The sequence below is a fragment of the Dama dama genome, chromosome 16 (genome assembly GCF_033118175.1).
Source record: "Dama dama isolate Ldn47 chromosome 16, ASM3311817v1, whole genome shotgun sequence".
Classification (NCBI taxonomy): Eukaryota; Metazoa; Chordata; class Mammalia; order Artiodactyla; family Cervidae; genus Dama; species Dama dama.
Genome location: NC_083696.1, coordinates 29,189,783 through 29,602,580, shown reverse-complemented (window position 1 = coordinate 29,602,580; position 412,798 = coordinate 29,189,783). Strand labels below are relative to the sequence as shown.

The 412,798-nt window shown below is 39.4% G+C and overlaps 1 protein-coding gene and 3 pseudogenes across 8 annotated transcripts; 2 read left to right on the top strand and 2 right to left on the bottom strand.

Moving 5' to 3' along the window:
- Positions 1–853: 853 nt before the first annotated feature.
- On the bottom strand, positions 854–310,360 carry FANCC (FA complementation group C). 8 transcript variants are annotated; one of them, XM_061163684.1, is made up of 17 exons: positions 310,173–310,360; positions 288,325–288,383; positions 225,702–225,781; positions 194,750–194,992; positions 192,068–192,152; positions 182,284–182,378; positions 99,530–99,643; positions 98,559–98,623; positions 81,674–81,838; positions 41,406–41,562; positions 31,894–31,949; positions 30,440–30,539; positions 23,613–23,688; positions 21,349–21,424; positions 13,352–13,532; positions 8,831–9,037; positions 854–1,801 (listed from the first exon to the last, which is right to left on the bottom strand). In XM_061163684.1, the coding sequence occupies exons 4-17, from the start codon at positions 194,912–194,914 to the stop codon at positions 1,637–1,639; spliced, it is 1,707 nt and encodes a 568-aa protein (XP_061019667.1). In that variant the 5' UTR covers positions 194,915–194,992; positions 225,702–225,781; positions 288,325–288,383; positions 310,173–310,360; the 3' UTR covers positions 854–1,636. The 8 variants fall into 8 exon arrangements, with proteins under 8 accessions (XP_061019667.1, XP_061019665.1, XP_061019666.1 ...); XM_061163682.1 differs by lacking the exon at positions 288,325–288,383; XM_061163683.1 differs by lacking the exons at positions 288,325–288,383; positions 310,173–310,360 and adding an exon at positions 310,038–310,093.
- On the bottom strand, positions 3,203–3,303 carry LOC133071530 (U6 spliceosomal RNA; annotated as a pseudogene).
- On the top strand, positions 233,576–234,050 carry LOC133071346 (small ribosomal subunit protein uS8-like; annotated as a pseudogene).
- Positions 272,958–273,428, top strand: LOC133071428 (ATP synthase subunit g, mitochondrial-like; annotated as a pseudogene).
- Positions 310,361–412,798: the final 102,438 nt, after the last annotated feature.

Genomic DNA, 412,798 nt, shown 5'->3' with positions numbered 1-412,798 from the left:
TTTTTTCTGAGAAAAACTGTAATACTTAATACAAAATTAGGTGCCATGTGACTTTTATTTAGACTGACAAACTATAAAGCAAATTACAGATTTAAAAAGGCTAGCAAATTCTACAAACATCATGAAGTCCTGATGAATAACATAAGGGTGTTATGGGTGTATTAAGGGTGGCCATTTAATACATTTTCTCCCTATAGTTTTGGGCTCTGTCCTCTTTGATCTAAGTCCAAAGCTTAGGGGAACTTAGAGGCTTTGTAAAGGAATTAGGAAATACTACACACAGACTGAGGTAAGGTCAGGAAGGAAATTTCCAGAAATGCAGATTAAACAATCTGAGATAGATAACTGTCCTGTTTTTATTATTTGCTGTGAAATACAGTGTGAATGGGTGTCCATGTGGAAGCATACCCCCCCAAGGAGGTCTGGATCCCAGGGGCCAGTCAGTTTAGGGGGGACTCGCTACCACTGAACTGAGCCTTTTTTTCCATGTCCACTGAAGTCGGTCACAGAATCGACACAGGAGAGGCAGCCTCAACTCTAAGGGAAGCACATGATGATGGCACTGGTGAGAAGAGCACTCTAACAGCATACCTTTCATACTGCAGCATTTCTCAAATGGAAGGCTCACGTCAAAAGGTCTTGGAATTTTCCAGACCTTCAGGTGGATCCGTATATTAAAGCAAGTAATGACTCTAAAAGCTTAATGTCTAATACAACAAAACTTAACTCATCCTCAAACAGAAGCCAAGAATAAGGCAGATTCAGAGATGACTAATACATAAATCCAAGTGGACACAAAAGTCTTGACTCACTCGGCAAACAGATAATACACAAAAAAGCAAAATCATAAACCTAAAAGGGAAAAATGTCTTTAATTGATGTGAAATAAATATTGTTGAGGTGCCAATTCTTCATTAGAAATTTCCAACTCCCATTTTAGTTAACAAGACAGCTGACATATAATCTCTTCCCATGTTTCCAGCACACATCCTGAACCCCACCCTATCAGCCACCTTTGAGGGAACGTGAGCGCTTGCAGTAACAGCCAGTGCTTAGCGAATGTAAAGCAAAGGCCCAGAGCCGGCTTCATTTCATTGCTGAGACGTGCTGTTCCCCGGTCACCACTACCACCCCTGGGCTTGGTGGGATCTGCTTAGGGGCCATGGGAGGGAAACCTGAGGGGTCCACACTATCCTGGATGAAGAACATCTTAGGAAAGCAAGAGAGCTTCCTGGTGGATAAGATGAGATACTGGTAACAATTACTGGACTTCTTAAAAAAGTGGAAGAAGGCTAAGGTATTTTCTAAAATGATCAATGGTACATGACCAACTTCTTGTTCCAAAGAGTTTGAAACATCCAAATAATAGTCATGTGTCTTGGTTTGATATGGGGAGAAAAGGAAATAGAAATCTCTTCTCCCATCCAGGCTTTTCTTTAGGGGTTCTCTAATCAACATTCAGGCTGAGTGAGTAAACCTCACTGAGTCCAGGCTGAAGTACCTGACATTTTTTGCAAAACAAGTACTACCAGATCTTGCCAAGTTGTTTATGGCTCATTCTTACAACGTGCAGAGGGAACACATTCTACAAACTTGCGGCCGTGAAGAAGTGGCCCCATCATTTCATCATGTGGAGTCACTGGTTAACCTGCCGGGGCGAGGCTTGCTCTCGCAACTCTGTGAGGAGCTCTTTGGCCAGTTTTCTTGACCTATGGGCTTCCACGCAAAGATGATCCCATCTGTACAAAGTATAGTCCAGGAAGCCAATAATCTCGTTCATTATCGCATCCGTCTGAGCCATCTGGAATGAGGACAGAAAAGAAGACAAATTAAAACACTTTGCAGACAGACTCGGCTCTTCATTCAGTGGACCAACCATAACCATCCTGTCTCCCAGAGGCAGCTGCATTCCTATCAGCTCCAAAGGGCTCTTGTTTGTTTTCAAGGTGATGAGCAAAGCAAGACCATTCTCAAACCTCGGCCATCTTGTGAGAAGAATCATTTCCTAAAGCTCACCCCCTCAGACACACAACAGCTACAGACAAATGCTTTATTTCTTGGAACACCTGTCACAAGCTTTGGGGGTTATTTGCTATGAGAAACAGAGGCAAATGAACATACTATGCTTGACTTTCTACGAAAGGCTCACTCTAATGTGAGAACTGGAAAATGCTGGAAAGAGAGTGCCACCTGTTCTCACACAAACAGCTTTACAAATGGCATTCTTGGGCTCGCGGCTGGCCCTCTTGTTTGTTAACAAGCACCTAAGATTTTAACTCCCTTCATGGATCGCAGCCTTGTTGAAGTGAAAAAGCTAAGATCATGGCATCTGATCCCATCACTTCATGGCAAATAATAGGGGGAAAAGTGGAAGCAGTAACAGATTTTATTTTCTTGGGCTCCAAAATAACTGCAGACGGTGACTGCAACCATGAAATTAAAAGATGCTTGTTCCTTGGAAGGAAAGTTATGACAAGCTGAGCATATTCAAAAGCAGAGATATCATTTGGCCGACAGAAAGTCTGTATAATCAAAGCTATGTCTTTCCATTAGACATGTATGGATATATGAGTTGGACCATAAAGAAGGCTGAGCACTGAAGAATTGATGCTTTTGAATTGTGGTGCTGGAGAAGACTCTTGAGAGTCCCTTAGACTGCAAGTAGAGTAAACCAGTCAATATTAAAGGAAATCAACCCAGAATATTCACTGGAATGACTGATGCTGAAGCTCTAATATTTTGGTCACCTGATGCAAAGAGCAGACTCATTGGAAAAGACCTTGATGCTGGGAGGCTATTGAAGGCAGGAGGAGAAGGGGTGGCAGAGGATAAGATGGTTGGATAGCTTCACCGACTTAATGGACATGAATCTGAGCAAACTCCGAGAGAGAGTGGGCAGAGAAGCCTGGCATGCTGTATGTGACCATGGGGTTGCGAAGAGTCAGACACGACTTAGCAACTAAGCAACAACAACAAAGTTTTTAACACCTGACTCTTAAGGGAGGCAGGAAACACAGGAACTGTCATTTCTGCTAAATACAGCCTTAGTTGTGGTACCCTTAAGTGCCATTTTCTAAGAGTTCGGTTCAACAAAAAGGGTGAGAATCTCACAATCTATCTGTGAAGAATTTACTATGCTTTTTTAGACACAAGTATATAAGAACCTCTATTTTTGAGAGTAATCTATGTTTTTTTTTTTCTTTTAAATATAGAATGCTTCACAAATCTACACGTCCTCCTTGCATAGGGGCCACGCTAATCATCCGTCTCCTTTAAATTTTAGGCTCTGCACTGCCAAAGTGAGCATCACGTATTTGTGTTCTGTGTGTGAGTCAAATGTTTAAGTCGCCTGCGCAGCCCAAGGTCAGGCTCCTTCCCCGAGTGCAGCTGGGCCCTTCTGGTAGGATGACCAGGGGCCCTGGTCCACCTGGGACTCTCCAGGACCCAGGGCAGCCTTCAGTCCCATGCCACCTCTGTCCATCAGTCAAGGCAGATCTCTCGGCAGCAGGGTATTGAGTGAGTGAGAGCGGGGGACACCCGGGGCCCCCTAGGCAACGCTGGTGCTCCTCGGCCATCTCCTGGCAGCCGCCCAAGCCGAGAGGCCTCTGCAGCGGCTGGGGGTGGGGGCGGGTTCCATGTGGCTCTTGGTGTCAGATCCTCCTCTCTTGGCTTTTATTCAGAAGTCACAGATGCTGTAGGTGACCTCCATGGATGAAACAACGTGAGCTTTCCTGGGATGCCTTAAAAGACTTAATTGACTTCCCCAAACCTGGGGAGGGGAGAGGGAGACTGCCTCCCGCTCCAGGTGTGCCTCGGAGCTGGACGCAGGGTGGCGGCGCCATCGCTGATGCTCTGTACGCCCACCTCAACACCCGCGCTCCGCTCCGGTCTCCGGTCACCCAGCCCCACTGTCGCTGAGGGAGGGACGCTTGGGAAGGGCATCTGTATGGGGCTTCAATTCATCGTGAGCTCCGCAACGACAGAACTGAAGTCTATATTTCAGATTCGGGCTGCCTTTTGGCTGACAGCGCTGAGGTCCAGCAACAGAAGACAGGAGGAGGCAGAGAGAGAAACGGAAGTCGGGCCAGGTCATGGGGCAGGAGGGGATGGGCCTCAGGGGCCGCAGGAACCTGGGCCCCAGCCGGGCTCCTTGGGCCTCATCCTCATCACAGAGGCTCGGAAGGAGCAGTGTGTGGAGACGTAAGCCAGGAGCAGGGAGCAGAGAAGCCGAAGAAGAAGGGGCGGGGAGGGCAGGGGTTCTGGCCCAGGGATTCAGTGGGGCCTCGGAGGCTGAGCCCTGGGGCCTGTGCCTGAGCCCGAGGAAGCAGTCAGGGGGAGCAGCCTGCGGCAGAGCCTGGGGTGTGGGGCCACGAGAGGAGGAAGGTGAGCGGACGGCACACGGGCCACTCGGGTAAGGATGGAACACAGTGCAGAGAACACGGGGCTCAGAGCCCAGGGCTCACACAACGACAGCAAGACCAGGACCCGGCCGGGGGCTGGCTCTGCTCCCTACTCTCTTTCTCATCAAAGCCAGGCCAGGGCTGGGGTTCTGCGGGTGGTGATGCCAAAGCCCCTGGGAAAGAACGGCTGTCCCACCGAGCCCAGGCTTTCCCAGCTGGCCACCACCTGCTCCCGGTCAAGCATTCCTGGCCCGGAGCTCTTCCCAGGGTGCTTGAAGAGGGCCCCGGAGGAGCCAGTGCTGGGGGGACTCCTAGCGCCGGTCCTGCTCGTAGCAGTGCTTGCCGGGCTGCCTTCAACGGACCATGAGGCACTACAGGAAGCCTTCGAGTAGGAAGGCCGATATGTTAGTAAAGACAGCTCCAGAACATCTCTAAGGACAGAGGCATTCTGAGCCATGACAGGTTCTGAGGTGCTGGGAGGCCAGCGCCCACCCGCCAAGGAACCAGTGCAGGAAAGCAAACACCGCCTTTCATCCTCTGATGAGTTTTACTTTTTTTGCAGCTGAGCTGACTTATGAAAGTGAAGATGAGCGGGGATTTTCCGAGCTCCCCCAGGCTCAGGTGTGGATCAGCAGTGTTGACTGGGGTTGAGCTATTTGGTGGGAATTGGCCCCTGGCATCGGCGACAAGCCTGAGCTTGGTGACATGACCAGTTCCTGAGCCACAGCAGCCGTTCTGCGAGTGAGACCCGAGAGGGTGGTCCACGTGAATGTGGACTCTTCCCGGAATGGAAGGAAATACGGTTGGAATACGGAAGCAGAGAGCTGGGTGTCTCTGAGGAACCTTCTCTAGGCTGTATTCTCTCACACCCTATGGGCTGGGACTCTGAGCTCCCTGGCCTGCTTTCCACCCCCAGGGGGACAGGATGTGGGAGGGGCAGGAGCGCCCAGGCTCAGAGAGGACGGCAGCCCAGGCCTGAGCGGGCTCCTTGGGCTAAGGGCCCTCCCCCGGGCTCCAGGGCCCGGGCAGGAGGTCAGAGGCCAGGCAACAAAAATACCACCAACGCCTGCATGACTCAGAAGTCCCTGGCTTTGATTTTTTGTTTTTGAAAACAGGTTTCCTTTTATATATGCATGCTAAGTTGCTTCAGTTGTGTCTAGCTCCTTGCAACCCTATGGACTGTAGTCTGCCAGGCTCCTCTGTCCATGGGATGCTCCAGGCATTTCCTCCTCCAGGACATCTTCCCAACCCAGGGATCAAACCCATGTCTTTTAGTTCTCCTGCATTAGCAGGCGGGTTCTTTACCACTAGTGCCACCTGGGAAGCCACTTCTCATATATATATATATATATATACATATATATGTTTTTTAAAATTTCTGCACTGGGTCTTAGTTGCGGCATGTGGGATATAGTTCCCACCAGAGATTGAACCTGGGCCCCCTGCATTGGAAATTCGGAGTCTTACCCAGTGGACCACCAGGGAAGTCCCCTTAACTTTTAAAATAACTTTCAATTTTAGAGCAGTTTTAGATTTATAGTTTGACCAAAAAGATAATACAGAGAAATCCCATATCCCCCACACTCAGTTTTCCTGTTAACATCTTACATTAGTTTAGTACATTTGTCAGAATTAATGAGCCAGTATCTATTCACTTTATTAACCCGACTTTTAGGTCAGACTTTATTCTGACCTCAGTTTTTCCCTAATGTCCTTCTTCTGGTCCAGGATTCCATCTAAGACACCATATTACATTTAACCATTGACCCTCCTTAGGCTCTTGTTGGCTGTGACAGTTCCTCAGACTTCCCTGTTTTTGATGACCTTGACAGTCTTAAGGAGTATTGGTCAGGTATTTTTGTCAAATGTCCTTCAACTGGAGTTTGTCAATTGTTTTTTTCATAATTAGACTAGGGTTATAGATTTGGGGTAGGAAGTGCCATTTTCATCACCTCCTATCAACGTGACTTAGTACGGCTGATGTTGACCTTGACCACCTGGCTGAGGCAGTGGCTGACCAGTGACTATTATAATTTATTCCCGGCCAGAGAGGAAAATTGGTTGACACCCAGTTCTACAGGTATGAGGACATTCTTTAGCTCTCACCTATGGAGTTCTCCCACCCCAAATGGATTTGGAGGTGAGATGTGCCTTTTATAAAAGCACATGACAGATGGCTGTGCTGGGGCGGGCCCCGAGGAGATGGCACCCCGCATGTGACAGGCAAGCCCTCTTCTGCGCTCGGCCACACCCAGGCTCTGGGAGGTCTTCTGTCTGAGCCCTAGAGGACGGCCTGACAGGCTGGCTGTGTGGCCTGCCTGCCCCACATACCCTGTTCTCCCGGGACCAAGGAGAACCTCTGAGCACCGGTGACTGAGTTTTTGGCAATCCCACTGGTCACTGGGACTTGCTTCCCATTCACATTCAAACAGAGCAGGAGAGGGCAGGAGGGGGCCTCTGAGTACCGGGAACATTCTTTTCTTGATTTGGTTGCTGGTTGCATGGGTGTTTTTGGTTTGTGAAAATTCATCAAGTTATACTTTAATGTATATGTATTATAAAAATATATATGTATATGTAATGTATATGTATTATAAAAACAGAAAAAAACAGCATTTTTTTCGAGATGAGCTTATAACATAAAATTTGCTATTCTAACCATTTTTAAATGTACAATTCAGTGGCATGAATTATATTCACAGTGTTGCACAACCACCACTACTGTCCATTTCCATAACTTGCTCATTATCCCAAACAGGAACTCTGTACCACTCCCCACTCGATTCTACTATCTGTCTCTATGAATTTACCTATTCGAGGTATCTCACATGAATACAGTCATATAGTATTTGTCCTTTTTTGTGTCTGGCTTATTTTACTTAGCCCTCAAGGGTCATCCATGTCGTAGCATGTGTCATTCATTCATTGTAAGGCTGAATAATATTCTACTGTACGTACAAAGCATATTTGGTTTATCCATTCATCTGCTGATGGGCCTTTGGGCTGTTTCTGTCTTTTGGCTCTTAGGCATAACACTGCTACAAGCAGGATGAACAAGTATCTGTTTGAGTCCTTGCTTTCAGTTCCTTTGGGTACACACTCAGAAGCAGAAGAGCTGGATTATAAGGTGATTCTATCTTTAAATTTCTGAGGAACTGTCAAACTCTTTTCCACAGTGGCTGCATCATTTTAACATTCCCAACTGGAAAGGTGAGTGTTCAATTTCTCCACGTCCTTACCAAGACATGTCTTTCATCTTGTTTGACTTGGTTTATAGTATATGTCCTAGTCCCTGGGTCAGGAAGATCCCCTGGAGGAGGGCATGGCAACCCACTCCAGTATTCAATCCCATGGAAAGAGGAGACTGGCAGGCTACAGTCCATAGGGTCACAGAGAGTCAGACACAACTGAGGTGACTGAGCACACACACATATGTCCTAGTGGGTATGGAGCAGTACCTCACTGTGGCTTTGATTTGCATTTCCCTAAGAGCTAATGACCAACTTAGACAGCATATTAAAAAGCATTAAAAAGCAGAGACATTACTTTGCCAACAAAGGTCAAAGCTATGGTTTTTCCACTGGTCATGTATGGATGTGAGAGTTGGACTATAAAGGAAGCTGAGCGCTAAAGAATTGATGCTTTTGAACTGTGGTGGTGGAGAAGACTCTTGAGAGTTCCTTGGACTGCAAGGAGATCAAACCAGTCCATCCTAAAGGGAATCATTCCTGAATATTCTTTGGAAGGACTGATGCTGAAGCTGAAACTCCAATACCTTGGCCACCTGATGCGAAGAACTGACTAATTTGAAAAGACCCTGATGCTGGGAAAGAATGAAGGCAGGAGGAGAAGGGGATGACAGAGGATGAGATGGCTGGATGGCATCACCAACTCAATGGACATGAGTTTGAGTAAACTCTGGGAGTTGGTGCTAGACAGGGAAGCCTGGCATGCTGCAGTCCATGGGATTGCAAAGAAACATACATGACTGAGCGACTGGACTGAACTGAGGAAGGATTTCTTTGTAATTAGCAAATGTTTTTTAAATTAAAAAATTAAACTCTTTGAGCCACTGCAGTGAGCACACTTGAGTGAAGTCTTGTTTTTCTTCACAAGGAGGAAGAGTCACGCACTGTAACAAAAAGATGGCCTGAGGAGACAGGAGACTAGCTTTCAGCCTGGATCCTGGCCACGAGCTGTGTGACCTGGGAGCAGGCTCCTTCCTTACCGGCCGCCCTCTCCCCTCCTCTCCACCATGCAGGTGCTGCGCATGCTCCCCGTCCGGCTGGCTGTCTCTTCCCTTCCTGTCCATCCATGTTTGGACAGCATCCTGGGACACAGGCTCTTCAAAGGCCAGGCCCTTAAGTGATAAACCACACTTCCCCTGGGTTGTGAATGAGAAGCAGGATGCCAGAAAAGGGGAGACTTACAAGGGTGATGACTTCCCGGGCGATCGAATGTCCTCCAGGAGCCCAGAGCAGGAAGTGCAGGAGGAGGCGTCTGACCAGCTGCTGACAAGCAGGCGGTCTGGGGTCTCCACCTCGGTTCTCTCCAGCTGCTGCCTGCAAATCCCTGGCCGAGAGGGTTGGACTCCTGAAGAGCTTCGTGAGGCGGCCAAGCACTGTCTTCACCTCCACCTGGGAATATAATTTCAAAGGAAGAGATCAGGGGAGGGTTGGGACACGTGTGGGGCTAGGATGATTCAGTTCTCTGAAGCAGCCCCAGAAACAGGAGAGGTCTGGCGCCCGAGGGAGGGCAGAGAGGGGGGACCATGTCTGAGTTTACACGCCGCTCCACACAAACCCAAATGGGTGTAATGGAAATTTCTTGACTTTCGTCTTGCTCACTAAGCGGCCAGGGCACCCTGCCAGGAATTGACCTTTTTTTTTTGTTGTTGTACAAAAGGAAATGGAGAAAAGTCCTCAGTAGAATGTAGTCATATTTTTATATTGTGGGGAAAGGAACAAAAGGCTCCTTGAAGACTTGCTCACTATCACAGCCACAGATCAATTAAAGCCCCGTGCCTGGACCTCCACTGAGTCAACGTGCTGATAAGAATGAGGTTTGCCTTTTGCCATCTTGGGTGGGAAGGAAGTGCCGGCTCTCTCTCACACACACACACACACCACATTTGTTTTGTTTTAGACACTGGGACACTGTTCATACATATTTAAAGCTCAAGCGGAGGTCACAAGTCTGTGGAATCCATATAATAATAGTGATTGTTGCAGGACTGTGGGTTGTTTCTGCATAAAAAATATTTATTTCATGCTGAGACTTCTGTTTGCTATAAGAATGGTACATCAAGTTGTGACTTGGAAAACAAAGCAAAACCTGAAAGTCATAGATCCAAAATGCCACATGGAACTCATGAACAGCTATGTTCCCTCATTTTCAAAAGAACACTTAGGCCCACTCTAAAAATTCCCATGACCAATTTTATGGATTTTGTGTGAGTTCTTTTTTTCTCTGAAAGTTAAGGCTTCATTCAATGAAGTCTGTCATAAATTCCAACATACTAGCAGTGTTGTGTGAGCAACCCTGACCACAATGCAAGACCGTGAGAAACTGCACTCTGGGCCCTTCCATGGTGGAGGGCCACGTCCTAACAGGAGAGGGCCACTCCCTCACCACCTCTTGTCTGGGCCCACCCTGATGGCATCTACAGGAGCCCACGACCATCCTGCATCTAGGCTGCTCTGCAAAAATGTCAGGGCTTAGGAAGCCCTGCCTCCATAATCATGTTCTTGTTCATCTTTTCCACTCACCCAGTATTCCCTGAGGCTTGTCTTTTCTCTTTCTCTTTCACTCCAGGCCACCTTTCCCTTCAGATACCTTCCTCACATGCCAAAAACGCTAATGCTTTCTGATCTTTTAAGGAGAAAAATATAAGCTTTCTTTTCTAAGTATTAATTTTTATCCTGCAGTATGAAAATTTACATATGCTTACTGTTAAACATTTGAACAAAAAAGTAAAAAGAAAATCAAAATGATGGTAACCACTATTCAAAGAGACTTATTAAAAGTGAGGTTTATATCTTTGTCATCTTTTTTCTATGCACTGTGAACACAGCACTCACTATATACAAGGAACTGTATTCTAGGTTTTTCACAGTGCACATCAACAATTTACCATTATCTATATAGCACATGTTCTTTGATAATACGATCTTTCATGGCAGAATGCTATTCTGTGCCTGTGAAGTGAAAGTCGCTCAGCTGTGTTTGACTCTTTGCAACCCCATAAACTATACAGTCCATGGAATTCTCCAGGCCAGGATACTGGAGTGGGTTACCTTTTTCCTTCCTCAGGGGAATCTTCCCAACGCAGGTATTGAACCCAGGTCTCCCACATTGCAGGTGGATTCTTTACCAGCTGAGCCACAGGGAAACCCAAGAATACTGGAGTGGGTAGCCTATCCTTTCTCCAGTGGATCTTCCTGACCCAGGAATCGAACTGGGGTCTCCTGCATTGCAGGCAGACTCTTTACCAACAGAGCTATCAGGGAAGCCCATTCTGTGGCTGTAATATACCACAATTTATTTAGCCAATATCCTTAGTACTGGAACTGTAGGCCATTTCCAGTTGTTGCAGTTACAAACAACACTGCAATGATCCTGTATATAAATCTTTACACAGCTCTCTAATTACTTCCTTAGGAGAATTCCTAGAAGGAGAACGACAGGGTTGAAGTGTATGAACCCTCACTTAATTCTTAAAAGTATACAAACATAGGAAGTTTGTTTTTTATCATGATTCAGTTCGAAGTTAACAAAAGGAAGTGAACACTGGCTGGCAGAGAACGCAGTCTGCAGAGACAGGAGTGGGTATTATTCGCACAGGCCGCATGCATCCCAGGCGGAAATGGTTGCTCTTTGCCACTCCCCACCTCAAGCTCCCATCACCACCTGCCCCAATCTTGAATCTTAAGGATGCCTAGCAGAGGTGACATTTCCAGCCACAGGACACTATCACATCCAGTTCAGTGTTGTGATTTAACTATGTCTTTTAAGGCAAAAGCACAGGTATTCTCACAGAGAATTCCATGGACAGCAGACCCTGGTGAGCTACACAGTTCATGGGGTCACAAAGAATTGGACACGACTGAGCGACTAACACTTTCAGTTTCACTTTAAGGCAAAAGCACAAGCAATGTCAAGCTCAGTCAAATCGCACAATAATCATGTTTTTAAAGGTAGTTCACAGTCTGTCAAGTCACCCAACAGACCCATCAAAGGGATTAAGCTCACAAAACCCAGGGGAGTGAGAACTATGTATTAATACTACTAGTTAAACTAGGAGAGTAGCCCCGCTGCTCCCCAGGATACCACCCACACCAGGGCCTCAAGTCCCAGGCAGACAGCCGCCTCGGACAGAACAGCTAGGAAGGAAACTGACGTCCTGGTGCTAAGCTCCTCTGAGTGATCTAATCTGTTTTGATCCAGGCTGTCAAAGCACCCCCTGAGTGAGAACTATGTGTAAGTTTTATTAAAAAACAGACCAAAAAAGGACTAACTTAGCTAGTAAAAAGATATGCCAATGCAGAGCTCTCTAGAAAATAAATCTTACGGGACTATTTACTTCTCTACACTTCAAAAGTAATCTGTCAGTTTCTATGATCCATATGGAATTTAACATAAAACCTACCAGTTTAGCTAATACAGAATCAAATATGAAACGTATACAAAAACGCTTCAGAAAGCATTAGTGTTCATATATGCTGTGTGCTCCGTCATGTCCGACTCTTTGCAACCCCATGGACTGTAGCCTGGCCAGGCTCCTCTGTCCATGGGATTCTCCATGCAAGAATACTGGAGTGGGTTGCCGTTTCCTCCTCCACGGGATCCTCCCAACCCAGGGGTCTCCTGCACTGCAGACAAGTTCTTTACCCATTAAGCCATTGGGGAAGCCCGAAAACAAATTAGGATTCTCTTTAATGTGATATTTTAAAAGGGAAAAAAATAGTAAGCTCTCTTTAATCTCTTTTTAATCAGATAGCAATCTTGAAATACATGTTAATTTCTATTAAAAAAAATGTTCTATTTGGGATCCAGAATGATCACCAAATTGCAACTTTTTGAAATCACAAACTTTTCTTGCCCCTGCCATGTAACATGCTTTTAAACAAGTAAAATATACAGCCATACTGAACTAGTCTCTGTTTTTTTCAAACAACAGAAAACATCAAGCAAATGGGAGCACTGCTCTCTACATAAAGAAACCCACTCCCTTTAATTATTAAAATCAGGAAAAAGCGGTGGCAGTTGAACTTTTAAAAACCAGCAAATAAATGTTTGTAAGGAAGGCGCAAATGCCTTTAATCAATACATGGCTCCTGTAATTATCCTATTCCACACAAAATAACAACTGTCTTTGCCACGGACACTTAGCCACTCCTGTACTTTGCTGCTCTGTTATTTAGGAAACGACCAAGTCCTTTTTTCAGAAGCTAAGTGGTTAATATCATGTGATTACTTTAGTAAGAGTTCTAAACAAAGCCGGTACTGTGAGGATCTACTGACTGATCCAAGAAAGGAGTTAAGTCAAGAGGGAAGCAGACGGGGCCAGGCCGCAGAGAAGAAAGAGGCCGGGGCTCCTCAGAAGAGGGTCAGACCCTGTATGACAGCCCCTGGAGGGTGCAGCCCCCAGGCCGGTGCGCCTGTGATTCTGGACAGAGCAACAGTACTAAGGAGAGAGGATGGCCCAGGGCCAGAAGGGCCGCACGTGTTTCCTCGGGGGCTCCTGGGAGACCTGGCCTCCCGGTCCACTCCTGAGGGCAAGAAAATATCTCGAGTGCACGCCCAGGGCCCACTCACTCTTCCAGGCCCATGTCTTCCTGTACCTGCTGAGGTGCCTGGAGGTCAGTGAAAGCCAAACCCACCACCGCGGGTCCCTTCTTGCACCCGAGAGACCGTCCCCGAGGCCGCATGCCTTGGACCCTGCCACCTACCATGGTCTGCACTCTCTGCTGATGCCCGGTGCCTGGGCTGCAGCTGAAAGCCAGGAGCCACAGCAGGGCCTCTGGGGGTTCAGCCTCAGCTTCCGACATCAGTAACTGCTCAGCCGTGATATCAGCCCATCCTCCAAAGTGAACAAACAAAAACCAGTTCTCAAAGGGGCCTCCGTAGGACCTGGAACAGAAACAAAACACAGGGCAGTTAGGCAACTTGATTTCTTTTCCCTTTAGGTTCTTAAAGTGACTGTAATGTCTGTGAATGCTTGGCTTCAATTGTTCTTATCCACTGAAGTACAGCTTGTAAGGAACACAACTCAGGCTCAGAGAAAGAGCTCAAAACGCCACCCTGAAACCATCACAGGATGTTCAAAGGCAGGCTTCCCCAAACCATCCGTACCCTGAGGACCTCACACTTTTAAATCTTGACACCCTGGACCCCCGAGTGAGCACAGACATTGGAGAAAGGAAGGTTTTGGCCCATGACCAGCAAGAATGATGCAAGATGAGAATCTGTGGGAGCACCACTCTGCCTTCTGCCTGGCCTGCACAGCTGGGCTGTGTGGGGACGGGGCCCCCCAGCCACAGGGCAGCCACCCCGGTAGCCCAGAGCAGAAATGAGGGGACCTCCTGGGGTCCAGACAGAGCCCAGAGAAGGAATGCAGGTGGAAACACGTGCTATTCCTTTTCTCACAAAACAAAAGGTTCTTGACAATTTTGGCAATTATGAGTTTTTCAGTTCAGTTTAGTTCAGTTCACTCACTCAGCTGTGTCTGACTCTTTGTGACCCCATGGACTGCAGCATGCCAGGCCTCCCTGTCCTTCACCAACTCACAGAGCTTACTCAAACACAGGTCCATTGAGTCAGTGATGCCATCCAACCATTTCATCCACTGTCGTCCCCTTCTCCTCCTGCCTTCAATCTTTCCCAGAATCAGGGTCTTTTCCAGTCAGTCATTTCTTTGCATCAGGTGGCCAAAGTATTGGAGTTTAAGCTGCAGCATCAGTCCTTCCAATGAATATTCAGGACTGATTTCCTTTATGATGGACTGGCTGGATCTTCTTGCTGTCCAAGGGACTCTCAAGAGTCTTCTCCAACACCACAGTTCAAAAGCATCAATTCTTCGGCACTCAGCTTTCTTTATAGTCCAACTCTCATATCCATAAATGACCATGGCTTTGATTAGACATACCTTTGTTGGCAAAGTAACATCTCTACTTTTTAATATGCTGTCTAGGTTTGTCATAACTTTTCTTCCAAGGAGCAAGTATCTTTTAATTTCATGGCTGCGGTCACCAGCTGCAGTGATTTTGGAGCCCAACAAAATAAAGTCTCTCACTGTTTCCACTGTTTTCCCATCTATTTGCCATGAAGTGATGGAACTGGATGCCATGATCCTAGTTTTCTAAATGTTGAGTTTTAAGCCAACTTTTTCACTCTCCTCTTTCACTTTGATCAAGAGGCTCTTTAGTTCTTTGCTTTCTCCCATAAGGGTGGTATCATCCTCATATCTGAGGTTATTGATAATTCTCCCAACAATCTTAATTCCAGCTTGTGCTTCATCCAGCCCGGCATTTCTCATGACTCTACAGCCTTGACATACTGCTTTCCCAATGTGGAAACAGTCTGTTGTTCCACGTCTAGTTCTAACTGTTGCTTCTTGACCTGCATACAGACTTCTCAGGAAGCAGGTCAGGTGGTCTGGTATTCCCATCTCTTTCAGAATTTTCCACAGTTTGTTGTGATCCACACAGTCAAAGGCTTTGGTGTCTATAAAGCAGAAGTAGGTGCTTTCTGGAACTCTCTTGCTTTTTTGATGATCCAGTGGATGTTGGCAATTTGATCTCTGGTTCCTTTGCCTTCTCTAAATCCAACTTGAACATCTGGAAGTTCACAGTTCACATACTGTTGAAGACTGGCTTGGAGAATTTTGAGCATTACTTTGCCAGCATGTGATGAGATGAGTCCAGTTGTGTGGTAGTTTGAGCATTCTTTGGCATTGCCTTTCTTTGGGATTGGGAATGAAAACTGACCTTTTCCAGTCCTGTGACCACTGCTGAGTTTTTCAAATTTCTGGCATATTGAGTGCAGCACTTTCACAGCATCATCTTTCAGGACTTGAAATAGCTCAACTGGAATTCCATCACGTCCACTAGCTTTGTTCATAGTGATGCTTCCTAAGGCCCACTTGACTTTGCATTCCAGGATGTCTGGCTCTAGGTGAGTGATCACACCATCGTGATTATCTGGGTCATGAAGATCTTTTCTGTACAGTTTTTCTGTGTATTCTTGCCACCTCTTCTTAATATCTTCTGCTTCTGTTGGGTCCATACCATTTCTGTCCCTTATTTGCGCCCATCTTTGCATGAAATGTTCCCTTGGTATCTCTAATTTTCTTGAAGAGATCTCTAGTCTTTCCCATTCTATTGTTTTCCTCCGTTTCTTTGCACTGATCACTGAGGAAGGCTTTCTTATCTCTCCTTGCTATTCTTTAGAACTCTGCATTCAAATGGGTATGTCTCTCCTTTTCTTCTTTGCCTTTAGCTTCTCTTCTTTACTCAGCTATTTGTAAGGCCTCCTCAGACAACCATTTTGCCTTTTTGTTTTTCTTTTTCTAGAGGATGGTCTTGATCACTGCCTCCTATACAATGTTAGGAACCTCCATCCATAGTTCTTTAGGAACTGTGCCTATCAGATCTAGTCCCTTGAATCTATTTGTCACTTCCACTGTATAATTGTTAAGGGATTTGATTTGGTCATACCTGAATGGTCTAGTGGTTTTCTCTACTGTCTTCAATGTAAGTCTGAATTTGGCAGTAAGGAGCTCATAATCTGAACCACAGTCAGCTCCTGGCCTTGTTTTTGCTGACTGTATACAGCTTCTCCATCTTTGGCTTCAAAGAATATAATCAATCTGATTTCAGTATTGACCAGCTGGTGATGTCCATGTGTAGAGTCGTCTCTTGTGTTGTTGGAAGAGGGTGTTTGCTATGACCAGTGTGTTCTCTTGGCAAAACTCTGTTAGCCTTTGACCTGCTTCGTTGTACTCCAAGGCCAAATTTGCCTGTTATTCCAGGTATCTCTTGACTTCCTACTTTTGCATTCCAGTCCCCTATAAGGAAAAGGACATCTTTTTTGGGTGTTAGTTCTAGAAGGTCTTGTAGGTCTTCATAGAACTGTTCAATGAGCTGTATATCGAATTCTTTCCTCTCATCATGTGTTCATCAGTGCTGAAAAGTTAAAGCTTTTGTGAAGGTGTCCTTTTGTCACATATGAAACCAGAAGTTGGAATAAAGGATAGACTCTGCTTCAGGTAAAGACCCACTAATTTTGCTCAGAGACAGTCCTAGCTGCTTAACCTCTCCCGTGGGAGAAATGGAGGGGGACTAGCCTGAGATCGGGGGGCAGAATCTTCCTTCTGAACCGGGGAAGCGCCTAGAACAGGACAGCCCTAGGCCCCTTTTGCAGTGCTCCATCATTGTTGGATCTGGGTTCATAGTCCTCTGCTTGGCTCATGGAATCCTGGAGCCAGCACTGTCCCCACCCCTCTAGCCACTGCTTTCCTCCTGTCCCCAAAGAACAAGTGAGTAAATTGTGAAATCTAGTTTGCCAAACAGTGACAGAAAAGGAACAAAGAGGAGCATTCGTCTTACTTCCTTGTCCCGACAAGAGGGAGAGCTAATGCTCCAGGGGCCACCTGAGTGGTGGGCTGGGTTATGGCCCAAAAGCAAGAAACAGGTTCCATGGGGTCTCCTTCCTGCAGGCCTCACGGATGAGTAAGCTGAGCAAGATTTCTCCCATTCCCCCTGCTCCCACGTGGGCCTCCCGCATGGAGCACGGTTCAAGACCTGGGAATCCGCCCTCCTTTCTTCTAGCAGTTGAGTGTGCAAGGCAGTCCCATGGGGCTGGCTGAAAAGGTGCCTAAGGCTACTCCCAGACCCCTCCCAGCAGGTGGCCTGAAGCCTAGTGGAGGCAGATGTGGTTTAGGCGGGACCCCCAAGAAGTTTGTGGCTTCAGTCCTGCTCTTCAAAACAGATAACCAGACAGTGCATCGGGGGCTGCCAGGGCATGGCAGGTCGTTAATACGGCCAGTCCTCTGATGCCCACTTGGCTGTCTGTCTCTCCTGCTGGTAAGAGTCTTGGGGTGGGGTGAGTAATTGGCACCCAAACCTGCATCAGTGATGATAAGCAGAAGAGCACCGGTCACAATTTGTGAAGACCAGTAATGAGATTATAGAGAATTTCAAGTAGGAAAAGTGGCAAAGGGAACAAATAAAGACAGTCTTAGTAGATTAGTGTGCATGCACGCATGCTAAGTCACTTCAGTCATGTCCGACTCTGTGTGACCCTATGGACTGCAGCCCGCCAGGCTCTTCTGTCCATGGGATTCTCTAGGCAAGAACATTGGAGTGAGTTGCCATTTCCTTCTCCAAGGGATCTTCCCGACCCAGGGATCGAACTGGGTCTCTTACATCTACCTGCATAGACTAGTATAGACAATGAATAAAATACTCTAAAAGCAAGGAAGTTAAGAGGAAGCCGGAGGGTACTATGTTGCAAAGAACTTAGCAAAGTCTAAATGTGAGTGGTTCTAGGGACATAATGTGTGTTATTTCCCTAATGTTATATTTATCTAATATAATATTACAAATTATGTTAGAATGGATTTTCTAATTTCAGACAAAAATTTATTACAAAGAGGAGGAAAAGAAACATTTCATCCTACCATGCAGAAGAAGTTTAGAATTTCCTTCCCTGAAGAGGCAGAGTAGACAGAAGGGCCTAGAGAGAGGCCATTCTTGTTCTGCAAGCCAGGGGGAGGGACGTGGGTGGGGGATGCAGCATGTTAGCAGCGCTTTTTTCCTAAGGTCTATTCTATGTATTGTTATACCTATACATTTCAAAATCTAACACCAGCCATTACTCACAACAGCTTCTAGGCCAGGTAGTTACACATGCAGCCTATTTATTCTGAGCTGCTTGCAGTGCTTCCTCCACTTCTTACTCAGCAATGTGTTTGCCTGCTTGGGAATGGTAACAGACCAATGCAGCCATACCTCATTTTATTGCGCTCCACAGAAAACGGTGATTTTTTTTTTTTTTTTTCCATAGATTGAAGGTTGTGGCAACCTGGCATCAAGCAAGTCTACTGACTTCATTTTTCCAACAGCATTTGCCCACTTCCTGTTTCTGTGTACATTTTGGTGACTCTCATAATATTTCAAACTTTTCCATTGTATTGATCATGGTGATCTGTGATCTTTGATGCTGCTACTGTAATCGTTTTGGGGTACCATGAACTGTGCCCATATAAGCTGATGAACTTAAAACGATAAATCTGTGTGTTCTGACTGCTCTACCAGTTGATTGTTCTATCTCCATCTCTTTGGGCCTCCCTATTCCCTGAGACACAACAATATTGAAATTAGTCCAACTAATGTCCTTTTCTTCAATTGGAAAAGACCCTGATGCTGGGAAAGATTGAAGGCAAGAAGAGAAGGGGATGACAGAGAACGAGATGGTTGGGTGGCATCACTGACTCAACGGACAAGAGTTTGAGCAAGTTCCAGGAGATGATGAAGGACAGGGAAGCCTGGTGTGCTGCATGCAGTCCATGGGGTTGCAAGAAGTCGGACACGACTGAGCAACTGAACAGCCACGATGCCCTACAATGGCCTCTGAGTGTTCAAGAGAAAGGAACAGCTGCACATCTCTTACTTCAAAAGGTTGAAATCATAAAGCTCATTGAGGAAAGCACGTTTAAAGCTGAGATAGGCTGAAAGCTATAGGCCTCTTGCACCAGTTAGCCTAGTTGTGGATGCAAAAGAAAAGTTCTTGAAGGAAATTAAAAGTGCTACTCTCATGAACACATGAAGGATAAGAAAGCAAAACAGTCTTATTGCTGATATGAAGAAAGCTGTAGTGGTATAGATAGAAGATCAAAACCAGCTACAACATTCCCTTAAACCAAAGCCGAATCAGAGTAAGGCCCTGACTCTTCAATTATGTGAGGACTGAGAGAGGTGGGGAAGCTGCAGAAGAAAAGTCTGTAGCTAGCATGGGTTGGTTCATGAGATTTAAGGAAAGAAGCCATCTCCACAACATAAAAGTGAAGGGTGAAGCAGCAGGTGCTGGTGTAGAAGCTGTAGCAAGTTATTCATGAACAACAAACTTTCAATATAGATGAAATAGCTTTATATTAGAAGAAGATGCTATCTAGGACTTTTATAGCTGGAGAGGAAAAATCAATGCCTGGCTTCAAAGCTTCAACAAACTCTCTTGCTAGGGACTAATGTAGTTGGTGACTTTAAGTTAAAGGCAATGCTTATTTACCATTCTGGATATCCTAGAGTCTTGAAGAATGATGCTAAATCTGCTCTGCCTATGCTCAGTCGGTGGAACAATGAAGCCTGGATGACAGCATGTCTATTTACAATGTTTTACTGAATATTTTCCCTGGAGGAGGAAATGGCAAGCCATTCCAGCATTCTTGCCTGGAGAATCTCATGGACAGAGGAAGTCCATGAAGTCACAAAAAGTTGGACATGACTGAGTGACTGAATACTGAATATTTTAAGCCCACTATTGAGATCTACTGCTCAGAAAAAAAAAAGATTCCTTTCAATAATACTGCTCATTGACATTGCACCTGGACACCCAAGAACTCTGATGGAGATGTGCAAAGAGATGAATGTTGTTTACATGCCTGTTAACACAACATCCATTCTGCAGTCCATGAATTAAAGAGTCATTTTAACTTTCAACTCTTACTATTTAAGAAGAACATTTCATAGGGCTGTAGCTGCCATGGGCTTCCCTGGTGACTTGGGGTAAAGAATCCTCCTGCCAATGGAGGAGATGCAGGTTCAATCCTTGGGCGGGGAAGATTCCCTGGAGGAATATTCTTGCCTGGGAAGTCCCATGGACAGAGAAGCCTAGTGGGCTATAGTCCATAGGGTCACAAAGAGCCAGATATGACTTAATGACTTAAAAAACAAACAAAACAAAACAAATAGCTGGTATAGAGGGTGATTCCTCCACGGGATCTGGGCAAAAGTAAGCAAAAAACCTTCTGGGAAGGATTCACCACTGTGGATGCCATCAAGAACACTTGTGACTCATGGGAAGAGGTCAAAATATCAACACTAACAGGAGTTTGGAAGAAATTGATTCCAACCCTCATGGATGCCTATGAGGGGTTTATGACATTAGTGGAGGAAGTGACTGCAGATATGGTGGAAATAGCAAGAGAACTAGAACTAGAAGTGGAGACTGAAGACAGAATGGCTGCAATCTCATGATAAAACTCTAACAGATGAGGATGTGCTTCTTACGGATGAGCAAAGAGAGTGGTTTCTTGAGGTGGAATCTATTCCTGGTGAAGTTGCTGTGAACACTGCTGAAATGATAACACAGCATTTAGAATATCACATACACTTAGATGATAAAGCAGTGACAGGGTTTGAAAGGAAAGACTCTAATTTTGAAAGCAGTTCTGCTGTGGGTAAAATGCTATCAAAAGGCACTGCATGTTACAGAGAAATCATTTGTGAAGGGAAGAGTCAGTTGATGTGGCAAACTTCACGTTGTCTTAAGAAACTTCCACAGCCACTCTAACCTTTAGCATCTACCACCCTGATCACTCAGCAGCAGCATCATCAAGGCAAATCCTCCACCAGCAAAAAGAATATGAGTCACTGCCATTTTTTAGCAATAAAGTATTCTTAAATTAAGGTATGTATATGTTTTTTTAAGATATAATGCCACTGAATAGTAAATAGACTATAGGACAGTATAAACCTAACTTTCATATGCACGGGGAAACCAAAAAGGTCATGTGATTCACTTTATTGCCGTGGTCTGGAGCCGAGCCTGCAATATCTCCGAGGTATGCTTGCAATGCCTTCCCCTGTCAGGCTTGCTCACAGGAATGATAAGGATACCAGAGAAACCACGTGTGAAAGGGATCTAGGAGTCATCAGTCTTTGCTTACCCGCGGTCTTCAACTATTTCTTTGAGCATTTCAGAGATATGCTTCAGTGGCTGGTGCCATAGTCCCTGCGGAATATCTGTGGGTGGAGAGAACCATCAGAGGGGAGCTGGAGAAAAGTCAAACCTACTAGGAATCAACTGCAGTGGAGACCAGAAGGGGCCCGTTTAGGGGAAAGGCCTAGTTTTCCTGTTCCATGGAATCCATACCACCACCCTCAAGCTGATCCCTGCCAGAACCATCTCTCAGGCCTGGGAAGAAAGACCTGTTAGTGTTACACAGAGCTAAACTTCAAAGGCTCTTTAATTCAGGTACATGAGACTGCACAGGCAGTCCACTGTATTTAGGAAGGCTATGTTGAAGATGCCCAGCTTTTTTTCTTTTCTACTCACCCACCCCCTCATCTATCACTAATAATTTGTGGTTTCAAAATATATTTTTCTAAAAAAAAATAGTCAATAAGGAATTAGGAATGTGTTTCCCAACAATTTAAAATACAATTTCAGGTTCACAATTTTTTTAAAGGCCAGAAAAAAAAATATGGATATTATACAGACAAAGACAAATGTCTTTTCTTAAGTTAGTTTTTCTGGTTTCACATTTTTCCCATGGTCTTAAACACTTCTGAGCACGTATATTTCTGTAGTTTTAAACAACAGCTGAAAATGTTATCACATTTCCATGTAGTGATATATTCTGTAATTAAATACACCAGAAAGATAATGTAAGTGATACAGGAACCACTACTACCCCACAAATGCTACAGATTAAAGAATCATAAATTATCTCTCTCCCTCTTCTGAGTTCTCGTAACTCTTGATTTGCAGCCTTTCAAGGCATTTTCCTTTTCTCCTTTTATTAGTTTTTTAGATAGTTATTTTATGTCTCTTTTACTTGTAGCTCCTGGATAGTCAGGGTTCATAAGTGACTCATCTTTTATACCTCATAGGACTTTACAGTGGGCATAAAATCAATTTTTGATGAATAAAAGACTCTACTCTTAAGAAACCCTTCAATCTGTGGATATAACATTATTTTTCCCAAAAGTAATATGCAGAAAATTGTTCTAGGAACCAGCACAAATAGTCTTTAGTTTATAGATGTCCAAACTTAAAAAATAACAACCCTGATATTTTTCGTGGAGCTCATTTAGCTGCTTATTACATAGGCTGACCTTGGACTTTGCTGATCTGACTTGGGCTGTGAGACGTGCCCCTGGGAAAGTGAATCACTGATGCTCCTGTCTTATTAAAGTTTTCCCCTTGTGTTCCCACAGGTTAAGTTCCACAAAACTGCTGACCAGAGATCCCACCAGGCCTGTGTCCACCTCTACCTCTAGCATCTGAGAGGACAGTGTCAAGTGGGTCACTTTGGGTGAGAACTTAGTCTTTTAGAAAAAGGAAGAGTATTTTTGATTTTGTAAAATGCTCTGAAACCTCAAATCATACTTTCTCAAGTGAATCTACTTTACTCAAGTCTCAGGGAAAAAAAGGTAGGGGAAAACGGCACAAAAAGGACATACTATGGGGTCTTCCTATTGTTCCATGGTCAGATAAAACGCCTTTTTCTACAACATAGAGTCTGTCTTGTTTCAGCGTCACCTCTCTTTAGATTTCAGGCATTAGTGGGGAAGGATGTCTGTATTCTCCATTTCTGAAACACTTCATAAACAGGAGCTCACAGGCATGTTAACAGATCAACATCAGTTGAATGAGGACAGAATCATCACTTCCCCAAATGAATATGGCCTCTGGAAGGCTGGCAAATGAAATCACAGAAGGCTGTGGTCTAACACACTTACTGAATTCTTTCAAAAGACTTCCCTTGGCTAGGTTAGGAGAAATTTCCCCTAAATTTCCTTAGCTTCATTCATCATTTTATCTTTTCATTTGCAGCAGGGGGCACAGAGAAGAAAGAATGAAATACAGATAAATGTACTGTTTTATTCCAAATCAGCCAAGTCTTAGCCTGTTCCTGGCATCCAGGTGGACTGTCCTGGCACCAGCAGAGGCTTTGTGTTAACCAGAACAGACTGTTAAAACGCAACTAGAGGTCATTGCTTTCCTTTCTTTTAGTAAATGATCATAACTGGGAAGTCAAGCAAATTCTCATATCAAAATCCACAGAATGTGACGCTGAGAGTTTAGAGGAACATTTATCCATCTCCCTGGTTTTACAGATAAGGAACTGGGAGGAAAGGGTTATGATTTTATCACTGTACTTTCCCATAGATTATTTTAATATGGACAGAATCAACCTTCACATACCTTTCGGGTGCTGGAGGAGCACCATGACAAGCGATGGAGAAGCATAAGGAAAGTAGGTCTTGAGTGCAAACTTCAACTATAATAGAACAAAAAATTTAAAGCCGTTTGAACGTTAGCATTGGAAAAGGTATTAAGGAAATATAAAATCTTGCATCCTCTGCCCCCAAAAGAAATTCTAGTACTTTATGTGGTCATAATGTCTTACACACTGATCAAAAATAGAAGATGCTTCTGATAATCTTATAAATATGTTCCAAAAAATTAAGCCTTTTTAAAGATGCCTTCCAGGACTTAAGAAAAATAAAGTTATGCTCTTGATGTTTTTATATCAGTTCTTTACCTCACATGAACCCAATTATATACATAACTCTATTTATGTGAGAGTTATCAAAAAACAACAGTGGTGCTCACACATACTCTGAGGGCCAAAGTGCTGTACCCGCCACGCCCTCAGAAGGCACAGCAGCTTTGAAGTACTTTTGTAAAAAGTTGAGGTAAAATCTGTCTACAGTGAATTGTTAGGGCTTTAAATGTACAATTTGATGACTTTTGGTAAATGTGTAAATCCAACATGACCATCATTCCAATCAAGACACAGAACATTTTGATCACCTTAGAAAGTTCCCTTGTAGCTGTTCCAGTCAATCCCTCCGCCCCACCCCGGCATCTGATATTTTTATTTTGATGAGAGAGATTAGTCTTGTATATTCTTGAATGTCACACAAATGGAATCATAAGAGTGTGTGTTTTCATTTGAGTCAGTTCTAGTGAGGTGGATGAACCTAGAGCCTGTCATACAGAGTGAAGTGAGTCAGAAAGAGGAAAACAAGTATTGTATATTAATGCATGTATATGGAATCTAGAAAAATGGTACTGATGAATCTATCTGCAGGGCAGCAATAGAGATGCAAAGCATAGAGGACAGCCTTGTGGGCACCACAGGGAAAGGAGAGGGTGGGATGAACTGAGAGAATAGCACTGAAACATACACATCACCATGTGCACAACAGATGACCAGTGGGAATTTTCTGTGGGACACGGGGAGCTCACGTCAGTTCTCCACGACAACCTGGAGGGGTGGGGTGGAGTGGGAGGTGGGAGGAAGGAGACACATGTATTGACTCATGTTGATGTATGGCAGAAACCAACACAACATTGTAAAGCAATTATCCTCTAATTAAAAATAAATAAAAATGAGAGTGTGTGTTTTTTTCTGTCTGGCTTCCTTGGCTCAACATGTTCTTTTGAGACTCATCTTTGTTACTGTGGATTAAATACTTCATTTAAAAAAAAAAAAAAAGTTGTTCTAAAGTAGTCATTGTATGAATATACCATAATCTGTTTATTTATTCTCCCATTGATGGACATTTGGATTGTTTCCAGTTTGGGTTTTATTATGAATAAAGATGCAATTAACATTCATATTTCTGTCTTTTTTTGTGGACATGTGCTGTTATTTCTCTTGGGTAAATACCATAGGAATGGAATTACTAGGTCATAGAGTAGATGCTTGTTTAACTTTGTAAGAAACTGCCATATAACTTTTCAAAGTGGTTATACCACTCCACACTTTGGTCAGCAATTTACGAGAATTCCAGTTGCTTCACATACTTGTCGGGTTTCCCTTGTAGTTCAGTTGGTAAAGAATCTGCCTGCAATGCAGGAGACTTGGGTTCACTTCCTGGGTCAGGAAAATCCCCTGGAGAAGGAAATGGCAACCCACTCCAGTATTCTTGCCTGGAGAATCCTATGGACAGAGGAACCTGGCAGGCTATAGTCCATGGGGTTGCAAGAGTCAGACACAACTGAGAGACTTCACTTTTCACTTTATACATATTTTTGGAAGTGTGTATTCAAGTCTTTTGTCCATTTTGAAAACTGAGTTTTTTCTTATGTTCTTGAGTTGTAAAAGATCTTTATATATTCTGGACACAAATCCCCTATTAGATATATGTATGGGGAATATTTTTTACCTGCTGGGTGGATTGCTTTTTCATTTTCTTAAGGATGTCTACAAAGACCAGACATTTTAAATTCTGATGAAGTCTAATTTATACATTTTTCTCATACTGCTTAGTGCTTTTCTGCATTCCTTCTAAGAAATATTAGATTATCCTAATGTCAAAAAAGATACTCTCCTCATTTTCTCCTAGGAGCTTTATGGTCTCAGCACTTATTTTGAGGGCTATGGCCCATCTCAAATGAGGTTTCCTGTTTGTGAGGTGGAGCTTCATGTTTTCTCATCTGGGCATCCAGTCGTTTCAGTGCCACTTGTTGAAAACTTTCCACACTGAACTTCCTTGGCATCTCTGTCAAAAATCAGTTGATTGCATGAAAATATCTAGACACTATTCTGTTCCACTGATCTATCCTTTTGCCAGTACCTCACTGTCTTGAATGTGATTCCTGTAGCTTAAAGTCTTGAAATCAATCAGTGTGAATCCTCTGGTTTGGGGGGGAGGGTTTTTTTTTGTTTTTTTTTTTAAATTATCCTGGCTACTATAGGTTCTTTGCATTAGATTCCGCCCATCAATTTCTGTTTTAAAAACTACATTGGGATTTTAACTAGGATCACATTGAACCAGGGATCTCAACGATTCATGATTATGGTTTCTCTTCATATGGTTAAGTTTTCTTATTTTGTGGTTTTCCACGTAGAGATCTTATACACCTTTTGTTAAATTTTCTCCCAAGTATTTTATGTGTTACTGTGGAGTTGCCTGTTTCTCTTTTTACTTTTCTCAGTTTTTATTCTGTGTTTCTCAGACCTCTGTCATTAGGCATGTATCCATTTGTAATTGGTGTTTCTCCTAATGAACTATACAAACTGTCCCTCTTTTTCGTCTGTCCATACTCCTTACTTTAAAACCTCATCTGTCTGCTGCCTGTAGAGCCAGACCAGCTTTCTTGTGCTTATTATTTACATAACATGTCTCTTTCCTCCCTTTCAATCTGCGTCTTTATAATTAGAATAGATTTCTTGAAAAGAACGTATAGTGGGTCTTAGCTTTTCATTCAGTCTGACGTATTTCCTTTTTACCTAGTATATTTAGTTGATTTTCACTTAGTTTTTGTAATTAATGTACTTGTAGGTATATTTGAATTGCTTTTTTAAAAATTTTTATTTATTTATTTACTTATTTGTCAGTTGCCCTGTGTCTCTGTTGATGTGTATGGGTTTTCTCTAGTTGCAGTGAGCGGGGGCTACTCTCCATCGGGGTGCCCAGGCCGCTCATTGCGGTGGTTTCCCCGTTGTGGAGCACGGGCTCCAGAGCACGCAGGCTCAGAACTTGTGGTGTATGGGCTTAGTTGCTCTGTAGCATGTGAGATCTTTCTAAACCAAGGGTTGAACCCATGTCCCCTGCATTGGCAAGCGAATTCTCAACCACTGAACTACCAGGGAAGTCCCTAGGTTTACCTTTTGATATGTTTCTTTTGCCTCATCTGTTTTTTGTTCTGGCAGCCCACAACTCTGTCTTTTGACACCTCAAGCCAATCAGATTATGCCTTGGGTTCGGGTCACCCCTAGCCTCATTTAATCTCCTTCCCACCCCTCACATGAGAGCCCTCTGGGAAAAGTTAGAAGATTACCCAATGTGGTTTACTTTTTCAAGAGTTGAAAACCCCTTCAGTTTTTATCTGCTTTTTGGGTTGCTTTCCAGTACCTTCAAATAGTTTTTTAAAAATATTTTCTCCAGAGTTTATAATTTTTATATGCAGGAGATTTAGTCCAACACATTATTAAACTCTGTCACTACCAGAACCAGAACCTGAACTGATTTGCTGCTTGTCCTGGAGCTATTAGGCAAGTTCAGGAAAGAGGCTTGTCACGACAGCCATAAGTTTTTGGCTACTAGTCTGACTGGGCACAATGATGGGGCTGCAACTATGCTCTCCAAATAAAACAAGGATGAGAGGAAAGGATAAAAAAGAAAATGAGAAGCACTGAAGGTAAACATTTTTGACAATGGGAAAGAATGCGTATTGATGGGATTTCTCATAACTGCTGGGGGGAATGTAAATTGGCACAACCATGTATGAAAACAACGTAGCAGTATCCGCCAAAGCTGCCTTTGCACACCTAATAACCAGCACTAGCACGCTTAAGTATATCTTGAATGTTCAGAGAAACTCTATTTATGAAAAAAAAAAAACCCAAAATCTGGAAATAATCCAAAGGCTCACCACCAGGAAGACAGCTACACTGTATACACGCTCCCCACAGAGCACTACATGCAATCCCCACCACCGCCCACAGCATAGAGCAAGCCTGGCGACACACTGCTGGGAAGAACAAGGCTCGGAAGACTGCACACGCAGTACCATTTTCATCTGTCGTTTGCTTTATGAAGCGCAGAAACAATAACAAATAAAGAAAACATGGTCTAACAATCATATATACATGATCAGGCTTCCCTGGTGGCTCAGTGGTAAAGAATCTGCCTACCAACTCAGGAGGTATGGTTCCAATCCTTGGGTTGGGAAGACAGACCTTCTCCAGAAGGAAATGGCAACCCACTCCAGTATTCTTTCCTGGAGAATCCCATGCACAGAGGAGCCTGGTGGGCTACAGCCCAGGAGGTCACAAAGAGTTGGACATGACTTGGCTACTAAACAACAACAACATATACATGACCAAACTGTTTTCAGAAAAAATAAAGGACAGCAGTTACCTGAAGGGAGAAAGTCAGGATGATAGGATAGAGGAGCAGGGGAATAACCTGAAGTTTCTACTAGGGGACCAGGTCTTTTTAGATGTCAGGTTGCTAGATATTCATTTATTCATAGTGAATATGTGGATGAATGAATAAAACACAGAAAGAAAGAGGGTTACACGTGGATCACTTAGGACAGAGGGTGTCATGCGTCAGGAATTATGATTCATCTAAGAAGGGGCACTCAGGAAGGCAGGGGTTGACGATGAGAAAGGCACTGCCTAGAAAGGCAGGCAGTAGGAACAGGCCCAGGAAGAGACACGACACGACACAAGGGGATGAAGGCATCTACAAAGCTAAGAGGTTACTCTCGCGTCCCGAGCCCAAGGGAAGGACAGTGAACTTCTGGCTTTTTTTTTTTGGATCTCTGCTCTGCCTTCCACCAGGACCCATTCTGTGTCCCTTACATCACCAGATACGTGTAGCCTGGGTAGGGTGTATGTTCAATCACTCAGTCGTGTCCAACTCTTTGTGGCCCCATGTACTATAGCCCACCAGGCTCCTCTGCCCATGGAATTTTCCAGGCAAGAATACGGGAATGGGGTGCCATTTCCTATTCCAAGGGATCTAACCTGCATCTCTTGCATCTCCCCAACTGGCAGGCAGATTCTCTACCACCAGCGGCACGTGGGCAGAGTACTATTCTAAATTAAAAATGACTATAAGTCTGAACCTAAAGTGTTAAGGCCCACCTGCAACTCAAGGACAAAGTTGATAAGAAAGACAGACTCAAGCTAATGGTACAGAGCAACACTTCTTTTACCAATGCCCTCTACCCCAACCTCAGTCTGTTCCAAGAGTTCAAGGTGCAGGTTTTTTAGAGGTTGGCTCCTAACTGGAAAAACAAAGAATGTTCAGGGAGGATAAAAGATATTTATAGTTTGCCTCAAAATAAGCATGAGGGCCAACCAGTGCCTTTCAGCAGAGCTCTCCTCCAGAATTCCAGGCTGGGCACCATTGATAATGCTGTTTGCTACAGTCTAGCTCACTTCCATAGGGAAGGAGAAGATAGGAAAAAAACATCATAAATATTTATCACTGCCTTAAAAACAGAAACATCTGCTAAAACCTGAGAGGTTTCTTGGCATAGGGGTGTATGGGATTTTAGTAGAGCAGGCATCATAGCACTGCTCCCCTAAGGCAAACTGCAGAAAGTATCCCAAGGGATCATGACCTCACAAGAAACTGCAGAGGGTTCAGGCACTTCAACTGGCAAAATACCACAGAGACATCAGGTCTATGGCCATTAGAAGTGCAAGCCAATCAAAATGCCCAAAAGTGAAAACTCTGGTAGAAAAGGTTCCAGTTTCACAGGTCACTCTAATTGGTCAGCTGCCTCTGCCAACCGCCCTCCCAGTGCAAGTCTTCTTGCAGGTCCCTAGGCCCGGCTTCTTGCTTACTGACTGAGTCCAATTCACACGTTTTGGTCATGGCCATTCCTAGCTCCTCCTCTATAATTATTCAAATTATAACTGAATAGTGTCACACTCACTACCTCCTATCTCTCCTGGAATCCAATTCACATTTAGGCCTCTGATATGAATGGAAACTAATAATTAAGAATGTCCAGTATTGCTTTATAATAAGTGCCATTTCCTTCTTAGCACATGCCATAGAGACTCTAGAACACCTCTCTCTGGCCTGGGAGGGGCAGAGTCCTACTCAACAAACAGTGTACAACACAGGGCCCAGAAAGTTCACCCTCTGGGGTGGCACCTGATCATCTGGTAGAGTTCTCTGCACAGCAATAGATAAATGCTTCTGGGTACCAGGACACGGGACAGATAGGAACCATCTTGATTTACTTTCAATTAGAACGATTTTCCCTGGAGGAGGAAATGGCAACCCACTCCAGTACTCTTGCCTGGGAAATCCCACGGACACAGGAACCTGGCGGGCTACAGCCCATGGGGTTGCAGAGTTGGACACGACTGAGGACACACACAAAATGATTTTGCCTTTGCTGGTGTATTTGTTTGGAAATTTTCTCCATGAACAAAACAGTCTATCAAAATCACTGAAAGTAAAGTGCTCTTTTCTGGTGATTAATCAAATACTCTTAACAGCCTCTTTTTCCTTGGGGGAATGAATAATATCTGCAATATAACGAACCTGCTTGTTTTCTTTTTCCAGAGCTTCTACAAAGCATCGTGTAAACACCTGAATGCAGGCTAGTACTTCTGCGGCTCCATCGGTTTCCAGGAGTGCGGACCTAAACAACGCAAGGCCAGATCACAACACATTCAGTGATTAATCTGGAAAATATGTGAACCAAAATATGTAAAAGGGAAACACGGAAACATTCTTTTTGTGCCATAAGCTTCAGCAGCAATGTCAGCTCATCAGATTTCAGTTCTTGCGTGAAAGCAGGAGAAATCTGTCACTCCCTTTTCTAAAGACTTCCTTTAAAATTGCGATGTGCAGAGCTCCCTTTCTTGGTTTTTAAATTATTAAGCACTTCATATCTCTTCCACATGGGCCTGGGATGCTCTTTACAAATATTTGCACTCTCTATGCCCACAAATGGAACATCCATAGACCTTTCGCTTTTGAAAGTGGAGAAAGGGGTGCCCCAGGGTTATAATGGCTCAGTTAAATCCATCCAGCAAAGGGGTGGAAGAATCTGCATGTTCCTGGTTTGGTTTCTATGCATTTTCATACAACTAATTTTTCTTTATGTTTGTTTAAACAACACACACACACAAAAATCAACTGAAACTTTGCTAGCTTTAAACTAAAAACAGCATTCTGACTTATTTCTACACTCATTTAGCTTAAAGCTTTTATGTTTCAAGACCAACTTAAGTGCTGGATTACTTGCTATTGTAAAAATTCTTTTTCCCAATGTCTGCTGTCTGCCGTGGGGCCTCTATTTGCTGAGTTTGAGGGGGACCTGATAAAGAGGGTAGATACCCTGGCCGTGGCTGCACCAGCACCCAGGAAAGAGGCTGGCCACCCACCTGTCCACGGGGGGTAAGCTCCCCGAGAGGGCTCTGGCCCCTCACTAACTGTCAGTCATAACCCAACCTGGGGTCCAGTGGGCTCATCTTTCATCGTTATAAATCCACTGCATTTACCAAGAAGTTCTCGTATTTGTAGAAAAAAAATTAGTGTGCTATTAGATAACATGCATAGTTGATTCTGCCTTTCAGAAGTGCTCTGTTAAGAATGGCATTATTTATTTATTATTTTTGGTGTTCCTTAGCTTTAAAAAGATTGGTCAGCCCTCATGTGGTGAAGGGAGAACACTACTACCCTTTATTTTTAATTGAGAAAAATTCTACATGAATAATGCGTGATGCAAAATCTAATTCAATTCTGATTTTCAACCATTATTATTAGATTTTTAAAAGGTTAAAAAAAAAGATAGTTATCTTAATTCTCAGGCATTGGCTTTTAAATACACATTGACATTTGTGTTTTACCAAAAAGCTCAGCAGGATGGGATGGAATTAGAAATCTAATTTCCCCATGGTAGAGCCAGAGACTACCACAGAATTTTTTATTCATATTTGGAAGCTGAACATATTTAGACCAATTATGAGCAGACACAGCACAATATTTACCTGAATATTTCATCAACAACTCTGAATATGGCAGGGTGGCAGGCAGCAGCTTCAGGCTGTAAAGGAAAAGACCATGAGAAAGTAAAATATCAGAAGCATTTCATCAATAATGACTCACTCTTATCAGGGAAATGAGTTGTCCACAACTGCTGGTGTCTAGAAAATGGATCTATTCCTTTGAGTTAGGAAGAAAAACAACTAGTTCATGGCAAAAGCCCTCCATACAAATACAAACAGAAGTTCTCTTGGGGTAAGGGGATTATGGACAGTCTTTCTTCTTCTTCTTTATTCAACTTATACTCTGTAAATTCCACATTTTCAACAATAAGCCCACATGATACACAAAAAAGAGTCAATAAGTATCACGGGAAATTAGAAAATACCATCTACCAGCAGGCCATGATGAAGACACACAGCCCAACCTGTGCTGCTGTGCCGAGTCGCTCAGTTGTGTCTGACTCTTTGCGACCCCTTGGACTGTAGCCCACCAGGCTCCTCTGTCCATGGGGATTCTCCAGGCAAGAATACTGGAGTGGGTTGCCATGCCCTCCTCTAGGAGATCTTGCCAACCCAGGGATCAAACCCAGGTCTCTTGAATAGCAGATGGATTGTTTACCATCTGAGTCACAGGGAAGCCCTGTGTTGCTAGCTTTAGGTAATGTTCCCTATGTGTCTGATCTCCTCACGTGACTTAAAAGTGCCTCAAGGTCGAAGTTATCCTGTTATCTTTTCATTCCTGCTGATTAGGAAATGAGTACATAGTAATTTCAAATTATTATTAAGGAAAGCAGTGACCACCACCATGCCAGACTAAATAATATTACATCTTAGAGCACTATGAATTTAGCAGCTTAAATTATTTAGGATGAAGAAAAAATAAAGATACTATCATACTGAATAAGGAAAGCCATCCAATTTAATCCACGAATATTTTTATGACAGTTTTGATGATTTAAATCTGCAGAAGCCAACTTACTGTGGCCTGGGTGGGGCTTCAGAGGGCCTAACCCAGATTCCGTATCTTTTTGTTTGCTTTTTTCTTTTTCTTTTTGGCCGCATGGCTTGTGGAATCTTAGTTCACCAACCGGGGATCAAACCTGGGCCCTTGGTGGTAGAAGAGCAAAGCCCTAACCACTAGACCATCGGCAAATTTCCATGATCCCATACCATCCTGGCTGGAGCTCATACCATGAGATTAAGCTAGAGGAGGAGGCCATGTGTGTTCTAAAACAGATACAATACAGTAGCATCCACAGGTTAGTAAATTAGGCTTTATGTGGAATTTCTTTGAGTCACATTGAGCTTTGGGGAACAGTTTTTCATACCCCTTCAACAAGAAAAACAGAAAAAACGATATATATCTTCTCTTAACTTTTCTAGGCCAGGCTAAAGAATTGTGCCTATCTCCAGAAGCTTCCACACTTCTGTGCTGGCGTTTCTCGATGTACAATAACATTGAACGTGTGCCATCTAGTGTTCACACCCCGCCATTACAGCTGTCACAGAAGGCTCCAGGAAAGAGCATTACCACTTGTTAAAATGATGGGATAACTCCTTTTATTTGAAGAGATTTATGATTTGTAGGATGCAAATCTCTGCTTTCTAGGTAGACTAATCTATACTCCATAATCTTTCATTGATGTCCATTTTTATCTAAAAGAAATCAACTAAAATTTTTCATAGATTAAATTCATTACATACTCAAGAGAATAATTTGGCTGATTGATGGTTCAACAGAAGAGACGCAGAGTATTTTTTGACTTTGTCTCAGACAAGTCAGTTATCTCCCTGCTTCTCAGCCTCACTGTAAATACTAACAGTTATTAAAAGGTCACTGGATATATGCCCAGAAAATATCATGGAAGTTTCTATGCATTCATAATGGAAATTATCAAACAAGAAGAGAAAAGCAAACTGCCTATCTTGAAGAAATGTGACTCATCAAATGTGCCAGAACAGTTTTTCCAAGTTTTATATATAGACAATATGGCTCTTGAATAAGAGTGTTTAAGAACCAAACAATACCGTCATGTGACACATAGAGGCTAAAAACGCACTGACAGAAAATAAGACTAAAATTGAAAATGGTAAAACAGAACCATTCCCTTTGTTCTAAATGGTCTAACTACTCCAGAACCACTGCCTAAATCTGATGCTAGTAGAAAATCAATCTATACTAATAACAGAGAAAAGGCTGATCAGTGCATAGAACAGGGCTACCTTGAAAAGCAAGCGGGAAAGCGGGAAAGTTCTAACTCTGTTGAAAAGAGGACCAGAGCTTGGACTTGCTCTTCTTTCTTGCAGTGTTTTCTAGTGAAACAGCTCAGTCACGTGTTTAAATATACAGACTGTGTGGAATCTGCCTGGTCTCTCCATGCCGATCAACTCTCCTCTTAGATTTCCTTCTGTCCAAACAGCTCAGACCGTGGTTGCCCTTAACCTGCTTCTACAACCTGTTTTAGCTTTCAAAACAGGTAAGAGGCCAGGAGAGAGGGGGACCCTACTGAAACAGCAATGGCAGAGATTTTGACTTAAAAACCAGTCTCCCTTGCCACTCCAGAATTGTGAACAGCTCTTTCTCATCTGCAGTCTTTACTGATGGTTTTAAAAATGAGACTCTTCACACTTTCCGAGCACATAATTTCAGGGTCAGTGAGTCCCCTCATGAAGCCCGGAGTGCTCACAGGCCAGGCATGTGTCCCAAGGACACCAAATCACAAAAGCAAACTTAAGCTGCTTTTCTTATCAAGGGAATCCTCCAAATAGAATTAAAGTCTTAATTTATGCTTCTTTGGAAGCCATAAATTACCACCACCCCCCCCACCCTGCCCCAAATCTTTACACATCCCTGTGAGGGAAGAGGCAAACATTTAACCCCTCTGTGTCCTGTTTTATTTGTAAAATGGGTCCCCAAAGTAACACAACAGGTCACTCTGCAACTCAAACTTCTCGGCCTAGCTCTGAACCCCACAAACCAAGCAATTATCTTTCCTACTAGAATGAGGACAGAAAAGAAAACCTTTCTTGGGTTCCATTTGTTTGTCTGTTTTTCCCCATCCTACCAAAATCTGTTCCTTCTCAAGTTCTCTTCTCCATCTGGTCTAATGATTTTCATGTACAGATTATTTCAAGTCTAGGGAAACTTCATTAGCAGGAGGCCGTCAATGACAGCGGTTGCGCTCTTCTCCCCTTCTCTCACCCTGCCCCCAGTTCTCTCACTGAATGTCAGAGGATGAACAGGAGAGGAAAAGCTCTGGACACTGGTTTCCTTTCCTTACGGGTCAGGTTGCGCTGGGGGGCACATTTCCTTCCCTCTTCTACAGCTACCCAGGACTGCACTGCTTGTTTCTTCTCTGGCCAGATGGACAGCCCATGCTCATCCCTCAGAAGAAAAACAAAAAAACAAGGGAAGACTAAGCAACACAGGGAAGCGTGCAGCAGCTGCGTTTTCTAGGCTGCTTTGGAGGCAGAGGTGAGGGAGGCCGGCTTGTCACACTGCACAAATAACATCCACACTCACTCTGTCCTTGCCGTCTACGCATGCGTGCTAAGTCACTTCCGTTGTGACCCAACTCTTTGTGACCCTGTGGACCGCAGCCCCAGGCTCCTCTCTGTCCACGGGATTCTGCAGGCAAGAATACTGGAGTGAGTTGCCATGCCCTCCTCCAGGGGATCTTCCTGATCCAGGGATTGAACCCATGTCACCTGTGGCTCCTGCATTGCAGGTGAATTCTTTACTGCTGAGCTAAGCCCTCCTTGGTGCCTAACCTGTTATTTTCATCCCAGTTCATCAACGATTATTACTAGCTGCCTGAGAATTCTCAGGAAGAAATCTTTCCTATTTTCCTATCATTTTCTGAATCTGTGTGAGATGGAAAGAGTATGGGGAGAGGGGAGAGAGAGAATACAAGCCAGAAAGGGAAGTTAAACTATGATTTGAGGTAATTCACTAAGAAAAGTTAATCTCGCTTGTAAAAAACAAAAAGGCAGTGAAGACATGGAAACAAAATTCTCAAGCCTTCTTCATTTATCACCTTCTACACATATTTTTCCTAAAAAATAGAGAAGTTTCAGGTGACAGATAAACTGAAGTTCAGTAAGTCGGGGGTAGATTCTCTTTCATGGTCCATTTTTATGGCCAGCAACACATCCCACTGTGTATCTGACTCATCCAAACCCTTGACAGGCAGGAGCCCTTGTGTTAATCTATGTATGTAAATTAAAAGGTGACTATTCATCAAAAAATAACACTCCTCTTTAAAAAAAAAATTCTTTGTAAGTTTCATTTCAATAGACTCTTTTGAGTTAAAAAAAACAATTTGGTCTAAAAAAAAATTACCTATATAAAAAAAATCTTCATATCTGTCATATAAAATAAGGCACCTTTATAAACATGTATTTTTTATTATGCCATTTTCTTCTTTTCTACTTTCAAATTACCAAACTTAAGACTGTAAATATCCCTTTTGCATTTTAAAATCTATTTTGTTTCAAAACATTTGTGTTTCTTTCATCAAATTTGAGCTTGGAAAAATTATTCTTTCTTTTTAATCTTTACCAGATGTTGTTTATACTACCAGCAATTTTTTTCAGTACTCTATAATGAAATTATTGTTTAATTAGTGATAAATCTGTCATTTCTGGGCTTAAGAAAAAAAGAAGAAAAAAACTTAACAAGTACCAAATGTACTTTTGTGTTTTAAATTTACCCGCGCTGTCTGAGAATGTTAAGACACAGGGATGCGAGCAAAGTCCCCCAAACCTCCAGTTCCTCCTCTCGCCTGGCCCAGCGGCCTCTCCCCCCTTGGCTTGTGTAGCCGGGGTGGAAAGGGGCTCCTCAGCCCCTGCTGCTTCTTGGCTCAGCCTCTGAGTGGCAGTGACCTTCTAGGGCAACTACTGCCCCGTTTTGTTTTTTTGTTTGTTTCTCTCTCTTCATCTCTGACTGGCTGCCAAGGCCTGCATCCCAACAGTGAAAACACAACTTGCCATCTAGTCTCTTTTCTTCACAGTGCTGGGTGATCTGGTGCCCCCCTGAGGTCGATGCCGGAAAGTGCAATTATTGTCTGAGATGTTTCTTTTTACCTTTTAGCCACAAGCATAAACCACCGCCACACTTCTCTATTCGATCACTGCTAAATTATCTACTTTAGCTTTTGTTACATTTCATGCATCACATTAAAGAACTCAAAAAAATAAAAAAAAAAGAAATGTTTAAAAGACTGCTAATGAGAAAGCAGGAAAAGAAAAAACCCTAGAACATTAGTAAGAAGTTATTCAAGCAGAGAAAACTGACATCACCCAGGATGTAGAGTTAATTCTTCGGTATAATCTTTTATTAAAGGGGAACTGTGTTTGGAGTTCAGCATAAAATGAGTCTCTTTTTCTATGTGAAGTGGCTATGATTACTATCTGGAGAATGGAAACAAGAATGCATCTTATCTCATATGAGGGAGGTCAAGGAGGACACTGAGTTATCTGCAGGTTTGTTATTCTTAAGTTCTTATTAGATCAAGAACTACCTTTTAACCCTATCTTTATTGAGGTACACTTGACAAGATAAAGAACTAATTTTGGTGGAGTTATGAAGAGAAACACCAGGAATGTTTCCTGATTTAAAATCTGAATAAACAAAACCAATCCCCCTTCCTTCCCCTCCCCCTGCACTCTTTCATGGGCAAATCTCTGGACCCAGCTAGAGGGGCAGGCGGCATGTGAGGCCAGCCAACGAAGGATCGAACAGGAGGGCATGGGAACCAGGGTATATCCCAGCCCGGGCGTGCAGCAGGGCAGCCAAGCACAGTGCCACCCAGCCAGCACTTTTCATTCAAATGCAGAATATAAACAATAGCTTTCTGGGCTCCGCAAACAGAATTGTAACTGGAAAACATAACATCCTTCTGATTCGGGGCCAGCCTTGGGAAACCAAGCAGTGCCAAGAAAGCTGCATAATTAGCAAGTGGCTTTCACTGCTTTTGGTGACATGAGTTTTTAAGGTCAGGTCTGAAGCTATGGATTACGGTCTTCCATTGCCTGTTCTGTCAAGGGAAACACACGACCATCTGCTTTTGCAACGTGTCAGTCTGCTCAGTAGATGACAAACTGAGGCTAAGACCTCGATTTATTTAGGAGAATCAAATGTGGCAGGTGGCCATGGACTTGGGGGAGGTCCAGCCTAAGAGAGTCAAACAGCGAGCCTCAAAAGGAAACAGGTTTTGAAAACGTACTTTTATTTTAGAAGTCAAAAAACACACTTAGAATTCAGGTGACTATTAGGTCAACACCTTATTATTCATGGTCTTAAAGGAAAATACCCAGCCTCTGAGGCCCTGAGAGGCCACAGAACATTTGGAGAGATCATTTCACTTTGTACAACCTGTACAACACGTTTATCTTTTGTTTTTGCAACATCTTGGTAACTATAGAACTTTGGGGCTAATTCTGGATAGTCCCGAGAGATGGAAACATAATTAACAGTGCTCCATATAAAATACAAGTTACTAGACCATCACACTTTAATTACTCTCAGAATCCAACTCTAATGTAATAGGCATCAAGTTACTTCTAAAGGAAAGCACAGCAGTCCTGTCCTATCCGAGTCTTCCAAGTCTTTCTGATACTTCCGCAGGGTCCCCTCACGGCCCCGAGATACCGTGCTCTGATAAGCGAAGCAGCTGATGCAATCAGGAAGTACGTTCTTCAGGTTACCTTTCCAATCACTCGGTCACGTCACAGGCTTATTCCAGCCTGCTTGGTTGTGTGGCACTGCGGGCCCAGGATCCTGAGGACAGCAGCCCACGCCAATCAAGGACTTGCAGCTCCGAATTGTAATTACCCCCTTGAACCGTAAGGCAACAGAGGGGTTACATCCTGCCAATGCCACAATAAATTAAACACAATAACACCCTCTGAAATCCCCCTTTAACCATAATGGAAGCTCTGAATCTCTACACACATGATCCTGATAAATGCTTTTGTAAATCAACTGACTTCAAAACTGTTTGGGGGGAAATGATTTTAAACCATAAACTGGAGACTGAAGGTTATACAATGCAATGTTTAACTGGAATGCCTGCTTTCTCTCTCTCTCTCTCTCTCTCTCTCAACCTGGGTTTACTGACAGGCTCAGGCCTGAGGGCCACAGGTAAAAAGGGCACAAAGAAGATTTAGAGAAGAATCACAAGGTTGCAGAATCAAATCAATTTAGGGTGATGAAACTGGAATTTTTCCATGGAGAGAAGACTTAAAGAAAATTTAATAAGGACCTTGAAAGCAAGGAAATAGCTCAGTTACTATATTTTGCCACTGAAAAAGGACCAGAGAAGATGAAATTATAGCATGTATCTTTCAGTCAGAAATAGATTTACCTGACAATAAAGGTAATGTTTTGAATGGGCTGCCAGGACTTCTAAAAGCCTTTGCTTATTTTGAATATTATAGTTATTTTTATATAAGGTACATTCTTATTTCTCACCTTAATATGCAACTTTTTTTTAATGTGACTTCTAACAGCCTTTGTTTATTTTGACTATTATAGTTATTTTTATATAAGGTACATTCTTATTTCTCACCTTAATATGCAACTTTTTTTTTTTAATGCAACTGTTTTGAAAGATGAGTTTAAGCAAAATTTCCCTAAAAGTAACTCTTTCTCTTTCGGCTCTTTTGATCTTTGTATCTATTTTCTTTTCTTTTCTTTTTTCTCTCAAACATTGTAAATGTCTAAATTAGTAGGGTTCAATTTGGGTCAGCTAACTTAAAGATGAATGCAGCATAGCTGCTGGCCACTGTGACCCTATCCATGGTCCCCTTGGAGGCCCCAAGATGGGAAGGCAAAGAGGAGCCTGGGAGACAGGGAGAAGGTAAGCAGGGCCATGGTCACACTCGTGACCTGGTAGGGACTGATCAGAACCCGAAAAGAGAGCTGGGATATAGGAAGAAGGCAGCAGATTCAATTATGATTCTCTCACACAGCCTCCAAATTGAAAGAGAGCGAAAGCGTCAAGTTCTAACTGGATTAACCAGACAGAAGGTGTCCCGGAGGAGGCTGGGTAGACTCAGCCAACTTCAGTGCGCTGTGTGCAGAGACAGACACCCTGCCGCAGCACAAGTCTCAGCTCAGGGGGCGGCGGACACTCTCCAGCCCAGGTTCCTGGCCACCAGCTTAAGATCTGACTGTTCACCGTCTCTCTTTTACTGGCTTTCTCCATCTGTACAAGAGGACACAAATCTCTGCACCGTAACTCCCCTCGGTGACAAAAGCGAGTAAGAAAGCCTGTTGGAGCCCAGGAGGTTCCTGTAAGATGGCGGCCTGGAAGCATGACACCTCCACGAGGTTCCTGTGAGATGGCGGCCCGGAAGCATGACGCCTCCTGGGGAGCTTTAATTGTTTATTCAGAGTGCACTGGTCTTTAGTCCGACTCTAAAAAAATGCACATAAATTCCAGAGCTGCCTCCCACAGAGGGAAAAGACCGGATTGGTCAGGTTCTGAGGACTGCCGGCTAGCCTGGGCCCCTGCCACTGGATTAGGCAATGGGGCCCATCTGGTCTGCTGAGCACCGCACCACCCAGGCCTGAGAAGTTCTGACTAGAGGGGAGACTGGGCAGCCCCTGCATAGAGGCGGGGGTTCGAGGATGGCAGCCTGACGCCATTTTTCTGGGGTGTCATTTTGTATCTTTTAAGTATTTGAGTTTTCCTCCAGTGAAGGATTATAAGTTTATTTTTTGAATGATTTCCTTTGTTAATCGATTCCTCCTGTTGTTCATAGGGGCTTCCATGGCGGCTCAGCTGGTAAAGAATCTACCTGCAATGCGGGAGATCTGGGTTCAATCCCTGGGTTTGGAAAATACCCTGGATGAAGGTACTGCAGCCCACTCCAGCATTCTTGCTTGGAGAATGAAGAGCATACTGTTCATGGGGTATGTGCTGTGTGTGCTCAGTCCTGTCAGAGTCTTTTGCGACCCCACGGACTGTAGCCTGCCAGTCTCCTCTATCCATGGAATTCTCCAGGCAAGAACTGGAGTGAGTTGCCATTCCCTTCTCCAGGGGATCTTCCCAACTCAGGGACTGAACCCAGGTCTCCTGCATTGCAGGCAGATATGCTTTACCATATGAGTCATCAAGGAAGCTGGAAATGAGGAATTTGTTGGCCAAATGTCAGTTCTTGTGAATGTGCAATATAAGGTGCAGTGATAAACTGTTTCTTTTTTGTCCTGGCTGTGCCACTCAGCTTATATTACCTTAGTTCCCCATCCAGGGGCTGAATCCAGGTCTGAGGCAGTGAAAGTACCGAGTCCTAACCACTGCACTGCTAGGGAATTCCCCTGCCCTATTTTTAACACAAGGAGAAAAGCCCCAGACATTATGTATTTCAAAAATAAAATGTAGATAGATGATGATTTTAAAAGGTGCCAACTGCTCATTTGTTTACATTTTCCCCTTTTGCTGATTAAAAGATACAATATGAAGCACCTTCTTTAAGGATTTTTCTCCTCATCAGAACCCGGCACATACCAGCAATGAATCTTTCATAAAGCATTCAATCCTTCTCAGAGAATTTCTCTCACTGGAGATGAGCTTTTCAAAAAGGTGCAGCGTTGTATTTTCAAGACTGGGAAGGTGCCGAAGCCAGAGGCAGAGTATAGCTGACTTGGGGAGAGAAATCTTCTTCCTTTCAGTAAGAAATAAACAAAGCTTTAAATGTAGATGAGTCTCTGAAAAAAGATTAAGATTTCAAAATGCAACAACAAATCCAAATCTGACTTCTTTTTTTTTCATCATGGTCACAATAGCAGTTAATATTTATAATATCAAATGAATATATTTACCAAGTAACTTATTTTGACCCAAGGGTAAAAAAAAAATGTTTTCAAAAAGGACAAACAAATATATAGTGATGACATAAAGAGAATGATTAAAAAAAAATGTTGATGGTAAAGGGCCTTGAGATATTCAGGCAAACGTAGTTCCTAATTTAAGAAATAGCTATGTCTAGAAAACTATAAAACACTGATGGAAGAAATCAAAGAGGACAGAAACAGATGGAGAAACATACCATGTTCATGGATTGGAAGAATCAATATTGTCAAAATGGCTATACTACCCAAAGCAATCTATAGATTCAATGCAATCCCTATCAAGCTACCAACGGTATTTTTCACAGAACTAGAACAAATAATTTCACAATTTGTATGGAAATACAAAAAACCTCAAATAGCCAAAGTAATCTTGAGAAAGAAGAATGGAACTGGAGGAATCAACCTGCCCGACTTCAGACTCTACTACAAAGCCACAGTCATCAAGACAGTATGGTACTGGCACAAAGACAGAAATACAGATCAATGGAACAGAATAGAAAGCCCAGAGATAAATCCACGAACCTATGGACACCTTATCTTTGACAAAGGAGGCAAGGATATACAATGGAAAAAAGACAACCTCTTTAACAAGTGGTGCTGGGAAAACTGGTCAACCACCTGTAAAAGAATGGAACTAGAACACTTTCTAACACCATACACAAAAATAAACTCAAAATGGATTAAAGATCTAAATGTAAGACCAGAAACTATAAAACTCCTAGAGGAGAACATAGGCAAAACACTCTCCGACATGAATCACAGCAGGATCCTCTATGACCCACCTCCCAGAATACTGGAAATAAAAGCAAAAATAAACAAATGGGACCTAATGAAACTTAAAAGCTTTTGCACAACAAAGGAAACTATAAGTAAGGTGAAAAGACAGCCCTCAGATTGGGAGAAAATAATAGCAAATGAAGCAACAGACAAAGGATTAATCTCAAAAATATACAAGCAACTCCTGCAGCTCAATTCCAGAAAAATAAATGACCCAATCAAAAAATGGGGCAAAGATCTAAACAGACATTTCTCCAAAGAAGACATACAGATGGCTAACAAACACATGAAAAGATGCTCAACATCACTCATTATCAGAGAAATGCAAATCAAAACCACAATGAGGTACCATTACACGCCAGTCAGGATGGCTGCTATCCAAAAGTCTACAAGCAATAAATGCTGGAGAGGGTGTGGAGAAAAGGGAACCCTCTTACACTGTTGGTGGGAATGCAAACTAGTACAGCCGCTATGGAAAACAGTGTGGAGATTTCTTAAAAAACTGGAACTAGAACTGCCATATGACCCAGCAATCCCACTGCTGGGCATACACACTGAGGAAACCAGATCTGAAAGAGACATGTGCACCCCAATGTTCATTGCAGCACTGTTTATAATAGCCAGGACATGGAAGCAACCTAGATGTCCATCAGCAGACGAATGGAGAAGGAAGCTGTGGTACATATACACCATGGAATATTACTCAGCCATTAAAAAGAATTCATTTGAATCAGTTCTAATGAGATGGATGAAACTGGAGCCCATTATACAGAGCGAAGTAAGCCAGAAAGATAAACACCAATACAGTATACTAACGCATATATATGGAATTTAGAAAGATGGTAATGATAACCCTATATGCAAAACAGAAAAAGAGACACAGATGTACAGAACAGACTTTTGGACTCTGTGGGAGAAGGCGAGGGTGGGATGTTTCGAGAGAACAGCATGTATATTATCTAAAGTGAAACAGATCAGCAGCCCAGGTGGGAAGCATGAGACAAGTGCTCGGGCCTGGTGCACTGGGAAGACCCAGAGGAATCGGGTGGAGAGGGAGGTGGGAAGGGGGATCGGGATGGGGAATACATGTAACTCCATGGCTGATTCATGTCAATGTATGACAAAACCCACTGCAATATTGTGAAGTAATTAGCCTCCAACTAATAAAAATAAATGGAAAAAAAAAAGAAAAGAAATAGCTATGTCTGAAATTTCATCACAGTGGTTTAACATGTGAAATCAAACTTGGGTTTGAGTCCTAGAGCCACCACCTACTCACTGTATGATCTTGGGAAAGTTACTTAACTTCTAAACCTCAGTTTACTCACCTGTAAAATGGGCCTACCTCCCTCCTAGTGTTGTCAGAAGGATCAAATGCAATAATAACACATGTACAGTGATGAGCACAGTTCTTGGCACATAGTCAATATTTAACCACTGTATAAATCTCTTGAAATTTTTCTTTAGTAATAATATCATAAAAGGGGATTATGGCCTGGCTGATCCATAGTTGATCGTCAGCATGATACTCTACTGACTTACCACCAAATGTAGTTACATTTCTATAGGAAAATGTATTTGGAGGTTCCTCCTACGTCAGGTCAGTGAATCAGGGGCTCTGCTTCTCCTGGGAGGGAGCACGAGGAGCATCCGTCTACTCTGAGCCACAGTTGGGGGTGGGGGTGGGGCTCCTCCCTGTCAACACTGGGCCTATTTGGGCCTGGTGAGACTTGTTCTTCTCTCGGCCCGGCCTTTCCAAGGCCTCCTACCCTTTCACCTGCCGCACCTTCCAGGTTCTGCTAAAGATGTTTACTGCTTTTAATAAGACAAACAAAAGTGGGGCACAAATGTTTCCCATTACCCAGCAACCCCTTCAGGGTCTTCCCTTCACCGTCATGTCTGGGCCCTTTCTCTGCAGGAGCTGGCATGAAGGCCAGGAATCAGGGTATCGGGCGAGAAGTGAATAGGCAAAGACACAGGGCCGGAATTGCTAGTAGCTTCTTTTTGTCTTCTCCCTCCGTATAACTCTTGTAGACCTTGTCCGAGATCAACTCTGAGGCAAGACCAGAAGAAGCTCAGGAGTTTCAGGGCCTGTCCACTGGAGCAGGCCGTAGGGCAGGAGAAAGGGAGGGAGCTTGGCCCTCATCTGACCTTCTTTCTGACTCCCCCTCACCCTGACACATGCACACACACCAAACTGTGATAAAGACAGTGAAGGAAAAGGACAGGCCGAGGAAGGACGGAGCATCAGGAGGGGCCCAGGTGAGGCCAGGTGGTCAGGAGCAGCCTCTCCAGTTGAGTTTAGCTGGACGTCAGCCTGGTGGGAGGGATTCCCCGCTGGCTCAGCGGTAAAGAATCTGCCTGCGATGCAGGAGCTGCAGGAGACATGGGTTCGATCCCTGGGTTGGGAAGATCCCCTGGGGGAGGGCATGATAACCCACTCTGGTATTCTTGCCTGGAGAATCCCCGGGACAGAGGAGCCTGGTGGGCTACCATCCACTGGCTCTCACAGAGTCAGACACAGCTGAAGAGAGCGTGCAGCACGCGCAGTGCGGTGGGACAGGCAACCTGAAGGGCGGCGGGAGGAGCCCTCCGACAGGGGGCGCTGCAGCCGTGTCAGAGGAAGAGAGCGAAGGTGAGGCGGCCGGTGATGAGGCGGTGCAGGACCAAGGGCAAGGCCAGCATCTGCTGTTTTATTCTGGCCCAGAAGGTTTGAAACAGAGGCATGCCAGGACCCAATTTACATTTCAAAGATCACTCTGACCGCTGCCTGGAGACCTGAGTGCTGAGTGGGTACAAAATTCCAGGGGGAGCTTGGACCTGGGTGACATGTGGGAAGGAGTGAGATGTATTTTAGCAATAATATCAAGAGACACTGGTGCTGAATTTGATGAAAGGGGGTGAACATGAGGTGGGGATCAAAACTGTCCCAAGTTTCTTGAGCTACAAGATGGACAGATGTACCATTTACTCAATGGAAAGGATGGAAGAAAAGATTGGTGAAGGGTTTACTAAGAGCTCAGTTTGGGGTGTGTGAGTTTAGATGTCTGAGGCACATTCCAACAGAGGTATGAAACAGGTCCTTGAATATCCAAGTTGGAAGTGTTCTGGGGGGAGGTCTGGGCTGAAGATCCATATTCAGGAGCTGTCAGTTGGCATGGAGCAGCGTGAGAATGGCAGAGAACTCCAAAGGACAGAGGTCTGAGCTGGGTGAAAAGAGGGCCCAGGTCTGTGCCTCAGGAGTTTCAGCAGGTTGAGGGTTGGATGGGGTGATGGAAGCTGGCAGCAAAGTCAGTGAAGAGAGGAGTGGAAGTCCTCTCTTGAGAGGTATAACCTATTCAGCACTGCAGACTGGTCTTCAGAGGGTCGACGATGCTGGGAGTGACTGACAACAGGAAGCCACATAGGGGTGGTGGCCTGTGTGCCCCTGAGAGGTGGTGTTTTAGGCTGAATACTGATGGGCCAGATGCAGAGTGAGAGAGGTTGAAGGGTCAGCATGTGTGAATATGCCGTGTGCTCAGTTGGGTCTGACTCTCTGCAACTTCACGGACTGCAGCCTGCCAGGCTTCTCTGTCCATGGGGCTTCCCAGGCAAGAATACTGGAGAGGGTTGCCATTTCCACCTTCAAGGGATCTTCTCAACTCAGGGATCGAACCTGCATCTCCTTTGTCTCCTGTATTGCAGGTGGAGTCTTTACCCACTGAGTCACCTGTAAGACCAGTAGCTGCCATTTATTAAGGGCTCACCTGGAGAAGGGAATGGCCACCCACTCCAGTATTCTTGCCTGGAGAATTTCATGGACAGAGAAGCTTGGCAGGCTACAGTCCACGGGGTCACAGAGAGTTCCACATGACTGAGCCACTAACACTGTTTTGTCACCTGGAACAATGCTAAGCATTTTACTTGTGTTTTCATTCCTATAACAATCCTAGAAAACAGTTAGTATTAATACCCTTATTTTTTGAGGCTGCAGAGGAACCAAGGTCTCACAGCCCTGACTGAACCCAGGAGGTCTGATGCTGGAGCTGGCCCTCTGCCTCAGGTTATACCTAAGTCTCTCTACTCTGCAGGCAGGAGAGTGGAGGGTGTTGCTTCAGTTTGGAGCCTGACACAGGGGTGAGAGCAGTTTTCCTGGGTGAGCTAGATGCCTAGAGCCTGTTTTCACTCCCTTCAGTGTCTAAGGAAGTTTTTCCAAAGTCCAGGCTATCAGGCAATTTTAGCCACATTAATAGACTCCTGGGAAGGGATTTCTGTTCAGCTTTCTTGAGGAAGAAGAACATCCCTTGGGAGCAGGGGGAGGGTGTGGATTGCCTCTGTCTTAGAGCCAGAAAGCCCCTGGGAGGCGGGAGGTTCTGAGGTGCAGAAAGAAGAATTCCTCCTCCCTTCCCAAGTAACAGGGACCTCCCTTGACCTGCTCTAATCATACCTTGTTTTTTTTAAAGGATCTACTGAAATAAATATGTACATCATTAGAAAAGTGTCGCACTTAGCAGTGACAGCCCCACTGCTAAGCCCTCCAAGCAGCAACATGCACAAATGTGATTTCTATTAATACCACGAGGTTGCAATGGCCGGGCGGTGCCCAGGGCAGAGAGGCAGGAAATGTTGAGAATGATGAACAGTAGATGGATATGAACAAATGTAAAAGGCAGCTGAATGGTAGTTCCAGTGAATATCTGAACTAAAAAATGCTGCTTAGTTACAAATTTACATAAGAGTTGCGTAAGTTGTATACCAAGTCACCAAGTACAAAATTTTTGTTCTATTCTCAGATACAGTTTGAAAAATGTATATGTTAACAAATTTTTTATTACTCTTGATTCAGAGCACACTCTACAAACTGCTGTAAATGATTAAATTTATGGATCCATGTTCAGTATTTGAATCATCTATTTTTTAATTTTTACAATGTTGTTTGGCTTCTGTTGCACAACAACACATATCAGCCACAACTACCACTTATCCCCTCCTGGTTGAGCTCCCCCCCCCCCCCCCCCGCCCGGCCCAATTCCCATCCCACCCATCTAGGTCATCACAGAGCGTCAGACTGGGCTCCCTGTGTTAAACAGCAACTTCTCACCAACTATCCATTCGACCCAAGATAGTGTATGTATGCTGACACTGCTTTCTCCATTCGTCCCATTTCTCTCACCCCCACTGGGTCCACAAGTCCATTCTCTACACTTGTGCCTCTATTCCTTCCCTGCAAATACGTTCATCAGCACCATTTTTCTAGATTCCATATCTATGCATTAATATATGACATTTGTTTTTCTCTTTCTGACTTACTTCACTTGGTATAATAGACTCTAGGTTCATCCACCTCACTATAACTGACTCAGATTTGTTCTTTTTTATGGCTGAGTAATATTCTATTAACCACGATGCTGTGATCACTCACCTAGAGCCAGACATCCTGGAATGTGAAGTCAAGTGGTCCTTAGGAAACACCCCTATGAACAAAGCTAGTGGAGGTAATGGAATTCCAGTTGAGCTATTTCAAATTCTAAAAGATGATGCTGTTAGGGTGCTGCATGCAATATGCCAGCAAATTTGGAAAACTCAGCAGTGGCCACAGGACTGGAAAAGGTCAATTTTCATTCTAATCCCAAAGAAAGGCAATGCCAAAGAATGCTCAAACTACTGCACAATTGCACTCATCTTATCACATGCTAGCAAGGTAATGCTCAAAATTCTTCAAGCCAGGTTTCAACAATATGTGAACTGTGAACTTCCAGATGTATAAGCTGGATTTAGAAAAGGCAGAGGAACCAGAGATCAAATTGCCAACATTCGCTGGATCACAGAAAATGCAAGAGAGTTCCAGAAAAACATCTACTTCTGCTTTATTGACTATGCCAAAGTCTTTGACTGTGTGGATCACAAAAAACTGTGGAAAATTCTTCGACAGATGGGAATATCAGACCACCTGACCTGCCTCCTGAGAAATCTGTATGCAGGTCAAGAAGCAACAGTTAGAACTAGACACGGAACAGACTGGTTCCAAATAGGGAAAGGAGTACATCAAGGTTATATATTGTCACCCTGCTTATTTAACTTATATGCAGAGAATATATGTGAAATGTTGGGCTGGATGAAGCACAGGCTGTAATCAAGAATGATGGGAGAAATATCAATAACCTCAGATACGCAGATGATACCACCCTTATGGAGGAAAGCAAAGAAGAACTAAAGAGCCTCTTGATGAAAGTGAAAGAGGAGCGTGAAAAAGTTTGCTTAATACTCAACATTCAGAAAACTAAGATCATGGCTTCGGGTCCCATCACTTCATGGCAAATAGATGGGTAAACAATGGAAACAGTAAGAGACTTTATTTTGGGGGGCTCCAAAATCACTGCAGATGGTGACCTCAGCCATGAAATTAAAAGACGCTTGCTCATTGGAAAAAAAGCTATGACCAACCTAGTTCAGTTCAGTTGCTCAGTCATGACTGACTCTTTGCAACCCCATGGACTGCAGCACGCCAGGCTTCCCTGTCTATCACCAGTTCCTGGAGCTTATTCAAACTCGTGTCCATCAAGTCGGTGATGCCATCCAACCATCTCATCCTCTGTTGTCCCCTTCTCCTCCCGCCTTCAATCTTTCCCAGCATCAGGGTCTTTTCCAATGAGTCATCTCTTCCCATAAAGTGGCCAAAGTATTGGAGTTTCAGCTTCAGCATCAGTCCTGCCAATGAATATTCAGGACTGATTTCCTTCAGGATGTACTCGTTGGATCTCCTTGCAGTCCAAGGACTCTTAAGAGTCTTCTCCAACACCACAGTTCGAAAGCATCAATTCTTCGGCTCTCAGCTTCCTTTATAGTCCAACTCTCACATCCACATATGACTACTGGAAAAACCATATCTTTGACTAGATGGACCTTTGTTGGCAAAGTAAGGTCTCTGCTTTTTATGCTGTCTAGGTTGGTCATTGGAGAAGGAAATGGCAACCCACTCCAGTATTCTTGCCTAAAGAATCCTGTAGACAGAGGAGTCTGGTGGGCTGCCATCAACGGGGTCGCACAGAGTTGGACACGACTGAAGTGACTTAGCATGCATGCATGCATTAGAGAAGGAAATGGAAACCCACTCCAGAATTCTTGTCTGGAGAATCCCAGGGACAGAGGAGCCTGGTGGGCTGCTGTCTATGGGGTTTCACAGAGTCAGACATGACTGAAGCGACTTAGCAGAAGCAGGATGGTCATAACTTTTCTTCCAAAGAGCAAGTGTCTTTTAATTTCTTGGCTGCAGTCACCAGCTGCAGTGATTTTGAAGCCCCCCCAAATAAACCTAGACAGCATATTAAAAAGCAGAGACATTACTTTGCCAACAAAGGTCCGTCTAGTCAACGCTATGGTTTTCCAGTGGTCATGTACAGATGTGAGAGTTCTAGTATTAAAAAAAAGCTGAGTGCCGAAGAATTGATGCTTTTGAATTGTGGTATTGGAGAAGACTCTTGAGACTGCAAGGAGATCAAACCAGTCAATCTGAAAGGAAATCAGGCCTGAATATTCATTGGAAGGATTGATGCTGAAGATGAAACTCTAATACTTTGGCTACCTGATGTGAAGAGCTGACTCGTTTGAAAAGACACTGATGCTGGGGAAGATTGAAGGCAGGAGGAGAAGGGGACAACAGAGGATGAGATGGCTGGATGGCATCACCGACTCAATGGACATGAGTTTGAGTAAGCTTCGGGAGTTGGTGATGGACAGGGAAGCCTGGCATGCTGCAGTCCATGGGGTCACAAAGAGTCAGGCATGACTGAGCAACCAAATTGAATTGAACTGACTATTCCAATGTATTTATGTACCACACCTTCTTTATTAATTCATCTGTCAGTGGACATCTAGGTTGCTTCCATGCCCTAAGTGTTATAGATAGTGCTTCAACGAACACTGGAGTACATGATCACCTATTAACAAAAAAAAAAATCTATTTTTCTCTAAAGCATCAAAGATTTAGCTCTTAATAATTCATCTTGGATGAAGAAATCACCAAAGTGATATGATCTTAAAATACTGTGTAACAGAATTTGGTTGGACCAACACATTGGTATTACATACAATATTCTAAATTTGTACTAAGTTGGTTCTTAAATTGAAAGTTATATTATATATAAATTATACCTCAATGAAACCAGGAAAAAAGGTGGCAAATTAGAAAAGAAGAAATTCAAATGCCAAAAAAATATGTAGATTTTCAACCTTATTAATAGTAAAGAAAGGTAAACTAACATATCAAGGAGGTATCAGTTTTTGTGTTCACATCAGCTAATGTTTAGATGAATGACAACACCCAGTGTAAAAGTAGGTGTACATGACTGGTGTTCTTAGATGTAGGACAGGGAATAGGTTCCTCCTTTTGGTTAAGTCATGTGATACTTCCTAATAAACTGTAAAATACACATATCCCTGGCTGTCATAACCATACTTTTATGAATCTTCCTAGCAGAAACAAAAGCACTAGCTAGATGGTATTTACATAGCAATATTATAAACAGAAAATTAGAAACCATTTGAATGCATCCACTGGAAAATAGGGCTTCCCAGGTGGCGCAGAGGTAAAGAATCCACCTGCCAGTGGAGCAGACACAAGAGATGCAGGTTGCTCCCCAGGTCAGGAGGAGCCCGTGGAGCAGGAAATGGCAACACATTCCAGTGTTCTTGCCTGGAAGATTCCATGGGTAGAGAAGCCTGGCTGGTCCATGGGGTCACAAAGAGTTGGACATGACTGAGCGACTGAACACACACACACACACACACACACACTGGCAAACAGCTAAACAGATTAAGATCCATTCATATAAGGATATATGTTTCCATTTTGTAATGAGTTAGATCTATACCCTTTGAGGGATACACAAGATATGTTGGTTAAAAAACCTGGTTCCAGGGTCATGTGTATGATGTGATGCTGTTTTTTCTTTTTCATTTTTTAAAAAGAAGCTAATATGAAAAGAAGAGAAAATTGTTTCATGTAGATTTCTAATGTTTATAAGAGTATAAGGTAAGCTAACCAGAAGGACTGGAGGGTGGTAAGGAGGAGGGTAATTGACATTTTCTGTGTATACTTCTACATTGTTTGACCTGACCTGATAAAATGTATGTATTTCTGTAGAAATTTTAAAGAGCCAATAAAGGAAAAAAAGAAAAAATAGTTTTAGGGAGATAGAAAAATTTCATTCTACTCACCATGTGTTAGTTACAGAAACTTTAAGGCTGTCCTTTTCCTACTTTCTATACTTGTTTTAGCTATCTAACTTGGATACTGATCAAATTACAAATTCAAGAAAAACAGGTTATGATTAAAAACTTGGCTCTCCAAAATTCCTACCTAATAATCACAGGAAGTTTTCAGCATTATAGCTATGGTTTAGGAAAATGATAGGGACTTACATGGAACATATTATAATTTTCTCCTGCAACATACCAAGGAGTAGGCTCCCACTCTGCACTTTCATGTAGAATATCTGACTCTAAATAACAATTTCTGACACTGAGCAGGAGAGGCCTGGACAAGAACACTCTGCCCTATCCAACGGTTCACACAATATATTAAGACTCTTCTGACAATTGCCTCCTGGACATTTAAAACCTGAACTTTGTTTCCCCAAATATTCAATTTAGTGAGTTAGTTGTGTGTCCCATCCTCTCCAAAAAGGAGGAAGTAGGTAAAGAAACTGGTCTAGCCGCTTATTAAATAATTTTGGCTCCAAATTTTTTTATTAATTAATTAATTAATTTTTGGTTGCCCTGGGTCTTCATTGCTGTGCATGGGCTTTCCTCTAGTTGCAGCGAGTGGGGCTACTCTTCATTGTGGTGCACAGGCTTCTCACTGCGGTGGCTTCTCTTGTTGCAGAGTAGAGGCCCTAGAGTGGGCAGGCTCCAGCAGTTGTGGTGGGCAGGCTTAGTTGCCCCGTGGCATGTGGAATCTTCCCTGACCAGGGATTGAGCCCATGTCTCCTGCATTGGAGGCAAATTCTTATCTACCAGGGAAGTCCTAAATGTTTTTGTACAGCTTCAATACAAAAACCAGAATGTGGAACTCAATTCTTTGCAAGAAAGGCCCTTGAGAGGGGAAGAACGTTCTAATGCTGTCTGAGAGGCAGAGGAGGGGAGGGAGCCTCCCCACTTGAGACAAATGCAAGCAGTGCTCCCCCTTTCCAAACCAGAAAGAGATCAAGGGCTGCGTGGGCTGCCGGAGGAGCCCACAAGAATCAGGACCAACTTTTCTGGAGAACTACTTAATCCCAAGGAACTGGAAAGAATATTCTCTATTACATTTCAAAGATACATTTCCATGACAACCTGATCGGAGAAGTACATCAAATTTGAAGAAGCTGTGCCACCATTATCACTTAAATGTGCAGAGAAGTCACTTTTCAAAGCGAAGGGCAGCAACACCAATCAAAGGAAATGTCCAAATCCAAACACATTGGCATGTCTATTACAAATCAATATCAGCAGGTTTTTACTTGAAAAGTAAACTTCTTCAACAAATAATTTTGTGATTGTATCTTAGTAATGTAAAAAATTTAAAGAAGAGGATATGAGGAAAGATAGACATGGGAGCATTAGTTACTACTACTGCTTTGCTAACTTTTTGTCCTTGGTATTACACTAGCTTTTCTTTGTTTAGACATTCACCTATATTGACAATATTTAAAGCCTGATTTTTCTTTCTTTCTTTTTTTTGGCTGTGCTGTGCATCTTGCAGGATCTTAGTTCCTTGACCAGGATTGAACCCAGGCCTCAACAAGGAAAGTGCCAAGTCCTAACCACTGGGCTGCCAGAGAATTCTGGCAATTCTTAAAGCCTGGTTTTTCTTATCTGAGCTGAAAAAAAAGAAAAACCCACAAAACTAGAAACTTGGCTGAAGTTGGCCTCTTCTTGTAATTTATTTTTTTCTTATTAAGCACCACTGAAGGCTGTATTAGTTTTTTCAGCATTGGAAACTATTTACATCTGGCCTTAGTTCAGTGATAATCTGATTAGAAGGAAAACATATAAGCTTGAAAAAACCTAATAAGACATTATAAAAAAATATAACAATTATTTAAAGTCAACAACAACAATAATAACAGCAACAAGCTAACAGTTACTGAGTATTTTGAGTACCAGGCATCATGCTAAACATTCTATAGGTACTGAAAATGAAAGTGTTAGTCACTCAGTTGTGTCCAACTCTTTGCGACCCCATGGACTATAGACCACCAGGCTCCTCTGTCCATGGGATTCTACAGGCTAGAATACTGGAGTGGGTAGCCATTCCCTTCTCCAGATCTTCCTGATCCAGGGATTGAACACAGTCTTCTGCATTGTAGGTGGATTCTTTACTGTCTGAGCCACCTGGGAAGTCGCCTATAGGCACCGGAGTCATTTAAATATGTTCCAGTGTGCCTGGGACAGGTCATCCTACCGTGACCGTAACAGGCCCCTCTCTTAACTCTCAAAAGTGTTCCAGACTACAATTTATAATTCTATGGTTACCTTCTTTAACATTCACAGCTACCCCATGAGGTTCGTTGTTTGGCCAGTCATACACTCACTCTTTCATTTGTTCACTGGCTCATTCATTCTGGTATGTAGACAAAATATTCCATCTAGACATCAAACTTCTCAGCATTATTGAAGCAATGGATTTAGGCTTATCTTAAAGGACATGTCATGCAGAATTACTTGTACTCCACAGATTTATGAGAGGATTGCAGTAGCCCTGCCATAAAGGTTTTATGCAATGTGCACCCTGCAGGTGGCTATTATGGCAACCCCAGGGATAGATTTAAGAAGTCAGGCTTGGCTTTTAGGCCAAGAAATTATAAATTTCCTCTAGGCTATCTAAACAACAGAGAGGAGCAATCATCTGCTGTTTAAAAGAAGACGGGCTGTCCATTTCTGGAAATACACGACTGTATTTGGAGGCCAAGGCCAAAGACACCCAGCCAATTGTAAACCAGATGAAATTCCACTGGTGATTGTGGTAAGCAAATAGTTGGAAGGCTAAAAACAGGGCAGGGCACCTTGGTCAAAGAAAGTACGTGAAAAAAAAAAAAAAAAAGAAAGTACGTGGTTTCTAAATGACTATGCAGCCCATGTGGGGAACTCTTCAAGGGGCTGAAGGAAAGGGGGTATGAGTGCAGGGGTGGTAATTTGAATCAGCCTCCCTGTGTCAACATGTGGCTGGGATGCTGCGTCTATGGGAAAGTGTCCATGGAAAGGCTCCAGGCCTGACGCCACTGTTTGGGGAACTTGCTGAGCTGAGGCCATAAGAACTGGACAAGTTGAAGACCACCCAGCATTTCTGGATGGTCTTTCCCCTACGGACTAGCAGACATAATTTTCCAAACTAAATAAATTTTATTAGTTGCTGAGGGAGAACATGTTATCACAAGTAAAATAAACAGCAAGGAGTTCAGGCCTACTCATGGAGCTGCTGCCCTCAGCTTTCCATCTGAGCACTGTGGGTGGAGGAAGAGTGGCTCGTCTCTAAGCGGGCCACCTCCCCGCCAGTGAGTTCTGGAGCAGCTTCACATAGTTTAGCAGAGGATGCCAAGGAGCATTCTCCTTCTTGTTCCCTTTAACTCAGCTCTTGTTGAAAAAGTAACACTGGAAATACAGGTTGTTAAGACCATATGTGTCAATAAAATGCATTACTAAACAAATCAGAAATAGAGCTACCAAGGTGAAAGGCAAAGAGCATTCTGCTTAAAAGTAAATACTTTCAAAAATTGCTTTGGAGGGTGAAAAATGCCATTTGGTGGGGTGAGCCACTGGAACCTACAGTGTATGCTCAGGTAAATGATGTGAAAGACACCTGCATGTGGAGAACATTTACTACATTATACAGACTTCCAGGTCAATTATTATCCAAGATCTTACAGATATAACAAAGATAAATGATCAGACTCCTCAGAAAGTTCAGACTCTTGGCTAAATTTTGAAATAATCTTAGAGTAGACAGAAAAAAGACTCCATGGTTTTAACCATGAAAATTATGTTCTGACCCTTTTTTAAAGCATCAAACAATTTAACTTTCTTTTTTTCTTTCTAAATCTTACCTTAACAAATTCCTGGGTTATAACATTTCATTAAAAAAAAAAGAAATGAAGGGCTTCACCAGTGGCTCAGTGGTAAAGAATCCACCTTCCAATGCAGGAGGCAGGGTTCAATCCCTGATCTGGGAGGATCCCACGTGGCGCAGAGCAACCAAGCCCCTATACCACAGCTACTGAGCCTGTGCTCTAGAGCCCAGGAGCTGCAACTCCTGCATCCCACGTACTCTAGAGCCTGTGCTCAGCAACAAGAGAAGCCATCAAAACGAGAAGCCCATGGAGTAGGAAATGGCAACCCACTCCAGTATTCTTGCCTGGAAATTCCCATGGACAGAGGAACCTGGTGGGCTGCAGTCCCTGGGGTTGCAAAGAGTTGGACACAGCTGAGCATGCACATACAAAGCAGACTCACAGACATAGAGAACAGACTTGGGATTGCCAAGGAGAAGAGGGAAAGAGGACGGATGGTCTGGGAGTTTGGAGTTAGTAGATGCAAACTATTATATTTAGCATGGATAAACAAGGTCCAACTTTATAGCACAGGGAACTATATTCAATATCCTGTAATAAACCACGACTGAAAAGAATATGAAAAAGAATATATACATGTATGTATAGCTGAATCACTTAGCTATGCAGAAATTAACACAATATTGTAAATCAATTATACTTTAATAAAATTAAAAAAAAAAAAAAAGAAACGAGAAGCCCAGAACCACAACTAGAGAGTAGTCCCTATACACCACAACTGGAGAAAAAAGCCTGCACAGCATCAAAGACCCAGCACAGCCAAATAAATAAATAATTTTTAAAAATGAAATTAAAATATAGACTAAATTTTTAAGAATTATACATGAAGAACAATAAATAGTCTATTGGTAATTACTTCCTTTGAAAGAATGATGACAGCTTTGAGGTTATTCATTTTTCAAATGCAATAAATCCATTTGAAAATGGGAAGAAGATCCACTTACTACAGCCTAACAAATAAATAAGTAAATAAATAAGTAAAGGAAACAAGAATTCCCAGAAAAACAAGTGAAATGAGTGGGAAATAGCCCTACTTTATATTAAACATAATAGAAAGATTCTGTTATTAAAACAAAATGGTACTGAAGCATGAATATACTATAGGCCAAAGAAACAGAACATAAAATAATAAATAGGGCTTAAATGCATACAGAAATTAAGTACAATTCAATCCGTGGATAAGAAGGGCTAACTCTACTACCAACTGTACTCTGCGCTGATATAAGAGACTTGAGCATCTCATAGAGTCCTGAAGTTAATCCCACGTGTGTACTGAGAGATGATTGATTGAGAAAAGGCTGTATTTGATCAAGGGAGCATCTTAAGTCAGTGGAGGGTTGAGGGGGTGACTGTACCCTTTATCACATTCAAGATGGTAGAATGCTCTGTAACCTGAGAGTGCGGAAAACCAACAAAATTACTTCAACAAATAATATGCAAAACAAAAAGAACCTACAGGTTGAAAGAGATTTGTGAACCTATCAAGCAATTGCAATGAATGGACTTTGGACTCTTAATTCCAAAAAACCAAACTGGAGAATTTGTTTTGTGCTTAAATATGTGGTGATGATCAGGAATCAGTATCAATTTTAAGATATAATAATAGCATTGTAGCTAATGTTTTTTAAAAATGCACCATATAGAGACTTCCGGTTTCCCATTCTGCATTTAAGGAGCTTGGAAGTCATCACTTTGTCTTAACAAAAGTAAAAAAGCAGAACAGACTGGAAAATCAACATCTCTTCTTGCATCCTTAAGAGAAGGGAGGACACAGGTAAACCTTGGTACCCAAGATTGGAGATAACAGAAAAATGAATACAGGGAATCATGGCTGACTAGAGCAGAGAACCACAAGCAGAAACAACCACAGGCACCAGCGCTGGCAGGAAAACCTGAAATGGAATTAGTGAGTGGCTGGAGGGTCAGTGTGAACTGTGATAGTTAAAAACTCCAGGGGGACTCAGGCATAAAGGATCCCCACGATACTGTGAGATTTACCTCTAAGAGTTCCCACCAGGTTCACATGGTAAATATCAGTGACGAAGCCACCCCTGCTTTAGTCAGGAAGAGGGGAAAGGGAATCATTTTTAAATTCAACAAAGCTCTCTGGTTTCTTAACAAGGCCTGACCTCATTGGAAACTAGTTAACCAGAGTCTAATCTGCTGGGAGAAGATTTATCAATAACCTCAGATATGCAGATGACACCACCCTTATGGAGGAAAGCAAAGAAGAACTAAAGAGCCTCTTGATGAAAGTGAAAGAGAAGAGTGAAAAAGCTGGCTTAAAACTCAACATTTAAAAAACTAAGATCATGGCATCCCGTCCCATCACTTCATGGCAAATAAATGGGGAAACAGTGGAAACAGTGACAGACTTTATTTTCTTGGGCTTCAAAATCACTGCAGATGGTAACTGCAGTCATGAAATTAAAAGACACTTGCTTCTTGGAACAAAAGTTATGACCAACGTAGACAGCATATTAAAAAGCAGAGACATTACTTTGTCAACAAAGGTCCATCTAGTCAAAGCTATGGTTTTGCCAGTAGTCATGTATGGATGTGAGAGTTGGACTATAAAGAAAGCTGAGCACTGAAGAATTGATGCTTTTGAACTGTGGTGTTGGAGAAGACTCTTGAGAGTCTCTTGGACTGCAGGGAGATCCAACCAGTCCATCCTAAAGGAACTCAGTCCTGAATATTCTCTGGAAGGACTGATGCTGAAACTGAAATTCCAATACCTTGCCCACCTGATGCAAAGAACTGACTCATTGGAAAAGACCCTGATGCTGGGAAAGATTGAAGGTGGGAGGAGAAGGGGACAACAGAGGATGAGATGGTTGGATGGCATCATTGACTCAATGGACATGAGTTTGAGTAAACTCCAGGAGTTAGTGATGGACAGGGAGGCCTGGCCTGCTGCAGTCCATGAAGTCGCCAAGAGTTGGACACAACTGAGCAACTGAACTGAACTAAACTGAACCTGCTGGGATATTATAAGAGCCTAACTGATCAGGGAGAATGGAAATAATCACTTTTAGACAGCTCTAAGCATCTTATCTCACTTAAGAGGAAGAAAAAACTGAGAGAAACATAAATTTCACAGTGCAGAAGCACAGGCTCACTGAAGACTGAGTTCTAATCATAAGACTACAGAACACTTCCCCTCCCTTCACCTCTCACTGTTACATTACAAATAGCTAATTTACAGCAGTTCCTTTTACTTAGTACACATCTTGTGCAGCTATTAAGAAAAAAGTTACTAAACATAAAGAAAAGAGAAAAAAAAATTGAAGAGAGAATCAGAACCAGACATGGCAGAGATGTTGAAATTATCTAACTGGAAATTAAAAACAATAATAATTAATATGCTAAGGGTCTAATGCTGGGGTCCCTAACCCCCAGGATCTAATGCCTGATGATCTGAGGTAGAGATGATATAATAATAATAGAAATAAACTGTACAGTAAATGTAATGGGCTCGAAACATCCCAAAACCACCACCCCATGCCCAAGCCCGTGGAAAAACTGTCTTCCGTGAAACCTGTCCCTGGCGCCAAAGAGGCTGGGGACCACTGTTCTAATGGATTAAGTAGACAGCAAGCAAGAACAGATGGGTAATGTGAGCAGAGAGATGGAAATCCTAAGGAAGAACCAAAAAGAAATACTAGAGATAAAAAACACTGTACGGAAACGAAGAGTGCCTTTGATAAGCTTATTAATAGATTTGGTGAGAAAACAATCTCTGATCTAGAGGATATATGAATGGATACCCTGAAAACTGAAAAGCAAGGATGACAAAACTGAAAAAAAAAATTTCCAAGGGCTATGACACAGTTAGAAATGGTGTAACCTATGTATCATGGGTCTAATAGAAGAAAGAGAGAAAAGTACAGAAGAAACATTTGAAACAATAATGAGAATGTTCCCAAATTAATGTCAGATACCAAATCACAATTCCCAGAAACTCAAAGAACACATGCAGGATTAATACCAGAACCCTACATACAGGCATATCATTTTCAAACTATCCCCCCAAAAAATTAAAGAAAAATTCTGAAAGAAGCCAGAGGGGAGAAAATATCTTACCTATAAAGGAACAAAGATAAGATTATATCCAAATTCTCAGAAAACATGCCAGCAAGAAGACAATAAAATAAAATATTCAAATGTTAAGATAAAAAACTGACCATCTAGAATTCTATACTCTGAAATTATGCTTAAGAAGTGGAAAAGAAATAAAGGCTTTTATAGACAATGAAAATTAAGATGATTTGTTGCCAATAGAGCTGCTTTGTAAGAAATGTTAAAAGAAGATCTTTAGAGAGAAAGAAAATGATAAAGGTAAGAAACTCAGAACTACATGAAGAGAATTGAAGAAGGTATAACTGAAACCAAAATAAAAGCTTTTATTTTTCCTGTTCCTAATTGATGTAACAGATGACACTTTGTTCAATGATAATAATATGAACACTGTATTCAATTATGTATGTTTATGTGTGTATGTATATGCTGATGCTTATTCATATACATGTGATATGAACGATAGCAATGATATAAGGGACAAGAGGGAGGAATCAGGATTACTTTGTTATAAGGTACTTAGTGAGCTTGTGCCTCTGCACTATAAACTTCAAAAAGTGAACTGATGAAAGCGGATTTGAATTAACTGTTGATGCATATTGGAAACTCTAGAGAAATCACTAAAACAGGTAAGAAAAGAAGTGTAACAACTATGCTAAGAAAGGAGATAAAATGAGATAAAATGCTCAATTAGAGCCACCAAAGGCAGAAAAAGGGTGAAAGACAAAAGAGGAAAAAAATCACAAGGACAACAAATACACAGCAGTAATAAATATAATAGATACTAGTCCAACTATAACAATAATCACTTTGAACCTCAACGGTCTAAATGCACCAAATAAAGATTGACATTGACAGACTCTATCAAAACAAGACCAATTATACCTTGTCTACAAGAAATCCACATTAGAGGAGGAGAAAAAGACGGCAGAGGAATAAGTGGATGTGGAGTACATCTCTCTCCACAGATACATCAGGAACACACCTTCAGACACAGAAGTGCATGTAGAACATCAGCTGAGAGACGACAGGAATACCTGACGAGCAGAAAAGAATATATAGAACCACGCAAAACTCGGTAGAATGAAGGAACTAGGGGGAAAAAACAGGAGTGTTAGTAGGACTGGATCTGCCCTTGGCGGGTGGGGGAACTGAAGCAGGGGTCCCATCTCCACATTAGGGCAACTGAGTCAGAGGAGAAACATTTAAGGCTGAAAGTGAAACAGCTGATTGGTGGCAGCCTAAATGGAATGAGAATCAGACAGTCCTTGCTGCAGCCCCAGACATACCCAGGATAGGGATGCAGGTCCCCTAGAAGTCTCAGCAGCTGGGAGCTGGAGTTTAGGGATTATGGAGCAATCCCAGAGCGAGGGCTGCTGTTGACTGCAGAGAGACAGATCAAGGACCTGTGAGGGAGGAGACTGTGGTAGGAAATGCCTGTGGAGGAAAGCCTGGCAGCCATGGAAGCAAGACAGTACTGCTGAGTCACACATAGCGGGTGGAACCATCACCATAGCTTCTCTCTTCCCACACTCCAGCCTCAGCAACTGAACAATAGAGAGGCTGGCCCATCAAACACCTGACACCTGACGCACTGATCTACAGAGTAAGACCCCAGCCAGGGGGCCCCTTTAAGAGCCTGACGCACCGATCTACAGAGTATGACACCAGCCAGGGGGCCCCTCTGTGACTGATGCCCTGAATGACAGAGGAGGGCCCCAGGCAAGGGAGCCCTCTAAGTGCCTGAATGGGTGGAGCTACGGAGAAAGACTGGCCAAAGAGGCTTTCTGATCGCCAGCTATAAGAGGCTCAAGAAAAGCCTCTGATAGGGCCATAACCCCTGTGGCAGAGGCAGTTCGCGTCTCTGCGCACTTGGCGCCGCCAGGGTCCCTGCAACCCAAGCAGCTGTGCCACATTCACCCTCAACCCTCACTGGGGCAGAGCTGCCTCAGGCAAAAAAAAGTATTGTATCTATGCATGCAGGGTCACTTCGGTCATGCCCAACTCTTTGCGACACTGTGGACTGTGGCCTGTCAGGCTTCTCTGTCAGGTGGGGTTCTCCAGGCAACAATACTGGAGTGTACTGGCCAATACTGGTTGCCATGCCCTTCTAGAGCACTGTATTTCCTGCTGCCCTAGCCGCCAACTCCCCTGAGTACCTGGTGCTGCCAGAACCCCAAGCAGCTGCACCACCTCCACACCTGGCCCTCACGGGGCAGACCCAAGTCCTCCAGGGCAGCCTCAGGAGCAAACCCCAGTGGATGACCCACATGCAGAGGTAGAAATAAAACCACAGTTGAAACCCAGGGGCAGTGTGACTAATGAAGACCCAAAACCTTCCCACTAGCTGTACAAGCTGCAGATTAAATCCATACAATCAACTAGGCAGACTCTGTGTCTATGGAATATATAGAAGGTCATTGAGAGCTCCCGCAAAAGAAAATGCACTAGATATGATAGCTGTGGACATTGGAGGCAAGAACACACAGGAGCAGGACCAGATTAGAGCCTGAGCTGCCCCCACAGCAGGGCCAGAGATCAGCACAGTGTCAGAGGGCATCCTAGGGAGGCGAGGTGGACTGTGACTCCCGGCGAGGAAAAGGACTCTGACAGCAGTGACTCAAGAAAAACATCTATTATTCTTGTGTTTTGACTTGTTCTGTACATTCTTTTGGATTTTTTTCTTTTTTTTTTTCGTTTTTTTCTCCCTCTGTTGTAGTTGTCAATTTTATTAGCACTATGAAATCTAATTAAGCTTTTGAGTTTTTTTTTATTCACACTTTTCATTGTTGTTATAAACTTCTGCCTCTATGTTGGGCTTCTGCAGTTCTGTGGAGTTCTTTTTCTTTTTTTCTGTCTTTCTTCTTCCTTTTTTTAAATTTTAATTTTCAAATTTTTTAAACCTATTACTATTTTTCTACATTTATTCCTTTGTTTACTTTTCCCACTGTTCTTTTCCCTTTACAGATAATCTTTAATGTATATAAACCTTCTTTATCTACCTCTATTTAACTTTGCATATCTATTTTTGCTTTCTTTTCTTTTTTTCTTCTCAACATTTGTTAATTTTGGTTTCATTGCTTTCTGCCCCACTTGGCATCTTGCTTTAGTTTTGTTTCCTAGTTTGTGATTTAGTTAGTTTTGTTCTTAACTGGTAGATATAATTTTTGGTTTCCTTTGTTTGCTGGGTCAATCTATTGTACTTTATTTTTGTTGGACTGTTTTGATTTTACTTATGGGTGTATATATATATGTGTGTATATTCCACTATTTTAATTATTATTTGCTTGATTTTGTAATGGCCATTTATATGTTGTTCATCTTTGGTTTCTCGTTTTGGGGTATTTGTTTCAATCTCACTTTATGCCACAACAAATCACTTATGGAACCTTTGTTCCTGACTAGAAATTAAACTCTGAGCCTTTGGAGTGGAGCACTGACTCCAAGACCCTAGACTATCAAAGAACTAACCCTAGGGAATATCAAATAGTGAGAACTCACACAAAGGAAACCACTTGAATACAAGACCCAGCATCACCCAACCACCAGAAGCACCCTGTGCAGGAGGCCTCATCTAAACAACAAACAAAACAAACATACAAACCCAAGCATCAGGAGACAGGATTACACCTCACTCAGCCTTGCCCATCAGAGGAAAAACAAACAAACAAAAAAATTCAGTACAAATCTCACCCTATATGAAGCTTACATAAACCAAGGGACCAACATTAGGAGGGCAGAAACCAAAATGAAGAAAGAATTCAACCTTGAAGCCTGGGAAAAGGAGATCTCAAACACAATAAGTTAAAAAAAAAAAAAATGAAAAGGCAGAGAAATAGTACACAAATAAAGAAACAAACTAGAAACACAGAAGTCCAAATAAATGAAGAGGAAATAGGCAAACTACCTGAAAAGGAATTCAGAATAATGATAGTAAAGATGATCAAAAACCCTGAAAATAGAATGGAGAATATGCAAGAAGTAATTAATAAAGACCTAGAACAATTAAAGAATAAACAAACAGAGACAAACAACACAATTACTGAAATTAAAAATACTCTGGAAGGAATCAATAGCAGAATATCTGAAGCAGAAGAACCAGTCAGTGAGCTGGAAGGTAAAATTGTGGAAATAACTTCCGAAGAGCAAAATATAGTAAAAATAGTGAAAAGAACTGAGGACAGTCTCAGAGACCTCTGGGACAATATCAAATGCACAAAAATTTGAATTATAGGGGTCCCAGAAGAAGAAGAGAAAAAGAAAGGGAATGAGAAAATTTTTGAAGAGATTATAGTTGAAAATTTCCCTAACATGGAAAAGGAAATAGTCAATCAAGTTCAAGAGGCACAGCGAGTCCCATACAGGATAAACCCAAGGAGAAACACGCCAAGACACAGACTAATCAAACTAACAAAGACTAAAGACAAAGAAAGAATATTAAAAGCAGCAAGGGAGAAGCAACAAGTAACATACAAGGGAAACCACATACGTTTAACAGCTGATCTTTTAGCAGAAACTCTGTAGGCCAGAAGGGAATGGCAGGATATATTTAAAGGGAAAAATCCACAACCGAGACTACTGTACCTGGCAAGGATCTCATTCAAAATTGATGGAGAAATAAAAAGCTTTTCAGACAAGCAAAATTTAACAGAATTCAGTACCACCAAACCAGCTTTACAACAAATGTTAAAGTGACTTATATAGTCAAGAAATACAAAAGAAGAAAAAGATCTACAAAATCAAACCCAAACAATTAACAAAATGGCAATAGAAACAAAAAAAAAAAGAAACATATAAATAAATAATTACTTTAAATGTAAACAGATTAAATGCTCCAACCAAAAGACACAGACAGGCTGAATGGATACAAAAACAAGACCCGTATATATGCTGTCTACAAGAAACCCACTTCAGACCTAAAGACACATATAGATTGAAAGTGAGAGGATGGAAAAATATATTCCATGCAAATGAGAAGCAAAATAAAGCTGGAGTAGCAATCCTCATATCAGACAAAATAGACTTTAAAATAAAGAATATTACAAGAGATAAGGAAGGACACTGCATAATGATCAAGGGATCAACCCAAGAGGAAGACACAACAATTGTAATATTTATGCACCCAACAAAGGAACACCTCAATACATAAGACAAACACTAAAGGAGAAATTGACAGTAACACGCCATAGAAGGAGAAATTGACAGTAACACAATAATAGGAGACTTTAACACCCCACTCACATCAATGGACAGGTCATGAAAACAGGAAACTAATAAGGAAATACAAGTCTTAAACGATACATTAGATGAGATGGATCTCATTGATATCTCCCGGACATTCCTTCCAAATGCAGAAGAATACACCTTCTTCTCAAGTGCACATGGAACATTCTCCAGGATAGACAACATCTTGGGTCACAAATCAAACCTCAGTAAATTTAAGAAAATTGAAATCGTATCAAGCATCTTCTCTGATCACAACATTATGAGACTAGATATCATTACAAGGAAAAAAAACCTAAAAAACACACACACATGGAGATTAAACAATGCGTTTCTAAATAACCAACAGGTTACTGAAGAAATCAAAAGGTAAATCAAAAAATTTCTAGAAACAAATGACAATGAAAACACAACTCAAAACCTATGGGATGCAGCAAAAACAGTTCTAAGAGGAAAGTTTATAGCAATACAATCCTACCTCAAGAAACAAGAAAAATGTCAGACAATGTAACGTTACACCTAAAACAACTGGAAAAAGAACCAAAAAACCCCCAAAATTAGTAGAAAGAAATGAAATAAACAATAGTAAAGATTAATAAAACTAAAAGCTGGTTCTTCAAGAAGATAAAATTGACAAGCCTTTGGCCAGATTCGTCAAGAAAAAAAGAGAGAAGAATTAAATCAACAAAATTAGAAATGAAAAAGGAGAGGTTACAAAAGACAATGCAGAAATACAAAGGATTGTAAGAGACTATTATAAACAACTATATGGCAATAAAATGTATAACCTGGAAGAAATGGACAGATTCTTAGAAAAGTACAATCTTCCAAGACTGAACCAGGAAGAAATGAAAATTATGAACAACCCAATTACAAGCATTGAAATTGAACTTGTGATCAAAAATCTCCCCAAAAGCAAAAGCCCAGAACCAGATGGCTTCACAGGAGAATCCTATCAAAGACTCAGAGAAAAGCTAATGCCTATCCTTCTAAAACTTTTTAAAAAAACTGCAGAGGAAGGAACACTTCCAAACTCATTCTACAAAGCTACCATCACCCTGATACGTGAACCAGACAAAGACAACACAAAAAAGAAAACTATAGGCCAATAGCACTGATGAACATAGATGCAAAAATTCTCAACAAAATTTTAGCAAACAGAATTAGCAACACATCAAAAAGCTCATACAATATGATCAGTTCAGTTCAGTTCAGTGGCTCAGTCGTGTCCGACTCTTTGTGACCCCATGAATCGCAGCACACCAGGCCTCCCTGTCCATCACCAACTCCCGGAGTCTACCCAAACCCATGTCCATTGAGTCGGTGATGCCATCCAGCCATCTCATCATCTGTTATCCCCTTCTCCTCCTGCCCCCAATCCCTCCCAGCATCAGGGTCTTTTCCAATGAGTCAACTCTTTGCATGAGGTGGCCAAGGACTGGAGTTTCAGCTTCAACATCAGTCCCTCCAGTGAACACCCAGGATTGATCTCCTTTAGGATGGACTGGTTGGATCTTCTTGCGGTCCAAGGGACTCTCAAGAGTCTTCTCCAACACCACAGTTTAAAAGCATCAATTCTTCGGCACTCAGCTTTCTTCACAGTCCAACTCTCACATCCATACATGACCACTGGAAAAACCATAGCCTTGACCAGACAGACCTTTGTTGGCAAAGTAATGTCTCTGCTTTTTAATATGCTGTCTAGGTTGGCCATAAGTTTCCTCCCAAGGAGTAAGTGTCGTTTAATTGCATGGCTGCAATCACCATCTGCAGTGATTTTGGAGCCCCAAAAAATAAAGTCTGACACTGTTTCCACTGTTTCCCCATCTATTTCCCATGAAGTGATGGGATCAGATGCCATGATCTTAGTTTTCTGAATGTTGAGCTTTAAGCCAACTATTTCACTCTCTTCCTTCACTTTCATCAAGAGGCTTTTTAGTTCCTCTTCACTTTCTGCCATGAGGGTGGTGTCGTCTGCATATCTGAGGTTATTGATATTTCTCCTGGCAATCTTGATTCCAGTGTGTGCTTCCTCCAGCCCAGCGTTCCTCATGATGTAGTCTGCATATAAGTTAAATAAGCAGCATGACAATATACAGCCTTGACGTACTCCTTTTCCTATTTGGAACCAGTCTGTTGGTCCATGTCCAGTTCTAACTGTTGCTTCCTGACCTGCAAACAGGTTTTTCAAGAGGCAGGTCAGATGGTCTGCTATTCCCATCTCTTTAAGAATTTCCCACAGCTTATTGTGATCCACACAGTCAAAGGCCTTGGCAATATGATCAAGCTAGGTTTATTCCAGGGATGCAAGGATTCTTCAGTATATACAAATCAATCAATGTGATACATCATATTAACAAATTGAAAGATAAAAATCATATGATAATCTCAATAGATGCAGAAAAAGCCTTTGACAAAATTCAACACTCACTTATGATTAAAACTCTTCAAAAAATGGGCATAGAAGGAAACTACCCCAACATATTAAAGGCCAGATCTGATAAGTCTACAGCAAACATTATTCTCAATGGTGAAAAACTGAAAGCATTCCTCCTAAGATCAGGAAGAAGACAAGAGTATCCACTTTCACCACTATTAGTCAACATAGTTCTGGAAGTCCTAGCTAGAACAATCAGAGAAGAAAAAGAAATAAAAGGAATCCAGATTGGAAAAGAAGAAGTAAAGCTCTTACCGTTTGCAGATGACATGATACTGTACATAGAAAATCCTAAAGATAGTATCAGAATATTACTAGAGCTAATCAGTGAATTTAGCAAAGTTTCAGGAAACAAAATCAACACACAGAAATCACTTGTATTTCTATATACAAATAGTGAAAAATCAGAAAGAGAAATTAAGGAATCAATCCCTCTCACCATTGCAAAAAAAAAGAATAAAATAGGAATAGACTTACCTAAGGAGACAAAAGAACTATACACAGAAAACTTAAGACACAAATGAAAGAAATCAAAGATGCCATAGTCAGATGGAGAAATATTCCATGTTCATGGGTAGGAAGAATTAATACTGTGAAAATAACTATACTACCAAACATAATCTACAGATTCAATGTGATCTCTATCAAATTACCAATGGCATTTTTCACAGAACTAGAACAAAAAATTTCACAATTCGTATGGAAACACAAAAGACCCCGAATAGCCAAAGCAGTCTTGAGAAAGAAGAATGGAGCTGGAGGAATCAACCTTCCTGGCTTCAGATTATACTACAAAGCTACAGTCATCAAGACAGTATGGTACTGGCACAAAAACAGAAATATAGACCAATGGAGCAAGATAGAAAGCCCAGAAATAAACCCATGCGCCTATGGATACCTTATTTTTGACAAAGGCAAGAATGTACAATGGGGCAAAGATAGCCTCTTCAATAAATGGTGCTGGGAAAACTGGACAGCTACATGTAAAAGAAAGAAATTAGAACACTTCCTAACACCATACACAAAGATGAACTCAAAATAGATTAAAGACCTAAATGTAAGACCAGAAACTATAAAACTCTTAGAGGAAAACATAGACACAACACTCGTTGACATAAATCAAAGCAAGATCCTCTGTGACCCACCTCCTAGAGTAATGGAAATAAAAACAAAAGTAAACAAGTGGGACCTGATTAAACTTAAAAAAGCTTTTGCACAGCAAAGGAAACTATAAGCAAGGTGAAAAGACAACCCTCAGAATGGGAGAAAATAATAGCAAATGAAACAACTGACAAAGGATTAATTTCTGAAATATATAAGCAGCTCATATAACTCAATACCAGAAAAACATACAACCCAATCAAAAAGTGAGGAAAAGACCTAAACAGACATTTCTCCAAAGCAGACATATGGATGGCTAACAAATACATGAAAAGATGCTCAAAACTGCTCATTATTAGGGAAAAGGAAATCAAAACTACAATGAGATATCACCTCACACTAGTCAGAATGGCTCTCATCAAAAAGTCTACAAACAATAAATGCTGGGATGGGTGTGGAGAAAAGGGAACATTCTTGCACTGTTGGTGTGAATGTAAACTGATACAGCCACTATGGAAGACGGTATGGAGATTCCTTAAAAAATAGGGATAAAACCACCATATGACCCAGCAATCTTGCTACTACGCATATACCCTGAGGAAATCAAAATTGAAAAAGACACATGTATCCTATTGTTCATTGCAGCACTATTTACAATAGCTAGAACATGGAAGCAACCTAGATGTCCACTGACAGATGAATGGATAAAGAAGTTGTGGTACATATAAACAATGGAATATTACTCAGCCATAAAAGGGAACACATATGAGTCAGTTCTAATGAGGTGGATGAACCTATAACGTATTATACAGAGTGAAGTAAGTCAGAAAGAGAAAGATAAATATTGTATTCTAACACATATTTATGGAATCTAGAAAAATGGTACTAAAGAATTTATTTACAGGGCAGCAATGGAGAAACAGACATAGAGAATAGACTTATGGACACAGGGAGAGGGGACGAGAGGGTGAGATTTATGGAAAGAGTAACATGGAAACTTACATTACCGTATGTAAAACAGATAAGTAGCCAGTGGGAATTTTCTGTGCGGCTCAGGAAACTCAAACAGGGGCTCTGTATCAACCTAGAGGGTGGGATGGGGAGGGAGATGGGAGGGAGGTTCAAAAGGGAGGGGATAGATGTGTACCTATGGCTGATTCATGCTGAGGTTTGACAGAAAACAACAAAATTCTGTAAAGCAATTATCCTTCAATAAAAAAACAATTAAAAAAGAAAAAAAGAAATCCATGTTAAATATAAAAATACATATATGAAAACTAAATGGGGAGCTTCCTTAGTGGCTCAGTGGTAAAGAATCCACTTGCTAATGCAGGAGACGCAGATTCGATCCCTGATTCGGGAAGATCCACATGCCTCAGAGTAATGAAGCCCGTGTACTCTCTCCCGTGCCAGAGAGCCACAATTACTGCACTCATGTGCTGCAACTACTGAAGGCTGAGCACCTAGAGCCCGTGATCCGAAACAACAGAAGCCAGCACAACGAGAAGGCTATGCACTGAAACGGAAGAGGAGCCCCTGCTCACCACAACTAGAGAAAGCCCACGTGCAGCAATAAAGACTCGGCACAACCAAAGTAAAAAATTTAAATATATATGTGTTTTTAAAAACCTACATGGATGGATAAAAATATGCCATGCTAACACTAAAAGAAAGCAGGAGTAGTTATGTTCATTTCAAATGCAACAGACGTTAAGGCAAGGGAAATTATCAGGAATACAGAAGCTGATTACATAATGATAAAGGGCTCAATTTTCCAAGAAGATATAACAGTCCTTAGCTTGCATATGCCACAACAGAGTGGAATATCTTTTTGTCTTTTCATAACTGTTCATGGGGTTCTCAAGGCAAGAATGCTGAAGCGGTTTGCCATTCCCTTCTCTAGTGGACCAAGTTTTGTCAGAACTCTCCACCATGACCCACCCATCTGTCTTGGGTGGCCTTACATGGCATGGCTCATAGTTTCAGTGAAAAAGCTGACTTAAAACTCAACATTCAAAAAACTAAGATCATGGCATCTTGTTCTATCACTTCCTGGCAAATAGATGGGGAAACAATGGAAACAGCGACAGACTTTATTTTCTTGGGCTCCAAAATCACTGTAGATGGTGACTGTAGCCATGAAATTAAAAGACACTTGCTCCTTGGAAGAAAAGCTATGACAAATCTAGATAGCATATTAAAAAGCAGAGACATTCCTTTGCCAACAAAGGTCCGTCTAGTCAAAGATATGGTTTTTCCAGTAGTCATGTATGGATGTGAGAGTTGGACCATAAATAAAGCTGAGCACCAAAGAATTAATGCTTTTGAACTGTGGTGTTGGAGAAGACTCTTGAGAGTCCCTTAGATTGCATGGAGATCAAACTAGTCAATCCTAAAGGAAATCAGGCCTGAGTATACATTGGAAGGATTGATGCTGAAACGGAAACTCCAATACTTTGGCCACCTGATGTGAAGAACTGACTCCTTGGAAAAGACCCTGATGTTGGGAAAGATGGAATGTGGGAGGAGAAGGGGATGACAGAGGATGAGGTGGTTGGATGGCATCACCGACTTGATGGACATGAGCTTGTGCAAGCTTCAGGAGTTGGATAATGGACAGGGAAGCCTGGCGTGCTGCAGTCCATGGGGTCACAAAGAGTTGGACACGATGGAGCAACTGAAATGAACTGAATAACAGAGTGTCAAATTATACAAGGGAAAAATCTAATAGAACTGTACAAAGAGAAATAGATGAATTCATTATCATACCTGGAGATTTTAACATCCCTCGATAAAATGCACTGATTCAGCAGGCAGAAGATCTATAAGAACGTGGCTGAATTTAAAAAAAGCCATAAGGGGTGAATATAAGGAGTCTATAGACTACTTTCAGAGAAGGCAAAGGCACCCCACTCCAGTACTGTTGCCTGGAAAATCTCATGGACGGAGGAGCCTGGTGGGCTGCTGTCTATGGGGTCGCACAGAGTCGGACACGACTGAAGCGACTTAGCAGCAGCAGCATAGACTACTTTATTCAACTACAGCAGAAAATACCTTCTCCTTAAGCTTACATGGAACATTCACCAAGAAAGACTATACTCTGGGCTATAAAACATACCTTAACAAAATTATGAAAGAATAGAAATCATATAATGCCTACCCTCAGAGCACAATGGAATTAAATAAAAAAATCAATAACACAAAGCTTACTTGAAAATCTCAAATTGTGGGGAGATTTACAAGCATATTTCTAAGTAACACATGAATCAAAGAAGAAATCTCCAAAGAAATTTAAAATTATTTTGAATTAAATGAAAATGAAAACATAAATTGTCAAAAATTTGTGGAATACAGTGAATCAGTCCTTAGAGGGAAATCATTAGCACTGAATATATCATAAAAATGTACATTTAGAAAAAAGAAATATATAAGACAAATAATCCAAGTTTCCAACTCAGGCAACTAGAAAAAGAAGAGAAAATTCAATCCAAAGTAAGTAGAAAACAAGAATTAGAGTTGAAATCAAGTGAAAATGCAAACAGAAAATCAATAAGAGAAAATGAAACCAGAAGGTGGTCATGGAAAAAGATCAATAAAATCAACTAGCTAGGCTAACTAAGAAAGAGAGGAAACAAATTACTGTCAGAAATGAAAGAGACATCACTCCAGATCCTACAGGCATAAAAGGATAATAAAGGAGTACTCTGAACAAGTTTTTTTTTTTTTTAAGATCATGACATCTGGTCCCATCACTTCATGGCAAATAGATGGGGAAAAAATGGGGACAGTGACAGACTATTTTCTCGGGCTCCAAAATCACTGCAGATGGTGACTGCAGTCATGAAATTAAAAGACAATTGTTTCTTGGAAGAAAAGCTATGACAAACCTAGACAGTGTGGTGAAAAGCAGACACATCACTTTACCGACAAAGGTCCATATAGTCAAAACTATGGTTTTTCCAGTAGTCATGTATGGATGTGAGCGTTGGACCATAAAGAAAGCTGAATGCTGAAGAATTCACTTTTAAACTTTTAAACTGTGGTGCTGGAGAAGACTCTACAGAGTCCCTTGGATAGCAAGGAGATCAAATCAGTCAATCCTAAAGGAAATCAACCCTGAATATTCATTGGAAGGACTGATGCTGAAGCTACAGCTCCAATATTTTGGCCACCTGATGCATAGAGCTGATTCATTGGGAAAGACCCTGATGCTGGGAAAGACTGAGTGCAGGAGGAGAAGGGGATGACAGAGGATGAGATGGTTGGATGGCATCACCGACTCAATGGACATGGGTTTGAACAAACTCCAGGAGATGGTGAAGGACAGGGAAGCCTGGCCTGCTGCAGTCCATGGGGTCGCAAGGAGTTGGACACGATTGAGTGACCGAACAACAACAACTGAACAAGTTTATGCCGATAAATTTGATAATCTACCTGAAATAGACAGATACTTGAAAGATACAATCTGCCAAAACTTGCACAAGAAGTAAACTAAATGAGTAGGCCTATATATTTTACAAGAAATTGAAAGCACCAGGTTTGGATGAATTCACTGATGAATTCTGCTATACATTTAAGGACAAAATTATACCAATTTTTTACAATCTCTTTTGGAGGACAGATGCCAAAGCAATACTTCCTAACTCATACTATGAGGCTAAAATTACACTAATACTAAAAGCAGATAAGACATTACAAGCATAGAAACTTTAAAGACCAGTATGATCATAGATGATAAAGAATATTTACAAAACTTCTACTACTAATAATCACATTAATGGGAAGAAACCTGAAGCTTGCCCACTAAGATTAGGTATAAGTCAAAGATGTCCCCTTGCACCATATTTTTTCAGACTTCATACTAGAAAGTTGAGCTAATTCAGTAAGAACAGAAAAGGAAATAAAAGCTATACAGAGTGGGAAGAAAAAATAAAACTGTTTTTGTTCAAAGATTAAATTACTTTCTGTATAGAAAATCTAAAATAATTGACAAAAAACCGAAACTAATCAACAATTATAGCAAAGTTGCAGGATATAAGTTAAAATAACAAAGCTAATCATTTTCTTACATACCAGCAGTGAACAAGTGGACTCTGAAATTAAAAAGAAGATATCATTTACCAAATTAAATTATGTATAAATCTTACAAAATATGTAGAAGATCTAGATTAGAAAAATCTTAAAACTCTGATAAACAAAATCAAAGAAGAACTAAATTAATGGAGAATAGTCATTGATAGGAAGACTCAATATTGTTAAGATGTCAGTTCTTCCCAATTTGAATTATAGATTCAATGAAATCCCAATCAAAATCCCAACAAGTTATTTTGTGGATATCAAGAAACTGGTTTAAAAGTTTATATGGAGAAGGCAAAGACCCAGAATAACCAATACAATATTAAAGGAGAAGAACAAAGCTGGAGGACTGAAACTACCTGACTTCAAGATTTGCTACAAAGCAACAGTAATCAAGACAGCGTGATATTGACAAATAGATCAATGTGCAACAGATAAGAGAGACCAGAAATAGACCAGCATGCGTGTTAAGTCGCTTCAATCACACCCAGCTCTTTGCAACCCTATGGACTGCAGCCCGCCAGGCTCCTCTGTCCATTGGATTCTCCAGGGAAGAATACTGGAGTGGGTTGCCACGCTCTCCTCCAGGGAATCTTCCCAACCCAGGGACTGAATCCTTGTCTCTCATGTCTCCTGCACTGGCAGGTGGATTCTTTACCACTAGTGCCACCTGGGAAGCCCCCGGAAATAGACTTAAATATAGTCAATTGACTTTTGACAAAGGAGCAAAGATAATGCAGTAAAGATTGTCTTTTCTACATACGGTGCTGGAATAACTGGACATCCACAGGCAAAAAATCCAATTCTAGACATAGACCATACATCCCTCATAAAAATTAACTGAAAATGTATTCTAAGTCTAAATTTAAACCACAAAACTATATAACACCCAGAAGATAACTCAGATGATTGAGTTTGGCAATGGTGATGAACTTAACAGATTGAAAAAAAACAAAGATACAATCCATGATAGAAAGAACTGATAAACTAAACTAACTAGAGAGAGAGAGAGAAAGAAAGAAAAGGAGGAGGCTCAAATCTCCAATAAATAAAATTATAAATTAAAGAAGAAACATATTAAAAATGATACCTCACAAATACAAATGATTGAAAGAGACTACTATGAAAATTATATATTAACAAATTGGACAACCCAGAAGAAATGGATAAATTCCTATAAACATACAACCTACCAATACTGAATCATGAAGAAGTAGAAAATCTGAACAGACCAATTACTAGCAAAGAGATTGAGACAGTAATCTTAAATTGCTAACAAAGAAAAATCCAGTTGTTAGTGAAAACACATTGACTGAAACTGCCCACTCTGGCCAGGCACCGCAGTAAACATCTGCATGAGTTATTTTACAACAGGGAAGTCCTAGTAAGGGACATGGAACTAACAAGGCACCACCAACCAGAAGAATTGAGGAAGTCAAAAGGAGACGCCACATGTCCTACTGACTTCCCAGAATCCTCCTCATTGGAATCCATTTTGGCTGAACAATGTGTGTGCCACCAGGAAGGACCCTGAGTCAGAATGATTCACCAGAGACAATTCGGAAACTAATCCTATCACCATAAAACTCAAGACTGTGCGCTATCTGACAGAGCAGTCCTCCTGGGTTTCCTTATCTTCCTGGTCTCTGCCTGGGACCAATAAAGTCTCTTGCTTCATCAGCATGTGTGTCTCCTTGGACAATTCATTTCCGAGTGTTAGACAAGAGCCCACTCTCAGACCCTGAAAGGGGTCTCTCTTTCTGCAACACAGCCAAACGGTTTCACAGGTAAATTCTACCGCTTAGAGGACTAATATAAATCCTCCTCAAAGTCTTCAAAAAAAAAAAATCAACAATAATAAAAAGAACACTTCCAAACTCATTTTATGATGGCCACACTACTCAGCTACCAAAACCAGACAAGAATACCACAAGAAAGGATAATTAGGCCAATATCCCTGATGAATATTGATGTAAAAGTCCTCAATAAAATATCAGCAAACCAAATTCAACAATACATTAAAAAGATTACACACTATGACTGATATGGTGATTTATAATAAGAAATACATATTTGGCCTTCAACCCCATTCCTGACACAGAGCTCCTGAGAACCTTGGAATTTCTTACGTGAAAACACTTATTAAGGTATCTCTTGTTATATTAATGAGGTGGCTTTTAGACTTCACTTAGGGGTGGGGGCTGGTTGCCAAGAGAACCAACCATGTTACTAGAGGGTTGGAATTTTCAGTCCTACCTCCCTGACCTCCAGGAGGGAAAAAGGGTCTGCAGGTTGAACACTTGCCAACAGCCAACGGTTTAATCAATCATGCCTATTAATTAACACAGCCTCCCTCAAAACCCCAGAAGATGGTATATGGAGAGCTTCCAGGTGAACACGTGGAGACCAGGGGAAAGCGGCACACCTTGAAAGGGCAAAGAAGCTCTATGCCCTTTTGCCCATATCTTGCTGTACAAATTTCTTCCATCTGGATGTTTCTGAGTTATATCCTTTTATAATAAACCAGTAATTTAGAAAGTAAAATGTTTCTTTGAGTTCTGTGAGTCATTCTAGCAAATTAATCAAACCCAAGAAGGGAGCTGTGGGAACCTCCAATTTGTAACAAGTCAGGTAGAAGCATAGGCGACAACCTGGGCTCATAATTGCATCTGAAGTGCAAGGCAGTTTTGTGCAACTGGGCCCTTTACCTGTGCAATCAGATGCTATCTCTGATAATATCAGAATTGAGCTTAATTGTCAAATAGCCTGCTAGTGAACAGAACTACTTATTGCTATGGGGAAGCCTACACAAACACAGACAGACATACATACACACATTGGAATTAGGTTGAGGGGCCTAATTTAATGACCAAGTGGAATTTATTCCTGGAATACAAAGATAGTTCAATAGCCAGAAATCAATCATTGTGATATACCACATTAATAAAATGAAGGATTAAAAAAATCTTAAAAGTATCTCAACAGATGCAGAAAAAACATTTGATTTCAACATTCATTTACAATAAAAATTCTCAACAAAATAGGTACAGAAGACAAATAGCTCAGTATAGTAAGGGCCATAGATGACAAACACATAACTGACATCACATTCAATGATGAAAAAGTGAAAACTTTTCCTCTAAGAATGTCCACTCTTCCGTTTTTATTCAACATAATACTGGAAGACCTAGTCAGAGCAATTAGGCAAGAAAGAGAAATAAAAGGCATGCATGTCTAAAAAGGAGAAGTAAAACTGTCTCTATTTGCACATGACAGGAGATACATACACATACATACACAAACACACCATAAAGACTTCACACACAAAAAAACAAAATTACAACTAATCAATAAACTCAGTAAAGTTGTAGGATATAAAATCAATACAAAAATCAACTGCATTTCTAAACACTAACAATGAATTATCTATTATAAAAAAAGAAATTAAGAAAACAATCACATTTACAACTGCATCAAAAAGACTAAAATACCTAGGAATAAATTTAACCAAAGAGGCTTATAATCTGTTTACTGAAAACCATTGAGGTTTTGAGGAAAGAAAGTGAAGAAGACACAATTATGTGGAAATACACACTGTTTTCATGGATCAGAAGAATTAATATTGTTAAAATGTCTATACTACCCAAAGTGACCTATAGATTCAATGCAATCCCTATCAAAATTCTAATGCTATTTTTCACAGAAACAGAAAAAACAATCTTAAAATTTAAGATTTTAAGATTTCTGAACAATCAAAGCAGTCTTGAGAAAGAATAGGGGGAGATATCATAATTCCTGATTTCAAACTATTATCAGTTCAGTTCAGTCACTCAGTTGTGTCCGACTCTTTGTGACCCCATGGACTGCAGCACACCAGGCTTCCCTGTCCATCACCAACTCCCAGAGCTTACTCAAACTCATGTCCATCAAGTCGGTGATGCTATCCAGCCATCTCATCCTCTGTTGTCCCCTTCTCCTCCCGCCTTCAATCTTTCCTAGCATCAGGGTCTTTTCCAATGAGTCAGTTCTTTGCATCAGGTAGCCAAAGTATTAGAGTTTCAGCGTCAGCATCAGTCCTTCCAATGAATATTCAGGACTGATTTCCTTCAGGATGGACTGGTTGGCTCTCCCTGCAGTCCAAGAGACTCTCAAGAGTCTTCTCCAACACCACAGTTAAAAAGCATCAAAAGCACAATTCTTCTGCACTCAGCTTTCTTTATAGTCCAACTCTCACATCTGTACATGTAAACTATATTACAAAACTATAATAATCTAAACAGTATGGCATTGGTATACACACATCAGTCAGAAAAGACAGCCCAGAAACAAACTCATAAATATATGAATCAACTAAATTATGACAGAAAGGCCAGGAATATACAGTAGGGAAAAAACAGTTGCTTCAATAAATGATACTGGGAAAATGGATAAACCACATGCCAAAAAAAAAAAAAGAGACACTGGACCCTATCTTATACTAAACACAAAAATCAACTCAAAATGGATTAAGGAATTGAATGTTAAGACCTAAAACTGTAAAACTCCCAGAAGAAAATATAATAGAGGACAAGAATGACATTAGTCTTAGCAATGACTTTTTTGATTTGACAATGAAAGCAAAGGCAACAAAAACAAAAATAGATTAAATGGAACTACATCAAACTAAGAAGTTTCTATACTGCAAAAAACTTCTACACTATCAACAAAATGAAAAGGCAACCTAAATAAGGGAAGAAAATATTCGCAAAGTATATGTCTGATAATGAGTAAACATCCAAAATATATAAAGAACTCATATAACTCAACAGGGAAAAAAAATGAAACAATCTGATTAAAAAGTGGGCAGAACATATGCATAAACATTTTTCCAAAGAAGATATGCAAATACCCAACAGGTAAATTAAAAGGTACTCAATATCACTAATCATTAGGGAAATGCAAATCAAAATCACAGTGAAATATCATCCCACACCTATTAGGATGGCTATCATCAAAAAGACAAAAGATAACAAGTGTTGGTGAGAATGTGAAGAAAAGGGAACCCTTGGTGTAACACTAGTGGGAACACAAATTGGTGCAGCTACTATGGAAAACAGTATAGAGGCTCCTCAAAAAATTAAAACTAAAACTATCAAATGATCTAGCAATCCCACTTCTGGGTATATATCCAAAGGGAATAAAAACAAAGTATCAAAAAGATATTTGTTCTCCCATGTTTATTATGTATATTCAAAATAGTTAAGATATGAAAACAAGCTAAGTGTCCAACAATAGAAGAATGAATAAAGATGTGGTATTTATATTTATATCTGTACACACACACATACACACAATCAGGTATTATTCAGGCATGAGAAGGAAGGAAATCCTTGGCTGTGACAACATGGAGGGCATGACCTTGAGGGCATTATGCTAAATGAAGTAAGTTAGAGAAACAAATATGGTATCACTTTATGTGGAATCTAAAAAAATATAAACTCATAGAAACAGAGACTAGAATGATGGCTACTAGGGACTGGGGGTGTGGGAGAAATGGGAAGATGTTGATCAAAAAGTACTTAAAACTTCCAGTTATAAGATGAATAAGTTATGGGGATCTAAAAATACATCATGCTGATTGTAGTTAATAATGGGCTTCCCTGGTGGCTCAGATGGTAAAGAATCTGCATGCAATGCAGGAAGCCTGGGTTTGATCCCTGGGTTGGGAAGATCCCCTGGAGGAGGGCATGGCAACCCACTCCAGGATTCTTACCTGGAGAAGCCCCATGGACAGAGGAGCTTGGCGGGCTACAGTCCATGGGTTTGCAGAGACAGACATGACTGAGCAACTAAGTACAGCACAGCATGGCACATAGTTAATAATACTGAGCTGCATATTTGAAAGTTGCTAAGAGTAGATCTGAAATATTTTCACAACAAAAAAAAAGAAATGGCAGTCCTGTGATGTCAGGGAGGTATTAACTAACACTCTGGTGGTAGTCATTTGCAACTTAAAAGTGTATCAAATTAATCCATACATCTTAAAAAATACACCATGTTATGTATCACTTATATCTTAGTAAAGGCGGGGGAAAATAAAGTGTAATAAATAAATAAAAACTCTGATATTTTCTCTTGTGCCTACGTGGAAACACAACAGAAGCCAAGTGCATTTTTGTCTTATTTAGTAATAAACCCAAACGTCTTTTAAAAAATTTCCTAAATTGTATCCAAATTATTTTAGATATATGCTTTACATAATTAAATCTTTTATATAAATAAAACATTTTTATTTATTTTAAACTTCAATAATATTTTATTCAAAAATAAATTTTATTTAAATTTTCTTATATTAAAACTGGATTATTTGCTTTACAAAAGAGAATTAAAAGATTTCTCCTTTCATTTCACAGCTGTTTCATGGGGAAAAGATATAATCAAAACACCAGAGATTTCTCTGACTCATGAGAGTAGGACAACTAGTTCAAAGTATTGTGCTAAATTTTAAATGTATCTTCCTGTGTCTAACAGGATATTCTCAAACTCTATCATAGTGCTAGTTAATTGCAGCACTAACTTAAGACCAATCATTCAGAATCTTTAAAAAAAGGAATTAAATAATTCAAATGTGTATTTGATTTAATATTTCATCAACAGAACTGTACTTCTGCCTTAAAATTGAATCTCTAGATATGACTGAACTAGCTGTGTTGCTTCTGTTCACCTGGTATTAGCACTAACTAAGAACAGGAGTTTTTTTTAGATGAACTTATGAATACACACATATGGTACAGAAATACTTGGAGTGTTGAATAACTATTTTGTATCTCGTGGTTTTCCTAGAACAACTGAGTTGACATTTGCATTCATAGTACAAAAAGCAAGTAACGTTGTACCCAACACAAATCAGAGCAGCGACAGCGGTTGCTGTACACTCTGACGCTACAGACAGTAACAATACTGCCAGTTTCACATAAAAGCGCATTTCACAGCAAGTATTAATATAAAATATTAATTTTATTAATTTTACCCTTGAGGACACTTTGAACTTAAAAAAAATTCTGTGTGGTGAAAAGTATGCATAAAGCATTTCTGCTATATACCAAAAAATGATGACTGTCTAAAGGAAAAGCACTTGTGTAACTTGCTGAGCTGCAAGATCAACTAGCCACTTTTTTTTATAAACTTACTTGAGAAAAATGACTGGTGGACAAACAAAGGTTATTCAGACTTGAATATTTGGCACATACTTTTTCAAAATTACAGAAGTGACCTTAGCATACTAAGGAAAACAACTGACAGCATTGTAACCAATGATAAATTTGAGTTTTTAAGCAGGAATTAGAATCTTGGAAAATTTGCACTCACCAATGTGAGCTTTATAGCTTCTCAACACTTAAAAGACATTCCTGATAAGACTAGTTGTGAATGAATGTAATTTTGATAGTATAAAATGAAAATATGTCAATGTTTGGAAGATCTGCATAACTTAATGAACCAATATTTTCCAAACAAACCATGCATGAAACTAAAAAATCCATTTAAAGTGCAAGACAGACCAATGGGTTTTAATGTAATAGTATGAAAAGCTCATTTACATAATTTCAGAATCCACATTGCAACTAACCTTTAAAAAACCCCACCATTTTCAACTTTTGGTGAGGTATTCACCTCAAATATCCACAATCTGAGATGGCTATTAAAATATACTAGTCCTTTTTCCAAGTGCATGTCTATGTGAAGGGGATTTTCTTATACTTCAACCAAAAACAAACTGCATTAGACTGAATACAGAAATACTGTGAGAACCTAGCTGTCATCTTTTAAGTCAAAAATAAAGAAGTTTGCAAAAATGTAAAAACAATGTCATTCTTGGTGGACAATTTTTTTTTCTTGGAAAAGGTCAGTTTTTTGTTAAAAAATATGCTATTTGTATTAATATTTAATCAATTTATTGTTATTTTAAAAGGAAATGATAAATATTAAAAAAATTTTTGTTTTAATTTCAAGTATGGTTAATATTGACAGATAGAACCCACATTTTTTAAAAAGTTCATTGAGATCTTCAGTAATTTTTAGGAATATACAGTATACTGAGACCAAAACTGAAGTATTCTAAAAAAAGGAAAACAGAATTGGATGATGAAGTAAAGGGTCATCACTTACAGCAAAAAAGCCTCATTCACAGCATCAAAGAACTCAGGCCAGAGTACTTCCTGAGGTTCATGTCCATGGTAGGTGAGCAGAGCCTCTACCAGTGGTCCAAAATCCGGCAAAGTAACAAGTGGGATACAGATTCGCGACAGGGACCTTACTCGTTCAGGAGACATCCTATGGAATAAATAAAATGAGAAATAAGCACCCAAATCTTAGGGCCACACACAGTTAAAGGCATATAAAATCTTCATGCTGAAAGAATTTAATTATTTCTTTGTATTATTTTTTTGATTTGAATTTCTTTGAATTATTTCTTTCATTTCTGAGGTTATAACTACTGATATTCATCACATTTGCAATTAAAACAAAGACACCTAAAATATTTATTAACTAGCTAAAAGTATGAAAAACGAATCCATTTGATGTTAACATGAATAACATTTTTTGTTAAACAATATTTTACAAAACAAAAAAATATTTAGTGAGAAGAGTGGCACTCTTTTATATGTTTACAAATCTCTTTCCTATACAGTTTGAAAGAAGACAGTGGATTCTTATATTTAGTTGTACATATTTATTGCAACATTATCCACAAATTACTGGTCAAGCATTACCCTGAAAGCTGAATCAAAATGATATCAAATTTGATACACAGATTAGCATTACCCTGATCTCTGTATCAAAAAGTTAAAAACAAAAAATAAGCTTTTCTTACTTTTGATTTCTTTGTCCTTTTGTATTATATCCTAGCAGAACTACTCAGCTCCATCTTTGGAGTCATTGTTTGTTATTTAGCTTTATCTCCTGTTCAGCTTATTTATTGACTCCTGCCACTCCCTCCCCACCCCCAAATGTCTCCTCTTTAGAGAAAAAAAAAAATTCCTATTTCAAGGATTTAATAGTTTCTCTTCTTTAGATAATTAATTGTTGTTTTTCAGTTGCTCAGTCAAGTCCACCTCTTTGCGATTCCATGGACTACAGCATGCTAGGCTTCCCCGTCCTTCACTGTCTCCCAGAGTTTGTTCAAACTCACGTCCATTGAGTTGGTGACGGCATCCAACCACCTCATTCTCTATCGCACCCGTCTCCCCCTGCCCTCAATCTTTCCCAGCATCAGGGTCTTTTCCAATTAGTTGGCTTTTCGCATAAGGAGACCAAAGTATTGGAGCTTCAGTTTCAGCATCAATCCTTCCAATGAATATTCAGAGTTGATTTCCTTTAGGCTAATTAAGGAATAATAAGATTATTATTTCTTTTTTATTAAAATATCCAATCACTTATTCTTGTAAATGTATATACTGGTATATTTGCATTTTGTTTGTTACATTTGGCTCATTTTTCCTTATGGTGTCAATTTTTCATGAATATTGGTGATTTTCGCTTGTTCTTTCTGGAATTTGGGATTCCACATTAGCCTCTCCATGAATGCTCTGTTTAGGGTAGTTCACCTCCAGTGCTAGGGGGCCGGGTCAGGGATGTGGTGCTGGCTGGGGTTGCCAATAAATTGCATTCTGGGCATTAGAGCACCCCCCAAACTGCTGGGAGTTGATAGCCATTTGATACCTATTCTCCTTCAAAGGCTCATCTCCCTCCTATTTGTTGGAAACATGACACCATTGTCTCTATTCTGGGGCTACTGGATGAGGAGGAGGAGTGGATGAGGAACTAGCCAGCTGGCTGCTATTACTGCAGTACTAACAAGTACTCTGCTGGGAGGGATTGGGGGCAGGAGGAGAAAGGGATGACAGAGGATGAGATGGCTGGATGGCATCACCGACTCGATGGGCATGAGTTTGAGTAAACTCCAGGAGTTTTTGATGGACAGGGAGGCCTGGCGTGCTGTGATTCATGGGGTCGCAAAGAGTCGGACACGACTGAGCGACTGAACTGAACTGAACTGAACGAGTACTACTATCTGGTTGGCTGCCATCTACCCTCCTATTTCTTGAATCCACCCTAAAAAAAATGCTCTTACAAGCTTGTTGGGATGTGATATTTACCTTAAAAATATGCCACTACATACCACTTTAAGCCTTTCTCATAATTTGTGGGTCATCAGAAGCCCCCTCTTGTTCTCATGGTATTATGTATTTAATTGTTAAAATTACAGAAGTTGGGAATATAAAGTAAATGCTACGGCATTCAGGTGCTTAGTTCATCACTTGATTTCATTTTTTTACATTACACTTTCATGTTAATCTTCTGGCTAAACCTACTCATCATAGGTTATGCACATTAATCTTCAGGATTTTTCCAAGTTTTCTACATTAGAGGTACTCAAAGTACAGGTCTAGAAATCATCAGCAGCAGCATCCCTAGAAGTGAGGCCAAGGAATCTGTTTACATTTTTCCAGGGTAATCTTCTGCACACTAAAGTTTGAGAAACACTGCTCTACTATTTAATAGAAGTCCCTAGAATTAGATATCAATCTCTAGCAATAATCTGAATACTCTTAGGAAATATGATATAATTGCATGTAAGGTTTACATTGTTATTAATTTATTATAAATTATTAGTTTAGCTGTATTATTTACTTGATAACAGCAAAATTCTCATAGAGACGATTTTTTGTCTAACTACACAATGATTAAAAAAAAAAAAAAGTCAACAAAAGAGTCTGAAATGCAGTACTTGGGTGCAATCTCAAAAATGACAGAAGGATCTCAGTTCGTTTCCAAGGCAAACCATTCAACATCATAGTAGTCCAATTCTATGCCCCCACCACTGATACTTAAGAAGCTGAAGTTCACTGGTTCTATAAACCTAAAAGGTCTGGATCTAACACCAAAAAAAGATGCCCTTTTCATCACAGGGGACTGGAATGCAAAAGTCAAGAGATACTGGGAATACTAGATAAGTTTGACCTTGGAGTACAAAATGAAGCAGGGCAAAGGCTAACAGTTTCGTCAAGAGAACACCCTGGTCATAGTAAGCACCGTTTTCCAACAACCCAAGAGATGACTCCACACCCAGATGTCACTAGATGGTCAATACTGAAATCAGATTGATTATGTCCTTTGCAGCCAAAGATGAAGGAGCTCTATACAGTCAGCAAAAATGAGACCTGGAGCTCACTGTGGCTCAGATCATGAGCTCCTTATTGTAAGATCCAGACTGAAATTGAAAAAAGTAGGGAAAACCACTAGGCCATTCATGTATGACCTAAAATCAAATCCGTTATGATTAACAGTGGAGGTGATGCACAGATTCGAAAGATGAGACTCGGTAGACAGAGTGCCTGAAGAACTGTGGATGGAGGTTTGTAACACTGTGCAAGGGGTGGTGACCAAAATATCCCAAAGATAAAGAAATGTAAGAAGACAAAATGGTTGTCTGAGGAGACTTTACAAACAGCTGAGGAAAGAAGAGAAGTGAAAGGCAAGAGCTTAAAAGGGGAAAGATATATCCAACTGAATGCAGAGGTCTAAAGAACAGCAAGGGGAGATAAAAAGGCCTTATTAAATAAACAATGCAAAGAAATAGAGGAAAACAATAGAATGAGAATGATTAGATATCTATTCAAGAATACTGGGAGATATCAAAGGAATATTTCATACAAGGATGGGTTCAATAAAGGACAGAAACAGTAAAGACCTAATAGATGCAAAAGAGATGAAGAAGAGGTGGTAAGAATATACAGAAGAACTGTGCAAAATGATCTTAATGACCTAGATAATCACGATGGTGTGGTCACTCACCTACAGCCAGACATCCTGGTGTGTGAAGTCAAGAGGGTCTTATGAAGCATTACCACAAACAAAGCTAGTGGAAGCAATGGAATTCTAGCTGAGCTACTTAAAACCATAAAAGACGATGCTGTTAATGTGCTGCACTAGATAATGTCAGCAAATTTGGAAAACTCAGGAATGGCAACAGGACTGGAAAAGGCCAATATTCATTCCAATCCCAAAAAGGCAATGCCAAAGAATGTTCAAACTACTGTACAATTTTGCTCATTTCACAACACAGAGTACTAACCATTATACAATCATGGCCAATTGCTCATTTCACATGCAAACAAGGTTATGTTCAAAATCCTTCAAGCTAGGCTTCAGCAGTACATGATCAAAAACTTCCAGATATACAAGCTTGGTTTCAAAGAGGCAGAAGAACAAGAGATCGAATTATCAACATTTGCTGGATCATGGAGAAAGCAAGGGAGTTCCAGAAAAACATCCACTTCTGCTTTATTGACTATACTAAAGCCTTTGACTGTGTGAATCACAACAAACTGTGGAAAATCCTTAAAGAAATGGAAATACCAGACCACCTTACTTTACCTTCTGAGAAACCTATATGCAAGTCAAGAAGCAACATTTAGAACTAGACATGGAATAACAGACTGGTTCAAAATTGGTAAAGTATGAGAAGATTACATACTGTCACCTTGCTTATTTAACTTCTATGTAGAATACGTCATGCAAAATACCAGGCTGGATGAATCACAAACTGGAATCAAGATTGCCAAGAGAATTATCAACAACCTCAGATATGCAGATGACACTACTCTAATGGCAGAAAGCAAAGAGGAACTAAAGAGCCTCTTGATGAGGGTGAAAGAGGAGAGTGAAAAAGCTGGCTTAAAACTCAACATTCAAAAAACTAAGATCATGGCATCCACTCCCATCACTTCATGGCAAATGGATTGGGGAAAAGTGGAAACAATGGCAGATTTTCTTGGGCTCTAAAATCACTGCAGATGGTGACTGCAGCCAAGAAATTAAAAGGCACTTGTTCCTTGGAAGAAAAACTATGATTAACCTAGATAGTGTATTAAAAAGCAGAGACATCACATTGCCAACAAAGGTCCATTTAATCAAAGCTATGGTTTTTCCAGTAGTCATATACAGATGTGAGAGCTAGATTATAAATAAGGCTGAGCACTGAAGAATTGATGCTTTCGAACTGTGCTGGAGATCAAGGAGATCAAACCAGTTAATCCTTAAGGGAATCAATTCTGAATATGCATTGGAAGAACTGATGCTAAAGCTGAAGCTCCAATACTTTGGCCACCTGATTCAAAGAGCCGACTCACTGGAAAAGACCCCAATGCTGTGAAAATTGAAGAGAAAAGGAGAAAGGGGCAGCAGATGATGAGATAGCATCATTGACTCAATGGAAATGAATTTGAGCAAACTCTAGGAGATAGCAGAGGATAGAGGAGTCTGGCATGATGCAGTCCATGGAGTTGCCAACAATCAGAGATGATTTTCCAACTGAACAACAATAACACAATGATATCTTCTCATTGTGAACAGTTTGTCTTTTCTCCTTAAATATTCACCCATTCTAAAATTCACTTCTTGTTCTTTACCACTTTTCTAAATGGCTGAGGTCTCTCAATAGCATTTATCTTCCACAGAGCTCTATCATCTTTATCTAACTCACCATCCAGGTTGTTTTAGACCTAAAATTAATTTGTGTGTTTTTGAGTCTATAATCTAAGTTGTTAACAAAAAGACATATTTACCTTGAGTTGTAAATACCTTAAATTCTTGGAATATATGAGTTTACTGAGTGAGATAGAGAAGAGAAAGCTGTTGTGTTTGTGTGTGATGTAGGCTGCTTTTTTTGTGTGTATATTTTGCACAGCATCTAGCAGAATATTTTGCACAGAATAAAGGCTCTATGAAAGTTTGAGAAATTGCAAAATATGCCTGAGCATTACATGCACTCATAATAAATCCAGAATTCTGAAATACAGGAGGAGCACATGATGATCTTGTCTCTATAGCCTTGACCAATCAGTTCTCTTCTCTAAAAGACCTATAAGTACAACTTTTCTCTCATTATCTTAAAAAAAAAAAAAGAAGGCGAGTCAGAGACTATGACTGGTCACTAAGTGGGTAAAAAAGATGACCTCAGCATCAAGAGCATTTATCAAGAACTGACACTTACAGGCTGCAGATTATATCTCCTAATTAGGCTGGAAAAAGTCCAAGATAATTTTCCTGAAAAATTCTAACATCTCAGATAAACTGAGGTAGCTCTTGATTCTACCAAAATGCAGACAGACCAAATGATAATCTTCCAAAGTGCTCACAGCCTTCTTTTACTGGAGTGTGGAGATTTAACTTCAACCAGACTTATGCAATATTTTCCAGACTGGATTATATTAAGCATTAGGTCTTGACTGATTGCCAGAGCAGCACTTCCAAACGATTTTTGCACAAGAATTCAACTGCAGAAGAATCAATGGTAACCATACACTGCTAGAGATATCCTTCCCATGTGGCTGTACTGCACTTTCCAAACCATCTGCAGCAAACCACAGAAATACAAGCTAAACTGATGATGCTCAGAAAGTCCAGAATGTTGCTCCTTCTAGACAGTTTATAGCAAAGAACAAGAGAGATTTTAAACATTCTGTCATTAGATTGTTGATTTTAGTTGGTGGCAAGTGAAACTCTATTTAAAGCACTATGACAAGATCATTTATCAGACCTCTAAAAATAATGCAAAAGGAAATTCCAAATAGGTTTTCCTATTTTTTTCCTTTTGTTCCACTGACAATTTATGCACTGAAGTTATTAATTTCTGTATTTTCTATAGTCTTTAGAATTGTTTTGAAATGAACTTTAAACATTCAAGTGGCAAGAAGAAAGTATAGAAACCCTCTATAAAAAAACAAACCCCAGAAAAAAGCAGTATAGCACTGTTTATAAGGGATATGAGTTAAGAGTCTTTGGTTGCTTTAACATTTGAAGCCATATTAGCAGAAGGAAAGTAATGATAAAACTCAAGTTTCATAAATAATAGGAGTGAATATCTGGATTCAAATGTACCAGAAAGTAGTTTGCCCACAATGCTATATTCAAATTCAAATTTTTTTATTTTTAAATCTTAAAAATACACAGATAATTTTAGACATATAGTAGTAAAAACTTACATATTATTATGATACATATTTTAATTATTATAAATAACTTATGACAGTAACAACTATAATGGCTCCAGCATGTTTGGCAGCTCTATCAAATATCATGATGCCATTCCACTACCTGATTTCACAAAATCAGTTTCTACTCAAGATAAGAGAACACACTGGCTGAATTTACTACAGAATTATAGACTTAAGAGTTCTGAGTCTCACACAAGCTTTCAGGGACCTAGGTTCTTTTCTGGTGGTAGAACCAAACTTCCTGGTTTTAGGTCTTAAAAGCAGGATTTTCAAAACTCATAAAGAGACTCAAAAAGTATGTTGGGTATAAAATTCCTTTTTAAATTTAGCTTTCTGGTAAGAATAACTGAACCTAACCCAAGAGACAGAATCTCTCTAAAATTTCAATACTTTCAGAAAAATATCCACAAGAAATTTCTGTTGAAGTCTAGAATTCTTTCTAAAAAGGAAAAAAAAAAAAACCCTCATAGAAAATATCATTCTAGAGAGCAAATAAGGAATGTATAGATGTGTCAGTGTCTAGGGGACATTCTGTTAGCACAGGCAGTGTCTCTTTAATTTTTTTAAAGAGTTTGAGAAAGATTAGTATTAATTCTTTTTAAAATATTTAGTAGCATTCTCCAGTGAAGTTATCTGGTCCAAGACTTCTCCTTGTTGGGGAGGATTTTGATTACTAATTCTATCTCCTTACTAGTATAGATTTATTCAGATTTTTAAATTTATAATTCAGTATGTCAATAAAAATTTATCTATTTCCTCTAGGTTATTCAATTTGTTGGTATATAAAGGTCTATAATCTGTCTTATGATCCTTACTATTTTTATGGCATAAGTTGTAACATCTCCTCTTTCATTTCTGGTATTTATTATTTGAATATTCTGTTTTTGTCAGTCTAGCTAATTTTGTTGATCTTTAAAAAAACCAAACCTTTTTTCTGTTGCTTTTCTATTCTCTAGTTTATCTCTATTATAATCTTTATTTTTTTCATTCTTTCTGAACCCTTGGGTTTAGTACGTTCTTTTACTAGCTCCTTGAGGTATAAAGTTAGATTACTGATTTGAGGTATCTCTTCTTTTTCAACAAAGGAATTTATCAGTATATACTTCCCTCTTAGTACTGCTTTTCCTGCATCTTATAATTTTTGGTACACTGTGTTTTTGTTCTCATTTGTTTCAAGATATTCTCCAATTTCCCTTGTGATGTCTTCTCTGATATATTAATTGTTCAATAGTATATTGTTTAATTTGCACATATTTGTGAATTTCCCAATTTTCCTATTATTGATTTTTAGTTTTGTACTGTCATGGTTAGAAAAGATATTTGGTAAGATTTCAATCTTAAATTTGTTAGAACTTGTTTTGTGGCCTGATATATGATCTATCCTGGAGAATTTCTGTGTGTGCTTGAGAAGAATGTACATTCTGCTATTATAAAGTGTTCTAAATATAACTATGAGGTCCTATTCATCTTTGATGTTTTTCAAATCCTCTGTTTCTTTATTGACCTTTGGACTGGTTGATCTATACATTACTGAAAATGGGGCACTGAAATTTCCTATTATTATTCCTGTGCTACTTTCTAGTTTTCCCTTCAATCAATTTTTGCTTCATATATTTTGGTGCTCTACTGTTAGGTGCATATATATTTAAAAATGTTTTATCTTCTGAGAGAACTAATCCCCTCTACCATTATATAATGTCCTTCTTTGTTTCTTGAAACAGTTTTTGACTTTGTCTAATAAAAGTATGGCCACCCCTGCTCTCTCGTGGCTACCATTTGCATGGAATATCTTTTTTCACCCTTTCACTTTCAGCTTTTATATATATCCTTACATCTAAAATGAGTTTCCTATAGACAGCATATAGTTGGCCTTATTTTTTTAGCCATTTAGTCACTCTATGTTTTTTGATTGGAGAGTTTAATGCATTTAGATTTAAAGTAATTAAGTAAGTCCCCCTACATATGAACTTTCAAGTTGTGAATATTTGAAGATATGAATTGCATTCACATGTTTAATCACGTTAGTTCACATGCCTGGCATAAATTGTCACATTCATGTGTCCTTTACAAGGGGTTGTTCTTTTGCGTACTTTGCTGTAGAGTGCTATTGTTGTGCAACACGAGGAGCTTACTAATGAAGACCAGATGGAACTGGAGGACCAGAGAAAGGATGAAGAGAGACAAAATGAAGAAATAACTGAAGAACCAAAGAGGTTCACGACACAAAATGGCAAGGGGATTGTCTTTATTTGAGGAGGCACCTTTGGCTTTTGAGGCAGAGGACCCAAATGTAGAATGGAACATGATGGCTATAGCAGGCGATCAGAATGCAGCCCAGTGTATTCCATGTTATTCTGTGTCATCTGGGATGAGAAAAAAAGAGCTGCTACCTAGACATCATTGGATCATTTTTTCAGCAGGGTAGATAGAATTGAACCCAGCAAGGAACCAGAAGCTGTGCCTCAGTGTCTGGCATGAGTGAAATGGCAGCTTGCCCTCCATCTCCTCCTGCTGATGATCTTTTACCTCTACCATCTCCCAGCCTCCTCTCCCTCATCCAGTCAGTAACTCTTCTCGCCTGTTTACTCAATGCCAGCCCCTGTATACCAGCTATTGTACTGTACTACTGTACTTTTCAAGGTACTCTACTATAAGATTAAAAATGTTTCCTTTATATTTTGTGTTTGGTTTTTATGTATTACTTGTATGAAACATATTATAAACCTATTATAGTGTTAGTTGGCTAACTAGGCTAACTCTCTTGGCCTTAGGAACAAACTGGATTTATGAACACACTCTCAGAACAGAACTCATTCACAAGTAGGGGACTTACTGTACTAGTAGAGAAGGATGTACTAGGTCATTTCACCATTTTCTGTCTGTCTTGTGGTTATTCTGTCCTCCTTCTTCCCACTTGCTGCCTTCCTTTGTATAGTTGAAAAAAAATTTTTGGTAGACACAGAATAACAGAATACACTGGGCTGCATTCTGATTGACTGCTATAGCCATCATATTCCATTCTACATTTGGGTCCTGTGCCTCAAAAGCTAATAGTGCCTCCTCAAATAAAGAAAATCCCCTTGCCATTTTGTGTCATGAATCTCTTTGGTTCTTCAGCTATTTCTTCATTTTGTCATTGATTCCCTTCCCATTTTCCTCTATGCAACTTCTATAGGTATTCTCTGTGTTGTTACCATGGGGATAACATTAACTATCTTACGGTTACAGCAATTTATTTTTTTATTGTTTTAACTTTTCTTAAATTGGGATATAGCTGATGTATAGTATCATATAAGTTTCAGGTGTACATGATTTTTAAAAGTTATACTCCATTTATAGTTATTATAAAATATTGGCTATATTCCCTGTGTTGTATAATATATCCTTACAGCTTTTTAAAATTTTATTTTTAAATAGAGGATAATTGTTTTACAATGTGGGTTGGCTTCTGTCATACAACAGTGTGAATCCACCATAAGTATATACATATCCTCTAGCTCATGAACCTCCCTCCCACCCCATCCTACCCCTCTAAGTTGTAGCTCATTTATTTTATACATAATAGCTGCTGCTGCTAAGTTGCTTCAGTCATGTCCGACTCTGTGCAACCCCATAGACAGCAGCCCACCAGGCTCCCCCGTCCTTGGGATTCTCCAGGCAAGGACACTGGAGTGGGCTGCCATTTCCTTCTCCAATGCATGAAAGTGAAAAGTGAAAGTGAAGTCGCTCAGTTGTGTCCGACTCTTAGCGACCCCATGGACTGCAGCCTACCAGGCTCCTCTGTCCATGGGATTTTCCAGGCAAGAGTATTGCAGTGGGGTGCCATTGCCTTCTCAGATACATAACAGCTAGTACCTCTTAATCCCTACCCTTAGCTTGCCTCTCCCCATCTTCCTTCTCCTCACTAGTAACTACTAGTTTGTTCTCTATATCTGTGAGTCTGTTTCCTTTTTGTTATACCTACTAGTTTGTCTTATTATTTTTCCACATATAAGTGACATCATACAAGTATTTGTATTTCTCTGTCTGACTTATTTCACTTAGCACAATACCCTCCAGGTCCATTCATATTGTTGTAAGTGGCAAAACTTTGCTCTTTTTTTGTGGCTGAGTAGTATTACAGTGTGTGTGTGTGTCTGTGTGTGTGTATACACACTATTTTAAACTGAAAAGTTCAGTTGTAGGAAAAAAAAATGTTTACTTCTTTGTATCTCCTCACTGTGCTTTATGTTTTTGATATCATAAGTTACATCTTGCAATATTTTTTATCCATTAACATGGTTTTACAGTTACCATTTTTTAATGATTTTTATATTTTAAGTTTAATTATGTACCACCATTACAGTATTACATGATTTTGTACTTGTTTATATATTTACTTTACCAGACAATTTTATATGTTGGGATGATCTGTGTTGCTGTCTAGAGTTCTTTTGTTTTCAACTTGAAAAACTCCCTTTAACAATTCTTATAGGAAGTTTAGTGGTGATGAACTCCTTCAGCTTTTGTTCATCTGGGAAGGTCTTAATTTCTCCTTCATGCCAAGGACAGTTGGCAGAATATAATCATCTCAGTTGGTAGGTTTTTACTTTTAGCACTTTGAATATATCATCCCACTCCCTTCTGGACTTAATGTTTCTATAGAATAATGTACTAATAAACCTTATGTGAGTTTCCTTGAATGTGATGAGTTGTTTTTTCTTGCTGTTGTCCATATTCTCTTTCTTTGGCTTTTTTGCCCCTCCAACCTCCTGTCTTTGCCTTTTGACAGTTTGATTACAACATTTCTCGGATGGGCCTTTTCAGTTCATCCTAGGTTGAGGTCTTTAACTTGGACGTCCAGTTCCTTCCTCAGATTTGACAAGCTCTTTGCTTTTTCCTTTCTTCTTCTGGCACTCTCACAGTGTGTATAACTGGTCCACTTCATGGTGTCCCGTTAGTTCTTAGGCTTAACTTTTCTGTATTCATTTTTCTTTACACTTTCCTAATTTAATAATTTCAAAAAACATGTCTTCCAGTAGCTTGATCAAGTCTTAACTGTTGAACCATTTTAGTGAATTTCTCAATTCAATCACTATATTCTTCAGCTGCAGAATATCTGTTTGGTTGTTCTTCAATAACTTCTGTTCTCTTTGCTGACAGTCCCATTTTGTTCATGCATCATTTTTTGGATTTTGTTTAGTTGTTTATCTGTATTCTATTGCAGTGTGTTGAAGTTTTTTTAGAACGGTCATTTTGAATAATCAGCTAACTTGTAGACTTCCATTTCTTTAAGGTAGGTTTGCAGAGATTCCTTTTATTCCTCTGATTGGGCCATGTTTTCCTGTTTCTTCGTGTGCCTTATTATTTTTTTGTTGTGCTTTTTGAATTTGAAGAGTCTCCTCTCCTGGTCTTTATGGACTGGTTCTGTACAGGGCAAGATTTTTAATCAATCTGTCTAGGGAACCTGGGGGGCCTTCAAACATTTTCTGGGGCTGCATCTTCTCTATGTCTGTGCACATAATTTCCCAATTAGAGAGCGCTGAGTTTCTTTTTCAAGGGTTTCTTATCTCTTTCTCCCTCTAGTGTTTATCTGTGGTACCACAGGCTCTCTGATGATAGGACAAGCCACGAAACTCTTTTGTTCTCTGCAGCCCCTCAGGCATCCAAGGAATGCTCCTTCACTTACTGCCTCAAGTCAGGGGACACAGAAACTCATCTCCAAGGTAACCCCCTTAAAAGGTGAAACACTGTATGTACGTTCTATTCTTCTCCCTAGCCCCCATCCTAAAAGAGAAGTTGTGAGCGGGGTACTTCGTCCTAACCTGAGCCAGCCTCTGTCTGTGCACGGCCAGTTCTCTGTTGCTACAAGAAGCAGCTGAGCACTGCTTAACTCTCCTTGGTCTCCAGCCATTAAAAGTAGGCTGATTTCCTGTCAGTGGTCAGAGTTAGGAAAGACAGATGGCAGTTCCTCAGGTAGTCCCCCAGAAGTTAGAATACTGGACACATTCCATTCTTTCTTTCCCAAGGGAGAAGCTTCAAGCTAGATTTTTCCTTCCAATCCCCCCAAGCCTGAAAAGTTTAGCAGAGGGGCTACTGTGGTTGATGTGAAATGGTTTTCTTACATGTTTCAATATGGCTATGCTTGGTTTTGAGCTTGCCAGGGGTACTTCATAATTGATTTCTGAATTTCTTATAAAGGCTCTTTGGATCATACACTACTATTAAGTTAGTGCTTCTGTCGGGGAACAAGACTAGTGCTTCCTATTCTGCTATCTTGCTGACATCACTCCTTAAGAATTTTTAAATGTTTATTATTTATTCAGTTTTCTTCCTTCAGTAATGACCCGCTTATATATCTTGTCCATTTCCATACTGGAGTGGTTGTCTTACGATAGATTTGCAGGAAGCATTTCTATAGTTTGCACACTAATCCTTTGTTTTATAAACTGTAAATATCTTCTAAATCTGGTTGTTATCTTCTATTCATTTAATAGCTTCTTGTTATTGCTTTTATTTATTCTTACTGAGTTTTAAGAAATCATCAACCTTACCTATGATGGGAGTTTGGTGTAGGGTGTAAATACACATTGCATCCTACTGACTTTTTAAATCCCCTTCAGTAATTTTTAATTCTATTACTTCAAAGATCCATCATTCAACATTCACCTCAAGGCTAAATCAAAGTCTCTACCTGATGTATAAATGATGGTAAGTGCTTTCCACACACCCTATGGGCACTTCATCTTATTTTTTAAGGTGTACTTTACCACAAAATGTACCTGTTTGAAAAGTAGAATTCAAAAGATTTTTATCAAATTATTGACTTGGATAACCACCATCATCATCGTCCACTTTCAGGACATTTCCATCACCTCAAGATCTTTTGTGCTCATCTGCAGGAAATCCCTCTACCTACCTCTGGTATCAGGCAACAAATAATCTATTTTCTGTCTCTATAGTATGATTTATCTATTCTGGACATTCTACAAATATGGAACCATACAGTATGTAGCCTTTCATGACTGGCTTAAGCATAATGCTTTGTTTTTAATAATTTAAATTATTTATTTATGGCTGCACTGGGTTTTCATTGGTGCATGCGGGCTTTCTCTAGTTGCGGATAGTGGGGGCTACTCTTCATTGCAGGCCCCAGGGCACACAGTTTTCAGCAGTTGTAGCACACAGGCTTAGTTGCTCCAAAGCATGTGGAATCTTCCTGGACCAGGGATCGAACCCATGTCCTCTGCATTGGCAGGCAGACTCTTACCCACTGCACCACCTGGGAAGTCCAAGCATGTTTTTAATGTTAACACATACTGTAACATGAATCAGAAGACTGTTCCTGTTTCACAGAGGAATAACATTCTATTGTATGGACAAAGCATATTTTATCCATCCATTAGTTGATAGATATTTGGGTTGCTTCTGCTTTTGGTCTATTATGAATAATGCCAGTATGAACATTCACATACAAGCGTTTGTGTGCTTATTAGCCATTTGTATATGTATATATATTTTCAGTGACATACATTCCCATCTTTTACCAATTTTTTTTTCCATTTATTTTTATTAGTTGGAGGCTAATTACTTTACAATATTGTAGTGGTTTTTGTCATACATTGACATGAATCAGCCATGGATTTACATGTGTTCCCCATCCCGATCCCCCCTCCCACCTCCCTCCCCACCCCATCCCTCTGGGTCTTCCCAGTGCACCAGGCCTGAGCACTTGTCTCATGCATCCAGCCTGGGCTGGTGATCTGTTCACCCTAGATAATATACATGTTTCAATACTGTTCTCTCGAAACATCCCGCCCTCGCCTTCTCCCACAGAGTCCAAAATTCTGTTCTGTACATCTGTGTCTCTTTTTCTGTTTTGCATATAGGGTTATCGTTACCATCTTTCTAAATTCCATTTATATGTGTTAGTATACTGTAATGGTCTTTATCTTTCTGGCTTACTTCACTCTGTATAATGGGCTCCAGTTTCATCCATCTCATTAGAACTGATTCAAATGAATTCTTTTTAACGGCTGAGTAATATTCCATGGTGTATATGTACCACAGCTTCCTTATCCATTCATCTGCTGATGGGCATCTAGGTTGCTTCCATGTCCTGGCTATTATAAACAGTGCTGCGATGAACATTGGGGTGCACGTGTCTCTTTCAGATCTGGTTTCCTTGGTGTGTATGCCCAGCAGTGGGATTGCTGGGTCATATGGCAGTTCTAGTTCCAGTTTTTTAAGAAATTTCCACACTGTTCTCCATAGTGGCTGTACTAGTTTGCATTCCCACCAACAGTGTAAGAGGGTTCCCTTTTCTCCACACCCTCTCCAGCACTTATTGCTTGTAGACTTTTGGATAGCAGCCACCCTGACTGGCGCTTTTACCAATTTTTTAACTGAGTTATCTGTCTTCCTATTACTGACTTCTTCGTATATTCTGGGTACGAGCTCTTTATCAGACGCATGATTTGAAAATACTTTCTCAGAATCTATGGCTTGTCTTTTCATTTTTTTAAACAATGGTAACAGATAATTTTTAATTTATTTTTGTATTCACTTGAAGATGGTCCTCTGGATTGTTTCTGTTTTTGAACTACTACAAATAAAGCAGCTATGAATATTTATATAGAAATATTTGTGAATACCTACATTTTTCTTTATCATTACTTAATACTTGAGTGGAACTGTTGGGTTCAATGGTAAGTGTATGTTTAACTTTATACTAAACCACCACATTGTTTACCAAAGTAGTTATAGTAATTGCTAGGCCTTTATGGAAATTCTATGCTTAACCTTCCAAGGAACTGCCATACTATTTTCTTCTAGGGCTTTACCACTTATGTTCTCATCAGCATTGTGTAAGGGTTCTACTTTCTCCACATCCTTGCCAAAATATCGTTTTCCATTCTGTTTGTTGTTTTTTTAAATTATAGCCATTCTACTTAGGTGTGTTGAAGTATCCCACTGTGACTTTAATTTGCATTTCTGTAATAATTAGTAATTTTAAGCCTCGTTTTATATGCTTATTGGACAGTTATACATCTTTGGAGAAATGCCTAATAAAGTCTCTTACCCATTTTTGAATTGAGTTTTTGTTGTTGATTTTAGAAGTTTTTTCTATAGTCAGGATATTAATCCTTTATCAGATATATTATTCCCAACTGAATGATATATCTCACTTACCAGGTGTTGTATTAATTGTAATGATATCCAGTTTATCTACTTCTGCTTTGTTTCTTATGGCTTTGGTGTTGTATTCAAAAAAATCCCTGACAAATCTAATGTCGTGAAGATTTTCTCCAGTGTTTTCATCTAAGAGTTTTATATTTTACTTTAAGGGGTTAAATACAAAGGGTTCCTAAAGGCTGAGGGCAAACACCATTTCAGACAGAGCTTTAATTGTCAACAGCTTTATAAAAAAAAAATGTCACAAATTTCTTTAGTCCCAGATTCTCCTAATGATTTGTTAAAAATAAAAATGCTCACCAATAAAAACAACTTTGAATTCTTTCATTTAGTGAAGAAATATTTTGTAATGTGATTAATTGCATTTTAATTTGTCTGAATCTATTTGATTTGTTTAGTCTAGATTTTGGTATATTATGTTTCTTAAAATAGGTTATTTGTGCACACCAAATATCTGCTGCCCTGTAAATAATTTTGCTTCTGTAACTGTGTGTGTGAATGATACAGCCTCACACTAGCCATGCATTCTTTCTTTTGCATTGTATACTGCATATGTGGGTATCAGTTTTACTCAACTGGTACCCAGAAGACATTGTTTGATCTACTTAACAACCTGAGAGTTGAGAGAATAGTGATTAAAAAAAGAAAATTTGTAAAAATTGCCAATTTGCCATGAATCCCCCTGAAAATAATCTCTCTATATAGAATATAACCGTAATTATGAACTTGCATTTCCTAAGAATTATAAAACTTTTCTTTCATAACCAAACTGATACATTTTGAAACTTGAGAAGGAGGATGTTTAGTTTAACACCTACCGTCTTTGACTGTTAAATCCATTAAGATGATTCTCCCGGAGTTCAGACACTAATGATAAAACCATCTGTAAAACAAAATCAGTTGCAGGTTAACTCACGCTGCAAACAGGATTACATCAGTTCTCTTTTTCCTGGTGTGAGTGATATTTCCGTTGAGATTCCCCACTCTCTTCCCCCAACAATACTCCCCTTGCTTTACTTTTTCAAAATAAAAAGAAAGCAGTGCCAAATCACATTTACTAATAATCTGGATTTTATGTTTAATGTCTGTTACTCTGTATTCCTAAATATTTAAGCAAATGAATACTAGACAAGTCATTAATTTCCCCCAAATTAAAACCAAACCTATTAAAAATAAAACCATGTTAGAGTTAGTTTACTTTTTTCTTTCTTAACTTATTAATTTTTAAAAATGCTGTTAATGTATACAGCTTCCAAAAGACTAGAACAGTATTCAAATATTAAAAATCTCAAACATTTTTTAGAAGAGCTGTGCTAAGACCATAAATTGTTCCTTGAATTTGGCTAAAATTTAAGGCAGAAGAAATCACAGCTTTAATACTAAGATGTAAATACATAGAAGGTTGTTATTTATTGAATATTTTGCCTTAACATAAAATTCCCACCAGGTTATTTTTAAATATGAAATTTGTCCAACAGTAAAAGACTGTGTTTATATTGGTTAAGGAAGTCTCTTCTCCCAGAAATCTTTGAGAGAATAAATGAGATGTGTTAAGGGACAGAGAGGTTGGTTGATTTAGAATAACCTCTCCTGGTTTCCTTCTTCTTCTCATAATCTCTCATCTCACATTTTTTCCTTACATGGCCATAAGTCCACCCAAGGTAAGAAGAGATAAACACAGAAAAGTTAAACATCTCTCCTAGAGGAGTGAAATATTTCCATTTACCTTTTTTGCAGATGGTACATTAAGCAATGAAAATTTCAATAGTAATAAATTAAAAATACTCACATTTTTAAGTAAACCAGGATAGTAGTCTGTGGGTGCATACCCAAGAACTTGATTAAAAAGATCAACTTCTTTTACATCAAATCTGAATGTGGAAACTATATGAGATAACAACCTCTAAAAAACATAAGCAGAAAGAGATAAAGGTCTTAAAAGTGAAATAAGTGCCTATTAAATATAATGCCAAGAAGCTGGGTCATTTGTAAATGGGGTGGTCTCAATGAAATGAATAATCTTAATTTTTCCAAATACCCAGTTCACTTTGATTCAGATATGAAGAGGAAATGAGTTAGTGATAAAATTATTACATTAAGTAAATTAAAAAAACATTAATAGTGAAATATGTATAACTAATGAACAAGGCTTTAACTACACTAAAGATGTGATCTTTACTGTTTTTAAACTCAGTAAAACATTCTTATCAGAGTAGAGATGATTACTTAATAACACATCACAAATCACTAGGGAAAGGAAAGATTATGCAATAAATGGTACTAGGAAAACTACTTGAAAAAAATTATATTCTCACCTTATGTTACTTATCAAAATATACTTGAATTTACTATAAATTAAAGAGATCAATGTAAAACTGAAATAAAATAATAAGCAAGAAGAAAATACAAGTATTTTTCACATGTCTGAATGGGGAAGAACTTTATAAACTCAAAGTCAAGGGAACAAATCAACAGTTGTTCTAAACTACAACAAAACAGCTCCCCCTCAAAAAAAACACCCTGTGTGTTTCCCAGTGAATATGCACAAACTAAGAATATTAACAACAAATGATACTGCATATGTAATCAAGTTTGGACTTCCCAGGTGGCACTAGTGGTAAAGAACCCACCTGCCAACGCAGGAGATGTGAGAGACATGAGTTCAGTCCCTGGGTGATGAAGATTCCCTGGAGGAGAGCATGTCAACCCACTCCAGTATTCTTGCCTGGAGAATCCCATGGACAGAGTAGCCTAGCAGGCTACAGCATCGGACATGACTGAAACAACTATACACACTAATACAGAATCAAATTTAGTGTTCAGTTCAGTTCAGTTCAGTTCAGTCGCTCAGTCATGTCCGACTCTTTGCAACCCCATGACCCGCAGCACGCCAGGCCTCCCTGTCCATCACCAACTGCCGGAGTCCACCCAAACCCATGTCCATTGAGTCGGTGATGCCATCCAACCATCTCATCCCTCTGTCGTCCCCTTCTCCTCCTGCCCTCAATCTTTCCCAGCATCAGGGTCTTTTCCAATGAGTCAGCTCTTCTCATCAGGTGGCCAAAGTATTGGAGTTTCAGCTTCAACATCAGTCCTTTCAATGAATATTCAGGACTGATCTCCTTTAGGATGGACTGGTTGGATCTCTTTGCAGTCCAAGGGACTCTCAAGAGTCTTCCCCAACACCATAGTTCAAAAGCATCAATTCTTCGGCACTCAGCTTTCTTTATAGTCCAACTCTCACATCCATACGTGACTACTGGAAAAACCATAGCCTTGGCTAGACAGACCTTACAAAATACCATATGAAAATATTAAGAGCATAAAAAAGGCATAGGAACAGATAATTCCTAAGACAAAACACTAATGTCCAAGAAACACATGGATAAATGTTTAGCCTCATAATCAAAAAAGGGAAATTTATACATCAACAAACCATTTTCCACTAAATGAATTAAAGTTTTTACAGACATGAATACCTAAGGCTAATCTGGGTTCTTTGAAACAGGTGTTCTGTGTGAGCTATTGGAAAAATTCAAATGGAATCACACATCAGTGCTACTGTGAATCAGACAAAGGCACCCACAGAGGGTGAGTGAGTATAACACAGCCCATAACCCACCTCTAAGCTTGGACTGGCAGGGCTATGTTTGCCTAGACATCTGTAACATGTAGACATGTTATAAGTGGTAACATTCAGACATCTTATAGGTTGGTTACTTTATAGAAAACAACTTGAGAATGTATATTAAAAGTTTTAAAAGCATTCACGACTTTTAATGTATCTGGCATACATTTAAGGAAATAAATCCAAATATGACAGTGTGGATTATGTGCAAAGATGTTCACCACAGTGTTATTTCTTATAGCAAAAAAATGTCTAACAGGAGGGAATTATTAATCTGTGATACCCTCAATACTGTGGCTCACTGTAAGCCATTAAATGCTTATAAAGAACTTATGACAGCATTTTAAATGGTTATAATACTAAATGAAGAAAGGAAGATGCAAAACTGTATATATAGAAATGAACTCATCAATATAAAAACAATCCAGACATAGGAATAAAAAAAAATAATGAAAGAAAATATCACCAAACGTTAAGTCTCTGGGATGGCGCTATTATGGGTTTATTATTTTTCTTCTTTCTGCTTCACCAGTTAACACAAGGGCACATATCACTAACTCATCATGTCAATTCTATCACAAACTATTTTACATATTCAAAAAGATACAAAATAACACAACAACTCCTCCACCATGGAACTTAATAAAGCATCGGAAACACCAAGGAAGGCCTCTGTGCCACCTCTCTTCCCCATCCCAGTTCCTCCCTGGGGAAACTCAACCCTAGGCTGGAGCACACGCTTTAATGTGGATCATAGTACTTTCTTCCTGTGAGCTCTGACTTGCTCCGTTTCCTCAAAACAGAACTCCAGGCAGTAAGTTCATCTGTATCATTTTTTTTTAGATTACATATTAGGGATATCAAACAGTATTTCTCCTTCTCTGACTTACTTCACTCAGTATGACACTCTCTAGGTCCGTCCATGTTGCTGCAAATGAACTTACTTACAAAACGGAAACAGACTCACAGACTTGGGAGAGTGAATTTATAGTTGTCGGGGGAAAGGGATAGTCTGGGAGTCTGGGATGAACATGTACATACTGCATGTATGGATACAATGGATCACCAACAAGGACCTACTGTATAGCACAGGGAACTCTGCTCAATGTCACATGGCAGCCTGGACGGGAGGGGGGTTTGGGGGAGAATGGACACATGAATATGTATGGCTGAGTCCCTTTGCTGTTTACCTGAAACTATTACAACATTGTTAATTGGCTATACCCCAATACAAGATAAAAAGTTCAAAGAAGAAAAAAAGAACTCCAGACAACACTACTAAGTAAATATAGGTTGAAACCTGCTGAGAGCTCAGCTGGTAAAGAACCCGCCTGTAACGCGGGAGACCTGGGTTCGATCCCTGGGTTGGGAAGATCCCCTGGAGAAGGGAAAGGCTACCCACTCCAGTATTCTGGCCTGGAGAATTCCATGGACTGTATAGGTTATGGGGTCACAAAGAGTCGGACATGACCGAGCGACTTTCTCTCTCTGCTGTTCCTATCTGAAAGCCAACCTATTGTTTTCAAATTAAAAGAGTTCATAGCAAGCTAACAAAGTAACTTTGAAATACTACTACTTAATAGAAGATATTAATGATTAAAAAAAAAGACGCAGCCACATGCATAATATGACGCACAAAAAAATGAAACCACTGCGGAGGGAGAAAAAGAGGAAATTTACAGAGTTAAAGTGAACTTGTTAATAAGGCATAAGACAATGAATAGGTTCCTTCTAGAGTGAAGAAAAGTCTGAATGGAAGCTACTTGCCAAATATTGGCCACTTTTTCCTTTCAGTTCAAAGCTATCCTTTATAAATATAGCAAGCAAACAGGAGCTGACAACAGCCCCAGGAGAACTCACCTCCCAGTTATTTTCAAACACTAAATGCATTCTGGGTGAGATCAAGCAGTTGTGGTTAGGTTGGCAGAGCCAGGGGAGGTAAATTACAGTCAATGTACCGTTCTTGGAAGGGAGGTGTTTACCGGTGGAGTCTTAGTTAACCACAGCAGGGGGCACACACGGTGCCTTCAGCAGGTGGGGCCTGACTCCCTGTGGAGAGTGCAGTGTAGGTGTTCTGGTGAAGGAAAAAGTCCAGCCAGGCTTGGCTAACCGTATGCGGCACCCATGTGGAGGTGCCCACACCAGACCAGGCAGGGGGAGAGGGAAACTCAGTTTCCTTATTAGGAAACTCGGCTGCAAAAGGCTCAGAATCAGGAGCAGGCTGTGTTTCTCACACAGGAGATCAGTTTGATGCTAGATGGAGGGAGAACAGCACTGGAAGTGCTTAACTTTCTGTTACCAGACTGCGGCATTCTATTTAGCAAACATTTAAAGCATTTATATGCTGCGAGCTGTCCTAACAATTTACAGAGAGCAACTCATTTAATCCCCACAGCCTATGGAGTAAGTGCTATTACTGAATGTGTTACCGATGAGGAAACTGAGACACATTGAAAGAAACATGCCCAAGACTGGTTATCTACTTTAAGGTAAAACCTTATGAGGAATCTCCCTGTATGGGTTCTCCTTGAAGCAACTGGAATAGTTAAACAATGCAAATCTGATTGGATTCCCTGGTGGCTCAGTGGTAAAGAATCCACCTGCCAATGCAGGAGAGATGCAGGAGATGTGGATTTGATCCCTGGGTCTGGAAGATCCCCTGGAGGAGGAAATGACAACATACTCCAGTATTCTTGCCTGGAAAAATCCCATGGACAGAGGAACCTGGAGGGTTACAGTCCATGGGGTTGCAAAAGAGTCAGACATGACTTAGTGAACTAAACAACAACATTCAGCTTGGTGGTAGTTTAGTCCCTTAGTGGGGTCCGACTCTCTGTGACACCATGAACTGTAGCCTGCCAGGCTCCTCTGTCCATGCAATTTCCCAGGCAAGAATACTGGAGCAGGTTGCCATTTTCCAGGAATTGAACTTGAGTCTCCAGCATTGCAGGTAGATTCTCTACCGACTGAGTCACCAGGGAAGTCAACATTCAGCTTAAGACTCCCAATAACTCTTAGGGTGAAGCTCAAACCTCTCCCTAAAAGATGAAACCTTGCCCCACTGGTTTTGCAGCCCTGTCTGGGGCTGATTTTGCCTCCTTAGCTTGTTTGGGGACCTGAAGGCTCTTTGGTCCCTTAAGGCTTTGGTATGTTCTAGTCCCTCTGACAGGAGGGCTCTTCTAGCCCAATTACCTGCTTAAGTGTTTCTTCTTGAGGGTTTCTAGCAATGATAACAAACAAAGTCTTTTTGAGTGCTTACAATATATAAAGCACTGGGCTATGTTCTTTAAGTATGGCATCTCACTTAAAATCCCATAAATTCAGTTTTTAACAAAACTCAAATAAGCAAAGTTTCAATTAAGCCTAAGGTCATGGCACCCTGTCCTATCACTTCATGGCAAATAGACAGGGAAACAATGGAAACAGTGACAGACCTTATTTTCTTGGGCTCCAAAATCACTGCAGACAGTGACTGCAGCCATGAAATTAAAAGACGCTTACTCCTTGGAAGAAAAGCTGTGACCAACCTAGACAGCATATTAAAAAGCAGAGACATCACTTTGCTAACAAAGGTCCATATAGTCAAAACTATGATTTTTCCAGTATTCATGTATGGATGTGAAAGTTGGACCATAAAGAAAGCTGAGCACCAAAGAATTGATGCTCTTGAACTGTGGAGTTGGAGAAGACTCTTGAGAGTCCCTTGGACTGCAAGGAGATTCAACCAGTCTGTCCTAAAGGAAATCAGTCCTGAATATTCACTGGAAGGACTGATGTTGAAGCTGAAACTCCAATATTTTGGCCACCTGATTGGAAGAGCGACTCATCTGAAAAGACCCTGATGCTGGGGAAGATTGAGGGCAGTAGGAGAAGGCAATGACAGAGGATGAGATGGTTGGATGCCATCACCGACTCAATACACATGAGTTTGAGTAAGGTCTGGGAGATGGTGAAGGACAAAGAAGCCTGGTGTGCTTCGGGGTCCCTAAGAATTGGACAGGACTGAGCAACTGAATAAGAAACTGGTGGCTACCATCATAATTCACATGGTTGACTCTTAAAAAGTAAAGCATGAAGTACTACAGACCCAGTTGGGATAGAAAGTAACATAGTGCGTACACAATAGAAGAAAACCAGTTTCAAGGCAGCAACAGTTAAGGGTCAGCTAAGACTGCAGGTCTTAAGGAAAACTATGTAAAGGCTTTCCCCTTTAATCCCAGCTGCCCAGAGGGACTTACATGCTGGGTGTTGGACCAGTGCATGGAGGCTAGCTCCCCAAAACTGCATGAGTTTACTCTGGTGACTGAGCCAATGAAAGTTTAAAAAAATTCTAGGACATTCAATATTCAGAGGGTGCAATCACGTACTGTAAATAATTACCAAGCAGTGTTTAAAACAGCCATAAACAGTTCCCTAGATAGTATTCACAACAACTGCATTATACAAGCTGACTGTAACACGGCCTTGGAAACACAAAAATAACTTAATTGGCAGATCTGTCCTGGCCTAAATTCCCAAAATGATATGGCTAGAAACTGATCTTTTAAAAATTAATTGCTATAAAGATTAGATTCCCCCACTACCTCCTGCTTTTTTTTTTTAATAATAAGAAAAACAACCCTATACTCAGTGTTGGCAAGGATATGGTGAGAGGGGTACTCCTCTGCTGTTGGGAGCAGAAATTTGTAAAGCTTTCCTGGGAAGTCACTTGATGATATGTAACCAAAGCATTAAAATTCATATCCCTCTACCCTCTATCCCTCTATATTCTTGATTTCCAAGAATATATCCTAAGGAAAAATTCAGGTTCATGGCAGTATTACTTTTTACAGTGAAAAACTAGAAGCAACCAAAGTACCCAACAGCACTGTACTGGTTGAAATGCATCATGGTTTATCCAACAGCATGAATCACAGTGTAAAAAAGACATTTAATGACATAGAAAAGACACCGTGACATTAATTTTTAAAGCAAGATGTAAAAACTGTATATTAAATGTGGTGCTAATTTTATATGCAAAAAAATACTAGGAAGAAACATGACAGTTATTACCATAACATTATTTCAGGGAGTGATTTAAAATTTCTTCTTTATACTACCTGTATTTCCAAAGTTTCTACACTTACCATATCATACTTTTTATCATTAACTTATGTCTGTTTTTTGTCTTTTTCTTTCTCATAATTCCCTAATGGAAATTGCTATGAAGGGACACAAGAGTTTTATTCTTGGATGAAACAAGCCTAAGTCCCAGAAACAACATACTGTGACCTGACTATGTTTCCATAACTTATAAAAAGACACCTGAAACTTTGGACCTCCAAATTTCTCTTTTAAAGTAAACTTAAAAAATTGATAAGCATTTCTTATTGCTAATAACAATTTTTCTTACTGCCACCTAGTGGTAAGTATTCTAAAGCCAAAACCATATGATTCTGTAGGCATTGGCCCTTGGGCAAAAATTAATTCCTACAGTCACACAAGTAATTGACTCATTTTAAAATGCTGAAAAAACTTAGAAATCTTCTACTCAAACAGCTTATTTTACTGATAGGAACTGGGCTCCTAAATACATAAATCATTATCAATAAAAACATGTGCATGTAGATTGAATATTTTTTTTGGAAAAAAATGCCAATTTGAAAGGCATAAAGAAAAAGTGCAAATACATCATCCCGACTAGTGATCTAAAATCCTTCATAAGTGGAAAGTATAGGAACCAACACAACTGTGCATAAAACATTTAAAGTCTGTTTTTGATCCATGTAGGAGTTTGAAGGACTCTGCTAATGTTTGAAAAGCCATTTAAAAATACTCATAACCATGAAAGTGAACTTTCAAGGAGAAAAGTAAATAAATCAGAGGGAAAACCCATTTCCCTTGTTTTCAGGTGTTCTTTCTTGTTCTAGCCTCATTGTATCTGTTCCATCTTGTAACAGGCAGCACATTCACAGGCGGGTTAGGAAAGTTGGAGCAGTGAGGCTGTGGTTTGGCGCAGGGTATGGGTGTGGAAGAAGGGCTGTGGTTTTTGCTCAGGCAAAGGGTTAGCAGAGCCAAATTGTGGTCAATATTCTTGAACTGAGACAGAGCACATATTTTATACTTCTCCAAACAATTTCTTCATCTGATCATTTAAGTCTTTTAGAATTTCCACCACTTTGGTCTTTACTACACCTATCTCTTTGTACATAATAAAGATAAAAACTTTTGTAAACAAGGATGCCTTATTCATTCATTCATTCATTCTACAAACATATATTCAAGCCACTCTACTGGGTCTACTGTGATAGGAAGCCCACTACAGTCTGACGAAGGGAGACGGAGATGGAAATATCCATAATACAAGACAGAATGCAGTAAGTGCTATAATGAGGAGGTAAGACAATCACTGTGGGAACAGAGGAAGTGATGATTAATTCCAACTGTAGGGTTTCAGAGTGCTCCCTGAGACGATGACTTTTGAGCTGATTCTGACAGCTGGGGAAGGAGGTATAGGAAAGAAAGAAAGAGACGGTGTACAATGTTGGCTGGGATAGACAGAGAAAAATGGCTAGAGGGATTAGAAACAGCAGTGGAAAGGGGGCCATGGTGTGTGGGCAAAGACACGGGAAATGCTTCTGTCACCTCGACTGCTTTAATACTTCACTGGACTCCTAAGCACAGCGTCCCCTATGGGGCCTCAGAATATCAGGTCAAACTTGCTTCTCCCAATCTTTCCCTTTGATCCCTGTGATTTGGTAACATCAGACTCTCTGCTGGTCATCAAACTCACCCAGCCTTTTCCCACTGCCATATCATTCCTTTCCCCTGAGAAACCCAACAATCCTCACCCATCTCTAGCTGCCAAAATTATACCTATCTTTCAAAATCTATCTTTCCCCAAGATTCTTGTTCCAGTTTGCAGTAGTATGAGATAGTGTTCCCCTGAAATCTCCATGGTATCCTATTTGTATTTTTCTCACAATGCCTTCCAAGTTCTGCCTTGCACTGTAGTTATATTTCCTCATTCTACTCATTAGTAAGACAGTGAAAAGGACTGTCTTAACTAATCTTTATATTCTTTAGAGCAACTGTTAACTCGCTCTTGGCATTTCACATACTAGGTGAGTAATAAACCCTAGGTGAGTTAAAACTCAACAGAATGAACTGCTTATTTACATTCAGTGAAAAATAAAATTACTACAGGATTCCTTTGTGACCTCATTACATTACAAAATGAGCAATTTTCCTTTTCACAATTTCCCAAGTTTCAGTCCACGAAATACCCACAGATTACTGGAACAAAACATGACATTGCCATGTACTTTTACTTCAAAGAATTTTACTTAATTTGGTAACACTGGAATCTGGCACACTAATGTGGATATAATTTCACTGAATAATGCACTGTTCTGGGACTTCCCTAGTGGTCCAGTGGTTAAGTCTCTGTGCTTCTCCTGCAGGGAGTACAGGTTCAATTCCTGGTCAGGGAACCAGAATCATGCATACTGCATGGCATGGGTCAAAAAAAAAAAAAAAAAAAGACTACTGATTTGGGACCTTAAATATTTTCATAATATCCAACTGCTTTAAAAAAAATACACTGCTTTGTTGCTACTCAGCCTGTGGCAACCTATAAGAATGCCACAGTACCCAGAAGGAACAGGAGAAGCAGTGAGCAGCGAGGACCATCTTCTCTGAAAGAAGCACCGGAAAATTACAAAACAGCCTCAAATATACTTAAATAAAAATTATACATTAAAAAATCTTTTGCCCCTGCAAGCTCAAATAAGAAAACAAAGCTTTTGTTAGTTTGATCCGATTTATTCAATTATTTTTGGCTCCAAAATTTAATCTTCAAGGTACGAGATAACAAGAAGACTCTTGAGAGTCCCCTGGACTGCAAGGAGATCAAACCAGTCAATCCTAAAGGAAATCAGTCCTGAATATTCATTGGAGGGACTGATGCTGAAGCTGAAACTCCAATACTTTGGCCACCTGATGTGAGGAACTGACTCATTTGAAAAGACCCTGATGCTGGGGAAGATTGAAGGCAGGAGAAGGGGACGACAGAGGATGAGATGGTTGAATGGCATCACCGACTCAAAGAACATGAGTTTGAGCAAGCTCCGGGATTTAGTGATAGACAAGCAAGCCTGGTGTGCTGCAGCCCATAGGGTCAGACATGACTGAGAGACTGAACTCAACAAGATAACATCCTTAATCTTCTCTTTTCTCAAGTTTGCACAGAAGCATCTGTTGTATTCTAACCAGCAGAAACAGGGCCATTTTGAATAGTTGGCAGGTCCTTTCACCATATAAAATACCTGTGTCCAAACACTGAATTAGTCACTTCCTTTTTTATGTTCCCATGACATTTTATGTAAACATCTAATAAAACATTTATATTATTATCCTGAAATTGTTTGTTTACATAAGCGATGTTAAAATTCCCAATAAATCACTGGTAAGTGATCTATATTTTTCTAAATTAGATAGCATAGTGAAAATCATCTACTTTTCTTAATAATACAATCTTAAATTATCATTTCTCCCTGCCAACAAAGACATTTTAAAAACTAAACCAACATGTAAGCATCAACTAAATATATTACTTCACTAAAAAAAAAAGTTGCCCTCTATAAAATACTAAAATGGCAAGAAATGTTCTGTACAGAGCACTGCATGACAAAACAACAAAGATACGTGTTATAAAACTTAAAAAAAAAAAAACATGTACTAAGGACCGACATAAATGGAGAGAGATTCGGGTTGTAGCAAGAAAAATTCAGTGTCAAGAAGATGTCAATTCCCTGTCTTGAAGACTCAATATAGTACCATCAACAACCCTAAATATGATTTTTGTGGTAGAACTTTAGAAGCTTTTCTAAAATTTACATAGAAAAGCAAGTAGCCAGGCACAACACATAAGAGAAAGAAGAAACTTACAGAAGTAAACATATAGTGTGATTCCATTTCTATGAGGTTTAAAAACACACACACTAAAAAAAAAAAAAAAAAACACACACACTAAGCAAGCTGTTGGCCAGGGGTACATAGACAAGTGGCAGAGCAACATATTCTTCAAACTTCCGGACGCAGGTTCTGAGACAAAGTGGAATAAATCAAATGAAATATTTCACCACCATCACAATAGTTATTCTGCGCCTGTTAGAATGAAAAACCCATAATTCTGAAACTTCTCAAGAAGGAAATATTATTATGATGTAGTTTGACTTCTAACTCTTCTAAAATCTGAAATCCTTCTTAATATCTGAAATAATAAGGAAGATTGTTTTCATTATAAGAGATATAATGCAAATCCATTGCTGATGATAAAACTAAAAAAAATCAAGATGAAAATTGCTTGGAAACTTCTTTAGGATTCTGTTAAACATTTTAAGCTTCCATGTATTGATTATTTCTATAATATAAATTACAGATTAAAAGACTGTTCAATATGCAACTGGTACAACTAATAATAGAATTATCTATAACTAAAATGGAGAAGAAATGAGTCCTCAATTAAGGCATAGGTTTATTTCTAATGCATTCTTCCTAAAAATCAGACATGACTAAATTAGTTTAAAATTATTTTGAGGGAAAAAACCCTCACTGTTTTCATTACAAATATTTGTGATAATGTATTCTTCAGCAAAGGCATAGTAATGGATGGTTAAACTTTTTATGGAATTAAAATAGGCTAAGCTTAGGACTTACACATTATTACCTTCAAACACAAAATGGCAGTCCAAATAAATTAACTGAAACAATGCCAAAGAAAACAATGACTAATTTCCAACCTAGAATGTAACAGCTTGTTTCCAACAGGTAATGGTCTTGCTTATTAGTCTTATTAGAGCATCACAGGTTCAAACTAATAGATCTGCAATTATAAGAGTTACTTTCATTTTAATTAAATGACTGTTAAATAACTTCCAATTTTACAAAGTCTATATCTACTTAAGTATAAGTGGACAAAGTTTAATTGAGTGAACAACTTACTACTGAAGAAAAACTAACCATACATGAAGAACTAACTACATGAAGAAAACGTGTTGAGAAACACTTTTCTCTATTACATGGTTGGGAAGCAAAATTCAGTAAGTAGTTAGTCACTGATTATTTTGCCTCCTTCATAAACCACACTCTCAGATCTCTAAAAGTTCAAACATGATTTCAAACCAGGGAAGAAGCCAGAGTATAACAGAGTCATTAACATAAATTTCGGAGACTAATCCCTTGTTGGTCACATCATTTGCAGATGTTTTCTCCCAGCCTATAGGTTGTATTAGACTATATTAATGAATTTTTTGTATGATTTAAGAAATATTGAAAAAGAAAGAAAAAAGATCATGGGGCTTTCAAGTTAAACAGACTTTGATTTGAGTCCTAGGTACATGACCTTGGGGTAATTTGTTTTTTAATTTGACCATGTTTAGGTCTGCTCAGCTCCTTCTTCTATAAAATGTAGATTATAAAATTGACACTATAGGTTTGCGATAAAATTGTTAGGCATACACATGGGAAGTAGCTAGCATGATACGTGAGTTCACAGCATATCCTTCATCATCAATAGGTGCTGTTACATTTTGTCTCATTTGGGTAAAAACGGAACGTTTTCCTGGGCTCTGAGTACATTTAACCTTCTCTCTCTTCATTATTACAGTCAAGTTTGGCATCCTGCTCTCTTCTCATCATAAACGCCTGCTCTCGCACACACTTACCCAACAGTGAGGGTAGCGTCTCAAGGTTTGCCACAATCAAATAAGAAAAGTATGAAGAGGACCAGGAAGAGCCATACATGAACACTGGTTGCCTCCCTCAGTGCTTCTCCTGGTGTGATGTGTAAATGCCTTGGCCTGAATCATCTTTTTTTTTTTTCTTACTACCATGCAGAGAGTCCACTAAACCAAAACCTCAGGCTGAAGACCCCCAGGACCTGCTTGCTCTTCCATCAGGACCACCACCCATCACACTGCGCTGTGACCTGAGCGCCTGACCAGCCCAGACACTGGGTGTTTGAACACGATGTATACTCGTCTTCCGTGCACTGTGGAGAAAATCAAGAGAACAGAGAGAGGCCCAGGTCACCCCATCGCCTCCCTACCTCTGCTGGAGCTACTCCTTCCTCTGTCACAAAAATCTACTCTGACAGCAGTCCAGACAAGCCTTAGACTACCCTGTGGAGCAAGATCGCTTGAGGAGAATGAACTTGTGGTTACCAGAGTGTAAGAATCGGGAGAGGGATAGAACGGGAGTTTGGGATTGACACGTACACACTGCTGTATTTAAAATAGATAACCAAAAAGCATATTGTTAAATAATAATAAATTTTCAGATAAAGAGGGAAAAAAAAGCCAAACAAGTATTTTTAATTTCCCCAAATTAAAGACACAAGCTCCTCTTTCTCTCCCTAAGGTCCACTTTTCAGGGATCCCAGAAAGGCAGCCATGTGTTACTGAGGCCATGGCTTCTGAATGTGTAAAAGGTGTATTTTTCATGCAGTCCTTTCCATAAAAAACTAACATTGGCTCTTGCCCCTGCCTCCTACCAAACCTCCCACCCGTTCCCATGCTGTTTTTGCTTTTAGGCAGAGGACACAGTTAGGAGGAACCACAGGCCTAGAACTCTACTGTTCAGTCCCATGAAGAAGGTGCTGAGTTCCTGGGAAGGCAGAAATTCTTGCCCAGTGAAAGGCAAAAAACATTATTTTTCCCTTGTACTTATTTGTGTCTGTACTTTTAAGGCTTTACAATCAGTAACACTTATAGCCCTAAAATTGTTACCAGTGTTACCATATAGTTTTAAACAACTGTTTGAGCCTGTTTTCTCTAAAGATTAATTATTTCCTACTAATTTCTACTTCCTGCAGCTTCTGTTCTGTCATTGTAAAAAGTGTACCTCACACCTCCCAAAAAACAATCCTTCCCTGCATGATCTGTTCTCTTGATGTTTTTCTCATTTCACTCTGGATACTCAAAATTATGGTATGCTACTCCTCTATAATTTTAAAAATAATATTACAAATACAAAGTTATAATGATATTTAAAATCAAATTCAAAAATAATTTCTTTTAACTTAAAACTTGGTATATGCAATATTTTCACAATAGCATACTGTGCATTCAGCTATGCTATTATTTGAATCCTTTGAACATCAACTGGAACAAAGTTATTCCCATTCCTGTTGTACTTTTACAACCATAGCCAAAACAAATTACTACAGACAGATTTCTGTAGCTATTCCTTCAAAATCTTGTTTTCAGCGTTTTTCTTTTTTTCATTTTAAAATTTATATGTCCATTGAAGAAGGAAATGACAACCCACTCCAGTATTCTTGCCTGAAAAACCCCATGGACAGAGGAGCCTGGTGAGCTATAGTCTATGGGGTCGCAAAGAGTTGGATATGGCTGAGTGACTAAAGCATACTGCAGTTTAAATGAAGTGATCTACAATAAAAACTTAACTGGCCAGGTGTTTTTAGAGTCTTTTTTTTTTTTAAACTATGAAATAAACATTCAGAAATCTGGAGAATCACAGTGGTTAAGTTTGTAAAGCGTGAAGGAAGGCTGCTCATTCAATGAACCGCCCAACACCCACGGTTTACATAGCCTACTCCATGAGCAGGATGCTGACATAACACAATTCACAGAATTTCTAAACATAGCACCAATCATAACAAAGTCTGCACTTTTTACTTTTGCTTACAGAACCTCTTGCACGCTCACTCATTAGTTCTGGGGGGCAGAGGAGAGAGGATAGAGTTGACTTTCCAAAAACCAAAATCAAAAGGCTTCAGAAAATAAGCCTGAACTTTAGTTCATAACAATCTGAATGATTCAAACAATGGCAGTAAAACATATCAATAATCATGTAATGTAGAAAGACTCTAAGTAGATAGACCTGGAAGTGTATACTTTACTAAATATACTTACTATAAGCAGGTCACGTGTTTGATACTTTGCCAAGCTTAAATAATCACATCCTCAACTCCCTGCCCCCTCCCCCTTTCTACAGTATTGTGATACATGCCCTGTAAAACCTTTGTGAATTCAATTCTGTACTTCTCTTCACCAGTTGCCTGCAAAGCTGAACTGCTAAGAACATCAGACACCTGAGCCAATGACTCTGATTTCATTACCACATTCCTTGACGGGCTCGGTGCGGCCTTCCAACCCTCCTATACTTCTCTAGTCAGTTTGCGTGGCAACTTCCTGAGCAATTATTAATATTTCATGCTTTCTCTCTCATCACACCACGCCCCCCCTTCCCTCATCTACAGTTGAAGAAAAAACCGCAATTAGCAAGAATCTCTCATCTCATCACCTGGTGGCTGGCAGACTCATTTACTGAGCACTCATTTTGTACCTTACTTGAAAGACACAGCCGTGAACAAGACTGTTCACTTGCTGCACTCATGGAGTTTTTACTCTAGTAGGGGGAGAGGGGAGAGGAGATGAATAAATAAAGAGGTAAACAATAAAGTGACATGGTGTTATAGAGGAAGTAATCAGGATGCTGTGATTAGAAAAAAAAAAGTAGGGGGGAGAGGCGGGGGGAGAGTGGATTTACTTCAGATAAGTAAGGAAAGGCAACTCTGAAGACTGATCTTGTAGAAGGAAGAGCATTCCCGGTCAAACAATCAGCAAACTTATGGCAAATGCAAGAAAGAAAGTGCTACAGAAAAAAAGCCAAGAAGGCCACTGGACCTAGGCCGTGGTGAGCAGAGGGAAGAATGGTATGAAATGGGAATAGAGATGAAACAGGACTCCAAACATGTAGTGTTTTATAGGTTGTGGTAACAGGGACTATGGATGTTATTTCCGGTGCATCAGAATAACACTAAAGGGTGTTTTGTTGTGACTGTTAAGTCGCTCGGTCATGTCCGACTCTGCAGCTCTATGGACTACAGCATGCCAGGCTTCCTTGTCCTTCACCACCTCCTGGAGTCTGCTCAAAGTCATATCCATTGAATTGGTGATGCCATCCAAACATCTCATCCTCTGTTGCCCCCTTCTTCTCCTTTTCTCAATCTTTCCCAGCATCAGGGATTTTTCCAATGAGTCAGCTCTTCACATTAGGTGGCGAAAGTACTGGAGCTTCAGTTTCAGCATCCCTCCTTCCAATGAATGATTCAAACAATGGCATTAAAACATATCAGTAATATGTAAAGTAGAAAGATTCTAAGTAGATAGACCTGGAAGTGTATACTTTACTAAATATACCTACTATAAGCAGGTAATTTCCTTTAAAGTTGGTTTCCTTTAGGAATGACTGATCTGATCTCCTTGCTATCCAAGGAACCCTCAAGTGTCATCTCCAGCACCACAGTTCGAAGGCATCAATTCTTGGACACTTAGCCTTCTTTATGGTCCAACTCTCACATTCATACATCATTACTGGAAAAACCATAGCTTTGACTACATGGACATTTGTCAGCAATGTGATGTCTCTGCTTTTTAATATGCTTTCTAGGTTTGTCACAGCTTTTCTTCCAAGGAGCAAGTGTCCTTTAATTTCATGGATGCAGTCACCATTTGCAGTAGTCAATAAAGATGAACAGAATAAGTAGTCAATAAAGCAGAAGTAGATGTTTTTCTGGAACTCTCTTGCTTTTTTGATGATCCAACGGATGTTGGCAATTTGATCTATGGTTCCTCTGCCCTTTCTAAATCCAGCTTGAACATCTGGAAGTTCTTGGTTCATGAACTGTTGAAGCCTGGCTTGGAGAATTTTGAGCATTACTTTGCTAGCGTGTGAGATGAGTGCAACTGTGCAGTAGTTTGAGCATTCTTTGGCATTGCCTTTCTTTGGGATTGGAATGAAAACTGAACTTTTCCAGTCTTGTGGCTGCTGCTGAGTTTTCCAAATTTGCTGGCATATTGAGTGCAGCACTTTCACAGCATCATCTTTTAGGATTTGAAATAGCTCAACTGGAATTCCATCACCTCTACTAGCTTTGATCATACTAATGCTCCCTAAGGCCCACTTGACTTCACATTCTAGGATGTCTGGCTCTAGGTGAGAGATCACACCATGGTGATTATCTGGGTCATGAAGATCTTTTTTGTATAGTTCTATGTATTCTTGCCACCTCTTCTTAATATCTTCTGCTTCTGTTAGGTCCATACCGTTTCCATACTTTATTGTGCCCGTCGTTGCATGAAATGTTCCCTCAGTATATCTAATTTTCTTGAAGAGATCTCTAGTCTTTCCCATTCTGTTGTTTTCCTCTATTGCTTTGCATTGATCACTGAGGAAGGCTTTCTTATCTCTCCTTGCTATTCTTTGGAACTCTGCATTCAGATGGATATATCTTTCCTTTTCTCCTTTCTCAGCTATTTGTAAGGCCTCCTCAGTCAACCATTTTGCCTTTTTGCATTTCTTTCTCATGGTGGTGGTTTTAGTCATCACCTCCTGTACAATGTCAGGAACCTCCGTCCACATTCTTCAGGCACTCTGTCTGTCAGATCTAACCCCTTGAATCTATTTCTCACTCCCACTGTGTGATTGTGAGGGATGTGATTTGGTCACACCTGGATGGTCCAGTGGTTTTCCCTACTTTCTTCAAGTCTGTGTTTGGCAATAAGGAGTTCATGATCTGAGCCACAGTCAGCTCCTGGTCTTGTTTTTGCTGACTGACAGAGCTTCTCTATCTTTGGCTACAAAGAATATAATCAATCCGATTTCAGTATTGACCATTTGGTGATGTCCACGTGTAGAGTCGTCTCTCGTGTTGTTGGAAGAGGCTGTTGCTATGACCAGTGCATTCTCTTGGCAAAAGTGTTAGCCTTTGCCCTGCTTCATTCTGTACTCCTGGCACCTTTTGACTTCCTACTTTTGCTTTCCAGTCCCTTATCAAAAGGACAACTGGCATCTACCAAAAAGGATATTCTATATCCAAAGATATACAAGGGAAAAAAAACCCCACAACAAGGTGCTAGGAGGGGTGTACTTGTGATATAATCAAATCCCATACCCCTCAAGTAGGGGACCCAGAAACTGAAGAACAATTATATTGCAGAAGCTCCCCCACAGGAGTGACAGCTCTGAGCCCCATGTCAGGCTCCCCATCCTAGGGTCCTGGCACTGGGAAGATGAGCCCTCAAAGCATTTGGCTTTGAAGGCCAGTAGTGTTTGCCTGCAGGAGCTCCACAGGACTGGGGGCAACAGAGACTCCACTCGAGAAGGGCACTTTCAGGTTCCCTAGTATACCAGGATTCAGGGAAAAAGCAGTGACTTTACAGGAACCTGGGGTTGACCAACCTGCTGGTCCTGAAGGGTTTCCTGGGGAGGTGGGGAGAGGGTAGCAGCAGCTCCTTCTGGGGTAATAAAAGCTGGTGGCGCACATACGGGGGACTATTCATCTACGGGAACTCTTACTGGAGGCAAACACCAAGACCCTTGCTTGGGTCATTAATGCCAAAACCTGGCCTCATCCAACAGCCAATAGGCTCCAGTGTTATGATGCCTCAGGCCAAACCACCAATATGGCAGTAACACAGCACCATTCATCAGCAGACAGGCTGCCTAAAGACTTCCTGAGCACATAACCACCTCTAGACAAGTCCCTTAACACAGCCCTGCCCACCAGACGGCCAAGGCCCAGCTCCAGCCACCAGGGGGCAAGCACTGGCTCTTCCCACCAGGAAGCCTACACAAGCCTCTAGACAAACTTCACTCATCAGGAGGCAGCTACCAGAAGCAAGGAAACTACCATCCCACAGCCTGTAGAATTAAGTCTGTGAACACAGATTAAAAACTATCCTGGGACCAGTTGGTCCCTGGCTCTTGGGTGACAAGAGGAGAGTGAATTGCTGGGACACAGAGAACATCCCCTATAGAGGGCTATCTCCAAGGTCAAGAAATACAACTAACCTAAGACATATAAAAATACAAATAGAAATTTAAACAAAATGAGATCACAAAGGAATACGTTCCAGATGAACGAACCCCAGAACAACAACTAAGTGAAGTGGAAACAGTCTCTCTGAGAAAGAGATCAGAGTAACAATCGAAAGATGATATAAGATCTCGAGAAAAGAATGGATGCACAGAGCAAGAAGCTTTTAACAAATAGAAAATATAAAGAACAACCAAACAGCTGAAGGATACAATGACTAAAATGAAAAATACACTAGAAGAAATCAGTGGCATAACAAATCAGACAGAAGAATGGATCAGTGAGCTGGAAGACAGAGTGGTGGAAATCATTGCCACAGAACAGAAGAAAGAATGAGAAGAAAAAAGCACAGTTTAAGTGACTTTTGGGACAGTGCCAAACACAGGAATATCCATATTATAAAGGTTCCAGAAGGAAAAGAGGGAGAGAGAGGACCTGAGAAAATACTTGCAGAGGTAATAGCTGAAAACTTCCTAACATGAGAAAGAAAGAGTCACCCGTGTCCAGGAAGCACAGAGAGCCACATACAGGATAAACCTAAGAAGGAACACATTGAGACACATAATAATCACACTGATTAAAAATTAAAGAGAAAGAGAAAATATTAAAAGCAACATGGGAAAAATCAACAAAGAGCATACAAGGAAATCCCCATAAGGTTATAGCTGATTTTTTAGCAGAAACTCTGCAGGCCAGAGAGAGTGGCAAGATATATTTGAAGTGTGAAAGGGAAAAACCAATCAGGAATACTCTACCCAGCAAGGCTCTCATTCACATTTGATGAAAAAATAAAAAAATTCACAGATAAGCAAAAGCTAAGAGAATTTGGCACCATCAGATCAGCTTTGCAATAAATGCAAAATAAATTTCTCTGAGCAGAAAAGGTCACAATTAGAAACAAGAAAACTACAAAATGGGAAATTTCATCAGTAAAAGCAAACATATAGTAAAGGAAGGAGATCATCTACACACCAACATGATATCAAAACCAGTTAATTTTGAGAGGAGGAAAGTACAAATGCAGGATATTTAAAATATATTTGAAATTAAGATACCAGCAACCTAAAACAATCATGTATATACAGACTGCTATACCAATACCTCATAACTGCAAAACAAAAATCTATATAGATACAAAACAGAAAAAGAAAAAGGAATACAAACAACACTAAAGGTAGTCATCAAATCACAAGAGAACAAAAGAGGAAAGGGGAAAGAAAAAGATGTACAAAAGCAAGTCTAAAACAATTAACAAAATGGCAGAAAGAACATATGCATGCCTGCCTGCTCAGTCGCTCAGTCGTGTCTGACTCTTTACCACCCTATGGACTATAGCCCACTAGACTACTCTGTCTATGGGATTCTCCAGGCAAGAAATACTGAAGGGGGTGGGGTTTCCATTTCCTCCTCCAGGGGATCTTCGCAACCCAAGGATCAAACCTCCATCTCCTGTGTTGGCAGGCAGATTCCTCACCACAGAGCCACTTAGGAAGCCCAAAAAGAACATACATATCAATAATTACATTAAGTGTAAACAGATTAAGTGCCCCAACCAAAAGACACAGAATGGTTAAATGTATACAAAAACAAAACCCACATTTATGGTCTCTACAAGAGATCCATTTCAGATCTACAGACATACAGAGTGAAAGTGAAGGGATAAAAGAAGATATTCATGGAAATGGAATTCAAAAGAAAGCTGGAGTAGCAATGTTTATATCAGAGAAAATAGACTTTAAAATAGAGAAAGTATTTATGAATTTCACTTCAGGACGGCCACGGTGGCATTATAAAATATCTTTTCTAAGAAACTGGTATCCAAAAATATCACCCTATTTACCATCTCCTTAAAACAATCTGCACTCGGGTCACACTTTCAAAGTTCCCACACCCCTTAAAATCCCATGCATGCCCTCCTATTGTTGCTCAGATACAAACAAGCCTTCCCAGGGTCGACCCTGCAGCCCCACCTTGTACCCTGCAGCTTTCACTGCTTCCTTCAGCCCTTTGTATTCACTATGCTCCTTCTCATTACATGTTTCCTCTTTCCTGTATCCCCTTCCCTCTGCTCTTAACCTACGAAACTGCTAATCCCTCTTTAGGTGTCAGCTCCAGCTAACAGCACTTCATGTCCTTTTGCCATGATGTTACTGGCCCACCCCTTCTCACAGGCATGGTCTCTTGGTCTAAGTGAGCAGTAACTGATGGCAGTCTGTCCCCTGGAAATGTGCTCCACAGGGCAGGACCTGGGTCAGTTTGAGTACCACTGTATGTTCAGCACAGAATAGGTACAGCCTGGTACACACAGGCATTCCATCTGGCAAATGACTGAGCACAGAATAGGTAGAGCCTGGTACACATAGGCATTCCATCTGGCAAATGACTGAGGGGAAGAACAGAGAGAAAAACACCATTAGAGGCCCCAGGTTTCCATTTCAAGAATGAGTGTTTACAGCTGTGAATCCTTCCGGGGTTTTGAAAGGTGCATATTCTCCTTGGAACACTGACTCTCTTGCTTGGAAGAGACTCTTCCATACTTTACTTCCCCCTCAAAGTCTTACATTATTAAGAACCTTCTATATAAGAGAAAGGACACATATCAGGTACAGTTTTTCACAGCTCACATGAGTCTTCTTTTTCAGCAAACATTGGTCTTGCTCTTATACCAGTTAGCATATCTACTGAGAGTAATAGATATTTAACATTTACAAATGTTTTCTCTGTCTTTTGGTGTAAATCTAAAGAATAAAACCTCTCATTTCTAAATTTTCATTGTCAAATCTCTAAGATTACAGGCAAATGCAAAAAGACGCTATTAGAACAACTAGTGAATACTTGGAGTTTGAAAACTGGTGCAGATGAATCACTATTGCAAGCTAATGTAGGATAGCACTTAGGAAACCTGAAACTTCTGGGGTTCAAATTGGCGCCCACCACTCAATGGCTTTACAGCCTTAGAAAAGATACTTAATCTCCCTTTACCTTAGTTTCCTCAAATACAAAACAGGGAGGTTGTTGAAGGATTAAATGAGATAAGACATTATTTCAAAGTAGGTGGCATTTTGTATGTGGTCAGGAGGTGTGCATTATAAACAGTACTACTACTGCCTTTCATCCACACGTAAGATACAAAGGAGGTCGAACCGTAAGCCAGTGTGGCTGTTTCACCTTCACAGAAGAGCGGCAAGATGTTCACTGAAGTAGTTTATTTGCCAAATGGGAAGTTTCAGGCAAATGTTTTATGGGTCTCATCTCATCTATGACAGAGATAACTGTATCTGCCCTGTGACATCATGAGGTTGTTGTGAGAATTAAGTGAGCTACATGTGGATTTGGCTTGAAATCTACTAAACAGAATGAAATCCAAAGTATTAATATACTTTTATTAGTTATTAATTAGTTATTAGTTAATTATTAATTAATTAGTATTAATATAGTTTTATTTTCCTTAGAAATTCACTATTCCTCAAATAACTTACATGTGTAAAAAGCAGATCACATATAAATGGTAGATCATTTTTTTCTTAAAAACATAATATATGTAATAAAAAGCACCTATTTTAATTTCATGATATTTCTTTGAACTAAGAATAAGACTTTCTCAATCATTAACACAGTCATATGTTCTTTTAGATTTAAACAATCAAAATATATTCTCTAGAACAAGTTGATTAAAATTATACCTTGCTGGAAATTGAAGTACATCTCCTAACAAGAAAGCAAATCCACACAATGCAATCTGGTACTAAGCAATATAAAAATACAATTAATAAGAGATCATTTTAAAAGCTTTAAATAATGTAACATTAACCATTTTATAATCATTTTATTTGCTTCCTTTTTAAGCAACAGGCAAATGTTAATTCTGCTAAAGCAATTTTTATTACACTTAACACACACAAACACATACCCTTGCCCTGCTAGTCTCTCATCAATTCCAGCTCAGTTAACCTCTGTGAAACTAGTAAAGGAAAAATAAACTATGCTGCTACTGTGGCTAAGACCACACAACTTTTCATGGAACTGATCCAAGATCTGAAGTTCCATTTGAAAGTCACTAACAAAACCCTTGGAAATGTTAAGAAAAAAAAAAAGCCAAAGACTAAAGTCCTGGTGAGCCCTGAAGTCTATGCTTATCCACACTCATGAAAAGTAATCACAGGTCCAATCCAGTTCCCTCCTTCTCTCTGCATTTTCTTCAAAGCAACCCACTAATAAAATTGCTATTTCTATTTTCAGGGAAAAAAAAAAAAAGAAAAGATGAAGGAATGCAGACCGATTCTACGTAAACGAAATTGTGGAAAAAACCCATTTACTCCACTATGTAACAAAAACTACAATAGTTCTTAAATAATCCACAATGAAATCTGTTGGTTTAGCACCTAGTGATTTAAATTTCTTTCTTTATGCATAAGAAACACCACACTGTCATCCTAGCCAAGACACAGAAGGCCACCTACTTAGCAGCAGATATAATTTTAATCTTCTGATTGGTAGATCTGTGATCTGTGATAGGTAATAGCAGGTTTAAAAGGTTTCCAAGTTTAAAAATATTTCCAGAACCAAAGTCAGAAGTCCTTTAAATACTCCAAACCTCAGATTATGACATTGCATTACTTTCTATAATAAGATACACACCTTTTGCTTTTCTATAATAAATACCTTTTCTATAATAAGATACACACGTTTTGCTTACTTAAAGAAAGCATTTACAGCTGTACCCATGTAATACAGAAGGGAAATGCTTCTTTAGTACTATAATCTCAAGAAGAAAATTGAAAAAAAATCAATTAATATGTATTTGGCAGGACTCAAGATATAATAAGATTTGCAATATCATGCAAATCACTTACAATGCCAAATATATAAAATTGCTGCATTAACCTCAGAAGAGGAAAACTTCCTCCCTAATCCATGTGACTAGAGACTAAGTGGAAGATTTCTGAGGTGTTGCTGGCTGTGAGGAGGGCTAGGGAAACTCCCCCAGCAGAAGTAGAGAGGACAATGTGTAAAGGGAGAGAGTCCAGTTTTAAGAAAGAGCCAGCTCTCCCAGCAGAGGTCAGAAGTTAGACAACTTCCTACACTGATCTGTGAATCAACTCAGCCAAAAATTGCCAAGGAATACTCCATGCTTCTGGAGATACATAGAAGATAAGCAATAACTTGTTCCAAAGATTTAAGATAATTCTAAGTAGAGACAAAGGAACTGGATCAAATCTTATATGAATCCATTTTCAATATAGGAGTTTACTCCATAGTAAATACCACATAGAAACACCACATTCTAAGAGATTAGTTACAAAGCAAGATAAACTAAAAATAGAAGATTTAAGGTAAGACAGACAAATGAAAATGAAAATTTGACAATCTAAAACCAATGGGACACAGCAAAAGTGGTTCTAAGAGGGAACTTTATAGTTATACAAGTTCACCTCAGGAAACAAGAAAAATCTCAAGTAAACAACCCAACCTTATATCTAAAGGAATTAGAGATTATCATACTGAGTGAAGTAAGTCAAACAGAGTAACACAAATATATGGTTTCAGCTTTTTATCATGAAGAATGGTGTTTGCTGTGGGTTTCTTGTATATGGCCCTTATTATGTCCAGGTAGGTTCACTTTATGTCCACTTTCTAGAGAGTAAATATATGATATTACTTATATGTGAAATCTAAAAAAAAAAAAGAGGACAAATGAACTTATTTACAAAACAGAAGTAGAGTCAAACTTATGGTTACTAGGAGGTAAGCGGGGGAGGGATCAACTGGGAGAGTGGGATTGACATATACACATATACATATATATATAAAATAGATAGCTAATAAGGACCTACTATATGGCATAAGAAATTCTACTCAATACACTGTAATGGCCTAAATGAAAAAAGAATCTGAAGACTAGATACATGCATGTGTGTTAACTGATTCACCATGTTGTACACCTGAATCAAATACAACATTGTAAATCAACTACACTCCAATAAAATTTTTTTAAAATATAAAAAAATAGAGGAACTAGAGAAATAAGAACATACAAAACCCAAAGTTAGTAGAAGGAAAGAAATGATACAGATCAGAGCAGAAACAAATAAAATAGAGACTAAGAAAACAAGAGAAAAAATTGGTGAAACTAAAAGCTGGTTCACTGAAAAGATAAACAAAATCAATAGCCAGACTCATCAAGAAAAAGAGGGTAGGGGCCCAAACCAATAAAATCAGAAACGAAAAAGGAGAACTTAAAACCAACACCACAGAAATACAAAGAATCATAAGAGATGACTATGTGCAACTACATGCCAATAAAAAGGACAACCAAAAGGAAAGGACAAATTCTTAAAAAGGTGCAATCTCCCAAGCCTGAACCAGGAAGAAATAGAAAATATGAACAGACCAATTACTAGTAATGAAATTGAATCAGTAATTTAAAAACTTCTAACAAACAAAAGTCCAGGACCAGATGGCTTCACAGGTGAAGTCTACCGTACATTTAGAAAAGGGTTAACATCTATTCTTCTTAAACTATTTCCAAATAATTTCAGAGGAAGTAACTCTTCCAAACTCAATTAATACCTTCAGCACCCTGATACCAAACCAGACAAAGATATGACAAAAATAGAAAATTACATCTACGGCTAATTCATGTTGATATATGGCAGGAACCAACACAATATTATAAAGCAATTATCCTCCAAGTAAAAGTAAATAAATTCCAAAAAAATTTTAAAAAGAAAATTACAGCCCAATATCACTGATGAGCATAGATGCAAAAATGCTAAACAAAATATTAGCAAACTGAATCCAATAATACATTAAAACGACCATGTACCATGATCAAGTGGGATTTATCCCAAGGATTCAAGGATTTTTCAGTATTGCAAAACAATCAATGTGATACACTAGATTAACATATTGAAGAATAAAACCCATATGATTATCTCAAAAGACACAAAAAAGCTTTTGATAAAATTCAGCACCCATTTATGATAAAAATTCTCCACACAGTGGGCATAGAAGGAACATACCTCAACATAATAAAGGCCACATATGACAAGCCCACAGCTAACATTATACTCAATGGTGAAAAGCTGAAATTATGTCCGCTGAGATCAGGAAGAAGACAAAGATGCCCACTCTTGCCACTTTTATTCAACACAGTTTTGGAAGTCCTAGCCTTAAGAAGAAATGAAAGAGTTCCAAATTAGAAAGGAAGAAGTAAAACTGGCAATTTGCAGATAACATGATACTGTACGCAGAAAATCCTAAAGATGCTACCAGAAAACTATTAGAATCTCATCAATCAAATCTGTAAAGTTGTAGAATACAAAATTAATAAACAGAAATCTGTTGCATCTCTATACACAAACAATGAACTATCAGAGAAACAGAGGAAATAATCCCATTTACCACTGCATCAAAAATAAAATACCAGAAATAAACCTACCTAAGGAGACAAAAGACCCATACTCAGAAAACCATAAGAAACTCATGAAAGAAATTAAAGGCAAAAAATAGATGGAAAGATATACTATGCTCTTCAACTGGAAGAATCAGTGTCATTAAAATGACTGTACTACTCAAGGCAATCTACAGAGTCACTGCAATTCCTAACAAAACACCAGACATTTTTCACAGAATTAGAACAAATAATTTTAAAATTTGTATGGAAACACAAAAGACTCTGAATAATCAATATAGTCCTGAGAAAGAAAAACAAAGGTAGAGGAATCAAGCTTCCTGACTTCAGACTATACTTAAAAACTACAGTAATCAAAACATAATGGTACTGGCACAAAAGCTCACACACAGACCAACAGAATGGGACAGACAGCCCACACACTTATGGTCATTTAATCTACAACAAAGCAGGCAAGGAAACACAAAGGAGAAAAGACAGCCTATTCGATAAGTGGTGCTTTGAAAACTGCATAGGTACATGTAAAATAATGAAACTAGAGCTTTCTCTAATACCGTATGGGGTTCCCTGGTGGCTTAGATGGTAAAAAACCCGTCTGCAATGCAGGAGACCTGGGTTTGATCCTTGGGTTGGGAAGATCCCCTGGAGAAAGGAAAGGCCACCCACTCCAGTATTCTGGCCTAGAGAATTCCATGGACTGTATAGTCCATGGGGTCGCAGAGTTGGACACAACTGAATGACTGTCATTTCACTAATACCATATATAAAAATAAACTCAAAATGGATTAAAGACCTAAATGTAAGACCAGATGCTATAAAATTCTTAGACAAAAACATAGGCAGAACATTCTTTAACATAAATTGTACCAATGTTTCTCTGGATCCATCTCTTAAAGGAAATAAAAGCAAAAATAAACAAATGGGACCTAATTAAACTTAAAAGCTTTTGTAAAGCAAAAGAAACCACTGACAAAATGAAAAGACAATTTACTGAACGTGAGAAAAATTTGTAAATGATCAATAAGAGATTATCATTCAACATATATACTTAGCTTGTAAAATTCAAAATTAAACAAGGTAACAACCTGATTAAAAAATGGGCAAAAGAATCGAATACACATTTTTCCAAAGAGGAAATGAACAGACAGCCAACAGGCACATGAAGAAAATGATCAATATCACTAGTCATCAGGGAAATGCAAACCAAAAGCATAATGAAATATCACCTCACACCTGTCAAAATAGTTATCATCACAAAGAACATAAATAACACATGTTGGCAAGGATATGGAAGAAAGAGAACCCTCATACAATGTTGGCAGGAATGTAAATTGTTGTGGCCACTGTGGAGAAAGTATGGAGGTTTCTCAGAAAACCTCAGAACTACCATATGACCCAGTAATTCCATTTCTGAGTATATACTTGAAAAAAAACACAAACCACTAATGCAAAAAGTTGCATGCACCCCAGTGTTTACAAGCAGCAGTGCTTGAAACTGCAAAGACATGGAAGCAACCCAAGTGTCAATCAACAGAGAAATGGATAAAGAAGATGGGGTGTGCAATGGAATACTACTCAGCCAAAAAAAGAACAAAATTTTGCAATTTGCAGCAACATGGATGAACTTGGAGGGCATTATGCTAAGTGAAATATGTCAGACAGAGAAAGACAAATATTGTATGATATCATTTATACATGGAATCTAAAAAATAATGCCAATTCATGAAGATAACAAAAAAGAAGCAAACTCAACAGATATAGAGAACCAACTAGTGATTACCAGAGGGGAGAAGGGAAGGGGGAGAAGGAACATAGGGACAGGGGAGTAAGAGGTAAAAACTATTAGGTATAAAACAAGCTACAGTGGTATATTGTATAGTATAAGATGGGGAATATAGCCAATATTTTATCATAACCATAAATGGAGTATAACCTTTAAACTTATATTGGAGTGGGTTGCCATGCCCTCCTCCAGGGAATCTTCCCAACCCAGGGATCAAACCCAAGTCTCCTGCAATGCAGGTGGATTCTTTACTGTCTGAGCCACCATGAAAGCCCAATAAGATGGGGAATATAGCCAATATTTTATAATACCTATAAAAGGAGTAAATCTTTAAAAGTTGTGAATCACTACATTGTACACCTGTAACTTATATAATATTGTACAGCTATTATACTTCAATTCAAAGAAAGATTTAAGATAAGAATAAAGGCAAAGTAATGGTTATTTTGTCAATTACTTTTTCTTCTTCTTTCCCAAACTGGAAATCAATTGAAGAACAAGAAAAGTTAGGTAATGGATGCAAATGTGGTTAGAAACATCCTAAGTACACTTAAGATCAAGGCATTCTATGCTTATTAAAATTGCTGTGGATGCTATGATTACCATAAGAGTCACATATGAATGACGGCAATCTACAATGTTTATTATAAGTCATGTATTAAGATGCAGATGGGAGATTAGGCCAAACTTCAAAGCATATCAATTAAATAAGTAAAAGTGATCATAACTCTACAGCTCCTTAAATTTATAAGAGGGCACTGTCAGTTTGCTTGATAGATACTTCATTTATAAAAAGACAAATTATGAAAACATCCTGAAAATGTAAAGGAGACATTTCATTAAAACCTCACACCTGTGGGCTATTTTTAAATATTTTATAGGCTCAATTGGATCAGATTCTCAGAGAAGCCAATGGAAGACTGATTTGAGAACCTTAAACAGTTTCAATATCTATAATAACAATTACTAAATTTTCTCATCTTAGGATCCCAAAGAAATTCTGTTTATATAGATTTTCTATACAATATTTACTATATTAGTAATTAAATTTCAGAAAAATTTACAGTATTATCTATTAATTCACTAGAGATAATAATAAACCATTTACATGTTAGCATTATTTATGACAAAAACTGTACTTCTCAAAATAAAAAAGTTTTGAGTTAGAGTGCATGGTTTTACATTTTGGGGGCAAATAGACAATAGAAGACAACTGTGTTCTCATGTCTATTGCTGCATTCAGTCTGCTGTGACATGTTGTTTTGGTTCTATTTATAAAGGAAATCCAGCATCACAAAGATACATAATTGGAAAAGGAAGGATACGGCAGGCTTCCTGGAAGGATCTTAGAGATCCCAATTTCCTTGAACCATACTGCTAATGAGACCTGCTAACCAATGACACAAAACACAAAGGTGAATATTTACACTTTGGGTGAGGTGAGGGGGATACAGGACTTAAGTACCACTAGGTGCGTATAAATACCACATAGATATATGCTAATGTGCTCTTTATAGGCCAGAAAAGGAAATGAGTTTTAAGAAAAGTAATTTAAATTAATGTAATGTAGTTATGCCTTAATTTCACTCAAGCAACCAAAAAAAATAAATAACATACAGAACAATATCTTTCAGTCTTCTTATTACTTTTCTGTATTATATTGTTAGATATCTTTTCTATGAAAGAAATTCAAGGGGCTACATCCATATAAACCCATGAATCTCTGTCATGAGGATATCAGCATAATCGTAACTGGGGAAATGCTCTGAAAACAGGTCTGCGGAACCTCTTCTGGACTCAGGCAGTGAGGAACCACACAAGAGCCTGAAATGAGACATTTATGACTCTAAGGCACATGTTCTGTGAAGGAGGGTTTACCCTGGTGTCTTAAGGCAAATTTTGGGAACTATCAGGAAGCTCAGGAAAAGGAAGATGGAATACTCAGTCATGAATGTATCTTAGCCAGTATTATTAACTGAAAAAATGTCAACATCCCTGCTTTTGATATTGTTACTAAACTCTAAATGGTAATTTCTAAAACCAAAACCAACCTGCCTTACCCCTACTCCATTTAAAATTAAAGTAATCCTTCAATTTATAGATGAAAGACAAATTCAAAAGAAAGTTAAATTCAGCATCCTTAACTTGTCCCAGTTGCACCCAGACTCTCAAGTTGAATCCTCTCTGCCAGAGGGTCCCACATCAAACACCCGATGGCTCCCCATAAACAGACTGTAATGTACCATAGAACAAAGGGTGCCCAAAATAGCTTCAAAATACCAAAGGGGATTAGCCAGCAATTTTTTTTTTCTTAAATTAAGCCGTTGTGATCTAAAGCTTGGCAAGTAGCATTAGAACAGAGAATTAGATTTGCTTTATCATAAATAAAAATGACTAAAGTATTTTTTAAATGCTTTCATGAACAACAATAAAATTCTCCAAATATCTATGTAGACTATTGGTTTGTTTTTTTTTACAGGTATGATTTAAAAGAAACTCATTTCTTTCAAAACATATAATCACTCTATTTTCTCTTTAAGCTGGTTTTGACAATGTCATTATAAATTATAATCACAGGCAACTTATTTATAATCAGTTTATGGAAAAGAAATACAATATAATGTGACTTTATTAGGGACTATATCTTATGAAATATGACTGAAAATTATTTTCTTTCACATACTTTCTTTATATTAGTTAATCATGTATGCTAATATATCAACTGAAATGGTATGATTTTATTTAAAAAATTAACAACTAGAAACAGTTTGCCTATAATTTTGTATATGAAGACTAGGAACAGGCTGCCTATAATTTTATATATGAAGACTAGGAACAGACTGTCCATAATTTTAAGACAAGAGAGGTGAGAGGACATAAGGGTACACATCTGTAACATTAACTTCTCTTTTAGTAACATATCTATATTTACATTTTTCCAAGTCTTTTAAAAATCACCCTCTCAGAGAGAAAATGTTAAAGCTTCAGATAATAAATAACCATTTGTACACACTTATTACTTAGCTCCTCCCTAGAGAAACTGACTAAGAGTTTCAGTAAATTCCATTAATTCTCATGAATGGACAAAAACTAGCAACTTTGCATTTCCATCACTTGCTTCTTTCATTGATATTAATAAACATTAAGGACCAGGACAATAAAAGCTTATAAAAAGGGAAAATAGATTACTAAAGAACAAAATAGGGCAGCAAGCACAATGTTTTTGAATGAGGAAGAAAATCTTTGCAAACGATTCAAATTTCCTTTCAGTCAAACAAACATCAAAGGAAAAAAGGGACAAAAGTTAGGTGTTTTCAAAAATGAAATTAGAAAATAAATTGATTAAATGCAACTTTATAGGGCTTACTGTGAGAAACTGCTAACTTGTAATGATCACAACATCCTACTAGTCATTTTCAGCTTTTGGACTGACACAGAACTTTAAAGTGTTAAAACTATACTTTATTATGTTGCCAAAAAAAAAAACTGAACAAAGAAAGCAAAAGCATATGCCATAAGGTTTCATCTGAGAAAAGTGAACAATCTAAGCAACAAAAATTTCAAAGGAGCAGATTTGAGGAGAAAAAGTGGAAAAGCAACCTAAAACAAATGAAAATCCTGAAAAGCCTGTGAGACACTGTTTACTTGTGCTCTGCTTCCCAATTCTCTCATAAGGGGTCTGGACGGCTGAGATGTCTGTGGACCGTGACCACCCACTATGGGAAGCACTGTGATTAAAGAGGGCGCTGTACTCCAGTGTCTGCCAGCATGGGTTGTGCCATGCTGTAATTATTAAATTTGCAGTCTTTTTATAATCTTTTGCATGTGTTGTGGCAAGTCTCCTACACTGTCTAATAGGAAAACCACTGAACATGAATAGCAAGTTATTTTTAATGTGCACAAATGGCTAGAAAACTGGATACTTTTAATATTACACTTTCAACTTTCACAAAAACGGTTTAACTTACCATACATCTAAAGCTACAATGAAAACAGATATGCCACTCCAAATTCCCTTCAATCCTCTTAAAGAAGATATATAGCCCAAGTTAGACCCCTTAATAAGTAGCTAAAATGTAGGTTAAACATATACCAGGGAACAATTCACCCTCACATCTCTCCAGTGATCACACACAAGAGAGAATACCAAGGAATACAACAGTTGTAAAATTCTGCAAGTCTATTTACCCCTAAACTTGTTGTCTATAAAATATGTGCTTTCCATTCTAATTTTTCCCCCAAGGGTAATGTGGCTTTAAAGACGTACTTTTCAAGGAATATTATCTCAGGTAGTATGAAAAAGTCAGTCAGAACACCCAGAACAGGCATTCAGAAAAAGAATGTGAACTAAATGAATGGGAATGCTACAAATCCTGGCTGATGAACCAACTTCCCCCAATCCTACCCTCCCACCTTGCTGAAGAAGCTGTCATTCAGGCATAGCAGGCCTTTTTTGTAGAAGCCAGGATAATATGAAGTTGGGTTTTTCTTTAAGGTCTTTTTAAAAAAAAGATCAGCTCAACCAGAAATTGGCAGGCAGGACTGGCCCAAAGACAAGTAAGAAAGACCTCCAAACCTCCACCTAAACCTGTCTACTTCAGAGCCCCTGCCCTGGGAGGAATGCATGAGCGAGCTCACACAGACAGCTGGCCATGGCTTTTATCACTAAATAGGAGGGAAACCGAAATAAAAGAAAACAAAATAACCATCAGAATTTTTTATAAGATCCTTTATAGAGGCATAAAATCAAAACAACCAAAAAATCGTGACCCATCTTTATAACGCTCCTGCCAAAATGAGCCTTTCATCTGGAGGACAGATGACAGTCTCATTTTTTTCTTCCCAGTGATCAAAGTCCTTGAAAATTATTCGCATAGGTTAAGCAAGGAATGAGGATCCTTCTCTCCCAAACATACCTCAAAAAGCCATTAAAACCCCCCAAACCACAAGACTAAGACAGAGAAAACCAATTTTGAACTGTACTAGCCTCCAGGAGACATCATTTCCCATCGCTACCCTGGATGTATGTTCCCATGAATGGCAGATGGCTCCGCTACTCACTGATGGGGCAGAGAGAAGGAACAATCCTAAGTGTCTCTCTCACAACCTTCCTGAGACCCACTCCAACCTACCTCATTAAGTAGCAAAATGCTACACAGATAAAAAATGACACAAAGCTGTGTAAGCCATGAATTAACCTTACAATCATAAAGTAATTTATGTTTAGAGGTTTAATTTAACTTAAATTTTACTTAGTTCCAAGGAAAGGGAAAACAAAAATATATATTTAAGTTTATAAAGTTATGTATTTGAGTTAAAGGCCTCAGATTGTTTAAGAGTTCCTCTTTGGTGTTTATTTTAGAATTTTACTAATACTGATTAGACTATATTTATGAATATGACGCGAATGGCTCTGGCTGTAGCATTTTGGTCTGGCTCTTAATCTCCATCTTCTAGTAAACTCCTTAAGAAGGCAAGAGATTCAGGGAGGAGGCAAAGGACAGGAAAGTAGTGGACTCTTTAAATGACTTCTGCTAATCCATAGGCCTTTTAAGAGAAAAGTCACCCATATATATTCTTTACTACTTTACTGCTATTTTATATGAAGGCAGTTTTCTTCTTTTTTTTTTTAACCTGATACAATTTCGAGTTTAAGGCGTTTTCAATTTTAGAGCCAGAGGTCTTGGGCCCATAAAGTTATTTGTCCCTGGCCTGGTTAGAAAATAGGGATTAGCATCCATGTAACACATATTTTTCAAAAAATATTTATTTGGCTGCACCTTATCTTAGTTGTGGTACACTGGATCTTCAATCTTTGTGGCATGCAGGTTCTAAAAAGAATGGGAACGCAGAATGCAGGATCTTTAGTTGTGGCATGCGAATTCTCAGTTGTGGCATATCCCCTAGTTCCCTGACCAGGGATCAAGTCCAGGCCCCCTGCATTGGGAGAACAGGGTCTTAGCTACTGGACCACCAGGGAAATACCATACATATGTTAAATATTTCACTTATACACATTATACAGGATACACTAAAATTCATACAAATCTCCTTAAAAGTGCCTGATTTATGGAAACACAAACACAAGATTAAAGTGGATTATGAGCCTTTAAGGGTCTTTTTGTATTATATATTGGTCTCAGTACAAATTGTAACAAAAATTACATTTGCAACATTTGCAAATTGTTTATTCTTTAAAGTCCTCCAAAACCCCCTACAACTGTGTGTCCAAATCACACAGGTGGGTGGTGGCATTATTATCATTATTAGTTTCATAGATCAAAAAGCTGCTCAAATTGCCCATGTGACTGGCCTGTGGACACTAAATTTGCGGTAGGTATGCATATGCACACACAAACATGTCCTAGTCCCTGGAAATTGTAAGCATGTTATTTTACACAGCAAAAGAGAATTAAGGTGGCAGATGGAATTTAAATTGCTAATCAGCTGATTTTAAAATAAGGAGATTATCCTGGATAATCTACTCAGGCTCAGTTTAATCATAAGCATCCTTAAAGGTAGAAGAAGGAGGTCGCAAAGGAAGAACCGAGACATGGAGTCTGAGAAGGACTTGCTGGTTCTGAAGAAGGAGGAAGGGACCACAAGTCAAGGAATATGGGTAGCATCTAGAAGCTGGAAGAGACAAGGAGATGGATCCTCTCCTAGAATCTCTAAAAGGAATGCAGCTCTGTTGACACCTTATTTTAAACCAGTGAGATGTTGAAGCTGAAACTCCAATACTTTGGCCACCTGATGCGAAGAGCTGCCTCATTTGAAAAGACCCTGATGCTGGGAAAGATTGAGGGCAGGAGGAGAAGGGGACAACAGAGGATGAGATGGTTGGATGGCATCACTGACTCGATGGACATGAGTTTGGGTAGGCTCCGGGAGTTGGTAATGGACAGGGAGGCCTGGTGTGCTGCAGCTCATGGGGTCGCAAAGAGTCGGACACGACTGAGCGACTGAACTGAACTGAACTGAACTGAACTGAGACCCATTTGGACTTCTGACTTCCCAGTAAGATAAAAACATATTGTTTAAGCCACCAAATCTTTGGTAATTTGTTTAAAAAGCAATAGGAAATTAATACACAGGTCATCAGCAGTAGGGCCTTGATTCCAACACAGAGCTTCAGACTTGATCTCATTTAGCAAGGCCCTTACTTCCCACTTTCCTTTAACAGATAAGCCATAACTTTTTACCTCCAAATGTCACTGCATTTAAATTACTTAAATATGGACAAAAGACCTTAACAGGATCATACCTCACATATATGAAACTTATCCAACTAACAAGGTCCACCAACACAACTCAGAACTGGGTGTACACAAGAGATATCAAGTCCAAATCTCAGAATATTCCTAAGAGACCCTCCTTTATCCTTATTCAGTGTCATCACATATAATTCCAAACCATTTGGTTCTTATTGATGCTTAAAGCAAATCCAAAGCAGCATATGGGAAACATCACAGTACAGTCTTCAGGCAAGCACAATGACATTTAGTGATGGTGGCTAATGAGATATTAAAACTTAAAAAAGAAATATCCATGGATGAAATGAAAATAAAACTAAATTTAAAAATCTTCTCTATTGGGAGAAGTCTCCATTTTAGTAAACAGCACCACCACTTAAAATCTTAGGAGTCATCTTTGTTTTCTTTTCCATTTAGAGAAGACCCTTTAACACTTCTTATAAGGTCAGTTGACAACTGATGAACCCTTAGTTTTTGCTTATTTGAGAAGCTCTTTCTCTCTCCTTGCAGTATACTGCAAGATAACCTTGCTGGGTAAAATGTCGTAGGTTGTAGGTTTTTGCCTTTCAGCACTCAAAATGTATCACTGTCGCTCCTTTCAGGCCTGCAATTTCTGCTGAAAAATCAGCTAACAACCTTACAGGGAGTTTCCTTGTATGTGGCTCTCTTTTATTCTTGCTGCTTTTAAATTTCTCTTTTTATCTTTAACTTTGCCATTTTATTATTAAATACAGTATGTCTTATTTTGGGTCTTTTTGGGTTCATCTTGTTTGAGACTCTCTTTGTGCTTCCTCTACTTGGATATCTGTCTCTTTGTTCAGGTTCAAGAAGTTTTCAGCCATAATTTCATCAGATACACTTTTTCCCCTCTCTCTCTCCTCCTTCTGGGATCCCTATAATGCAAACGTTCATACACTTAACATTGTCTCAAAGGTCCCTTAAACTAATCTTTCTTAAAAAAAAAACATTACTTTTCTTTTTGCTGTTCTGATTGAGTGATTCCCATTATCTTAGTTTCCAAATAGCTTATGAGTTTTTCTTTAACACCTAATATGCTAATTCTTTCCAGTATATTCTCCCTCTCAGTTATTATATTCTTCAGCTATGACTTTATTTATTTATTTTTTCCCAATTATTTTTATTAGTTGGAGACTAATTACTTTACAATATTGTAGTGGTTTTTGCCATACATTGACATGAATCCGCCATGGATTTACATATGTTCCCCCCCCAAATCCCATTCCTCTGGGTCATCCCAGTGCACCAGCCCAGAGCACTCGTCTCATGCATCCCACCTGGACTGGCGATCTGTTTCACACTTGATAATAAACATGTTTCGATGCTGTTCTCTCAGATCATCCCACCCTCGCCTTGACCCAATCAAAAAATGGGGCAAAGATCTAAACAGACATTTGTCCAAAGAAGACATACAGATGGCTAACAAACACATGAAAAGATGCTCAACATCACTCATTATCAGAGAAATGCAAATCAAAACCTCAATGAAGTACCATTACACGTCAGTCAGAATGGCTACTATCCAAAAGTCTACAAGCAATAAATGCTGGAGAGGGTATGGAGAAAAGGGAACCCTCTTACACTGTTGGTGGGAATGCAAACTAGTACAGCCACTATGGAGAACAGTGTGGAGATTCCTTAAAAAAACTGGAAATAGAACTGCCATATGACCCAGCAATCCCACTGCTGGGCATACACACCGAGGAAACCAGATCTGAAAGAGACACGTGTACCCCAATGTTCATTGCAGCACTGTTTATAATAGCCAGGACGTGGAAGCAACCTAGATGCCCATCAGCAGACGAATGGAAAAGAAAGCTGTGGAACATATACACAATGGAATATTACTCAGCCATTAAAAAGAATTCATTTGAATCAGTTCTAATGAGGTGGATGAAACTGGAGTCCATTATACAGAGTGAAGTAAGCCAGAAAGAAAAACACCAATAAAGTATACTAACGCATATATATGGAATTTATATTTTGTTTTTACTTTTTGGAAATTTGTCTATTTTTTTTTCCTATTCCTTTTTTAAAAAAAGCTATTTCTGGTTTTGTTTGTTTTACTATTTGTCAAGTAAATTATCTGTTTCATTAGCGTTTTTTCTTTTGTTCTTTCTTTTAAAATATGATTCTCTTCTCTCCAGTCTGTATGCGCCCAGTGGCTTTGGTGGGAGGTCTGTATTTGATCTGAGCATGAGCCACATGTCCCTTCAGGCTGGAGTTGCAGGGGTGACAGTCAGAGTAGGTGCAAACAGGGGCTTTTCCTATTTGCAGTAGTTGTCACTGCCCTACCAGGGTTGGAGAGGGACCTGAGAGGCTGGAGCAGGAGCCTGGGGCAGCTGGGCTTCTCCTGAGTGTGATGGCAGTGTCTTTGTTGGGGCCTGAGAGTCATCCTTGATGCCCCATCTTCCTTGTATGGTCCCCCATTTTATGAAATACAATATCAACACCTGTTAATTCTGAAACCAAATCTGAAGTACCTCTGCTTCCTTTAACCACCTGGTAACCATTCTGGTTCAAGTCCCAAAAATCCTTTGCCTGGCCTACTGCAACAATGCACTTCCATGCTGGACTGCTTTCTGCCAGCAGACAGATGAAAATTAGAACCTGAAATGTCTGTTTCTAGACATATACTCAGAGAAACTCTAGCACATGTACACCAGGAGGTATGTATAGAAATATTCAGAGCCACACTGTTCGTAACAGCAAAAACCTAGAGTAAGGAAAACACTATACAGTAGTGAAGATGAATGTTCTACAGCTACATATATGGACCTCAAAATATATATAACATTGAGCAAGTAGCAGAATAACACATCATCATATTTATATGAAATTCAAACATAAAAATTACATTATGTATTATTTATAACTAAATCAGTATGTTCAGTTCAGTTGCTCAGTTGTGTCTGACTCTTTGTGACCCCCCTGGACTACACCATGCCAGGCCTCCCTGTCCATCACAAACTCCTGGAGTTTGCTCAAACTCATGTCCATTGAGTCGGTGATGCCATCCAACCATCTCATCCTCTGCTGTCTCCCTTTCCTCCCATCTTCCATCCTTCCCAGCATCAGGGTCTTTTCAAATGAGCCAGTTCTTTGCATCAGGTGGCCAAAGTATTGGAGTTTCAGCTTTAGCATCAGTCCTTCCAATGAATATTCAGGACTGATTTCCTTTAGCATGGACTGGTTGGATCTCCTTGCAGTCCAAGGGACTCTCAAGAGTCTTCCCCAACACCACAGTTCAAAAGCATCAATTCTTCAGCGCTCAGTTTTCTTTATAGTCTAACTCTCACATCCATACATGACTACTGGAAAAACCATAGCTTTGACTAGATGGACCTTTGTCAGCAAAGTAATGTCTCTGCTTTTTAATATGCTGTCTGGGTTGGTCATAACTTTTCTTCCAAGGAGCAAGCGTCTTTAATTTCATGGCTGCAGTCATCATCTGCAATGATTTTGGAGCCCCAAAAAATAAGTTATGTAGTCAAACTATTTTTTAAAAAGCAAGGTAATAATAAATAGAAAATTCAAGATAAGAGAGAGAATGAACTATGTGAGGGGGAAAAGTAATATGGCTGACTCTAATAACAGTCAATTCCTAATGCTGAATGGTACATATGTTATTTATTATTTTTTAAATTCTATAAGGATACACATAGTTTTTTTTTTTAAAAAAAGGGATGCTTCAATTTAAAAAGCAAAAAATTATTGAGATTTAGAGGAATAAATGTTCATCTAGTCAGAAACTAATTCCCCTGATATGACACTCACAATGACAATAATAACTAACATTTATCATCACTTAATGTCAAGCATTGCTATAAAAACTTTACATACACACAACACACCTGTACACCCGCATTCACATATATCATATGTGAATCATTTAATCATCCTAACAACACTATAAGGTGGTAAAATTATTTTTCCTTTGTGAAGAAAACTGTAATTCTGAGAAGTTATGTGACTTGCCTAAATTAACATCAAGTTAATGTTTCCCTGGTGGTCAGACGGTAAAGTGTCTGCCCGCAATGTGAGAGACCTGGGTTTGATCCCTGGGTCAGGGAGATTCCCTGGAGAAGGAAATGGCTGCCCACTCCAGTACTCTTGCCTGGAAAATCCCATGGATGGAGGATAGTCCATAGGGTCACAGAGAGTTGGACACGACTGAGCGACTTCACTTTCACTGAAGAAGTGGCAGACTCAGAATTTGAATCCAGTCAGTTATGTTGCACAGTGCCTTCATTACAAAACAGTCTCAGATTGGAATAATTACTACTAGATCTGACATAAATGCCCAAAATTCTTTCAAAATTTAACAATCTTAACAAATGACAATTATCTGACAACAAAGATTCTTAAAACATTTCATGCACATTCTACAAACTTTTACAATGTATATGTTTATAGGATAGGTTATAATAGAGCTTTGCTATCTGAAAATGTTAATTATACAGAGGGCAAGTAGCATCCTCTATACACACTAATATATAAAACTGATTTGGAAATTTCTTAAAGCCTTATTAATTTGTTCAGATATTTTTAAAGCACCCCAGGTGTCTTTAGAACTTCTAATCATAACATATGTTCTGAGTTTCTAACTGACAGAATCCAAAAGGGTATTAAAATGATCATTATTTTATGCCACTAATTCTGGAACAGCTTGCTACTTCAGAAGAGCAACTGGTACAAAAGACTGAAACCCAGCACATCAAGAATTACACTAAGTAGAGATATTTAAATACTTTAAACATGAAGGGACAGTAGTTGTCAGATTGACTAAAAACCAGGAACCAACTACATGCTACCTATACGAAACCCACCTTAGATATAAAGATACAAATAGTTTAAAAGTAAAAGGATCGAAAAGGATGTATCATGTAAACACTAATTAATAGAAAGCTAGAGTTTTTTTTTTAAATATCAGACAAAGTAAACTTCAGAATAAAAAGTATTACTCAGAACGAAAACATACATTTCATTAATAACAAAACAGCTGATTCAACAAGAGGACACAGCAATTCTAAATGTGCTTGTACCCAATAACAAAGCTTCAAAATAAATGAAACCAAAAAAATGACAGAACTGAAAACAGAAGTGGATAACTCCCACTTATAATTAAAGACTCTAACATTATCTCTCATTAACTGATAGAAAATTAGTAAGGCTACAGAAGACTTAAATGACGCTATTATTGAGACAATTCTCCATGAGTCTCTTGTAATTCTGAATGTTCTGTGAACAGAGGCACTGACTGTCTTTCTGCCAGACTATCTTTTCAAGGATGCTTCTATAGCAAACAGCTTTGGAAAGAGAAATAGGGTCTTAGTCAAAAGCTAAAGGCAAGTTTGTTTACTATCCAATATATTATGAATCCCTCCAGGGTAAAATGAAATTTATCTTTAGCCTGTTATAAGAGATTTGAGGACTCCAAGATGAAAGTTCCGCAGCTGTGACTGAAACACATGTATGAACAGTATTTACCTGGGATTCTGTGAATCTCTCCTATAAGATATGGGGGACACAGGAAACAGACACAAACATCAAACTCATACTGTTCGTTGTGCTATGAGTGATAAAGTCCTTTGTTTCTGACTCAGGAGATCTGTCTCCTGACAGCAGGCATTAAACAGTGGCAGACTAACCTGTCAACTTGCAAGCAGGGAAAATCCCAGACCCTTTACAGTCTTTCTAACATTCAACCACTTGATTCAACTGTCATCTATAGAATATTCCATCTAATGTTATTTTCTTTTTTTTTTTGCATGTAATTATTTTGCATGTAATTATTGCATGTAAGTTTACATGCAATACTCACCAAGACAGTCTCTGAGAACCAAAGATGACTGAAATAATAAAAATATTTTTTTAGTCACAATCGAATTAAACTATATATCACTAACAGATATACATATATATATATATATATACACACAAATGTGTGTGTATATATATACATATATATATATACACACACATATATATACATATATATATATACATATATATATACACACCTGGAAAACCCTCACATACTTGGATATTAAATAACATGTTTCTAAATAATCAATGAGTCAAAGAAAAAACCTATAAGCAACGAATGCAGTGATTTGAAGGAAATTTATAGCTTTCACTTTTATCATTAAAAATGAAGAAAGGGCTCAGATAAAATATTTAAATTCCAACTTAATAATTAGAGGAAAAAAAAGATTCACACAAATCCAAAGTAAGTAGAAAAAGGAAATAAATATAATGGGAGAAATAAAAGAAACAGAAATGTACAAATGACATAAAAATTGATGAGTATCAAATTGGGTTCTTTAAAAGAAAATTTAGTAAATTTGTTAAAAACCGAGCTCCTATCATGGGAAAAAAAGGAGAGAAGACATAAGTTCTAATGTCAGATATAAAAGTAAGGACATTGCCACAACCTTTAGAAATTAAAGTACTTAAAAATAATGTTAGGTCAATTAGGATGAGGAAGAAATTATGTAGAAGTGAAAAATTACTAAAGCTGATTGAAAAGAAAATTAAGAACTTAAATAGAGCTACCTAGTAAAGAAAATAAACCCATAATTTAAAAACACTCCCACTGAGAAAATATCAGAACCAGATAGTTTCATTAGTCATATTAAACATTTAAGATATAAAAAAATATTGCTACTATATACACTTAGAAAATACAGGTGAATAACATGAACAGTGAACTTTCAGATACTCAAGCTGAATTTACTGCCAACATCTGTTGGATCATAGAAAAAGCAACAGAGTTCCAGAAAAACATCTACTTCTGCTTTATTGACTATGCCAAAGCCTTTGACTGTGTGGATCACAACAAACTGGAAAATTCTGAAAGAGATGGGAATACCAGACCACCTGACCTGCCTCCTGAGAAAACCGTATGCAGGTCAAGAAGCAAGGGTTAGAACCGGACATGGAACAACAGACTGGTTCTAAACTGGGAAAGGAGTATGTCAAGGTTGTATGTTGTCACCCTGCTTATTTAACTTTCATTCAGAGTACATCACGCAAAATACCAGGCTGGATGAAGCACAAGCTGGAATCAAGATTTCCAGAAGAAATATAAATAAACTCAGATATGCAGACGACACTACCCTTATGGCACAAAGTGAAAAAAGACCAAAGAGCCTCTTGATGAAAGCTAAAGAGGAGAGTGCAAATGTTGGCTTAAAACTGAACATTTGAAAAACTAAGATCATGGCCTCTGATTCCATTACTTCATGGCAAATAGACGGGGAAACAAGGGAAACAGTGACAGACTTTATTTTCTTGGGCTCCAAAATCACTGCAGATGGTGACTGCAGCTGTGAAATTAAAACATGCTTGCTCCTTGGAAGAAAAGCTATGACCAACCTAGATAGCATATTAAAAAGCAGAGACATTACTTTGCTGACAAAGGTTCGTCTAGTCAAAGCTATGGTTTTTCCAGTAGTCACGTTGGATGTGAGAGTTAAACCATAAAGAAAGCTGAGTGCTGAAGAACTGATGCTTTTGAACTGTGGTGTTGGAGAAGACTCTTGAGAGTCCCTTGGACTGGAAGGAGATCCAACCAGTCCATCCTAAAGGAAATCAGTCCTGAATATTCATTGGAAGGACTGATGCTGAAGCTGAAACTCTAACACTTTGGCCACCTGATGCTGGGAAAGATTGAAGGCAGGAGGAGAAGGGGATGACAGAGGATGAAATGGTTGGATGGCATCACCGACTCAATGGACATGAGTTTGAGCAAACTCCGGGAGCTGGTGATGGACAGGGAAGCCTGGTGTGCTCCAGGGTCCATGGGGTCGCAAAGAGTCAGACACAACTGAGCGACTGAACTGAACTGAATGCTGATATCAAAACCTCCTAGACAAAAGAAAACTGGAGACCAATATTCTTCATGAACATAAATATAAAAATCTTTGAATAAAATTTTAGCATATAAAAACTAGCAATATATAAAAAAGGATTATGGTACACCACTAAATAGGGTTAATCCCAGAATGAGAGGTGTGGCTAACAATCTAAAATAAATAAATGCAATTTGTGATACTAATAATAGTATAAAGGAAAAACATCATTCCAATACATGAATAAGAACCCATTTTATTTTTTAAAGAGAAAGGTTTTATGATAGGTTTTTAAATTAAAATATAGTTTACATACAATATTACGTTAGTTCCAGGTGTACTACATAATGATTTTATATATGCATACATTATGAAATCATAACAATGATAAGTCTAATAACAATGTGCCCTCATATAAAATTACTACAATATTACTTATTGATCATATTCCTTAGGCTGTATATTACATCCCTTTGATTTATTTATTATATAACTGGAGGTTTATACTACTTAATCTCAATCAGCTATTTCACCCGCTATTTTACTCCAACCCCTTCTCTTCTGGCAATCACCTGTTTGTTCTCTGTATCTATGAATCTGTTTTTTGTTTTGCTTTTTAGATTCTACATATAAGTGCAATAGTTAACTTTCACTATCTGACTTGTTTCACTTAGCAAAATACCCTCTAGATCCATTAATGTTGTCCTTAATGGCAAGATTTCATATTTTGTATGCTTGACTGAATTTCCATTATACAGACCTATAACATATTCTTTATCTGTTTTTTGATGGATATTTAGATTGCTTCCTTATCTTGGCTATTGTAAATAATGCTACAGTGAACACTGTACTTCATCTATCTTTTTGAATTAGTGATTTTGTTTTTTGATTTTTTTCAGGGGGAGGAGAGGATAAATATAAAAAAGTGTAATATGGTATCTCTAGTTTAATTTTTTGAGGAACCTAAAACTGTTTTCCATTCTGGCTGCAACAATTTATAATCTCACCAACAGTACATGAGGGTTCCTTTGTCACATCCTCAGCAACACTTGTAATTTCAAGGCTTTTTGATGGAAACCATACAGACAGGTGTGAGGTGGTAGCTCATTCTGGTTTAATTTGCATTTTCCTAATGGTTAGTGGTGTTGAGCATCTTCTCATGTGTCTGTTGGCCATCTATACATTTTCCTTGAAAAATGTCTATTCAGGTCCTCTGTCCATTTTGCTTTTTGTCTTTACTGGAGTACATCTGCTTTACATGCTGTGTCGGTTTCAGCTGCATAGCAAAGTGTATCAGCCGTATGTATATATGTATCCTCTCTTTTTTGGATTTCCTTCCCAATTTGGTCACCACAGAGCACTGAGTAGACGTCCCAGTGCTATACAGTAAGTTCTTTCTAGTTATCTATTTTATACGTAGTAGTGTATATATGTGTAGCGTAGTGAAAGTCACTCAGTCGTGTCCGACTCTTTGTGAGCCCATGAACCATACAGTCTCTGGAATTCTCCAGGCCAGAATACTGGAGCAGATAGCCTTTCCCTTCTCCAGGGGATCTTTCCAACCCAGGGATCGAACCTAGGTCTCCCACATTGCATGAAGATTCTTTATCAGCTGAGCCACAAAGGAAGCTTAAGAATACTGGAGTGGGTAGTTTATCCCTTCTCCAGTGGATCTTCCTGATCCAGGAATTGAACCAGGGTCTCCTGCATTGCAGGCAAATTTTTCACCAACTGAACTATGAGGGATACCAGTCTCAATCTCCCACCCACTATTTCCCCTTGGTATCTACACATTTGTTGTCCTCATACATGTCTCTCTCTATGTCTGCTTTAATAAGATCATCTAATCATTTTTCTAGATTCCACATATATGGTTCAATATATAATATTTGTTTTCCTCTTTCTAAGTTACTTCACTCTGTATGACAGTTATAGGTTCATCCATATCACTACAACTGACTCAATTTTATTCCCTTTTATGACTGAGTAATATTCATTGAATATATGTACCACAACTTCTTTATCCATTCATTTGTCAATGGACATTTAGGTTGTTTCAGTGTTCTGGCTAGTATAATAGTAAATATTATTTATTACAGTATATAGTGCTGCAACGAATACTGGGGTGCATATACCTTTTTGAATTATGTTCTTCTCTGGGTATATGCACAGCAGTGGGATTGACAGGTCATTTTACTTTTTAAGAAACCTCTTGGGTTTCCTTGGTAGCTCGGTGGTAAAGAATCCACCTGCCAAGGCAGGAGACAGGGGTTTGATCCCTGGTCTGGGAAGATCCCACATGCCATGGAGCAACCAAACCCAAGAACTACAACTATTGAGCCGGTGCTCCAGAGTCTGGGAGCTGCAAATACACAGCCAACATGCCACAACTACAGAAGCCCGTGCACCCTAGAGCTCACGTTCCTCAATAAGAGAAGCCAATACAATGAGAAGCCCATGCACTGCAACTTCAGAGTAATCCCTGCTTGCTACAACTCGAGAAAAGTTCATGTAGCAACAAATACAGAACACAGGCAAAAAAAAAAAAAAAAAAAAATTTCATACTCTTCTCCATAGTGACTGTATCAATTTACATTCTCACCAATAGTGTAAGAGGCTTCTCTTTTCTCCACACCATCTACAGCACTTACTAACTGTAGATTTTTCTCATGATGGCCATTCTGACGTGTGAGGTGACACCTCATTGTACTTTTGATTTGTATTTCTCTAATAATCAGTTATGTTGAGCATCTTCTCATGTGTTTGTTAGCCATCTGTATATCTTCTTTGGAGAAATGCCTATTTAGATCTTCCATCCATTTTTTTGATTGGGCATAAACTATTTGTGTATTTTGGAGATTAATCTCTTCTAAGTTGCTTCAATGGAAAATATTTTCTCCTATGCTGAAGGCTGTTTGTTTTCATCTTTTTTATAGCATTCTTTGCTGTGCAAAAGCTTTTAAGTTTAATTAGGTCCCATTTGTTTGGTTTTATTTTCATTATGCTAGGAGGTGCATTAAAAAAGATCTTGCTGCAATTTATGTCAAAGAGTTTTCTGCCTACGTCTTCCTCTAAGAGTTTTTATAACGTGTGCCCATACATTTAGGTCTTTAATCCATTTTGAGTTTATTTTTGCATATGGTGTTAGGGAGTGTTCTAATTTCATTCTTTAGATGATGCTTTCCAGTTTTCCCACTATCACTTTTGAAAGAGACTGTCTTTTCTCCATTGTATATTCTTTTTTTAATTTGAATAATGCATATTTTATTTTATTTTTTGAGATTTATCCCTGTTTACTTTTATTTTTATTTATTTTTTTCCCAACCATTGTATATTCTTTATCCATTGCCATGGATTAGGTGACACAGGTGCGTGGGTTTGTCTCTGGGCTTTCTATCCTACTCCACTGATCCATATTTCTGTTTTTCTGCCAGTGCCATACTGGCCTGATTACTGTAGCTTTGTAGTATAATCTGAAGTCAGGGAGCCTGATTCCACCAGCTTCATTTTTCGTTCTCAAAATTAATTTAGTTATTTGGGGCCTTTTGAGTTTCCATACAAACGGTAAAAACTTTTTGTTCCAATTTCACGAGAAGTGCCACTGCTAAATTCGATAAGGATTGCACTGAATCTACAGATTGCTTTGGCTAGTATAGTCATTTTCACAATGTTGCTCCTTCCAATCCAAGAACATGGTATATCATCCCATCTCCAAGTGTTGTCTTCGGTTTGTCTCCTTAGGTAGTTTTATTCCTAGGTATTTCATTTCTCTTGTTACAATGCTAAGTGGGACTGTTTCCCCAATTTCTCTTTCTGCTATTTCATTGTTAGTGTATAGGAAGGCAAGAGATTTCTGCATACTAATTTTGTATCCTGCAAATTTTCTAAATTCACTGATTAACTCTAGTAGGTTTCTGGTGGAATCTGAAGCATTTTCTATGTATAGTATCATGTTATCTGCAAGTAGTGAAAATTTTACTTCTTTTTCAATTTGGATTCCTTTTGTTTCTTTTTCTTCTGTAACTGCTGTGGCTAGGCTTTCCAAAACCATGTTCAATAAAAGTAGTGAGAGAGGACACTGTCTTATTTCTGATCTTAGAGGAAATGCTTTTGGTTTTTCACCATTGATAATGATGTCTGTTGTGGGTTTGTCACATGTGGACTTTATTATGTCAAGGTACTTTCCCTCTATATCCACTTTCTGGAGAATTTTAATCATAAATGGGAGCTGAATTTTGTTAAAAATCTTTTTCTGTGCCTACTGAGATGATCATATGGTTTTCTTTAGGTAAAGCTGGTTTGGTGGTGCTGAATTTGTTGCTTTTCCCTTGGTGCTTTTAATATTTTTCCTTTGTAGTGGATTGGCCAAGAGACTCGTTTGGTTTTTTTCTATAAGATAGCTCTAGCATCACTTAGTTGTCTTTAACTTCATTCAGAATACTTTTGTCAGACTGTATTGTGACAGCTGCAATATTAGCATGTGTTCACCATAAAAATGTATCAAAACTGGTGAATTTTTGTGTTGTCACTTCAATACTAAGAGTAAAAGAAAAAAGGCAATATTTTCAGCATATTAGGCTTTATTACTTCAAGAAATGTAAAAATGCCACTCAGATGCAAAAAAGATTTGTGCACTGTATGGATGCAGAAAGTGCTGTGATTGATCAAACATGTCAAAAGTGGTTTGCAAAGTTTCATGCGGAATAATACTCAACTTAAAGCTGATAGTGATCAAACGAGACATTAATTCAGAATAATCAATACTATACCATGTGGGAGATAGTTGACATATTCAAATATCCAAATCAAACACTGAAAATCATTTATACCCACTTAGTTATGTTAATAACTTTGATGTTTGGGTTCCACAGAAGCTAAGACAAAAAAATCTCCTTGATTATATTTCTGCAAGCAATTATCTACTTAGATGTAATGAAATTGTTCCATTTTTAAAACAAATTGTGATGGACAATGAAAAATGGATACTGTAAAATAACGTGGAATGGAAAAGATTGTGGAGCAAGCGAAATGAACCACCACCAACCACACCAAAAGCCTGTCTTCACCCAAAGAAGGTGATGTTGTGTATATGGTGGGACTAGAACGGTATCCTCTATTGTGAGTTCCTTTTAGGAAACCAAACGATTAATTCCAACAAGTACTGCTCCCAATTCGACCAACTTAAAGCAGCATATGATGAAAAGCATTCAGAATTAGTCAACAGAAAATGTATAATCTTCCATCAGGATAACACAAGACCACATGTTTCTCTGACGACCAGGCAAAAGCTGTTACAGCTTGGCTGGGAAGTTCTGATTCACTGGCTATATTCACCAGATATTTCATCTTTGGATGTCCACTTACTTTGGTTTTTCCAAAATTCTCTTAATGAAAAATATTTCAATCCCCTGAAGACTGCAAAAGGCATCTGGAAGAGTTCTTTGCTCAGTAAGTAGCTCAGTAAGATAAAAAGTTTTGGGAAGATGGCATTACGAAGTTGCCTGAAAAATGGCAGAAGCTAGTGGAACAAAATGGTGGATATGTCATTCAATAAAGTTCTAGCTGAAAATGAAAAATGTCTTTTATTTTACTCAAAAACCAAAGGATCTTTTTGGCCAATCCAATATGTAGTTTCTGTTAGTTTGATTCGTATGTGTCTTGGCGTGTTTCTCCTTGGGTTTGACTTTATGGGACTTTCTGCACTTCCTGAATGCTGGTGACTGTTTCCTTTTCCATGTTAGGCAAGTTTTTGATGATAATCACTTGAAATATTTTCTCAGACCCATTTTCTTTCTCTTCTTCTGGAATCCCTATAATTCAACATTCTGGGGCTCAAATGTTGGTGTGTTTAATGTCCCAGAGGTCTCTAAGACCTTTGTATTCTTTTTTCTTTATTCTGCTCCATCATAGTAATTTCTACCATCCTATCTTCCAGCTCACTCATCCATTCTTCTGCCTCAGTTAGTCTACTACTGATCCCTTCTAGTGTATTTTTTATTTCTGTTATTCTTTTGTTCATCACTGATTGTTCTTTAGTCCTTCTAGTTCTTCTAGGTTCTTGTTAGATATTTTCTGTATCTGTGCCTCCACTTTATTTCTGAGATATTGGATCTTCTATACTATCATTAATCTGAATTTTTTTTCAGGTAGATTGCCTATTTTCTCTTCACTTATTTAGTCTTGTGCTTTCTACCATGCACCTCCATCTGCAGCATATTTCTCTGCATATCATTTTGTCTAACTTACTGTGTTTGTGGTCTCCTTCCCACAAGCTGCAGGTTGTAGTTTCTTTTGCTCTGCTGCCCCCTTGTTGGTGAGACTGGCCCAGGGGCTTGTGTAGGCTTCCTGGTGGGAGAGACCAGTGCCTGCACTCGGGTAGAGCTCTCTTTTACCTCTGATGGGCAGGGCTGCATCAGGTGGTGTATTTTGGGGTGTCAGTGAATTTAGTACTTTAAGCAGACAGTCTGCTGATGGGTGGTGCTATGTTCCTGTTTTGCTGGGTGTTTGGTGTGAGGTGTCCAGCACTGGAAACTGAAGGCTGCTGGGTAGAGCTGGGTCTTAAGTGTCAACATTGATACCACCAGGAGAGCACAAGCTAATTCAATAATCTCTGGGCCCAGGAATTCTCTAGCAATCCAGAGTCCTGGACTCAGCGCTCCCACCCTGGAGGCCCACGCCTGACACCTGGCAGGGGATCCAAGAGCCTACAAGCCACACAGCACAGCCAAAGGAAAAAGAACGAAAAAAAGAAGAAAAGAAAAGTCAAAATCCAAGATAAATAGCAAAAACAAAAACAAACAGCAATAACACACAAAAAGAAAACAAACAGATAAACCAAGTCCAAGACAAATGATAAAAACAAAAGCAAACAGAAAAATAAAACAAAAAACAAAAACCAGAAAACAAAAGAACAATGAACAGTGCTCAGAAATGAAAAGAATCAATGAAGAGTAAACTAACAAAACTAAAAAGTGGCAAACAAAAACAAAAACAGAAAGCAAACTGAAAAAAAAAAGAAGAAAAAAATAGAGCAAACACATAAAATGATCAAAAGAAAAAAAGAATGAAAACAAGGGGAAAAAACACAAAACAAAAAAAGTAAAAGATAAATTAAAAAATAATAACGACAAAGAAAACTGAACAAAACAAACAAAAAAGAAAATTGGTAATAAAAATACTATCCTGAGGCCTCCTCTATCAGTGTCCCTGCTACCACAGTAACTCAGAACCTCCCCAGGAGGCCATCCAATACCTGGAGGTGGGTCTCTAGATCCACTGTGGGCACTCTGGGGCCAGCTCAGACTATGACCTGGCTGGTCCATCTTCCACATGTACTTGCTGCCAAAGTCCACTGCTGCTAAAACTAAACTGCTCTCACTTGTAGGAACACTCATTATCTAATCAGATATTCTACACGTGTAGGATTTACCAAGCCAATCCTGGCTTGTGCAGCTGCATACAGAGATTCCTCTTCCTTATTCACACAGCCCCTGGGGCTCAGACTTGATTTAGGTCCCACTTCTGCACGTGCGCCACCCTCAGACATCTGTTCGCTGTGTCCCTGAGAGGGGGTGAAAGCTGCAGCTGATTGGGGCACACTTTCTCACTCCAGGTGGGGAGGTTGAAGGTGGTCAGACTGGGGTACCAAGTGCCTATGACAGTGAAAACCAGCAGGCAGTTGCAAAAGCCTGGGGCACCCTTGCTGTGTTGCAAGTCCCTCCAAGTGCTCGCAGAGGCAGGGGCTGGTGTGTGGGGGTGGTGGTGGCCCCACCCCCTGCATGCCATTCAACAATGGCACCTCCTTTCCTAGGCAGACCAGGCTTCCTCTAGGAGCATTCATGGCTCTGGAGCCCCTCACTCCCATCCCACCTGTTATATTCATGCAGCCAACAGTGGTCCTTTCCCCAGATCTTCTTTTTATACCCAGTCTTTAGCACTGGAAACAATAGCAGATTCCTGTCTCCGGGGCACTATGGCTGATTCCTGACAAGGGTTTGGCATGGGGCTTAGGACCCCAGAGTCTGTGTGGGTGGAGGCGGCCGTGGTTGGAGGGGTGGGCCAGCCTGCTCAGATGGGTGTCCTTCCTTGTGCTCACAGGAGCAGAAGGCTGCAGGTGGGCCCATCCTTTGCATGCTACTCAACAACAGTGCCTCGCTTCTGTGGTGTCCCAGGCTACCTCATAAATTCCCAGTTGTGGATCTCCTTACTCCTGCCTGTTCGGGCTGTCTTTTCACAGCCAACAGCTGTCTCCTCCCTGGATCCATGCTCCTAATCCAACTTTCCAGCACATAGGCCCCCTCCACAACAGGAGACACACAATTCAGACTGCGGCGCACAGGACTGAGGCACAGACCACAGGTGCAGTCCTTACACGGTCCTGCCTTCCACAGACCATCTGCTGCATTCCTCTTCAATACCCTGAAAGTCCCTTTCTGTCCCAGCTGATCTCTCCCACTGGGGGAATCTCTCACCTTCAACTTCTTGCCAGGATTACTAATCCCTTTTTCAACTCCTTTTTTCTTTCTTTTCTTCTACCTGGTCGTGAGGAAACTTTTATTGTTTTCTTAGTTGTCTGAAGTATTCTGCTAATATTCATCAGGTGCTCTGTGATAATTGTTCCATTTGCAGATATATACTTGATGTACTTGTGAGGCAAGACAAGTTCCATTTCCTCCTACTCTGCCATCTCGACTTTAAAATCCTCTGCATTTGTGTGTTTGTGTGTGTGTATGAATGAGCTTTTTAATGTTTTGCTGAATTGTTTGCTACAATTTTTTAATTTATTCATTTTTATTGAAGGATAATTGCTTTACAGAATTTTGTTGTTTCCTGTCAAACCTCAACATGAATCATCTAAAGGTATACACACATCCCCTCCCTTTTGACCCTCCCTCCCATCTCCCTTCCCATCCCTCCCATCTAGGTTGATACAGAGCTCTTGCTTGAGTTTCCTGAGCCATACAGCAAATTTCTGTTGGCTATCTATTTTACATACGGTAATGTTACGTTTCCATGTTACTCTTTCCATACATCTCATCCTTTCTTCCCCTCTCCCCGTGTCCATAAGTCTATTCTCTATGTCTGTTTCTCCACCCTGTAAATAGATTCTTCAGTACCATTTTTCTGAATTCTGTATATATGTGTTAGAATATGATATTTATCTTTCTCTTTCTGACCTACTTCACTCTGTATAATAGGCTCTAGGCTCATTCACTCCATTAGAACTGACTCAAAGGTTTTCCCTTTTATGGCTGAGTAATATTCCTTTGTGTATATGTACCACAACTTCTGTATCCATTCATCTGTCAATGGACATCTAGGTTGCTTCCATGTTCTAGCTATTGTAAATAGTGCTGCAATGAAAAATGGGGTGCATGTGTCTTTTTCAATTTTGGTTTCCTCAGGGTGTTGAAGCTGAAACTCCAGTACTTTGGCCACCTCACGAGAAGAGTTGACTCATTGGAAAAGACCCTGATGCTGGGAGGGATTAGGGGCAGGAGGAGAAGGGGACCACAGAGGATGAGATGGTTGGATGGCATCACCGCCTCGATGGACATGGGTTTGAGTAAACTCCGGGAGTTGGTGATGGACAGGGAGGCCTGGCGTGCTGCCATTCGTGGGGTCGCAAAGAGTCGGACACGACTGAGCAACTGAACTGAGCTGAACTGAACAGGGTATGTGCCTAGGAGTGGGATTACTGGGTCATATGGTGGTTTTATTCCTAGTTTTTTAAGGAGTCTCTATACTGTCTTCCATAGAGGCTGTATCAGTTTACATTCCCACCAATGCAAGAGCGTTCCCTTTTCTCCACATCCTCTCCAGCATTTACTGTTTGTAGACTTTTTGATGATGGCCATTCTGACTGGTGTGAGGTGATATCTCATTGTAGTTTTGATTTCCTTTTCTCTAATAAGGAACAATGTCGAGCATCTTTTCACGTGTTTGTTATCCATCTGTGTATCTTCTTTGGAGAAATGTCTGTTTAGGTCTTTTCCCCACTTTTTGATTGGGTTGTTTGTTTTTCTGGTATTGAGTTGAATGAGTTGTTTGTATTATTTTGGAAATTAATCCTTTGTCAGTTGTTTCATTTGCTATTATTTTCTCCCATTCTGAGGGTTGTCTTTTCACCTTGCTTATAGTTTCCTTTGCTGTGCAAAAGCTTTTAAGTTTAATCAGGTCCCACTTGTTTACTTTTGTTTTTATTTCCATTATTCTAGGAGGTGGGTCATAGAAGATCTAGCTTTGATTTACGTCATCAAGTGTTGTGCCTATGTTTTCCTCTAAGAGTTTTATAGTATCTGGTCTTACATTTAGGTCTTTAATGCATTTTGAGTTTATCTTTGTGTTTGGTGTTAGGAAGTGTTCTAATTTCACTCTTTTACATGTAGCTGTAAAATAGTCTCTAGGGTTAATTCTCTGGTAGTCTAGGGTCTTGGAGTCAGCGTTCCCACTCCAAAGGCTCAGAGCTTGATCTCTGGTCAGGAACAAAGATTCCATAAGTGGTTTGCTAGGGCATTATGTGAGATTAAAACAAATACCCCAAAACGAGAAATCAAAGATGAACACCAGACAAATGGCAGTTACAAAATCAGGCAAATAATAATTAAAAGACTGGAATATATACATAAACACCCATAAGCAAAATCAAAACAGTCCAACAAAAATAAAGTACAACAGATTGACCTGGAAAACAAAGGAAACCAAAAATTATATCTACCAGTTAAGAACAAAACTAAAGCACAAACTGGAAAACAAAAGTAAAGCAAAGTACCAATTATGGAATAAAGCAATGAAAATGAAACTAACAAATATGTTGAGAGGAAAAGAAAGAACGAAAAGAAAAAATAGATACACAAAGTTAAATAGAGGTAGATAAAGAAGATTTATATACATTAAAGATTAACTGCAAGGGGGAAAGAATAGTAGGAAAAGCAAACAAAGGAAAACAAGTAGTAAAAATAATAATAGGTTTAAAAATTAAAGTTAAAAAAAGAGAAAAGGAAAAAAAAAGAAAACTCACAGAACTGCAAAAGTCTAATGTAGAGGGAGAGGTTTATAACAACAATAAAAATGTGACTGAGGGGATAAAAAAGCTCAAAAGCTTAATTAGATTTCACAGTGCCAATAAAATCAGCAACAGGGGGGTAAAAAGGAAAAAAATGTTTAAAAATCCAAAAGAATCTACAGAACAAGTCAAAACATAAGAATAATAAATGTTTCTCTTGAGTCACTGCTGTCAGAGTCCTTTCCCTCACTGGGAGTCACAGTCCACCTCACCTCCCGAGGATGCCCTCTGACACTGTGCTGGTCTCTGGCCCTGCTGTGGGGGCAGCTCAGATTCTTATCTGGTCCTGCTCCTGTGTGTTCTTGCCTCCAGTGTCCACAGCTATCAGAACCAGTGCATTTTCTTTTGTGGGCACTCTCAATGGCCTTTTATATATTCCAAAGACACAGAGTCTGCTAGTTGATCGTGTGGGTTTAAGCTGCAGCTTGTACAGGTGGTGGGAAGGTTCTGGGTCTTCTTCCTTAGTCACACTGCCCCTGGGTTTCAACTGTGGTTTTATTTCTACCTCTGCATGAGGGTCATTCACTGGGGTTTGCTCCTGAGACTGCCTTGGAGGACTTGGGTCTGCCCCAGTGAAGGCCAGGTGTGGAGGTGGTGCAGCTGCTTGGGTCACAGGGATTCTGGCAGCACCAGGTACTCAGGGGAGTGGGTGGCTAGGGCAGCAGAAAATATAGTGCTCTAGAAGGGTATGGCAACCAGCATTGGCCAATACACTCCAGTATTCTTGCCTGGAGAAGCCGCCTGACAGAGAAGCCTGGCAGGCCACAGCCTACAGGGTCAGAATGAGTTGAATATGACCGAAGCGACCCTGCGTGCATAGATGCAAGAATTTTTTTTTTTTTTTTTTGCCTGTGGCAGCCCTGTCCCAGTGAGAGTTGTGAAGGTGGTGCAGCTGCTTGGCTCACGGGGACCCTGGTGGTGCCAAGTGTGCAGGTACACGGTCTGCCTCTGCCACAGGGGTTATGGCCCTCTCAGAGGCTTTTCTTGAGCCTCTTATAGCTGGCGATCAGAAAGCCTCTTTGGCCAGTCCTTCTCCGTAGCTCCACCCATTCAGGCACTTAGAGGGCTCCCTTGCCTGGGGCCCTTCTCTGTTGTTTGGTGCATCAGGCACAGAGGGGCCCCCTGGCTGGGGTCCTACTCTGTAGACTGGTGTGTCAGGCACTTAAAGGGGCACCTGGCTGGGGTCCTACTCTGTACTCCAGTATGTCAGGCCTTTGATGGGCCAGTCTCTCTATTGTTCACCTGCTGACGCTGGCATGTGGCGAGAGAGAGGCTATGGTGATGGCTCCACCCCCTGCACGTGACTCAGCAGTATCAACTTGCTTCCATGGTTGCCAGGCTTTCCTCCACAGGCATTTCCCTCCAAATCTCCTCCCTCACATACCTCTATCCGTCTCTCCGCAATCAACAGCAGCCCTCACCTTGGGAGTGTTCCCTAATACCTAAATTCCAGCTCCCAACCACTGCACCTTTTGGGGACCTGAGTCCTTGTCTGGGGTATGTATGGCTGCAGAAAGGACTGTCTGATTCTCATTCCATTTAGGCTGCCACAGATCAGCTGTTCTACTCCCAGCCTTAAATGTTTCTCCTCTGACTCAGACAATTACCCCAATGTGGGGATCGGACGCCTGCTTCAGTTCCCCCACCTGCAGAGGGCAGGTTCAGTCCTACTAACTCTGCTGTTTTCCCCCCAATTCCTTCCTCCTGCAGAGTTTTTCATGGTTCTATATATTCTGTTCCACTTGTCAGGTACTCCTGTCCGCTCTCAGCGGTGTTCTGCATGCAGTTCTGTGTCTGAAGGTGTATTCCTGATGTATCCGTGGAGAGAGACGTACTCCACATCCATCTACTTCTCCACCATCTTGTTCTCTCCTCAATGCTCTGCCTATTTTTAAATTTTTCTTTTATGTTGAGTTTACATGAGTTCCTACATATTTTGGATATTAACTCCATATATATATAGTTTATATATATAAATATATATATATTTAGTTTATATATAAAGTTTTCTAATCTGATCAGTCCCATTTGTTTAGTTTTACATTTTTTCCTTGCCTTAGGAGACAGATTCAAAGAACTATTGTGAAAACTGATGTCAAAGAGCATTATGTCTGATTTCTTCTAGGCTTTTCATGGTTTTAGATCTTTCATTTAAGTTTTTAATTCATTTAATTATTATACTTGCTATGAAAAACTAATCTAGTTTGATTCTTTTGCATGCAGCTGTCCAGTTTTCCCATGTATATTGAGTGAAGAAGCTGACTTTTCCCTATTGTATATTATTGTGTCCTTTGTCATAGATTAACTGACCATGTAAGTGTGGTTTTATGTCTGGGTTTTATCCTGTTCCATTGATCTATGTGTCTGTTTTAGCAACAGGACCATGCTGTTTTGATTACTGTAGATAAGTAATACAATGTGAAATCAGGGAGCATAGTAACTCCAGCTTTATTCTTGCTTCCCAAGATTGTTTTGGCTACTCAGGGTGATTCGTGTATCCATATATATTTTAGGATTATTTTTTCTAGTACTGTAAAAAATGTCATGAGGATTTTTACAGGGAACGCATTGAATTTATAGATTGCCTTGGGTAGTTTGGCCATTTTAGCAATCAATACAAACAAACTCTTCTAGTCTGTGTATACAATATTATCTTTTCATTTCTTTGTATTGTTTTCCATTTCATTCATGAATGTTTTCTGGTTTTCCCAGTATATGTCTTTCACCTTCTTGTATAATTTATTCATATTTATGTTATTTTTTTAAAAGCAATTATAAATGGGATTGTTTTCTTTATTTCTCTTTCTGATAGTTTATTAGTAGTGGACAGAAACACAACAGATTTCAGTATATTAATTTTGTATCCTGCAAGCTTGTTGATTTCACTTATTACTTCCAATAAATTTTTTGTTGCATCTTTAGGATTTTCTACACATAGTTCATGTCTTCAGCAAACAGTGACCATATTGTCCTTTCCTAATTGGAGTGCCTTTTCTTTGTCTTGTTTAGGACTTCCAATACCATGTTGAATAAAGTGATGTCATGTTTCATGTCTTGTTCCTGATTCCAGAGAAAAAGCTTTCAGCTTTTCACTGCTGAAAAAATGTTGGCTATGGTTTGTCATATACAGATTTTATTATTTTGAGATATACTCCTTCTATAATCACTTTGTTCAGAGTTTTTATCATAAATGGATCTTGAATTTTGTTGAAAGTTTTTCTGCATCTTTTGAGAAGATTATGATTTTTAGTCTTCAATTTATCAGTGTGGGTTGATTTGCAGATATTGAACCATCCTTGCATTCCCAGAATAAATTTCAGTTGATCACAGTGTATGATCCTTTTAATGTATTGTTGAATTTGATTTGCTACTATTCTGTTGAGGATTTTTGCATCTATGTCTATCATCAATAATGGCCTGTAATTTCCTTTTATTGTTGTGTTGTTTCTGTCTGATTTTAGATTCAGGATGATGTTGCCCCTATAGGATAAACTCTGAAGTATTCCTTCTTGCAGTTTTGGGGAATAGTTTTAGGAAGAAAAAGGTATTAATTCTTCTTTAAATGTTTGGTAGAATATACCTGTGAAGTCATCTGATCCTAGATTTAAGTTTTTGGAGGTGTTTTTTGATTACTAATTCAATTTCATTAGTCTGGTCACCAGTAATGGTGACCAGTCTTTTCATACTTTTTATCTCTTCCTAATTCAATCTAAGGAGATTGTATGTTTCTAGGCATTTGTTCATTTCTTCCACATTGTCTATTTTATTGGCATATAATTATTCATAGTAACCTCTTATGATCCTTTTCATTTATGTGCTGTCAGTTGTAACTTCTTTTTCATTTCTGATTTTCTTTATTTGGGCCTCCCCCCACCCTTTTTTTCTTGATGAGTATGTTGTTGTTGCTGTTAAACTGCTAAGTCCTGTCCAATTTTTTCTGACTCCTTGGACTGAAGCATCCCAGGCTCCCCTGTTCTTCACTGTCTCCTGGAGTTTGCTCAGACTCATGTCCATTGAGTTCGTGGTACTATCTAACCATCTAATCCTCTGTGCGTCTTTCTCCTTTTGCCTTCAATCTTTGCAAGGATGAGCATTGTTTCCAATGAGTCAGCTCTTCACATCAGGTGGACAAAATATTGGAGCTTCAGTTTCAACATCAGTCCATCCAATGAATATTCAGGGTTTATTTTCTTTAGGAATGACCAGTTTTATCTCCCTACAGTCCAAGGGACTCTCAAGAGTCTTCTTCAGCACAATTCAAAAGCATCAATTCTTTGATGGTCAGCATTCTTTATGGTCCAACTCTCACATCCATATGTATGATGAGTATGGCTAACGGTTTACCATTTTACTTTTTCAAAGACAGTTCTTAGTTTCATCAATCTTTTCTACTGATGGTTAGTCTCCATTTCATTTACTTCTGCTCTGATCTTTACGATCTCTTCCCTTTTACTCACTTTTGGGTGTTTCTCCTTCTTTTTCTAGTTGCTTTAGGTACAAGGTTAGGTTGTGTATTTGAGATTTTTCTTGTTTCCTGAAGTAGGCTTGTATCACTAAGAATCTCCCTTATAGAACTGCTTTTGCTTCTTTCCATAGGTTTTGGAGTGTGGTGTTTTTGTTTTCATTTTCATGTTTCATTGTCTCTAGGTATTTTTAAATTTCCTCTTTGACTTATTTATTTTGCAGTTTCTTTCCTAGTCTCATACCATTGTGGTTGGAAAAGATGCTTGATAGGATTTTAATCTTCTTAAGTTTATGGAGACTTGTTTTGTAACCTAGTGAAGTGAAGTGAAGTGAAGAGAAAGTCGCTCAGTCGTGTCCAACTCTTTGTGACCCATGTATAATATAGTCCATAGACTTCTCTAGGCCAGAATACTAGAGTGGGTAGCCTTTCCCTTCTCCATGGGATCGTCCCAACCCAGGGATCGAACCCAGGTCTCCTGCATTACAGGCAGATTCTTTACCAGCTGAGACATCAGGGAAGCCCAAGAATACTGGAGTGGGTAGCCTATCCCTTCTCCAGGGGAACTTCCCGACCCAGGAATTGAACCAGGGTCTCCTGCATTGCAGGCAGATACTTTGCCAATTGAGCTATCTGGAGAACATTCAATACGCACTTGAAAAAAATATACATTGTGCTGCTTTTGAATGGAATGTTATACATAATATATCTGGTCTAATGTGTTATGGTTTGTGTTACCTTACTGATCTTCTATCTTGATGATCTCTTCATCCATGTCCGTGGAGTGTTAAAGTCCCCTACTATTACCATGTTACTGTCACTCTCTCTCTTTATGTCTGTTTATATTTGATTTATGTGTTTAGGTCCTCCTATGTTAAGCATATACATATATATATTTACAATTGTTGTATCTTATTGTTGGTTCAATTTTTATATCATTATATAATGTCCTTACTTGTCTCTTCTTATAGTCTACTTTAAGTACTATTTTGTCTCATAAAATTATTGCTACTCCAGCTTTCTTTTCATTTCCTTTACATAGAATACCTTTTCCATTACTTCTCACTATAATTCTGAGTGTGTCCAGATCTGAAGGGTCTCTTATATACAGCATATATGGGAATTGTTTTTGCATCCATTCAGCTACTCTTTCTTTTTTATTGGAGCAGCTAATCACTCATGTTTAAATAACTATTAATAAGCTTGTACTTACTAGGGCTTCCCTCTTAGCTCAAGTGGTAAAGAATCTGCCAGTAATGCAGGAGACCCTGGTTTGATTCCCCAGTAGGGAAGATCTGCTAGAGAAGGGATAGGCTATCCACTCCAGTATTCTTGGGCTTCCCTTGTGGCTCAGCTGGTAAAGAGTCCACCTGCAATGCAGGAGACCTGGGTTCGATCCCTGGGTTGGGAAGATCCCGTAGAGAAAGGAAAGGCTACCCATTCCAGTATTCTGGCCTGGAAAATTCCATGGACTGTAGTCCATGGGGTCACAAAAAGTTGGACATGACTGGGAGACTTTCATTTAATGCTTCCCTTGTGCCTCAGCTGGTAAAGAATCTGCCTATATGTGGGAGACGTGGGTTTGATCCCTGGATTGGGAAGATCCCCTGGAGAAGGGAAAGGCTACCCACTCCAGTGTTCTGGCCTAGAGAATTCCATGGACTGTATAGAGATCAGACATGACTGCAAAGAGTCGGACATGACTGAACAACTTTCACTTGTACTTACTGCCATTTTCTTAATCATTTTTAGGTTGTTTTTGTAGCTCTTTTTTATTCCTTTCTTCTTCTTTTGCTCTTTTCCCTTGTGGTGTGATAGCTATCTTTAGTGTTAAGTTTGGATTCCTTTCTCTTATATTTGTATATCTATTATAGACTTTTGGTTGTGTTTATGATGATGTTCTCCAAGCCAGGCTTCAGCAATACATGAACCGTGAACTTCCAGATGTTCAGACACGTTTTAGAAAAGGCAGAGGAACCAGAGATCAAAGTGCCAACATCCGCTGGATCATCGAAAAAGCAAGAGAATTCCAGAAAAACATCTATTTCTGCTTTATTGACTATGCCAAAGCCTTTGACTGTGTGGATCACAACAAACTGTGGAAAATTCTGAAAGAGATGGGAATATCAGACCACCTGACCTGCCTCTTGAGAAACCTGTATGCAGGTCAGGAAGCAACCGTAAAAACTGGACATGGAACAACAGACTGGTTCCGAACAGGAAAAGGAGTACATCAAGGCTGTATATTGTCACCCTGCTTATTTAACTTATGTGCAGAGTACATCATGAGAAATGTGGGCTGGAAGAAGCACAAGCTGGAATCAAGATTGCTGGGAGAAATATCAATAACCTCAGATATGCAGATGACACCACCCTTATGGCAGAAAGTGAAGAGGAACTAAAAAGCCTCGTGATGAAAGGGAAAGAGGAGAGTGAAAAAGTTGGCTTAAAGCTCAACATTCAGAAAACTAAGATCATGACATCCGGTCCCATCACTTCATGGGAAATAGATTGGGGAAATAGTGGAAATAGTGTCAGACTTTCTTTTTTTGGGCTCCAAAATCACGGCAGATGGTGATTGCAGCCATGAAATTAAAAGACGCTTACTCCTTGGAAGGAAAGTTATAACCAACCTAGATATTAACCTATATATAACCAACAGAGACATTACTTTGCCAACAAAGGTCCGTCTAGTCAAGGCTATGGTTTTTCCAGTGGTCATGTATGGATGTGAGAGTTGGACTGTGAAAAAAGCTGAGCGCCAAAGAATTGATGCTTTTGAACTGTGGTGTTGGAGAAGACTCTTGAGAGTCCCTTGGACTGCAAGGAGATCCAACCAGTCCATCCTAAAGGAGACCAGTCCTGGGTGTTCATTGGAAGGATTGATGCTGAAGATGAAACTCCAATACTTTGGCCACCTCATGCAAAGAGCTGACTCATTGGAAAAGACCCTGATGCTGGGAGGGATTGCGGGCAGGAGGAGAAGGGGACGACAGAGGATGAGATCGTTGGATGGCATCACTGACTTGATGGACATGACTTTGGGTAAACTCTTGGAGTTGGTGATGGACAGGGAGGCCTGGCATTCTGCGATTCACGGGGTCGCAAAGAGTCGGACACGACTGAGCGACTGAACTGAACTGACTGATGATGAGGTTTACATATATGTGTGTGTGTGTGTGTACACATATATACACATATAGATGTATCTGCTCATATATATATGATTATTTTAAGTTGATAGTCTCCTAAATTTGAACACATTTTAACAACCCTGCATTTTTACTCTTTTACCTCCATTTAATGTTTTGACATTATATTTTGCACCTTTTGGTTTTGTGTATTTCTTAACTATTTATTCTAGATGTCGATAATTGACTATTTTGTCTTTTAACCTTCCTACCAGCTTTATAATTGGTTGATCTACAACCTTTACTACATATGTCCTTAATGATAGGATTTTTCCTTTTATGTAGAATATTCCATCCAATAATCTCGGAATACACAGTTTTCTCAAATGCATACGGAACTTTCTCTAAAACAAACCACACCTTAGGCTACAAAACAAGACTTAATAAATTCAAAAAGCCAGAAATCATGTAAAATATTTTTTTTTCAATCACAATGGAATGAAACTAGAAAACAATAGTAGAATAAAATATAGAAATGTCACATGTATGTGGAAATTAAACAACACACTCTTAAACAACCAATAGTTTAAAGAAGAAAACACAAGGGTTACCTAGGGCTTCAGGATGTGGAGTTCTTGTTCAGTGGGTACAGGGTTTCAATTTTTTGTAAGATGAAAAAATTCTGAAGATGAATGGTGATGGTGGTTGCACAACAGTGCAAATTATTATGCAACTGAACTATACTCTTAAATAGGTAAAATGATAAATTTATATTTTACCACTATTTAAAAAATAAAAATTCAACATTCATGTATTGTAAAACTTTCAATGAACTATAAATAAAAGGGAATTTCCTCAACTTTATAAAGGATACCTATGGAAACCAAAGTTATGCTTAATGCTGAAAGGCTGGATGCTTTAAGATCAGCAAACAGGCTAGACGTCCACTCTCACAGCATGTAATCAACACTGTAGTGCAGTTTCAGCCATTCCAATGAAGCAAGGAAAAAGCTAAAGGCACACAGATGGGGAAGTAAATACTGAAACGTGACTATGTACAAAATCTTAAAGAATCTATGTAGAGCTAGTAAGTGTAGCAAGATCCCAGGATACTAGGTCAATTTTAAAAAGTTTATTTACATAAACTGGCCATACAAGACTGGAAAATGAAATAAATAATAAGCATCCCAAAACATGAAATACTCAGATATAAATTTAATAAAATATAAGCAAGAAATATGTACTATAAACTGAAAAATACTGATGAGAGATGTTAAAGACTTAGACATGGACAGCTACACTGTGCTTACAAATTAGAATGCTCAACAGTGAACACTCAGTTGTCCCCAAATTGATCTATAGATTCCAATCAAAATCATTTCAAACAATTTTTAAGAAACTGCTAATAAATATGGTTGGAATAACTGGATATCAATTTAGAAGAAAACAAATCTCTACCCTTTTCTCACATCTACATAAAATAGTTAACATAAAATAGATTGTATCTAAATACAAAGGCTAACACTATAAAACTTTTGGAAGAAAACATATAGAGAAGAGAAGAGAAGGCCTATATAAACCTGGTATAGGCAAAATTTTCACACAACTCTGAATCATAAGAGAAAACTGACAAACATAAATTTCAACAGAACTTAAAACTTATGCACTTTGAGGTACTATTAAGAAATGAAAGGGCAAACCACAAATGGAGTGAATACTTACTCTAAGGAAAGATAAAGGAACACTATCTGGAATATTTTTAAAAAGCACTCTTACACTTTAGTAAGAAGGCAATATTTTTTTAATGAGGAAAATACTTGAGTAGACACTTTACAAATGAAAATATAAGCACAGGAAAAGCTTTAATATAAAATTATCAAGGAAATTAATATCAGAGCAACAAAGACTACTATACAGCCATTAGAATGGCTAAAACAAAAACAGACTAAAAATATGAAGTGCTGGTGACTCTGTGGAGCTTGTAGAATTTTCATACATTGCTGCAAAGAATATATGCCACTTGGCAGTTTCTTCTGGGTGGTGGTGGCTGAGTTGCTAAGTTGTATCCAACTCTTGCAACTTCATGGACTATAGCCTGCCAGGCTCCTCTGTCCATGGGATTTCCCAAGCAAGAATACTGGAGTAGGTTGGCACTTCCTCCTCCAGGGGATCTTCTCAACCCAAGGATCAAACCCAGGTGTATTCTTTACTAACTGAGGCAGTTTCTTATAATGTTAAGCATGTACTTATTACACAATCCAACAATTCTAATCCAAAGCATTTATCCAAGCTAAATAAAAACATATGACTACTCAAAACTTGTACAAGTATGTTCACAGCAACTTATTCCTAATAGCAAAAAATCAGGACCAACCTAAATCAATACCAACAGATAAATGGGTAAACAAATTAGTATAGCTAATAAGGAACATACTCTTTAATAATAAAAAGAAATCTACTCAGATAAACTTGTTGTGTTTAGTCACTAAGTCATTTCTGACTCTTTTATGATCCCATGGACTGTGGCCCACCAGGCTTCCCTGTCCATGCGATTTTCCAGGCAAGAATACTGGAGTGGGTTGCTATTTCTTTTTCCAGGGGATCATCCTGACCCAGTAATCGAACCCATGTCTCCTGCATTGGCAGGAAGATTCCTTACCACTGAGCCACTAGGGAAGTCCTCAGATAAGCTACAACGTGGATAAAGCTCACCAAAATTATGCCAAATGAAAGTAAGCAGACAGAAGTGTATATACTGTATTACTCTGTTTAAAGGAAATTATAGGAAAGAAAAAGCTAATCTGTGGTGACAGAAAACAGATCAGAGTTGACTAAGTCCAGGACTGAGAGACTGACTGACTGTAAAAGGGCAACAGAGAACATTCTATGGTGAAAGAAACGCTTTATTTCTTGATTGCTGTGATGGTTATAAGGATGTATACATTAAAACTATCCAACTTCACACTTTAAAAGGGCAAATTTTATTCTATGTATAATCTGCCTCAATAAAGCTGATTCTTAAAAAAATATATGATAACCACAATAATACATTATCATAATTATAGGTAATAAAAGTAACAAATTTAGAAAAACATAAAAAGGAAAAATCTACCCAGATCCCACTATTCTAACAAAGTATTTTCATTTCTGTGTTCCCTTCTGATCTTAGTGAATGCACATATACTTTGTACAACTGTTATCATTTATATAAACAATTTTACATCTAACTTTTTAAATATATTTACATTATACACATTCTTCACATTATCTCTTAGGCTACATAAAATGACAACAGAATATTTCATCAAATAGATATGCTATAATTTGGTTATTCACTAATGCCTAGATATTTGGGTTACTTCTCATTCTTGCCAATCATGAAAATTATAATGAACATCATGTATGCCAACCCTTTTTTAATTTGAATATTGCTTGGGATAAACTCCCCATAACTATGACTAATTTTTTTTTCCTTTTTCACTTTAGAAATTACTGTAAAAAAATACCATAAACTGAGTTGCTTAAAATCACAAAAATTCATTGTCTTACAGTTCTGGATGCTAGAGGTCTGAGATCAAGGTGTCAAAGTTTGTTCCTTCTGTAAGGAAGAATGTGATTAGCCTCTGCCCTGGTTTCTGCTGATTTTCTGACAGTCTTCAGCATTCCTTGGCTCATAGGGGTATCATTGCAATCTCTAACTTCACCTTCACATGACATTCTCCCTGTGTGCCTCTGTGTCCAAATTTTCCCTTTTTATAAGGTCATGAGTCAAACTGGATTAGCAGCCCACACTATTCCAGCAGACCTCTTCTTAACTAATTACATGTACAATGATCCTGTTTACAAATAGGATCACATTTCAAGGCACAGGCATTTAAGACTTCAAGACATGAATTTGGCGAGGAACACAATTCAACAAAACTTATATGTTATTAAAAATTCAAAAAGCAGAAATATATATAATGAAAAGGAAACCTTTCTCAGTCTCTAAGAACCAAGCCTTTCTAGAGAAGTACTCACTATTAGCATCTTAATTTTTCCAACATTTGAATAACATCTTCAGCTCAGTTCAGTTCAGTTGCTCAGTCATGTCCGACTCTTTGTGACCCCATGAACCACAGCAAGCCAACTTTTTTACTCTCCTCTTTCACTTTCATCACGAGGCTCTTTTAGTTCATCTTCACTTTCTGCCGTAAGGGTGGTGTCATCTGCATATCTGAGGTTATTGATATTTCTCCCAGCAATCTTGATTCCATCTGTGCTTTCTCCAGCCCAGCATTTCTCATGATGTACTCTGCACATAAGTTAAATAAGCAGGGTGACAATATATAGCCTTGACGTACTCCTTTTCCTGTTTGGAACCAGTCTGTTGTTCCATGTCCATTTCTAACTGTTGCTTCCTGACCTGCATACAGGTTTCTCAAGAGATAGGTCAGGTGGTCTGATATTCCCATCTCTTTCAGAATTTTCCACAGTTTATTGTGATCCACACAGTCAAAGGCTTTGGCATAGTCAATAAAGCAGAAATAGATGTTTTTCTGGAACTCTCTTGCTTTTTCAATGGTCCAGTGGATGTTGGCAATTTGATCTCTTGTTCCTCTCCCTTTTCTAAAACCAGCTTGAACATCTGGAAGTTCATAGTTCACCTATTGCTGAAGCCTGGCTTGGAGAATTTTGAGCATTACTTTACTAGCGTGTGAGGTGAGTGCAAATGTGCAGCAGTTTGAGCATTCTTTGGCATTGCCTTTCTTTGGGATTGGAATGAAAACTGACCTTTTCCAGTCCTGTGGCCACTGCTGAGGTTTCCAAATTTGCTGACACATTGAGTGCCGCACTTTCACAGCATCATCTTTTAGGATCTGAAATAGCTCAACTGGAATTCCATCACCTCCACTAGCTTTGTTCGTAGTGATGCTTCCTAGGGCCCACTTGACTTCACATTCTAGGATGTCTGGCTCTAGGTGAGTGATCACACCATCATGATTATCTGGGTCGTGAAGATCTTTGTTGTATAGTTCTTCTGTGTATTCTTGCCACTTCTTAACATCTTCTGCTTCCATTAGGTCCATACCATTTCTGTCCTTTATCAAACCCATCTTTGCATGAAATGTTCCCTCAGTATATCTAATTTTCTTGAAGAGATTTCGTCTTTCCCATTCTATTGTTTTCCTCTATTTCTCTGCATTGATCGCTGAGGAAGGTTTTCTTATCTCTCCATGTTATTCTTTGGAATTCTGTATTCAAATGGGTATATCTGTCCTTTTCTCCCTTGCTTTTCGCTTCTCTTCATTTCACAGCTATTTATAAGGCCTCCTCAGACAGCCATTTTGCTTTTAGGCATTTCTTTTTCTTGGGGATGGTTTTGATCCCTGTCTCCTGTACAATGTCACAAACTTCCATCTATAGTTCATCGGGCACTCTATCAGATCTAGTCCCTCAAATCTATTTCTCACTTCCACTGTATAGTCATAAGGGATTTCATTTAGGTCATACCTGAATAGTCTAGTGGTTTTCCCCACTTTCTTCAATTTAAGTCTGAATTTGGCAATAAGGAGTTCATGATCTGAGCCACAGTCAGTTCCTGGTCTTGTTTTTGCGGACTGTATAGAGCTTTTCCATCTTTGGCTGCAAAGAATATAATCAATCTGATTTTGGTGTTGACCATCTGGTGATGCCCATGTGTAGACATGGACATCTCTTGTGTTGTTGGAAGAGGGTGTTTGCTATGACCAGTGCATTCTCTTGACAAAACTCTGTTAACCTTTGCCTTGCTTCATTTTGTACTCCAAGGTTAAATTTGCCTGTTGCTTCAGGTATTTCTTGACTTCCTACTTTTGCATTCCAGTCTCCTATAATGAAAAGACATCTTTTTGCGGTGTTAGTTCTAAAAGATCATGTAGGTCTTCATAGAACCGTTCAACTTCAGCTTCTTCAGCATTACTAGCTGGGGCACAGACTTGGATTACCATCATATTGAATGGTTTGCCTTACAAACAAACAGAGACCATTCTGTCGTTTTTGAGATTGCATCCAAGTACTGCATTTCAGACTCTTTTGTTAACTGTGATGGCTACTCTATTTCTTTTAAGGAATTCCTACCCACAGTAGTAGATATAATGGTCATCTGAGTTAAATTCACCCATTCCAGTCCATCTTAGTTTGCTGATTCCTAGAATGTCAGTGTTCACTCTTGCCATCTCCTGTTTGACCACTTCCAATTTGCCTTGATTCATGGACCTAACAATCCAGGTTCCTATGCAATACTGCTCTTTACATCTTGGCCTACCATAAACAGCACTTGGAGCTGCTGATGTACCAGAAACTAAGTCTAGTATGGCAATTTTTATTCACTACAAATGATAGAGGAGTAGTCTTTGAACACCCCAACATTGAAACTTTTTTTTTCTCTCACTTGTAAGGTTTCTGCAGGGTCACCAGGGCAACTAAGAATCATAAAATTATAGATTCTCTGGTGGCTTAGATGGTAAAGAATCTGCTCACAAGGTGGGATTGATCCCTCAGTTGGGAAGATCACCTGAAGAAGGGAATGGCAATCTACTCCACTATTCTTATTTGGAGAATTCCATGGACAGAGGAGCCTGGTATGCTACAGTCCATGGGGTTGCAAAGAGTCAGACACAACTGAGTGCCTAACACACACACACACACACACACACACAGTCTGGTTTATGTTTAGCAGTAGCACTATATTTTTTGAATGGCTTTAGAGTCACACTTAGATCCAGAATGGTCTGCCACTTATTAGCCAGTAGATTACTAAGTATGAGTTTTCTCATTTATAAAACAGGGTAATAATACCCATCTTAATGGAGCTGTGAATATTTATTGAGATAATACTTCTAAGGCACATACTAGGCACTCAATTAACAGTAACACTAATAATTTAAAAAATAAAAACATTTAAAAATTGTGATAAAAATAACATAAAATTCACCATCTTAACCATTCATAGTATTGCGTGTATTGTTCAGTAGTATCAAGTATATTTATACTGTTATGTAATAGATCTACAGAACTTTGCTTCTTGCAGAACTAAAACTCTATGCCCTGCAAATAAATCCTCTATCTTTCTCTCCCCGCTGCCTCCATACTTTGTTTCCATGAATTTGACTACCTTAGATACTTCATGTAAGTGGAATCATACAGTATTTATTATTCTTTATTTTTTTTTTAAAACAAAGAAGTGGTAGCATGTGATCCATGAAAGGTCTCACTAGCAGGGCCAGAACAGATTTGGATTTTCTGATTCTTAAAAGAGTGACTCATGTGACGTCATTTTTTAGTTCCTGTTGAACTATGAAAGCCTTCTGATAGCCAGAATTTTGGTAAGTACTGCTATTTCTACCATACAGTAAGGGACTATTTAAACCACAAAGCTTTTAAAAGATCTGAAAATCAAGATTTATGGGTTTAAATATGCTTGGTTCTTTTGTCATGCTGCTAATTTATGGAAACTCCAATGTTGTCCATATTGTTAAACAGATCCAGATCTGATAGGAACAATAGTCAAACTAAGACAAAGTATACAATGTCTAGGTCAAAAAGAATAAGTCACTTATAGTTACCAGCTTATAATGTCTGATCCTGAGAGGGAGGTTAGTCTCCTAAAGAAATACACATGTAGTCTGGGAAATAACTGAACTTTAAACCAGATGTAGAGATCATGCTGCCACATGTAGCACAGGCAGCCACAGAGCCCCTCACCAGTGGCTGTTCACTAAGAAATGCCCTTCGCTACAGACATTACTGTTTAAATTTGCTCTTCACAGGGACTTATCCCTAAACAGCCCAAGAAGAACTATCCAGGCAATTTAGATTGAAATATGGTGAGCCTATATCTTAGAAACATATATTTTATCTGCAATGCACAGATCTAAAAATTCCACTCACTTCAGACTAAGGTTGGGGCACAATAAGAGAACTGAGAGTCGGGGGAGTGGAATGAGGAGAGATCTGAGAAGGGGATCTGGTCAATGTTCTATTTACTAAGCCAACTCAATTAAAGTTATAGTTTAATGGAAAAGCCAACATGATCATAAAACAAAAGTAAAACAAAATAAACAGAAAACATAAAACAGGTCATCCGGAGAACATCACTAAACATCTCAAACATCCTGCTCCTAATTGGCAATAAATGTCTTGATCTGGCCTATTTGAGCAGTGGCAACTTACTAAAAAACAATCTGATACGATTTAGAGTTATAATAAGCAGAACTCCATCTAAATGAAATGAAAAACAGAAAAACCTAGCCAAGAACACAAATGGTATCTCATTTTGTCCCTTCAGAGGAAGCAAACTTTCAATCTGGGAAGTTAAATAACTAGTTCAGTGTATTTCAACTTCCTCAAAAACATGGACATATAAAGACCAAAAAAAAAAAATCACAATTAGACATTATATATGCAATGAACTGCTGATCGCATAAAATGAACTTAAAATACTTGGGAATGAGAATAGCAGTGATTTTCACATATCCCAGAGTCCTGAAAAATCCTAAACATTGTATTTACACTGCAAAACTATCAAATGTTGAGAAAACTTTATCAGACTGAAAACATTATATTTAGTAAGGCAGATGCCGTTTTATGGATTTACAAGTATTTGCTGAACCTAGCCTACTACCAGGCTCCACTGCCCAAACACAGTATGGCAGAAAGCTTTGGTGGTTTCCAAGGGAGCATACCTGAAAAAAACTATACAGTTTTTCACACTTTCCCTGTTCCCAGTCAGTTCTATGCAATAACAGACAGGAAGATAAATGGAAAAGGCCTCAGTTTGTATTATATTCCCTGCACTATGGTTCCAAGCCTCTACAGGGACAACAAAGAGCAGTAAGGAGGGCAGGGGAGAAGACAGGGTCTCTACACGACCATGTGCTCGAACATGGCATGCAAGAGGGACAGGCGACAGCGGGGACGACCTGCTCTCCTCCTCCTCTCTCCTGTACATTCTTTCTTGGCTTATTTCAAGGATCCTGCCTTCTCCGCCTCTTACATTTCTCAGTGAATTTCTACCATCCACCACAATGCCCAAGTCAGACATCCAGGAGTTATCTCTTAGAGGGAAATAAATTGTTCAGTCCTCATGTTTTCAGAGAAAATAAAATGTCCTCCCCACGCCCTAGGAGGGAAAAGCAGAGAAGCAATACTTTTGGTATCTGTGAAGAATGTTGTGATGTCACATCATTCTCAGCTGTCTCTGCCTTACCCAAGATCATGTCCCTTTCCCAGAGGTGGCCATATCTCAATGACTGATGGACACAGAGGTCTAAAGGCCCAGCCCTCCTTCCCCAAACAGGAGCGCTCTGAAGGCTCTCCCATCTCTGCTCCTGTAGGCACAGCAGAGGCTTCTGTTGAGACTACGTTGCAGCTAATCTTTTCTCTCTGTAGTCCTGCCTCCTTCCTTTCCCTTCTACAACTGTCATTCCCCAAGACGCTCCCAGCACACTAATCTCCATCTCAAAGTCAGATTCCCAGAGAGCCCAAACTATGACATCATCTTTCAATGCCCTCACTCTCTCCTCTCCAGGAAAGGAACTGGTCAGTCTGGGAGAAGAAACTAAAAATGCTCAGTACCACACATTCCTCTCCCTGTGTCTTTCTGACTTACCACCTGCAAAAAGGATGTGATCTGATTTACTGTTGAACCATGCTTAGCCAGGAAGGCTTATTCCTTGGCAGGCAGTCATAGCTATGGTAGTTCATCTTAGCAGTGATGAGGAGCCCAAATCCAGAGGAGTCCAACTGAACCATAGGCTACATTCTTGAAACAGGTAAGGGACTGATGTTTTGACTTCCAACTGCCTAGCTCTGATATTTTACATCTTAACTAGTTCTTATCTCAGGAGAAGAAAGAGGTGTTGTTTATTAGTTCTCCCAAACTTCAACATTACTCTTAACTATTTCTCTCTCCTTTCCCTAAAAATTTATCAGTATCAAGTTCTGCCCTAATATACTCTCAAATGTATTTTCAACAGTAAAGCCACTAGTGCATTCATATTTACTGAGGGAATTTGTTGCTGTTCAGTCATCAAGTCATGTCCAACTCTTCGCGACCCCATGGACTGCAGCATGCCAGGCTTCTCTGTCCCTCACCATCTCCTGGAGTTTGCTCAAGTTCATGTCCATTGCGTCGGTGATGCTATTCAACCATCCATCCGTATATTAAGGAAATACATATATTTAATTAGGAAAAAAATATATTTATTTAGGAAATATTCACTTTTAGGAGTATTTGTATTTTCTTGGCCATGCCCAACCTTCTCTCTGTTCACTCTCTTCTTTCCAAGTGGAAACCCCTTCCACCTACCACCACTACCATATTTTACCATCTAAAATCATACTCATTTATTTACTAACTCAGCAAATAATAAGTAAATGCTTACTATGTACTAAGTTTTAGAATAAAGTCTCTTATGAAACATCTCTTATGCTCTTATGAAACATCTAACCTAGTTGTGAGATAACAGGGAGACAGAAAAAAAATTAGTATGTTAGGGGATGATCAGCATTAAGAAGAAAAACAGTTCAAAATAAGGAGAGCAAGTGCTTGAGACAGGATGGGAAGGCAGGCCTCTCAGATAAGGTGGTATTAGAGATGTGGCCTGAATGAGGTGCCAGAAGAACCATGTGGCTCCCTGGGAAAGAGTTGTAGAAACACTTGTATAAACTCCAGGGATGGGGTTGCTTGGTATACATGAAGAATAGCAAGGCCAGTATGGCTGAAGTGAAGTGGGAAAATGAGAGAGATCAGAAAGAGCACATGGGGCCAGGTCATAAAGGGTCTTGTAAGCAAAACATACATTTCATTGCACTCTGAATAATATGTGAAACTATCAAAAAGTTTTGAGCAGAGGCACTTTTATTTTTTATATAGTCATTATCATTATTATTATTAACAAGTAGTTACAGCATATTACATATTCAATGACAGAAACATATATATGAGATACAGACTTAGCACAGAGAACAGAGCAAGCAATACAGTGGTGGTGGTGAAAACGGGTTACTAACAAATTTTTCACAGCTCAAAACTACATATATACTAGGGATGAAGAGAGTCCAGAAACAGACCCCTCAACACACACACACACACACTCTCAACTGATTTTCAACAAATGTGCCAAGGAAATTTAATGGGAAAAGGATAGTCTCTAAAAAACTTTGCTGGAATAATTAGATACTAATATGGAAAAAATTAATCTCAAACTTTACATTATACTATATGCAAAAATGAACTTGAAGTGATTAACAGACTTAAGTAGAAATGCTAAAATTACAATACTTGTAGAAGAACACATATGAGAAAATCTTTGTGACCCTGGACAGACAAGGGTTCTGAGAGCACAAAAAAATATGAACTATGAGAGAAATTACACTGATAAAATGTACTGCATCAAAACAAAGTTTTTAGTTTATTAGGAAAAGAAAAGTCATCAGAGTATACTGCAGTGGTGCTGATGAGAAGGGACGGCAGGTTGAACGGAGGCAGATGCACTCAAGCTGGTGAGACGTAGTCAGATTCTGGATACAGTTCATTCATAGAATCAACAGATTTGTTGACAAACTGAATTGTAAGAGAAAAAGCATAGCCACAGATGATTCCAGAGTTTTCGATTTGAGAAATAAGAAGGATGAAGGTTGACTTTAACTGGGTTAGGGAGGTCTGTTGGGAAAACGAATTTGGGGAAAAAGACAGGAATTCATTTTGGACATTTTCAGTTTGGGATGCTCATGGACATCTGAGTGCAGATATCAAGGAAGCAGTTATGAGCCTGGAGCTCAGGAGAGGTCTGACCTAAAGATATAAGCTTAGGGCGACTCAGAGCACTCGTACATGCACACATCTTCCTGAGCCCTTCCCCAGCACAACTCTCTGTCCCTCTTTCATGGCTCTTTTTCTGTGTGATCCTGAAACAGACTCATCTCAAAATAAAACAAAACAGGTATGCTAATCTACATTTTAGGAAAAACAGAATGAACATATTTCAAAATTATTAAAATTTACTTAATTTTAATTCATTTAATAATTTTAAATTTTGTGCATGCTATAAGCTAGAAATACAATAAAGAAAACAGACACAACTCAGTTCTGTGGAATTTAACTCATTCCAATCCCAAAGAAAGGCAATGCCGAAGAATGCTCAAACTACTGCACAATTCACTCATCTCATACGCCAGCAAAGTAATGCTCAAAATTCTCCAAGCCAGGCTTCAACAGTACTTGAACCGTGAACTTCCAGATGTTCAAGCTGAATTTAGAAAAAGCAAAGGAACCAGAGATCAAATTGCCAACATCCGATGGATCATCGAAAAAGGAAGAGAATACCAGAAAAACATCTATTTCTGCTTTATTAACTATGCCAAAGCCTTTGACTGTGTGGATCACAACAAACTGTGGGAAATTCTGAAAGAGATGGGAATACTAGACCACTTGACCTGCCTCCTGAGAAATCTGTATGCAGGTCAGGAAGCAACAGTTAGAACAGACATGGAACAACAAACTGGTTCCAAATAGGAAAAGGAGTACATCAAAGCTGTATATTGTCACCCTGCTTATTTAACTTATATGCAGAGTACATCATGAGAAATGCTGGACTGGATGAAGCACAAGCTGGAATCAAGATTGCTGGGAGAAACATCAATAACGTCAGATATGCAGATGACACCACCCTTTTGGCAGAAACTGAAGGAGAACTAAAGAGCCTCTTGATGAACATGAAACAGGACAGTGAAAAAGTTAGCTTAAAACTCAACATTCAGAAAACTAAGATCATGGCATCTGGTCCCATCACTTCATGGCAAACAGATGGGCAAACAGTGGAAACAGTGAGAGACTATTTTAATGGGCTCCAAAATCACTGCAGATGGTGACTGCAGCCATGAAATTAAAAGATGCTTGCACCTCGGAACAAAAGTTATGACCTACCTAGACAGCATATTAAAAAGCAGAGACATTCCTTTGCCAACAACGGTCCATCTAGTCAAAGCTATGGTTTTTCTAGTGGTCATGTATGGAGGTGAGAGTCGGACTATAAAGAAAGCTGAGCACTGAAGAATTGATGCTTTTGAACTGTGGTGTTGGAGAAGACTCTTGAGAGTCCCTTGGACTGCAAGGAGATCCAACCAGTTCATCCTAAAGGAAATCAGTCCTGAATGTTCATTGGAAGGACTGATGCTGAAGCTGAAACTCCAATACTTTGGCCACTGGATGCAAAGAACTGACTCATTTGAAAAGACCCTGATGCTGGGAAAGATTGAAGGCAGGAGGAGAAGGGGACGACAGAGGATGAGATGGCTGGATGGCATCACTGACTCAATGGACATGGGTTTGGGTAAACTCCGGGAGTTGGTGATGGACGGGGAGGCCTGGTGTGCTTCAGTTCATGGGGTCACAATGAGTCGGACACGACTGAACTGAACTGAAGGTGACCAATGGCTTCCCTGGTGTCTCAGACAATAAAGAATCCACCTGTGATGCAAGAGATCTGGATTGAGAAGCTCCCCTGCAGGAGGGCATGGCAACCCACTCCTGGATTCTTGCCTGGAGAATCCCACAGATAGAGGAGCCTGGTGGGCCACAGTCCATGAGGTCACAAAGAGCTGGACATGAGTGAGTGACTAAGCACAGCACACAAAGTGACAAGTGCTGCTTAGACAGTGCTTCCTTAAATTTTTTTAGTAATAAAAAAATATTTTAAATATTCGATTAAGAAAAAGTGGAAATATTTTTCCATGGCTACATGAAGAAAATTCTGCTTTCTGATGCCCCCAGCAGCTTGGAGGACAGTGAACGACCTTTCTGTCACTGGTCACTACCTGTGTTCTATTGCAGAAAGTATAGACACAGTGCAATCACACATACTATATGAACTGCGGGCCAAGTCTAAATGCTTTTCACACGAGTGAGTGATTTTACCAGGTCAAGGCTGTTTTCATGGGAAAGAAGTCTGGAGAAGCACATATCTTGCTTTCTACATTGCATCTGGCCTATGGAAGAATAAAGGACTATCATCTTCACTGCAAAACTGTCTAACTTCAGTAGGAAAGTTTGTTTGTTTGTTTGTTTGTTTTACTGTAACTCCACTCCATTTTAACAATTTGACTTTTTATTACAGTATTCAGTTTTAAACCTGAACCTTTGAATCTGCAAGTCTTAACAAACAATATTTTTAGAACATTAGTTTATCCTTGTACATCATTTTTCTGAAATGGCCTACATTGCAGTATTTGCAGAAAGTGAAAACCAAGTCCATAAAATATCTAAGTTATGTCACTTTTCCAAAGAACGTTGCAAAGAAGATTTTTAAAAAAGGATTCACCAAATCAAGGTTATACTATATTTGAAAGCTTCAAATGTGAAGGAAACAAGAAGTATACCACTCATAACTGACTTGAAGAAGAGTTTTTGTGGGGATGCACATCAGAGAAAGGGATATTTAACAAAGAAGTTTATACTGGCCAGTCTTTTGCTGTATGGAAAACCATAATATGGGATAAAGGTGTCACTTGCAGGCCAGTCTCTCTTTTGGCAAGGTCTTGTGGTGACACTCATTAGTTTGGTTTAAGCCATTTCAGCCTCCTAGTATGGAAATGCGTATGAGGTGACAAATATGTTATGATCTCACCTCAGAAGTGTGCAAAACAGTGAAAATGTACAGAGGCTGGGAAGGATGCCTTCTTCTGTCCTTCCTCCCTCCCTCTTTCTCTTTCTTTTTCTTCCTTTCTCTTTTAAGGGCTTTACATAGATTATTTCATTTAATTTTCAAAAAAATTAATCAGGTAGAAACTGCTATAATCTCCATTTCTAGGTGAAGTCAGTAAGACTCAAATAAGTAACCTGAAAAAGACAATGAAAAATAATATAGTCTCTTGCCCTCTCAATTCCCTAGATACTATGCTTAGTGGCATGCATAAATATATATGATATAGAGTATATTCTAATTTATTTATAAATAAGAATGCTCAAGGTTTCCTAGCTTGTAAGAAAAATAGTTTATATTCAATGAGAACTACATGATCTATTATGTTTTAACATTTTGGTCCAATTCTCTTCCTAGAGGTTCCGCGGGCCTAGTCTTACCACTCATGCTAAAGTAACCGGCTGAAAATCCGGGCACATGTCCTCTGACTCTAAATCTCTAATGTCTGAAATCATAGTCCATATCAAGATGAAATCAGAGATCATTGTAGTGACTGGGGTTGCTTCATTTGCCTTAGAGTTCCATTTTCACCTTGTTCTTTCTCACAGAGGCCCCACTCCACTGTGTTCAAACGTATTTTTTCTCCAACAGAGTAGTGGAATTTCTCCTCTAGAAGCTTAGGTTTCCATGAGGCTCCTGAATTCAGCAGTATCTGCCCAAGTTAGTGTTTTCCAGGTGCCCTGGAAATGGAGCAGTTCACAGGCTCCTGCTGTTCCCCATCCAAAACCAGAGTTTTCCTGCCTATTACCCTATTTCTACACAGGTGACCAAGTATATTGCTGTTAGCATAACTGATGCTATTTTGGGCCCTTACAGTTTCTCCTGTCCTTTCACTGACCCTACCCAGAACTGTACTGGGCAGTGAATCACTTCTCTGTTGTCAAGGGCATTGTACTTAGGGGATATTGTTTAATCATTAGGACTAAGTGGATTCTACTTCCCAAACAATGATGAAAACCTTTCCCGACACATTGGTGGTCACAAGACTAGTTACCTATTCATAAATCTTCACTTAGGACTGCACATCCTATTTTCTAGCACCCGTCCCCATACCTTAGGTTAGTTGTAACTATAACCTAAGTTATAGGTCCCTATGGCCCCTGAGCAATGCAGAGTGAATCTGTGAATGCTTCTGTATCATTATCCACCCAATCCAGACTCCATCTGTGTGAGTTACCTACCCTATAATAAACTGCTGCATTGCCTTACATGGACCTGCCTGACTCACTTTTCATCTTAAGATGCCTTCTTATTTCAATGGGCACTTTCATCCCTTCCATCTTCCAACAGTAAGACTCCTCCTGGGTCACCCAGCATATGGTACTAGATCCCACAGCAGCACTTTTGTTCACAGACAGTTGTCAAATTATCGACGTCATGGGGAGACTGAACTGAGGGAAGTCTTATGTCACCATGATGTTGACGATGGTCTTTTAAAGGACACCTTCTTCAAATACATCTTTCAAAACAAAAGTTGCACAGTGAGTGGAAAAAACAACTATGTTTACAATAAAGTATGAATTAAAGCAATTTTTGCTCATCCTGGGCTCCAAAATCACTGTGGAAGGTGACTGCAGTCATGAAATTAAAAGACACTTGCTTCTCTGAAGAAGAGCTATGACAAACCTAGACAGTGTGTTAAGAAGCAGAGACATCACTTTGTCAACAAAGGTCCATATAGTCAAAGCCATGGTTTTCCCAGTAGTCAAGTAATATACGTGAGAGTTGGATCATAAAGAAGGCTGAGTGCCAAAGAATTGATGCTTTTGAATTGTGATGTTGGATAAGATTCTTGAGACTCATTTGGACTGCAAGGAGATCAAACCATCAATCCAAAAGGAAATCAACCCTGAATATTCATTGCAAGGACTGATGCTGAAGCGGAAGCTCCAGTACTTTGGCCACCTGATGCAAAGAGCCGACTCAACAGAAAAGACCCAGATGCTGGGAAGACTGAAGGGTGTAACAGAGAATGAGATGGTTGGATGGCGTCACTGACTCAATGGACATAAGTTTGAGCAAACTCCAGGAGACAGTGAAGGACAGGGAAGCCTGGTATGCTGCAGTCCATGGGGTCATAAAGAGTCAGACACGACTAAGGGACTGAACAATAACAATAAAAGTGACTTAAGAAACTAAAAGTATTTTGTTGAATTCATTATTTATTCACTGTATATTTTGAACAAATAAGGTTTTATTCTAGTCTTTTCCCAGAATTTCACCTTGCCTCTCCTGTTTTACTAATCACCCCCAGAAAAACGCTATTTTCTCTTTTAAAATACCATTCAAATGTGGACAATAATTCTTTCCTTAAATTTTGATATCCTAGTTGCACCAGGCTAGCATTTTCAAATCCAAAACAGAACAAAAACAAATAACAGTAGAAATCACCAATAACACAGGCATAATCATGTTCCCCTGGGCTGACCAATACCTAGTACAGCGTGCCGCACCAAACCCACTGTCTGCTTCTTCTGAGCCCCCTGCCTCTCTTAAATCTTGAGGTACCTAACACCATTGTGTCTAAAAGCACTGGTTTCCTAAAAAAGCAGAATGCTCTCTGTAGAAATGCCCTGATGCTGATGTGTTACACTAAAAATAACAAAACACGCAATTTGGGGTTCACTCAAGAATCACTTTTTTCCCCTCTGAGTGCACAACATAATAATCCTGTGTTTCTGTACACTGTGAAATGATCACTGCATTAAGTCTAGTTACCGTCCATCACTATACCTTTTTTTCCTTGTGATAAGGACTTTCACGATTTACTCTATTAGCAACTTTCAAGTATGCAGTACGGTGTCATAACAAACACCCTCTTCCAACAACACTAGAGAGGACTACACATGGACATCGCCAGATGGCCAACACCAAAATCAGATTGATTATATTATTCTTTGCAGCCAAAGATGGAGAAGCTCTATACAGTCAGCAAAAACAAGACCAGGAGCAGACTGTGGCTCGGATCGTGAACTCCTTATTGCCAAATTCAGACTTAAATGGAAGAAAGTGGGGAAAACCACTAAACCATTCAGGTATGACCTAAATCAAATCCCTTATGACTATACAGTGGAAGTGAGAAATAGATTTAAGGGACTAGATCTGACAAACAGAGTGCCTGATGAACTATGGATGGAGGTTCATGACACTGTACAGGAGACAGGGATCAAGAACCCAAGAAAAAGAAATGCAAAAAAGCAAAATGGCTGTCTGAGGAGGCCTTACAAATAGCTGTGAAAAGAAGAGAAGTGAAAAGCAAAGGAGAAAAGGAAAGATATACCCATTTGAATGCAGAGTTCCAAAGAAAAGCAAGGAGAGGTAAGAAAGCTTTCTTCAGCAATCAATGCAAAGAAAAAGAGAAAAACAATAGAATGGGAAAGACTAGAGATCTCTTCAAGAAAATTAGAGATACCAAGGGAACATTTTGTGCAAAGATGGGCTCAATAAAGGACCAAAGTGGTATGGACCTAACAGAAGCAGAAGAGATTAAGAAGAGGTGGCAACAATACACAGAAGAACTATACAGAAAAGATCTTCATGACCCAGATAATCGCGATGGTGTGATCACTCACCTACAGCCAGACATCCTGGAATGTGAAGTCAAGTGGGCCTTAGGAAGCATCACTACAACAAAGTTAGTGGAGGTGATAGAATGCCCTCTGAGCTATTTCAAATCCTAAAAGATGCTGCTGCTGGAGTGCTGTACTCAATATGCCAGCAAATTTGGAAAACCCAGCAGTAGCCACAGGACTGGAAAAGGTCAGTTTTCACTCCAATCCCAAAGAAGGGCAATGCCAAAGAATGTTCCAACTACTGCACAACTGCATTCATTTCACATGCTAGCAAGTTAATGCTCAAAATCCTTCAAACTAGGCCTAGGAGAATATGAATCAAGAAATTCCAGATGTACAGCCTGGATTTAGAAAAGGCAGAGGAACCAGAAATCAAATTACCAACATCTGTTGGATCATAGAAAAAGCAAAGGAATTCCCGAAAAACATCTACTTCTGATTCACTGACTACACTAAAGCCTTTGACTATGTGGATCACAACAAACTGTGATTCACTGAAAAGAAAAAAAAGACTTTTCAATGATGGTACTGGGACAATGAGGTATCTATGTGGAAACAAAGTGAAAATAGACCCCTACCTTAGGTCACACAATGAAACAGTTACAGGTAGGTCACAGACATAAATGGGAAACACAAATAAATATTCTTTTAGAAGATAATGTAGGTTTTCGTGATCCTGAAGTGGGATAAATTTTCTGAAATAAGATACAAATTTACTCATCACAGAGGAAAAAATTAATAAATCTCACAACAGTAAAATTTTAAATGTCATCCTTAAAAAGGTATGACAGGTACTTTAGAGGCCATTCCCTCATAGCTCAGTTGGTAAAGAATCTGCCTGCAAAGCAGAAGACCCTGGTTCAATTCCTGGGTCAGGAAGATCTACTGGAGAAGGGATAGGCTACCCACTCTAGTATTCTTGGGCTTCCCTTGTGGCTCAGCTGGTAAAGAATCCGCCTGCAATGTGGAAGACCTGGGTTCGATCCCTGGGTTGGAAAGATCCCCTGGAGAAGGGAAAGCCTACCCACTCCAGTATTCTGGCTGGAGAATTCCATGAACTACACAGTCCATGGGGTTGCAAAGAGTCAGACACAACTGAGTGACTTTCATCATCATCATCAAAGCCTATGTTGTTGCCTGTGCTTCTGACAGACTGTCTACATGGCTACAAACTGTAAGTCCAAATGACCTCCTCCAACTCAGGATGCTAATCCGCCTGCAAAGCAGAAGGCCCAGTTTCGATCCTTGGGTTGGGAAGATGCCCTGAAGAAGGGAATGGCTATTCACTCCAGTATTTTGCCTGGAGAATTCCATGGACAGAGGAGTCTGGTGGGCTATAGTCCACAGGGTCACAAAGAGTTGAATAATCAGACACAACTGAGAGACTAATACACACAGGAATTAAATGTTTTAATTTTACCTGCTTGTGCTATTCTTAATGAGTATAGGTATTTATTAAATGTATATAAAATTAAATAAGGGAAACCTACAGAATAAACTGCAAGGCTAAAAATTCAAAACTAGGCTAATATAATCACTAGCTAAATGAAGAAAGTTAACCTGATCACTCTAAAAATACTTTATTAGATGGCCTATTCCAGGACTGAATGAGCTAGCCAATAAAAATATATATCCTAAATAATCATTAAGAGAGCAAATATTCAACAAAAGCAATGATTACAAAATTAAAAAACTAAATATGTTATGCTACTTCGATAGCCTGTTTTTTGGATCTTTTCTTCCCTAATTCTACTTATCAGTTCCTTTCTTTAGCTCTTAACATGAACTTTCTTTCCAATTAAAAGGTGCATTTTTTTCCCTTCCCTCACTCAATCCTTTTCACTTCTTATCGTCCTTCCAATTCTTCTTTTAATCTAACAAAAAATACACTGTTTTGTCATCTCTGCCAGCCAGTTTGTATAAAACAAAGGAATGGTAAAAAAAGCAGTGAATGGAATTATATCACCAGTCAGACAAAACCATGTGCGTTAATCTGGGTGCGTGATTTCATAATACTAAGCAGCTAATCTGGACCATATGCATAGTTAAGTGGAGTTTGACATACATGTAAGTCCTTGGGGTTACTGCAGCAGGACAGCAAGAGGTAAGAGAGAACAGCCAAGTTACTGGTGGTGAGGGCAGCTAAGCACAGCCTTACAACATTCTCCTATTTGCGCCCATCATTCAAAAGAAAGCAGAAAGAGTCAGCAGGAATTCAGGAGGCTGTCAGCTACCTGAACTAGCATGGTTGGGTAACTGAATTGATGGTGTTCGCAGCAATAGCCAACAAGTACCAGATGCCAGTCTGAGCACGCTGACCAGAGTACCAACTTCAGGACACAAAATAAAGACTGCTGCTCCCAGAGCAGTTACGAAATTCAGTTTTAGGACAGAATGGATTCTGAGAGAGGCAGAGAAGTATCTGAAGAGGAATTATATAAGTATTTAATGTAGGTTGGTAGGAAGAAACAGTTGCTATAATAGAAGGGAAGAGAGTACATTCTTTCAATTACCTGAGAGTAACTTTCCAAAACCACTCAATATTAGCTTTTGTAGGCATAGGGAAGTTCACCCTGAGGATCTATCTCATATGGAAGTCACAATCAAACAAAAATGAAACCTCTTGAAAAACTTTATAACCAGCAAGATAATGTAACAGTGAAGGATGTGTTTGAAAGTTTCTGGACTATTAACAGCAGCACTTTTAAATAATCAACTGAATTTAAAGCAGTACAGGGCTTTTGTACACTTACCCGTGTCCAGGAATTAAGTTTTGATTCTCTAGAATTCTGTGGATCTTTCTTAATTAGACAACACAAGCACCATACTAGAATTTTGGGGCTTTCATCTGCAGAAATGAAGGTTAAAATAAGTAGACTTGATAAAATAGAAAGAAAAGATAATCAGTATAAAAGCTGTAAACATATTTAAAGGAAACACATTTATTATAAATGTTTTAGAAAAATCACAAACTACGAAGTTCACTGAACAAGCATCCGGGATCATGTGTGAAACTTAACTTTGTGGGGTTTTTTTCCTTCTTGTGGGTTCAGGATTACTTATGCTTAGCCCTTGTGTGGTCAATTCTTTTTCTGTCACAGAAGCAATTTTTAAGGCCAAAAGACAAATATGGAAAGAACTAAGAAAAACAGTCTTTTTTATTTTCAAGACCTGTTCCTTATCTTATTTTCAAACCATTGGTAATTTCAACCTTTTTAAGGCAACATCACTGCTACGAGCGGTAGTCAATATTTCTGATTTAATCTAATTTGCCAAAATACCTCATCTCACATGCTAGTGAAGTAATGCTTAAAATTCTCCAAGCCAGGCTTCAGCAGTACGTGAACTGTGAACTTCAAGATGTTCAAGCTGATTTAGAAAAGGCAGAGGAACCAGAGATCAAATTGCCAACATCCGCTGGATCATCGAAAAAGCAGAGTTCCAGAAAAACATCTATTTCTGCTTTATTGACTATGCCAAAGCCTTTGACTGTGTGGATCACAACAAACTGTGGGAAATTCTGAAAGAGATGGGAATAGCAGACCACCTGACCTGCCTCTTGAGAAATGTGTATGCAGGTCAGGAAGCAACAGTTAGAACTGGACATGGAACAACAGACTGGTTCCAAATAGGAAAAGGAGTACGTCAAGGCTGTATATTGTCACCCTGCTTATTTAACTTATATGCAGAGTACATCATGAGAAACACCAGGCTGGATGAAGCACAAGCTGGAATCAAGACTGCCAGGAGAAATATCAATAACGTCAGATATGCAGATGACACCATCCTTACGGCAGAAAGTGAAGAAGAACTAAACAGCCTCTTGATGAAAGTGAAAGAGGAGAGTGAAAAAGTTGGCTTAAAGCTCAACATTCAGAAAACTAAGATCATGGTATCTGGTCCCATCACTTCATGGCGGATAGATGGGGAAACAATGGAAACAGTGGCTGACTTTATTTTTCTGGGCTCCAAAATTACTGCAGATAGTGATTGCAGCCATGAATTTAAAAGACGCTTACTCGTTGGAAGGAAAGTTATGACCAACCTAGACAGCATATTAAAAAGCAGAGACATTACTTTGCCAACAAAGGTCCGTCTAGTCAAGGCTATGGTTTTTCCAGTGGTCATGTATGGATGTGAGAGTTGGACTATAAAGAAAGCTGAGCACCAAAGAATTGCTGCTTTTGAACTGTGTTGTTGGAGAAGACTCTTGAGAGTCCCTTGGACTGCAAGGAGATCCAACCAGTCCATTCTAAAGGAGATCAGTCCTGGGTGTTCACTGGAAGGACTGATATTGAAGATGAAACTCCAATACTTTGGCCACCTGATGCGAAGAGCTGACTCATTTGAAAAGACCCTGATGCTGGGAAAGATTGAGGGCAGGAGGAGAAGGGTGCGACAGAGGATGAGATGGTTGGATGACATCATCGACTTGATGGACATGGTTTTGGGTGGACTCTGGGAGTTGGTGATGGACAGGGAGGCCTGGTGTGCTGCGGTTCATGGGGTCGCAAAGAGTTGGACACGACTGAGCGACTGAACTGAACTGAACCTTCACTTGTTAGAAATAAATTTAACAAAAAGAATTGTTTTTAAAAACAATCTTTTCAGTACCAGATGGTTTGGACAAAACAGAAGCCTTTCACATGCTCCTCACGAGGCAGGAGGTAGATGGGCTCCTTCTGAGAGTAAAGCAACTGGAGGTTCATTCTTTGTGGATATCAGGACAATTAAGGGAAAAGGCTGGGCCCTGCCCAGTCCACATATTTCTTATTCTCAAAGTCAGGAGACCTCCCCGACCACACACATGAAGAAAAGGCTCCTCAGAGGTCAAAGGAGAGTTATGTTAAAGGATGTTCCCTACCCAGACACCTTTTCAGTAAAATCCATCTTGGCTAAGACATGTATGCATACACGAGAGGATCCTGAGATACGGACCAAATATGGACCGTGAACCAGGTAAATCAAAATGACTGGCTAAAGGAAAAACGGAAGAAATGCCCCATAAACGTAATTCAAAGTGCCACAAGGATGCAACTCAGGGATTCTCCCTGAGTCTGCCTGTGTGTCTATCCACACGACTGTACTTTTTTCCCCCCTCTTAGTAAATACTTTATTTGTTTCACCACTTACTGTCTTTGTGGGAATCCTTTTCTGCCAAGCTGAAGGGCCAGGGCCCTTGTCACTGACCACTGGTCTAGCAGCTAGGAATCTGGGGCTTTCACCACCACAACCCAGCCTCAGTCTCTGGCTGGAAACCCAAGTCCCCCTCCAAGCCTCTGCAAGCTGAGGCCACCTGAGATCACTAATTCTTTACTCTAAAGTGTAAAACTTTACTAAATATGTGATAACAATGTCGACCTTTGAAATCTTCTACGTGGTTAGCACATCTATTTGGTAAGCCATTTTCTCTTTTCTCCTTTGGCAACTAAGTCCATTCAAGCTGGAGATTTTAGAACACAACTGAGAAGCAAAAATGAGGCCTAAAAACTGAAGATGTCAGTATCTGAACTAGAGCCAAGCTACTGTGGACTGTACTACAGGGCCATGGGGCTGAGGCTGAGGAAACCCAGCACCTGTAATCACACCTCTGCAGATCACCTGATGCTCTTTACTTTGTTATCAACTGCAATTTCATAAACAGAGCATTTCTGAGGGCTTCTTAACAAGAAATAAGGAGAACACAAACTATAGTAAGCTACCTCTGCATTTTCTACCACACATCAAAGGACTCTGATATTAATTTTAAATCCATCTGGCCCCTCCCCCAATAAACATCCATAAGCCTATGCTCTTCTAATAACTAACATTTCTAAACAAACTTTATCAGGAGTTATCCTGAGAGATATTCATATTTTTCCTAGTTTTTATGAGCTCAAATACCATCACTGGTTTGCCCGAAAGTTTATTTCAAGAATCATACAATTTAACCTCTGAAGATTCTAGAGTTCTTCAGGTTGAATCAATGCCACTGATTAAAAATCTGTTGTACTGTTTTAAATATCAGAAGAAATTATAACTATCTGCATGTCACAAGTGTGAAAATACATCTATTGATATGCTTATGCAAGCAACATCCCATGTTAAAGAGAATGCAACCCAATGGGAAGCAGTTCCAAAAAAATCAGACTTCACCAACAAAAAGAAAAAAGAGGAAGAATGAAAATGTTAGTGATAAAGCGTAAAATCTAAAAAATCCAAAAAATGAGATTTTTCCCGAGGTGTTAAGTGATTCTGCATGTTTATTTCAACAAGCGTATTATTTTTTACTTTTCTCTCAAAAAGAAAAAGAAGAGCCAGAGTAACTTTCACCCTGCCTTAAGGAGGTGCCTTTCTTTGACCAGAATCAATGCACTGAAATGTACTATCAATGAGCTTACTTTGCTTTAGGGACTTAAAAATGAAAGCCACCACTTGTTACTCATGAATGCCACCAGCACTGTCTACAGGGGATGGCATCTGTCCGGTTCCTCCCTGGAGGCTCAGACACCAGGGCTGGGGCACGGGGGATAGAAAACTGCCTGGGATTCATCATGTGGGCAGTCATCAGTGCAAATCTGCATTTTTAGAAATTAGTGCAGGGGAAAGGAATATACTAACGTATATTTGCCACCCAATTATTTTATTTTTTTATATCTTGAACTGAAAGCCTAAATGAAAGCTAAATTAATTCTATAGTTTAAAAGTGATAGCAGCATATTTTTAGACAATAAATATTTATTGTTTTCAGTTGCCACGTTTGAAGGCAAACTGTCAAGTGGTAATAAAAAGCATGAGAGAGGCTACAGCTATGATATTAATATGTGATTCATGAGGGCAGAGTTAGAACCTACCAGCCAGAACTCCAAGGTGAAGGCAGTAATTTTACACAGAGAACACCACTGAATAAAAGGCATTTGCTCCCTTTCTATTATCTATTTTTTCTCTTCTCTTTGTGTCTTTTAATTTTCAAATCCCTCCTCCTTCTTTATTATCCTTATTTCTGATCTTATTCTCACTTACCATTAAGGGAAACTTACTTCTTTCCTTGATGGAAATTGTTTATTTTTTTATTGTATTTCAAAGGTAATTTTGATATTATGAAATCATAAAAAAAGATACTTTCCTGGAAGAAAGCACCCAGCTAGTCAAACAATAGTGGCAACATAGCCAAGATCTGATTACTCATGGAGTTCTCTGCCTGTCAGTTTCCTCCAGGAGCTTGACACCAAACGGGTACTTCAAACAGGAAACTGAAATCTAACGGGCAATTCAAGAAATTGAAATTTAATGGGCAATTCAAAAGGTAACATAAGCATTTAAACAGAGATGGAGAATTTGTTTCTGGTTGTCAGAGGGGCCAAAGTAATGGATATTAGGTGCTAAGGAGAGATCACAGACAGATACAAGTTTAAGGCCATAGGGATAAGTCAGTACAGCTTCTCACTTTCACACATAAAGAATCTGAGATCCAGTGAGCTGGGTGGCTTGCCTTAGAAAATCCCATCTCATCTACTGTCCTTCAAGAGTCAGCCCCCACAAAACCTTCCCTGTGAAACTCTCCTTCTCCTCAGCAACTCATTCAAAGCTCCACAGCACCAACCATCATCCTGAGTCTGGCTGACATACTTAGGTCTCTTTTTTTCCCCTAACTAGAAGCTCCTTGGGTGCAGAAATTGTGAGCCATGTTTTCCTAAGGCTTGCTGTTTTTTAAAAGAATAGTGAATATATACATTCACATGAGGCTGGCTGGTGGTAAAGCCGAGACTGGAACATTTCAACCACAGTGGTATGATCCGTGGGGACAGATCATTACAAAAATGCAGGCTTTAGAGGAGTAGGATCTTGAATTTTATTAGTTCTGTATTCTGAGAAAAGTGACATATCTATACTAATACATAAATACCTTTCCTGCAAACCTATCATGAGTTCAATCAGACCCACAATGCAACCCATAGAGAACAGTGCTCAATACCAAGAGAGAAATGCTGCTCATTTTACTTCAATTCAACAATCCAAACTTTTTAACATATTAGCATTTCTGAATTAAGGATATGCCCTATATCCACTGTCACTGTTGTTCAGTTGCTAAGTCGTGTCCAAATCTTTGCACACCCATGGACAGCAGCTAGCCAGGCTCTGCCGTCCTTCACTATCTCCTAGAGCTTCCTCAAATCCATGTTCATTGAGTCAGGATACTATCTAACTATCTCATCCTCTGTCGTCCCCTTCTCCTCCTGCCCTCAATCTTTCCCAGCATCAAGGTCTTTTTCCAGAGTCAGCTTTTTGCATCAGGTGGCCAAAGTATTAGAGCTTCAGTTTCAGCATCAGACCTTCCAATGAATATTCAGGGTTGACTTCCTTTTGACTGGTTTGATCTCTTTGCAGTCCAAGGGACTCTGAAGAGTCTTCTCCAGCACAACAGTTCAAAAGCATCAACTCTTTGGTGCTCAGCCTTCTTTATGGTCCAACTCTCACATTCACACATGATTACTAGAAAAACCACAGCTTTGACGATATGGGCCTTTGTCGGGCCTCTGCTTTATACTACGCAGTCAAGGTTTGTCAGAGCTTTCCTTCTAAGGTCTTTTAATTTAAAACCGTCTGCAGTGATTTTGGAGCCCAAGAAAATAGTCTGTCAATGTTTCAATTTTTTCCCCTTCTATTTGTCATGAAGCGGTGGGACCAGATGCCATGATCTTAGTTTTCTAAGTTTTAAACCAACTTTTTCATTCTCCTTTTCACCTTCATTAAGAGGCTTTTAGTTCCTCACCACTAGGTACACTTAAAGGACATATTATTTCCTTTTGCTAAAAAGTGGTTATTCAATCCATGAAGTATCTAACTATGAATTATGCCTTTAAATGGAGGAAATTCAAGAGTTTCTTTTCCTTTCTCCTGCCACCATTGACCTAGCTCAATGAGTTTCAAACTTTTGGTCATGATCCATTGATGGATTGTAAAATCAGTTTGGGGTCATGAAAACCATTAAAATGGTATAGTGAATATGAATTGCAGGTGATAAAAGTAAGCATATTTTCATGAAATGTGTGTGTGTATGTGTGTAACTGTATCGACACACATATACACATGTACAGAAAATGTATTTCTGGTCAAAAGTTTTTAGGAAACACTAGCTGAGGTGAAATATATAAATTTAGGACAGGCATGGCCCTGGTAGGCAAATACAGTGATGCCTTTGCCATTTTAGATCAAATTTGAAAAAGCTAAGAGTCAACTCAAGGGAGGAAGAGTCAGTCAACCCAAGGGAGAAGGGAAGCAAGAAGTGCCTAAGTGAAGAGGAAAAACAACAGATGAAGACGGTGGTTAAGTGAATGAGTGTGAGTATATATAGTGTACCAACACATGTATGTTCATGGAAGTAAATGCAAATGCTGTCCCTTCCCCATCAAGTTCAATTTTCTTATAATTACTTATAACAGGTGAGGACAGAGATATTATATAATTCTCTAAAACATGAAAGGGGAATATTCATTTTATTTTTGATTCTATTATCATTATGGGGGCTTCCCAGGTAGCTCAGTGGTAAAATCCACCTGCCAATTCAAAAGACGTACCAGTTCTGTTCAGTTCAGTCGCTCAGTCATGTCCGACTCTTTGTGACCCCAAGGACTGCAGCACGCCAGACTTCCCTGTCCATCACCAACTCCCAGAGCTTGCTCAAACTCATGTCCATTGAGTCAGTGATGCCATCCAGCCATCTCATCCTCTCTCGTCCCCTTCTCCTTCTGCCTTCAATCTTTCCCAGCATCAGGGTCTTTTCAAATGAGTCAGTTCTTCACATCAGGTGGCCAAAGTATTGGAGTTTCAGTTTCAGCATCAGTCCTTCCAATGAATATTCAGGACAGATTTCCTTCAGGATGGACTGGTTAAATCTGTTGGCAGTCCAAGGGATTCTCAAGAGTCATCTCCAACAGCACAGTTCAAAAGCATCAATTCTTCGGCGCTCAGTTTTCTTTACAGTCCAACTCTCACATCTATACGTGAGTGACTACTGGAAAAACCATAGCTTTGACTAGATGGACCTTTGTTGGCAAAGTAATGTCTCTGCTTTTTAATATGCTATGTAGGTTGGTCATAGCTTTTCTTCCAAGGAGCAAGTAAGTGTCTTTTAATTTCATGGCTGCAGTCACAATCTGCAGTGATTTTGGAGCCCAACAAAGTAAAGTAGGGCACTATTTCCATTGTTTCCTCATCTATTTGCCATGAAGTGATGGGACCAGATGCCATGATTTTAGTTTTTTGAGTGTTGAGTTTTAAGCCAGTTTTTTCACTCTCTTCTTTCACTTTCATCAAGAGGCTCTTTAGTTCTTCTTTGCTTTCTGCCATAAGTGTGGTATCATCTGTGTACCTGAGGTTATTGATACTTCTGGAAATCTTGATTCCAGCTTGTGCTTCATACAGCCTGGCATTTTGCATGATGTACTCTGCATATAAGTTAAATAAGCAAGGTTACAATATACAACCTTAACATACTCCTTTCCCAATTTGGAACCAGTCTGTTGTTCCATGTCTGGTTCTAACTGTTGCTTCTTGACTGGCATACAGATTTCTCAAAAGACAGGTAAGGCGGTCTGGCAATCCCATCTCTTGAAGAATTTTCCAGTTTGTTGTGGTCCACACAGTCAAAGGCTTTGGCATAGTCAATAAAGCAGAAGTAGATGTTTTTCTGGAACTCTCTTGCTTTTTCGATGATCCAGTGGATGTTGGCAATTTGATCTCTGATTCCTCTGCTTTTTCTAAATCCAGCTTGAACATCTGGAAGTTCAAGGTTCATGTACTGTTGAAGCCTGGCTTGGAGAATTTTGAGCATTCTCAAAATTACTAGCATGTGAGATGAATGCAATTGTGCAGTAGTTTGAGCATTCTTTGGCATTGCCTTTCTTTGGGACTGGAATGAAAACTGACCTTTTCCAGTCCTGTGACCACTGTTGAGTTTTCCAAATTTGCTGGCATATTGAGTGCAGCACTTTCACAGCATCATCTTTTAGGATTTGAAACAGCTCAACTGGAATTCCATCACCTCCACTAGCTTTGTTCGTCATGATGCTTCCTAAGGCCCACTTGACTTCACATTCCATGATATCTGGTTCTAGGTGAGTGATCACACCATCGTGGTTATCTGGGTCATGAAGATCTTTTTGTATAGTTCTTCTGTATATTCTTGCCACCTCTTCTTAATCTCTTCTGCTTCTCTTAGGTCCATACCTTTTCTGTCCTTTATTGTGCCCATCTTTGCAGGAAATGTTCCCTTGGTATCTCTAATTTTCTTGAAGAGATCTCTAGTCTTTCCCATTCTATTGTTTGCCTCTATTTCTTTGCACTGATCACTGAGGAAAGCTTTCTTATCTCTCCTTGCTATTCTTTGGAACTCTGCATTCAGATGGGTATATCTTACCCATAGATGTAGGAGACGTGGGTTCAATCCCTGGGTTGGGAAGATCCTCCAGAGGAGGAAATGGCAACACACTTCAGTATTTTCAGTGGGAAAATTCCATGTACAGGGGAGTCTGGCAGGCTATAGTCCATGGGGTCAGAACCTAACTGGGGTCGGACACAACTGACCATACATAATCGTTATATTATGCAATTAGTTTCTTACTTTAAAAAACATGAAAAGTAAAGATTCTATTAGCTAACAACATAGTCAAATCAAGACATTAAATTTCTACGTACACTTTCAGATACGCCTACTCCACCCTATGCAAAGCTCTGCGACAATCAAGAGAATGAAAACCACATTTCCTGCGACATTCAGTCTTCCAGGACATTAGACAGGCAAGCCAATAATTATAAAGCAGTATAGTAAGGGTTATAATTAAGGGAGATGCTGGCAACTATGGACACACTAAGGAAGGTTCCTAACTGAGTCCTAGCAAAGCTATTTCAAAGAAGGTTTGAGGATTTGAGATGAGAACAAAGTTCCAGGCAAAAAGAACTGCATGTCACAGACCCAGACATCAAACACTGTTACTAATTTAACCTAGCTACAATGCACATGATATTGATATTAAACAGGAAATGTGACTAGACAGGTAGGTAAGAGGTCAGTGAAGGGACAACTTTCTCAAAGTGTCTCCAAATTCCTCCTAACCTTGGATAAAACAAAAATGTGTTCCCTAAATAATGGCAGAGTCAAGGCAGGATTCAGACACTAAAGAATTTTATGCATGAAAACAGCACATGAGTTAATATGAAATTGTGAAACAAAGAAATTATTTTACTATAATCATTTTATACTGAATTAAAAAATGAGGCTGCAACAATCATCTGGGAGCATCTACCCTCTAATTCAAGACTTTCTACTCTCCTACACATCTGTGTGTGTGTGTATCCATACACATGTACACAAACATATATGGACAACAATAAAGGATGCCTTCATTGTAAAAGAACAAGGAATACATTTGATAAGTTGTTTCATGAAAAATAAGAGAAAGGCTTATCATTTAAAGTTCTGAATGCTGTTAAACAATGCAAAGATTAAAATTATCATTAAAAGATTGAATTTTGAGAGGACATGCTTTGGATTCTTACCGTAAGCTAAGATAAAAGGACTCCAGCAAGATTTTGCCAACAGCTGGCAAATTGTGGGGAATCTTTCAATGACTGTATTTGAATCCTATAAAAGAAAATTATATTTGGTCAGTAGAAGGACACTACACAACTCAGAAAATACTGAACTGTCATTACAGGTTGAGAGAGCTTGACTGCTTCTTATTTCATGTGTATTTTACAAAAATAGGTGAAAAACAGATTAGAGAAGATTTTTAAGTAAATAATTCTAATAAAGTTTAACAAGCAATCACCATACTTTATCCTTAAACCAGCTCACTAAAACTAGGAATTACAGCAAGTTTAGGAAAATCAATTTTGTTGCAGAATTAACTTTATTTTGGGCTTCCCTGAAAGCTATGTTGGTAAAGAATCCACCTGCAATGCAGGAGACGCCAATTCGATTCCTGGGTTGGGAAGATCCGCTGGAGAAGGGATAGGCTTCAGTATTCTTGGTCTTCCCTTGTGGCTCAGCTGATAAAGAATCTGCCTGCAATGTGGGGGACCTGGGTTTGATCCCTGGGTTGGGAAGACCCCCTGGAGAAGGGAACAGCTCATGAAATGAAAAGATGCTTACTCCTTGGAAGAAAAGTTATGACCAACCTAGACAGCATATTAAAAAGCAGAGACATTACTTTGCCAACATTACTAGACATTACTTTGTCTAGTCAAGGCTATGGTTTTTCCAGTGTATGGAAAAACATACATGTTTTACATCATGTATGGATGTAAGAGTTGGACTGTGAAGAAAGCTGAGCGTCAAAAAATTGATGCTTTTGAACTGTGGTGTTGGAGAAGACTATTGAGAGTCCCTTGGACTGCAAGGAGATCCAACCAGTCCATCCTAAAGGAGATCAGTCTCCCAAGTGTTCACTGGAAGGACTGATGTTAAAGCTGAAACTCCAATGCTTTGGATACCTGATGCGAAGAGCTGACTCATGAAAAGACCCTGATGCTGGGAAATATGGAAGGCAGGAGGAGAAGGGGACGACAGAGGATGAGATGGTTGGATGGCATCACCGACTCAATGGACATGAGTGTGGGTAAACTCCAGGAGTTGGTGACAGACAGGGAAGCCTGGCGGGCTGTGGTCCATGGGGTCGCAAAGAAATCGGACACAACTGAGCAACTGAACCGAACTGAACTGAACCCATTCCAGTATTCTGGCCTGGAGAATTTACCTTTAAATTTATATACTTTATCCTTAAACCAGCTCACTAAAACTAAGAATTATAGCAAGTTTAGGTAAAATCAATTTTGTTGCAGAATTAACTTTATTTTACTCATATTTAAGTCAAGAAAGGCCACTTGATTCAAAAATAACAAAGACTGCTTAATAGTGAAAAAATTATAGGTGACTAATATCTATATAACACCATATCTTCATCCTGGTTTTTTAAATTCTAACATAACATAATTCTAACATAACTTCCTGAGTCAGCTCTATCTCAAGTAAGGGTTAGAAGGACGAGAGCTCTGGGACTTGTAAAAAGAAATAAGAGAAAAAGAAAAAAGAAATAAGAGCAGCCAAAACATACAGATATATATCTCTGTTTATTACTATTGTGATTACTATATGCTAAATGACACCATACTTGTCTACAACAACCTAAAACCTAACACACAAAAAAATATCAACCAAACAGAAAACAGCCTAAGGTTCAAACATACACATGGCCCTTTTCCCACTTCTTTACTTTTCAAGAAAGTTCAAAAATGAAATAAGACCAAACTGGGATAATGTACACATAAGCTGAAATGATAAGCATTTCCTACTGCTGAAACAATAAATTCCTCACATATGTCTTAGCATCAGTGTCAGCCTTGGACTTTCCCAAATCACTTTAAGGTCAAGTTACAAAAGTCTTCTTAAAAAAGTTAGCATTAGTTGTTCATACACACTGCAACTTTTCTTCTACTTTCTAGAGACATGAGAACTCACATCATCACTATGAATTATTTTTCAAATTTCCTACTTGCTCCTTTAAGGAAAGAAAATTTTAACACAGGAATACCTACATTAAATGATAATTAAATGATAATTTTGCTTCTCATTTTGAAATTAGAAAATAAGTATAATGTTTTCATAATATGAAAATGCACTAATTCACAAAAATACCTATTGCAATAAAACTACAAAATTTTATGTCAAAACAAAAACATCAAATTTTGGACACAATAACTTACATAATAATAGTGAAGACACTCATAGTCTTAATAGTCACAAGAAAAGTCCACTTAAAATATCTGGAAGAAGAGATCTTAAATTTTACCATCTCTTAGTTGAGCCCATTTTAGAATAGAGTTGAGAAAAGAGTAAGCATTTCGTCAAACTCTTCAATATTTAAGAGATACAAAGGCCTTTAAAAGAACCCCAATTATGACCTGACAACAAGTGTCAAAGTGTCAAAACAACTTGATCGGTCAGGAGATCTCATGTGACAATATAACTCATCAAGAAAGAAAAGGCTGAAGTCATAATAAATCAGACACTAGCAAACCACTTCCTGTATCCATTACTTACAGGTAATTTGTCTGTCTAATCCTTCAATATGTTAGGTCAAGACCACAAGTCCCTGACTGCATTCAGGCTTAGTGAAATCTGGTGAAGAGTTCCTGATGTCACAAAATAACATTATTACTTTACTTTGGTCCACTACTCACCATCTCTTTCAAGGTTTCATACATCTGCCTCAGGAACTCCTGGAACTGTGGCAGGTGAAGGCAGATGTCTCGCTGGGTTTCCAAAGTGGAGGCCTGAGTCCAGACAGAAAGCTTCTGCATCCAAAACTGATAATCAGAAGGAAGGCCTGCTGAGTCTTCAGCCATCTCAGAAAAAGGGACAAAATATTGTGCCTTCACAGTGGTTGGCTACACACTGAAGAAAACAGTGAACATACGTCAACTCTGTAAGAAAGAGGGGGAAATAAAACACTTAAGAAAGAATCTTCTATCAGGGTCTTCACAATCACTGATGAGTTTTTACAGTGGATTACAAGGAGGATTACAAGGGGCCAAAATAGCATGCCTTCCGTGAAGTCATCTTTGAGTTATTTTAAAATGTGTCACCCAGCTGTATCTCCAATTTTTACCATCTGAACTTTTTATCATGAGTAATATCATTACACTAAAAGTCATCATACCTCCATAGGCACATTGCTAATTATGTACAAAAAGCACAGCTGATAATACTTTATATCTTCTTTTTAAGATTGAGCTATTTTTAAATGTTCTGAATATGAAGTTCATTTGAGCATTTTAATGTAATGGGAAATCAAAAACATCCACGGAAGTTTCATAATAGTCTGTCTAAGAAATGTTTTTGAAGTTCTTATGTTTTATATGCATTTCTGGCTTCTCATTTAGGTGTAAAAAAAAAATCTCTGGGCATTACTGTCTAATGAATTTTCTTCCTGGCTTCTCAATTCTTTGAAAAAAGTGAAATAATTCATTCCACATGCACGGATTTGAACAATCTGCTTAATTTATTTACAGACTGCTGTATATGCTTGATCTCCATTCACAAGAAGAAATCATATTTTGGTAAAGTAAGATAAACTCTAATTATTGGGAAGGTATGGACAGGGAGGCCTGGTGTGCTGCGATTCATGGGGTCGCAAAGAGTCGGACATGACTGAGCGACTGAACTGAACTGATATATGTCCTAAGTGACAGAAAATAAAAACTCATAAACCTGACTACACATCTGAAGAACATGTTAAAAAGAATGGTAGAGTTACACACACAGACCGCATGTGCCTCAGGCAGAGTCGGGTCAATAAGCTCCAGGTGCCTCCCCACCATCCCAGCTCCTCGCCATCCACACCCCTGGGAAGCATACGGGGGAGAGAATGGAAGGCTGCCTCCAGCAGGTGCAGGCTTTTACAGACGCCTGCTTTCCTGGGGCAGGGCTGATAGTCAGCTATCTAATTTCAAAAGACTACTCTGCAAGGGGTGAGTGAGTTTAAATCTTCAAAAGCAATCATTAACAGATAAAATGCTCCCAATTAAATGCTAAAAACATCAACAAAGGAGGTTTTCATTACTGAACAAGAAAGTAAGAAAAAAGTAAGAAGGTGGTACAATTTGGCTACAGTGCAAAAGAAAAAAATCTAGACCAGGAAGATGAAAATTTTAAAACAGTACTAAAAATTTAGTTTTGAAAAGTACCATAAAGTTTTTTTTTTAAAGTTTAATAATAGAGAGAATATATGCATACTATCAAGTGGGACCTAATAGTCAAAAATCCAGACATCTGATTATTCTCTCCTTTTATCTTCATCTAAGCCATCACCAATACCTGTTCATTCTAGTCCTAAAATAAATATTCATGCTTTCATTCGACCTCATTCATTTCTTTCCATTTCCATTGCTGCCATCCCACCCCATTCCTGTCTGTTTCTTCCCTAGAGTCTTCTATCTGGTCCCACCTGTTCCTCTCCAATTCATTTTCTACACTGTCGACAAAAACAACTTTCCCAAATGCAAATCAGACCCACTCCTGCTTAAAATCTCTTCAATACTTTCCTTGGAAAGAAATCTCAACTTGCAGAAATTATCCCAGCTCCTTACCAGTCTCTAATAAGACCTTGATAAGCAGAGCTCCAGCACACCCGCCCACCTCCTATGTTGCCTCTGCCCAGCTGACCAGAGTCCAGTCAAGGCCTGGCATCTATTTACCAACATATGAAACCCTGCTTCCAGGTTTTTCTGCTGATTCCTCCACAGCTCTTGGCAAATCAGTTAATTACTCTGGGCATTTATTTGTTCACTCACTTACTGTCTCCTCTACTGGTAAATACATTCTCTGCCATCCTTGAATTTAGCCCTTGCATGGCCAATAATAAGTGTTGAATGAGGGAATATTTTTCGATGTATAGTTCTAAGCTAAGTGTTATAACAAAATGCTTTTTCCAGATAGAGCAATTTTCAAAAGGTAACTCCCCCCAAAAAGAAAATTTGAAGGTATTTTTAATATTATTTATGTAAAACTTAATTATTAATATCCCATTTTATAACTACAGTAATAATAGCTTAAATATACAATTACTATACTTTTGGTAATACATTAAATACTTTTTGCAAACTAGCTAACTTAATCCTCACAACAACCCTGTGAAATGGGTACTACTATCTTCATTTTACGGAGGCGCAGGGAGATTATGTAATTGCCCAAAGAAAGATTATGTAAAAGCCAAAGGAAGTAACTGTTAGTAAATAACAAAGCTATGGTTGTAGAACTTGAATTTAAGGAGTTCAGCTCTAAAGTCTATGCCCTTAAACAAAGAAATAAACTGAAGAAACAAATCGATGAATTTCTGACATGTTTCACATGGCTGTAGATGTGAGTCAGTTTAGATATTTGAGGATATCAAACTGAAAAACTTTTTGATAGAAGAGACAAGAAAATATTTAACAAAATTACAAACAACCTTCAGTTAGCAATGGGAATGGATCTGATTTAACTGGAAAAAGCTTTAGAGATCATGCAGTGTAGTGGTCTGGATGCCCTGTTTCACCGCCTGTCTGGGGAGGGGCGGCAGTGGGAGCAGCATGAGGGCAGTGATTGTGAAATGGGTGGTGCTCCGGCTGCGATGGTAACAGTAAGGGTGCTCCTGACATTTCGTATCCCAGAGTCAAGGACACTGAACACACTGCATGCACTGCAACAGCAGGTCAAAAAGGAAAATGGTCTTCCCCCAAAGGCCAGTGACGCCCCAGTTGAGAAATGCTGACCTAATTTGAACATTCTGGAAAGGACATCTGTCGGTTTTGTCCGTTTACTGTTCCTCCTCCATTTTCAGTTATAACATCTTACTCTTCCTTTAGGAAAGTCTCTCTCTTACATTCCCCAAGTCTTGGCAGATCCTTTAACCATTTTATGGTACCTATGCCATCAAGTCAAGGAGTGAGAGGATGATTCAAATTTAACAAAGTAGACTCTCTGCTGGGAATCTGAATCTTCAGTAGATTGTGATAAGGGTGGAATTAAGTCATCCAAAGAGTCTCTTGATCTAGATCTCTATGCGTGTCCTTAACAAACTATGAATTTTCAGCCTTCTCTTTGATTCTGCCAGTTACCCAGGAGCCTTCCAATAATAATAGTTTTGGTTAAATTAACCACTGTTGGTTTCTGTGATTTTTAACACAAGAACACAAACTGCTATCTCTGATGTTATACAATATCTGATACAAACTGATACCAGATAGTGGGCTGCAGACAACACACCTTTGCAGAAAGGAGAGGAATTTAGAACTGCTACTAGGCCAAGCCAGGTAAAATGGCAGTGAAACTCCTGTTCATATTATGGAATTGGAAACCAGAAGTCCATGCAAGAAGGTAATACAGATCAATGAGGCATCACCTTCACACAAGGGCCCTGAATCATTAAGATATTCTAGTAGGAATGGCTAAGTGAAACCACTGGACTATCAAAACAGACAAACATCTGATGATTTGCAGAGAACCCCACTTCCCAGATGAGGGGTCAATGGATCTTAGTCAGTGATATTAGGTTGTCATAAACATAATCAAGTGGTTACTCCAACTCAAGGTGCACTTTTAGATGTGAGTCCTGACTAGGGCAAATTAATACCCTTGGCACCTAGAATTCAGTTATGAAGCTGATATCTCCATTTCTCCATGGGGATAAACTGAGGATATAAGAAAGCAGTTGCCTGCCTCAGAGCTATCAACTCCAGATACAGCACATTTCACTGGTCTACCAGGCTGACAGAACCTGGAAAGTACAAAGATGCAGGTGCTTTGTCTGTATTCCATATGGTGGGATACAAATTCCATGAACATACAGGGTCTGCCACTTCAGAAGTTTCTTATAACCCAAAGATCTGGGTCAGATGAGAATGTGTCCTTTAAAATGAGGATACACAAGAATCTAGTACCAGAGGCTGCCTCCATTGTGGAGACTGAGGTAGTTGGATGGTAAGTGCAAGAAAGGACATCTCCTTTTCTGTAATTTTACTGTACACTTTTTTGCACTTTTTCAATTTAATGCCATATGTACTAGTTACTGACTCAAAATAATAAGCAAACAAAAATAAGCTGAATGATAACTGCTGTACCTACCTTACACCCACTAGGAGGCAAAATGCTTGGCTGATACCTCTGGGATTCTGAAGGTAACATGTACCACATGGGTTTCAGACCACTCATTGGCTTATCCATTTGCCGGAAAAAGAGAAAATATGGGTTGGAACCAGAGCAACAATCACTGCACACCTTATCTGTCCATACTGAAGTGCTCTGCCACTCAGCTATGACCCAGCTCTGGTCAGCTATGACACCCTATGCTCTTGAAAGCCACTGTGGAAGATGTGGATTATGGAAAAAGCTTATAGCAGCCCTCAGTGACTGGACTGATCTCCAAGCCACAAAGCTGGGTGTACCCAGCAGCACTCTATCATCATGTGCAAATTACGCCTGCTTGGTCAAAATGCATGAATGAGGTTTCTGGAGGCTATCTGTATACATCTTGCTTGCTATGTCATATAACTTTTAAAAATCCCCTTCTCTTTAATTTCCCCTTCTACTACTGCATATATAAAGTATATTATTAGTGGGTAGCTTTGCTAAAAATCTATAATTTACGGAAAATAACAAAGATGGGAAGAGGAACTGACATTATCCAGAACTCCTGGACTTGAAGCTAAATGCATTAACCAGGCATTACTTTGAATTATCTCCCTTTTTGGAAGGAAGAAAAAGCTAAATTATGTTAGCGGAAAGTGTTTTAAAAATTCCGTGTATGGAAAGCAATAGGTTTGAATGTCCTGAGTAACCAATATGAGACAGTGGATATATGTTGTTTTTGCCCCCCAACACCCTATCCTGTTCTTTTAATGTATAGTCAGCCATCCTTATCCGCAGGTTCTGCATCCATATGGATAGAAAAAAATTTTAATTTCAGAAGTTTCCAAAAAACAAAACTTGAATTTACCATGCACCCACTACTATATACATAACTTTTATCTTATATGTACAACTATTTATATAGCATTGACATTGTATTGTAAAGTAATCTAGAAATGATTTAAAGTATATGGAAGAATATGTACAGGTTATATGCAAGTATTATGCCACTTTATATAAAGGAATTGAGCATTTGTGGATTTTGGTATCTGTGAGGGTCCTGGAATAAAGCCCTTGCAGATATAGAGGGACAACTACATGTGCAGCTCACTTTCGCTCTGAAGAACTGCCCTTCTCTTCTGCATAGTTTTAATGAGACTAAGGTTTGCCTCCTCAGAACTGGTAGAGTTACATGGGTCTAACAGATACAACTAACAACTAGGAAATACACTATACAGATAAAACAAGTTTATGCACTTTTTATCTGACATAAACCATATACTTTCACCCAATAAGGAGAGTAATTTATAATGATCTCACTTAAAACACAAATTATGGGGCACAAGTGAAATTCTGTTTATGATGTTTATTTCTTCTTTTTTTTTTGTTGTTCAGTGAGTATGTTTTAGTATACAAAAAAGTATAGAAAACAGCCAAATGTACCCTTTGTACCCTTTAACCAGTTCAAACAATTATCAAGATTTTCCATTTTTAAAGCAAAGCACAGGGGGGGAGGAGCCAAGATGGCGGAGGAGTAGGACGGGGAGACCACTTTCTCTCCTACAAATTCATCAAAAGAATAACTGAACGCAGAGCAAACTTTGCAAAACAACTTCTGATCGCTAGCTGAGGTCATCAGGCGCCCAGAAAAGCAGCCCTTTGTCTTCAAAAGGAGGTAGGACAAAATATAAAAGATAAAAAGTGAGACAAAAGAGCTAAGGACGGAGACCCGTCCCGGGAAGGGAGTCTTAGGCGGCATTGCTTGGGGTAGGGTCCGGGCCTGAGTGCCCTGAGGACAATCGGAGGGAGCTTCTGTGAGTTGCCAACTTGAACTGTGGGAGACCAAAAGAGAGAGAGAAAATTAACCAGCCCGAACACACTGCCGGCCGTTCGCAGAACAAAGAGACCGAGAAAGTCCAGAGAGGAGCTCGCAGGCTGCGGACCGGCCCAGCCCCGCCGGAGGCAGGAGGCACGGGGGAGGGGAAGGTCGCGGCGAGACACAGGGCGCAGGCACCCGACCGGCGCGGGCGGGGACTGGGGCTGGGGACCCGGAGGGCAGAAGGCGCGCGCACCCGACTGGCGCCAGCGGAAACTGAGACTGGGTCCGCGGAAGGGAGGGGGCGCGCCACACCTGGGGAGAGTGCGCCCACCAAGCCCCTGGCCACCTGGACCGCTCTGACGGGGAAGGCACTGAGAGCGGGCGCAGCTTTTCCTTCCGCGCTTTTGTGGAACACCCGAGGGCTGGAACCTCGCGCAGCGCGGGGCGCGCTCCATATAGAACAGCCGGGAGCCTGAGCAGCGCAGACGGAGAAAGCAGCGCCAGCCCCTCCCCGCAGTGCCAGCCCCTCCCCGCAGAGCGACGGAACTAGCTACCTGAATAAGAGTCCACCTCCGCCCGCCTGTGTCAGGGCTGAAATGAGGCTCTGAAGAGACCGGCAAACAGAAGCCAAATAAACAAAGGGAACCACCTCAGAAGGGACTGGTGCAACAGATTAAAATCCCCCTAGAAAACACTGACTACAACGGAAGGGGCCTGTAGATATTGAGAAGCATAAGCTGGAACGAGGAGCTCTCTGAAACTGAGCCGAACCCACACTGACCGCAACAGCTCCAGAGAAACTCCTAGATATAATTTTACTTTTTTCTCTTTTTTTTTTTTCTTTTTTTATTTTTTCTCTTTTATTTTCCTTTAAAATCCCCTATTACTCCCCCATTACTCCTTAACTTTCATTTCCATAGATTTTTACGATTTTTTTTAATTAGGGGAAAAAAAAATTTTTTTTCTTTCTCTTTTTTTTCTTTTTTTTTCTTTCCTTTTTCTTTTCTTTTTTCTATTTTTCTTTTTCTCTTATTTCTTTTAAAGTCCTCTAGTACTCCTCTACTACTCCTTAATTTTCATTTTCAATACACTATAACCTTACAAAAAAAAAAAAAAAAGAAGAGAAGCCCTATTTTTAAACCGAAGATTATTCTCTCCCAATCTTGACTCTCTGTTTTCTACCTCAGAACACCTCTATTTCCTCCTTTCCCCTTCTCTTCCCAATCCAATTCTGTGAATCTTTGTAGGTGACTGGGCTACGGAGAACACTCTGGGAACAGACAGCTGCGTAGATCTGTCTCTCTCCTCTTGAGTCCCCCTTTTTCTCCTCCTGCTCATCTCTATCTCCCTCCTCCCTCTCCTCTTCTTCATGTAACTCTGTGAACCTCTCTGGGTGTCCCTAATGGGGGAGAATCTTTTAGCCATTAACCTAGAAGTTTTCTTATCAGGGCTGTATAGTTAGAGAAGTCCTGAGACTACAGGAAGAATAAAACTGAAATCCAGAGGCAGGAGACTTAAGCCCAAAACCTGAGAACATCAGAAAACCCCTGATTACATGGAACTTTAAGTAATAAGTGACTGTCCAAAATCCTTCATACCTACACTGAAACCAACCACCACCCAAGAGCCAATAAGTTTTAGAGCAAGACATACCACGCAAATTCTCCAGCAACGCAGGAACATAGCCCTGAACATCAACATACAGGCTGCCCAAGGTCACACCTAACACATAGACCCATCTCAAAACTCATTACTGGGCACTCCATTGCTCTCCAAAAGAAGAAATCAAGTTCCACGCACCAGAACACTGACGCAAGCTTCCCTAACCAGGAAATCTAGGCAAGCCAATCGTCTAACCCCACCCACTGGGTTAATCCTCCACAACAAAAAGGAACCACAGACCTCCAGAATACAGAAAGCCCACTCCAGATACAGCAATCTAAACAAGATGAAAAGGCAAAGAAATACCCAACAGGTAAAGGAACATGAAAAATGCCCACCAAGTCAAACAAAAGAGGAGGAGATAAGGAATCTACCTGAAAAAGAATTTAGAATAATGATAATAAAAATGATCCAAAATCTTGAAAACAAAATGGAGTTACAGATAAATAGCCTGGAAACAAAGATTGAAAAGAGACAAGAAATGTTTAATAAAGACCTAGAAGAAATAAAAAAGAGTCAATTAAAAATGAATAATGCAATGAATGAGATCAAAAACACTTTGGAGGGAACCAAGAGTAGAATAACGGAGGCAGAAGACAGGATAAGTGAGGTAGAAGATAAAATGGTGGAAATAAATGAAGCAGAGAGGAAAAAAGAAAAAAGGATCAAAAGAAATGAGGACAACCTCAGGGACCTCTGGGACACTGTGAAACGCCCCAACATTCGAATCATAGGAGTCCCAGAAGAAGAAGACAAAAAGAAAGGCCATGAGAAAATACTCGAGGAGATAATAGCTGAAAACTTCCCTAAAATGGGGAAGGAAATAGCCACCCAAGTCCAAGAAACCCAGAGAGTCCCAAACAGGATAAACCCAAGGCGAAACACCCCAAGACACATATTAATCAAATTAACAAAGACCAAACACAAAGAACAAATATTAAAAGCAGCAAGGGAAAAACAATAAATAACACACAAAGGGATTCCCATAAGGATAACAGCTGATCTATCAATAGAAACCCTCCAGGCCAGAAGGGAATGGCAGGACGTACTGAAAGTAATGAAAGAGAATAACCTACAACCTAGATTACTGTATCCAGCAAGGATCTCATTCAGATATGAAGGAGAATTCAAAAGCTTTACAGATAAGCAAAAGCTGAGAGAATTCAGCACCACCAAACCAGCTCTTCAACAAATGCTAAAGGATCTTCTCTAGACAGGAAATGCAGAAAGGTTGTATAAACGTGAACACAAAACAACAAAGTAAATGGCAATGGGACCACACCTATCAATAATTACCCTAAATGTAAATGGGTTGACTGCCCCAACCAAAAGACAAAGATTGGCTGAATGGATACAAAAACAAGACCCCTATATATGCTGTCTACAAGAGACCCACCTCAAAACAAGAGACACATACAGACTAAAAGTGAAGGGCTGGAAAAAAATATTTCATGCTAATGGAGACCAAAAGAAAGCAGGAGTCGCAATACTCATATCAGATAAAATAGACTTTCAAATAAAGGATGTGAAAAGAGACAAAGAAGGACACTACATAATGATCAAAGGATCAATCCAAGAAGAAGATATAACAATTATAAATATATATGCACCCAACATAGGAGCACTGCACAATAATAGTGGGAGACTTTAATACCCCACTCACAACTATGGATAGATCAACTAAACAGAAAATTAACAAGGAAACACAAACCTTAAATGACACAATGGACCAGCTAGACCTAATTGATATCTATAGGACATTTCACCCCAAAACAATCAACTTCACCTTTTTCTCAAGTGCACACGGAACCTTCTCCAGAATAGATCACATCCTGGGCCATAAATCTGGTCTTCGAAAATTCAAAAAAATTGAAATCATTCCAGTCATCTTTTCTGACCACAGTGCAGTAAGATTAGATCTCAATTACAGGAAAAAAATTGTTAAAACTTCAAACATATGGAGGCTAAATAACACGCTTCTGAATAACCAACAAATCATAGAAGAAATCAAAAAAGAAATCAAAATATGTATAGAAATGAATGAAAATGAAAACACAACAACCCAAAACCTATGGGACACTGTAAAAGCAGTGCTAAGGGGAAGGTTCATAGCATTACAGGCTTACATCAAGAAACAAGAAAAAAACCAAATAAATAACCTAACTCTACACCTAAAGCAATTAGAGAAGGAAGAAATGAAGAACCCCAGGGTTAGCAGAAGGAAAGAAATCTTAAAAATCAGGGCAGAAATAAATGCAAAAGAAACTAAAGAGACCATAGCAAAAATCAACAAAGCTAAAAGCTGGTTTTTTGAAAAAATAAACAAAATTGACAAACCATTAGCAAGACTCATTAAGAAACAAAGAGAGAAGAACCAAATTAACAAAATTAGAAATGAAAATGGAGAGATCACAACAGACAACACTGAAATACAAAGGATCATAAGAGACTACTACCAGCAGCTCTATGCCAATAAAATGGACAACTTGGATGAAATGGACAAATTCTTAGAAAAGTATAACTTTCCAAAACTGAACCAGGAAGAAATAGAAGATCTTAACAGACCCATCACAAGCAAGGAAATCGAAACTGTAATCAAAAATCTTCCAGCAAACAAAAGCCCAGGACCAGATGGCTTCACAGCTGAATTCTACCAAAAATTTAGAGAAGAGCTAACACCTATCTTACTCAAACTCTTCCAGAAAATTGCAGATGAAGGTAAGCTTCCAAACTCATTCTATGAGGCCACCATCACCCTAATTCCAAAACCAGACAAAGATGCCACAAAAAAAGAAAACTACAGGCCAATATCACTGATGAACATAGATGCAAAAATCCTTAACAAAATTCTAGCAAACAGAATCCAACAACATATTAAAAAAATCATACACCACGACCAAGTGGGCTTTATCCCAGGAATGCAAGGATTCTTTAATATCCGCAAATCAATCAATGTAATACACCACATTAACAAATTGAAAGATAAAAACCATATGATTATCTCAATAGATGCAGAGAAAGCCTTTGACAAAATTCAACACTCATTTATGATTAAAACTCTCCAAAAAGCAGGAATAGAAGGAACATACCTCAACATAATAAAAACTATATATGACAAACCCACAGCAAGCATCACCCTCAATGGTGAAAAATTGAAGGCATTTCCCCTGAAATCAGGAACAAGACAAGGGTGCCCCCTCTCACCACTACTATTCAACATAGTGTTGGAAGTTCTGGCCACAGCAATCAGAGCAGAAAAAGAAGTAAAAGGAATCCAGATAGGAAAAGAAGAAGTGAAACTCTCGCTGTTTGCAGATGACATGATCCTCTACATAGAAAACCCTAAAAACTCTACCAGAAAATTACTAGAGCTAATCAATGAATATAGTAAAGTTGCAGGATATAAAATTAACACACAGAAATCCCTTGCATTCCTATATACTAACAATGAAAAAACAGAAAGAGAAATTAAGGAAACAATACCATTCACCATTGCAACAAAAAGAATAAAATACTTAGGAGTATATCTACCTAAAGAAACAAAAGACCTATACATAGAAAACTATAAAACACTGATGAAAGAAATCAAAGAGGACACAAACAGATGGAGAAACATACCGTGTTCATGGATTGGAAGAATCAATATTGTCAAAATGGCTATTCTACCCAAAGCAGTCTATAGATTCAATGCAATCCCTATCAAGCTACCAACGGTATTTTTCACAGAACTAGAACAAATAATTTCACAATTTGTATGGAAATACAAAAAACCTCGAATAGCCAAAGTAATCTTGAGAAAGAAGAATGGAACTGGAGGAATCAACCTGCCTGACTTCAGACTCTACTACAAAGCCACAGTCATCAAGACAGTATGGTACTGGCACAAAGACAGAAATATAGATCAATGGAACAGAATAGAAAGCCCAGAGATAAATCCACCAACCTATGGACACCTTATCTTTGACAAAGGAGGCAAGGATATACAATGGAAAAAAGACAACCTCTTTAACAAGTGGTGCTGGGAAAACTGGTCAACCACTTGTAAAAGAATGAAACTAGAACACTTTCTAACACCATACACAAAAATAAACTCAAAATGGATTAAAGATCTAAATGTAAGACCAGAAACTATAAAACTCCTAGAGGAGAACATAGGCAAAACACTCTCCGACATAAATCAAAGCAAGATCCTCTATGACCCACCTCCCAGAATATTGGAAATAAAAGCAAAACTAAACAAATGGGACCTAATGAAACTTAAAAGCTTTTGCACTACAAAGGAAACTATAAGTAAGGTGGAAAGACAGCCCTCAGATTGGGAGAAAATAATAGCAAATGAAGAAACAGACAAAGGATTAATCTCAAAAATATACAAGCAACTCCTGCAGCTCAATTCCAGAAAAATAAATGACCCAATCAAAAAATGGGCCAAAGAACTAAACAGACACTTCTCCAAAGAAGACACACAGATGGCTAACAAACACATGAAAAGATGCTCAACATCACTCATTATTAGAGAAATGCAAATCAAAACCACAATGAGGTACCATTACACACCAGTCAGGATGGCTGCTATCCAAAAGTCTACAAGCAATAAATGCTGGAGAGGGTGTGGAGAAAAGGGAACCCTCTTACACTGTTGGTGGGAATGCAAACTAGTACAGCCACTATGGAAAACAGTGTGGAGATTTCTTTAAAAACTGGAAATAGAACTGCCATATGACCCAGCAATCCCACTTCTGGGCATACACACTGAGGAAACCAGATCTGAAAGAGACACGTGCACCCCAATGTTCATCGCAGCACTGTTTATAATAGCCAGGACATGGAAGTAACCTAGATGCCCATCAGCAGATGAATGGATAAGGAAGCTGTGGTACATATACACCATGGAATATTACTCAGCTGTTAAAAAGAATTCATTTGAACCAGTCCTAATGAGATGGATGAAGCTGGAGCCCATTATACAGAGTGAAGTAAGCCAGAAAGATAAAGAACATTACAGCATACTAACACATATATATGGAATTTAGAAAGATGGTAACAATAACCCTATATGCAAAACAGAAAAAGAGACACAGAAATACAGAACAGACTTTTGAACTCTGTGGGAGAAGGCGAGGGTGGGATGTTTTGAGAGGAATCGGGTGGAGAGGGAGGTGGGAGCGGGGATTGGGATGGGGAAGACGTGTAAATCCATGGCTGATTCATATCAATGTATGACAAAACCCACTGGAAAAAAAAAAAATAATAAATAAATAAATAAAGCAAAGCACAGATACTATATCACTTTACTCAAAATACCTTGAATTATATCTTTTTTCAAAAGACTTTTAAAAAAAGAAACTTAACTACATCCCTTTCAAATCCAATAAAGCCACCAATAATATCTAATAGCCCTTCTATGTTCAGATTTCTTAAAAATTTCCCTTTATATTTGGATTGTTTATATTACAATCCAAACAACATCAACACATTGCATGCAGTCAATACTGATATCTTTCCTTTCACCTGTAACAAAACAATGTAAATCTCTAACCTGTAACAAGTACCCCACTTCTATTTGTTCTAACCTTTTCATTTAACCCCTGGAGAAACCAATACATATGACCTACAGAATTTCTCACACTTGTACATTTAGCATTCCTGTGGTATTTTGTAATGTGTTTTGTTCTCTTCTTTATTGCTTATAAATTGATAGCTAGATCTAGAGGGTTCATTAGATTCAGAGTCAGTTCCTTTGCAAGAATATTTCACTTGTGGATTTGTGTACTTCAAGTTAATTGAGACGGTATACATAATATTTGGTAGTTTCACATATCATAATGTTGAAACTGATGAGTGGTTTCAGGTATTATCAACCAAGTCCATCCATTATAAAGTTCACCACCACTTTTTCCCTAATGGCTTTAGAATCCACTGATGATATTTTAGGTCCATTAGAGGATGATAAATACTGATTTTTCTAATTTTATCCATTCTCCTGTGTTTATATTTCTTGATGTTTAGAAAATGTTTTCCTTGAAACTCCAATGTACGTCTCTGCAATCCTGTGAAACTGACAAAAGTACTGCTAACTTTTCTCACTTTTAGTAGCACAGGTCCTCTTCTAGGTTCTAGCTTCACAAGAAATGGCAATGCCCTGAGGTTGAAAAACTGCAGCAAAATGTCTGCTCAGAACTTAGGACTTGTCTTCATCCCAAGATCTTAAACCCTTGAGTTGTGAGTACATTCAGTTATCCAACACCTTCCAAATATGTTTTATCAGGCTCTTCTCAGTTCAGTTCAGTCCCCAGTCGTGTCTGACTCTTTGCGGCCCCATGAATCAGAGCACTTCGGGCCTCCCTGTCCATCGCCAACTCCTGGAGTCTACCCAAACCCATGTCCATTGAGTCAGTGATGCCATCCAGCCATCTCATCCTCTGTTGTCCCCTTCTCTTCCTGCCCCCAATTCCTTCCCAGCATTAGGGTCTTTTCCAATAAGTCAGTTATTTGCATCAGGTGGCCCAAGTATTGGAGTTTCAGCTTCAACATCAGTCCTTCCAATGAACACCCAGGACTGATCTCCTTTAGGATGGACTGGTTGGATCTCCTTGCAGTCCAAGGGACTCTCAAGAGTCTTCTCCAACACCACAGTTCAAAAGCATCAATTCTTTGGTGCTCAGCTTTCTTTATAGTCCAACTCTCACATCCATACATGACCACTGGAAAAACAATAGCCTTGAGTAGACGGACCTTTGTTGGCAAAGTAATGTCTCTGCTTTTTAATATGCTGTCTAGGTTGGTCACAGATTTTCTTCCAAGGAACAAGCATCTTATTAATGTCATGGCTACAGTCACCATGTGTAGTGATTTTGGAGCCCCCAAAAACAAAGTCTCTGACTGATTTCACTGTTTCCCCATCTATTTGCCATGAAGTGATGGAACAGGATGCCATGATCTTAGTTTCCTGAATGTTGGGCTTTAAGCCAACTTTTTCACTCTCCTCTTTCACTTTCATCAAGAGGCTCTTTAGTTCTTCTTCACTTTCTGCCAAAAGGGTGGTGTCATCTGCATATCTGAGGTTACTGATATTTCTCCTGGCAATCTTGATTCCAGCTTGTGTTTCATCTAAACCAGCATTTCTCATGACATATTCTGCATATAAGGTAAATAAGCAGGGTGACAATATACAGCTTTGATGTACTCCTTTCCCGATTTGGAACCAATCTGATGTTCCATGTTCAGTTCTAACTGTTGCTTCTTGACCTGCATACACATTTCTCAGGAGGCAGGTCAGGTGGTCTGGTATTCCCATGTATTGAAGAATTTTCCACAGATTGTTGTGATCCACACAGTCGAAGGCTTTGGTGTAGTCAATAGAGCAGAAATAGATGTTTTTCTGGTATTCTCTTGCTTTTTCTATGATCCAGCGGATGCTGGCAATTTGATCTCTGATTCCTCTGCCTTTTCTAAATCCAGCTTGAATATCTGGAAGTTCAAGGTTCATGTACTGTTTAAGCCTGGGTTGGAGAATTTTGAGCATTAATTTACAAGCGTGTAAGATGAGTGCAATTGTGTGGTAGTTTGAACATTCTTTGGCATTGCCTTTCTTTGGGAGTGGAATGAAAACTGACCTTTTCCAGTCCTGTGGCCACTGCTGAATTTTCCAAATTTGCTGACATATTGCGTGCAGTATTTTAATAGCATCATCTTTTAGGATTTGAAACAGCTCAACTGGAATTTCATCACCTCCACTAGCTTTGTTTGTAGTGATGTTTCCTAAGGCCCACTTGACTTTGCATTCCAGGATATCTGGCTCAAGGTGAGTGATCACACCATCATGGTTATCTGGACCGTGAAGATCTTTTTTGTACAGTTCTTCTGTGTATTCTTGCCACCTCTTCTTAATATCTTCTGATTCTGTTAGGTCCATACTGTTTCTGTCCTTTATTCTACCTAACTCTGCATGAAAAGTTCCCTTGGTACCTCTAATTTTCTTAAAGAGATCTATCTCTAGTCTTTCCCTTTCTATTGTTTTCCTCTATTTCTTTGCAGTGATCACTGAGGAAGGCTTTCTTATATCTCCTTGCTATTCTTTGGAACTCTGCATTCAGATGGGTATATCTTTCCTTTTCTCCTTTGCCTTTAGCTTCTCTCCTTTTCTCAGCTATATGTAAGGCCTCCTCAGACAATCATTTTCCCTTTTTGCATTTCTTTTTTTGGGGGATGGTCTTGATCACTGCCTCACAGTGATCAAACCTACGTCAAACAACGTCACAAACCTACATCCACAGCTCTTCAGGCACTCTGTCTATCAGATCTAATCCCTTGAATCTATTTGTCACTTCAACTGTATAGTCTTAAGGGTCATTTAGGTCATACCTGAATGGTCTAGTGGTTTTCCCTACTTTCTTCAATTTAAGTCTGAATTTGGCAATAAGGAGTTCATGATCTGAGCCATAGTCAGCTCCCAGTCTTGTTTTTGCTGACTGTAGAGCTTCTCCATCTTTGGCTGCAAAGAACATAATCAATCTGATTTCAGTATTGACCATCTGGTGATGTCCATGTTTAGAGTCTTCTCATGCTATTGGAAGAGGGTGTGTGCTATGACCAGTGTGTTCTTTTGGCAAAACTCTGTTAGTCTTTGACTTGCTTCATTTTGTACTGCAAGGACCAATTTGCCTGTTACTTCAGGTATCTCTTGACTTCCTACTTTTATATTTCAGTCACCTATAATGAAAATGACATCTTTTGGGGTGTTAGTTCTATAAGGTCTTGTAGGTCTTCATAGAACCATTCAGCTTCTTCAGCATTACTGGTTGGGGCATAGACTTGGACTACTGTGATATTGAATGGTTTGCCTTGGAAACAGAGATTATTCTGTCATTTTTGAGACTGCATCCAAGTACTGCATTTCAGACTCTTGTTAACTATGATGGCTACTCCATTTCTTCTAAGGGATTCTTGCATTCCCAGTAAATCTTTAATTCAATTTTAGTTGATGAGTGGGAGTGTATTTCCTCCCTGTTGTTTGATCTGAGGCCAAACTATGGTGGAGGTAATGAAGATAATGGTGACCTCCTTCAAAAGGTTTCATACACTACTGCCCTCAGTGACCCCAACACTGCAGCAAACCACCACCAACCCACACCTCTGCCGGAGACTCCTGGACACTCATGGGCAAGTCTGGGTCAGTCTCTTGTTGGGTCACTGCTCCTTTCTTTATTTTGGGGGGCTCCAAAATCACTGCAGATGGTGACTGCAGCCATGGAATTAAAAGATGCTTGCTCCTTGGAAGAAAATCTATGACCAACCTATATAGTATATTAAAAAGCAGAGACATTACTTTGCCAACAAAGGTCTGTCTAGTCAAAGCTATGGTTTTTCCAGTATTCATGTATGGATGTAAGAATTGGGCTCTAAAGAAAGCTGAGTACCAAAGAATTGATGCTTTTGAACTGTGGTATTGGAAAAGGGACTCTTGAGAGTCCCTTGGACTGCAAGGAGATCCAATCAGTCCACCCTAAAGGAAATCAGTCCTGAATATTCATTGGAAGGACTGATGCTGAAGTTGAAACTCCAATACTTGGGCCACCTGATGCAAATAACTGACTCATTGGAAAAGACCCTGATGCTGGAAATGATTGAAGGCAGGAGGCTAAGGGGATGACAGAGGATGAGATGGTTGGATGGTAACACTGACTCAATGAACGTGAGTTTGAGCAAGCTCCATAATTTGGTGATGGACAGGGAAGCCGGGGGTGCTGCAGTCCATGGGATTGCAAAGAGTCAGACAAGGCTTAGCGACTGAACTGAACTGAATATATACACTAATTAGAGAACTGAAAACTATACTTTTGATTGATATCAAATCCTTGATATTGCCCCCATTGTAAATCCTTGGCTTTCTTACAATCTTGCTGAGTATATATGCCCTCACATGGATATCTCTGCCTATTTTAATTTCATTCAAACAACTAATGAAATATTGTTTAGTATCTTTTATTTAAGAGCATAAAAGAAAGGTGGGTGTTCAATGACATTTCTTCAAAACTCAGGATTTTATCAAGCATTTTCCACACACACAAACCCCCCCAATATATACTAATGTAGCAAAAGCAAAGGGCATAGAAAGTTAGAAGGAAATCTCCCTTTTCATTTCTTAAATATACAGAATCAAATCATGTTTTCACCTTCTCCACATACGGAGAGTAAAATTAACAGTAACTGTTAGTCTCAGTTTATGTTTCCCAAAGAAAAATAAAATCAGCTGCAGAAATTCTCATGTAGATTGAACTAAAGTAACAGTCCTATGAGCAGAAAGACCCAGACATCTGAATAGAAGTGACTAACCTGTGAAAGACTCCCATGTGCTTATTCATGTCCCTGTTTCCTGCTAATCAGAGGAAAGCAGGAGGTGGGAGGGGAAGGAACAAAGTGGCAAGGGAAACCAGCCTTGGGGTCCTTCAAACATCTGAGATACTGAAAAGAGTGACAGTCCAAATGTCTCAGGTTCGGATCAAGGGCATTTGTCCTTTCCCTCTCATTTATAAACTGGTCAAAAGTTACTTTGTTCCTTGCTAAAGAACTTTTTTATAAATTCAAATCACCATGGCACAAAGATACTCTGTAGCCCAACCACTGTCTATAACAGTTCATACTGAAAGTTGCCAAATTGAAGGGGCTCAGACTCAAAGTATAGCAGGTGAAAGAGGTAATACTTTAGGGCTATAAGTTCCCCACTTGGGTTGGCTTCTTTAGAAAAGCTTCCCATGTAGCTCAGTCAGTAAAGCATCTCCCCGCAATGCAGGAGACCTGGGTTCAATTCCTAGGTCAGGAAGTTCCGCTGGAGATGGAAATGGCAATCCACTTCAGTATTCTTGCCTGAAGAATCCCATCGACATAGGAAACTAGCAGCCTACAGTTCATGGGATCGCAACAGTCTGACACGACTTAGTGCTATCTTTCTTTCTTCTTTGGAAAAAAGGATATAACCAAAAATTTCACAGAAATGTTTACACAAGGTATGAGGAATTCACCAAGCATAATTCATTAGATTGGAAGAAGGAAATAAAAGCATCAAAACACTTAAGCACTGTTGGAAGAAAGGTAACAAAAAATGAAGAAACAAATGTGATAGACTGGAGCAAAGTGCCTAATTCATTAAAAATAAAAACATTTCCCTTAATGTAGTAATCAAGAAGTGTTAAGAACCTGGCAAGAGACTGCCCTAAAACAGTGGTTCTCAAATTATCTTTCAGAAAGCAACGTAGGCTCCTAAAGTTGCATGTTAACACCTGAGTATTTATGCAGCCCCAAAGTCAAGGAGCCACAGGCAGGCATGCACTGGATGTTGAGTCTACCACAGTGCTAGGACCAGTGATCACTAGAGACGTGAGCAACTTCAGCCTCTTGTTTAATATTATGTGACATTATTTTCCTCTCCTAAGTTATTAAGTTTCAGAGTGAAAAAATACACAATCTATAATCTAACCTGTGATATTCTGGCCCTCAATTAGCATTGCTACTGAATGACATTTTCACATCTCATATGGCAGTTCCATCTAGAGACATCCTAGAGCTTAGGCGGAGAGGAAGTGGAGGAGGGGTGTATTGGGAGTTAAGGATTAACAGATATAAACTGTTACATACAGAATGTATAAACAACAAGGTCCTACCATATAGGGCAGGTAACTATATTCAGTATACTGTGATAAACCACAATGGAATAGAATATGAAAAAGAATAAATATATATGTATGTGTACATGTGTGTGCATGTATAACTGAATCGTGTTGCTGTATTGCAGAAATTAACACGACATTGTAAATCAACTATACTTGAATAAAATTGAAAAAAAAAAACTTTTTTAAAAGCTCAACATCACTAATCATTAGGTAAAGGCAAATCAAAACCACCATGAGATATTACTTTATACCCCTTAGGCTGGCTATCACTAAAAAAACAAAAAATAGCAAGTGCTGGTGAGAATGGGGAGAAACTGAAACCTCAACTGCTAGTGGAAATGCAAAATAGTATTGCTGTGTAAAAATGGTATGGCGGTTCCTTTTAAAAAATCAGACACTGAATTACCATCTGATCCACTTCTATATACATACCCAAAATAATAGAAAGTAGAGACTCAAACTGATAATTTTTTCCTCATACTCATAGCAGCATACCCAATAGCCAAAAGGTATAAACCACCCAAATATTCACCAAAGTTGGATGGATAAACTAAATATATAAATACATACAGTGAAATATCATTCAATCATAAAAAGGAAGGAGTTTCTGATACGTATATGGATGAACCCTGAATCCATATCGTGCTAACATTATGTTAGGAGGAATAAGCCAGACACAAAAGGACAAGTACTATATGATCTCACTAATAGGAGATACTTACAGAGCTGTCAAACTCATAGAGGCAGAAAATAGAATGGTGGCTGTCGGGGGCTCAGAGAAATGGAGAAGGCAGGGATTTACTGTTTAATGGGTAAACAGTTTCGGATGGGAAGACGAAAATATTCTAGAGATGAATGGTGGTGATGGCTGCCCAACAACAAGAATGTAATTCAGGGCTGCCGAACTGTACACTTTTTAAAAATGGCTAAAATGATAAATTTTATGGTTTGTATATTTTACCACAATTTAAAAAAAAAAAAAATAGACCAGCAGTGACTCCAGTCAAAGCTGAGGTAGGACCTGGAGCACATCCTGCGTCCCAGTCATGCCCTCCCACCAAAGCCCCCTCCCTCAGGATAATTCCATAAACACTGCTGGTTGCCCATCCAGTAGCCCTAACCCCTCTACTGCTTCTTTGCTAAGAGAATCAGTTTTGTCCAGAAATCTCATAGCTACTGAGTCTCGGGGAAGGCTGGGATCTTCCCAAATACCAGGGGTGAATCTTTTATATTTTTAGTTGATGGATAATTGCTTTACAGAATTGTGTTGGTTGCTGCCAAACATCAACATGAATCAGCCATAGGTATACACAGGTCCCTCCCACGTGAACCTCCCTCCCACCTCCCACCCCATCCCACTTCCTCCAGGAAGTTCCCTCCAGTTCCAGGTCCCTGGGCCACACAGCAAATTCCCGTTGGCTGTCTATTTTACATATGGTAATGTAAGTTTCCATGTTACTCTCTCCACACATGCCACCCTCTCCTTCCTCCCCAACCCTCCTCCCCCATATCCATAGGTCTATTCTCTGTGTGTGTCTCCACTGCTGCCCTGAAAATAATTTCATCAGTACCATCTTTCTAGATTCCATATATATGTGTCAGTATATGATATTTGTTTTTCTTTTTTAGACATACTTGACTCTGTATTATAGGCTCTAGGTTCATCCACCTCATTAGAACTGACTCAAATGCACTCCTTCTTATGATTGAGTAATATTCCACTATATATATGTACCATAGCTTCTTTATCCATTCATTAGTCAATGGACATCTAGGTTGCTTCCATGTCCTAGTTATTGCAATTAGAGCTGTGATGAACAGTGGGATACATGTGTCTTCTTCAATTTTGATTTCCTCAGGGTATATGCCTAATAGCGGGATTGCTGGGTCATATGGTGGTTTTATTCCTAATTTTTTAAGGAGTCTCCATACTGTCTTCTGGGCTTTCCTGGTAGCTCAGCTGGCAAAGAAGCCACCTGCAATGCAGGAGACCCCAGTTCGATTCCTAGATCAGGAAGTTCCCATGAGAAGGGATAAGCTACCCATTCCAATATTCTTAGGCTTCTCTGGTGACCTAGATGGGTAAAGAATGTGCCTACAATACAGGAGACCTGGGTTTGATCCCTGAGTTGGAAAGATCCCCTGGAGGAGGGCATGGCAACCCACTCCACTATGCCTGCCTGGAGAATCCCCATGGAGAGGCGCCTGGTGGGCTGCAGTGTGGGGGGTCACGGAGTCAAACATGACTGAGTGACTAAACACAGCGTATACTGTCCTCCACAGTGGCCTTGTAAATTTACATTCCCACCAACAGTGCAAGAGCCTTCCCTTTTCTCTACACCTTCTCAACAGCATTTGTTGTTTGTAGACATTTTGATGATGGCCATTCTGACCAGTATGAGGTGATACCTCATTGTAGTTTTGATTTGTATTTCAATAATAATGAGCAATGCTTGAGCATCTTTTCATGTGTCTATTAGCCATCTGTATGTCTTCTTTGGAGAAATGTCTGTTTAGGTCTTTTTCTCACTTTTTGATTGGGTTGTCTGTTTTTCCAGTATTTACTTATATGAGCTGCTTGCATATTTAGGAAATTAATCCTTTGTCAGTTGTTTCATTTGCTATTATCTTCTCGCCAGGGGTGAATCTTGATTAATGAGACCAGTGGATCTCAACATTTTGTTCTCAGACTCCCCTTTATAGTCATACACATCACTGAGGGCATTACTGACAACAACTCTTATTTATTTGAGATATATCAATATTTACCACATTAGAAATTAAAACTAAGAAAAATTTAAAACTCAAGAATATACTCCACTAGCTGCCAGAGCAATGACATCACCATAAATCAACAACTCTTAACAACTCTACTGTAGACTAGTGAGAAAATTGGAGTAAGAAACACAAATGATGTTTTAGCACTACTATGAAAAATAGTTTTGCCCTTATCAGTCTTCTGAAAGTTCTCAGAGATACCCAACATCACATTTTAAGAATGGCTGGTGTATTCCAGTCATGGTATTTCCATTTGCCTTCCAACTAACTATAGGAATGGGCACTGTTATACAACTCTGGACAATAAGAACTGAGCTTCCACTGGAGAACATTAGTGGATAAAGTCACTTTTTCCTGTATTATACACTGCAATCTTTACGTGACACAACAGCAGTAGCTACCTAGGGATTCAAGGAGTAAGTAACCTAACGTGCTGCAAACAGTAAAGCAGAAAGGTGGACCTGGGTCCCCTCACTGGCACAGCTAAGGGAATGGAGTAGCCAACCTTGGAATTTTCCTTAGGGTTTAACCACCTTTCATTGGGTTTTCTTACAGTCAAATGTGTCCTCACTGGCACATCTCCTCAGAACCTAGTTTGCTGAACACATTCTGAAAACCAAGGCTATGTATGTAACTGGCATACAGTAGAAGTTCAATAAATATTTGTTGAACAAATGTGTGAATAAATAAGTACACACACAAATCCACTAAGGCTGCCGTAGAGGAGAGACCCAGATAAAATGCTGGCTTTGGGGCTGACAGAAAGACATGCAGTTCCCATATTGTCAACTTTTAAAATGAAGCTCGCTATAAATCTCATAGTATCAAAAATGGCTGCGTATTATAGACCTGTCAGGGTGGCCAAAATGTTTTGAAATTATGAAATTACTTTCATCTGGTCTGCACAATCTCCAAGTAGGAGAGGTAAATCTACATTTGCCAAATATAGACCATAACCTACTCAGTGGCAACCTGATAAAAAGCACTGGTTTTTTTTTCCCCCATTTTCCCTGAGTATGAATCAACCAAAGTCACCTCTCCCATGAAATAAGCACTGCACAGAGATTTACAGACAGAAGGCTAGAAAACAGTGTTTATGGAAGACGGAAAAGACACAAATATCTAGCCTCCAGTCAATGTCACTAACTAGGGGTACAGTGGCCTTATCTAACTCCTTAAAACCGTCATTAAATATAATCAAATATAAAGTTAAGAAATTTATGCTCAACTATGCTTAAACTTGTCAATATTCTTCCTCTTCCTTACTAAAACCCTGATACCAATAGTCTCAATTTACTTTTTAAGCAGCATTGATAAATTTGTCCATGTATTTGTAGCTTTCTTTAAGAAATTTCACAATAAAATATTCTTGCTCCCATAAAGTGCTTATGAAAGAAACAAATGATACACTTTTTCCTGTTAAAACAATGAGGTTTTAAGAAAAATTCCACTAGGAGGAGCTGGCTTTTTCTCTGTTGAGTCAGGAGTGTTTTGTCTCTGAGACACTCTAATCAAAAACACAGACCTGAAATTTGCAGATAATTTCAAACAAACCCCAATCACAAACAAAACCTGGACCAAAGAAATCAGAGGAGGCAACTGCAATCCAGGTGCAGAGTGTACATACTCTTCACTCAGTTTTGCAAAGAATTAAGGAAATTTAACCTAGCAGATAACTTTCTGGGGGGTTATTGAGCTCCATTCTCCCATCCATGCCCCAAGCCACGTGGGAAAACGAGCTACTCTCTGGATCTGGCCTCCAAATAGAAACACCCCTTTAGGACTGCTTGCCTTTGAAGCTGCTCAGATAGAAACCCCTGACCTTGTTTTCCATCAGAGCAGCAAGGACCTATCACTGGGACTTGAGAAATATCAGTCTTCCCACATACATTCTGTTAGAAATAGTGGTGACTTAACTTTCATTGCATTCTTGTCCTCAGTTCACTTAACTGACAGTAAGACTGTGAGCTTTCAGTGAGACAGGAAGAAAAACGGGCTGAGGAGCACATTAGATGTTAAAATATTAAAATCTTCTTGCCTTTGTCATTAGTAACTTGGCTCCAAGTTATTTCTGCCTCTTTCCATCCTTGGTTCTACTCATAATTTATTACTAAACAAACAAAAACAAATAAAAAATTCCACATATTGGAAAACTACCATATGACAGGAACTCTAAAAACACTGCAAATAAAAAGATGGCAGCATTCCCATTTCCTCTCAAGCAACCCATGGCTAATGAGGAAATCATGAACTACAAACAGATAAAACATAATCCTTTCTGGGAAGGGCTGGGAGAGAAGAAAACATGGAATGCTGCAGACAGCATCAAAAAGGGGCACCCCAGCCAGCAAGAAACAGCAATCACTCACTCTCTCATTCACACATATTATTTACATTTTCACCTCTGTTCGGTTTTCAGCATCTAAAAGTAGTGCTACTTGACACCAAGACAAACACAACAGCAGGCTCTGATGTCTTAAGACACTATTTAGTTAGAACTGTGGGCATTCAGGTGTTTGGAAACAACTGAATTCTTAAAATTACCATCAAAATAAAAAATAAAATGTGAAAACCTTGTAGAGAACCATGGTATCCTAATAAATCCCACCTGCTTAATCCCACTCATCTTTTTGGGGCTGCAAGCCTCTGAAGGAGGAGTTTAAATGATTGTATGCTGTGGGTCACTGAACTCAAACAGAAAAGCATTTTTGTGGTTATCTTTTAGTACTATGTAAAACCAATATCTCACTTTGTTTCCTTCAAACCTTCAGCCCATGTGACCTCCAGTTAAGATGACATGTAAATTCACTCTTTGATAGATCCCCTCTACTCCAAACACAGCAAAGAGAGAGGAAACAAGAAAAGAAAACCAAGAGGATGCAAGCAAGTTCAAAAACAATATAAAAATTTCTGTCTAATAGATATGAGGTAGAAACAGAGTGGAGTAAATCCTCAGAGTTAAAGCCTTTAGCCTCCTAAGCTCAGGATCCAAAAACAAGCACTGTAACTGGAAGCATGAAACCTACAAAATTTGGTGGTGGTTGTTCAGTTGCTCAGTTGAGTCCAACTCTGTGATCCCATGGACAGCAGCATGCCAGGCTTCCTTGTCCTTCACTATCTCCCGGAGTTTGCTCAAACTAACCATAACCCACAAAGGACAGAGTCAGACCTAGCATCCTACCTGAGGCAGGGTTGGAGGTGAAACTGGAGGAAGGCTCCTCCATTCCTGAAAGAAGATTGGTTATCTCATATGGAGCTGTGGCCTAGGGAGGAGGGAGAACATAGACCAGCCAGAGATGAGGAACTCAATGAAGCAGCCTGTGATTGTCCAAGTAACTGAAACACCAATGCAATTCTGGACTAGGGCTTCATAAAAGCCCCAGAGACAACTATAAATTGCTTTAAACAAGGAAGACTAAGCAGAGAGGGAGAAAGAGAGGCAGAAAATGAATGAATGAAAGCAATTAAAAAATATGCTGCATTCAAAACATGCCATTCAACCAAAGTTCTAAAGTATATAAGGAAATCTAATCCCAATAAAGGCAACTAACAAAATCAGCCATCAAACCACTAATTCATTTCAGATGAAATGAATATTATAAAATAGTCCAACAAAATAAGTATATTTAGCTGAATTAAAGACTTAAATTTAAGACCTGAAACCATAAAACTCTTAGAAGAAAGCAAGCAGTAAGCTCTTTGACATCGGTTTCTAGGAATTTTTTTTTTGATCTGTCTCCTCAGGCAAGGGCAACAAAAAGCAAAAATAAACAAATGAGACCACATCAAACTAAAAAGCTTTTACACAGCAAAGGAAACTATCAACAAAACAAAAAGGCAACCAACTGAATGGAGAAGACATTTGCAAATGATATATCCAGTAAGGGGTTAATAAACAAAACATATAAGAAACTCATACAGCTCAATTTTTTTTTTAAAAACCCAATTAAAAAAATAAAAGAACGTGAAGACATTTTTCCAGAGAAGACATAGAGACAGTCAACAGGCACATGAAAATATACTCAATATCATTCATCATCAGAGAAATGCAAATCAAAACCTGTCAGAATGATTATCATTAAAAAGATAACAAAGAATAAATATTGGTGAGGATGTGGAGAAAAAGGAACCCTAGTATATAGTTGGTGGGAATGTAAATTGGTACAGCCACTATGGAAAAGAGTATGGAAGTTTCTCAGAAAATTAAAAATAAAATTACCATATGGCCCAGCAATAACCCTTCTGGGTATTTATCCAAAAAACCCCCCACTAATTGAACAAGATATATGCAAACCAGAGTTCACTGCAGCACTGTTTATAATAGTCGAATATGGAAGCAACCCAGAAGTCCATTAATACATAAATGAGTAAAGATGTGAGACACATACAGACACATACACACAATGGACAAGCACAGATGTAGACACACACACAACGTAATATTACTCAGCCATAAAAAAGTATGAAACCTTGCCATTTGAAACAACATGGGTGGATCTATTAATAGAAGATATTATGCTAAATGAAATCAGTTAGATAGAAAAAGACAAATAACATAAAATTTCATTTACATGTGGAGTCGTAAAAGGTCTGTATAGCCAAAGTTATGGTTTTTCCAATAGTCATGTACAGATGTGAGCTGGACCATAAAGAAGGCTGAGCACTGAAGAATTAATGCTTTTGAACTGTGGTGCTAGAAAAGACTCTTGAGAGTCCCTTGGACTGCAAGACCAAACCAGTCAATCCTAAAGGAAACCAATCCTGAATATTCATTGGAAGGACTGACGCTGAAGCTGAAGCTCCAATACTTTGGCCCCCTGATATGAAGAGTGGACTCATTGAAAAAGATCCTGATGCTGGGAAAGGTTGAGGCAAGAGGAGAAGGGGGCGACAGAGGTTGAGATGGTTGGATGGCAACACTGACTCAATGGACATGAGTCTGAGCAAATTCAGAGAAACAGTGAAGAATAGGGAAGGCTGGTATGCTGCAGTTCAGGGGTTGCAAAGAGTCAGACACGACTAAGTAACTGAACAACAACAACAAAAACACCGCAAATGAACAAATATAACAAAACAGAAAAAGACTCATAGAAACACAGAAAAAAACTAGGAGTTGCCAGAGGAGAGGTGAGTAAGTAGAAAGGGAAAAATAGGTAAATGGGATTAAGAGGAACTACCAACTTCCATTTATAAAATAAATAAGTCATGGGAATATAATATACAGCATAGTGAATATAGTCAGTAATACTGTAATAATTCTGTATGTAACAGATGGTAACCAGACTTACTGTGGTGTTTATTTTGTAATGTAAAAAAAAATCAAATCACTATGTTACACACCTGAAACTAATACAACATTGTAAGTAAATTATACTTCAATTAAAAATCAAAATAATTGTATTTAAGGTGTTAAAAAGCTAATTAAAAATAAGAAATTATAAAGCACAAACTCTGAGTTAAAACAATAGATGATTAAAAAAGAATCAATTGAAAATTATATAAGTGAGGAATACAGTCATTAAAATTAAAAACGCAGTACACAAGATATTTTAGGCAAAACTAAAGAGCTAGAAAAGTTGAAGACAATACTATGAAATTCACTCAGAATGCAGCCCAGAAAGAAAATCAAAAATTATGAGAAAGAAGTTAAGAAACATAAAGGTTAGTTCCACAAACATCTAGACGGTGTCACACCAAAAAAGAAAAAGTGAAGAGAATGGAAGAGAAGCAATATTTAAAGAGATAAAAGCAAGAAATATTCAAGAAATAGACGAGTTCTTAGATTAACAGTACATTCTAAATACTGAAAAAGACAATTCCAATAATTATAGATATATAAGGAGCTCAGCTCTGTCCTCTGTGATGACCTAGAAAGGTGGGATGGAGGGAGGCCTATGGGGGAGGTGATATATGTATACTAATAGTTAATTCACGATATGGTACAGCAGGAACTAACATGACATTGTAAAACAATTATACTCCAACTTAAATAATAACAACAAGCAGGTAAATAAATCAATTTTTAAAACCCACACAGACTAAAATATTAGTTGTAACAAGAAAATCTCAAAAGCTACCAGAAAGCATCCAGAACATCACTGGATCTGCTGGATCACAAGGCTCAAGAGGCAAGCCGCCAGAGCTGCAGCTGAATTCACTGAGGCCTGAGAGCCTGCAGGACAATGCGGAATTAAGCAGCTCAGATCAGCACACTCATGCGGATGCAAAAGTCCCATGAGCATTTTGCCTCTTTCTTAACAGTTGGTGGATACAAAGTGAGGTGACTGTCTTTCATTTTAGAGACAAAAAACATCCTGAAAAAGCAGAACCTTAAATGCTTCTAAAAGCTTCTAGCAACCAGAGATTTGTCCACCCTGGAATAATATGTAGTCTGGATTTTAATTTCTCTTCCTTGCCCACCATGTTTCTGCCAGCAGCACCTAATATGGACTTCTTTGGATGTCTTGTTCATCATGGTATCACAACCAACTTCAGACCAATGGACTCATTATACATACAGCCAAAGAATTGAGACAAGGAGCTGATGCCAACAGGGTTCAATGTCAGCTCTAGCTATTATCAGCTGCTACCTGAACTTGATGTTTCTCGTCTTTGTTCCTTCACCACTTACAAATTTCTTTACAACATACTATTTCATTCCATTGCATCTTGTCTGAAAGCATAAAGAAACAAGAATGAAAGCCTGAGTTATCTGGATAACAGATGTTATCTGGAGGATAATATCTTCAGATAATAGATGTTATCTGAAGTCATCTGGAGGATCACAGATGATTTCTAATAGAACAAATGGTCGCAGAAAACTGGTAATACATAACACATATCATAATTGTTTAGATAAAGACTAGACTAATCACTTTGCCTACAAAGGTTAGTATAGTCAAAGTTATGGTTTTTCCAGTAGTCCTGTATGGATGTGACAGCAGGACAATAAAAAAGGCAAAGAACTGATGCCTTCAAACTGTGGTGCTGGAGAAGACTCTTGAATGTCCGCTGGACTGCAAGGAGACCCAACTAGTCAATCCTAAAGGAAATCAACCCTGAATTTTCATTGGAAGGACTGATGCTGAAGCTAAAGCTCCAGTACTTTGGCCACCTGATGCAAAGAGCTTACTCATTGGAAAAAGACCCTAATGCTAGGAAACACTGAAGGCAAGAGGAGAAGAGGACAACAGAGGATGAGATGGTTGGATGGCATCACCGACTCAATGGACATGAATTTGAGCAAACTCCAGGAGATTGTGAAGGACAGAGAAGCCTGGCATGCTGCAGCCCATGGGGTCACAAAGAGCCAGGCACGACTGAGCGACTGAACAAGAGTCATCAATTTTTCATAAAGGTTAGCAAACCTCTCATTTAGGTTCCCCTGGAAAGCAGAGCTCAAGCAAGCTAAAGAAGGTAAGAGACCTGAATTTGCCTTATTTCCAAATAGAAAAACTCTCACTAAAATCACCCACATCATGCTATCCAAGTGGTATACCTGGTAGTCACTCAAGGGGATCAAGAGGGACAATGGCTCTAGAACTAGCCACAGGGTCTCAGAAATTTTCTAAAAATTTGTTATATTATGGCACAAGAGCACCACCTACTGAAATAGTTCCAAGGGATAATTCATCCATTTATTGAAAAATGGCTAGCTCTATACCCACCTCTAACCAACTGTTTACCTTGGCTTCAGAAAAACATGACTGTGGAGGGATGGACTTCAAATCATTTCAATATAACTGGCTCTGTCTCTTTCTTGTTTAAAACTAGGGTCCTTGCCAAGACCTCCTGAAAAAGGAATCGTTCCCCTCATTTTTGCTTTAATAAACATAGTAAAATGAGTCTTGCTACCATCAGTATCCTCTTTCCCTCCTATTCAGCTTCAGTTATCTCAGTGAATACTCTATGTCTAGATCTCTCCCCCCATCTGTTTTCCAAGAAGCAGAGAAAACTCAAGGGGGCAACCTATGGGTTCTAATGAGTCTAGAAAGGATATATATGTCAAGTAATTCAGTCAAATTTTAAAACACACAAGGCACAATACTAAGATTGGGGAATTGTGCTTTTTTTCAAACTCATTTGAAGATGATTACAGTAGCCCCCCTTCCCCCAAGGAGCTTAAAATGAACACAGAAGTTCTAGACCAGCAAAGCTGGAGGCCAAATGAGCTGCTAGTAAAATAAAGAAGAAAATACACAGGGAAGGACAGTTTGGGGGGGTGTGTAACTAATATCATAGTAAGGCAGATTGTTTCTGCTATGCTGTATACATACAGAATAAAGCAAAAGCCATGGCAAACACAGCGTTCTTTCTGTAGCCCCTCAGGTTTTCATGAAGCTCTCAGTTACTGCCAATTACAAAATCCTTGACCCAGACTCGCTTGAACAACTCACATAAATTCTAGCTTATATGTCATGTAGTCTTGTTACTTTTTATTGGTCTGATGGGGATACCCTTTTATGAGCCATTGTATGCATAACCTCTACCATACCTTAATTGTGATGAAAAAGCAGCAACTCATGTTTACTCCCAATCATGTCGTGCATTCTGTCATCAGTTACTAGTCAGGGTTTACATCATAGCCAGAGTACTCACATGAAAATAGAGGGGATCCTCTACATGGCGCAATCACAGAAGAAATAACACATAGCCCCAAAATGCCGGTCATCTGATGCCTGTAAAAGTACAAATTTGTTAATGTGGAAATCATTGAAAATTTCAAAGCAATAAATATGTCTTTATTCTATTTCAATTGCTTCGTAGAATAAAAGAGGATACTTTAGAAAAATTTCGATCATAGTTCTCTAGTGTTTATACATGGCTATTCTAAGTTCAGTTTACACTGTATGGTGTGCTTGTTAAAGCCCTGTACCAATGGGAAACCAGGGCAGTGTCATAGGAAAGGTAAATCCAACTGAATGTGAAAACCTCAGGAGAGAGAGACTTCCTGGAAAAGAAGAAAGTTATACAAGAAAGAGGCAAATTCTAAGATAAAGAGCAACCAACTAGTTGACAGAAATAAAGCAGAAAAAAAAACAAAAAAACCAACATGTGATTCACAGGCCCATAGAATTGAGGGGAAAAAAGACATAATATTGGGTTTTATTTGTCCAATATAAAATAGATATTATTAAAAAATAATGTTAGACAACAGGGGGGCTTCCCAGGTGGCTCAGGGGTAAAGAATCCACCTGCCAATGCTGGAGATGCAGGTTCAATCCATGGGTTGGGAAGATTCCCTGGAGAAGGGAATGGGAACTCACTCCAATATCCTTGCCTGGAAAATCCCACGGACAGAGGAGGCTGGTGGGCTACAGTCCATAGGGTTGCAAAGAGTCAGACACAACAAAGAGCTGGACAACAATATACCAACAGGGGCCTAGAAAAAGTTTAGTAGGTCTGCTAGGTTTGACCCAGTTTTGGCCCTCATTAGAATTTCGAATGTAGTGAACATTTGCAGTTACCTCTCCAACACTTATTTTCTACATTCCTCCTTCTTAACAGGAACCTAAAATTTCTTAGCCAGCAGATTTCGATGAGACAACAATGAGCTCTGATTGGGTTAAGCAGTGGTTCTTGACCAGGGGCAACCGTGACCCACAGAGGACCTCTGATGTTTGCAGGCATTCTTGGTTGTCACAACTAGAGGAGCGTGCTGCTGACATCCAGTGGAGAGAGGCCACGGATGCTACTGAACTTCCTATAATACACAGGACGGTCCCCCAAGACCAGCGATTGTCTGGTCCAAAATGTCACTCCCTCACCCATGCTAGAACACTCAATAACTCACCCAGGAGTTTCTGAGAACAGACTCTCTCCTTGTCAGATGTGAAGAAGGAAATAAGAGTTCCAGCTGCAGCTCGGAGCTATCTCACTATGACATAGAAGCCAGCCTTACGATTAAGTGTGGTAGGCAAACACAGGTTTCAGGTGATGGCTCCTTGCCATGAGGGCTCTTAAAAAGACAGACCACTTTTTGGAAAATTACTCCGTTTTATCTCCTCATTACATGATCTTTTCACTTCATACCATACTACATAAATCACCAAAGGCAACATATCGACATTATAATTTCAGATAAAGAATACTCATTAATTCACTCAACACAGCAGTTTCTTGTCAAGAATATGACAGAACGAAAAGATTTTTAAAATTATTCAAACATGTCACCACATACATGGTAGGCTAAATGATCGCCCCCTCAAATGTATGGTCTCCTTGGGACCTGCAATTAATACTTTGAAGGAGTGAATTCATATACACTTTGTATGGCAAATAATATGATTAAGAATCTTGAAAGGAAGTACTTATAATGGATTACCAAGGTAAGCCATAAAAGAAATCAGATGTATCCTTATGAGAAAGGGGGGGAGTATGAGGCAGACGCACAGAGGAGGAGACAGGTAGGCAGAGATCGGAGCAATGTAGCCACAAGCTCAGAAGTGCTTTCGCCGGCGATCACCAGAAGCCAGGACCAGATTCTCCTCCAGCATCCCCAGAAGGAAAGCAGTCCTGCCAGATTTCAGACTTCTGGCCTCCAGAACCATAAAATAATACCTTTCTTCTGCTTTCAGTCTCTAAATTGGCAATTGTTTGTTATAGCAGCCTCAGGCAATTAATGCAAGGAGGTATATGAATTGTAAAATTATATCTTGCTATTTTTTTGTACCAAAAAATACTTCTTCTTTAATGTCAAAGGTGTCCACAAACAGAAGTTTCTTCTGTCAAAGTCCCAAAGGAAAAAAGAAATTATCACTAAGCACTACTGATATTGAATACATGTCTAAAAATTCATCACCTGACTCTCTCCCATCTTGCAAAGAATGGCTCCTTCCCTCTTCCATCAATTCCCACAGCCTATCAAGCCACCTCTTTCTTATTTATTGAGACAACAAAGCATCATTATATTTTATGTATAAACTGTAGTTATTTTCAAAATTTTATTTACTTCTTATATGCAAATGCTTTCATTGCTCAATGTTATATTTGTCTATTTGTGGAAAATGTTTGGGTATCTTAGGTTAGGTTGAAACACATCATAAATTTTCCCATTAAAGTTAAGAGAGATAGCTTTTTCTTCACTGGCTTTTCACTTAGTGACTGCGTTTATAGAAATGAATTATATTTCTATAAATATAGAATAAGATATATTAAATATATCTTATATTTATATTATATTATATTAAGATATATTAAATATATCTTAAATATATCTTATAAAATATCTTATATTTAATATATCTTATATAAGATACATTAAGATATATTTATTTCATCTATAGTATGATAAATGCCACCTGGTAGGTAGATTGATTTCTTGGCCCTCTTCATCAATGTCTTATCAAGAATATGGAACAAAAAGTTTAAAAAATGGTTCAAACATGCCATCTCATCTACAGTAAGCTAGATGCTACTCCCCCATCTAAAATACATGTCCACATCCTAATCTCTGGAACCTGTTACTATTATTTTCAAGGAAAGCAAGAGTTATTGGTTGGAAATCAGTGACTTGGCCCAGCCCTTTCACGTCATTGAAGTAGTAACAGGGGGCATGAGGAATGAAGTACCTTCCTTAGACCATCCATCTGGTTGGAGTCCCAGCAAGAACAGAATCCAGGTCTCCTAGCACCAACTCCCTAGTATTCTACCCAAGGTTTTATGAAAGAACTGAAGAAAAATGTGATGAATAAAGAGTGAGAAAACAACAAAACTTTTTTTTTCTCTTTTGAGAAAAGACGAAATTGTATAGACATTCTTTAGCCTAGAAAAGGAAAGAGAAGGTCTTTCTCGTGGCTCAGACAGTAAAGAATCTGCCTGCAATGCAGGAGACCAGGTTTGATTTCTGGGTTAGGAAGATTCCCTGGAGAAGGGAATGGCTACCCACTCCAGTATTCTTGCCTGGAGAACTCCACAGACAGAGGAGACTGGTGGGCTACAGTCTTCGGGGCCACAAAGAATTAGACACAACTGAGCGACTGAGCACACACACGTAAATGAATTATCAAATACCTAGAGGTGAAGAAAACATTAATAGGCTAAAGGTTACCTGATATACACTTATTCTCACTAATAATAAGACCTTTCTTAAGATCTTATAATAAGACCTTATAAGACTCAACTCAAGGGGTCTTAAAGACTCTCTTATATGAGATTCTACTAGCAGTATCTCAGCTGTAGAAAAAAAATTCACACAACAAGCTCAAGTCAAATGGGTGGGAGGGAACACATTACAGAAAAGCTACAAAAGATCTCATGGATATCCAAGAAAAGAAAATGGAGTTTAGATGAACCAAATGGGAAATGAAACTAGAAGCTCCCACCACCATCTCTCATGGGTCTGCATTTCTCTGTTCCACTCTACAGGTTCTCACTATAGACTAGCTTCCCCTGCTCTCTTGTTCGCTCCGACTTGCACATGGCTTTTACCATGTCAGTTCAGTTCAGTTCAGTCGCTCAGTTGTGTCCGATTCTTTGCAACCCCATGAACTGCAGCACATCAGGCCTCCCTGTCCGTCACCAACTCCTGGAGTTCACTCAAACTCATGTCCATCGAGTCAGTGATGCCATCCCACCATCTCATCCTCTGTTGTCCCCTTCTCCTCCTGCCCTCAATCTTTCCCAGCATCAGAGTCTTGTCAAACGAGTCAGTTCTTCACATCAGGTGGCCAAAGTACTGGAGTTTCAGCTTCAACATCAGTCCTTCCAATGAACACCCAGGACTGATCTCCTTTAGGATGGACTGGTTGGATCTTCTTGCTGTCCAAGGGACTCTCAAGAGTCTTCTCCAACACCACAGTTCAAAAGCATCAATTCTTCCGCACTCAGCTTTCTTTATAGTCCAACACTCACATCCATACATGACTACTGGAAAAACCATAGCCTTGACTAGATGGACCTTTGTTGGCAAAGTAACCTCTCTGCTTTTTAATATGCTGTCTAGGTTGGTCATAATTTTCCTTCCAAGAAGTAAGCGTCTTTTAATTTCATGGCTGCAGTCACCATCTGCAGTGATTTTGGAACCCAGAAGAATAAAGTCTCTGACTGATTTCACTGTTTCCCCATCTATTTGCCATGAAGAGATGGGACCAGATGCCATGATCTTAGTTTTCTGAATGTTGAGCTTTAAGCCAACTTTTTCACTCTCCTCTTTCACTTTCATCAAGAGGCTTTTTAGTTCCTCTTCACTTTCGGCCATAAGGGTGGTGTCATCTCCATATCTGAGGTTATTGATATTTCTCCCAGCAATCTTGATTCCAGCGTGTGCTTCCTCTGGCCCAGCATTTCTCATGATGTACTCTGCATATAAGTTAAACAGTCAGGGTGACAATATACAGCCTTGATGCACTCCTTTTCCTATTTGGAACCAGTCTGTTGGTCCATGACCAGTTCTAACTGTTGCTTCCTGACCTGCATACAGGTTTCTCAAGAGGCAGGTCAGGTGGTCTGGTATTCCCATCTCTTCAGAATTTTCCAGTTTATTGTGACCCACACAGTCAAAGGCTTTGGCATAGTCAATAAAGCAGAAATAGATGTTTTTCTGGAACTCTCTTGCTTGTTCGATGATCCAGCGGATGTTGGCAATTTGATCTCTGGTTCCTCTGCCTTTTATAACACCAGCTTGAACATCTGGAAGTTCATGGTTCACGTATTGCTAAAGCCTGGCTTGGAGAATTTTGAGCATTACTTTACTAGCGTGTGAGATAAGTGTAGTTCAGAACCAAGTCACAAGTCCATATGATCCTTCAGTCAAAGGATTCATCATCATCTAATTAACTCAGAACCTCAGGGTCCATATTCTCAGGGAGAAAATTTAGTTGGCTCAATGCATTCAACAAAGTCTCTAAATTGTTTTCTACTGAGTCAGCTGCTCATCCCACAAAGACTGGTGTTTGACAGGTACTAAAGTCTGTGCAGATTCTTCAAAGGCATGTAGAGCAAAGAGGAAATGATCAGCATGTGCATTATGGTAATCAAGAGTTATATAGCTCTTTTAGTTAAGGATACTCAGTAGAATTGCGTCATTTCTGTATTTGAGCTTTTGGAAGAGATGACCACAACCTGGAATCAGAGAGCAGGAGCCTAAAATTTCCTTCTAGCTCTATGAGTTTACAGCAAAGCTTTACTACTTAGGGCTGTATTATCGGGTTTTATCATTTAATATCCAGAAGTATCTTCAATTAGCAGACTATCAGGGAAATCTCAGGAAACGAAAAACCTTCTCTGTTATACAACCTGGTCACTGACCTGCCATTACTTCGAGGAAAGGAATAAAAAGAAGATATCAGCAGTACTTACAAAAGAAAAAAATCCTCTGAACTAACTGTGATCAAAGTACAGTGCAACAGTTTTACAGAGCAGTGGAATTATAACAGAACTGGCTCCTTGGGTAATTTAAAAAAAAACAAAAGGCTGACAGGGGTTGAGAAGAGGGGAGGATGAATAGGCAGGATACAAAGAATTTTTAGGACAGTGAAACCACTCTGCATCATACTCTAATGGTGGATATATGTCACTATACATTTTTCTAACCCCATAGAATGTACCATACCAAGAGTGAACCCTAAAGTAAATGATGGACTTTGGATGATTATGATATGTCAGTGAAGGTTCATTAACTATAACAAATGTACAGTTAATGTGGCAAGGATGTTGATAATGGAGGAGGTTGTGCATATGTAGGGGAACAAAATATATGGTAAGTCTATACTTTCCACTCAATTTTTCTAAGAACCTAAAACTCCTCTCTAATAAAATAAAAGAGTCTTTTTTAAAGGCCATGGTGACAGGAGCAATTTTGGCTCAACAAAACTCAGATCTACTCTAGACACTCAAAGAATAAGGCTCAGAAATAGCAGGAGTAGAGTGAAAAAGGCAAAAAAAATGGATCTCAACTATTATCTGGCAGCAGCTGCAGCCCTCACACCTTATATAGTAAAATTAATCAGTTCCCTGAATTACAATTTCATAAATTCAGACAGCCAGATGCTTGCTTCCTCCAGACATAGAGGATAATTTGTGTTGGTTATACTATGAGGTATTATCTGCTTCAAAGTCTACTATGTGATTCCTCAACCACCAGGAAATTAAAATACAAAAGCTTTTTATTGTCTCCCCCTTACTCTACCCTCAAGATACTATGTATTTCCAATGTCAACTAAGAATCTCATAAGGGAGAGCGCCTCTCACATGTAAAATATGAAGGTTTTTTTTGTTGCTTCGTTTGTTTATTCATCCAACTTAGACTACAGGATATTCTACAGCAGCACATGCCCTCTGGCATTAATTCCATGAGCCAGCTTTTCTTTAAACCCTTTCTCTAACAGATGTTCCTCTCCCTGTCACAAGAAGTCTTATCTTTTTACCTTCCTCTAACTCATCTTCAAGACCACTCGTTTAGAGGCAAGGTGATCTCAAGTAACAGGTTAATTATGTAGGTATGTATGTGCCCAGCCTAAGGGCTAGTAATGTGCTACTGATCTACTGATCCTTCCCTGTCATACCACAAGAATTGTATTTGGTCTGACAATGCTCAAAAAGTTTAACCATATCTATCTGGTTAAAATAAAAAATAAAAAAAAAATCAAAGAAAAAGTATGAGTCTATTTGCTTAATAACTATGGGTAAAAATCTTGAAAATTTTCACTAGCTTAAGAAGCATTATTGTGACCTTTGGCCTTAGGAAGCATTACCATGAACAAAGCTAGTAGAGGTGATGGAGTCCCAGCTAAGCTATTTCAAATCCTAAAAGATGCTGCTGCTAAGTGCTGCACTCAATGTGCCAGCAAATTTGGAAAACTCAGCAGCGGCCACAGGACTCAAAAAGGTCAATTTTCATTCCAATCCCAAAGAAAGGCAACGCCAAAGAATGTTCCAAATACCACACAATTGCACTTATTTCACATGCTAGCAAGGTAATGGTCAAAATCCTTCAAGCTAGGCTTCAACAGTACATGAACCAAGAACTTCCAGATGTACAAGCTGGATTCAGAAAAGGCAGAGGAACCAGAGATCAACTTGCCAACATCCGTTGGATCATTAAAAATAGCAAAGGAATTCCAAAGAAACATCTACTTCTGCTCCATTGACTATGCTAAAGCTTTTGACTGTGTAGACTGCAAAAAACTGGAAAATTTTTAAAAAGATGGGAATGAATATCAGACCACCTTACCTGCCTCCTGAGAAACCTGTTTGCAGGGAAAGAAGCAACAGTTAGAACCAGGCATGGAACAACGGACTGGTTCAAAACTGGGAAGGGAGTACGTCAAGGCTGTCTATTGCCACCCTGTTTATTTAACTTCTATGCAGAGTACGTCAAGCTAAAAGCCAGGCTGGATGACTCACAAACTTGAATCAACACTGCTGGGAGAAATATCAACAACCTCAGAAATGCAGATGATACCACTCTAATGGCAGAAAGCAAAGAGGAACCTAAAAAGACTCTTGATGAGGGTAAAAGAGAGTGAAAAAGCATGAATGTCCTGGCTGATGCTCTCAAGAGTATCAACAATGCTGAAAAGAGAGGCAAATGCCAGGTGCTTATTAGGCTGTGCTCCAAAGTCATCACCAGGTTTCTAACTGTGATGATGAAGCATGGTTACATTGGTTAATTTGAAATCATAGATTATCACAGAGTTGGGAAAATTGTTGCAAACCTCACAGGCAGGCTACATAAGTGTGGCCTGATCAGCCCCAGATTAACATCTAGAAAAATAACAGAATAACCTGCTCCCATCCCATCAGTTTGGTTTCTTTGTACTGACAACTTCAGCTGGCATCATGAACCATGAAAAAGCAAAATGTAAACACACAGGAAGGAAAATCCTTCCATTTTTTTTCTTGAGGGATGTAATACCTACAAATAAAATGCCTGGCAGTGGTGGGGATGGGGGCAGGGAGGGGAAGAAGAGGGAACAATCCCACTTACAATTACATCAGAAAGAATAAAATACCAAGGATTAAATCTAACCAAGAAGTAAAAGACCTGTGTGAAAAATTATAAGACACTGTTGAAAGAAATTGAAGATGGTACAAAGAAATGGAAAGATATACCATGTTCATGGATTAAAGAATATTGTTAAAATGACCATACTACAAAAGGAATACAGATTCAATGCAATTCCTTTCAAAACACCAATGGCATCTTAATACTGAAACAAATAATTCCAAAATTTGGGTAGAAACAAAAAGACTTTAAATAGCACAAAACAAATTTGAGAAAGAACAATAAAGCTGGAGGAATAACATACTCTGATTTCAAACTATACTACAAATCTACAATAATCAAAGGAGTATGGTATTGGGACAAAAACAGATACACAGATCAATGGAACAAAAAACAGAGTTCAGAAGTGAACCCATACTTATATGGTCAATTAATCTACAACAAAAGAAGTAAAACAATACAATGGGAAAAAACACCCTCATTAATAAATAATGTTGGGAAAACTGGACATCTACATGCAAAAGAATCAAACTAGATTACTCTCACATTATATACAAAAATCAACTCTAAATGGATTAAAGCCTTAAATGTAAGATCTGAAATCATAAAACTCCTAGAAGAAAACAGACAGTGGTCTTCAGGAATATGTATTTTTTAATATATCTCCTCAGGCAAAGGAAACCAAAGCAAAAATAACTGGGACTCCATCAAATGAAAAAGCTTTTACACAGCAAAACAAAGAGATCATTCAAAAGATGAGCACTGATAACATTTCTGAAGGCACTCACCAAAAATATCACCACCACCTCTTATTCTCCTTAACAGTGGCAATTCACATAAAATTTTACTTTTATATTTAATAATTTCAAAATTTTTATAAAATGTTTACATTGTTTTAATCAATTGTGAACCAGGAATAATTCAAAAGATAATTCATAAAAAATTAAATGCATAATATTATATTATATGCATTTTTATTGCAGAATCTTAACTCTATCACATGTCTATATTCTTGTTTCACTGTATTATACTCAGTCAGGAGAAATTTCTTCATTTTTGAACTATCTGTCCTGAATATCTTCAACTTTCCATACTTGCCTCATTTCCAAATGGAGCATTATTCTTTCCTGCTTCCGTGAGTTCTCTGGGATCCCTTGCTTTTCCCACCCATGATCTACACATATGCCTTCCCATCTCATTTAGGCTTTTCTCCACCTACTGTTCTCCCTGTTCATTGCCTCCTTCTTGAGGTCTAGACTTGACAGCAAAATAGACTGCTGGAAGAGAGATGATGATATTAAGAAATCTCCTGAGCCTCATCAAGGAATGAGGCAAATAGTGGAAGTAATTCTGCAGCATGGCCTTTGAGTTTTTATTAAATGCAAATACCCTGAGAAGATGAAACATACTCTTAAACATTAACATCAATGTCTCAGGAGGAGCATGCTGTAACAGGGAAAGGAAGAACAGACGAAGGTCTCAATCCACGATGGGTGAAACGAGAAGGTGTCAAATACCAATTCTGCTTACAGCCAGCCTGGGCAATTAGAAATTATTTAGCCTACCATTTCTGGAAGATACAGTTGTAAAGCACAGAGTACACCGTCAATAAGGCTTGGTCTGCAATATTTATTATAGAGCATTAACAAGATCACTCAATCATTCTGTGACTGTCACACTGATTCTGAACCCACTCTTTACATTTTGTTTTAAACACTATCTTTCTAGAAAACTATTTACTGGAAGTGCAAGTTTATCTAAGTATTCACTGGGTTCCACAGTAATATTAGATATAAAACAACTCATTTTTATGAGTTAAGAAATTAATGAATGGCAATAGCTACTCTACCATCTTGTCTTAAATCACTGCAGATGGTGATTACAGCCATGAAATTAAAAGACACTTGTTCCTTGGAAGAAAAGCTATGACAAACCTAGAGAGCATATTAAAAAGCAGAGACATTCCTTTGCCAACAAAGGTCCATCTAGTCAAAGCTATGGTTTTTTCCAGTAGTCATGTATGGATGTGAGAGTTGGACCATAAAGAAAGCTGAGTGCTGAAGAATTGATGCTTTTGAACTGTGGTGTTGGAGACAACTCTTGAGAGTCCCTGGGACTGCAAGAGATCCAACCAGTCCATCCTAAAGGAAATCAGGCCTGAATATTCATTGGAAGGACTGATGCTAAAGCTCCAATACTCTGGCCACCTAATGCGAAGAACAGACTCATTAAAGAAGACCCTGGTGCTGGGAAAGATTGAAGGCAGGCGGAGAAAGGGACGACAGAGGATGAGATGGTTGGATGGCATCACCGACTCAGTGGACATGAGTTTGAGCAAGCTCTGGGAGTTGGTGATGGACAGGGAAGCCTGGCGTGTTGCAGTCCAAGGGGTTGCAAAGAGTCGGACACAACTGAGTGACTGAACTGAACTGAATAGCTTAATTATTTTGAGCTGCCACTAGAAATAAGGTTAACTTTTTCCAAAAACATGAATAGCTACTTATGAGTCTACCCTCTTTCTCTTAATCTAATAAATGTCAGTAGAACAGAGTAATTAAGGAGGCTGCCTCTAGAGGTAGACTGCCAAGGTTTGAGTTCTCACTTTGCCCTGTGACCTTGGGAAATTATTTAACCTCCTCATGTCTTAGTTTCTGCATCTTTAAATGGGGAAAACCTAGGAATTACTGTGAATAATAAAATGTATTACTATCTAGAAAGCACTTAGACTTGTGCCTGGCACATTGTAAGCACTCGAAAAATGTTAGCTACTATCATTAGTCACGGCATTTCTAACAAAACAATGATGATATCTTCCTCCAAGAGTTCTCCACTAGGTAGAAATAATCTCTCCTGGTGAATTTAAATGCCTGTCAGCAAAAGCACTCCTGAAACCGAGGGAGTCAACAGTAAGAATAAGCATTAGTGCCTTGGACAAGCTGCACCACACAAACCTGAAAGCCACAGAGTTGCTTGTTTTACTATACCACAAGTATTAGAATCAGAGGTTTCAAAATTTTGCTAAGCCAGTTCCTGCTACATTCAAAATATGGTAATATAAGATGGTTTGGTCTGCTATCAAGTCATGGGTTGTATAAACACTAGTTTACAACAAAAATGACTTGTAAAAGTGCTATGGTTCTTAACGGTTATATTAAATTATATTTGAGGCCTTTTATTTTTCTAGTTGCAAAAAATAGGGAGAAGAGTCTACTTGAGAGTGAGAACCAAATTTAACTAAACTGTAAATTTCTCAAGATAACTTGAAAACTTCATTTCAGTCTCTTTTAATGTGTAAGACCAAACACAGTACAGTTTATAACGTGAAATCCAAACACATCACTAGGAAACTAGGTTCCAAACTAGCTCTACCATTATTAGCTGTGTGGCTCAAAATATTTCACCTCTTTAAAAGAAAAGGGTAATGATACCAATCACCTAGAACCAAAAAGTAGATTAAATGAGCAAATGTTGACAATATGTAACTGTTAATAAATAACACAGGAAAATATCATTTACTTGAGCTCTGAGATTACTCCTACACAAACACACCCATACATAAAAAGAAGAAAAAGAAAAAAGAATCTAAGATGTAAGGAGGAAAGCTTAAAAAGACATTTTAAAATTCCTCCTCTATAACAAAGTTTTTTTATACCTGAGAGAAAGTGAAGAAAAAGAAAATGGCTATATTGTCAAAGCAAAGAACTGTGAGTAAAGTCACAGACATCTAAATAATATGAAAGAATTTGAAAAGAAACTATTTTTTAGTCAGTATCAAAGGTGAAATTTATATGTAATTAGGAACTTCAGGAAGGTTACAACTATGATGGAATAATTCACCCAATCAGAATTGGCTCAGAGAAACTATTTAATTTAAAATTAGTACAATATTATAAATTAAATAAATATTTTAGTAAACATAAAGTAGAATGTTATAAATTCTATGAAGTTTTACACTTACCATTAACATTATGTTCTTTTATGTATATCATAATTAAAAAGTAAAAATGATGCCATGTTAAGATTACATCAAGAAACACATATTTATTCTTTCATTAACTGATAACTGGACTGCTGATTAAATGAAAAAGTATTCAATAACAGTGGTAATCCAAAAAACAGAAAAAAATAAAACCAGAGTAAAACAAAAGAATACCAATTTTTGCCTATAAAATTAGCAATTAAAAAGTAATTCCCAGTGCTGGCAAGAATACAGTTAAATAGCCACTCATATACAGGTTTATGGGAGTGTAACTTGTACAAGTTTTTTGGAGGATAATAGGAAAAGTATGCCAAAAGCTTTGAAAGTGTTTACGCCCTTTCACCTATAAACCAACTTCTAGGAACAGAGCCTAAAGAAATAACCAGAGATGTATACAATGAGTGATATATAAGGATGTTCACTGCAAACAACAGGAAAAAAAACTGTTATCTAAAGTTTCAACAAGCAACTAACTAATTTGTAATACAGCCGGATAAAAGTACCAACGAACTCATGTCTCATTTTAGAGGAACATGATTTAGTGACATGGAAAAATGCTTCTGTTAGATGGCTACATTTAAGACTATAAAATACTATACACAGGATGACTGCAATTTTATATACACAAATATATTCATATGCAACAAAAAACTGAAAAGCTAAACACTGCAATGTTCACAATAGTTATCTTCGTGTGGTGATTTTATTTGCTTAATTATACTTCTCGTTATTTTCTAAATTTCCTAAGATAAAAGGAAATGTATTATTTTTATATCCAGTACAGTCATCCTTGTGGTTTACCCAAAACAGCTTATTACAGCTAAGTCTATGAGGGTAATCCCATACCTCTTAACTGGAGTACAGTTACAACCATAACTATCCTGGCCAAGGAGATACTAGGAGACATCTGGGACAGAGGCCTCCAGGAAAGGTTTTCTTGCTCCTGAGAAGGAAAGGGCGAGAGCTACTGCATTCTTCTGAAAATGGTCACGTCTAGATGTGATTCACTTATTTGTCATTCAAAATACATTTACTGAACACCTACTGTGCAGTTCTTGGCCCATCTCTAAATAGGGAGATTGTCTGCTATTATTTCTAAGAGTTCTAAATTAGTAAACTTTAGTAATTAAATACAAAAATCTTAATTATCATCCATCTTCCACTTTATTCTTCACAGGTAAGAGAATTTGTTGGCTCAATGGCAGTTTATTAAACAAGAAAACAAAACAAACTTATCACCACCACCACAACATAAACCTGACCAATTGCACAGGTTAAACAAAACAAAAATAAAGACAGTACTTCAAGCCATCACTGCCCTATTACACATTATGTACTGACAATACTACAAAAGAGGAGTATGAATATCTGGAACAAAGATTAAGAGCTCTGTTTCTCTCATGCTAACTTCAAGGTTGTGAAAAAAATACACAAACCTTTCATTTCAATGCACATAAGAATACACTAAACCTGACAGGGCTTGCTAAAATCACAGAGGAATTTTAAGTGCCCAGATCTGCCATATGTACTCATGATGGAGATTTTTTTCAAAAACAAATATACAGTTCCATGTCTTTTTGAAAGCACATCCTAAAATCTGGATGACTTGGGGGCTACCTATCATTAAGAACTGCTGTATAGATTTGTAATATAATAATGCCCTTAGGGACCACTGGGGTGTGTACAGTTCTTTGCCCCAACATTACATGGCCGCATGTGGCTGTATTTTTTTTTCTTATGTGACATTTATTGGCTCATGTTTTAATTAGAAAAAAAGTTAAGAAAATATGTATATCTTTCAAAAGTTAATTTTCAAAAAGGTAACTTGAACACATTACAAAATATTTTAACACTGAACAATTCATTCTTGATTCATTTATATAAAAATAGATCAAATATACTGAGGTTATTAAAGGAAGACATAACTTCATCCTCAACAGACTTTCTCAATCTCTTGATATAAAAATGATGATGATGATGATGATTATAGCAGCTAACACTTACACAGTGCTTACTCTATGCCAACAACAACCATTAGCTCTTTGGGTGTCTCAATATCCACAATACTGTTTTATAGATGAGGAAACAGAGGCAAAGAGAGATTCAATTTCTTGCCCAAGTTTACATATCTCATTCACTGGGGAACAGATCAAGCACTTATCCACATCACAAATCACTGATGACATGTCACAAAAGGAAGTGAAAGCTGAATATGAAAAGTAACTTTTGTTTTTATCTGTTAACAAAAGCAAAATTTTTCAGGGACTCAATCTAAAAATTTTGGCTTATTTTCTTAAGGATAAATTATCATTTTATTCTGAGTATTTGCATTCCTCATTTACATTCAAATTGCTTAATTCTTCTCTCAAATCTCTCTAACAACCCCATCCCATACCACATCATCGGGGTCAACAGGCTCATTCTAAAATTCTCAGTGGGTCCTTCCAACTGTCAGAGGCAATCTCTCTGTCTGCTGTTTCTATTTACACACCCCAAGTCTACCCACCCAAACTTCTGCGGGGAAACCAAAGACAATGTCTGCCTCTGCTAAAGGATAAAGGGAGAAAAATGTTTTCCACACAGTTAAAAGAATCCCTTTTGTCAAATCAATCTGATGATGCTGAATGAACTGAATACTTCCCTGCGACTACCTCACCACTGGCTATTTAATATGAAACTGCATAATTTTCAAGATGGAAACTATTCAAATTGCCCTCAAAAAGTTAAACTAGAAAATCTGCTTTTTTATCTCTAAAAAAAAAGGCAGGAATTTTAGAGAGAAGCTGTACACCTGCAGTATGCTTTTTCCTGAATAAAAATATATTTCTATTTTCTAAAGTAAAAATTCAAGACACATACCCAAGATAAGGGATTTTACATTGCTATACAGTAAAATTCGTTTTTCTAGCTGATAAGATTTCCCTATCCTCCCAACCCCAAGTCACAATTTCTCTCAAGAGCTCTGAAATTTAATTCTTAAGTTGTACAAATTCATGTCCTGAGCTCCTGACAATCTATGTATTAAGAACAGGAGATCTGACATGAAAGTAAAATGTCTGACACTTAACTCTAATCAATGAGATTTTTAAAACTGGTTGTTATCTAAAAACATTCATGCTTTCTCTAAAACAAAGCCTAATGTTACAGCAAGGAAGAATAATTTTTAAAGTAGGGTTTATTTACAATTTCATTGCTTTTTCCAGTGGTCATGTATGGATGTGAGAGTTGGACTATAAAGAAAGCTGAGGGTCGAAGAATTGATGCTTTTGAATTGTGGTGTTGCAGAAGACTCTTGAGAGTCCCTTGTACTGCAAGGAGATCCAACCAGTCCATTCTAAAGGAGATCAGTCCTGAGTGTTCACTGGAAGGACTGATATTGAAGCTGAAACTCCAACACTTTGGCCTCCTGATGCGAAGAGCTGACTCATCTGAAAAGACCCTGATGCTGGGAAAGATTGAGGGCAGGAGGGGAAGGGGACGACAGAGGATGAGAAGGTTGGATGGCACCACCAACTCAATGGACATGGGTTTGGGTGGACTCAGGGAGTTGGTGATGGACAGGGAGGCCTGGCGTGCTGCGGTTCATGGGGTAACAAAGAGTCGGACACAACTGAGTGACTGAACTGAACTGAACTGTCCAAGTGATTGTGTCTCTTTTATGTAAGATGATCTCTCTTTACTAAGACCATAATAAGAGATAATTAAACTTGCTATGGAACTATTTGCTCCAACAGATCTTAATAGTTATAAGTTAGACACTGATGTATTTTATTTATCTGCCTATGTATTATTAATACTTGAAAACCACTGGACCATTTCAAGATTATTCCTTAATCTTAGCATGCCATGATACAAATTCTCCTGGCAAGTTGCACTCTCATACAGGTGTCTGTGCTTTTATGTTTTCTGTAATTTCCTTGTAAGCATTCTCACAATAGGTAATAGTTATATCACCTAGCACCTGGATTCAGTATTTAATACTGGTGCTAACATCTTGCATTATTAAGCCAAGACATGTATTTCCTATGCTCTTCCATCTTGATTCGTTTGTTAAGTATTCACATCCAGTGCTTCCATCTGATTAGCACTATAGCACTTCATTCTTTTTCTTATTTCTAATCATATTTCTCTTTCATTTTTCTGCTCCTCTAAGAATTTCATTTCAATCTATAGCTTCTCCATTTATATTTCATTAATGTGAAATCAGCAGGTAATGCTCAAAATCCTTCAAGCTAGGCTTCACCACCACATGAACTGAGAACTTCCAGATGTACAGCTGGATTTAGAAAGGCAGAGGAACCAGAGATCAAATTGCCAACATCCGCTAGATCACGGTAAAAGCAAGAGAATTCCAGAAAAACACCTACTTCTGCTTCATTGACTATAGTAAAGCCTTTACTGTGTGGATCACAACAAACTGGAAAATTCTTAACGAGATGGGAATACCAGACCACCTTACCTGTCTACTGAGAAACCTATAGGCAGGTCAAGAAGTAACAGAACCAGACATGGAACAACAGACTGGTTCAAAACTGGGAAAGGAGTTCATCAAGGCTATATGTTGTCACCCTGTTTATTTAACTATATGAAGAGTATATACAACATGCAAAATGTTGGGCTACATGACTCACAAGCTGGAATCAAGATTGCCAGGAGAAATACCAACAACTTCAGATATGCATATGATACCACTCTAATGGCAGAAAGTGAAGAAGAATTAAAGAGTGTCTTGAAGAAGGTGAAAAAGGAAGAGTGAAAAAGCTGGTGTAAAACTCAACATTCAAAAAACTAAGATCATGGCATCCGGTTCCATCACTTCATGGCAATAGATGGGGAAATAGTGGAAATAGTGACAATTTTCTTTTCTTGGACTCCAAATCACTGTGGATGGTGACTGCAGCCACAAAATTAAAAGATGCTTTCTCCTTGGAAGAAAAGCTAAGACAAACCTAAACAGATTATTAAAAAGCAGAGACATCATTTTGGTGACAAAGGTTCATATAGTCAAAGCTACGGTTTTTCCAGTAGTTTTTGTACAGTTGTGAGAGTTGGACCATAAAGAAGGCTGAGTGCTGAAGAATTGATGCTTTCAAACTGTGGTACTGGAGAAGACTCTTGAGAGTCCCTTGGACTGTAAGATCAAACCAGTCCATCCTAAAGGAAATCAGTCCTGAATATTCACTGGAAGGACCTGATGCTGAAGCTAAAGCATCAATACTTTGGCCATCTGATGCGTAGAGCCAAGTCATTGATAAGGACTCAGATGCTGGAAAAGATTGAGGGCATGAGGAGAAGGGGATGACAGAGGATGAGATGGTTGAATGGCATCAGTGACTCAATGAACATGAGTTTGAGCAAACTGCAGGGGATGGCAAAGGACAGGGAAGCTGATGTGGTACAGTCTGCGGGGGTCACAGAGTCGGATCAATTCAACAACCGAACAACAACAACAATGCGTCTTTTACAGTTTGTCAAAGGTACTACATCTGGGAAGACCCAGAGGTATCGGGTAGAGAGGGAAGTGGGAGTGGGGATCGGGATGGGGAATACATGTAAATCCATGGCTGATTCATGTCAATGTATGACAAAAACCACTACAATACTGTAAAGTAATTAGCCTGCAACTAATAAAAATAAATGAAAAAAAAAGGTACTACATGGGATTCAGTCTTTGTTTTTGAAATTTTCTGAACCTTTAAAAACTCTGAAGAGCTAAATGCTCAGAAGCATAGATTTCCTACATACAGCACTATCTCCTTCCACTGAAGTATATATAAATTAACAGGTACAGTTCTCACACAATCACTGAGTGTTTGCATTTCCACTGGTTATAGTCAGTCAGTCAGTCAGTTCAGTCGCTCAGTCGTGTCCGACTCTTTGCAACCCCACGAATCGCAGCATGCCAGGCCTCCCTGTCCATCACCAACTCCCGGAGTTAACACAAACTCATGTCCATCGAGTCAGTGATGCCATCCAACGATCTCATCCTCTGTCGTCCCCTTCTCCTCCTGCCCCTAATCCCTCCCAGCATCAGGGTCTTTTCCCGTCAACTCTTTCGCAGTCAACTCTTTGCATCAGGTGGCCAAAGTACTGGAGTTTCAGCTTCAGCATCAATGCTTCCAATGAACACCCAGGACTTATCTCCTTTAGGATGGACTGGTTGGATCTCCTTGCAGTCCAAGGGACTCTCAAGAGTCTTCTGCAACACCTCAGTTCAAAAGCATCAATTTTTTGGCACTCAGCTTTCTTCAGTCCAACTCTCACATCCATACATGACCACTGGAAAAACCATAGCCTTTACTAGACAGACCTTTGTGGGCAAAGTAATGTCTCTGCTTTTTAATGTACTATCTAGATTGGTCATAACTTTCCTTCCAAGGAGTAAGCGTCTTTTAATTTCATGGCTGCAATCACTATCTGCAGTGATTTGGGAGCCCAAAAAAACAAAGTCTGACACTGTTTCCACGGTCTCCCCATCTATTTCCCATGAAATGATGGGACCGAATGCCATGATCTTAGTTTTCTCAATGTTGAGCTTTAAGCCAACTTTTTCACTCTCCTCTTTCCCTTTCATCAAGAGGCTTTTTAGTTCCTCTTCACTTTCTGCCATAAGGGTGGTGTCATCTGCATATCTGAGGTTATTGATATTTCTCCTGGCAATCTTGATTCCAGCTTGTGCTTCTTCCAGCCCAGCGTTTCTCATGATGTACTCTGCATATAAGTTAAATAAGCAGGGTGACAATATACAGCCTTGACGTACTCCTTTTCCTATTTGGAACCCGTCTGTTGTTCCATGTCCAGTTCTAACTGTTGCTTCCTGACCTGCATATAGGTGTCTCAAGAGGCAGGTCAGGTGGCCTGGTATTCCCATCTCTTTCAGAATGTTCCACAGTTTATTGTGATCCACACAGTCAAACGCTTTGGCATAGTCAATAAAGCAGAAATAGATGTTTTTCTGGAACTCTCTTAAAAGCTACACAATTGAACCTTGAATAAATAAATATGATTATATTATAAAAAGCACACACCATAAAAGGGTCTGTCCTTAATTGCTCAGTCTTATCCGACTCTTTGTGACTCCATGGACTGTAGGCCACCAGACTCCTCTGTCCATGGGGATTTTCCAGGCAAGAATACTGGAGTGGTTTGCCATGCTCTCCTCCAGGGAATCTCCCCAACTCAAGGATCAAACCCCGGTCTCCCACACTGCAGGTGGATTCTTTACCATCTGAGCCACCAGGGTAGCCCTCCATAAAAGGATAGTTGTCTTTTGCATTTGTACTCCACAGGGTATTATCAGGTTGGTGCAAAAGTAATTGTTTTTGCACTATTGAACTTTGGTGTTTGATATTGGAATACATTCTTAAATAAATGTGGCTATGTTATACATCATTTTAAAGTGCATTTCTCACTTCGTGTTTCATTGCTACTGACTTATTACTTGATGTTTATTTTATATTTATTTTAGACTAGGGAAATGATGTTAGACAAAAAGCAAACTCTGGCAACTTTCTTATTTGAGTTCAAAATGGGTCATAAAGCAGCAGAGAAAACTCACAACATCAACAATGCATTTGACCCAGGAACTGCTAACGAATGTACAGTTGAAGAGGTTTTGCAAAGGAGACAAAAGCTTTGAAGATAAAGAGCGTGCAGTAGGTGGCCATCAGAAGTTGACAACAACCAATTGAGAGGATCATCAAAGCAGATCCTCTTACAACCACACAAGAAGTTGCTGAAGAACTCAAACATTGACCACTGCTTTGGCATTTGAAGCAAACTGGAAAGGTGAAAAAGTTAGGTAAGTAGGTACCTCATGAGCTGACCAAAAATCAAAATATGTCATTTTGAAGTGTCATCTTCTCTTATTCTAGGCAACAACAACGACAAACCATTTCTCAATTGGATTGTGATGTGCAACGAAAAGTGGATTTTATACAACCAGCATTGGCCAGCTCAGTGGTTGGACTGAGAAGCTCCAAATAACTTCCCAAAATCAAACTTGCACCAAAAAAAAGGTCATGGTCACTGTTTGGTGGTCTGCTGCCTGTCTGGTCCACTACAGCTTTCTGAATCCCAGCAAAACCTTTATATCTGAGAAGTATGCTGAGCAAATCGATGAGATGCACCAAAAACTGCAATGCTTGCAGCTGGCACTGGTCAACAGAAAGGACCCTTCTTCTTTACAGCAACACACAACCACATGTTACACAAGCAATGCTTCAGAAGCTGAACAAATTGGCCTAAGAAGTTTTGCCTCGTCCTCCATATTCACCTGACCTCTCACCAACTGACTACCACTTCTTCAAGCATCTTGACAACTTTTTGCAGAGAAAATGCTTCTACAACCATCAGGATGCAGAAAACGCTTTCCAAGAGTTTTTCAAATCCCTAAGCACAGATTTTTATGCTACAGGAATAAACCTATTTCTCATTGGCAAAAATGTGTCGATTGTAATCATTACTATTTTGCTTAATAAAGATGTGTTTGAGCCTAGTTATAATGATTTAAAATTCATGGTCTGAAACCACAATTACATTTGTACCAACAGAATAATAATTTTATGTGTTAATATCAATAGCTAAGGCTTCTGATCATGCTACAACTCATAAATCACTCTTATCCACAGAATTCATATAAATTCCAATGTTCATAAATCCTGTTGTTCTCAAACTTTTTAAAAATTTTAATTTTAACCTTAACTGTAGTATACAAATTTCCGAACGATGCTTAGACATGCCTTAAGTTTAAGCCTGCTAAGAGAATGTTCCCAGAAAACTGGTCTTCATGTCCATCCAATCTTGCAGTAAACTTTGAAGAATGTATAAGGATTTCTGTGTGTATCAATTACTTCTCCCTGCTGAGTGGGTAAGGATGTCACTGGGTCCCAAACAATAACACTCAAGCATGGGGAGTGGTAAATGACCAAAAATATATAAAAACCTCATAAGAACTAAGGGGACTTGATCCACAGATTTCCATATCTACTACCATTAAGGAAACTGAACATCTTCCAATATATCTTCCCATCAACAATATGCACATTAACCCACAGATCTTAGAACTCTAAATCCCAAGAACAATAAATGCCTTATTTGAGGTTCCCCAGAAGTAGTTTATTTGGAAAGTAAACTGTTAGGGAAGTGGAGAAAGAATACAGAGAGGAGAACTTCTAGGGTAACCATTAAAAGAACAGATATAGATTAGGTAATTTAGAAAATAACATGAAAAAACTATGAACTGATTTTTTAAATTATCAATCAAAAAGAATGCAAGAAAGGAGAGAAAATGGAATGCAAAATAGTTACAGTACAAAGAAGGAAGGAAATAAAAAGCTGATTTATCACTGATCACATCAAATGTAAATGGACTAAAATGATCTAGTTTAAAAAAGATGATCAAAATGAATTTTTAAAATCCAAACATACAGTGTTTATCAGGGTGACAATTAAAACTTCAAGAAAAGCTGAGTATAGATATAAACACTGACAAAAATAGGGTTGATGTACCTATTTCTATTAACAAAATAGGCTTTAGAGCAGAAATCTTCACCAGATAAAGCGGTTCACTTCATCATGACAAAAATTCAACTCAGGAGAACGCTATAATAATTCTAAATTTGAATATGTCAAATGATACAGTATCAACCTACATAAAGCAAAAATTGACAAAACTCCTAAGAAGAAAATGGAATAATTCCATAATCAAAACAAGTGGGACACAAAGCATTTATAGCTATAACTGTGTATAAAATTAATGTACTCAAGGCTCAGATGGTAAAGAGTCAGCCTGCAATGCAGGACGCCCCGGTTCGATCCTTGAGTTGGGAAGATCCCCTGGAGAAGAGAATAGTTACCCACTCTAGTATTCTTGTCTGGAGAATTCCATGGATAGAGGAATCTGACGGGCTACAGTCCATAGGATGCAAACAGTTGGACATGACTGAGCAACTAACACTCTCATTTTCACTTCAACTTTATCGCGCATACAAAACTTCTCAAAATGGATCAGACTTTAATATAAGAGCTAAAATTATAAAACTTAGAAGAAAACATAGGAGAAAAGCTTCATAACACTGACCTCAGGAATGCTGTCTTAAATATGACATCAAAAGTACAGGTATAAAAAGAAATTGAACTTCATAAAAATCTAAAACTTTTGGGCATCAAAGAATACAATCAAGAGAGTGAAAAGACAACATATAGAATGAAAAAACATTTGGAAATCATATTTCTAATGAGTTAAAATGGAGAATATATAAAGAAGTCCTATGACTCAATAATAACAACAACAACAACAACAAAATTAACTTGACTAAAAAATGGGCAACGGTCTTAAATAGACATTATCCCAACAAGATATATAAATGGCTAATAAGCACATGAAAAGAGTGGAACCACTAATCATTAGGGAATTGTAAATTAAAAACCACCAAAAGATATCACTTCACATACATTAGGATGGCTATCATCAAAACAAACAATAGAAAATAAGTGCCAGTGAAACTGTAGAGAAATTGGAACCCTTGAGCATTGCTGGAATGAATATAATATGATGCAACCACTATGGAAAAGAGCATATGACGGTTCCTTTAAAAATTAACCTGAATTACCATATGACCCAGCAATTCCAGCTCTGGGTATATATCCAAAAGAACTGAAAGCAGTGAGCAGAACATGTACACCAGTGTTCACAACAGCACAGCTCATAACAGCCAAAAGGTAGAAACAACAGATGAACAGACACATAAACTGTGGGATATACATACAATGAAACTCTTATGTTATGTATACTTTTATATGTTATTTAGCTTTTATGTTAGGTGCATTTTACCACAATGAAAAAAAATTTAATTAATAAGTTAGGTATCTCAAGAAGTTAGAAGGAAAAAAAAAAGAATCCAAATAATAGCAAAAGGGAGGAAATATTAGATCACTACTCAGAAGAAACTGTTTAAAGAAAAGTTCAAAACCTAGTTATGAATCTGTTATAAATTAAATTTCTTAAATATAAAAACTTTATAGAAGAAATATGTCCTTGAGACCTTTGTCAATACTACTAAAGTAATGTAAAAGTAAAGTAAAAAAATAACGAAAAGTTTTAAACGGCTCTTTCAGACTTTCATTGTTGTACCAATCAAAATCATCTGTAGTCAGGTAGAGAGAGACAAATATTATATGGTATCACTTATGTGTGGGATTTAAAAGAATAATACAAGTCAACTTATTTACAAAACAGAAACAGACTCACAGACATAGAAAACAAACCTAAAGTAACCAAAGGGGAAGGGGAGGAAGAGGGATGAAAGCAGAACATGAAGAGGGTCAAAGAGAAGAGTGAAAAAGCTGGCTTAAAATTCAACATTCAAAAAACTAAGATCATGGCATCCAGTCTCATCACTTTGTGGCAAATAGATGGGAAAAAATGAGGAAACAGTGACAGACTTTATTTTCTTAGACTCCAAAATCACTGTGGACAATGACTGCAGCCACAAAATTAGAAGATGCTCGCTCCTTGGAAGGAAAGCTATGACAAAGAAGACCTAGACAGAGAATTAAAAAGTAAAGATATTACAACCTTGCTGGCAAAGATCCATCTAGTCAAAGCTATGGTTTTTCCAGTAGTCATGTACGGATGTGAGAGTTGGACCATAAAGAAGGCTGAGCACTAAAAAACTGATGCTTCCAAATTGTGGTGCTGGAGAAAACTCTTGAGAGTCCCTTGGACAGCAAGGATATCAAAGAGTTAATCCAACAGGAAATTAACTCTGAATATTCATTGGAAGGACCCTGGTTCGATTCCTGGGTCTGGAAGATCCACTGGAGAAGGGATAGGCTACCCATTCCAGTACTCTTTGGCTTCCCTTGTGGCTCAGCTGGTAAAGAATCCGCCTGCAATGCAGGAGACCTGAGTTCGATCCCTGAGTTGGGAAGATCCCCTGGAGAAGGGAAAGGTTACCCACTCCAGTATTCTGGCCTGGAGAATTCCATGGACTGTATAGTCCATGGGGTCGCAAAGAGTCAGACACAACTGAGCAACTTTCAGTTCACTAGTCATTGGAAGGACTGATGCTGAAATTGAAGCTCCAATACTCTGGCCACCTGATGCAAAGAGCTGACTCATTGGAAAAGACCCTGATGCTGGGAAAAACTGAAGGCAAAATGAGAAGAGGGCGATAGAAGATAAGATGGTTAGATGGTATCACCGACTCAAAAGACATGAATTTCAGCAAACTTCAGGAAACAATGAAGGACAGAGAAGCTTATCAAACTGCAGTCCACAGGGTCGCAAAGAGTGGGACAGACTTAGTGACTGAAGAACAACAACAACAAAATGGAATTAATAGGTGTGCATCACTATATGTAAAATAGATAAATAACAAGGACTTACTGTATAGCACATGGAACTATATTCAGTATCCTGTGATAACCCAAAATGAAAAAGAATTTGAACCTGTACACTGAAAACACAATGTTGCAAATCAACTATAATTTTAAAAAATCATTTGTAAAGCTAGTGACACAGAAGATAATAACAAGTGCTAATGAGTTGTGGAGAAATTAGAACCCTCATATGTTGCTGGTGAGAATGTAAAGTGGTGCAGCAAGCTGTGGAAAACAGTCTGGCAGCTTCTCAAAAAGTTAAACATAGACATACCATATGACCTAGAAGTTCTAGTCCTGGGGATAGGCCCCCAAAAATAAAAAACAGGTATTCAAAGAAAAATTTGTATACATATGTTCAAATAAGCATTATTCATAATAATCAAAAAGTGGAAGCAACCCAAATATCCATCATCTAATGAATGGGATAAAATGGGATAAAAATATGGAATTATTTAACCATAAAATGGAATGAAATATTGATACACACAATTATCAACCCTGAAAACATTATAGTAACTGAAAGAAGAAAGACACAAAAAGCCACATATTGTAAGATTCCATATACAAAATGTGCATCACTACTCGTGCCATCCAGTTACCTCCTAGATGAAAGGTACAAAAGAGCACGTAAAAAACTTTCAGCAAGGTCCTTCTGACCTTGTGATGGCCATGAGCAGCTGTATCAGGGAAAGAAACAAGTGGTGGAAAAAACATAGGGGGGCAGTTTTAATCCATAATGTGAAAAATTCAAAGGAGAAAAACAGAGAAAGTGGTAGATGCTTGCTTTCTTTTTTTTTAAAAAAAATTAAGGTATAATTAATTTATAATATTATAAAAATTTCAGGCGTACAACATAGTGATTCAACAATTTCTAATGGTTATACTCCATTTATAGAAATCATAAAATGTTGGCTATATTCCCTTGCTGTGTATCTTTTCTGGTTAATTTATTTTACACAGTAGTTTTACTTCTTAATCCCCTGCCCCTTAAAGAAAACTTAATAACTATTTTTTCCCTTTCTACATTTTTATAAATTTATTTTACATGGAGCTAATGAGAAATTTACTGCTCAGGCATTCTTCAATTCATTAATGCATCACAAGTGACTGAATATGGCAGTTAGCAACTTCTATACTAGACTACTTCCCTGGAGTTCTGAAAATCATACACAACTGATTCATAATCTCCTTACCACTTGTTTTTGTCTCTGTCATCTCGTGGAGCACATTTCTAGTCTATAACATCTTCACCTTCTAGAACTCAAGAAGAAACTTGTCCCTAGCACTAGGACTGGTTTATGCTTCACATTAACTTTGTGTTATACAAAGAAAATCAGATCTTAAAATTGCGGACCTTTAAAAGGAAAAAAGGATCTTCTAATCACCTTCTGCATGTTAATTATAAATAGCTTAGTGAGTATTCATTTAGCCTTTGTTTTATATATGTGCTGTTTTTCAGTTGCCCAGTCGCGTCCAAGTCTTTGCGACCTCATGGATTGCAGCATGCCAAGGCCTCCCGGTCCCTCACCATCTCCCAAAGTTTACCCAAGTTCATGTCCATTGCATCAGTGATGCCATCCAGTCATCTCATCCTCTGACACTCTCTTCTGCTGTCAATCTACCCCAGCATCAGAGACTTTTCCAATGAGTTGGCTGTTCACATCAGATGACCAAAATATTGGAGCTTCAGTTTCAGCATCAGTCCTTCCAATGAGTATTCAGGGTTGATTTCCCTTAAGATTGATTGCTTTAGTCTCCTTGCTGTCCAAGGGACTCTCAGGAGTCTTCTCCAGCACCACAGTTTAAAGGCATTAATTCTTCGGTGCTCTGCCTTCTTTACAGCTCTCAGAACTGTATGTAACCACTGGGAAGACCACTAACCTTGACTATATGGACCTTTGTCAGCAGCGTAATGGCTCTGCTTTTCAACACACTCTCTAGGTTTGTCAAAGTTTTCCTGCCAAGAAGCAACTGTCTTCTGATTTCAAGGCTGCAGTCACCATACACAGTGATTTTGGAGCCCAAGAAGAGGAAGTCTGTCACTACTTCCACTTTTTTCCCTTCTATTTGCCATGAAGTAATGGGACCAGATGCCATGATCTTCACGTTTTGAACTTTGAGTTTTAAGCCAGCTTTTTCACTCTCCTCTTTCACCTTCATCAAGAGGCTCTTTAGTTCCTCTTCACTTTCTGCCATTAGAGTGGTATCATCTGCATATTTGAGGTTGTTGATGTTTCTCCTGCCTATCTTGGTTCACGTAATGCTGATGTAATGTTCACGTAATGCAAGATTTTAAGCATGACCTTACTAGCATGGGAGATGAGTGCAACTGTCCAATGGTTTGGACATTCCTTAGTACTACCCTTCTTGGGAAATGGGATGAGGATTGACCTTTTCCAGTCCTGTGGCCACTTCTGGGTCTTCCAGATTAGCTGATATACTGAGTGCAACATGTTGACAGCATCATCATCCTTGGAATAGTAGAGCTATTCCAATAGCTCTACTGGAATTCCACCAGATGGACGAGAAGACCCACTTAACTTTACACTCCAGAATGTCTGGCTCTGGGTGATTGACCACATGCTTGTACTTATCCAGTTCATCAAAATCTTTTTTGTGCAGTTCTTCCATGTATTCTTCCCATCTCTTCTTGATCTCTTCAGCGTCTACTAAGTTTCTATCATTTCTATCCTTTAATGTGCCCATCTTTGGGCGAAATGTTTCCTTGATATTTCCATATGTTTCTATACGTAGTATAACAAAAGTATAATTTTTTATCCCCCCTCCAAAATTATGGACCTTTACTCACACTAAAGGTTATTTTATTAATAGAAATTGACAAGTGCCTTCAATACTTGATGTTTCATATTTTATATCCACGACCCTGGTTTTCTACAAAAAAATTTCCACAAAGAATAACAGACTTCTCCTTCCTATCTTCAGAGCACACAATTACCTATTCAACTTCTACAATTTCTCATTCACCTGAGCAAATTTCACACTGGCTGGAGTACTCAGTGAAATAGGTTCACTAACTTGATGACTACCATGGACTCATTCACATTTTAGTTCACAATCACAATTTAATTAGATATCCTAATCTTTAATTATTAAAAACTTCACTATTCACACCAAAAATCAACATGTTCTTAGCTTTTAATATTTTCTCTTCTCTTTCTTCAACAGAATTAGTAGTTCGTTTTATTTACAATGCATTTTAAAATGCTTTATTACTTCATAAAAACTGTTGTGTAAGCTCTGATGCCGAGTAGACAATAAACTCACTCTCAGGCAAACTCTGAGGCATGAGTTAAGCTTACTCACTAGGTCAACGCTTCAGGCTCACAAACTTGCCTCATAGTATCTATTACTCAAATATGAATCTCAGCAAAACTACAACTTACAGCATGTCATAGATTTTTTAAATCAACTGCAAATATTCAGAACTGTACATGTTAAATCTGAAAATATCAAGTCTACTGTATGTTATATTGAAAACCCACTATATCACACTCCAACGTAAACTGATGTAAAGATCATGATATGGACACACTGATCTAATGTAACAGGAGGATTCATTGCCTGGAAAACAGAAAAGAGACAGAGGGCCCAAGAGTCATGTCTTTTGAATGACAAAGAAGACTGATAAAGTGAAGAAACATATTTGAAAAGAAATGGTCTCTTTTATCACTGCTCCTTCAGATTCCACATCAGATTCCTATATATTTAAGTATTTTTTCTTAACAAATTCAAAGGCAACTTGTTTGGATTGTCCAATAGGGTTCCAGTAAAGTATAAGTTAGGAAAATATATATATCCTTATTGGATTATGGTATATCAACTATACTCAACTCCTCTGAGCATAGAAATAAAAGTGCTCTCAAAACAACAGTTCTAGATAATACCACCTGAGGAAAAACATCCAGTTAATGAAAGCAAATATCCATACTAACAGGAGGGGATCTAGGGGCTAAGTGCTAAATAGGGCAAAGAGAACTTATAGGATGAAAATAGAAAAAATGCAGGTAGGGTGTATTGAATTAGCCAAATAAGCACAAGTCACGTGTTGGGACAAGACTGGACTGGCTTTTCAACCAGAGTACACACCAAATAAAGAACACCAGCATTCACATTCAAGACACTTGCAGCTAGGCTGGGGTAGGCTCTCTCATCCAAAGAATACCTTATGGTACGTTACACCCGAATTTTTCAAAGTTGTAATTAGGTACAAAGGCAACTCATAGCTTTACTGGTTTCAGGAATGGAGAGATGGCTCATAACTCTAGTCAATTCTCTTAAAAAGCAAAACTTCTAAAACCCCCTTCATTTTAAATGGTAAAATTAACCACAGTCACTGAACTTAAAACTAAAGCTGCAGTGTGATAAATGTTCCCATAGTAAGAGAGACTCAGCAGAGCACTTAACCCAGACACAGGTTGTCAAGAAAGAGACCTGAACAGCATGCGGGGGTTCATCAAGTGAACAGGAGGCAGGATGTTACAGGCAACGGGAACAGCATGTGCAAAGACTGAGGCAAGAGGATCTGTCAGTAGACAAAGCATAGACGAACAAGATAAAACGCAGCTGTTTTAGAATCTAGCCAAATCAGGATTTACTCCCTTCTCTGGGCAAAGCCCTACAGTGAGTTCTTTTTTAATCATGAAAACAAACATCTTGGGGCATCTAGAGATAGAGACCAGCCAAAGGATTACTCTATTGGTGCTTTGTATTTTGACCTCACCATTTATATCCCTCCACTAGAGACATTCCTTTCTTTGTTCCTTCCTTCCTTCCTAAGATCTTCAGGAACACCCCTCTCTCAGGGGAGACTTACCTACAACCAACCTCTGTTGGCCTGTTTTGAGCAATGCTTCAACAGAAGCTGATGTTTACTCTTTTATCACCTTGTCTAGAGAAAAATGACAGACTACGATGACATCTAATCACCTGTATTACTTTATCAGGTTCAATAAAGTACATAGCTTCTTTATGGCCAGTAATAAAAACATTTAAACAATATCAAGCATAACTTCTAGGTAGAGCTTTCTCAAAGGAATTTGCCAGCTAGTACAACTATCTGCTACAATATGTATAAAGTGTCTTTAGGAGGGAAACCACACAATTCTGACTGGGGTTTACTAATGGACAGTAGACCACAATAAAACTTCTGGCTTCTCACAAGAAAAACATCATGAATGGTAAGTGTCAGGAGGATTGCAGGTTAAAAAAATAAATTTGACCAAGGCTGTCACCTTGCTTAGGCAAGCAGTAGATGCAGCTGAAAGAACCTTATAAGATTGATAAGGATATTGGACATTATTCTGAGTAATAGGAAGCCACTGGAGAATTCTAGTACAAAAGTGATGTAATTAGGTTTGTATTTTAGAAAGATTACATAGAAGCAGTACGTAAAATGAGTAGAAAACAGGAAGATCATACTGTAAGACAGATGATCATCTTTTAGAAATTGAGGCCTAGTCTAATGCATGAAAGAATGAAGAAAAGTGCCTAGATATGAGAGATACTAAAGACATAGAGTATATAATATTTAGTGTCTGACTGAACATGAAGAGGGAGGAATTAAAGATGATATTCAGGTTCCCTGGTAAGATGGTGTTGCACATCCCTGGTAGCTCAGCTGATAAAGAACCCACCTGCAATGCAGGAGACCCTGATTTGACTCCTGAGTCAGGAAGATCCACTGGAGAAGGGATAGGATACCAACTCCAGCATTCTGGGGCTTCCCTCGTGGCTCAGACAGTAAAGAATCCACCTGCAATGTGGGACACCTGGGTTCAATCCCTGGCTTGAGGAGATCTCTAGAGAAGGGAACAGCTACGCACTCCAGGATTCTTGCCCGGAGAATCCCATGGACAGAGAAGCCTAGACAACTACAGTCCTTGGGGTCCATGGGGTCACAAAGAGTCGGACATGACTGAGTGACTTTCACTTTCAGGTTTCTGATTAGGGAACTAGATGCATGGTACCACTGTGTACTAAAAGAAGGAACAGAACAGTAAGGACATACCTAGATTGAAAGATGAATTCGTTTAGGGCATGTTGAGTAAAAGATACTTGCGGCACACAAGTGAAAATGTCCAGTGAGTATGTAGGCTAGGAGACAGATCTGAGCTAAAGACATAGATGTGGGAACCATCAACAGATAGAAGGTATTTGTAGCCATGGAAAGGGATGAGCTAATCTAGGGAGGATGAAAAAAAAAGAGGAGAAAAAAAAAAGGATTGGGCCAAGGACATAGGGATGTGAGAGCTACAGAGTACTTACCTGACCCGTGGATATTTAAACGAGGAGCAGAGGGAAGTTAAGACAATAGTTTTGTTAAGGAAGTAAAGTCTTGCATTCAGGGAGAACTTGCACTGATTCTCTTGGGAAAAATGAGCAGACATGTAGTAGGGAATAGGAGGAGTGCCCACCCATTCGGTTCTTGGCTCTAGTTTCTAGGTTAAGTCTGCTACTTTCACAAGGACTACAATCATCCAAAATAAATAATCAGTAAGAAAGGACTGGCAAAATCATTGTTGTTCTAGTTTTCTTTTACTTAGTACTGTAATTCAAAACTGATACCATCTGTGCAGTGAAGCAGTGTATCTTACTTAAATATAAGAATCATTCTCATGCCACTAATGTAATCCAAAAGCTCTAACGGAGCAGCAGAGACATACAAGTGATATCAGATGTAGTTTAATTGCTATAAAACACAATGATTCTACATTTTGGTTCCAGGTTTTAAAAATACTATAATATATGTGGTTTTGAATAAGACTGTACACTGTAGCACGATTCTTAGATGACTTTTTTCAAGTGTCGACAGGAAGAAAATACAGTTTTAGTCTGACTTTATAGGCACAAACCATCTACCCTAATTTTAACTTGACTTGAGCCTTAAGGGTACTCTTATAAAGTAACAAAAATGTACAAAACTAAGGTCAACTAATAGCTAGTTTCTAAAATGTACTGAATTTTTGAATGAACAATATTGAAGTCCCTATAATATGTAATGAGCTAGAATAAAATTAAAAATTTTCCAGTTTCAACTAGAACTTCCCCAAAGATGATAAACAGGTTCTTTCAAAAAACTCAATCTGATTCACACAGAGGTTCAGTTCAGTCGCTCAGTTGTGTCTTTGTGACCCCATGAACTGCAGCACACCAGGGTTCCCTGTCCATCACCAACTCTTGCAGCTTGCTCAAACTCATGTCCATCCAGTCAGTGTTGCCATCCAACCATCTCATCTGTTGTCCCCTTCTCCTCCTGCCTTCAATCTTTCCCAGCATCAGGGTCTTTTCCAACGAGTAGGTTCTTCTCACCAGGTGGCCAAGGTACTGCAGCTTCAGTCTCAGCATCAGTCCTTCCAATGAATATTCAGGACTGATTTCCTTTAGGACTAACTGGTTTGATCTCCTTGCAGTCCAAGGACTCTCAAGAGTCTTCTCCAACATCATAGTTCAAAAGCATCAAGTTTTCAGTGCTCAACTTTCTGTATGGTTCAACTCTCACACCCATACATGACCAATGGAAAAACCATGGCTTTGACTAGACAGACCTTTGTCGGCAATATCTATGCTTTTTAATATGCTGTCTAGGTTGGTTGTAGCTTTGCTTCCAAGTAGCAAGTGTCTTTAAATTTCATGGCTTCAGTCACCATCTGCAGTGATTTTTGGAGCCCAAGAAAATAAAGTCTGTCACTGTTTCCATTGTTTCCCCGTCTATTTGCCATGAAGTGATAGGACTAGATGCCATGATTTTCATTTTCTGAATGTTGAGTTTTAAGCCAATTTTTTCACTCTCCTCTTTCACTTTCCTAGTGGCTTTCCTGACTTCCCAAGTGGCTCATATGGTAAAGAATCCACCCGCAATGCAGGAGACCTGGGTTTGATCCCTGGGTTGGGAAGATCCCTTGGAGGAGGGAATGGCGACCCACTCCAGTATTCTTGCCAGGAAAATCCCATGGACAGAGGGAGCCTGGCAGACTACAGTTCCTGAGGTTGCAAAAAGTCAAACATGACTGAGCAACCTTCACTTCACTTCACTTCTTTCACTTTCATCAAGAGGCTCTTTAGTTCCTCTTTGCTTTCTGCCAAAGAGTAGTGTCATGTGCATATCCGAGGTTATTGATATTTCTCCTGGCAATCTTGATTGTTAACTGTTATTAACTGCTTCATTAACAATTATTCTATTGCTAGATATAAGTTTAGATATAATCAATAACCAGTGTCCAAGGTGGCACTAGCAGTAAAGAGCCCAACTGCCAGTGCAGGAGACATGAGATGCAGGTTCACTCCCTGGGTCGGGAAGATCCCCCAAAGGAGCATAGCAACCCACTCCAGTATTCTTGCCTGGAGAATCCCATGGACAGAGAAGGCTGGCGGGTTACGGTCCAGAGGGTCACAAAAAGTTGGACATGACTAAAGTGACTTAGCACACATGCACATATTCAATAACGAGACTCAGAACACATTTTAGTAAAAACTTGTCCAACTGCATACTGAAATTATTATTCAAAATCTTTTTTTCTGAGGCCCAGAACTAGTTCTATGCCTTAGTCAATACTTAACTTTTCTTCAAACAAGTATAGTACACTTTATATGCTAACAATATAGCTCTGTTTATTACCAACATAAAATCTGTATATACTTAAAATGCAGTTCCTTCTGAAAGTCTTTCCATTTTTATCTATCATCCATTCACAATGTATGTGTCACTGATACCACAGTTTCTTACCGTTGTGTTTGTTTTCCTCTGCTGGTATATTTTTCCTGCACCTTCTACACAGGCAAGTACCCCTTCCCACAGCACACCATGAACTCATGGGAAGTGGGGACTTTGTGGGAGGGGTGTGGATAATTGGGAAATTTTTAACATGGAGCATACTTTAGATGCTATATTTCTGGTGTGTGATAACTGTACTGTGGTCATTTAGGATGTCCTTATTCTTAGGCAATGAATACTGAAGTAGTGGGCAGGGTTGGGTGATATGCCACCATATCCACACTTATCAAATGTTAGCAAAATGAAAATGAAAACTGTGTGTGTGTGTGTGTACAGGTGGTCATCTACTGTCTTTCAATTTTTTTTTAAAGAAAATTTGGAGGGGAAACGTCTGTGGTAAAAGAGTGGTGCCATTCCTACTGCCTGGGAGAAAGAGGAGGGGAAGTGCTGCAGGGGATTCTGAGGGGGTTGTCGCTGTTATTCTGTCGCTCAGCCATGTCTGACTCTTTGCGATCCCATGGACTGCAGCACACCAGGCTTTCCCTGTCCTTCTACATCTCCCAGAGTTTGCTCAAACTCATGTCCATTGAGTCAATGATGCCATCCAACCATCTCATCCTCTGTCATCCCCTTTTCCTCCTGCCTTCAATCTTTCCCAGCATCAGGGAATGAGTTAGCTCTTTCCATCAGGTAGCCAAGGTACTGGAGCTTCAACCTCAGCATCAGTCCTTCCAATGAAAATTCAGCATTGATTTTTCAGAATAGACTAGTTTGGTCTCCTTGGAGTCCAAGGGCCTCCAAGAGTTTCCTACAGCAACACAATTTGAAAACATCAGTTCTTCAGTGCTCAGCCTTTTTTATGGTCCAACTCTCACATGTGTAAATGACTGCTGGAGAAACCATAGCTTTGACTATATGGAACTTGTCAGCAAAGTAACGTCTTTGTTTTTTAATATGCTATCTAGGTTTGTCAAAACTTTTCTTCCAAGGGGCAAGAGTCTTTTAATTTCATGGCTGCAGTCACCATCCGCAGTGATTTTGGAGCCCAAGAAAATAGTCTGTCACTGTTTCCATTGTTTCCCCATCTATTTGCCATGAAGTGATGGGACCAGATAGCATGATCTTAGTTTTTTGAATGTTGAGTTTTAAGCAAAGTTCTTCACTCTCCTCTTTCACCTTCATCAAGAAGCTCTTTAGTTCCTCTTTGCTTTTGGCCATTAGGGTGGTGTTACCTGCATAGGTGAGGTTGTTGCTGTTTCTTCCGGAAATCTTGATTCCAGCTTGTGCTTCATCCAGCCGAGCATTTTGCATACTGTACTCACTCTTTTATCCGTATGGGCACTTCCTTACAGGCGTGAAAGATTCCTTACCCACATTTAGAGGGGCTCCAGAACCCTTCAGCCTGAGTGCTGTGGCCAGCCTCCTCCCCAGTGCTGGATGCATGAGTTGTTTCCCGAGTTCTGGACTGACCTGTCCAGGTAGCTCACATCTCCTGGTGAGGGGTGACGGCCACAGTACCTGTCATTATTATCTCTTTGTAAGGCTTTGCACACACAAATCACTTGATATTAGTGTCCAACTGACTCTATATTCTCCCAAGCACAAGGAATCAAAAAGAAATTAGGTTCCTTAATATCCTGTTTAACATTATATTAAACAATTATCAGGTGGCATATTTATCCCCACCACCTTCCTATCTCATCCTCCTGTCCCCACTCACTTGAAAAACTAGATCATTAGATTCAAGCAGAAGAAAAATCTGATTAGTGTGAGGAATCAAACATAGGGAGAAGAAAAGAAAAAGAGATCAAAGTAAAAGGAAAATTTAAGCCAAAAAAATAAAAAAGGAATATGAAAGATAATAATAAGGCAATATTGTTGGATGTATGACCAAGAAGAAGAAGCCTGCAGGAAATACATTTAATCTCTTGCTTAAATTGATCACTAAACCACAGCTCTCAGTACAACTAACAACTTTAAAATCCCAGTCCGCAGACATGTGGTTATCCCACCCTGGTACTTGTTATGCCAAATATTACTGCTGACTTGGGGTGCTCCTGAGTCAACTGAGAGGACCACCATCATTTCCATTCCCTGCCAAGAGACACATCAGTGACTGGGGGCTGGAACGAGAGCCAGTGGCAAATATACCACAGCAGCAGGCCAAGGACTACGCAAAAGAAGTCTGGTGTTGAGGTTAAAATTAAATGAAATGAAGAGAAATAAAGACAAAGGAGGATGAAAAGAACAAACACAGCATCAGTGTGGGTTGTCTCTACACATAGGGAAAGCAAACATCTGGAATTATTTGGTGCTGAGTGCCACCAAATGTAAGGTTTTGTTCCCCTCTTACGATTACTTCTTAGTAACACCATACAAAGAAAAAAATAAGACCTACGGGCTAAAATGAAGGAGAGTGGTTAAAGTGGGTCACAATAACCATTACACACACACACACACACACACACACACACACACACACACACATTTTTAAAGTAACGGAGCAGTTAACCTCACAGAGACTCTTCCTGACTAACTTGGGGAGACGTTCATCCTAAATTCTGAAGTCAGTGAAGAAGTTGCAGAAGATAGGTATAATCACATGCTAACATTTTTGCAAAATTACGCCTCTACAAGCACAGGAAAAGTTTTTAAATGATTCCAAAAGAAATGCTCACATTATGAGTGATTTTTACCTCTTTTACATTTTTCATGCATTTTTTTAATTAATTTTTTTAATTAAAACAAAAATAACAAAAAAAATCCCTTAAAATTCCTTAAAGAAAAAGAAAAAACATCCCCTTCCAGGTCGCTCACTCTTCGTGTGTGTGTGTGTACACGCACACACATGCGTGCACACTCAGTCATGTCCGACTCTTTAAGCCATGGACTGTAGCACACCAGGCTTCTCAGTCCATAGAATTTTCCAGGCAAGAATGCTGGAGTGGGTTGCCATTTCCTACTCCAAGAAATCTTCCTGACCCAGGGAATGAACTGATGTCTCTTGTTTCTCCTGCATTGGCAAGTGGATTCTTTACCACTAAGCCACCTGGGAAGACAAACGCGTATTCAATCTACAAACAACTCCTTTCACATAGAATACAGCTCTGAGTCAGCTGTCCCACTCAGGGGAGGAAGTGCCACAGGGACAGGCAGCCGCATTATGGTACAAAAAACATACGTTGTGAAGATCAACTGAAAGAACTTGAATCCAGCATCTCTATTCACTAGTTCAGTGGCCCAGGAAAAACTACATGAAAATTTCTGAGTGTTACCTTCAATTGGTTTTGGAAGTGGAACAATAAATACCACACAGGGTTGTTTTGAGGACTCTGAAGACCAGGTCCCACATATGACAAAATGGACTGGTGGGCTAGTTACCGTGGAGACTATGACCCTTCTGAACAATTCTGTACAGTTTATTCTCTCATGAAATATTTGTTCCTAATAATGCCAGACTGCCATTTCTACTGACCTCCCCTCAGTCTATAATTCCACAGACTAATTAGTGCTCAGGAGAACAACCTGGATACTGATGCTTTCTTCTAAAGCATCTGCATCTACTACCTCCAGGAGCGAGCAGAGCAAACATCCAGAAGAGTAAAACACAGAAGAGTGTGTCAGGGTATAAAGGCATGTTTATCCAAGTTCTTCATCCTATGAACACATAGCAAGCCCAGTAGGAGTAGAAAACATTTTCTAGGGGTACATACTATAGAAGCATGACCAAAAGAATAACTTGATAATTGCAAATACACATACAGACTCAGCTTGACATATTATACTTTAACAGAGTTTGCATTGTAATTAGTGTTCATTTCTTAGTTTCAAAAACTTTAAGGATATCCACCAACAACTTTAATATTCATAAGTATGCCTTGAATCTATAGAAGTCTGGAACCACTGAGACAGAAAATAGTGAGACGTCTGAAGCAACTAGATAGAAAAATGCTGCCAAGAAAGGCTTTCTACAATGATGAAAATTTTTGCTCTATATTTATGCCATCTAATTCTTTGCAAACAAATATGGAAAAGCTCTATACAGTCAGCAAAAACAAGACCTGAAGCTGACTGTGGCTCAGATCATGAACTCCTTAGTGCAAAACTCAGACTTAAATTGAAGAAAGTAGGGAAAACCACTAAGCCATTCAGGTACAACTTAAATCAAAACCCTTACAATTATACAGTGGAAGTGACAAATAGATTCAAGCAATTAGATCTGATAGACAGTGTACCTGAACTATGGAAGGAGGGTCATAACACTGGACGGGAGGCAGAGATTAAGACCATCCTCAAGAAAAAGAAAATGCAAAAAGGCAAAATGGTTGACTGAGAGGCCTTAGAAATAGCTGAGAAAAAAAGAGAAGCAAAAGGAGAAAAGGAAAGATATTCCCATCTAAATGCAGAGATCTAAGAATTCCATTTTAAGTCTGAATTTGGCAATAAGGAGTTTATGATCTGAGTCACATTCAGCTCCAGTCTTGTTTTTGCTGACTGTATAGAGCTTCTCCATCTTTGGCTGCAAAGAATATAATCAATCTGATTTGGGTGTTGAACATCTGGTGAGGTCCATGTGTAGAGTCTTCTCTTGTTTTGTTGGAAGAGGGTGTTTGCTATGACCAGTGCATTCTCTTGACAAAATTCTGTTAACATTTACCCTGCTTCATTTTGTACTCCAAGGCTAAATTTGCCTGTTACTTCAGGTATTTCTTGACTTCCTACTTTTGTATTTCAGTCTCCTATAGTGAAAAAGACATCTTTTTGGGGTGTTAGTCCTAGAAGGTCTTGTAGGTCTTCATAGAACCGTTCAACTTCAGCTTCTTCAGCATCACTAGTTGGGGCATAGACTTGGATTACTGTGATACTGAATGGTTTGCCTTGGAAATAAACAGAGATCATTCTGTTGTTTTTGAGATTGCATCCAACTACTGCATTTTGGACCCTTTTGTTGACTATGATGGCCACTCCATTTCTTCTTAGTAATATTTCTAAGTATTCTAAGTACTTCTAAGTGTTCTAAGAAGTGCATACTTCTCCCACAGTAATAGATATAATGGTCATCTGAGTTAAATTCACCCATTCCAGGCCACTTTAGTTCACTGATTCCTAAAAGGTCGATGTTCACTCTTGCCATCTCCTGTTTGACCACTTCCAATTTGCCTTGATTCATGGACCTAACATTCCAGGTTCCTATGCAATATTGCTCTTTACAGCATTGGACTTTACTTCCATCACCAGTCACATCCACAACTGGGTGTTGTTTTTGCTTTGGCTCCATCTCTTCATTCTTTCTGGAGTTATTTCTCTGCTGATCTAAAGTAGCATACTGGGAACCTAACAACCTGGGGAGTTCATCTTTCAGTGTACTATCTTTCTGCCTTTTCATACTGTTCATGGGGTTCTCAAGGTAAGAATAATGAAGTGGTTTGACATTCCCTTCTCCAGTGGACCACATTTTGTCAGAACTCTCCACCATGACCTGTCCATCTTCGGTGGCCCTACACACAGCATGGCTCATAGTTTCATTGAGTTAGACAAGGCTGTGGTCCATGTGATCAGACTGGTTAGTTTTCAGTGATTGCGGTTTTCAGTCTTTCTGCCTTCTGATGGAAAAGGATAAGAGGCTTATGGGAGCTTCCTGATGGGAGAGACTGACTGAGGGGGAAACGGGGTCTTATTCTGATGGGCAGGGTCATGCTCAGTAAATCTTTAATCCATTCTGTCCTTCTTGCCAAATTCAGACTCAAACTGAAGAAAGTAGGGAAAACCACTACACCCTTCAGGTATGACATAAAGCAAATCCCTTACGATTATACAGTTGAAGTGACAAATAGATTCAAGGGATTAGATCTGATAGAGTGCCTGAAGAACTATGGACAGACGTTCATGACATTGTACAGGAGGCAGGAATCAACACCATCCCCAAGAAAAAGAAATGCAAAAAGGCAAAATGATTGTCTGAGGAGGCCTTACAAACAGCTATGAAATGAAGACAACTGAAAGACAAAGGAGAAAAGGAAAGACATGCCAATTTGAATGCAGAATTCCAAAGAATAGCAAGGAGAGATATAAAGACTTCCTCAGTGATCAGTGCAAAGAAAGACAGGAAAACAATAGAATGGGAAAAACTAGAGGTCTCTTCAAGAAAATTAGAGATACCAAGGGAACATTTCATGCAAAGATAGGCACAATAAAGGACAGAAATGGTATGGCCCTAACAGAAGCAGAAGATATTAAGAAAAGATGGCAAGAATACACAGAAGAACTATACAAAAAATATCTTCATGACCCAGATAATCACCATGGTGTGACCTCTCATCTAGAGCCAGACATTCTGGAATGCGAAGTGGGCCTTAGGAAGCATCACTAAGAACAAAGCTAGTGGAGGTGATAGATTCCAGTTGATCTATTTCAAATCCTAAAAGATGATGGTGTGAAAGTGCTGCACTCAAAATGACAGCAAACTTGGAAAACTCAGCAGTGGAGTGGCCACGTGACTGGAAACCACATTTTCATTTCAAGCTCAAAGAAAGGCAATGCAAAACAATGCGCAAACTACTGCACAACTGCTCTCAACTCACACACTAGCAAAGAAATGCTCAAAATTCTCCAAGCCAGGCTTCAAAAGTATGTGAACCGTGAACTTCCAGACGTTCAAGCTGGCTTTAGAAAAGGCAGAGGAATCAGAGATCAAATTGCCAACATTCATCAGATCATCGAAAAAGCAAGAGAGTTCCAGAAAAACATCTATTTCTGCTTTACTGACTATGCCAAAGCCTTTGACTGTGTGGATCACAACAAACTGTGGAAAATTCTCCAAGAGATGGGGATACCAGATCACCTGACCTGCCTCTTGAGAAACCTGTATGCAGGTCAAGAAGCAACAGTTAGAACTGTACATGGAACAATGGACTGGTTCCAAATCGGGAAAGGAGTACGTCAAGGCTGTATATTGTCACCCTGATTATTTAACTTATATGCAGAGTACATCATGAGAAATGCTGGACTAGATGAAGCACAAGCTGGAATCAAGACTGCTGGTAGAAATATCAATAGCATCAGATATGCCAATGACACCACCCTTATGGCAGAAAATGAAGAACTAAAGAGCCTCCTGATAAAAGTAAAAGAGGAGAGTGAAAAAGTTGCCTTAAAGCTCAATATTCAGAAAACTAAGATATGGCATCTGGTCCCATCACTTCATGGCAAATAGATGGGGAAACAGTGGAAGCAGTGACAAACTTTATTTTATGGGGCTCCAAATCAATGCAGATGGTGACTGTAGCCATGAGATTAAAAGATGCCTGTTCCTTGGAAGAAAAGCTATGATCAACCTAGACAGCATATTAAAGAGCAGAGACATTACTTTGCCAACAAATGTTTGTCTAGTAAAAGCTATGGATTTTCCAGTAGTCATGTATGGATGTGAGAGTTGGACTATAAAGAAAGCTGAGTGCTAAAGAATTGATGCTTTTGAACTGTGGTGTTCGAGAAGACTCTTGAGAATTCCCTGGACAGCAAGATCCTACCAGTCCATTCTAAAGAAAATCGGTCATGAATAGTCATTGGATGGACTGATGCTGAAGACGAAACTCCAATATGTTGGCCACCTGATGCAAAGAACTGACTCAATGGAGACCTTGATGCTGGGAAATATTGAAGGTGGGAGGAGAAGGGGACAACAGAGGATCAGATGGTTGGATGGTATCACCAACTCAGTGGACATGAGTTTGAGTAAATTCTGTGAGTTGGTGATGGACAGGAGGCCTGGCATGCTACAGTCCACGGGGTCACAAAGAGTCAGACACGACTGAGCAACTGAACTGAAGTGAACTGAACTGAAGAACAGCAAGGAGAGATAAGAAAGCCTTTTTAAGTGGACAATGCAAAGAAACAGAGGAAAACAATAGAATGGGGCAGGCTAGAGATCTCTGCAAGAAAATCAGAGATACCAATGGAACATTTCATGCAAAGATGGGCACAATAAAGGACAGAAATGGTATGGACCTAACAGAAGCAGAATATATTAAGATGTGGCAAGAATTCACAGAAGAACTATACAAAAAAGATCTTCATGACCCAGATAAGCACAGTGGTGTGATCACTGACCTAGAGCCAGACATCCTGGAATGTGAAATCAAGTGGGCCTTAGGGTGCATCACTTTGAACAAAGTTAGTTGAGGTGATGGAATTCTAGCTGAGCTACTACAAATCCTAAAAGATGATGCTGTGAAAGTGCTGCACTCAAAATGACAGTAAATTTGGAAAACTCAGCAGTGGCCACAGAACTGGAAAAGGTCAGTTTTCATTCCAATCCCAAAAAAGGGCAAATCCAAAGAATGTTCAAAGTGAAAGTGAAAGTCACTCAGTCGTGTCCGACTCCTTGCAACCCCATGGACTATTCAGTCCATGGAGTTCTCCGGGCCAAAATACTGGTGTGGGTAGCCATTCCCTTCTCCAGGGGATTTTCCCAACCAAGGTATCAAAGTGAGGTCTCCCACATTGCATGCGAATTCTTTATCACTTGGAAAAAGAAAAGCCCAAAGAATGTTCAAACTACTGCACAACTGCACTCCTGAGAAACCTGTATGCAGGTCAAAAAACAACAGTTATAACCGGCCATGGAACAAGAGTAGTTCCAAATTGGGAAAGCAGTAAGTCAAGGTTGTATATTGTCACCTGCTTCTTTAACTTACATGCAGAGTTCAATTCAGTTCAGTCGTTCCAAATCTCTGTGATCCCATGGACTGCAGCACTCCAGGCCTCCCTGTCCATCATCAACTCCCAGAGTTTACTCAAACCCATGTCCACCGAGTCGGTGATGCCAACCAACCATGTCTGTCATCTCCTTCTTCTCTCGCCTTCAATCTTTCCCAGCATCAGGGTCTTTTCCAATGAGTCACTTCTTCGCATCAGGTGGCCAAAGTATTGGAGCTTCAGCTTCAGCATCAGTCCTTCCAATGAATATTCAAGACCGATTTCCTTTATGATCTCCTTGCTGTCCAAGAAATGGACAAAAGTCTTCTCCAACACCACAGTTCAAAAGCATCAATTCTTCAGTGCTCAGCTTTCTTTACAGTCCAACTCTCACATCCATACATGACTACTGGAAAAACCAGTTTTGACTAGACAGACATTTGTTGGCAAAGTAATTTCTCTGGCTTTTAACAAGCTGTCTAGGTTGGTCATAACTTTTCTTCCAAGCAGCAAGCAGCTTTTAATTTCATGGCAGTACTCACCATCTGCAGTGATTTTGGAGCCCCCCAAAATAAATTCTGTCACTGTATCCATTATTTCCCCATCTATTTGCCATGAAGTGATGGGAGCAGATGCCATGATCTTAATTTTCTGAATGTTGAGTTTTAAGCCATCTTTTTCACTCTCTTCTTTCACTTTCATCAAGAGGCTCTTTAGTTCTTCTTTACTTCCGCCATAAGGGTGGTGTCATCTATTGATATTTCTCCCAGCAATCTTGATTCCAGCTTGTGCCTCATCCAGTCCAGTATTTCTCATGATGTACTCTTAAAATAAGTTAAATAAGCAAGGTGACAATACACAGCCTTTTAATACTCCTTTCCTGATTTGGAACCAGTCCATTGTTCCATGTACAGTTCTAACTGTTGCTTCTTGACCTGCATACAGGTTTCTCAGGAGGCAGGTCAGGTGATCTGGTATTCCCATCTCTTGGAGAATTTTCCACAGTTTGTTGTGATCCACACAGTCAAAGGTTTTGGCATAGTCAATTAAGCAGAAGTAGATGTTTTTCTGGAGCTCTCTTGCTTTTTCGATGATTCAACAGATGTTGGCACAGTACATCATGTGAAATGCTGGGCTGGATGACGCATCAGCTGAAATCAAGATTGCTGGGAGAAATATCAAAAACCTCATATATGCAGATGACACCACTCTTTTGGCAGAAAGTGAAGAGGAACTGAAGGTGAAAGAGGAGAGTGAAAAAGCTGGCTTAAAACTCAACATTCATGTCAATGCTGATTCATGTCAATGTATGGCAAAAGTCACTACAATATTGTAAAGTAATTAGCCTCCAGTTAAAAAAAAATAAATTAAAAAAAAAACTCAACATTCAAAAACTAATAACATGGCATCCAGCCCTATCACTTCATGGCAAATAAGATGGGGAAACAATGGAAACAGTGACGGACTTTATTTTCTTGGGCTCCAAAATCACTGCAGATGGTGACTGCACCCAAGAAATTAAAAGATTCTTGCTCCTGGGAAGAAAAGCTATACCTAGACAGAGTATTAAAAAGCAGAGTCATTACTTCGGGGACAAAGGTCCACAAAGTCAAAGCTATGGTTTTTCCAGTAGTTATATATGGATATGAGAGTTGTACCATAAGGATGTTGAGCTCCAAGGAACTGAGGAATTGATGCTTTTGAACAGTGGTGTTGGACAAGACTCTTGAGAGTCCCGTGGACTGCAAGGAGATCAAACAAGTCTATCCTAAAGAAATTAACCCTAAATATTCATTGGAAGGACTGATGCTGAAGCTGAAACTCCAGTACTTTGGCCACCTGATGTGAAGAGCCAACTCACTGAAAAAGACCATGTTTCTGGGAAAGACTGAAGGCAGGAGGAGAAGAGGACAACAGAGGATGAGACGGTTGGATGGCATCACTGACTCAATGGACATGAGTTTGAGCAAGCTCCAGGAGATGGTGAAGGACAGGGAAGCCTGGCGTGGGGCAGTCCATGGGGTCAGAACCTGTCAGACATGACTAGTGACTGAACAACAACCACCGCATCCCTAAACACATGAGAGGTGACTAGTGCCTGCGAGGAACTTAATTTTGATTTATATTCAATTTTAACTAATTTAATTTGTATCATGACGTGTGGCTACTATGGTATTGGATGGCACACATCTAGAACACCAGGTTAACAATTTCTGCTAACTCAGAAGAGATGGTATGTGGATAAGTTAGCAAAGTTTGAAAGCTATCAGACAAGAAGAGAAACAAAACACACAAAAAACAACAACAAAAAGTCCAGCACCATGTTACTGATAATATTCTCCCGGTTCACATAGGATTCACCTTGATAAAGCTGCGGTCCTAGTCTGATCTCAAGCTGTCGTAACTCAGGGCGAAATAACAAAAAACCATAGAGTGGGTGGCTTAAACAACACAAGTTTATTTTTTAATAGTTTTAGAAGCTAAAAAGCCAAAAGTTTCTGGACAAATTGGTTCCTGGTGAGATCCTCTTCCCTGCCATCTCTGTGTACTCACATGACCTCTTCTTTGGTGTGTGCAGGAAAAGAGATCTCTTCCCTCTTTTTATAAGGCCACCAGACATATCAGATTAGATTCCACTCTGGCTTCCCTAATGTCTCAGAAGGTTAAGAATCTGTCTATAATGCAGGAGACCTGGGTTGAATCCCTGTGTTGAGAAGATCCCCTGGAGAAGGGAATGGCAACCCACTCCAGTATTCTTGCCTGGAGAATCCCATGGTCAGAGAAGCCTGAAGGACTACAGTCCAAGGGTTCACATGATTCGGACATGACTGAGCAACTAACACATCAGTTCAGTTCAGTTCAGTTCAGCCGCTCAGTCGTGTCCAACTCTGCGATCCCATGGACTGCAGCACGCCAGGCCTCCTGACCATCACCAACTCACGGAATTTACTCAACCTCATGTCCATTGAGTCAGTAATGCCATCCAACCATGTCATCCTCTGTCGTCCCCTTCTCCTCCTGCTTTCAATCTTTCTTAGCATCAGGGTCTTTTCCAATGAGTCAACTCTTTGCATGAGGTGGTCAAAGTATTGGAGTTCCAGCTTCAGCATCAGTCCTTCCAATGAACACCCAGGACTGATCTCATTTAGGATAGACTGGTTGGATCTCCTTGCAGTCCAAGGGACTCTCAAGAGTCTTCTCCAACACCACAGTTCAAAAGCATCAATTTTTCGGCACTCAGCTTTCTTCACAGTCCAACTCTCACATCCATACATGACCACTGGAAAAACCATAGCCTTGACTAGACGGACCTTTGTTGGCAAAGTAATGTCTCTACTTTTTAATATGCTATCTAGGTTGGTCATAACTTTCCTTCCAAGGAGTAAGCATCTTTTAATTTCAAGGCTGCAATCACCATCTGCTGTGATTTTGGAGCCCAAAAACATAAAGTCTGACACTGTTTCCACTGTGTCCCCATCTATTTCCCATGAAATGATGGGACAAGATGCCATGATCTTAGTTTTCTGAATGTTGAGCTTTAAGCTAACTTTTTCACTTTCCTCTTTCACTTTCATCAAGAGGCTTTTTAGTTCCTCTTTACTTTCCACCATAGGGTGGTGTCATCTGCATATCTGAGGTTATTGATATTTCTCCCAGCAATCTTGATTCCAGCGTGTGCTTCCTCCAGCCCAGCGTTTCTCATGATGTACTCTGCATATAAGTTAAACAAGCAGGGTGACAATATACAGCCTTGACGTACTCCTTTTCCTATTTGGAAACAGTCTGTTGTTCTATGTCCAGTTCTAACTGTTGCTTCCTGATCTGCATATAGGTTTCTCAAGAGGCAGGTCAGGTGGTCTAGTATTCCCATCTCTTTCAGAATTTTTCACAGTTTATTGTGATCCACACAGTCTAGTTAAGGCTATGATTTTTTTTCAGTAGTCATGTATGGGATTGGGGGCAGGAGGATAAAGGGACAACAGAGGATGAGATGGTTGGATGGTATCACCAACACAATGGACATGGGTTTGGGTGGACTCTGGGAGTTGGTGATGGACGGGGAGGCCTGGTGTGCTGCGGTTCATGGGGTCACAAAGAGTCGGACACAACTGAGCGACTGAACTGAACTGAACTAGATGGACCTTTGTTGGCAAAGTAATGTCTCTGCTTTTTAATATGCTGTCTAGGTTGATCTTAACTTTTCTTCCAAGGAGTAAGTGGCTTTTTATTTCATGGCTGCAGTCACCATCTGCAGTGATTTTGGAGCCCAGAAAAATAAAGTCTGCCACAGTTTCCACTGCTTCTCAATTCACTTGCCACAAAGTGATGGGACCAGATGACATTATCTTTGTTTTCTGAATGTTGAGCTTTAATCCAACTTTTTCACAAACATATCATTTAATCTTAATTATCTCTCTAAAGGGCCTATCTCCAAATACAGTCACACTAGGGGTTAGGGTTTCAGCATATGAATTTGGGGGGGGGGGGGGGGGCGGCGCCAGTGACAAAATTCAGTCTCTGCTTAACCTTCCATTCTCCCTTAACTAGCTTTTTTATCATAAGTTCTAATATTTCATGAGCTATATTTCCTGCCCTTAATTCATAATCTTCTAGAGGCTTAGTTTTCTGCATTCTCTTACCACAAGACCAGTTTACACCTGAGTAAGGTTTTAACCTTGCCATCAGACAACTCTGAAATTCATTGAAAGTAAAACTTATCTTTGGTCCTCAAAAATGACTTCTTTCCTCTTTAACTATGCAGAAAGGTGTTAGCACAGCAGGTCCAAGACCACTCTCCTTAGAAAGAACCTCTTGCAAAGGATAGTTTGGGAGTTTGGGATGGGCATGTACATACTGCTATATTTAAAATGGATAACCAACAAGGACCTACTATACGGCACATAAAACTCTGTTCACTGTTATGTGGCAGCCCAGATGGAAGGTGAGTTTGGGGGAGAATTGATACATGTATATGTATGGTTGAGTCCCTTTCTTGTTCACCTGGAACTATCATAACATTGTTAATCAGCTATACCCCAATAAAAATAAAAAGTTTTTTAAAAAAAAAGAACGAAAAAACTTGCAAGGGTGGCCCTTGGCTCGGGTCTGAGAACTTGGATACTGTAATAGTTCCTACCAACCTAACTGCTAAGATGGACTCTTTCTTCCGGGCGGGTGACATTCAGCTGGCCAGTCGGGGTGACGGGATCTCCGTCCTAGTACCATGGCCCAGTCTGTCCGTAACCTCGTGGAGAAGGCCCCGGAGCTGGTCAGTGCTGCTGTGACTTACTTGAAGCCTCGACTGGCCACGTTTTGGTACTATGCCAAGGTTGAGCTGGCTCCTCCAACCCCTGCTGAGATCCCTACAGCAATTCAGAGCTTGAAAAAAAATTATCAACAGTGCTAAAACTGGTAGCTTCAAACAGCTCACTGTTAAGGGAGCTCTACTGAATGGTTTGGTGGCCACTGAGGTGTGGATGTGGTTTTATGTTGGCAAGATCATAGGCAAGCGAGGCATCATTGGCTATTATGTTTGAAGACCAATTTTTAACATGTAATTATATTTGCTTTATTATTCAAATGTTCTTGGACCATGTGTGAGCAGACTGTTATTTGAATAAAATAAGACAATGTGTCAAAATAAAAAAAAAAATATCGACTCTTTCTGCACAAACTGTACAAACAATGTCACTGATCTTGAACATCTGCTTTCCTTCCAAGGGTTTGAAATTTTGATACTTGCTAGACAGTGGATGTGGAGAAGGCAATGGCAACCCACTCCAGTACTCTTGCCTGGAACATCCCATGGACGGAGGAGCCTGGCAGGTTGCAGTCCATGGGGTCACGAAGAGTCAGACACAACTGTGTGACTTCACTTTCACTTTTCACTTTCACGCATTGGAGAAGGAAGTGACAACCCACTCCAGTGTTCTTGCCTGGAGGATCCCAGGGACGGCGGAGCCTGGTGGGCTGCCATCTATGGGGTCGCACGGAGTCAGACACAACTGAAGCAACTTAGCAGCAGCAGCAGACAGTGGATGACTATGCGACTAGCCCCCAAAATAAACCTTAGGCATTGAATCTCTAATGAGCTTCCCTGATGGATGACATTTCGCATGTGTTGTCATAATTCTGCTGGTGAAATTACATGTGTTTTGTGTGACTCCTCAAGGAAAAGACTCTTAGAGGCTTGAGTCTGGTTTCCTCCAGACTTCATCCCATGCACCTTTTCCCTTTGTTGATTTTGCTTTGTGTTCTTTCCCTGAAATAAATCATAGGCATGGGGACAACTATATGCTGAATTCTGAGTTTTCCTAGTAAATTATCAAACCTGGAGGATGTCTTGAGCACCCCCAACTTATCAAACAATAAACATTTTTATACTAAAAAAAACCTGCTTCCTATCTCTTAGAGAACATTCACTCCAGTTATAGAAGCATTAGTCCTGGAGGTCAAACTCCAAATATTTGGAGGTCAAGCACCAAAGAAAATGAAGGGAGGATATAATCAACTAAACTTTTTTTTAAAAAAACCAGAAGACAAGCACTTCCAGATTGGAAGGGCTAGCCAAGTGCCCATCACAACGGATGAAAAGTTTCACACAATAAGCACCTCATCATAAGATTTAATTATAAAAGCATTGGAAGACAGAGGGAAATGGAACAATGCCTTCACAATTCTGAAAGAAAATTATTTCCAACCTGGAATTCTATATCCAGACAAACTATCAATCGAGTGTAACTAGTATAGTGACCAGAAATAATTTACTTCCCACACACCATTTAAAAAAGGTACTAGAGGATATGCTCCCCCCAAAGCAAGGAGTTAACCAAGAAAGAGGACATAGTAAAGAGAAGATATATATAATACCAGAGAATGAATAGAAGAACGGATGATAAGGAAGAAAAATCCTTGGATGGTTGTAAAGAAGCTTTTAAACAAGAAAAGAAGGGGTTATTTATATCTGCCCAGATTTCCATCTCATGTAAATACCAAAAGAGTTAAAAGAAACCTCCACCAACTCTTAAAGTAAAAAGAAAGGGAAAAAAAAGAAAGAAGAGGAAGGCAAAAGCAATAGCATCAGTCATTGTGGTATACCAATTTTCTTTGTTGACAGAAATATCCAAAGCTCTTCTGAATAAGGGATAACAAGATCAGCTATGTACTTTCACAACTACCAACGTTAGGTTACAACATGGTACTTGACAATGGCTGGCAATTCTCCTGATCAAAAAAATATGTTCGATAGAGGTTAGAGAACAAATGTAAACAAGAGATTACACTGGCTTCTTTTGATAAATGCCTCTTTTTATTCAAGGACTAGGGATAGTTTATCAACAGTCACACAAGTGCTCCATTACCCAATTTAAAGGCTCCCGCAAAACTCTAGATAAGAAATTCAGAAAAGGTAAATGAATTTTAAAATCTAGTCAACAATAAACAAGGAAACAAAACCAAAACAACCACCTGTCTCCTCCTCCCCACCTTCTACCACCCAGAACTACCAGCCCAGTTTATTCAAAGAGCTTAAATTTGATCATTATATACTCAAAATTCATACAAGATGTCATAGGATATCAGAGCACAGAATGTAATTCTAGAAAATATTATAATGCTGAATTGATATTCAACCAGTTGTACCACTGAGTGGAAAATAAGGAGAAAAGCAAATTAGAGTGGTGCAGATTTTGAATGCTTGTCCCACCCTGGTCTAGCTGAAAGGCAAAACCACAAGAAACATGCTCAGAATCATTTAAATAAAATTCCTTAAATACAGGATTCTAAAATGTCAAATTAATACAATCTTAAAATAGCAACTATTTTTAGTGTCTTTTTATTTTTCTTAATTGACCAAAGCAATTGTATTCCACTAGCAGCTAATTTTTGCCAAATTTAATTCTAACAAACTCATTTAAGTTAAAAGGCCATAAATAAAGAATAAAATATTTATACCATATTTTTGCATTCCTACAATTCAAAAACAACAGGATCAAATTTTTTTCAGGCCGTGAATAAACATGCCATACTTTAGGCTAAAAGCATATTTTATTCCAAAATTAGGAGTGAAAATGAAGCTCAGAAGAAATGACCTCCCAGTCTTGAATTCAGTGGCATTAATATTAATGATAATCCCCCTCATTTCAAAGGCATGCCCCAGAGTGTTTATATTATGAAAAATGGGTCTGGAATGTCATCTTCAGTAAATTTTAAATTGTTTAATCTGAGGTTTTGCTAAATTTGTAACAGCTGCACTTGTGTTTACAACTATAATTTACAGCGTGGCACTCTTTTACACATTTTTTTGGATATAGTTGGTACAAACACATGTTGTACTGATCAATGGAAATGAGTTTGGTATCTCTCTGTAGCTACAAGTTTAGTCAGAATAAAGTTTTGTTTTGGATTAACATTGTAAAACAAATGCATCATAGACCTTTAGAAGTTTTATGGTATTTGTTAGAGAAGGATAAGACAAAAACTTTCATTCATGTACAAACATTTGGAAAATGACTCAATTTGTGTTTGCAGAATTCAAATTTTGTTTGGGGAAAAGATATACATATCAAATACACTGTGGGTCTAATTTGTTTGCTGGCATTCACTGAGGGTCTTGGGGCACATTACCAAGCAGAAACTGGTTAAGCAGTATTCAAAAATTACATTTCTTCTAATGCCTCTATTTACACAGTAGAAAGATGCAACAAAAAAGTCTGCCAAAAACTTGCTTAAGAATGCTTCAATAGGAAGCATCAGAAACCCTTGATATGGAGCTGCTGGTGCAATGAAAAGAGCACCAGACAAGAGTTAGTTTCCTGGGAAAACACTCAGCAGCTTTGCCACTAAGCAACCTCATTTTCCTTCTCTGTAAATATTTCGAAGAGAAATTATTATTGAAGGTGAATGTTTTCTGCTAAAATCAGTTGACTCTTTTAGTAACTGAAAACATTACCATGCCATAAGAATTAAGACACATTTAAAAGATGCACCACAGAAGTAACCCCAGCAGTTCTTCAGCAGCTATCTTCTTTTGGCCAATCTCTCAAGAACCCCTAATCGTGGTTCAAATTAATTTTTTTGAAAAGGCTCCACTCTATTTTTCTTTTCGTTTGAATACCTGTTTTACTTTGGTATGTATGGTTTCATGGAAGTATGAAACACATTTAGTAGGGTTTATGACCAAGGTAATATTAGAAATGAACCAAGACCCAAAAACAGTGAAAAAAAAAACAAGCTTATAAAATCAATACACTTAAAAAAAAATCATTAGAACAAAAGCTCTGATTTCTAATGGGTGTATGGTATATTATTGCTCAGGATAATAACAATAAGCTTTTTTTCCTACAACTATGAAATTTTGAACTCATCAGAGAACATAGATTACTAACTATAGCAGTTTCCCCAGTAAGTATGATACATTTGTTCTCCTGAACTACCCATTTCTTTTTCTAAGTGTCATTTCAAGATAAACCAAAAGTTAGTAAATCACTTCATACAAAAGTCATAAATTCAGATGTCCAAGAGGTCAGTAAAATGAGTAAAGCAATCAGATGGGCTTGAGGCAAACCAGAAGACTAAAGACTATCCAAAGAAGATGGCCAGAACTTAGCTCCTGCCAGCTGCTGCCAAAAAAAGAAGTCAGATTTAGTATTGCCAGACTGCTTTTCAGCTAAAAGGTAAGCTGGAAATAACTTTCTTCTTAAAGATAAGTAAAATAATTTAGTGTTTAAATGTAAGTAAATTGAGGCAGGAGATAGATGAGCCCCAGGTTGCAGAGTTTCTCCCCACTTCAATCTCTGGCCAGGAACCGATATCCAGCCTGACGCCACTATAGGTCAAGGCCACCCAAGATCACACTGACTCAAAAAAATTTTCAGACATCATGCAAACCATATACATCTACCATATTTGTTCTTTACAGATCTAGTTAAAATACTACTTACAAGACTAATAAGAAGTTTAGTGACATTTTTAATGCTTAAATTATATTATAATTCATGTTAATGTATTCAAGTTTACTTTTTCCTATGAAAATTATTACCTTAACTTCACCAAGCAAGAGAAGTCATCTGGAAGACAGTAAGTGATTCTTCCTTTATCAAATACCCAAGTATGCCACAACACACCACTCCCAACCCATCCTGGAAGGTAACCTCAGCCAGAACAAGAATCAAGTCCACTATTACATCCCCAGCACCTAGCACAGTGCCTAACTCATAAGAGTTGTATGTGACAGAGTTTACTAGCATTCCCCACATCTGTGGCAAATGAATACTTCCCAGCAGCTTGGAAGTTAGGCTGGCCGTATGATTAAGTTCTGGCCAAAGAAATGAGAGCATAAATGATGTACACACCTTTCATGCCTGGACTCTAAAACATCCTGTGCAGTCTTCTAACTTCTCCCCCAATACACAAGTCTGGAAGTAAAGGACTGAATCAGTGCAGCTAGAAAATGGAAGGACCCCAGAGAAACTGGGAAACCTGCAGGAAATCTGTACATAAAAATATGCACAAGAGAGACAACTGACATACAGCAGGCTGTCACACTTGTCACGTCAAGGCGGTATGTCACTCTGCTTGTTCAACTTCTATGCAGAGTACATCATGCAAAATGCCAGGCTGGATGAAGCACAAGCAGGAATCAAGATTTCCAGGAGAAATATCAATAATCTCAGATATTCAGATGACACCACCCTTATGGCAGAAAGCAAAGAGGAACTAAAGAGTCTCTTGATGAAAGTGAAAGACGAGAGTGAAAAAGTTGGCTTAAAGCTCAACGTTCAAAAAACTAAGATCATGGCATCTGGTCTCATCACTTCATGGCAAATAGATAGGGAAACAATGGAAACAGTGAGAGACTTTATTTGGGGGGCTCCAAAATCACTACAGATGGTGACTGCAGCCACGAAATTAAGACACTTGCTCCTTGGAAGAAAAGCTATGACCAACCTAGATAGCATATTAAAAAGCAGAGACATTACTTTGCCAACAAAGGTCCATCTAGTCAAAGTTATGGTTTTTCCAGTCATCATGTATGGATGTGAGAATCTGACTATGAAGAAAACTGAGCACTGAAGAATTGATGCTTTGGAACTGTGGTGTTGGAGAAGACTCTTGAGAGTCCCTTGGACTGCAAGGAGATCAAACCAGTCAATCCTAAAGAAAATCAGTCCTGAATATTCGTGGGAAGGACTGATGCTGAAGCTGAAACGCCAATACTTTGGCTACCTGATGCGAACAACTGACTCATTGGAAAAGACCCCGATGCTGGGAAAGACTGAAGGCAGGAGGAGAAGAGGACGACAGAGGATGAGATGGTTGGATGGCATCACCGACTCAATGGACATGAGTTTGAGCAAGCTCCGGGAGTTGGTGAAGGACAAGGAAGCCTGGCATGGTGCAGTCCATAGCGTTGCAAAGAGTCAGACATGACTGCGCAACTGAACTGAACTGTCACACTAGCAAAAATTAACACTTGTATTATGTTAAGCCACTGAGATTTAGGATTTTGTTACCACAACTAGTATTTACTTTGACTAATACTGTGTTCAATATTTGTGAAAGGAATGCTTAAGCAAATACTTAAGTGCCTCAACCAAGTAAAAATCTAGGCATCAAAAGTGCAAAGATTCCTGTCCCTCTGAGTTGGTTGACAAATGCTTACATAATGATCTTCAACCCCATTACAGACATCATGGCTTGAATTTCAAAACATATGGGACTGTGGAAAACAACCACAAAATTAGCGCAAAGGCAGTCAAAACAGTTATATGAGAATACAATCTTCAAGAACTTATGTATACTTCAATGGAGGCAGAAAGTTCAGTTCAGTTCAGTTCAGTCGCTCAGCCGTGTCCGACTCTTTGTGACTCCATGAATCGCAGCACGCCAGGCCTCCTTGTCCATCACTAACTCCTGGAGTTTACTCAAACTAATGCCCATCGAGTTGGTGATGCCATCCAGCCATCTCATCCTCTGTGTCCCCTTCTCCTCCTGCCCCCAATCCCTCCCAGCATCAGGGTCTTTTCCAATGAGTCAACTCTTTGCATGAGGTGGTCAAAGTATTGGAGTTTCAGCTTCAGCATCAGTCCTTCCAATGAACACCCAGGACTGATCTCATTTAGGATGGACTGGTTGGATCTCCTTGCAGTCCAAGGGACTCTCAAGAGTCTTCTCCAACACCACAGTTCAAAAGCATCAATTTTTCGGCACTCAGCTTTCTTCACAGTCCAACTCTCACATCCATACATGACCACTGGAAAATCCATAGCCTTGACCAGACGGACCTTTGTTGGCAAAGTAATGTCTCTGCTTTTTAATATGCTATCTAGGTTGGTCATAACTTTCCTTCCAGGGAGTAAGCGTCTCTTAATTTCATGGCTGCAATCACCATCTGCAGGCAGAAAAGCACCTAACAAAAATAACCATTCAAGATTTTTAAAATCTCATCAGACATGGAATAGAGAAAAACTTACATAACCTAATAAAGGGCATATATGTAAATAACCTAAAACAGCCAAACAACTTTGAAAAAAACAAAGTTGGAGGACTTACATTACTTGATTTCAAGACTCATCAAAAGGCTATATTAATCAAGGCATAGAGATAAATGGAACAGAAAAAAAAAGAGTTGAGAAATAGTCACACATATATTGTGTGATTTTTGACAAGCTCCAAAATAATTGAATAGGTAAAGAATAATCTTTGAAAGTATGGAAAAACTGTAAAGGTACATACAAAAATGAATCTGATCCCTTTGCTCATACAATATACAAAAGTGAACTCAAAATGGATCATAGGCCTAAAGTGTAAGAGCTAAAACTATAAAATCTCGAAAGAGAACATAGGGAAAAAAATCTCAGCAACCTTGGGTTAGGAAAAGATTTCCTATGTAGGACATAAAAGGCACAAACTTTAAAGTAAAATAATCAATAAACTGGACTCCAACAAAATTAACTTCTTACTCTTCAAAGATACCATTGTGAAAATAAAAAAGGAAGTCATAAACTGGGAGGAAAACATTTGCAAATCATTTATCTGACAAAGGACTTGCATTAGAAAAATACAATTTAAAATGATTGTACAATATTACTACAAACACATTAGAATGGCTAAAATTAAAAAGACTGACCATCCTAAGTATTGGTGAGGATGTGGTACTGGAAACTCTCATATACTGCAAGTGGGAATACAAAATGGTATAACCCCTTTTGAAAATAACTCAATAATTTTTTTATTCAGGTAAGCTAGCTGATTCACAATAACGTATTAGTTACAGGTGTACAGAGTAACTTTTTTGTCTGTTTCTTTTTATTTTTTAAATTATGAAAATATGATAACACACTTACAGGAGACTTAGAAAACACAGAACAAAGTTACATATAGTTCTACTATATATTATAATTATTTTTAAGCAGATAAATTAAGATTTTTAGTTGGAGTTTCAATATCAAACTCTCAAAAGTTAATAGAATGACTATACAGAGTAGGAGGATACAGGAGCCCTGAAAAGTACTGTGAACCAATTCAGCACAATTAAGATTTATGTAATTGTCACAAAACAGTGGAATACAAATTCTACTGAAGTTCCCAGAGATTATCAACTAGGACACCCTAGAACATATTCAGGGACATAAGACCAGGTTCAAAAATTTGATAGTCTAAAGGTACTGAAATCATACAGAGTCTGTTCTCTTATCACTGTGGAATTATATTAGAGATCAATATCAAAAGATATTTGAAAACAACTCACATATTTTCAAGTGTAATATGACATTTACCAAGAGAGATCTTGACTTAGCCACTGAAATCTTCAATAAAGTCAGAAGACTGAAAAAACACAGATATGGAGAAGCATTTTAATAAGAAATTAATACCAAAATGAGAAATTAACATCAAAGATACATTAAAAATCCCATGCACATGGAAATTAAATGTCTACTTTCAAATGATGGGTGTTATCTAAGAAGTCATAACAAAGAAATAGCAAGAATTTGGAACAGAATAAAAATAAAAAGAGAATTTACCAGAATTTGTTGCATACAGTTGAAACTGCTCAGTGCAATTAAATACAATGCGGAGTCTTGAAAAAGGTGTGTATATATCCATATACATACATACATATATATGTATGTATATACACACACACATATATACATACACACACAAAAGCATTTCTACTATGCTTGATTGCTACTATGCTTGATAAAGACTTGAGAAAGAACATCAAATAAAAATTAAAAGAAGAGACAGAAAAATTGAAAAACATAAATGAGCAGTGAAAATGAAATAGAAAAAGTGAAACTATATAAAATGAAAATATCATCATAAGATATATAATAGCCAGGACATGGAAGCAACCTAGATGCCCATCAGCAGAAGAATGGATAAGGAAGCTGTGGTACATATACACCATGGAATATTACTCAGCCATTAAAAAGAATTCATTTGAATCAGTTCTAATGAGATGGATGAAACTGGAGCCCATCATACAGAGTGAAGTAAGCCAGAAAGATAAAGACCATTACAGTACACTAACACATATATATGGAATTTAGAAAGATGGTAACAATAACCCTATATGCAAAACAGAAAAAGAGACATCATAAGGTCTAGTTGTTTTTTAAACACGGCTGCTTATTAAATATGTTTATCTGAAGCTTTGGAGAAAAAAAAGAAATATCTGAGCATTTGTAGTTTTCAAAAATTTCCAAGATGATTCTGACATGCATCTGGATTTTAAAAGGTGGTTACAGGTTTTTCTATTAAATGGGAGTTTTAGTGATATAAAATTCTATTATTTTCTGTTGACCAATCATGATACAATGGTACTAAGTTAATAATAGTTACATAATCACAATAGTAAAAAGATGTTTTCACAATCAATAGCCAGATAAAATAAACAATAATTACAATTGCAAGCTAAAATGGAAACATGATTAACCTGACAATATAAAATACATACATACAATTTGGAGGGGTTAAGTAGAGTGGTATGGTAAGCAGAAGTGCATATATGCACTTGTTTTCATCTACCCAGCCAGTCTATATCTTTTGGTTGGTGCATTTAATCCACTTACATTTAAGGTAATTAGCAATATAATTACCATTTTCTTAATTGTTTTGGCTTTATTTTGTGTAGGTCTTTTCCTTCTCTTGTGTTTCCTGCTTAGAGAAGTTCCTTTAGCATTGTAAAGCTAGTTTGATGGTGCTGAATTCTCTTAACTTTTGGTTGTCTGGAAAGCTTTTGATTTCTCTGTCATATATGAATCACAGTCTTGCTGGGTAGAGTATTCTTGGTTGTAGGTTCTTCCCTTTCATCACTTTACATAAATCATACCATTCCCTTCTGGCCTGTAGAGTTTCTGCTGTGAAATCATTTGATAACCTTATGGGAGTTCCCTTGTATGTTATTTATTGTTTTTCCTTTGTCGTTTTTAATGCTTTATCTTTGTCTTTAATTTTAGTCAGTTTGATTACTATGTGTCTCAGTGTGTTCCTCCTTGCATTTATCCTGCTTGGAATGCTCTGCACTTCCTGGACTTGGTTGACTGTTTCCTTTCCCATGTTAGGGAAATTTTCGGCTATTATTTCCTCAAATATTTTCTAAAGTCCTTTCTCTCTGTATTCTTCTTCTGGGACCCCTATAATGTGAATATTGGTGCATTTAATGTTGTCCCAGAGGTCTCTTACACTGTGTTCATTTTTTTTCATTCTTGTTTCTATATTCTGTTCTGTTGCAGTGACTTCCACCATTCTGTCCTCCAGGTCATTTATCTGTTCTACCTCAGTTCTTCTACTATTGATTCCTTCCAGTATACTGTTCATCTCTATTTATTCTTTAGTTCTTCTAGGTCTTTGGCAAACATTTCTTGCATTTTCTCCATTCTGTTTCTGAGATCCTGGATCATCATTATCATTATACTGAATTCTTTTTTCTGGAAGGTTGCCTAGATCCACTTCATTTAGTTGTCTTTGGGGTTTTATCTTCTCCCTTCATCTGGGACATAACTCTCCGCTTTCTTATCATGATCAACTTTCTGTAATGTGGTTTTCATTCTAGCCACTGTGAAATTGTGGTTCTTCCTGCTTCTTCTGTCTGCCTTCTAGTACATGAGGCAAAGAGCCTTGTGTAAGCTTCCTGATGGGAGGGCTTGGGTGGGAAAAACTGGGTCTTGCTCTGTGGGCAGGGCTTTGCTCAGTAAGGCACTGATCCAATTATCTGCTGATGAATGGGATTGTGCTCCCTGTTCGCTTTTCATCCTGAGGTGATGCAGCCCTGGGGTCTATAGGGTCATGGTAGGGTTAATGGTGACCTCCAATGGTCCCTAAGCCAAGGGACAGCTTCCAGGACTGCTGCTGACAGTGCTCCCATCCCTGCAGTGAGCCCCTGCCAACCCACGCCTCCACAGGAGGCCCTCGAACACCAGCAGGTAGGTCTGGTTCAGTCTCCCGTATGGTCACTGCTCCTTTCCCTTGGATCTTGGTGCATATCAATTTTGTTTGTGCCCTCCAAGAGCTGAGTCTCTATTTCCCCCAGTCCTGTAGAAGTCATGTAATCAAATCATGCTGGCCTTCAAGGTCTTCCCAATCCCTTTGCTGGATCCCCAGGCTGGGAAGCCTGACATGGGGCTCAGATCCCTCATAACAGTGGGAGAACTTCTTGGGTATTATTGTTCTCTAGTTTGTGGGTGGCCCACCTTGAGGGTACTGGATTTGATTTTATAGTGATTGCATCCCTCCTACTGTCTTATTGGAGCTTCCTCTTTGCCTTTGGATATATATCTCTTTTTGTTGGGTTCCAGCATCCCCCACTGTTCAACCATTGTTCAACAGCTAATTGTGATTTTGTTGCTCTGGCAGGAGATAGGCACATGTCCTACTCCACCATCTTGAACTGGAAACTACAATTTCTTAAGAAGCTAAACTTTTACCTATCCTACAATTTAGCCCTTCCACATCTAGATTTTTACCCAAGAGAAATAAAAGCTATGTTCATCCAAACACCTGAACATAAATATTCATAACAGTTTTATTTGCATAGACAAAAATTGAAAACTACCTAAACGTCCATGAAAAGGAGACAAAAAACTGCTATATCCAAACAATGAAATACCACTCACCAATAAAAATGAACTAGTAATACAAGCTACATAACACAGTTACCAAATCAATTATACTAAATGAAAAAGACCCCTCAAAAAAGAGTATGTATTACCTGAATCAATTTGTATAAAATTTTACAAAATGTAAATTAGTTTATAGTGACAGAAAGCAGATTAGTGATTGCCTGGGAATGGGAGGAGAGGGTGCAGTGGAATAGATAGAGGAAAAAGTTGACAAAGGAGCACTAGGAAAGTAGAGGGTATGATATACATGCTCATTATCTTAACTGTGCTGATGGTTTCAAGGATGTATTCACATTTAAAGAGTACATTTTGACATATGTATGGAGAAAAGGAATTTATACCCAATTGAATGCAGAGTTCCAAAGAACAGCAAGGAGAGATAAGTAAGCCATCCTCGGTGATCAATGCAAAGAAATAGAGGAAAACAATAGAATGGGAAAGACTAGAGATCTCTTCAAGAAAATTAGAGATACCAAGGGAACATTTCATGCAAAGCTGGGCACAGTAAAGGACAGGAATGGTATGGACCTAACAGAAGATATTAAGAAGTGTCAAAAATACACAGAACTATTCAAAAAAGATCTTAACCACCCAGATAAGCAGGATGGTATGATCACTCACCTAGAGTCAGACATCCCAGAATGTGAAGTCAAGTGGGCCTTAGGAAGGATCATTATGAGCAAAGCTAGTGGAGGTGATGAAATTCCAGCTGAGCTATTTCAAACCCTAAAAGATGATGTTGTGAAAGTGCTGCACTCAATATGCCAGCAAATTTGGAAAGCTCAGCAGTGGCCATAGTACTGGAAAAGGTCAGTTTTAATTCCAATCCCAAAGAAAGACAATGCCAAAAAATGTGCAAACTACCGCACAATTGTACTCATCTCACATGCTAGCAAAGGAATGCTCAAAATTCTCCAAGGCAGGCTTCAACAGTACGTGAACCATGAACTTCCAGATGTTCAAGCTAGATTTAGAAAAGGCAGAGGAACCAGAGATCAAATTGCCAACATTCACTGGATCATTGAAAAAGCAAGAGAGTTCCAAAGAAACGTCTACTTCTGCTTTATTGACTATGCCAAAGCCTTTGACTATGGATCACAACAAACTGTGGAAAATTCTCCAAGAGATGGGAATACCAGATCACCTGACCTGCCTCCTGAGATCTGTATGCAGGTCAAGAAGCAACAGTTAGAACTGGACATGGAACAACAGACGGGTTCCAAATTGGGAAAGGAGTATGTCAAGGCTGTATATAATCACCTTGCTTATTTAACTTGTATGCAGAGTATATCATGAGCACAAGCTGGAATTAAAATTGCCAGGAGAAATATCAATAACTTCAGATATGCAGATGACACCACCCTTATGGCAGAAAGCGAAGAAGAACTAAAGAGTCTCTTGATAAAAGTGAAAGAGGAGAGTGAAAAAGTTGGCTTAAAACTCAACATTCAGAAAACTAAAATCATGGCATCCGGTCCCATCACTTCATGGCAAATAGATGGGGAAACAGTGGAAACAGTGACAAACTTTATTTTGGGGGGCTCCAAAATCACTGCAGATGGTGACTGCAGCCATGAAATTAAAAGCTACTTGCTCTATGGAAGAAAAGTTATAACCAACCTAGACAGCATATTAAAAAGCAGAGACATTATTTTGTCACCAAAGGTCTGTCTAGTCAAAGCTATGGTTTTTCCAGTAGTCATGTATAGATGTGAGAGTTGGACTCTAAAGAAAGCTGAGCACTGAAGAATTGATGCTTTTGAACTGTGGCATTGGAGAAGACTCTTGAGAGTCCCTTTGACAGCAGGGAAATCCAAACAGTCCATCCTAAAGGAAACCAGTGCTGAATATTCATTGGAAGCACTGAATATTCAGTGAATATTCACTGCTGAATATTCATTGGATGCTGAAGCTAAAACTCCAATACTTTGGCCACCTGATGCGAAGAAGTGACTCATTGGAAAAGACCCTGATGCCGGCAAAGATTGAAGGTGGGAGGAGAAGACAGAGGATGAAATCATTGGATGGCATTGCTGACTCAATGGACATGAGTTTGAGTAAACTCCGGGAGTTGATGATGGACAGGGAGGCCTGGCGTGCTGCAGTCCATGAGGTCACAGAGTTGGACGTGACTAAGCGACTGATCTGAACTGAACTGACCTGACCTATTATAGCTCACTGTCTATCAGTAAAACCTCAAAATAAAATGTTTTAAAAATAATGTATAGTCAGATACTCATAGCCACTGTGGCCACAAAACAAGACAACCAGAGATTATTCTAATCAAGTATAAGAATATTTTCAAACACTTGTCTTATTTTAACCATTCTGTCTCAAGAAGAGATAATTCTTTAATAACTCAAATAATTTCAAAATTAAATTAGACAAATTATTTTAAAACAAAAAGAACTTAGTGCAGTATTAGCCATATATTAAATATATACTGTACACACTTGCAGAACTAAATGGAGATACAGAATCTTTCATATAATGAAATAAATTTCAAGTTTTTAGTAGAGCTCCATACTATACTAAATGTTGATGTTCCTAAATGTGATGTTAGGAACATCATTAACAAAATTCAAGATGTTTCTCATTGTACTTACCTTAATTTATACCACTCAACTTAAAAAGAAAATCATTCTTATTACCGTACTTCATATAAAAACATTTTTATGTGTGTTACTTCTAAAACTGGATGCAGTCTCAAAAAAATACCAATTCATCCAAATACTTCTCAGCAAAAAAAATGTGCACTAGCTTTGCCAATATTTTTAGCATAATGACTAAGTCTAATGGTTCTGATCAGAATCAGAAGCAGGATATTTTTCTCTGCCAAATACCACTTGGTATATAAAGTATCACACTATTATGACACTAATACAAGTTTACTCACTCTCAAGGCCTAAGATTACAGACACATAGATAACAGCTTCAAATAAATGCAGAAATGAGTCTCACTAGAACGTACAAACATCTAAACATACATTCTATATAGCCTTCTGTTATAAACATTGATTTGCAAGGTTAGGATAAAGAATCATCATAATCCATGTTTCACAAGGTTATGTTTGAGTACCCCAAATTCAGCAATGTAAGGTTAAGCATAAATGATTTCTTCAAACAAGTGTAAGTTGTGCAGATCATTTTGAATGTATAACCTGCATATACTGTGTATATCACATGTACAAGGAATTATAAACTATATCACTTAGGAGGCTTTTAGTTGCTAGCAAGAGAAACCTAACTTTATGAATCAAAATAAGATAAATTACGTTAAGGTAAGTTTTTGTTCATGCTGTACATTCAGTGTGTATATGGGAGGTGAAGGGAACGAGAGTGGTCTGCTTACTCACTTGTGGATCCAAGACGATAGAAGCTCTGACATTTTTGCACCTTGCATCCATGATCACTCCTTCAGGAAGAGAGACAGCCAGAAGGTCATTCATCTACAGCTAAATGTTTCTACCTGGAAGTAACCTGCTTAAAACCTATCGATTAAGAGAATCACATGGCTGGGCTTAGCTGCAAGTGAGGCTAAGAATTCATATTGTTGAAATGCCCATTCTACCTAAAGCAATATACAGATTCAGTGTAATCCCAATCAAAATTCCAATGGCATATTCACAGAACTAAGACAAATAATTCTAAAATTTGTTGTTGTTATCCAGTCATTAAGTTGTGACTGACTCTCTGCAACCCCATGAAGCACATCAGGCTTTCCTGTCCTTTGCTATCTCCCGGAGTTTCCTCAAACTCATGTCCACCACTAAAGATCCTCACTAGCCAAAACAATCTTGAGGAAGAAAAACAAAGCTGGAGGTATCAAAAGCCCTGGTTTACAACTAAACTACAAAGCTAATAAAATCAAAACAGTATGGTACTGGTACAAAACAAACACAAAGATCAATGGAACTGAGAGTCTAGAAACAAACCCACATATACCTGAAAAATTAATTTCTGACAAAGGAGCAAGCAACATACAATGGATAAAGGATAGTCTCTTTAACAAACAGGAAAATTGGAGAGTCACATGCAAAAGAATGGAACTAGACCACCATCTTACACCATATACAAAATTAATACAGATTAAAGATTTGAATGAGAGGGAGTGGCGAAGATGAAAGAGTAAGAAGATCCCAAGCTCACCTCCTCCCATGGGCAACTACTGATGAGAAAAACCTTCTGATGAGAAGATTAGCAGAAAAGACCTTCTAAAACTAAAGATATAAAGAAGGAACCACAAAGGGAAGGAGAAGTGGAGATGCATGATAGTCAAGACCCACACCAGGTAGTCAACTCACAAATGTGAGAATAATTACAGTTGCACAAAGGTTCTCTCCAAGGAGCAAGGAGTCCAAGACACTCATCAGACTCCCCAGCTCAGGGGTCCTGCACTGAGAAGATGAGCCTCCAGAACATTTGGCTTTAAAAGTCAGACTGGATTACTTTCAGGAGAGCCAGAGGGCTGTGTAAAATAGAGACTCTACTCCTAAAGAGCACACACAAAATCTCACACACTCTAGGACCTAGAGAAAAAGCAATCATTTGAAAGGAGCCTGGGTCAGACTCAGCTGCTGATCTTGGAGAGTTTCCCAGAGAGGCGGGAGGCAACTGGAACTCACCCTGGAAGAACAGACACTGGTGGTAGCCATTTTTGGAAGCTCATTCTACCTGGTGGACACTGGTGCTGATAAGCACCATTTTGGAATCACTCCTCTAGCTTATAAGTGCTGAGACTCAGGCATGTCCACCAACCTGTAGGCAGCAGTACTGAGATACCTCTGGTCAAACAACTAGCAGGGCTGAGACACAACCCCCAACAGCAGACCTGCTGCCTTAAGACCATCTAAGCCCACAGAACCCTGGGATTGGCCCTGATCATCAGAGGGCACAGGATCCAGCCCAACACACCAATGCACTGGCACTAGCCCTGGGACCCCCAGGGCTCTGCAGCCAGAGACCTCGGAATGGGGCTCCACCCCCAGGGGTCCCACTAGTGCTGGGACCAGCCAGGACCAATGGAGAGACAGCAATCCTGGGATCCCTGGGAGCACTGCTCCACCTAAGCAGGCTGACACTAGCTCTTGGATACCAGGGGTTCTACAGTCAAATACTTTACAACCCAGCCCCAGCTACCAGTACACCAACATCAGGACTGGGATTCCTCTGGCCATGCAGCCAGCCATACTAGGACCCAGTGCCATCCACCAGTGGCTGGCAGCCCGCACACAAGGTCAGACCTGACAATCAACTGGACCAGGGCCAGCTACTCCTACCAGCATGCCCACAGTAATCAGCAAGCCACAACAGAAGAACCCACACAGCCTATACAGAGGGCATCCCTAGAGTACACAGTTCTGGTGACAAGAAGGGAATGCACTGCTGGGACACACAGGATATTTCCAACAAAAGGTCCTTCTCCAAAGTCTGTAAATAGAACCAACCTACCAGATACATAGAAATAAAAACAGCAAATTAGGCAAAATGAGGCAACAAAGGAATATGTTCAAAACAAAAGAACAAAATGAGACCCCAGAAGAAAAATTAAGTTAAGGCATTCTACTCAACAGAAGTAAAGGCAATCTACTCACTCAATAGAAAGTTCAAGGTAATGATTATAAAGATGTTCAAACCACTCAGGAGAAAATTGGATGAAAAGATCGAGAAATCAGAAGTTTTTAACAGAGTTGGAAAATATAAAGAAGAACTAGGCAGAGATGAAGAATACATGAAAAATACATTAGAAGGAATCAAAAATAAATTAGAAAAGATACAAAGATATGGACCAGCAAGCTGAAAAAGAGAGTAGTGAAAATCAATGAAGCAGAATAGAAAAAAGAATAAAGAGACCTCTGGGAAAACATCAAACATACTAACATTCACATTATAGGAATCACAGGAGGAGAGCAAGAAAGGACAGAGAACATATTTCAAGACACAATAGCTGAAAACTTAGGAAAGGAAACAGATATCCAGCCAGGTTCAGGAGGTACCGAGTACAAACAGGGTCAACCCAACAATGCATTATAATTAAAATGACAAAAAGTAAAGATAAAGAGAGACTAATAAAGTCAGAAAGGAAAAAGCAACAAGTTAAGAACAAGTGAACTCCAATAAGGCTATCAGCTAACTTCAACAGAAACTCTACATGCCAGCAGGGAGAGGCACAATATATTTAAAGTGATGAAAGTGAAAAACCTACAACCAAGAATAATACTCTACTGACAAGGCTTTCATTCAGATTTAAAGGAGAGATCAAAAGTTTTACAGTCAAGCAGCTGAGTTCAGCACCACCACACCAGCTTTACAACAAATACTAAAGGGACTTCTCTATGCAAAAAAGGCCACAACTAGAAACATGAAAATCACAAAAGCAAAAGTCTCATTGATAAGGTCAAATACACAGTAAAGGTAGTAAATCAGCCATGTATAAAGATAATAGGAAGGTTAAAGACAAAAACAATAAAATATCTATATCCACAATAAGTAATTAAGAGATACAAAACACAAAAATATGTAAAATATGTTAAAAACAGTAAAAATGAAGGATTGTTAAAATGTGTTAGAACTTAAGAGATCAGCAATTTAAAATAATCACAGATAGATTAGATGGATGATGATGTACAGTGTGGGGAATAGAGTTAGTAACTGTGTAATATCTTTGTAATATTACAAAGATCTTTGTAATATCTTTGTATGATAACATAATAACTAGACTTATTATGGTAATCATTTTGAAAAGTACAGAAATACCAAAACTTTATTTTGTGTAACAGGAACTAACAGGGTGTTGTAAGTCAGTTATTCTTCAAAAACAAAGAAACTCACAGAAAAAGAGATTAGGTTTGTGGTTACCAGAGGCAGGAGGTGGGGGGAAAAAGGGAACTGGATAAAAGCAATCAAAAGGTACAACTTCCAGTTATAGGATAAATAAGTACTAGAAAACACAGGGAATATATCCAATAGTTTATAAACAGAGTATAACTTTTAAAATTTGCAAATCACTATGTTGTACACCTGAAACTTATAGAATATTGTACATCAACTATACTTCAAAAAAAGTTAGAAAAAAGGTAAATGAGTCTTAGGAATGTAATGTACAACATGATAATATAATTAACACTGTTCTATGGTATGCAAGAAAGGTGTTATGAGAGTAAGTCCTATGATTTCTCATCACAAGGAACAAATTATTTTCTATATTTTAATATTTTGTATCCATATGAGATGATGGATGTTCACTAAACTTATTATGATAATCATTTCATGATGCATATAAGTCAAATCATTATGCTATACACTTAAAAACTTACAGAGTACAAGATGTCAATTTTATCTCAATAAACTGGGAAGGGAAAAAATTTAACACTTGAAATCATAAAGTTCCTAGAGAAAAATGTAGGCAGTAACTTCACTGACACTGGTGACTTTTTTTTTTTTTTTTTGTGGAGTGGACTCCTAAAACAAGGGAACCAAAAGCAAAAATAAGCAATGGGGCTATATCAAACTAAAATTTTTCCCACCCTGAAGCTTCCCCATCATCAAAACAAAAAGGTAACCTACTGATTGGAAGAAGATATCTGCAAATCCTATAATAAGGAGTTAATATACAATAAGGAGTTAATATACAAAATATAAAAACTCAAATTCAACCTCAAAAAAACCCAAACAACCCAACTGAAAAATAGGCAGAGGACCTGCATATTTTTCCAAAGAAGACATACCAATGGCTAAGCGTCCATGAACTGCTCGATATAACTAGTCATCAGGGCAAATCACATCCCAATTACAGCCAAATCATAGCAAATCACGACCATGATGATGTATCATCTCACACGTTAGAATGGCTATTATTTAAAAAAAAGAAATAACAAGTGTTGATGAGAATGTAGAGAAAAGAAAACTCTTGTGTACTGTTAGTGGGAATGTAAATTGGTACAACCATTATGACAAACACTATGGAGATTCCTCAAAAAATCACAAGTAGAACTACCATGTGATCCAGCAGTTCCACAGGGGGCTGTTTAAAATGTCCCCTAAGCCTAGCACTCAAGTGCTAACTAGTATTACTAAACACAGGAAAGCTTTGATACAACTTATGGAGAAAACATATGCCTTAGGGTTACAATGATAATAAGCTCTGTGGAAGGCAACTAGGTAACTGTTCAAGATTTAGGTTTTTGTACTATAGGGAATTTTATAAATCAAAAGATGAATAATTTTATAAAAGAAAGAAAATAAAAAAGAAACTGGCAAATCTGGAGAGAGGGCAGACCTCATGATTGATCCACCTCCATCCTATTCCCTAATGACAGCAAAATAGTTCAAGTCATTACAGGTGTCCCACTCTACAACATACCCCCTAAAAAGAGAGTATACATTTCTGCTCTAATAGCCCAAGTAAAAGACCTCAGATGTTTTTCAGACCACATTTGCTTAAACTTATGCCCATCCCTAACCAATGACTGTGATCATGCAAATTTTACTAATTTAAGGCAGATTGTTTAAGACAACCAGAGGCTACCAGAGAAGCTAGTAGTGAGACTGGTATTCCCCGGAGCCTATATAACAGTGACTTCTGAAAGAAACTCCAGGCACTGTTAGGAAGGAGAGAAGCAAGACAAGATCCTGGGTAGGCACCCAACAAGGTCAGCAATCGTGAAGCAGCAGGCGAAGAGTTGTGGAAATACAGCACACACACGTGAGACAATAGTACGAACAACAGTGCATAAGGACCAGAAATGATCATCAAGCAATCAGGGATTGGTGAGGAATCTATGGGTACAGCGCGTAAATGTACAAACAGAATCAGAGAAATGGGATCAGGGTTAAGTACAAGGAGGACGTATAATGTGACTACTCTGAATAAAAAACAACAACAAAGGAACCAGTTCCACGAGGGTGTTGGAAGTCATCAAGCTAAAGAGCCCCTCCAAATTCCCATGAAAGAAGTCAATCTGTTCAGCAATTCTGCACCTTCAAAGCTGACTAGGTAAAGGGTCACAGAGCCAAACTCAAATGTTTAAATAATGCCTGCCCTGAATAGTTGCATGTGTATGTAAAAAAACAGCAGTCTCTAACTGTCTTATGGGTAGTTAGCAGAATATCTGACTCCAGATCTCAGATGATACAAAAACAGATTAAACATTAAAAATGTTACATATAACATATATTCTGTATTACAAAATCAGCATTGGGCTTCTAAAGGAAAATGAAAAAACTACAGTCCTAAAAATCTGAAAAATGAAAACCATGGGATAAAAGATAATAAGTATAGCCAGACAGATGTAAAGTCATGCCATCCAGGGTCCTACCCACTGGATGCCATAACACTAACCACAGCACCAATTCCTTCCCTCTTCCCCTTCACTCTTATTCCCTAACCCCACTTCCCTTGATACGTATACTCTATTTTTCAAAGGCCTGGAAGAAGCAAAGAACTATAAAGCCCAATTCATCTCTATGCAAAAGCATGACATAATCTCATCAAAACCTACCTTTTGTGATTTGGAAGTGATAATAATTCTAAAGTTTTACTTTCACAGTTCAAGACAATGAATAAGCTAATCACTCTCACCATTTACTATCTCTTATGAAGTTAGAAGCAAAGATAATAGATCAACCTGGGTCCAATCAGAAGGAAAAAAACCACACAGCAATTTGAATAAGGGAAATCAAATATAAAGAATTATTCACTATAACTGAGTTAACCAGGAGACTGGCTAGTCAAAAGTAAAAAGAAATCTAAAGAATATAGGAATAGCAGATATAAAGAGCACCCACTACTTTCTAGTGCTGGAATCCAGCACCCAAGAACAACACCCCCTTTGACCCTACCCACCAGGCACCCAGTAAGACCTAGATCTTATTGGAGAGGACACAGCCATGGCTCACCAAACAACAGTGAAGTCTCTAGGGGTGCTGCGCCAGCAGAACTTGATGGAAATCCACCTTTTGTAACTTGCCAGATACCTATCCTACATGGTGCCTGGAAAACCTGGTTGCAAGGAAGTGTCTCAATAGAGGCACTCTATTAAAAAAAAAATCACCCAAGGGGAATGATGGGGCAAGCTGCAGGCAACTAAGTGCTACTGGCCCCACTGCACACGGGACTGGGCACCAGCGGAGCAGCACATGCCCAGGAGCCTGCTAGAGGAACTGCAGGTCCCAGGAGCCAGGCAGCGGGGGCTGAGCTCTAAGCAATCATTCAAGCTACAGGAGCTGGACACTGAGGAAGTCAGTGGGCTGTAGGAGCGAGAGGCACTTGTCCTGACAGTACATAAAATATCACACTGGTCTACTACTTGAACACAACCATGCTGACTGCATCTGATGAACGGGAAATGACAAAGTACTTTAGATGCCTTATTAACACACATGCCAATACACCCCAGAGAAACTCATGGGTCCCACACCTCAGTGAAGTAAATGGGGTTTAATAGCTTGAAGCAGAAGTTAGCAAACTTCTTCTATAAAGGTCCACATAGTAAATATTTTAGGCTTTAGGGATTCTGCCATATATTCTTTTTTTTCCAAACACTTAAAAATATTTTTAAAAATTCTTAGCTTACAAGTCACACAAAAACAGGTAATAGGCCAAATCAGACCCACAGGCTATAGTTTGCTGATTCTTGATCTGGAGCATGCAAGATATATAGTCTGCAAGGTGAAATATAAGCTGCTCTAAAATGCACCACCTATCATGAAAAGAGGCACAGTTGTGCAGTAATTTCTTTGAATTTTGAATGCAACACATATCACATTTGCATGCACTATTTTGACCATCTATAGAATCATGGGTAAAGCTGCCTGCTTTGAGTAGAATCAGAGCAAGAGAAGGCTCTCAAGCTCAGATCCTTCAGGGATAAGGTTTGCTCATTTACCAGGCAAAGAAACTTTAACCATCTAAGGTTCTGGCTGAGGGCCAAGGAAATATGGAAAAGTTGTACCAAGAAGTCATGGATATCAATTATGGCCTTGTGGTCAACTAGAGGAACAAGGATTCTAACAGTTTTACATATTTTCTATTTGCTCATTATATGTGTGTGTATATATATGTATTAATATACATTATTTTATATATATGTATACACACACACATACACACACGTATGTTAGCAAATTTCCTTCTCTTTCCTTACCATTTTCATTTTATGGACAAGTTGTTAGAAGATGGCTTCACAATTTTGTCTTTAAACAACAGAGCATTCAGTGGGACTCTGGCTGATTTTAGAAAGTGTTTAGAGATTCGTTTTAATTTTGGCATTAATCACAGACCACCAGCCCACCCCGCTGGGGGTTACTGCCTCCTGTGCAGAAGAGGAGCGCGGAAGGACTCTTCGTTCTTAGAGAGTGGAGTGAAGACTGCAAGCAAACTGGCCCTGTCCATGGTGCCCAAGGGCAACAGCGTGCTACACCTGCCGCTGCGGGCGAGCCCAGGCTGCCGCGCTCGGTGGAGGAGGAGGAGCGCCACAGTGGCCTCGACCAGCCGGCGATTTTGCTGTTTCGAATGACGCCACAGGTTTACACATCCTGGTTTATATACAAGTAGCAAAGGAACTGTTGAGTCAGAGTCAGCTCAGCTTGTAAAGAACCCGCCTGCAATGCAGGAGACCAGGTTGGATTCCTGGGTCAGGAAGGTCCCCTGGAGAAGGGATGGGCTACCTACTCCAGTATTCTTGGGCTTCCCTGGTGGCTCAGATGGTAAAGAATCTGCCTGCAATGCGGAAGACCTGGGTTCGATCCCTAGGTTGGGAAGATCCCCCAGAGGAAGACACGGCAACCCACTCCAGTATTCTTGCCTGGAGAATCCCCATGGACAGTGGAGCCTGGTGGGCTACAGTCCTGGGGTCACAGAGAGTCGGACACGACTGAGCGACTAAGCCATGGCTGATTTTTGAAATGTGATATAGTAAGCAATTAATACAATGACTCTTGGAATTGTGCATTTGCTCATTTGGAGAAAGAAAAAAAATCCTTCACTTGTAAGAATAGCTTTATCTTGTCAGGCAGAAATACAGTTGATAGTTGTTATACAATCAAACAACAGGCCTTAATAAATTTTAAAAGCACATGTTCTGTTCACAATGGACTTAAATTTGGAAATCAGTAATAAACACACATGAAATCTTAAAATATCTGGAAATTAAACCCACACTTCTAAATAACCAATGGGTCAAAAAAGAGATCACATAGTAAACTGAAAATATCTTGAACTGATGACAAAAACATAAACATATCAAAATTTGGGGGATGCAGCCTAAGCAGTGCTTAAAGAGAAATTTGTAACTGAACAGTTGTATTAGAAAAGAATAAAGGTCTCAAATCAATAACTTAAGCTTCTACCTTAAAAAACTAGAAAAAGAACAACAAACTAAACCTAACGCAAGCAGAAGGAAAGCTATAACAAAGATTACAGTGGAAATCAATGAAAACAGAAAAACAACAGGTAAAATCGATGAAACAAAAAGTTGGTTCTTGAAAATATCAAAACCAATCAACTTTTAGCTACACTGAGCAAGAAGAGAAAAAGATAGTAACTACCCCAATCAGAAATTAAACAGGAGGCATCATCATTGACTCTATAGGATCACTTTTATGCCAACAAATAACACAACTTAGATAATAGGGGGGAAAAAAATCCTAGAGAGAAGCAATTTACCAAAACTTACTCAAGAAGAAAGAGAAAATCAAAATTGACCTGTAACATGTAAAGACATTGAAGCTGTCATTTAAATTTTTCTGATAAAAATTCATGAACAGATAACTTCATGGATGAATTCCACCAAATGTTTAAAGAAGAAATAATACTAATCCTTTACAAACTCTTTCAGAAAATGTAAAGAGGAGAGAACACTTCCCAACTCATATTAAAATGCTAGAATTACCATAAGATGAGTCAAAGACAGCACAAGAAAATTACCTGCCAATATTCCTCAAAAACACAAACACAAAATCCTAAACAAAATATTACTAAACCAAATCCAGTAACACATAAAAAGGATTATATACCACGACCAAGTGGGATTTATCCTAGGAATGCAAAGCCAGTATAGCATTAAAAAAATCAATTAATGTAATGAGTTATATTAATAGAATAAAGTAACTAATCACATGGTTATCTCAATAGATGCAGAAAAGCATCTAACAAAATCCAACATTTATTCATGATAGGAATGCTCAACAATCTAGGAACAGAAGGAAAGTTCCCCAACTTTCTGAAAGGGCATTTCTGAAAAGATCACAGTGCTATCGTCACTCCTATTGGTCAAAGAGTAATAGGGAAGAACAAATCTGAATCCACATTAGACCTATTTCTTTTGCTTTAGTTAACAATGATTGCGGATAGCCTGAAATATATAGGATAGCCTATTTCCAAGGCTATACAGATAAAGCCTATACAGATAAAAACTTGCAGAAGCGGGAATAACCTTTGTTGGAAGTTTACAACAACATCATGACCACGTGGTCAGCTGCAGGAGCAAAGAATGCCTGCACCAGCAGTCTGCAACGACCACCCAAGGGAGAGTCAGCTCCTGGGTGGGTTGAGAAGTCCGGGGGTCCCCAAGGAGAGGGGGGCCTGGAATTCTCAAGGAGGAGGAAAGGACAAACTTCTTTCCCCTCTACATTCCTTGGGATTATGCAACAATAATGTATCCTGCTTGAGGACAGCCTCTGAAAAAAAACCTTCTGGCTAACCCTGTTATCTTAAAGTGTAAATTATGGGAATAGGTCTAATAAGGTCTTTACAACCACCAGTGAATCTTTTGATTCACTGTAATAACTAATTAAAAGTATATAACTCCTTTGCTAACACTAGCAAGGGGCACTCTTTCTGCCCCCTTCTGATGTCTATGTCAGAAGCTTTCTCTATCTCTTTTTATACTTTAATAAAACTTTACTACACAAAAGCTCTGAGTGATCAAGCCTCGTCTCTAGCCCCGGATTGAATTCTTCTCTGGAGGCTAAGAATCCCAGCATCTTTCATGGTTCAGCAACATTTCACAAGGGCACCATTTCCTCACTTTGCCCTTAAAAATGCTTTGCTGTAACCCTTCAGGGAGTTTGGGACTTGGGGGGGTTGGGGGGGGAAATAAGCCACCTGTCTCTTTGCATGGTCCTGCAATAAACCTTCCTCTGCTCCAAACACCAACCTTTCAATTTTGTTTGGCCTCACAGTGCATAGGGCACACAAGATTAAATGCTTTCCCCCTAAGATCAGGAACAAGTCAATAAGATCCACACTCCTTACTTCTGTTCACAACATATTGGAGGTTCTAGACAAGACAAAAAAAAAAAAAAAAATTAAAGGCATCAAGATACAAAGATGTATCTAGTCAATCCTAAAAGAAATCAGTCCTGAATATTAACTGAAAGAACTGATGCTGAAGCTCCAATACTTTGGCCACCTGATGCGAAGAACTGATTCATTGGAAAAGACCCTGACACTGGGAAAGATTGAAGGCAGGAGGAGAAGGGGACGACAGAGGATGAGATGGCTGGATGGCATCACTGACTCAATGGACATGAGTTTGACAAGCTCCAGGAGTTGGTGATGGACAAGAAGCCTGGCATGCTGAAGTCCATGGGGTCACAAAGAGTCGGACATGACTGAGCGACTGAACTGAACTGAGATACAGTAAGTAAAACTGTCTATATTCACAAATGACATGATATTGTATGTAGAAAATTCTAAGGAATTAACAAAAAAAAAAACAAAAACCCTGCTTAATGGTAAAGTAAGTTTGCAGGACACAAGATAAATAAATAAAAATCAATTATATTTTTACATATTGGCAATGAACAATCCAAAAACAAAATCTGAAAAATTCTACTCACAAAAGCACAAAAAAGTTAAACACTCCAAAATAAAGTTAACAAAAGAAGGGCAAGACTTGTGCACTGAAAATTACAAAACATTGCTAAGAGAAATGAAATGTCATACAAAACAGAAAGACAGTCCATGTTCATGTTAAGATGGCAACAGCAATTCTCCCCCAAACAAATCTACAGATTATATGCAATTTCTATCAAAATCCATCACAGTAGGCTTTTTTGGAAAAAATGACAAACTGATAGAAAAATGTACATGGAAATCTAAGGAAACCAGAATAGCCAAAACAATTTTGAAAAAGAAAAAAATATCAGAAGACTTACAACTACCCAATTTCAAAATTAACTACAAAGATACCATATAATCAAGACATTGTGGTGCTGGTATGAGAAGAGACATAATAATGACTCAAACAGAAATGAGAGTCTAGAAATAATTTATGGTCACTTGATTTTTGACAAAGATGCAAAGGTAATTAAATGGAAAAAAGATCTTTTTAATTTTCCTCAACAAATAATGCTAAAACAACTGGATATCCATATACACAAAAAAGATAAATTTGGACCCATACTGCATACCATACACGAAAGTTAACAGAAATTGAACATAAACCTAAAGCATTATTTAAAAAAAAAAAAAACCAAAAACTGATAAACTGGACTTCCTCAAAATAAAAACTTGGATTTCAAAAGATAGCATGGAGAAAATGAAAAGACAAGCAACAGACTGGGTACTAAATTATTCACTGAAATAATTTATAAAACATATATTGGACTTGTTCTCAGAATACACCAAGAATGTGTACAGCGCAATGAGAAGGCAAACCAATCCTAAAAATGGACAAAAGATTTCAGTAGCTATTTCAAAGACAACATAGGAACAGTATATAAGTACATGAAAATATGTTCAACATCATTAGCCAATAGGGAAATGCAAATTAAAACTAATATGAGATACTACTTCACACTAAGATGGCTATGAAAAAAGACGTGATAACAAGTGAAGATATGGAAAAACTGAAACTCTCACACAACGCTTGTGGGAACATGATATGGTACAGCCATATTGGAAAACAGTCTAGCTGTTTCTTAAAAAATTAAACCTTGAACCTACTACACAACCCAGTAATTTCCTCATGGGTATTTATCCAAGAAAAATGAGAATGTATGTCCACACACAGACTTGTACATGAATGCTCATAGCAGCATTATTCATAATAGCCAAAAAGTAAAAACAACTGATGTCCATCAACTGATGAATGGATAAAGAAAATGTAGTATAGTCATACAATGGTTATTTACCGATAAACAGGAACAAACTACGGATACATGCTACAACATGGATGAATCTCAAAACCATTATGCTAAATGAAGCCAGAGGCATAAGATGGCACTTATTTCATAAATCCATCTCTCTGAAATGTTCATAAAAGGCTAATTGATAGTGATAGAAAACAATGGTTGCCTGAGGCTAAAAGCCAGCACCAGATCTGAGTACAAAATCTGCAGAGGCAAACTTATTAAGGTGATGTAAAATTTCTAAAACTGAATTGCTGTGATCACTGCACAATCTCAAAAATCTTCTAAATTTACTAAAAATCACTTAATTATTTAGAAAAGAGGGTACAGTTTCCAAAAGGTGATTTTTATACGAACTCTGCTTTCCTGTTATTAGAGATATGTAACAGGAAGATTATGGATGTTCCTATCTTAACAGGGAAATGTTTTCTACACACTCAGCAGAGTTTATTGAAGAGCCTAAGAGAATGAATGGACCAGGTAAGTCTACAAAGTCTCTTCAAAAATCAGTCCAAAAATGTCTCTTTTTTTTAGATGTGTTTCATGGGGTAGTGATAGGCTTGCTACCATTATTACATGGGTTTGGGATATCTTTTTAAGGTAAATGTTTTTCCCGTTATAGCTACAAACAAAGTAAAATAAAGATATGTAAAAATAGAGATTGTATTTTTCATGTTCTTAAAAAAGAAAGTCCAAAAAAAAGTGTGATATTTAGTAGAAATTTTAAAATGCTCAAGATTTGCCTTTTTATCTATTTTATCTATTTTCTGATTAACTTTTAAAGTTTTCCCTTCTTACTTCCACTGCATTTTTATTAAAACACTGCAAAGTCAATGCACTTCTTTTATAGATGTTCTTTCATACTAAAAGGTCAGTCATTCAAGCTGTATGAACAAAAAACAGAAAATGTACATACCCCAGCCTAAAATAAAATTGAATAAATCCATTTGGTGGGGGGGGGGGGGGGGGGTCAAGATGGCAGAATAAAAGGACATGCCGGTCACCTTCCCCCATAAATAGAGCAAAAATACATCTCTATGTGGAACAATTCTCAAGGAAAACTAACTGGAAACTGGCAGAAGAACCCCTATAAAACCAAAGCTGTAATAAAGATACACACATAATGAGGCAGGACAGAAAGAAGAGTAATGGGTTGGATCTATGTCCCTGGGAGGGGACTGAAAGGAAAAGGGAGATCACACAAGCAGACACTTATCCTGTGAAAATGAGTGGGTCAAGCCACAGAATGGGTGTCCCAGTCCTGGGGACCTATATGGATGAGACAATCCCCCCGGCTACTACCAGGACAGACAGAGAGACTGAAGACTCCACTAGTAAGAGATGCATAGGTACTGCCTCACCACTGAACAGGGAGGAGGGAGGTCTGTCTCAGAGGCTGCTCCCTTGCCACATTCCCCAGTCCACTCTGAGAAAAATCCCTGCCCCTTCTCTGTCCATGTCACAGCTTGGCCCTGGCTCTAGAGTAGCCAAGACCTGGGGAAAGACTCGATCTGCAGACACAGAGGTGACAAGAGGGTCTAGGGTGTGGGCCTGGTAAGGCAGCAGTGCCAACACTGATGCTTATTTACAGTACCACAGCGCCACTGGGGAAGTCCAATCATCTCAAAAGATGCAGAAAAACCATTCGACAAATTTCAGCATTCATTCATGATGAAAATTGGATATGGTGGGAATATATCTCAACCTAACAAGAGACATTTACGACAAATCCACAGCCAACACAATTAATACCCAACTATTAAATGAAATTAAAAGTTTCAACCATTTCAGTTGAAAGCCTTTCAGCTAAATTAAAAATCCAGACAAAGATGCTCTCTCCTGTCATTTCCATTGGCAGTCCTAGCCACAGCAATGACAAGAAAAATAAATAAAAGGTATCCAAATTGGAAGGAAACAAGTAAAACTGTCACTATTTGCAGATGACATGATACTCTATATAGAACCTTAGAGTTTCCACCCAAAATGAAATCAGCAAGACTGCAGGATACAAGATTAATATATAGAAATATGTTGTATTAGTAATCTGTTACACTAATAATGAAACATCAGAAAAAGTAAAACAAGCATATTTAAAATGGCACCACCAAAAATAAACATAAGAATAAACTTACAAAGGAAGTAAAAGACTTATACTCTGAAAATTATAAAACAATGATGAAGGAAACTGAAATGATTGAAAAGAAAAGGGGGAATAAAATAGAAATAGAAAGATAACTCATGTGCTTGGAGTGCATGAATTAAAATTATTCAAGTGCCCATACTATCTAAAGCAATCTACAGATTTAATGTAATCCCAATCAAAATACCCTTAATGTTTTTCACAGGATGAAAGCAAATAATCCTAAAATTATATGGAACCACAAAAAAACCCTGAATTGCCAAAGCATCCTGAGAAAAAAAAGCAAAGCTGGAGGCACAACCCTCCCTGACTTCAGACTATAATGCAAAGCCACAGTAATCAAAACAGCATGGTATTGTCAGAAAAACAGACACCTAGATCAATGAAACACAATACAGAGCCCCAAACAAATCCATGCACCAATGGTCAATTACTCTATGACAAAGGAGGCAAGAATATACAATAGAGAAACGATAGTCTCTTGAACAACTGGTGTTAGGAAAACTGTATAACCATATGTAAAACAATGAGATTAGGATATTTCCTCACATCACATACAAAAATAAACTCAAAATGGTTTAAAGACCTAAATGTTTACGACCTGAAACCATAAAACTTCCAAAACAGAACAGAGGTAGAACAGCTTTACACAAATGCAGCAGTATTTTCTTGGATCAGTCTTCTAAGGCAAAATAAATAAAAGCAAAAACAAACAAATGGGCCTCCATCACCTCCACTAGCTTTGTTGGTAGCAATGCTTCCTAAGGCCCCCTTGATACCACACTCCAGATGTCTGGCTCTAGGTTAGTGACCACACACCATCATGGTTATCCAGGTCACTAAGACCTTTCTTGTATATCTCTTCTGTATATTCTTGTGACTTCTTCCTAATCTCTTTTGCTTCTGTGAGCTCCTTGCCATTGCTGTCTCTTCTCATGCCCATTTTTGCATGAAATGTTCCCTTGATATCTCCAATTTTCTTGAAGAGATCTCTAGTCTTTCCTCTTCTATTGTTTTCCTCTACTTCTTTGCATTGTTCAATTAAGAAGGCTTTCTTATTTCTTGCTGCTCTTCTCTGGAACTCTAGATTCAGTTTGGTATATCTTTCCCTTTCTCCTTAGCTTTTTTGCTTCTCTTATTTTCCCAGCTATTTGTAAAGCCTCGTCAGACAACCACTTTGCCTTCCTGCATTCCTTTTCTTTGCACTGGTCTTCATCACCACCTCTTGTACAACATTATGAAGACAGTTCTTCAGGCACTCATTTACCAGAACTAATCTCTTGAATTTATTTATCACCTCCACTGTATAATCGTAAGGGATCTGACTTAGGTCATGCCTGAATGACCTAGTGGTTTTCCCTACCTTCTTCAATTTAAGCCTGAATTTTGCAATAAAGAGTTCACAATCTGAGCCAGTCAGCTCCAGGTCTTTTTGCTGACTGTATAGAGCTTCTCTATCTTCAGAGGCAAAGAATATAATCAATCTGATTTCGATATTGACCATCTGGTGATGTCCATGTGTAGAGTTATCTCTTGTGTTGCTGGCAAGGGTTTTTGCTATCACTAGTGTGTTCTCTTGACAAAACTCCATTAGCCTTTGCCCTGCTTCATGTTGTACTCCAAGGCCAATTCTGCCTGTTACTCCAGGTATCTCTTGACTTCCTACTTTTGCATTCCAACCTTCTATGATGAAAAGGACATCCTTTTTTTTTTTTCCTGGTGTAAGTTCTAGAAGTCTTTAAGTCTTCATAGAAGCACTCAACTTCAGCTTCCTTGGCATTAGTAGCTGGGGCATAGACTTGGATTACTGTGATGCTGAATGGCTTGCTCTGGAAACCAAGTGAGATTGCTCTGTCATTTTTAAGAATGCACCCAAGTATTGCATTTCAGACTCTTTTGTGGACTATGAGGGATACTCTATTTCTTTTAAGGGATTATTTCCCACAGTAGTAGATATATGGCCATCTGAATTAAATTTGCCCATTCCCATCCATTTTAGTTCACTGATATCTTAAATGTCAATTTTCACTCTTGCCATCTCCTTCTTGACCACAACCAATTTACCTTGCTTCATGGACCTAACATTACAGGTTCCTATGCAGTACTGTTCTCTACAGCATCGGATTTTACTTTTACCACCAGACACATCCACAACTGAGTGTCATTTCCACTCTGACCCAGCTCTCTTTCTAGAGCTATCTCTCCACTCCTCCCCAGTAGCATATTGGACACCTACAAACCTAGAGTGTCATTAAAGGACTGAAACAGTGTGGACCAACAGAAGCAGAAGATATTAAGAAGAGGTGGCAAGAATACACAGAAGAACTTTACAGAAAAGATCTTCATGACCCAGATAACCACAATGGTGTGATTACTCACCTAGAGCCAGATATCCTAGAGTACAAAGTCAAGTGAGCCTTAGGAAGCATCATTATGAAAAAAGCTAGTGGAGGTGATGGAATTCCAGTTGAGGTATTTCAAATTCTAAAAGATGATGCTGTTAAAATGCTGCACTCAATATGCCAGCAAATTTGGAAAACTCAGCAGTGGCCACAGGACTGGAAAAGGTCAGTTTTCATTCCAGTCCCAAAGAAAGGCAATGCCAAAGAATGTTTAAACTACTGCACAGTTGCACTCATCTCACACACTAGCAAAGTAGTGCTCAAAATTCTCCAAGCCAGGCTTCAACAGTACACGAACTGAGAACTTCCAGATGTTCAAGCTGGATTTAGAAAAGGCAGACGAACCAGAGATCAAATTGCCAGCATACACTGGATCATTGAAAAAGCAAGAGAATTACAGAAAAGCATCTACTTCTGCTTCACTGAGTATGCTAAAGCCTTTGACTGTGTGGATCACAACAAACTGTGGAAAATTCTTCAAGAGATGGGACTACCAGATCACCTTACCTACCTCTTGAGAAATCTGTATGCAAGTCAAGAAGCCACAGTTATAACTGGACATGTAACAACGGATTAGTTCCGAATTGGGAAAGGAGTATGTCAAGGCTGTATACTGTCACCTTGCTTACTTAACTTATATGCACAGCACATCATGCAAAGTGCTGGACTGGATGAAGCACAAGCTGGAATCAAGATGCTGGGAGAAATATCAACAACCTCAGATATGTAGATGACACCACCCTTATGGTAGAAACTGAAGAGGAACTAAAGAGCCTCGTGATGAAAGTGAAAGAGGAGAGAGAAAAAGCTGGCTGAAAACTCAATATTCAAAAAACAAAGATCATGGCATCCAGTCTCATCGTTTCATGGCAAATATGTGAGGAAACAATGGAAACAATGACAGGCTTTATTTGGGGGGGCTCCAAAATCACTGCAGATGGTGTCTGTAGCCATGAAATTAAAAGACGCTTTTCCTTAGAAGAAAAGCTATGACAAACCTACGCGACATATTAAAAAGCAAAGACATTACTTTGCTGACAAAGGTCCGTTTAGTCAAAGCTACGGTTTTCCCTGTAGTCATGTATGGATGTGAGAGTGGGACCATTAGGAAAGCTAATACAGAAGAACTGATGCTTCTGAACTGTGGTGCTGGAGAAGACTCTTGAGAGTCCCTTGGACTGCAAGGCGATCAAACCAGTCAATCCTAAAGGAAATCAGTCCTGAATATTCATTGGGAGAACTGACGCTGATGCTGAAAATCCAATACTTTGGCCATCTGATGTGAAGAACTGGCTCACTGGAAAAGACCCTGGTGCTGGGAAACAATGAAGGAAGGAGGAGAAGGGGACGACAGAGGATGAGATGGTTGGATAGCATCACTGACTTGATGGACATGAGTTTGAGCAAGCTCCAGGAGTTGCTCATGGATAGGGAAGCCTGGCATGCTGCAGTCCATGAAGTTGCAAAGAGTCAGACACAACAGACCAACTGAACTGAATGAACCTGGGGGGGGGGGTTCATCTTTCAGTGTCACATCTTATTCCTTTTCATGCTGTTTGTGGGGTTCTCAAGGCAAGAATACTGGAGTGGTTTACCATTCTCTTCTCCAAAATGGAGCCCAATTAAACTTTAACACTGTTGCACAGCAAAGGAAACCATCAAGATAACAAAACCACAACTTACAGAATGTGAGAAAATATTTGCAAATTATGCAAATGACAATAGGTAAATGTACAGAGCTCATACCACTGAACATCAAAAACTAAACAGCCCAATCAAAATATGGGCATAAGACCTAAATAAACATGTTTCCAAAGAAGACATACAGATGACTAACAGGCACATGAAAAGATGCTCAACATTAATTATAAAAAATGCAAATCAAAACCTCAAGAGGTATCACCTCATACCTATCAGAAAGGCTATTATCAAAAGTCTACAAATAAAAAATGTTGTCAGGGATGTAAAGAAAAGGGAGCCCTCCTACACTGTTAGTAGAAATATAAATTGGTGCCAACCACTATGAAAAACAGTATGGAGGCTCCTTAAAAAACTAAGAACAGAACTACCATATGATCCACTCTGTGTATGTTTCTGGAAAAAACAAAAACACTAATTTGAAAAGGTACATGCACCCCAATGTTTACAGCAGCACTATTTACAATAGCTGAGATACAAAAACAACCCAAGTACCCAATCAAGAGATGACTGGATTAAGATGTGGATTATATAAAAACAATGTACTATTACTGAGTCATAAAAAATAATGAAACTTGTAGCAACATGGATGAACCTGGAAGATACTGTGCTTAGTGAAATAGATAAGACAGAGGAAAACAAATACTGTATAGTATCACTTATATGTGGAATCTAAAAGAATAATAAAAATGAAGGTATAGCAACACAGAAAAAGACTCATAGATAAAGAAACAGACTCACAGATATAGAAAACAAATTTGTGGTTACCAAAGCAGAGAAGGAAAGGGGGGAGGGGCAAACTAGGAGTATGGGATTAACAGATACAAACTACTACATATAAAATAGATAAGCAACTATATGGTATGGTACATGAAATTATTCCCACCATCTTGTAATACCTATAATGGAGTATAATCTGCAAAAACACTGTAACTTGAAACTAACACAATATTGCAAATTGGCTATACTTCAATTTTAAAATAATAATAATACATTTGATGCTGATTTCCAGGCTGACTCGAGGCTCCACCACTACCAACCTGAAACTGCCACTGATGTGAGGTTTCCTAGGCTGTCTCTGTGGCCTGGACAATCAATCTAACTTTTTACTGGCCAGGCTGGCCTAACTTTAACTGGTTTTCAAAAACACAAAATGTGTATAATTGTTACTGGAACTACTTGCTGAAATATGGAACTAGTTAAAAGTACCATTTATTTTAAAATGTACACGCACAGTTTCACATACAAGCAGCACCACATCTTTCACATTCAGCCAATCAATCAAGTTAATGTTTTTTATTACAGAATAGAAAACTCAGATCTTCCAAAACCATGTTTGCTTAGCAAGTGTTTTTCAAGGAATCAAGAGGTACATGACTAAATAATGAAAAGAATGAATTAAAATATATAATATACCAAGGTATAATTAGCTCAATTTTAAAGAAGCAAGATCTAACTTTTACTCTGCTGGAAAGAGGGCTTTGATATAACTAGGAATAGCAAATTCTTTTCTGATGCAGTCTTTCTTGTACACATATGAATAACGTATAGGAGGACTTACTTCCCTGCGAACCTAGGGAAGTATATTAGATTGAAATAGCATTTTAAGTTTAATGGATAAACTCACAATGATTATGTTTTCTATCAAAGTTTTTGTATACGTGATCCCAACACATGGTATGAATTCTACCATTTGTAACAATCTTTCCTCTCCTCCTGAGGGAAGTAATGAAAAAATGTTTTGAGCTGCACATCACTAAAGGTGAGTGACATCCGGAAAGAACTGAATTTTGGTGGCCCAAAAGTGCCCTGTTCATGTGATAAATAAGTCAACCACATTTCAGTTATGATGCATTAAATGGGAAAAGGGTTAGAATGAAACCAGGAGCCCAAGAGCTTTCCAACAATTTCAGATTACGACAAACATAGCAGCACATACAGGTTTTTGCTGGAAAATTCGTCAGCCTTTCCTTGACATTCTGGTCCCAAATTTCCTGTTTTTAAAACTCCAAATCTTTTTTCCCTCTCCGGACTTTTCCAGCCCATGCAACATGACCATAGAGGGTTCATGTTGTAAACGCATCCACGTAAAAAGTTACCGAAAAAGCAAGCTAAACAAACGTCCCCACCTCTCCGCAAAAACAAAACAAACAACAAAAAAACCCACCTCCCAAAGGCTCTGGACGCTATTTGGCCTGCCATTCCAAAAAAGTGAGTTTCTGGGAAATGATCGCCCATCAGAACCCTCCTCTCCTCCAAAGATGAAAAGCTGGGAAAGCAGGAAGGGTAACAAACCGCCCCGGGCTCCTCTAATTGGGCCCCCACCACCCAGCACCCTGGGGGCGGGGGGCGGTGCGGAGAGCAGGCGGCCAGCTTTAAAGGGTGATGAATTTGAAATAGCGAGCTTTTCACAGCGCCCAAGGATCCAGGACAAAGTCACCTTTGCTCTTGTCCTTTTAAGAAGACATAGCTGCCTCCGCTCAATGAACAGAAAGAAGCAAAACGGCAATCCCCAGTTCCCACAGTTCTGGGGGGGCTCCCTTCCGCTCGACCCCTCGGTCGGCTCCACCCCCTGAGCCTGCCCCGCCCTCTGACCACGCCCCTCGCCTGCGGCCCCGCCCCCCAGGGTTGGCCCCACCTCAAACCCCTACCCACTTCGCAACCCCAACTCAGGGCCCGAGCCCTACTCACTCACCTAGATGCGGTGAGCGCAGCGGACGTTCTCGCGAGTCTTTCCCCCTACCCCAACCCACACCCCCAAGCTGACGTGTCGGCCAGACCCCCGAGGGAGGCAGACGCCTTCACTCGCGCTCTGCGGCCTCTCTCTTACCGGGTGGTCCGCGCCAGAGCAACTTCAGCAGTTTGGGCAGTGGTGGAAAGGCTGCCAACCGCCCGGGTTCTGTGGCTTGAAAATTTGACTTTGCCTCGTACTGGTTTTTGTGTTTTGTTTTGACTTTTTTGGAATTTTCCCGCGGCTGCTCGGCAGCCGAGCCGCGCGCGCACGTATTCGCAGTGCACTCTGGGGCTTGGCCAGCGACCCTGCACCCCGGCGGCCTCGCGGGAAAATTCCGACGAATCTCGTGCTCGTGGGGCGGGACGCGGGCCGAGGCTCGGCCGGAAGTCGGTCCGTTGGGGCGGGCATACGTGAGGGGTCCTACTGAGGCTGCCTTCAGTTCGTGTCGCGGGCTTCACGTAGACCGCAGGAAGGACCTGGAGGGCAAAAACCCTGGGTTTTTTAATAGGTCTTTGCTCAATTATTTCAAGATTCTGTTCAAAATGCAGAGAATTTTTAAAAACTGAGTCTTTGTAAGGAATGTAAAACCATTAAACAAAGCCTAGAATATTATTTTCTAGGTGTAGTCACATAAAAAAAGGAAGCTTTCTTTGGATCCCTCACCACCAGCAAAATCAGTTCCATATAGTGTTTGATTGGGTTCAAATCAGTTCTACGCTGCATTTAAACCACATAAATGGAAGGCATCTTTTTTTTTTGTTTTTTACAAACTTCCATTTTTGTCGTTAGTATTAGCGTGTCTTGGTGGATGTTAAATTCTTGAATTTAGGAATGCATGAAGTTTTTTCATTGATGTTTAAGGTGTTGCGAAATATTTTTTTGAGGAAACATTTTTAAGGTTTAACTTTTTTTTTAAATCTATGACTTACAATTGTAAAATTACAATTTTACAGGTGCTTTCAAAAAACAAGGCAAGGTACGCACATAATAAAAATAACCAAGAACCTTCAGCCTTCTTTAATTAAGGAATACCCACTTTACCAAATAAATTGGATTCAGGGATTAGATAATCTATTAAGTTTGTAAGTAAGGAAGTTAGTGTGTTGGATAATGGTAACAACAAAAAAAAATTTTTTTTTAATTAAAAGGATCTACAAAAGGAACCCTATCTAGAATTTGGAACAGAATTAGCAAGATCTGTAACTGTATCAAGGAATTAGATGTTAAACAAGTTCCTGAAAATATTCTCTGCAAGCTAAAGAGGTCTATGCTTGTTTGACGTGTGCCTAGTTCAATGTAGATAGATCCACAGCAGAGCTTATGTGGAGAGCTACGTACTTGAGTGACGTTCATCATGGCACCTTGGCTTTAGGAAGAAAGTCATTTTTGTGGTGACAAATGTGAGCAAGTTTAAGTTTGTTTACCAGGAAAAGAAGCAACTAAACTATGTATTTCTTTAGAGAAAATATGTTCTGTTACTCAGGTCCTTTTAAGTATTTGCTGAAAAATCACTTTTGTGGTGTTAATTGAGGTCCTGTGTGTTACAGTTTTCCGTTGTACTGCGCTAAGTTGCTTCAGTTGTGTCCGACTCTTGACCCTGTGGGCCATATCCCAGCGGTCTCCTCTGTCCATAGGATTCTGTAGGCAAGAACACTGGAGTGGGTTGCCATGCTCTTCTTCAGGGGATCTTCCCCACCCAGGGACAGAACTAGCATCTCTGCAGTTCCATTCAGTCCCTCAGTTGTGTCCCACTCTTTGCGACCCTATGAACCACAGCACGCCAGGCCTCCCTGTCCATCACCAATTCCCGGAGTCCACCCAAACCCGTGTCCATTGAGTCGCTGATGCCATCCAACCATCTCATCCTCTGTCGTCCCCTTCTCCTCCTGCACTTAATCTTTCCTAACATCAGGTCTTTTCAAATGAGTCAGCTCTTCGCATAGGGTGGCCAAAGTATTGGAGTTTCAGCTTCAACATCCATCCTTCCAATGAACACCCAGGACTGATTTCCTTTAGGATGGACTGGTTGGATCTCCTTGCAGTCCAAGGGACTCTCAAAGAGTCTTCTCCAACACCACAGTTCAAAAGCATCAATTCTGTGCTCAGCTTTTTTTATAGTCCAACTCTCACATCCATACATGACCACTGGAAAACCCATAGCTTTGACTAGACGGACCTTTGTTGACAAAGTAATGTGTCTGCTTTTGAATATGCTGTCTAGGTTGGTCATAACTTTCCTTCCAAGGAGTAAGCATCTTTTAATTTCATGGCTGCAATCACCATCTGCAGTGATTTTGGAGCCCAGAAAAATAAAGTCTGTCACTGTTTCCACTGTTTCCCCATCTATTTCCCATGAAATGATGGGACCAGGTGCCATGATCTTAGTTTTCTGAGTGTTGAGCTTTAAGCCAACTTTTTCACTCTCCTCTTTCACTTTCATCAAGAGGCTGTTTAGTTCTTCTTCACTTTCTGCTATAAGGATGGTGTCATCTGCATATCTGACGTTATTGATATTTCTCCTGGCAGTCTTGATTCCAGCTTGTGCTTCATCCAGCCTGGTGTTTCTCATGATGTACTCTGCATATAAGTTAAATAAGCAGGGTGACAATATACAGCCTTGACGTACTCCTTTTCCTATTTGGAACCAGTCTGTTGTTCCATGACCAGTTCTGACTGTTGCTTCCTGACCTGTATACAGATTTCTCAAGAGGCAAGTCAGATGGTCTGGTATCCCCATCTCTTTCAGAATGTTCCACAGTTTATTGTGATCCACACAGTCAAAGGCTTTGGCATAGTCAATAAAGCAGAAATAGATGTTTTCCTGGACCTCTTGCTTTTTCGATGATCCAGCAGATGTTGGCAATTTGATCTGTGGTTCCTCTGCCTTTTCTAAAGCCAACTTGAACATCTGGAAGTTCATGGTTCATGTATTGCTGAAGCCTGGCTTGGAGAATTTTAAGCATCACTTTACTAGCATCTCTTACCTCTCCTATATTGGCAGGTGGATTCTTTACCCTAGCACCACCTAGGAGTACCCATGGTAGTTTTATGTCTTTTAAATTCAGTAGTTAATAAAGAGTTGCATGACTCATAACAGTATATGAAAGAACATCATATTAAGCCTAATTTAGACTTAAATGGGTAACATGTATAAGTTTCTGAGTCAGACACGACTGAGTGACTTGCACTTTCACTTTCACTATAGACATTCATTTTATCTGGCATCCATCTGTATGGAGCTATCCTAATACTTTAAGCACTAAGGAGATGAGCACTCTGTAAAGTGCCTGAAAAGCTTCCTGAGAAAAATACTTAGATATGAATCCCATTTTTAACTCAATATAAAATTAAGTATGCGTGCTTCTAGAAACAATTTTGATTACAGTATAGAGTCAAATCACATTTAGGTAGTAGAGCAAAAATGAAAAATGGCATGCATAGGTGAAAACTGTTTCATCCTTAGAATCCATTCTAATGGAATCCACCCTTTAGAATATTTGCATTCTGTTAGGAATAAACATCACAGCTGAGTGCTGCAACCGATATTACCAAATCCTCCTTCGGCATTCAATAAAGTGTAAGTGAAAGTCGCTCAGATGTGTCCGACTCTTTGTGACCCCATGGACTATACAATCCATGGAATTATCTAAGCCAGAATACTAGAGTGGGTAGCCATTCCCTTCTCCAGGGGACCTTCCCAACCCAGGGATTGAACCAGGTCTCCTGAATTGCAGGCAGATTCTTTACCAGCTTAGACACAAAGGAAGCATTCAGTAAACAAATAGAATCAACTGTCTTGGATTCTAGCCATTGTTCAGTTCAGTTCAGTTCAGTTCAATCACTCAGTTGTGTCCGACTCTTTGCGACCCCAAGGACTGCAGCACGCCAGGCCTCCCTGTCCGTCACCAACTCCCAGAGTTTACTCAAACTCATGTCCATTGAGTCAGTGATGCCATCCAACCATCCTCATCCTCTGTCGTCCCCTTCTCTTCCTGCCCTCAATCTTTCCCAGCATTAGGATATTTTCAAATGAGTCAACACTTCACATCAGGTGGCCAAAATATTGGAGTTTCAACTTCAACATCAGTCCTTCCAGTGAACATTCAGGACTGACTTCCTTTAGGATGGACTGCTTTGATCTCCTTGCAGTCCAAAGGACTCTCAAGAGTCTTCTCCAACATCGCTGTTCAAAAGTATCAATTCTTCATTGCTCAGCTTTCTTTATAGTCCAACTCACATCCATATGTGACTACTGGAAAAACCATAGCCTTGACTAGACGGACATTTGTTGGCAAAGTAATGTCTCTGCTTTTTAATATGCTATCTAGGTTGCTCATAACTTTTCTTCCAAGGAGTAACCATCTTTTAATTTCATGGCTGCAGCACCATCTGCAGTGATTTTGGAGCCCAGAAAAATAAAGTCAGCCACTGTTTCCACTGTTCCCCCATCTATTTGCCATGAAGTGATGGGACCGAATGCTTTGATCATTGTTTTCTGAATGTTGAGCTTTAAGCCAACTTTTTCACTCTCCTCTTTCAATTTCATCAAGAGACTATTTAGTTCTTCTTCACTTTTTGCCATAAGAGTGGTGTCATCTGCATATCTGAGGTTACTGATATTTCTCCCAGCAATCTTGATTCCAGCTTGTGCTTCTTCCAGCCCAGCGTTTCTCATGATGTACTCTGCATATAAGTTAAATAAGCAGGGTGACAATATACAGCCTTGTTGTACTCCTTTTCCTATTTGGAACCAGTCTGTTGTTCCATGTCCAGTTCTGACTGTTGCTTCCTGACCTGTATCCAGATTTCTCAAGAGGCAAGTCAGGTGGTCTGGTATCCCCATCTCTTTCAGAATGTTCCACAGTTTATTAGTGATCCACACAGTCAAAGGCTTTGGCATAGTCAATAAAGCAGACGTTGATGTTTTTCTGGAACTCTCTTGCTTTTTTGATGATCCAGCAAATGTTGACAATTTGATCTGTGGTTCCTATGCTTTTTCTAAAACCAGCTTGAACATCTGGTAGTTCACGGTTCATGTATTGTTGAAGCCTGACTTGAAGAATTTTGAGCATTCCTTTGCTAGCATGTGAGATGAGTGCAATTGTGCAGTAGTTTGAGCATTCTTTGGAATTGCCTTTCTTAGGGATTAGAATGAAAACTGACCTTTTCAAGTCCTGTGGCCACTGCTGAGTTTTCCAAATTTGCTGGCACTTGTAGCCATTGTAGTAAGACTCATGTTTCCAGAATTAGTCCAGACACCACCTAATTTCCAGCTCGGACAACACTTAACATTATCTTGTCTTTGACTCTGATATTTGCTGCTGGTACCTCATCTATTACTGTTTAATAATTGTTTAAGTCCCTGGCCCTAGGTTGATTATTTTTACTTCTTACAGTGACCTTATGTGGTAGATAATATTGCACTTTCACAGATAAAGAAGCTGATGCACAGAGCAATCTCTACTATTAGATATTGTATGTTTAAATACAAGTAGGTTGACTCTGGTGCTTCTTATTACTTCCCATTCTCTTGCTTATGCCCCTATCTGGGTACCAAACCACTTCTCAAGGTTTTAGTGTGCAGAGGTCGGGGAGGGTTGATGTGACCCCAAAGGCTATGCATGTTCATCACTGCACTGCTTTCCTTATAAAACATTTTGAATGAGGAAATGAATGCTGAACTGGGAATGAAAACAGTAATAATAATGTTTGTGCGTGAAATGCATCAAGAAACGGTCCAAGTAGGGACTTCCCAGGTGGTCCAGTGGTTAAGAATCTGCCTTGCAATGCAGGGAACACGGGTCCCATCCCTGGTCAGGGAACTAAGATCCCACACCCCATGGAGTGACTAAGCCATGTGCCACAGCACTCTGAAGTTCGTGAGCCACAACTTCTGAGCCCATAGGCCACGACTAGAGAGAGTTGGTGTGCCAAAATAAAAGATGCTGCGTGATGTGATGAAGATTCTGTGTGTGGCACCAGAGACCTGACACAGTCAAATAAATAACTTTTTTAAATGAAATGGTCCAAGTGATAGTGAAGGTCTTTGATCTGCCACCCTGATAGGAGGGAAAGGATCTGAAGTCAGGAAACAGAGGGCTGCCAGAGGTGAAAATTAATGGGAAAAGGGAAACATATTATAACCGTTGCATAGTCCTGCCACTTCCCTCAACATGCTCATACCCTAGGTCATGTTGAAAAGAATGAACCTTAGAAAGAAATATTTGTACTAATTGCCCAATTCCTTGCCACAACTACTTGAACCAGAAATAGTAATCTGATATTTGCTGAACTAATCAAACTTTTGCTGGGGAATTTGCAATTGCAGCACTGAGATCGATTGTACCACCCCTGCATCACAGAAGCCAAACCTCATGCCAACCATAGTTACTGAAGGAAGAAAATATTTAAGTAGCAAACAAAAAGTTTGTTGGCAGAAAAAAAAAAAAAAAACAGAAAAGTTTGAAAGATCATGTTATTCCATGAGAGATAGAGGGTAGTTTCCATTTCCAACTTTCCATGTTTAAGCCCAGTTGCAAACTGAGCATGCTTATTTTTCTGTTTTAGTTGTCCATCAGATTCCCCTGTATCCTTGCAACAATCACTCCTTCACTTATTATGACTTCTGTGAATTTCTCTTCATTATTGCAAAGCAAGCCCTGATCAAGGAAATGGAGGTGGCAGCTCTTCTTTGTGTCACTGGGCGTTAGCACTTTGAATCAAACTACTTGATAAATCAGTGGATACCTCATGAGCACCTCCCACGCAGAAGGCATGAAGCATATGGGGTGCAGTGAAGACACAGAACCATCGGATTATCTTGGAGTTGGGAGAAATCTCACAGCTCACCTCTATAGTCCAGGAGTTCCCTAGATGTGGGCCAGTAAAATGTTAATAATATTAAAGGACTAGAAGAGTTAACTTTTTATTCAGTCAAATAAAAACTTTGGAGAGTAAGGGGGAATCTAACATTATTTCAATGTTTTAGAAATATTTTTGACTTAAAAAAAAAAAAAAAAGGATGGGAAGGAATCTCAAAGATCTTATAAATCATATAAATTGAATAAATTTCACTTAATGAAAAACTGATTAGATTGTCCTTATTCATCTCATTTTACCACTTCCTCTTTCCTTATTAGTATGAGAACACTGCTTTTATTAATACTTAAATGACAACCCACTCCAGTATTCTTTCCTGGAGAATTCCATGGGCAGAGGAACCTGGCAGGCTACAGTCCCTGGGGTCACAAAGAGTCCAACATGACCGAGTGACTTTCACTTTCACTTTCAGCATGGCAATGTGCCCAATAAAAAAGACTACATTTCCCAGACTCCCTTGCTATTAGGGGGTGGCCATGTTACAAAGTTGCAGCCAGTGAGAGCAAAGTGGAAGCTGTTGCCTGGGGCTTTCAGAAAGGTTTCTGTAAAGATAGACAGTAGGTAAGGAGCTTTAGCCCTTTCCCCCTTTCTCTTGCCCTCTACTGGAGGTCCAATCATCTTGGACCATAAAGTACCTGAAGGGCTGTGGTCTTGGAATAGGATGGCAGAACAAAGGAAATGAAAGGACCCTCAGTTCATTTCAGTTCAGTCTCTCAGTCATGTCCAACTCTTCACAACCCCATGGACTGCAGCACACCAGGCCTCCCTGTCCATCACCAACTCCTGGAGTTTACTCAAGTTCATGTCCATTGAGTCGGTGATGCCATCTAACCGTCTCATCCTCTGTCGTCCCCTTCTCCTGCCTCCTTCAATCTTTCCCAGCATCAGGGTCTTTTCAAATGAGTCAATTCTTCACATCAGGTGACCAAAGTATTGGAGCTTCAGCTTCAGCATCAGTCCTTCCAATGAATATTCAGGACACTGGGTCCCCAATAATCATGAGAGTCATCTGGTTTGCCTAGCTCTGAACTTCTTTTAGAAAAAAGAAAATCAAATCTGTTTTGTTTCAATTACTGTTATTTTTGATCTTTCTTCCTAGCAGCTGAACTCAGCTGAGGTTAGACTATGTATAGGATCTGAGGTTACTGTGATGAAAAAAATAAAAGAAAGAGAAAAAATACATATTCTCTGCCCTTGTGAAGCTTAGCCTGGTGAAGGGAATCTTCTTTTAATTAATCAACATCTTCTCTTCTAGTATCATAAATGTCAAAACAAGATAAACTCAAAATACTTTTATGTTTCATTCAAAAAAACCAGGGGAGGGAGTCCTAAACCACCTCAAGAAACAGGAAGGAAGGAGACTCTTACTAAAAGCCTATAAATGTACAATGGAGAAATAACTATCATTATGCAATCTCTGACACAGCATTTCCAGAAAATAACAACAATAAAAAAGTTTAAATATATATATATATATGTGTGTGTGTGTGTGTGTGTGTATGTATATATATATATATATACTTTTCTTTGTGGCTCAAATGGTAAAGAATCTGCCTGCAATTCGGGAGACCCGGGTTCAATCCCTGGGTCAGGAAGATCCTCTGGAGAAGAGAAAGGCAACGCACTCCAGCATTCTTCGCAGGAAAGTTCCTCAAACAGAGGATCCTGGTGGGCTACAGTCCATGGTTCACAAAGGGTCGGACATGACTGAGTGACTAACACACACCTATGCATATACATATGCATATGCATATACATATACATATGTATATATCTAAAGGCAGTTTTAGTCTGGTATTTTTTAATTCAGTAAAAAATGCATTCCTATTTAGAGCATGCATTCCCACCAATCATAGTGTGTTGTAACCAACATAGCACATTTTTATTGCCTGCAAAAATAATAAATTATATTTTAAAATAAACACATGGCTTAAAAATAATTTTCCTCATAAGTATTTCATAATGATTCACTTAGAATGAAATTAATAGTAAAGAACTCCTAAGAATAAGCACTTTAAAAATAGCAAATTATGCACATTTATGATTTGATTAATTCTGGCAACAATTAAGTCAAAAATAAGTGTTTTCCCATTCTTCTGTCTGTTTCAGATTGACCCTTTAATTGCCTAGCATTTTCCAGTAAGATTAGTTAACTGCATTTATTCATGTGCTACATTAAGGTTTCAGTACAGTCAGATCATACAATAAAACAACTGCTGCTGAGTGGGCTAAATGGAGAGATGTAAGAGTGTGTGTGTGTTAGTCGTTCAGCCGTATTCGACTCTTTGTGAACTAAGAGAGTCACAACGAGTAAATCTTTGAGTAAACTAAGTAAATCTCTTAGTTCACATTTTCTAAAAAAGGTAGTATGTGAAGTGATGGAGCTGGTAACTTCATTAGAAAGATGGATGCTGAAGCTGAAACTCCAGTACTTTGGCCACCTGATGTGAAGAACTGACTCATTGGGAAAGACCCTGATGCTGGGAAAGATTGAGGGCAGGAGGAGAAGGGGACAACAGAGGATGAGATGGTTGGATGGCATCACTGACTCAATGGACATGAGTTTGAGCAAGCCCCAGGAGTTGGTGATGGACAGGGAAGCCTGGTTTGCAGTCCATGGGGTCACAAAGAGTCGGACATGACTGAGCAAATGAACTGAACTGAAACGGAGCTGTTAACTAACCTATTTGTGATAATCATTTCATAATATATATGTGTATCAAATCATATTGTACACTTTAACTCATGCAATGTTATATGTCAATTATAACTCAATAAAACCAGCAAAAAACCTGCTGCCTCATAAAGGAACAAATCCCAAAAGTGACACCAATATGACATATATATATGTGTGTACATATATATATATATATATATATACACACATACATACATACATATATGCACTATATTTTTATTCCTCAGGATCCAAGATCTATAAGGGAAATGGGAGAAACTCCCGTTTAATGAGCATCTATCATGTCACACATTTTGCTAAGTACATTACATTTATTGTCTCATTTGATTAGTTTTTCTGGCATAATCTCATCACATGTAAGTGTAGTTTTTTAAAAATGTCACTCCCATGTTGCATGTAAGCCAAAAGAGAGAGTGCATAAGGAGAAATCATTTTAACTGTGAAAAAGAAGACCAGGACAGCAAGAGACATAGCATCATCTGCGGTCTCTCCAGGGCTTGATCACAGCTTCCTTAAATGGCTTGGATCTCATTTCTTATCACGCTTGCGGATGCCTGTCTTTGTGCTGCTCCCTGGCCTCACGTGTATGTATCTTAGTTCCCAGCAAGGTCAGAGTCACATGAAGAGCTAAAACTGATTGCTGGTAGCCTCAACCTGCAGCAGCTTGAAGCAGGTTTTAGTTAGGCCAGAAATTGAGGCTGGGTCACAGTGGTGAGAGCGTCAAATCCTAACCACTAGAACAATCAATGGTCAGTGACAGGCCCTAGCCCTTAAGCTTTGCCAAAAATAGAATTCTCATAAAGAGGGAAAGTAGTGAAGTAAATATTTATTAGGAGGAAAAGGAGGACACTACATGTAGAGGGACACATGGGCAGACTCTGACAGAGTCCCGCTCTCATGGCAGTTTGAATTACTTTTATGGGACATTTCCCCTGGGTTTTCTTTGACCAATTATTTTTATTTGCCTCATTCAAAGTCTATATCTGGTATATCTCAGGATCCTCCCATGTGTGCGCACTCATCTCTTAGCCAAGATGGATTCTACTTAAGAGACCTATGGATAATTAGCACCACTCCCCTTTTGACCGCCAAGGAGCCTTTCTACATTGTGTAGTCAGGGAGGTCTTCTGACTTCAAGAATGAGAAATATGGGGTCTCTTATATTCTATCTGGCCAGGGCCCAGCCTCCTCTCTTACTTGTCCCACTATTAATATTTTGGAGTTTCAGTCCACAGGGAATGAATCTCCAATCACTTTACCTTGGCGGACCTATCTACCTCCTGCCTCAAAACCAGATCCTATTTTTCTGTATCTCTTGAGGGTCCAGCAAAACATTGGGCCAGAAAGAATAAGCCAGCACCCTGAAGGCTGCATATGGCTAACAGACTTGTTTTGTTTAGCTTGAAGACAGCTGGAGAAAAAAAAAAAAAGAGCTGAAAACATTTAGAAATCAGAGGATTTCACAAAATATTCTCTATATCCCTCTTCTCCTTTATAAAATGGAAAACATGGGCATCCTGGGCCAGCATTTCTGCCTGGAAACTGTTATGTGGGAAGTCAGACATGAGCCACAAGAGGAGGCCTGACTGAAAGGGATGCAAGCTGATCGCTAAACTGCATCCCATACACACCCAGGAGAGCTCACAGATATGCTACAAAGTAACCACAGAGGCTTTTCAACTCCTGCACATGTGCCCTAGATGCCCTAGACACACAGTGGATACAAAATAAACACAGGGGATTCTTCAAGTAACCTTAGGCAGTTAAGAGCCCAGTAAGGGCTCATGAATATTCTATATCTAATTATAACAGACTGAATTATGGGAATTGGACTAAAAGAAAGCTGAGCGACGAAGAATTTATGCTTTTGAACTGTGGTGTTGGAGAAGACTCTTTGAGAGTCCCTTGGACTGCAAGGAGATCCAACCAGTCCATCCTAAAGGAGATCAGTCCTGGGTGTTCATTGGAAGGACTGATGTTGAAGCTGAAACTCCAGTACTCTGGCCACCTGATGGGAAGAGCTGACTCATTTGAAAAGATCCTGATGCTTGGAAAGATTGAAGGCGGGAGGAGAAGGGGGCGACAGAGGATGAGATGGTTGGATGGCATCACTGACTCAATGGACATGAGTTTGAGTAAACTCTGGGAATTGGTGATGGACAGGGAGGCCTGGCGTGCTGCGATTCATGGGGTCGCAAAGAGTCAGACACAACGGAACGATTGAACTGAACTGAACTGAATTATGGGAAGACATAAATAGCACAGTCTGCTGTTATATAACTTACAATTGTCAATCGGCCTTCAGTGCATCCCCATTGCCTTCCCTTTCGTTGACTGGTGATGTGTACAAGCCCTACTTTGCACACACCATAACTAAAAGGAGACTGGGACTATGAAAGGAAGAAGTCAAACAGGCTCAATAGGAAAAATGAGAAGGACTTCCTTTGGGATCAGCTTGCTCCTGTGTTTTTGGAGTACCTGTCTAATAAAATATCTGTCTGCTTGAGCATAACTGAGCTATAACTTCTCTGTCATCTTACACTCTTTGGTCTATCACTCCTAATATTTGCTGTGACAAGAAAAGAATAGAGAAAGAGAAATAAGCTGACTTGACAGAACCATCAGCTATAGTTCAAGAGAAGTTGTTCCTCAGTTACTCAGTCATGTCCAACTCTTTGTGATTGCATTGGACTGTAGGTCCTTCAGCATCTCCTGGAGCTTGCTCAGCTCACATCCATTGATTCAGTGATGCCATCCAACCATTTTGTCCTCTGTCGTCCCTTTCTTCTCCTGCCTTCAATCTTTCACAGCATTAGGATCTTTCCCAATGAGTCAGTTCTTTGCATCAGATGACCAAAACATTGTAGCTTCAGTTCAACATCAATCCTTCCCATGAATGTTCAGGGGTGATTTCCTTTAGGATTGACTGGTTTGATCTCCGTGCAGTCAAAGGGACTCTTTGGAGAAAGAGTTTTCTCCAGCACCACAGTTCAAAAGCATCAGTTCTTTGGCACTCAGCCTTCTTTATGGTCCAACTCTCACATTCATACATGACTACTGGAAAAATCACAGCTTTGACTAGTTGGACCTTTGTTGGTAAAGTAATGTCTCTGCTTTTTAATATGCTGTCTAGGTTTGTCATAGCTTTTCTTCCAAGGAGCAAGCATCTTTTAATTTCATGGCTGCAGTCACTGTCCACAGTGATTTTGGAGTCCAAGAAAATAAAGGCTGACACTGTTTCCATTGTTTCCCCATCTTTTGCCATGAGATGATGGGACTGGATGCTATGATCTTTCTTATATGAATGTTGAGTTTTAAGCCAGCTTTTTCACTCTCCTCTTTCACCTTTGTCAAGAGGCTCTTTAGTTCCTCTTTGCTTTCTGCCATAAGGATAGTGTCATATGCATATCTGAGGTTATTGATATTCAAGAGCAGTACTTCCTATAAACAGGCAGAGGTTCTCCAGCTAGGTAATCTGCATCCCACCCTAGACTGACCCCAATAAGCACTTTACTTTGGGACTTATTTACTAGACATGCTGTAGATATCTTTAGTGATATCCTAATAGTACGCTGTTATTTTTCAAGTGTGGAACCCACTTGCTAAAGCCATGTTTGGCGCAGAAACTATTTGAAAATCTTCACAAAACATTTTAAATATGTAAATTGTTCTCTAAGGCCTTGATAATCAAACTGTAAGCAATGAACCTACAGCATTATCATCAACTGGGAGCTTGTTTATTTTTTTTCCCATTTATTTTTATTAGTTGGAGGCTAATTACTTTATAATATTATAGTGGTTTTTGCCATACATTGACATGAATCAGCCATGGATTTACATGTGTTCCCCATCCTGAACGCCCCTCCCACCTTCCTCCCTATCCCATCCCTCTGGGTTGTGGGAGCTTGTTTAAAGCTCTACTGAATATGCACTTCAGCAGCATACCCAAGTGATGTGGATATGAAATAAAATTTGAGAAGTACTGCTCTAGACAATGGTCATGGCTAACCCTATCACACATACACACACACGAGGGAAGAATAAAGAGGCCCGAGAGCCTTCAGTCCAAGGGGTGAGCATGTCTTACACATCCTCCCGTCTCCAGAGAAATTTGTAGATTCTGTAAGATCCACTTGAAGGCATAAGGGGTTTTTTTGTTCTCACACTTGTCTTAAAATTGTCCTCTGACAAAAGAACAGACAGCACAATGTAAAAGAGGCAAAGGACTTAGACATTTCTCCAAAGACCCACGAATGGCCAATAAGTATATGAAAAGATGTTCAACATCATCAGTCAACAGAGAAATGCAAATCAAAACTATTTCACACCCAATAGAATGGTTATTTTGATTCATTGGTGGCTCAGCCAGTAAAGAATCTGCTGGCAATGCAAGAGACCTGGGTTCGATCCCTGGGTCAGGAAGGTCCCCTGGAGAAGGGAATAGCAACCCATTCCAGTATTCTTACCTGGGAAATCCCATGGTCAGAGGAGCTAGCAGGCTATAGTCCATGGGGTCACAAAGAGTCAGATGGGACTGAGTAACAGACACACACAGAGAATGGTTATTATAAAAATGAAACAAAACAGAAAACAACCATTGTTAGTGGTGATGTGGAGACACTGGAACTCTCATACATTGTTGCTTAGAATGTAAAATGATTTAGCCTTTATGGAAAACAGTTTGGCAGATCCTCAAAAAGCTAAACATAGAATGGTTACATGATCCAGCAATTTCCCTGCTAGCTCCCCTCTCCCCCTCCCCCAAATAGAAAACAAACTCAAAAAGATACTTGTGCAACACTGTTCATTGCACCATTAGTCTCATCAGCCAAAAAAGAGAAACAGCCCAAGGGGCCACCAACAGATGAACCGATGAACAAAATTAGGTATATGCCTACAATGGAATATAATCCAGCTATTTAAAAAAAGTGTGAAATTCTCATCCTTGCTGCAACATAGATATATCTAGAGGACATTATGATGGGTGAAATTAGCCAAACACACAGAAGGACAAATATTGTATGATTATATGTATATGAAATATTTAGAATAGGTAGATTTATAGAGACAGAAAGTAGATTAGAGATGATCAGGGCCTGGGAAAAGGGAGTAATGAGAATGTCTTTCAGATGTTGAAAAAGTTTTGGAGATTGTAATGATGGTTGTATAATGTGTGTGTTAGTCACTCAGTCGTGTCTGACTCTTAGTGACCCCATGAACTGTAGCCCGTGAGGCTTCTCTGTCCATGGAATTCTCCGGGCAAGAATACTGGAATGGATTGCCATTCCCTTCTTCAGAGGATCTTTCCGACCTAGAGTTCGAACCCTGGTCTCCTGTGTTGGAGGCAGATTCTTAACCGTTTGAGCTACAGGGAAGTCCAATAATACTGTGAATCAAATTAATACTGATGATTTGTACATGTAACATGGTTAAAATGGCAAATTCTGTTATACATTTTTGCTCCCCACATAGTGTGAATGAGTTAAAAGTTGATGGGTCAGAGTGAGTGGACACTAAATGGACCTGTGACTGCTGAGCCTGTAGGCTGGAGGGAATGTGTGACATAGACCCAGGGAGAGTTACAGTCAGTGAAGGTCAGTGTGATGCCAGGTCGGAGGGGTTACCCCAGATTGTGACTAATATGACAAAAAGACCAAACCAGAGGTGAATGATATCCAGGCAACTTGTAAACAGGACTAGAGCCATGATCACAGAGGCCAGAGAAGTCAAAGTACACCTCAACTGGATATCCCAACCCTTCTCTGTCACCACAGAAGTGTATAAGACACTCTACCCCGATCTTAAGATATTGTCTTAAGAGAAGCAAGTGGGGAGGGGTAAGTGAGAAACATTTCTATCTGAGAAGATAGAGCAACAACTAAAGACATGGCTACAATCTTTAAGCCAGAAAGAATTAACAGTTAATTTAACTCCCTCTCTACTCCCCACCCCCACCATGAACCGAAGGGTGGGTCATGAGTAAGAACACATTAAATAAACCTAAAGAACTTCCGAGAACATGGCAATGCACCCCCCAGCTCCTGTTAAACCTCTCACACTGACCCTAGTGCCCCTCCTTTGGGTTCTACATGCTTGTGTGCTAAGTGTCAGGCCCTGCATGGACTATTTTTGAAAAGCTGGAGTTGGTATCCCAGAACCACCTCACCTGCAGGTGCCAACTGTGAAATTGAACACTTGTTTGGTTTCTCCCTCTTCCCTGTCCTTCTTCCTCCACCCCCTACCCAGTTTCTTCAGACAATCCTTAATAAATCACTTGCTTCTGGGGAACAAGCCTAAGACATGCATTTTCTCTGCATTCCCATGTTATACTATAATTTAACATTTTCAACCTTGCTACATCTGTTACTCAACTGACCTCAAAAGTATTTGAGTTTGTGGTCCCTGTTCTAGGTGTTCTGCATTGTTTGTGGGAAAGCCTGAGCCAGCTCTGTGGTAGGAGTACCTCACAGAGGGAAATTTTGAGCAAGGTCAGAAGGAATCAAGATTGCCAGGAGAAATATCAACAACCTCAGATACACAGGCTTCCTCGGTGGATAAGATGGTAAAGGACCCACCTACCAATGCAGAAGGTATGAGACGTGGATTGGATCCCTGAGTCAGTAAGATCCCCTGGAGAAGAAAATGGCAACCCACTCCAGTCTTCTTGCCTGGAGAATTCCATGGACAGAGGAGCTGGTGGGCTATAGTCCATAGGGTCACAAAGAGTCAGACGTGACTGAGCAACTTTCACTTTGCAGATTTGCAGATGATACCACTATAATGGCAGAAAGCAAAAAGGAACTAAAAAGCCTCTTTATGAGGATGAAAGAGGAGAGTGAAAAAGCTATCTAAAAACTCAACATTCAAAAAACTAAGATCATGCCATTGGGTCCCATTACTTCATGGCAAATAGAAGTGGAGAAAGTGAAAACAGTGACAGATTTTATTTTCTTGAGTTCCAAAATGACTATGGACAGTGACTACAGCCATGAAATGAAAAGAATCTTGCTCCTTGGAAGGAAAGGTACAACAAACCTAGATAGCATATTAAAAAGCAGAGACATCACTTTGTTGACAAAGATCCATATAGTCAAAGTTATGGTCTTTTCAGTAGTCATGTATGGATGTGAGAGTTGAACAAGGAAGGCTGAGCTTTGAAGAATTGATGCTTTTGAAATGTGGTGCTGGAGAAGACTCTTGCGAGTCACCTGAATTGCAAGGAGAAGGAAATGGCAACCCACTCCAGTGTTCTTGCCTGGAGAATCCCAGGGACGGCGGAGCCTGGTGGGCTGCTGTCTATGGGGTCACACAGAGTCAGACATGACTGAAGCGACTTAGCAGCAGCCTCACCAAAGCAGCCAATCCTAAAGGAAATCTACCATGAATATTGATTAGAAGGACTGATGCTGAAGCCAAAGCTCCAATACTTTGATCATGTGATGTGAAAAGCTGACTCATTGGAAAAGACCCTAATGCTGGGAAAGATTGATGGCGGGAGAAGGGGACAACAGAGGACAAGATGGTTGGATGGCATCACTGACTCTGGACATGAGTTTGAGCAAACTCCTGGAGATGGTGAAGGACAGGGAGGCCTGGCATGCTGCAGTCCATGGCTTTGCAAAGAGTCAGACACAACTTAGCAAATGAATAGCAACAACAAAGAAGGACCCGTTAAGGAGCAAGATCACAGAGGTGGGCCCCTACCTTCTTCCTCTTTATTTGGCCACCCATACCCCAAAACCCAACTCTGCTTCTAGATGTTAGACTTCTAGATGTTAGACTGGTGATGCTGTTCCAGGAGCCCAAGATGAGTTTTCCGAAGTGAGTCAGAGGAGGGCTCAACCCTTAGAACAAAAGAAAATTCTTTAAAATTTAAAAAGCAATGTAAGTTTATTTCAGAAAAAGTAAACTAGTAAGAAATAATAAAAATTAAAATTAACCAATTCAAATTTTCTGTTTTATATCAAGGAATCCATTATTTTTTTTTCTCTTTTCCTATTTTCCACTGGATACTTTGAGATGTCTTCTGCTAGTCTATTATACAATATGTTTGTTCAGCAGCAGTTGTATTCATGTTTATCACTATTGACTTCTTAAACTTTTTTACATCTGCATCTCCCCTAAAAGAACTGCTCATCTGCTACTACTCTAGCTCCAGGTGTCATCCTCTCTCACCTGGATCACTGCCCAGCATTGCTCTTGGATGTCTCTGATTCCACCTTGCAAATATATCAGTTCAGCTCAGTTCAGTCACTCAGTCGTGTCCGACTCTCTGCGACCCCATGAACTGCAGCACAACAGGCCCCCCTGTCCACCACAAACTCCTGGAGTCCATTCAAACTCATGTCCATCGAGTCGGTGATGCCATCCAGCCACCTCATCCTCTGTCGTCGCCTCTTCCTCCCGCCCCCAGTCCCTCCCAGCATCAGGGTGTTTTCCAATGAGTCAACTCTTCGCACAGGGTGGCCAAAGTACTGGAGTTTCAGCTTCAGCACCAGTCCTTCCAATGAACACCCAGGACTGGTCTCATTTAGGATGGACTGGTTGGATCTCCTTGCAGTCCAAGGCACTCTCAAGAGTCCTCTCCAACACCACAGTTCAAAAACATCAATATTTCAGTGCTCAGCTTTCTTCACAGTCCAACTCTCACATCCATACATGACCACTGGAAAAACCATAGCCTTGACCAGACGGACCTTTGTTGGCAAAGTAATGTCTCTGCTTTTTAATATGCTATCTAGGTTGGTCATAACTTTCCTTCCAAGGAGTAAGCGTCTTTTAATTTCATGGCTGCAATCACCATCTGCAGTGATTTTGGAGCCCAAAAAAATAAAGTCTGACACTGCTTCCACTGTTTCCCCATCTATTTCCCATGAAGTGATGGGACCAGATGCCATGATCTTAGTTTTCTGAATGTTGAGCTTTAAGCCAACTTTTTCACTCTCCTCTTTCACTTTCATCAGGAGGCTTTTTAGTTCCTCTTCACTTTCTGCCATAAGGGTAGTGTCATGTGCATATCTGAGGTTATTGATATTTCTCCCAGCAATATTGATTCCAGTTTGTGCTTCATCCAGCCCAGCGTTTCTCATGATGTACTCTGCATATAAGTTAAATAAGCAGGGTGACGGTATACAGCCTTGACGTACTCCTTTTCCTATTTGGAACCAGTCTGTTGATCCATGTCCAGTTCTAACTGTTGCTTCCTGACCTGTTTCTCAAGAGGTGGGTCAGGAGGTCTGGTATTTCCATCTCTTTCAGAATTTTCCACAGTTTATTGTGATCCACACAGAAAAAGGCTTTGGCATAGTCAATAAAGCAGAAATAGATGTTTTTCTGGAACTCTCTTGCTTTTTCGATGATCCAGCAGAAGTTGGCAGTTTGATCCCCGATTCCTCTGCCTTTTCTAAATCCAGCTTGAACATCAGGAAGTTCACAGTTCACGTATTGCTGAAGCCTGGCTTGGAGAATTTTGAGCATTACTTTACTAGAGTATGAGATGAGTGCAATTGTGTGGTAGTTTGAACATTCTTTGGCATTGCCTTTCTTTGGGATTGTAATGAAAATTGACCTTTTCCAGTCCTGTGGCCACTGCTGAGTTTTCCAAATTTGCTGGAATATTGAGTGCAGCACTTTCACAGCATCATCTTTCAGGATTTGAAACAGCTCAACTGGAATTCTGTCACCTCCACTAGCTTTGTTCGTAGTGATGCTTTCTAAGGCCCACCTGATTTCACATTCCAGGATGTCTGTCTCTAGATGAGTGATCATACCATTGTGGTTATCTGGGTCATGAAGATCTTTTTTGTACAGTTCCTCTGTGTATTCTTGCCACCTCTTCTTAATATCTTCTGCTTCTGTTAGGTCCATACCATTTCTGTCCTTTATCAAACCCATCTTTGCATGAAGTGTTCCCTTGGTATCTCTAATATTCTTGAAGAGATCTCTAGTCTTTCCCATTCTGTTGTTTTCCTCTATTTCTTTGCACTGATCGCTAAGGATGCTTTCTTATCTCTCCTTGCTAGTCTTTGGAACTCTGCATTCAAATGCGTATATCTTTCCTTTTCTCCTTTGCTTTTTGCTTCTCTTCTTTTCACAGCTATTTGTAAGGCCTCCTCAGACAACCATTTTGCCTATTTGCATTTCTTTTCCATGGGGCTGGTCTTGATCCCTGTCTCCTGTACAATGTCACGAACCTCTGTCCATAGTTCATCAGGCACTCTATCAGATCTAGCCCCTTAAATCTATTTCTCACTTCCACTGTATAGTCATAAAGGATTTGATTTAGGTCATACCTGAATGGTCTAGCAGTTTTCCGTACTTTCTTCACTTTAAGTCTGAATTTGGCGATAAGGTGTTCATGATCTGAGCCATAGTCAGCTCCTGGTCTTGTTTTTGCTGACTGTATAGAGCTTCTCCATCTTTGGCTGCAAAGAATATAATCAATCAGATTTTGGTGTTGACCATCTGGTGATGTCCATGTGTAGGGTCTTCTCTTGTGTTGTTGGAATAGGGTGTTTGCTATGACCCGTGTGTTTTCTTGGCAAAATTCTATTAGCCTTTGCCCTGCTTCATTCCGTACTCCAAGGCCAAATTTGCCTGTTACTCCAGATGTTTCTTAACTTCCTACTTTTGTATTCCAGGCCCCTATAATGAAAAGGATGTCTTTTTTGGGTGTTAGTTCTAAAAGGTCTTGTAGGTCTTCATAGAACCATTGAACTTCAGCAGCTGGCCTGCTTCTTGCAACTATATATAGTCCTTTTTAAAAGCCAAAGTTGACACTGAACATCCTCCAGTTGCACCCTGCATGTCTCAGGAAAAAAAAAAGTCCAAGTCCATAGCTTGGCTTACAAAGGCCCACCATGTCTGAATTCTTCCTACTGCTGTGACATCATCCCTCTCTGAATCCCCTCTTAGCTCACTTGGCTTCAGAACATTGACCTTTTTGCTCTTCCTTGAGCATGACGTGAAAGGTCACATCTTGGGCCCTTTATATTAGCTGTTGCTTCTTCTTTCCCTCATGTTTTTCATGTCTTTGCTCTAGTATTCCTTCTTAATGAAGTATACTCTGATGCTCCTATTTAAAATGGAAACAAAAACCCTCCCAGCACTCCCAACTGCCTTATCATGCTCAATTTTTATTCTTTTTGACCAAAGCATCTCCTAACATGTTATGTAATTTACTTATTTATTACATTTATTGTTTATTTTCTGGTTCTTCCAACTAACATGTAAAGCCCTGAGGGTAGAGATCTTCTGGCTTTCTTACTGATATATCCTGAATACCCAGGCAAGTGTCTGGCACAAAGCAGGCTTTCAATGAATATTGGTTGAATGAATGAATGAGTGATGCTCGACTTTTCTTATAACTTATCTTCCAATTTTCTATTTGCCTTTTTCCTTTTAATGACTGGAATATTTCTTCATTTTTTTTTGAAAGTTAGGTTAGGTTGAATTTTACATTTCTACAATCATATTTTATTTTCAAAAGCTCTTTCTTATTTTCTAAAATGTTCCATAGTCACTATCTCCCATTTGTATCATGGGTGCAATATGTTCTCTTATTCTGAAGTTTTCTTGAATTTACTTTTTCCTCTATTTCCTTTTTTTGTTTTCTATACTGAAAGATTTCTTCAAATTTGGGATGAGCTTCTTCTATTTATGGGGCTTCCCTTGTGGCTTAGCTGGTAAACAGTCCACCTGCAATGCAGGAGACGTGGGTTTGATCCCTGGGTTGGAAAGATACCCTGGAAAAAGGAAAGGCTAACCACTCCAGTATTCCGGCCTGGAGAATTCCATTGACTGTACAGTCCATGGGTCACAAAGAGTCAGACACGACTCAACAACTTTTTCTTGTCTATTCATATTTAAGATTGAGGCACTAGAAACTCATTGGAAATCCCATATACCTGGTTGGATCCTGTCAATGGGTGTTCCTCCCTGGGGAGTGATAGGTGTCAGTCTGTCCTTCTTATAGCTGAGAGGGCTTCCCGAGTGGCTCAGATGGTAAAGAACCTACCTACAATGCAGGAGACCTGGATTCGATCTCTCGGTTGGGAAGATGTCCTGGAGAAGAGAATGGCTATCTACTCCAGTATTCTTGCCTAGAGAATTCCATGGACAGAGGAGCCTGGTGGGCTACAGTCCATGGGGTTGCAGAGTCAGATGCAACTGAGTGACTAACCCCACCAACTGAGCTGCATGCATGTTAAATCATGTCTGACTCCTTGTAACACTATAGACTGTAGCCTGCCAGGCTCCTCTGTCCATAGGATTTCTCAGGCAAGAGTACCCAAGTGGATCACCATTTCTTCTCTGGGGGATCCCAGGGCTCGAACCCACATCTCCTGGGTTTCTGCAGGCAGTTTTATTTATCACTGAGCCACCTGGGAACCTTAAATATCGGTAGCCATAGAATCTGGGGAAGAGGGCTGGGTAGTCTTTCAGCAGAGAAGAATCTTCTTAGCTCCTTCCTGGGAGCATACCCCTGGCTACCAGTGGTAAGGGGCCTGAGCAGAATACATGGGGCTACTGTTCTCCCAGTTTGGAGTTTCTCAGTACAGAACTTTACCTTGCCGTAAGTTGGAGTGTAGTTGCACAATTGGAGTCCATATGATTCAATCTTTCTGTCTTTAGCCAGTGTGGGGATGGGGTAATTCTCTGTGTGGTGGGAAAGGGGCAGAGTAAGGTTTGGGGGTCCATTTCTTACAACCACCACCAATTTCACTCCTGCTTTTAGGTCTGCTCTGTACCCCTTCTGAAGTACCCGGCAGCTCCCATTCCTGGGCCATCCCAGGGTTCCGTAGTGCAAATCTGCTCACTTCTGATCTTCTCAGCAGGTGGAGACTTTAGCTTTGGTTTGCTAAGACAGATGCCAGCCACCAATTCGCCTGCCAGCTTCCAAAGTTTTGTTAAGCTCTTGCCTATGCTGTTGTCTTGAATAGATGGGGAAACAGTGGAAACAGTCTCAGACTTTATTTTTTTGGGCTCCAAAACCACTGCAGATGGTGATTGCAGCCATGAAATTAAAAGATGCTTACTCCTTGGAAGGAAAGTTATGACCAACCTAGATAGCATATTAAAAAGCAGAGACATTACTTTGCCAACAAAGGTCCGTCTGGTCAAGGCTATGGTTTTTCCAGTGGTCATGTATGGATGTGAGAGTTGGACTGTGAGGAAAGCTGAGCACTGAAAAATTGATGCTTTTGAACTATGGTGTTGGGGAAGACTCTTGAGAGTCCCTTGGACTGCAAGGAGATCCAACCAGTCCATCCTAAAGGAGATCAGTCCTGGGTGTTCATTGGAAGGACTGATGCTGAAGCTGAAACTCCAATACTTTTGGCCACTTCATGCGAAGAGTTGACTCATTGGAAAACACCCTGATGCTGGGAGGAATTGGGGGCAGGAGGAGAAGGGGACAACAGAGGATGAGATGGCTGGATGGCATCACCGACTCAATGGCCATGAGTTTAAGTAAATTCTGGGAGCTGGTGATGGACAGGGAGGCCTGGCGTGCTGCGATTCATGGGGTCGCAGAGAGTCAGACATGACTGAGTGACTGAACTGAACTAAACTGATGCTGTTGTCTATTCTGGGTTTTTTTTTTTTTATTCTTCTGGGTTTATGTCTAATTTATTTTGCCCTATTTTAATGCAGTTTTGGGAGGGAGCAAAAATTAAATTATTTAATTGCAAGTGATTTGCATTAAGACCAATATAAATATTATTTGTGTAAAAATAAAAGAAAAACACTCATTTTTCTTTTGAGGGTCATTTCTTGAATTTTCTCATGCTCTTTCAAAACTAAAATTTACAGCTCACACTCATAAAAAGTGTATATACCTTTGTACACTACAAATAACCATAAGTTTTTTTTTAATCATAAGATTTTGATCTGTGTAATTTTCAGTTTGGTGGAGGTAAGAATCTGCCATAGAACAAATGAAGCTGAATCACTGATTTAACTAAGATTAATACATGTATTTAAAGTATTTTTAATTTTTAGAGTTATGTATAATGACCCAGGGATTATGGAATTGAGTTTACATCAGGACACATTATCAAATGAAATCGTTTTACTCCACATATGCTCATTTGTGCAAAACTATTTAAAAAGTATCTAGTCTTTCAAGACACTTAAACATTAAACAAATGATGGGTGGAAGCATTGTTATTTGACCTTTTATAACATTAATAATTTATTCTGCTGGGATACTGTTTCTCAATATTTTTAAACTAGTATCTCTTTTGGACAAATAAAAACTCATCTTTTCTTCCAGTCCTTGCCATTTCTGTTAAACTTCTCTTAAGGGCATAGAATATATTTATTGTTTTATATTCTATATTTTGAATTACAAAAGTAAGGTTTTATTTGTATTTTCAAATATAAAGCATTAAATAAATGTATTTATTTAAATCACATTTTCTCATTTCTTCAGATTCTAATTAGTTCCCCCTGCTGGGGGTAGGAGGGAGGACAGGTGACGTATGAAGTTGGTAACACTTTGTTAAGAGTGATTTTGTTGTGTGTGCTGTGTGTTAATTGCTCAGTCAGGTCATACTCTTTTCGGGCCTTTGGACTGTAGCCTGCCAGGCTCCTCTGTCCATGGGATTTTTCAGGCAAGAATACTGGAGTTTGAAGCAATCTTTTTTACTTTTATTCATGAGCATAACTGTTCTGCAAAACCGCAGGCAAGGGAAGGAATTTTCAAATACCACATATTTTACACTAAAACAGATGGGAATGAACAAACAATTCAGGTGACCATTACATCTACTACTGTGGGCAAGAATTCCTTAAAAGAAATGGCGTAGCCCTCATAGTCAACAAAAGAGTCCAAAATGCAATACTTGGGTGCAGTCTTAAAAATGACAGAATGATCTCAGTTAGTTTCCTAGTTAAACCATTTAACATCACAGTAATTCAAGTCTATGTCCCAACCACTAATGCTGAAGAAGATGAAGTTGAATGGTTCTATGAAGACCTACATGATCTTCTAGAACTAATACCAAAAGAAGGATATCCTTTTCATCATAGGGGACTGGAATGCAAAAGGTGGAAGTAAAGAGATACCTGGAGTAAAGGGCAAATTTGGCCTTGGAGTACAAAATGAAGCAGGGTGAAGGCTGTCAGAGTTTTGCTAAGAGAACACACTGGTCATAGCAAACACCCTCTTCCAACAGAACAAGCGGTGACTCTACACATGAACGTCACCAGATGGTCAATACCGAAATCAGATTGATTATATTCTTTGCAGCCGAAGATGGAGAAACAATCTACAGTCAGCAAAAGACCAGATCATGGGCTCTTGACTGCCAGAGTCAGACTTAAATTGAAGAAAGTAGGGAAAACCACTAGGGCATTCAGGTAAAATCAAATCCCTTGTGATTATATGGTGAAAGCGACAAACAGATTCAAGGGATTAGATCTGGTAGAGTGCCTGAAGAACTATGGATGGAGGTTTGTAACATTGTACAGGAGACGATGACCAAAACCATCCCCAAGAAAAACAAATGCAACAAGGCAAAATGGTTATCTGAGTAGGCCCTACAAATAGCTGAGAAAATAAGTGAAAGGCAAAGGAGAAAAAGGAAAGATATACCCATATGAATGCAGAGTTCCAAAGAATATCAAAGAGAGATAAGAAAGCCTTCCTCAGTGATCAGTGCAAAGAAATGGAGGAAAACAATAGAATGGGAATGACTAGAGATCTCTGCAAGAAAATTAGAGATACCAAGGAAACATTTCATGCAAAGATGGCTCAATAAAGGACAGAAATGGTATGGACCTAACAGAAGCAGAAGAGATTAAGAGGAGGTGGCAAGAATACACAGAAGAACTGTACAAAAAAGCTCTTAATGACCCAGATAACCATGATGGTGTGGTCACTCACCTAGAGCCAGATATCCTGGAGTGTGAAGTGAAGTGGGCCTTAGGAAGCATCACTATGAATGAAGCTAGTGGAGGTGATGGAATTCTAGCTGAGTTATTTCAAATCCTAAAAGATGATGCTGTTAAAATGCTGCACTCAATAGGTCAGCAAATTTGGAAAACACGGCGATAGCCACAGGACAGGAAAATGTCAGTTTTCCTTCCAATCCCAAAGAAAGGCAATGCCAAAGAATGTTCAAACTATCATACAACTGTGCACATGTCACATACTAGCAAGGTAATGCTCAAAATTCTTCAAGCTAGGATTCAACAGTATGTGAACTGAGAACTTCCAGATGTATAACCTGGATTTTAAAAAGACAGAAGAACTAGAGGTCAAATTGCCAACATCCGTTGGATCATAGAAAAAGCAAGGTAATTCCAGAAAAACATCTGCTACTTCTTCATTGACTATGCTAAAGTCTTTGACTGTGTGGATCATAACAAACTGTGAAAAACTCTTAAAGAGATAGGAATGCCAGAACATCTTACCTGCCACCTGAGAAACCTGTATTCAGGACACGAGGCAACAGTTAGAACTGGATATGGAACATGGAACTGGTTCCAAATTGGGAAAGGAGTACATCAAGACTGTATATTGTCACCCTGCTTATTTAACTTATATGCAGAGTACATCATACAAAATGCTGGACTGGATGAATCACAAGCTTGAATCAAAATTTCCAGGAAAAATATCTACAACCTCAGATATGCAGAAATGCAGATACCCTAATGGCAGAAAGTGAAGAGAAACAGAAGAGCCTCTTGATGGAGGTGAAAAAAAGAGAGTGAAAAAGTTGGCTTAGTACTCAACATTAAAAAAACTAAGATCATGGTATCTGGTCCCATCCCTTCATGGCAAATATATGGGGAAAAATTACAAACAGTGAAACATTTTATTTTCTTGGGCTCCAAAATCACTGTGGATGTTGACAGCAGCCATGAAATTAAAAGACGCCTGCTCTTTGGAAGAAAAGTTATGACCAACCTAGACAACATATTAAAAAGCAGAGACATCAGTTTGCCAACAAAGGTCCATCTATCTAGTCAAAGCTATGGTTTTTCCGGAAGTTATGTATGGATGTGAGAGTTGAATCAGAAAGAAAGCTGAGTGCCACACAATTGATGGTTTCATACTGTGGTGCTGGAGAAGAGTCTTGAGAGTTCCCTGGACAGTAAGGAGATCAAATCAACAATCCTAAAGGAAACCACCCCTAAATATTCATTAGAAGGACTATTGCTGAAGCTGAAGCTCCAATACTTTGGCCACCTGATGTGAAGAGATGACTCACTGGAAAAGACCCTAATGCTGGGAAAGATTGAAGGCAGGAGGGAAAGCAGGTGATAGAAGATGAGATTGCTGGATAGCATCATCGACTCAATGGACATGAGCTTGTGCAAACTCAGAGAGATAGTGAAGGACAGGGAAGCCTGGCCTGCTGCAGTCCATGGAGTCACAAAGAATCAGACTCAACTGAGCTACTGAACAACAAGAATATTTTAGCCAATGATTTCCACCAAGGTCTACTCTATTCCAGACTTGACTAAATCATTGTGATAGTTAAACTGCTGGTATAATGTGAGCTTAAAAACATGAGCTGATTAGTTTATCATGGGAAGTTTATCATCTTCATCTTGGGAAGCAGTCCTGAACTACTTTAATAAAATTAAATGAACTGTATTTAACATCTCTTCCACAATTATGACAGTGGTTATTTCACCATTTAACAATATATTTAACTGCATTAAATTAACTCATAGAAAAGTTATTGTTAAAATCCAACTATAGAAACATAAAGAAAAGCACAAGTAAATAAATCAAATTAGAGAAAATAGACTTCATCAAAATGTAAAACTTTGTGCTTCAAATGATATCATCAAGAATGTGAAAAAAAACCCCACAGAATCAGAGAAAGCATTTACAAATTATTTATCTGATGAGGGACTTACATCTAGAATGAATAAAGCATTCTTACAACTCAATAATAAAATGATAAATAAGCCAATATAAAAATCAGTAAATTATTTGAATAGACATTCCTCTCATGAAGATATACAAAGGTCCAATCAGCACATGAAAAGATTCACAGTATCATCAATCAACAGATAAATGCAAATCAAAACCAGAATAAGCCACTATTTCATACCAACTAGGTTAAAAAGGGATAATATTAAATATGTGCAGAAATTTGAACTCTCAGACATCACTGGTAGAAAAGTGAAATGTACAGCCACTTTGGAAAAAGTGTTTGCTAATTCTCCAAAATGTTAAAATGGAGCTTCATATCAATTCCACTTGTTATATCCCAAAGAACTGAAAACACATGTCCACACAAAACTTGTACATGAATATTCATAGCAACATTTTACATAATCAGCCCCCAAATGGAAACAATCCAATGTCTATCAACTGATGAATGGATTAATAAATGTGGCATATCCATAGAAAGAAATATTATTCATCCATAAAAAGAAATGAGGTACTGATACCCTGCTACAAGGTGGGTGAATCTTGAGAGCATTATGCTAAGTGAAAGAAGCCAGACACACAAAAAAACACATATTGTATCATTCCATTCATATGAATGTCCAGAAAAGGCAAATTCACAGAGACAGAAAATAGATTAATGCTTACTATGGGCTAGGATGAGGGGGAATGGGCAGTGATTATTAATGACTATAATGCATCTTTTGGGATGATTAAAAATGGATGGTATTAAATAATGGTTGAAATGAAGTCACTCAGTCATGTTTGACTCTTTGCGACCCCATGAACTGTAGCCTATCAGGCTCCTCCGTCCATGGGATTTTCCAGGCAAGAGTACTGGAGTGAGTTGCCATTTCCTTCTCCAGGGGATCTTCCTAACCCAGGGATCGAACCTGGGTGTCCCGCATTGCAGACAGACGCTTTACTGTCTGAGTCACCAGAGAAGACCTAAATAATGGTTAGTGCTGTGTGATATTGTTACTCTATGAAAAGTCACTGATTTGTACACTTTCAAAGTGTAAATTTTATGGCATGTGACTCATTTCAATAAAGCTTTTATTAAAAAGTAATCTCCCTACTTATCTAAAAAAATCTTTGATCTACCAGACAATTGTTGGACTCAAGAAGGCCCACACAATTCATTTGGTTTATAAATCTCTTAAGGCTCCTTCAAAATCCACCCATTTCCCTTTTCTTTTTCATGCCACTGACTTGTTGAAGCAATCCCTTAATGAATACCTCAGATTACTGCTTTCCTTGTGTTGCCGTTGTACTACCATGAAACAGTGAATTTCCTTTATTTAAAATTTTCTCTCAGCCCCTTTAATGTTCCACCTTCATTCTCGAGGAAATAAGCTTCATTCCCTGTTATGGGAAACTTCTGAGCTTTCAAAAACTTAGATTCTCATTAGCCTGCCTCTCTCCGCATCACCCCCAGTCATCCCCTCGACCTCCCTCATTGCTGACCTCAGCCTGTTCTCCATTACCCTTCAGCCCAGCCTGGCCTCCCCAGGGTGGCACATGGAATTGCAACTCCAGATGTGCGCTGACCAGGGACGCGCCTGTTGGGATGGTTATTTCCCTTGATCTGGACGCCATCCTTTAGTTAATATAAATTAAGGTCTCATTAGTTCATTCACCAGCTCACATTCTCATCTCATTTTCCTCTTGAAATTAACTAAAACACCTAGAATGCATTTGTGTGTGTGTTTTCATATAAACTTAACATCAGGTTGTGTACTTTAGCAGTGGGATTTCTGAGCCAAAATGTAGGTTTTAATTTTTATTCATGTACATTACATTTCATTTTGTTGATTTTTGTCCATCTCTTCAGTCTTTAGAGATTTTTCTGAATCATGAGTTTTACATACTTTACAAATCTGACAAACACATCTCCCTGTTGCAAGGTCAAATACAGAGCCCAGAGCTTTCCTTTAAAGGCCTTCTTTCCCATATAACATTGATACATTGCCTGTTTGACCTCTTTGGTTTAATCAACTATAAATCCACCAGACTGTACGATTACCCAGGCCTTAGTTCTCCATGCGCTCTACAATAGTACCATGAAAGACTCTGAGAAATGCTTATCTGAAGCCAAGAAACTGTTCATTTATTTTCAGACTCATTTCATTTTTCCTTACCTCTCATTGCCACTCACTAAACAATAAAGGGTTTCCTTGATCTCAAGAATGAAATGAGTCCCCAAATTTCAAGACTAGATTATTTTTCTAAAAAATTTTGTAACTACATGACTGCTCACAAATTCATAATTTCTAATCTTTGAGACATGGTCTTTAAAAAAATTATAACTAAGTTGTTTTAACAGACCTCTGTTGTAATGAATATTTCCCTTCTTTTATCTTGTCTGAATTTTGTCTTAACTAGATGACATGTTGGAGAAAACATTCATTGACTTCAATATCCTCTTTTCAGGAAAATATTTTCTAATTTTAAAAAATTTCTTGAGAGTATCTTATATTTATTTAAGCTCTCTTAAATGTCTTATGATAAATACCATATATAGATAGTAATATCTTAACTTCTTATTCATTTTAACATCCTTTGTAGCAAACAGCATACTGAAATCTATCTATTATTTTAGAAAATAAGAAGGCAAAAAGTAACTGCCAAATGCAGCCATGAATGCAGTGAGTTCAATAAAGTTAAGTTGAGAGATTCAGAGACTTCCTTCTGTTAGGTTATGAAGGAAAATCCCACGCCCCCACAGCTCATAAATGAGAGACCTACAGACTGCGTGGATGGCTGGAGAGTCTTTCCTTTCTGTGACTGGTGCTCTTGCATCAGTGCTCCTAAAGGACCACTTTAGGCTCTGCATCTGAACTGGACACATTCAGCGATGGACAGGTGATCTCAATACTGTGCCCTTTTTACTGTCAATCATCCTGGGAACATTTGCATTCAGGAAATACTGGTTGGTTTAGGATTGCAAGGAAATGGCAGCACTCCCTCTGCCTGATGAGGTGATCACACTATAGGAAGATCTCACATTCTTTTTCAACCATTCCAAATGGAAAACAGCCAAGCTCTGGGCAACAGCACATGGTTTGGACTCTGTAAGAAGCAAACTTGATCCTGCTGAGAGAATTCTTTCACTGCTAAAAGAGTAAATAAAGGAAACATTCTGTAGGAATCCTATGTAGAGAGTGTCGGGAAGACTGTTCTGTCAGAGCTGACTTTTCAGAAACATCTCCAGCCTAAAGGAGACTTATGCATTTTGCATTATTCATCCCTGTAATATGTATACTGTGCTTCGGGGAAACATTATAAATGTAACCATATTAATGGAGCTCCTAACTTTATTGGTAGATTAATGAGGATCTGAAAGATAGGGTAGGTCTGATCTGTTACTGGATAATGTGGTAATTAATGTTTGTGATGTAATAAGGAAGCCCTAATTAGGGAACTACAGGGGAAAAGAAAACCCTCAACAGGCTTTTTCACTTAACCAAAGCTTCCACCATCTAAAGAAATTTTGCAGTGTCATTTAATAAGCTTCATGGACTCAGGACATAAAATCAGAGGAAAGACTATTTAAAAAAAAAAGTAAGCAGTTTAATGATCCACTTCTTATCTTTCCTTATGAAAATTCCCACTCATAACAGATTACTGTGAAAATATGATTTGAGGTTATAATAATAAACTAGCCTATGTCTGTGATGTTTTCAAGTAGTTTGTATTCAATTCTTTTAAGACTTTGGGAAACATACATACGGTACCATTTTCAAGTGGGCTTTTACCTACAACCCAATATTCACTCTCATTATGACTTAAAAATTCACCCAAAGTATTAAGGACAAAAACAAACTCCCAACTTTAAGGGGAATTTTATACTCCCTTTTCTTTGGACAAATAACAACAGCTTAGGATATCAGATCTTAGTAATATTTTTCCCAACATACATAGCATATTTATGTCAAATTATTCTTCTGTATTGGAAGAACATTCTAGAAACTTTACTATGCACAATACATATATGAGAGACATCTTCTTACATTAATATATATCTATGAAACAATTATATGCCTTTTAGATGATACTAGTAAAATCCTTTTTTGCATCCTATTTAGTGATTTCTGGAGGTTAATGACCAGATTTTAGAGGTTAATGACCATCTGAGGAGGATCAATGAACTAAGGCTTTGTCAGAACTATTAACTTCAACCAATCATTAATTGCTAGAAATGTCTTGGGTCTGGGAGGTTAGCTATAGTACAAAATTAAGGAGAAGGAAATATAAGCTCTTAATACTATCTTTATGGGCTGTTCCCTTTAATTTGAAATGTACATAGCAATTATTGTTTTGTACATTGGCCAATCAGATATTTAAATCACCATGCAGCATTCTGCCCAACAGTGCTTTAATTAAAGGCCTTGTACTTAAAAAGGAAATAAAGTCTACTAATTTCTATCTACTTCAGTTGCTTTTAATTTTTATATTCCTTGCCAGAGTCAGTTTCATATTTTTTCTAAGCATCTTTGTACAGGATTTTTAATCCCTGTAAAAAGTCCACCTATTTTTAATCAGTACATTGGAGTGTAATCAGTGTTCAAAATGATCTCGGACAAAGTCAAAAAGTCTCAAAACACTACAATTTAAGTAACCATCTGCATTTCTCAGTTTCCAGAGAACTCTCTCTGAATCTTTGTATCACACTGATCAGTTTTGTATTGGGCAGAAGGTTTTGTTTTGGGCAGGGAAAATATCTTAGGTGTCTATGCAGTGTCTTTTTGGTTTTGGCACATGGAAGTCCTCCTAAAACATATATTTATTTGACTGTATAAATGTGAACCAAATCTCTTTATATGCATCTTTAAATATATAAATAGAGTAGCAGCTATTCTTATTTTCAAATACTCATGCTATACATGATTAAACATGTTCAGAACACTGACCATATTACTAAGTGAAAGAAGAAAATATGTAAAATATGATCTGATCTTTTTTAAAAAAAGGAAAATATTCTCAAATTATTTGAATTATTAAATAAAGTCACACAACTGTGAAGTTATACAATTAGGTGTCTCTCTTTTTGAAAAAAAGTCCAGGTTTCTTGAAGAACAATGGGTTGGAAAGCTGCAGACAAACAAGTCAAAAATCCTCAAAGCATTCTTCTTAGTCTTGCCTTATATCAATCACCCTTTCTTATTATCTTCTTACCCCTAAAAGGTGCTGCAGTGGGGGAAAAGTGTGTGATAGGCTTGGGGGTGAGGAATGAGTTATAAAATGCAAATTATATAGAAAGGAGCTACAGCTATAGCAACCACTTAGGTTTACTCTGAGCCTTTTTTGAGTGTTTTGTGAGCGCCATCCCCTTAATCCTCTGGGATGAGTAAGTGGCAAGACTCTTGATCTTTACTTGACAGATATCTAGAATACAAAAAAATTAAATGACAGCATAAGATCTTAACAGAAAGCACTTGCATGATGAGAAAGGTTAGTTTTAATGTATGCCCTCAAGTGCCGTTCAGAGCAGTCGACCCTACACTAGATTTTCAACCTTATTTTTAGGCATCTTCCAACATGCAAAGTTCCCATATGGTAGGATTCCCAAGAAACTGGTCACAGTGGTTACCCTGAGGTAGAGAAATGTGGCGGATGGAGGGAGGGGTTCATGAGGGGGAGATTTTTTTTCACTGTGCACTCTTTGGTGACTTTCAGATTTACCTATTCAAAAATTAACTTTAAAATAAAATTTAAAAAACCACACAAAACAGTCTTCGAGAGGGCAAATTCAATCAGAAAATCTGCTCCAAGCTTCACTGGTGGCTCATTAGTAAAGAATATGCCTGCAAGTGCAAGGAGACACAGGTTCAATTCCTGATCCAAGAAGATCCCAAATGCCGCAGAGGAACGAAGCCAGTGCACCATAACTATTGAGCCTGAACTCTACCTGGGGACCACAACTACGGAGCCCACCAGCCCTAGAGCCCGTGCTCTGCAATAAGAGAAGCCCCTGCAGTGAGAAGCTCGTGCACCATAACTAGAGAGTACCCTGCTTACTCCGACTAGAAAAAAGCTCTCACAGCAACGAAGACCCAGCACAGTCAAAAAGAAAGAAAGAAAATTTTACAAATAGAAGATCTGCTCCTTTGATGTTTTCCCTCCATGCCCCAGGAAAGTTGGCAGCTGTGTTTTATCCTCCATGTCTCTTGGTAATACTCTAATGGAAATCATTGCAAAGAAATTGGCCTATAATTTATAGTTTATGTTAAATTATATAAATTAACAGATTTCATAGAAATAAGTGCAGTGTGTTAAAAGTTTCTCTGGCTTTCCCTCTCTGTGAATTTACATATTTACTGCACTGTCTTTATCTGGGTTGTGGATCACATCAAAGACATTTCAAGTGTCTTTACAAATCACCAAGAGTTTTTAAAAGAGGAGCTGAGGGCAGGCCCTCACTTGGGCTTCCCTGGTAGCTCATCTGGTAAAGAATCCACCTGCAACGCGGGAGACCTGAGCTGGATCCCTGGATCAGGAAGATCTCCTGGAGAAAGGAATGCCTACCCACTCCAGTATTCTGGCCTGGAACATTCCATGGACTATTCCATGGGGTTGCAAAGAGTCAGACATGACTGAGTGACTTTCACTCACAATCGTTCTCCTTTTCCTGATTTCACCCAGTTTTCAACTCCTTATCAATTTAGTCTTGATTGAATAAAATAGATGTGGGGCCTTAGGCTGACTAGCAATGAAATACATCCGCTTCAAGCAGGAACAAGAAAAGAACTAAATCAGGGTAATTCCTCCCTGTGGAGAGACAGTAAGCAGTGAGAAACAAACTAGAGGATCATAAATACACAATTTTGTACCCACCTCTCAACATCTGAAGTTTCTCCCAGTGTATCCCAAGGGTAGTATTGTTTCTAGACAGACCAGAAGAGAAAAACCCAGGACAATGTCCCTCCTTGGCCTCTGCGAGCTCCAGAGCGGTGCGCCTCCAACTCTGAAGTGCATCTAGATCAACCCCAGCAAATGAAAGTGCATACTTTTCTTGTTAAAATGCAGATTCTGATTAGCTGATCTTGAGAAAGGCCGTGGATTCTGCACTGTAGCACACTGCCAGGTGACATCCTTGCTGCTGGTTCAGGAAGCACACCTTGAGCACAGAGAATTTAGACAGAACCTGTGCCTCAGTCACATCAACTGTGAATGAGTTGTATGCACTGATTACCCTTGTGCAAGCAATTAGGGATTTCTTTGTCCTAGTGAACAAGCCTCAGGATTGGCAGCCTTGGGCTCATGAGGTCTTCCCACAAGGCCATCTCACATCCTTTAACTGGTTTTGCTTTGCTGTCTTTCATGTGTGATTTTCATTTTTGTGCTGGCCATAGAGTGGCTGCCCTTCTGGGTATCACATTCATTTTTTATGCAGGATGTAGGGTTAATGGAAGAGGGCAAATGGTATGCGACAGCTGAATCTGCTCTTTTTAATCAGGAAAACAACAGCTTTCTTGAAGCCAGAATTCTTCTTCTTATGGGCCAGTAGACTTCTACCAACATCTCATTGGGCAGACATGTCACGTGACCACATGTAGCTTCCAGGGAAATTTATAAGTAAATTTTTTTAGCCAATCTTATTGTCACCCTGAACAAAATGTTAAAATGAAAGAAGGGAAGAATAGATATTGAGTAGGTGTGGAAGGTAGAATAATGGCTCCCCAAAGATTTGTTGTCGCTGTTCAATTGCTAAGTTGTGTCTGACTCTTTGCAACCCCATGGACTGCAGCACACCAGCCTTCCCCGTCCTTCACTATTTCCTGGAGTTTGCTCAAGTTCATCAATTGAATCAGTGATGCTATCTAACCATCTCCCCAAACATGTCCCCGTCCTAATCACTGAACCTGTGATTAAGTTACCTTACATGGGAAAAAAGATGTTTTGCATATTTGATTCATTTAAGGCTCCTCAGGTGGGGATATTATCCTGGATTCTCTGGGTGGACACAAGGCAACCACAGGGGTCCTTAAAAGAGAATGGCAAGGAGATGTGATGATGGCAATAGGAGTCCAAGTGATGTGGGGCCATGAACCAAGGAAAGTGAGTACATCTAGAAGTCTGAAAAGGCAAGGAAATGGATTCTCCAGAGTCTGCAGAAGGAAATCAGCCCTATGACTGCATTTTGTGCCACTTTGTGTGACTGTGACTTTGATTTTTAACCCAGTGAGACTTACTTTGAAATCTTGGCCTTCAGAATTGTAAGATAAATTTGTATTGTTTTAAGCAACTGAGTATAATTTGCTACAGAAGCTTTAGGATACTGATATAATAGCCAACTAGCATTGCCCACCACAAAGTTTGAGTTAGGAGAAGGTGTGAAGGGATCTGCAGCAAGGAAGGAAAGAAGCATAACTCAGGACACGGGCAAGGCCATGCCTTGTCATCGGCAAACACACAAATGGAAGCAAGGGTCATCCATAGCTGGGTGAGTACTTGAAAGAGAACTGCTGAGAATATGACTCTTGAGAGTCCCTTGGACAGCAAGGAGATCAAACCAGTCAATCCTAAAGGAAATCAACCCTGAATATTCATTGAAAGGACTGATACTGAAGCTGAAGCTCCAATAATTTGGCCACGTGATGCAAAGAGCCAACTCATTGGAAAAAGACCCTGATGCTGGGAAAAACCGAGGGCAAGAAGAGAAGGGGGTGACAGAGGTTGAGATGGTTGGATGGCATCACTAACTCAATGGACATGAGTTTGAGCCAACTCAGGGAGATAGTAACGGACAGAGAAGCCTGGCGTGCTGCAGTTCATGGAATCGCAAAGAGTCAGACATGACTTAACGACTAAACAACTGAGAAGACAGAACACACACACAGTCAACAGAGACAACTGTCCTGAACTATGAACATTTAGAAATTCATCTGTTTGTTTTATTTTGTTTTGGCAAGTAATGTTTCTATAATGGAATCAGGGACCACTAGGGGACCACAGTGATCATCCAGGCCAAGTTTCTCATTTTCCATCTGAGGAGTCAGGCCTGAAAATAAAACAGGCATCTGTCTCCTATGCAAGCTTGTTCTCTACCACATCCCACTGCCTCATGCTTTTAAGTAAGATTGCCAAATAAAATACAGCATACCTAAAATAAATTTGAATGTCAGATAAACAACAATAATTTTTAGTGTAAGTTCTATATGTTTCCTATTGCTCCTGTAACAAGCTACCACATATTTAGTGGCTTAAAGCAACATAAATTTATTATCTTACAGTTCTATGTGCCAGAAATCCCACTGGGTCTCACTGGGCTAAAATCAAACTGTCAGCAGGCATGCATTCCTCCTGAAGGCTCTAAAGGAAAATCTCTTTCCTTGCCTATTACAGCTACTAGAGGCCACTGGCAATTCTTTGACTTGTGGACCCTTCTCTCTTCAAAGTCAAAATTGCAGCATCTTCTAATCTCTTCTGTTTCTGATGCTCCTACCTTTCTTATCAGGACCCTTATGATTGCATTGGATCTACTCAGATAATCCAGGATAATCTGATGAACCTAACTTAACCACATATGAAAAGTCCCATTACACATATAAGGTAAACAAGTTTCAGAAATTAAAATGTGCACATCTCTTTAGGTCATTTTTCTGCCTTCTACAAGTATGTCCCAGATACTACATGGGATCTACTTATACTAAAAAATTGTTCATTGTTTTCCTGACATTCAAATTTAACTGGGCATATTTTGTTTTTATTTGTTAAATGTGGCAACCCTAGTTTTAAGGGGGTGTGGATGGTGTATATTCTCTATGGCATAGTAACTATTATACCTAAGGCTCAAACAATAAATTGAAAATTGTATTTGGACCAGTGAGCTATTTTTTTCCCCATTTTATAAAATGGAAATAACCTTTTAATATTTTATGCTATATTTTTAGGGAAAAACTGCTACAAATTTTCTATCAAATTAAACTTCAATATGGAAATTTTATTCCTAAGAATAAGTTAATGAACATATCATAACAGTCAGAGAGAAAGGATGCCAAGTATTTATTTTAAACATTTCCAATTTTCCCAAACACCACATGGTTCAGTTCTCTCAGCCAGCCCATTAATAAACCTGCTATCCAAAAATGTGGGCCTAAACTTGGCTTAGCTTGGCCATACTTAATTACTGAGTGTATAGAATGTTTTCCTCTTTTAAACAAAACATTTCATGGGCAAGAAGGGGGCCAGGAAGTAGGACTATCACAGTCTAGGATGGATTCACCTGATTTCCAGGCCAGCTGCTCTCTGAATAATCCCTGGAACAACTGTCTCTGTGTGTGCTGGAGGTCGCAAGGCCTTCTCATTTCTTCCAACTTCTCTTACTTGACTCTTCTCTAGTTTGACAGTAGCAGGACACCCTGTCCTCTTAGTGAAGGGGATCTAACTTCAACTACTTCCCACTCAAGGAATCAATCAAAATGTTTCTTTCTCTGAGCAGTTCTCCTCAAGCCCCCTTTAATGACTATGTTAAAATTGATTACAGTTAGTAGTATTTACTGACATGTAAGTGCTACAAGGCTGAAGTCCATTAAAAAAAAAAAAATCTATCTTAAATAGATTGCTCTGGTGGTGTTGGATAATAACAAAAATTATCCAGAACTTAGAAATAAAGCCAAGTCTTTTTAATGTCATACTAGTGCATGGTTTGAATCTGCCCACAATGAAAGAGACCTGGGTTTGATCCCTGGGTTGGGAAGATCCACTGGAGATGGGAATGGCTACTCACTTCAGTATTCTCATATTACCCACTCCAGTAATCTGCCTGTGATGCAGAAAACCAGGGTTCGATCCCTGAGTTGGAAAGTTCCTCTGAAGAAGGGAATGGCAAACCACTACAGTTTTCTTGCCTGGAGAATTTCATGGACAGAGAGAAGCCTAGCAGGCTACGGTCCCGTGGGGCCTCAAAGAGTCGGGCATGACTGAGGGCATGACTGAGATGAGCAGGCCCATCTAAGGATTATTTCATTCTCTGTGTCTAGAAAGTTGTCAGTTCAGTTCAGTCCAGTCGCTCAGTCATGTCTGACTCTGCGACCCCATGAACCGCAGCACAATAGGCCTACCTGTTTGCTCAAACTCCTGTCCATCGAGTCAGTGATGCCATCCAACCATCTCATCCTCTGTCGTCCCCTTCTCCTGCCCTCAATCTTTCCCAGCATCAGGGTCTTTTCAAATGAGTCAGCTCTTTGCATCAGTTGTACTATTATGTTATTGTACTTCTCTAGCTACTACTAAAGACTCAGACTTTATGCAGTTAATTATTAACTTGCAGACCTGTATCCTATCCAACAAAAATGCAAGTAATTTCTTCACTGCTCTGAAGCATATTAACCATATAACTTTAAGTTAGTAATGTTCTTCTAACCTCCCTTCCCCCTTTTTTTAAAATGACTTTCCTGATGAGTGATATAAACCCTTGTCCCTGAGATGCTCCATCCATCTTCACACTCTTATCAGATCCCTTATTAATGAACTGAATAAAATCTTTGACTTGTACACATCCTAGATTCATATGAGAATCATGTTTTAACTTTTTGAAAATTATGTCTTGATACTAGTAAGTCCATGTAGCTTATGCTATGAATTTGCTGTAACAACATCTTTCGTCACAGGTTGAAGGCCCAGATTCTTAGTGTGACATTCAAGCTTTTTTATATTCTGGCCCCAGCTGGCATCTCCTTTACTGTGAAGCACTCCCCAAGCTCTTTCTCCCACCCACACCATCCTTTCCTCTGGCAGAGTCAGATGTCCCCTCATATTTTGCACCCAACATCCCCACACACATGTTTATTGACAAATTGAACTACTGAACTATTTTCTTACCTTGTGTTGACATGCAACCTAGAGCTTAATTAAGATAATGCATTTCATCCCCTGGCCACAGAGATTGCTTCATACGGGGTTCAGTAAGCATTGTTCTCAGGACATTGACAGGAACGGGTGTGACAAAATCACTCTCTCTTTTCTGCTGGATGTGGTCAAAAGCCTGAAGCCCTGGAATCTGGTGGCAACCATTTTTGGGGCATGGGTGGAACCACCTCAGGATGAGCAGAAAGCAGCTCTGAAGATGGGAGAGGAACCGAGGCCTTGCTAACATGAGGCAGCCTCTGGATCAGTTCTATTTCTAAACTTTTTCATTCAGTGGACTAGTAGAGCTCTTTGATCTCTTAAATCTGTTCCAAGCTACTTTTCTATTATTTCCAATCAGAAGCAGCCTAGCTGATACTTATACCTGTATGAGTCGTTTGTATATCCATCAATGTTTCCTGAATCATTCTTTATCTGCCTACCTTCTGCCCAAAGAGATCTTCGTGTTTCCAGCAACTTACACAGTTTCTGACTTAATCTGACTTTATAAATATTCCCTGAATTAGGTATAGGCAAACCCTTTTGGGGGCTTCCCAGGGAACACTAATGGTAAGGAATATGTCTGCCAAAGCAGGAGATGTAAGAGACACGGGTTCGATCCCTGAATTGGGAAGATCCCCTAGAGGAGGGCATGGCAACCCACTCCAGTATTCTTGTCTGGAGAATCCCATGGACAGAGGAGCCTGGTGGGCTACAGTCCATGGGGTCGCAAAGAGTCAGACATGACTGAGTGACTTATTGTGCATGCATATACCCTTTTGGTAACACTATATTCTTGATATTTCCTACAAGTTGTAAAATGAAAACTGACTTTTCCCACCTTTGGAAGCCCGCAGTGTGTACAGAATTCCAAGTCTTAATCATCTTTTTGGGCAACCCTCTCATCGCATCTGGAACCACATGCTTCTCCCCTACTCTGCCCACCCCTGCTCCCTTCCTCTGGCATTGGCAGAGAGGAAAATGCGTGGGCTGGCAAACTGCGGGTCTAAGAGCATGCGTGTGTGTTAAACGGCTTCAGTCGTGTCTGACTCTTTGTGATTCTATGGACTGTAGCCCAGCAGGCTCCTCTGTCCATGGGGATTCTCCAGCTAAGAATACTGGAATGGGTTGCCATGCCCTCCTCCAGGGAATCATCCCAATCAGGGATTGAACCCGAGTCTCTTATGTCTCCTGCACTGGCAGATACGTTCTTTACCACCAGTGCCACCTGCAAAGCCTGGATCTAAGAGAGTCCTACATAAGAGTACTCACATCACATATCAACTAGATACTCTCTATCTCTTGCTACTTTGTATCTTGGAAATGATTGTGAAAACTCAGCATTCAATGTGGAGATTTCTTCCAAAAGTTATGAGTCCCTTTCTCTGAGCAGCCCCACTTGAGGACCAGGCTAGAAATCACCTGGGAAAGAGATTTTGCTGACAGATTCAGAGGGCCTAGGAATGAATGTCTTCTTAATGACCAGGCAGAAATGCTGGGAAGCATTCTGGAATCTTCCCTCTCAACTGGTATTCACAACATCTTCATCTGATGAGTATACTTGTCCCTCCTGAATAATCATTTTTTGACCACCATGCCAATTTTGTTTACTGGATTCGTTTCTCTCTTGTATAAAGAGTGGGTACTCTAAAGGTCTGTGAGAAGAACAAGCCTGAAGAATTATTTTGTGCCTAATATATTTGCATACCTTGAGAGGAGCAAGGGAAAAACGTTACTTTGAGCTAGTTTTCAGTAGGTAGAAACCAGATAGATTTGGTAATTTAAAATTGAAATTCAGTAAGTCCTTAAACACCCAGGAAAGAAATTTGTCTGCTTCAGTTCCTAAATAAAATTGGTAAAATGCTAAAATAATATTGAATTAAATCAAAGTGGTCTCTGCCAGTTCCACATTTCAGATGTTATTTACTCTTGTGTTAGTGCCCCAGAACCCACTTCATCTGGGACAAACCATTGCTAATAATTTATATACAATTCCTAGATCTCCATGTTAAAATAGGGTGAAATAACCAGTGTTATCCTGTTTTTTTACACCGAAGGCCAAAATTTTTCTTCCTACCCACCACCTGGGGTCACATAGGAGTGTGGTGTTACCATTTAAACATGAAAAACCCTCAAGCTCTATGCTTCTTCCTCTCCCTCTCAATTCATGAAATACTTAGAGTTAAAAACAAGTGTGTAGTTCTTTTTCTTTTTTACTGTGTTGGGTCTTTGCTGCTACATGGACATTTTTCTAGTTGTGGTGAGCAGGGCTTCTCATTGCAGTGGCTTCTCTTGTGGAGCATGGGTTTTAGGGTGCACAGGCTTCAGTAGTTGTGGCTCCTGGGCTCTAGAGCAAAGATTCTATATTTGTGGTACACAGGTTCTATACCCGGAGTACACAGCTACTCCATGGCATGTGGGATCTTTCTGAACCAGGGATCAAACCTGTGTCTCCATCATTGGCAGGCAGATTCTTAGCCAGTAGATCATGAGGAAAACTCTATTTTTATTTTTATTATTGAATTTCGAGAAAGTTCTTTTTATATTCTGATTCAAATCCTTTATCAGATTTCTAATTCAAAAATGCTTCCTCCCATTTTGCAGCATGACTTTTCATTCTCTTCTCTAGTAGAAGTTCATAATTTGACAAAAATCTAACACCAATTTAAAAATTATTATACTTTGTGATTAAAATTTTTTTGATCAACCCAAAGTTTCAAAGATTTCCTCTTATGTTTTCTTCTACCAGATTTATAGTTTTGGGGTTCACATTTCAGTCTGTGACCAATTTTGAGTTTATTTTCATACATCATGTGAAATAGGGACTGAATTTCATTGTTTAACATACAGATTTTTAATTGTTTCACCACTATTTGTTGAAAAGATTGTCCTTATTCATGGAATTACCTTTGCACTTCTGTTGAAAGTCAAATGATTGTATATATTTGCGTCTGTTTCTGGACATAGTTTTCTTCTATTAATCTATGTCTGTCTTTTGTTGTTCAGTTGCTCAGTCTTGTCTGACTCTGGCCTCATGGACTGCAGTATGTCAGGTTCCCCTATCCTTCGCTATCTCCCTGAGTTTGCTCAAACTCATATCTATTGAGTTAGTGATGCCATCCAACCATCTCATTCTCTGTCACCACCTTCTCCTGCCCTCAATCTTTCCTAGCATCAGGGTCTTTTCCAGTGAGTTGGCTCTTCACATCAGGTGGCCATAGTATTGGAGCTTCAGCTTCAGTATTAGTCCTTCCAAGAATATTCAGGATTGATATCCCTTAAAATTGACTGGTTTGATCTCCTTGCTGTCCAAGGGACTCTAGAGAGTCTTCTTCAACACATTTCGAAAGCATCAGTTCTTTGGTGCTCAGCCTTCTTTATGGTCCAACTCTTACATCTGCCCATGACTACTGGAAAAACCATAGCTTAGACTATATGGCCCTTTATCATCAAAGTGATGTCTCTGCTTTTTAGTATGCTGTCTAGGTTTGTCATAGCTTTTCTTCCAAGGAGCAAATGTCTTTTAATTTCATGGCTGCAGGCACTGGCTGCAGTGATTTTGGAGCCCAAGAAAATAAAATGTGTCACTGTTTCTTTTTTCCTGATCTATTTGCATGAAGTGATGGGACTGAATGCCATGATCTTAGTTTTTTGAATGTTAAGTTTTAAGCCAGCTTTTCACTCTCCTCTTTCACCTTCATTAAGAGACTCTTAAGTTCCTCTTTGCTTTCTGCTATTAGGGTGGTCATCTGCATATCTGAGTTTATTGATATTTCTCCTGGCAATTTTGATTTCAGCTTGTGCTTCATCTAGCCTGACAGTTCACATGATGTACTCTGCATATAAGTTAAATTATCAGGGTGACAATATACAGCCTTGGTGTACTCCTTTCCCAATTTGGAACCAGTCCTTTGTTCCATGTCCGATTCTAACTCTTGCTTCTCGACCTGCATACAGGTTTCTCAGGAGGCAGGTACAGTGGTCTGCTATTCCCATCTCTTTAAGAATTTTCCACACTTTGTTATGATCCACACAGTCAAAAGCTTTAGTGTAGTCAGTGAAGCAGAAGTGGATGTTTTTCTGGGATTCTCTCTGTTTTGGATGTTGGCAATTTGGTTTCTGGTTCCTCTGCCTTTTCTAAATCCAGCTTGAACATCTGGAAGTTCTTGGTTCATGTACTGTTGAAGCCTAGCTTGAAGGATTTTTACCATTACCTTGCTAGCATGTGAAATGAGCACCATCGTATAGTAGTTTGAACATTCTTTGGCATTGCCTTTCTTTGGGATTGAAATGAAAACTGACCTTCTCCAGTCCTGTGGCCACTGCTGAGTTTTCCAAATTGGTTGGCATATTGAGTGCAGCACTTTCACAGTGTCATATTTTAGGATTTGAAATAGCTCAACTGGAATTCCATCACTTCCACTAGCTTTGTTGGTAGTAATGCTTCCTAAGGCTGACTTGACTTCACTCTCCAGGATGTCTGGCTCTAGGTGAGTGATCACACCATCGTGATTATCTGGGTCATGGAGATCTTTTTTTGTATAGTTCTTCTGTGTATTCTTGCCACCTCTTCTTAATCTCTTCTGCTTCTGTTAGGTCCATACTGTTTCTATCCTTTATTGTGCCCATCTTGGCATGAAACATTCCCTTGGTATGTTAATAAAAAACTGTCTTGATAATTATAGCTTTTTTAGGTAAAGTAAATTCTCTATTTTGTTTTTTTTTTCAATGTTGTGTTGGTTATTCTAGGTCTTTTTTATTTCCATATAAATTTTATAGTCCTATTATCAACTTGGACCATAAGAAAGGTCTTGAATTTTTATTTTGATTGCATTGAATCTATGGATCAATTTGGGGATAACTGATATCATAACAATATTCTGTCTTCCAATCTATAAACACAGTATATATTTTAATTTATTTAAATTTCATTAGTTTTCTCAACCATGTTTCATAGTTTTCAGCATACAAATCTTGCACATATTTTGTTGGGTGATATATTTACATTTTCAGTACACTCAGATGGTAAAAATATATTGGTTAAAAAATATATATATTGGTTAAAATATATATATATATATGTTAAAAAAAGATAAAAGATGTGATGTTATACCAGCCAAAGAAGACTTTAGATGTGGCCAGAGTGGACATATTTTTACACTGGGGTTGTAAGGGCATTTGCCACCTCTTCTGTTGTTTGCCTTGCATGTCTTCTTTTGGGAGGAATCAAGCCAGAAGCAGAACCAGTCAGAGTTGATTGCTCCTGCCACACTGCCAGTGGATCTCTCATGCTCAGCCCAGCAGTTCTGATAGAGCTGTTCCTGGGTCAACACCTCCCCACCCACCCCATCACAATGATTGGGCTCATGGTTTTTTATTGGAACCCAGACATGCCAGTGAGACTCAATATTGGGAGCCTGGATAGAAAGAAGTAATGTTTTACTTTGAAAAGAAGTGCCAACTGTGACAAGGATATCATAACCCTGGAGCTATGGAAAGGTACTTTTGTCACCTCTTATTGACCCTCCCTGCCTGACAAATTTAGAGAACTACATCACATCAAGTAATTAGAGGACACAATTTGCAGTAACCAGCCTCCAACAAACTTCCAACGTAGCCTCCCTCTGATTCTTGTCTCCTGGTATTCACCTTTATGGAGGCCCCACTCTGAATGGGGATGGTCTGTGTAGCCAATAGTTATTGCAGAAATGATAGGGCTTCATTTCCAAAGCTAGGTCATAAAAGATGTTGCAGCTTCCACTTTGCCCTCTCTTGGAATACTTGCTTCAGGGAAACCCAGCTGTGTGTCCCAAGGACATCGAGTAGCTCTGCGGAAAGTTCCATATAAGGTGAACCTCAGGCCTCCTGCAGACATGTGACTGAGTTACTCTCCAGCCTCAGCCAAGCATCAGATGAAGCTCCAGAGAGCATTTTTATTGCAATCTTAGGACAAGCCTTAGACCAGAATTGCCAACTAAACTGTTCCTGAATTCTTAACTCATAGAAACTGTGTGAGGTAATAAGTATATATTATTGTTTAAAAGCCACTATTTTTGAGGTTAATTTGTTATGCAGTATTAGACAACTAATAAACTAACAAAGCTCAGTCAGATTTGCCCCAGCTTAAAGACAATCATTTTTTCCCCTGATTCTCTTCATTTTTATTTTCTTTATTGGTCAGCTCCTCCTGGACGGTGCTCCTTTGTGTGATCTTCCATTCATAATTTGCTGACTTCTTTCCCAGTCAGAACTCCGTTGCCCTCCTTTGACTCTTGTGATGTACCTAAGTTCATTTCTCACAACCACCAGCTCTCCAATTTTGTAGTCCCTGGAATAGTCCCATGTGTTCATTAAAACATTTCTTTTCTCCTTGTCCAGTTCCTCTGTTTCCAAGCAGCTCTGTTCCTTGCATCGTGTTTTTCTTATATACTCCATTCATTTTTGCCCTAACCATCTTTCTTTCTTCTCTCTTTTATAATTATATAATTTTCCATATAAGCATATTCCTTAAATGTGCTACTTTTTTTTTTTTTTACAATACTGGTGACTTTGTACTTGCTGTTAGTTACATTCTTTTATCCATTCATTCACCCATTATTCATTCCTTCAATAAATACAACTTGTGTCCCTACCACGTGTCAGGTATTATGTACACTAAGCGTTGGTGGTACTTCTTTTGCCCTAGAATATCCTTATCCTGGCCTTTAAATGCCCTCTTTCTCCACCTGAACTTCCACTTAATTGAATTATCTGACTTGTATTGTGAGCCTACTCAAGGTCAGACTTTGTGCTAGACATGCTTTAAACCTCTGCTCAAATTACCATCTCTTGTAAGACGTCCTTTTTCTGCCAGAGTTAATTGCTTCTGTCATAATCTGTATTGGTAATTCAACAGTGTTTTGCTTACTCATTTGTTTATTCACTCATCCTTTCATCAGGTGTTTTTGAGAGCCTGCTATATGCCTGACTTTGTGTTAGGAACTGAGGAAACCATAGTGTGAGGTAAGTGCCAACAGATATTTGTGCCTAATGCAATGGAAATTCTAAGGTGGAGCAACTAATGATGTGCTGTAATTATTTCCCTTGGTCTCTGTGTTCTTCAAAGACCTTGAACTACCTGAAGGCATAGGTTACATCTTCTTGTTATTCCCAGTACCTAACACAGTCTCAGTCACATAAAAGGAGCTTACTAAAGGTTTGTTGTATGTTTGAAGCCCACTACCGTGTTATTTGACAACTAGGAACCAGCCAGCATTGAGTCATGACACAGTCATCAAATTAATACTCTCTCCAGGGCCCCACATTTTGGCTTATGTCTTTTCTCAGAGTGGATTTAAAATGAAAGCTCATCTACAACTCAGCTGCATTTCAGATGCTTTGCCCTGGTCAGACTGGCAACACGTCAAATTCACTTAAATTTCTAGAAGATTTAATCGATTTTGAGGGGTGGCTCATAAATACTGGATGCTTTAGAGAGAGGTGAAGGAGAAAAACTAGCTGTTGGAAGATGAGATGGTGGCCAAATATAAGGTTGGTCTCCTTCTAAATCTTCCTAGGGCTAATGAAAGTTCAATAAGTTAGCTTTAGCCTGGGGTCTGAAAATAAATGAAGCATCCGAGATGAACCAAAGACTAAAAACAGAAATTAATTTAATAACATTTACAAATATGCCCCAGTCCTGTGTAATATACTATTGATGTCTGCATTTCTGCCAACTTCATATTTTTGTTGCTGTTCGGTTGCTAAAGTCTTGTCTGACTCTTCGACTCCATGGAATACAGCACGCCAGGCTTCTCTCTCCTTCACTATTCCCCTGAGTTTGCTCAAACTCATGTGCATTGAGTCAGTGATGCCACCCAGCCATCTCATCCTCTGTTGTCCCCTTCTCTTCTTCCCCTCAATCTTTCCCAGCATCAGGATCTTTTCCAATGAGTCTACCCTTCACATCAGGTGGCCAAATATTATAGCTTCAGCTTCAGAAACAGTCCTTCCAATGAATATTCAGGGTTAGTTTCCTTTTGGATGGACTGATTAGATCTCCTTGGTGTCCAGGGGACTCTCAAGAGTCTTCTCCAGCACCACAGTACGAAAGTGTCAATTCTTTGGCCTCCTTTATGGTTCAACCCTTACATCCATACATGACTACTGGAAAAACCATAGCTTTGACTAGATGGACATTTGTTGGCAAAGTGATGTCTCTGCTTTTTAATATATTGTCTGGGTTTGTCATAGCTCTTCTTCCAAGAAGCAAGTGTCTTTTAATTTCGTGGCTGCAGTCACTGTACGCATTGATTTTGGAGCCTAAGAAAATAAAATCTGACACTGTTTCCACATTTTCTCCATCTGGTTGTCATAAAGTGATAAGTTCAGATGCCATGATCTTAGTTTTTTGAATGTTGAGTTTTAAGCCTGCTTTTTTCACTCTCCTCTTTCACCTTTATCAAGAAGCTCTTAGTTCCTCTTCATTTTCTTCCATTAAAGTGGTATCATCTGCATATCTGATAGATATACTCACAGTTAATGAAATAATTTGCAGATTTTATACCTAACAATGAAAATATTCCCTTTATTTCTAGAAAATAAGATGCTGAAGGGAGTCTCATGAAGTAGTTTTGGGAGTATCATAAGATTTTGTCAATTACAATCTGTCTTCAGGTACCCTTGATGGTTAATGGGATTCTTCTCTAACCAGATTAATTCATTCTAGAAAATGAGATGGTGCGATAACAGTAAGCACAGAAATATTCCACTGTTAGGAAAACTTGCATGCCATGTTGTTATTAAGCTTATTTGCTTATCTTAATCCTATCTTTGTATTGGCCTGCATTTCAAAATGATGAGCATTTCAAAATGATGACGTGCTCTGAAATCTCAGACCCCAGTATAGAAGAGTACAGGTAAAGCAGAACAGTTAGATTTCCTTAATGTCACTGTTACTTTGCTAAAACAAAATCCTCCTACAGTAAATATGCTATTTTAGAAATCTTTTGTGTCACAGAGTCCCAAGTGAAAGCATTGACTCATTTGTTTTTCCTTATTATATTTGAGAAATTATAATTTTATCAACAAAATGATTACATTGATTATAATTCAGAAGTTATCTCCAAATTTTCTAATTCTATACCAGCAAGTTAATTTATTTTACTCAAGTGGATTGCAACAAACACAATTTCATTTAAGCTAAATTGACCTTCTGACTATCCCCATGCCTGGATGATTCTTTTGGGGGTGTTACGCATTCCTGGAATTGATCATTAAGGAGATGATCTACCCTGAACTTCTTTTTTCCCCTCCCTGGGCAAATTTGTCTGCCCATCTTGGAGGAATATGTTCTCTAATTCCAGTGCCTTTTCTCTCTTCCTTTGTGCATCTGGAGAACATTTGCTAAGCTTGTAAGATCAAGTCAATGGCTGTGTCATCCATAAAAACTCACTTAATTCCCCACTTAACTCTGGGAGAACTGCACTCCTCCTCATGTGTACATTTTTGTCTCCTGTTACTATGTGTGTGTAAATATTTAAAAATAAAATTTAGCTTTCAACTTTGTGGTAACTGTGGATTCACATATATTTGTAAGAAATAATATAGGGAGATTTATATACTGTTTATTCAGCTACCCTCCAGTGGTAACATCTTTCAAAACTCTGTACAATATTACAACCAGAATATGGACATTGATACAGTCAAGATACAGGACAATGCCATCACCACAAGAATCTCTCTTATTCTCTTTCATAGCTATTCTCACTTTCTCCCTCATTGTTGTTATTTAGTTGCTAAGTCATGTCCAACTTTTTTGCAATCCCATGGACTGTAGCCCACCAGGTTCCTCTATCCATGGGCTTTCCCAGGTGAGACTACTGCAGTGGGTTGCCATTTCCTTCTCCGGAGGATTTTCCCAACCTAGGGCTCAAACTCCCATCTCCTGCATTGTAAGGTAGGTTCTTTACCACTGAGCCATCAGGGAAGTCTTAAGTGATCATTAATCTGCTTTTCACATATATAACTTTGTCATTTTATTTTAGCCATTTTGATAGGTGTGTAATGACGGCTAATAATGGTGAGTATCTTTTTATGTGTATATTTTATGTGTATATTCTTCATCTTAGCAGCAGAGGCTAGAACTTTGTATTATGTTGAATAAGAGGGGTCCTCTCTTGCCTTGTTCCTGATCTCAGAGGTAGACTGTGATGTAATCCACTATTGAGTGTTAGCTGCAGCTTTTTGGGGGGATGCTCTTTATCAAGTCATGGAAGGTCCCTCTATTCCTATATGGCTGACGGTTTTTGTTTTTTTTTTTTTTATCATGAATGGGTATTGGATTTGTCAAATACTTTTTCTGCATCAATTGATTTAATTGTGGTTAGTTCTTGTTCGCCCATTGGTTAGTAGATTACATTGATTCACTTTAAAATGTTGAATTGGCCTTCTGTACCTAGAATAAATTTCAGTGGGCCATGGTAAAACTCTTTTCATTCATTACTGGATTCAGTTTGCAAATATTTTCTTGAAGGCTTTTATGTGTAAACTCATGAGAGATATTAATATGGAGTCCTGGGGGCTGTTTTTGTTTGGTTTTGGAAATCAGGCTAATCTCACAAAATGGAGAAGGAAATGGCAACCCACTCCAGTATTCTTGCCTGGAGAATTCCATGGATGGTTGGGTATAGTCCATGGGGTCACAAAGAGTCGGACACGACTGAGTGACTAACAGTCTCACAAAATGAGTTCAAGAGTATTCTCTTCTCCTCTATTTTCTGCAAGAGTTTGTATAAATTGATATTATTTCTTCTTTATATGTTTGGCAGAATTCTCCAGTAAAACCAGGAATAATCAGGGGGATATCCCTGCAGATCCTGAAGCACTTGAAAAAATCCATCTAGTCAAAGCTATGGTTTTTCCAGTAGTCATGTGTGGATGTGAGAGTTGGACTATAAAGAAAGCTGAGCACCAAAGAATTGATGCTTTTGAACTGTGGTGTTGGAGAAGACTCTTGAGAGTCCCTTGGAGAACAAGGAGATCAAACCAGTCATTCCTAAAGGAAATCAGTCCTGAATATTCATTGGAAGGACTGATGCTGAAACTCCAATACTTTGGCCACCTAATGTGAAGAATTGACTCATTAGAAAAGACCCTGTTGGTGGGAAAAACAGAGGATGAGATGGTTGGATGGCATCATTGACTCAATGGACATGAGTTTGAGTAAGCTCTGGAAGTTGGTGATGGACAGGAAAGCCTGGCATGCTGCAGTCCATGGGACCACAGAGTCAGACACGACTAAGTGACTGAACAGAACTGATTGAAGAGAATAATAGTTAAAAAAAAAAAAAAAAACAGCTACAGGATCTACAGCAATAGCCCCTGTTTCGTTTCTGAGACAGATGACTTGGCTCTCCTCTTTTTATCTTTGTCAGTTGTGGTAGGTTGATGACTTCCTAAAGATATATCCACCCAGACCTTAGAATGTCATCTTATTTGGAATAAGGATCTTTGCAGATGTAATTAAGGCAAAGATCTTGAGGTGAGATTGTTCTGGACTTAGGTTGGACCCTAAATCCAATGACATGTATCTTTAGTATAAAAAAAGGAAGGAGATGAGACACACACAGACTCAAAGAAGATGATGTAAATATGGAGGTAGATATTGGAATTATGCATCTATAAGCCATGAAACTCCAAAGTTTTCTGGCAAGCATCAGAAGTTAAGAGAGAGGCATGGAACAGATTCTTGCTCAGAGTCCCTCAGAAGGAACCAGTCTTCCTGACACCTAGATGTTGGGCTTCTGGCCTCTTGTGAGAGAGTGAGTGTCTGTTGTAAACCACACAGTTTGTGGTAATTTTTTATGGCAGCTCTAGGGAACTAATACATCAGTCTTCTGAAAGACAAGGTTCGTAAACTTTACAGATTTTTTTTGAGGAACCAGATTTTGTTTCATTCGTTTTCTCTATTGCTTTTCTGATTTCAATTTCAGTGATTATAGCTCTTGTCTTTTTTTTTTTATTTTCTCCCTTTCTCTGGCTTTGGGTTTATTTCACTGTGCTTCTCGTTTTTTTGAGAAAGCCATTTAAATGACCGATTTGAGACTTTCACTCTTTTATAAATGTGAACATTTAGTACTATAAATTTCCCTCTTGTTACTGTGTCCCAGAAATTTGATATGTTGTATTTTCATTTTCACTTATTTCTGTGTGTTTTTAAAATAGTTTCTTTGAGACTTCCTTTTGAACCATGGATTAGTCTGAAGTGTGTTGGTTAATTTCCATGTGTTTGGAGATTTTCTTGTCTTTCAGTTACTCATTTCCAGTTTGATTGTACTGTTAGAGGATACAATCTGTGTGATTTTGATTATTTTAACTTTGTTGAGATTTGTTGTATGGCACAAGACATGGTCTATCTTGATGAGTAATATTTTGGAAGCACTAGGAAAAAAACATGTATTCCACTGTTATTGATGGAATGTTCTAAATAATCAATTAGAACCTGTTGATTGTGTTCTTCAGTTTGAATGTATCCTTATTGGTTTTCTATCTAGTAGTTCTATCAATTGCTGAGTGCATATTGTTGAGGCCTTTAACTGCAGTCTTTTCTCCTTTCAGCTTTATCAGTTTTTTCTTCATGTATGATAAGGCTCTGCTGTTTGATATATACACATCTAAAATTGTTATGTCTTCCTGATGGACCGATCCTTTTATCATTATGTGATGTGACTGAAAGTTGCTTGGTCGTGTCCAACTCTTTGCGACCCCATGGATTGTAGTCCATGGAATTCACCAGGCCAGAATACTGGACTGGGTAGCCTTTCCCTTCTCCAAGGGATCTTCCCAACCCAGGGATTGAACCTAGGTCTCCTTCATTGCAGTTGGATTCTTTACCAGCTGAGCCACAGGGAACAACAACAACAACATCTCTTTTGGTCTGTAGTATGATTTTTCAATGAGGAGTCTACTGGATCTGATATGAATAAGCATTTCTTGTTGCTATTGTCCAGTCTCTTAAGTCGTGTCCTACTCTTTGTGACCCATGAACTGTAGCATGCCAGGCTCTTCTGTCCTCCACTATCTCAGAGTTTGCTCAAATTCATGTCCATTGAGTCAGTGATGTTATCTAACCATCTCATCCTCTGCTGCCCTCTTCTCCTTTTGCCTTCAATCTTTTCCAGACCAGGGTTTTTTTCCAGTGTGTCAGCTTCTTGCATTGAGTGACCAAAGTATGGGATCTTCAGCTTCAGTACCAGTCCTTCCAATGAATATTCAGAATTAATTTCCTTTAGGATTGACTGGTTTGATCTCCTTGCTATCCAAGGGACTCTCAGGAGTCTTTTCTAGCACCCAAATTAGAAAGCATAAATTCTCTGGGGTTCAACCTTCTTTATGATCCAACTCTCACTTCCATACATGACTACTGGAACAACCAGAGCTTTGATTAGCCAATCCTTTTTTTTTTTTAATTAGTATTTGCATGGTGTATCTTTTTCTGTTTACTTTCATTCTTCCTGTGTTGTATTTGGAGTTTCTTGTAGAAAGCATATTATTGGTTCATTTTTTAATTCACTCTGTTAATATCTGTCTCTTAATTGGCATTTAGATCATTAATATTTAAAGTAATATTAAAATCTGAATATTTGTGTTCCTCCCAAATTTATATACTGAAACCCTAATCTCCAAAGGTGATTGTATTAGTTCGTGAGGCCTTTGGGAGGTGATTAAACCATGAGGGTAGAGTCCTCATGAATGGGATTAGTACTCATAAAAAAGACCCCATAAAGTTCTGTAGCCCCATCCACCAGGTGAGGATAAAACTAGAAGTCTGTGGCCTGGGGAAGAGGGCTGACACAACCCAACTTTAGGACTTACTGTAAGGCTCCAGTAATCAAGACAGTGTGGTACTGGTGAAAGAAGACAAATATATAAATCAGACAGAAGAGAGAGCCCCAAAATAAACCCAAATAAATATAATCTTTTCAATAAATAGTGGTGGAATAATTGGAAATCCACATGCAAAAAAAAAAAAAAAAATGAATCTAGATATGGATCCTATGCACTTGACAAAAAGTAGCTCAAGATCCTAGATCTAAATTTGTAACACAGAAGTATAAAACTCTGAGAAGCATAGAGGGTACATACCTCAACATAATAAAGGCCATATATGACAAACCTACAGCTAGTATCATCCTCAATGGTGAAAAGCTGAAAGCATTCACTCTAAGATCAGGAGAAAGACAAGAGTGTCCACTCTCACCACCACTTTTTCAACATAGTTTTGCAAGTCTTAACTACAGCAATCATAGAAGAAACAGAAGTAAAGGGAATCCAAATTGGAAAAGAAGTTAAAATGTCCCTGTTTGCAGATGATGTGATATTCTACACAGAAGATCCTAAAGATGCTACCCAAAAACTACTAGAACTCATCAATGAAACCAGTGAAGTTGCAGGTTACAAAATTAATACATAGAAACCTGCTGTATTTCTATATAGTAACAGCAAAAGATCAGAAAGAGAAATTCGAGAAGTAATTCCATGGACCATTGCATCAAAAAGAATAAAAAACCTAGGAATAAATCTACTTGAGGAGACAAAAGACCTATACTCTGAAAATCATAAGATACTGATGAAAGAAATCAAAGACATAAACAGATGGAAAGATATACCATGTTTGTGGATTGGAAGAATCAATATTATCAAAATGACTATATTACTCAAGAAAATGTATAGATTCAATGCAATCCCTATTAACTTACCATTTGCACTCTTCACAAATCTAGAACAAAAATAAATTTGTATGAAGACACAAAAGACCCCAAATAACCAAAGCAATTTGGAAAAAGAAAAACAGCTGGAGGAATCAGGCTCCCTGACTTCAGACTATACTATATATCTACAGTCATCAAAACAGTATGGTACTGGCATGAAAATAGAAATATAGATCAACGGAACAGGATAGAAAACCCAGAAATGAGCCCATGCACCTATGGTCAATTAATCTATGACAAAGGAGGAAAGACTACACAATGTTGGAAACACAGTCTCTTCAACAAATGGTGCTGGGAAAATGACAGCCACATGTTAAAAAATGAAAGTAAATCATTCCTTAATTCTGTATACAAAAATAAGCTCGAAATGGGTTAAAGACCTAAATGTGAGACCAGAGACTATAAAACTCCTAGAGAAAAACATAGGCAGAACACTCTCTGACCTAAACCATGGTAACATCTTTTTTGATGCATCTCCCAGAATAATGGAAATAAAAGCAAACATAAACAAATGGATCCTACTTAAACTCAAAAGCTTTTGCACAGCAAAGGAAACAATAAACAAAATGAAAAAACAACATGCAGATTGGGAGAAAATATTTGCAAATGATGTGACCAGTAGGGGATTAGTCTCCAAAATTTACAGCTATAACACTTAATAGCATCAAAGAAAGAACCCACTCAAAAAACAAGCAGAAGAGCTCAATGGACATTTCTCCAAAAAGGACATACAGATGGCAAATATGCATATGAAAAGATATTCAACATCGCTAGTTATTAGAGAAATGCAAATCGAAACTACAGTGGGATATCCCCTCACACTGGTCAGAATGGCTATCCTCAAAAAATCCACAAACAATAAATGCTGGAGAGGGTGTGGAAAGAAGGGAACTCTCCTGAACTGTTGGTGGAGTGTAAATTGATATAGCCACTATGGAGAACAGTATGGAGGTTCCTTAAAAAACTAAAAATAGAGCTACCATATGACCCTGCAATCCCACTCCCAGGCATATATCCAGAGAAAAACATGGCCTGAATAGATACATGCACCCCAATGTTCATTGCTGCCTCACAGTAGCCAAGACATGGAAGCAACCTAAATGTCCATTGACAGAGGACTAGATAAGGAAGATGTGGTACATATATACAATGGAATATTACTCAGCCATTAAAAAGAGTGAAATAGTGCCATTTGCAGCCACATGGAAGGACCTAGAGAGTGTCATCCTGTGTGATGTAAGTCAGACAGAGAAGGAGAAATATCATATGACATCCCTTATGTGTGGAATCTAAAAAGAAATGTGTGAACTTGCAGAAGAGAAAGAGACTCACAGACTGAGAAAATGAACTTATGGTTGCCAGGGAAAAGGGACAGTGAGGGACTTTGGAAATGTCATGTAGCACTGCTATGTTTAAAGTGGGTAACCAACAAAGACCTATCATATAGCACATGGAACTCTGTTCAATGTTATGTGCTAGCCTGGAGGGGAAAGCGGTTTGGGGCAGAACGGACACATGTATATGGATGGCTCAGTCCCTTCGCTGTTTACCCGAAAATACCACAACATTGTTAACTGGTTATACCCCAATACAAAATGTTTTCTGTGTTTAAAAAAGATAAAAATTAAAATTAAAAAAAGAACTCTTAGAAGATAATAGGAAAAAATCTAGGGGACCTTGAATTTGGTGATGACTATTTTTATTATTTTTTAAAAAGCTTTTTATTTTGTATTGGGGTATAGTTGATTAACAGACAATGTTGTGATAGTTTCAGTGAACAGTGAAAGGACTCAGCCATACACATCCATGTAGCCATTCATCCCCAAACTCCCTTCCCATCCAGGCTGCCACACAACATTGAGCAGAGTTCCCTGTGCTATACTGTAGGTCCTTGTTGGTTATCCATTTTAAATATAGCAGTGTATACATGCCCATCCCACCCTCCCTAACTATCGCTTCCCCCCATGCTTTTCCCCAGCAACCATAAACTCGTTCTTGAAGTCTGTGAGTCTCTTTCTGTTTTGTAAGTAAGTTCGTTTGTATCATTTCCTTTTTGATTCCACACATAAGGGATGTCATACAATCCTTCTTCTCTGTCAGACTTACTTCACTCAGTATGACACGCTCTAGATCCATCTATGTTGCGGCAAGTGTGGCAATGACTTTTTAGATACCACAACAAAAACACAACCCGTGAGAGAAAGAATTAGTTGAACTTCATTAAAGTTTTCTGTCTACAAATGATACTCTCAAGAGGATAAAAAAGATAAGCCACAGACTTGGAGAAAATATTTGCAGAAGACATGTCTAATAAAGGACCGTTATCCAAAATAAACAAGTATTCTTCAAACTTAACAATTAAAAAAATGAACAATGCAGTTTTAAAAATGGGCCAATAATGTTGGCATACCTCACAAAGATATACAGATGACAAATAAACATATGAAAAATATTCCTCATCGTATGATGTAAGAGAAGTACAAACTGAAACAACAATGAAATACTACGGCACACATATTAGAAAGGCCAAGATTCAGAGCAAGGGAAACACCAATGCTGGTGGGAATGTGAAACACCGGGAATTCTCATTCACTGTTTGTGGGAATTCAATACAACTACTGTGGAAGATAGTTTGGTAGTTTCCCCAAAAGACTAAGCATACTTTTATCATAAGACTCAGCAGTTATGCTCCTTGTTATTTACTTAAAGGAGCTGAAAAGTTATGTGCATATAAAAACCTACACACAAATGTTTATAAAAGCTTTATTCATAATTGTCAAAACTTGGAAGCAACCAAGATGTCCTTTAGTGGATGAATAGATAGTTGTGGTACATCCAGGCAATGGGATATGCTTCATCATTAAAAAGAATTGAGCTACCAAGCCATAAAAAGACATGGAAAATCCTTGCGTATATATTACTAAGTGAAAGAAAACAATCTGAAAAGGCTACATACTCAATAATTTCAACTGTATGACATTCTGGAAAAGTCAAAACATTGGAGAAAATAAAAAGATATGTCATTGCCAGCGGATGCAGAGAGGGAGGGATGGACAGATGGAGAGCAAAAGATTTTTTAGGGCAGTGAAATTACTCTGTATGCTACTCTAGTGGTGGATACATGTCATTATATGTTTATCCAAAACCATAGAATGTTCAACATAATGTAAACTATGGACTTTGGGTGATAATGATATGTCAGTGTAGGTTCATGAATTGTAACAAATATATACTCTTCTGGTGGGGGATACTGATATTGCAGGAGGCTGTGAATGTGGAGTAGGGGGGGACCAGAGGGCATATGGGCTATTTCTGTAACTTCCTCTCAATTTTGTTCAGAATCTAAGACTGCTATTCAAAAAAAGTCTTAAAAAATAGGTGCTAGAGTCACTTAAGGTTTTTATGAGTTTAAATGATACAATATATAAAAAGTACTTCGCTTTGTGCTTGACATATGAGAAGCCCTCAGTACTGCAATTAAAGATAAATAACATGGTAAGCGAGCATTATAGCACAGGTAAATGACAACCGGGTGATACAAAGTACAATAGAGATTAGCACAGAAAGTAGTGAGGAAAGGCTTTATTGGAGGAAGTGGGCCTCGCTGGCCCTTAATAAAGGAGCAATGCTTAGACAAGCCTCAAGGTGGGAGTGGTGAGGATGGCTACAGTATTCTAAACAGACCAGACCTGATGTGCTGTGGTGAGGAGTCTGCAAGGTGCAGGCAGGCTTGAGAAAAGATCATTTGGATGATCCAAGAGGTCTTATGTAGAAGTCATAATAATACGTCCTGAAAATTCCTCCCCTACAAAGTCCCTAAAATTTTGGATTATTTGTCTTTTTAAACGTATAGCTAAATTTTCAAAAAATAAGGGAAGCCTTTGAATTTTAAAATTATGAAAAGGATGGATGTAAGGAATTAATGAGCACTGAAACCAGCTGGGGCCATGGGAGGCTTTGTCAGCCCCTGACTGCCTGGAGCCAGGCTGTCCAAGGACAACAAATACAAAGGATGTCAGATTGGAGATTCCCACATAAACCTGTAACTACTTCAGTGGGTTATCTGTACAGAAATTGCCCCCCACAGGGAGACTGGAAGAAAACTTGTCCTCTTCTGGTTGTAGCTCAGGGGAAAAAAAGAACCGAAACACCACCAAGAATTCACAACCACAGGCCAGCTCCTTATGGTGGAGTGTGGCCTAAACTCACACTGCCCACATGATTTGATAAATTTCAGCTAAGAATTTGGTTCAGAGTAAACCAGCTTTGACAGCACCTGAGATTTATGGCAGATGCATACTAAAATTCTCTTTGGAGAGATGCTTCTTAAACCTGCCCTCCAAGAACTTCTTTAGAGAAAATTATAGAGAACATGAGTCAAAAAGAATTTTTTTTTTGAATCAGAGAATGTGTGAGTAAACAATGTATTATGAATGATAATAAAACAACAAACCATAGATCCAGATCAACAAATATACCAAATATTAAAATGATCACAAAGTATAAAGTCACTATGTTGAATATATTTGAAGAAATGAAAGAGGCTATTAAAAGTATAAACAAGGACCAAGAGACTTCAAAATGACCAGGCAGATGTAGAAAGAGAAGTGAGGAGAGATGAACCTGCAAAGCAGATAGCAGCATAACTGTGGGGAGCCTTGCCAGGTGAAGAACGTGGGACTTTGTATACAGACATAATGGAACCATTATGAGACTGACATGTGTTAAGTGGAGTTTAACTAGGACTAATCTGGTAGCTGTATGCAGAAGGGACTAGAGGTGAGAGGGTGCCATGAAGATCAACCGGGAATTCCACGGCAGGAGTGCTGGTGTGTGCTCCTAAGAGAAATGAGAATGGAAAGAATCTGTGGAAGAAGAAAAGCAATCCTGATGGAGAAACCAACAATATTTGGTGGCTGGATGTCAAGCGAATAGGGAGGATTCTAGTCTAAGCCTTAGAGGTTCTGATTAACATCTTGTATTCCCTTCTCCTAGAACTTCTCCCCAACCCAAATCCCTGGATTCATCCTGAGCTTGCACTTGGCCCCCATGACCTGAGTATGAGCAATGTGTGAGCAGACGGGAGCTATGTAACCTCTCAGAAAGCATCAGGATGCAGTAAGCTTCCTACTAACCAAACACATGTGGACTTCACACAACTCTGCTGACACAGGGTATTAATAATCATGCATCAAATATTACAAAGCCCTCTTCTAGGCCCCATCTCATTTGATCCTGGAAGCAATCCTTGAAGTAGGCTGACAAGACCTTGTTACTTATCCCTACTTGAAGAGTGGTGAAGTTGAGACTCAGGAGTATGAAGGAAGACTCCCTCAGGACACACAAGCTGTCTAGTGGTTAAGCCAGGACTAGACTCTCCCAGGCTAGAGCTCTTTTAATTCTTCCATATCTAGGAGGGGGAACCTGTTGGTTGTTGTTATGTTCTATTGTAATTTTGGTCCTCGCATTGATGCAGGGCGTAATGTAAAAGAAAGGATGTTGCTAGAAACTTTAGTTCTAGTTAATTCATAGCTATAAAGAGGAGGCTAATGCAATGTATTTTGCAATTTCTGAGATGCTTTTGATCATAAGCTAGAATATTGAGTTGAAGGGGGGCTCTATTCGGGGAGGAAGTTTGAAAGAGATGCATGGAGTTGCTTAGAGAGATACAGTTGTAAAACGGGATAGCAGTTGAGTTTCTGACACTAAATTTTTGGTGCCCTATGGTGTTAATTAGACATTTCTTTTCAACCTGATTGACAGTGCATTTTAATGAAGAAATAACAGCCCGGCAGAGCCTGGCAGTATACTCTTTTCTTACAATTTACAAGCTGAACTTCCCTTGGCAACCTACATCTGGTTTGCTCTGCTAGTAAGTCTGTCAGTAGAACAATGTATAGGCTCTTTCATTTCAATAGGTTTGCTCTTATTAAAGCCTTCTGCATTTTCCTCAGCTTAATTCATTAGGGCTGTTAAATTTCATCAAATTACTTTCCTTAAGTTAAAAAAAAAGCACAGTTTTTACCTGCCTGAATAAAAGTGGGATAGTATGGAAATGTGTAAGTTTTTAAGGGAAGAGGCTGTATGTTAAAGGTTGTGTAGTGGAGGCTTCACGGAATTCTTTTAAAGTATTTTTTTCTTCCTTTAAATGGGATGTTTCCTGGAAAATCAGAATAAATCCTAGAGGATCGCCTAAGCCTCCTGTGACCATTTGGAAGCAGAAAGTCCCCACGCATTAAAAATGCCTTGACCACCTCATAGTGCGGGTATGTGGTGGGTGTTTTGGAACACTTTTTTTTTTTTTTAAGATTTCACCTTCATTTTATATTTATAAATGGGCTTTAAAAATTAACACATCGTTTATTTTTTACTTCTACCCAGGAGCAAAATGTCCATCTCTACCAGAGACTAACAGGAATCCTTGCTTTTCATAGATGAGCCAGGTGATTGGGGAGGACAGGCAGGAGAGACTGGGTGGACATACCTCCCCCTGCCTGGGGATGGGGTTGAGAGCAGGGCTGAACCTACAAATTGGGGGTTAAGTGACTCCAGTAGAGGCTATAAAGGCAGAGAGCCAAGCAGATCATTACAAGCTTCTTCTCCAGGAAAGTGGAAGCCATTTAAAAAATTCCGGGAATTGCTTGGAACACGCAGCATTCTTAAACAAAGAAGCTTTGTGACATTCAGAATTACTGAATTTAGGAGAGGAAAAGACTCACACCTCACCTGCCTTCCTTCCCTTGGTCTACTGCCACTGCTTTGTCGAGTTCATTTGAAAAGACCTCCAAATTTGGAGTCTAATCACAGTCCAACATTCTTGTGAGAAGGGCAAATGGGTGTTGTACCCTATTAAGGATTCTGCCCCTATGCTATTTCCAGGTGTTTGCCCACCTGGCTTTCATGATCTTCAATTCTGTATTAAAATTTTCTTGGGTTAGAAAAAATGCTTGAATTCATACTTTAAACAAACTTCTGTTAACACAGGCATATGATAGAAGAAAATCACAACAAGAATAAAGTTAAAGCTCCACCCCATGACTTATGTTCACATCTTGTCATTTAGAACTGGCTTGTGTGAACACTCTTGGCTGCAAGAGAAGGTGAGTGATTTCTGGACCCAGTGCTGCCCCAGATAAGGTCATAGGTTGATGGTAAGGAACCAGGAGAGGATGGATGTTGGATGGACCCTATCAGGTTCTGCCAATTCACCATCTTTTGGAAATTGGGACATTTCTAATGTTACTTTCTGTGAAGCAGTTACAGTAACTCCAGATTGTTGTAAAGCTCTTATTAGTTTCTTATTATTCAGTAATGCAAATTCTTCATAAATTTCTTTAAGTTAGAAAATAAAATTGAGAAAAGACAGAGAAAAAATACTTTCAACCTATTAGAGAAAACTAGTGTTATTCCTTTCAACCACTGACACACAAACGGACACACACAGAGACACACAGGTACATATGCATACATATAAAATACTTTTAAAAATAAACTGATTAACTTTGAATATCTTTATTTTTATTCCAGGCATTTCCATACCTTAAGCTTGATTCTAAAGCAGAATGTAGGTTTAACCTTGCCCAACACTACAGGATGTTTGTGTATCTGAACTGATAGATTCTCTCTCTCTCTCTCTCTTTCTCTCTCTCTCTCTCTCTCACCTGTGTGCACATATGCACACACACACATTTGTTTTGTCCATTTATCTGTATATGGACACTTAGATTATTTCTACATCTTTGTTATTGACAATGGTGCTACAATGAACATGGTCCTGCTAATATGTCTTTGAGATCCTGATTTCAATTTCTTTGGATAAATATCCAGAAGTAGGAATGTAAGATCATACGGTAAGTTCTGTTTTTTAATTTTTGAGGAAGCTCCATACTGTTTGTTTGTAGTTGTGCACCATTTTGCATTCCCACTAGCAGGGTACAAGTTTCCAATTTCTCCACAACCTTGCCAACACTTGTCTTTTTTTTTTTAAATAAAAACCATTCTAACAGGTGTGAGATGGTATTTCATTGTGGATTTGATTTGCACTTCCCTGATGACCAGTAAACTTTGAGAAGTTATTCTTATACCTATTGTCTATTTGGGGCTTCCCTGGTAGCCCAGCTGGTAGAGAATCCACCTGCAATGCAGGAGGCCCTGGTTCAATTCCTGGGTCCAGAAGTTCCCCTGGAGAAGGGATAGGCTACCCTCTCCAGTATTCTTGGGCTTCCCTGGTGGCTCAGATGGTAAAGAATAGCCTGTAATGCAGGAGACCTGGGTTTGATCCCTGGGTTGGGAAGATCCTCTGGAGGACGGCATGACAGCCCATTCCAGTATTCTTGCCTGGAGAATCCCCACGAATAGAGGAGCCTGGTGGGCTACAGTCCATGGGGTTGCAAAGAGTTGGATGCAACTGAGTGACTAAGCACATTGTCTATTTGTATATCGCCCTTAGAGAAATGTCTGTTGAAGTCCTTTGACCATTTTTAAATTGGGTTATTAAGTTTTTTTGTTATTGAGTTGTAGGAGTGCCTCTTCTATTTTGGAAATAAGCCTCTAATCAGATATATATTTTCTCCAATTCTGTAGGTTCCCTTTTTATTCTATTGATGGTTACCTTTGCTGTGCAGAAGCTTTTTAGCTTGGTAGAGTCACACTTGTTTATTTTTGCTTTTCATGCCTATGTTTTGATGTCTTGTCCATGATATCACTGCCAAGACCAAGTCATGAGCTTTTCCCTAGACCTCACATTAAGGCTCAGACCTCAACTCCAGAGACGCCATGTCCTTGAGGTGTCCTCTAAAGTGAATCCTTGAGGTGCCTTCTAAGGTGAAGAGTGACTCCTTTGCTCCTTTCCCCAGGGACTGGAGGTTGGCTTGAGAAGATGGTTTCTGGGGGCCAGAGATTGTGCCAGAAGAATAACCAGAAATGATAAGGGTGGCTAAAGCAGAAGTGTAAAAGGGCAGATACAGAGAATTCCCCAAAGAAAGTGGGGAGGCCAGGAGTCAGGGTGTACCTGCCTCGGCTTTTATGTAGACAGCCAAGGCAGGACTGGGTGAGCCAGGTTGCTATGTTGGAAGGCTCATGACATAGGCGAGGGTCCCCACTTCAGATACATGAAGGTCTCTTTATCAATATCTGCCCAAAGACTCTTAAAAAGTCTGCTTTGTTTAACATAGCCTTGACCTATAGTGTTTTTGGTGTTTAAAGGTTTCACCTGCTTTGAAATTGACAATGCTGCTGTGGGCACTTTCTGGTATTTTCGGAAGACTGTCTCATGCTAACACATTTGAATCATAAACTGCCTAATTCAGGAAGGGTCTGTTTCTTGGCTAAGGAAACTAACATGCACAGATGTTAAATCACTTGCTCAAGGCACTACTGCTGCTGGTGTGGGTGCTCTTCTTTTTCAAGGCAATGAGCTTGACAACCATGCACAATAATCTATTTATCACTTATAGATATAGCCATTCACAGATGGTCAGGTTGACTAATGGCTTTGTGATCACAAACACCAGCTGAATGGACTGTCAGGGACTCTCCATCTGGGCTGTCCACAGCCCCCTCCTCAGGAGTAGGACAGTTTCACCCAGTCAGCAGCTGGGTACCAAGATGCCACTCTGGGTTATGAGGACAATATGGTGGTAGCATAGGAGATCAGTGCTCAGTAGCTGAGAAGGAAGGAAAAGCCCTATGGACACGTGAAGTTCTCTTCTTCCAAAAATGAGACTAATAATGACTAACTCACATTAAATGTGAACATGAGAAAACGTGATGTTATCTCTGAAGTCAGTGTATAAACTAAAATGATCCTATGGATCATTCATGTATACCTTGTGGCACAGTGCCTGGCATATAACATATGTTCAGCAAATATTAGATATTATTATTGATGACAAAACATAGGCATTGTATTACCTTATAGTTGTGTAGCAATTTTCAGTTTATAAGCTGCCTTCACATATATTATCACGGGCTTCCTAGGTGGCACTAGTGGTAAAGAAACTGCCTGCCAATGCAGGAGACTTAAGAAACGTGGGTTTGATCCCTGGGTCGGGAAGATCCCCTGGAGGAGGGCATGGCAACGCACTCCAGTCTTCTTGCCTGGAGAATCTCACGAACAGAGGAGCCTGGCGGGCGACAGTCCATGGGGTCTCACAGAGTCGAACACAACCGAAGTATCTTAGCATGCATGCACACATAGGTTTATTATTATTATTACATTTTTATAGATGAGGATACAGAGGCAAGGTTAAGTAGCTTTCCCAAGCTCACAGCTGAGAAATTATAGAGCTGGGACGGTATCTAACTCAGAATTCTGTTCTTTTAGCTAATCTAGGCATGATTATTTTGCATGGTTTTCAGATCCTTCATTATTCAGATTCTCCTCCTTGGTGCTTTCTTATTAATGTCTATTTTAAAATCCACTGCCTATAACTGAAAAAGTATCCCAATATGGCCTGACTATAAGAGAGATACAATGGGCCCATCACTTTCTTTGTTCTAGATGTTAGACTTTTATTATTGCATCCCAACATTTTATTGGCTTTTTGAACAGCTTGGGCCCCCTGATGGCTTATCTAAATCTGAAGTCTTCTTAATTCCCTAAGTTCTTTTCTCATGAACTATTGTAAACTTGGTCTCCCCCATTCCAAACTCCTACAAATGAAATTGAATGTTAGTCTTTAATATGTTGCTTTGTTGAGGCCCCAGCCAGAGTGTGGAAACTCTTAAGGAATCAATAAAATATTCTGCTGGGTGTTCCAAGCAAGATTCCCAAATGCTAATTATTATTGTTAAATGAGTGATTCATCTGAAAGAGTTTCCTTTTCAAGTTGCATTGCATCATGGGGGAACTGTTTTAAATAGACCACCCTGTACACAAACATTTTCATCTTAAAGCATTCAGGCACCATTTCTGTATAGTAAGTGTAATTGTCCCCCCCACCTCACAGACGGGCGACTTCACACACAGCACGTGAGAGGTTCCAAGAGGCCCAGAGCTCCGGGGTCTCCTCCCGCTTAATTTCTAGAGGGTGAGATTGTATCTCTTCATAAAGGGGAAAACTTAGCAAAAGAGAGAAAAAGAGCTGAGCAACCCAACCAAATTAAAAACAAGCCCTTCCTGAACAAAAGAGGATTCTTTAAAATGGGGTTTAAAAAGAGGGACATAGGGGATAGGAATTCAAATTAAAATATTTTCAGCACGACTTTTAACGAGGCAGGAGGAAAATGAAACGAATTTCAAGCCACTATAGAGAAGGAAAGTCTGTGATCCTGGCATATATAGAATACAAGGTGGGGAGAAAGGAGGGCCTTGACTGGGAGCAAGTGAGTGAGATGCACGGGAATTCAAGTTAACTGGTTAATTTGCAGACAAATAAGAACAATATAACTTTCACTGTTTGGAAGAGGGAGAGATCTCTTCTTAGAAAAACAAAAACCAAAAACCCAAAGCAAATCTTCACCTCTTCTGTGCATATTTTCCCTCTCTGCAGTGATGAAAGTGTTTGCACTAATTTTCCAGGGAGACCAGAAAATATGTATGGTGTGTTTTGTCTCCAGTGGCATCCTGGGTCACTGAGCACCGTCATTCAATGCGATTTGTTGATGGATAGATGGAAGAATCGAACCTTTTCAGCATTAGGGGAAAAAGTAACCAGAACTTAGTGTCTATGTAGGAGCCCCCATTAAAAATAATTTAAAATGTTAAGTCTATAAATTTCAGAAAACACCATGCCACGGGAGGAAGCACAAACATTATCTCTGGAAGATGACTGGCCAGTTGGATTTTGCCTCTGTTGGCTAAGATCATGTTTCTAGAAGCTGAGTGACAAAAACGGAGTGTTCCATGCGGTGTTTGAATGGACCAGATTCGGGCTCTCCATGTCAATTGCGTGCAGAAAGAAAAGCCCAAACTGCAAACCAGGGTTGCCAGAGAACTGGTGGGCTGCGGAGGGGGCGGGGGCGTGGCGGTGGGGGAGGGGAAGAACAGTCTCCGCTGGGAGGGAGAAATTCTCCACCAGCTCCTTCCCAGCTGAGCGCAGAGGGGGGGTGCATCCTGACACCCCCTCCAGTTCCCAAGGGAACAGGAGGCAGTTTGAGCTCTCCTCACTCGCTGCAGCCGCCTCTTCCCTGGGGCTGGGGCGAGAGCCGAGGCTGGCCTACCGCAGCTGGAAAAGCTTGCCTGCTCACGTCCCGCCCTCCGCCTGAATCTGCGCTGAGCCCATTTTCCTGATCTTACGTAGGACGTTCAGAGAGGGGGCGGTGAGGGGCACCTGGTTGCGATGTGGTACCACGTGGAGCGGGCACAGGAGGCCGGAATGGAAAGAATATTGTCTGGGCCCCTGCCGTGGGCCAGACCTGTGCTGAGTGCTTTTTCAGCAGTTTCCCCGCTAGTCCTCATTTTACATGGGGGACATGAAGGCTCAGGGACAGTAAGCAGTTTGCGGAAGGGAGCCTTGGCCTTCCCAGGTGGCGCTAGTGGTAAAGAACCTGCCTGCCGATGCAGGAGACGTAAGAGATGCGAGTTCAGTCCCTGGGTTGGGAAGCTCCCCTGGAGGAGGGCACAGCAACGGACTCCAGCATTCTTGCCTGGAGAATCCCATGGACAGAGGAGCCTGGTGGGCTACAGTCCATGGCCTCACACAGTGGGACACGACTGAAGCGACTTAGCTGGCACCCACGATGTCCCATCAGTAGAAAAGCAGGATTGTAGCCTGTGTCTGTTTAAGTTCTACGGTCAGGAGCTATCAGTTTTGGCTCAGAAAAGCACCAGTCCTTGGCCTTAGGAAGTAAGTCAAAGCTTCCAGTGTGATGGTGTCGTTTCCACACAGACAATGCTGATCCTGTCAGGCCTAAAAATCTTTAATGCCAGAATTCTTACCTTCTCCCTGAAGGGAGAGGCACAGTCTGAAATTAGACTTCCTCCCAGATTCAGATCCCAGGAGATTTGCATTTTGGGGTTGTGTTGAGGGGCATTCTTAGTATCTGCATCCTTGGAGGAGAAGAGAGTCTAGCAGGACTGAGCTGCCAGACAGTCTCAGCCCAGGCCTCGGCCAACCGCAGCAGCTCTGGAGCTGGAAGTGACCTCCAAGGGCTGGTATTTCACCCTCCTGCCCTGCTCCTCATTAGATGGGAGCTGTCCTGGGGAAGGGGCATGAAAGGTTGCTGTTCAGAACCGTAGGGAGGCACTCAGTTAAAAGCTGTTGGCAGCCAACCCTCCGTGCAGCTTAGGAAACCAGGGCCTCAGTTCTGGAGGGGACTCTGGGAGATGGATTCACAGTATTGGTGTATAAAAATACTGCAGCCTTCAGGCCAAGATGAACCAGACTGGAAAACAGGGCGTTTTAAAGTATCCCTCTGTTGAGAGATACACAGGCTTCACAAGTTAAAATATCCGAAATTGGGGTGCATTTTGCAGTTCATGCTAAAGTAGGCTTGTCAATCCTTCCACACTCTGCCTACCCCAAAGCTGTTATTAAATTGTTGGTGGATACTAGAGTAGACAATCTCAGAACTGAGGAAATGCTATAATGAATTGACTGGCGGATAAATAGGACCCTAGGGGCAAAGGGATCGCAGGTCTGCAAATTGCTTAAGAAGAGAGACTCTGGCTCCCGTTCACAGCCAGGAGGTACGAGCTCTGAACTCTTCTTTGCTTCTGAGCTACTTTCAAATTTTGTTTGTTTACTTGTTTTTAGTCTGAATCTTTAAAAATAAGAAAACAAATAAATGAGTAATCTGTCCTCTGTGTCTGTAGGTCCTCTTGAATTAATAAGCCTTCAGAATAAATAAACCTTCAATTGCTCTGAGAATCTCCCTAGAAAGTTGAACTCCATTGTGGGAAAAGAATGATGTTGCCTTGTAAATAGGATGTTAAGTCCACAATTATTTTTAGGTAACTTTTATTTTATCAATGCAGTACATACACAATATTTATAAAGTGAAACAGTATTCAATGGCTTGTCCCAAAACTGTGGTTTCTGCTTTCCTCATCCCTCCATTCTTGTCCTAGGGACAACTATTTTTTAAGCTAGTTTTTCCTGCCATTAACATGTCCATGTCTAAGTAATGTATGTACTGAGTGAATTATTTTGACTCATCTGTTTTATCTACTGACTTCATACTACTATGAAGGGGAGCCATCCCCTCAGCCTTCTTTCATTTGTTCCCCCAATATAATTATGTCACAGAGTTTAGAATTAGTCAATACTTAGTGTTTCCATTACTATGGCTGTACAGATATTCTTAGCTGAGCATTTTATTCTTCCTTAACCTTTTCCCTCCTGAAGTTAATGATTGCCTTTCTTCTTCTTTCCAATACCATTTAATAACCTCCTGGTACAGCTTTCTACAGCGAAAGTCCTCAGGCTACCTCATGAAGGAAGCCATCCATTCCATTTATTATCTTGGAGGTCCTACAGACCTCCCTTCTTCTTCTATCTGGGCCAATGGTATAGATGTCACTTGAAACTTCTTTTCTGTCATCCTTGTAACTGCCTTGACTAGGGATTACATTCCCTAGTTCCTAGATCTTACATCTTCTCAGGGGAGGAATGGAAAGGAGTGGGACAAAGCACAGATACATACATATACACACATATCTGTATACCCACACATATAGCGTACATTAAGTTTACTGTGATATCATTCACAATATCATTACACTCAGTAAAAGGCATGGATATTAATTGTATAGGTCCGGGGGGCTGATAAATGAATATCCCTAAGTATGATATAGACCATTTCTATACCCCAAAAGTTCCTTTGTACCATTTCCCAGTTAGTGCCACCCCACACTCCCCAAATAACCATTGGTCTAATATCCATCACAATAAATTAGATTTGTTTTGCCAATTCTAGAACTTTACATAAAAATATTTTTGAGATTTATCTATGTTGTGGCATGTAGCTTTGATTGCCAGATCAACTGTGTTTTATGAATATGTATTTAAGTACTATTTGGCTTTTAAAGCTATAGGCCTGTGTTAGTCTGAGGACAAGTAGGTGTACAATGGCAGAGGGCATGATGGTGAGCATGCCACCTGTGCCATGCTGTCCCTGTCAGGACTGGCTGTACTTGTATGTTGGGGTTTCTCTTCACAAGCCTCCCAGACCCCCTTTGATTCTACGCTATGTAGAATGTCCTGTTTTCTATAGCCCATATCTTCCTCTTTCTTGGTTTACTTCCTCACTTTTGTGAAAGTATCCTCCAGTAGCCTCTTGAGAAGTGATGTGTAGGAGATACATTCTTTGAAAACAAGAATGCCTGAACTTGTCTTTATTTTACTCTCATATCTGATTGATAGTTTGTTGTATATAGAACCTAGATAGGAAATAATTTTTCTTTCCATTTTTTTTGAGGTATTGCTCCATTACTCTTAGTTTCCAGTGTTGTTGCTGAGAAGTCTAAGAGCGTTTTTATGCCTTATCAGATTGTGACTTTAGAAAATAGTCTCTGAAATATTGGCGGTTCTGAATTTCACAGTGACACGGCATAGATTAATTTTCATCTGTAGGGCTAAGCCATTGCCATCTAGAAACTTGTATCCTTGGTTATAGGAACATTTCTTACATTATGTCATTGTTAATTTCTTCCCCTCTGTTTTCTCTATTCCTGCTCTCTAGAATAACAATTATTTGAATAATAGAAAACCTGAGCTTTTCAAAATCTCCTACCAAAGAATCTAGACTCATTAGGATAGTCTGCACAATTGGAGGTGGTCTTGATGGCCTTCTTGGGTGATTTACTGAAACGTGAGCTCAATGGGTCAGCAGGACATTGGTGAGGAAAATCATCCCAGTTTTCTGAAATTTAATTGTGCGGTGCTAAGTTGCTTTAGTCGTGTCTGACTCTTTGCAACCCTATGGACCATAGCCCACCAGGCTCCTCTGTCCATGGGATTCTCCAGTCAAGAACACTGGAGTGGGTTGTCATGCCCTTCTCCAGGAGACCTTCCCGACCCAGGGATCGAACCCATGTCTCTTGCATTGGCAGGCAGGTTCTTTACCGCTAGGTGGTTCTTTACCAACTGGGAAGCCCCATTGTTTACATTTCCTGAAAGGTGAGATTGCCTGAAGTCAGGATCTTTATTGTTTCATAGGCAGTGACTATCATTTGGAAAAATGGTCAGAGACTTGGAAAGCCCAAGATTGGATGACTGGTAACAAGGAGGCTTGCAGAAGATTGTAAATGGAATTCTTTGCAGCAATGTATGAGAATATTTGTATTCCATGTGATCGGCCACCCTAAAGCCTGTACCACAGAGGTGGCTACAAATATGCAGGTGGACAAATGACCTACCCTGAGAATATTAATCCTCTTTCTGTAGTCTACCAATTGCTTACTCTATGGGCTTCTTTAAAAAGTGGCTATAGAACTAAGAAAGGAGGCTGTCAATGAACAAAACCATGTCATTTCCCTTCTCTGAGACTGATCACCTCATTCCTGAGTGCCTAACTTGCCAGCAGTAGTGACCATGCTTGAAACCCTGCCAAGGTATCATGCCTGTTAAGACAAGCTGGTTGCCTGTGGCAGGTGGAGAGTGTGTGTAGTTTTTTTGTTTTTTTTAAGAATAAGCTTTATTTTTTAGAGCAGTTTTAGGTCCACAGAAAAATTCACCAGAAGTACAGAGATTTCTCATATACCCCTTGAGCCCACATATGCCTAACTTCTCTATAATCAATATGCCTCCCCAGAGTGATACACTTAGTACAACTGATGAACCTACATAGATACTTTCTTTGGGTTTGGATTTGCTTTCCCTACCCACCATGCTTCTCCTAGCAATGCCATGTATGGACTTTCTGAATATCTATATATCTCTGTTTTTGACAAAAAAGCTCACTTCATAAAGACGTAAGGCAATTGAAAAATAAAAAATGAGTTTCACTTCCTACATATCCAGAAGCATCTCACTTCATAACAAAATAACCTATAGAAGACAGGTATATTGCCAACAATACCTTGTGACGATGACATGTTGTTTCACGGGATATGCAAATACTTGGAATCAGTGACCAATGGTGAGGTTTTTCTGACAGAATTAATGAGTTGAAGAAGGTATGGCACCTCTTATTATTACATTCAATCACCTACTTAGAAAATTTCCCCTTATTGCCCTTGCAAAATTTTGTTTATTGCCTTAATGATTCTGGGCTCTATTGATTTAGAGATCTTAGATCCCCAAAGAGGAGTGCTTCTCCTGGGCACACAGCCACTGAATTGGAAGCTGTGACTTCCACATTGATTGTTTGAGGCTCTTCATATTATTAAGTGATCAGGCAAAAGTTGAATTGTTAATTAGGTTGATTCATACTAATTTTCCAGGGAAATCGAGTTTGTGCCACTTAGCAAAATCTGGGAGGAGTATGAGTGGAATCCAGAGGATCCACTTACTGGTTTCACCATGTTCAGTGATTAAAAATTAATGAGAGATAACGACAACCCAGTGCAGTGAGACCAAGGGCTCAGATCCATTTGGGATTACTCCATTGGATAAATGACCCTGAAAAGTAAACCTAAATTGAAATAGAACATGGAATGCATAATGGGGGGGGGATCATAAATATCAGTTAAAATCTTATAACCACTTATAGACATAAGCATTCTAGCATTTATATCTCCCCTTTTAGTCTGGGCTGGTAGCACTGTAGCCAGTATAAATATTAAAAAAAAAAAAAACTTTATAGGCTTTTAAGTATTTGAGTCCAGTCCAACAATTGCAAAAACCATACCATGATTCTTACGCCATTCTATCCAGACTTAATTACTGCTAATTGAGGCACATTGGGCTGTTGTGGGACCACACATCCCTTAGCTCCTAGGAGCTGTTATCCAGCTTAAATGTCTCCTATATGCCAACTCATTTATGTACATGGAATAAGAAATTATAAAACATGACAAACATGTATACATATGAAGATGAGTCAAACAAAATTTGCAGAAGGAACAAATACATTAGTAAAATAATTTTTTTAAAAAAAGACTGTTTAGCAGCAGAAGATAGAATCCATGAGTTGCAATACAAATCAGAAGAAATAACCCAAAGTGTAGCACAAAGAGACAATAAATATGGACAATAGAGAAGAGAAAGTAAGAGCTATAATGTAGTTTGATAAATATAACAAATACTTGATTTCCAAAAGGAGAAGAGAGAAAGAAATAGCAAAGGCAATATTTGAAAAGGTAATGGCTAGGAATTTTCTAGAACTGACTAAAGACATCTGTACACACATTTGAGATATACAGTGAGCCCCAAGCATACTGTTTTAGTTGTCTGTGGCTGCTGTAACAAATTACCACAAATGTGGCTTAAAATAACAACAGAAATATATTCTTTCACAGTTCAGTTCAGTTACTCAGTTGTGTCCAATTCTTTGCAACCCCATGGACTGCAGCACACCAGCCTTCCCTGTCCTTCACCATCTTCTGGAGTTTGTTCAAACTCATGTCCATTGAGTCAGTGATGCCATCCAACCATCTCATCCTCTGTTATCCCCTTTTCCTTCTGCCTTCAGTTTTTCCCAGCATCAGGGTCTTTTCTTCCAGTGAGTCAGCTCTTGTTATCAGGTGCCCAAAGTATTGGAGCTTCAGCTTCAATAACAGTCCTTCCAATGAATATTCAGGATTGATTTCCTTTAGGATTGACTGATTTGATCTCCTTGCAGTCCAAGGGACTCCCAAGAGTCTTCTCCAAAACCACAGTTCTTCTTTATGGTCCAACTTTCACATCTGTACATGACTACTGGAAAAACTATAGCTTTGACTGTATGGACCTTTGTCGGTAAAGTAATGTCTCTGCTTTTTAATACACTGTCTAGGTTTGTCACTCCTGCAGAAGTTTGAACTCAAGCTATTGCAGGGCTGTACTGCCCCTGAAAACTCTGAAAGGAATCTATTTCTTGCCTCCTCTAGTCTCTGGTGGCTTTGGTTTGTGGATACATCACTTCCCTTTGCCTCTGTAGTCACAATGAGTCCTACTCTGTATGTGTCACATCTGTCTTTGCCTCATCTTATGAGGAAATTTGTGGCGGCATTTAGGGCCCATGTATATAACCTTCTCATCTCAAAATCCTTAATTTAACTGCATATGCAAATATTCTTTTTTTCCAATAAATTCAGATGTTCCAGAGATTGACATGGACGTATTTTTTTAGGGGCCAGTTTTCAACCTACCACACACATTCAATGTTAAAAAAAGAAAGAAAAAGCTCACATATACTCACACTGAAATGAAAGTGCAGAAAAACAAATTTTAAAAAAGGAGTAACCACAGAATAAATATAATTTCTTTTCAATGGATTAGCAGTTAGACTGCAGGCTCATTAGCAATAATGGAAGTCCAAAGTCAAAATTCTCCAAGCCAGGCTTCAGCAATGCGTGAACTGTGAACTTCCAGATGTTCAAGCTGGTTTTAGAAAAGGCAGAGGAACCAGAGATCAAATTGCCAATATCCACTGGATCATCGAAAAACAAGAGAGCTCCAGAAAAACATCTATTTCTGCTTTATTGACTATGCCAAAGCCTTTGACTGTGTGGATCACAATAAACTGTGGAAAATTCTGAAAGAGATGGGAATATCGGACCACCTGACCTGCCTCTTGAGAAACCTGTATGCAGGTCAGGAAGCAACAGTTAGAACTGCACATGGAACAACAGATTGGTTCCAAATAGGAAAAAGAGGCTGTATATTGTCACCCTGCTTATTTAACTTGTATGCAGAGTACATCATGAGAAACACTGGACTGGAAGAAGCACAAGCTGGAATCAAGATTGCCGGGAGAAATATCAATAACCTTGGATATGCAGATGACACCACCCTTATGGCAGAAAGTGAAGAGGAACTAAAGAGCCTCTTGATGAAAGTGAAAGAGGAGAGTGAAAAAGTTGGCTTAAAGCTCAACATTCAGAAAACTAAGATCATGGCATCTGGTCCCATCCCTTCATGGGAAATAGATGGGGAAACAGTGGAAACAGTGGCTGCCTTTATTTTTTGGGCTCCAAAATCACTGCAGATGGTGATTGCAGCCATGAAATGAAAAGACGCTTACTCTTTGGAAGGCAAGTTATGACCAACCTAGATAGCATATTAAAAAGCAGAGACATTACTTTGCCAACAAAGGTCCGTCTAGTCAAGGCTATGGGTTTTCCAGTGGTCAAGTATGGATGTGAGAGTTGGACTGTGAAGAAAGCTGAGCGCCGAAGAATTGATGCTATTGAACTGTAGTGTTGGAGAAGACTCTTGAGAGTCCCTTGGACTGCAAGGAGATCCAACCAGTCCATCCTAAAGGAGATCAGTCCTGGCTGTTCATTGGAAGGACTGATGCTGAAGCTGAAACTACAATACTTTGGCCACCTCATGCGAAGAGTTGACTTATTGGAAAAGACCCTGATGCTGGGAGGGATTGGGGGCAGGAGGAGAAGTGGACAACAGAGGATGAGATGGCTGGATGGCATCACCGACTTGATGGACATGAGTTTGAGTAAACTCTGGGAGTTGGTGATGGACAGGGAGGCCTGGCGTGCTGCAGTTCATGGGGTTGCAAAGAGTCAGACATGAATGAGCGACTGAACTGAACTGAAAGTCAGAGAAATAAATAATATTGCAATGTGTTGCAAGAAGATAACTATCATCTAGAATTTCATACCCAGGAAAACCATCTTCCAAAAGAGAAGAAGAGATAAAAACATTCTCAGAGAAAAGAATTAAGACAGTTGGTAACCAGCAGATACTTACTGATTTTAATTCTAAAGACTATATATCATAAATTTAATCATTAATTTATTCATTCAACAAAAGTATTTGAGCTTTTATTATGTACCTAACAGTGTTCTAGGTACTGGGAATGCAATGATGAACAAACAGACAAAAATCTTGGTTTTTAGAGCTTATTTATATTCTACAATGAACAGAGAAAATAAACAACACCATAAAATATTTTTTAAAGTGTTGTATAAAGTGTGATAAGTACAGAAATAATTAAAACAAGTCAGAGGAATGTAAAATATTGGGTGCTGGCTTTTACAATATATGTGGGCTGGTTAGGGAAGATTGCACAGAGAAGTGACTGTTGAGTCAATCTGAAAGGATTGAGGAAGCTAGCCAACTGGGTACCTTTAGTGTGTATGTCAGGTGGGACAGGGAGGGGGCAGAAGGAAAAATAGAACTTTCTATATAGAAAGAAGGCTTCAAAGGCTCTCAGGTGGGAACAAGCCTAGAGCTCTCAAAGAACAAGAAGAATGCTAGTGTAGCTAGATTTGAATAAAAGGAGAGAATAGAAAGCAATGCAATCAGAAAAGGAATGGGGACAGATCCTGTGGGACTTTTATGTCATGGATGGACTCAGTAAGTTTCACCATGAGGAATATGGGATACCTTCAGAAGGTTTGAGCAGACTGACATGATCTGACTTGAGTTTGAGCAGGATCACTTGGCTCTAAATTGAAAAATTCAAGCAAAGGATAATTGTGACTTGGACTAGGATGGAGGTGGGGGGGAGGATGGTGAGAAATTGTCAGATTCTGGATATGTTTAGGAAGGAAGCCAATATAATTTGCTAATGTAATAGATGTGAGGCAAGAGGGAAAAAAGAAGTGAAGCATGCATCAAGGTCAAGAATGGTTACACAATTTGCAGAGCTCAGCACAAAATGAAATCTCAGGTCTCCCTGCTCAAAATTTGTGAAGAGTTTCAAGACTAAGAGTTTCAAGCTGCTAAAGGACATTAAATCAAATTGAAGGCCCTTTGTGTGTGGGAGGCTGTATGACTGTACAGGTTACAAGTCCATGAAGCCTACCCTGATCAAGATTTTAGGCCTGAGCAACTGGAAAAATAGAAGTATCATTAACTGATATTGTGAACACTGGAGATATTATTAGAGGGGTATTAACTATACCTTTCATCAATTAAATATGCATACTGTAATTTAAAAATTAATCACAATATAGAAACAATATGTGTAACTTCTAAGTTAATGGAAGGAGAAAAATGGGATTGATGTAAAATAGTCAATGAGAAAAAAGGAAGAAAGTTTAGGAATATATACAGAACAGGTAGGATAAATATAAGGCACACAATAAGGTGGCATATTTAAATGAAAATATAAGCCAAGAATCATATTAAATATAAATGGACTAATTTCAGATAAGAGACAAAAGATTATCAATCTTTCATATATTTTAAAAAAATCACTGAACTATATGCTGTTTAAGAGAGACACATATAAGGGATGGAAAAAATATCTGCAAATACTAACCAAAGAAAGTTTTTATACATGTATGAATATTAGATAATATGGACTTTGAAGGAAAAGGCAATATGAGAGTTAAAGAGAGCTAGTTCATAATGACACAAGATAGATTTATAGAATAATAATTTTAAATTTGTATATATGTATATCAATATTATTGTATAGCCTTAATACATTAAAAAAAAAAAGTATATAACTCCCTGCTAACACTAGCGAGGGGGTTACTCTCCATCCCCCTTCTGATGTCTATGTCAGAAGCTTTCTCTGTCCCTTTATATACTTTGATAAAACTCTGCTATACAAAAGCTCTTGAGTGATCAAGCCTGGTCCCTGGTCCCAAAGCTAAATCTTCTTCGGAGATCATGAATCTTACTTTGTTCACCAAAAGCCATCATCCTGGGGTCTCCTCTGGGATCTTCAGGACAAGGATGGAAGCAGCGCTGCAGTGGCTGTGAAGAGATACCCACATCCAAGGGCAGAGAAGCCCCAGCAAGACAGTAAGCACTGGAGCTGTGGCTGTGTGGTGCTGGAGCAACTTTGAGGGGATACCCCATGTCCAAGGGCAAAGGAGAAGCCCCAACGAGATGGTAGGAGGGGCAAAATCATCTTTAGAATCAAGCCCCATACCTGCCAGAGATGCTCAGAGGGCTCAAAAATGCTTTGTGCACACCAGGACCCAGAGACCCCACAGTGACTGAGACAGACTTGTGTTTGAGTGTCTCCTGAGGAGATACAGATCAGCAGGGGCAGGGGCTCTGGGTGCAGTAGACCTGGGTATGGTATAAGCCCTCTTGGAGGAGGTCACCATTAATCCCACCATAGAGCAGCCAGGACTTTCACAGGACTGGGAAACAGACTCCTAGAGGGCACAAACAGAACCTTGTGTGCACCAGAACCCAGGAGAAAGGAACAGTGACCCCACAAGAGAATGACCCAGACTTGCCCGTGAGTGTCCAGGAGTCTCCGACAGAGGCGTGGGCCATTGGTGGCCTGCTGCAGGGTTGGAAACACTGAGTGTAGCAGTGCCTGCATGGGACATTTTGAAGGAGGTAAACATTATCTTCATTACCTCCACCATAGTTTGGCCTCAGGTCAAATAACAGGGAGGGAACACAACCTGGCCCATCAGAAAATTGGATTAAAGATTTATTACCATGGCCCCACCCATCAGAACAAGACTCAGTTTCCCCCTCAGTCATGCTATCCCATAAGGAAGCCTCCATAAGCCTCTTATCCTTCTCCATCAGAGGGCAGACAGACTGAAAACCACAATCACAGGAAACTAACCAATCTGATCACATGAATCACAGCCTTGTCTAACTTAATGAAACTATGAGCCATGCTGTGTAGGGCCACCCAAGACAGACAGGTCATGGTGGAGATATCTGACAAAACATGGTCCACTGGAGAAGGGAATGTCAAACCACTTCAGTATTCTTGCCTTGAGAACCCCATGAACAGTATGAAAAGGCAAAAAAATAAGACACTGAAAGATGAACTCCCCAGGTCAGTAGGTGCCCAACATGCTACTGGAGATCAGTGGAGAAATAACTCCAGAAAGAATGAAGAGACGGAGTCAAAGCAAAAACAACACCCAGCTGTGGATGTGACTGCTGATGGAAGTAAGTACGATGCTGTAAAGAGCAATATTGCATTGGAACCTGGAATGTTAGGTCCATGAATCAAGGCAAATTGGAAGTAGTCAAACAGGAGATGGCAAGAGTTAACATCAACATTTTAGGAATTAGCGAACTAAAATGGACTGGATTGGGTGAATTTAACTCAGATGACCCTTATATTTACTACTGTGGGCAAGAATTCCTTAGGAGAAATGGCATAGCCATCATAGTCAACAAAAGAGTCTGAAATGCAGTATTTGGATGCAATCTCAAAAATGACAGAATGATCTCTGTTCGTTTTCAAGGCAAACCATTCAATATCACAGTAATTCAAGTCTATGCCCTGACCAATAGAGCCGAAGAAGCTGAAGTTGAATGGTTTTATGAAGACCTACAAGACCTTCCAGAACTAACACCCAAAAAAGATGTCCTTTTCATTATAGGAGACTGGAATGCAAAAGTAAGAAGTGAAGAGATACCTGGAGTAACAGGCAAATTTGGCCTTCAAGTACAGAATGAAGCAGGGCAAAGGCTAATAGCGTTTTGCCAAGAAAACACACTTGTCATAGCAAACACCCTCTTCCAACAACACAAGAGAAGACTCTACACATGGACCTCACCAGATGGTCAATACTGAAATCAAATTGATTATATTCTTTGCAGCCAAAGATGGAGCTCTATACAGTCAGCAAAGGCAAGACCAGAAGCTGACTGTGGCTCAGACCATGAACTCCTTATTGCCAAATTCAGACTTAAATTGAATAAAGTAGGGAAAACCACTAGACCATTCAGGTATGACCTAAATCAAATCCCTTATGATTATAGAGTGGAAGTGAGAATTAGATTCAAGGGATTAGATCTGAAATACAGACTGCCTGAAGATCTATGGATGGAAGTTCCTGACATTGTACAGGAGGCAGGGATCAAGACCATCCCCCAAAAAAGAAATGCAAAAAGGTTAAATGGTTGTTGGAGGAGGCTTTACAAAGAGCTGTGAAAAGAAGAAAAGTGAAAAGCAAAGGAGAAAAGGAAAGATATAACCATTTGAATGCAGAGTTGCAAAGAATAGCAAGGAGAGATAAGAAAGCCTTCCTCAGGGATCAATGCAAAGAAGTAGGGGAAAACAATAGAATGGGAAAGACTAGAGATCTCTTCAAGAAAAGTAGAGATACCAAGAGAAAATTTCATGCAAAGCTGGGCTCAATAAAGGACAGAAATGGTACGAACCTAACAGAAGCAGATGAGATTAAGAAGAGGTGGCAAGAATACACAGAAGAACTATACCAAAAAGATCTTTATGACCCAGATAATCACCATGGTATGATCACTCACCTAGAGCCAGACATCCTGGAATGCAAATTCAAGTGGGCCTGAGGAAGCATCATTACGAACAAAGCTAGTAGAGGTGATGGAATTCCAGTTGAGCTATTTCAAATCCTAAAATATGATGCTGTGAAAGTGTTGCAGTCAATATGCCAGCAAATTTGGAAACCTCAGCTGTGGCCACAGGACTGGAAAAGGTCAGTTTTCATTCCAATCCCAAAGAAAGGCAATGCCAAAGATGCTCAAACTACCACACAATTGCACTCATCTCACATGCTAGCAAAGTAATGCTCAAAATTCTCCAAGCCAGGCTTCAACAGTATGTGAACTGTGAATTTCCAGATATTCAAGCTGGATTTAGAAAAGTCAGAGGAACCAGAAATCAAATTGCCAACATCTGCTGGATCATCAAGAAAAGCAAGAGAATTCCAGAAAAACATCTACTTCTGCTTTATTGGCTACACTAAAGCCTTTGACTATGTGGATCACAACAAACTGTGGAAAATTCTGAAAGAGATGGGGATACCAGACCACTTTACCTACCTCTTGAGAAATCTGTATGCAGGTCAAGAAGCAACAGTTAGAATCAAACATGGAACAGCAGACTGGTTCCAAATTGGGGAAGGAGTATGTCAAGGCTATATATTGTCACCTGCTTATTTAACTTGTGTGCAGAGTACATCATGAGAAATCCTGGACTGGATGAAGCACAAGCTGGAATCAAGATGGCTGGGAGAAATATTAATAACCTCAGCTATGCAGATGACAACACACTTATGGCAGAAAGCAAAGAAGAACTAAAGAGCATCTTGATGAAAGTGAAAGAGGAGAGTGAAAAAGTTGGCTTAAAACTCAACATTCAGAAAACTAAGATCATGGTATCTTGTCCCTTCACTTCATGGCAAATAAATGGGGAAACAATGGAAACAGTGAGAGACTTTATTTTTGGGGGCTCCAAAATCACTGCAGATGGTGACTGCAGCCATGAAATTAAAAGACATTTGCTCCTTGGAAGAAAAGCTATGACCAACCTACTTAGCATATTAAAAAGCAGAGACATTACTTTGCCAACAAAGGTCTGTCTAGTCAAAGCTATGGTTTTTCCAGTAGTCATGTATGGATGTGAGAGTTGGACTATAAAGAAAGCTGAGTGCTGAAGAATTGATACGTTTGAACTGTGGTGTTGGAGAAGACTCTTGAGATTCCCTTGGACAACAAGGAGATCCAAACAGTCCATCCTAAAGGAAATCAGTCCTGAATATTCATTGGAAGGACTGATGCTGAAGCTGAAACTCCAATACTTTGGCCACCTGATGTAAAGAACTGACTCACTGTAAAAGACCCTGATGCTGGGAAAGATTGAAGATGGGAGGAAAGGGAGACAGCAGAGGATGAGATGGGTGGATGGCATCACTGACTCAATGGACTTGAGTTTGAGTAAACTCTGGGAATTTGGTTATGGACAGGGAACCCTGGAGTGCTGCAGTCCATGGGGTCACAAAGATTCGGACATGACTGAGCGACTGAACTGAACTGAATATATTTAAATTAAAAATTGACAACTAAAATAAGAAATAGGTATGCTTATGATTATAGGACAAAATTTAATGACATTTCTCTCAGTTGTTGAAAGAAAAATTCAAGACATAGATTTGCACATGGTTGACAAACTCAGCCTAAATTTTATGTAGAACCCATGTCCAACAATTACAAAATATACACTCTTTTCAAGCAAACAGGGAACAGATAAAAAATTACAATCTAACGAGCCATAAAAATGAGTCTCAATAAATTTTACTGAAGAATGTTCTCTGACCACAATGAAATTATGATTCTAACGTAATTATAATTTGTTATGCTTATAAAGACTATGGTGCTAATGGTAAGGAATCCATTAGCATTAGGAATGCATGAGATGTAAGAGATACGAGTTTGATCCTTGGGTCGGGAAGAGATCCCTGAAGAAGAGCATGGCAACCGACTCTAGGCTTCTTGCCTGGAGAATCCCGTGGACAGAGGAGCCTGGTGGACTACCAGTCCATGGGGTTGTAAAGAGTTGGACATAACTGAAACGACTTAGCATGCATGCATTGAAAGTTAAACCAAAATTAAAATAAAACTTTTCCATTTGGTTGGAAATAATAAAGACACCCCTAAAATATTATTGGTCAAAGAAGTCACAATCAAAATTAGATAACATTTGAACTAAAATGACATAATACATATTAAAACATATGGGACAGAAAACATCTTAAAATAGATTAAAGTCTAAAAATCAACAACTGAAGCACACATCTCAAAAATTAGAAAGAGAACAGCAAAATAAATACAAAGAGGATTTTAAAAAGGAAGCAATACACATAGGATTAGAAGTTGGTGAAATACAAAACAAACATGTAAAATGAGGACCAGTAAGGTCAAAAGTTGGTTCTTTAAAAAGATTAATGATTGATATATTCTTTTCATGACTGATCAAGAAAAAAGAGAAGGCATAAAAAACTCAAATCAGAAATTTTATGAAGATAGAGACATCATTACAGATGTTGTTGACATTAGAAACATTAAAAGAGAATATTGCAAACAATTTTATGCTAGTTAATTTGAAAATTAGACAAAATGGAAAAAATTTCTAGGAAAAAAAAAAAAAACTACCAATTTTGAATTAAGAGAAAGTAGAAAAACCAGACAGTTCTAGAACAGTGCTTGTCCAAAAGAAATATAATGTGAGCCAAAAATATGAGCCATGTGTGTAATTAAAATTTTTCTAGTTGTCACACTATAGTCCATGGGGTATCAAAAGAGTTGGACATGACTTAGCACCTAAACAACATTTTAAAAAGTAGAATAAAAGCAGGTGTGATAAATTTTAATCATAATGAATTTTATTTAACCCAATATATTAAAAATATTATCACTTTAACATGTGATCTATACAGCAATTGTTAACAAATATTTTTCATTCTTTTTCAAAAATTACCTATTTAAAATGACCCAATCAAAAAATGGGCCAAAAAACTAAACAGACATTTCTCCAAAGAAGACATACAGATGGCTAACAAATGCATGAAAAGATGCTCAACATCACTCATTATCAGAGAAATGCAAATCAAAACCACAATGTGGTACCGTTACACGCCAGTCAGGATGGGTGCTATCCAAAAGTCTACAAGCAATAAATGCCGGAAAAGGTGTGGAGAAAAGGGAACCCTCTTACACTGTTGGTGGGAATGCAAACTAGTATAGCTGCTATGGAGAACAGTATGGAGATTTCTTAAAAAACTGGAACTAGAACTGCCATATGACCCAGCAATCCCACTCCTGGGCATACACACCGAGGAAACCAGATCTGAAAGAGACACGTGTACCCCAATGTTCATCGCAGCACTGTTTATAATAGCCAGGACATGGAAGCAACCTAGATGCCCATCAGCAGATGAATGGATAAGGAAGCTGTGGTACATATACACCATGGAATATTACTCAGCCATTAAAAAGAATTCATTTGAACCAGTCCTAATGAGATGGATGAAGCTGGAGCCCATTATACAGAGTGAAGTAAGCCAGAAAGATAAAGAACATTACAGCATACTGACACATGTATATGGAATTTAGAAAGATGGTAATGATAACCCTATATGCAAAACAGAAAAAGAGACACAGATGTACAGAACAGACTTTTGGACTCTGTGGGAGAAGGAGAGGGTGGGATGTTTCGAGAGAACAGCATCAAAACATGTATATTATCTAGGGTGAAACAGATCACCAGCCCAGGTTGGGTGCATGAGACAAGTGCTCAGGCCTGGTGCACTGGGAAGACCCAGAGGGATTGGGTAGAGAGGGAGGTGGGAGGGGGGATCAGGATGGGGAATACATGTAACTCCATGGCTGATTCATGTCAATGTATTACAAAAACCACTACAATATTGTAAAGTAATTAGCCTCCAACTAATAAAAATAAATGAAAAAAAATAAATAAAAAGAAACCATTAACAAAAATTACCTATTTATTTGGCTATGTTGGGTCTTAGTTGCAGCACATGGAATCTTCATTACCTCTTGTGGGATCCTTCATTGCGGCACATGGAAACTCTCTAGTTGTGGCATGCACGCATGTTGCTCTGGGGCATGTGGGATCTTAGTTCCCTGACCACAGATTGAACCTGTGTCCTCTGTGTTGCAAGGCAAATTCTTAACTACTGGACCACCAGAGAAGTCCTTTTCATTCTTTTTGGTATTAAGACTTTGGTATGTATTTTATACTTATAGTACATCTCATTTTAAACTAGCTACATTTCAAGGGCTCAATAAATATTTATAGCTAGTGTATTTATAGGACACTACAGATTTAGGCAAAGGTTAGAGAAACTGCTCTACCAGATACCAATATTTTATTTTATTTTTTAACAATGTAGTAATCAGGACAGTGTAGATTTTGTGCAGAGCTAGACAAATACACCAATGGTTGTCTCATTAATAACCAAGAAGTGTAAACTTGCTTTTCAGATGCCTCAGAGATGCAGGAAATAGTCACATGCAGTGAAACATTAAAACAGTCAAGAAAGTTGAAATGTTTTAAACATTAACATTGATCAAGAAGGGTTATCTGAAGTAGAGTATGAACACAACAGAAATCTAGTATGAGAATCACATCTCACACAAAACACAATGAAAACCTACATCTAGAATTTTTAAGACTGCTTTATAATGCTTATTGACTTCCATAAAAAGAATAACTTTTCTGTTGGTAGTTCATGGATATTTTTGCATTATTGTTCTCATTTAAAAATAATATTTAGTAAACACTAAAAGGATGAAGAACACTCCAACTCCTATAATTGTATCAGTTCAGTTCAGTCCAGTCACTCAGTCGTGTCTGACTCTTTGCGACCCCATGGACTGCTGCACACCAGGCTTCCCTGTCCATCACCAGCTCCCGGAGTTTACTCAAACTCATGTCCATTGAGTCGGTGGTGCCATCTAACCATCTCATCCTCTGTTGTCCCCTTCTCCTCCTACCTTCAATCTTTCTCAGCATCAGGGTGTATACTTTTGGTGTGTTTTCATCAAGTTTTTAACATGTGTGTGTGTGTGTGTGTGTGTTTAAAATAAAGTTTGATTATGTGGTCTTGAGAAAAGTAATACCCAGGCATTGAAAAAATTTTGGAAAATAAAGAGAAATAGTAAAAAAAAAAAAAAAAATCATCCATAATCTCAACAGCCAGTGAAACCCTTCCAGCTTTAATCATCTTGTTTCTTTATAAACCTTTTCAATACAACCCAAGCAAAGGAGCATTTTAGCTACACATTTAAGATGAGAAGTAGTGAAACATTTCTCCACATCAGTGAAGCTAGGAAATCAAACAGGGTCTCCCTCACTCAGTCATCGAAGTAAGCTGGAGCTGCATAATAAGGGTCTACCGTGGCATGTATAATTAGGGGGGTATGTTGGTAAATGTATTACATGCAAAGAAAGGTTACAAGATCTAAGGAGTCAAGCATGATGGATTGCTTCAAAGCAGGCTGCTTGCTAAGTGGGGCCTATATCGTGATGTACAAGAGAGTCACTGCAAAGAAAATTATATTGTTGAGGATCCAAAGGGTGTATTTACATGTATGTGTGTGTGTGTGTATTATTTAAATCCCTTGGATGGACATCTGATTTCTGTTACCCTCTTTCAATTTCAGGATTTCCATCTGGAATTTTACCTCACTAAACCAAATACTGCAGACCCAGTGAGTTTGAAGCCTAATTAACTTTTTCCCATTACCAGAACGCAATCTTGGAATAAGATCTTCAAAAACATTATAATCTTTCTGTAGACATATTTATCTCTTTCCATCAAAACAACATACTACGGTTTACAACAAATTCTTTCAGATGAAATTCAAAATTCTACAAGTGTTTATGTACTAGTTGACAGATACTCCATTCTAAGCTAGTTAGAAAATTGAGTTTTTTTCCAGGCCCATAAAACTGTGGTTGAGCCTATGACGCATCAAAACAGAGAAATGAAAAGTGAAAATGAAGTCAGATTTGACATTTACCATCTCAATAACAGATACATAAAAATGGTGAGTTATTTCAATGTTTGAATCAAAAATATAAAGGTATAGACAAAAGATACAGACACAGACAGTACACTGGACTTTCCATTAAATTTTTTGAGTATTATACAGACACAGTAGATGCCCAGAACTGAAACTGGAGGTAGAAGGCAGCAAAGAAATGAGAGTCCAACTACTTCCAGGCAGAATCTATGTCAGATTCACTTCTTCTTTCCATTATTTTTAGACCAGTCCCTGGAGTTTGTGCTCAAAATATGTTTGTGACTGAGTGATCAGCTAACTGAATGAATGAGTGTGTGAGCATTTGGAATTGTAGTCTGTGCTAATTGCCTATAGCAATTAGGCAGAAATATTTGGTTTTTGGTAGCAGTGTTAGAGGGAAAGTGGAGGGAATATGTCAAAATAATAGCAATTTGAAGCTAGTTTTAATTTTGGTGTGTGGTAGCACAGGGCAAGTTTTCAGTTAAAAGTTGTTCAATGCTCCTGTGGCTCTCAGTATTCACAAATGCATTTAATAAACCAAGTATTTCTGCCTAATTGCTATACATTGAGGTCAGGCTGACCTGAACAGGTAGATGAGACTTAGCCTGAAGTTTTGGTTGGATCAATTCATCAGTCTCACGGACCCAGAATTGTGGAGGTGACATTTACTATTCTCTGTATTAATCTTTCTGACTAATATTAATATTGTGCTTCTCACCTGAAGTGCGGCAAAGTGAAAGTTTCACATCCTATAATATCAATGTGACATTGAAATGTATTAAAAAGCAGAGATATCACTTTGCTGACAGAGGTCTGTGTAGTCAAAGCTATGTTTTTCCAGCAGTCACGTATGCATGTGAGAGGTGGACCATGAAGAAGGCTGAACACTGAAGAATTGATGCTTTCAAACTGTGGGTCTGGAGAAGACTCTTGAGAGTCCCTTTAACAGCAAGAAGACAAAACCAGTCAATCCTAAAGGAAATTAACCCTGAATATTCATTGGAAAGACTGTTACTGAAGCTGAAGCTCCAATACTTTGGCCACCTGATGCAAAGAGTAGACTCATTGGAAAAGACCCTAATGTGGGAAAAGATTGAGGGCAAGAGCAGAAGGGGGCGACAGAAGATGAGGTGGTTGGATGGCATCACTGACTCAATGGATATGTGTTTGGGCAAACTCAGGGAGATAGTAGTGGACAGACAGGAGCCTGGGGTGCTGCAGTTCATGTGGTTGCAAAGAGTTGGACATGACTTACTGACTGAACCACATCAAATGATAGTAAAAAGTCAAGCCAGAAAGATCTTCATATCTAGGTTAATGATGGGTGCCTGAATCTAGATTTCTCCCTACATGTACTATACATCTACTTCTCAAACATAAAATCAATGAGTAGCACACATCAAAAATCCCACACATAGCCCATACCTTCAACATTACTAGTATACAGAGAATACCATGGCCTTCATATTACCTGAAAATAGAGAAACAAACACCAAATTTCAGGAGAGTCCCACCATCACCTCAAGCCTTTGAATGCTTAGAGTAGAGAGATGGAGATTTAAGTGACCTCCAAAAAAATGAGAGACAAAAGTAAAAGGTACATGAAGTATAGGCAAAATCACCCCAGAAAAGCCTAACAGTAAGTGTCAAAAATATTGAACCCATGTCTGGACTTGGTAGTTCAAAGTGCCAGCTGCTGCAGAGGGGTTTCAACTGAGCAGCCCTGGAAGTGGAAGCCTTGAAGAGGCACTGCTGCTTCAGTGAAAAAATCAGATAGAGAAGTGACTGTGGCCTGGAAGATGTTGCCATGAAGAACCAGAAGGAAATAGAGAAAATTAAAGATCATGAAAAAAACAAAAGAGAAACAGGATGTTTAGGAGACACAATGGCTCATGAGGACCGAAAGCATCTATTCCTGACCCTGTATTCAATGAAATCCCGGTGGTAGCTTGAAATGCGCTGTGGAGCAAGGAGGGAGTATGCACACCTCAATAACTAACAAATGCTACAAATCAGGCTGCTGATCCTCCTGGAGATCTGATTGCTAAACATTTATCAGCACGTTGTTGCACCAAGTTATCCCCTTTCTCTACCACCACCATCACAACTGCCAACAACATCATCCATTAAAGAAAATGCATTTCAATAAACTGACATAAGAAGGCACTGCAGGAACCTTGCCCACAAAATGCCTATAAATTAGAAAAAAAATCAAACTGGTTTCCTACGAAACAATTACAAAAAGAAAACAGAAAACGTACATCATAAGATTTGAACTGATAAAAATCCTCCCCCACCCACTGCCAAAACCATTCATAAAGCAGAAGGAAACAACACAACCCTGCAAACTGAATTAAGTATCCCAAAGCAAATATATGGAGATAAAATTTTATTAATCCTAGAAATCATAAATTAAGAAACTAAGAACATAAATGGATGTAAGACAGGAATAAATGCAATATAAATTGATTAAATTCAAGAGAGATATTGAGAAAAAGACTCACTTACCTCAAAAATTAAGAATAAATGACAAATTTCAACAGGGACACTGAGGAAAGCAAAACAATCAAGAGAAAGTGAAACAAGTAAGTTAAAAGTGTCTATGAGAAAGTGGCTGAAATGGAAGGCAGACAAAAAAAGTCAAAACATGAATAATTGTAGTCCCTGAAGAAGCAAACAAAATATTGGAATGGGACTAGTATTTAAATGCATATTCCAAGATAACTTCCTGGAAAGAAAAGAAAAATTCAATCAATATATAGAGTAGCCTACTGTGTAACTCTGAAAGTCGATGTAAGACAATGATTTCCAAGATATATCCTTGTTAAACTATTAGACTTTAGGATAAAGGAAAGAAATTCTAAGAGCCTCCAGGCAAAAAGATTCAGTTACTCACAGGAAAAAAGTCAGGCGTGTCATCAGCCTCCCCTAAGACTCAAACAAATTAAGACAGCAGTGAAGCAGCATGTTTATGAAACTCAAGGAAAGTGCTAGTCAAGAATTTTATATCCATCTGTGCAATTTAAACCATGCATGGAATACTGTACATATTTTCTTTCTGAAGAATAGACTAGAGAATGAGCTTCATTCAGCAAAATAACCAATGGTGAGTCAGAGTTTGGTGATGGACTGGGAGGCCTGGTGTGCTGCAGTTCATGCGGTCGCAAAGAGTTGGACACGACTGAGTAACTGAACTGAACTGAACTGAGCCCTTTATGTAGTTAATTGTAGAGTTAGGAGTAAAAAGGGGGCGGGAAAGTGAGAGGAAAGCATGTAAAAATTATATTTTCTGATAAAGTAGAGAGAATACAACTGAGAAACGGAGGACACAGGACAAATGTAGGGGAAAGCAGAATAAGGCTATTGCTTGCTATGATAACTGAAAGTCAAATGATACCATTGATGGGTTGGATAATAAAAGGTTCAGTAGGAAAAAAGGAGTTAGGGAACTATTATATATATATATATATATATATATATATATACACACACACACACACACAAAAGGAATAACTAGAACAAAAAAATTCTTAAATACAGAAACTTTAAAATGAATATAGATGATTTTTTAATAGTAAAAAAGGCATAGTAAATGAAATATAATATACACTCTAAGTATAAAATAGTGTGACAAAATTGAGACCAAACACATGTCATATTGTGAAGGTGCTCTAATTTGTCTATATATATGAAAAAAGATCTTCAAATTGGCTTATAACATAACCAATTCTTTGCTGTGATCAAAAGAGACACCTAAAGCATAGTGATTCTGAGTAAAAATAAAGAAACGGACAAAGATTTACCAGGCTAGTGGAAACAATAAGAATTCAAGGATTTTTACTGTGATATAAGACAAAGTGGAATTTAAGTCAAAAAGCATTAAACAAGATAAAGAAAGACAATTACTGAAGTTAAAACCATAATTCACAAAGGACTGGAACCAATATTGGAAAGGAAAATATTATAAAGAAAATTATTGGAGCAATTGTCAAAACTACAATATGTTGGACTGTGGGACTGTATTTTAGATCAAAGTGTCATATCAAAGTCAGTTCTTAGGAAATACACTCAGAATTATTAAGATGTAAAGGTACATGATGTATACCACTTACTAGTAAATGGCTAAATGTAGTAAATCTGGGTAGAGGGTAAATGAGAGATCTTTGTATTACTTTTTGCTAAATTTGGAATTATTTTTTAAGAGAGCGAATTGTACGTATTTGTTAAAACTCGTCAAAAGAAGTCTACTTCAAATTTGCGCATTTTACCATGTATTAATTTTATTTTAAAAATTCCACAAGTCATAAAGGAATGTTGAACTCAAATTAATAGATGTACATTGAAGTGTTTAAGGGTGATGTCAGCAATCTTAAAACTCTTAGAAAATAAGATGACTTGATGGAAAGTGAAAGCCGCTCAGTTGTGTTTGACTCTTTGCAACCCCATGGACTATGCAGTCCATGGAATTCTCCAGGCCAGAATACTGGAGTGGGTGGCCTTTCCCTTCTTCAGGGGATCTTTTCAACCCAGGGATCGAACCCAGTCTCCCTCATTGTAGGTGGATTCTTTACCAGTTGAGCCACAAGGAAAGCAAGAGCAAAAGATAGATGATGACTAGTGTGAAAAAAGCAATACAGCAAAATGTTAATTACAGAATGCAGGTGGTGGGTATGGGTGTTAACTGATGATTATTTCAACTTTATCTATATGTTTGAAAATTTTCATAATAAAATGATAGAAAAGAAAGGTAGATTGGTAGTTTGATGCTATGGAGATTTTACAAATAACTAGAGGACTGATTAGATTTTCCACTTTTCAGCACTTTCTTTTTACTTGGCCTCTTTTGGAATCTAACATCTGGTCATGTCACATAAAGTCTTGGAAACACAGGGAACCACTGCTTTTGTCTTACTTGAGTCCTAATGCTCCATGGATGGGCAAATTTGTTCATTAATAGAACCAGACCTCACAAGTCAAACTCCAATTTCCTTTTTCTCTAACCTAGAATAAATTAGACCAAAGTTCCTCATACTTTGAATTTACTTCCTTTAAAACATACTTTGAATTTATTTCCTTTGTGGGTGCACATGCATCACACACACACACACACACACACACACACACACACCTGTCTTCCCTGGGTGAGGCAGAGCCAGTTCCCACTGCTGTGGAAGTCTGGTTCTGGTTTATTTTTTAGGGTAAGAAAAAGGCCATTAAAATTCTCTCTGATGGTTGAGTCAGTCCTTGTAGGGGGAGGGGAGGGATGGAGACAAGGGAAGAAATTTCCTGGTAAGCAAAGCCCCACTTAAAAATTTTCCCGTTCTTTCTTTTTGTTTCTCCTTTTTTCCCTCTTGAAGCGCCTCTCTCTGGAGTCAAAGCATTTTACAAAAACAAACCACTCCAAAGCTTTCAAGTCCAGGGAAAGCTCAAGCAAAGTTAATTAACATGAAGGTTCTCACAAAAGTTAATTAACATGAAGGGACTCACAAAAGCTGTCTGTTGGCATCTGCTCGCCTCCCATGCGCAGTGGTCCCTTTGTCTGATGGCAGACTCCAGCCCGGTCTTGCCTGCTTTGCAGCATCTCCCAGGGCCTAAGCTGCCTTCATTTCTCCCAGAGCACGTCTGCATCCTTCACAAAGTTACATGATATTCTAGGAGGCTCCTTGCTTCCATGATGAATCACAGCTGCTGTGAGAAATCCTTGAAAAACATGTTTTAAAAATGTTAGTTCGAAAAAGAAAAGAGGAAAGAAGTGTGGAGAGAGAGGGAAAGAGGAGGGAAAGCAAATGAGGAAGGGAGATAATAAAATCTTTTCCAGAAAAGTGCTTTGTAAGAGAAAGATGATTTTTTTGGTAGACAAATTAAAAAATATAGATACACACAAAATATGTCACTCAAAACAATAAAAATATGATGAAATAACAATATAATAATAATGCAACATATTAATAAGATATAACTATCAAATAATATTACATTAATATTGACAGGCAATATTGAATACTATTTGCGTATTGAATAATATAATGAAAATGTTCACCTTCCTCCAACTTTGCCTCTGTTCTCATACAAAGATACTTTTTTTCAGAAACAAGATTGTAACATACCAACCTTTTGTAACCTGTTTTTTAATTGATTGATAGATCATGAACCTTTTCAGTGTTAGTAGCTATTGGTCTCTGCAGGCCATCAAGCACTTTCTGAATTCTCAGATAATCAAATTGTTCCAAATAAATATGTATATAGGTTTTGCAATATCGCTTATCAGCCCTCTTATGCATATACAGCCAAATATACTATATGTGTGGTATTTACTGAACAAATCACAGGAAAAAAGGTTATATCTCTTAAAGAAGGGCTTACTATATGGATTCTTCCCTAGGAAGAACTGTACATTTTTTCAGATTTACATATTTTGAAGCTATGTGTCCTTTACCTAGAGATTTGATACTGGGAATATTTGTTAGAAATGCTGCTTTGATTTCCTTTAGAGACTTTAGAATGTCCATCTACAACTTCCTAATGGATACGAGTCATACTGACCATGTGTAAATCTTTCTTCACTCAGTAACTGCTGAAGGAGATGGGGATGGTCCTTTGACAACTTTGTGTTGCTACATCGATGTGCCTGCCTAGGTGTGTTCACTTGGATTTATTTACAAAGTTTGCCAGGTGGGACTGATGTAGTTAAGACACAAAGACTGAGGAATGTTTGTTTCTCATTGCAGATATTTCTTATTATCATTGTCAGAAGTTTTTTTTTTAATGCTTCTTATAATTCCAGGCATCACTAAGACCACTGGGTTTGATTGCCCAGTAACTGCTTTGCTGGCTTTCATAAACAGAAGTGTTTTGAAGTGACTGGCTCAAGAAGAAAAGAGTGCTATATATACTACAGCCTTCCCAAGCCTGAGGTGATATGGACAGGCTAGAAACAGGGTTGATTGCTTTTATTTTCCCTGGTATAGGCTGTGTCAGAAAAGTCTGCAGCTGATGACAAAAAGCGTGGATGTAATAGGTAAATGCAAATTTAGAGACCAGAAATATTTCTAGGCAAGTCCCAGACAACAATGAACCCAAATCTGAAAAAGTGAGAAAGACCATTCTGGATCTTGGGAAAAAGTACACTGTGGGGATTAAGAGCATGACCTGAATTTGAACCCTGCCTTTGCTCCTCAATGGCTGAGATGGCGGTACATATAACTGTGGTGGACCGGTGCCTTGCATCCATTCCAAGGTGAAGAAATAAAAACTCTTTCCAGACTCCTTTGCAGCTAGTGGTTAGGATGTGGTTTCATCCCATCCCAGGGCAGTCAGAGGAAGCAGAAGTGAAATTCAGGGCCATATTTTTGTGGTTTCTGGTGTTTCTCCTGGAAAGCATGGTTGTGGTGGCACGGTTCAGAAGCTGCCAAGAACTTTCCAGTGTGACTGGTGGCTTCTTGATTTTAAGAGGCAGAAATCCTGTTCGTAGTATGTTTCTGTGGCACTGACACTGCTTTTCAAAACTCAGCCCACAGCTTTCCTCTTTGGTATTCTCAATAATTCTGTTGTTATTCTCAATCATTCATTACCTTGTAATACATCTCTTTTTGCTTAAACCTGCAAAGAATGGATTCTGCTCTTTGTAATGGAGCCAACAGAGCTGCTTAACCTCTCTGTGATGGCTTCTGGTGGGTTTCCTTGACTAGGCTTCACTGCAGTCCCCAGCGTTCTATTTCCAGTGTGTTCCTGGTTAGGTTTTTCTCTTTCTAGACCTGGAGCATGGAAGGGAAGCAGTGGCCATTTTGTAGCTTGTACACACAGCTGACTCATTGGAAAAGACCCTGATGCTGGGAAAGATTGAAGGCAGAAGGAGAAGAGGGCAACAGAATGAGATGGGTGGATGGCATCACCGATTCAATGGACATGAACTTGGGCAAAATTTGGGAGATGGTGAGGGACAGGGAAAAATATCAATAACCTCAGATATGCAGATGACACCACCCTTATGGCAGAAAGTGAAGAGGAACTAAAAAGCCTCCTGATGAAAGTGAAAGAGGAGAGTGAAAAAGTTGGCTTAAAGCTCAACATTCAGAAAGCTAAGATCATGGCATCTGTCCCATCACTTCACAGGAAATAGATGGGGAAACAGTGGAAACAGTGGCTGACTTTATTTTCTTGGGCTCCAAAATCACTGCAGATGGTGATTGCAGCCTTGACATTAAAAGACGCTTACTCCTTGGAAGGCAAGTTATGACCAACCTAGATAGCATATTAAAAAGCAGAGACATTACTTTGCCAACAAAGGTCCGTCTGGTCAAGGCTATGGTTTTTCCAGTGGTCATGTATGGATGTGAGAGATGGACTGTGAAGAAGGGTGAGCACCGAAGAATTGATGCTTTTGAACTATGGTGTTGGAGAAGACTCTTAGGGGTCCCTTGGACTGCAAGGAGACCCAACAAGTCCATCCTAAAGGAGATCAGTCCTGAGTGTTCGTTGGAAGGACTGATGTTGAAGCTGAAACTCCAATAGTTTGGCCACCTCATGCAAAGAGTTGACTCACTGGAAAAGACCCTGGTGCTGGGAGGGATTGGGGATAGGAGGAGAAGGGGACGACAGAGGATGAGATGGCTGGATGGCATCACTGGCTTGATGGACATGGGTTTGGGTGGACTCCAGGAGTTGGTGATGGACAGGGAGGTCTGGCATGCTGCGATTGATGGGGTCGCAAAGAGTTGGACACGACTGAGCGACAGAAGTGAACTGAGGGACAGGGAGGCCTGGGTGTGCTGCAGTCCATGAAGTAGCAAAGAGTTGGACATGACTTGGCAACTGAACACCACCACCACCCACCTTCTCCCAGGTGTTCAATCAAACAATAACGTAGGTGCTCCTGTGAAGGAATTTTGCAGATGTGGTTAAAATTCCTACTCAGTCCCCTTTAAGTTCATTAAAAAGAAGGTTATTATGGGTGGGCGTGGCCCAATCTGTTAGAAGGTTTAGGCCTTCCTCAACTTTAGAGGTTCTTTCCTGTGAACAAGTTTCTGCTCATGCCTGTAAGGTTCTATCTAGCCTGCCCATGATCTTTTTTCCTGTCTGCACAAAGAAGGACCTTGGATTTGCTTAGCCAGCTTCATAATTTCATAAGTCAGGTTCCTGTAATAAATCTATCTATCTGTCCATCCATATATATATATACCATCTATTTGTCGTTTATCTCTCTCTTTTACTGCCTCTGCTTCTCTGGTTGAACCCTAACTGATACACACGCTGAGCCTCAGTTTGATTGCATCTTGGGACTTATTGTTTCATACTAGGCTTGCTCTCTAAGGATTACATAAGAGAGTGAATGCAAAGCACAGTACCTGGCAAAGATGTCAACTATTTTGCTCCCATCCAATTCTTGACATTGATTCATAGGGTGACTATAGCTTTACCAGATATGTAACCTCAAAAAACCAGTCCTCTCTCCACAGAAATACCAAAATGACGGCCAGTTCAAAATGATCCTTCCTGCCTCTGAATTTCTAGGTTTTGTTTACCTCTTCCTGAAGCTTAACCCCTATGTTCCTTCTAGTGTCTTTTTATCATCTGATATGGGCTTCCCCACCAGGGAAGCCACGAGCTCAGTGGTAAAGAATTCACCTGCAATGCAAGAGACTACCTGCATTGCAGAAGATGTTAGTTCGATCCCTGGGTTGGGAAGATCTCCTGGAGAAGGAAATTGCAACCCACTCCAGTATCTTTGCCTGGAAAATCCCACAGACAGAGGAGCCAGGAAGGCTACAGTCCATGGAGTCACATGAGTCGGACACAACTTAGCAACTAAACCATCACCACCACCATCATCTGGTATACTACATTATACATCATTTGTTCCTGCCCTGCTGCTGCTAAGTCACTTCAGTCGTGTCCGACTCTGTGTGACCTCATCCCTGGGATTCTCCAGGCAAGAACACTGGAGTGGGTTGCCATTTCCTTCTCCAATGAATAAAAGTGAAAAGTGAAAGTGAAGTCGCCCAGTTGTGTCCAACTCTTCATGACCCCATGGACTGCAGCCTACCAGACTCCTCTGTCCATGGGATTTTCCAGGCAAGAGTACTGGAGTGGGGTGCCATTGCCTTCTCTGTGTTCCTGTCCTAGCTCCCACTAAAGTACCCAAAAAGTTTGGGGGTATATACTGGTTAAATTGAATCCATCTTAGACTTTTTCATAAGCTGCATAATACTCTTTGCAAGCAAAATATGTGTGTTATTGGGATCAGTGGACCCAACCTATTCTTCCTTTCTCACTCCACCACCACCAAGTGGTGATGGGGAAAGATGAGTATATGGTTACATTTATGGCTACTCTGAGAACCCAATGGGGCATCTCTTTGGTACTAAAGAATTAAAATCTCAGAGGTTAAGTTACTCCTTAGGACGGTCATTTGGTTGGTTTTATTATTACTTCTTGTACTCAATTGCTCAGTTGTGTCCAACTCTTTGCAGCCCCATGGACTGTGGCCTGCCACACTCCTCGGTTCATGGAATTTTCCAGGCAAGAACACTGCAGTGGGTTGCCATACTCTGCTCCAGGGGATCTTCCTGACCCACGGATTGAACCCATATGTCTTGTGTCTTTTGCATTGGCAGGTGGATTCTTTACCACTAGTGCCACCTGTAAAGCCCCACATATTTTCAAATGGGACACACTCACATTCATCCTATATATCTCTCTCCTCAAATGACCAGACATAAGGTTACCATGTGACCTAGCAGTTCTACTAGGTACATACCCAAGAGAAATGAAAAAATAAGTCCACACAAAAGTTGGTGTAAGAATGTTTATAGCAACATTATTCCTAATCATCAAAAGCCAGAAACAACCAAAATGTCCTCAACTGAACAATGATAAACAAAACATTGTATAGCCGTACAGTGAAATTTTATTTCACCATAAAAAGGAATGAAGTACTGATACTGGCTACAACATGGATGAACCTTGAAACATTATGCTGAGTAAAAGACCCAGTTGCAAAAGACCATATACTATATGATTCTACTTATCTAAAACATCTTAAACAGAGTGGAAGGTAGATTAGTGATTGCTTAGGGCTGGGGGGTGGGGGCAATGGGGTAGATAGAGGAGGGAAAGCTAAAGAGAGATAAAAATGTCCTAAAATTGACTGGTGATGGTTGCATAATAGTAACTATGCTAAAAACCATTGATACGTTCACTAAAAGCTGGCTTAAAACTCAACATTCAAAAAAAAAGATCATGGCATCTGGTCCCATCACTTCATGGCAAATAGATAGGGACGTAATTGAAACAGTGACAGGTTTTATTTTCTTGGGCTCCAAAATCACTGCAGATGGTGACTGCAGCCATGAAATTAAAAGATGCTTGCTCCTTGGAAGAAAAGCTATGACCAACCTAGATAGCATATTAAAAAGCAGAGACATTACTTTTCCGACAAAGGTCCACATAGTCAAAGCTATGGTTTTTCCAGTAGTCATGTATGGATGTGAGAGTTGGACCATAACGAAAGCTGAGTGCTGAAGAATTGATGCTTTTGAAATGTGGTGTTGGAGAAGACTCTTGAGAGTTCCTTGGACTGCAAGGATATCCAACCAGTCCATCCTAAAGGAGATGAGTCCTGAATATTCATCAGAAGGACTGATGCTGAAGCTGAAATTCCAATACTTTGGCCACCTGATGCAAAGAATTGACTCATTTGAAAAGACCCTGATGCTGGGAAAGGTTGAAGGTGGGAGGAGAAGGGGGCAACAGAGGATGAGATGGTTGGATGGCATCATCAACTTGTGGGACATGAGTTTGAGCAAGCTCCGGGAGTTGGTGAAGGACAGGGAAACCTGGGGTGCTGCAGTCCATGGGGTTGCAAAGAGTCAGACATCACTGAGCAACTGAACTGAACTGATGTACACTTTCAGGGGGTGAACTGTATGATATGTGAATTATAGCTCAATAAAGATATAAACGGTAAAGGAACCCAAAAAGTAAAGATAAAATTTATTCAACAGACACATGCTATGACTTTTATGTTTTAGCCAGCAAATACACATGCTTCAAGTATACCTGTCTTATGCCCAGATTCCAGAGTCTTTCCCTAATTAAATACTCATCAACTCATGAACTTCTGCCTAATTCATTGGCCATCCCCATTTTAAAGTTCCATATCCAGAAATGAGTGAATACAACTGTTATCGTGGAATTTGCAACTCTTCCCAGTTATGCTACTTCTCTAACTGTTCCTCATTTCTCCCTTCGTGGGTTCCTTTGCTTCCTCTTCTCCCTCTGTGGGGTACTCCCTGGGCTCCATCCTCCCTTTTTTCTCTCTATCTACCCTCTTTCTTGGCAGGTGCTCATCAACTATGGTTTCTATTCCAGTGGTTCCTGGATTGACATCTTTCTGGACCTCTGGGAATAACATCTTTTCTAGTGTTTAAATACCACTGGTTCAAAAGTAAATCCATGTCCTCCCTAACTCTGTCTGCTCCCCCTCACTCCTTCATTTCACTTGCAGGCATCCGTGTCCTCACAGAGGCTCCTGTAGGCAGCACACCTAGCTGCCAGTCACGTTGGACTGCTCTGGCCACACCAGACTCTGCACTCCTTCCCCAGCTGCGGGGCCATTGGTAGCTGATGTCTGGGCTCATTCCCTCATTGGGAGTTGCACTTGATGGAAGAAAGACAACTGGCCCTCGACCGTGCCCTTTTCCTGGCGGCAGTCTGCACCCAGTGGCTGGTTGACGTGAGATGTCAAGCTCTGGCCTCTTTGCCATAATTTGAGTTAGCTCTGAAAGGCCGCATCAGCTCGCATGGGACCAGCTGCATGGCAGCTTGACTTCTGCCTCTACTGGTTCTGCTTTCACTTTCCCAGGTTTTCTCAGTGCTCCCTGAGAGCACTCCCCAGGAAAACTGTACACAAATCTTCTCCAAGTCTGCTTCTCCTGGAATTCGACCTTCAACACGGTCTGTCACTTCGAACATCCCCAGTCTCTTCTCTTTTCAATGACAATCCAAACCCTGTCAGTGGCCTGTGAATCTGTGGCTCCCAGATTAAGACCAAAGTCATGGCTGAGCCTACATCATTTGGGACAAAAAAACCTGATTCCATTCGGCCTGAGCACAAAAAGCCTTTTCAGAACTGAAAATTTTAGGCATAGTTTTAGGTACAACTTGATCCAGGTTTGAAATGATGTAGCCAGCCTTGACTTCATCTTCTTCCTTCCTTGACTCTGCCTTCTGCCATATTGACTCCTTTCCCAGAAAAACTCTCTACCCCTCCCACATTTCCATGGATAGACACATCTTACCTCTGCTCTTAGAAGTTTCAGAGAAAGCTTCACAACACCTAACAGGTTCTAACTGGTTCATGCTCCCATCCTTGGACAAGTCACTGTGGCCAGGAGATGATGCTCTTGTCAGACATTGTGAGTCACTGATCCTGAATCCTGGGATGAAGGCAACTCTACTTGAAGCAAATAGAGAGTGGGGAATGGGATGCTTCCTCTGGAAGAAAGTTGGTTATCCACAGAATGATTGGATGTTGGAGAACACAAATCGTAGGTTCTTTCTATAGTTCTGCTTCACAGCCACTACAAAAGTTTCCTGTGACTTTCCTGCTTTAAGATTCTCTTTTAGCACGGTTCATCTTTCCTTCAGAGCTCGAAAACACAGACATGATCAGCTCTCTGTTCAACAGTCTTCAAGGGGGTGTCCCTGTTTTGGTAAATAGGTAAGACCATTTTCTTTAAGCTAGCTTTCAGGGTCACCTTCTCCCAACGTGCCTTACACGCAGTGCTTCTTTAACCTTCAGTAACTTAACAATCACCTGGAGAGCTTATTAAAATACAGGTTTCTGGGCCTCTATTCCAGAGATTCTGACTCAGTTATGTTGAGCTGAGGCCTGTGAGTTTACGTGACTAGCAATTTCTAAGGTTATGCTGAAGTTGCTAGTCCTGGGACCACATTTTGAGAACCATAGCTCATGGGTAGCATTTGCTCCAATGAAACGAGCCCCTCGTCTTCAGAAACACTCCAACTTTCTTATCCTCTGGGACTTAGTCCCTTCCTTCTGTTGATAATGCCCTTCCCATAATCTCTGTCTGCTGAAATTCTATCCTTCCAGGCCATATTCAAATGCCTTCATCTCTAGGACCTATTTCCTGATCTATCCATCCCTTTGTGCCCCATTTTGCTTGATTTATTTCTTTTAGAAAAATGAGTCATTGTATCATATAATATTCAGTTGTTTATATCTCTTAATTTCTCTAACATTTGTCTTAAAAATATAAAAAAAAACTTTGTTCCTTTTTAATTTTATTTTGGATAATTATAGAAATGTTTGCCTCAAAAAATAGGAAAAAATAAAAACACAAAGTCATTTTGAGGACAATCAGGGGAATTTGAATATGAATTAGGTATTATATGATATGAGCAAATTATTGTTAATTCTCTTTGATGTAATAATAGCCAGGGTTGTTGGATTTTAAAAGTTCTTGGTTAGAGATGCTTATGAAAATATCTGCATATGAAATGGCATATTATCTGAGATTTGTGTTTAAATACTCCAGTAAACAACCAAAAATTGGATGAGGAGAGACAAAACCTAATTGGGGAAATAGATGAATGAATTGTTGGAACAGAGTTCATTTTATGCTATATTTGTGTGTTGGAAATTTTTCCATAATAAAAAAGTAAAGCAAAAACAAATAAGCACATATGTGTGTCTTAACATTTACACACACACACACACACACACACACACACACACACACACAGAAATCAGTTTTAAGGTTCTTCAGTTCAGGGATTGTGGTCATCTTTTTTTTCAGTACTGCACAGAATATAGAAAAGTGCCTGGATCTAGATAGGGTGCTTTACCTCATAACTAGCTGTGAAAAGAACAGTAGAGGCAAACAGCAGCAATGGAAACAGTTTCCGCAAGTAGTGCTTAAGCATTGAGGCTCAGGAGTCCATTACTAATTCTCCTCCTTACTTGCACTGCAGTCCCTGGCAAGTCTTTTAACCTCACAGGGGTCTTAGGGTTCTCCTCTGTAAAACAGAAGTAATTAGAGTAGTTACTTTGTAGAGTTCATTTGTTTAACAAATACTTTGCTTAAAGGAGAACTGTGTTCTAGGCACCCTTGTAACTGTTGGGGTACAGTTGTTGTTTGGGCATTAAGTCATGTCCAACTCTTTGCAACCCCATAGACGGTAGCCCACCAGGCTCCTCTGTCCATGAGACTCTCCAGGCAAGAATACTGGAGTGGGTTGCCATTTCCTTCTCCAGGGGATCTTCCTAACCTTGGGATTGAACTCACATCTCTTACATTGGCAGGCGGGTTCTTTCGTGCTGAGTCATCAGGGAAGCCCAGGAATACTGTAGTGGATATCATAGCCAAAAATTCCTTTCTTCAAAGAGGTAACAGTTGGCAACATATACAGGATGTTGCTCTGTTGTGCTTAATCCCTCAGTGGGTTCTGACTCTTTGTGACCTCATGGACTGTAGCCTGCCAGGCTCCTCTGTCCATGGGGATCCTCCAGGCAAGAATACTGGGGTGGTTTGCCATGCCCTTCTCTAGGGCAGCTTCCCAACTCAGGGATCGAACCCAGGTCTCCCACATTGCAGGCGGGTTCTTTACAGTCTGAATCACCAGGGAAGCCCAAGAATACTGGAGAGGTATAGGGATAGAGAAGGGATAGAAGCCTATCCCTTCTCCAGGGGATCTTACCGACCCAGGAATTGAACCAGGGTCTCCTGCATTACAGGCAGATTCTTTACTAACTGAGCTACCAGTAAAGCCCATAGAGGATGTTAGAAAATGCTAAATGCTGTGAAGAAATTAGCCAGAAAAGGGAAATGGGGTGTGCTCGGGTAGGGGTGGGGATTGTATTTGCAATTTTATCCTGGGTTCTTGGGCAGGGTCCCTGAATAGGTGACATTTCAACAAAGACCTGGATTTGATAGGGAGATAGTAATGTGTCTATCTGGGAGATGAATGTCTAGTCCAGGAGGAAGGGGGAGTAAGTGCAAATGTCCTGAGGCAAAACAGTGCCTGGGGTGTTTGAGAACTAGCAAGTAGCAGCATTACTTGTCTGCACAGTGGCTTTGGTGTGGAGCTATCATACCCTAAATCAGAGGCAGCACACTTTTTCTGAATATGGTCATATAGCAAATAGTTTTGGATTTGTGGGCCACGTGGTTTCCATCACAATTACTCAACTCTGCCATTGCAGCGTGAAAGCAGGCATAGACAATACACAAATGAATGAACATGTCTGAGTTCAATAAAACTTTATTTACAGAACAAGTGGTGTCTGGATTGGGTCTACGGGCTATGGTTTGCTGACTCTTACTCTAAATACATCTTTCACTCTAAGATTTTGGAAAATAAAAGGAAGATGAAAAAAGAAACACATAAAACAAAGGTACTGTTTCTTTATAATTCGTCTTCTCACTTTGGGTTTAGAGCACCACCACCTCTGTCAAAAAATTCCTTTGGTGTGTGGTGTGGAATTCCTTTCATGGCCTCAGCTCTGTTTGTATCTTCTACTTCAGGCTTTGCCCTTTCCTCCTCTCTTCACTCACCTTCATAATTTCTAATTTCTCTGCTGCTTCACTCCCTTCCTCACTGCCCTAACCTTCTCTCTTCCTCATGTTTTCTGTTTTTATTTGCATTTTAGCACTCTTTCCTGTTCATTTTCAGTCCCTCTTAGTGTCATATTTAAAGGGTTTGTTCCGTGAAATAAATTAGGACCTGAAACATATTGAGCAAGAAACCGTGGTTTTATTGCTAATGTCACCGCTACCCAGGGTGGAGCTCCACTGTTAGTATTTGTACTTTGGATAGATTTCTGTTGCCCTTGATGCTGAGGGTCTGACTCCACTGAGTGTTTGAGGGAACAAGCCTTCTTATGGAGGGGACAATGAGAGTAGAGAGGAGTAAATTTGGAAGAGGTCAAAAGTTGACAGGTGAGGGCTTACCCAGTGGCTCAGTGGTAAAGAATCTTCCTGTAATGCAGGAACCACAGGAGATGCGGGTTTGATCCCTTAGTTAGGAAGATCCCCTGGAGGAAGAAACGGCAACCCACTCCATCATTCTTGCCTGGAAAAAATACCATGGACAGAGGAGCCTGGTCAGCTACAGTCCATAGGGTTAAAGAGCTGGACACGACTTAGTGACTGAGCATAAGCATGAGCCAAGTTGATGGGCCAGGACTTCCTATGCATGTGCATATGTTTGGGCAAGTACATGGAAACATGACCTGTGTTTTGCAGGCCAGGGTGGATGCAGGCTATGCCCTCAGCAGTGGAAGAATATAGGCATCCTCCCTTACTTACACTTTGAAAAGTCTACCGTAGTTGTGTGTGCCTTATGATTACAGGCCATTAAAGACCATTAGT

Coding starts and splice junctions, on each gene's coding strand:
- FANCC (XM_061163684.1), bottom strand. CDS start 194,914: ATGGCTGAAGACTCAGCAGGCCTTCCTTCTGATTATCAGTTTTGGATG. Junction 99,644..182,283: donor AACTTAATTCCTGGACACGG/GTAAGTGTACAA, acceptor TATGTTTTTTAG/AGGTTGTTATCTCATATAGT. Junction 30,540..31,893: donor GTTGTTGATGAAATATTCAG/GTAAATATTGTG, acceptor TGCGTTGTTTAG/GTCCGCACTCCTGGAAACCG.